Source organism: Macaca nemestrina, chromosome 5 (assembly GCF_043159975.1).
Source record: "Macaca nemestrina isolate mMacNem1 chromosome 5, mMacNem.hap1, whole genome shotgun sequence".
NCBI lineage: Eukaryota > Metazoa > Chordata > Mammalia > Primates > Cercopithecidae > Macaca > Macaca nemestrina.
In genome coordinates, this window is record NC_092129.1 from 167,290,001 (window position 1) to 167,866,716 (window position 576,716).

General features: G+C 42.6%; 3 protein-coding genes and 3 long non-coding RNA genes across 6 annotated transcripts; 2 read left to right on the forward strand and 4 right to left on the reverse strand.

Moving 5' to 3' along the window:
- Positions 1–24,048: 24,048 nt before the first annotated feature.
- LOC105482484 (uncharacterized) lies at positions 24,049–29,082 on the reverse strand. The gene is made up of 2 exons (XR_987652.2): positions 28,863–29,082; positions 24,049–27,732 (listed from the first exon to the last, which is right to left on the reverse strand). It is a non-coding gene; the product is annotated as an uncharacterized lncRNA (long non-coding RNA).
- Positions 29,083–84,692: 55,610 nt separating this feature from the next.
- Positions 84,693–87,611, reverse strand: LOC139363501 (uncharacterized). Its single transcript, XR_011624013.1, has 3 exons — positions 87,525–87,611; positions 85,191–85,301; positions 84,693–85,054 (listed from the first exon to the last, which is right to left on the reverse strand). It is a non-coding gene; the product is annotated as an uncharacterized lncRNA (long non-coding RNA).
- Positions 87,612–202,952: 115,341 nt separating this feature from the next.
- On the forward strand, positions 202,953–457,298 carry LOC139363500 (uncharacterized). Its single transcript, XM_071097586.1, has 3 exons — positions 202,953–203,080; positions 265,990–266,050; positions 457,170–457,298. Exons 1-3 carry the CDS (start codon positions 203,046–203,048, stop codon positions 457,296–457,298), a joined length of 225 nt encoding a protein of 74 aa, XP_070953687.1. The 5' UTR covers positions 202,953–203,045.
- On the reverse strand, positions 414,160–425,213 carry LOC112426788 (uncharacterized). The gene is made up of 4 exons (XR_011624012.1): positions 425,042–425,213; positions 422,546–422,770; positions 417,602–417,976; positions 414,160–415,568 (listed from the first exon to the last, which is right to left on the reverse strand). It is a non-coding gene; the product is annotated as an uncharacterized lncRNA (long non-coding RNA).
- Positions 457,299–457,329: 31 nt separating the features above from the next.
- Positions 457,330–479,594, forward strand: LOC105482485 (ataxin 1). The gene is made up of 2 exons (XM_011742618.2): positions 457,330–459,204; positions 479,064–479,594. Exons 1-2 carry the CDS (start codon positions 457,330–457,332, stop codon positions 479,592–479,594), a joined length of 2,406 nt encoding a protein of 801 aa, XP_011740920.2.
- An 11,088-nt stretch (positions 479,595–490,682) lies between these two features.
- Positions 490,683–538,843, reverse strand: LOC105482483 (guanosine monophosphate reductase). The gene is made up of 9 exons (XM_011742596.2): positions 538,663–538,843; positions 531,071–531,190; positions 527,639–527,722; positions 523,249–523,422; positions 510,861–510,942; positions 506,468–506,574; positions 499,236–499,278; positions 495,657–495,816; positions 490,683–491,215 (listed from the first exon to the last, which is right to left on the reverse strand). Exons 1-9 carry the CDS (start codon positions 538,747–538,749, stop codon positions 491,035–491,037), a joined length of 1,038 nt encoding a protein of 345 aa, XP_011740898.1. The 5' UTR covers positions 538,750–538,843; the 3' UTR covers positions 490,683–491,034.
- Positions 538,844–576,716: the final 37,873 nt, after the last annotated feature.

Genomic DNA, 576,716 nt, shown 5'->3' on the forward strand with positions numbered 1-576,716 from the left:
TGGGTGGCACCTCCCTCCCTGCCTTGCTCCTTCTCTGGCCATGTGAAGTACTGCTCCCCCTTTGTCTTCTGCCATGATTGTAAGTTTCCTGAGGCCTTCCCAGCAGCCAAGCTGATGCCAGCATCATGCTTTCTGTATATCCTGCACATCCATGAGCCAATTACACCTCTTTTCTTTATAAATTACCAAGTCTTGGGTATTTCTTTATAGCAATGCGAGAATGGGCTCATATAGAAAATTAATACTGAGGAGTGGGGCATTGCTATAAAGATACCTGAAAATGTGAAAGCAGCTTTGGAATTGGGTAACAGGCAGAGGTTGGAAGAGTGTGGAGGGCTCAGAAGATAGGAAGATGAGGGAAAATTTGGAACTTCCTAGAGACTGGTTGAATAGTTGTGACCAAAATGCTGATAGTGATATGGACAGTGAAAGCCAGGCTGATGAGGTCTCAAATGGAAATGAGGAATTTATGGGCAACTGGTCACTTTTATTATGACTTAGCAAAGAACTTGGCTACATTGTGTCCCTGCCCTAGGGATCTGTGGATCTTTGAACTTGAGAGTGATGAATTAGGGTATCTGGCAGAAAAAAATTCTAAGCAGCAAAGCATTCAATATGTGACCTGGCTGCTTCTAAAAACCTACTTATGTGTGTGAGCAAAGAAATGACGTAAAGTTGGAACTTATATTTAAAAGGGAAGCAGAAAGTGAAAGTTTGGAAAAATTTGCAACTTCCCATGTGGTAGAAAAGAAAAGCCCATTTTCAGGGGAGGGATTCTAGCAGGCTGCAGAAATTTGCTTAAGTAAAAAGGAGCCATGTGCTAATAACCAAAACAATGGGGAAAAGGCCTTGAAGGGATTTCAGAGACCTTTGTGGCAGCCCCTCCCATCACAGACCCTGAGACCTAGAAGGGAAGAATGGTTTCATGGGCCAAGCCCAGAGCCCTGCTTCCCTGCACAGCCTCAGGACACTGGTCCCTGCATCCCAGCCACTCCAGCTTCAGCCATGGCTCAGAGGGCCCCAGGTACAGTTTAGGTTGCTGCTTCAGAGACTGCAAGCTGTAAGCCTTGGCGGCTTCTACATGGTGTTAAGCCTTCCAGTGCACAGAATGCAAGAGTTGAGGCTTCAGAGCTTCCACCTAGGTTTCAGAGGATGTATGGAAAAGCCTAGATGTCCAGGCGGAAGTCTGCTGTGGGAGCAGAGCCTTCATGGGGAACCTCTACTAGGGCAGCATGGAGGGGATATGCGAGGTTTGAGCCCCCACACAGAGTTCTCACTGGGGCACTGAGTTAAGACTTTGGAGGACTATTGGGAAGTCATGATTGTATTTTGCAATATGAGAAGAACATGAGATTTGGGAGGGGTCAAGATGGAATGATATGGTTTGGATCTGTGTCCCCGCCCAAATCTCATGTTTAATTTTAATCCCCAATATGGGAGGTGGGGCCTGGTGGGAAGTGATTGGATCATTGGGGTTGTTTTTCATGAATGGTTTAGCACCATCCCTTCAGTGCTGTTCTCATGATAATGAGTGAACTCTCACAAGATCTCGTTGTTTAAAAATGTGTGGCACATCCTTACTGTCTCTCTTTTACTCCTTCTCTGATCATGTGAAGTGCTGCTCCCGCTTTGCCTTCTACCATGATTGTAAGTTTCCTGAGGCCTCCCCAGAAGCTGAGAAGCTGCCAGCATCATACTTCCTGTACAGCCTGTGGAACTGTGAGCCAAGTCAAACTCTTTTCTTTATAAATTACCCAGTCTCAGGGGTTTCTTTATAACAATGTGAGAACAGACAGCATCCTTACTTTCCTCTCATGATGAAGGATGAAGCCCCTCCTTCTAAAGCCAGTCAGTGCACCTGAGCTATGTAGCCCATCACAGCCTGCACACTTAGAAACCTGACTTTTCAATTGTTGTCTCTCTTCTAACTCTTCTTCAACACTATTCCTCCCAAAAATCTTGTCTCCCATCATAGCTCCCCACAAAAAAATCTCACTTGCCCCACTTCTCATCACCTCTCCACCTCTTCCTTACTTTACATCCGGTATTCTCAAAAGTGCCTTCTATACTTGCTGTCTGTACTTTATGATGCCTCGTTCCCATTTTAACAACTGCAGTTTCCTTTCTGCCCTCACAACATTTAAACTATTCTTGCCAGGATCTCCAGAGACATTTATCGCCAAAGCCAGCAGATACCTTTCAACTTGATCTCACTTGACATCCATATAGAATTTGCACAAATTGAACATTATCTTCTTTTTGAAAACATTCCCACCCACTAGCCTTTTCTGCTTTCCCTTAACCTCTCTGGCTGCTTTCTTTGGTCTCTATCAGGTCCCCTTTCTTTAACAGTGTTCCTTATTTTAGGTCTACTTTTCTTTTTGCACACTAAACCTCAACACTCCTCCAACCCTTGACTCCTCATCTATTTCCTGTATTGAATAAATTACCATATCTTTCATTCCACTTCTATTGTGTCTCAATCAGCTTGGGCTGCCACAACAAAATACCACAGACTGGGTGGCCTAAACAACAGACATTTATTTTCTCATCATTCTGGTGGCTGGGAGTCCAAGAGGAAGGTGCAAGCCAATTTACTTCCTGGTGAGGGCTCTCTTCCTGGCTTGTAGAGGGCTGTCTTCTTGCTGTGTTCTCAAGTGGCAGGAGGGGAAACAGAATGAGAAAGAGAACCGGAGCACTCTGGTGTCTCTTCTTAAGAGGGCAGTAATTCCATCATGAGTGTCTAATACTCACAACCTCATTAAAATCTAATTATCTCCAAAGGTCCCATTCCAAATACACTGGGGCTTAGGGTTTCAATATATGAATTTGGGGGGGGTGGGAAACAATTCAGTCTGTAACACATTGCTATAAAATTATTCTGCCTTTTCCATATCTACCTCCATTTTTTCTTACCTGGATTACTTTAATACTTTCCCTACTGGGCTTCTTGCCTATATTATACCTCTCAAAGTCATTTTCCATACTGCAACTAGACTGATACACCTAAGATACTAGGCCTTATCATTCCCTTGTAAAAGATGCTTCTGTAGTTTCTCATTGACTTTAAGTCAATTGAATAATATATATTCCGATTGACTGGATTAAGTCTACATGCCTTAATACAGCATGGAAATCCCTTCATGTTTGGGTTCCTACTTGTCTCTAGCTCAATCTCTCTTCCCTCTCCCTTGCACTCAGTGATGCTTCCATAGAACAGTACTTAGGGTTTGCTGAACACATACTTCCTAAATTTTCCTCACTTTCAGGACTCAACTTGGCTGTCACCTCCCTTAACAAGCCCTCCATGAGCTTTTACAGATGGATCAGGTGCCTTTTCTAAGTGTCTCCACAGTTCACTGTGTTTACCTTTTTCCTTCTTTTCTCTCTTTCTTTCTTTTCTTTCTTTTCTTTCTCTTTCTTCCTTCCCTTCCTCCCTTCCTTCCTTCCTTCCTTCCTTCCTTCCTTCCTTCCTTCCTTCCTTCCTTCCTTCCTTCCTTCCTTCCTTCCTTCCTTCCTTCTCTCTCTCTCTTTCTTTCTTTTTTTTTTTCTGACACAAGATCTTGATCTGTTGCCCAAGCTGGAGCACAGTGGTAAGATTTCAGCTCACTGCTACTTCCACTTCCCAGGTTCAGGTGATTTCTTCTGCCTCAGCCTCCCAAGTAGCTATGACTAAAGGCATGCACCGGTATGCCCAGCTAATTTTAATTTTTTTTTTTTTTTTAGAGACAAGGGCTTGCTATGCAGCCCAGGCAGGTCTCAAACTCCTGGCCTGAAGCCATCTTCCCACCTTGGCCTCCCAAAGTGCTGAGGTTACAGGCGTGAGCCACCACACCTGTCCCTATTCATCTTTCTAAACATGCTCTCACACTTCTCCAGAGTTGGAGTACCAGGAGGAAGATGAGGAAAAGGAAGTAGGACAGTTCTTACCTGCCTGGTACTATAGCATCAGCGTTCTCTTACTTTGACAGGTATTCAAGTTGTCTCTCTTGTTGGTGTTGTATGAGTTCTTTGGAGACACCTCAGGGTAGGATCTCTTTCATTTGCATTTTGTTTCACTAAAATTAGAATTTCAATGTAGAGTCATCTGTCATCTGCTTTTTCTGATGGAGGGATGAATACATGTGAATGTGGCTGATCATTTACTCTTTCCTCAGCCTCCAGGAATCTGGTACCACCTCTAGCTTCTGTCTGTTGAGTTCTTTCACCATATTCAGGTGGCTCATGTCTGATCCAAGGGAACCATTCACCCTCTTTGCCCCTCCTACACTAAGGAAGGTGAGTGGGGAAAATACCCAGCACATGGACTACTTCTGTGCAGAACAATCCTCTCTTCTAATCTCTAGTTACCATTTATTAACGTACTTTTTATTTACAAAGAAATCCACCATGTAACATAAAGCCATGTAATCAGTTTCTGACAGCCTCCTTGGCAAATTTTGCAGAGATTCTCATACCTCACTTAAAATGTGATCTCTGTGCCTTTGTGCTTTATCTGAAACTTTCATTCTTTTGTAGTTTTACCTGCCTTGTGATGCTAGAATGACCAATTTCTTTTTTTTTTTTAATGGGCCAAGCACTGTTTTATTTTATATTTTTTAGCTTTTATTTTAGGTTTGGGGGTACATGTGAAGGTTTGCTACATAGGTAAACACGTGCCTTGGGGATTTGCTGTATAGATTATTTCATTACCCAGGTATTGAGCCCAGTGCTCAATAGTTATCTTTTCTGCTCCTCTCCCTCCTCCCATCCTCCACCCTCAGGTAGGTCCCAGAGTCTGTTTCTTTCTTTGTGTTCATTAGTTTTAATCATTTAGCTCCCACTTATAAGTGAGGATATGCTGTATTTGGTTTTCTGTTCCTGCATTAGTTTGCTAAGGATAATAACCTCCAGTTCCATCTGTGTTCCCACAAAAGACATGATCTTGTTCTTTTTTATGGCTGTGTAGTATTCCATGGTGTATATGTACCACATTTTCTTTGTCCAATCTGTCACTGATGGGCATTTAGGTTGACTCCATGTCTTTGCTATTGTGAACAGTGCTGCAATAAACATTTGCGTGCATGTGTCTTTATGGTAGAATGATTTCTATTCCTCTGGGAATATACCCCAGTAATGGAATTGCTGGGTCAAATGGCAGTTCTGCTTTTAGCTCTTTGAGGAATTGCCATACTGCTTTCCACAATGGTGGAATTAATTTACACTCCCATCAACAGTGTATAACTGTTCTCTTTTCTGTGCAATCTTGTCAGTATCTGTTATTTTCTAACTTTTTAACAATAGCCATTCTGACTGGTGTGAGATGGTATCTCATTGCAGTTTTGATTTGCATTTCTCTAATGATTAATGATGTTGACCAATTTCTAATCATACCTTTGGTACACACTTGCCTCCTCATTGTGACAAGTAACCTTTGCCTTCCCTACTTTGATCATTTACAGAAAAGCTAGTATTAAGTCTTTGTATAATTGACTTACTTATTTCACAATATGGAGATTGAGAGTTGTATTGGTTTCCTAGGGTTGCCATAGCACACCACCACAGACAGTGTGGCTTAGGACACAGAAATTTATTCTCTCAAGCTTTGGAGGCTGGAAGTCAAAAATCAAGGTTTTGGCAGGGCCACACTCCCTTTGAAGGCTGTGCGGTAGAATCTATTCCAAGCTGTCTTTGCCAGGCAGGGATGCTATAACAGAATCCATAGACTGGGTGACTTGAACAATGAATATTTACTTCTCACAGTTTCTGGAGGCTGGGAAGTCCAAGATCAAAGCGCTGGCAGATCTGGTGTCTGGTGAGGGCCCTTTTCCTAGTGCAGAGATGGCTGTCTTCTCCTTGCTCTTCACGTGGCCAAGAAAAAGAAAAAATTCTGTCTTGCATCTGTTCTTAGAAGGGCACTGATCATATTTTTAAGGGTTCCACTCTCATGGCCTAAATACCTCCCAAAGGCCCTGCCTCCTAATACCATCGTATTGGAAGTTAGGGGTTAGTATTTCAACATAGGCATTTTGGGGAGACAAATGTTTAGTCCATAGCACAAGCCTTTCTCCCAGCTTTGGATGTCTACTGGCCATCCTTAGCATTCCTTGGCTGGTAGCCACCTTGCTCCAGTTTCTGCCTCTGTCTTTATATGCCCATCTTCTCCCTATGTGTATCTGTGTCTCCACATGGCCTTCTTGTAAGGGCATCAGCTATTGGATTTAGGACTCACCTTAATTCGGTATGATCTCATCTTAACTTGATTACATCTGCAAAGAGCTTATTTCCAAATAGGGTCATATTCACAAATTCTGGGTGGGCAAGAATTTTTGGCAAAGGAATGTGGGTGCACACTCTTTAATCTAGTACAGATATGGTAATATTTTCTTTAGAAATGTTCACTATCATTGCAAATGTGATGTTGCATGTCTTTTTAAAAATAATGTTTTAAAAGATAGGATTACATTAATTTTAGAAAGGCCTGTGGAAATGGGTACCTTTGGGTTTCACCAGAGTGCACTGCATAGCAATAGCATATCCATGGAAAAATATGACAAAGGAAGCATACAAACAGCTTAATAAGCATGAGTATATATCGTATGAAAAAATCAAAGCAAGCTAATAATAGCTACCCTAAAGATGAGCAAGTGGATGCTTTTTCCACAGCTGAATCCTCAGAGGGATGATGTAGTATTTGTTGATTTCACCACGTGACTTGTGAAAACAAAAGAGACACAAAGAAGACAAATAACATCGTAATGTGAGTGGTTTGACTGTAACTGCACACACTAATGTTGTAATAGCACTAGTAGTGATGTGATGTGATGTTCTATACAATTATTAGGTTTTAAGCTTCTGTAACATTTTTGCAATTTTTCCTGAGAGCGTTTTCCCTGTGTTGGGCTTCCCTTTTTCCCAAAGTTTGAATGGTTGGTTAAATGGAAGGAAGCTTGTTCAAATTATACCATAAAAGCAGACATAAAACTGAAAGCAACTAAAGGAGTACTTTCATGATATCCCTCAAAATTGGTGTTTTTACTCTAACTTCTAGTACAGTTTCTTCATGATTTATCAGTTGAAGTCCACTCTGAGTAAATTTGGTCCTTAAGAAAAGCGCAATGAAACTGAGCCATGAATAGCTAATGAAAATTTATATTTCCTATCTTCCTAGGACCTTTGATTTTGCTCAACCAAGAGTGTCTTTTGGAAAATGTGTATGTGTGTACACACATATCTATATATATACACACGTATGTCTCTGTGTGTGTGTGTATATATTTCATATATATATACACACACACACATATCCATATCTGCTAATGATATGGTCAGCCAAGAGTGTGTTTTGGAAAATGTGTGTGTGTGTATACACACATATCTATATATATATATACACACGTATATGTATATGTCTATATACATACACACACACACATCCATATCTGCTAATTCAATGAGATTGTCATGCAACTTTAGAAGTTGAAGTGACTTCCTTAAATAATGTGTATTTCTCATTCAAATGATATTATACATGCTTTTATTACTATCTTTTACCTCTATTTCACATATTACTTGGCAAACACCACCCTGTGCATACCTTTGTATGAAGAAATTCAGTTAATGGATACTTATCCATTCTTTTTAGGCAAATGATTTATGCTAGATTGAAATTTCCCTTTGAGTAATTGTTTTCTTTATACCTTACTGTGTTGCTGAGTCTTATTGCAATGTGTGTTGTATTTTCTTTTGCAAGACATTTGGATTCTTGTGAAAAGCGTTATGTATGTAAATAATGGAAACAACTCCCACACCATTACTTAGCTACTGTGGGTGCTGCCACACTTCCTTTCTTTCTGTTTTCTTTCTTCTTCTCCCCTCATCCCTTTATTTGTAATCACCATGAGAATCGTTTTTAAGAATAAAAATGATGCAACCGTTTTAAAGAAATCATGCTCTTATTATTCATTAATGGACAGTAATGTTTGCTTAAAACTTGGCCTCCATCACTGACAGCCAACCTGATTGTTTTGAACTTCATGCCATTTTATTCTGGCTTAAAAAACAGTAGCAGATGTGATACACTTTGTATAATGTACCACCATAAATCGAGCATGGCAGGAGGTACAACACCAACAGTCAAAGTAAAGTGGTTGTGTGATAACCAGAGAAATTATTGAGCTTCTATATGGATTGGCCTTGTGTTTATAAAGTAAGTCAGGTAACAAAGAAGTTTTTCTCCACCTTGGAAAAAGAGAGAAAAAAACAAGCTATGCAAAACCATTGAGCCTGTTTGTACCAAGCCATCTAGGACTTCTAGAATATCTTTTACCTAAGGAGCTACAAGAGTAGTCTTTGGAATTTCAACACCCACAGAGAAACAGGCCCATGGAGTCATGGATGTTAATAGAGAGAAGGGACTGTGGCCTCCTCCTCTTTTGTAGGAGACATTTGGGTACAGAGCAGACTAGGACCACATCAAGATGCACCAGTGGGAAGGGGGAAGCAGTCAAGATCCAGCGGGACAGAAGCTAGCCAATCCCCAAGGGGCAGCCAGGGAGGCCATGTGCGGCTGTCAAAGGGTGTAACTAGCTCAGAGGCCCAGGCTGTGTGGACATCAGAGTCAGTCTTATCTGCCAGGAGAGCACAGTTCTGGAAGAAATCCAGGTGACGATACTCAAAATCCGGCATGGTTCCAGGTGGTCAGTCTAGTCACAGCAGGCCCCAAGCCAGAAGATGCCACCAGAGTAGGAATCACATCCTGCTTCCCAAGGGAAGTGGGGGAAGTCAGAGTTTGGCAGAGAATCAGGACCCAGGCTTAGGCGACTGGGATTCAGTACAAGGATCTAGCCTCCGCAGAGAACTGAAATACTCAGCAGAGAAACCAAGGCAGATTGGGAGTCACAAGGCTTTGGTCAAAGTGGTAAGAGAACATTGAGACTTGGAGTCTAAACGGAGCAACCAGATTTCCAGGTCTCTAGGCAACCAAACCAGTTTCATCTATTAATAGGTCTAAGGCTGATGACACTGATCAGGACTGGCTCAGACTGGTTGGGGGCAACTAAGGGCTTCTCAAGCTGTAATGTGCATAGGAAGTACCTGGGGATCTTGTTAAAATGCAGAATCTGATCGAGTAGGTCTGAGATGGGGACTGAGATTCTGAATTTCTCACCAGGTCCCAGGTGATGCTGCTGCAGCTGGTTTTCTTGAGTGGCACAACCCAGAGAATCAAAGCTTGCTGTGGGTCCTTCCCTTGGCCCCACCCCGTTGCTCTCCATCCCTTTCTCCTGTCCACATTGTCAATGTCTGACCATCTTCTTCTACTTCCCTTTTCTTTCTCCTCTTCCAACCCCTTTGTCCTACTGCGTTTCTTCTGCCAAGATCAACACAAGAAAACGAGCTTATGTTCAGAGAAGAGAGGGGGCAAGACAACAAAAGCCAAAACCATTTTCCCCATTGTCAACACATAATGGAATCTTTTTATGTTTGATAAGATGCAATTAGTCCAGATTCATATCTTTTAACTACTGTTGCATAAAGAATGTGATGAACATGTGACTTCTTACCTTTCTCTCTTGATATACTCCAACAGAGAAGAAACATCTACTGAAGATCAAAATATCAGAAAGGCGTCACATTATTTATTTAACGTCCCTTGTCCCTGAAAATATATCCGTATGCAGTACACACTCTATTTGTTTCCCTTCCAGCACCTAAGGGGTCACTAGTCCCTGGCTTGCACTAAACAACTGATCATGTGATGTGGGCCTGGGTACTTACCCTTTTTCAGACAATTTTCTAATCTGCAAAATGGTGATATTAACATCGGCCCAGTTTACCTCAGAGGCTTTGTTGTTGAAATTGTATAATTCATGAAACTGCTTAACATCAAACACTATACAAATGCAAAGTGCTATTACCAGTAGGTATTTGAAACTGAACAGTTGTAGATTTTATAATGTTGTGCCATCCTGTGTTAGCATATTTCTTCAGATTGGACAACCTGAAGTCATTTGTGCTCTACAGGTGAAGGGACTGGGGAAGCATAATTTAAATTCCTGCTTGGCCAGGTGCAGTGGCTCATGCCTATAATCCCAGCACTTTGGGATGCCAAGGCAGGAGGACTGCTTGAGGCCAGGAGTTTGAGACCAGCCTGGGCAACAGAGCAAGGCCCACTTTAGAAAATTAGCCAGGTGGCTGGGCACAGTGGCTCATGCTTGCAATCCCGGCATTTTGGGAGGCTGAGGCAGGTGGATCACTTGAGGTCAGGAGTTCGAAACCAGCCTGGCCAACATGGTGAGACCCCGTCTCTACTAAAAATACAAAACAATTAGCCAGGTGTGGTGGAGCATGCCTGTCATCCCAGCTACTTGAGAGGTTGAGGCAAGAGAACTGCTTGAACACGGGAGGTGGAGGTTGCAGTGAGCCGAAATCGCGCCACTGCACTCCAGCCTGGGTGACAGAGCAAGACTCTGTCAAAAAAAAAAAAATAGAAAGAAAGAAAGAAAATTAGCCAGGTATGGTGGTGTGCACCTGTAGTCTTAGCTACAGCTAAGGCAGCAGGATCACTAGGTCCCAGCAGTTGCAGGCTGTAGTGAGTTTTGATCATACCACTGCACTCCAGCCTGAGCAAGAGAGCTAGATCCTATCTCTAAAACAAACAAACAAATAAATAAATACAAAATAAATCCTTCCCCCACCCCAGGTCCCATCTCACTTCACACATCACACTGATTTTCATGCATCCAATGAATACATTATCGAGGGCCAATATATCCTGGTACTTGGAATTACTACAGTGAAACAGACTGACCTTGTGTGCATGGAGTTTACAGATTATTGGAGTATTCGTAGACAAGAAAATAGTAACTTCAGCATAGGCTGATGAATGTTGTGGCAGGGTAAGTACAGGGTGCCATGGGGCTCTCGCGTGGTCCCCATCAGGTTTGGATGCTCATTGATGGCTTGACTGTGAATGGCTATGATGATGACAACAGTGAAGAACAGGGAGCATGCTTGGAGATTGGACAAAGGGAAAGGGGAGGGTGTTCTAGGCAGAAGGAGGCACACTGGATCCATCCCAGGGGCAAGAAAAGGCAATGAAACTACTTTTTTTTTTGAATCCCCAGATCACTTTGAAAATCTACTTCCCGTTGTTGCCTAGGTCAGGCAAGGCACAAGCTCAGCATGGCAGACATTGCAACTAATTCTATTCCCTGCTCAAGCTCCCTGTCCACTCCCCTATGCTGGCCTTTCCCCCTCATTTCCTGGCCTTTCCTTTTGCAGAGCTAGCACTCTGAAGAGATGGAAAGAGGCTTTCCTCTTTTGAAGCAGCAACATTATTAACAGAGAAGGAAAAGTCTCCCATGAGCTATGGCAAAATCCTGTAGATTGGTTTATGAATCAATGTAGCTTAGGCTAAAGCAACCTAATTTCCTGAAAGCCACTCTATGGCTTTAGGCTTCCAGAGGGGCATAAAGCTTGTATGATATTTACTTTTAGTTAAAATTAAGTGGAAATGGAAAAAACCTAAAGAGGAATTCTTTTGAGAGGGCATATCATTAATTAAAAAAAAAATTAAAGGCTACAAAGCAATGTGGACAGAGTATATTGCATTAAAGAAGTTTTGGGAGTATATAAACATCAAGGTGTTCAATTTATAACTATCTCCGAATAATTGGGTTTCATGTGATTTTTAACACCCTTTTTACTGTGAAATATAACGAACATTCGGGAAAGTGCATGATATAGAAAAATACAACTTAATACAATTTTATAAAGTAAACATTCATATAACCATGACTCAAGTCAAGAAACAGAACAGAGCTGGCATGATGGTGCATGCCTGTAATCCCAACACTTTGGGAGGTCAGAGCAGGAGAACTGCTTGAGCCCAGGAGTTGGAGACCAGCCTGAGCAAGAGAGCAAGACCTCTGTCTCTACAAAAAATTTAAAAATTAGCTGGACATGGTGGCATGTGCCTGTATAGTTCCAGCTACTTGGGAGGTAGAGGCAGGAGGATCACTTGAGCATAGGAACTTGAGGCTGCAGTGAGCCGTGATCACACCACTGCACTCCAGACTGGGCGACAGAGCAAGACCTTGCTTTGTTTCATTGTTTCAACACCTAAGTATATAGTGCTAAATACTATGTTTTTTTTCAACTTTTTGAACTTCAAGTACTGTATATGGAAGCATATGATTTTTTGCCTCTCACCATTTAATGTTTTTTGTTTTTTGTTCTTTTTTTGAGATAGACTTTCACTCTTGCCACCCAGGCTGGAGTGCAATGGAGCGATCTCAACTCACTGCAACTTCTGCCTCCCAGGTTCAAGTGATTCTCCTGCCTCAGCCTCCGGAGTAGCTGGGATTACAGGCACCTACCACCACGCTCAGCTAATTTTTGTATTTTTGGCAAAGATGGGGTTTCGACATGTTGGCCAGGCTGACCTCAAACTCCTGACCTCAGGTGATCTTCCTGCCTCAGTTTCCCAAAATACAGGGATTACAAGTGTGAGCCACCATGTCCAGCCCAGTATAAGTTTCATCCATGTTGTAAGAGTACTGTTTTTCATTTGTTTTCAGTGCTGTATGGTATTCCAAGTTTGGATATATGACATTTTATTTATCTACTCTACTGTTGATATTTTGACTCATTTTCAGTTTAGCATTGTTATGAATAGAGTTGCTGTTCTTCTGGTGCTCATGTGTACATATTTCTCTTGGATATTATCCAGGGGTGGAAATCCAGATCACTGAATATGCATGTCTTCAACTTCAGTAGATAATGCCAAACAGTTAACCAAGAAGAGCAGTTGCAATTTCTATCTCATGGAGCCACTCATGAGAGTTTCCACTGCCCTACCATGGGGCGTGGTGTCTTTTTTTTCTCCTGAACTTGTCTTAATTTTCTGTTTTTCTCAATATCTATTAGTTTAATTAGGCAAAAATGCTATATTTTTTTGAGAAAATCTTGCTCTGTCACCCAGGCTGGAGTACAGTGGTGCAATCTCTGCTCACAACAACCTCCGCCTCCTAGATTCAAGCGATTCTCCTGCCTCAGGCTCCCGAGAAGCTGGACTACAGGCACCCGCCACCACACCTGGCTAATTTTTGTATTTTTGATAGAGACAGGGTTTCACCATGCTGGCCAGCTGGTCTCAAACTCCTGACCTCAAATGATCTGTCCGTCTTGGCCTCCTAAAGTACTGGGACTATAGGCGTGAGTCACGGCGCCCAGCCCTATTGTAATGTTTTAGAATAGCGTTATTCTGAACGCATTGTCACAAAGTGAACACACCTCTGTGACCACCGCCCAGGTTAAAACAGAACTTTCTAGCACCCTAGAGGCCATGATGATGTCCCATTCTAATCCTAATCCTCTCTCTTTATCAAAGCTAAACAAGTATAATTAGTGTAACATGATTGATTCATTTTTCATATTTTTTTAACTTTATACAAACGGAACAGTGTAGCAAGCCTTCTTTTATGTCTTGCCTCTTTTGTATTTTCCAACATTGTGAGATTCTTCTGCGTAGGGAGAGGAATTTGTTCATTTGTTTCTTTTCTCTGTTTCTTTTCTCACCACAAGGAGGAAATTTTGGCCTCAAGGAGCCGACCTGCTCAACACTTCTTCAATTCGTGGATGTTACTAACCAGTGCTACACAAGGACGAGAATATCGTAGAGCCTTTCGTACTTCAGGGGTTTCTGCTGTGTGAGTACTACATGCTGGGGTTGGACAGGCTTCAGGCTGCAGGAAGAGTGGGTGCAATACCTCCAAGCCACCCCTGACTTTCCTAACGGCAACTCCACTTGAAATTATCTCTCAGGGATATGGGATGCTTTCTTTCCTTGTCCACCTAAAATTCCAAACTGTATTACATCCTCAGGCCGCACGCTTTTATGTAAAACAGAGCTGTCAGTGGATTTTACTGAAAAGTTGATTTATTTCTGAGGCTCATGGGAGTCTAAGGATAAGCCTGGCATCTGGCCACAGGGAGGGAGCCTTTGACCTAGAAGCTGAGACAGCTTCAAAGCTGTGCTGGCACGTCAGGGAACAGGGCACTTGTAGTAAAAATCACGGCCTCAAAACTTTCTAGGGGAAAAATCCTAAAGCTGTCCTCCAAAAGGAAAGGTAAAATCAATAGCTTATGTTTTTTACTCTTTCAAATAAGCAATGTTTAACTGTTCTACACAAAACAATTGTTTAAATCTAGCATTTGTTTTTATGTCAACAGAGTTTGAACTCTCAAAATGGAATCTTGATATCAATCTATTTTTTAAATCAGCCAAGCAGGCCCTCATTTGGTAACTCTCTGAAAGGCTGTATGAATGTGTAGTAAATGTAATTTTTTTTCTTTTTTTTTTTTTCCTGAGGCCTTGAGCTGTAATTATTAAAGCTTCGAATGTCCCTAGTGATCTTAGCTAGATAATCAAATTTGGATCATAGGAATGAAATAACCTAAAGTGTGCCTTCATTACTACTCTACTGAAAATAATTCACTTAAGATAATTCTTACCGTCCTCCACCTCCAAATCCATTACTAGATCATGGAGATAGACAGTGAATTTCTAAGAATATTCAAAATGATCAAGTTAATTCTCTAAACAAAGAATTCCATGTGTATATCTAACAAGTGTAATTTTTTGCCACCACAAAAATAGGATAGCGCAAGGTGTAATGGCTCAGGCCTGTAATCCCAACACTTAAGGAAGCCAAGGCAGGAGGATTGCTTGAGCCCAGGAGTTTGAGACCTGCCTAGGCAACAATAGTAAGACCCCCATCTCTACAAAAAAAAAAAAAAAAAAAAAAATAGCAGGGTGTGATGGTGCACGCCTGTAGTCCCAGCTACTTGAGAAGCTGAGGCAGGAAGGTTGCTTGAGTCCAGGAGGTTGAGGCTGTAGTGAGCCATGATCATGCCCCTGCACTCCAGCCTGCGTGACAAAGTGAGACACTGTCTCAAAAACAACAACAACAACAACAACAAAAATAGCATAAAATGTTGCTGAAATAATGTGCAAAACAACAAAGCATAATGCTGACTAAAATTGCAAAATTTAAAGAGAACCTTACTGCCAAACTAGCTATTGAGAAGCTTACTGATTAACTTTCTAGAAAACAGGAAAGAACACTTTTAAAAATAGCTGATTGAGAAGAGTTTTTATTAATGAACGACATATGTATCCACTGGAAAAGTGATCCACGAATATGTATGTTATTTTGAACAAGCATATATTTAGTCTGGTAGAAACTTAAACTATCAAATTGAGCAGTGCTAAAGTGTGTTTGTTATCCTTTCTTTTACTAAAAAGATAAAAATCCCCTTTCCTCCCACTAACCTCTCTCTCTCCAAAAGAGGCTGGAAGAAGTTCTTAGACCAGGAAGGCACTGGGTAGGAAGTAATTGTGTAAGTCTGCCCGTCTCCTCTGCCAATGCTTTTTAATCCTTATCTACCAATCTTCCCTGCTATTTCATGAAAAGAGGAGCCCAGCTGTGCCAAATAGTGTGGTAGCGATATAATCTAGAAACAATCCACAGGGGTTTAGGACAGAAATTAACAAATCTATTTTAGCTTGAAACCTTACTTGTAAAGAATATCAACCAGTTTCCCAAACATCCACAGACCAGACAGAAACGCCATCATCTTGCTTTATAAGGACCCAAGTGTGCAGGCTGCCATGATCAAAAGTCTTCTAGAATTGGATTTTGCTCATCACAGCAGTGCCCACCTTCTATGAGGACTAGAGGAGAACAAACACAAGACTGGGAGGGAGATGTCTTAGGTTCCAGTACTGAATTTGCCACAAACTAGTTGTATGATCTTTTGCTTTGCCCATACAACTAGTTCTGCAACTCTTTGGCCCAGATTCCTGTCTATAAAATGAAAAAAAAAAAAAAAAAAAAAAAAAAATTGAACTAGATTCTGTAAGGATCTTTCCAGTTCTAATAAAATGGTATTGTATAGCTGTATTTTTCACACTATAATTAAGTAACAGGCCACCCTCTCCTCATTATCCTGCATCCAGCTGGATTCATCAACACTTGGTTCTTTTTTTGCAGATGCACTGAGAGATGGTGTTGGGGTTGGGAACCTAACTCATTCCTGGTACAAATCACTGGTCACTTCTCAGATGCGGAGTCAATTGAGTATGCTTTCATCTCTTACCGCTTTAGGTTCTTGTAGAGCAACTAATTTTCTGGCACTGGAATTCCCATGATGTTCTATGGGAACATTATGCCACAACTAAAAGTACGAGGAAGACTAGGTGAAGAGCTCTGGGCTGCCATGTGTGTTTGTGATGCTCCCTGGAGGACTCAGGATTCATAAATCAACGGACCTCACTCTCTTTAACCTTTGGGAGTTGTATGCATAGTGTCAACATTTAATAATTACAACTAGGGCTCAGAGGGCAATTTGAGATAGTATGTTGCAAAACATCACCAATGAGACCTGACATGTGAGAGAATTTTCCTGCACTAAGAACGACAGCAGATGCCACATTGAGGAGCTGCAAACTGGGAGCAAATCCACTCCATCCTACTATGAGCCCTTCCTGTTTTGTCAGCTAGCATGGTTTCCTAAATCTCAAATTGCAGCAGAACTGTTCTGCAATTCCATGGCTAGCTATTTCGGGAGCCTAACACAGCAGGACAAATGTGCACAAGTCCACACAGTATGACAGAAGAATTAAAAATGTATTTACCATCTGTTGGTAGTTTCCTTGCGGGTCTCTTTTCTTTTCCTCTCCTGCAGCCACAAATAGGGTCTTCTCACTTCCTTCCAACTTCAGAGAGCTGGGTTCTCTTCACATCTCTGCAAATGCAGGGCTTGTTTTTTTTTGTTTTTTTTTTTTTCCTTCCTTTTCTCTTCTTCAAATTTCCCAGACTGTTGAACTCTGGTCTATTTCAGCTTCTAAAATCATTTCGCTCAAATACAAAGTGGAGTGAGGCTGTGAAGAGGTTATAGTGTTTTGCACATTTTGTGTGGCCAGGCTACTTTCAGACACTGTGCTTCGATTCTGGTCACAGAGGACTCTGGGAAGCTTGCGGGTAGAACAGGAGAAGTTCAGCCCAGAGTAACCGAAGGAAATGAAGTCATTAAATTAGGCTTGAGAATTCATGTTGGCCCTTTACAATCTCCTTCGTCCTTACCGTAATGGGATACTTTAGACAGGATTTTAATAGGAAAGGGTTCTAGGGATTCAAGCATGAACTTCAAGTGAGAATCATTTCCAGCCCATGTAGTAGCATGAGTAAAAATTATAAGCTGGAATATAGTTCTGTTAGTTGGGAAACCACTTAGGTTGATCTGAAGCCAACTCGCTTATGGAGAAATACTCAGTTCTCAATGAGCATCACCAGCTTTAATTTCAGGGATACAGGTGTTATTCACAATTCATGTATAATCCAAAGACTAGAGATTGGTATTAAAAATGGTCCCTTAGCCAAAAGATGACAGTGCAGTGTTATGACTCTAACTGTCCTATTTCATTCAGGTAATGACTTGTTAACAATTCTCAGGCTGCATAGGTGGATAACTTCACTTTGAAACCAGTGCTGGGTGACCTTGAACTTTGGGCAGGTCCTTTAAACTCCAAGCCTCAGGTTAATCACCCACTAAGTGAGAAGCATCATCTCTATCTCACAGTATCGTCATGGGGATGAAATGAAATGACATCTGCAAAGTTTGAATGTGAGACTCAGTTCATTCCAATTCAACTTTAACAGTCATGTCAGACACTAAGGCAAGGGTCAAGTAAAGAGAACATGTATTATTCCATAGTGTGGACCAGATGGATTAGTTTTGGATCAGCTCCTAATGAGATAATCATTGTGTTGGGGCTGATAGAACTTTGCACATAGTAGGTTCTGGAAAATATTATGAATTCATTTAATAGTCAGTGCCTATTTAGTGGGTGTCTATCATGTGCCAAGAACTATTCTAGATTAATAAGCCAGATTAAAAAAACCTCTGCTCTCCTGACAATAAACAAGTAAGCAAAGTAGATGACATAGAATGTTACAAGGCAACACATTTATGGGATAAAAGAGCAGGGCAAAGTGGATCAGGAAAGTGAGGGAGTAGAGTTTTCAGTAGGATGTTCACAGCAGGCCTCACTAGGAGGTTGATTCTTAGAAAAAGGAACCTGAAGAAGATGAAGGAGTGAGTCATGTGAACACAAGAAGGAAAAGCATTCCAAGCCGAGAAAACAGCTAATACAAATGCCCTGAGCAAGAGAGCAGCTGGCTTGTTTGAGGACCAGGAAAGAGGACAGTGAGGCTGGCAGTGTGGGAGCAAGGACAGTGATAGATGAAATCAGAAAAGTTGAGGATCTGATCAAGGGCAGCCTTGTAGGCCATGAAAGGCTTTTACTTGACTATGGGGGAGCCCTTGGTCTCTGAGCAGAGCTGTGGCATCGACCTATGCAGGCAGTAGACAGGTGTGGGCTAGTAACTGGAGAAGCAAGGGCAATTTAGGAGACTATTGTAGTAACCCTGACAAAGGAAGGTGGTGGTTTAACTCCAGTGGTAGCAGTCCCAGGGCTGAAAAATGATCAGATTCTGGATATGTTTTGAAAGTAGATTTAGTTGGATTTTTGGCACATTGGATGTGGGGTCTGAACGAGAGAGTCAAGATACTGCCGATGGTTCTGTGCTTGAACAGGTGGCAAGATGGAGTTGCCATTTTCTGAGATTCGCATATAAGAACTGTGTTGTCCATCTGGAGAGACTTCCTTGGTATTCTGGCTTGAGTGTGAGGCCTCCCCTTCCACTTGCTGAGGGAAACTTCCTGAAACAAATGAGCTGCTCGTTTTTTTTTTTTTTTGAAAAAGGAGAATCAGAAAGACCAAGGTCTTCATAAGCACTTTGGTAACACTCAAATAGACAGTAAAAGAAAGCCAAATAATTAGCATTGTATTTCCTCAATATCAAATTAATTTAGTTTTTTCCGTCTCTTATTCACCCCAACCCCACCCACATGCTGGAAGACCACTTCTGAAGAAGGAAGTTGCTGGTGCATCGGGCGCCCAGCAGAGGGAGCTGAGGAGGGCTGAGGAGGACGCCGACACCACCTGAGGCCCTGTGCAGGAGTGTAATGTACTTGTGCTCTCTGAGGCCTGGGGCCAGACGTTTTTCTGGGATGACGGGGAGGTGGTTCCAGAACTCTAAGTTTTCTATTCCATTAGACCTTTTTTTTTGTTTATTGGTATTGTCACAGGTGCAAGACCAAAAGTAGGAGTATCTGCAGCAGAAAGAGGTAGGGCCATATATGTAAATAAAGAGAAGAAAGTGGAGTGCAATGGACCTGGAATCATGGATCTCATCAGGAGGGTGCATTCGTCTTCTAGGGTGGCTGTAACAAAGTACCACAAACTGGCTTAAAACAACCGGTATCTATTCCCTCCCAGTTCTGGAGGTTAGAATTCTGAAATAAATGCTCTAGGAGATGAGGCTTCCTTGCCTCTTCTAGCTTCTGGTGGTTGCTAGCAATCCCTGGCATTCCCTGGCTTGTGGCAGCATATCTCCAGTCTCTGCCTTGTTTTCACATGGTCATCTACCCTGTGTCTCCTCTGTTTCTGTGTCTTCTCTTCTTATGAGGACAATAGTTGTATTGGATTTAGGGTCCACCCTAAAACAGCAAAACCTCATCCTAACTAATTACATCTGCAAAAATCCTACTCCCAAATAAAGCCACACTCATAGTTACTGGGGTTAGGACTTTGATGCATTTTTGGGGGTCACAATTCAACTCGTAACAGAGGGCAGTGGAAAGTTACATGAAGAACTGATCAGTGGAGGGGAGTCACATAATTGGAGCATAAACAAAGGAAGCGCAGTTGCATGCTGAAACTGTAAGGGAGGTCAAATGGGTTTGGGAGTAGCAGGAAGTATTCAAATAAGAGAGCTCCCACTTAGGATACTCTCTCCATCTGTGCTTATGGCCCTGTTTTTTTCGGTTAGAGGTTTAAAAAAATATTGTATAAATAAAAAGAATAAGAAAATAGCACTTCTGTGACTCACACATTGGGCAGAGCCGCAGACTCCTGTGATAATCAAGAAAGACTTCACAGAAGTGTTGATGCTTGAGCCGGATCTCAAAAAGCATGAGGATAAAATCTCCAAGCAAAAAAAAAAAAAAAAAAAAAAAAAAAAGAAAGAGGGAGGAGAAGAAAGGGCTTTCCATATAGAAAGTGTATGCACATGCACAATGTTATTTAAACGACACCTCTTTTACCTCCTTAGGTAGGGAGTAAAGTCTTTAAAAGGCAAGGCTCTTGTTGTCTATTTAACCTGTATTACTCAGACACAGTATTTAAACAATGAAGGGACAAAAATGTCTCTGGTTTTAATAAATGCACAAATAAGCACATGATAACCTGGAAGAACACTAGGGGCTTATATCAGGAGGAGTTAATTACTGGACACATTTGCCAAAGCACAAATATGGAAACCCCACCCTCAGCCAGATATGGAGAAATCAAAGGGTTGAATGTGGTATAAATTCCTTTGCCCTGATTGCATAAGGAGATCTGCCAACATTTTCCCCTCTGATATATTCCTTTCTGCACAAAGGGTCGAACTGGGTTCTTAAAAACCCGATCATGAACTAAGATATGCAATTCTGAATCACCATTGTGATCTAGGAAAATTAACTCCTCGCTGATCTTCCCAGATAAGCACCCAAGCTTGTTGCCTCCAAGATCTCCATTAGGGTCTGCCTAGTTTCTGTCTTAGAGCAACTCCCCTTTTTTGGCATAAGAATGTACAGGATGCCAGCAAAGTTCACACTGGGTCATCTAAGTCTCATTAAAGGCATGATGATTCATTGCTGGGGGTTGGGGTGAGAAGGTAGTGAGGGGAAAGGAAGTGCTAAGCCAAGGGGCGGAGCAATATAATTATGAAATTGACAGCAGGAAAAGCCAGCCCTGGGAGTGAAGGGGTCACGTGTTCTTACTCCTGGTACTCAAGCTACAACTTTTAAACTGGAATAGGTGTGGGGAATTAGGAAACATATCCTGTAATTTGATTGGCTTTCAGAGGAAACGCATCCAGTGCCTCACATATTTGTAATAACTATGATGTATCAATTTTCTCAACCTGTTTAGGGTTGCAATTTTTTGAATTTTTGCAATCAGACCTTGGCGATGACCTTGAGCAGCAGGATATAAATAACTCCCACATGCTTAGCGTTCCGATAATGGAACACTAGGCATAAATGTTAACATCTGACAAAGAAGAAAAGCTCTCTCATGAGAGTGCAGTTAGCAGAATAAAAATTTGGCTGTAGTGGTATGAGTGAATAATTTGTCTTCTTCTACTTGATTTACTTGTATTCTAGCTGACAGGGTCTTCCATTCTGTGCATTCGTTTTGTACTCAAAAAGGGATTGTTTGTAATGTACAGTTTAAGTCTGAGTGCTATTATTCTGCTCTGTCAGAAAGCATCTGTGGCAATAGCCATCGTTTTATGCCTGTGTCTCAGACACAAAGCCAATCAGTATCTTCAGTCACCAGTCTCGAGAGCTTCCCAGGTCTCCCAGCAGTTAAACTTTGGAAAGGCCTGATAGAGAGAGGTTCTGCAAATATCAAACTGCCTGACAACCCTCTCTGAAATCCTGACACAGGCCGTTTCCTTGGTGAACTCTAGTTATTTATGTCAAAAAGCAAAGTTTGCCAATGCATCTTTCTCTCACTCTCCCTCTTTGGGGGTAAACTTGGTAAATTCCTCATAAAATAATTTTCTTAAACTCTGACCCTCATTCAGATCAGCTTCTCCTGGCCAATATTGACTCAAGAAAAATAAAGTAACTAAGAGAGCTTATAGCCACATATTTTAATGTCACGAAGTTAGAACAACAAAGAACATTGCTTCACTCCTTCCATAAAAATTTGATGTTTATTTTTGCAGCCTGTTGTTGCCCATGATCTTATTTCGAAGGCACCCTCAGCTTAACATGTTCAACCCATCAGCTGCCACTACCTTCAGTTCAAACAATGGTGGCTTCTGGCTTTGATTTTAATTTGGAAAATATATTTCTTTTGAGGAAACAACATGCCAAGTTGTTAATGAAATGCTTTTAATAGATTTCCAAATGCTCCTGGCCAATACCAAAGTTCAACTCATTCATTCCAAGCCTTAAAATGTTGTCTGCTTTCTTTCCATGGAAGAAGAGCTGTGTTCTTTAGATGACTAAGACCATAAATTATGATACTTGCCTTACATTCAATCTTGGTCAGAGCTGCATTGATGAAAATGTATCTAGGCCTTGCTTGCAGAATAAATAATGATAGTTAAAAATAATCATTTCTTTTCAGAGCATCCTATGGTACTAAATATATTAGAAAAGTTTATTTTTAAAATTTTTTTTATTTTTAAACAGATTTCCTTTTGGTGGCCTTGATGTTTTTTATTTAAGCAACAAATTATATAATTTTCATTATCAGTGTCCAAAGCCATCTGTCACTAGAAAGTATCGGCCCCAAACCATTTAGCCGCAAGCAGCAAAACCAGCTGTAACTCTAGGATGCTTGTGCTCGCGCTTTCGAAAACAGAGCATAGGTTTTCCATCAGCCTCCCAAGGTGACAAGGTACCAGACCTCCCCTGAGAAGACTGAGTCACAGATAAGCCTAACAAATTTTGGTTTCATAGGCCTGTAATAGATCTACCAGTGAGATCACGCATTCACTGACAGTCTACTCTCAGTGATCATTATAACAGAGTACGATAAGGTCTATGTTACACAGTGCAAGGGGGGAACATGAAGAAGGAAGAAAAATAAGCTATTTACCACACCACTGCAGGGAGCCATGCTGGGAGTCTAAGGTCTCAAACTGGGTTCTTAGAACCAATTCCTGTGCCTTCTCAGCCCCAATATCTGTATCAGTGTTGTTCATTAGAAATGAAATAGATAACCCTTTCACACATGTGATATTAAACTTTATAGTAGCCACATTAAGAAAAGTAAAAAGAGGCTAGGTGGGGTGGTTCACACCTATAATCAGGGAGGCCAAGGCCCAGGAGTTCAATAGCAGCCTGGGTAACATGGTGAAACTCCGCCTCTGCAAAAGATACAAAAATTAGCTGGGCGTAGTGGCGCATGCCTGTGGTCCTAGCTACTCAGGGGGCTGAGGTGGGAGGATCACTTGAGCCCAGGAGGTGGAGGTTGCAGTGAGCAGAGACTGCACTACTGCACTGCAAGGCAGCCTGGGTGACAGACCTAGACCCTGTCTCAAAAAAAAAAAAAAAAAGTAAAAAGAAACAGGTAAAATGAAGTTTAATAATATATTTTATTTAACCCAATATACACTATTAAAAAAAACCCCAATATTTTCGACATTTAACCAATATAAATATGGAGATATTGCGTGTGCGTGTATATAATACATAAAATTAATAATGTAAGAATAATGAATAATATATATTATATGTAAAATATGTTTTTTAAACCAAGTTTTTAAAATCTGAGGAATATTTCACACTTACAGCACATGTTAATTTGTACTAATCACACATTTCCAGTGCTCAATAGACATAGTGGATAGTGAAGACCTAAAGTACCTTTTTTTCTTTGTTTTTAATTGTAGACAGAGTCTTATTTCAGAGGTGAGTACTATGAAATCATAGACTGTTGGCAGATGTTTGAGTAAAATGACTTTAATTTCACTCTTGACTAATGGTAACGTCATTTTCATTCCTAGGAAGCCTGTCTTGCTACAGTTTGGTGTAGGGTCAAGAAAGATGATTCAGAAGTATGTCTTTTAAGAGTCTTGGTGCCACGCACAGAGCCCAGTGACTTTAGTCTGGGTGTGGTGAGGTGACCTCAGAGTTTATTGTGTGAGTGTTTTTCACTTTTGTTTTGAGTTTGTTTTACTTTTCTGGTCTCCCCAGCCTTATTTGTCAGTGCAATCTAAGGAAAGTATATTTGTTTTGCAAGCACACTATGGTTTGCTCAGATTTTTAAATGACATATGTAGGATTACACCCTCTTTATTCTGTCAGTGTTTCCATTAAAAATTCAAACTTTCTGGGATTTATTACACAGCCATAACAAATTGCTCCAGGCAGAAACTTGGCAAACCCTCTTTAGTGTGGGAGAAAAATTCTTTTTAGCATTTTAGAAAAGATAAAAATAAATAAATGTTTACCAACTCAACAGACTCATGTGATTTTGTGATAGGGAAGACATTCAAATAAAATACACATTATATCTTCACATTTGTTTGTCGTACAAATTTGAAATATTAATATTAGCTTATAAGCCAACTTTTGCTCAAGAGTTGTACAATTGTCACCCCCTGCCTCTCAAATTTTTAATGATTCTAGTGTTTGCTTCTCATATTTGGAAGTCTGATTGCTATGATTCTGGCAGGTGCTGGATCGATCAACTATGAATCTTTGTGTTTCATCAGGGTAAAAATTAACAGTTTTCCAAAGGTAAGATCCGTTCTGCTCTGATCTCCTTGCACACTAAGATGTCTTACTCAATTTTATATTCTCGAGTCTTAGTTATTGTAGATGCAGAATAAATGACTGCTTGTAAATAAATAATAAATATATAAACATATTAACTAAGAATAACTTTGAAAAACCTTTAAAACTATAAAAAATGCTCTGGATCTTTAGTTTGTATAATTTCCCTCATTAATGAGCACCTCAAAGCATTACTGCAACAATTAAATGACTCAGTGTTATGAAAGCACGACCTGGTTCCATAACTTTTTTGATACTTGACTTTTACCAAGTATCTTATCTGCTTCAATGGAGTTTTTGAGGATGCAATATGGAAGAGTAGTGAAAAGTATGAAATACTACATAGGTATAACTGAAACCTAAATCCTTACCACTGCAAGTATTAAGGACAAACCCCTAAAATTATTCTGAATGTAAACACAGTGAAAGACGCATGGACCTTAACCAACATGTATGACACCAAATGAAATTAACTTACCTGATGCAGGGTCCAGTGAACTGACTCTGTTTTTAGATAAACAGGAGCTACTCTTAGGGTTGCCTGATTCTGTGTTGTGTTATCTTTGTTTTTGAGCAAAGCTAAAGCATCTTTTTCACTTCTGAGGTCCACTTTCTTTTAAGAATTCAAGCCTAAAACTCTAAAGAACTTTATCTTTGTTTTATTCAACTTTTAATCTGTTCAATTACATAGTTACTATGACCTGGTAAGCCTATTTGTGTTTGCTTGGTTGATTTGCTTCATTTTGAACTACGTAATGGGCTACTTCCAATAAAAGCATATACTACAATGTAAAATCTGTCATGATTTGGAGAGACCTGTGCATTGGTTTTATTAAGCACTCTTGTGCTCCCTCTGCTGCCATGAAGAAAATGTTCATGTTCAAGACCCCAGTACATTCCTCAGCAGAGCATTCTCTTTTGGCAATAATGATGCAGATGTGTGCACTTAAAATGCAGTAGTATTTATCCAAAGCATATAACGTAATAATTTTCCATTGAAAAGCACAAATTAATAAAGGGCTGTATTTACTAAAAAGGAGCAAAAAAGAAATAAATAGAGGAATTAACTTCTGCACCTGTGCCTGCATTTATTTAGGTTGATCCCTGTGGTAGAGACCAGTGTTCTTCACATGGTAATGTGTTTAGGAATCCCCTGGGGCCTGGTTCAAAGGCAGATTCTGATTTGGTATGTCTGGGGTAGAACCCTTGACTCTGAATGTCTAAAAAACTCCCAAGTGCTGCTGCAGCTACTTTGAAGACTATACTTTAAGAAGTAAGGGTGTAATATGTCATTATATAATATATACTTGCTGGCCCATTTAAAACCTTCAAGAGTGGATACCACCAAAACAGTAAAATAGATATGTGATTGCAATTAGTTTTCATGGTATTTAAGCAATCTATGACACAGGATATGAGTCAAGCTCATCAGGCCTTATTTATTGATTTCCTGTAATTTCAAAGGTTGACTTATGCTTTTACAAATATAACATCAGCCTTATGAGTAGGACTGTAGTACTATATATTTGCCTACTAGCTTCTTGGAAGCTCTGCCCTTTTTCATTGAGTTTTTATTTGCACGAGAAAGTCTTGTTTCTAAAGAATCAGTGCCTGTTATTTGCGATTGTACATTTAATATTTTGCCATCTGAAAACAAAATATTTCAGTACTAAAGGTAATGAGACTGTTTCATGAGTATGGTGTTTATGTTGGATCTTGCAGGAAGAAATAGTTACAGATTTTGGTGGCAGTTTATGGCTTTAATCTTAATGGCTAAGAAAGTAAATGACACATTTCTTATTAGTTGTTTTTACCATTTGGGTAATATACATATTTAGCTTCCTTGAGAGAACATTTAAATTAATTGACTAACTCTAATCTGAATTATGTGTTTTAATTCAAGGTTGCTAAAATCACATAAATTAACTGCTTGTGCCAACGTAATAATTACAATATTAGCTTTTTTTAACTGAAAATTATCTAAATGTAAGATGTCTAAAAATAGCGTGGAGGTGGATTGGACAGTTTGCAGATTATGAGTTGGAATAAAAACATCGCAGTTAAGCCAAAAACATGGCAACCAATATTTTCTGTTATAAAAATATTTGAGATGAATTTAGTTTTTATGAAAGCTGTCTGAAACTGAAATGAATAGCAGAAGCTTTCTGTTTATTCACAGTCCAGTAATAATAATACCTGCAGCACAAAGCATACGTCTTTTCTATACAAAGCCAACAAGCCACTGCTCCTTTTCGAAGTCGTCTTTGCCAAGTAGGGTGTTGGGGGCGGGGGTGAGGTTAGGGGTAGCGGGACATTTTACCCGATTATGCTCTTACGTACTAACCTTCACCTTGGCCAAGCTTGTCAATGAAAACAAAATCAGTCCGAGCCTTTTCAGGAAACCGATGTTAACTGTCCACTAGAGGCTGTAATGAGACCAACAATGTCACTTTAGAACAACCCGAGGTTTAAACCGTAACAATAATCGATTTTTAAATGGAAAAAAGAAAGTTGTAGAAATGAGTCACAGTGAACAGTAGTAGTTACATTTAAATAGTCACGTATATGTGCACGGTACTTCAAAAACGTGAGAAAAAATATTTCCGGGGCTCTGCACCTTCCTTGCTCGGATGTTTATTTTTATTTATGAAGCACGTAAACTCTTGCAGGCCAGAGTTGTGTAAAAACTGACACATTTTTTTTTGGTCATCCTGTGCCCTGCCTCAGTTGGTGACTAACCGTTAGGTCTTAAGTAAACTGAGCCAAAAGGTCTCTCAAATACAGCTTACAGTCAAGAGCGGTGTCTTTCAGAAAAAACTTACGCGAAGGGATCATGTTTCCAGACACTTAGTTCTAAGCACCTGAAGAAGGTCAAATGTCTCCCGACACCTACTGGCCTTCCAGAATCATCTGCAACAAGAACACCACATTGAGCGCCCTTAGTCTGGAGGCGCCTCTTAATCCTCCAGGTGCCACACCTGTTGGCAAGGTGCACCCATCCGCAGAAGATTCCTTCGCGTGGAGGTCACACCTGGCGGCGGGACAGGCGGAGGGGCCGGGTGGTGGGAGTCGGGGACCGCACTGAAACCCTGAGTCCAGATTTAAGTTCCTCGTCGATTGTAGAGAACTGCCATTTGATGCTCCGGTTGCTTTCTCTGTCTCCTACACTGGTTACCTCATTTCCGATTAAATTAATGATCCCAAATTAGCTGCGAGAGGAGTGCGCGGGTCTCCTTTCCAGGCTAGAGCGGAGTAGTTCCATATCAAAGCCGATTTCCGGATCTGCGGAGAGAGGGAGGGGAGGGTCCGGCGGTCGCCAGCGTTCGCAGGCAGGAAAGGTGAGGGTGCCTGTGCAGTCAAGGGGCCCCTTGAAACTTTCCGGAGTTGCATGCAGAGGCAATCCCCGCGGCCCCCAGGCCTGGGTTCCGGAACGCCGAAGCGACGCCGGTTTGCGGGTTAACGTGCAGCTGATGATCAGAGTGAGCCCTTTTAGACGCTGTTCCGAGCGCCGGGGACCAAGGGCACGTAGGGATTAGAATTGACTGACCTCCCCTCCCCCCTGGGGTGTTTCATCGGCTCCCAGCTGAAGCCTGACACCCCTTGAGGGAGTCCCCCAGGTTGCCTGAGTAGCGCCCCGTTGTCGCTCAGTCCCCTCCAACTAGGTGCAGGGACCCAGGGAGGCGCGCGAGGACCGACCCGTCACCGCTCAAATTACCTCATCGCCCAGCTCCCCGCCCCCATCCCAAACCTGGAAGGAACCTTGCCCTCCGGTCCGCGTCTCCCCTCCCCCGCACCCCATCCCGAGCCACTCTTTGGGAAAGGTGTCCGCCTCCCCAGGCGGCGCGCAGCGAAGGGTTAAGGGCGCGGGCCGGCCGCCGCGCGGTGCGCTCGCCGTGCTCTGTGCGGCTTGCCGGGCCGCCCGCCAGAGGGTGCCCCCCACCCCCATGAAGTCGGATCCTTGAGCTGCGGCGGCGGCAGCCAACTGCTCCATATTTGGCTTCTATTACACATTTACATACTGGAGCGAGCGAGCGAGCGAGCGCGAGAGAGCGCGAGGGAGGGAGGGCGGGCGGGCGGAGGGAGGAGGGAGGGGAGGGGAGCGGGAGGAGGGGGAGGAGGAGGAGGAGGAGGAGGAGGAGAGAGCAGAGTATACCGCAGACATCATTTCTACTACAGTGGCGGAGCCGTACAGGACCTGTTTCACTGCAGGGGGATCCAAAACAAGCCCCGTGGAGCAGCAGCCAGAGCAACAGCAGCCGCAAGACATTGTTTCTCTCCCTCTGCCCCCCCTTCCCCACGCAACCCCAGATCCATTTACACTTTACAGTAAGTGGCTATTTTTTTTCCTCCTCTGATTCTTCCCCCCTCCCCCATCCCCTTCTCCCCTTATTTAGATTAAAATCCCTCCTCACCCGATCTCCCGAGAGGGGCAAAAGCAACAACCAGCAAACAAACCCAAAACCCCAATCGGCTGCACGGAAAACAGCTGGAAGAGGAGCGAAGGAAATCGACGCGTCGTGTTCTGTGTGTGCGTGTGTGTGTGTGTGTGTGTGTGTGTGTACATACAACCGTCCCTGGCTCCAGGCTCCCGGGCCGACACCCCCACTGTGGGCGCAGGGGCGGCCGGCGAGGGGGCTGTCAGGGGCTGGGTGGGCGCCCGCCAGGCTAGGGGGCGCGCCCGGGCGGGGGGCGCGGGCGGGGAGAGCGGCGGCGGGGCCCCGTTCCCCCCGGCTGCTGGTCCGGTCGCGAGTGCGGAGAGCTATGTCCTCCTCCCTCCGGGTGGCGCAGGGGGGAGGTGGCGGCGGCCGGGGTGGGGGGGTGGTCCCTTTCCCGGCCGCCCTCTTCCCATTCCTCCTCCCCGGAGAGGGCGGTGAGAGAGAGGGGGTCTCGGGGAGGGCTGGACTTCCACGCGGGTGGTCGCCTGGCCTCGGCGCCCCGGGGTAGGGGTCTCCTCTCGGAGGTCCGGCGTCGCCGGGTGTGCGGCTGCGGGCGGGGAAGGGACTGCTCCTGCAGCCTGGCCGGGACTTTGCGCGCGGCCGGGTGCCAGGCGGGGGGCGCGGAGGGGTGGCCTCGGGGACCGCGCAGGGGTAGCGGGTGTGCGGGTGCCTGGAGAGCGGCTGGAGTGGCGGTGGCGGCCCTGGCCGCCGCCGCCACCGCCGCCCTGTTGGTGCGGCCGCTTCCTGATCATGTGCAGCGGCAGCCGCCGCCCGGAGCCGGGAGCCCGCGAGCGCCCCAGTCCGGGCCGGCGCCCCCGCCAGCACCCGCGGCAGGAGCCGAGGAGCCGCGGCAGGCGCTGCCCTGAGCCGGGAGTGAACGGCTGCGCGGCTGCTGGGAGGGTGAATGAAGCCAGGAGGAGGGGAAGGAGGAGGAGGCGGCGGCGGCGGAGGAGGCGCTGCGGGGATTGGGATGCGCCCTGGAGCCCCACTGCTCGTTCACTCTGGGCCGGGCCGGAGACTCTGCCACTCCCGGGGCCGCCGCCGCCGCCTCCTACGTGGTTCCAGAGCTGCGCGCAGGCCGGTCCCGCAGGGGGCAGGGAAGGGGGCCGGACGGGCGGAGCGAGAGGTGAGGCGGTGTCGAAGCGCGGCGTGAGTGTGTGAGTGAGTGTGTGTGTGAGTGAGTGTGTGTGTATTTGTGTGTGTGTGTGTGCGCGCGCGCCGGGCGGGGGGCGAGGGCAGTCGCGACGCGGAGGTGGCCCTTCCTTGGCTACTTGGCTGACTCTGCAGCGCCCCGACCCCTCTTCAGCCCCCCGCCTTCAGGCTGCCTTCTTAAACTCCGTGGCTTGTGCTTTCATTTTATTTCAGACCACGTAGGGGGCTGACTGGAAGGGATGAAACAATTCAGGTTTTCTAGGGAGATTGAGCAAGAACCTTAGTGGGGGGTGGAAGTAGGGTGGTGATCGAGACTCTGCCAGAAAACAAAACAAAACAAAAAAAATCAGTTTCTAAGGACGTCGGGGGTTAGGTTCGAGCCCGTGGCTGCTCTGTTTTGTTTTGCTTTCTTGGTATATAATTCTACAGATAAAAGGGTAATACAAATATTTGAGAAGATTGAGAAATTGCTGAAGAGTAGTAAGGGCAGGAAAAAAAAAAAAGCCAGTCGGAAGAAGCTGGTTATATAATGCGCGATGTGGCTAACAAGAAAGGCAAGCTATTTTTATTTTGTTTACCGTATGCTGTGCAGTAGGGACTCCTCCAAACTGGTTCTGTCCCCGAAGAGATTCTTAGCTTCCCTGTGAGATCCACAGGATACAATTAGCAAAATTAGAAGACCCTATTACACCCACAGAATAAAAACTAATGCCTTACAGTGGCTTTCTCCCTGCACATCCTGTCGTGCATGCACGGGAATGTGTGTATGCAAATAAGTTCTCCTTTGGCAATCTAGTAGTCACATCTCAATGACATTTGTGTTTTATAATGCAGGCTGTTTTTAATATTTAAACATCATCGTTATATATTGCACACAGCAGTGGGTAGTTACTTGGTTATTTTTAGGCATAGCTAGTTACTTTTTCAACAGTGTTAGCTAAGACATTTCTGTTTGGGTTTTTTAGGAGGCTGCAGTTCCTAGAAGCCCCCGTTAAGCCCACCCTTCGGTTTATTTGGTGGGTAAAGGTAGTTTGATACTCGAGCTTTTTTTGGAATGAAGCTTATGCCTGAGGAAACCACCAGAGAGAAGAGAAAATCCTGCACAGGAACTCTTGGAAAGGGATTGCACCATAACGGCTAGCGCTGTGCCATTTAATCTCCTCTGATTGCCCTCTCACTGTGCATGCATCAGTCAATATTTTAGCAGCTCCGCAAATAAATGGACTTGAATGCCATCTTCTACATAAAGCAGAGGTTGAAGGGCTCCCCTGAACCTCCTGGCTGCCTGTCAGTGGTGTAGGTTTTCGGTGCACTTACTCCAGCCCTGATCGCTCATGTAATTAGATCAGGCTGCCATGGCAACAGACAGTGTTCCTCGTCCATTCAGGTGGGTTTGTCTTGTGCCTGAACTACTCCAAGTGTTTTGTGCACAGCATTTATGCTGCCCAAGCCAGACGAGAGACTCCACGATTTGAATTGCATCTTCTTTCAGTCATTTGGATGGGAGACACTGAATGAGGCTTCTAGTTACTCAACTTTTGTAAAGGAGACCAACAAGCTGTTCTTCCTAGGTGCAGTATGTAAATGCATCTCCCCAGACAGTGAAAGGAGCCTGACAATCCTGCTGGTGTTTATTGTGAACAGATCAACAAGTATTTGGTACTTGTTAGAAACCTTTCAGAGCTTACTAAAGCAACATTTCTTTTGCAGTCTGGTGCCTTTGGCCTTGCAGGCACTTAACCCTTTCAAGTGTGAAGAGCGTTCATCCTTTGGAACCTACATTGCCCATAGCGATGGCTGGATTTCTAAAGGGTTTACTCAGGGGAATAACTTATTCGGAAAATATATTCCCATTGTCACATTTTAAAACTTGACAGCCATCATAACAAAAACTGGTACTGACAGTAGGCAGACATTCTGAATGTATTCATTCTTAATTTGGATCTATTGGCTGTGATTTGAATGATCTTTGGTAGTAAGTTAAAAGGATTTTTTTTTTCCTTAGCTAAGCAAGAAACGATAGAGGCCTATAGCTAGAGGACTGATAATGCATGGTGCTTTTGCACAATAAACATATACTTTATTTTAGGATGTAATTTAGTGAGCAGTTAGCAGTATTCTAGTCTTTGCATTAGGGCACCACTGATGAAGCTGCCTAAGCAAAGAGAAATAATATTATGGTAAAAAGGAAAAGTTGCTTTAGTTGCTGAAGCTCTGTGCTGCTCAGGGAATCCAGCTAAGTGGGGCGGGGGAGTATTTTAATAATCCTGGTATTTGAAAGAAAAGATAGTTGAGAATATATCTTGATTTAGTTGTGACTGCCAGTCAGTTTACAATTTTATGGCCAATATAGCTAAACTGGTAAATTTTTTTCCCCCAGGGCTAGGATTGAGAGAGCTACTCAACTCTCTTCACAGGGGGTTTATGAGTTTTTACCGTTTCGTGAGTTTGTGTGGTTGGTAAATTCATTGTGGCCTGGTCAGATGAAGCATTGCTGTAGTTAAAATGAGCTATTATTTCTTCCAGCTGCTTTTATAAGGTGGTAAATAGATGAGAAGCAAGGATGTCAATATTACACAATGCCTTGGAGGTCCTGAATTCTATTTTGCAACAGATCGAAAAATGCTTTACTTGCAGTAAAATGTGAACATTTATTTTTCAGTGCACAAATAAATTCATGTGAAAATAAGTATAAAAAATATACTTGGTGGGAATGGCCAAAGGCAATATTTTTCCTTGTGGATTTCATTTTAAGAGGGTTTGATAAACAGAAGTGATACTTTGTCAAAAATGTTGCAACTAGACTTCAGGACTTCTGCATTGTCTTTTACACTTAGAGGAAGATTAAACAAAAACTCTTTAGCCATAAGATTTCATGTCAAATGCCCGTAAATTTCAACATACCTAAGTCAGTTGCCTAGGAGTCCTGGGAAGGCCAGTGCTGAGATTATTGAAATATTAGTAAACATTACTATGACTCCTATTTTTGTTGTCATTATAGAGTCCAAGGACTCCCATTTCTTTTGAATAATGTTGTGCCTTTATTGTTTTTCATTCTGAAATGTCAAGTGGATTTTACTTTTTTGCACATACCTTGAGTGACAGTTTCTGATGACTAACACTGTAACACTCATTTTGTTTCCTATTAAAAGTTAAGCAATAAACATATTTTACTAAAATTCTGAAACTCACATAAGTAGGTAAATGTGGGAGTGAATGTTAATTCTTTAAACTGTGGTTATCTAAAATAACACATAGATTAGCATCTGAAGAGCTTAAATACTTGCATCGGTAAAGTGACATAGTGCAGTAAGACAGGCTATTATTTTTAACGGAGAGATAGATTATTTGACTTTCCTTGCTCTGTATTTTCAGAGTAACTCAATAGTTTGAATGATTAGTTTCTGTGAGAGATTTAGATCTGTGCAGCTTAATTGATTCAACTAACAGATTTAGTTCCGGTCATACTTCCAAGGTTATCAGAAGCAGGCCCTCCTCCTTATTTTGTTAAAAGCACCGAAAGCAAAAAATTGTAGAAATGGTAATAGAAATAATAATTTCTGTTTTAGGACCTTACATGTAGAACTTCTAAGATAGGAATTTTTAGTCATCAATTATGTTCACATTTTATTTTCATGTAATTTAGTTTAATAAAATATATTTACTCATTCAAAAAAATTTTAAGGAGTGATATACAGTGTCAGTTTTACAGAAATTTTTAAATGTTGGCTGAAAGAGCTATAATTAGACTGAGATTTTAAAAAATATATAAATGCTTAAAATTACAGAAGTAATAAAAAGAATGGTTTTAGACAAATCTTTACTTGTGGAAACAGTTTTTTATTTTTCTCTTTTATAGTTATATTTATGGATATTTGTCTTTATCAGTGTAGTAATATATTTTATAACATTCATAATTTGAACTTTCAGGCTAATGTACTATAAATATTTGTATTATGCATTACTATCATCCCAAATGTACCAAAACACGTTTAGAAGGAACAATTATGGACAAAAAAGCAACAAGCATTATACTTTGTTTGACATATTTCACCTAAGCAGAAATGTTTCATTGATTTTTCTGTAACTTTTAATGCATCGCATTTGTGGAGTAATGAAAATGTAATGATAATTGCCACAATGTAAGCAAAAATTGTATCCTACCTGAAAATTACTTTTCAGAAAATTCATGGTAGTGTACTCAGAATTTGAGACTTCATAGGGCAGAGGTTTCCCCGATTGTGGTGTTTTGATTTGGGCTAAGAGGAACTCTTTTTTTTTTTTTTTTTTCCATTTAGATGCCCTTTAACATGACAACTTTTGAATAAGTTAGGTAACAGAAGTTTTTCGTGACAGTTATTGTAGCTGCTAACCTATAGCATCTGTCCTTCTAACGTTCAAAGAAAATATATTTTTCTGTCAATGTGTATGGCAAACTTTATTTTCTTGTGCCCTTAATTTTGGCCCCCTCTCCCACATTATCTCCTGGTATTTACTGACCATTACATCAGTTTTGGTTAGGCCGTCTTTCTTGTTAATCTTCCACTATTAATAGTATTGTATTATGTTGCTCTGCTGGATTTTAAGAATATTGAGTATTGCATTTTTGGCGTATATCATTGTATAAAATGCCCCATAGGTTATTTTCTTGTATATTAATTTTGTAAGTTTTTGTAGTAAATACATGCTGCCTTGCTCGTATTCTTGCCTTCTTCCCTCTGATGGAATACAAGTTATGTAAACTCTATTATCCTAACTGGTGCAGCAACACAAATACTTTTGAAATAAGAAAGCATACTCCTGCAAGAGTAAATTAATCTTTTACGGCATTTACATCATGTTTGACCCTCCTCTGCACTTCAGCAAACTAGGAGGAGGTTGTAATTTGGACTCTATAAAAACTTATCTGCCAGGTGATATGTAAACAGGATTGTGTGCATACAAATTGTCATACAGGCGAACACTCTCCCAACTGGTGAGCTCATAAAAAGCACTGGCTGCAGATTTATGGTACCTGCACCTTGTTTGAGAATCAAGTATTTTGATGTTTAATTTGAGATGAAATCAGGATCCTCCCTCCCTGCCCCCTCACCCTTAAAAAAGTACTGAGTAAATAGAATTTTGTAAACTTCTACTTAACTTGGCCATTATTTATATTTGTAACTCAACAGGCTTCTTGGTGGAGGGACTGTGCCTTCTAAAGATTTGAAAGACATTATAGTGTATAACAGCTTACCTTCCTTCTCTGTACACACAGATCACACGTGGGGAAACCAAGGACTACAAGAATTACTTCTTTTGCATATCAGTCCCAGGCAGGCAATCGATGCTTAAATAAATGCTTGGTGAATGGATTAGTTAGAAGTAAGCATATTTTGGCTACTGTTCATTACTTTGAAAAGTGCTGGAAAGAAGTGGAAGTTATTTTCCTTTCCAGCTGGGCTGTGCTCTTAAAAATAGTGAGTGTGTATGGATGAAAATAATCATGACTACCGAGATGTGTTGCCATGTACCCAAGGATAATTGGCTCACTTACCTGTTTACGGATTATTCACATTGGAGATCATATTCATAGCTCCAGAATAGTTTCTTTCTGACATCCAATATAAACCTGGGCCGCCTCCTTCCTACTGTTACCTGGCGTGAGCTTAGGAAACGCAAACTAAATTTAAAATCAGCCTAAGCAAATGTGCAGATCAGCTCCAGTAATCAACGACTGAAAATCAGTCCAGCATTCACTAGTTTGGGGATTATTTTATAGTGACCCTGCTACAGATTTTTTAAAAAAATTTTTTCTGTTTAATGTGGATAATTGGGAATCACCAGTATTTAAGAATATAATTTTAATGGATAGGGTGAAAAAATACGTTAGCAGATCAAGTCTTCAACTTCTTCCATTTCTATGCATAGGTTTTACCTCACAAAAACTACTACAAGCACCAAGCTCCCTGATGGAAAGGTATATGGAAGATTCATTCATTCATTCTTTCATTCATCCATTCACACATTCACTCATTCATCATACAATGGATAATTTTTACTTAACCATGTGCAAGGAATTGTGGCAAAATGAAAATGAGATATACATTCAGTATTTAAATAACTTAAAGTTTAGTGGAAAGTTTAGTGAATATATATGCACACTTTGCACTTTTTTCTGCATTTTATCCTTTCTTCTATTCCATTGGACTGGTGTGCTGATAGCTGTGCACTTTCATGATTGTCTTTCAAGTTGCATGTTGATAGATAATATATGCCACATTAAAATTAGGCTTTGGCTCAATTACTGTTCAATCCATGCCCATTTTCACCTGATACTCCTTGTAGTTACCAGCATGTGTTTATCAGATGATTGGCTAGAATCACTCGACCAAAGAATGACAGTGGCTGGCTCAAATGGGGAGACCATCCTCTTAATTTGATGGAAGAGATGACCATTTTGTATGTTTGCCTCCCTCTGAGCCCTATTGAACAAAACCAGACCTGCCTTTTGAGCTGGCTGTGTTCTGTGTAATTCTCATACAACAGAATGCCAAATGTGATGTTCTTAACATTTGTATTTCGGTGCATAGACACTTAAGGTGGACTTATTTTTTAAAGCAGTTTATTCTGTTTTTCATTTTGGATTTCCTCTCCTGCACTCCCTGGACCATTGCAGGAGCATCGTGCATCAAGTCACCAGGGTGGTCCATTCAAGCTGCAGATTTATTTGTCATCCTTGTACAACAGTCTCCTCCTCCACTGCCACTACAGGGAAGTGCATCACATGTCAGGTGAGAGTTTTGCGATGCTCTCTGTTTTCCATCTGAGGATAAATTCCTGACTTGGAAAATTGCCTCCTAGCCTTACTTTGTTGGCTGTTGAATATCATTTTCTTTGCAAGCTCTATTTGGGCATAGTGTGGGAAGTTGAGAAATTGCCAAGATTGTTTTTTAAAACTTGGATTAAGGTATCTATCTGTTTGGTTTAATCTATATGGTTCATGAAGAAGTTCATTTGACTTTGTGATGATTGATAATTGCCAATTGCGGCTTGAACCTGATCATTTTAATTGTCACTTTTCCTTAATACAATTAAGAATGCTATGCTACCAGCTATCTTAAGTCACAGTTTTTACATTTTAGATTACTGTTGTAGTATAATATATGCGTAGCAAAACAGAGACCTGTTTGTTTAGGGGGAACCAGTATTTGTTGAATCTTGAATTTCTTTGTGCCGTTTGGATTTTACAACTTCCTGATTTTCCCACGTACAGTAAATTTTTCTGGCCTGGAGAGTCATGCAGACACAGGGTGTATGCAAGGGTGATGACTCATGGTTTTCTATTGAAGAAAGGGCCAGAGGATATTGCCTCGAATTAAATCAGGAGAGAAAAAGAGGTTTGCTAGAACTTGGGGCAGTAAGGGCTTCGGAACACAAGGGTTTGGGTGTAAGTAACCAAGGGAGATTGTGAAATAAAAAACGGGATCAATTTCTATTTGCCTTGGAAACGGACCTGCTTGAAACTGTGAAGACAGACTAGATTAGAGGTTCCCAAGCCTGGCTAGGCAACAGAATCACCTGGAGAGCCTAAACAAAATAGAATCAGGGGCTCCACCCTAGACTTGCTGAATCAGAATGTTCCCTGTTGGAATCACTGATCTGTCTAGGCAGTGATTCTCCACAGGTTTGGGAACCCCTGGGTCAGCCAGTCTTCCAGCAGCTCTTCCTAAGTAAAGGGATAGACTTAGCTGGTGAGAAGCTCGTTCTACTTTTAGCAAATCTCCCAGTTGAAAATTCGAATTTTCAAAACTCATTTTTCAAGAGGTGGATGGATATTTGCTTTATCAAATGTTCATTTAAACAATGATTGACCACATTTCTTTGAAGAAAGAGCTGCCTCTTTACCTTAAGAGTCAATTTTTAAGTTACATATAAATTCTCTGGCATCTTAGATAAGAGCATGGAGCTCCGTAATCAACCCATCTGGACTTAAGATCTGGAGCTGCCACTGTGACCTTGAGTAGTCCTATGTCCTTTCAATGCCTCGGTTTATTCATGTATAAGATGGAGGTAATATTAGAACTTTCTTATAGGGCTGCTGTGAGGATGGAGTAAAATAGTAGATATACTGTGGGTAGAATAGTACCTGGTGTGTGGTTTGTATCTTTTAACAGATGCTATCAAGTAACTTATCCCTCAACAGGTTGATTGTTATGGTCATGTTTTATGATGGTTGCTCCTGAATCATACATGACTAGAAATATGTAAATATACCTGGACCTTGGTCTTTGGACCCACCCTGTAGACATCTACGGCTCTGCAAAGCCAAGGAGCCTTTTATTTGTTTTTGGTTAATTTTAAATTCTGAATTTATCACAACTGTCTGACTGATGGGATACATGTGTGGTTTTTTTTTTTTTTTAGATTGTTGTAAGATGAACTGATGAATTGCATGCATAAATGGGGCTGTTTCTGGTCTGAGTAAAAATAAACAAAAACCTGAGTGACTGAAGTATTATGCCTCAGGAAAAATTGCCAAAAAAGTCCCAGTGGGGGACAAGGTGGAGGAGGGAGGAGTCACCACAAACACGATATTCTTGTAAAATGTGGAACTGGTTTCCTTATATTTTATTGGCTGTGGAATAGAGAGGTGTTCTTTAAGTGGGACTGTAACCTAAAGTTCCATGCAAATTATCTCTTAAGATCTACAAATGTCAGCTGAATGAAAAAGGTAGAGTGGGCCAGGCACAGTGGCTCACGCCACTTTGGGAGGCTGAGGTGGGTGAATCACTTGAGGTCAGGAGTTCTAGACCAGCCTGGCCAACATGGTGAAACCCTGTCTCTACTAAAAATATAAAAATTAGCCGGACATTGTGGCAGGTGCCTGTCATCCCAGCTACTTGGGACTCTGAGGCAGAAGAATCACTTGAGTTCAGGAGGCAGAGGTTGCAGTGAGCCCAGGTCGCGCCCCTGCCACTCCAGCCTGGGCAACAGAGTGAGACTCCATCTCAAAAAGAAAAGAAAAGAAAAGAAAAGAAAAGAAAAAGGTAGAGTGTCTTACTGCTACTTTATCTCTTAGGGATGATACTCATTTTAACAGTTATGTGCTAGGCTGAAAATCCTCACATTTAGATCTTTGGAGAAGTAGTTTAATTGCAGGTGGGTTGAGTACATGTGCATTTTTTTAACCTGTGGTGTTGAAAGGGAGTCATTTGTGATAACAGAAATATCCCAAGAATTTTATTGTGGAAAAACAGGCAGCAAAAAGTCGTATCTCTTGGTCAATATGGGCAGCTTATTGAGAAGAGACCTAGGTTTTTATAGTATATTAGGAAGTTTAAGTGTCTTAAGAATACTAAAATACTGACAAAGTAGCACAGTCACCTTGAATTTTAAGCAGCTGACATTTTCTATGGTTGCATTTAAAGAAAGCTTATAAGCATTATCTAAACATTTTGCATCAATAATGGCCTCATTACAGTCCTCACGATTGACGGCTCAACGTAGGCAGAAAAATAGTATCATTCACGTTGTACTCTGGTATATTCATTCAGTTTTTTTCTTAAACCTACATTATAGTTCTTTCTGGTTCTAGTTATTTTATAAATATGATACAGCTATAGCAAGTTATGACCTAACTTGTTCACAGTCACTATTTATGTAAAGAAATGATTCATTCATTTATTCATTGTGAATTTTTTTAAAACTACTGCATGGTGCTGTGGGAATAGAAGTGAATAAGAGCTACCGGAAGGCAGTTATTTTCTTCATGGTCAGGCAGGGGAAAGAAGAAACTCTCTGAAATAATGAATACAAATAGAATGGGGTTCTAACGGTGTTCTAACAGTGAAGGAATTCAGAAGAGTGACGCTGTGTAGGAGTGATCAGGAAAGACTTTGAGGAGGAGGGATCGCTTGAGTTGAGCTCTGCTGTCTAGATTGCATTTCTGTGGGAAGAGATGGATGGAGCATGAGGAAGGCCATGTGTGTGTCTGGGACATAACAAGCCAGTGCACGGTATGTAACTGACCAGGATGTTCTGGCTGAAGCCTAGGTGCTGGTGGACATCTGAGTTTCTGGATTCAAGCAGACAGTAGAGACTGTGGGAATAAAACCACTGAGACATCGAGTCTGAAGATAAATTTGGAGGAGTCCTTGACATAAAAGTGATCTTTGAAATTAGGCCTTGGATTCTTGGGCCTGGCAAAAAGTTTGACACACAGGAGGGGGATGACTGAATTCAGGGATGACGTCAGCTGGTGTAGAATGTGTAGAGAGAAGGTAAGAGGCAGCGGAGAGTAGCTTGAACATTGATGTGGCATGGCCTTCGTCTGCCTTCTTTTCATGATCTGGGGTGAAGGAGGCTGGGTGGCTGGAGGAGTTGGGTGATGTATGCGTGGGCCATAAGGACTCTTCTGCAGAAGCTCAGGCACCTCGGAAACTCAGTGCTGAACTACAGCTCAATGAAATCTTGTCAAAACCTTTCTTCCTTTAAGACCTTTACAAAAATAGGAACTTGAGCTAATTTTAGCTAAATCTAATGTGTGTGTGTATAAAAATGAATGCCACGTTTGAAATTCAGCGTATGCGGTATTTCTTTAAACAAGTGATCCTTCTGTTTTCCTCTAAACAGTTTTATTAAGATTTTCAGTGAAGCCCTGTACATATTAACAAGAATTCCAGCATTTCTTTGATCTTTTCTACTGTTGATTTATTCATCTCATGTGATATGCGTAAATCACAATGTGCCATCTACTTGACTCTGTAGCAATTGTTCATTTGTGGCAATTCATTTACTGTACTCTGATAAACCACATTAATGTGGGTGTGTTTGGTAACTTCAGAGGATTCCCTGGAGGCTTTCTGTGGACTCTTTAAAATGTGAGATGTGTGTGTTTGTGTGCGCGTGTGTATACCGTATATACCTAGTTACTAGACACAGCCCTTTGAACAATTTGGCTTCCCATTTATACTTTATAGAAAATAAAGAGATATAGAAGTGGTGAATCTTGGCTCTGGGGAGAAAGTTAGTCTAAGACTTCATGATGTAAAGTGAAAGAGAAGGCTGGAAATGATGTTACGATGTTCTCAGTGAGCAGTCTGTTTTAATATAATGAGAGAAAATTTGAGGATTAAGTGTTTTTTTTTTTTTTTGGTCCTGAGTTAGTTAGGATGGGCTCTCTGTATAGCCCAAAGGACTCAGAATAAAAGCAGTGACTTATTTAACTTTCACCAAAGACAAGAAGGTTAAGACAGGAACAAGAGGGATGGAGCAAACAACTCCAGGGGCAGATCGTTCTGTCTGCAATTGTTTAATGAGCATCTAATGTATGAGAGGCATTATGCCAACAAGGCATTCTAGGGAATATGGAGATGATCAATAGTTCACATTTACTATTCTGCATATTAACTTATTGAATCCTCATTACAATCCTTCGAGGTAGGCATCATTATTTTCTCCATTGCACAGGCGAAGAAACTGTGGCACAGAGAGGGTGAATAATTTCCCCAAGGTTGCCCAGCTGTTAAGTGATAGAATCATGCTTGGATTCCAGTCTGCACTCTCAGCCCTGTTCCTTAAGCCCTGTCCTTAAGAAGCTTACAGTCGAGTGCATAAGGCAAGGCATGGCTTGGAGTAATATTTGAAGAGTCATGACACAGGTACAACACAGTTTAGGAAGTCAGGATCAAGGAAGGGTCCTTCCTTGGAGCCTTCTCTTTTGATGCCTGCCTGTCTGTTCAGTCACATATGAGCTTTCTGATACAGGCTGTCCTATGCAGGCTTTGTGGTGTTTTCTTCCTTTCTTTCACTCTTACTCATATCTCCTTGAGATTCCTATGCACTTTCAATAATTATTCATTGAAGAAAATGATGACAGTGGCAATTTGCTTATCCATTTCAGGGGATTGGCTTAAGTTGGCTCCAAATGCTATTCAGCATCAAGAGTCTCAACGAGATGATGAACTTTTGACTCTTAAAAGAACTTCACTGGGTCATTGCTCAGCTTGCAAGACTTGGCAGATATGAACTGTTTATCTCTCCAGTGTGATAGGTGCTGGTGTGGCACCGAACGCAAGCTCTAAGAATAAAACGTGCAGCGAAAGGAGGTCACGCTTCAGTCAGGGTGGCCATAAGGAAGCTTAGAACTCCCATCCCCTCTGCCCCTGCCTCGCCCCGTCTCATTTTCTCTCCTTCACTGGAACAGTGAATGAATCTGAGCTCATTCATGTCAAGATGATAGAGAAGAAAGATCACTTTTCTCTTAGCTGGCTCAGGGAAGGCCAGATTGTCTTTCTTACACTGAGTGAAAAATTACTGACGACTTTTGTGTTTCTTTTTTTTTGGTCTTCAAAGGCAACATCTCTTGCTTTTACAGACCCACGGAAATTGAGAAGAGGATGCAAGATTTACTATTCGTGCCCTAGCCTGGCAGCTTCAGCCTACATCACAGCTGTAATCATATGTGATGCATTTTTATTTACAGATTAGTAGGCTCTGAATCTGACATATGACTAACCGGGAAGCTCCTCCCTGTCACAGTTGTATGTCATCTGCTTCAGAGAACTAATTGCTTGGCAATTCCCCTTTGGTAATTCCCTCTTTATTTTCCGATGAGTTACTTAACAGCGATGGGCTTGTTGAGCAGAGCGTGGAGTTTAATGTGTGCTCCAGAACCTCCACTGTAGGCCTGGGGGATATGTTTTTCGAGTTCTGTTTAGCTTTACTGAAGGAACACTGAAACCATTATATGGCCTGTTAATATTTCACTCAATACCAGATGAAACACCGAGCAGCATGCAGTTTTCCAAAAGAAATCAAAACCAGGCTTCTTTTTAAAATGTGCCCCTGTGCATTAGAAAATTATCAAAAAGGAATTTAATATTTATAGAACGTTTAATGCTCTCTTGAAAATCTGATTTAAAATGGAGTAGTCTTCCAGGACCCTACAGAGTGAGTATAGTGTGCCGTTGGACTGGTAGTTTGGAGGCTCAGTTTCTGTTGCCTGCCCTGCAACAGGGTGACTTGTGCTACTCACTCTACCTTGCTGGGTCTCAGTTTTCCCGTCTCCAAAACACAAGGAGGTTGAAAGAAATGATCTCTCGGGCCTATTCTATCTGTGACATCGTACAGTTCCACGAATAGATTTTATTGTAATTCTTGCTCCCGGCTCCCCCAAGACCTTTGCATCTGTCAAACATCATTTGCTGTTGTTTGACTTTGTTAGATTTTGTATTTAATTAGAATTTATATTTTAGCTATTATTATGTCATTATTTATAGAGTAAGTCATAAGTGGTGCCTAAAATCATTTATCACCCCATCTATATTAGTTTCATACCTGAATACTTCCTCTGCTCCTTTTTACTGTTCTCGCTACCATGTCCCAAACAACATCCATTTCTGGAGGTGGAATGCAGTATAACTGGAAAGAATCTTTCAGCTGATTGTGGGATTATTTTTTTGTAAGAGGAGTGCAGAAGCTCTGCTTTTCTAAGCAGTAGTCATAAGGGCCATATTCTGCTTTTAATTTGCAAGCAGAAATCCTTTTGATGTCATTTGGTTTTACCTGCAGGTGCAGGTTTTAGTCTCTAGGTAATTCCTTTTCTCTTCTGCATCAACTTTGCCAATTAGTGTGTGCGGCATTGCCCTGTCTTTTTGGTTAATTCATAAGCAGTTCATACAAATGCCTCTTGATTCATGGCAATTATTAATAGTTTCTTTAGGCAGCTAGTGCAAATAGAAAAGGTGACATTTGAGAGGGTTTGTTGTTTTAATTTATTTGTTTCGTAGACAGAGAGGAAGGGTGAAAATGAGGACTTTGAAGTCAGGGAGATTGAGGCTTGAATCCTTCTGGCTCTGGCTCCTGGCTCTGTGGTCCAGGTCACATTCTTAAATCTGTGATCCTCAATTTCCTCATCTGTTAAATGGGGATGATAATACCACCTAACTCACAGAATCACCGGAAAGATGTAATGTGCACTCACTCTCTAGATATTGCTTATGGTAGTATCTCAATAACTGATAAAAAGCAAAGACACACACACACACACACACACACACACACACACACACACACACACACGGAAGGCATAGCATTTAAGACCTCAATAAAAAAAGCAAGAACAAAGGAAAGTGCTGCATTTGAGGTCTAGTCAGGGTAGGAGGAGCTTCTCAGAGCAGCCAGTCTTAGTAGGCAGAGTTGGAATCTCAGAAGGACCTTTGAAATTTCGGAAGGACTAGGCAGGCACCCTCCGCTAACCTGGCAGTGGTGTTTTCTGCAGGTAGCTCTGCTCTACAGAAAAGGGTGTTCACTACACATGACTGATGAAAATACTATGTTTTAAAACATGTAATGCGCAAACCTTACAATAATAAAGGAAAAGCCAATAAAAGCAAAAGTTCCCTTTGATTCCACCATTCCAGTCCCTAATCAAGTTCATTTTTATGTGTTGTTTTTCAGTTCTTGACAACGTAACATATATCTTTTTTTCAGTTTTGCATTTCCCATTTAGGGTAAATGTTCTTAGTAACTTCAGCTCTACAGTTCTCATTTGCAAGGATCACGTAACATTCTATCAGGTTGTTTTATCTTGATTTTTAAGTTTCCTATCACTTTTGTACATTCGAGTTGTTTCTAATTGTTTACTGTTGTAACGCCGCAGTGAATATCTTTGCACACAAGTATTTACCGAGGACACACTCGCATCAGAAGGCTCATTACTAAGTTAGAGGGAGCTTGCTCTGAATTGCTTTCTAAAAGGCTGTGCCAATTTACATTGTTACTAATGATATAAGAATGTCTCTACCTTCAATCTTAATAATTGTGGGACTTTTTTTTTTTTTTTTTTTTTGGCTAATTTAATAGGCTCTTTGGTTTTAAAGTTTTCATTCCTTTGATCCCTCTCAGAGACGGAACAGTTCCATCTGTGTTTGTTTACTAACTGTTCTTTTTACAATTAGCGAATGACAGTCTTGATGTTTTCTAATCTATGTACACGAGCTCTTTATGTGTTCTAGATATTAATCCATTTAAAAAGTCATATTTGCTGGAGCTACTTCCCTAGTCCGGTTTCCTTTCATTTCAATGATAATACTTTTTGTTGTACAACGGTTCAAGTTTTTATATGATCAGCCTCTCTTTTCTTCTACTTGTACCCAGGGCCAACCTGGAAGGAAGAAATGAGATTACAGCAGCTCAAATTCTGCACCAGGCTGGCGAGTGGTCCACTGGATGGCTTTGTTGGGAATAGCTCTTTCTTTCTTCTGCTCACTTTTCCCCTTGGGAACTGTTTCCTGTCGAAGTCCCAGTCTTTCTATCTCCAAGGGCCCCTTTCCCCTTCTCCCACCTGCCCCTCACTCCTTGATGCTCTCCCACCCTGTGCCGATTTCCTGGCTGTGGCATCCTCTCTGCCCAGTTCTCTACCCTCCGTTGCTGACCTGTGTGTTTCTTAGGGACCCTGCCCTGGAAGCAGTGGGTAGAAACATGTCTGGCAACCTCCCTCACTAGGGCCTAGAGAGATCAGTCAGGAATTTCAGGCCTGGCCAAAGTCTAACCATTATCCAAGTCTCCGGGGTCAGGGTCTTTACATCCTCTGTCATACATCCCTGTTACCTAGCAGGCTGCCCTGCTAAGGGATGAGCTCCTTGGTGTTGGTTTTTATCCACGTAGGAACCAGAGAGGCACGATGCTACCCTGGTTCCTTTCCTGTTGTAGCTCTTCTCTGGAGATAGCTCTTCCAGTGGAAGGTTGGAAACAACTTCCTAGGCATTGAATTTTGAGGAATGCTGGTCTCAAAGTCTGAGTTTAGACGAGTGGCTCTGCTGAGCTGGGTGGTTTGGCATATGATGTACCTCCTGAATGGCCTGTCTAAATGGATTATTGTTCTGGTCCAACACGTTTTTCCTCTTTGAAGCCAAAATGAACATTTGTTAGTATTTGAAATCTGCTGACATCTCTGTTTTTCTTAACCTCTTCCCTGGGTTCTCATGGTCCTCAGGATAAAGTCTAGAATCCTTCATGTGGATCAGTAGGTTTTGAGGACCTTCTTTGTATCTCCAGCCTTATCACTCACATGTTGCCCTGTATTCGCCCCACATCAGTCCTATCACACTTCCTCTTTCAAGCGCTATACTCTGTTTTGTGTTCCAGCCTTTAGACATGTTGTTCCCCCTCCTTAGAACCCAGCTCCTCTCCCCCTGCTGTCTGGCTACCTTTCCCTCATTCTTGAAATCTCAACTTAGAGTCTCTTCCTCACGAAGTCCTTGGACTAGGGACTAGGTTATTTGCTATCTTTTCTGGGCTCCCATAGCATCCCATTCTTCCCCTTGTATAACACTTCACAATCCTTCTCCAAGCCCAGCAATAGGAGGGCTGCCTTTCCTCAGTATGTGGCATCTAGTGAATGGGCAGTACATATAGGCATTCCCCCTGTGATGTTTATGTTGCAAATTGGATGTGATTCCATCTATTAATATGGACTGTGATGTATATAATTGTGGTCAGGAACCAGCATGGGGTCCTGTGAACCACAGTGGTGGAAAAAGCTATGGCACCTGTTTGTTCCAGTGGCTTTGTGCTTTGTCTATCACACAGTGGGTGATAAAGGTGACGAAAATGTGTAAGAAGCCTGTGCTAAGGAGAAAGAAAGGCCCAAGGATGAATCTTCCGGAATGAAAGCTATACATAATAGAGTGCTGAATTCGTTCAGTCATATTTAAGTTTTATAGTACTGCACTTATAACCACACAAAACACTATTCTTATTGAAATTCAATACAGGAAAAATGCCTTTGTTTTTGAATGTCTAAGACTGTTTTCCTTCCTCCTCATTGAAAAAATTCCTATTGAATTTCGATTATATGAAGATTTTTAGAAACGCAGCTATTGTGTTGAACGAATGAATGAATTTGAGGTTCACGTTCTTAACGTCTGTTTTCTGACTTTGATCAGTTTCCTTTAAGTGCTTTCATGGTCATACTCTGCAACTCAGGTGAAAGTTTCTAGGGAGACAGTTATCCCAAGAAGATACTTTGATCTGGAAGAGAGTAGTTCTGAAGTTCTAAGTGAGGTTTGTTGGTTGGATTTAGGTAAGGTACCACATGGAAAGGAGAACTGCTTAAAGGGGTAGGGTGACCATGAAACCCTCTTCTGCAAACCCTTCTCATCAAGTATGAAACCAGTGGGGTAAGAGGTCCACCTAATCTTATCTGTGCCCTTTTGAGTTGGCCTCTGGGTTGTAAATGACTTCATCTCGAAGTTGCGCTGTTGGTGGTAGGGGAGGACACCTTCTCCAGGTGGAGGGAGTGCGTTTGTGGTCGATGGTGTGAGCGACCATATGTTGGACCATATGTCAGAACCTGTTAAGAGGTATGGAAATGCCTCCCATTAGAAACTGAAGCCCTGGGTCCTTTGACAGCTGCAGCACCCCCAGAGGAGAGTACCCTACGGCCCTTTCAACCTTGCTTTGCCCTGGCAGTTTCCAAGTGGAGGCGGAAAGGACTCTGGATGAATTTTGTTTTGATTATTCTTCCCCTTTTCTAGGCTCTGTGTCCGGTTCACCTCTGGAGCTGCCTGGGTCACTGCAACCCAGACTAGAGAGAAGTATGACCCCAAGTTGTGGCTTTTATTGGGAGACAGCCTTCGTCTAAGGAACTGGGAAAGAATGTGTTCCCCAGTTGCTGCCTTTCCTGGTGTCTGATCTGATACTTTTCAAAGGATAGCAGTTTTGTTTGGTTTGATTTGGATTTTTTTTTCTTTTGTAAAAGATCATAGACCCATAAGACAAGTTTATTATTGTATTGACAGAATACAAAAAAATGACATGGTTATTTATTTAAAAAATCTCTTTCCATACGACTTTGCTTTCTATTGAGTTTGAAGGAAATATGGTGATAGCATCTAAGCCCAAATTTTGGTGTTTTATTTTGACTTTCCTGTTCTGTTTAAGCTTCTGTAACCCCTTGTACCTTTCTCTACTCTTCAGAAGGAACAGGTTGTATTTTTTTCCATCTCAACATCATCCAGATGAACCGTGCTATTTTAACAATCTGTGTAAACAGATATAAAAGGAGGAAGACTACTTTCTTTAATTTTTCTCCCAGCGAGTTGCAAAGCTGTTTTAATCATCCTAGTGATTAGGAGAGTAATAAACAACATTAAAATGAAGAAACGCCTTTCTGAGAAGGACCTTGAAATGTGGGTCTTACCAGTAGTATGTGAGCCTTCCTCAGACTAAACTGCATAACACAGTTCATATCATCTTTAAGTCCTGGAGGGAGGGCTTTTTAATATATGGACATGACCCAACACTGTTGTTGGCTGTCCTGCTGTACAGAGAACATTCGGTGACCTGGAATCACAAAGTTTCTGTCTCTGAATGGTGCACTTAATTTCACTTTTTGCCCTGAAGTCTCAAGAAATGAGACTTCCTTTAGAAAAATGTTTTTAAAACTTTCTCATTTTAAATGTCCAGGGTCTTTGAAGAGTGTACTGGGAGGAAAGTCCTATGTTTCCTGTTTCTCTTGTAGGACTAGTCGAAACTACCCTTTCTCTTGATGGTATTCTGCAGTCTGAGCCTCTGATTTAGTAACTACAGCCTTTAAAACCACAGTTATCCAGACCATGTGCAGTGGTTAATGTGTCATGAGTCTGCCTCAGCTGATAATAGCACATCACAGAATTCAGAGTGCCTCAGATAAATTGTTTCAGTGGATAGTCATAATGACTCCTTGAGTAGAAAAGTATCCTCATTTTCTAGGGGAGAAAACAGAACCTATGAGGTTGACTGATTAATTGGATTCCAGTGGTTAGAAATACATGTAGCCTGTGCTGTAACCCTGATTTTCTGACTTGTAGTTCAGCTTTCTTCTCCATCTCCTTGTACAGCCAAGATACTCCAGAAATTATTTGCGTTTCCACAGTTGTAGGATGAAAAGACATGTCTTTGCTTAATTAAGTTAGCCCACTAGAACAATGTTGAGATGGAGCTGGAATGGTGAAGAAATGCAGGAGTCCAGTCCTTTGGATATGTGCAATTCCTAGTTATCCCTTGAGACAGTGCTTTGTTATAAATTTAGATGTTAGAGGCTGGGCCCGGTGGCTCATGCCTCTAATCCCAGTGCTTTGGGAGGCCAAGGCGGTGGAATTGCCTGAGGCCAGCAGTTCAAGACCAGCCTGGGCCACAGTGTGAGACCCTGTCTCTAAAAAAAAAAAAAAAAAAAAAAAATTAAATGTTAGATGTTTTTATAGTGCCTGAGTCTAAACTTGATGGATAAACAGAGAATGGTTTTCATTTTGCAGCCACTGCCCCTTTACAGTTGAGCTTTTTGAGCTATATTTCCTTTAATGCACCCGTGTCAGCAAGGTTAAGAACATCAGGAAATCAAATTGATCTCGTATATGGAATCTTGAAATTTGATGTCATCTGCTCTGAGAAGTCCTTGTGGATGGGAAGATTGGACAATCAGATCATTTCTCTGTATAGCTATCTGCTGTCTTTCTACTAGATGTTACAGAAGACATTAGAAGAAGCTCTTCCAGCTACCTGTGAATCAGCTTTATCCTGCTAGGCAAGAAGCAGCTGGTGCTGGACATTTGTAACTGCAAAAACCATGAGTTACTTCCCCAATACTCTAGTGGCTAATCTTTTAGTAAAATACACTGTCCATCTCTTAGTGCCAGAAGCAATAACTATTATGAAGCCTTTTCTTTCTTTGCAGAAGTGGTTTGGTGGTGACCATATTGTTAGTTGCAGAAACACTTAGAATCTGATTCACATTTAGACTCGATGGAAGCCAGATTTTATATCTGGACACCTCATTAGTGATACTGCAAATAAGACAAAGGCCATCTCTCTCTCTCTTAGGTGCCCTCCTCAATCTCTTTACAGCATTTCCCCCAGGAGTCAAGGAGATAGCCTGGCGGGGACTTTTGCTTGGTGATGGAGTAGCTAAGAATGTTTCTCTCTAACAGGTCACAGAACAGAAAGTGCTGGTGGACATCTCTTCTTGCCCTAAGATCTTCGTTGGAAGTCCTCGGGACTTGGTGTCTTTGCCGTTCAAAGTGTTTATGAACTCGCCAGGAGGCATAATGTGTCACCATTTTATTCTGGGCCACCCTAAAGGATGACACCCAGCTTCAGAGACCTCCTCTTGGACGACATCCCTGAGAGCCAATGTTTTAGCCGTCCCATAGTCTGACGTCTGTTTCCGACTGCTTTTGAGCTGGCGCAGGCTTAGTCATTAATGGCCAGGACGATGTTAAATGTTCTGCCTGATTGGCTTGCAGCTACACACCTTTTGTCATTTGTAGAGCAGCAACTCCCTCTTGAGCTCTTGGGGAGTCTTTACACAAATACACTAGAAAAAAGGCACCCATCCATTTTTTTCCATCTTGGCATTAGCTCACAGGCATAGTCCTGGGATGACCTGGAGTAGAGGCAGTGGAGGATAAATTCATCTTGCACAGACTTGTTTGTGCTAGTTCTAGCCTGTCTCTCACCACAGATCTAGCTTTTAAATACTCAAGTGATTGGTTTTGTGTAGGAATGTGTGGATTGTTGGATTGGAAGAATTTTCTCCCTGGATTTCGAGTGTTTACATAAGCAGATATAAAAAAAATTTGATCACTGATTTAAATAGCAGAGCTTATTTTAAAAAGTTATGGGTGTTTCAAGGTGGTACAGAATAAAAATGTCAGGTTTTTTTTTTTTTTTTTTTTTAATACAAGTCATAACACAACCAAAAGGTATATATTAATGTTTTGTCAGGAAAGGGTCAAAATGGAAAATTTGCAACAAAGACAAACTAGAATAGAACAAGTGCAAACAGAAGCTGACAAATATATGCCCCTCGTTGGGAGTTCAGCCCATGGAATGTTATGTAGGACAAAAGGAATGGAAGAGATATTTCAGTAACATTTTGTTCTCTGTCAAAAACCTTCTGAAATATAAATCTGCTGTGTATTGGAGAATGGATACAGCAATTGATTCAAGTTGAATAGCTTTCATTTAACTAGAATATCCCACAGAAAGCAGTTCTTGTTCTGACAACCATATTTTTGCTTTCTTTCACTTAAAGAAAATAGAATTCGTGTTTACATATCTTATAGGGTTGTTTTATGGACAAAGACAGGTCAAACCCCATCACAGTGGCTAGTGTTACAACAAATAGAAACATTTCTAAATGAAATAACATTTCTAAGCCAGGGCCAGTGCCTGCAGTAATAATACTAGGTTGGTATTATGAAGCCATTTGCAACTATAAATAATTCAGTCATAGATGTGCTTTTTTTAAAATCCTGGTTTTTAAAAATTCTAGTCTTTTGCCAGTACACACACCCATACACATACTTCACCTATTTGCATAATAGAGGAGGCATATGAATATGTATATAATAAAGTCACTTTATTTTGGACTTTCTGAAACAGATTACCTTTTTTCTTCTCATGATGGCTCCCTGAGTTGCTTCCAATTGTTGAAATTCCATAATTACCCACAGATATGGATGTGCTCTTCTAAGGGTCTTGCCATGTCAACCAACCCAGCTGAAAGCTAATAGCCAGTGCTAGCGGTTGAAGGAACTGAGCTTTAGAATTGAGAGACCCCAGCAAAGGAAGTTCTGTTTTTATTCTCCATTTCTACACTCCTCAAGGAGAAATTAGGTGTTTATTATTTTGTTTTGTTTTTTAAATTCCCAGATCACTCTGGCATTGGTCCTGGATCCGCTGCAAATGTAATTTTTAGCAACATCTATTACTCCTGAAATATTTTGGCTCTTCATGGCCCGTATGATTCAGTAGACTTTGAGGTTTTCCAAGTACATTAAGGACTTAAATACAGAATGTCTTAAAATTTGTAGGGTTATTGATCAAGAGAAAGCTTCTCTAGGAATAAAGTTCTGTTGGGTTTTAGCCCTATTCTGCTTTCAAAATTCTTAACTGGATGCCTTCTATTTTGCTTTCTTTCTGTGTTTATACTAATTTACTACTTGGGTTTATTGTTTTCTTACTTAGAAACTACTTTTTTTTTTTGTTTTGTAAATGCATAGCCCTTAAAAATATAAAACAGTTCCAAACAGTTCCAACCTGTTCATTCTTTATACCTTGACCATCTTTTCTATCTTATTGCTGAACCATCGCTTCTCTTTCTGCTTCTCTTCTGGGATTTCATCTTGCTCAGCTAAAATTCTAGTGTGTGATTCTGAATATTATGGCTTGAGTTTCCTGACCAGCGTCTTGCATCTGAGTCCATTTCCTGTGCTTAAGGCTGATGGCATTCCATTCACTGCTCCTGGTCAAAACTGAAACTTCTGCTAATGAGATTAGGCCTTACAACACTATCAATTTCTTCATCTCTATTTCTTGCTCCATTGTTATTTCTCAGAGATGAAAATCTAGTTGTCATTAAGAGATTCATTTTGGCGTCACTTCCTCAAGTTCCCTTGGATTTTTCTGTTCTTCATACACCCTACAGCTTCAAACTGCAACAGTCATCAACTGGTCTTTGACAAATGAGTTGTCTCTACACATGGTTTACAATATTACACTAGCTGTTTCAAAATAATTAAGCTTCTCTCTGTGTTCCTTGCTTTGGGTCAGGAACTTTACTTCCTTTGCCGCGCAACACAGAAGTTAATCACAAATGGGTCCTGTGAACCAAATAATTAAAAATAGAGCAAAGTTTCTGAACCAGGCGGTTGGCAGAAACGTCTGTACTTCCATCTGTGCATGGTTAGGAAAATATTTCATGCTATTTAAATAGCATCAGCTTTGCTCTCTTTTGTGTGAGAGTGTGTCTGTGTGTCTATGCGTAATTCATTGCTTTGAAGGTTTGTTTGACTGTTAGATAATCGTATAAAAAAAGTTACTGGCAAGGAAACAGGAAAGCAAATCCAGGTGTTTTGTACATACATTCTTTACTTACCAGTCTCTGTGAAGGAGCAATGATCTTGCTTTTGCTTTTCTCTCTAACTGAAAGTTTTTGCTTTGTTAGGTGCTGCAGAAAACTAAATAACATTGCATTTTCACTTAGACATCTTTATGTCTCTTGATTTTCCACTTATAAATAACCTTTGCTAATGGTGTGGGGAGCTGTTCTTATGTATCCAAAATGCTGGTGAATCTATTTCGGTTTGGAGTGTGGCAGATTAGGAATTTCTGCTCTCTGGAAAGGGGATTTGTGCCTAGAATATGCATCAAATTCGCAAACACTTTGTGATATACGTGCAGACACGTGAGTGACTGGTTTTGACAGGAATTTAATCCTTCAATTGGATTTCCCTTTGTTCTTGTGAGTAATCAGTATCTCATAAAATATATCCAGTTTTGGCTAATTGTACAGCTGTGATATAACTTTAAGTTTCTAAGATATAAATTACTATGTGATATAAAGATAATTCCCCTCTAGTATTTTTCTTTTGTAACAGTCTCTTTTTACTCCTGAAAAGCTCTCTATTTTAAGGTTGATTTCATTGTGCTAGGAGAACTGTTGTGTTAGATAACAACTAATGCCCAATAAATACACTGAAGGGAGATTAGGAACTATTAAAGAAAAAACACAAAAGAAATGTCTTAATTTCATTCTTCCAGAGCATATATATTTCCCAAAATTGTCAGTTTCTTTATGTTTCTAAAATCTTACCAGGGGAGGCATATTCTTAATACTTTGATAATAGAATTAAACACTGAAATCAAAGCTGTAGATTGAACATGCTCACATTAACTGAAATTAAGGAAAGAGGAATACATTTCATTATTAATGTATCAGTGAATTCTGGAGTTTAGCTATGAATGTCAGCTGTAATCAATAACAGTTTGATTATTTAGGCAGTTTGTCATTCATGAAATTTAAATCAGAAGGGTCTTTAAACATCTTTTTGTCTAATCTCATTTTGCATTCAATTTAATTCTATTTTTTCTCAACCTACTATGTGCAGAGTCCTATGTTGAAGGGAAAAATAATGCTGAATAAGTTGTGGCCCATGGTTTCGAACAAATTAATTTTTGATTACTCTTTGATGTTTTTTTCTGTATTATTTGAGGGACAGCTTTTTGTTTGTTTGTTTTTTTGAGATGGAGTCTTGCACTGTTGCCTGGGCTGGAGTGCAGTGGCACGATCTCAGCTCACTGCAGCCTTTTAAAAAGAGCTAAGTGGATCTTCCTAATGATTGTTCTTCGTCAATGTAAAATATTAAGACTTAATGCATTTTGTGAACTCTGAGTACACCTACAGGTGAGTGGCAGGTATCTTCATACTTTCAATTACTGCTGGATTTTGTCTGTACCCCAAGACAGAATTTTGGTCTTCTCTTATATATAGCAGTTAAATCACTAATATTAATGAGACTTCCCTGAAAGAGTGCCTGGATATTCAGATTCTTCACACTTTTCTTATAAACCATTAGATTTGTTTCCCCTATTCATTTGAGCATCTTCTGGTGACATATGGAGTGTCTCTTAAAAAAGCGGAACTTGATTGCTGATACTTTTATTCAATAAATCATTGTTAATACATATTTATTTGTGATCAAAAACATAAGGGGGGAGTGTACACACTCAAAAAAGGTCACAATGCAGGGAGTCTGTTCTTTTAACAATAATAATGGCTGGCTGGCATACTGAGGATTTAGGATGTGTCAGTCACGGTACTAATCACTTAATCCTCACAGTCAACCTACATAGGTCATTATTATCTCCACCTTACAGATAAGGTAACTGGGTTAGTAGCTTGCCCAAGGTCACAGAGCTAGTAAGTGCTGGGACTGGGATCCAGTGCATTCCATTTTAACCTTGGACCCTGTGCTTTTAACTAATGACACTCTATTGCCTACCACCTGTGTCATCGTAGAACTTGCACAGTTGTGTTCAAAAATCGTTTTTACTAAATATAAAATAAAATACGGTAAAATAAAAATACAAACGTATATTCACAAAATAAATGTAAATTATAAAAAATGAGGGTTCATGAACGCTCCTTTAACTGTCCCCCCATATTTTAAAATTACCATCAATTTGATATCCCCTATGTGGACCTCCCCAGTCTTGTCACATTCTTCCCACCTCAGAAGGAACCACTGTAGAAACATGATGTTTTAAAATAGTTTTAAGACTGGGCACGGTGGCTCATGCCTGTCATCCCAGCACTTTGGGAGGCTGAGGCGGGTGGATCACTTGAAGTCTGTAGTTCGAGACCAGCCTGACCAACATGGTAAAATCCTATCTTTACTAAAATACAAAAATTAGCCTGGCATGGTGGAACACGCCTGTGGTCCCAGCTACTCAGGAGGCTGAGGCAGGAGAATTGCTTGAACCTGGGAGGTCGAGGCTGCGGTGAGCTGAGACTGTACCACTACACTCCAGCCTGAGCAACCGAGCGAGACTCCATCTCAAAAAAGTATACATATATTTTTCACAAAAGTACACAAAAATGCACGCTAGCCAGATCACTGTTTTATTTGCTCTCCTTTCTCTCTTCTTTTTTCCCTACTTTTTCATCTCTTATCCTTCTTCCTTCTTTTCTCGCACCATCATGGAGCACAAAGAAGAACTGGGTCACAACAAACCTCCTTTAAAAGGTTAAGGAGAGTGTTCCTTGCTGGGATGCCCAGGCCTGTGTCATGACTAGTGTTGGGAATTCTTGGTGAGATGACAATATTTTTGCCTCATTCAAATGAGGAATGCCCTTCCAAGTAAAGCGTGCTATGTTTTGTAGCAACAGAACACCTGAGAAGGATGGTTTCATATGACTGTGCCAACAGATCTTTCACAAGCTTGTCAGGTTATAATTCACAAATCTTAACTCTATAGACATTTTTGTTTGTTTGGTTGGTTTGTTTGTTTGTTTGTTTGTTTTTAGTAGGGTTTCACTCTGTTGGTTGCCTAGGCTGGAGTGTACTGGTGCGATCTCCGCCTCTTGGGTTCAAGAGATTCTACTGTCTCAGCCTCTGGAGTAGCTGGGGTTTTACCATGTTGGCCAGGCTGGTTTTGAACTCCTGACCACAAGCAATCCACCCACTTTGGCCTCCCAAAGTGCTGAGATTATAGGCATGAGCCACTGCACCCAGCCAGTGGTTCTTTTTCATTTGAGACAGAGTTTTGCTCTTATTGCCCAGGCTGGAGTGCAATGGCGTGATCTTGGCTCACTGCAACCTCTGCCTCCCGGGTTCAAGGGATTCTCCTGCCTCAGCCTCCCAAGTAGCTGGGATTACAGGCATATGCCACCACACCCAGCTAATTTTGTATTTTTAGTAGAGATGAGGTTTCTCCATGTTGGTCAGGCTGGTCTTGAACTCCCGACCTCGGCCTCCCAAAGTGCTGGGATTACAGGTGTGAGTCACCGTGTCTGGCCTGGTTCTTTTTTTTTCCAAGAGGTCAGTTCTCACTCTGTTGTCCAAACTGGAGTGCAGTGGCATGATCACGGCTTACTGCATCCTTGAACCCTTGGGCTCAAGTGATCCTCCCACCTCAGCCTCTTGATTAGCTGGGACTACTGCTGTGCACCACCACGCCTAACTAATTTTTAAAATTTTTTTGTAGAGACAGGGTCTTGCTATGTTGCCAAAGCTCGTCTCGAACTCTTGGCCTCAAGCCATCCTCCCGCCTTGGCCTCCCAAAGTGTTGGGATTACAGACATGAGCCGCTGTGCCTGGCTGACATGTGGTCCTTAATAGTGTGGCTCTTAAAATAGCAAACATTTTTGGGAACCAATGTGAGGGCACTTCATAACACAATCAAAAACCATTAAGTGGAACATGTTAAGATAATGTAACCTTGTTGCCCCTTAATGCTTTAATGCAGGCTTTCAGCAAGTAGTAATACCTGGTACAGTGGGCGTGAAACTCAGAATGGGTGCTGGTGTGGCAGGAATAAGAGAATTCTTTCATCAGTTGGAAAATATATTTGAATAACTCACTACATTTAAAAAATAGGTAAACAGGCTTTTGGTTTTGGTTGCAAATTGCACTCAGCCATAGAAGTTTTTCAAGGGCCATACAATTCTGTAGGAGGAGATGGCAATTTAATGCAGTCTTAGCTGCTTAGGATTTAGAACTATGTTACTTTTAATTTACTCCATGAAATTACAAAGACATGTAATGAAGTTAAAAAGATTTCAAAAGAACCACGTCTAGCCACACATAAAAGTGCTTAATAAGGGCATATGTGTATAAGTATATTAGTCATTTGCACATATTTACATGTGTATGTTTTGGTTGCTTAATATTTTTCTAGTGCTGCATGCATTTGTATGTGTAAATACAGTGCAAACCCTTTATAGAACTAGTGTTGGGGGACCCTTTTATCAGCTATTATGATTTGGAGCTTTATCAAATGGAGTGATTTTTTTGTGTGTGCGAGATGGAGTCTCGCTCTGTCGCCCAGACTCAAGTGCAGTGGCGCCGTCTTGACTCCCTGCAACCTCTGCCTCCCGGGTTCAAACAATTCTCCTGCCTCAGCTTCCAAAGTAGCTGGGATTACAGGCGCCCATCACCACGCCCGGTTAATTTTTGTATTTTTTAGTGGAGACGGGGTTTCATCATGTTGGCTAGGCTGGTCTCAAACTTCTGACCTCAAGTGATCCACCCGCCTTGGCCTCCTAAAGTGCTGGGATTACAGGCGTGAGCCACCGCACCCAGCCGGAGTGATATTTTCCAGTGGTCATGATTCTGGCCTGTACCACCAAGCAGTGTAACAATGAGATTGAAGTGTGACTATGTGAGTCTGCCTATTTTTATGTTCTATCTCTTGTCTTTTTGCTTGGAGAAAAATTATGTTGAAAGACTACAGTGTGCCTATTAAGCTTCAAATAAAAAAAAGAGCTACATATGACACTTTGTTGCAGTTAGTCCATTGTCTCAAAAACATGCCGTAAAAATATGATTACTAGAAAAGTCTTGGCAAATGTAGCATGAGTATTGCCCGTTTAAAAGCCGCATTTGAGTACTCTGAAGTACTTTTCTGTGACAGCTATTACTATAAGAATTGGCACCAGCTAAGAAAATTGACAGTTTAATACTTTAGAGCAAATAATTGCTTAGGGTGCTTTAAATAGCACAGGAAATGTGTAGAGTGTTTACTTGACATTTGCTATATTGAACACTAATACTGAAACAGATTCTTTGACCACAGAGAATGCCAGTGTAGGAGGGGTGGGGGTAGGTGGGAGAAAGAGGCGGAGAAGAAAACAGCAATACAATTAGATAAAAATTAAATGACAAATGTGCTTTTTCATGATACAGAGATATCACCGGGAAAGATGCCCATTTGTTTGATCAAGTAGTCTTCTAGTGTGGTAGCAGAAAGCAATGTACAGACAGCTCCCTGGGATTAGGTTCCTCATGCTAAAGGCTGTGTTCACCAGATGGTCAAAGCCTTGTAGCCCTTGGCCGCTCTGTTTTATTTTTCAAGCTCCTGAAAGCAAGAGGAATGTCCTCCCTTTTTATTAAAAAAAAAAAAAAAAAAAAAAAAAGAAAAAGAAAAGAAAAAGAAAAAGAAGAGAAAAAAGAAAAAAAAAGCCTCTCTCGTTATCTGTTTAATCTGCACATGCTTGTAATTTTTTTTTTTTTATGACTGCTCTGATGCCCTCATTTCTCATTGCAGCTCAGTGCTTGTGATGTTTTTTCCCCCTGTATGCATCTTGCGCTCCCAGAATCTTCTTTTCATTTTCCCCTGGCTCTGTTAATACGGGTCTTGTCTTAGAATGGGGTCTAGTGCAGTTTAGTGTAGCTCTTAAATGCAGAGCATTTCTTTTTGCACAAACTGCTTATCGTGGATTGTGTTTCAGTTGCACTTAAAGGGAAAAACAGAGTATATTTTAGGCTACTAAACCTCCTTCCATTTGTAGGCATTTGAGCCAGTTATACAGTGTCTTTCAGGGAGTTTTAAATGAATGTGTTAATAACCAATGGCACATGTGATAGGTCCAGGAATGTGAAATTGTGCAACGTTAATGACATTTGTTCAAGCTTCTTCCTTCTATCTTGTCAACATGAGCTACTTTTAAATACACAAAGGAATTTGAAAACACCAATCAAAAGTCAAAATTTCACCCTGCAGCGTGGCCCGGCACCCAGAACACTCAACAAGAGGAAGGGCTGTATTTATGGCTTTTCCACTGACTTGAAATTTGACCTTGAATAAATCATGTTTAACTTCTTTATGCTTCAATTAGCTTTTGAAAGATATGTGTGGTTGTGTTTAGCCAGTGGAAAGGCAATAACTGAAGTTCACAACAAAAGGAGAACTTGAAGGGAAATTTTGTTAGGAAAGAACAGTGGACAAGAATACAATCTTCAGGCAGGATGCTATTCCTAAAAACTCTTAGTACGCGTGGTTCCTAAGGAAGGTAGGACATTTTCTTGTAATATTCTTTTCTATATTTCGTAGAATTAAAAAATATGTTATTATACATAAATATTTTATATTATATGTGTATAAATATATATTTTATATATGTATACTGTTTTACCCTTTAACTCCAGAGAGCTTTGCGTTCATACATCTTTTTCTATAACTTCTACCTATAAAGGGATTTTTAGTGATAATCTTGAATTTAAATTGTAATCAAGCAGTAACAAACTTCATTTAATATGCAGACATTTAATTTTATAAAGGAAATTCCAAGTTATGGTTCATTTTAATTTATTAATTTATTTATTTTGAGATGGAGCCTCACTCACTCTGTCATCCAGGCTGGAGTGCAGTGGCACGATGTCAGCTCACTGTAACATCCACCTCCTGGGTTCAGGCAATTCTCCTGCCCTGGCCTCCTGAGTAGCTGGGACCACAGGCACGCACCACCATGCCCGGCTAATTTTTGTATTTTTAGTAGAGATTGGTTTCGCCATGTTGGTCAGGCTGGTCTCGAACTCCTGACCTCAAGTGATCTGCCTGCCTCGGCCTCCCAAATTGCTGGGATTATAGGCGTGTGCCATCGTGCTTGGCTAATTTTTAAAGTTTCTTCTTTTTAATCTATTGCCACCTCTGAGAGGAGAGATTTTTCATTCATTTGGGGAAAAAGGAAGAAAGGTAATCAACATTTATTGAGCACCTACTGTGTGCCAAACAGACTGCTAAGCACTTGGTCCTTGAGTGCCCTATGTGATTGATGTTCAGAGGACCATTTTCTGCATGTCAGGAATCAGGTGGGAGGGCCAGAATCCACAGAACAAAATTAAATAGAACTGCTGCAACAGGTAATTTAAAAGAGGGACCTTTTAGTTCGCGGCACCCAAAGCATCACAGTGTGGGCTGTGAGATCTCAGTAAACCAGTTGCTGATAGGTTCTCCCAATTCGGAGATCTCCATGAGGGTTAGATGGCTGGATTGCAACATGGTGCTCAACCACATCTCCCTGGTTAAGCCATTTCAGTTATTGCCTCATTTAAGTTGCATTGCTGTAAAAAGGACATGGGTATGACAAGTTGCAATGCCTAAAATTCGAACGAAAGAATACAGGCTTTGAATGTTTTTCAGAGCTTGACTCCAGAGTCCCAGATGCAGTTTCAGGGTGAGTAAATACAAAGCCAACAGCTCCAAGTTTAGATGAGAAAACATTTCAAAGAAAGCCAGCGAACGCTTATATATTTAACACAATATCCATGACTCATTTTCTCTTTGCTCTCTCAGTCCAGCCGTTATTCATTTACCGCTAACCCCACAGGAAAGCTCCTTTTGAAGTCTGCCTTTGGCTACTTTGCAAAACATATAAATATACACCTTGGGAGAATAAGGGTGAGAGAGAAAAAAGGCAGAGGTCACAATTTTTAATCCTGGTTCTGCCAGTAACAAACCTTGTGACCAGATACTTTGTACAGTAAAGGGGGATGTTTTTAAAATCCATTCTCAGTTGCCAGAGAGGCAGGCAGTCATCATTCTGTAGGAAGGCTTGTTTCAGGATTTCCCAGATGTCTGCTGTGTTTGGATTGCTGAGGTCCCTAAAGAACCTTCCATTTGAGTCAGCTCGAATAGGCTTTTGGAAGTAGCCCTGGAGGTGTGATAGCACCTTAAAAGTTCTTAGTAACTAGGACTAAATAGTCAGAAGGAGAACTGGAAGGAATAGAAGCTGGGTGACGAGGAAGGGAATGCCAAGCTCTCCTGCAGCTGGAATCCACACTTGGTGAAGGTTGTGCCTGTGTGCTCATCTGTGGTTGGCTGTACCAGAATTTTGGTATCTCTCTGGTTCGAATACCAGCCCTGGCATTTACCACCTTGGCCAAGTCCCTGAACCTCTCTGTGCCTCAGTTTCTTCATCCGAAGAGTGGGGATTATAGTCAATGGAAGGACTAAGAAAATCAATACATGTAATACCCCTAGTATTCACACTTCACCTGCTATGATGATATTAACATTCTCCTTTGGAGTTTTCTAATTTATTTGTTTAGCATTTAGGGCAAAATACCAGGCATATGGGTGATGGTGGTAGTGGAGTTGGTGAGAGGGAGACCTTGAGTTGTAGAAAGGGTGGGCAGAACCTGGTTTCTGCCCTGCATCCCAGATGTTGCCCATACATATCCTGTTTGTTTCTGACCGCCCTGCTTTGCTCTGCGGATTCCCAGCCTCTCTTCCTTTACCTGTCCTCAGTCTGCCCCACTGTCCATGCCCAGCATGAATCTCCACTTCTCCAGGACGGAAAGCTTTTCCCCAACTGCTTCAGCCCAAACCAACTTCCCTCCCCACTGCCCTATGTGCACAGCTTATTTGATCGTGTCATTTATTGCTTCATTTTGTGGCTTAGATGTCTTGCGTCGTGGTCAGACTCCATGTGACTGGAGGCCTTTGCCTCTTCTCAGCATCCAGGGTAGTGTGGCAGAAAGAGCAAGGAGCAGGGAGGGAAGGGACCTGCTCTCCTCTCCAGCCCTTTCTCTGTGATAAACTCAGCATGCTCCAGGCATTTGATCTCTGTAATCCTCAGAGCCTCTTCATGCAAAATGAGGGTCTAGACCACGTAACCTCTACATTTGCCCTTGCAGCTTCCCCATTTTAGAGTAGTAGATGGTGAATAAATATGGCCCGAATGAATGAACAAATGTGCAGTCTCAAGTTGCTCAGTTGTGGCCTACGTTATTTTTGTGCCCACTGGCATCTCTGCTTGGTGAATGGAGGAAATGGTCTCTGATGAATTTTCTCTTTCAGTGGACAGAAATTTTGTTAATTTTGATCATTTTATAGTCCAAATTTGTGGGCACATTGAATTAATATTTATACTAGTAATTTGTCTAAGAAGAAAAGATTTTTGTGCTAAAAATAATATAAATAATGTCACGGACTAATAAGAGTAAAGAATAAAGGAAATTTGTTTTTAAGCACTTTGGAAGTTCCTGTTTGCATGCATTATATGATTATATATACATAATTATGTATTACATTATTATATAAGCTCTCTTAGTCTATTCATTAAGTAATTTGATGATCATTTTGAAGTTTTTTTATAAGTACTTAAGAGAGTTAAAACTATATTTCTACTTAAAACTTTGTAATTTGCTTTGGGAGGCCAAGGTGGGCGGATCACGAGGTCAGGAGATTGAGACCATCCTGGCTAACATGGCGAAACCCCGTCGCTACTAAAAATACAAAATAATTAGCCGGGCGTAGTGGTGGACGCCTGTAGTCCCAGCTACTCGGGAGGCTGAGGCAGAAGAATGGCGTGAATCCGGGAGGTGGAGCTTGCAGCTTGGATTGCGCCACTGCACTCCAGCCTGGGCGACAGAGCGAGACTCTGTCTCAAAAACACAAACAAACAAACAAAAAAAACTTTGTAATTTGGACTTGTTTTCTTATTAATATTAGATGTCTTCTCTGAGCCCAATTACTGAGTATGTAGTAACTTTTTTTGTGTGTTAGGATAATTGATAGAGATGGTGGTTCAAATTTTCGCATCAAACCTCACTTTGGAATTATTTATTTCCATTTGTTCTCTTACCTACTAGTACATCTAGATCCAAAATGATTGCTTTTTTATTATATTTGATACATCTATTTGCTTTGTGGTTTTACTGATACTTGAACGTCGTATACAATTATGAAAGATTTTGAACTTTAGTCAGCTTAATTTGCTTAATTAGCATAATTTACTGGAGGAGAGAAAGAGAAAACAGACTTGGTTACTTATTTATGTTTGTAACCACCTTTGTATATGTAATAACACCAGAGCAGGCACTTCATAATTGAAAAGGCTTTAGGGTAATAAGTCACTGTCTGTTTCAAACTGTGATGACCTTCTGGAAAAAAATAGCTTTTGTAATATTTGTCATACTGGCCCAGACCCAGAAAGTAGTATGTTCCATGTCTAATTTTACTTCATATGGCTTGAACTCTTGAGCAATCCATCTGAAGTAGGACCCTGTTAAGAAATTATTCTTTTTTTTTTTTTTTTTTTTAATGAGATGGAGTTTTGCTCTTGTCACCCAGGCTGGAGTGCAATGGCATGATCTCGGCTCACTCCAACCGCCACCTCCCAGGTTCAAGCGATTCTCCTGCCTCAGCCTCCTGAGTAGAGTAGCTAGGATTACAGGCACGCACTACCACACCCAGCTGTTTTTTGTATTTTTAGTAGAGACAGGGTTTCACCACGTTGGCCAGGCTAGTCTTGAACTCCTGACCTCAAGCGATCCACCCGCCTCGGCCTCCCAAAGTGCTGGGACTACAGGTGTGAGCCACCAGGCCCGGCCAAGAAATTATTCTATGTTATACATAATTGGGTGCAAGAGGTCTTAGTAATTTGCATTTAAAAATGATAATTGGTATCATCTACAAAGAAGAGTTCTACCTCAGTGTTTTAGTTTAGCAATGACACTAAGATATTATACATATTAAAATCTCTTAATATTAGTGGGCAGAACTGGGAACCCTTCACTTTTTCTTTTTTGAGATGGAGTCTTGCTCTGCCACCCAGGCTGGAGTGCAGTGGTATAATCTCGGCTCACTGCAGCCTCTGCCCCACTGGGTTCCAGCGATTCTCTTGCCTCGGCCACCTATATAACTGGAATTACAGGCACATGCCACCACAACCAGCTAATTTTTGTATTTTAGTAGTGATGGGGTTTCGCCATGTTGGCCAGGCTGGTCTTGAACTCCTGACCTCAGGTGATCCGCCTGCCTTGGCCTCCCAAAGTGTTGGGATTATAGGCGTAAGCCACTGCACCTGGCTGGAACCCCTCCCTCTTACAGTTCACAGAGTATAAGAAGCTACTTTCTAGGGCTTCATCTTAATATGGTGATTGAATTCTGTATTATGGCCAAAAGGAAAATTATGTGGGTATTGTGGGGAGGAGGACTCAGAGGGCTAGGGGCAAAGAGGGCAGAGAAATATCAGCTACCTTTAGTTAGCGAATATTTACCAGTCGTTCCTGCCCATATGCACTTGTTCCTTGCGTACTTGGATCTGAATTGATTAAAAATGTCTGTATGTATTGAGTGTTTTCCCTTAGGAATGCTTAGGCTTTCTTTTGATGCTTTTTTTTCTCTTCTTTTAAAATGGTGCAGGAAAATGTTGGAATAAACATAGTCAGCTTGTGAAAGGATGATTCTCTCCCTTATCTGGGCATAAATATTGTTGAATGTGAGAATGTGGGAGTAGCTACTGGGCCAAATATGCACAATGAGTGCAAGTGATTATTGACCTTACTGATGAGAGCAAGGAAGAGAAATACTTTAAAACTATTTTCACAGGGCATTTCAACCAAGACGTTTTTCTGAATTCGGTTTCTGATTCAAAAACTGGATTTAGCTCTTTTTCTTGTTTGTTTCATCTGAACAAATTTACCCTGAATTGAATGGGAGAGTGTTTCTTAATCCCCCATGTCTTTAGCAGTGAGTCATTTCCATGTTGTTGAGACATTTTCTAGCCTTTATTGCTGTGTGTAGTTCATGCTTTTCTCTGGATGTTTTGACTCCTTAAGGAGCTCGCAATAACAAATTAACAATCACACTCCTCTGGAATGAAAACACGCGGTATCGGAGTAATAAATAGCAGTTCTCGAAACCTAAATAAACACAGAAAACTCAGCTCTCATACTTAAGAAGGCTCTGGAGGAGTCCAGTGTCCAACGTTATAAGCAAGACGCACCATTTAGAGCCAAAGGAAGTTAACATACTTTCATTTTAATTTTCCAAGGGATCATGTTGTAAAACCATATAGCCACTTTCATTCTTCAAAACTTAATAAACAGTTGGTTTTAATCATCTGACCTGCCTTCTCTCAAATGGATCATAATTTAGTTTAACAGGTTTGACATTAATATAAGTTGTGTTTCTCTGGGAAACTCATGTTAGCCTGGACTTCTCCACTTTCTGTCTTTCTCTGGTGAAACTGGTAATAGTGACTGAGCTCAGGCCGTGGCGGGATCCTCACAGTCCTAAGACTAGGTGCCACCTGGGTACTGCAACCCAGTACCAAAATAATAGGAAAAATCTAAAGTTATCCAGAGAAAATATGTCAAATTATAAAGCCTCTGAGTCATGACAGCAATCAAACCTGACTTTATATCAGCTTTACCAAACACTATTAATATATCCTATAATAAAAATTAAGGCGTCGTTCCTCAGGTTCTTTAGCAGGTAAGTCAGTGCATCTGTCTAATTTGCTAAGGCTGAAACATATTGTACATAGAACTGGGGTCTGAACGGTTGTCCCATAGAAAGTGTTAGAGCAGAGCAAGGTTGTAAATAGCCAGCTCCAGTGGCTGTTTTTCACCCTGTTCATGGGGTTGCTTGCCCTGGTTGTATATTTAGTTGCCTGTGATGGATGGAGTGAAGTGCACAGGTCATCTCTCAGGGAGGAACGCTGGGTTTGATGAGAAACCATTGTCATGAAAGATACTTCAGCTCTTCCATTACCATACATGCTTAGAAGAAAACTTTGATGCACAAAGAACTGAAAGCCCCAGGCACTGGAATTCCTGCTCATTAAAAAGACACCTAAAGAATTCTTTTGGAGACTTCATGAATTTTCTCTCGATTCATACTGAAGGACCGGTGCCAGTAATATTTTTCCTCTTTGCCTGTTTCAGTTTCTCATGAAGTTTTTCCATATTTAGACACACTGCCCAGTTAAAGGGAATGCCAGTCACTCTGGGTTTAAGACAATGAAGTATGCACTTCCCTCACCAATCAAGTTGGGAGAGCGGATTGGGCTGAACCTCCAGTCTGAGGCATGTGAGTCACACACAGGCAGAGATTTAAACGTTATTAACATGAGAAAGATCTTTTGAATATGAAGTCATCATGCTTGAGGTTACTTTGAACTTTCCTCATAGTCTCTTTTATGATTTGTGTTAGAATCAACATGCTTTAGTCTTATGTTAAAAAAACACAGTGGAGTGAAAATGGACATGAATTTAAAATTGCACGATAGCCAGAAACTTGAATATTGTGGAAATGTTACACTGTGAGAAACTTTTAGTGAAGCTGCTTGGCTCATGGGCTATTTTTTAATGGCTTTTGGGTTCAGAAATTTCAAAACGTCAGATTCTTTGCAATTTAAATTTCCTTCTAAGTAAGGAAGTACACTATGTTATTAATTTTAAAAATATATATACTTAGAAGTTGAAATTGTGTAATTATCTTAATGCTCCAGAGTCTCTTTTCTGACTAAACATTGGAACTTATTCTGTTGAATGCAGGGAATTTGTCCAGAAAAGCTTAAGGAAATTTAGCCTATGAGGGGAAATTTGCTAGATTCATAAATAAAAGGTTTAACCAAAGGGGCGATATAGAACATGATTTTATCTATACAAGATTGTATTTGAGTTTTGCCTCTTCCTCCTCCTTTTAGGATTAAGTAATGATTGTAGCTTAGTTTTTCTAGTTGATTTATAGTAATAAGTTATGTGTAAGCTCACTGTGGGTAGTTGAACTCATTTCAACTGCAGGATAGATTGTTGTTTAAAGGATCACACAAAATTTTTTTTTTTTTTAATAAAATGAAAATGTCTCCAGAGATGTTACACCTGGAAACTTAACGTAGGAAAAATGATAATACAGTATGTTACTCTTATCCCTGGAAGGAATGATCTCTCCCATTGAAAACTAAATAATTCAAAGTTTAGAATTTGTAGTTGAAATAGCTTATAAATCACGGCAATGACTTTTAATCCTTAGTAGAATTCTCTTTTATTTCTTAGAAGTCTGTATAAATGTTTATAGAAACACAGTCTTAAATATTTTAAACGTAGCATACCAATCGTACTTAAAGAGAACTTTATGCATTATCACACACATTTGGAGTTTTTGGGTGAAAACACCTTGTACCTTCTTTGGTAGAAAATACTTATGCATTTGTGTGTGTATAAGAGAGAGAGAGTGTGTGTGTGTGTGTATTTTAAATTCTTAAACATAACAGATCTTTTGAAGCAGAGCAGAAAACTAGCATGTTACTGACACTGCATTCTCAGCCATGGGGAAAGCAACAGTATGTTTCAGCTTTAGCAAATTAGATGTGTTGACTCACTAAAGAACCTGAGTAACTACACCTCAGTTTTTATTACGGGAAATCTTAATAGTGTTTTGTAAAGCCAATATAGACTCAGGTTTGATTACTATCATGATTCAGAGACTTTATAATTTGACATATTTTCTCTGGATAATTGTATATGTTTCCTGTTATTTTGGAGTTTTTATTATTGTTATTTACTGTGGGTTGTGCACTCATATACATGCAGCCAAGAAAAGCAATAGTGAAATGGTTCAGTGTATGGAATCAGTTTTATTGAACAAACAGTGGGGCGGGTGAGGGGAGATACCTTTTTTGGTAATTAGACTATTATTAGTGAGCACTTCCTTTGGCTTTTATGTATTTAAATATATCTTTTCTTTATAACTTCATAGGACATGGAACACGTAAATGCATTTTGAATTTAAAGCAGAAAATCACATTTCAGTAAAATTAAAAGCTCAAGATTCCATTTTCTTGTAAAATTTCTAATCATCCCCATTTGCTGAACTTTGGACCCTTTCTTGGCATTGGGAGGTCTTGGCTCATGAATGCATCTCCTGTTGACTGGCTTACAGCCACCTGCTGCTGCAGTGCCGTTTAGGAGAAGTGTGTAATGTGCGTGCTTGGACTCGTTATTTCCTTTCATTTCCTCAACATCAGTTAATGCTGCGTAGTTTGCAACGTGATATTGCTGTGCTTTGGTGCCTAATTGTGTAGGCTGGCTAGAAGAACGAACCTTTGCGGTGGTCAGGTGAAGCCACTGAGTGTGCCCCTTTGTGGCCACTGCAATAAGGTGGTTAGGAATTCTTCATTTCTGATCACTGAACTTTTCCAGAATGTCCTGAGGCTCCCCCAGAAACTGTATTACAGCATGATATTCCGTGTATCATGGTTTTTCAATGATACACATGATTCTGTGTATCATTTGGTTTTTCTGGGAGAGGATTGTAGCTTTCAATCAGGTCCTCCAAGAATTCTGTTTCTCAAAAGGTTCATAGGAACCACTTATTTAGAATTGAGACATAGGCACCTCTTCCAAGGAAAACAAATGAAGGAGGGTGTTAAGGGTGAGTTACAGAAAACAAGCCATAAGCTACCTATTTTATCCAATTAAAAATAACCATGACATGGCCATTTTGTAAATTATTACATTAAATCTACATTGCAGATATACCTCGTATGTATTTATTTAATTTTTTTTTTAAGAGGCAGGGTCTCCATCTGTCACCCTGGCTGGAGTGCAGTGGCATGATCATAGCTCACTGCAGCCTCAAATGCTCGGGCTCAAGCAGTCCTCTTGCTCCAGCCTCCCGAATATCTAGGACTACAAGGACGTGCCACCATATCTGGCTAATTTTCAAATTTTTTATAGAGACGAGGTCTCACTGTGTTGCCCACCTCCCTGGCCCCAAGCAATCCTCCCGCCTCAGCCTCCCAAAGTGCTGGGGTTACAGGCATGAACAACCACGCCCAGCCACCTGGTACATATTTAAAACATGGTTTGTTTCTTTTGAAATAATGAAAAGGAATAATGTTTCAGGGTTTGTGGCATCCACATTTTGGGATGACTACATGCCGTAACCTTGTTTGTAGTAGCTCCTGATTTTTATCTGTATTAGAAATTGCTCAGCATGAGACAGATGAGGAGCATTTGGGGAAATGTGTGAGTGATTTAGTAAAGACTAATAGCTGTCTTAAGGGAACCGTCTTCTGGTTTGCATTTGTATTAAGAGGTATGCAGAGCAGGAATAATTTGGAATGGGGGAGCTGGTTATCCTCTGGGTGTGTCAAGCACAAATCTCAGATTTCATTACCTCTGCACAAGTCTTGACAGTTTGCAAAATGTGCCTAGAGGTATGCTTGATAAGGACAGACATTTCTTGCCTGGGTTCTAGCTGTGTCACTGCTAGCACAGTATCTGGCCTGAACAGTATCTAAAGAAATATTTTGTTGGATGAGAACCACAACAAAATATGAGAACCTCAGTGGGTTCTCATAGCAGCCCTGTGGATATAGACACAGCACGTTTTATCATTCTTTTCTATGGGCTCAAAGAGGGTAATTACTTACCCGGGCTCATGTAGCTGGTAGGTAAAGGATTTAGGCCTCTCCTGTATATCATGCTTTAGCTCAACTCAAATAATAAAAGCGGAAAAGCCATGTTTGGATCAACTGAGTTTTAATAGAAAAGCATTGGAGAGAGGTTGTAAACCCTCAGATAGTTTAAAAATTAATAGTAGCATTCTTGACTTGTAATGGAGAGAATGTCTTAAGCTCAGATGTCTTGATGGTGCTAATCAAGTCAGGCTTTTATAATTGAGTGAAAGCACAGAAAAATAATTTATTCATTCTTGTACAACCAAGTATTTATTGAATGTCTTTTCTGCACCAGACATGATTCTATGCACTAAGGATGTAACGGAGAACAAACAAGGTTGTCTAAGTCCCTGCCCTCAGAGAGTTTATGTTCTCATAGTGGAGATAAGTAAATTGCATAAGTAGACTCTATTTGCAGACCCCCCAAAATAGGGTAGGATATGTTAGGAGAAAGAGTGATGGCAGGGGTGAAGGGGATTCTTTTGTTCGGTGGAATCAGGGAAAGCCTTTTGGGATGCGCTTTTGTACGGAGACTGCAGTAAGGTAAAGGAGCCAGCCCTGGAGGATGGGAGTGGTGAAGGGTGAGATGAGAATCTGAGGATGAGCACTGCAAAGGAAGAGAATGGCCAGGTGAAGGCTCCGAGGCCAGAAGGAGCCTTTGAGTTCATCTAGAGGCTGCAAGAGCTTGGATTTTACTCTAAATGTGATGGGAAACTCTGTTAGTTTTCCAGGGCTGCTCTAATAAATTACCAGAAACTTGGTGGGTTAAAACAACAGGAATTTGTTCTCTCGAAGTTCTGGAGGGCAGACGTCTGAAATCAGGTGTCAGCCGGGCCATACTCCCTCCTGAAGCTCTGTTGGGAAAACTTTCCTTGCCACTGTCATCCTCTGCTGGTTCCAGGTGTTCCTTGGCTTGTGACAGCATCACTCCAGTCTCTGCCTCTGTTTGCACATGGCCTTCTCCTGTCTGTCTCAACAGGTCCTCTCCTGTCTCTTAGAAGAACAGTGGTCATTGGATTTAGGACCCATTTGGGAAATCCATGACATTTATGTCAGGGGCTGGAAAAGGAAGGACAGGTGGGATGTGACCATCTGAAGAGCCTATCTCAGCTGCCATGGGTTGTCACAAAGGCCATTGTGTGGTTAATTTTTATCTCATTATTCTTGTTTCCTCTTTAATCTTTCATTCTAAGCCCTACAGCCCTGACTGGCAGATTCACTGTCAGATTTTTCTAGTTGTAGATTACATGCTTTTTCTTAAAGCCATCTTCATTTATTAACCTACATTCGCTTTTAATTTTAATGCACCAATCAATAATTATTTCACTTGACAGTTTTTGACAGCATGCTGCTTGCGACATTTAGCTGTTTAGCATGAATTCAAAAGGTGATCTATCAGTTTGCACAAATGAAATAAAGTTGCTCTTTCTTCCTTTGTTTTGGGGGAATATATAAAAAAAAGTATGTTTATCCTTCCCTGGAGAATTTTTGATGTAGAAATACTGAATCGTTTTCTATATAAGAAGATAGAGGACTGCAGAGCTTTAAAATTTGTTATGCTTATTTTGCTTATATCATAAATTCACTTGAAAGGCCAGATTTCTCTTAATTGCATTGCTGTTGTGGAGACGAATCATTCAACAAAGGTCTACTAAGCGCTTGTCGTGTGCATGACACTGTGCAAATGTTATGGAAAATAAAGACCAGAGTCCCTGAGAAGTCTAGTAGTCAGAGAAACAAAGCCACCTCCCAAATTATGGTGGGTAGAAAAACTTAGAAAATGACAATTTTATTCTGCGACATACCTTCACTTAGTGAATCCCATGTGAAAATTCCCAGTAAAAACCTATGAACAAAAGTGTGTGGTTGTCTTCATGTATACACTGTATGCACACATCTGTGAACATATTACAGTCCAGGATGAACCTAGCTGAAAACGAAACAGCAGGGGGAAATGTTCTTTCTCACTAAAATCACAGTGTTAAAACTCTTGGCAGTTCAGATGGTCTCCACTGTAGCTGTTGGTTTACATTTTGATAATTTACCAAAGAGCATAATATATTTAATTCCTAGTTGGATGGTGTAACTCAACACAGCATTTCCAGCGAAACGCTTTGCAAATGGAAAGTAAGCATTTTCTTTGGAAACTGGCAACTTCCTTACTCCTTAGGTTCTTCTGTGGGTATAAGCATGACCTATAGGTTAGAAGTTCTGGAACAGAAGGAGAAAAATGAATTATGTCACAGTTAACAGGAAAGGAGGTGCTTTGCATTCCTGCTCCTTGGCAGTTAGTTTTGTTTCACTTCCTTGGTTTGGGGGCATTTGGTCTTGCATATCCTGGCAAGATTTAGGCAAACAGGCACTGACCTTCTGGTATGCTCTTTCATTCTGCCCCATGCATATTATTAAGAGGCATAATTCACTGTCGTATTTTTGTGGCTAAAAGTTTTCTAACTTCTATATACTAAGCCTTTGTTTTCCAGCTTACTGGGGCAAAAGAGCTAGCATTTTCTGGGCATCATTGACCCTTCACTATGATTTAGATTTTTTAAAGAAACACATAAACTGTTCATTGCACCTTGTTGTGTGGCAACTCTGTCAGTCACTAATTGGTACTGTGGGTATTTGGCTCTTGCTCTTATTTACTTTGCTCTGGTTTTTACATCACTTAATTGAATCTTGTGCCAGTTTCCATTCTATACATGCATAGGGAGGCAAACAGAAACTTTGTCCTGAAGCACCAAGTTCTTTGGCTTCATCCTCCTAAACAGCTCTGCGAAAATCAGTTCAAAGTGAGTAGAGCCAGAAGTGGCATGTAAGCCATGCTGTCAGCGATGGCTGGCTGGATCTGCATATGATCGCCACCTTCTGCCCCTGCTTTTGGAGACTAGAAATGGCTTCTGGTCTGTGTCCAGGGCTTGCCATGCTGATTCAGAGAGCTATGCCACAGATGAGCCCGAGTTGAGACCCTGATGCCAGCATATCCTCAGGCCCACGAGATCGTTATGCCAGAATGTTAATCCGCAGTGGAAACCATCACTAATGTATTCTCAGGCCCACATGATGAGCACATTCTCTCTCTGTGTCAAGCTGCATAGGAATGTAAATCCTAACTGGAAGCTACTTTATTGATGTGCCTTGAGAAATTGCTGCTCTCTGGCTGCAGGTATCAGCAGCAGTCACAGTGTACACGTTCTCTAGGAAGATCCATATGGAGTCAGGTGGTTGCTTAGTGAGCAGGAAATCGGAACAAGGGAGTGGGATGAATTGACTGTTAAGTGGCACCAAGCAAACATAGCCTGCCACTCTGTTCGTCTCAGGAGAAGGATGGCTTTTCTAGTGGGACCAGGAACACGTCAGTCATTGCCTGCCACTCCCTACAGTCATCTCACTAGGGTGGCCTTGCCTCTGAAGACACTGTCTTCTTCCCAACAACCTTGGCATTGGCTACATAGACTTTAGTGACGCTGTACTTTCCTGGCTAAGCGAGCCCTGGCACCCTTTTGAGGACACAGTCTTTTCTTAAATTCGTGACTGTATTTCATCAGGTGCTGGCTGGAGCAGGGGAAGTGGTGATGGTAGTAATTATCTTTCTTCAGTTGGCTTTGTATTTCCATGTTCTCATCCACTAAATTTTGTTCTTACTATAAACCTCTAACTAGGCAATCTCTTCCCCGTTGTCAAGTTCCTGGTTGGGGAATGGTAATCTTTATTATCCTTCTTATAAATCCCTTTGGAATGGGTAGAGGCTTTGGGATGGACGTCCCATGAATTATACCTTCATATCAAGCTCTGTGAACTGAATGGCAACATGGAGGCATTCATCCAGACCAGGAGTAGGCAAACTAAGGCCCGTGGGCCAAATCCAGCCCGTTCTTGTAAATAAAGTTTTATTAGCACACAGCTACATCCAATAATTTGTCGCATGTCTATAGCAGTTTTCGTGCTACAGTGGCAGAATTTGATTTGAGTCATGGTGAAAGAGAGCATAGTCCGAGAAAACCTGAAAGGTCTACTATCTGATCCTCATCAGAAAATGTTTGCCAACTGTAGTCTGTACCTTTGCAAGTCAGAGAATTGCATCAGGGAAGAACTAGAAGCCCTCCTTTTGTACCCCCACAACCCTGCCACAATTCAGTGAACAAATAGATCAGAGAGGGAATGTGACTTGCCCAAAGTCACAGAGCTGGTTTATAAGAAAACCAGGACCTGAGCTCAGATCATCCAATTCCTAATGTATTTGTCTAATACTTTTGGAGGACACTGTAGGGTCATTGTGAGTTTTATGGTTTACAGATGATTAACTATTATAATATACTGAAAGAAAGCTTCTTAGTGATCAGAGCTGTTTTCCAAACTGACTTCCCGAGGCAAAATCACTAGCCAGCTTGGCATTGATATTCATTTATTAATCTTATAAACAGCACCTACCATATTTCAGGAATGGGGCTAGGGACTAAGACACTGATGAACAAGCACCATCCCGGCCTTGGGAAGTTTGGTTGAGAAGAGTGGTCAGATAGTTAGATACCGAGATGCATATCCTTTGATCTGTAGTGTGTTGCTTATCCTCACAGGGCTGTGATCATGTGGACAAAGGATGTGTTAATTTAGCCTTGAGTGGGTGGGAGTGTTGTCAGGAATGACTCCACAGGGTTGGAGATGTTTGAGCTCTGTCTCAAAGGAGACTGAGTTCTTCAGGTAGAGAATTTCAGCAGAAATGGCTATGATCCTCTAGGCATGAGTGTGCGTGGTATCCAGTAATTTGGGAATGCTTGTCTAACACAACAAGAGGTAGGGCTTAGGGTATGTAGTATGGGGTAACAGGAAATATAGTTGAAAAAGTAAGTTGGAGCCAAACTGGGAAACTTAACGGCATTTCAAATGCTAAGGAGTACGGACTTTGGCTTACATTCTAGGAGTTTTCTAATCTGTAGATTCCAAAACATATGGGAGACCACATTTCTTATAAAAGAGGACCTACACATTCATACCCACACAAAGCATGGTCTGTAGATTTGGTCATCAGAATCACTAACAGAAATAGGAGCTTTCTTCCAAATATGTGGAGCTGGCCGATATTGTAAGTCATTATTAGCCAGAGTTCATTCACAGCATTACTAAGTTCATAGTATCTTTTTGACCATTGTACATCTTCTTGATCAACAGATATTAAGAGTTAAACATCTAGTGCCTGAAGTCTGCAACATTTTTAATTGAAGAAAATGTTGGGAACTACTGCTGTTGATGGCAGTAATCATGAAATTTTTTGAGTTAACAAATGTTATAGGTTCCAGAGTTAAGCTGCCCTAAATTTTACTAGCTTTGTGACTTTGAGCAAGTTATTTAACATACCTCAGCTGTAAGAGTCTTTATCTCTAACTGTAAAATAATAGCCTCTGTCTCTTAAGATTGTCATGAAGATATGATAATGTCTGAATAGCATGTAGCGTGGGGCCAGGCTGACAGGATATATTCATGTTCAAATAGAAGCTATTGTAATGATTTTTAGTGGATGTGGCATATGCAGATGTATTTTAGATTTGACCCAGAGTGGAAGATGAGTTGAAAAAGGGAGAGTTGTATGACCTTTGTGTTACCGAAGCGAGAAATAATGGGGCCGAGGTGGGCAGGGGATAGGTTAGGGAAGGAGAGGGGAGGCAGAGTATGGGAAGGTATATGTCCACTTTAGGTTATGATGTGAGAAATGAAAGAAGCCACATTCTGTTTCACGCCCAAAGCAACAGACAAGGCACAATTTAGGGTTTAGGGAAACCAGGTTCTGTGACTTGATGACATAGAATGGTACGGCTTATCTAGCAGATTCCACACCCCATAACTCCTGGAACTGATCTAGATAAGAATTCACCTTGAGTAAATTTAAAAAATTAATTTAATAAATTAATACCCCCCTTTGAAACATATAAAAATTAGAATTACAGCATGAGTATCTTTTTTTGCTCTAAAACAGTACAGCCCTGCAGTTTAGCCTACACCCATCATAGAGCTTTCAAAGGAATGTATACAAGAAAATATGTATATAATGACAAATTTAAAAAATTAGGTAATATGTATATACCGTTAAACATTTCTGTATTGATGCTTAGAAAAAGATGGGACAAATGTTAAGTGTTGGCTGGGAGGTTTTTACTTCCTTCTTTGCCGTTTCTGTAGTTTTCAAAATGAATATGTATATAATTTTAAAATGTGTTAACACTATTTCAAAAGGAAAACAATCACAAAAAGGAATAGGTTGGAAAAGCTTCAGGGGACTTGCTATCCTTGTCTTTTTGGGTAGCTGTTCTACAAAGGCGGGTGGTGGTGGGTGCCTCCCAGCTGTGTCTCATTTCAGTCAGTGGATACTCTTCTAAATCAAGTGATGGGCAGCCTACCTCCGAAAGGCAGGTGGGAGTGAGGCATGAGTGTAGCAGTAGTACATGTGAATGGGGCCAGATTTTGTTGTGTGTGTGTGTGTGTGTGTGTTTTTTTTTTCTAACAGAGTCTTACTCTGTCGCCCAGGCTGGCATGGAGTGGTGTGATCTTGGCTCACTGCAACCTCTGCCTCCTGGGTTCCATGATTCTCTGCCTCAGCCTCCCAAGTAGCTGGGACTAGAGGTGCACGCCACCACACCTGGCTAATTTTTGTATTTGTATAAAGATGAGATTTCACATGTTGGCCAGGCTGGTCTCAAACTTCTGGCCTCAAGTGATCCACCCGCTTTGGCCTCCCAAAGTGCTGGGATTATAGGCATGAGTTACTGTGAACAGCCAGGGGCCAGTTAAGATTTGACGATTACATCTTATTGAATTTTTGCCTCAGAGGCACCTGGAAGGCTTGTTTAGACTACAGATTCCTGGGCCCCAGGCCCAGGGTTTCTGATTCAGTCGTTCTAGGGTGGAGCCTGAGACTATGTATTTCCTATAAATCCCTCCGTGAAACTGATGCTGCTGGCCCCAGGACCACACTTCAAGTGAGGGGTAGTAAGCAGGTGGAGAACTCCATGGAGGATGAAAAGCATCCAGTTGAATTTTATATTTGGTTCCCCTTCTTCATATACACACACTGAAATCACTCCACTCTGTGTTTTCTGAGATTCTTTCCCTCACTGGAATATTTGGTTCTCTCTTCGTGTTCAGTCAGTAGAAACAAGAAGTGACTCTTGGATTGAGCAGTTTTCACACAAGTAGCCCAAATGATATTGACACATCATTTTTACACAGCAGCAGCTTGTTCACACACATATGCCACCAGAGGCCAATGGCGTCCTTTGGCTTTGTTCTCCTTTTTAAAAATTCAGTGAGTAAGCTAATTTTATAGGAATGTCTCAGAAAGCTATTCCTGTAAACCCAGCGTTTGTAAATTGAAATAGAGGAAGCGGTGCTGATTACTGCAATTGTATTGAAACTTATTCGTGGAGCGGTCCCTCTAGATTCAGAGAGTTTGGACAGAAACCTTCCAACTCTTCCCTTGCCACTCCATTGTTTGGTAAAGTTTAATTTGCTCACATGGCATCTACTTTTTCAGCCAGGGTTAATACTTCTAGTGATTCTTTCACTGGAAGGGATGATTCAGAGAGGAAGAGTTGGCATTAATTGCTTCATCAACTGTGCTTATTTATGAGTCATCTCTCGCTTGTCTTAGTAATTCAACTGGAAGAAGGAGAAATGTTATCTCTGGTTCCTGAGGCCAGCTTGGGCTTCAGTGAACTAGGATACTCCCTCGTAGCCATTTGTGATGAGAGTTTCATTCAGTTACTGAGGGAATGAATAGATTGTGAATCTCATTATCCTAGCAGGTAAATATAAATCTATAAATGGCAAATTGCAGTTACTTCCTGATGTTTATCAGTGATCAGATGGCACAGGCAGGATGTTAGCCCTAGAAGGGCACTGTTTTGAAGGTGGCTGATTAAGGGGCAAAAGACAAAAAAAAAAAAAAAAGAGCAAAACAGAGGGCTATGTTCAGGTTCCTGTCTTTACTCAGTCCCCTCCCCTAGCTTCCAATTGGATTAACAGAGGTGTCGAGGGAGGAAGAGGACAATTTCCAAATAAAACTGCGTTTGATTCTTTTTTTGAGTGTAATGTGGTAACTGGATTATTTGGAAACACGAATTTAGGTCTCTTACTTTCTACTTCTTGCGTTCAGTTCAGTCGTGTCTTCCTGTTTGGCGTATACCTTCCCCTTCTGACTCAGTCTTCTCTATTTCTCTTCTCACTGTACCAGACCACCGTTCTTCCCCTGCCTTAGGCGTTTCTCACTTGCTGTCTGCCTTGCGTGGCCGTTTTCACTCAAGCATGTTCACTGTTCTTTTTTATGGAGTAGGGGTTATCCCCACAGACCCTCCAGGTGGAAAGTACATCTTTCTTTTCACTAATAAATTAGTTTCTATTTAGGGAGAACTTACATACAGTGAAATCAACACATCTTAAGCGAGCAGCTCAATGAGTTTTGACGAATGCATACATCCACATAATCAGCATCCTAATCAAGATATGGGACATTTCCATCACCCCAGAGCCCCCTGCCCCCTTCCTGTCACTTTCCACCTCCCCGTCGTCAACCACTGCTTTGATTTCTGTCACTGTAATTGAATTTTGTTTGTTCTTGAGCTTCACACAAGTGGAATCATTCAGTCAGTACTTTTTCGTATCTGCTTTCTTTTGTTCAGCATATCATTTTGGAGATCATCTGTATTGTTGCAGGTAGCAACAGTTAATTTAAAAAATGCTAGCCAGAGGCCAAGGCAGGTATATTGCTTATGTCCAGAAGTTCGAGACCAGCCTGGGCAACATGGTAAAATCCTGTCTCTACTAAAAATACAAAAGCTAGGCGGCAGCAGTGGCAAACGCCTATAGTCCCAGATACTCAGGAGGCTGAGGTGGGAGGATCACTTGAGCCTGGGAGGGGTCAAGCCTGCAGTGAGTCATGATGGTGCCACCTCACTTCCAGCCTGGGCAACAGAATGACCTGTCTCAGAACAAACAAACAATCTATATCTATATAGGTATAGATGTTTTTAAATTTTTTTGAACTCATATATATATATACGTTCTTTATATAGTCTGGATTTAAGTCATTTATCAGAAATAGAATTTTTTTCTCAGTGTTTGGCTTACCTTTTTCATTTTTTACGCTGTGTTTTTGATGAGCTTCCTTAAATTTTAATGAAGTCTAATTTATCGTTTTTTAAAGATAAATGCTTTTTGTGTCTTTGTAACATTTTTGCTTACCCTGTGGTTACTAAGATGTTATCCTCCTGTTTTCACCTAGAAGCTTTCTAGTTTAGCCTTAACATTTAAGTCTATGAGCCATTTCAAATTAATTTTAAGATATGAGGTGTAGGGGTCAAGATTCAGTTTTTATTACAATGTATGAAACAACAGTTATTGAAATGATTTTCTTTCCTTATGAAATTGCCATAGCACCTTTGTCAAAAATTAGTTGGTTGTATATGTGTTTTAAGACTCTCTGTTCCACCGATCTGCAGTCCGTACTTAGGTCAATACTATATTGTCTTGATTAAAATACTGTTATGGGCTGGGCTCTGTGGCTCTTGCCTGTAATCCCAGCACCTTGGGAGGCTGAGGTGGGAGGATCGCTTGGGCCCAGGAATTTGAGGCTACACTGATTGCAGCACCACATTCCAACCTGGGCAGCAGAGTGAGACCCTGTCTCTATTAAAAATTATAATAATGGGCTGGGTGTGGTGGCTCACGCCTGTAATCCCAGCACTTTGGGAGGCCAAGGCGGAAGGATTGCTTGAGCTCAGGAGTTTGAGAACAGCCTGGGCAATGTAGCGAAACCGCATCTCTACTAAAAAAATACAAAAATTATCTGGGTGAGGTGGCATGTGCCTGTAGTCCCAGCTAGTGGCGAGGCTGAGGTGGGAGGATCGCTTGAGACCAGGAGGTTGAGGCTGCAGTGGGCTGTGATCGTGCCACTGCACTCCAGCCTGGGTGACGGAGCTAGACCCTGTCTTAAAAATAATAATAATAAAATTAAAAAATAATGAATAAATGTTAAAATAAAAAACTAAATAGCTTTATGGTAAATGTTGAAAACAGATAGTGTGAGTCCTCTCTTTTTTTTTTGTCCCTCAAGATTATTTTGGTGGTGGTCTAGCTCTTTCAGAGTTCCATATAAATCCCCGCTACCCCCCAAAAAAGCCTGTTAGAAATTAGTTGGGATTGCATTGAATCATAAGAGATAAATTTAAGGAAAATTCACCTTAAGAATATTGAAACTTCAATTCAAAAACACAGTATATCTTTCTCCGCCTTTTTAATTAATTTCTTCCAGGAATGTTTCCCTGTTTTTCCTGCAGAGACATTGCATATCTTTGGTAAAACTTAATTGTACTTTATGCTTTTTGATATAATACATGGAATTTTTAGATCATCCTTTTCAAATTATTTAATGCTTGCATAAGGAAATATGATTGATTGTTGTATATTGACCTTGCATTTTGTGAGCTACTAAATTCTCTTCTTTGTGAAGTTGGATAACCAGGCCTTTTTTCCTGATCGTACAGGGAAAGCATCAACTATTTCACCACTGTTTCATCATGATGTTAGCTGTAGGTTTTTCATTTGCCTTTTATTGGATTGAGGAAGTTTCCTTCTATTCTCTTTTTTCTACGAATTTTTGTTGGTTGGTTCTTATCGGAATGTGTGTTGAATTTTGTGCAGTTCATTTTTGCCTCTGTTGAGATGTTATACGGTTTTCTGCTTTATGTGGGGAATTATATCGATTGGTTTTAAGTGTTAAATCAACCTTGAGTTCCTAGGATAAGAACCAGTTAGAATTATGTATCATTTTGACCTATTGCTGGATATTTTGGCTAATATTTTGTTAAGTATTTTTGCAGCTATGTTTATTAAGAACATTGGTCTGTAGTTTTGTTTCTTTATATAATATTTACTAGGGTTTAGTGTGTTAGTAATACTGATTATATAAAATGTATTTGTGGAGTCCTCCTGGGTTTTACTATTTTCTGAAAGAATTTATGTAAGATTTTCTTTCCTTTGAAAATTGATGAAATTCCACAGTGAAATCTTTGGGCTTGGAGTTCTCTTTGTGTGAAAGTTCTAGCAGTTTTTAAAATTTAATTTAAAAACATTATAAAGTAAAATATTCCCTTTTTTTGATGTACAATTCTATGAGTTTTAACACATGTGTAGAGTTGCATAACTACCACCACAATCAGGATACAGAACAGTTGTATCATCACTGTGCCAAGGATTTTGATACTGAATTCAATTTCTTAACATGTAGTCGACTCTTCAAATTTTCTGTTTATTCTTGCTATTGGTAAGTTATGTTTTCTATTTTTCAAGAAGTTTTTCATTTCATCCAAGTTGTGAAATTTATTAACATAAAGTTGTTTGTAATATTTTCTTCTTATCTATTTAGTGTCTGTAGGATTTATGGTGATATTCCCTTTTCCATTTCTAATGATGTTTTCATTTACTTATTTTTGTGATTAGTTTTGCTAGATATTAATAATTTTATTAAGCTCTTCAAAGAATGAACTACTGTTTGTTTTCTGTTCTTCCCATTATTTCCTTCTTTTTCCCTACTTTGGGTTTAATTTTCCATCCTTTTTCTTCTTATTTTCTTTTTATTTTTGAGACAGAGTTTCACTCTTTCGCCCAGGCTGGAGTACAGTGGCACAATCTTGGCTCACTGCAAACTCTGTTCCCCAGGTTCAAGTGATTCTCCTGCCTCAGCCTCTCAAGTAGCTGGGATTACAGGCACCTGCCACCATGCCCAGCTAATTTTTATATTTTTAGTAGAGACAGGGTTTCACCATGTTGGCCAGGCTGGTCTTGAACTCCTGACCTCAGGTGCTCCACCTGTCTTGGCCTCCCAAAGTACTAGGATTACAGGCGCCAGACAACGCTCATGGCTTGCTTGCTTTTCTCTATATCACTGATTTGAATGTTGTCTTTTTTTTCTGTTCCTAGGTACACACACTTTTAAGATTGATTTATCTTCCTAATTAATACGCCCTGTAATTATTATGAAATGACCTTTCAACTCTGGTAATTCTCCTTGTCTAGAAATCTACCGATTTGGATATGGCTATAAGAGCTGTAGGCTGTTCAGACTTCAGCCAAGGTCTTGCAGTGAACCTTCATGTTTTAATTGCGTTGCACAAATTTTGATATATATTTTTATTGTCACTTAACTCAGTATTTTGTATTTCCATTTTATTTCCTCCGGGAATTGTCTAGTAGTAAACATTTTAATTCACAGACATGTGGGGAATTTTTAAGCTTCCCTTTTTTTCTTAATTGCTAATTACATATATATTTATTTATTTCTCTTCATAGTTGTTGCTTTAAATATCTCTATGCCATTTTGTTAGATGCATATATGTTGATGATTATAAAATAATCTTTATTGATTGTTCCTTTTGCCAGCCTAGGATGTCCCTCACCATCATTTATAATGCTTTTAACCTTACATTCCATTTTGCCTGATGATATTCAGAGTGCTGTCCTGGCTTTTGTTTTCAGTTTTGCTTATATTTCTTTCTTTTAGTTTTAATGTCATTGTATATGTTCATTTTAAATGCATCATTCTTCCCCCCCACCGCATATTGTGTATAGTTCTGTACTTGTCTCTGTTATTTGATTAGTGACTTTATACCCAGTTATCTTTACTATAATCATTTTTATTAAGACATTTTAGCCTCATTTAATGTTTTCTACTTGGTTTTACTTTTTGTTTTGTTTTGCTTTTTTCCTTTGGATAGATTGGATTTTTTTTTTTTTCTGAACACATTTTATTTTATTCATATAGCATTTACCTTTATCTAAATGTAAACTTAGATATAAACATAGTTTCCTTTATGTCTAAAAATTATCAATATTTTTTAAGTTCCCCAAATGACTTTCCCACTCATAACCACTGGACCTCTTCTCTCTCAGTCTGCTATTTTCCCCAGTGTTCCTCTACTGAGACTTAACCACCTTCTTTCCTGCAAGAATTCCCCACCACATGGAAAATAACTCTCAGATGCATCAACCTCCAGCCTGTGCAACTTCCCCACCTGGTTTGGAACCAGAAGTGACTTCTACTTTTAGAAAGTTCATTCTCTGGGCAGAGTGGAAGAAAGAATTCATTGGGGTGTTATTTAGACAGAGAGACCATCTAGGGACTCGTGAAAAAGTCCAGGAGACTTTAGGAGGGTCCAGGTTAGAATAGTGGCAGTAGAGCGGGAGGACTGGTGGAACAACCAGGAGGATTTGGTATTTGTATTTGAGGAGTTTGAGTGAAAGAGAAGTTGACGGTGCCAAGTATGAGTGGCAAATACCAGATTTCTTTTATTTTTTCCTACCCTATTCTCTTTCCTCCCAAATTCCAGTTGCATGACTTCTTACCAAGGTTTGGTTCTGCCATTTTAAATGAAGTAAGAAATGTAAAACACATGGTATATATCCCAGTATAGAAATAGTAATTAAAAAAACATAGATGCTAGCTTCCACATTTCTGTCTCAAGTTCCTGACTGTATGAATGGGGAGGAGGAGCCTACAGATTCCTGAGGAGGAACAACTTCTTTTTCTTGGTGGCAGGGTGGTTAGAAATGTAATTATTTCATTTCCTCATCTTTTGAATTTGAGCTGCCAATGAGACATTTAGGTGACAGAAAATTGTATATGTAAGTCTAGGATTGAAAAGAGATGATAGAGATTGGATAGTTGTTAGGAAAACTGTAGAAGCTCTTCTAGCTGCAGGTGATAAAGTGAAGAGAAGAGAAACTTGAAAAGCACTTATGGGATGGATTGGAAGAAGGAGGATCCATCAGAAAAAATTAGGAGCCCTGAATTATTGTCCCAGTCTGACACTGACTGGTTTATTTAGCCTTGAATAAAGCACTTTCTCAGGGTCCTCTCTTCCTTCCCTTCCCTTCCTTCCCTCCCTCCCTCCCTCCCTCCCTCCCTCCCTTCCTTCCTTCCTTCCTTCCTTCCTTCCTTCCTTCCTTCCTTCCTTCCTTCCTTCCTCCCTCCCTCCCTCCCTCCCTCCCTCCCTCTCTCCCTCTTTCTTTTTTTGAGATGGAATCTTACTCTGTTGTCCAGGCTGGAGTGCAATGGCACGGTCTCGGCTCCCTGCAACCTCCGCCTCCTGGGTTCAAGCAATTCTCCTGCCTCAGCCTCCTGAGTAGCTGGGATTACAGGCACGGACCACCACACCCAGCCAATTTTTTTGTGTTTTTAGTAGAGATGGGGTTTCACCTTGTTGGTCAGGCTGGTCTTGAACTCCTGACCTCGTGATCCACTTGCCTCAGCCTCCCAAAGTGCTGGGATTGCAGGCGTAAACCACCACACCCGGCCCTCTCCTTCTTTAAGATCTCTTTCTTTCTCTCTGCCTCTCATTCACTTTCTCCATTCTTCATTAATTCAACAAAGATTTCTCGCATACGTATTAGATGCCAAATTCTGCTCTAGGTATTGGGGCTAAAGCATCAGAGAGGATGTGGTCTTTGACCTCCAGTACTGGGAGCAGGCAACAGATTAACCATTGCTCTCTGTTAAGCATTATGATAGGATATATTTTATACCTGAGTCAGGTTGACTGGAGGAAAGGGTGCGGAGAAGGCCTTCAGAGCACGTCCTTCAGTCCAAGCTTTTCAGAATGAGGAGTTGTTTAGACAAGCTTGGGCAAAGAAAGACAAAAGAAGTGCAAAATAATGTATGGATGGGCTGAAGGAGCAATGAGCAGTTTGGTACATCCACAGTGAGGCAGGTCTGACAGTGCTGGAGGGGCTCAAGGTCTCAATTAGGAAGGGCCCTTGTGGGTCAAGCAGAGATCTTGGATTCTATCTCAGATGCAATGTAGACCCATTTAAGGACTATAGGGATGTGAAAAGTCAGGTGTGTGTCTCAGTAATTTCATTCTGTTAGTGCTATGCATTTGGCATGATAAGGGACCAGGTGGTGGGCAAGGAGACCAGAAAGGAAGCAGTTGTAGAAATCCAGGTGACAGAGGAATGTTGAAAATTCCACAACCACAGAGCACCTGCTCCATGCTAATCACAGGTCTGTGTATTGCGGCTCCTGCAGGGACCAGGACAGACAGGCCCCTTGTTCTCATGGAGTTTGGAGTGGCAATAGAAGTGACAGAATGGAAAGAATGGGCAGATTGGAGAGATGTTAATAAGGAAGGATTTAGAGGACTTGATGAGCAATTAGATATTGGAAGTGAATGAGGGGGGCAGTGTCTGGTTTGAGGAAGTGAGTGGGCAAATGACACCACTCACTGTGATTGGGAAACCCAGAGAATAACTGAGTGGGACCTTCAGGGAAAGGCGCCCAGCCTGCACTTGTATAAATAGGTCTCAATCTCAGGAAAGGCCTCTGTGACTTACTCGATCAGGGAAAGAATTGGACTATGTGGATGTTTAAGTTACTTGATTTTATTCTGCTCCATCATTCAGTTTTGGTCTGTGAGTGTTGAGTCACCTCACAGAGGACGAGGTATCCTTATATCTCCCTCCCTAGAACCTAGTGTGGGGTGAACAAAACAGGAGGGCTATTGTTTGAAGCAGGTCTGGAATCCCGCATCGTCAATTTCATTGCTCACCCTCTGGTCCCTGCCTTCCCTTTAGCCCTCCCCCAAGTCCCAGCATAGGCTCACTACCTGGATTTTGGCTTCTGTGTGAACTGCTGTGCGCAATCGTGTCATATTCCTGTCACAGAGACTCCAGGATGCTCCAGCTGGTAGGGATTTTAGGATCACTGGGTCCAGTCTCTGCAATTACGGATGAGAGAGGTGAGGCCTGAGGAGTTAAGGAGGCCTTCAGAGCACTGGTGTAGGGCTATGAGGTCGCTTGATTCACTGGTATGTTTTGCCCTGTGGCCCCTCCCCCTCACTTGCTTAGAGAGCTGGGCAGGAAAGTTCCTGGGTATACATTGGTGCAGACGTTTGGAAATGACTAAGCTGTGTGTGTGTAACTTTGAGACTTCTCGTGAAGGTTGTCAAGAAGCATTTGATCACTTCAGCTCTGAGGTAGGCAGACAGTATCCTTGGGCATCACACTTGAATTCCAGCAGCCCCCTTGTTTGGGGTGCTCTCCAAAGGCTCGCCGTAAGGAATTGTTTCACCCCAGGTGTAGAATCACATTGCACTGCGGCTTCAAAGTACAAGTAAAAAAGTGCAGAAATTACCGACCGGAGTGTGGGAAGTACTTCTTGTCGGTAAGATTTTCAAGTGTTGGGGAAGAGATGTGTTGAAAGGACATTTACTTTCATCAGCTTAGAGCATCTGTTTTTTATACTTTAAAAAGAAGCAACACCTTAAATTATGGCAGTCCCTAGGCAAGTAAGCACTTGAGATTTTGATCTGTACAGATTCTTAGAGGGAGCGCCTTGCAGGAGCTGTTAGTAGTGGTTTGTAGAACTTGACTGATTCTGTAGACTGATAGTCAATGTTTGGGGGAAAGGGGGAGAAAGAGGCAATGATAGTTAAGGAACTGCTCTGTAAAACAACAAATAAGCCATTTCTCTCATACCCGAGTAGAAATGGAACCTGTACTTAGCAGGCCCTGGAGACTAAATTAGATAGGAAATGAAAACAAATTCCATGTTTTTTATTTTTAACTCAGTGCGCACCTCCAAAACATTCGTACAGTGTGAGCTCCGTGATGTTTTTTGCCCGCTCTTTTATACAGATTTAATTTTTTAAACGATGGTTAGAGATTCTTAACATAAAAGTTGCCACTTTAAGCATTGTTGTTGTTGTTGTTGTTTTGTTTTTTTGAGATGGAATCTCGCTCTTCTTGCCTGCACTGGAGTGTAGTGGTGTGATCTCAGCTCACTGCAGCCTCTGCCCTCCAGGTTCAAGTGATTCTCCTGGCTCAGGCTCCCGAGTAGCTGGGCTTACAGGCGTGCGCCATCACATCCAGCTAGTTTTTGTATTTTTAGTAGAGACGGGGTTTGACTGTGTTGGCCAGATTGGTCTCGAACTCCTGACCTCAGGTGATCCACCTGCCTCGGCCTTCCAAAGTGCCGGGATTACAGTCGTGAGCCACTGTGCCCAACCCACTTTAACCATTTCTAAATATGCATTTCAGTGGCATTCAGTACATTCACCACGTTGTGCAACCACCACTACCACCCCATAGAGGTACTATTTATTATAGGCACAGTTTCCTAAACTGAGTGAAGAAGGGAAACATCACCCCCCACAGCCCAGTATAGTCATTGTGAAAATTAAGATGTTAGTCTCCATGTCTTTTATTTATATGATTTTGTTCGAACCTAGTTGCAATACTTTTCATAGAGGTTATAAAGAGAAATTTAGAGTTGTAAAGCAATTTAAAGACAGCCTACTCCTTCTCCCCTTCTCCGCCCCCTTTATAGATGAAGAAGTGAATGGCCAAAAGGGACAGTGGCTTGTTTAGCTGGGCAGTGGCCACGCTGGTCCCAGAGCGCAAGTGCTCCATCGCCTGAGCGCCATTCCCTGGGCTAGTCTGTTATTAGTTTCAACATGTGTCATAAACAATTCATTGGTGGTTTATTTTTAGGGTAATCTTCTTTTTTTCCTCTTTCTTTGTGTAGTTTCTGCATCTAAATTTTTTTAATGGCATCTTCAAATAGGAATTTGTTTTAAACCAGAACGTCGCAACGCGTATGCCATTCCTAGGGTGTGCCAATAGCCCCTCCCGAACCTTGCCTCTGTTCAGATATTACTATACCCAGGATGTCGCTGCTTTTTTTTTTTTTTCCATTTGTTTTGCTGGTTCACAGTTCATTCCAAAGTTTAAAAGTGCTAAAACCAAAGTTTACAGGTGATAGTAATTTTCCCAAGTTGGGGTTTTAGCTGGTTTCTTTTTCTTCTTAACGTCTGTTTTCCACTTAGAAATGAGGTGAAAACTCACAGAAGCAAAGCCTAGCAGCTAAAAGCAGCACGTCTGCTTATCACGTTACACCCTTCGGACTAAGCTGCGGCCCAGATCCCCTTTTCATCCTCTACCTAGCTCCTCAATTCCCTTCAGTGAGCAGTTTTCACCTCCTCCTGCCCACGTTTGGAGGTCTGTGGGTGGCGGTTGGGAAGCCGAAGGAGGCTGAAGCTGGGGTATATTGTTTGGGTCGGCCATGGCAACCGCGGCAGGAAAAGGAACAGGACTAGTTTTGTGCTGCTCTGTAAATGGCCAGGATTCAGCCGCTATCTCAGGACTTCTGCTTGGCCCCCGACAATCTGATCTCCTGGTAAGGTTATTAAACTTGGCTCTCCTCTTCCGCCCTCCTTTGATCATGTTGTCAGGCAGCAAGTAGGAATGGCCGTGGCGGGGGTGGGAGGGTGGGGGTTGCAGAGCACAGCAAGATGTGCACCAGCAGAAACATAAGAACAGGGGCAGAGGCAAAACAGGGACTGTGTTCTTATCTTTTCTGCACCCCAGATGCAGAGAAGTACATCCCCAAGTCCTTGCCAGTACTATTCTTCAAGAGTTGAGCACCTTGCTCCAAAGAGCCTGTCCAGATCGCCAGTTTGACCAGCATGGAGGAGAACAAGGAAGGGCCGGTCCTGGAAGACCCCAGGATTTTTTTAATTGGGAAAGCATTATTTGAATTTTCTCTGCTGCAAAGCACAAACTGCCTACCACATGTATTTCATAAAAATGTCATTGAAAAGGAGAGTGAGAATACAGAGTAAGCTTCCATGGCTTAATAATAGTTTATTTTGTGACTTGGAATAGCTTTTCTTTTCATTCAGCGGATCATTTTAGGTGTCATTCAGTTTATTTTAAGTAGTGTGTTTCATCCTGAGCGGATTAAGAATTTTATTTTTTAAAACTCTGTACTGTGTTGCTTCCTACTGGGAAATTTACATTTAAAAAAATGTTGGTGAGTAAAATCTACTTGGTCAAAAAGAACGGCCCGCGACTATTACTGAATTTGGGATGTTTTTCTTATAAGGGACAGAGTTGATTCTTACTCAGAATCATGCGAGTCTGACATTTCATTTGGGGAAGTCTGAGGAAGTTGGTGAGGTCTTACGTTAATAAAAACAAGTGCTTCTTTTTCTTCTTATCACCTTTCAGTATCTGCTCTGCTGGCTCATGCAGTGTAGGTTGGCTTACCTCTCCCTGGAAGTCACATTGTCCTTCAGAACTCTTTTTACTATGACCCAAAAACAGTCTTCAGACCTCACTCTGATGAGTCAAAGGGAAAGCCATGAATCAACAAACGGTGAAGCAACATTTGCGGTTCTCTGACTTCAGTCCTCCCTGAAACCCACTTGGAATCTAGCTCTGAATTCAGCTGGACATGTTTGTTCTTCCCTTTTCCCATCCTCACCTACTCCTAACCTTCAGTGTTCTCTTCCCCTTTTATTTTTATTTTTGCCATTTTAGTAGTAAATGACAGGGACATAGTTACTCAATTGGTAAAGCATTGAATGGTGAGGTCAAAGATTCTATGACGAGCTTGAGATTTCTAACAGTTTCAGATGGATGACAGCAACATTTTGCTTGCTTAATTTCGGAGCCGTTTTGGTAGGTTTTGAAATGCAGTTTAATGGTGAGTAATAGAGAAGTTTCTTTCTGCCGTGGAGCTACTGAACCCTTGAAAGTAACATGTTGGCACATACAGATGGACTGTAGCCACCACATTTATTCCTTGCTTAGTGGCGAGCTGTACACTGAACAATAGAAAACAAAAGACTTTTTTTCCTTGGAAGAGCAGATACTGATTTCTGGACCGAGTTTATGTTGTACAAGTCAAACATTTTTTATCCTTTTCTGGTTAGATTTTCTTGACATTTGAGACTTTCTGCCTTTAAAAAAATTAGCTTAGTTGAAAAAGCAGGTATTATTAAATACCGCTTATTTTATTGAATTGGAAGGACAATAGTAGAATTTTAAAGATTAAATGGCTTTAATTGAACCTAACGTTCTAATTTTACAGAGGAGACATTTGAGGCTTAGTGCAGTTAAATGACCACTCCTACAACACACCAGCCTGTTTGTTTGATGGCTGAGGCCGAAAACCAGACTCCAGACTCCTAATTTAAAGCTTTTCCTTCATTGGTCATGTCTTTTTAGCTTCAGGGAAGATTTTTTTTTTATTTTTTAATTTTTGAGGTTATTTTAAAAATACTTTTCCTTGAAAATTTAACATTTCCACTTAATCGTTCTCACACTTCAAGAATAGTTTTTCTGTTAACTTTCTGTTTAACTTATTAAACCATATACTGTAGAAATTATCTGTCTATATGCCGAACGGTCTTTAATGACTGCATGTGCGCCGTAGCTGTTGAGATGTTTTAATCCACTTTAGAAAAAGGTTTATTTGTTTAAGAAAAGTGCAGTGTTGTATTAAGTCTAAGCTTAGAACAGTGAAGCATCATCTCCCAGGTACTGGGAGTGAGAATGGGAGGGGCAGGGAGGGGTTAGTACTATGAGCCGCTCTAAGGAAAATTCATTTCAGCCTCCTCACATGTTAATACCATCATATTTCAGTGAAGTCCTTCTTCAGCAACAGTCACTAATGATAGAGTGATGTGTTTAGACTTGAAGGTTCTTTAGGTGCTGTTCAAATGAATAACGAGTGTAGTTAATTTACAATACAGGTGAGAAGTTAACCACAGAGTAGTGGCACTGCTCTTTCTTTCCCCGTCACCTCTGTGGCATGATCTCTTGCTGTGCCTTTAGAAGCGATGATTAGAATGGGCAAATATTCCCTCCCGGTGCTCCTGGCAATAGGAAAGCACTGTGGGTGAGATGTGTCTGCAGAGCAGTGGTATAGTTTCAGAAGGAACCTCATTCTGCTCTTTGGGCAAAGCTTGCCGGTGCCTGGGTGGGTCTCTTCCTGGTGGATAGGGCAGCTTGATGGGGTGGTTATTTATTGGTGAGAACAGTATCCATGTCCCATTGGTTATTGGGACTTGATTCCTTATTTGTACTTAGGTGCTGTGAAGAGACTTATGTAATGCTGTTTAATCCATGTTTGGCTTTGTAAGAAGATTTAAAATATTCAGAAGGAAGAAATGTTTGGTTTCTTTGAAAAGGCAGACTGTTCATTTAGCTAGAGAGAGCCTCACCAAATGAGTCAATTAAAAACATTTGGGGATTAAGCCCAGTGAGACTGTTGTTTTTATATGAGAGATGAAGAGGGTGGGGGAAGGGCGGGTCAAACTATGGGGAAAAAGCATAGGGAAAAAAAGATCTTTAGAAAAGGAAAAAGTTAGCCTTAGCTCTTCAGGGAACACTGGGTGGGAAAAAAGATTTAAGTGGAAAGAAGAAAAGCCCTAGAGATTTTTGTACCAAAAAAAAAAAAAAAAAGAGTGCTGTTAAAAAGATGAATCAACAGCTATATTCTAAATAGCATCTTCTTAACTGGGATTTGAAGGGAAGAGAAGGCCTGAGTAGAGTCTTAGACAAGTCCAAGGGTAAAAAAGCAAACAGGTATTTGAAGAAGTGGAAATTATAAGTTTGGTGACAAAAACTTACACTTGTAATTAGAATTTTTTGTCCTTAATACTTTTTGATATGCTGATATGATAATATCCTAATAATATGCTAAGGAATCTTCCCAATTCATAATCTAAAGCAAAATTAACTAATGTATGTGCTGCTATGGAAATTCACCTAAATTGCACCAGCAGGTGTGTTCGTCCCGCTATTACTAACACTCTATTACTAGCTCCGCTGTGGCTTTTCCACTGTACTGTGGTGGTGTTGGTGCCACTCATTGTGTCACTGTTGTGTCCCAAAGTGTGAGCAAGCCTCGCCAGCGCTTCCTTAAAACTCTTACTGATGGAACTACTGTGTTTATATAGCAAGAATATTAGAGAAAGAAGAGTCGAGAAAGGATTCCACAACACACATCTAGTCCTTTCCTCTCTTAGCTTGTAGGGTTAACACTACCTTTCTCTTGGAAATGAGAAGGGAAGAAAACCTTTTTCCACTATTCCAAAAAGAGGGTTTAAAAATTCTCTCAGGTCACCTAAGCTGGAGGGGCTTTATGACAGTACTCACCAGTAGGTCAAAAAGGAAATTTATTTTTTCCCGTTATAGGTTCCTCTCCACACAGAGAATGCAAAACCGTAATTCTTAAGAGTTCCTCAATGATTATTCACTTTTGTTCTTACTTCCATATTTCTCTAGTAAAGATTTAAATATTTAATTTTGTGGACTCCTGGAATGACTTCTTCCAGATAGTATATTTACTCAGAATATTATTTAAATGCATTAAGTGCTGACATTGTTAGAAAGGGGAGAAAACTCAACATTTTCAGGCAGAAATCATTGTAAAAGGTATTATAAAATTTCTTCCCTTCCTAAGTAGAGTGCTACTATATAGTGAATATAATTTAACCTTTTTTCTTGACTTATTGTCATTTCTATGAAGTTATTACCTTGACATAGTAACGTCCTGATGCCTCAGAAGCTCATACTTCTTCTTGGTGCCGCGGCCTCTGTCCTGTCTACTTTTCTTGGTTGTCGTGTCTTCAGTCTCCTTTCATATTTGCCTACATCTGTAAACTTAAGAGAAACCAGATAATCAAGCTTATAAAATCACTAAACTGAATCATATGCATTAATTCTCATTCCTAGCTCTCTCCACCTAGCCAGTGTGGCCTGAGGCATTGATAGCCATGTTCTGAATGGTGAAGGCTAGGAGAGCCCAGGAGAGCTGTCCAAGGTTAAATAAGACATTAATATATAAAGTAAGGACTGTTGGTCTGCATGATATTTATATGTTATCATATTACAGTTCATTGATTTATTCATTTATTTGTTTGTATATATATAGAGCGAAACAGTCTCACTCTGTTGCCCAGGCCAGAGGGTAGTGGTGCTGTCATAGCTTACTGCAGCCTCGAACTCCTGGGCTCCAGTGATCCTCCCGCCTCAGCCTCCTGAGTAGCTAGGACTACAGACTTGTGTGACCACCCTTATTTTTTGTTTTTAATTTATTTTTTGTAATAAATTAAATTACAAAATTTTGTAAATACAGGGTCTCATTCTGTTGCCCAGGCTGCATTTTTAAGTTTAGTAACTGCCCAAATGGACATTGGGTAAAATAAAAATAAATACGGTCACTTCTCTGCTTAAATCATTCACATTTCAAGATGAAGGTACTAATAAGACACTTTCTAGAACTTCAGTGTTTACCACAGCAAGGAGGAAAGAGAGGCCTGTTGGATGTGGACTCAAAGCTTCAGAAGCTGTCTTCAGGGCTCTGGAATTGTCCCATGCATCCGGTGGGCTTGCTTGGGTCCTTGGGTGGTACCTGGGAGACGATGACCTCTTCATCTTCAGCTTCTGTTATTCCAGGAAGCAGAGGTGGTCATTTGGATACTACAGGTTTGCCAGCTCTGCTACTTCTGCTTCTACTGCAGGAGGAGGAGCTGTGGAATTTTTTATGCATGCATCAAAACACTGACTTGGCTCATAAGACTGGTAAAAAGACAGAGTGATAAATTATGTCTTCTTTCTCATGAAGCAGATTTTTCCCAAAAGTAGAAATACTAATTTATAAATGGATCCTTTTCAGAAAGATTCTAAGTTTGACCTTTGAACGTTTGTATTTATTTCTCAGAGAAACAGTGTATGTGATGGCAGGATCCCAGTAAAGTCCAAAATATCCCATAATGGCCTTAGGACCATTCCCATCATAATCTCCATAGAGCCGTGGTCGCCAAGAGCCATGGTGCCCAAGAGCCACCACTTCAGTGGGTGGTAGGTGGTTATGAGGAATGGTCATTGTGGTTCACAGAATAACAGTGACAATTGTGAATAGAAGCCAGTCATTGTCCAACTAATAAAATGAGTGAGGCTAGCAAAGGGCCTTATGGGAAGTGAAATCACTTACTGAAGTGGTCGTAGAGTACGCAACCAAGAACTAAGAACAGGAGGGAAGTCAGCGCTAAGGAGAGTTCGACTCCACTTGAGGAGGAACATTCTGGCAATCAGGACTGTCTAAAAATGGAACAAGCTGATTGATTTGGCAGTGAAACTTCTGACACTGGAGATGTTCAAGCAGAGGTAGAAGGACCCTCTTATCAGGTATTCCCCAGAGAGGAGCTGCGAGTTGGATAGAAGGTTATTGTAGATGACCACTCGTTTCTCTCTCAGCTCTGAAATGTAGTCCTTAAGGCTGGCATGTGTTTCCCAGTTTTTAATTGGAAAAGATAACATAATTCTACAGTGTTGAAATAATTTAAACAAAGTAAATAGGTGTGCTTTTACAACCATAATACAATATAGCCTTTCATTATTTTGTTATGTTCCTCATTAACATAGACATAATTTCTTTTAAAGAAGGGACAATTGTGACAAGCCTGGGCAACATGGTGAAACCCCGTCTCTACTAAAATACAAAAAATCAGCTGGGCGTGGTGGCACGCGCCTGTAATCCCAGCTACTCAGGAGGCTGCCGCAGGAGAATTGCTAGAACCCAGGAGGCGGAGCTTGCAGTGAGCCAAGATCACACCACTGCTCTCCAGTCTGGCGACAGAGCGAGACTCTATCTCTTAAAAAAAAAAAAAAAAGAAGGGACAAAACTTACCTAGTAAACTAAATGTTAATTTCCTCTTCGCAGGAGCATAATACTAACTTACTCATCTGTTTTTGTACTTTTGAGTACTGATAATCAGATAGTAATATATTCATGTTTTTTTATTCAAGCAATTCATTCTTAGCAAGAACAAAAGTCTATTTGAAACATGTAAACAGGTAGATTAAATTTTTCATTGTTTCAAGTTTTGACTTTTGTATTTCTGCACATTAGTGATCTTGAAGATTGTGCAAGGCCAAGTTCTTTTGACTTTTATAATTAGTGTGTTGGAATCCCAGTTTTTCCTACCCTAGGGTGGACTGTATCTTCTACAGTTAACTCTGTGAAGGGTGACCAGGGGTGGACTGGTGAGGAGAGGCTTCCAGTTACCAGAGAGCCTGTCACTTACTCTCTGTGCTTTTCCTAGGTCACCAATTTTCAAAGAATTTGAGTATAATTAAATACACTTCATAATAAACTAGGCTGAACATAATTTAATCTTTCCCTGAAGGTACTTCAGAGTCTTGGAGTGCTTTGGGGTCATGATGAACATCAATTATGTTCTCACGGTGGGTGTGCAGAAGGAGGTAGTTAATAGAGTTCTGTTTGATCGAGTCCTAGGTGACTGGACGGGTGTTCGGTTACGATTAGCAGTTCAGTGTCCAGGCTTTGGAGCTGATGCTTAGTGTTAAATTCTCAGGCAGGAGAGAATGGAATAAACATTGACCTCTTTGGCTTTGAGAGGCTGAAATAATTCACATGTACGTGGTATATATATGACGATAATTCACATGTACGTGGTATATATAGCACTTTTTAGCCTCCAAAGCCCTTTCACATACCTTGTCTTCCATTACTTGTTTCTTATGATGTTCTGGAGAGGAAGCAAGGCCGTCGGTGTTCCATTTTTACAGATGAGGACAGTGGAGCCCAGGAAGCTTGAGGGACTTGCCTAAGTTCATGCAGCAGATGAATGACTGAGACCACTGGAATTCAAATTCAGTGCTCTTTTTAGTATTTCAAAGGATACTAAACATTTGCTCATATCTATGATGTTCTTTGTGCTGTATGTGTAGTAACTCATTTAATTCTCACAGCGGCCCTGTTAGTAGGTAGGTATCAGTTCTTCTGGTACTATTATGATTCCCATCTTCAGAGCTGAGGCCACTGAGAGGCACAGAGAAGTTAGGGCATGCACCAGTAAGTGGCGGAGCTGAAATCTGAACTCAGAGCTTTGGCTCCAGAGCCCATACACTCCACCAATATGCTACGTGGCTACTCAGTGTACAGATACACTGAGTTTAAGTAGAGGAGAAAGCTTATCTATCCGTATCTTCCCATCTGCAAAGACCTGTGCCTGTATGGGAGGTCTGGGCTCATTCTGACTAAGGTTTTGAACCCAGATCTGACAGTTCAAGATCTTGGGCTCATTACTTAGCCTGAGCTTCAGTTTCCACATCTCTAAAGTAAAGATATAGAACATGGAGTGTCCCTGTAAGAACACAATGGAATATAGGTAAAGTGCCCAGCACACTGCTTATTCCTTAGCCTTCATTTTTTAGAAAGTGGTTGCTATTGGTGGTGGTGGTGGTGGTGGTGGTGGTGGTGGTCGTGGTCTTCTTCTTCTTATTTATATATTTACAATGGCCAAAATTATATGAAATGTTTTCCAAAAATTAGGTATTTGTACCCATTGTATGAATGTATGTGTTAACTGGGTGTAACTGACTTTCTTGAGTCTTTAAAAATAGACACATCTTTTGATTACGTTTGTTAATATTACTGTTCCTACCTATATCTGACTTGACTTATAATTTTACTTCATTAAATACATAGCAAGTCATCTGAGAACCCAAAGTAATCATATCGATTACTTGCCATATAGTTAATTTGTGACTGTGATATGGCTCCTAAGGTAGAGGTTTGAATTTAAAAGCACAAAGAAAAATGTTTACTTCAGTGGTTACAAATAGATTAATCATATAAAGTACATATTTGCAGAGTCTTGCTCTGTCACCCAGGCTGGAGTGTAGTTGCATGATCTTGGCTCACTTCAACCTCTGCCTCCCAGGTTCAAATGATTCTTCTGTCTCAGCCTCCTGAGTAGCTGGGACTACAGGCGCGTGCCACCACACCCGGCTAATTTGTGTATATTTAGTAGAGACGAGGTTTTACCATATTGGCCAGGCTGGTCTCGAACTCCTGACCTGAGGTGATCTGCCCGCCTCAGCCTCCCAAAGTGCTGGGATTACAGGCATGAGCCACCATGCCCTGCCTGTTCTAAGGCTTGTTCTAGGGCTCTACTCCCTAATACTATCACCTTGGGAGTTAGGATTCGACATGTAAATTTTAGAGGCACACAGACATTCAGGCCAAGGCGTACACAGTCACCACTTTTATTCGGTCTGTCCACACACTGCCTAGAGCTTCCATTTATTTCAACTACATTTGCTTGTTTCTTATTTATTTGTTCAGGGTATCTTCTCAGTGGCTATTTATTTACCGCCCTTTAACATGTTTTCTTGATATTGTGCTTCAGCCTGTATATGCTTTGTAACTCAGGAACTATGTTGGCTTAACTAATGGTACCTACTTAACAGGTGAAACTGACAGTAACAGCTTAATAGGTGCTTTACATTTTTAACATACTTCTGCTTTTTATAAATACAAACAAGCTCTCAATCTTTTAATGTGGTTTTAAATTTTAAATAGGTCTTTTTTTTTCATTTTCCTTTACAGAAAACTGTAATACTGCATATGCATATTCAAACTATGCATATTTCTTCTTCATTCCGTGTAGAAGTTTTTATACAGCCTTTCAGTAAATTTTACTTAGCTTGTCCATGGATTCCGTAGGTGTAAGGAATATAACAATGAACAAGACAGACAGAGCTCCTCCCCTCAGGGAGCTTTGCCATGATACGCAATGATGGCAGTGATAAAAGGAGCAAATAATGATTTGGGACCTGATGCCAAAGGGATATTTCTGCAACACTTACAATGAAATTCCAACCCAGCACCATCTTTTTCACTGCAGAATGCATGAAGGTGGTTGCATCATATCATTTCAACATGCATTTAAATGTAATGAAAGGCACAAGTAGTGATTGCAAACACTACAATAAGTTGCTTGTTGTCTCTTATTGTCTTCCTTCTTACCTCCCTTTCTTCCTTTGTCTCATTCTCAGTTTTCAGAGCTTAGTCATTATTTCCTAATCCTCTCCTAAAATGTAATCTGGCAACCTAAGGACAGGAGGCACAGATTGCGTTTGAACAGCACCATCGTGCTTTATGAAGAGGACTGGAGGGGAGATTCTGCCCCACAGTATGGTCAGACCTTGCTCCAGGCAGCACTGACTACATTGGTGCTGGTTGGGTAACTGTGGCTCGGCAGGTCACGCTCCCTCTTTCCACCTCCATTTTCTCATTATTAGTAGAAGTCGAAATAGCATGATTTTCTAAGGCCTCTGCCAATCTGTAATTCTGTGATTCATATGTTCCTGAACACTTGAGTGTACTTTTTCTCAATAAATGGAAATATATTTTCCAATGAGGCTGGAAATACATTTTCCAATTATCCTCTCCCCTGGTTTATAACATATCATCAATGTATTGGGACTTCTAACACTGCTTCTGCTGTAAGCCCATCAAGAGGTTAATTACCTTTGAAGAATGAGGAACTGCTGGAAAAGAACTGTAAAACCTTCAAGAGAACTTTGGAGTTAATCCCTTTGGTAATAGGAATCGATGGCACTCACACATCTAGTTGCCAGTGGAGGAGCAATAACAGCACTGGGCCAAGTAGACTTGAAGAAAGACAGGTTGCTGATAGAGTGGAGGGCTGAAGATTCTGAATCAAGCTCATCGTGACTCTTCCTCCTCTTTGAGGCTACCCAATCAGAGCGAAAACAGTACTTAAAAAACCCCCAACTGGATGAGCCTAATGCAGTGGTGTGCTCCTGTAGTCCCAGCCAAAGGGTCCCTTGAACAGAGGAGTTCAAAGCCGATTGTGCAACACAGTGAGATCCCGTCTCTAAGGCAAATAATACACATAAAAATTAAAATTAAAAAAACCCAACCCAGTGTCCCCCTCAGAATCCCGAGTGGTTTGTTTCATCTTCCTCTATTCTGGCTTGTTTCATTTTCCTCTCCTGTAGTGGATAAAAACTCCAAATGAAGACAAAAATGAGGAATTTGTCAAAAAAATTGAATTGCCAACAAAAGCCATCTTTGGTTGATCAAAGGGTACAAACGTTTCAGTTAGACAAAAGGGCTAAGTTTCTGAGACCCATTGCGCAGGATTATTAATATTATTCATTTGTAACCCCAGTAATAATAAGGTATTATAAAGTCAAGGTTGCTAAAAGAATAGATTCTTAAATGTCCTCATTATAAAAAATAAGTATGTGAGGTGATGGACATGTTAATCAGCTTAATATCATTTTATCGTATATATAGATATATCAAAATACCATATTATAACCCACAAATACATGCAATTATTATTTGTCTATTAAAAATAAAAATCTAGGCCAAGGTGGGAGGATTCCTTGAGCCCAGGAGGTTGAGAGCAGCTTGAGCAACATAGGGAGACTCCATCTCTACACACACACACACAAAAAAAAAAAAAGAAAAGAAAAAATTGGCTGGATGTGGTGGCTCTTGCCTATAGTCCCAGCTGCTCGGGAGCTGAGGCGGGAGGATCCCATGGACCCAGGAGTTTGTGGCTGTAGTGAGCTATGATCATGCCACTGCCCTCTAGCCTGAGCAAGAGAGCAATACCCTGTCTCAAAAGTAAAAAATCAAAATAATATAAAAAATAAAAATTTAAATTAGAAAAAGCCATCTTCTTTCCCACTCCTTCCCATTTTGATAGAACAGTCCCAGACCCCAGACTTGCTTTCCTTATGAGTCACGCACACGCCAGCATTGCAGTTCCAAAACACTGCCTGACTCACCAGCTCCGTCCAAAAGAGTATGTATTGTCTTGTTATGCCAAATAGGAAATTCCTGCTGCATATAGGAAAAGCAGTGTGTTTAAATACATGGGCGCGCACGCACACACACACATACACAGAGTACATATACACACATCTGCATATACACGTACACATATACCTACTATATACATACACATGCAATACACATGTATACACACCACATAAACACACATACACACACGCATCTCCAAGTCTATTTCCATGCTTTTTTTCAGTAAAGCACCTAGACAAAGGAGAGAGATGTCTAATCAGGTTTTGGTGGTTGTCAGGGATATCATAAATGAGAATCTCGTTACTAAACTTGATTTTACAAAATAGTTTATTGGTAGTTTTAGAATGGCATTGCATTTTAGCTAGCCCCACTTGTAAATAAGTGAGCTGGGTAAAAGCAGATTGGATGTCACCCAGAATATTTTCTGGAAAGAGGACGTACACAAAATTCTCTCTTTTCACAATTACCCTGTTTTGGATTTGCAATATTATGTTGAGCAAGGCTGGCTGTATTCCATCAACAGGATGTTACAGCTTGTGAAGTTATTCAACCTATAGTGTTAAGCAGATTCTTCATCATTACTGAATTTAGTTGATGCTCTATGGAGAAAGCCAAAGTTAGGAGTTTTGTCTGTCATTGAGATAGAGACCCTCAACTAGGGAAGCTTTGAGCTGTCTGTACCAACTTGCCTCTGGAGTTGAGCTTAGAACCCTACCTCCATTTTTTCTGTCACTTCAGGACTGTTTCAACTATTGTTTCTTTATTTACTTATATCAAGTGTGTTTTCTCAAGTCATAATCATGGGAGACCCCGAGAAGCAGACATTGCATTAGTCCTTTTTTTTTGTTTAGCAGGAAGGTTTTTAAGTAAAGCTGTGAATGATATGTTCTCATTCTCATGGAAATTCATCAATATTGTTTTACTGTCTCCTATCTGATGACTTTTTATTTTATGTAACCACTTTGATACAATGTACACAAGTCCCTGGATGAGAAAAATAAATTGAAGAGCTAATGTTAATAGTAAGTTCTCAACCAGCGGGTTATGCTGGAACCCAGGATACATAACCCACAGGAGGGCCCTCCGTGAACTCAGTTTTCATGGGATTGTCCCATACCTTTGCAGATAGAAGCATGGCTGTGTTAAAAGTGGCCAATGAAAGTATAGTTTCTTTATGCCTTATACTTCGTTTGGTGAGGATTTCTGCCAGAAGTGTTTTGTTTTCTTTAGTTTTCTGGTTGCTATGATTTTACACAGCGTCGGTGACCTCTATGAGTACCAGATAAAGTTAGGTATGATAAAGGCACAAAAAGACGATAGAAGCCATCTTTATTCTAAATACAAATCTACAGACTAAATTTGTATGCATTTGTGTCTTCATTCCTCATGGTGCTGTATCCTCTGTGTGTGTGTGTGTTTCTTCTTTTATTCCAGGCTGCTTATATAAAAATGCTGATTCATAGTGTCACTGTCTTTTCTTTTCCCTGCGAAATTCTAAATCCGTTTCTAAACTTACTTTTTCTACAACTCTGGGTTTAATCTCTCTGAAGTTTTTTTCCCCTCTTACAGACACAAGGCACTTTGTTTTGTTTATGCTAATAAATGTCAGACTAGCCCCAAAGAATTAGAAGAAATGCCAGTAATTTCAAAGGGCTCTTGAGCATGATTTTTTTTCCTGTTTCTTAATACATTGTAGTTTTCAGAGTTTAAGTTTAGGTGCATGTAGGTGATATTAGAAGATTCTTAGATTTTATTGGTAGCATCCAGAGCATATGTCATCACCTGATACATATCACCTCTATGTGGTAGACCCTTGTGGAAATTTTCTCATCATGAAAGTCGAAAGTTTAATTTTGGAGAGGAAGAGGTTTTTCAGATACATTAAATAGGTTTTGCTACAAAAAGGCGAGATGGTACTTTCAATTGAACATTTCTCATATACTAGCCAGCAGACAGCTTGGCCTCCTGGTTGTAATTACATGCCAATGGCTTGGTGCTTATTATTTTAGAAGTTGAGTTCATCCTGAATTCTCCGAGCATATGGAGTAGTGCACTCTGGTTGTTCCCATTAAGACTGTAATTCCATCCAAGGCTTGTAGTGTCATCGTAGAAACTAGATGGAATTACAGCCCCATGCACATTTTGGAAGACTGTATTATTCATTGAAATACTTTCTAAAGTTAAATAATTTTGTAAATATGCTCCAAGTTCATGGGACTTAGATAGAAACATAATCCTGGCCACAGAGGAGGTTTTCAGTAAATATTTCTTGTTTATTTGATGGACTTTCCTTATATCTTTAAATAAACTGTATTTTTAAAAAGTGTAGAGAGGTTATACTTAAATATTTGTAGGACTTTAAAAGATCTTGCCTTGAAATGCTCTTACAGTCTCTTGCTTTTCATTGATGGAAACATTGGCTTCCCATATGAATATGTTATTTAATCTTTTCTGTTTCTAGCCTAGAGAGAAATATTGAGTAGCTTGAGTGGTCAAGAATCTTTATTTCACGGACATCCACATGTCCTAAGTAATTCCTTCTGTATAAATATCTCTTTTTGGCATAATCCACGTAAAACTGTGTTGCGTGCCTTCAAGGTGGACCCCTATGAGGTGAATAATTACACAACCCGGAAGCCTGGCTGTCTCGCGGAATATTGGATGGATGGCTCTCTTATTGGTATTAAGTAGGACAAGTGTTAAGATAATTCACTAATTCGCAGTGTGTTGTCAGATTTGAAATGATCCTCGTTTTTTATACTACTTCAGACGGGTATGTATACTTTTTAGGAAAGACCTGGAAGGATAGGTTGTATATTTTAGTATCTGATATGGTTTTAAAATTTAAGACTCTGTGTTATATATGTTTTGGGATAAGTATAAATAATCTGTGTAACAAAGTATTACCTAAAACGTTATTGCCTTTACCACCATGCACTGCAAAATATAGTATCAGGAAGCAAAAAAACAATATATTTTGAGTAATTTTTGGAATTTGCATTTTTGTGAATTGGCATGTATGTATGGAGGACTTTTCAAAATAAAATGGGACTTTTAATTAAGAATGTTCGGTATTAATATATTCTTTTAAGTGTCAGATATTTTTAAAATATATGAAATCACATTAATCATATATTACTAACAATTTTTGTCCCTGGAAATATTCCATTTTTAAGAACAAAGATAACAAATAAATATGCCAGTAAAGCTAAAGTCAGTGCTTTCTGCTCTTAAAATAATTTATTGAAAGATAAAATGTATGTCTTTGCTTTGTGAAATTATATTTTTATTTGGGACTTGATAATGCTTAGAGAACATTTTAGTTTTTACAGTTTAAAGAATGAATAATGACTGGTTCCTCTGTTCCCTGATTTGTTTCCGTGTGGATTGTACTTCATTTTTATTACCTGTAAACATGTGTTAGCTCTATCAGTTAGGCTCAATTGAATGAAGCATAACCCCCTGAAAGGCCTTGCCAGTAAAATAACAATAGTAATAATAGTATTCTCTTCTTCAGATTCTAGCAGGGAGTACTGCTGGATTTTATGTAAGAAGTCAACTTTAAAAGTGTTTTTCTGTGCGTGTGGTGTGGGTGCAGCAGCAATATTGTGTATTCCTTTCAAATCAAGATGCCTCATAGTCTGTGGGCGGGGGAACTCCCTAAGATGCCCTCACTAGTTACTCATTCATTTGTTCCTCCTCAGAAAGGGAAAACCCAATGCTCTACACTCCACTTACTCTGAATAACGGGGGTGGGGAGGTGGTGGCGTGAGGATGTCAGTGTCATTGGGCAAAAGCCTTCATTTTAAAAGTTTAGCAAAACGCAGTTTTATTGCTTTATGATCAGTGTATATTCCAAGCTAATATACAAATGGCACTAGTGATCAAAGTAGGATACCAATGTGAAAAAATTTAAATACACTTAACAGATTGACCTGACATAATAGTGAAACCACTTAAATTCCTTCCCACAAAGTAAGTAACAAGTAATTTCTGGAGCCAGAAGTGGGAGGGTGTGTGTGTATGTGTCTGTGTGTGTGTGCATGTATGTATGTGTGTGTGTGTTGTCTGTAGAAGTTAACAAATATGTTAATTCATTGAACATTTCTTTCGCTGTCCTAAAGAAAATTTCACTCACTTGTGCTTCTGATTTGTTTCCCATGAAGTCCCTTATCACTCTTAGAACATGAAGGTGAATTAATGAAGAATCCTTAATTCTTTAAAAAAAACCAGCCCTAATTTAAGAAAGGAGACATTTAACTTGCTAATAAGATTCTAAAATTTTATAGGTTATATAATACATTCAAGGAAATTGAATTATATATTCATTAAGAATACATTATCTCTATTAGGAGAGAGTAAATGATTGAGGTTTTACTGAATGCTAAATTCTCAGAAAGTATACGCAAAGACCATCACTGGTTGAGAAACGCTGGGAACTGGGTGGAAGTCTCAGGCCTGTCATTAACTGTTGTGCGGCCTTTGGCAAATAACCGAAGTTCTCTGAGCCTTAGGAAAATGAGGAAGTTGGGTTATATAAGTGGTTTTCAAATGTGGCTTCAGAAAACCCTGTAGAGCCACTGCACTCCAGCCTGGGCGACACAGTGAGACAGGCCTCTATGGAATTAGCCAAGGGTTTGGGTAAGGGGTGGGACTGAGACCTGAGAATCTTTATGTTACAACAGCTATTAGGCAATTTCAGTTCACAGGACCACTAAATCAAACAATCCTTCAGACCACTTCCGACTCTCAAGTTTCAATAAGTCCCTAGAAAACATCATCCTTGGTCCACAGTAAGCAATCCAATGGAACTTGGTCTCCCATAAGGAATCCAATGAAGAAAACTTTAAAATGAGAGGAGGGTTCTGGATCTGATCATCTCCAAAGACCCCTATCAAGCAAGTCTAAGATCTTTCCAAAGGAGATCTGAGAAATATGTCTGTATCCCAAGAAGATTTGACAGTAGTCCCTGAAGTTTGGGGGATGACTTCTAGATATCCTTGTGCCTTCAAGCTATGATCATGGGCTGGATTTGTTGGCCCTGTGGTCTGCCTCTGAGTAACAGACAGATGATGAAAAAAAGAGCCGTTTTCCGTCAGCATGCCAGACCAAAGGAGGGGCCAGGAGAAGAACCGTGAACCATGAACTGTGCCACTGCCAAAGGCACTGACAGCTCCTTGGCACCAGATGTGTGACCTCAACCCCTGCAGCTTGGGCACAGAAAATATCTCAGGGAACAGGGGATGAGGAACAGAGGAATAAGGGGAAGTTGTAGGGATCCTGGAATGGTAATACCCGTGGTGGCGGCAGAGCAATTTGCCAGGAAGAAAACTCTTTGGTTAACCCTCCAGCACTAGTTGCCAGGCATGTTTGTACTAGAATGGGGTTCAAAGATACAAACAGAGCACTGTCTGTTTTTAAGGACTCATATGAAAGGTTTGCTTGTCCTAAGCCTAAATCCAAGAGTCTGTCTGTCATAAACACTTTCAGGTAGCCCAAAAATCCCTTCAATGTGATCTCCAGAATAGGGAGACGAAGGACTCAGGTCTTCAGCTGTCTGATGAGGAGTGAGAAATTTTTCATCTGAACATCTCTGGCTTATGGATATTAAGGAGAGTTCAGTGTCAAAAGTTCCTGCAGTGTAGTTAACAGAGGTGGAAAGTTGAAATAACCTTAAAGGCACCGAAGCTGAGAAACTGCCCTCTTTATCCTAACAGCCACAGTTAGTTTTGGAAGGCTGTCCGTGGAGAAGCTCAGGACTGTCAATTGAGAAAGCTGCTGTGTGCTGGCCCATTGGGCACCATCTCTCTTCCATAGGCGGTTCTAGTCCAAGGTGAAGAAAGCTACATTTTGCTCTAAGCTAGACTGACATATGGACATCTAGATTTGAACCCTAAACACATGAGGAAGCGATTGATTGTATTACAAAAAGAGTCTTCTTTGGTAAATAACTTTTTTTTTTTTTTTTAATGGCCAGATGGGAGAAAGCAAAGATACCTTTTTCTAGTGTTTTGGAAACCTAGAGCTCATCAACTCTCTGGCTGGTTTTGGCTGTCAAGGCTCCTGATGCCAGAGCAACTGTGAGCCAGGTTTCTGAGGTTCTTCCTGACCCATGTTGGCAGCCTCTTAAAAATAACTGTCATTCCAAGTTCAGCTGAAATGTATAACTCAACAAATAAATACATATAAAGCATATGAATAGTAGCAGGAAAGTGAGGATTAACAGACCGGAGAGTAAGAGTCTTGCCATGTAAAATACTATAAAACACTCTTAGGAAGGCTCTTGCTTATGTTATTACTTGTACAGTAAATGTGGAGACCTGGATCTCTTCCTCATGGTCCCTTATTTCTCGTATTCCTGTTGGGAGGTTTTGAGTAGCTGATCCCTTGCACATTTACTTTAAAACTTCAATCATATTTGTCACTGGCTTATCATGGGCAGTGTATGTGAATGTGACTAAGGGTCCTTTCTTTTTCTTCTATTAGTGTTCTTTAGGACTTTAAATGGGAAATCCTCAAACATATAAGTCTATGTGGCTTCAGAAAACCCTGGAGAGGCCAGGCGCAGTGGCTCACACCTGAAATCCCAGCACTTTGGGAGGCCGAGGTGGACAGATCACCTGAGGTCAGGAGTTCGAGACCAGCCTAGCCAACATGGTGAAACCACGTCTTTATTAAAAATATAAAAATTAGCTGGGTGTGGTGGCGCACACCTGTAATCCCAGCTACTCGGGAGGCTGAGGCACAAGAGTCACTTGAACCTGGGAGGTGGAGGTTGCAGTGAGGTGAGATTGCATCACTACACTCCAGCCTGGGTGACAGAGTGAGACTCCATCTCAAAAAAAAAAGGTCTCCCCAGTGACCTCTACTGAATTATCCAAGTGCTTGGGTAGGGGGTGATACTGAGTCCTGGGAATCTTTAATGAGAAATAAGAAGGGAAATTCCTTATGTTGGACCCAACATTGAGTGTGTTCAGATACAGATGTTTGCAGGTATGGGAGCATTTGGAAGGAGAACAGCTGCTAACCAAGCTAACCAAGACTGAGTTCAAGATTCTGGTCTGGTTCAGGGGGACTTTCATTTTCAGGCTCTAATATATTCAGAAAAGCAGATATTGGTACTTTAATCATGCATCTTTTCCCCCTCAACTTCTGTATCTGCCACGTGTATATTTTATTTGGCATTTAAAGGCACAGTTCTTACAATTGCTGATAAATAGTCTCGTTGCACATTTTGCTGGCACCGTGGCCTCACTGTAAATGCTCTCTGTATGTTCTTGGGAAGTTGCATAATGGCAGTTACTCTAATTTACTGTGCAATATGCTCAGTGACTAATGGCCTAATCATGACTTGAAAAATATATAAACAGTTCAACAGAAGCAATTGATTCACTGAGCTCTTTCACCCAGACAAGGGTGAGCTAATGGGAATAAAAACGACGGAGGTGTGCAGCAGCGTCTTTGATGTATTGAGGTTAGAGCATTCCCACAAATCCCATGCATTATTGCTCATTGATGGCGGATCCTTTTTCATATGCATGAGGCAGGAGTGCCAAATTGTCGTCCTAATTGGCTCTGACTTGGTATTCCTTAATGTTCGTGTTACACTTGTTACAACTTTTTTCCTTTCCTCTAAATACTACTGATGGTGACAGCTTTGGAGAGGCAGGCTGTCACGTGACCCCATGGCATCACCCTACACTGCAGGCTTAAGTGTGGCTCTGGTCCTGTGCTCTGGTTTCTCGGGATAGAATTACAGCGGAGACTGTGCAGCGCAGACTTGCCTGGTTTACTTCAGGGGCATTGTTGATTGACACAGATTCTTGTTCCCTTGTCCTCAGTGGCACCTTTTCTTCCAAGAGGAACAGAGATAGAGTCTTAACAACAGCGATTAAATAGAAGATCCTGGGGTCTACTAGAACACTGTCCCATCGGTAGGGAGAAATAAGAATCATCATCGTCATGTCTCCCTTCGTTTGGAATTGATTAGGTAGCTCCTAAATTCTACATTCCTCTCACCTGTTGACCATACGCAATTTTTGGTCTTGTAGCTTGACCACTTATTTTGGCTCAATCACTGGTTTAATTTTTTTGATGAAATCACTCAATCGATACAGGCTAACCTCTCATTGATATAACAATTCCAACCATTCTCAAAGAAATAATGAAGGGTGGAATATTATACTTTCTAAAATAAGGAAATGAATATTTTTCTTTACGCCCACAGCTGTTTAGTCCTAAAGAGGGGGAAGAAAGAATCTTTCGATCTTTTGTTATGTTCCATGTCCCATATTCATGGTAATACTTCAGCTTTTTTTCTGGCTGTTTAAGAATTATGTGGCCAACAGGCTGCCTTGTATATAACAGTGAAAAACACCCATTACTTGTATTTGTTTCATTTTAAGGTATAGGCAGTTAGAGCATTGGACAGTAACTGGTTTCCCTTGTTTTCTGGAACCTGCCCCTCACTCTCTCGGTGATGCCTTGCCCCTGCCCCAGTGTCAGAGCTGCCCTGGGTCCTTCTTTCCCTTGAAGGATCTGATGAATGGACCACAGAGCTTGTTAATATCTCAGTTTGTTAGTCCTCTCAGAGGAATGTATGTTTCAAAAAAGAAGCTGAAAAGTATAATGGATGAGAATTTGCTTTGGAGCTCAGCACACTGTAGATTAGAGAAGGAAAAGAAAGAAAAGGAAGGAAAAGAAGGACATGTTTGGGGGTTGGGGACCTTTCTGGGGCTTCTGAAAGCAGATGTTTTGGTAATTAGTTACAGTGTCCCAAAGATGCCTGGGTCTACCCCTGACCCTCCACACAGGCCAATTCTGCTCCTACCAGAAAAAACAAGAGTACAGAGCAAAGGGGCAGGGCAGCAGCCTCCGATACCTATTTGAACTTTACACGTTCTGATAGAGTTTTATTGTCTGTATCGGATATGGGAGACTAAGGGTAAAATATTTTAAGACAGTGAAAAACTAGGAAAGAAAAATAAAGGTGTATTGGGCCTTGGCAAATTTTTGACACTTACTTGACTATGTGCTTTAACTTTTTTAAAAGGCAGATAATATAGCAACCACATTAAACATTTATCTTTAAAATAAATTATTTTAAAAATTACTCTTAATATTACCACACTATGAACTCAATATGATATCCTACAATTCCTTTAACTTTAACAACAGTACATTTGTTAATATTCATTAAAGTTAAAGAAGCTTAATATTACAACAGAATGAAGTAATACTTGCTGGAAAACACCAATACTTTACTGATATTTATCTAATCCCCCCATTTAACTGTAGTGATACACTACTTAATTTTAAAAGAGGAATGATTTGAATGGACAGACATTTACATGTGTTCTTCTATTGAGTTCTTTCCCGTAGTCTAACCCAACAGTTCTTAGACTTCAGCGCACATGAAAAGTGCTGTAAAGGATTGTGCAGTATACATAAAATTGTGTATGAAATATCTTATGGGAAAGCCAAAGGATTTTCCAAGTTAATTTTGACTATATATGACTTTTGCTTAACTTTTGAACTTAACTGCCCACATAAAAACTCACTCCACTATATTTCCCTTCTCTTTGCCTCCCTGCTTCTGTTCCCCCTTTCTCCCTTTTTTCCTTCCTCCCTTGTATTCTTCCATCCATCCATCAATCCATCCACCCACTCACCCACCCATCCATCCATCTATCCTCCCATCCATCTACCTACCCATCCATCCATCTATCCATCCATCCATCCATCCATCCACCCACCCACCCACCCACTCATCCATCCATCTATTCATCCATCCATCCACCCATCCACCCACCCACCCAGTCATCCATTCATCTATCCTTCCATCTATCTATTCATCCATCCATCCATCCATCCATCCATGCATCCATCCATCCATCCATCCTTTCTTCCATCACTTCTTCCTTCCTTCCTTCTTTCCTTCCTTCCTTCCTTCCTCTCTTTGAGATGGAGTTTCACTCTTGTTGCCCAGGCTGGAGTGCAATGGCACGATCTTGGCTCATCGCAACCTCTGTCTCCCGGGTTCAAGCCATTCTACTGCCTCGGCCTCCCAAGTAGCTGGGAGTACAGGCATGCGCCACCACAGCTGGCTAATTTTGTATGTTTTAGTAGAGATGGGGTTTCTTCATGTTGGTCAGGCTGGTCTCGAACTCCTGACCTCATGTGATCCGCCTGCCTTGGCCTCCCAAAGTGCTGGGATTACAGGCATGAGCCACCGCACCCAGCCCCTTCACTCCTTTCTTTTTCTCTTTCCCTGCCTTCCTTTTGGTAAATTAACATAATTTTTTTTTTTTTGGTGAAATTAAAATAGTGATGTCTACTTATATTTAAATCAGAAAATATTAGTATGCTGAATATTCAGATCTCTTAGGAATAATAAAAATATTCTATAAAGGTCAATCTTAATTCCACATCCTATGTTCCTACTCAGCTTCCTGTCTCTGATTTCTCATTTTTAGCTGGGAACATCCCAGCCAAAAGACAGCCGGGCCTGTGAGCATAGCATATCAAACTAACTGTAAGTTAGAAAATAACGTTTTGGCTTAAAAGCCATCTTCTAATATAAGATAGAATGAAAATGATAATGACTGGTATACTATGTGGCATTGTTAGTAAGAATTTGAAATAAGATTTACCTAAATCGCTGAAAATATTGAATAGTTGGCTAAGACTTTAGTATTGGTACAAACATGTACATTTTCTCAAAATCAAAAGAAATTAAAATAGATATCCAAGAAGTCAGATTATGAAAAAATAAGATAGTCAATGGAATTCCTAAAAGTAATTTAGACATTGGCATTGGACATATTTCATTTGTATTTCTGCCATAGAAGAGTTAAGTTAATGTGCATTTTTGCCATGCAAGGGCAAAATGAAGAAACTATTTTTCCCTTCTTTTTGCTGTTGGTAAAATTAAGTGGCAAAGAAAGAAAAGATAGCTCTGAGGTTATTGCTAGAATTTTGTGCTAAAAACATTTTGGCTACAGCAGCAAGTTTTTAGGCAAACAGCCCCTGATAAAAGTTGCAAGAAAAAAAAATCTCATTCGAGTGCACGAAACACTTTTCAGATGACCATTTAATTTGTTTAAGTCCATAAACAATTTCAAGAGCACTGTAAATATAGAAAATAGGGTATGATAATTGACAAAAACAGAATGAATTAAGAGCAGTAACAGAAAATTGTAAACAATTATATCTGAATTTCATCAATTGTCTTGCTTACACTCACAATTAGTCATCTAGTGAAAGACAAATATAGGCGAACATTTAGCTACTTAAAAAGGAATTAGCTGCTTGAAAGGACAAATGTTCATATTAAATTTCATGAAGACTAACCTTCAGCAGAAATGTATCCGCTTTTCTGGTGTGAACGAGGCAAGATACAGGCAAAACAGATGAGATAAATAGGATTTGGAAAAAAAATTCTGCTATACAAGTTTTGTATCCCCATCTTTTTTCTCTTTGTGAATCACCTACTGGAAACCACTCCTGACCTAATGATGAGGACACAGAGAGAAAATTCAGTAAGCAAAGGGCTGAAAAATAATTTTGATCTAAGTATTAAAAATCAAACGCAGTAGCATATTTGACTTGTACAAATAACATGGCTAAGCTTTGTATGCCTCCCTGTCCTCTTACCTACGTGGGATTTTCAAATAACACTGATTCTGGGGAGGGGAATCAAAAAATAGAAGATGCCCCTCCCCCAGGGCACACGTAATTAATGCCTGTGTTGCAGCTGGGAGCTCTCTGCCAGCAGAGTTCTTTGCTTGTCATCTCTCAGCACTCACCCACATTCCCCTTGATTCACACCGTATTGTTTGTTTACATGTTTGTCTCCCTGACTCAGGTTGGAAATCTTTAAGGACAAGGACAACCTCTTGTTCCTTTTTACATTTCCCATGGTGCTTTGCTCACAGTGGCCACTACAGACATGATTCATTCATTGTTTTAAAAAAATTGTTAACTAGTTAAATGAAAATAAAATGAAGTAGCAAAATGAGATAAATGCCTAGATCTGAAAGGTTACAAAATACAGCAGAGGGTGCAGTAGACATAAGAGGAAAGGAACACGATGACATCCCCAATCTTGTGTTGGAATAGAAAAAAAAAGTTATTGGTGTTGGTGTAACACTTTTCTTGGCCAGTTGAACATTCCAGAGTAGAGGTCAGTTTTGTAGTTAAATCTGGTAGGAAGATGTTTCCAACAGAAGGAATCATACTGAAATTATTTTATCACAACAAGCAATCCATAACCGAAACTTTAATTTGTGAGTTGGGAATCAGAACAGGAAACCCAATTTTATATTCTTTTTATAGGAAGAAGAATCCATTCCACTACTTGGACTGCTTTTGTCTTTCATAGTCGTGGCATACTCTGCCACTGTTTGTTTATTTTCTCCGCAACTGGATGGAGAGTGCAAGGACCATATTTTATTCATGTGTGTCCTCAGGTCCTAGCACTAAGTAGGCACTCAGTAAATGTTGAATGAAGAAATAAGATATTACAATGTCCCTAACACTTAAAAGGATGTATGAAACTAGTGCGAATACTAGCAAGAGTTGGTTTTCATAGGCTGTTAATGGTGGATTTTGAAATAATGCGTGACTTTGTACCTTGATTTTATACAACTGTGTGGTATGCTTCAGCAACTTTCAAAGTAAAAAGTTAGAGGATATTAAATCTGGCAGGGTCTTAAAACCTGTGTCTCAATCCATGTAAGAACATTCTTTTGCTCTTCTTGACTAGCCGTGTAAAAGGGTGAATGTAAGTTAGTGAATACTCTTTTAGAAATCTTCAGTTGTATATATATATTTTTCATCGAATTGCAAACTCACTCACACTTACCAATGTAATACTACCCTGTTGATGAGCATTAGTAGCCTTATTTGGGTAGCCAGATTGGAGACACAGGCTTCGTGGTATTACCTGCCTTGATGTTTTAATTCATAATGCAACATTTGGGAATTCAGCATTTTTCTATATTGGAGACATGTATGATGATGTGTATGTTCCTTCCCCATAACCCTGTCAGTTTCTCCTTTGGCAGTGCCCTGCATCGCAATTTTATTTTATTTTCTTTTATGTTATTTTCTTTTATTTATTTATTTATTTATTTATTTATTTATTTATTTATTTATTTTTTGAGACAGTCTCACTCCATCACCCAGGCTGGAGTGCAGTGGTGTAGTCTTGGCTCACTGCAACCTCCACTTCCCAGGTTCAAGCGATTCTTCTGCCTCAGCCTCCTGAGTAACTGGGACTACAGGTATGCAGGCTGGTCTCGAACTCCTGACCTCAAATGATCCGCCCGCCTCAGCCTCCCAAAGTACTGGGATTACAGGCGTGAGCCACCATGCCTGGCCTCCAATTTTAAATATATGTAGGCTCCATCCCTACCTCTCCCTGAAAAAACTTTCCCTGCTCCTTTCCCCCTCATGTGTGCCGTAAGTTGACTGCCATCAGGCCAATATCATTACGTATAAATTCCCTCCACTCTTCATTTTAATTTTAAAATATATGAAAGGGGGAAAGGGAGAAGATTCCCTAATGAGTATGTTGTTTGATTCAGGACCTTGGCTCTTAGATCCTCAGTATTGTGATATTTTCAGATTTTATGGGACTATGGTGCAATTGAAGAAAGGCTTCTGAGAGAAAATGTGAAATGATGAAGTATTAGCACTAACTCATATGGCAGTAGTTGATTGAGGGTTAATCTCTAAAAGTTGAAACAAAGTGGATCTGTTAAAAAGCCATTGGTTACTTTCAGTTGCCAGAGGTGTGTATGCTAACATTCCTGGAAGCACATTCTGTAAGTCACCAATCTACAACACAGACACCCACCTCCCCCTAGACTTCAGAGAGCCCTGCTGGGCTGCAGCTTCCTACCCGATGAGTTGCGTGCCTCTGAATTCACATCCAGCCTTGGAAGCTGCAGTTAGTTTAAGCTTTCAGAAAGAATGGGAGCTATGTCTCCAGTTTACTGCTTTGTTATTTTGAAATTGAAAGTCTGAGCAGAATTCAGAACTACACAAAACAGGATCTTTTCACGTGTTTGTTTAAATCATGTTCTTGGCAAAAACTTGCTGAGGAAATGATCTGTTTCTCTAGGAGCATTGATTTCTTACTCCAGTACAGTGGCCGTTTCCCCGGATCTCATTCCAAACCATCTGTTTTGCCATCAGAGCCAACCTTTCAGTGAATGATCTCTTTGGTCTACACTCTGCTAAACCTTCTGATTGAAAGAATTTTTATTAATGAAGTCTAGGTAATAAAGTTGCAGCGAGTTTTAGAAAATTCTCTGTAGGCAGGGCGTGGTGGCTCACGCCTGTAATCGCAGCACTTTGGGAGGCCAAGGTGGGCGGATCATGAGGTCAGGAGTTTGAGACCAGCCAATACAGTGAAACTGCATCTCTACTAAAAATCAAAAAAAAAAAAAAAATTAGCTGGGCGTGGTGGTGGACACCTGTAATCCCAGCTACTTGGGAGGCTGAGGCAGGAGAATTGCTTGAACCCGGGAGGCAGAGCTTGCAGTGAGCCGAGATCATGTCACTGCACTCCAGCCTGGCAACAGAGTGAGACTCCGTCTCAAAAAAAAAAAAAAAAAAAAAGAAAGTTCTCTGTAACAGTCAAATGGCAAGCGCTGACCTCTGTCACCTCTATAGCAGCAGTATGCATGGATTGTGAGCTTGTTGGCTAGGTTGGGCTGCGGGTCATTGTGGAAAAGCCATGTTTCCCTTGCCTGTGGCTGGGAATAAGTGTAGTGGGGTCATTTGAAAAAAAAAAAAAAAAAAAAAAAAGGCTGTGGTTGAATTCTGAGTTTGAGCTGTTTTAAAATGTCAAACAGACTGAATCCTTGGGAAACTCATTTGAATGAGACCAGCAGCAATGTAAGAGTATATATATATACACACACACACACACACACACACACACACACACACATGTTGGAGCATTTCCATGTATGGGAGGGAACTGATGGAGAGAACACAGACCCCCACATTAACTGCCACGTTCTGTAAACCAGTGGATCTCAACTGGGGGCCATTTTGCCCTCGCAGGACATTCCGCAATGTTTAGAGACGCTTTTTGATTGTCTCTAATGGGAAAGCAGGGTAGCAATACTGGCATCTAGTGAGTAGAGGCCAGAAATGCTGCTGAACATCGTGCAATGGGGCTGGGTGCATTGGCTCACACCTGTGATCCCAGCACTTTAGGAGGTCGAGGCAGGAGGATTGCCTGAGCTCAGGAGTTTGAGGCTTCAGTGAGCTGTGATGGCATCACTACACTCCAGCCTGGGCAACAGAGTCAGGGGTCTCTTGAATGAGTGAATGAATGAACGATTTTAAAAAATCAATCAACCAACCAATCAATATCCTACAATGCACCACACAATCCTCTGCCTCAACCAAGGATCATCCGGCCCAAAATGTCAATAGTGCTGGAGTTGAGGAACCCTGCCTTAGACCCTTTTCTTCTCATAGTTTCCCAGCAGATAAATTAGCCTGCTTTGACAAAGGTGAGGAGGTAAGCTGCAGGCATGAGTGGGAAGAGCAGGATAAGGAAGGAGATGGAGAAAAGAGGGAGCAGCGTTGCTTGAAAATAAACTACCCGGGCCATATCCCATTTGTGCCAAATGAATATTTGGGATTCTGTCTTTATGTGTTTGGTAAAGCCGGAAAGTATGTGGGTGGCTGGGCCATGGTCTTTGTGTTAGAGGTGACCTGAGTGTTTATTTTCATTTCTTCAGAACACCTGTGTTAGTTTTCCATTGCTGCTGTAACAACTTATCACAAACTTCGTGGCTTAAAGCAACATTGTTTTTATCTGACAGTTCTGCAGGTCAGAAATCCAACACAGGTCCCACCAGGCTGAAATCAAAGTGTCAGCCAGGCTGCATTCTCTATAGGGACTCTAGAGGAGAATTCATATCCTTGCCTTTTCCATTTCTTTCCTTCCTTCCTTCCTTCCTTCCCTCCCTCCCTCCCTCCCTTCCTTCCTTCCTTCCTTCCTTCCTTCCTTCCTTCCTTCCTTCCTTCCTTCCTTCCTTCCTTCCTCCCTCCCTCCCTCCCTCCCTCCCTTTCTTGTTTTTCTTCTTTTTTTTTGTTTTAGACAGAGTCTCATTCTGTCGCCCAGGCTGGAGTGCAATGGCACTATATTGGCTCACCGCCACCTCCGTCTCCAGGGTTCAAGCAATTCTCTTGCCTCAGCCTCCCGAGTAGCTGGGATTACAGGCACCCGCCACCCGAGTAGCTGGGATTATAGGCACCCACCACCATACCCGGCTAATTTTTTAATATTTTTAGTAGAGACGGGGTTTCACCATGTTGGCCAGGTTGGTCTCAAACTCCCGACCTCAGGTGATCTACCTGCCTCGGCCTTCCAAAGTGCTGGGATTACAGGCGTGAGCCACTGCGCCCGGCCCACCTTTTCCATTTTCTAGAGGCCATTGTATTCCTTGGTTCCTGGCCCCTTCCCTTATCTTCAAAGCCACCAATGTTGTATCTCCCTGTGTTTTGTTTCCATAGTTGAATCTTCCGCTGACACTTCTTCCTCCTCCTCTAACTTTTAAACATCCTTGTGATTACGTTGGGCCCACCTGTATCATCTCCCCATCTCCAGATCCTTAATGTCATCACATCTGTGAAACCCCTTTTACCACGTATTCACAGACTGATTCTGGGGATTAGGATGTGGGTGTCTTTGAAGGTCCTTTGAAGGTCCATTGTTCTACCTACCACAGACTCCAAGGCATTTACTAGAGCCACATTTTGCTGACTTGAGCTAGATAGAGCAAAAGAAGTGCTATGAAAATGGGTTTTTAAAAAAGCCTTTTTTTTTCAGTGGTATAATCTTAGTGTTTTAGAAGTTATTTTTCTTTTAATGCCGTATGACACAGAAAACATTTGGAGGATGTTGAAAAGTAATTGTTTACATTGGCAAAGACACATTTCAGTAAGGGAGAAAACAAGAGGGAAACATGTGGGGGGAAACTCTAGACCAGAGGCCCTAAGACTTGAATGTGCAACTTTGTCCTGTTGAAAATTCAGATTGCTGTGCCTTAAAGTCTGTTAAGTAGGTCAGGGGTGGGGCCCAGGAATTGTACTTTTAATGGGAGCACCCTCCTGCGATGCATTTAACGTAAAAGGTCCTTGGATCACACTTGCAGAAAAACTGCTGTAGAAACTCAAATACCTATTTTAAAACAAAGGTACGGGAGGCCGAGACGGGTGGATCACGAGGTCAGGAGATCGAGACCATCCTGGCTAACACGGTGAAACCCCGTCTCTACTAAAAAAATACAAAAAAATAGCCGGGCAAGGTGGTGGGCGCCTGTAGTCCCAGCTACTCGGGAGGCTGAGGCAGGAGAATGGCGTGAACCCGGGAGGCGGAGCTTGCAGTGAGCTGAGATCCGGCCACTGCACTCCAGCCTGGGCGACAGAGCGAGACTCCGTCTCAAAAAAACAAAACAAAACAAAACAAAACAAAACAAAACAAAACAAAGGTACATTTTAATCATTTAGTTTAAAATGAAATCATCGCACAATACTGATGTTAGAGGTTAAAATAAACATGTACTTAAGTTCTTGACGTTCTTGTCATTTCAGTTACATGTCAGGGAATGTGATTTGTGTTTTGGCATATTCAAATCCTTGTCATGTTCAACCATATTCATATTCAAAATATATAATGATTTTGACCCTTGATTTTTCTTATTAAGACTGTCATCTTTTCTGGGTGATTAACTGTTGTGTTGATATAAATATGCCTTTGGCTTACTAATGTTCAGTAAGAACTAATGACTCTTGGGAATGTTAATAGACTCTGTAGTCCCTTTTTAATCATTTGTAACCAGGCTGTCATTACATGTTTGTTTGGAAGCTTAGAGATAACATTTATGAACTTTGTAACACATAGTAGTTGCTCAATAAATGTTAACTGTAGAAACACATTGACTAGTTTCACTTCAGAAATAGACACTCAGAGCTCAAAATTCCCATCTGCCTAGTTCCTAAGGCCTACTGTCTTACCAGAGTCTTCCCTGACACCTTCTCCTGCATAAAATGATACCTCTTTTGGAACTTTATAGCTCTTTTGTACTTCTCTTATTCTGTTACATTACTGCAAAAAAAAAAAGAACGAAAGAAAAGTGCAAATTGTATACATGCTTTCCTCCCTGCTGGAATGTAAACTTCCTAAGGGCATGATCCATAGCAGATACTTCTTACTACAAACTACCTGGCAGAATTCCTTTCTAAAGAATCTACTCAGTAAGCCTGTTGGTGAACTGACCAACATTTGGACAATTATGACATCATCTTACAATTTTTCAGATACTGTTTTTCACTTGTTTAGAAATGTAAAACTTTGTAATGACTTTTATAAAAGCAAATTTGAGAATAGTTATTCACTAAGCTTTTTTATGCTAATGATGTCATGCTATCAAAAATTAGCTAGAGTAAATGGACTGTAATAAGGATGGTTTGTAATTTAGATTATATGTTCCACATGTAACATCGAAATGAAATATAAAATTGAGTTGTTGGCATGTGGTTGTGGTGAGCAGAAGCAGTTATTATACATTACTTGGTAAAATTCATATTCATATCTTGTCAGTTTACAGTGAGCCAGAGATTAAAAATAACATTTGTTTCTGTTTTAGTAACTGCTTTAAAAATATCCAAAATCATTTTATTTTCTTTAGTCTGACTTCTAGTAGTGTTTTGAATATGTGGCCTTTCAAGCAGTAATGAAATGCATCAATGCGACTTGGCAGTGCCTCACAGGACATGCTTCTAGGATCATATTTAATGATTAAAAGTCAAATTGAGTTTCTAAAAAACTGACCCAAAATACAGATGAGCCAAGTAAACCCAGAAGGAAATCTGAGTAAAATCTTGGTTTTTGGTCCTCTGCATGTATCTTCCACATCTGTTTTCTCCAGATCTCTTTTTCCTTGCTTGTTGACGGCACAGAGGAAGATCGCAGAGAGTCATTTACTGGTGTATGTTTCATATCCCCCTTCCTCTTTAGTGACAGTTTGGAAAGTGTACTGCAGTCACCATGGTTTTCAGTTTGGAGAGCACAGGGATCAGACCTGTGCTTTCTAGAGCCAGCTTTTGTGGCGTTCTGGAGAGGTGATTGGAGAACCATGAGAGCAGGCAGACATCTGGGTGAGAGGGCATGAGGGGTGAGCGATGGCAGAGCCAGACTTGCTGGAGAGGCAGAAAGGGAAGGGTTCAAGTAGCATAACCAGGAAGTGGAATTGATAGAATTTGGTACCTGCTGACCTGTGGAATAAGGGGGAAGGCAGAGGAGTTGATTTCCAGTATTTCTAGGTTGCGCCACTTAGTGATATTGGGGTACCAGGAACAGGCTTAGTGGACCCACAGAAGTGACTGGACCCAGGAGTCTCTCTCAGCACGCATGCTGGTTTCTCTGCTTTGGCTTACCGTTTCTTGGTTGGGGGTTGTGGGGTGGTCAGCTTCAGTGGTCTGGGGTGACAGGTGCTCAGGAGTGAGCACAGGGAGTACAGACACCAATGTGAATGTGGAGGTCGGCAACAAGAGTTATTCTAGAACTGACCAATTTAATATATTTTGCTGACTATTTGGACAAATACCTAATGCATGTGGGGCTGTGGGGCTTAAAACCTAGATGACTGGTTGATGGGTACAACAAACCACCGTGATACATGTATACCTATGTAACGAACCTGCATGTTGTGCACGTGTATCCCAGAACTTAAAGCAAAAAAAAAAAAAAAAAAAAGAAAAGAAAAAAGATTGCTGAGTTTAGACTTCTGAGAGCAATGGGAGCAGTTTGCTATTCACCAAATAGGGGCATAAATTCTTTACTGATTAATAGCAGTGATTTAGAAAACTACCTTTTGTAGTAGAGCACACCAAGGGGGTCTGCCAGATGGAAAAAGAGAACAGTGCTTTGTAAACTATAATTAAGTGTTGCCATAAGTAAATACTTAAAATACACTAAAATGGCAACATCAGGAAATATGACTAAGGAGTCAGTGTACGCCACGCCCTTTCCCCCACCTTTGTGGTTGTTGAAAATTTCCACCAAGAGTGATGTATGCAAAAAAGGGTAAGATCAGGGTGTTAGGTTTCAGAGGAAGGCAAAAACTTGTGTGATTCTGTAAATGGAGCTTACAAATGAAAATGCACCATTCAAGGTAGAAAGTCTACCACAGTCATTAGGAATAAGCATTAGAATGATTCTCCTTTCTTAACTTCTGCACAGAAGTTTGATGTGGTGAAGAAACAGTTTGCTCTTAGCCATGTTTCTTGAAAATACATGTCTTCAACTACTTGGTTTGTCTGAGAGAAAGGAGGGTTTGGAGGAGAAGGAAATGCCTCATGAGTTTGACATACTATGGAAGGATTGTTGTTATTATTGCTTGATTTACATGGTCTCATTTTATACAAAGTGTACAGCACAATTTCTCAAAGAGTAATTATGACACCAAGAAAATGGGGTGGATTCTGGGCTTCCTGTAGTCTGTCATCCAAATAATAATATTCATTGCAAAGATCCTTACCCAGGAGGCCAAGGTTGGGAGGATTGCTTGAGACCAGGAGTTCGAGACCAGACTGGGCAACATAGTGAGACCCCCCATCTCAAAATAAAATAAAATAAAATAAAATAAAATAAAATAAAATAGCTCCGTACCAGTTTGTAGCATTCATATTGAAAACAGAGATATATGAAAAACTTGAACAGGGTGTGGAACTTAATGGATGTCATTAAGAATGGCTGAGAATTTTTTGCCAAGAGTTAGTATACTATTCTACTTTATTCTATTTCAGTTTGCAGTAGGACCACCCTTGGTTGTACTCTATAGACTCCTGTTCTCTTTAATAACATCTAAAGCTTCTAGTTAAATTACATGGCTAATATCTTGACTCGCAAGACCAAAAGGCAAGATGTTTAAAAATAAAATCAACATTAAAAACATGCCTGTGTTCTTTAGTCCTCACTCAATTAGAGAAAAATGAGAGCAAGCATGACATTTTGTATCTGGCACCATGTGCACTGTCTTGAGAGATTTCTCTAGAAGGTTTTTAAGAACACCTGTCATCTATTAATAGTTGCAAAAGCCGAGACTCACACAAATGAGGCAACATTACAGGGGGTCAGAGAGCACACAGGTAAGCCCACCTTGATGGGGGTCCTGGCCCAAGGCACTTTGGGGAAAGAGTGAGCTGCAGTGGTTATAGAAAGACAGATGTCTTGAGCTGGGCATTGAAAAATGACTAAGAATAATCTAGAAAGTATTCAGTATATTTTTAACGATTGTGGGTTGGCAGAAGGAAAGCCATCTGAGGTGAGAGAAATAATAAGCAAAGGGGACAGAGGTGGATGGTGAATCAACTGACCCAAGGGAGCTAAGCGTTTAGAAAGCACTTAAAAAGAATAACACTACGTAGCTCCTTGCCTTACCGTGGTGCCTTAGAGATGACTGGCATTTTTGCTGAGCTTGTTTCATAAATGTGTTTTCAGAGGAATAAACAGGGGATTTGGGCTGGGCTGAGGATACCTTGAATTTTGTTTACAGAACATCATTTTGTTTACAGAACGTCAGTGCTCTATCCTCATGTCCTTCTAAGAATCAAAAGATTTAACCTCACAGAATCCAGCGTGTGGCTTTTGGGTGAGACTCCTTTTTCCATGTGATAACCAGTCTTCTTTATAGAGGCAAAAGAATCTTACCAATACGTACATGTTTCAGGATGGGCTCTGAGCCAATTCATCAAGCCAACTCCTCACTTTGAAACAAGAAAATGAAGAGGATGTTTCATGATTGTGGAATGCCTGCCAGAGGAAGAATCTACTGAAGTTCAGTCAACTATTAATTGGAAAGGAGGCAGCAGACTGAGGAGGTGGAGAATCTTTGCTCTCAGATGGATGGAGGCTGGAGTCCTCAATCTATCACTTGTGGATACATTATGTATCCACATAATGTATCTTCACCTCCATTTCTTTATTAGAAGGAGGGTAATAAAAGTGTCCACTGCCTAGGATGGTTCTAAGGCTTACAGGAGATAATGAAACTCGAGGGCTTGACATGCGAATGTTAGCTGTTATCATTGCATGTGTCCATTAACACCCAAAGATAACCAGTGTTGTTTAGTAGTTCTTTGTGTACTTTCTCACTAAATAGATAATGATTTATAATTTACCTAGTTACTTCATGAGTTGATTTCATGAAAAAGGTCTTTCTGAATCTCTTTCCGTGTACTTTAAAAGTTTATTCCTTTAGTTAAAGAAATTTTAACTAGATTCTTAAAGTCTAGATTGGAGGAAAGTGTTTGCTAAAGAAAAGTCATGGACATTCACCATTCAAGGTAGAAAGTCTATCACAGTCATTAGGAATAAGCATTAGAGTGATTCTCCTTTCTTAAGTTCTGCACAGAAGTTTGATGTAAAGAAACAGTCTGCTCTTAGTCATGTTTCTTGAAACATGGATGGGTGCGGTGGCTCATGCCTGTAATCCCAGCACTTTGAGAGGTCGAGGCGAATGGATCACAAGATCAGGAGAATGAGACCATCCTGGCCAACATAGTGAAACTTCCTCTCTACTAAAAATGCAAAAATTAGCTGGGCGTGGTGGCGCGTGCCTGTAATCCCAGCTGCTCGGGAGGCTGAGGCAGGAAAATCACTGGAACCAGGAAGTTGCAGGTTGCAGTGAGCCGAGATCATACTACTACACTCCAGCCTGGCAATAGAGCGAGATTCCGTCAAAAAGAAAGAGAGAGAGAGAGAGAGAGAGAGAGAGAGAGAGAGAGAGAGAGAGAGGAAGGAAGAAAGAAAGATAATGTTATATCCAGAAGAAAGGAAATCAGTATATTGAAGAGACACCTACACTCCCATGTTTGTTGCAGCTATTCATTATAGCCAAGATATGGAATCAACCTAATTCTCCATCAATGGAGGAATGGATAAAGAAAATATGGTACATATATACAATGGAATATTATTCAACAATACAAAATAATGAAATTCTGTCATTTGCAACAACATGGCTGGAACTGGAAGACGTTATGTTAAGTAAAATATGCCAGGCACAGAAAGACAAATATCACATATTCTCACTCATATGAGGGAGCTAAGAAACATGATATCACGGAGACAGAGAGTAGAATGATGGTTAGCAGGGGACGGAAAGGGTAGTGAGTAGGAAGGAATAAAGAGAGGTTGGTTAGTGGCTGTAAAAATATAGTTAGATAGTAGGAATTAGAGCTAGTGTTCAGTAGCACAATAGGGCAACAATAGTTAACAATAATTTATTGTATATTTCAAAATAGCTAGAGGAATGAATTTAGAATGTTCCCAACAAAAAGAAATGAAGTGATGGATATCCCAAATACACCGATTTGACCATTACACATTTTATGCTTGTATTAAAATATCACGTGTACCCAATAAATATGCACAACTATCATGTACCCATAAAAATAAAATGAAATAAAAAATGCACACTTCTCACAGATTCTTGCCTGGTAGAATCTAAGTAAGTACATTTTTCCACCCACAGATAACTCTTCATGGTTTATCTCATGTTATTGACCACATGGGTTAATGTTCTTTTTCAGGTTGTACTCAGTGATCCCCAAGAGGACAAATGGTGGGAATTAATGGAAATTGAGGCTGGAAGGAAACCCAGAGTTCTGTGCTTTTACTTCCAGTAGGGATCTGTGGAGTTTAGAATGTCTGCCTAGTCAGCAGTTCTCACTTTGGGAACCCCCAAGACCTTTTCTGGAGGGACATCTGTAAGATCAAAATTATTTTTATGATAATACTAAGACATTATTTACCTATTCCATTCCCATTCTCTTACATGTGTATAGCGGAGTTTTTCAGAGGCTATATGATGTGTGATGATACTGTGTAATGAAATGTGTCAACTTTTGGAAGATTTGCATAATTAACTGAACTAATATAATTTTCCACATGACCATTGTATGATGTTACAAAATCATGCATAGCTAAAGATCCATTCAAAGTTCAAAATAGACTAATGAATTTTAATATAAAAGAATACTTAGAGGGTATTTATATGTTTCAGATTCCATGGTGCTGCTCCCCTTTAAGAAACTACCACTTGTTGAGTTTTGGTATAATATAAAAAAGAATATCCACAATTACCGAAACTATTGGCCAGATCTTCTCCACATACTTCAACCAAACAACATGCCACAGAAAATTGAATTCAGAGGCACAGAAGAGAATTTAACCATTATCCATTAAGCCAGGCATTAAAGAGAGCTGGAAAAATCTAAATCAATGTCACTCTTTTCACTAACTTTCTTGTTCTGAAAAATGTAATTATTTTTTCATAAAGATGTTATTTCATGTACTGTGTAATGGGTATATTAGTATTTCTATTAAATGAACTAATGGATATTTTACATTTTTTTCTTAATTTTGCTTCTAATATGGTACAGTAATTGTTAAATATGATCTACCTAATTAAAAGTTCCTTGGATTCCTCAATAAGTATTAGGAGTATAGAGCAAACTTTATACTCCTAAAATTTATTGAGGACCCCAAAGAGCTTTTAAGTGTGAGAACCAAAAGTGTGAGGACCACTGGCCTAGTGTATTGTTTACAAGGGTGTAGTCTGGTCAGTGTCTACACCCTGTGTCCACTGGTTTTCTTTCTTCTGGAAAAAGTGTTCTGTGGTCAAATATATTTTGGGCCAAGATGTGTGCTTTCTCCCCTCTCATAGATTTACAATGCACATGAACATATCAAAGTCCCTCCAAAGTCTTATCCCAACCTTTTAAAAATAAATTATCCTAACCTTTTTTTATCCTGCTTTTAATTTTGGCAGAACATAATGTTCCACAATGAATATAACATCCTATAGAACATACTGGCTGGTATATGATATGGGCTACCCTCTTTCCGTTACAAAAAAAATCAAAAGCAAGACATTTTCCTTCAAATCCATACTTTATTTAGAGAGAGGCCTATAAAATTTACTTGCTAATCTGATTGACTTTCTTAAAAAAACATACTCTTCATTCATTGTATTATGCCGTTTTGCTTATACTCTTTGAAGCTGTTTCTACTTGTGTTTCTAAATGCATATGTTTTTTTAAAGTTCTGTTTTAGACATTTTTGTGTGTTAATGAGTAGCATCTGCTCCATGTGTCATAAGACAAAGTAATTTCATCCCCACAAAATTGTCCAAATTGCAGGTTAAGTGGTAGCATCCTAGCTGTTGAGCTGTTACTACTCTTTGGTATTTTTAAATGGCAAAAAATACCTTCGGTGATGCATCACATGCCTTTAATAAAACACAGTCACTTTGGGTAACAGAAAGATTTAGAAATGGCAGTGGGTTTTGTTGTATTTCTTTTTATGATTCTTTCTTTTCAGTTCTTTAGTTTCCATTGGTTGTGGGTACAATCCTAAGAGTCAGACCAAAATAAAGAATATTCCATCAATATGGATCCAAAACATGTTCCTGGCCAGACTTGATGGGTCACACCTGTAGTCCCAGCTACTTGGGAGGCTGAGCTGGGAGGACTGCTTGAGTCGAGGAGTTCGAGGCTGCGGTGAGCTATGATCACACCACTACACTCCAGCCTAAGCGACAGAGCAAGACTCTGTCTCTAAATAAATAAATAAATAAAAACAAATTTAAAAAATATGTTCCTGACTGCTGCATGATGAGCATCATCTTCCTAAGGCGTGAGATTGATAGTTGCACCATCCAGCACCAGTTTCTTCCTGCCACAGTGCCATTCTAAATGTGTATTGAGGCAGGAGTGCAGAATTTCTTTCTCCTCCTGTATTTCACATGTCTATGTCACAGAAAGAAACATCTTCATTTGTTATAATAATTATAGGGACAATAGTCATTGTATTTTCTATAAATCAAAAGCTCTTTTTAAAAAATTTGTTGGTCCTGCTGGTTCCTACTGAAACACTTCGTACAGTTTGAATCCTTAGTGGCTTTCTATTGCCAACTGAAAATTGATTTTTTCCTATATTAAAAAAAATCTGGCCGGGTGCGGTGGCTCATGCCTGTAGTCCTAGTACTTCGGGAGGCCGAGGTGGGTGGATTACCTGAGGTCAGGAGTTCGAGACCAGCCTGGCCAACATGGTGGAACCCCGTCTCTACTAAAGATACAAAAATTAGCCAGGCGTGGTGGTGGCTGCCTGTAATCCCAGCTTCTCGGGAGGCTGAGGCAGGAGAATTGCTTGAACCCGGGAGGCAGAACTTGCAGTGAGCCAACGTTGCACCACTGCACTCCAGCCTTGGCAACAAGAGCAAAACTCCATCTCAAAAAAAAAAAAAAAAAAAAAAATCCAAACAGAAAATACTGTGGCTATCTTATTCAGTATCTCGTTCTTTTCCTCACCAATGAGTAGTTTCAGGGAGAACCCTTTACAATTGCAAAAAGACACTCAGTTTATAGGACTATCACAGCATTGGCAACTGGTGCTGGAAATTCTCTAATAGTTAAATGACCCAGATTAACCAGACTGAAATGGAAGAACCATACTGAGGTTGCTCTTCAAACAGCAAGAGGCTACCTTTCTGTCTTCTTTGATGACTGAATATAGTTTATGATATACTTAAGGTATCAAAGATGTGAGAATTGTAGAGCTATGTGGCAGGTTAAGAAGCCTGATGAATGGCCGGGTGTGGTGGCCCATGCCTGTAATCCCAGCACTTTGGGAGGCCGAGACCAGCAGATCACCTGAGGTCAGGAGTTCAAGACCAGCCTGGCCAACATGGTGAAATCCTGTCTCTACTAAAAATACAAAAAATTAGCTGGGCATGGTGGCATGTGCCTGCAATCCCAGCTACTTGGGAGGCTGAGGCAGGAGAATTGCTTGAACCTGAGAGGCAGAGGTTGCAGTGAGCCAAGACTGCACCGTTGCATTCCAGCCTGGGCAACAAGAGCAAAACTCTATCTTGAAAAAAAAAAAAGTTTGATGAAGATGCAGATGGTTTGTTGCTTGTGCAAATTATGTGATTTTAGCACTTTCTACAGTGGAAAGTCAAATTTGAGGCATGGACACCTAAAGTAGGAAAAATGGTTCTAATAGGGGTAGTGTGATGCAGGGATTAAGAACCTGGTTTCTGGAGTCAGATGGCCTGAGTTTGAGTCCCGCCTCTACCATGGATGTGTGCTGTTGAACAGGTGATTTAACTTCTTTGGGGCTCAGTTTCTCCAACTGTAAAAAGTCATGTAAAGTTCCCAGAAGAGTGTTTCTACATTGTAACTGTATTAGTTATCTACTGCTATGTAAGTCATTACTCCAAATCTTAGTGGCTTGAAACAACAAGTGTTTATCATCTCTCAGTTTTTCTGAGTGTGAATCCCTGCACATAATAGCTGGGTGTCTCTAGCTCTAAGTCTTTCATGAGGTTGTAGTCAAGCTGTTAACCTGGGCTGAAGTCTCATCTGAAGGATGGGGTGGGGACAGTAGGGATCTGCTTCCAAATCCACTCACATAGATGCTAGCAGGCCTCAGTTATATGCCATGTGGGCCCTTCCACAGGACTGCATCACAGCCTGGCAGTCAGCCTCCTCCAGGTGAGTAATCCAGAAGACGATGCAAGATCCCAAGATGGAAGCCACCATCTTCGTGTAACCCAGTCTTGGAAATGATCTCCCATTACCTTTGCCACAGTCTGCTTGCTAGAAGTGAGTCACTAAATCCAGTCCACACTCAAGTTAAGAAGGCTTTGCAAAGGCATGAATTCCAAGAGGTGGGATCACTGGAAGCCATCCTGTAGACTGCTTGTAACAGTAACTTGTGCTTTAATTTATATCCCTTTATGGTCTATTCCTGACAATCAGACCGAATGAGCCCTTAAAACATAAGGCAGATCATGATACTACTGCATTAAAAATTATCTCTGGTCTTCCCATTTTACTTAAAAGTCAACATCTTTACAATAACCTACAAGGCTTTCATGCTTATAAAATTATTTTTCTATATTTTGTAAAAGAGCATATATGTATAATAAATGCTATATATGTATATCTGTATAAACACATGTTTATATGTTTAGTTATATATCTAGAATTTGTTTTCTGTATGGTGTAAGATAGCGATCTCTTTCCAAATGAAGAGCCGGGTTTCCCAGCACTATTTATTGATTACAATACCCTTTTCCCGGACCGGGCGCGATGGCTCACATCTGTAATCCCAGCATTTTGGGAGGCCGAAGTGGGTGAATCACGAGGTCAGGAGTTCAAGACCAGCCTGGCCAACATGGTGAAATCCCGTCTCTACTAAAAATGCAAAAATTAGCCGGGTGTGGTGGTGGGTGCCTATAATCCTAGCTACTGGGGAGGCTGAGACAGGAGAATTGCTTGAAACCAGAAGGCAGAGGTTGCAGTGAGCTGAGATTGTGCCACTGCACTCCAGCCTGGGTGAAAGAGTGAAACTCTGTCTCAAAAAAAAAAAAAAAAAACTTTTTTCCCTGAGTTGATATTCTACTGAGAACCTGTTTGTCTCTTCCTATGTAAAAACAAATTATAATTGAGAATTAATTATGGTGAACATTTAATAAGTTCCTTTATTTGATAGATTAAGAACTAATTTTATTTCAAAGGCTGTGACTTACATTTAAAAGTCCAGTTAGCTACAACACTAAGACTAAAAAGTAAATTTCATGACTCCTAGGTCACTGTTTCTAGCTTGTTGATATCCCATACTTTGCTGCTGCTGCTGTCGCTTATAACTGTTCGGAAAATTTTCACCAAAATGCCTGTCAAATTGGAACACCCTCTGGAGTGAGATCCTTTTTTAAATATAGCCAGCTTTCACATATGCAGGCATAACTTCAAATGGTAAACGAGAAGGGATAGGTGGCAGAGATTAAACCCGAGTCAGTTTGTTTTATTGATTATTATTAATGGTATTGATAAAGAGTTTGTTGAAAGAGGGAAGCATATTGAAATTATTGCTTAAAAAGAGGTATGTAGAATTTTCAGTGGTTTTCTTTTGATAAGAATTGCCTTATAGCTGTTGTAGCATGTGCAAATGAGGGTCAGCTATAAATGACAAAATGAATCACTCCAACTCCTTCACATCTACAGATATAAGTAAGAATGGAAAATATTGTCACTTAGATGAGTCCTTATTTTTTTTTTTTTCTTCTCTATGAATAGTATAAACCTTACTTTTCTGGACACCTGGCTTTGGCAGCTGGTGAAGGTTGTTAAAGTAACAAATAGGGCCATTCTGCCTCTCCCAGATCGATTTTGCTGCAAGACAGTTGAAAATAATATAATCCAGAAGTGAATTTATGTCTTACGGCAATGTATTTTCTTACAGCAAAAACAAAACAGAGAGTACTATGAGGAAGTATTATGCTACTGGTAAAATTTTTCAAACTAAAACCACGTTACATTTCATTAAATGAGTTTATGTCCATTAACCATCAATGAGCATGAGTGACAACCCAGAATGCAGTCAAAGTACATATTAACTTTCTGTATGACTTTAAAAAGAGGTATGTCACCCTCCCTGGGTCAGCAGGTTCCTTTGCAGAAGACATTGGAATGAAATGTCAAGGACCTCTTCCAATTCTAGAATACCTCGAGATATGAAGTTGGTAACAAATAAGAGAAATGCAGCAAGATATTTTTAGTTAAAAAAGAAAAGATTGATACAAGCCAGTAACTTGCAGTGGGCTTGTTTAAATCCTCCTCCTCCCTCCAAATTCTGTTTTTACCAAGCGGGTAAACTAAAGACAGTTTGTCATGCTTTGAACTTCCTGGCTTATGTTGATTTCTATCAATATGTTACTGTTACACATTTGAGTGGGAGCTGAGTTACATAAAACTAATAAAATCCTTACAACCCCATTTTCTGTGGGTATTGATAGCATCAAAAAAATTTTAATAAAAAGACTTTTGCCATTTTCAGGCAGTTGTTCTTCCAACTAGATGGAAAATTGAATGGCATTAACTCAACTCACTTGTTTAAACATTAACTGAGAGACACTTTCTCCTCCTCCTCAAAAGTTTTTAGTGTTCAGGAATTTAACCACAGATAGACACAGATAGACACAACTCTCCAAATGTTCCGGAAAAAAGGTTGACTATTCCATAAAGTAATAGTTACAGAAGGCTTTCAAGGAATCAGTTATTCACACAGTAAGCTTCTGAGGCATACGAGCATATCCTCTTTCTTACAACTTGGTCACTTGATGCAATCTTTGATGATCACCCCGGGACCTTCGGAGATTTATAGAGTTTAGAGTTACAAGTATGATGTGGCCACCATACTTAGGGAACTGGATGACAGTCGGCTAATGGGTTTTCAACACAGATGAGTATGAGCTCATAAAAGGCTAAAAAAGGAGGCAGACATCTTTGGAAGACTCTTTCTAGGCTCTCAAATGGCCATTGTCAAAAAACAAACAGTGGGGTGAATTTGACTAAGCATCAGAAGATGCTTAAACAACAGCCTGTGACGAGCGAGCGTTAAAAGCTCACAAGGCAGAAAGGAACTTTTCAGAGTGACTTTGTCAGATGAGGTTCTAATGTGTAGGCTTTATCAGCTGCTCCGAGTGGGGGTAAAGAGGCATGCATATTTTAAACATTCATTTCATATTCAGTGTGTAAAGTAACGACTGCTTTTCAACTTGGGTGGAGAAAGTTTTTATCAATTTATCAAGAATCACACAAGGGAAACCCATCCATTACCTACTTATAAGGCAAAATGGAAAATGCTCTCTCTTACGCTTTACCATTTTTGTTCCATCTTAATAGCTCTTTATTTAAAAAGTATTCACATCAGTTGGTCAGTCTGAGTCTTTCATTTGAAACAAACTTTCCTCATTTTCTACCCTTGATACTGCACATCAGTCTTTTAATCACTTAAATGTAATGAATTTTTCTTTATTCACATCTTTCAATCGGTAAACTTGAAATTTTGCAAGTGCATTCCCACTGGGTGTATATCCTGATTTTCAAGACCTGCTACCTTCCCCAGTGTCGTGCTTGTTTTTTTTTTTTTTTTTTTTCTTTCGGCCTTCCCACACTCCACCTCCAGTATTTTAGGGCGCCTTATGTAGATAAGAAGTGAGATGGCTTCATCCTGATAATTAACATGCTTGTTTGAGGTTATGAAATCTACATTTGAGAAAGGCCAGGGATTTTCCCCTGAATATCCACTAACTGCTTGAAGTGGCATTTTCATTCTGACTTGGTGTTTTGTTTTGTTTGACTGCAGCATACTGGAGCATAGTGAAAGAGTCTATTTTGAAGCTTCAAACGTAGTGCTGCTGCAGACCAGGAACAAGAGAGAAAGAGTGGATTTCAGCCTGCACGGATGGTCTTGAAACACAAATGGTTTTTGGTAAGTCATCCAAAGGACTTGACATTTTTTAGCTTTAAATGTCATCAGGCATCACTTCATTGGTGTGCCAGAACTTCTTCTTCAAGTGCATTGCTATATCTCTACATCCCAAACAACAGGACATTTGAGAAAATGTTGTCCTTGTCAGAGCGCTGAGAGAGCAACCGCATTTACTTAGTGTGTTTCTTTCTGAAACTTGCAGAATAGTGTGATCTGAATAGAATGCATTTGTGGTTAGAAAAAAGAACAGAAGCAAAAACAAAGCAAACCCAAACAACTAAACACACAAACAGCAAACAAACTACATCCACCAGATACTCCATTTTAGCTGAAAGCATAAGGGATTAATCGCACGAGAGCAAGTAGATTCAATTTAATAGCAAGCTTTTTGCCTCTGTGATCAAATACGGTCATGTGTCACATAATGAAGTTTCAGTCAATGACAGATCACACATACTACAGTGGTCCCATAAGATTATAATACTTTCTTTTTGTTGTACCTTTTCTATGTTTAGATGTGTTTAGAGGCACAAATACCTACCATTGTATTACAGTTGCCTACAGTATTCACTACAGTAGCATGCTGTCCAGGTTTATAGCCTAGGAGTAATAAGCTATACCATACAGCCCAGGCATGTAGTAGGCTGTACCATCCAGGCCTGTGTAAGTACTCTGTGATGCTGCACAGTGACAAAGTCACCTAACAGTGCATTTCTCAGAGCATATCCCTGTCATTAAACGATGCATGACTATTGTGATGGGCAAGGTAAAAGATAATGGGGGTTTCCAAGTCCTGTTCAGCAAACATTTACTGAGTAACTTTTAGCTATACATGGGCCTTTGAATGACAGTCTCAGTCTGGAGGTTGGAATTCAAACACCCTAAACTATAAATAAATGATAAAAACATTCCAGACCATACACCAAAATAATGTGGACTTCCAAGGATTTTTTTTATCAACCCCATTCATGATATTACCTGAAAGCAGAGTCCTCAGATTGAAGCCTAGGTCTGCCCCACCTGTCTTGGTCACCTTGGAGAACTTACTCATCGTCTTCGAATGACTCACCTTTAAAAATGTATGTGCCTAGGCCAGGCACGGTGGCTGACGCCTGTAATCCCAGCACTTTGGGAGGCCGAGGTGGGCGGATCACGAGGTCAGGAGATCGAGACCATCCAGACGAACACGGTGAAACCCTGTCTCTACTAAAAATACAAAAAAATTAGCCGGGCGTGGTGGTGGGCGCCTGTAGTCCCAGCTGCTCGGGAGGCTGAGGCAGGAGAATGGCGTGAACCTGGGAGGCAGAGGTTGCAGTGAGCTGAGATTGTGCCACTGCACTCCAGCCTGGGCAACAGAATCTATATGCCTAAATGATCTCCAAGGTCTCTTGCAAATTTATAATTTAGTTCCCTCTAGTGCAATTAATTAAATAATTATCCACTTCAGTTCTTGCCCAACAGAATTTCTGTGTGGGCGTGGCAGGTCGCTTGCAAGGGGCTCATTGTATCAACCAGTGAGGAAAGGAGCCAGGTCCTCAGGTGGTTCTCCTGGCCCCATTTGCCCATTTGACAGCCAACCTTTTGGTCAAACAGGACTGTCAGCATCTGCAGTAAATATATATATATATATATATTTTGAGATGTATATATATATATATATATATATTTTGAGATGGAGTCTCGCTCTGTCACCAGGCTGGAGTGCAGTGGCGTGATCTCAGCTCACTGCAACCTCCACCTCCCGGGTTCAAGTGATTCTCCTGCCTCAGTCTCCCGAGTAGCTGGGACTACAGGTGTGCAACACCATGCCCGGCTAATTTTTGTGTTTTTGGTAGACATGGGGTTTCACCATATTGGTCAGGATAGTCTCGTCTCCCGACCTCAGGTGATCTGCCTGCCTCAGCCTCCCAAAGTGCTGGGATTACAGATGTGAACCACTGCACCTGGCCTGCAGTAAATAATTTATTCCCTTGTAACATTTTTAAAAATGTGGCACAGTGCTTTATGAACATGATATTCATTTTTATTTATTTATTTTAATTTTTATTGTTATTTATTTATTTGAGACAGGGTTGGACTGCAGTGGTGCAATCATAGCTTGTTCTGGGACTATATGAGACTGGGACTATCCCGGCTCTCATTCATAAAGTCTTCACTGAATTTTTAGGACTTCGCTGACTGGTCTCTCTTTATGAACTTCTATCACATTTGGGGCCTGCATCATATAAAATCCACTGCTATGCGTTGCTCTGTGAGTGTTTGTCATCACCTCATCAGGGGTACATACAGCTTCAGGGCAGGAATCAGATCATCACAGACCAGTAGCTGAGACTACAGGAGTGCGCCACCATGCCTGGCTAATTTTTCAATTTTTTGTAGATACAAGGTCTTGCTATGTTGTCCAGACTGGTCTGGACTCCTGGGCTCCAGCAATCATCCTTCCTTGGCCTCTCAAAGTGCTGGGATTACAGGCATGAGCCACTGTGCCTGGCCTGAGTATTATATCCAAATAAGCGAGATAGGCCTCTTTTGAATGACTGTCCTTTGTTTTTCTTTAGGGGATCTGACTTTTTCCTTCTCTGTGCTTGCTGTCATTGCATTACTGGTTATCTGCCAGCCCGTTAACCCTGTGGATCCCCACACTTTGTTTGACATTGAATAGCATTTATTCTTGTTCTTTCTTATAAACCTCCCCTTTCTGAAGCAGAGCTTCAGAAATGATGCTCAGATGTCACTCTTGTTAGCAGCTGGCTTTCTGCCTTCAAGTGGTGCATTATTGGGGTTTCATAACAGCATTTTTTTCTCTTACAAATATTAAATTATGAAGTGCAGGAAACCACATGAATGTGGTAGAAAGCAAATGCAAACACAGTGTTATCTGGAAGTGCCAGTTTTGTGATTCTCCTGGTGACAGTATCCTTCCTGTAATCAACATAGGAAGCCTCTTTACCTGTTTGCTGGTGGTTTTCTATCCTGTATCTTCATCTCCATTTATGCTGTATGCCATGGCCACCTTGTCATGCTGAATCAGAAGGTTTGATTAAGACAGTTGCTTGGGGACTGTCTCTATCAAAGTTCTGCCTGACCACAAATCCTGGCTGTCACTCACAAAGTCTTCCCTGAACCCTCAGGACTTCACTGACTGGTCTCTCTCTCTCTCTCTTTTTTTTTTTTTCTTTTTTTGAGACAGAGTCTTACCTGTTGCCAGGCTGGAGTGCAGTGGCAATCTCAACTCACTGCAACCTCCGCCTCCCAGGTTCAAACGATTCTCCTGCCTCAGCCTCCCAAGTAGCCAGGATTACAGGCATGCGCCCCCATGCCCAGATAATTTTTGTATTTTTAGTAGAGATGGGGTTTCACCATGTTGGCCAGGATGATCTTGATCTCTTGATCTTGTGATCCACCTGCCTCGGCCTCCCAAATTGCTGAGATTACAGGCGTGAGCCACCGTGCCCAGCCCTGAGTGGTCTCTCTTTATGAACTTCTATCACGTTTAGGGCCTGCATCTTATAAAATGTACTGCTGTGCATTACTCTGTGAGTGTTTGCCATCAGCACAATTGCACATGGGTTGCACATGGCTTCAGGGCAGGAGTCAAATCACAGACCAGTGCTTCCCAAGGGTGGTCTAATCCCAGTACCTCCTGCTTCTGAATCACTTGGATGTGTTTATTAAAGTTGCAGATTCAGCAACACCAGGCTTATGAAGCAGAAGTTCTGGGGATGTAGGACCCAGAAAACTCACCTTAGTTAACTTTTGCACACAAAGGTTTGAGAATAACTGTCTGAAAATAATTGTGCATCCTCCTCTTTGCCTCCTCTCCCACAGCAAAGGGTGCAGGTCTGAGCCTATGGTAGGTGTCCAGGAAATATTTGCTTGTTGATCTAAGCAACATCAAGCCATAAGAGTTTGCATTCCCTCTTCAGTTGCCCAGCCTTTTCAGGATGTGAGGTCAGCATATTCTTTGAACCTTTAGAAACCCACTTTCTTCTAAATACATAAAGTGTTCCCCTAGGGCAGAGGCTCTTTTGGAAATCTTTTTTTGTCTCTTTATCTTTTTTAATCACTGACTCTGTTGGTGGTAATGACAGGAGCCCCTGTCTAAGATTGGGATAGTGGGGATGTCAGCTTTGAGGAGCTGGGCTGGAGCAGTAGGCTGGGAGAAAGATCTGAGGGTGGGAATGGGACTGTGCTAAACTAGAAGCTTTATCCTTGGCTCCCAAAGCCACACCTGCTGCCCTTGGCAGTTTATTCTGAGCGGTATTTCTTTCAGCTGTTAGGCCTCGCAGGTTGTCAGTTTTGGTTGCAGAAGAGTGGTCCCGCTGCTGAAAAGGATCAAGTTTAGCTCTAGTGGACGCACATCAAAGCACCCACAGTGCACAGTGGTGGATTCAGGATTTGAATCCAATGTTAGCAGACTGCGGTGGTGACACTTGGCCCTCTCCTTCCTCCGCCTCTTGTTCCAGCAAGGGCATGCCTGGCCTTGGATGATCCAGGAGAGATTTGCGGGGCGTTGCTGCTTCTGATGCACCTCCTGAATGCCCTTGCTGGTGGCTCCAGCCCTGGTAGACGGAATCCAAACAGAAGAACTCATAGAAGCTTAGCTAACCTAGAAAGGAACCAGCGTGGCCATCAGGACATTTATTAGCTGTTAACCTAACCACTGCCAAATGCATTCACAAATTTTTTTGACAACTTTTTTTCTTTTTTTTTTTTGGTGGGGGGGGCTGTTGCTTAGTTCACAGTTTTGCCTGGAGAAGTTGTGGCAATCCTGAATTCAGTTTGTGTGAAAAAGCAAGCATCTTCAAGCACAGTGTTGGAGAAGTATCTTCTCTCAGGTCTCTATTCAGTTTTGACTAGAGGAGGTTTGGCTAGCAGAAAGGTATTACCTAGTGGGTTCTTCTCAAATTCTCATCTAAGTGAAGGGAAAAAGCCCAAGTTGCTGAAGCAATGGGCTGTTTTTGGGTTGCGGAAGGCAAGAGCCAGGTTGTCAGCTACGGAAGAGAAAGGTGCACTTGTCTGCATAATTGACTTGGAGCCTTTGTTTAAAAGGATGTCAGGTGGAGGAGTAATGAGGGACAAGATTTTTTAAAAATTACAGAGTATAGGATTTTAGCAAAATGCCGGAGGCTGGCATTTCTGTTTTGGAGGTCTTTAGTGGCACATGTACTATTTCCTTGCAAGTAACCATCCATGGTAGGAAAACAGAAAAAATGGATTCTAAAAGAGCATTTGTCTAGTTAGAAACTGTGTCACTTGTATCGTTGACCGTGAGACATCCTTGAGAGGTGCATGATTTCCAAACAACCACCTAAACCACGGGCACTGCTTTTGGAACAGATGTAAATAGGAAAAGCACCAGTCCAGGACCCCCTCTAAAGACCACCGTTAGAAAGCTCTCCCAGTGCTTTCCAGCCTAGGGAAGTGTAGTTCCCTTCAGGTACTTAAGCCAGTGTTCCGTAAAGCAGCACCCAAAATGCCTTCTGTTAAATGTGTTCTAACACGTTCCTCTTGCTGATGCTATCACAGGCTAATAATTGCCTAAGTCCTTCAGAGAAGCTGTGTGGTTTTGTATAGCTGTGAGTAAAACCACACCCATTCAGGAAATGCAGTCTTCTAACAGGCATCATCAAAACAGATGCGGATTTTCATGGTAGGTCAGTCCCCTTCTTTAGTGACAGTTTGAGAGCTTTGAAGGGAGGCATGTGCCGTGCATCAAAAGAAATCAGAATTGAACTGGCACACGTGCACATTGTTGGAGTAAAAAGGAAAAGCAGTGACCTAGAGTTTGTTACCGCACATGCTTTCCCTGAAGGCACCTCCATCATCATGATGTCCTCATCAACTCTGCATACACAATTAGTATTTCTGTCTCTTTCTCTTCAGAGTTTAAGCTCGATGATTTCCAACTTCCTCCCACATGACTCCAGTTGTATATCACATAGGTGTCTTCAACTTGAATCTAAACCTGACTTTGTCATTATCCTACATTTATGGACTCCAGAGTCACTAGCCCACCATTCGTTGATGCTGGACACCTCCTCTTCCTCTGCTTCATCTCTAGCTCATATGCTGGAGTTTTGCCTCTTCTTTTTTTTTTTTTTTTTTTTGAGACTGAGTCTCTCTCTGTCACCCAGGCTGAAGTGCAGTGGCACCATCTCAGCTCACTACAACCTCCGCTTCCCAGGTTCAAGGGATTCTCCTGCCTCAGCCTCCTGAGTAGCTGGGATTACAGGCATGCGCCACCACACCCGGCTAATTTTCTGTACTTTTAGTAGAGATGGAGTTTCACCATGTTGGTCAGGCTGGTCTCAAACTCCTGACCTCGTGATCCGCCTGCCTAAGCCTCCTAAAGTGTTGGGATTACAGGCGTGAGCCACCGCCCCCGGCATGAGTTTCACCTCTTTAATATGATAGTTTACCCATTCTTCTCCACTCTCGGGCCCCTGTTCTGTTGCAGGCCTTCAGCATCACTTGCCCGGACTGCCGCAGCGGCTTCCAAGAGGTCCCTTGCCTAAAGTCTTTTCTTTCTATGTTCCATTTATTTTACTCTTTTGAGAATTATCTTATGAAAAAATGGTCTGATTGAATTACTCCTACACTTGAAAATCTTTGGTAGTATGTGGAAATATGGAAAAGTACTCATAATCTAATGTGTTAAAAGAAAACCTTTAGACACATTAAATTTAACAGAGTTTAATTCAGCAAAGAACTCTTTGCAAATCAGGCAGCTCCTCCCTACTCCTCTCCTCCTGAACCAGAATAGATTCAGGGCAACTCTGACATGCTGTTGTGTAGTTGGAGAGGATTTATAGACAGAAAAAGGAAAACAGTGGACAGAAAACAGAAGTGAGGTACAGAAACAGCCAGATTGGTTTCAGCTCGGTGTTTGCCTTATTTGAGCAGGGTTTGAACGATTGGCTGCCTGGGATTGGCCAAAACTCAGAGATTGGTACAAGGATAGGTTACAGCCTGTTTGCATATCCAGGTAGGTTACAGTTCACTGTGTGCAGAGAAACCTTTAGACCAAACTTAAAATATGGAAGAAGGCAGCTTTCAGCTAAAGCCAACAAATGTTAAGTAGAAAATTCATATTTCAAAACCGTGCAAACACATTGATTACAAAGCAATGACAAAAATCTATGCCTATCCACAAAGGCTAGAAGTAAATAAAACAAGAATGAAAGTATTTTTAATATTAGGGCAATCCGTGTGTGTGTGTGTGTGTGTTTAAGTACTCCTTTGGTAGCAAATGAATATGGTGAAGTAAAATGAATAATGGAAAGGATTTTGTTCGCTTTCTGCTCCTGATAAGGGAAAATGTGAATTTCAATGCATGGCATCTAAGGCCCCTAGGAATTCCTTATCAACTTACCATTTAAATTTCATCTCCCATGACTCCCATCCCTTCCATCCCTCCATATAACATTTCTTTTCTTCCTAAACATACTGTGTATGTAATAACCATGCACCTGTTCCTGTTGTTTCTTCTTGTGTGAGACTCTTGTTCTCTGCCTGGTGAACTCCCACTCATTCGTTGAGGCCTAATTGAAATTCCTGGCCAGGCATGGTGGCTCACATCTGTAATGTCAGCACTTTGAGAGGCTGAGGCAAGAGGATTTCTTGAGCCCAGGAAGTTTAGACTGCACCATTCCACTCCAGCTTGGGCGACAGATAGAAACCCAATCTCAAGGAAAAAATAAAAAAAAGGAAAATATCCTCTTGCTGTGTTACCACTATTATACTGCAATTCTTTGTTCATATAGCTATCTTGGTAAATGATTCATGAGGACAGAAATTGACTTATTTTAAACCTTGTATCCCAAGTGTTAAGCCCATTCCTGCATATAATACAGTTTAATAAATATTTACAAAGGTAAGAAGAAAGGAAAGAGCCCACTTAGAAATACACAAATAATCCTTCAGGTAAGGTTCTTAAAAATGTTTTTGGATAAGCTTAGTACTAATTACTATTTCATAAAAATTATAAAAATAGATGTTTTTGGTTAAACGATTTTTATGGTAATAGTTGAATTCAGCCTCACATCATTTAAACTAAACTACTGGAGTATATCTTTGGCATTAGAAAATTCTAACATCAGATAAAATTGCTTCAGCTTCACTGTAAGCCATATTTATGAGGTTACTAAAAACTGCTTTTTTAACTGTTCTATGTCATGCATAACCATGTTGGCCAAATCAGAAATCCAAATAAATTACACATCCAGTTCTGGCCACATTTTGTGAATATCTGGTATTTTTTTCTTAAGGGAATTTAAAAAACCAAGACTGGGTAACATTAAAGGGTTGATGTAACATTTTCGATTCTGAAAGGCTACTCCACTCTAGGAATATACTTGTTACTATTTTTTTTTTCATTTCTAAGAAGTCTGTTTGGCTAAAATACCAAAAGAGAAAAAAATAACTTGGCTTAAATAAAATGAAAAGTCATCTCCAAAATTCATTTGGCTCCTCAAAAGTTCTTTCCAAAGGAAGGAATAAGATGCTTTTTAATATTACATGTAAAAAACGCCACTAAAAAGAAAATCATCATTTGTACTTGTGACAAGGAATTCAGAATGGAATTTTATGAAGATCAGTGTGTGAGGCATGCTACTCACATCTTTTAAAATAATATTTTGGTATCAGGGGAAGATTACTTAATAGTATATATTATTCTATATTATATATGTATGCAAATGTGTATATACATATATAAAATCGAGTTTTTTCCTATTAATGCTTTCGAGTCAGTAAGTTGTAATAGAGAATTTCAGTTTGAGATTTGTCACTTTTTTTTGCATGATATCCTTGCCCAGCCTTCAGTTTTCTTGTTTATAAAATCATGACAAAAGGTGAACTGTCATTGGATTAGCTAATTAAGAAATTAGTCACCAACATTTATTAATTGACGACTGACTTGGAAACATTAAATACCCACGTCATTTTTTAGCATTTCATGTAAGTTGATCCCTGTCTGTTTTGCAGAGTAAAGAACCTTAGCTGAATTTCTTTTTTGTCTGTCCTGATCTTGGCATTCATTTAAAAACCTGACCCTTCAGCTGTTTACAAGATCCATCATGAAATATACCATGGCTAAGGTGAATGTGCAGACTCCCAGTTTCCCTTTAGCCATTCTGCTGCACTAGCCATGGGGTTGCAAACTTTTTTGGTGACTGTCACAGTTCATTCATCAGGAAGTACTGACTATATTTTGTTGCACTTTTGTGAGAGCCAGGGCTCGGAAGCATCCTAAATACCTAGTGACAAAAACTCAGGAAGGCAATTAGACTATGACACTTTTCATTACAACATAAGGTGCCCCTCAGTATAGTAGGTGCTTATGTTGAACTGCCCTCTGCAGACTGTATATATGGGTCCATGTGGTGATATTGTGGCTGTACCCTCTCCAAGGTTGCCTAGTGTTGGCTATAGTAGGAAAGGAAGTGTCTATAAGCAATAGTAACTTCAATGAGGAAGGATGTAAAAGACAAGTTAACTATTCCTGAAATCTTAAGGATCTATGTCCAGACCAGAGTGCCTTGATGGATCCCAAAGTTTTATTTTATTTTATTTTGTTTTTGAGATGGAGTTTCGTTCTTGTTGCCCAGGCTGGAGTGTCATGGCACAATCTTGGCTCACTGCAACTTCCGCTTCCTGGGTTCAAGCGATCTTCTGCCTCAGCCTCCTGAGTAGCTGGGATTGCAGGCATCCGCCACTACACCCAGCTAATTTTTGTAGTTTTAGTAGAGAGGGGGTTTCACCATATTGGCCAGGATGGTCTTGAACTCCTGACCTCAGGTGAGCCGCCTGCCTCGGCCCGCCTCGGCCTCCCAGAGTGCTGGGATTACAGGCATAAGCCACTGTGCCTGGCTTTATTTATTTTTCCAGCATTATTGAGGTATGATTGACAAATAAAATTTGTGTACAACATGATGCTTTGATATACATATATATTGTGAAATGTTTATTATCATCAAGTTAGTTAACACTTTCATCACCTCACATAGTTATTTTTTCTTGCATGGTGAAAACATTTAAGATTCACTCTCTTGGCAAATTTCAAGTGTACAATATATCATTGTTAACCGTAGTCATTATGCTGTATATTCAATCCCCAAATCTCAAATATTTAAAATACAGCCCTGAGACAACTGATTACAGCTACCATATGTTTTCTGAGGTAGTTCACAATAAATAGTTATTATTCTGCTTAGAAACAGTATGATGTGTTGAAAAGTGCAGGTTCTTGAGGCAAACTTCCTGGGTTTGAATACAGAACTTCCACTTAATAGCTGTCTAATGTTGAGCAAGTGACTTAATCTCTTTGGGTCTCAGTTTATCAATCCATGAAACAAGAAAAATAAAACAGGCCAGGCACAGTGGCTCACGCCTATATAAATCCCAGCACTTTTGGAGGCTGCGGCAGGCGGATCACAAGGTCAGGGGTTCAAGACCACCTCAGCCAATATGGTGAAACCTCATCTCTACTAAAAATACAAAAATTAGTGGGGCATGGTGGTGGGCACCTGTAGTCCCAGCTACTCGGGCGCCTGAGACAGGAGAATCGCTTGAACCCAGGAGGCGGAGGTTGCAGTGAGCTGAGATGGCGCCACCGCACTCCAGCCTGGGCAACAGAGTGAGACTCCTTCTCGAAAACAAAAAACAAATAAACAAACACAAAAAACTAAATGAGTCTCGATGCACATAAAGCTTTCAAAAAATGGTGGCTGTTATTATCATATCACTTTCATGGAATTTCGTTAGTTACTCAGTTTGTAGTAAAATTTTTCCAGTGTTTATTCTTCATGCCTTCCTACGAACTTGGTTTAGGAATTTATACTGTTAGGGGAAACACACTGGTGAGCCCAGCTAGGGAAGGTGAAGCAACACTGTGGGAACACAAAGGAGGGGGATATTTAGTCTGATTGGGGAGTGGTGAGGACTTGGAGTAAGCATCGGAGCTGACCCGGAAGAATGGCTGGGATTCCACCTGACAGAGCTGGGAGCAAGGCATTCCACACAGGAGGGCGTGTGCCCAAAGGCATGGAGAAGGGAGAGTGCAGAGCAGAGTGTATTTGAGGAAAGTTGTGAACCAGTTTGAGCCCAGGGTTAAGGTATGTGAGGTGGAACAATGGGAGACTGTGAGAAAGATAGTCTGATTTAATAATGATAGATAACAGTGAGTGTGAACTATTCACTGAGTGGTGCCGTATATCAGATTCTGTGGTTGGGACTTTACATAAATTAGCTCTGATTACAACTCCCTTCAACACAGCTATCCCCATTTTACAGATGAGAAAATGGGATTAATCCCATTTTTTCTTAAGTGGCGGAGAACCACTGAAGGTTGTTGAATAGGAGAGGGTCATGATCACACTTAGCAGGGATTTACTTATCTGCTTTTTCAGTTCCCTGGAGTTGTAGACACATCTTTTTGTTTTGTTTTGTTTAAGAGACAGAGTCTTGCTGTGTCACCCAGGCTGAGTGCAGTGGTATCATCATAGCTCACTGCATCCTTGACCTCCTGAGCCCAGGTGATCCTCCCGCCCCAGCTTCCCAAAGCTCTGGAATTAGAGGCATGTGGCACCACACCTGGCTCACTTTTAATTTTTTTTGTAGAGATGCGTTCTTGCTATGTTGCCCAGGCTGGGCTGGAGCCCTGCGTTCCAGCAATTCTGCTTTGGCCTCTCAAAGTGCTGGGATTATGGGCATGTGCCACCACACATAGCCTTGGAGATACATCTTGCACCATCCTGGGCTCCCCAGTGGAGTGGTATTAGACCGTCAGTATGGCGAATACTCCATAAATACTGGTAGAGTCTGTTTTCAAAGCTCCCTCAACAAAACTCTGGAAACACGTTTTGTACCTTTTCCTTTTTAAAGAAGAAATAAACTGGTTAAGTTATTGAGCGACTGCTTTTTGCCTGTGCATGTTTCAACTTATTTGATCCCCATAGGAAATCTTAAAGGTAGAGAGTGTAATTTTTGCATTTAAATTATATGTTATTAATATTATAATGGATGAGGTCAGTGGGGCTGAAGAATGTAATGCTGCTTGGAGATGGTAAAGCTGGGATTCAAACCACGGCTCCCTGGCCCTTGGTCTGTAGTCTACCACCACCCTCTCCCTCTATTGAACCTCTCTTTTATTGCTGTTTTCCAGTCTCCACTAAGTATTTTCCACTGGTTTAAGTCCACTTTGCTAAGTAAGTATACGTTGCTTTTAAGGAAAAGAAAGCCCCACAAGGACCCAATCTACTTTGTAGAGGTTGAATGGAAATAGATTATTTTCAACAATCTGTCCTCAGGACCAGAATTCTAAATGATGCTGCTGGCAGTTGGCCATCTCTGGGAGCCCATCAAACAAGCCACTTATAGGATCCCAGCATCCTGCACTGGGTTGGAATGCAAAGTCAACTAACTCTTCACAGTAGATGCAGTTTGAGTGTGAGTACCTAGCAGGAACCCTAAATATTTGGGGCAAGCACTTTGCTTCTTCCATCTGGTGGAACCCATGTTTATTATCTAAAAGACACATGGCAACAGGCAGCGCAGTGTTTGCCTCCAAAGACGGCCTGGAATTTGGAATGACATTTAGTGAAAGGGGAAGGTTCAATTTCAGCTGTCAAAGGTCATGGCCAGTGAACCTACAAGCACATATTATGTAAATTTGGCCCAAATCCGTGTTTGTTAGCTTGAACAGTTTTGGAGTGGTTATCTGCTCTGCAAAATTGATCTACTGTTAAGAGTCTCGAAAATATCAAATCTGCTCGATGCATTTAAATCAGGAAGCGTAAATATTGGGTATCCTTGCTGGTGCTGATTTTCAGAGGCTTCGCTCACCTGCAGCTGTGCTCACTTTGCGAAAATGGACATGGTGACCTCTACTTTCCTGGTGAGCGGCCACATCAGTGTCATCCCTTCCCATGCCTGGAACCACTCTCACCCACTTGGGAGAGCCAGCACACAGCAGCACGCTGTGTCTCAGGGACCAGGCTATCCATCAGATACTCTACTCTGAAAGTGTCCTTAATTTGATTTTTAAAATATATATAAATATATAGTGTGTGTATACACACACACACACACCATAAAATTTACCACAAATTTACCATTTTAACCTTTTTTTTTTTTTTTTTTTGAGACGGAGTCTCGCTCTGTCGCCAGGCTGGAGTGCAGTGGCGCAATCTCAGCTCACTGCAGCCTCCGCCTCCCAGGTTCAAATAATTCTCCTGCTTCAGCCTCCTGAGTAGCTGGGACTACAGGCGCCCACCACCACACCCAGCTAATTTTTGTATTTTTAGTAGATACGGGGTTTCACCATGTTGGCCAGGATGGTCTTGATCTCTTGCCCTCATGATCTGCCCGCCTCGGCCTCCCAAAGTGCTGGGGCGTGAGCCACCAAGCCTGGCCCAGTTTAACCATTTTTAAGTGTGCAATTCAGTGGCGTTATGTACATTTCCAGTGTAGTGCAATCATCTCCACTATCCATTTCCAGAACTTTTTCGTCATCCAGAACAGAAGCTCTGCATCCATTAGACAGTAACACTCCATTCTCTCCTCCCAGCCCCTGGTAACCTCTATTGTACACTCTGTCTCTATGAAGTTTCTTATTTTAGGGACCACGTGGAATCATACAATATTTGTCCTTTTATGTCTGGCCCATAATTTAATTTTTAATAACACTGTTTCAAATATACTATTCTTTTCTGAAGTACTTGTTATCAATACTTTATTATGTCAGTAATTATCAATAAGTTCTCATTCTAATTTCAGAAACTGGGTTGTATTGGAATATGGGCACAGAGAAGATACAGACTTTTTTTCTCCTTGATAACTGAAGAGAATAACATTTATTAAACAAACGATCAAACTCTTTGTTTCATGTGCCTCTTTGGAGTTGATTTCCCCTCACTTTATTTGAACTCCTATTTGGCCCAGATTCTTCTCAGAATTTCTGCAAGCAGGCTTATAGTCCTGTGTTCTTCTCTTCTCTTCTCTTTTGTTTTTTTCTTTTGAGGCAGGGTCTCACTCTGTCTCCCAGACTGGAGCGCAGTGGTACAATCTCGGCTCACTGCAGCCTCGACCTCCCAGCCTCAAGTGATCTTCCTGCCTCAGCCTCCTGAGTAGCTGTGACTGCAGGTGTGCACCACAGCACCTGGTTAATTTTTGTATTTTTTGTAGAGATGGGGTTTCATCATGTTGCCCAAGCTTGTCTTGAACTCCTGGGCTCAAGCAATCAATCTGTCTTGGCCTCTCAAACTGCTGGAATTACAGGTGTGAGCCACCCCACCTGGCCAGGCTTATATTTCTGTAGTGCCTGTTAGGAAGAGTTCAGAATTTTTTAGACACAGGCATAGCTCAGAGATATTTTTTCTCTTTTCTTTTCTTTTCCTTTTTGTTGAGACGGAGTCTTGCTCTGTTGCCCAGGCTGGAGTGCAGTTGCGCGATCTCTGCTCACTGCAAGTTCCACCTCCTGGGTTCAAGCAATTCTCCTATCTCAGCCTCCTGAGCAGCTGGGACTACAGGCGCCTGCCACCACGCCCAGCTAATTTTTGTGTTTTTAGTAGAGACAAGGGTTCACCATATTGGTCAGGCTCGTCTCGAACTCCTGACCTCAGGTGATCCACCCACCTCGTCCTCCCAAAGTGCAGGGATTACAGGTGTGAGCCACTGTGCCAGCTGCTTAGAGATATTTTGGGTTCACTTATAAACCATAGCAGTAAAGCAAATATTGCGATACAGCAAGTCACACAATATTTTTGGTTTTCCAGTGCATATAAGTTATGTTTACACCATATTGTAGTCTATTAATTATGCAGTAACACTTTGTGTAAAAAAAGCCAATGTACATACCTTAATTTTAAAATGCATTATTGCTAACAACTGCTAATGATCATCTTCACTGAGCCATAATCGTTTGGTCAGTGAAGAGTCTTGGCTCTATGCTGATGACTGCTGACTAATTTAGGGAGGTGGTTGCTGAAAGCTGGGGTGGCGGTGGCAGTTTCTTAAAATTAAACAACAATGACGTTTGCCACACTTATTGACTCTTCCTTTCACGAAAGATTTCCCTGTAGTATGCACCGTTGTTTGACAGCATTTTACCCACAGTAGAACTTTCAAAGTTAGAGGCAGTCCTCTCAAACCTGTCACTGCATCAATTAAGTTTATGTCATATTTCAAATCCTTTGTTGTCATTTTAACAATGTTCACAGCATCTTCATCAGGAGTAGATTACATCTCGTGAAACCATTTTTTTTTTTTTTTTTTTTTAAGATGGAGTCTCGCTCTGTCACTCAGGCTGGAGTGCAGTGGTATGATCTCGGCTCACTGCGACCTCCGCCTCCCACGTTCAAGCAATTCTCCTGCCTCAGCCTCCCTAGTGGCTGGGACTACAGGTGTGCACCACCACGCCAGGCTTTTTTGTATTTTTAATAGAGACGGGTTTCTCCATGTTAGCTATGTTAACCAGGATGAGCTCTATCTCCTGACCTCGTGATTCCCCTGCCTCGGCCTCCCAAAGTGCTGTGATTACAAGCGTGAGCCACTGTGCCCAGTCATGAAACCACTTTCTTTGCTCCTCCATAAGAGGCAACTCCTCATCTGTTGAAGTTTAATCATGAGATTGCAGCAATTCAGTCACATCTTCAGGCTCCATTTCTAATTCTGGTTCTCTTGCTGTTTCTACCTCATCTGCAGTTCCTTCCTCCACTGATGTCTTGAACCCCTCAAGTCATCCATGGGGGTTGGAATCAACTTCTTCCAAACTCATGTTCATGTTGATATTTTGACCTCCTCCCATGAGTCAAATGTTCTTAATGACATCCACAATGGTGAATCCTTTCCAGGAGGTTTCAATTTAATTTTCTCAGATCCATCAGAGGAATCACTTTCTGTGGCAACCATAGCCTTGCAGAATGTATTACTTAAATAATAAGACTTGAAAATAAAAATTACTCCTTGATCCATGGGTTACAGAATGGGTATTGTGTTAGCAGGCATGAAAACAGCATGAATCTCCTTGTATATTTCCGTCAGAGCTCTTAGGTGAGTGACCAGGTGCATTGTCAATAAGCAGTAATATTTTGAAAGGAATCTTTTTCTGAGCATTAAGTCTCAACAGTGGGCTTAAAGTGTTCAGTAACCTATGGTGTAAATAAATGTGCTTTCATCCAGGCTTTGTTTTTCCATTTCTACAGCACAGGCAGAGTAGATTCAGCATAATTCTTCGGGCTCTAGGATTTTTGGAATGGTAAATGAGCATTGGCTTCAACTAAAGTCACCAGCTGCATTTGCCCCTAACAAGAGAGTGAGCCTGTCCTTTGAAGCTTTGTAGTCAAGCACTGACTTCTCCTCTCTAGCTATGAAAGTCTTAAATGGCATTTTCTTCCAATAGAAGGCTGCTTTGTCTATGCTGAAAAATCTGTAGCCACCTTCATCAATGATCTTAGTTAAATTTTCTGGATAACTTGCTGCAGCTTCTACATCAGCATTTGGAGAAAATTTCTTTCCTTAAATCTCATGAACCAACCTCTGCTAGCTTCAAACTTTCCTTCTCCAAGTTCCTCACCTCTCTCAGCCTTCATAGAATTGAAGAGAGTTAGGGCTTTGATCTGGATTAGGCTTTGGCTTAAGGGAATGTTATGGCTGGTTCGCTTTTCTATCCAGACCACTCTAACTTTGTCCATATCAGCAATAAGGCTGTTTCACTTTCTTATCATTGGTGAGTTCACTGGAGTAGCACTTTTAATTTTCTTCAAGAACTTTTCCTTCGCATTCACAGCTTGGCTAACCGTTTGGTCACAAGAAGCCTGGCTTTCGACACATGTCAGCTTTCAACATGCCTTCCTCGCTAAGCTTAATCATTTCTAGTTTTCCTATGTAAAGTGAGAGGTATGTGACTCACTCTTGCTTTCACTTGAATACTTACTGGCTATTTTAGGGTTATTAGTTGGCCTAATTTCAATATATATATATATATATATATATATTTTTTTTTTTTTTTTTTTTTTTGAGACGGAGTCTCGCTCTGTAGCCCAGGCTGGAGTGCAGTGGCCGGATCTCAGCTCACTGCAAGCTCCGCCTCCCGGGTTCACGCCATTCTCCGGCCTCAGCCTCCCAAGTAGCTGGGACTACAGGCGCCCGCCACCTCGCCCGGCTATTTTTTGTATTTCTTAGTAGAGACGGGGTTTCACCATGTTAGCCAGGATGGTCTCGATCTCCTGACCTCGTGATCCGCCCATCTCGGCCTCCCAAAGTGCTGGGATTACAGGCTTGAGCCACCGCGCCCGGCCTCAATATTTTTTTTTTCTTTTTTGAGATGGAGTCTCACTCTGTCACCCAGACTGGAGTGCAGTGGCGCGATCTCGGGTCACAGCAAGCTCCGCCTCCCAGGCTCACCCCATTCTCCTGCCTCAGCCTCCCAAGTAGCTGGGACTACAGGTGCCCGCCACCACTCCCGGCTAGTTTTTTGCATTTTTAGTAGAGATTGAGTTTCACCATATTAGCCAGGATGGTCTTGATCTCCTGACCTCCCAAAGTTCTGGGATTACAGGTGTGAACCACCACGCCTGGCCAATTTCAGTATTCTCGTGTCTGAGGAAACAAGGAGGCCTAAGGGGAGGGAGAGAGAACAGCCAGTCTTTGTAGCAGTCAGAACACACACGACATTTATGGATTAAATTCATTATCTTATATTGGGTGTGTGGTTCATGGTGCCCCAAAACAATGCTGATAGTAACGTCAAAGAGCACTGATCTCAGATCACCACAACAGCGCAAACGTTTGAAATATTGTATTACCAAAATGTGGCAGAGACACAACGTGAGCACAGGCTGTAGGAGAGATGATGCTGGTGGAGTTGCTTGACACAGGGTTGCCACAGAACTTCAATTTGAAAAAAAAAAAGGCAATATCTGCAAAGGACAATAAAGTGAAATGCAATAAAATGAGTTGCACCTGTTGCATCTTTCAACTGATGTGTCCTTTCTTTTCATTAAAGAAAAATAACATTCTGTCCATCTGCCTCTGTCCAACACCAGGCAGTCACATGTGATGCCTACTGTTGGAGAATTGGTGAATCATAGGCCTCAACTTGTGGTGCTATTACTCAGAGAAGAAGTATTCCTTTCTGCATAGAAGTGAAACATTGTAATTTTACTGCAGCAATGAAATTATAGTAGAGGTGAACATAATTATTCTATTTACATCTTTAATGAGCCACAATTAAAAGTAGTGAGTTGGCATGTCAGAGTGAATGTGTTATTTTCAGATTTCTGTTAGAACAACGGCTGCTGCTGGTTAAAGCTGCACTTCCCTGGCCCCCTGGAGCTCCAAAAGTCTTAAGAAAGAAACACAGGGGCCGGGCATGGTGGCTTAGGCCTGTAATCCCAGCACTTTGGGAAGCTGAGACAGGCAGATCACCTGAGGTTGGGAGTTCAAGAACCAGCCTGACCAACATGGAGAAATCCCATCTCTACTAAAAATACAAAATTAGCCAGGCATGGTGGTGCATGCCTGTAATCCCAGCTACTTAGGAGGCTGAGGCAGGAGAATCGCTTGAACCCAGGAGGCGGAGGTTGCCGTGAGCCTGTGTCTGGAGTTGGTTCCTTCCGGTGGGTTTGTGGTCTCACTGACTTCAAGAATGGAGCCACAGACCTTCGCAGTGAGTGTTACATCTTTTAAAGATGGCAGGGACCCAAAGAATGAGCAGTAGCAAGATTTATTGTGAAGAGAGAAAGTACAAACCTTCCACAGCGTGGAAGGGGACCTGAGCAGGTTGCCGCCGCTGGCTGGGGTGGCCAGCTTTTATTCCTTTGTTTGTCCCTGCCTATGTCCTGCTGATTGGTCCATTTTACAGAGCGCTGATTGGTCCATTCTACATAGTGCTGATTGGTCCATTTTACAAACCTCTAGCTAGCTACAGAGCGCTGAATGGTGCGTTCTTACAGAGCACTGATTGGTGCATTTTATAATCCCCTTGTAAGACAGAAAAGTTCCCCAAGTCCCCATTAGACCCAGGAAGTCCAGCTGGCTTCCACTTGCAATACCACTTCTGCATTTAATTATAGCCACCGACCAGCTGCACTATGATATTAATCCGGGCTACTTGCTTAGGAACCTGCAGATGGGTTTCCGTAAGCTAGACATTGCTGCCTGATAAATGACTGTGGGATACAGGTTTTCCTGATGAGGTAGTAAAGCCACATATTGGAATTCATTTAACAGCTCGACGACATAATGTGTAAACATTTCTATGTAGCCACTTGTACTCAGCAAAAATGTGTACTAAAGTGTTTACCATATACTTGGCATTGAAGGGAATTATAATGAAATATGTTGATCTTCGTCATTTATATGTGTTCCCACTGCTGTGATGTGTGCATGCATTGTGGGCCAGGAAGATTTATGTGGAAGCTAGTGACACTTCAACGTCAAGGCGTCTTACTCATGCAGGCCCTTTTTAAGACCCTGTACCTAATTTTATGTTGATAATTTTGCGCAGCTTTTTTTTTTTTTTTTTTTTTTTTGAGAAAGCGTCTAGCTTTGTCATCCAGGCTGGAGTGCAGTGGCGTGATCTTGGCTCACTGCAACCTCAACCTCCCAGGTTCAAGTGATCCTCCCACCTCAGCCTCCTGAGTAGCTGTGACCAGATGCATATGCCACCATGCCCAGCTAATTCTTGTATTTTTTGTAGAGATGGGATCTCACTATGTTGCCCAGTTTTGTCTTGAACTCCTGGGCTCAAGCGATCCTCCACTTCAGCCTCCCAAAGTTCTGGGATTACAGGTGTGAGTGACCATGCCTGGCCCTTGAGATCTTTTCTTGAAGACCCTAACACCCCATGCACGCTCCTTCACCCCTTAACTAGTTTTATAAACTGCAGACCTCACAGACTGGATCCACCCCTGATTATGAATATGTATAAACTGTGCATATGTATGCATTAATTAAAACATATTTATTTCTCTTTCATACTAGTATGTGAAATTCCAAAAAATCTGCCAGCCCACAAATTAGGAAAATTAAAGGGCTCTGCCTACCTCTGCCAGCTGTTTCCAAGGAAATTTATATCTTGGACATTTGGCAGATGATAATATCATGTTTGACTGATAGTGATCATGTCCTAAATTTCCCAAACTGATGAGTCACAATTGTGATTCACGTATTTCTGGGAATCCCCCCCACCAACTTGCGATTTGCCTGGCGTAGCGTGCAGTATATCAGAGTTTTTTAGGTGTTTAGCAGAACTGAACTATATAGCTTCTTGTCCCATGCCAATTCAAGAAAAATTAATTTAATGGCTATTTTACGAAACGTTTTTTCCTAATTCAACATGGATATTTTAAGGTGATTTTCCCTGCTGTGAATTCACTTGTTATAGGTGACTCTGATTGGAGAAACAGCTGTTGACTTCTAGTGTGCTGAATTAGTTTCTTTCTTCCTTTTTCAAAGAGTTCCTTTATTATTCCTAAGCTGTTGTTAGATGTAAAAGCTAATTTAGTTTAGATTATTTTTAAAAATGCACCTGGCATTCAAGCTATGACATTTCCTGTTGAAGCAGCGCTGCTATGACCTGGAAGAAAAGACCACAAGAAAATATAACCCCTTTTTTTAATGGAATCAAGTATCTGTCTGTATAAAAGGTTTCATATTAATTCATGATACCACTTATTAGTCACTTACCTTTTATGTTAGTCAGTAGTCATAATGGGGTGTGATGGCATAGACTATTCAGGGTGAATGACAGTTGGCATGGGCAGAAGGTGCCCATGTATCAGGCAGAGCAGGGTGACCACAAAGTGGGGAGTGACCAAATATACTTTGTCCTACTGAAGACATGAGGGCCTGTCCCAGTGGCTTGCTTGACAACAAAACTCCTCTTGATGACTCAGCAGCCACAGTGAAGGGCTGCCTGGGGGCTGGGGGAGAAACAAGTAGGCAGATGAGGTCCAGTTGGAAACTAAATTGCTTTGGGAGGAGGGGAGTGGTCACACAATGTAGGTTTCAGTTCCTGCTGCACAGCTAATTTTGTGACCTTGGGAAAGTTACCAGCCTCTCTGGAATCTCAGTTTCCTCCCCTATGAAGAGGAGAGCGGTAGCCTAGATCATCCTTGGAGGTTCCCTTCAGCTGTGACATTTTGCATCTGAAAGAGTAAGAGACGTCACAGGACCATGTGAAAGGAAAACAGAAAGGATGTAAGGGAGGCAGGTCGTGGGGAGGGTGGTCAGAAACACAGGTTGGAAATGCCTGTGGTGTCAATTCAGGTGTTTGGTGATCTCCATGGGCGAGTGACTTTTTGGGAGAACTGTGCACTGCCTGAGGTTGGGGTTGCGCTCTGGGAAAACTGGAACCTTGGAAACACCTTGTAGGGAGCCGCATTTCCCTTGCACGGACTGTGCTGCCTGTGCTTCCACGGCACAGTGGGCGTCACTTTGTGTTTGTGCTGGCTGCTGTGTGGGGTTGTCTCCCTCCCCAGCCCACACCTGCTCAGCCTTCCTCCACTCATGTTTTCAGGATGCATTTGGATGCTTGTGGGCCACAGTGGATTTTCTTTGTCTTTCTGAAGCCTTTTTGAAATTATTTCTCTGCAGATTCAGACATATTTATTTATCTGGTCAGTGTCCTGCCTAAAGAATCAGATACGACTGTATTTGTTTTTGCCTGAACTCACACATATGAATGAGCTTTTGTAAGTGGTGGCAGCAGCGTAGGTTTCGTTGGAGCTGCCTGAGCCCTTGTCAGGTTGCTACTTAGTTGTTTAGTTAGCTCTCATTGAACTTCTGTCACATCCTCAGTTTCTGCGCAGTGTGTAAGAAGAGCTCCTTCTCTCTAGACCAGTGGTCCCCAACCTTTTTGGCACCAGGGACTGGTTTCATGGAAGACAATTTTTCCATGGACTAGGGTGGTGTGGGGGATGGTTTTGGGATGATTCAAATGCATTTACATTCATTGTGCACTTTATTTCTATTATTATTATGTTGTAATATATAATGAAATAATTATACAACTCACCATAACGTAGAAATCAGTGAGATCCTTGAGTTTGTTTTCCTGCAACAAGACGGTCCCATCTGAGGGTGATGGGAGACAGTGACAGATCATCAGGCATTAGATTTTCATAAGGAGGGTGCAGCCTACATCCCTCACATGTGCAGTTCACAGGAGGACTCACACTCCTATGAGAATATCATGCTGCTTTGACCTGACAGGAGGCAGAGCTCAGGCAGTAATTTGAGCAATGGGGAGTGGCTGTAAATACAGATGAAGCTTCGTTCATTCGCCTACTGCTCACCTCCCGTTGTGCAGGAGGTCTGTAGCCCAGGGGTTGGGAACTGCTGCTCTAGAGCTTAATAATCAACTGGTGGAGACCAGTGCAATTATAAACAAAATTGACAAAACGATAGTAATAATGCCAATGGTAATGAAAGCTATAGACATTTTCAGAGTGCTGTGTCCCCAAGTAATGAGCTGAGCACTCTGCACTCATGAAATATGTGTCCCCCTCACACACACACACACACACACACACACATGCAAAATAAATGTTTAATGGAATATTGATCAGGAAAAAAAACCCAATAAACAAAATACTAATACATGCTACAGCATAGATGAACCTCAAAATATCATGCGAATTGAGAGACCACATACTGCAATTTCATTCATATGAAATGTCCAGAATAGACAAATCCATAGAGACAGAAGTTAGTTTGGGGGTTGCAGAGGCCCGAGGTGGGAGAGGAATGCAGAGTGACTGCTAGTGTACACAGGGTTTCTTTTTTGGAGATGAAAATCTAAAATTAGATTGTGATGTTGGTTTTACAAAACTGTGACTATACTAAAAATCATTGAGTTGTACACTTGAGTTATATGTAAATTAAATCTTAATAAAGCTGTTTTTAAAAAAATAAATGTTTAATTCTCAGAAACAACCCTATGAGGTAAGGAGTATTATCCTCCTTCTACAGATGAGAAAACTGAGGCCCAGGAAAGAGGAGGACCTGCCCAAGATTACATATAAGGCATGTGTAGGATTAACTTTTTCATTACAGAGAAATCCATGGTGGTGCTTGCTAAGTAAGTGCTAAATCTATTGATTGCATGGATGCCAGAACCAGATGGGGTTAGTTTAGATGGATTAAGGGAGGAAGTGGTTTAAACTGTTTTCTAAGAAGAAATAGTAGTGATTTGTATAAAGAAGACAAAAGGGCATTTCAGGCTGGAGATAATTGCTTATGAGAGTTCAACATCAAGAAACCAGACAACTAATAGGTTTGTTCAACTGGAGTGAAGAACAGCCTTCTGTGTGACAGGTAGGTAATCAGAAGCAAGTGAATTTAGAGTTATATTGTTAGCTGTAGCGCAAGCTTGCTGTAATTACTAGCAGGCCAACACCTTGTAACGTCTCTCCGGCGTGTAAAGACATATTTCTAACAGAAATGTGTTAGTCTACAAAGCAAATAAGGTGCCAGCATAAATGTCCTGCCCTTAGGAGATTTTTCCTTGGGCTGTCTTTACCGAATGACATGAGCTTCACACCCTTGCCTTGAGCTGTCACTATCATTGCTTCACTTTCTATTAATTAGCTCGAAGCCCTGGGTCTATAGTCACTTGAAACTGCTCTGGACATATTTGCTCTAACCCTCCTGGACAGCCTGCGAGATGTGCCTTTTCCTACACTTCTGCCTTGCCCTGGCAGCCACATGACACGCTCTCGCAAGGGAGGAACCTCGGGGAGGGGAGGTGGCGGTGTCTGTTGGCAAGTACTCAGCTCCCTTTGAGGCTGCAGATGGTAGGCATTGGTTAAGAGGTTTAAACTTGGGCAAGAACTGGAAGCAAATTGGAAGGACCTGGGATTGTGGGTGCTTGGGGAAAAACATTACAATGAGAACTCACAGGGGTAGTGTGATCATATTTGTTTCAAGGACTTTCCCTTCCAAAACAGGAAAAGAAAACTGAAAAAACAAACATTGGGAGGCATTTTTTCTAGGCTTGTCAATGGGTGATTTGTTTGCCTAATTAATTAATTAATTAATTACCTTGTTTATAATCTTCCTTCTTTGGAAAAGATTTATGGCAGTGCCTTAAATCTCTAAATCTACCAAACAAGAGAATCTTACGAAGTAAACAAGTTAACAGGTGAAACATGCCTCCTTTTAAATGTTTCTTTATAACAAAATGACCATATATCAATAACAGACCCTAACAATGCATAGCAAATGTATTTATGTTTCTCATCTATTTTCCACTTTCAAAAATGTGCTTTTCTCTTAAACTCCAAATTGTCTTAATAATTTCACATTTTCATTTCTTTCTTTTTTTTTTTCTTTTTTTTTTTGAGGCGGAGTTTTGCTCCTGTTGCTCAGGCTGGAGTGCAATAGCGCGATCTCGGCTCACTGCAACCTCCATCTCCCAGGTTCAAGCGATTCTCCTGCCTCAACCTCCCGAGTAGGTGGGATTGCAGGCGCACACCACCACACCCGGCTAATTTTTGTGTGTGTTATTAGTAGAGATGAGGTCTTGAACTCCAGATCTCAAGTGATCTGTCCACCTCTGCCTCCCAAAGTGCTGGGACTACAGGTGTGAGCCACTGCACCCAGCCCAATTTCACATTTTCTAGGTTCTGTAGAGGTTCATGTTTGTGGCATGGTAACTCTTGTTTTTTGCATTTTTTTTTTCTTAACCCCCCTCCTGGCTTTTGGAGCACTATGAACTTAGCACTGGTGGGGCCACATCTTGACAGTGAGACCCTTACAGCCCCCCGCAACCCTGCATCCCAGTGGGGCTTCATGACCTGGCCTTGCTGTGCTGATGTCATGGCCCCTTCGCAGCTTAAGTAGTTCCGGGTCATTGACAAGAATCTTGCCTGTATGAATTCAAATCAAAACTTTGGAGAGCAAAGATTCATTTTTTTCCTTCTGCCTACCAATCTCATGGAAAGCACAGTAGTACCTAGCATTTAGCTCATGTGTTCATTTAGCAGGCTCTAGGTCATCTTGTCACATGTCATCCTCATGTCAGCTCTGTGTGGTGTTATTGACCTATGAGCAAACGTTGCAAGATGCCCTTTAGGGTGACAAGCCTGATTCAGGATGCCTCTCACTGTCCCGGGAAGGATGCCTCTAGCGTGTGGAACATGGTGCCAGTGGCTGAGGGGATTAGTTGGGGAAGAACGGTGAATAGAGAAAGGAGGTTGTTACATGATCCACCTCACTGGCCAGAGAGGAAAAGGAAGGCATCTCATTAAGAGCATCAGCTGTAGCCTCTCATTTATACCTCCACTACCCGATGAGGTGAGCATTATTGCTTTTGTTTTACAGGTAGTGTGAGACAAAAGTGAAGGAATAAGACTAATTAATAATAAGAATCCATGCCCCACCATAGCTATGATGCAGTGGAGCGTGGATTTTAAACCAGCTCTAACATCAAACTCACGCCCTATTTTCAAGCACTAGTGGCTTATTTCTGAGCTCTTCTCTTCCTCTTTCCTGTTGATGCTTGAGTTTTAGTTATATCATAGCAAATTGAAAAATTCTTCAAAGGACATGTAGAGGACATAAAGTGGAGGGATCTGAAACAAAATTCTTACTGGTTAGCCATTCAGATGAAGATTTGTGGCTGAGATGGGAGTTTTGCAATCACCTTGGGATTTCAGAACCCTACTTTTAGTAATTAGAACTAAAGAAGGGAGAGTCCTATAGAAATGTGGGTCATGAAACCAAGGATCTGAATGAGGAGTGGCAAGACAGGTATCCTGGAGACTTTGTTTCAGAGAGACTTCTGGGGCAGAGTTGGGACTGATGGGAGATGAGTTAGCTTTGGAGTGATACAGGATTTTTGGCCGTGACACCCATGTGATTTTAGTGCTTTGCACCATATCAAGAGCTGAGCAGAGTGTGGCACCAATATTCAGGGGACTCAAGGGGCAAATATAGGTGTCAGTGAGCAAAAGCAGATAGTGAGATTTGCAGTGCGGTGTCCAGGAGTGTCCGTCTTTCTAGACCCATGTCTACTTACAAGATCACGGCATACCCTGTGAAACATTATATTCATGAAAGCAGAGTTTGAGCCACTGTGTTTATACTGCAAGGGGAAGGAGAGTGGGCATGGAGTCAGAAAGACTCAAGTTCAAATCCAGCCTCCATGATTTATCATCTTTGAGACCCTGGGCAAGATGACCTAAGCCTCTGGTTTCTCAGCGATAAAACATGAATAATAACCCAGCCTCACAGGGTTGCACACACAGGAGTTGGCACAGTGCCAGGCACACACGAGTGTCTTATTATTATTATTATCAACAAAGAGCATAGGTGATCTTTTTTATGATGATTATAAAAGCTGTGGCTTACCAATGAAAGGGTCCTTCATAAGCCAACAAGAGACATCCTTGAAATTTTCACTATAGCAGAAATGCAAATTATTACTGGGTACATTTCTGGCAGACACACGAGCCATTTACATAATGAAACCTCTCTAATATTATTTCTATTAATAGCCATACTGCTGACTATCAATCTGACCATTTTGTATTTAGAATCATTTTCTCTATGAACAGATTCCTTTTATTGCCATGTCTTCTTAATATCTTCTGACAAGTATCATTATCTCTTTACTGCATATTCTTATGTTTATGATTGCATGAGTTCTTAAAGTGTTCATTTACTACTTGAGAACCTCTATTTTAATAATGCATCGCTTTAATGTTGGCGTTTGGGAGGTAAGGTCGTTGCTTATTTCCTCAGATGCCGATTCACAGTTGAGCAGATGAGGCCTTGCAGGAGGCTGTCTCGACCCGTCCTGCTCTGATATCATCAATGCACTGGAGTGGTTACTTCTGTTAGCTTTTCCTCCATGAATCCCCTGTTGATCAGCCCACTAAGTGCCTCAGCATATGTCTGTGCATACCTTTGGACCACATTATCATCCACTCACTTAGGCCCTTGAATTTTTTTATGGGTATGTGAGATATATTGCTAAGTGATAAGGCTGGTTCCGTAAATGGACATCGCAACTTCAGCATAACAACGGTATGACTAGTGTTCTCCTCTAGGAGAGACTCCCCTTGAGGGCAGATACATTTTTTTCTTACTTGCCTCAAAAGAGTCATACAATGCAGAAGTGCTCAAATGCATGTTGGGTGAATCAGTGAGTGTAAGAGGGCACCCAAGGCAATGCCCACAGTTGGAAGGATGTTGCCTGAGAGGAGAGGTCCTCAGACCCATTCTAGCTTTGTGATTCTGCCCATATAGACATGATTTATATGACAGGAAAAACATGGCAGGCACTTGGGAAGCATTTTCATCTTAACCTTTATAATCTCTAATAAATAGAATATTTTTTTAAAAAATGCCCTTTTGAGAAGAAGGTTATACAGACACTAAGCAGGCAACATTAAGAAATTTTTGAATTTTTTTTTTTTTTTTTGAGATGGAGTTTTGCTCTTGTTGCCCAGGCTGGAGTGCAGTGGTGCAATCTCGGCTCACTGCAACCTCTGCCTCCTGGGTTCAAGCGATTCTCCTGCCTCAGCCTCCCGAGTGACCAGGATTACAGGCGCACACCACCATGCCCAGCTAATTTTTTGTATTTTTAGTAGAGACAGGGTTTCATCATGCTGGCCAGGATGGTCTTGAACTCCTAACATCAGGTGATCCACCCACCTCGGCCTCCCAAAGTGCAGGGATTACAGGTATAAGCCACCTTGTCTGGCCGAAACTTTTTTTTAAAAAAAGGTTATTTTCATCCCCGTACTTTGGGAGGTGTGCAGGTCACAAGGTCAGGAGTTAGAGACCAGCCTTGCAAACATGGTGAAACCCGATCTCTACTAAAAAATACAAAAAAAAAAAAAAAAAAAAAATTACCTGGGTGTGGTGGTGCACACCTATAATCCCAGCTACTTCGGGAGGCTGAGGCAGGAGAATTGCTTGAACCTGGGAGGCGAAGGTAGCAGTGAGCCGAGATTGCACCACTACGCTCCAGCCTGGGCAACAGAGCATGACTCTGCCTCGGGGGGACGGAGGGGGAAGGTTACTTTCAACCTCATGAGAAAGTGAGCAAAGGACATGAACAGACACTTTTTAAAAGAAGACATATGGCCAAGGAGAATCTGAAAAGCAGCTCAATATTGCTGGTCATTAGAGCAATGCAAATCAAAAGCACAATGAGATGCTATCTCACACCAGTCAGAATAGCTGTTGTTAAAAAGTCAAAAAATAACCAGTTGCATGCTGATGAGGTTGCGGAGAAAAGGGAACACTTACACACTGTTGGTGAGTGTATAAATTAGTGCAGCCATTGTGGAAGACAGTGTGGCAGTTCCTCAAAGAGCTAAAAGCAGAACTACCCTTCGACCCAGCATTCCCATTACTGGGTGTCTACCCAGGGGAATATAAATCATTCTACCATAAATTTAGACACATGCACGCAAATGTTCATTGCAGCACTATTCACAGTAGCAAAGGCACAGAATCAACTGAAATGCCCATCAATGACAGATTGGACAAAGAAAATGTGGTGCATATTACCATGGAATACTATGCAGCCATAAAAAAAGAATGAGATCATGTCTTTTGCAGGTGTATGGAAGGAGCTGGAGGCCATTATCCTTAGCAAACTAACACGGGAACAAAATAAATACTGCATGTTCTCACTTACAATGGGAGCTGAATGATGAGAACTCATGGACACAAAGAAGGGAACAGTAGACACTGGGTCCTACTTGAGGGTAGAGGGTGGAGGAGGGAGGGGAGCAGAAAAAACAACTATTGGGTACTAGGCTTAGTACCGGGGTGACGAAATCATCTGTGCAACAAACTCCCATGGCATGAGTTTACCTCTCTAATAAACCTGCACATGTACCCCTGAACCTAAAATAAAAACTTAAAAAATAGGTTATTTTAAAGACTATCCTGACGCATTTGTTTGTGTTTGAAATATGGTTTTGCTAATTAGTATTTTTTATTGCCAGTAAAAGTAACTCACTAGAGGGAGCTTCTAAGAAAAGGGGATTTTGATGAGGGCATGTGGATATCCCATGGATTTTAGGGAGGGGCCCAGCTGGGCCTTGGAGAAACAAAACAAAACAAACAAATAAACCAAAAATCAAAACCAAAAATTCACATTGAATTTGGAGTTTGGGTCATATTGTATGAACAGGACTGCTTCCACCTGTGTTAACAGGAAACTTCCAGAATACTGGGTGCTGAGTCAACAGTCCAGTATGTATCTGTACAGAGGCCGTACCAAAGATAGGTGTCTGTTTATCTTTATTTGTGCTGCTATTGAAGATTTTCTAATCATTAGTGCTAATATTGCCGGAGAAAATAATTAATGAAAGTGTCTACTGTTCTACTGTGGGAATTTCTGTTTGCAGGGCTCATTAACATCTTTGATCAGAATGAGCGGCTCTTTTCTGGTTGGAATACATGAACATTACACAGTGTGTGGAGCTGTTCTTCACCTTGTCCTTGTTTCTTCTTCATGTTGCTTCATCTTGTTGCTCACAAGCTGACCTCCCCTTAGAGCTAGGGTGGTCCAGCAGGGCTGCGTTGTGATGTATATTCCTTTTGTGGTAGGAGACTTGCTGAGAGAGGATCCTGTTTGTTTGTTTGTTTGTTTGTTTGTTTGTTTTGAGATGGAGTCTCGCTCTGCCACCCAGGCTGGAGTGCAGTGGCATGATCTCGGCTCACTGCAGCCTCTGCCTCCCAGGTTCAAGCAATTCTCCTGCCTCAGCCTCCCAAGTAGCTGGTATTACAGGCGTGAGCCACTACATCCGGCTAATGTTTGTATTTTTAGTAGAGACGGGGTTTCGCCATGTTGGTCAGGCAGGTCTCAAACTCCTGACCTTGTGATCCGCCCACCTCGGCCTCCCAAAGTGCTGGGATTACAGGTGTGAGCCACCGCACCTGGCTGAGGATGCTGTCTTTAATGTGATGTTGGGTGATGTGGATGAAATGGTTCAAGAAGCAGATGGGAAGTGTTTGGGGAGCCTCCTGCCAGTGGCTCAGTGTAGCCAGGGAAAAGCAGACACACCTCTATGCCACCTCTCATATCCTAGAAGGTAACATTGAGTTTGCTGCATAGAGTCATACAGTTCTAGGTCACCTGAAACTCAGAGCTCATGTGATCTAAACTTCTATATTTAAAGGAGGAAAGAGACTCAGAGAAGTAAAAAAGTCAGACTGCAACCAGAAGTGGACATATGGACTCCTCATTCCTGTTCCAGTACCGTTGCTGCCAGTTCACATTGTCTTTCTAAAATAGCCATTTACAGGGCCACAGCTCTGTCTCAAACAAGGGCTTAGTATCTGTGTCAGTTTGCTAGGTCTACCATAACAAAGTACCACAGGCTGAGTGGCTTAAACAGCACACACTTACTTTCTTATGATTCTAGAGGCAACAAGTTTGAAATGAAAGTGTCAGCAAGGTTGGTTCCTTCTGATGTCTTTCTCCTTGACTTGCAGATGGCCATCTGCTCCCTGTGTCCTCTTGTGGGCTTCGCTCCAAGTCTGTGTCCCAGTCTCCTGTTATAAGGCCACCAGTCATAGTGGATTAGGGCCGTTTCGTATGACCTTATTTTGTTTTAATTACCTCTTGAAAGGCCCAATTTCCAAATACAGTTATATTCTGAGAAACTGGAAGTTAGGGCTTCAACATATGAATTTTGAGTGGTTGTGGGGGGACACAATTCAGCCAGTAACAGAATCTATAAGTTAACTTGATTCATTAGTTGATTAAATATGATTAAACCGGCCGGGCACGGTGGCTCACACCTGTAATCTCAGTACTTTGGGAGGCTGAGGTGGATGGGCAGATCATCTGAGGTCAGGAGTTTGAGACCAGCCTGGCCAACATGGTGAAACCCCGTCTCTACTAAAAATACAAAACTTAACTGGGCATGGTGGTGCACACCTGTAATTCCAGCTGCTTGGGAGGCTGAGGCAGGAGAATCACTTGAACCTGGGAGGCGGAGGTTGCAGTGAGCTAAGATCGCACGCACCACTGCACTCCAGCCTGGGCAACAGAGCAAGACTCTGACTCAAAAAAAGAAAATAATAAAGTAAATAAGTAAATAAATATTATTAAACTGGATTATATTGGTACCCAATCTTTACATGACCATTCTAGTAGTGTTCTCAGATGTTAACTTTGCAATAATATGCAGCCAGCTCATTGAAAATTCTAGTGCCATAAATGTTTTTAATTGCTTACTGTGTGTCAGGCGTTGTACTAGGCACTGGGGAAACCTGTAAATAAGAGAGACCCAGTTTCTTCCTTTTTTTCAGATTGCAGTCTGTTAGGAATGGCAGACATTTAAAAAGCAACTTGTGAGGACTGTTATGGAACAGGAAGTACGAGTGCCATTTCTATACCTTAGTATAATCACTCGTTTTAATTCACATCTTCCATGGTGGCAAGTTTGCCTCAGTGTCAGCCGGTCAGTTGTCTCTCAAGGGGATCAGAACGTTTATGTATCTGGAATGCTTGCTACCTAGAGTTCTGAAGATCACTATTCTCATTCCAAATATGTTTTTTTCATTGCCAGAATGCTCACTCAGTGACTAGATTACTTATGTGTACTCTGCATTTTTCGAAGAGGGGAAAGCTGCTATTTTTATCATCTAGTAGCATTCTGATGACTCCTTGATAACATGGTTACTATAAGGAACCCCATCTGTTTCTCTGCTGGGACCACATCTTAGTCATATTTTTGTCCCTAATGTCTGGCATCGTGCCTGGCATTTAGTAGGTCTTCAGTAAATATTTGCTGAATAAATGCATGCTGATTGAAAAATTGCCTGCTATTATCAGCTCTCTGTACATGCTAAATGCCTTGCCTCTCCAAAACGATTGTAAGCTTCTGAGCAGGAACACCGTGGTCACACATGGTCTGTCTAACTCAGTGCCTTGTAAATAATAGAAATGCCGGCAGGGCGCGGTGGCTCACGCCTGTATCCCAGCACTTTGGGAGGCCGAGGCAGGTGGATCACGAGGTCAGGAGATCGAGACCATCCTCGCAAACACAGTGAAACCCCATCTCTACTAAAAACACACAAAAAAATTAGCTGGGCGTGGTGGCGGGCCCCTGTAGTCCCAGCTACTCGGGAGACTGAGGCAGGAGAATGGTGTGAACCCAGGAGGCGGAGCTTTCAGTGAGCCGAGATTGCGCCACTGCACTCCAGCCTGGGGGACAGAGCGATACTCCGTCTCAAAAAAAAAAAAACGGGAATGCCATCCCTAAATCCCTAGCCCTCTCCGGGATGGCCTGTCTTCCCTGCATCCGGGACTGTTGAAGATTCTTAAAGATGGAAAAATCATATACAGGCTATTGCATAGACATACATTAAAAAATGTAGTTCTTTCAGGGTATCCCTAGTGGGCCTATGGCCATAAATTAACTTGCTCCCAGGGTAGGTAGTACTCTCTTCTTCACTTCTGCTGTAATCACAGCTGCCTTCATTATAGAATCATAGAGAAGTGAATTAAGGTGAACTGTGAAAGAAGGAAGAGAGGCAGCTCACTTGATCGATGTGGGAGTGGGAGTGGGAAGATTTTTCTAGGCATAAAGATGGCATCAAAGAGGCTTGGCTGTTTTTCCATTCCCAGTAATCGTTGACAGTTTTTTATTTAACATTTAAAAAAGTGTCCTCCGAACCTTAGGCTGTTCAAAAACAAGTATTTCACGGTAGAGATTATGTCAAATGATAAGAGATGCATTCTGTGATCAGTGGCAGAAACAAAGGTTGAAGCTGCAGTTTGATGAGAATTTAAACATACAGAAGTCAAAAAATTCAGGAGTTGAAGTTAAACTGCAAGTGTGACTCAGTCCCCTCGGGCATATGGTAGTAGCATTTTCTGAATTGTGGCATATTCAGTTAAATTTAAGCCCTTGTTTTTGCAAAGTCGTTGTGTCAAGGTTGCAATGTGAGCAGTAACTTTAGACTTTCACAATTTTTTATATTCTCACCCACAGTATATGCTGTTATAGCATTTGTGCACTGAAATTTGGTATAGCTTATAAAAAAAATGGTGCAGTGCTAAATCTATGGTTCAGAATCTATATGATTATGAAGAAATAACCCTTCTTTTTTGCTTGAACCTGACCTAATACTGAAACAAAACACGGCCATGTTACTTTTAAGTAAATAAATAAGTAATACATTGTGGCATAATGCATACACTATAAAATTTACCGTCTTCACCATCAAGCATACAGTTCAGTGGTATTAATTGCATTCACATTGTTGTACAACTGTCACCACCATCCATCTCCAGAACTCTTTTTTTTTTTTTTTTTTTTCTTGAGACAAAGTCTCGCTCTTACCCCCAGGCTGGAGTGTGATAGCGTGATCTTGGCTCACTGCAACCTCTGCTTCCTGGGTTCAAGCGATCCTCCTGCCCCAGCCTCCCAAGTAGCTGGGATTACAGGCACCTGCCACCATGCCCGGCTAATTGTTGTATTTTTAGTGGAGATGGGATTTCACCATGTTGGCTAGGCTGGTCTCAAACTCCTGACCTCAGGTAATCTGCCCGCCTCAGTGCTGGGATTACAGGCGTGAGCCACTGCGCCCAGCCCAGAAGTCTTTTTATTTTGCAAAATTGAAATTCTGCCCATTAAATAGCAACTCTTCTTTGCCCTCCTCCCCCAAGCCCTTGGCAGCTGCTTTTCCATTTCTATGACAATGTCTACTCTAGATACCTCATCGAGGGTGAATCATACAGTATTCGTCCTTTTATGACTGGCTTATTTCACTTAGCTGCTGTATTATTAATACCAGCCTTATGGGTATATAATTCACAAACTGCAGAATTGAATGGTTTTAGTCTATTCACATTGGATATGTTTTTGAAGACAGAGTAAAACCAATCCTTTTTTTCCTTAGTTCTGAAACACACACACGCTTCTTATCTGGCAAGTCCCATTATAAAAATGCCATGAACTAAATGGGAACAGAAGATTGGGGGAAATATCTAGATTATTCTTAGTTTGGTTCAGATTAATTGAGATAGCCAGAATATTTTTGTAAGCATGCTTGCTTTAATTGAAATGTCTTCATTTTGCTTCCTGGAGCCAGCAATATGTGATTACTTATTGTTGTTCTTATGGGGTACTGTTTGCTTGCATGGTTGTGATGAGTTGGATAGAAATTTAACAGAACAGAAATTTCTTAAAGTCTGGATTTGTTCAAAGACCAGTTTGAAATTGACCAAAGAGATAGATGGAACTGACACTTGAGTTATTTGAGATCTGGAGTTCCCAGTAATGAAAAGAATATTTTGGTCCAAGTTTGAAAAATGGCACTTCATGTTTATGTACTGCTGATAGGAATATTCATTGGTACAACCATTTAGAAAGACAGTTAGGTATTATCCAGTAAAGAAAAACAAATGTGTATACCCTGTGACTCAGCAATTTTCCTTCTAGGTGTTTCCTAGAGAGACTTCTATACTGTATACCATGAGACATGGAGGCTCTCCAGCACAGCTTTACTTGTGTTAATAATGGTTTAAAAGAATAAGCCCAAACTACTTGAATGTTATTAAAGTGAAATAGATAAACAAATTATGAGATAATCAAATGATAGAATACAATGCAACAATGAAAGTGAATGATCTAAAACTATATAGGAGCAATATAGATACATTTCAGTAACCTGATATGAAGCCAAAAAAGTTACGTTGCAGAAAAATTCAAAGTATAAATTATTCTTTTTGTAAAATTTCAAAAGTGTGCATCATTAAACAAGTAAAGTAGAATTTCACCCTGAGACAGTTAAAAAAAAAAAAAAAGGCTAGAAGCTTAGAAAGACATGGACTAAAACTCGTTTTTCTCTGTTCTGAGAGTACATGTGGAAATGAAAGCTACCAGCTATTTCTGCCATTTTAAATGCTCATATGAAATTTCTAAGTACCCTGCATAGTAAGTCTTTAAAATATCACATACACACTACTGGCAGGCTAAAAACCAACAGAAAGATGGCTGGGTAAAAAGAACTCATGCATGCAGAACACGCTTACTTTAAAAAATTTACATTCCTGAAATAGAATTTTTGGAGAGAAGCTTTTCTTGAATGATGTTAGATTGAAGGATATAACTAAAAATAGAACTGCAGTCTTTAATAAATGAAAATTAGTCAAGGTTCTAATCAGTACTTCCTCTGTTCGATACTAATTTTGTCAGCTCATTTTTTTACTTAACGTGGGCTGTACCTATTCGCACATCCGTTGTACTCTTTGCTTGTTTGGTTATCGTTATGAGACCACCACCAACCACCGCCACCATGGTCATCATCACCATCATCACCATCTCCTAGAGTGCATGGTTTTATGAGCCCTGAGCTAAGCTCCTTACGGTTTATGCAAACATGTTCCTCCCTCAGGGTCTTGGCATTGCTCTAAAATAACACCCCCATCAGTTTTTGTCCCCTTCACTGGTTTAATTTTTCCTTATTGCACTTACACGTACTTGTTTGTCTTTCTCATTTCACTAAAATTTGAGAGTGACGTTAAGTCCGTGGAAGCAGAGCCCATGCTTACATCTCTCATTTGTGTGTTTCCAGTGTTTAAAACTGGGCCTGGCTCACCTAGAAGCTCACTGATCATAATCAGTGATCATCAAGTGAATGAATGCCTGAATTAGCCCAACAATTCTTTGAGGTAGATATTGCTGTTACTATTCTACAGATTTTTTAAAATGGTGGCACTCAGATAGATTAAATGACTCGCCCACATTTACCCAGCCTGTGAGTGGTGGAGGCTAGAATTCAAAGCCAGTGTGCCTGACACCAAAACCTGTTGTCTTAACTACTCCACTTTTCTGCCTATCATCTGCTGCTAGTTCTCAGTGACTTTTTATTTATTTATTTTTTGCATAGAGTATCTTTTCTTCTTTTCAGACTGTCAACTCATCATTTCTTTAATTCTTTGTTTTTTGTTTTTGAGATGGAGTCTTGCTCTGTCTCCCAGGCTGGGGGGCAGTGGCACCATCTTGGCTCACTGCAACCTTCACCACCTCCTGGGTTCAAGCCTCAGCCTCCCGAGTAGCGGGGATTAAAGCTGCACACGACCACACCCAGCTAATTTTTGTATTTTTAGTAGAGATGGTGTTCTCCGTGTTGGCCAGGGTGGTCTTGAACTTCTGACCTCAGGTAATCCACCTGCCTCGGCCTCCCAAAGTGTTGGGATTACAGGCATGAGCCGCCGTGCCTGGCCTTGTTTAATTCTTTGTATGTACCTTTTTAACAAATAGTTGTATCTCCTTTTAGGACTATTTCTGTTTTGCATATACAAAGACTTTACTCATATTTCAGTTTCAGCTAATTTCAACCTCCTCCAGCTAACGCCCTTGCCATGTTTAGTGCTATTGTCTAAATGGCTCTGAGACTGAAGCAGGTCTGTGAGAGCAGCTGACAAGGTGTCAAGAGGGAAGGATGCACAGATAACCCACTGAGCTGCGTTATCTCCTAAATGCATGTGTCTTTATGCCATTGCTAATGGCATCTAATGACCCTGGGCTCCGAACAGGTGCTGCCTTGTAATCTGCGCTCATTTGTCACTTTCTACACTGCGAGATTTACTGAAATAACATGAACGGGGAAAGCAAAATGACTCTCATGGATGCCAGGAATGCCTTATTTATCTTTTAATTTTCTTTCGTTTTGGGATGCAGGAGCCCACTCTGGAGTTGAAATAAAACAACTAATGTTCAGAGCTGAGGTTGTCACCCTTTTTAGTAGGACCTCAGATCTAGAAAGGGCCCCACAGAGTTCTCATTTGCTTACAGAGGAGAGTGTAGTCCTGTGGTACCACATGTGGTGCTGGCCAGTGGAGTAGGTGGGGGTCCTAGAACCTGTGCAGCCTGACTTCCTTTCTGAGGCTCCTTCCAAAACCCAGTGGCATCCTCCTTGGCACTTTACACACCCAGCTGTAAATACACCTGTGCCATGGAGGGCAAAAGCCTTTTTGGGGGGCATATATGGGCCAATTGATGACCAGCGACCTCTGTTTTCTTAGATCATCTAGCTTCTTTATGTCCTGTACCTCTTTGACTTGGGTTGACCAAACTCAGATGATCTCCTTAAAGGTGCATATTAACGATTGCCCCATTTCTTAGGATCCTAGGATATGAGAATCTTCATCTCCCTCTCTCTCTGTCTCCGTGTGTGTGTGTGTGTGTGTGTGTGTGTGTGTGTGTGTGTGTGTGAGAGAGAGAGAGAGAGAGAGAGAGAGAGAGAGAGAGAGACAGAGAAATTTATCCTAAGGAAACAACCAGAGATGTTGAAAAAAGATATATATATTCAAGAAGTCACAGCACAGCATCACTAAACCATAGCACAATATCTGGAAAATTAAATGCTAGATAAATAGATTATGGATGGAAATTACAGTATGTTAAATACTCACATACATATTCTCTCTCTCCCTCTCACTTTCTCTCTCTCTGTGTGTGTGTGTGTGTGTTTGAGAGACAGACAGCGAGAGAGAGAATATGTATGTGAATATTTAACATTTTGTGTTTACAGCCTTTGAAGACTTCTGCTTTTCCTCTAGCATAGAAATAAAATCAAGGTTTCTCCTACTTTTGTAAAAGTTTGGTTGAGGGGGGTTATTGTTTTAAAATGAAAATAATACTAATGTATAATGAGCTCTTATTATGGTCCACATGCTGTACTAAGTACTTTACATACACGTAAAATTCAATTGCCATAGCAGCCCAACAACATAGTGTTATTAGCCCCATTTGACAGAACAGGAAGTTGAGGCTCTAAGAGAATAAGCAACTTGCCCAAGGTGGCAGATCTTAAAATGATAGAGCTATGGTTTTTGTTTTGTTTTGTTTTTTCTTAGAGACAGAGTCTCATTATATTGCTCAGGCTGGCCTCCAACTCCTGGGCTCAAGCGATCCTTGCCCCTCAGCCTCCTGCATAGCTGGGACTATAGTGTATGTTGCTATGCCTGGCTGTCTAGCTATGATTTGAATCCAAGCAGTCTGACTCCAGAGCATGCCCCAGAAAATTGTTTATTGTTTCCCTGATCACAGAAGGGGTGTATATATTCATTTAGAAAACCTGGAAATACAGAAAAGAATGAAGAGCAGATCACCCACAAGATAAACATGAACATTTTTAGTGTCTCTAGTCATATAGACTTTTTAACTGGGATCATGCTGATTTACTGTTTGTGAACTACCTGATATTTTTCAGGGGTCTGTATATTGTAAACATGCTGCTGTGTGATTTTCAAGCCCACACAGTGTCATCTTAGGGCCTATGATAGGTTTTACATCTCTCATAGATACTGTAATTTCCATCCATAATCTATCTAGCATTTAATTTTCCAGATACTGTGCTATGGTTTAGTGACGCTGTACTGGGTTTCTTGAACATATATATCTTTTTGCAACATCTCTGGTTGGTTCCTTAGGATAAATTTCCAGAACTAGAGCTGGTGGCTCAAATAGTAAGACCCTTTATAAGGCTTTTGATGTGTCGTTAAATTACTCTTCTTGAACACTTGCCAGTCATGACAAAGAATGTTCATGTGTCTGCACTCTGGACAACACGAAGTACTGTAATTAAAAAAAAAAAAGAAACAAACAAAAACTCTGCCAATTTGATAAGTTAAAAATTATATCTTGTTTTAATTTGCTTTTTTTAGTGTAGTTTCAAGTGAGGGTGGATATTTTCCTTATGTTTCTCTGTTTTTTACATTTCTTTTTTAAACTGGCCATTCGTCTTCACTGCTTATTTTTGTGTTAGAAAGTTTTTCCTTTTACTCACAATTACATGTATTTATTTTGTATTAAGGATATTAACTCTTTGTTTAATGATATTAGAAATATTTTTCCCACTTTGATATTTTCCTTTGAATTTTACTTATGGTGATTTTTATTTACAAAATCGAAATATCTGTGTAGTCAAGCATATTAATAATTTTTAAAAAGTGTTTTGCTTTTTTTCCCCCATAGTTGAATGCTTTTTTAAAAAAAAATTTTATTTTTTTATTTTTTGAGATGGAGTCTCGCTCTGCCACCCAGGCTGGAGTGCAGTGGCGCGATCTTGGCTCCCTGCAACCTCCGCCTCCTGGGTTCAAGCGATTCTCCTGCTTCAGCCTCCAGACTACAGGCGTGTGCCACCACGTCCAGCTAATTTCTTATATTTTTAGTAGAGATGGGGTTTCCCCATGTTGGCCAGGCTGGTCATGAACTCGTGACCTCAGGTGATCCGTCTGCCTTGGCCTCCCAAAGTGCTGGGATTACAGGCATGAGACACCACACCCCACCTGAATTCTTTTGTTTTGTTTGCTTTGCTTTAAGTTCTGGGATACATGTGCAGAACTTGCAGGTTTGTTACTGAGGTATACATATGCCATGGTGGTTTGCTGCACCCATCAACTCGTCATCTAGGTTTTAAGCCCTGCATGCATTAGGTATTTGTCGTAATGCTCTCCCTCCCCTTGTCCCCACCCCCTGATAGGCCCCCCGTGTGTGATGTTCTCCTCCCTGTGTCCGTGTGTTCTCAGTGTTCAACTTCCACTTATGAGTGAGAACATGTGGTGTTTGGTTTTCTGTTCTTGGGTTAATTTGCTGAGAATGATGGTTTCCAGCTTCATCCATGTCCCTGTAAAGGACATGATCTCATTCTTTTTTATGGCTGCAATTTTTTTTTTTTTTTTTTTTTGCTTTTATACCTAGAAAAGCCTTCCATTCACTAGGGTCAGATAACTATTTACCCATAATTTATTGTAGTTCTTTATTATCTCATAGTTTATATTTAGCGTTTATTTTGATGTGTGATCTTAGACATGAGGATTCAATGAACTTTTGTCAAATATTAAATCAGTTGTTCTCACATTATGTATTTAATAGTCTTTTGCCCCACTGAGAGGAGACATCATCTTTATTAAGTACTAATAAAAACTAAATGTTTTTAGAAACTTGAGTATATTTCTAAGCCTTATATTCTGTTATCTTGATACTTGTTTTTTTTCTACTTTGGTTTTGATTCTAGTAGTTTAGTAGTTTTTAACATAATTAGATTCCTTCATATAATTTTTTCAGCATTTATTAGCTATTTTTAGTCTATTCTTTCATGTGTACATAGACTAATTTAGTCAGATTTTCAAACATCTTTTCAAAATAAATTTTAATTTAATAGATTAGATATCAATTCAGAGAGAATGAAAGTCTTTAATGAACTCTTATAACTTTTGATACCTGCACAGTATTTTTCCTTTATTGTTTTTTAGTAATGCATTTTCTGTTTTTATAGAATCTGAGCAGTTCTCGTTTTGTTTAGAGATTTTACAGTGTTGGTTATAATTGTGCACTTAATCTTTATTTTCTTTATACAGTAGTCCCCCCAATCAAGTGGGGGCATGTTCCATAACCCTGGTGGATTCCTGAAACTGCCAGTTAGTACCAAACCCTATATAGACTGTGTTTTTTCCTGTATGTACACACCATGATAAAATTTAATGTATAGAGATTAACAACAGTAATCAAATAGAACACTTATATAAAATGTACTGTAATAAAAGTTATATGGATGTGATCTCTCTCTCACTATCAAAATATCTTCTTGTACTGTACTCACCTATTTTCAGACAGCAAATTGACCTCCAATAAATAAAACCATGGAAAGCAAAACCGTGGATATGGGGAGACTACTGTATAAGGGAAATTTTCACCTGATTATCGTTGGGTTTTAGGAAAACTATTAGTATTTCTATGTAAGTGTGTGTGGAGGGGTATATGTATATGTTCTAGTATATATATGTATAAATATATAATATATAATATGTAAATATATAATACATATTATATATTCATATATAAAAATATAATATATGATATATGATATATAATATATAATATTTATCAATATAAATATAATATATAATATATATGTATATATAATCTGTTAATATAATATATAATATAATATATATTTATGTATATATGATATATTAATATAATATATTTATGTATATATAATATATATTTATGTGTATATATTATATTATATAACTATATTATATATTATATTGTGTATAATATAGTATATATAATATATATTATATGATAATATAAATCATATAGTGTAATAATATATATTATATGATATAATTACATATTAATATATATAAATATATTATAATATAATATAATATAATATATATAAAAATATATTTTGAGACAGAGTCTCCTTCTGTCACCCAGGCTGGAGTGCAGTGGCATGATCTCAGCTGCCTGCAACTTCTGCCTCCCAGGTTCAAGTGATTCTTCTGTCTCAGCTTCCCAAGTAGCTGGGATTACAGGTTTATGCCACCACACCTGGCTTATTTTTGTATTTTTAGTAGAGGCAGGGTTTCACCATGTTGGCCAGGCTGGTCTCAAATTCCTGACCTCAGGTGAGCCGCCCACCTTGGCCTCCCAAATGCTGGGATTACAGGCATGAGCCACCATGCCCAGCCAACTGACCATAGTATTGATCTCAATTCTAGAGTCTTCCAGCTAATTCCCTTAAATATTCTAAGTAGATAATAATAGCATTTCCAATAATGATAATTTTGTCTCCTATATTTTAATGTTTTTAACTTTTATTTCTTCTACAACGTCCTGATGGTATGACAAATAATAATGGAAGAGCAGATACAAATACACTTGACTTTATTCCTGAATTTAATTTAATTTAATTTTTTTTTTTTTTTTTTGAGACAGAGTCTTGCTCTGTCACCCAGGCTGGAGTGCAGTAGCGCACCATCTTGGCTCGCTGCAACCTCCGCCTCCTGGGCTCAAGTGATTCTCCAGCCTCAGCCTCCCAAGTATCTGGGATTACAGGCACACAACACCATTCCTGGCTAATTTTTGTATTTTTAGTAGAGATGGGGTTTCACCATGTTGGCCCGTCTGGTCTCAAACTCCTGACCTCAAGTGATCCACCCACCTCAGCCTCCCAAAGTGCTGGGATTACAGGCATGAGCCACTGCGTCCAGCCTGAATTTAGTTATTGACTCTTGTTTTTAACTTTTAATATAATATTGGCTACTGGTTTGTGGTAGGTATCTTTTATTGTGGCAAATACATAGTATTCTAATTTTCAACCCTCTTTCCCACAGAATATTTAAGAGAAAATCTTTTTGGCCACTTTGATAATGATAATTTTTGTCTATTGAATGGTGATGCTGTGATTTTCAGGATGTAATGTATGTATCATGGAAACTGGTAGAGAAAGAAAGAGATGGGGTCATGCTGAAGTACACTTGAGCCCACCCAGAGGTAGAGCTGGATGCACCAATTGTCGCCAAAATGGCGACCAGTAAAGAGAACCATTCTTAAGAAAGACTCGTGCACCATAAAGCGGAGATTTCCATAAGCCTTTGATAGTAACAATTCTCCCTTCCATTCCCTTCCTCTCTAGTTTCAAGATGCGATGAGCACAAAAAGACTGACTTGTCACAAAAACCATGAAATTCCATACACAAATGGGCAAGCTGACATTCAGCAGCTTTGGAAATTTCCACAATCGCTGCTGTGAGTTGCCTCAAAGAGAAGAAAAGTGAGAGAAAGGAAGGGTACCTTTGCCCCCATTAAGATACATGTAGCATCCCACAGGCTTTGAAATTACCTGTCCCCAGAGTTATTGGAATTAAGTCATTTTTTGCTTGTTATATTATGAAAGCCCCCCACCTCTCTAAAAGTATTGTCTACAATAATTTTTTTGATCTGGATTTTTACTTCTTGAATTAATACTAAAACAAGAAAATTTGTCATTTCTATTTCTATTATATTATTTTATTTTATCAAGACAAGGTCTCGCTCTGTTGCCCAGGCTGGAGTGCAGTGGTGCAGTCATAGCTCACTGCAACCTTGAACCCCTGGGCTCAAGCGATCCTCCCACCTTAGCCTCTCAAGTAGCTGGGACTGCAGGTGCATGCCACCATGCCTGGCTCTTTTTCAACTTTTTTGTAGAGATGGAGTCTTGCTATGTTGCCCAGGCTGGTCTCAAACTCCTGCCTTGAGCAGTCCTCCTGCCTCAGCCTCCCAAAGCATGGGGATTACAGGCATGAACCACCGGACCTGACCATTTCTATATTCAAAATTTTATTAACACAGTCAAGTATTACATATTTTAAACATTTAAAATATCCTCAATATTTGTGAATTTATGCCACTTCTTATTTTTAATTTGGTTTGTTCTCTGAAATATCAGATTAGCTAGCAGTAAGTCTGTCTTATTTTTGCATATATTTTAAAATATTTTCTGTATGTTTTGTATGTATTTTAAAATATTTTGCATATATTTTTAAATATATGCAAAAATAAGATAGACTTGCTACTAGCTAATTAATAGTCTTTTAAAATAATTTTAATCTAACTTTTGGATTTGTTTTGTTAGTTTTGTGTGCTTTACCTTTACATTGCTTTTCTTAGGTTTAATTCCCTTTCTTCTTTTTTTTTTCTAAGACGGAGTCTTGCTCTGTCACCAGGCTGGAGTGCAGTGGTGCAATGTCGGCTCACTGCAACCTCGGCCTCCTGGGTTCAAGTGATTCTCCTGCCTCAGCCTCCCAAGTAGCTGGGACTACAAGTGCGTGCCAACATGCCCAGCTAATTTTTGTATTTTTAGTACAGACAGGGTTTCACCATGTTGGCCAGGATGGTCTCGATCTCTTGACCTCGTGATCCACCTGCTTCACCCTCCCAGAGTGCTGGGATTATAGGCGTGAGCCACCGCGTCCTGCCCTCTTTTCTAATTTCTTGAGTTGATCTTTTATTTTAAATTTTTCTTAATGATAAAAATACTTAAGATATTTGCTTCTGACTGTAAGCTGCCTACACTCTGATACATAATTTTCTCATTATCTTTATTGTCTCAGTCTGCGATTGCATAATTTATTATCTCTTATACTCCACACCTATTTAGAAGTATATTTTTTGAATGCACAAGTTAATTTGAATTGTTTACACTTCTGTTTATTAATGAGTTTTGTTGCATTGTGGTCACAGAATATTGAAAGATGGTAAAATTTCTTATTTGTTCCAGTACAGGATTCATTTTTGTTAATGTTCCATGAGCCCCTGTATAGAAGATGCATGCTCTAATTAAATCTAATCAGGCTTATCTTGTCATCAGATCTGCCATATTTATTATTTTATCCTACTTCTCTATATCCTTATTAAATTTTCATCTGCTTATTTTTCCAAGGACTAAATGTCATGGGGTAGACTTTGACACTATTGCATGTCTCTCAATCTCTGTATTTCCATGCTCTACTATCTTGGCACATAACATTTTGACTTAATTCTTTGGAATGTATCTCTTGTCAGTAAAAATTTCACCCTTGTTGAATGCTTTAGATATGTAATACTGATTTTGTACTAACAGTTGTAACTGTCACTTTTAAATGTGCAGTTTCCTGGTATTCCTTTGCCCCAATCTTCTTGTAACTTTTATGGGTTTCTTGCAGATAGTCTAAGGGCATTTTTAATGTATGACATTGTCTGAGGTTCTTTTGCTCTTCAAAATGAATTAATACCTATCTTCAATGTTGATACGCCTATTCTAATTTTTGTCATCTTTTTATTCTTTTGGTTTTATGATTCCTTTATATTTGCATCATTTTCCATTTTGTGTGATATGATTTACTGTCTAGTAATACTCATATTTACTCTAGTTATCTTTTTAAATTTGACAAAATATGACCTATATTTCTGTATGAGCAATGTCAGGAAGCTGAATGACCATACCTCCTCCCTGTATAAGATAAGATTAACACATTTTATTCTCCTTTGGAATTCTCCTTTTCTTTTTTAAAGATAGATATAGACATAGAGATGTTTTGATCCAGTTTATGATTACTTTTAAGTTTTATATAACTTTTCTTATAAGGATTTCATCTATATGACCTGTGTTCCTTTTTATAACCATATTCAATTGTTTGTTATATGCTTTGATTATACGTGTATATATTTTTCATTAGAGACAGGGTCTTGCTCTGTGGCCCAGCCTGGAGTGCACTGCTGGGATCATAACTCACTGCAGCCTTGACCTCCTGGCTCTAAAGGATCCCCCACCTCAGCCTCCTAAGTAGCTGGGACTACAGGCACACAGCCCCACGCCTGGCTAACTTGAATTATTATTATTTTTTTTATAGACGAGGTCTCACTGTGTTGGCCAGGGTGGATTTAAACTCTTGGCCTCAAGCAGTCCTCCCACCTCAGCCTCCCAAAGTGCTGGGATTGCAGGCATGAGCTCCTGTGCTGGGCCTGATTACAGATTGTAAACTATTTTAAAGCACAACCACGCCTTTTCTTTATTGTTTAAAATTAAATTTTTGATTGATTACGGAGCTTCTTCAAATGTATTCTATGAAGTACATTGTGTTTTTATTGCTCCTTTGGATCCAAGAATGCCTTTTTTATTTTTGAACTCTCAAACCTCAGTAGGAAAGTTGGTTAGTTTGGAATTTTTGTATCAGAACTCTTTGCCATTAGAGCTTTGTAGTTGTTTTATTTCTTCTATTGTCAGAAATCTGATTTTTTTCCATCTTGGTGACCTGGTTACCTGTATTTCTTTTCCTCCTCACTGAATGCTTATGAGTTGTTTTGACTTCAAAAGTTTCACCCGAAGGTAAATAAATAGATGACAGTTTTAATTTATTAATTTATATTAATGTTTACATCAGTTTTCATTTTTTTCTTGTTGTATAGAGTGAGTTTTTGGTTTGTTGGTTGATTGGTTGGTTTGCTCTGAGAATCAGGTATTTCTTCAGTTTAGAAATTTTCTTTCATTATTTCTTTAATAATTGATTCTATGGTATTTACTTTGACTATGCATAAGTCATGCTATCTGTATGTTGGCTTCCTACTTTGTCTCCCATGTCCATTAGCATCTATCTGATTTGTTTATACTTTTCATCTTTTCTCCAATGCCTTTTGGGAGAATTTTTCAGGTTTGTTCTTTACTCGCTGGTTTGATGCTCCAAAGGCTGTTTTTCCTTTTCATTGCATCGAATGTAGTTTTAAATAATACGTTGGAAAAATCAATCATTGAAAAAAAATCCTATTTTTTTTTTTTAATTTAGTGTTTCTTTTTGTTTTCATTTACTCGTCATTCACACCTAAGTCTGGGTCTCCTCCCCTTCTTTTTCCTCCTCCTCCTTCAAAGGTGCAAATCACATCTTGTCTGAAACTTGTTTCTATTTCCAGTAGTAAATCTTTTTTGAAATCATCTTCTTCCTTTATTTCTTGGATGTTTCTTGTTTTGTAACCAAGTCCTTATAAGCCCAGTATTGCCGGTTTTGGGTCTACTCATCACTGAATGATGGGAGGGCTAGCCTGGCCTGGAAATTATTCTCAAATAATCTCCGTACCATTAGGGAAAGATTGGACTCCTTTCCTTGGTCTTAAGCTAAAGGCTTGGTTCTTAAAAATGTACTAGACCAGGTGTGCGTTTCAGCAGCTGCACAAATTTGAAGGGAGCTGGAGCAATGGGGCAATCTCTGTTGGGGTTTCTTCCTTGCATGGTTGCTGCTTGGCAGTGGGTGAAGCCATCGTGCAAGAGACAGTGTTCTCACTCTGAACTTCTCCCTGACCCTAGCTTCACCCCAAGCCCCCTTTGTAGCAGAGGATGCATTTTTCTGGCATCAGAGTCCTGCTATGTAGAGAGACATCTCACATCCCACCAAATAGCCATGGGCGTGGAGGTACTTATGCTTGGTTCTCTTACTTAGTGCCTTCCGAATGCGAATGCCCTGGACACCAGACACTATCTGGTTTGCTAGCCTGCTCTCGCCTCCGGTGTTCAGTTCATTTTAGGAAGACTTCTAACAAGTGCTCTGTCAGAATCTCTTCTTGTTGCTTCTCACAGTGCTGCGCCACCTTTTCAAGAAAGAGAATCCGAAGACACGTTTCTGATTCAGCCTTTTATGTGATGCTTTCTCTGGTCTATCTAACAAAATGTCTTAATGTTAAAAATGCTGGGTGCCCTCCTTTTATTTTCCAGCACTGGTATAGACTTCCCCCCATCTTTATATTTGTGGGAAATGGATGTTCAGATTGATGACATGCTCTAAAGACAGAGAGAGGAAATTTACGGAACTCAAATGGAGAGGACTGTGAATTTTACAAAAGCATTTATGGAGTTCTCTAAATAATGAACTCCCTCAGGACACTTGGCACACCACATAATGTATAAAGTTGGGCTTACACGTAGATTGTCAGACACACAGATTTTGTATATTGTAAGCTACACCTGTATCCCTGTAATGGTCCCCAGGAGTATCATGCCGCATGGTCCAATTAGGTACAGAAGAACACTCAAGTAGCAGCCAGTCACTTCGCCTGTAATAATGTTTATGATTCAGAGCAGTGCCCGATTCACCCTTTGCACTTTTCCCAGTGGCATTTGGCAGCTGGGGCCTGGTTATTCAGCAGACTACTGCTTCCCACAAAAGCAGAAGCTTTTGTGATCCTTGCAGGCGCTCTCCTACTAGGGAGAGAAGAATGCCAACATATTTTAAGGAAACAAAGAATGATAATGTCACATGTCTTTGAATAAGAGTGAAAAAACAATTCTCCCCACATCCAAACACAGTGTAGTCAAAACCAAGAAGATAGAAATCAAGTGTACATGGGCAGAAGGTGGGTTATAGGCTTGTTGAACCCAGAAGAGCTTTATTTATTGACTTCTATTTTTTTCCCTTCTCACTGGTCCAGCTGCAATGATTGTCAACAAAAGTGACTTAGAAAAAGAGAGACCTTGGGGAGAGACAGAAAGAGAGAGAGTTGGATAGGTAGTCAGATGTAGAGCAGCTTTGTTTGCTTGGCGGAACATCCAAGTCGCAGATGGTTCTAGAACAGAGGTAATATTGCTAGGGCTGTGTGGAACAGATCTGGACTAAAGCTGAGGCTTGCAGGTAAAGCCAGTGGCTCCCACTCAAATGTCATTCAGTACATAGCAATTTCAGCTGGAGATCTGTTTATAGCATAATGCAGACACTGCTGACTTTTTTCTCCATGAGACTTTAATGTCTCATTTACTAACAAGATTATATATGGGAAGTGGATGTCATAAGAAGACTGCAGAATCCTATTGCCTCACCACTGATTGAGGGGCCTTTGTCTACAGACCAGGCACTTCTTTTTCCTTGGATGCCTTGGGCATTTCAGACGATGTCCAAAAAGATGTTGTGAGCTGCAGACCTGTGGTTGACCATATTAGGATCTGTAATCAATTTCTTAGAGATTTTGGGGGTAAAACATGAGCAAAGAGCCATCTTTAGGAATTTGGGGATATGCTTGACCCAAGGTATTTTTGTTTTCTACTAACACATTTTGATGTAAAGCAAGAAGTGGTTCCCAACAATTGACCATGGTTGCCTAGGGAGATGAGTACATATTCATATATTTTGACGTGTCAGATGGAAACAAGCTTCCCTCCTAGAACTTCCCTTTGGATTTCCCACCCACCGTGGACACGGACATGAAGTTACACCTGAATATAACACTGACACATTGGGACATGCTTTCCAAGCTCAATTACTATACTGCACAATATCAATTAAGTGGATTATGAACTATGTGTCTGATTGACTCACTTGTGTAAGTTACATTTTATGACAACACTTCATTCTCCTTTGTATGTTCAGGCTTTCTATTTTGTGATGCCCATAATTGCAGAACTTGGGAGCTAGAATGGACCTTGGAGAGATCCCTTACGCCAACCCTTTCACTTCCCAGATGTAGAAACTGAGGCTTAGAGAGGATGTAACTTTCCTAAGGCTACAGAAGACTAGTTTACAGCAGAGCTGGGCTTATATAGCAGGGCTACCTGGCTGGACACTGTGGCTCACACCTGTAATCCCAGCACTTTGGGAGGCCTAGGTGGGCGGATCACCTGAGGTCAGGAGTTTTAAACCAGCCTGACCATCATGGTGAAACCCCGTCTCTACTAAGAATACAAAACATTGGCCAGGCATGGTGGTGCTTGCCTGTAATCCCAGCTACTCGGGAGGCTGAGGCAGGAGAATCGCTTGAACCCAGGAGGCAGAGGTTGCAGTGAGCCAGGATCTCACCATTGTACTCCAGCCTGGGCAATAAGAGCAAAACTCCATCTCAAAAACAAACAAACAAACAAAACACACACACACACACACACACACAGAAAACTCATGGAACTGTATACTTTCCCTCCAAATTCAATTTAGGGCTGGGCGCGGTGGCTCACGCTTATAATCCCAGCACTTTGGGAGGCCAAGGCGGGGTGGATCACGAGGTCAGGAGATCGAGACCATCCTGGCTAACATGGCAAAACCCCATCTCTACTAAAAATACAAAAAATTAGCCGTGTTTGGTGGCAGGCGCCTGTAGTCCCAGCTACTCGGGAGGCTGAGGCAGGACAATCACTTGAACCCAGGAGGTGGGAGTCACAGTAAACTGAGATCGCGCCACTGCACTCCAGCCTGGGTGACAGAGCAAGACTCCATCTCAAAAACAAACAAACAAACAAACAAACAAACAAAAACAGGGCTGCCCACCCTGTACGGCTCCAGAGCTATTATTCTTAAGATCCTCTGTACTTTGGATCTTAAGATAACATTAGATTTCATAGTATCCATGAAATAACTTAGACCTGGTCTTGGAAATACCTTTCACCATCCAGGTACCCATCACATGTGTTCACAGGTAAGGCTTTCTTAGCAGCACTATGTAAGGAGACATAGTAAAGAAATATTGATTGAATACTGAATATTGATTGAGCCTCGGTGCTGTGCTAGGTGTTCTAAATATAGACCCTTATCCATAACTCTTTTGAGTTAATTATCATTCTTTTCATTTGTTTGTTTTCAAGACAGGGTCTCACTCTGTTGCCCAGGCAGTGGTGTGATCATACCTCACAGCAGCCTTGAACTCCTGGGTTCAAGCGATCCCCCTACCTCATCCTCCTGAGTATCTGGACTATTGCACGTGCCACCACACCTGGCTAATTTTTTAAATATTATTTGTAAAGTTAGGGTCTCACATGTTTCCCAGACTGGTCTTGAACTCCTGGGCTCAAGTGATCCTCCCATCTCAGCCTCCCAAAGTGCTGGGATTATAGGCATGAGACACTACACCTGGTCAGTATCATTATCTTGGCCATTTTATGGTTAAGGGAATATAGACCTGGCAAGTTTCTATATCTTGTTCCAGATCACATAGCTAGTAAGCTTTGAGGCTCATCCTAGGGTCACTGCTGGAATAACCTGCATTTTTCTACTGTACCGCATGTATTCTTCTGCTAATTTTCTTACTGAGAGAGAAGGTAGTTCTTCTAAGTATCGTATCATCCAAAAGTTGCTTAACTAAGAGCTCCAGCATCTGAATCCCTGAGCATACTTCTTTTCCCATGCATCATACCTGTTTCCCATTCTCTGAATAATTCTGAATTGTGAGCAAATGTTCTTACAAAATAAAGAAGAGAGTATGTACCTGCAGCATTGTCTTAATGCAGAGGATCTTAAGAATAGCTCTGGAGCCATGCAGGGATCATGGGCAGCCCTGTTATATACGCCCAGCTCTTCTGTAAACTAGTCCTCCTGTGGCCTTGGGAAAGTCATGCCCTCTCAAAGCCTCGGTGTCTATATCTGTGAAGTGAAAGGGTTGGTGAAAGGGATCTCCCCAAGGTCCATTCTAGCTTCCAAGTTCTGCAATTACACGCATCACAAAATAGGGAGCCTGAACATATAAAGGAGAATTTAGTGTTGTCATAAAATGTAACTTGTACAAGTGAGTCAATTGGATACATAGTTCATGATCCACTAAAATGATACTGTGCTGCATAGTAATTGGGCATTAGTGGAAGCAGTTCACGTAAAAGACTATAATTTGTATTACGTTTACACCATTACAGCACTGTTTATTGTTCCTCAGTCGCTGATTTGTTTTCTAATGTCTCTAGTTAGTGTGTTTAACACTTTCTTTTGGTATGATAGAGACTGCATACATGTGCATGGAATGTAGTTCACATATATAACATGAAAACGTCTGACTCTCACATCTAGCAGTCAGACTTCCCTGTTTTCCTCTTTTCCAAAATCCAGGTGTGGTCAGCTGAGTGCAGTGGCTTAAGTGTGTATTTCCAGCACTTTGGGAGGCCAAAGTGGGAGGATTGCTCGGGGCAGGAGTTTGAGACTAGCCTGGGCAACATAGTGAGGCCTCATTTCTACATTTTTTTTTTTTTAAATCAGCCAGGCATGGTGATGTGTGCCTGTGGTCCTGGCTACTCAGAAGGCTGAAGTGAGAGGATCACCTGGTCCCAGGAGGCTGAGGCTTCAGTAAGCTGTGATTGTACCACCGCACTCTAGCCTGGGCAACAAAGCCAGACCCTGTCTAAAAAAAAAAAAAGAGAGAGAGAAGAAGAAGAAGAAGAGAAACAAAATTCAGTTGTCTGAAGCACTGAGACATTTTCTTTATTTCTTTTAATTTTGTTTTCTTTTTTTTTTAGATCTAGGGTCTCTCTCCGTCACCTAGGCCGGAGAGCAGTGATACAATTGTGGTTCACTGTAGCCTCAAACTCCTGGGCTCAAGCAATGGTCCTCTCACCTCAGTCGATCAAGTAGCTGGACCTAAGGTGTGCACCACATGCCAGGATAATTTTTGTATTTTTTTTAGAGACAGTTTCGCTATGTTGCCCAGGCTTTTCTTGACTTCCTGGGCTCAAGTGATCTTCCCCCCTTGGCCTCCCAGAGTGCTGAGGTTGCAGGTATGTGCCATGTGCCTGGCCTGTTCCTCTTTATCTCTTTGTATTGAGAGGTTCTTGAGAAGCATTTCCATCTGCTTCCCATCATTTTCTCCCATGTGCAGACTGGGTTAAAAGACCTTGAGGAATCCCCGCTTTACGAAGCCTTATCCATGAGAGGACAAGATAAGGAGACCCTTGGTTTGTGGATTCAGCTTTCACGGTCATTGCCATTAGTTACCACCACTTCTAGGAGAGATTGTTTCACTCGATGCTGACCTGGAAAATCCTGGTAGAGATACAGGAACTCATAGGACTTGGTCCCCACAACCTCATGCCAGTAAGTGTGACGGACAGGCGCCCGTCTGCATGAGGTGCTGCACAGTGCCTTTGTGAATCTTCTGTCACTGTCTTCATCCCCACCCCAGCCTGCTCACCTCTTCCCCTGTACTCCACAGCCAGCAGGCCAGTTTCGCCTGGTGGACCGTTTCCCCCACTTCACCTGCTGTGCCTCATCTACTTCCTCCTGTCTGTTCTGGTGAAGCCTCCCGCGTCTTTTCTTGTGGTAATGCCTGTTTCTGCCTCTCTAGACTTCTGCCAGTGTTTTTGTATTTGACTTTTGAAATTCGACTCAGACCTCCAAATGAGGCCTGAGTCAACCCTAGCTTTTGGCGAGCTCACACCATTTATGGTGGGGGCCTGGCTGGTCACCTGCTCATCTTAAAACCTGCCTTTCCTTATGGAACTGTGTTTTCAATGAGGTTCTGACTGCTAAGCACTCAAGGCTGTGTACACTCAACGGTTGGGCTGTTGGAGGTCTCCCCATGAGAACTTTATTACAGAGTGGATTATGGAGCCTGGAAACGGAAGGTGGCCCAGTGAGGAATGGTACTGCATTCTCAGTCTCTGGGAGACCTGAGGCAGGGGAGCAGCAGGAGAGGAGGGAGGAGTGAGAAAGGCTTGTTAAAGGCTCTTGGAAGGAGAAGAGCCAGGGGAAAGGAGAATGGTAACTGGGAAATGGGCTAACCTCAGACCTACCTTTAGGGGACGCCTGATTCGAGGGCCCAAGACCTCAAGCTCTCAGAAACTGGTAAGAATTATGCTCTCCCAGGTCCCAGTGAGGTGACTGTAGGTAACAGGCCCTTAGCAGAGGTGGCTGGGTTAATCCCAGTCGGCTGCTTTTATCTTTTATTTTATCGGCTCTTAGAAAGTATGGTGCTCCTTCTGAGAGGACTCTTTAACATTGCAGTGGGCCAATCACTTTATATCATTATCTCATAATTATTATATTACATTACATTACATTATGACAATTCCTGTTTTGTAAGTGAGTAACTGAAGCTCAGTTACGTAGCCTGTCCATGGTCACAGTGGAACATGAACCCAGTTTGTGATGTCAAAGCATTTCCATCTTTATGGCAAGCCTTCGTAGGAATCAAAAGAAGCTTATAAAAGTAGGAGAAGTTACCTTATCCTCTTTCCCCATTCAGAATTTGGGCTGCGGCCAGGTGCAGTGGCTCACGCCTGTAATCCCAGCATTTTGGGAGGCCGAAGTGGGCAGATCATGAGGTCGAGAGATCGAGACCATCCGGGCCAACATGGTGAAACCCTGTCTGAACCAAAAATACAAAAATTAGCTGGGTGTGGTGGCGCGCGCCTGTAGTCCCAGGTACTTGGGAGGCTGAGACAAGAGACTCGCTTGAACCCAGGAGGCGAAGGTTACAGAGAGCCAAGATCATGCCACTGCACTCCAGCCTGGGCCACAGAGCGAGACTCCATCTAAAAAAGAAAAAATGTGGCTGCTCACTGATGTTAGAAATTAAAAGAAAGTAAAGTGTTTGATGCTTCAATTAAAAAAATTAAAAGCTTAAAAAATTAAAAGCTTTAAAGTACGGATTTTTTTTGGGGGGGGGAGCAAAAACACTGACTGAAGCGTATTCATATTGAAACACTGTGGTGTTTCAGTAGTGTTCCAGTTGACAGGGCAGGGGTGGGAAGGAATTACAGAGCAGAAACCCCTGGGGCCCAATGGGGAGGCACCTAGAGGGCCTAAGGGGAAGGATCCCACAGATAAACTTCACCTTCTTTATGATTTTGCCAAGGACAACTCTGCTTATCTTTCCTCTGGGACCAGTAAAATAGCTGTTGGGGGCAGATGCTTTGCTTATGCTTAGTACACAAAGGACAGCTTATATGGGGGCAATATTAATTTTCTTGAGTCCTTTGGCATGCATTCTGAAAACTTTAAGATTTATGATTTGAGAACCCTGACCCTAAAATACATGAGAATTTTCTTCTTACAAAATAGATTGCATTTGCACAAAATCTTCTACTTGTATTTCTCCTCTGGATTGTTGAAACAAATAGATTTTTTTTTTTTTTTTTTTTTAGTGGAGTCTCATTCTGTCACTGACGCTAGAGTGCAGTGGTACGATCTTGGCTCACTGCAAGCTCTGCCTCCTGGGTTCATGCCATTGTCCTGCCTCAGCCTCCCGAGTAGCTGGGACTACAGGCACCCACCACCACACCCAACTAATATTTTTTGTATTTTTTTGTAGAGACGGGGTTTCACCGTGTTAGCCAGGATAGTATCGATCTCTTGACCTCATGATCTGCCTGCTTTGGCCTCCCAAAGTGCTGGGATTATAGGCGTGAACCACCGCACCCAGCCGAAATAAATAGATTTTAAGTGTCTGGCTGGCTCTCAGATTGCATCCTGTTAGAAAGTCAGAATAGAAAATAGATGTATTTTAGCAGTGTTGGAAGAATAAACTCAAAGTCCCCCGGAAATCCTGGACCCCACCTCTTATCAAGTATCCAGCAGGAACTTTCTTCGTTACTATTGTTATAATACATTCTAGCACCAGTAATTTGTTCCATGTATCTCATTAGAGTGAAGATAGCAACACACTTAAATAAGAATTTCATTTTTCAGTTTTAGCTTTTGATGCAGGCTAAATGCTCTGTGTCACATAACTTAGACTTCCTACCTGCCTCATACACTGATACCCTAGTTTGGAATTACACATGAATTTAACACTGACACGTTGGGACATGCTTTCTATGAAATAACTTAGATCTGGTCTTGGACATACCTTTTACCAGCTAGGTACCCATCACATAGCTTAGTGGGTGATGGTGGGGTCCTTTTTTTTTTTTTTGACTAACTGTATAATTTCAGGAGCAAGCCTGACTTTGTTATGCCTCCTTCATCTTACCTCCCCTAGCCTGGATAACATACCTTCCAAGTTGTATTGAGAGTACTCAGGGCCGGGCGCGGTGGCTCAAGCCTGTAATCCCAGCACTTTGGGAGGCCGAGACTGGCGGATCATGAAGTCAGGAGATCGAGACCATCCTGGCTAACACGGTGAAACCCCGTCTCTACTAAAAAATACAAAAAACTAGCCAGGCGAAGTGGCGGGTGCCTGTAGTCCCAGCTACTCAGGAGGCTGAGGCAGGAGAATGGCGTAAACCCGGGAGGTGGAGCTTGCAGTGAGCTGAGATCCGGCCACTGCACTCCAGCCTGGGCGACAGAGTGAGACTCAGTCTCAAAAAAAAAAAAAAAAAAAGAGAGAGAGAGAGTACTCAGGAAGACAACTGCAGCAGGCAACCAGCTCGAACAACTGGGTCATTTTCTAACAATCAAAGGAATGACTTGAGTTTCTAGTTCTGGCTTTGGCTTGCCAGACATTTACCTTGCCCCAGCCTGTGCATTTGGGGATGATTGAAGTTGCTGCCTAATTCATAACTTATAGGTGATTAAACTTGTAAAGTATTTTGAGGCTATTTCATTCATTTATTCCAAATAAACATTTGTTGTTGAATGGGTAGTGACTTTGATTTTAAAACACTATACAGACATAAAATATTGGCAGCTTGTAGATAGCAATTTTTTAATTTGCTCTCCTTAAGGAATTTCATTACCAAACCCTCATGAATCTTGAACCTTAGAAGAATAATCCTTTCCTTTGTTGGAGTTTTAAATTTAGAATAATCAGACAATAGTGAAGCATTCTGTTCAAAGCATTCCTTTTAGGCTACCCATTTATTATACGCTGCTCTTAAGAAGAGATGAATTTGATTAGCGTTGAACATTCAGTGTTTTTGCATACCTAATATCGAGGAGAAATTTTCAAAAAAAGTTATGCCTGCTATTTAACGTTATTATACAGTCAACTTTTAATTATCTGTATTAATGGAATGTAATCAGTGATGTGTATGCTCCAAAATCATTTCCTTTTACTTTGAGAAGCACTGGATGATGCTTTTATTGGTTTGTGGTTTTGCTTAGATAGTATTGAAATTGTGCCACATGTGTGCACACAGCTCATCTTAGGCAGGAAGTAGCCCAGAAGTATACTGGGGGCTGGGGAGAAGTCAACTGGAATTTTTAAACTTACTACACATACATAGATAATGGGTGACCCCAAGATTATTCATGTTAATTATTAAATAAAAAATAATGGCCAAGAATTATATAATGGCAGCTGTGTAAGAAAAAAGACTCAATGAACCACATGCGAGATTTCCATGTAGGACACACAGTGTTTCCCACCTTTCCATTTTGAAATTTCCTAAAAGTGAAACACTCTCATAACACTACAGCAGTGAACACTGTTAGATTAGTGATCCTCCAAATGCATTTTGCTGGCACTCCAAATAGTCCTCTTGGAGGAACAGAAGGGCTGATGTCTTGACATGTTAATGTTTCTAGATAATGTCACCTTTAGGTGTGATAGCTGTTACTGTTTATAATTTTTTAAAATAACCCTCTTGTTCCCATTCATTCAAGTTAAACTTTTTTAATCTTTTTTTTTTTTTTTTTTTTTTGAGACGGGGTCTCACTCTGTCGCCAGGCTGGAGTGCAGTGGCACGATCTTGGCTCACTGCAACTTCTGACTCCCTGGTTCAAGCTGTTCTCCCGCCTCACCCTCCTGAGTAGCTGGGATTACAGGCACACACCACCATACCCAGCTAATTTTTGTATTTTTAGTAGAGATGGGGTTTCACCATGTTGGCCAGGATGGTCTCGATCTCCTGACCTCGTGATCCGCTCGCCTTGGCCTCCCAAAGTGCTGGGATTACAGGCATGAGCCATCACGCCCGACCTGCTTGTTTTTTTAATGAATAACAATGATAGAAGGAAATCTTTGGAGGGTTTATCTTCTGGGTAGGGACCTTTCGAATTTCAAAAGTCTTTTCAGTGCACAAATCTATTTTTGCATCAGGCTGCTGCTATAGGGCCTGTCCCTTCCTACCATTTTTAGTCCTCTGTGACCTGTTCACCTGAGTGAGTGGTGAGATTTCTTGGTTCATACCTTGGAAGGCAATGATGACTGACTCTTTAGAGTGAGGTGAAGAAAGAATGATCCCTGGGTGTGGAGGTACTAACGCGTAGGAAAAGAAAACATCTTTGGTGACACCATTGGGTGTCAGACCAGTTTTTGGCAAGTTGGCAGGAAAGTCTCCAAATCAGTGGGGTCTGGCAGGGCACCGGGAAGTTGGAAGCTGCATTAGTTCCTTCTGCTGGCATGTCCCCCTGTCACCTGGCCATAGCCTCATCTGCTCCTACTACCTTGCAGGTGCCCCTGGGGTACAGCTGTCCAGATGCACCTGAACCCTTCATCTTTTCAGCTGGACACCAAGCCAGGAAAAGGAGAGGTGTGGCTTTTTGATGGAGGCCAGTTTCTATGTCAGCAGCCTTGCCAGTGAACACTGCAAAAATGTGTCAGCCTGCAGCCTTTTTGTGCACTGGAGCAGAGCTCCCCTCACCACATTTGTGAAACAGATTCTGTCGTGGGGCCCAGGTGTCCTTTTCTCCTGCCACCCCTGCTCCAGCTTGCTGGCCTTCTTATCATTCCACACCAGGAAGCCAGCGTCCTTGAGTTGTCCTCACTTCTTATGACGTGCTGTGTAGAAAGAGAGGGGAAAACCAGTGTCCGAGTGGCTGCTGTGGGTGTGGTCTGGGCCGTGTAGTTTTATATACGTAAAAACCTTCTGAGACAAGTATTAGTGACTCCTTTTATAGCGGATGAACTTGAGGGTCAAGCCAGTAAATAATTTCCCCAAAGTGACAGAGCTGGAAAGTGGTAAAGTTAGGATCAATACTCTGCTTTGATTTTAAAATACGCATATGCATATATTTTGGAGATCTGAATATACCACTTCCAAAGTAGCATATTATACTGAAATTTCAAAAGAGAAAGCATCTTTAAACAAAAGGAAATACTCTTAATTATGGAGTTTCAGGTATCAGTGCATTGCCAGAGGCTGTGATCTTAAAAGCGTGTCTCATTGGCAACCTATTCCGGCGGGTGTGACGAGCTATCTAGCATGCATGAAGGCATCATTCATTTTTTGAAAAACGTCTTCACCATTTATTCTTTTAATTTTTTGTTTTAACTTTTTTATATTTATAGGCAATAGTTATGTATATTTATGGGGTACAGTGTGATGTTTTTATAATGCATACATTATAGAAAGATTCAGTCAAGCTAGTTAATATATTCATCACTTCACCAGTTTATCATTTTTTGTGTGTGTAAGAACGTTAAAAATCTGTGTTAGCAATTTACTTCATTCTTAATGGCAAACTCAGCTTCTTTTTTTTTTTTTTCTTTTTAAATCCCAGACTGCTGGCTTCTCCTTCCAGCACACTTTAGAACTCATCTGCCTTTCTTTGCTGTCCCTGGCCAGAGATGTGTGCACTCCTGGTCTCCTAATAAAACTTTAGCCTATGCTAGGAGCCATGGATTTGGCAGCACTGCATTTAACATTTAGGAATATGCTTCTCCTTACATCAAGAATAGTTTTAGGCCAGGCACGGTGGCTCATGCCTGTAATCCCAGCACTTTGGGAGGCCGAGGCGGGTGGATCACCTGAGGTCAGGAGTTCGAGACCAGCCTGACTAATATGGTGAAACCCCGTCTCGACTGAAAATACAAAAAAATAGCCAAGCATGGTGTTGTGTGCCTGTAAGCCCAGCTACCCTGGAGGCAGAGGCAGGAGAATTGCTAGAATCTGGGAGGCGGAGGCTGCAGTGAGCCAAGATCACGCCACTGCACTCCAGCCTGGGGGACAGAGCAAGACTGTCTCAAAAAAAAAGGAAATAGATTTATGCTGCTTGTTGAGGACCAGCAGCATTCTCAACCATGTGAAGAATTCTTTTATTATTATTATTATTATTATACTTTGAGTTCTAGGGTACATGTGCACAACGTACAGGTTTGTTACATATGTATACATGTGCCATGTTGGTGTGCTGCACCCATTAACTCATTATTTACATTAGGTATATCTCCTAATGCTATCCCTCCCGCCTCCCCCCACTCCACAAGAGGCCCTGGTGTGTGATGTTCCCCTTCCTGTGTCCAAGTGTTTTCATTATTCAACTCCCACCTATGAGTGGGAACATGTAGTGTTCGGTTTTTTTGTCCTTGTGATAGTTTGCTGAGAATGATGGTTTCCAGCTTCATCCACGTCCCTACAAAGGACATGAACTCATCCTTTCTTATGGCTGCATAGTATTCCATGGTGTATATGTGCCACATTTTCTTAATCCAGTCTATCCTTGTTGGACATTTGGGTTGGTTCCAAGTCTTTGCTATTGTGAATAGTGTCGCAATAAACATATGTGTGCATGTGTCTTTATAGCAGCATGATTTATAATCCTTTGGGTATATACCCAGTAATGGGATGGCTGGGTCAAATGGTATTTCTAGTTCTAGATCCTTGAGGAATCACCACACTGTCTTCCACAATGGTTGAACTAGTTTACAGTCCCATCAACAGTGTAAAAGTGTTCCTGTTTCTCCACATCCTCTCCAGGACCTGTTGTTTCCTGACTTTTTAATGATTGCCATTCTAACTGGTGTGAGATGGTATCTCATTGTGGTTATGATTTGCATTTCTCTGATGGCCAGTGATGATGCGCATTTTTTCATGTGTCTGTTGGCTGCATAAATGTCTTCTTTTGAGAAGTGTCTGTTCATATCCTTCACCCTTTTTGATAGGGTTGTTTTTTTCTTGTAAATTTGTTTGAGTTCTTTGCAGATTCTGGATATTAGCCCTTGGTCATATGAACAGATTGCAAAAATTGTCTCCCATTCTGTAGGTTGCCTGTTCACTCTGATGGTAGTTTCTGTTGCTGTGCAGAAGCTCTTTAGTTTAATTAGATCCCATTTGTCAATTTTGGCTTTTGTTGCCATTGCTTTTGGTATTTTAGACATGAAGTCCTTGCCCATGCCTATGTCCTGAATGGTATTGCTTAGGTTTTCTTCTAGGGTTTTTATTATTCTAGGTCTAACATTTAAGTCTTTAATCCATCTTGAATTAATTTTTGTGTAAGGTGTAAGGAAGGGATGCAGTTTCAGCTTTCTACATATGGCTAGCCAGTTTTCCCAGCACCATTTATTAAATAGGGAACCCTTTCCCCATTTCTTGTTTTTGTCAGGTTTGTCAAAGATCAGATGGCTGTAGATGTGTGGTATTATTTCTGAGGGCTCTGTTCTGTTCCATTCGTCTATATCTCTGTTTTGGTACCAGTACCATGCTGTTTTGGTTACTGTAGACTTGTAGTGTAGTTTGAAGTCAGGTAGTGTGATGGTTCCAGCTTTTGGCTTAGGATTGACTTGGCAATGCGGGCTCTTTTTTGGTTCCACATGAACTTTAGTTTTTTCTAATTCTGTGAAAGAAGTCATTGGTAGCTTGACTGTGAAAGAAGTCATTGGTAGCTTGATGGCATTGAATCTATAAATTACCTTGGGCAGTATGGCCATTTTCACGATATTGATTCTTCCTATCCATGAGCATGGAATGTTCTTCCATTTGTGTGTGTCCTCTTTTATTTCGTTGAGCAGTGGTTTGTAGTTCTTCTTGAAGAAGTCCTTCACATCCCTTGTAAGTTGGATTCCTAGGTATTTTATTCTCTTTGAAGCAATTGTGAATGGGAGTTCACTCATGATTTGGCTCTCTGTTTGTCTGTTATTGGTGTATAAGAATGCTTGTGATTTTTGCACATTGATTTTATATCCTGAGACTTTGCTGAAGTTGCTTATCAGCTTAAGGAGGTTTTGGGCTGAGACGATGGGGTTTTCTAAATATACAATCATGTCATCTGCAAACAGGGACAATTTGACTTCCTCTTTTCATAACTGAATATCATTTATTTCTTTCTCCTGCCTGATTGCCCTGGCCAGAACTTCCAACACTATGTTGAATAGGAGTGGTGAGAGAGGGCATCCCCGTCATGTGAGGCATTCTTCGAACATGTCAAGCAGCATTTTCCTGGATGGGCATTTCTGCCATAATTGTGGCCAGAAAAAGGTGTGGTCCACACATGCCCGACAGGGCCAAGGGACAAGGGTGAGCATGTACCTACGTCTTATACCCTGGAGATTCTTGCGACTGACGAAGTTCCCTTACAAAGCCCAAAGGAATTCTCCTCCTTCCACCGGAGGTGTTTATAACCTCTAATTTGCTCGCCATCCTTCCAGTAGAAGGAGTAGGAGCTTAAGCCCCTGGGAGACCGCGGCAGAGCCAGAGCGGGCTGGTGACCCAGAGCAGTGGCACTCCCCTCTGAGTGCATGAGGCAGATGGAGCAGGAGGGGGATGCAGGTGGGGCACCCTGCGCCCTGCAGGTGAGTGCACAGCCAGCGAGACAGCCAGTCAGGGAGCAGGAAGGCTGTCCCTGTGGCAGTAGGTAAAGGAGAGAGTTGCTGAGATGAGTATGTGGGTGGGTGCTTCAGCTTGTTTCAACAGCTCCTGTGCACGATCTTAGAATAAATGTTGAGCTTCTTTGTGTTCTGTGCCTGTTGGTGGAAGCCATGGCCCTTGATGAAGATTTCTTCTTATACCGATCTTGCCTTTGGAAAGGGCCCCCCTTTGATAAATGCTGCTGTAGTATTTGATGCAGCCTCCATGAGGTGCTTTGGGTGGGAAGTGGATTCTGACCTCATTTCCCAGAGGAATTTAAAGTGGAGGGGAAGGACTAATTAGTCCCTCATTAAGGACTTACAATGAAGTACAGTATTTCTCCTGAAAGGATAATCTAAGTCACTGGATAAAATGCCCAACACACTTTTAACATAACATAGGAATCCAAAGTCATTTTTAAATAAAAGATTTTTGTAGTTGTGGAGAATGACTATGTTTTAATGGGATCTTTACATATCAGCATTACAAAGGGCTCCTTTAAAATGTGATGATTTTAATGTTTTTGCTGGGGTTTCACCTGAGGTTCCAAATACATATTTCCCTATCATATTGGCAGGCATCCAGCACCCGATTTTAGATGTGCAAATCAGCTCACTTTGTTTACCAGGCTTTGGATAGGAGAGAAAAGGAGGTCTGAGTCTGGGCATGGTGGCCACACCTGTTATCCAGCACTTTGGGAGGCCAAGATGAGAGGATTGCTTGAGGCCAGGAGTTCAGGATCAGCCTTGGCAAGAGAGAGACCTCGTCTTTACAAAAAATAAGTAAAAATTAGCCATACTTGGAGGTGTGCACCTGTAGTCCCGGCTCCTCTGGAGGCTGAGGCAGGAGGATTGCTTGAGCCCAGGAGTTAGAGGCTGCAGTGAGCTATGATTGTGCCATTGCACAGCCTGGGTGACAGAGTGAGATTCAGTCTCTAAAAAAATGAAAAACAACAAAAAAGAGGGCTCCAAAAGGTTCGCTGATGAAGAAGAAAAGTCTCTCACTCCTTTTTAACACTGCCTGGCTGGGTTCCAGCTCACTAGCTTAAAACGAGAAGGCACCACCAGTGTGATTAAAATAAGGCCCTACTTAATTAAAACAGTGTGAGAATTTAATAAGAGGCATAAGACTTCACGGATAGTCACCAAAAAATCTCAAAAAGGTGACTTAACAGGCACTAATAGCATATTTTGCTTGTTTTACTTTGTGTCAACATTCCGTTTTCCAGAGACATCCTTTGTACAGGTGAACGCCTCGCATTCCTCCCTTTCTCCTCACTGCCTGCCTTTCAGCCATGCCCTTGCTTTTTGGAGTTAACCAGTAAGAAAGAGACCATAATGGAGAAAGAACACACTGACCGTGTTTCACAGACTGTTGCCCTGGTCTCCACTACTGGTGTTAAAGAAGGTAGATTAGTTCCCCTCCAGATTAACTTCAGCGTCAGCGATGGTGTTTTCCTGCCACTTCTTAACCTCTGAACAATACCACATTCTGTCCATTTTATTGTTGCCTCTTCGCATACCCTGTATTCGCCAATTCTATACTCATGCCCAAACAGATCTATAGGTATATGTAGGAGGATGATGAAGAACTGGCCAATTCGTAGCTCACCTTTTGAGCCAGTACTGAAGATTTAGGAGTCTTAAGCTCTGACCTTAGTCTTTTGGAGAGGAAAGAATCATTTTCCTTTAAGCCTAAGTCTGGCAAAATCTAATTACAAAGTTTTTCGATTTTGCTATTTTAAAATAAAAGCTAAGCCTTCCCCCCATCTATTTCAGCCCTCTCTTCCTCTGCTTCTAATAGTGAAGGAAATAAAGAAGTCTGTCAATTTCACAAGCTTGAGGTACTTACATTTGTACGTGATTTCCTGTTCTAAGTGGGTGGTTTTGGCCCCTGGCACTTCATGTACACTAGGGCATTTTTGTACACTTTTGGTACCCACCTTGCTTAAGAATTGAATGACTAGGTCATGGGGAGTCTTCAAATTATTAACCCTCAGTCCAATCTAAGTCATTAGTTAATGCCATGTTTGAAGATGGTAAAGTAACCATCATCTTAGGAAATAACTCCTGTTTGTTATGCTTAGTGCTGAACAAAGTACAAACTCACCAATGTGAGAGAGAGGGACAGGATGCTTATTTCTTTATGGATATTTAGAATTCGAGCCTATAGGCCGGGCCTGGTGGCTCACACCTGTAATCCCAGCACTTTGGGAGGCCAAGGCAGGCGGATCATGAGGTCAAGACATCCAGACCATCCATCCTGGCCAATGTGGTGAAACCTCGTCTCTACTAAAAATACAACAATTAGGTGGGGGTGGTGTTGCGCACCTGTAGTCCCAGATACTTGGGAGGCTGAGGCAGGAGAATCACTTGAACCCAGGAGGTGGAGGCTGCAGTGAGCCAAGATCGCGCCACAGAACTCCAGCCTGGGGACAGAGTGAGACTCCGTCTCAAAAAAAAAATTTTTTTAAAGGAATTTCAGCCTGTAAAGTAGAAACACCAACTTTAGCACAAATAGATCTCTTTCTTGATAATAAAATGATTTATCAGTTTTAAAAAATGGTGGGGTGCACTGCTGGTGAGAGTGTAGGTTGATGTAGTCATTTTGGAAAAGAATTTGGCACTATTGTGTAACAGCGAATATTCATAGACCCATTCCTAGGCAATAACCCCGGGAAACTTATGCGGATGGAAGCTGAAAACACTTTAAAGCTCATCAATAAACATATATGTATATTAGTCAAATATATAACAATTAGACTAATATCTATATTAATTAGACTAATATATATTAGTTTCTATCCCTGTAGACTAATATATATTAGCCTAATATATAATAATTAAACTAATATGTATAATAATTTGACTAATGTATATTAGCTTCTATCTCTATAGACATATATTAGTCTAATATGTAATAATTAGACTAATATGTATAAGAATTGGACTAATATATATATTAGCTTCTATCTCTCCAGACTAATATATATATTAGTCTATTGAGAACCTTTTTATATATATATCCACACACACATACACATGTACATACACACATACATATAATTTTTTTCTTCACAGAATGGAATATTACGCAGCAGTGAATATGAAGGAAGTATGGTAACTACCTGCAACAACATGGCTAAATCTTAGAAACAATATTGTGTGAAAAAAACTAGTCACAGAAGACTATATATAGTATGATAGTATTATAAAGTTTAAAATCAAGCACAATTAAACCATGTATTTTAGAGAGTGATAGATAGAAAATTTAAGATAGTATTACCCCTGGAGAGAAGGCAGGAGGATGGCTTAGGGAAATAGCAAAATACCCCTAAATGTCTAGTTCTCACATAGGGTGGTTGGTGTATGGGTGTTCGTTTTATTATTATGCTTCACAGGTTATGTACATGTTAATGCATTCTTTTGTAGGTTACAAACATTGCATGATAGAAATATTTTTAAAGTGATAGCATAAGTCAGAATTATTGCTTGTTTTTTCCATCTCTGTTTCCTAACAGTCTCTTTTCGTAGTCCCCAGGGAGGGGGCTTGAGATCACATAGGAGTAATTAGAAGATCTGCTTCTGACAGTGTCACTCCTTGAGTGGCGGAGGTTTTAGGGGGAGGCTGACAGTAACTACTGAGTGGAACTGAGAGGTGAAGCCAGCTGGACTTCCTGGGTCCAGTGGGGACTTGGGGAACTTTTCTGTCTTACAAGAGGATTGTAAAATGCACCAATCAGTGCTCTATAGCTAGCAAGAGGTTTTTAAAATGCACCAATCAGCACTCTGTAAAAATGCACCAGTCAGTGCTCTGTAGCTAGCAAGAGGTTTGTAAAATGCACCAATTGGTGCTCTGTAAAAATGCACCAATCAGTGCTCTGTAGCTAGCAAGAGATTTGTAAATGTACCAGTCAGCACTCTGTAAAATGGACCAATCCAGTGCTCTGTAAAGTGGACCAATCAGTGCTCTGCAAAATGGACCATTCAGTAGGATTGTGAAAGTAACCAATTGTGGGGAGGATTGAGAAAAGGGCATTCTGATAGGACAGAAACTGGGAAGGGACAAATAAGGGAATAAAAGCTGGCCACCCCCCACAGCAGCCACCAGCGGCAATCTGCTCAGGTTCTCTTCCAGCTGTGGAAGCTTTGTTCTTTAGCTTTTCACAACAAATTTTGCTGCTGCTCACTCTTTGAGTCCATGCCATCTTTCAGAGTTGTAACACTCACGGAGAAGGTCCACAGCTCCATTCTTGAAGTCAGCGAGACTGGGAACCCACTGGATGGAACCAACTCCAGACACAGAATCAGCTAGGAGATGTGGGAGCTTTCTGTATAGCGCTTCCTACCAAAAGCCTAGAAAATCTTGGGGCGTGGAGGAAAGAAAATCCATCAAATAAAGGTTTGGTGACCTCTTGGAAAACCCATATTCATTGTCCCAACAGTGACTAATACTTCTGACTGTGGGTCTGGGTGGGATATTACGAGAAACCTGTTAGTTTGCTGCCCACCCTTCTCTTCTGAGCAGCACGTGGCCTTCTGAGGCAGGAGTCCCACATGTGCGTGATGATGTAATATGTTAAGCAGCCAGGCACACTGTCACCGGCTCAAAGGTTCAGTCTTGAAAAATTAAAGGCGGATATGTGAGAAATAAGCCCATGTGGGAATAAGAATGACAGTGGAAGTGGAAAATGTAAGTTGGGACTGATGTTCTGCTGTTTTGAGTACTGAAATTCTCTGCTGCTGGGATTCATCACTGAAGTGCTGGCCAGTACTGGGTGGGGTGGGTAGAGTTCTCTCGGGAATCGTGGCTTATTCTGCAACAGCTGAGCAGAATAATGAGTGACAGGCTAGTGGTGGGGAGGTTGAGTCTTACTCCGGATTTCCATTAAATGAGTGCATGGAATCAATACCTAACTGAACATTTGTCTGTAGAACACCCAGGGGCCCCTGGGGGATTTGGTATTTTCAGACTAATTCTCAGACAGGAAAATGTGCAGCATGACTATTTTTTAAAATAGTTTCAACATCTTTTATGTAATGCTGATGCATCTGGAAGTGAAAACGCTAAGAGTTTCATTTCACTAAAAAATGGATTTTTTTTTGGCTTTAACCTTTAACTTGAAATCACAATTAGTGGCCTTTTTACCATAGTCAAAGTGTGTGTAATCACCCACACATCAAACCAGTATTTACTGAGAGTGTACTCTGTGCAAAGAACTGTGCAGGTTGTTATGAAAAATAAAAAGACCTCGTTGGATCCCCTAAGGAGCTCATAGTCTGGAAAGGGAGACAGATCATTACACAGCAGGAAAAATACAATATGTGTGGGAGCATGTCACAAAGGAAGTGACATCGAGCTGAATCTTAAAGGAAGAGCAATGCTTGAATGAGTGAGGACATCCCTGATTGAAGGACCAGCATAACGAACGAAAATTTTGCCTTATATTACTAAGATTCCATCAGATGTTATGACATAAATGTAAGCATCGTGATAATGAAATTAATAGTTAATTTGAATAAAAATGATCAAATTAAGACTTTTTTGGCTTTGTCTATTCTACCATCTCATTTTAATTATGTTGCAAAGAACCATATACTTAAGGTAAACTGGTCAACAGCTGTGGTCAGGGAATAGAATCATAATTCAATTTAAAAGAAGTTTAATATGCTCATGGTAAATGAATAGGTTACAGCTGCGCACAGTGGCTCACACCTGTAGTCCCAGCACTTTGGGAGGCTTAGGTGGGAAGATGGCTAGAGACCAGTAGTTTGAGTCCAGCCTGGGCAACACAGCAAGACGCTGTCTCTACTAAAAAATTTAAAAAAATAGGCGCAGTGGCTCACGCCTGTAATCCCAGCACTTTGGGAGGCCAAGGTGGGCGGATCACCTGAGGTCGGGAGTTCGAGACCAGCATGACCAACATGGAGAAACCCCATCTCTACTAAAAATACAAAATTAGCCGGGCGTGGTGGTGCATGCCTGTAATCCCAGCTAGTTGGGAGGCTGAGTCAGGAGAATCGCTTGAACCCGGGAGGTGGCGGTTACGGTGAGTGGAGATTGCGCCATTGCACCCCAGCCTGAGCAACAAGAGTGAAACGACACCTCAAAAAATAAATAAATAAAAATTAGACAGGCATGGTGGCATGTGCCTGTAGTCTCAGCTACTCAGGAGGCTGAGGTGGGAGGATCACTGAGTTGGAGAGGCTGAGGCTGAAGTGGGCTGTCATCACACCACTGCACTCCAACCTGGGAAACGGAATGAGAACTTGTCTCAAAAAAAGAAAAAAAAAGAATGTTATGAATTTAGTATTTTTATACTTCCCCTATAACTCTAGTATCTCTGAGGAAAAGCCTCAATCAGAAATATGGTTTGCTCTGGGGTTTTATCTTTTATCAGTGATAAATGGAATTGAGAATAGAAATCTCAAAATGTAATAATGATAGTACTTTATATTTCAGTATAACTTAATATAGAAAAGACTAATATACATTATTTAAATTTGGCCAATATGCAAGAGAAAAGCAACGTAGGGCAGAATTATAAGTTGCTTCGTAAAATAACTATTACCAGTTCATTCTGTTCGACTATGTACTGGTAGCATTTGTAAACAAGTCATTCTTATTTTTTTTTTCCAAAATGCGTTGCAAAATACTGTTGCCTCTGTTTTCCTGTTTGCAGTCTATTTCATTAAATTTCTGCAATTCTAAATTAGAATGGCATCTAATAGACCACATATGAAACATACTTGCTATTAATTCAGACATTTTATGGCATATTCATTAGTCAAATCCTTAGTATTTATTTATGAAGTCACATTACTCTGTCCAGTAATTAACAGAAGTGGATGAATATGTATCTCTAACTTGTTTTTTTAGCAAAAGAAATAGTGTATAGTAAGTATAATTATGTCAGCTGAATGTTTACAGCACTTGAATGGCAATGTGTGTTGTTTCTGTCATTTAGATTTCATAGATAATTTTTGTACAGAAATGCTTTGCTGTTGATGCTTTGGTACCTCCACACATATGTCACAGATTAGCGAAACAATCATTTGTCCTTCAGCTGCAACGAATAAGACTCTTCTTTATCCTTAATTTTCTGAGCTCCTTTCTAGCCAGTTTATGTCCTTACACAGGTGCTAATGCTAATTAATTCTTTAATATGAAAAATGCTGGCAAATAAAACTGCTACATTTTACCCATGAGTTGTAAATTCAGCTTAGTTGCCCTAACAATAATGATAGTGATAATGGCTGTACAATTAATATTTATGGAGTGCTTCCAGTATACTGAGTTCTGTGCTAAACATTTTACTTATGTAGCTTAGTTAACTCTCATAACAACCCTGTGAGGTAGGTGGTGTTAGCCCGTTTCACAGATGAATTTGTAATCATTATGCCTTACCACACTTCATGATAATATTCTCTATTAATCGTATATTTCAAATGCCCAGCTCTGGAACTTTGCAGTATGAAACGTGTGTATGTGTATGATGTATATATAATATATAAGTGTATATATATAATATATAAATGCAGATATATGATATGTGTGTCTGTATACACACATTTATTTATTTATTTTGTTAGTTCAACCAATATTTATTAACAATTTATGTGCCAGGCTGCTGTACGAAACTCTGTACTGTGATGAGGGGATACCTCTTTCTTGCCTTTAAGGGATTTAGGTTGTAGTGGAGAGATGGACTTGGTTAAGGAACAAGTACAGGAAAATATAATTGCTTTAATAGGGACAGGTACAGGGGTTGTAGAAAAATGAAAGAAAAGGGCCCCGCTTCCCAGAAGGTGTCAGGGAGTTCTTCACAGAACAGCGGCCCCAGCCCTGAGACTTGAAGACTGAGTTTGAAAAGATGTGTGGGGGGAACAGAAGAGAGAAGGGTGTGGAGATGAGGGAAACAAGTTGGGGTCAGGGAGCTACAGGGAGGGACTTGGAGGTGCTGAGGGTCAAGTGCAGTGAGAGGAGAGACCCGCCTGGCTGGGGCCAGAGCTCAAGGAGCCTTGCATGTTATCCAAAGGAATGTAGATATCATACTCTGTGTGCTGGAAAATGATCTGCAAATGAATCCAATCAACACTAGGTAAATCAGTATGATTAAGGGATGACCATCCTTTCTTCCCACCTTCCTCCCTCCCTTCCTCCTTCCCTCCTTCTTTGGCTCATTTATTCACTCAGCAGATTTTGTTGAGTGCCCGTAATGTGCAGAGCTCTCCATTGAATCCCGAAGATGAAAGGAGGGGTGAGAGTGGACACAGTTCCCCCTTTCTGGAGTTTATTGATTCGTGGGGGGAAAACAAGCATTAATCAATGAGTCAACCAAAAAATGTAAAAATTACAAAATGACTACTATAACCAGGGAAGGTCATTCCATACAAGTGTGTCACAGGAGGTGGTGACCAGGCTGGGGAACTCAGGAAGGCTCCCTTGAGAAGAGGACTGAGCTGAGAGCTGAAGGAGAAAAGAATACAAGGTCGTTTGATAGAAGGGGTGGGTGATTTGAGGAGAAGTCTTAGCAAGGAGGAAGTCATGTGCAAAGGCTTGAAGGCCTGGGAAAGCAAGGTCCTTTTAAGGAATTGAAAGGAAGCCAACCTTTCAACCAACTACAGCTTTCAACCAACAAGCTGTAGTGCAAGTTGGAAGAGAATGCAGGGGCTGGACCACACCAGGTTTTTGGGGCCATGTTTAGAAATGGAAAGCCACTGCAGTGCCTTATGCAGGAGCCAAGGAAGGCAGTGGGGTGGCAGGGTGGACATGGGGAGACATGTTAGGGGGCCAGGGAAAGAGTCCAGATGAGCCAGCGTGGTGCAGAGGAGGAGCGGAGGGAGTTGAGGAGTATGGCTGCATGGTTGAATATAGGGCATAATTTGGGAGAGGAAGACGTCAGAGTGATGTTGGTGCCATTGCTGAGCTAGGGAACATAGGGGAGGGCAGAATCTATTCTGCTTAGATTTCCAGAAAACGTTAGGGGATAGATGGGGATGACATCACAGTAGAATTTAATCTCAAGGTTGGCCTTGAAAAATCAGTAGGAATTTTCTTTTCTTTTCTTTTCTTTTTTTTTTAAGACAGAGTTCCGTTGTTGATGCCCAGGCTGTAGTGCAATGGCACAATCTCGGCTCACTGCAACCTCTGCCTCCCGGGTTCAAGCGATTCCCCTGCCTCAGTCTCATGAGTAGCTGGGACTACAGGCACCCACTGCCATGCCTGGCTAGTTTTTGTATTTTTTTTTTTTTTTTAAGTAGAGACAGGATTTCACCATGTTGGCCAGGCTGGTCTTGAACTCCTGACCTCAGGTGATCCTCCCACCTTGGCCTCCCAAAGTGCTGGATTTATGGGTGTGAGACACCGCGTCCAGCTGAAAAATGAGTAGGAATTTTCTAAATGGCAAGGAGGGGCAAGGCCTGTTAATCAAAGGGAGTGTCATATGCAAAGGCAGAGGCATAACCAAGATAGTGCAAAAAAATGCCTACACATATACAAAAGGAGAGTTATTGAGGGACCCATACATAATTTTGTTGATTCTTGATATGCTCATATCCATTTTGTGTTGCAGTGATTCTAAGATCTGTATTACTATGTAGACTTTGTAAACAGGTAAACATGTTTAAGTGTTTTTTTAAGATATGGCTGTATTAGCTATAGAAATTCCTCTCTTCATTTTTGTATCTTTACTTTGGAATTCACACATGCCTTTGGATGTTATCATCTGACTTGTTTCTAATGAAATGTAGCCACTTCGGCAGGACATGGATTTTAGGTTTCTGCTTAGTGTTTTGGCATCTGGATTTGGGATTACTTAGCATTTTTAATTTACGAAAATAACCATCAACTTACACTCAATTGAAATATGAACATGTTGGTTTTAGTTGAGCTTGGGAATTAAAATCAAAGTACAGTCAAATCCAAAACAAATAATAGTAATTTTAAGACTTAGGTGACATAACCCTCTGGGGAAAATGAGGTGATATTGATGTGATGCTTTTTTTTTTTTTTTAAGACAGAGTTTTGTTCTGTCACCAGGCTGGAGTGCAGTGGTGTGATCTCAGCTCACTGCAAACTCTGCCTCCCGGTTCTAGTGATTCTCCTGCCTCAGCCTCCCCAGTAGCTGGGATTACAGGTGTGCACCTCCATGCCTGGCTAAGTTTTGTATTTTTAGTAGAGATGGGATTTCACCATGTTGGCCAGGATGGTCTCGATCTCCTGACCTTGTGATCCACCCACCTCAGCCTCCCAAAGTGCTGGGATTACAGGCGTCAGCCACCACGCCCCGCCCCGACATGTTTTAATACTAACTACAGAAGTGTTGATAGCAATATCAGCTTTGAAGCGATGGTATAGTACTAGAATCCTAAGCATGACCTCTGTAAATGGTTGGCTTAAGTGCTGGCTTTAACATCTGTTGGCTGTATTTACTCTCAGTTTTCTTGTCAATAATGCAGAGGTAATCATGATTCCTGGCCACCTCACAGACTGCAGTGGAGTGGGGCAATGTGTGTAAAACCCTCAGCCCAGGGCCCAGAACATAGTAAATGTTTAATCAATGTTCGTGATGACCTTGGCCATCGCTGATACCATGTCTTAACTGAGTTATTAACAAAGAGGCATGTGTAGTTTCAAAAGTGAAAGTCAGGCCAGAATGGTAAATACATGCACTGAATTTGCATAATTGTGTGGCTAGAAGGAGTCTTAGAGAAAGAGAGCATCAAATTCAGCATTGTTTCTGACATTTTCTGTGAAGAACTGACTGCTTTTTATTTCTTAGAAATCTTAGAATCATTAAGCAGAGAGGGAGGGGCAGGAACAGGATTATTTTGATAGTGGTGTCCCTAAGGTGAGGAGATGGGGTGGGAAGCAACCCCTGGCCAGAACCCACTTATCTCTGGGGATAGGAACCTGCTGTGTCTCTGCCTGCTGAGTTTTTGACATTGTGATTTAAAAATCTTGTGTGTGTGTACGCTTGTGTGTGTGCATGTGTGTATGAGAGAGATTATGCAATATGATGTTTCCCGTTTCTGTGACATCAGCAAATGTGAATGAAGACCACAGAAGCTGCCTAACTCAGTGGGAATATTGTTTTTATAATTACAGGTCTAGGCATTTTACATTGAGATTCTCCACTGCCACCCTTTCTACTCAAGCAAAATCTTCGTGAAGAGATCCGCCGCAAGGAACTGATAGCTTATGCTTCTCCATTGTGATGAAAGCACATGGTACAGGTAAACGTCTCCAAAATCTTTAAAGGAAAATAATTATCACTGAGTTGTAAAGTCCCCAAGATAGTGGTGGGGGTATATACATATCTGGTTACACAAACATACACACAGAACATAAATATGTATCTATTCACGTAGACTCCATTTCTCCCTACTGTCTCTTTTATAAAAATGAAACCCTTGCTTTTTTGTGGGAAAGGAAGTAACTTCTACTTATTTTGAGGTCACTGGTTAGGATAGATGACAAGGCGTTGCTGATAATTCTGAAGGCAGTGTTTATAAATTCACCTGGAGAGACGAACATCAAATGGTAGTAGAGATTGTAGAAGTAGTAGAGATTATTAAGAGTCTTGTTCCTCCTAACAATGTAATTCTGAACATCTTTCATAGCAACAGATATTTTTCTACAGTATAATTATTAATGATTGTATAGTATACCATTGAGTAAATATTCTAAAATTTATTTAATTTATATCCCTTCTAACTGGACAGTTAGTCGTTTCTAATTTTTTGCCTTTTTATTTTCTTGAGATAGGGTCTCACTCTGTCACCCAGGCTGGAGTGCAGTGGCATGATTTTGGCTCTCTGCAACCTCTGCCTCCAGGGCTCAAGTCACCCTCCCACCTCAGCCTCCCAAGTATTAATAGTTGGGATTACAGGTGCATGCCACCACACCTGGCTAACTTTTGTATTTTTTTTTTTATAGTGAAGGGGCTTTGCCATGTTGCCCAGGCTGGTCTCAAATTCGTGACCTCAAGCAGTCCTCCCACTTCAGCCTCCCAAAGTGCTGGGATTACAGGCGTGAGCCACCATGCCCAGCCATTTTATTGCTTTAATGGTGCCAAAAATATTCTTATAGCTCTGTGTTAGTTCCCATTGCAAATTATTTCCTTAGGCTAATTTCTTAGCAGCACACTGGTAAATGTAAGAGTTTTCAAGTTTTATGGCTTTTGGTAACTTGTTCCCAAATTACTTTCCAGTAAAGTCATACCAGTTTGTATTTCCAGAGGCAGTTTATGAGAGTGTCTACTTAATACAATTTTCCAATGCTGGGAATTTGGAAAACAAAAGGAGTTTTTGCTGACTGATTATGCAAAATGGTGTTTCCATGTATTTTGGGTTTTGGGGTGGGGGGGTCATTTGTAAGTAAATTGTACTGTTTTGTAGAACCTTCCTCCATTAGACAGTAGCATCTTTGAAACTTACCAGATTTCGACATTTCAGAAATAATATTAAATCCAGAAGTAGTGGAAGGGTCCTAGGGAATTTTAAGTTCTTCCTTTCTGGCCAAGTATTTTTAGACAACTATGAAATCACTAGATAGCAATCATTTTTCAGTGGAAAGCATAATGTTTCATTTCTTAAAAAGAGTGAAAAGGTATTTAATAAAAAATCTTTATTAGACGTGTATCTGAAGTTATACTGCTCATTAGTTTAAAAATATGTATGTGCCTATATATGTATGTGTGTATGTATGTGTGTGTGTGTGTGTATATATATATATGTCTGATATCGGGAGCATGATTAAATATAACTATGTTAGTGCCATATGATAGAAAAGCTGTAGCTCACAGTAGATAAGACTGCAAGCTTCAGGCTGCCTGGGCTCAAATTCCAACTCTGCTGTTTTTTTGAAGTGTGACATTGGGCAAGTCACTTTGCATGTAAAATTCAGATAATAATAGTACCCTTCTCCCTTGGGTGTTGCTGCAAATAATATATATGAAATGTTTAAAATCGTTAAAGCTCCTATTTCAGGAGTATTTAATCATTTGAGAAAATGATCAATATAGAAGTAAACAAATGTAAGGTATTGGCATAAACCACAGTATAATCCTAATCTTGCAAAATTACTTTGCTTCTTTTTCCTCCCTCTTTTCATCCTCCTCTAGTATCTAAAAAAGGGTTTAGCATACTTCTGAATGGCTTTAATTTGTATTAGTGGAGTAATCCCAGTCCTGGAGAGGCTGCCTGATTGAAGTCTTCAAGTCAGAGACTCATTTTTCACAGAGCTTTGAAACCATAGCTGTCTGGATCACCTGGCTGGGGGAACCCTTGGAGCAGCCGTTGGTTAAGAGCAGAGCTTCCTTCCCACCCGGGGCTGCCTAGCTCCTGTGGTACAGCAAGTGCCTTGGGCACAGAGAGAGTCCCTCACCGTCTGGCACCATATGTGAGCTGCCCTAGTTGGCTCATCTCTTTCCGTCATTACTAAATAAGCTTCATTTCACTAAATAAATGAAAGAGAAGGTAGATGAAGAGACCCCCACACCCAGCTCTTAGGAAATGCATGCTTTATGCTACAGATGAACGAAGGGGAGGGCTGTAGGGTTGTGAATCTCTTGACCCTTTGGCTCCATCATAACGCTGCAAAGTGAAAGGAAAAGCAGTCAAAGAATCATTTAGCATGAAGGAGACAAACGCAGAATGACTTGTGTGTCTTCAGCCTCTGCCTTTCACTGGTTACCCTGCAATGAGCTTATGTATGTAGAGGCTGCATTCGTTTTGGCCCTAATTTCTGGTCTAATTTGAACAGCTCTGTATTTCTCAGCAGAAGAGGAATATCTGAATTCCTAATTAAGACATGTTAGCTTAAGAATACCTCCTTAATGTGTCATAAATCATTCCCCTGTAAGTGACTATGAGGATGAATAAGAAAACAAAACTTGGATTTATACACACATGTATATTATTTCAACAAAATTAATAAGTTCATAGAGGGAGAGAGGACAACAAATGTGTTTGCAAATACAGGTCAGGAAAAGAGTTCATAATGTTCTGCCAGATTCTGATGAGGCACCTCGTGAGTGTAGGTAGAGGGCCTCACGTAATGGTAGTGGGAATGGTAATAACACTACCATATGGAACATTTGGTATTTGAATAGCACTTAGCTTCCTCCCAACTACAAAATCAAGAGAGACTCAGAGAGGAAGAAAGATCCTCTTGCTGTGGATCGCTGACTGGTGTGTAGAAATGCAGACGTGTTGGTTGTCAAGGGCTTACCAGAATAAATTTCTCTAGGGAGGCAGGAGAGTGGGAAATACTTAACCATATTAATTGTGCTGCAACCTCAGATCTGTGGTTAGCAGGTTTTGGTTGTTTCCATATACTACACATGGTTGCCCAAACCATTTGTGCATTCACTTATAAGACCTGTCTGCAAGACCAGGCAGAATCATTGTTGAAATCTCAGTTCGCAAAGTCCCACGGAGATTTTGGGGTGCCTTAGGATTTTGCCAGCACAAAGTTAAAGCACAGCTTTTGAGTTGTGAGAAACTGAGACAAGGTCTTTAATTTTAATCCCATTCAGTCATTCATCACTCATTTATTAATTTAGCAAAGGCCTTTTTAGGGGCCGCTATGTTCCAGTATAGGGCGGTTCACTGAAGATAATGGAGGAAAACAAGGTAGACATGAGACTGGCCCTAATGGAGTTTACAGTTCTCAGGGAGATACAGTCAACACCATCATAACTGGTTTGGGTGAATAGGGGCGATGAACTGGACCATTCTAAAAAGAGGCATGGAGTGCATCTGAAATTGGAAACTGGAGAAACCAGTGGAGAAAGACCTGTTGATCTGGAAGGTATAGAACAGAAAGAACCAGAGAATAGTCGGGGACTGACAATGAGGCTGTGATTGTTGACAGCTGGACCAGGTTGGGAAATTAAGAAGGTAAAGAGAGAAGCATACTGTCAAATGCCCCTCGAATGCACAGTTGCTGGGGTCAGTAAAGATCGTAGGACTACTGATCTCTCAATTTAGGTAATGTAAATGATGCATCTTATTGACAGTCCATATCCTTAAGAAATCGTGAAATGAGTCTTTTACTTTTTATAACTATACAAACATGTTAGAAAGATGGATGTCACCCTGTCTTTATCACAGTATGGTGATTTTTTTAACCACCCAAAGGAAGAATTGAGGTTCATCAGAACACACGTACCTTATTCTCTTACTAACCGTATCCTTTTTCTTACTTTACCCATTATAATTTGTCTCAGAGAGTGAGATTAATTGAATAATTAATCCTACCTTTTGTGCACATGCGTAATTAACTTTCTTTAGTTCACTTTAAACAGATTTTAGTTTCCAGATCTAAGTAACAGCCCCTCCATTTGTCACATCTTGACCTCTTTACTCTTTGGTACCCTTCCACTCAGCATTGTTTGTGGGATTGTGGTTCTTCTTACCTTCCTCCCTACATTCCTGGGTGCTTTTAGTGGTCTCTTAAATAACAGGATCTGCTCAGAGATTTCTTTTATCTCCTTAGGCCTTGACCTGCGTTTGGTAAAGGCTGCATTTTTAGCTTTGGATTTACTGTCTTTGACGAACCTTTTTCTCTATCTTTTTTTTTTTTTTTTTTTGAGACGGAGTCTCGCTCTGTCGCCCAGGCTGGAGTGCAGTGGCCAGATCTCAGCTCACTGCAAGCTCCGCCTCCCGGGTTCACACCATTCTCCTGCCTCAGCCTCCCGGTAGCTGGGACCACAGGCGCCGCCACCTCGCCCGGCTAATTTTTTGTGTTTTTAGTAGAGACTGGGTTTCGCCGTGTTAGCCAGGATGGTCTCGATCTCCTGACCTTGTGATCCGCCCGTCTCGGCCTCCCAAAGTGCTGGGATTACAGGCCTTTTTCTCTATCTTATGCCTCCCTGGTCAACTGCTCTCTTCGGGACCTCAACCATCCACCACGTACTCTATCCAGATGTTTTCTTCTTTCTTTAACATGTCCAGTTTAGTTGCCTGTTTCATCCCCTACTCTCCACCCACTCACACCTATCCAACACACACACACACACACACACACACACACACACACACACAGAGTGCATTCTGGAACCTGGGGTCTCTTCCCCTTCAGGCACCGTATGTAACTCACCCTGCCCCTCAGCTCTTGGGAAATGTTTCCTTTATCCCATAGAAACACAAAAAGAAAAACTGTAGGGATGTGAGTCCCCTCAACCCTTCGACTGCATCTATATCATAAGGTTGAAAAGGAAAAGGCAAAATGTTGAAATGTACATCTCTAAGGTTAAGAAACTCCTACTGATATTAAGTATTTAAAATACAGACTTCCCCAAAATTTATCTTTCAGCATAAAAATGCCCTTCCCTTTTCTCCCAGCCTTTCTTCAATCTGTAGATAGCCTCCATAATTCATAGCCAGTTTGGGTAAAGGCATTATTTTGAGACATTTAATGAATTTTTTAGGAAAAATGAAAAATGTAGGGTCAAAGATTCAAGAGTATATTGTGTTTTATGTGTAGGCATAGCTTTTAAACTATTTTGGAGTACTTTAAAGTTTTAAAATAACTTACCAGGCTTCCGTATGAAGCATTTTATCCTTTGAAAGTTTTATAAATAATATGATTTCTGGTGTCAGTATGGAAATAGTCACATAATTGTAATAACTCTCATGAAATAAGGTAGACTATTCCGTAATCTGTGTTTACTCTTAAAACACATTAGAAAATGGTTGATATCAAAGCTTACAATTTTGTCTTTCTTATTGCCACCCTAAAGCAGACTGCTCCTCAGACCTTCCCCTGGTACACTAATGCTGCTTTCAATGTTGGCAAACCATACTACTCAAAGTATGGGCAAAACTGGAGGTAGAAATCCAACTTTCATACAGCTTTATCAAAATGACAGTATTCTATGGTACTTTTCAAATTACTGTATTTTTCTCATAGAGGTTATCAAATGAAATGAAGCATTTAAATATGTTTTCTAAGTTCAGGAATGTGAGGTATGAGAGCTTTTAACGTTATAGTCTTTAGAGGTGGAAGAGAAAATGAACATTCAGTTCCTTTTCTCCCTAACTCAAGACCTGTGCTCCCTGAATATCATTAGTGCTTCTCATTTCTTCAGTGTTCAATAGTGAATCATTCATTCACTGATTGTTGAAACAACTGTTTTAAGATTTGGAAATAATATACAGAACATCTTGGAAGTACTTTTTTTTTTTATTAGCAAGAAACAGCTATATGCCAAGTAGTATTAAGAAGGATCATCTCTTCAGAATAAGTGAGAAGTATATCACTGGTATTTTTTTAGATTTTTGCTGAATGTTTTAGTAAAATTTGGGAAGGTAGTTTTTTTTTTTTGAGTTGGCAATTATATTCTGTCCCTCTTGTTTTGTCTTCCTAAATAATCATTCTTCTCTTTCTCTCTCTCTCTCTCTCTCTCTCTCTCTCTCTCTCTCTCTCTCTCTCTTTAAAATGGGAGCCACAGAGCACTGTGAGAATTGTATACATATAAACCTGAGAACAATGCCTGGCCTGGCACATGGTCAATGCCCAATAAACATTTGTTGCTGCTGTATCTACTGTGTTCTGTTCCCCTTCTATTCAACACCCTGTTTTTTTCCTGGTGGTTTTCCTGAGTACCTAAACAAATAAACATAGCCAAACAAAACAAGAAATTCAGTGCTGATGCCGTGTGCTTTAGAAGCTGGGTCTGTGCTTGACTTGACTGACAGAGATGTGAGACTCTGAGTGTGTCTGCAGATAAAGCCAAATTCAAAATTCAAGCGAAACGCCCTTGGACTTGGGAATGAATCAGGGGGACTTTGAACAAGATACTCAGTGACCCTGTACTTCCAAGTTCCCCATCTGTAACATGAGTGGTTTGTTCTCAGAGGTTCCTTCCACCTCTAAAAATTACCATCATTTTGCAACCTTGATGCTTGAAGACTTTGAAGTCCCTGTGGAAAAGAACCTATGAAAAGCGGTCACTGTTTATGTTTCCCCCGTGCATTTTAGTAGCTGCCTAGAGTGTTTTTTGGTGTGTGTCTTCCATCACGCTCAGGTGGAGCTAATGACCTCCTTCTCCAGGGTAGACAATAAAACAAACCAAAACAAAAGCACTCCGTTCATGCACAAAGGCAACCCTCTGCCAGATGCTTAACCCCTTAAATGAGTATTTCGATGACACAGAGGGATCATCACTTCACTTGCCACTGAAATACAGCCATCTCTGGAGTGAAATTTGGCAGCTGTGAAGTAGTCGAGCTGCAGTACTTATATGACAGTTTTGGGAAAAGGAGTGAGACAGAAATAGCAGATTCCAAAATAATCCCATTAAAACGGCAGGGAAAGTGGAATTGGGCAATAAGACAGGAGGATGGTTTGCCCCAAAGTCTGACTCTCCTGTTTAGACAATGTGGACTTCAGCCCCAGAAGCTCTAACTTGTGTCACTGCTGGAATATAGTGACCATAGTCAAGAATCCCCTACACATACCCCAAAAAGGGGGGCTTGTCTGATGTCCCATTGAGCTATCATCTTGTGATTTTTTTTTCCTCTTTTTCCTACTAGTCTATAGTTATCAGGCTGTGTTGGCACATAAATGGATCTTTTTAAAGCTACCTCTTCCTTTTGCCCCCTGCATAAGATAGTATTGTAGGTAAGCATTTTATGACATCAGAAAGTACTCAGCTGAAAAGGAGTGATGTTAAAGCACCCGTTGGGCTGGCTCTGGAAGGATGAACTGACTGACCGGAAAGGAGAACTCTTCTGTTTAATTCCAGGATCTTGGTAATAACAGTGACAGAGAAGGAAGATTCAAGAAGTAAATGTAGTTGAATACAAATGTAGAACTCTTCAGATTTTCTGGAATGGGGTAGCCATTGTGATAAATATTAGGATACGAGCATGGAAGTCATGGTGGATAAAATTGAAAGCTACTGAACAATATGCGCAGCAACAGTTTTTAAAAAGCAAAAGGAAGATTTGTCAGCATAGTTAGAAATCATCAGATCCTCAGATAATGGAACATCAGATCTCTCAAATGGAAGATTCCAGGGAATGAAGAAAGCAGATGATAAAGGAACCTGGGCATTTTAGTTTAACCAGAAAAGAGAATGTTACCAAAAACATTTAGGGATTAAAGAGTTAGTTTCATTTAGAAGCACATAAAATATTTATGTAATGAGCAGAATTTATAGTCTACTATTACAAAATAGAACCAAAAATGAATTCAAGAAAAATTTAATAAAATTAATGTAGTGGGAGAAAATGAGATACAATATCAGAAATTCTAGTTTTGAATCTCAGTTCTGCAACTTATCAGCTTTGTGACCTTAGGGAAATCACTCAAAATCTGAGGGTTTCCCCCCATCTTTATAAAATAGAGATAATTATAATATCTGTCTCAGGGGTATTGTGGTGATCAAATGAGATAATGCATTGAAAATGTTTTGTAAATTGTAGAGCCCTCTACATGTGCTATTTCTGTAACTCTGCAGTTTCTTGTGGCATGGAGTGAACTCTTAGAGACAGTAATCATGTGGAAATAGCTTAGAGAACCAATCATATCAGAGGCAAAATCTATTGTATAAAAATTTAAAAATTCAATATGAATTATTTTTTCTGCTCCTCATTTTTCTGGCCCAGAAATTCTTCTATGTTTACAGAATTTTTCCAAAAATATTCTGATGAGCCCTGTAACAGAATTGTCCACTCTCTGTTAAGCTGTAAACCACATGTTTTTTTTTCCTTTTTTTTTCTTTTTTGAAACAGAGTCTTGCTCTGTTGCCCAAGCTGGAGTGCAATGGCATGATCTCGGCTCACTGCAACCTCCGCCTCCTGGGTTCAAGCAATCCTTTTGCCTCAGCCTCCCAAGTAGCTGGGAATACAGGTGTGCACCACCGCACCTGGCTAATTTTTGTATTTTTAGTAGAGATGAGGTTTCACTATATTGGCCAGGCTGGTCTCGAACTCCTGACCTCAGGTGATCCACCCCCTTCAGCCTCCCAAAGTGCTGGGGTTGCAGACATGAGCCACCGTGCTTGGCCAAACCACATGATTTTATAGTAAATATTGCCTGTGAGTAAACCTTGAATAACAGCATTAAAGCAGAAGACTGCTATCTTGTGTCATTTAATAATCCTAATTTAGGGAGGTCTGGGCAGAGAAAAGTGAGGAGTGTCTGTGGTCTGGAGACAAGAGTAACGTAAGTAGCATATGTGATGAAGACTTGAAATGGAGACGGTGGAGCGCGGTAAATCTTTACCGAGTGTGGGCTGGTGTGCTGAAGTTCCCTTTATGCATCAGCCCATCTGTCTCATTAGCTTCTCTCTTAATCACAGGCTCCATGAAGTGTCTACTTGTCTTTTTTTAGCTTTTTATCTTAATCTCCTATAAAAGTTAACAAAAGGAAGTCAACTGGCCTGTTTGCTGTTTGTGTATACTCCATGCATGCTCAGGGGCGGGGCCAGCTGTGTTTATAAATGCATGCGAACGTGGGGGTGAATCTGTGTGCATAAGAGCTTATTTGTATGTGCATTCATGACTATGTGTGCGTTTGGGCAGACATGCAAAGACAACACATATGTGCCTCTGCTCTATGCTCTCTTACATGGAAAAGACACATTGACATTAATTAGAAAGGGTGATATGAAACAGTGAAAGCAAAATTCCTTCGGCAGTATTTACTATTATAATTAAAGTACATGATGTAACATTGTGTGTGCAGGAGAGTTTGCTTATTCATCCTTTAGAACAATAGTAGGAGTTACATATTAACAGGTTTCAGTGTCAGTAAGTGTCTGAATACAGATTCTCTATTGTGTGCAGTTCTTGTAATAAGGCAATGTATTTTCCTTGTGTCTTTGCTTGCTTGGAATTGAAAATGCTTCGGATGAAGAATGTTGCAGAGGGTAATTTGTGGCAGAAGATGTGCCCCCACTGTTTGTTTATTATTCCTGAGGACATTAGCAGGGCTGAACTATGGTATGTAGAAAAGAACAGCTTTGTTTGGAAAATACTGTAAGAGCAGTACAAGAAAATTGAATTAAGTAAAGAGACTTGGGGAGTCCATCTTTGACTGATGATATTCCTTATTTGCTCTTCATTATTCCCTGTGAAGGAATAAAAACAATGAAATTGGATTTGAAGACTGGATTAAGACAAATGGCTTTTCAGATTTTTTTTTTTTTCTTTTACCGTAGCTGTTACCAATTTTCCTAGAAAAGCACATAGTCACTATATAAAGAGTCTGAGTTTATTACTTTAAATCTTCCTAAATAGTGTGCCCTTGAGGTTTGATTTGGGGAATTAGTTTAGAAGATTCAGGGGCTTGGAGTACCTGCTAACTGCGTGATGGCGTGCGTCTCTAGATATTTTATGCGCCCATTGATTTTTATAGAGCAAGCAGAAGAGAAGGGAAGCGGGATGCTGCTTGGTCTTAAGGAGGTCTTTCCTGCCTACAATTGCCACACCCCTTTTTCTCCAGGTAGAGTTGACTATATTTTCTTCTGGGCCATTGCTATACTTGCCTAATATTTTTAACAAGGACTTGCAGTTGTGCCTGCAGGTCTCTGCTAACTAAGCTGTAAACCACTCAAAAAGAGGGATTGTTTTATTTATTGTAACTCTAACACCTAACACAAGGCCATCAACATAATTTGTCAAATGAATGAACAAATGAGCCGAATACCCACTGTGTGCCTGTCCTTGTCTTAGACATGAGGGGCAACCTGTAACACAGGACACAACGTGGCCGTGTCTGCTCTGAAGTGGTGGAATATCTAGCTACAGCTTAGAATAACTGAATAAGGAAATAAATGCTGGATTATAACCCAAAGAATAAAATATCCATTGAGTCCAATGAATAAATAAATAAGGGAAAAGGGATGACTCTTCCCTACAGCAGAATTTCAGTTAATAAACAAACGAGGAAGGAAGGAGTATGAAAACATCATTAGAACTCACAGTAAGAATTGCCATGAGAAAGTTCCACTGATGGATGCATTAGATGGGCAGATGTGGATTAGATGGATTAGAATGAGAGGGCAAAAGTATATGCAGAAACAGGAAATTTATAGAATTTCAAAATATCCCTCCCCCAAACATTTAGTAATTACAAAGAGAAAAATAAAAGTTTACAGTGAAGAATCCTGGCAGACATCACCTTAACTGAGTGATCAAGGTTAATGTCACCAGTGATACATATTGACGTCGTGTGTCCCACTGAGAAGGGCATGTCATCTCTGATATCCTCCCTGAACAGGCATAATCTCACTCTCATCAAGAGAAAATAGCAGACAAACCCAAATGGAAGGACATTCTAGAAACCAACTGACCCCTCCCCTTAAAATTGTCAAGGTCTTTGAGGAAGGATTCAGGAACTGTCACAGATTAGATGAAACTAAAGAAATATGACCACATAAAATTCTAAATAGGATCCTGAAACAGGAAAAAAAAAAAAAAAAAAAAAAAAAGCCTGTTTGGTGCAAAAACTGGTAAAATCCTAATATATCCTATGGTTTGTTGAGTAGTCGTGACCCAGGTTAACTTTCTAGTTTTGATCATGGTTCTATGGTTTTGTAAGCTGTTAACATAGGGGGAAACGGGGTGGAAGGTACAAGGGAGCTCTGTACTATTTTTGCCACTTTCTGTAAATCTAAAATTATCTTCAAAAAAATCTAGTTGATACTTTGGTTGGCTGAGGAGGGCAGATCACTTGAGGTCAGGAGATCGAAACCAGACTGGCCAGCATGGTGAAACCCCATCTCTACTAAAATTACAAAAATTAGGCCGGGCACGGTGGCTCTTGCCTGTAATCCCAACACTTTGGGAGGCCGAGGCGGGCAGATCACCTGAGGTCGGGAGTTTGAGACCAGCCTGACCAACATGAAGAAACCCCGTCTCTACTAAAAATACAAATAAAATTAGCTGCGTATTGTGGCGCATGCCTATAATCCCAGCTACTCAGGAGACTGAGGCAAGAGAAGCACTTGAACCCAGGAGACAGAGGTTGCAGTGAGCTGAGATCATGCCACTGCATGCCAACCTGGGCAGAGCGAGACTCCGTCTCAAAAAAAAAAAAATTAGCCAGGCATGGTGGTGTGTACCTGTAATCTCAGCTACTTGGGAGGCTGAGGCAAGAGAATTGCTTGAACTCAGAAGGTGGAGGTTGCAGTGAGCCGAGATCTGGCCACTGCACCCCAGCCTGGGTGACAGAATAAGACTCCATCAAAAAAACAAAACAAAAAATCTAGCAGAGGGCAAAATACTAATCCCCAGGAAGCAATTATAGAGCAATCCACGACAATAGACAACTAAGAATTTGTAATGGGGTGCCAGTGTTAGGTTCAGTAGAGGAATGAGAAATGGCTGGGGATTGGGGTCTCCAGGAAGAGCTTCCTATGAGAAGCAAAACCTGATAGGGACCTTAACAGGATGTGTAGCGATGATAGGTGGAGGAAACTAAGGGGTCCTTCTAGGCACAGTGGCAGCAGGGACGAAAGCATGAGGAAGGGACACAGATGGTCTGCGTGGGATATGTTGGAGGGGCCAGTGGAGTTCTGTGTGCATTGCTGGAGACTGGTATGAAAGAGAATTTGACAGCTGTGGGGATGACAGAGCTAAAGGTCACTAAGACCTGGCAGAGGAGTGTGAAATTAATGCAGCAGGTGACACAGAGTTCCCAGTTCTTGTTTAGGGAAGGGGCTCGGTGAGTTGGTGTGTATCTATCTGAAATGAGTGACAATGTATGTAGGGTGGCCAGAGTTGGGAGAGACAGGGGGCAGGTGAGTCAGGAATTAATAATAGGTAATGAGAGCTTATTCATTTGAGGGTGTTGGGAGGATGGCAGGAAAGGCAAAGGGGGCAACATATTCAAAGGCATTTGAAGGGGTAAAATAATATAACTTAGTAATTGATGAATTTGGAGAATGGAGAGGAAGCAGTCAAAGATGATTTCTGGGTCGTACTTACTGGACAGGTAGTATTGGTGTCCATAACTGATATAATCCATTCAGCAGATATTTGCATGCCTACATAGAAGAAGAATGTATTCTAGGTGAGGAAGGAGGATTAAAAAGAGCGTCAACACAGCATCTGCCTACACTGGAATGTGGACCAGAAAGCCTGTGGCTGGACTGAATGAATGGCCAGGTCAGCCTACTTAAGGAGTCCCTGCTGTCCACATAAAGAGAAGGGAAGGATTGCTGTACTCTGGTCCTAGCAGTAGCCATGAACAGTGTTAGAACATCTTTCAAAATGACACTTCTGTCCTCTTGATAAAAATGTTGGGTCTACTGTTGAACCATACTTACACATAAAAACTCTATTAAATCACCATTCTACTTCGGAAAAGGCCATTCATACCCCGCTTAACTCTGCCAAGGTAGAGGATGTTGTGTTCCCAAGGTACCAAAACTGAAAGTTAAAATGCCACAAAAGTACACTGAACTTTATAGTAGAAAAAAAAAACCAGAAAAAAGTGTATGCATGCTTAAACCTCAAACTCTTGATCTTCAGGTACCATGTGTTTTCAACGAAGATAATGTGACCTAGTGGACACATCCTCACATCATGCTGTGGCTGGCATTGGCTGTGTTCTTTTTGTTTTCTCTCAGGCTTGTATCTCACTCTGTGTTTGGTAGGAAAGGGTTTCTGTAGCCTTTATACCCTTGTTTTCGTCACTTATTTCACGAATTTCCACCTATCGCTCAAGGATAACCATATTTTTATCTCCGTGACGAGCTGATAGCCTCCCTGCCAGCAATTATAGCCTGTTAGCCCTCACCGAGGTATGGCCTTGCATCGGTTCAGGGTCAGAACCACAGGTGTATCCATCTGGGGAAGACTTAGACATACACATTTGATTATGGGTGGCAGTAATCAGATTTATGTTTTGAAGGTCTTCGAAGATCTCCGTCCCTTTCTCAGTCAACATTGTACATCATTGTTTCTTAATGGTTGAGTCCTTATACCTTCTTTGGTATCAGTCATTAGGCTAAGTAAACATTTTATTGACAATAGGCAACTGAAGAGAAAATTAACCCTTTTTATAGTTAATTATAAGTGGAAGTTGCTTGATATTCTTAAAAATGTGAAATTGTGGAAGTTCTGGTTCTAGTCTGGGAATTGAGCATTGAGCATCACCTTTACATGTGGACTTAAACTTCAAATACCTTTATGATGCTGAGAACTCCCCATGGAATAGGAACCAGCCATGGCATATCTAAAACATGACTTACATAGCTTTGCATGTTATACTATGAATGCATATTTTATTAGAATTTAGAATTGAGAAAGAGGCTGGATGTGGTGGCTCACCCCTGCAATCCCAACACTTTGGGAGGCTGAGGTGGAAGGATCACTTGAAGCCAGGAGTTTGAGACCAGCCTGGACAACATAGTGAGACCCTATCTCTGCAAAAAAATTTTAAAACCTAGCTGAGCATGGTGGCATGAGCTTGTAGTCCTAGCTACTTGGGAGGCTTATGTAGCAGGATCACTTGAGTCTAGGAGTTTGAGGGGGCAGTGAGCTGTGATCATATCACTGCACTCCAGCCTGGGCAGAACAAGATTTTGTCTCTTTAAAATTTTTTTTTTAAAATTAGCTGAGTGTAATAGTGTGAGTCTGTAGTCCTAACTGCTCTGGAAACTGAGGTGGGAGGATTGCTTGAGCCCAGGAGTTCAAGGCTACAATAAGCCATGATTGCACCACTGCACACCTCTGGGTGGCAGAGTAAGACCCTGTCTCTAGAAAAAATAAAAGAAAAGAAAAAAATGTATAAAAGAATGACATCTTTTGTAGAGCGGACATTGGCAATGGCAGAATACTCCATGAAGTAGCCTCTAGATTCCCTTTATGGGCTTGCTGTGGAAGCACCTATGTTCACATTGGCAGAATAAAGACTCTTTTTATGTCCTTTTAAACTAATGTATTGACTTCAGTGTTTTTTTATAGGGAACATATTTCAAAATTGTAATGGTAGTCAATGGTTCTATATAAAAATACTTCGTCTTTCCACAGACCCATATATACCAGCCAGGTCACCTTCATTCTCAGAGTGCCTGATGAGTAGAGTGCATTCAACACAATAGCTGTCTTGTTTTTTTGGCAGCAGAAGTGGGAGTCACATGCTGAACTCGGGAACCATTTTGAATTTATTCTCATAGCAATTGCAAGGTAAAGGCAGGCAGAATCCTTGCTGTGTAACCCTCAACAGAGCTCCATAAGGATTGGGAAACCTATCAGCCATGCTTTGTCAAAGAGAGGGTGCACACAGACATCAAACAGGTCACTTCTCTTAATTCTTAGGATGCCACACAGGAAGCACATAATTATTTAATCCCTGGATCTTTCTAGAGATGCAACAAAGTGATGAGGGTGGACAATTTCAGAAAATCGCTGTGTGAGGAGCAAGGGTAGAAAGCTAGGGTTTTGGATTAGACAGACTCCATTTCAAATTATATCTTAACTTAGTTTTTATTGTATCCTCTAACAACTTATGAATAGAATAAGGGGAATATTTACAGAGTTAGGCGTGGGGAATGGTTACAACTTATTTCCATTCTTCACTTTCATCTGTCTTCAGTCTCTTCTCCCCTCTTCCATTAAAAGTAAGCTGAATAAATGAATAGTGAATGAAGTGAGCAAGCTGTTTTCAACAAAGTTCACTTGATGTCACTTCCATGGATTTAGTTATGAAAGTGATATGATCCTAGTTTTCTTAGGCAGAATACTTATTTCTGTGACCCTCATCTATTTGTGAAATCTGGAAATAATGGGAAAAACCTTCCTGGGAAGGAGAAAAATGGCCCACAAAAAAATTCTGAATTGTACTCATAGATGAAGCCCTGGTGAACCCAGAGCCCTGTTGACTCACAAGGATACTCAAAGTAAGGTTAATGATTCAACACATTTACTTCTTCAGTTTCCCAAATGGATTAGAAGGAATAAGAGGGCTTTCTCGGGTTAAACTTACCAACCACAGTGAAGGAAGGAGAAACCCTATAAAAACTTGAGGTATTATAAAATCTCAGCAGTGTGAGGCCATTTCATTTGAGGACAAACAAACCTAGTGGATTGTCCAGCGCAGGTGAATGTAAAGGACATTTCCTGAGATGCAACAAAGAGGTGATGGTACAGTGGGCAAGGATGTTGCAATAACAAGCAACCCCAACTCTTTGGGGTGGAACACAGGACGAGTTCCTTTTTTGATGGTGTTATGGATAATTTGGGGTGTCCTACAGTTGGAGAGGGCGTCCGTATAGTGGTGATTCCCAGACCGAGGGTCCTTCTACCTCAAGGCTCAGAAATTCCCTCGGTGTTGGGAGACCCTACGGATCTTCTGCACCTGGCAGAAGAGAGAGGTGGGGAAGAGAGAGTGAGTGGTCCCCTGGGAGGTTTGTTGGTGTATTGGCATACACTGCTTCCTTCCATGTTCCCTTGACCAGAATTTAGTCACATGGACATAGTCAACTGCAGGTAAAGCGGAGAATTGTCAGCCTGTATGCCAAGGAGTACAGGGAAACTGTTTTTTCAACAACTAACCAGTTTCTGCCACAACTGGATACCTTGCTGACATCATCTTTACTCCCATCCCAGCCCCGACCGAGGTTTGGCCATGAGTACCCTGTTATTTGCAGGGCATTACATCTCTGTCCCAGGAACAGCAGGAGACCACTGAGTCAATGTATCAGAACTCTTCATTTTTTTTTTTTTTTTTTTCTGAGACGGAGTCTCACTCTGTCACCCAGGCTAGAGTGCAGCGGTGTGAGCTCGGCTCACTACAACCTTCACCTCCTGGGTTCAAGGGATTCTCCTGTCTCAGCCTCCCCAGTAGCTAGGATTACAGGCACACGCCACCATGCCTGGCTAATTTTTTTATTTTTTATTTTTAGTAGTGATGGGATTTCGCCATGTTGATCAGGCTGGTCTCGAACTCCTGACCTCAGGTGATCTGCCCAACTCGGCCTCCCAAAGTGCTGGGATTAAAGGCATGAGTCACCGCCACGCCAGGCTGGGACTCTTCATCTTTTAAACCATCCGGGTCTGAACTGACAGTCCCTTATGTTATCTTCATGGGAAGAAGAGCAGGCAGTCATGTGTGGCTCCCTACGAAAAGGCAAGGAACCTTCTAGATACTGACACTAGAAACCAGGTGTGGGATAGAAGCCCTGCCTTTGATCTATACCTATTGGTCAGGAACCTGCTTCTACTTCACTTCATTCATCTGCATTTCTTAGGAGCTGGGTCCTGTTCTTGTTTACCATTACTAAATTATGAGGAAATTCCTGAAATTAGCCAGTCCTCCCAGATGACTCATTCTTTGTGTGTATACTCATAGCTTGGTCATGTCCCCATTCCTCTGTCTCAAGATTAGATCTGCTGTCGAAACCTAGAAACAAGTCTTTACTGAACTGAGCTCTTTATTAGCCTGTGATTGCCGGATGACTGGACTCGGGAAGGGGAGTTTGGGCAAAGGGGTTAACTATTTTAAATTATTTTGGTGCTCTGTTATATGGGCTGGGATGAAGCATTTAGACAGTGGGAGAAGTATAGGAGAGGCAGGCAGATGCCAGGAAAAACAAAACAAAACAAAACAAAACACACAACTTTGGGTGTTTCCAGGTACTGAAAAAGAAAGTTCATTTGTAAGTCACCTACCTCCTCCTGATTTCATCACCTCCTGTCCCCTGCTCATGGTACTATAGTTTGTCTGTATTATAAGCTTTATAGCTCTTTTTGCCTTCCTGCAAAACTAAGCACTATTTATAATACTGTTTCTCTGAGAAAATGTGTTTGGAGTTTCAAATAAATGACTTACAAATGAACTTTCTATATACAACTCATTCACAAATTGAGAACTGCCTGTACTGGGCATGTAACCTGGAGATAACTTTTATCTCTGCTTTATCAATATGGGCTTGTCAGGTTGACTTATGTGTACTTCTCTCTGCCTTCGTTTTGATGATAGCCTGTCTCTTAAAATTTAATACTCTCTTTATGTTTGGAGAAACATTCCCTTTGGCAGAGTTTCAAATATTCTTGTGAATCGGAATAGTGATTTTATTTTATCTCCCAATGTATCTTTAGTAGGATTCATGGCTATGAAAATCTTTTGCACAGGCTGCCTATAAATTGTAGAAAAATTGAGAACTATTTGAAAGAAGGGGGCGCAGAAAGAATCCTTTTCTAGTATTACCCTGGGTTGTCAGATATCTTTGCAATATAATTACTGTGTTGGTTTGTAAAGGTTAAAAGAACTCTGACGTTTATAATTCTCTTTTGTGTGTGTGTTCTACACATATAAGGGAAAAATCTAACACATGGAAGCAAAATACTTTTGTTAACATAAAGGTCCTGAGCATTTTATGGTTTTTCAATACAGATACACAATTCATGGATTTTATATTTGCCTTTACAGCTATCTGGTGAGTCAGTTATTTGCTCCATAGAATCAATTTGCAGATTACAAACCTTGTTTATTTGTAAGCTGTGTGCATGGGTAATGTGTGCACAAAAATGCTCTTGCTGACATTAGACTGTAAAGTAAAAAGGTGGAACACTGGTCCTGGAGATGCACCTTCTCAGGGAACTTACTATCCATATACAAGTAAAAATGTCTCATTGTTAGCAGAGCAGCTGACAGAATATGATCACAAATGTTGCTGATGCTGTTCTGTTAGGAGGTAGAAATAGAATGCCTAGGACTATGCAAGCTTGTCAGAGTTAGATTGTCAGGGTGATGTGCTTCCATATTAAAAAGAATACTTTGTTCCCCCCTCGCACATGCACCCTTGCAGTGGAAAGAAACATTTATTTCGGAATAAGTGCAAGTTATTCTGACTTGCACTCGTGGGCTCAGACTTTGATGCCAGTGTAGTTAAAATTTAGTGAATACCAGTCATGTTTAATGGTCCTTCCCTTCTGTTTAAAACAGTACTGCAGCCCATGCAAGAAACATTTCCCTTTAATTTTATGCATTTTGTGGTATCTTTTGATGACTTTTTTCTACTGTCAAAACTGTGAGAATAATTTCAATGGCATGTTTTTTTCTACCATCTTCAGTTGGCAGTCATTTTCCCCCAGATTGTCCTCATAGATTCCAGATCACCTTTATGTTTAATCTTCGTTAATTGACAAGTACCTTTGAAAGGGTTTTGCAAGAATTGAACTGCAAAGCTGTGATTTAATACAAGGAAGGCTACATCAGTGTGAAAGAAAGCGCTTTATGAACCGTAGAGTACTATTTAAAAGTGAGGCATTATAATTAAATATGCTCAGGTTGTTACTGAGCATTGAATGCCAAAGCATAAAAGACGATGCCAGGAGTTCGAGACTAGCCTAGGCAACATAGTGAGAACCCACGTCTACAAAATGTTTTTGTTGTTGTTGTTGTTGTTGTTGTTGTTTTTGAGACGGAGTCTTGCTCTGTTGCCCAGGCTGGAGTGCAGTGGTGTGATCTTGGCTCACTGCAACCTTTGCCTCCTGGATTCAAATGGTTCTCCTGCCTCAGCCTCCCAAGTAGCTGGGATTACAGGCGCCCACCACCATGCCCGGGTAATTTTTTTTTGTATTTTTAGGAGAGGCGGGGTTTCACGGTGTTAGCCAGGATGGTCTCAATCTCCTGACCTCGTGATCCACCTGCCGCGGCCTCCCAAAGTGCTGGGATTACAGGAGTGAGCCACCACGCCTGGCCTGTTTGTTTTTTAATTGGCCAGGCATGGTGATATGTGCTTATAGTCCAGCTACTCTGGAGGCTGAGGCGGGAGGATTACTTGAGCCCAGGAGTTTGAGATTACAGCAATGTTATGAGAGTAGCTGGAAGTTACTCTGATGCTACAAGAGTTTGGGGAAATCCAGAGTTGTAAAATGCCAAGAAAAATTATTAATTAAGGGGGATCTCTTAGCCATCTCTTTGACCCTACAAAAAACATGGTGGTACTGAGTTTTTTAGCCTCACCCAAGCAAAAACAGAATAGGGCATTGTATTTCTTATATCCGGATGCAAAAACATGAAATGTTAAGAGTAGATTATAAATCATGAAGTATCATGGATTTATGTTTTATAACAAGTTGGCATTTACAGATTTCTAGGCTATTTTTTTCACATAGAGATACATGAAAGCTTTATACTTGTTATTCAACTTAAATCTTTTATAATCTGCTCTCAATTTCCAGTATCCTGAAAAATCCTTTTTCTCTCTTTTTCGAGGCCCTTGCCTCCCCCTGCCATCCAGAGTCATGCAGTTAACAGTTCTGATAGTGCTTGGATTCATTTGTAGACTGTACATACCAAATGGGGCTGGCACCTATTCATGGAAATTGGGCCCAGTGGGCTGTTTTACACTCGCCGAATGTGCTTGCCTCAGTGGAAGTTTATGTTTTATAGCTGATACTCCATTGACCACAGTAACCTGTTATAAAACATGATGTTTTGTCATTTGTTTTGTGTCTTCAGGGCTGAACATTTTATGGAGAGACTTCATTAACATTTAAAGAGACTTTATGAACCCTAGATATTAACATGGTTTACCTGGAAAGTTTTTGAGCAGTGTTTTCATTTGATTCCTGGAATGTTCGAATAGCAAAGGCAGTTTCTGTTTGTGTGCATGTATGTGTTTGTGGTTAAAAGTCAGCATTACCCAGAGACTTTCTGGTTCATGTGGAAATGATTATTATTACTATGATTATTGTTATTTTTAAAAATGAATAAATTGGCATTCTGATTTTTTTTTAACCTCAACGTTCCTTTAAAAACACTGTTGATTTTTATGGAGAAGGTTGATTTCCTGGAAGTAATAATACGATGTGAGAACTTCTTAGGCAATTTTTTGGCTTGTTTATCAGATAAACATCAAATAAATAGATTATGGGGAATGATTTTCCAGTAATCTCTTTTTGAAGTTTCTTTCCTAAACAAAATGAAGTGGCCTATTAGGTGGGGTGGTTTGGAGGACGATTGCTCACAGGGACCCTGTCCTTACAGTGTGGAGAAGCAGAAAAAACTCACAGTACTCCAGAGTAGCCCCCTTATTCTTTTTATAAACTTTAGGTATGAAAGACCTGTCCACTTTAAAGCTTTTGCCTGTGAAGATAAAGCAGAGATTGATTTTTAACCACTGTGCTCATATGGGGAAACAGAATGCAGGAGCTAAGATTTAAAGAAGCAGATGGGAAGAAGAGAAATAACCTCTTCTGGCGTCCACCTGGAAGTGTCTCCTGAGAAAGAGGATGGACATCTTCTGATATTCACGAGTCAAGGAACTGCTGGAATTCTGCATTCCGTATACAGTATTCTACCTGTCAAGAGCCTCACCCAGGGAAGGGAAGTCTTCATTATTCAGGAGCTGGGGAGCAGGAGGCATTGAGGACTGCATAGCTTACTTTAAAAAACAAAAGTGCAATGCATTGCTTTTTAGTGTATTTACAGAGTCGTGCAGCTATCACCACAATAAATTTTAGAACATTTTCATCACCCCAAAAGGAAATCCCATACCCATTAGCAATCACTTCCCATTTTCCCCCAATCCTCTACCCTCAACTCCTGGCAACCACGAAGCTGTTTCTCTATATATAGATTTGCTTGTTCTAGACATTCCATATAAATAGAATCATGCAATATGCGGACTTCTGTGACTGACTTCTTTCACTTAGCATAATGCTTTCAAGGATCATCCACATTTCAGCATATATCAGTCATTCATTTCTTGTTATGATGGAATAATGTAACATTGTATGGCTATACCTCATTTTGTTTATTCATTTATCAGTTGATGGACATTTGGGTTGTCTCCACTCTTTCACTATTATGAACAGTGCTGCTATGAACATTCCTTTCCAAGTTTCTGTGTAGACATAGTTTCATTTCTCTGTGCAGCCTACTTTTAGGTAGTTACAAATTAAGATTGTAAATGATTTTTTTTTTCATTTTACACATTTGTTTGCTTCACAATGGCTTCCTGTCTCTTCTTACCTATCTCACTCTCCCAAAAATGATTTTTCTTGAGGACATAGAAAAATGCCCTTCTACCATTGTAGAAGGGTAATAATATCAACCAACTTTTGCTAAGTATGAATGCCCAGACACTCTGCTAGGCATCGTATACGTGTTACAATGTTCCTCACTTTATAGATGGGGGCTGAGGTTTAGAGAGGCTGCTGAGCCTGGAGGTCATTCAGCTGAGAAGGTGGAAGGGCTGGGATTTGGACCCACATCCTGTTTACTCAGCAAGGCCCACGGTCTCTGTTGATTCCCTCATAATATGACCCCAGATCATGCACCTGTTCAAATCTTAGAGAATTATCCTTCTAATCATGGGCTTCTCCCAATTTGATCCTGAAAAGTAAAGAATATAAATCAGACTCTCCATCCTAAGTCCTTGGACCTGGACCAGGCATTTGTGTCCCTCTGTGACAAAAAGATGATGGAATACTTCCCCCGGGTCTAAGTGCAGTGGTGTCATGGAAGCCCAGGGCTGACCGGTGTTAAGTTTAACCTGACCGTTCTCTCTGCCCTGCAGTTGCTTCATCTCCTCACCTTCGGACTTCACCTCTCCTTCACTTCAGCCTCCCAGAGATATTGCCATACCCTGGACCTGTGTATCAACTTGAACCCCCACATCCCCCACTTGGAACTTTCTAAATCTTAAAATCTCAGACTCTGTAGTTCTCTCTGGGCATAACCTCGTGACCCTCTTGCTTTCCCTCTCTTCCTCAGAACTCAGTTGTCCCCTCACTGTGAGCCTTGACTCATCCGCCACTCTTGGTCACTATAGCCACTTTCTTCAGGCTCAGTGTTCCTGCCCTCTAACCAGCCTAGACCTCACGGCTTGAAAGTTTCACTGTGCATGCCCAATAGCTTAGTGCCATGCAATCCTTTCCAGGCACGAATCCTGCATGATCTCCATCACCTGTACAGCTGCTCAGAGGCCCCCAAACCCAACTGATGGATCCTGATGTAAATTCTTACTGTTAATTTGAGGGGAGTCATCATTGCTTCTCTAGTGGGCTCATGATCACATTTCCTATGGGATCTATTCCAAACTTTTCCAGCATCTTCAAAACTTACCCTCACCCTCGCTTTGGTTAGAGGGGCATTTATTCTTCTTGCTTTTTTAAAATCTTGAAGAATCCAGGCACGAAGCCTTCCACTCTCTTTTTCCCTTGAATTCTGTCCATTGCTCCTGTCTCAGAGTTGTAGACAAGCGTGTTGCATGCTGTGCTCACGGATCCCAGAGGAGCAAGACGACCTCCCGCTCCGCAAGGCTCCGAGACTCCTGTTTTCTGGATCCCTCTCTACCCTGACTTCTCTGAGGCTTTGTCACCTAGGTTATCTCCCTCTCCTCTTTGATCTTTCATTATCTTCATCTTAACCAAAGCCTTATCTTCAGTCTATGAATGTGCCTAGTGATGTGGCCTGTCTTTTAAAAAATAAAGGAGCCCTTATTTTGACCTTGTTATCCTCAGGCAATTTCCATTTCTCTATTCTTTCTTTAACATCAACATGTTTTGAAAACATAGTCTATGTTCTCTTCATCCACATTATTACTACCCACTGAAGTCTGAGTCACCAAATCTTCTCTGTCATCCAAGCACTGGAAACTTTTCGGCCCAATGTCTTCACTGGCCTAAGACGGACTCTAAACTAGTAAGCTTTTATTCACTGGTTACTCCTAGACCTCTTTGCTGTGTTTCCTCTGGTGGCTGCTGCCAGCCTTTTCTTTTCTTCTCATTTTTCTTTTCTTTTCTTCCTCTTCCCCTTTCCCTTCTTTCTTCTTTCTTCTTCTTCTTCTTCTTTTTTTTTTTTTTTGAGACAAGATCTAGCTCTGTTGCCCAGGCTGGAGTACAGTGGTGTGATCTTGGCTCACTGCAAGCTCTGCCTCCCAGGCTCAAGTGATCTTCCCACCTCAGTCTCCCGAATAACTGGGATTACAGGTGCACGCCACCACGCCCAGCTAATTTTTGTATTTTTTGTAGAGAGAGGGTTTTGCTGTGTTGCCCAGTCTGGTCTTCAACTCTGAGCTCAAGCAGTCCTCCTGCCTCGATGTCCCAAAGGGCTGGGATTACAGGTGTGAGCCACTGCATCGGCCTATTTATTTCTGAAAACACTCTTTGCCTGCCTTTATTTTCTCTTACCCTCTACTGCTCTGATCATTTCTACTTTATTTCTTCCTTCTTTTGTCCCTTTTCCTACTTATTCTTAAAAATTGATTCTGCCTAAGTGTGTATACTCACTTTTCTTCCTTGTTTCCATCTTCCAGGTCCTGAAGGAGTGTTGTGACTTGGTTACAGCCTACCTTCCTAACCTTACTCATTGCAGCCCAGGCTTCCCCATAATTATATACACGTTCCTCTCATACCTCAAGCTCTCTTGGTTTTCTACTTCTGTTGCATCTCTGGTTTCTTTCACCTGGGATCCTCCTCTTGCCTCCCCTCTCTGCATTTCTATGTATTCTTTTCCAGAACCACATCAAATTCTGTGTTCTCCTTAGGACACAATCTTGAATGACCCCAGGAAGTTATCTTTTTTTCGATTCATGTTTTTAATGGGACCTTTCTTACTTTTACTTGGTTTTCAAATTATTTGTTGAAACACATTTCTTTTAAACTATGGACTCGTCAGACAGTATGTTGATAATTCAATCCCTGTCCTTCAACACAGTAAAGGTGTTGGTCAATGTTTGCTAAATGAAAGGGGCGAAAAGTATGGCTCTATAGGAACTTGTTGGTGAATGTCCCATTTTTATTTACCAATGAAGAAAAGCAAAACTTAGCAAAATGTGTGTGTGGAGAGGTGGATGGGGGAGGGTTGTTGTATGGTCTGAATGAAAATAATTAACTATTGTAATTGCAAATCATTGCTCAGTGCACCATTTTGCAATTAACCAGATAGTTTTAGGGAAATATTAAATTATTCTCAAGCTTGGAAAATAGCAGTGAGTGTTATGGCATCACTACACAGCCCAGAATGAACTCCTGGATCCTCCAATCTCTTGTGTCAGATATACTGCATACTGGATACCCAAGGCGTCAGGGATTCAGAGAAATTTTTCTGAAGGCCCTCTGGGTAGGAAGCCTGACTTTTATAGAATATTTCATAAAATTCTTTTTATTTAATTTTTCAATAGTTTCTCTACATTGTGTACAAACCACACTAATTACTCACTCCCATTGTCTCCACTAATTACATCACTCCCATTTTGTTCTCCTATGAACAAAGAAGAAAGGAACATGAGGTTGTTTTTTCATCTAGAAGAGGCAAGTTTGATATGTTTGACTAAAATAAAGTTGGAATTACCTGTGAATTTCAGCTAGTTCTGCCCTCCAGTCCATCAGGTGGACAGTGGAAAATCGGCTGTGATGCTAAAAATGGTCCTAATCGAGGGAAAGTAAGCTTTACCACCTCTTTTGTGATGATGAATGTGTCTTCAAGGGAATCAAAAAAGTTGTGCTTGACAGGCAAGGTGAAAAACCCAGGGATTTGCTGCAAGAATCTCTGCAGGAGAGGTAAAATGAAAAGATTCACTGGAGTCTGGGACATTTCAGTTTTGCTGGCCCATCACTCTGAGCACTCTTCTGCTAACCTCCTCCAACACGGGTGTCTGAGAGGAGCTGGGCCCTGCAGACAGATTCCACTCTTCTCTCTCCACCCCTGTCCCCTTTAGAACAAGCATATTAAAGGAGTGTCTGATGAGCTCACTATAGTCTTTGTCAGGAGATTTTATTTTTTATTTTTTTAATTTTTATTTTTGAGATGGAGTTTTGCTCTTGCTATCCAGACTGGAGTTCAATGGCGTGATCTCGGCTCACTGCAACCTCCGCCTCCCCGTTTAAATGATTCTCCTGCTTCAGTCTCCCAAGTAGCTGGGATTACAAGCGTCTGCCACCACGCCCAGCTAATTTTTGTATTTTTAGTAGAGACGGGGTTTCACCATGTTGGCAAGGCTGGCCTCCAACTCCTGTCAGGACATTTTTACAGCCATTTTTGTTTTAACCCTAACTGATGACCATTGGAAGACCTAAAAATTCAGCTATGCAGAACAAATAAAATTGGTCTTTTTCTTTGTATCCTGAGGATAAATCTAAACAAACCCCTCTCATTGGCATATCTCCAGCTGCAATAGAGGGCAAATTTGAATGAATTATGAAGATTGAATTATCCACTTGGTCTTGGAGGTGGTCCCGTCTCCTGTGATGAGGGGGTGCAGACATGTGTACAGGAAGCTTAGCTGAAGGCCTCTGTTTGGGAAAAGTGGAAATCAGTTTCCTGGGCAGTCAATTTTGAGGGTTTAAAAAACTTTATTTTTTTTCTTAAATATATTATAAATAACAAAGCTGTCCAAAATTAGACCACATGCTTTGCTCCGTTTATATTTCAGTGTCCTTGGCATGCCTGGTTTCTTTTCTTTCTTTTTGAAGCGTTAATGTTGTTTTGAATTGCTGAATGTACAAAAGGTACGATAGATGTACAAGGAAAAATAACCGTCTCTCTTATTTCTGTGTCTACGTCACTTGAATTCTCACCTAGAAGCAGGTACCATTATCATTTTCTTGTGAGTCCTTTTGAAGATATTTTATGGTTATATAAGCAAAAATATGGGTTTTTAAAAACAATGTTTATACCCTACACACTATTCTGCCCTTTACGTCTTTTCACCTAACAGTGTGTCCTGGAAAACGTTTCTTGTCAGAACATAGAATAGACTTATTCTTTCTTAGTATCTAAATAGTATTTGATTGTATGATTTTGCCATAACATATTCAGACCCACATTGATGGACAACCTTTTTTTTTTTTTTTTTTTTTTGGTTGTTTCCAATCACTTGCTACTATGAACAATGCTTCAGTGAACAACCCTCTATAAATAGCATGCTGTATGTCAGCAAGGATCTCTGGAGAAGAAATTACTAAAGGGGAATTGTTGGATCAAAAGGAATATGCAGTTTTAATTTTGGTAAACCTTGCCAAATTGCCCTCCAATTTGGCATGCATCCTATTGCATGCTCCTGCTAGCACTGTTTGAGTGTGCTTTTTTCCACAGACGATGTTTTTAAACTTCACGATCTTTGCCAATCTGAGAGGTGAAAACTACTATCTTCTAGTAGCTTTAATATGGGTTTCTGTTATTATGGTGATGGCTGAATATACTTTCGTATGTTTAAAAGCCGTTCCTATTTTTTTTTCTGGGAAATGTATATTCATGCTCATTGCCCATTTTTCTGCAACGTTTTTGGTTTATCCTGTGAATTGATTTTTTTTAAGGAGCACGTAACAGCTCAAAAGAAATTTAGTCCTTTTGTCTTAGGCTATTTTATCTAAATTTTTTCTGTTTGTCTTTTGACTTTATGTTTTTTCCATGCAGGGTTTTAAAAAATGTAGGTCATCTTATTTATCAGATTTTCATTTTTTGGCTTTTAATTTTTTGACATACTTAGGTCTCTTCTACCCAGTGATTATAATTTTTAAATTGTCCCATATTTTTTATTAGTGTTTTAAAAATAATTGTTTTGGCCAGGCACAATGGTTCATGCCTGTAATCCCAGCACTTTGGGAGGCCAAAGTGAGAGGATCACTTGAGGCCAGGAGTTAGAGACCAGTCTGGACAACACAGGGAGACCCTGTTTCTACAAAATAATAATAATAATAATAAATGGCCAAACGTGGTGGCACATGCCTGTGGGCCCAGCTACTTGGGAGGCTGAGGTGGAAGGATCACTTGAGCCCAGGAGTTTGAGACTGTGGTTAGTTATGATCGTGCCACTGCACTCCAGCCTGAGTGACAGAGCAAGACCCTGTCTCTAAAAGAAAATAAAAATTAAAAAAGTTTTATTGAGATATAATTCATGTATCATAAAATTTACTTTTTTTTTTTTTTGACACAGGATCTCACTCTGTCACCCAGGCTGGAGTACAGTGGTGCAGTCACAGCTTGCTGCAACCTAGAACTCCTGGGCTCAAGTAGTCTCCTGCCTCAGCCTCTTAAAGTGCTAGGATTACAGGTGCGAGCCACTGTGCCCAGCCACAATTCACTCTTTTAATAAATGGGTTTTTAGTCTATTCATAGAATTATACAATCGTCATCACAACCTGATTTTACATTTTCATTACCCCAAAAGGAAAACTTTTACCCATTAAGCACTCACTCCCCCATTTCCTCCACCTTCTGGCCCCTGGTGTCCACTTAATCTATGTTTTATCTCTATGGATTTGCCTGTTGTAGACATCTCATATAAATGGAACCATATAATGTGCGGCCTTACACAACTGACTTTTTCCACTTAGCATAATGTTTTCAAGGTTCTTTTTCATATTTTTATGCTTTCATTGTTTACGTTTAAATCTTTGGTCACCCTGGGATTTATTTTAGTGCAGGATGTGAATTAGGGATCTGTCATGTTTTTAGGTGGCCATCCAATTATTGGAAGTTCTTTCTCCCACTAAAATGCAGTGACACCCTTATCATTCACTGAAGTCCAGTATTTATTTGGATCGATCTCTTTTCTGTTGACCTTGCTAAGTATTCCTGTGCCCATGCACACTGTTTTACTTTCTAAGGCTTTATAATTTTAATATCTGGTATGCTATTCTTTTCTTATTTCTTTTTCTATCATTGTTATGGCCATTCTTTCCTGTTTATTTTTCCGTAGGAACTTTAGAATTAGCTTTCTAATTGGTATTTTTTGACATCATATACGTTTATAGATAAATATAGAAAGAATTATTTTCTTGATATTGACTTTCTATTCAAGAAGAAGACAGACCTTTGCAGTTGTTCATATCTCCTTCTGTGTCCCTCAGTAGTGTTTAACAATCTTCTTTATGTAGATTTTTTTGTTTGTTTTTTTGAAATGGAGTCTCACTCTGTTGCCCAGGCTAAAGTGTAATGGAACGATCTTCACTCACTGCAACCTCTGGCTCCCAGGTTCAAGCGATTCTTGCACCTTAGCCTCCCGAGTAACTGGGACTACAGGTGCCTGCCACCACACCTGGCTAATTTTTTTTTTGTATTTTTAGTAAAGACGGGGTTTTACCATGTTTGGCCAGGCTGGTCTTGAACTTCTGACCTGGAACTCCTGACCTCAAGTGAGCTGCCTGCCTTGCCCTCCCAAAGTGCTGGGATAAAAGGCCTGAGCCACTGCGCCTGGCCCTCTTTATGTAGATCTTGCATATAGTCCTCCTTCAGTTTATCCCTAGGCGTTTTATATTTTTGTTGCTATTTAAATATGGGATACCTTTTTACTGGTTGTCCTTTAGAAAGGTTATTGATTTTTGTATATTCTTTTGTTTCAGTTACCCTACAGAATTCTCTAATTAATAAGTTGTTCAACTGACTTGCTCAGGTCATAGCATTTATAATTAATAACAATTTTACTGCCTCTTATAATTTTTATATCTCTTATTTATTTCTCTTATGCAGTTAAATGGGCTAAGATTAACAGATCAGTGTTAAATAACAGAGATGATGGTAGACATCCTCGTGTTGTTCCTATTTTTAATGGGATGCTTCTCATGTTCCCCCATTAACAGTGAGGCTGCCTTTGGGGTGGGGCCTGTTTATTGTCCATTTGGCATTTGTAGGGCTTTTATAATGAGTAGAAAACATTTTAGAAATGCTGGATCTGACTGAATTATTTGCAGAAAGGTAAAGTATGCTGTGTTAGTTCTCCCGCAGTGATAAAATAGTAGTCTGATTTTTCTTACCAGCATTGACAGGAGTTTATGAGTGGGAAGTCTGCGCTATAAAGGAAGAAGGCAGCAATTGTATTTTAATCTCATGCTATTTTTCTTTTGCCAACCAAGTGAAAAGACTAAGAAGCTATAGGAATATGTAGTAAAGGCTTTTGCTGAGAGAGAAAAGGAAGAAAGGTGGAAGAATGGGATGGAAGAAACGACATAAAAGTGTACCTCATTTTCCTCAGTGTCCCCCCACCTGATAAACCAAATATTACTAGGGTAGTTTTTTTCCCCAAAATATTATTACCAAAAAATGACACAAAGCACTAATTGTGAACAAAAATGATAAAGAGTCTCAGAAGAGGCTTGCAAGAAAATAGTGAAATATTTCATTATTTGTAAGCAAAAGATAATAATAAAGAGTTCCAAATATTGGGAAACCACTAAGAGGAAAAATAATGCCTATTGAAACATGTTTATATGTTGATTCTTTTTGATGGTGCCATTAAAAAAAAAAAAAAAGGATGTTTTGATCTCTTGCAAAGAAAGCCAAACTGGAGAGGTATTTTATGAGCTAACCCCAAACCTGACATTACTCTAGTAATAAATACCAGGACAGGCTGTCCCTTGCATTAGCAGAACTGGAAAACAAAACAAAAGGCAGTAACAATTGGGGCTTTGATGCTTGTTGGAAACATCTAACATACAGAGTTAGTGTGTCGTGGTCATAAACAAAAGGAGTTTAGGCTGACTCCATAAATTAGAGAAACTGATGCGTCCTGTTGTTTGGAACACACTACACAATCATCTGCATGACAGGCAGGAAAGAAAGCACTGGAGGGCAAACAGACTGCAGAACAGTGTGGCCACCCAGTTGGTTTTAGACACACACACTCCTGGCCTGCAGAGGTGTCTGTTTGACAGCCAGTCTCATGTCAGAACTTTCTTGTATGTGATTTTCCCATTGTAAGAACCACTGGGCTCTGGGTGGGCATCTCAGGCGAGTCTGCCTTAGTGTCAAGTTTGACATATGATAGCATCGTTAGGTGGTGTGTTTAGAAGCCAACCAGGGCCTTGGAGCCAAAAGCATCGAGCTCACTGGCTGTGTGAACCTGACCAAGCTACTGAACTTTTCTGAGCCTAGTTTGTCATCTGTAAGTACTGCCTACAGTTCAGGACTTTTGTATGTATTTATGAGATGTTGTACATCTAGGACCTCACATAGGGGCTTGTAGAGAGCAGTTACTCAGGCAGTGTTCATAAATGGAGCACAGGAAGCAAGGGATGGAAAGAGTATCACATCAGGACCAAGGATGAAGGAGTGTGTGTAGGAAAGACCCCCGAGATGATGGTTGAGATGGATTATGTATAATAAACAGGAAGCATGGTCTTGGGAAGTGCTTCTAAGCATAGAAGGGCAGCATTTTCAAAGGCATGGGTGTGGAGGAACCTTTGAAACCCTGGGAACTGTAGTAGGGTATGGCTGAGTCCCAGGGTATGAGATGGGGAGTTTCACTCATTGAGACAGGACAGATGAGCCAGCGTGGGATTGAGTGCGGTCCCCTGTATCCTGTTCAGACTATAGTCACGATGATGGAGAGTCATTAAAGGCTGCAGACATAGCCGGACACAGTGGCTCATGCTTGTAATCCCAGCACTTTGGGAGGCTGAGGTGGGTGCATCACCTGAGGTCAGGAGTTTGAGACCAGCCTGGCCAACATGGTGAAACCCTGTCTCTACTAAAAATACAAAAAAAAAGTTAGCTGGGCCTGGTGGCATGTACCTGTAATCCCAGCTATTTGGGAGGCTGAGGTAGGAGAATTGCTTGAACCTGGGAGGTGGAGGTTGCAGTGAACCGAGACTGCACCATTACACTTCAGCCTGGGCAACAAGAACCAAACTCCATCTAAAAACAACAACAATAACAACAAAAAGCTGTAGACGTGTGAGGGACAGCATTTCGTTTGCATTTTGGAAATGTGACAATAGTGTCTCTTTGGTGGGTTTAGAGATTGGTGGAGGAGATGAGCTCTGGCCCAAGGTAGTGATTTCTTCTGTATTTCCCACAAATCTTAGCACAGGGCTAAATGCATAGTAGATTTTCAGGAAAAACCTCTTGATGGACTTGAACAAATGTTATTGTTTTGCCAGGATCATCTTTTCCAGGAATCACTTGTTACACCATTAGTAGATTATTCTTGTGTGGAGGTGATCACTTTAGCCTCCAGATTATTTTTGTCCCTCGGTTACATCATCTTAAGTGATTGTGTGTTGTGGCATAAACATATCCTAATCTGCTTACAATGTATGGTGCAAGCATCTGGGTCATAAAAGATATCCCCTTCTTTAAAATATGCTAGCCTAGCACTCCATGAAAATGGAGACTCCCAATGCTGCCTTGTCCTTCAAAGATGTTTATGCACAAAGGGATAACTGCTCCCACCCCTAAATGCTTTAGGCTTTACCTATACTGCCTTTCAAAGCTTTCCCTATTTTAAGATTTTTTGAGGCCTCTTGGGTCTCTGGAAGGAGAAAGCTATAATAGCTTTTGGTTTCTGATTGTCTTTAAGCAGAGAAAGCTCACAGTCTCATTTAGGGGTGTGACATATTCCTAGTAGGGATGGTCAGTCCCAGGCAGTACCTATGGCTATGGGCTGCTGAGGGCCATGGTGAGGGCTCACAGGGTAACAGACAATGGTACCCACGCTGGACTGGGGTGAGTAAATAGCCATTATTCAGAACCATGGATTCTATTTTCAATCAATCTGTCAACTAATATTTTTGAGAGTCCACCAGGTACCAAGCAGAGTGCTAAGTTCTGAAGATACTAGGGTAGACAAGGTAAAAATGGCCCCTACCCACATAGCGCTACGTTATAGTTATTATTGGAGAGTGGATAGAACATATCTAGTCAATTACCGTGCACCAAGAAAGGTGCTGTGAGACAGAAATACAAAATATGGTGGAAGCATCCTGGAGGGACACCTGACCCTCACTCGGAAGGCCATGCAGGACTTCCATGTGAATTGAGAGTTTCCTGAACCCGGACAGGAGCAAGATCTACTTTAGAGAGGTTTTGGGTAAAATAATGCCATGAAAGGGATAGTCTTTAATCTAGAAGGGAAAAATGGAGTATTACACATTTGTAATAAGTGTTCAAGATAGCCACCTTGAAGTCTGTTTACTTGCTGGTCCACGTCAATGATGTGTCCACATCCTAGAGGTGAATAGCCTGAAAGAAAGTGGAATTTGAAGAATACCTCTGAAAAGACTGGAAAGTCATGGTATCTGCGCGATTGCCCACAAGGAGGTCTCCTGAAGTCGAAGCCCTTTAGTTCTCTGGGGTGTTAATGGTTTGCTATTCTGTCATCGGAAATACATGGAGCAGCCACATCCTTAGACAGAAGAGGCCCGGCCAAGTGGCTCTGGAGTAGAATTTAGTATGAGTGTGAGTGGAAGTTAAACAGATGTGGAAGCGCGGAGTGCAGCTGCACATCATTGACGTGGACCAGCAGGTAAACAGACTTCAAGGTGATACACCCCCGTAAGGCAACATTCTGGCCAGCTCCACCAGTCAAGGCTGTACAGCGGATAGTAATTATTTCTGTCACAGCGAAGATAGATGCTGGATGTGGGCAGATGGGGGTAGACTTGTGAAAAGTGTGAGTATCTTTTATAAATTTAGTGAGTGGAGTGGCAACCCACCTACACTTCTAATTTTTGCTGTTGGAAGCTATGTCCAGAAAAGAGAAGAGAAATTTCTCTACCTGATAAATTACACCTTATTCAAAACACTCTGTGTGAGTGAAGGTGCTGCTTCCTCTCCTCTCTGCTAATGTAACGATGAGCACAATATTGTTTCTTTTGAAGCAGCAGAAGGAAATTTTAATAGAAAAATACCTTTATTCCTGTTAAAGGAGTATCTTGGAGTTCTTCACCTGTCTTTATGGGGGACACTCCCTACTACATGGCCTCATAAGGATTTAGGGGTGACTTGCTCATTAGACATAGAGTGAGATGGTTAGAAAAATGAGTGTGAGTTGGGTACAGTGGCATGGAATGTTTAAAATATTGAGCAATTTAGGATCCTTATTCTGGACTTTAATTGTTTCTAGAGCCAGCCTCTCCACGTGTGAGTTGCATCTTTGAGTGGCAAGAAAACCATTCTGGGTTGTCATTGAGAGCACGTGTCCTTGGAGAGTACCTTAGCAGTACCTCCTGTGTCCTCTCATCACACATATCCACCTGTGCACACATCCACCTTCCTGTACGCGCGCAGGTGCATCATGCAGTTTCACAGCCTGAGCACCACCAGAGAGAAATGACTAACATAGACTCGATTTTTCGATGTAAACATGCTCCTCTTTTTGCTCTTCCTCTCGAATATGACTTTTCTGTTCCTTGTTTATTTTCAGTCTTTTCAAGGAAAATGTCAAATTTTCAGACTCGTAACTTCTGCTAGAATCGCAGGCCATTAGGGACTATAGAGATCTGACATGCCTAACTGGAAGCGCCACAGCAGGGCAGCTGTGTAGAAACGCACAGCAGGCATTTGGAAAAACAGATCTGCATCTTGGAAAGAGAGGTCAGGGCTCAACTTGTGGATTTGAGAGTCACTCACTTAGAAACAGTAGACATAGTACATATCTGATGAAAGCATTCCCCTGTTCAGAAATCTTCAGAAGTCCCTCAGATTTTACAGAATCAACTCAAATTACTCAGCAAGACCTTTGACACCCTCTATCATGTAACCTCTGCTTTCCTCCTCTCCCACTTCTATCTCCCCCCACACACACTTCCAACCACAGGGGTCTCTTGAACATATTAGCACACATTTCTTCCCACTTTTTCTCAAGCTGTTTATTCCTTTAGCATTAACTCAGATTCCACTTCCTTCTGGAATCCTTCTTTCATGAATTCAGGTTGTGAAAGACCAAAGGGAACGTTGGGGCCTATCATGAATTAGAAAATATATTCTCTGTTTTCACCAATCACGAGTCTTGTATGACTTGCTTGGAATAGCTTCCTTTATGTGTTCTAAGGGATATGGGAGCCCGTCTAGACTGGCCTCCTTCACAGCGCTGGGATCCATTCTGCAAACCCATCACAGAAATATATGTGGCTTCTTCCTGCAGTAAAATATGTAGGAACTTATCCAAGATTCTTCTTTTTATTCTTCATTTATGTTATTTTATCTCCAGTTTTATGTCTCCAAGGATGTTAGGTTGAATTATCCCCTCTGAAAAACCATACTAGTTTTTGAATTAGGATACAGTGATTCTAACTTCAGGGCCACTGTCAACTCATTGTTTATTTAGGCAAGTTGCAGAACCTCGGCTTTAATTTATAATCTGTAAAATGGGGCTAGGAATAACTCACTTGAGTTTTATAAGGAAAAATAAGACCTAAAGTTAAAACATTTTGGAAAATGTTTTCAAAGATGGAATACAAACATGAGGTGATATTACTGCTACCATATTGCTCATATTGCTTGTAGTCAAGAAAAAACTTAATCCTTTTTGATAATCTGATATAGACTGTGTCATATTATGTGTTGCAAAAAAAAAAAAAGAAACAACATAGAACTTGACATTCGAAGAGATGAGTATTTTGGCCCTGTGATTTATTAGCTGTGTGTCCATGGCTGACTTACCTAACCTTTTTGGGCTTCAGTTTCTTCTTCTATAAATTGGGAATAATGATGTTGCTATTTATTAGGGTGGCTAAGTAATTCTATTCTGCAACTATTATGCATGAAAGGCACTTTTAAAACTGCAAAAGAGCATAGTCAACAGTAACCATCATGGTCTCACTTATGGCCTAATAATTATGCCTACCATAGGAATAGATCAAAATGTATTTGGATTCCTTTTCTGGGATACCCTCTCAGATTGCCCCAAATGTACAAGGGATGAAAGAAGGAGAAACAAATGTGGGCTGAATATGCAGAAGAGGATGGAAAGTTGACAGGAGCGTGTGGTTGGAAGAGGCCATGTTGACATGCAGATTATGTGATAGCCACAAGACCAGAGCTGAGAGGGTGCAGGAGGGAAGGCAAGAGGGAAGCCTTGATATCCATATAAAGCCAATGACCACTTGCTAGGGTGTGTCCATAAGCGTGGCATGCCTATTCTTTTTTTTTTTTTTTTTTCTATTTTATTTATTTATTTTACTTTAAGTTCTGGGATACATGTGTAGAACGTGCAGGTCTGTTATATAGGTATACATGTGTCCTGGTGGTTTGCTGTACCTATTAACCTGTCATCTAGGTTCCCTCTCCTCCCCACCCCACTCCCTAACAGACCCCAGTGTGTGTTGTTCCCCTCCCTGTGTCCATGTCTTCTCATCGTTCAACTCCCACTTATGAGTGAGAATGGCATGCCTATTCCTTTTTTTTTTTTTTTTTTTTTTTTTGAGACGGAGTTTTGCTCTTGTTGCCCAGGTTGGAGTGCAATGGCATGATCTCGGCTCACCGCAACCTCTGCCTCTTGAGTTCAAGTTATTCTACTGCCTCAGCCTCCTGAGTAGCTGATATTACAGGCATGCACCACCATGCCCAGCTAATTTTGTATTTTTAGTAGAGACGGGGTTTCACCATGTTGGTCAGGCTGGTCTCAAACTCCTGACCTCAGGTGATCTACCCACCTCTGCCTCCCAAAGTGCTGGGATTACAGGGGTGAGCCACCGCACCTGGCCAGCATGCCTATTTTTGAATGTGCCCTTTAAGCAGTAGTGGACAACCTGGGGCATCGGTGGCATCCTCTGTGGGACAACACACACCTATATGGGAGCTGGTTCGGCTTCCCTCACTTACTGCTTTTTATAGCTATGTGCCCCATAACAACATTTGGGTCAACAGTGGGTCACATATGTCGTGATAGTCCCATAAGATTATAATGAAGCTGAAGAATTTTTATCGCCTAGTAATGTTGTAGCCATTGTAACATCCTAGCGCAACTCATTACTCATATGTTTGCTGTGATGCTACTACCCTACTGTGCTGCCAGTCATGTAAGAGTAGAGCACATGCAATTAGGTACAGCACATAATACTTGATAATGGTAGTAAACAACTGTTACTGGTTTATGCACTTACTATACTATACTTTTGATCATTGTTTTAGACTGTTTTCCTTCTACTTATTAAAAAAAAAAAAGTTAACCACAAACCAACTTCAGGCAGGTCCTTCCATAGGTGTTTAAGAAGAAGGCACTGTTGTCATAGGAGATGACAGCTCCGTGCGTGTTATTGCCCTGAAGACCTCCCAGTGGGACAAGATGTGGAGGTAGAGGTGATATGAATGATCCTGGCCCTGTATAGACCTAGGCTAATGCGTGTTTGTTTCTTACTATTTTATTTTATTTGCTATTTATTTATTTATTTTTTGAGACAGCCTCACTTTGTCGCCCAGGCTGGAGTGCAGTGGTGCAATCTCTGCTCACTGCAACTTCTGCCTCCTGGGTTCCAGCCATTCTCCTGCCTCAGCCTCCTGAGTAGCTGGGATTACAGGCATGTACCACCACGCCCGGCTAATTTTTGTATTTTTAGTAGAGACGGGGTTTTACTCTGTTGGTCAGGCTGGTCTCAAACTCCTGGCGTCAAGCAATCTACCTGCCTCGGCCTCCCAAAGTGCTGGGATTACAGGTGTGCACCACTGCTCCTGCCTTAGTATTAAAAAAAAAAATGCTTAAAATTTTTAAAAAATGAAAATAGAAAAATGTTATTGAATAAAGATATAAAAAATATTTTTGTACAACTTTAAAGTGGATGATGTTTTAAGCTAAGTGTTATTACAAGAGTCAAAAAGTTTTAAATAATGTGTTTATAAAGTAAAAAAGTTACAGTGAGCTGAGTTTAATTTACTATGGAAGAAAGAAATTTTAAAAATAAATTTGGTGTAGCCTAAGTGTACAGTGTTTCTAAAGTCTGCAGTATTGTACAGTGATGTCCTAGACCTTCACAGTCACTCACCACCCACTCACTGACTCACCCAGAGCAGCTTCCAATCCTGCAAGCTCCATTCATGGGAAGTGCCCTATACAGGTGGACCATATTTTATCTTTTATGCTTTATTTTGACTGTACCTTTTCTTATATTGAGATATGTTTGAATGCACAAATACTTACCATTGTATCACATTTCCCTGCAGTATTCAGTACGTATCATGCAGTGCAGGTTTGTAGCCAGGAAGCCATACATTGTACCCTCTAGCCTAGGTGTGTAGCAGGCTGTCCCATCTAGGTTTGTGTGAGTAGACTCTACAAAATCCACACAACAGAATCACCTGAAGATGCATTTCTCAGAGCATATCCCATCACTACCCAACACATGCCTGTAGGTGAGGCTGAGGAGGTATCTGTGTTAAACTGTGTCCCCCCTCAAAATGTTGACATTCTAAACCCCCCAGTATCCGTGAGCAATGGCTTTATTTGGAAAGAGATTTTGCATATGATCAAGTTAAGATGAGGTTATTAGAGTGGGCTCTAATCTGATATGACTGGTGTCCTTGTAAAAAGAGGAAATTTGGGCTCAGGGATAGCCTCAGAGGGAGAACGCTGTGTAAAGACTGGAGTTACGCTGTCCAAAGCCAAGAAACTCCAGAGATATCCAGAAACCCACCAGAAGCTGGACGAGGGGCATGGAACAGATTCTCCTTCACACGCCTTAGAAGGAACCAGCCCTGTAGACACCTTGATCTCGGATTTCTAGCCTCCAGGACTATAAGACAATGCATTTCTATTGTTGAAGCCCCCCAGTCTGTCGTACTGTGTTATTGCAACCCCAGGAAACTAACACAGGCAGGTAGACCATCGCCACACACAACCACTTCTCTCTGGTGCACAGCTTGGGTCTTGTGGTGAGGCTCCGCGTGGTAGGCATTTGCTGGCAGTGGATGTTAAAAATGACAAGATTTCCTCTGCTTTGGCTTTTGAAAGCAGGTGCATTGAAAGCCGAATCTCAAGGTTTTGGGCAGATTTAGAATGGAATTTCTGAAACATTCTAATTGTCTTATTGCCATCACCTCCCCGAATACTGTATTTTTATGTGCGTTTGGAAGGAACAGGAGTGTAATTGAACAGTATATTTCAGTCTGTTAAACAAAACCTTTTATTTGCTTCTGATTTTTCCAGGCTTGGACACTTTGGTGAGAATATTTGCTGTTCTATTGTAAGTCCGCTTCGGTCAGGGATTTGGCAAGTCCACGACAAAGAGAGGGAATGTTTCTTTTCCCTTTCCTTGGGCTTGCCTGTTCTTTCTCTGGAAGATGCTAGAACCTCCCCAAGGGGAGGGCCTGCCTTTTTCCTCCTTGGGAAATGTTGATTTATATTATATGAAACATTTGTTTTTTATAGAAACTTCCATTTCAGCATGTTGAAATAGATGGTTCTAATTTTTATGTGAAAAATAAATAAACTTGTCGTGGCAGTGCTCTCAGGGTACAGTTACGTAATAATTATGTATGCCTCCCCACCACTCATTAACATAGGAGATCTCACCTCACAGAAGTCATCTCACAGTCTAAGCTTTATGGCTTCTAACAACTTTTAAGAAACTCCGTGAAAATACCTTAAAAACAACTGTTACAAGTTGAAAGTCAACCCTTTTTATAAGTATGTCAGAAGTAATTATATCTTGTAGTAGCAATTTCATATCCCTACTTATAGTTGGGACAATTAAGGCTCAGAAAAATGGCAAAACTGATATTAAAATCCAAGATTTCCTGATTTCTAGCCAATGTCATGCTCATTTTCTGTGTTAATGTTATGGCTCAGGATCCAGTTAAAAACATGTGAGGGGAGTGGTAAGTACAAGAGAGATGGGAGTTGGGGGTGGGGCTTGAAGGAGAGCACACCTGGCCCCAGGTGAGAAGACCCGGGCTCCACCCCTGCCTCATCACGGTTGGACACGATGGCCCTGGGTCATTCGACTTCTCAGGACCTCAGGAAAATGAGAGAGCTAAAAAATTCTATGGTTCCTAATGAAATCTTTAGGGATGAAATTACAGTTTTGGGATTTGCTTGAAGACACAATCAACCATGATTTGTGATTGTTGATGCTGGGTAATGGGTATTTGGTGTTCTATTGTGAGTCTTTGGTACATGTTTGGAATTTTCCATGAAAAAGCCTTATGCTTCTAAAATGCACACCTTTGATTCTTCCCATTTCCCCTCCTACTGGCTGGTCCTGTGTAGCTCACTCATTTCTCAGGAACAGCAGCAGACTCACTGCTCTGAAAGAAAGCCCTTTGCTTTGGTCTGATCGTAACGTACATATTATTAGAGACTTTTCCGACACCCTCCCCATTTTTTATTTCTTAACAGCTAATACGATAGCTGTGCTTTCATAATAAATTCAAAAGCTGCTCTTTATTTCTCACCAGTTTGAATTGTAGAAAAGAGTACAAAAGATTAGAGTACTTTAAAATAAATCTCAGCTAATTATACATACAACTGCATTCACTAAATGTGAATATTTTCAGGCTTTCTTTGCTACCAAGTGCCACCTGCTCATGATTTAAATGGGCACAAATTTAGTTCCATTAAACAAAATGCAGCAACTCTTCTCCTATAGTGCAAACTCCTTTAGGTCCTATTTTGAAATTGAGAAGCTAATTCCAGTGTTCTCTTGTTAGCTGTCGGTCCATGTCAACCACACCACAAGGCTGTTTACTTGAATAGTTTGCATCCTTGCTTTAAAAGTTCTAGTAGGCAAATAGGTTTGTTGATGATGAAGTGGTTTGTGTTTCATAAGGGTCCTTATGGTCTAGATGGCATTTGAACTTGTGGTTCCAGCGATTACCAGGTCCCTGAATTGAAGAATATATGCTGTGGCCTTTTCAGCTCATTAAGGAGACTTTTTACTATCTATTGCCAAAAAGAAAAGACAAGAAATCCTTTCTCAAAATGTTATGTGTTCTTAGCCCATACAGCTGTCTCCCCAGAAGCCACTGGACTCAAACCTCCACTTTGCTACTTGAACATAGTAAGGTCATTTAAGGAGAATTCATTCATCTCCTATTAATCTGGAACGTTCATGATCTCTGTAAGGCCAAAGAGGACATTTTGAGGGGTACTATGAAAGTTAAAGCGGCCTTCAGGCCTTCAAATCAAACGTGAATTATGAAACTCTTTTCCAAGAAGCTTCTATGAGTGACCTCATCAGCTATGTTTCAAGAGAGGAAGTTGAAGAAAATCCCACAACGTGGAATGCATATTTGCCATGCTCATAGAAAAACGGTTTCCTTGTGAAGACTCCTTTGCCTCTACATACCTGGACCTGAACACCTTCCAGGCGTTTCATAAGCCTGGAAGCCTGGCTGTGCTCATCTATTAAGGAAGGAGAAGGAAGCTGCTTATCTGTCCTGAAAGCCTTATTTCTCCTCATCTTCTCGCCTCCTTCCACACCACCTCCCCACCTACACACACCCTTGCCCTAAATTCCTTTCCATTTTGTCCTTTCGAAAACTCCTCCCTCCCTTAGAAAAGCTAAAAATAATGGTAATACTTTCCAGTGATCCTCCCTTATTAGGATCTCAGATGCAAGCTGCAGGCAAGGAGCAAAGCCTGCATTGTCGCTGCTGCTCAGATCTGCATGGTTATAAATCGTGGCTCACTCCAGCTCTCATCTTGGATGTTCATCCTCACTTGAATCCTAGTGCCATCATACGCCAACGCGCCTGGAAAACACCTGCTGTCTATAGGTTGCAGGCACCCCACAGCATCCGAGATGTAGGGTCACAGACTCAGAGCATTGAACACGTATCCAAATCCTCTAACTGTCATGAGGGGGAGTTTCACATGATTGTAGCTACACCCAGGATTTTAAGCCCCCGAAAGTTATTTAGGAAGGATTGCAGGCCCATTCTTGTGTTCTCAGGAGGGTGCCGACCTGCAGATAAAGACCTAGGGGAAGGGGGAGGCCCGGAGGCAGAGTCCCCCAAGCAAAGCCCCCACTTGTGTGTGATCCTGCACCACAACTTGGCCAGCCGGCCTGGACAGCTGGCTCTGGTTACTGTGGGAACAATGCAAGGAAGGCCGTTGTCACATTCCTCTGGGGTCAAAGGCACAACCTTCCTCACACACTCAGTCCCTGCTGGCAAAGAGAAAGACGAGGAGCGTGGAATAGGAGACCTGGAGCATGCGAGGGACTTGAGAAATTCACCAACTCCCTTGTTTTACTGATTTGGAAACTGAGGTGCAGAGGAGAGCAGTGACTTGCTCAGGATGGCACACCCGGAACTGGAATTTTCTCTCTGATGGTCCAATACCCCGATATTCCTCTCATCATCTCCAGTGCTTCAGACTTGATAGTAAAAAAGGATTCTTGATAACATTATTCTATTTTATTATGTTATCCCATGTTGCAGTCGAGTCTTTAGGTTTGAAGTGACACCCTGTTACTTTTGTTGTGAGACCCGTAAGTACTCCCAGGACAAATCTAGCCAACAAATAGCATCTTTAGTGACCCTGGGGGAAGTCATTGGCTTCTAGCCCTAAACCCAGAGGTTAGAGTTAATTTTTAAGTGTTCATCTTTAACTCAAGCATGAAGCTCTAAAAGCATCAAGTAGTAAAGCTTGAAAACATCTAAATTCCTCTGAGCCCTAGGCGTGCTTAAACTCCCTCTCTCTCTCTCTCTCTCTCTTTTTTTTTTTTTCCCAGGAAAATAGCTGAAATGGTAGTGGTTAGAACACATGCAAACAGAATTACTGAATAAAATTTGTCACGTATGCCCTGGTTCAAGGCACATTTAGGAGTTCAATTCACATGTAATTGATCGTTCTTTTTCTCTTGGCATACTTTCCCATAAGAGTCTTATGTGCCCTGCCTTTAGCATATGTGCAAGCCGATAAAGGATGTTCATTTAAAATTTTTACTATTTTAGAAATACACACAGAGGGGGAAGAGACTTGTCTTATCCCTAAATGAAAAGAGTTCGAAATAATACTTTTGCCTGTAAACTTCGATCAATTTACCTGTCATGGGAAAACATACCATAAATTACTTTTTATAAGGAAAGTGGTGGTGCTCGGCCCAATGTCCCCTCCCCGACAGAATGAGAGGTGGTGGTGGCCGCGGGACGGTGGGGAGGAATGAGTAGGACCCAGGCCAGAGCTCAGCTCCCTGGGCTTTGCTTGTCTCTCATTTTGTAAACGCAAGTGTCCCGTCATTCCCAAAGGCCATTTGTGGACATGCTGTGATTTTATGCATCACCTTCTGGAAAGAATGTGTTCAGTTCCCTGTGTACTTATCCAGGTTGATACAGTAGTTCTCCCTCACACCCCATCTTCGGTGTCACTTTCTGCTGTTTCAGTTACCCACAGTCAAGCATGGTACAAAAACAGGTGAGTGCCATGCAATAAGATATTCAGAGAGAGAGAGAGAGAGAGAGAGAGGGAGGGAGATACCATATTCACATAACTTTTAGTACAGTATAATGTTATGATTGTTCTATTTTATTATTAGTTTTTGTTGTTAATCTCTCACTGTGACTTATTTATAAATTAAACTCTATCATGGGTGTATATGTAGAGGAAAAAACATAGTAGATGTAGGTATAGGTACTATTCATGGTTTTAGGCATCCGCTGGGGTCTTGGAACAGATCCTCCATGGGTAGGGGGGACAACTGTCTTTTGAATGTGTCAGACACAACAATTGTGGCATTTCTTAGTGTCTTTTTCCTACTTGTGAGTTGTATTCAGCTGCTGCAAACACCTTGGACTCCCACAGTAGTTGAGAATGTGGAAGGCTACGTACTTTTCCTCTAGAGAGAGCCCCAACGTGAAAAACTAAGACAGCCGTGTGTTTGCTGATCCTTGGGACGAGCCGGGGAAGGGCTCCGTGAGGCCTGTGTGAATTAAGGCTGTCAAGACCAAAGTGACAGGGGAGGGAGAAGATGAAAATGCAGCAGCACGTCTCTTAATGTGATCGTTTCTCTTTCCCCTTACTGAAGCCTAGTGCTCTCTGCTATTTGAAGAGCATAATTTAGATTTATATTAAGGAATGAATAAATAGGATGCGGTGATGAAATCTCATCTGGAGTGAATGCAGATTGTGGATGCTAATGACCATGTGGCTGCTCAGAGAGCCCATTGGAAGCCTGGGCGCTTCTCCCTCCTCTGTTCACCCACTAGGTGCTCAAAGAGCAACTCAGGCAGTGGGGAAAAGGTTATCTGTTTTTAATGTCTCTCAGTGTTACGTCTTGCCTTTATAGCGCCTTAAAGCACTTGACAAGCCTTCAAGTAATTCTTGGTGGTGACGTTTTCCCCCAGAAGGACTTAAGAGATGATTTTAATAGATGCACCTATCAATTTATTCCTAACTTGAGCATTTTGCTGTCTTGCATCATTTGACATCACCAGAAAGTCCTTTGGTTACTTCTGTAGTTCACATCCTACTTCCTGTCTTTAGAGTTTTGGTGCTCAGGGGCAAGATGTCAGAAATCCTGAGTTTTAGCTGTGCCACTATGTAGCTTTGACCAAGTCACTTTGCGTTAGCAGGATACAATTTCCCTGTTCATTAAGTGAGGAGACTGGACTGAAGGCTCTTAGAGGCCCCCTCTAGCTGAGATGTTCTGTAACACTCAGGGCTTTCTGCCTCCTCTGATTTGGCGGTGTCAGGATACAGGTCCAACTGCAGTACTGTGCCTTGCAAAATTGCTCTCTCCCTGGCCAGCTTTTCTACCACTGTGGAATGAAGTCTGCCCCTTGGAAGAATCCCAGATTTGCTCAAAGGTGTCCAGTCCTAGGGAGCAGCATGCAAAGCCCTTGAGCACACTTTGACTTCTTCTGCCCTGGCTGGTGATGAAAAACCAGGTCAACAGAGGTTGCCCTGTTTCCAGTGATCAGCCCTCGGGGCTGAAAAAGGAACAAATACAGAAGAGCTCCAAAGAAAGAAACAGAAAGAGATGCGCAAGCAGGGAGGCTAAGAACAGGTCCCTCTGCTGGGGTGGAAGGAGAAAGAATGTTAATCCTCTACCTTCCCCCATGGGTCAGAGTCGTAAATGGGTGAGACATGAAGGTGTGGTTAGTCACCCTCTCTGAGAGTTGCAGGGCTGGGTCAGGTGTCCTGGTAGTGTGGTGCAGTAGTGAGTCCCCAACCTACACAAGCCCCAGAGGCTCCCCATAAACCTTGGGGCTGTGGGCTGCCCTCAGCCTCTCTTGACTGGGGCAGCTTCTCCTTCAGCTCTGTGATATTCTGAGGCTATGTAAAATATATTTTTTAGAAAGGTCCTGTGGTTTAAAAAACATGTTTTAAACCACTGGTTTAGTTACGATGAGCTCATATTCAAAGCAGTATGACCTTAGACAAGTCATTTGATTTTCCCGAACCTCATTTTCCTTATTTGAAAACAAGTTTAATCATATATTCTCAGCCTATCTCCCACAGCAATTTAAGGATTAGTTAGAGTCAGTTATTCATACCTTCACTCTACGAACACGGTATTGAACACCTTTCAGTAGAAGGCTCTGTTGGCAGAGAAACTCCTAAGTAAATACGTGAGACAGCCATTCCAAGCAGAGGGGAAAAGCATGTGCAAATATTTTGTAAACTGTGAAACACAAAACAAACCTGACATTCTGTATTATTGCTGTTCTTAACCAGGCAGTTTAATATAGTGACTCTAGAGCCTAACTACTTGGGTTCGAATCCCTACTGCAGTCAATTTATCAGTATTACTTCAGGCACTTTACCTACCCTCTTGTGCCTCAGTACTCCAATCTGTACAATGGGAATAATAATAGAACTCATCTCACTGGGCTGTTGGGAGAGCTGAATCAGTTCCGGGCGTGGTGGCTCATGCCTGTAATCCCAGCACTTTGGGAGGCCGAGGAGGGCAGATCACCTGAGGTCAGGAGTTCGAGACCATCCTGGCCAACATTGTGAAACTGGTCTCTACTAAAAATATAAAAAATTAGCCAGGCATGGTGGCGCGCGCCTGTAGTCCCAGCTCCTCGGGAGACTGAGGCAGGGGAATCGCTTGAACCCGGGAGGCGGAGGTTGCATTGAGCCGAGATCACGCCTCTGTACTCCAGCCTGGTGACAGAACAGGACTCCATCTCCAAAAATAATTATGATAATAATTAAGGTACTGACAAAGACTAAGCACTCTGTAATGTTTATTATTGGTGATTTCACCAATGCACTGTGAAATTCTGTTTCTTGATTCTCAGCATTGCAGTCCCTTGTCATTGCACTTCCATTTTTCTCTTCCCCAGAAGATGCATCCCGTGTTCAAGTGGAAAGGCAGGGGAAATATCATGTCAAGAGAAGAGTTCTGAACAGTACTCTGTTTCTGTGACATGGATCCTCTTTCCTCTCCTTTTCTCCTTTTTTCGAGGTTGGATTGGCATTCCTCTCAGACTTAAACAAAGGCTTTGCTTTGCAGAAAGGATCTTTCTGCCTTCATGTGTCTTCTGCCTTTAAGGGTGTAATTTGTTTCTGATGCATGCAGGGTGCCCCCTTGAGAAGGTTTTGTTGATGTTGTGCAGAGGCGTCCTGTATTGATCGGTGATAGAACTGTTCTATAGTGGGTGAATGAGGTAATTCTCATCAGGTTACTCTAGCCGGTGACCTTGAGGCTGATCTGATGACTAAGCCACAGAGGTGGATCCCTGGTTACAGAATGTCCTTGTTTAAAGGTAAATCGGTGTGAGAGTGACTAATAGTTTTAAAGAAATGATGGCAAGCAAATTGCATGCCCTTTGGTGAGAGACACAGTCTGTATCAATAAGCTCTGAGGCCTCCCAGATCTGGGTGAGACATTGGGGCTGATTTTCAAGGGTTCCTTTATCTCTCTGCTCCTCTCTTACCTCTTTTCATTAGATTCCAATTCTCCATCACTTCCATGACCGTGTATAATACAGTCACTGCCATGACTGTATATATTGTCAGTGTGAAGTTCAGAGCAAAATACATAGGCCTCTGAGCTAGTTGGCTGGGTTTCTTTTTTCTTTTTTAAAAAAATTCAACAGTGGGGTGGGACAGAGCTGAAGATGAAAAGATGCTTGATACAAGAGAAGAGAGAAAGTAAGCGTCATGATAAAATCTGCATTCAAAAAAACCCTTGTTATAAAAGGAAAAGGGGAATGAATCATTAGCTATACATTTAAGCTGGATCAACACGTTAGCCTTGCGGATAACAGTTTCTAAACATACATGCCAACATCCCTGCTGTTGCTGAACTGGCCCTTTCTGCATGGGAATAGGTAGAAGTCTAAATGAACAGACTTAGAGTGGGTGGGCAGGTGAAGGATAGTGGGGGTAAGTAGTGAGGAGAAGATAGGTTAGAATAGTTATTTTGGGCTGGGCGCGGTGGCTCATGCCGGTAATCCCAGCACTTTGGGAGGCCGAGGCTGGTGGATCACCTGAGGTCAGAAGTTTGAGACCATCCTGGATAACATGGTAAAACCCCATCTCTCCTAAAAATAAACACAAATTAGCCAGGCACGGTGGCTGATGCCTGTAGTCCTAGCTACTTGAGAGGCTGAGGCAAGAGGATTGCTTGAACCTAGGAAGCGTAGGTTGCAGTGAACCGAGATAGTGCCATTGTACCTGGGCGACAGAGCGAGACTCTGTCTCAGTTTTAGAAAAATAGTAATAATTATTATTATTATTATTATTATTTTGGAATCATTGAATAGCAGTCAGCTGTTTGTATGTTGGTCAATAAAAGCAAACACATATAATACTCTTCTAAGTGCTTTGTAATATATTAATCCTTTAATCCTCGCAACCTTTATTATGCAAATTTTATATCTGAGAACAGTGAGGTTAAGTGATTTGCCCAAGGTCATTTAAACCCAGGCATTGGCTCTGCCCCTGGTGCCCTTAACACTTACAGCCTCTCACTGTCCTGGGTGGTGAATGTCTTGAGAGCAAAGAGAGAAAGGAAATTCCTATTCTCAGTGGACATATTTCTTGTGCTGGTGGAAGGAATTTAATTATTATTACAAAGGGTTTCACCAAATGTACTAATCTGGGAAGTTGCCAGCAAGCTGACCATGATCAAGTTGGGAGATGGTGGTCTGCAGTCCACGCATATCACCATATCATTCCTGAGATGTAAGACTTTTTTTTTTTTTTTTTTTTTTTTTGAGTGTTGCCCAGGCTGGAGTGCAGTGGCACGATCTTGGCTCACTGCAGCCTCTGCCTCCCGGGTTCAAGCAATTCTGCTTCAGCCCCTCAAGTAGCTGGGATTACAGACACCTGCCACCACACCTGGCTAATATTTGTATTTTTAGTAGAGACAGGGTATCACCATGTTGGCCAGGCCGATCTTGAACTCCTGACCTCAGGTGATCTGCCCACCTTGGCCTCCCAAACTGCTGGGATTATAGGTGTGAGCCACCTCACCAGGCCAAGACACATTTTTACCTCCCAAATCAAAGTCTGCTTTTTGCCTGTATCATGGTTGTATTTCAATTAGAACATTATTTCTTTTTTTTTTTGAGACAGAGTTTCACTCTTGTGGCCCAGACTGGAGTACAATGATGCAATCTCAGCTCACTGCAACCTCCGCCTCCTGGGTTCAAGCAATTCTCCTGCCCTAGCCTCCCGACTAGCAGGGATTACAGGCACCCACCACCACATCCTGCTAATTTTTTGTATTTTTAGTAGAGACAGGGTTTCACCATGTTGACCAGACTGGTCTTGAACTCTTGACCTCAAGTGATCCATCTGCCTCAGCCTCCCAAAGTGCTGGGATTACATGCGTGAGCCACCATACCCGGCCAGAAGATCCTAATACATAGGCAGCCACTCAAGCACTAGAGACCTTCTCAGAGGGTGAGCAGAGTTGGCTCTCCCTGTCGGTGGCATCACATTGGCAGAATACACACACTTTTATCCTGTGGTGGTTGGCGAAGCCATTGATTTGCTGAGTAGAATAGCAAGGAAATACTCTAGACAGGTTTAACATTTGCTAGCGCTAATGAATTTGTCAAGCATCGGAATTCAGGGACAGTTGATGCACACTTAAAATGCTCTGAAATAGATTTTACTTTTTATAAAAGATAATCTCATATTTGAATCAGAAGAGGCACGTTTTCCTTAAATCATTTAATTAACTCCTATTTCAAGAAAAACCTCCTATTCAAAAAAAAAAAAAAAAAGAGAGAGATTTTACGTTACCTAAGGCCAAGTAAGAGTTGAAGGTAGAATGAGTAAATAACCAAGTTTATGGAAATTGTAAAACAAATAGATGTGTTATAAATGTGCTATTTAACGAAAGCGTTTATTGACTGGAGCAATAATGATGTATCTTTGACCATGACAAGTACCAGTGCTGAAATCCATCCAAGCCACAAAAATGATTGGAGGGTCCATGTGGAATATAAAGCTCTGCAGAGTCTAGAGCTCATATCCTATATGGCTTTTTGCTAATTAATAAAGATTGGCCTTTTGTCTGTTAATAGCCTAATTGCAAGGCATTGGCAAAAGTGCTGCCTTTCACTGCTAAGGGGGACAGCTTTCTGTAAAAGAGGTTAAAAGGAGAAATCAGGAACCTAATTTTTTGTTAAATGAGATGTCCCCCAAAAATCAGATACATGCATATTTGGGCTGAATAAATCTTTCCTGGGAAACTCTTCTATGACTGGGCACCGTTGTTCATGAGAGACTTTTCCCTCAACATTTTATTATGAAAAATTGCAAACATACAAATAAATTGTAAGAATTGCACAGTGAGCACCCATAGACTTGCCATCTAGATTTTGCAAGTAGTATTTTGCTCTATTTGCTTTGTCAGGTATCAAGCCATCTGTCCATCCTGTAGTCCATCATGTTTTAGTCAATGCCCTTCAAGGCTAGTTAATGTGTATCATTACTCAATCAAAATAAAATATTGGCTTTAGTTCTTGCTTTTAGGTAAATTTTATTTTATTTATAAAATAATAATAAATAATAAATAATTTTATATATAAAATATATAAATATTATTTATATAAAATCTATTATTTATATAAAAATATATTTATATATAAAATATATTTATTTATATATAAATGAATAAATAATATAAATAAATAATAAATAATAAAATAAACTATTATTATTATTATTATTATTATTATTATTGAGACAGGGTCTCACTCTGTTGCCCAGGTTGGAGTGCAGTGGTACGATCTCAGCTCACCGCAACCTTGACCTTCAGGGCTTAAGCAATCCTCCCATCTTAGCCCCCTGAGTAGCTGGGACTACAGGCATGGGCTACCACATCTAGCTAATTTTGTTTTTGTTTCTGTTTTGTTGGTTTGTTTGTTTGTTTTTTGGTAGAGGCAGGGTTCTGCCAGGCTGGTGTCAGACTCCTGGGCTCAAGTGATCCACCCTCTTTGGCCCCACAAAGTGCCCCACGCCTGGCCAGAAAAACCCAAATTGAGGGGACAGTCCACAAAATCATTAGTCTGTACTCCTTAAAATTAGCAGATTGCTACTTTCATCACATCATATGTGACCTATCACGGGCTGTTGATCTTGATTACCTGAGCTGAGGTTGTGTGTGTCAGGGTTTGTCAGCTTTAAAGTTACTCTTTGTACACAGACACTCACACACACCGTTTTTCATACTGTGCTACTCATTGGAAGGAAGTCACTGTGCGCAGCCCACACTTAAGGAGTGGGCATTTACACTCTACCTCTACAAGGGCAGAACATCTGCATGAATTATTTAGAATTCCTCTGCGCAGGAGATGTGTGTTTTCTTCCCCTTTTAAAATTTATTTATATCAGTATGAACTCATGGGTGTTTATTTTATACTTTAGGTTCTAATCCAGTACCATGTTGTTTATTTTGTTGCTCTGGTTGTTTTAGTTCTGGCGATTGGCAGCCTTTTGAGAAATATTAGGAATATTGTCCCCTTTGATGTGCCCCCATCACTGAGGGGTATTGATTTATCTATTTAGCATTTTCCCACTTTCTGACACTACAAGACACTCCATGCTCATCTTGGATATTTCTTGTCGCAGTACTAGAATCAGCCATTTCTCCAAAGAGCACTGGTTCGTTTTATTGGAGAACGGTGTTAAGAACTAAGTTCTGGGTACTGGGGCTTGCAGAAATTTTATGTCCAACACATATTAGCTCTCCCACTTCCTTTTGTGGAAGTTTGGTGTGTGCAGTAGTGAGTGCCCTGTGAAATCTTCACGCTACAGATTCACTTTAGTCCCTCACCAATCCTAGTTCACTACAGGAGGAGCCTAGCTCACTGTGGCAGACTGGACAGAAATCAGCCCGGTCAGTCAACTCAACAGATTTCATTTATTCAGCTCATTCCAGGTCAGACTTGGTGCTGTGCTTATTCCTGTGGGCAGATGCCCTGCCCTCACAGAACCCTACCCTCTAGAATCAAATGACAGGACAGTAACAGAGAAGTGCTGTGGAAAATCAGAATACAGAAGGGCTGGTGGGACCTAGCCTAAGAGCATTCAAAGAAAGCTGTTTATACAAGAGCAGACTTAGCAAGGTTTATTCCAGATGAGGCGGCTGGAAGCAAAGACATGGAAGTGGGAACAGATAGTCTCTTAAATATCTATGGATAAGAAGGATGCTAAAAATAATGAAGGACTTTGCTTCTTGGATTTGTTTTAGGTAGGAAGTAGGGTTGACTGCTCTTGGTGGGATGAGGAAATGGACCAGTGGTGTGGTGGAGCCAGCTTGCACGCACTTTTATGAGCCAAGTATTAAATGTTCGGGAATTTGGGGAGCAGGTTGACATCATGTTACTACCTTGAAATTGGCCATGGTGGGAGTGTTTACACTACAGAAGTCTGCAAATGCTACAAATCAGGGGTCCTCTCTCCCCTCCCACTTTTATTAAACATTTCTCCACACATCACTGGCTTCAGCTATCTAAATATCTAGTATATACTCTTACCCTGAATTTATTTATTTTTTTCTTCTAGCAGTCTTTCGTATGTCCACATTTTTATTCGGTGCTTTCAATCCTCTAAAAAAACTGTCAAAAAATGGTTGCAGTAGAGATGTGTGCCCCTGATTGAAAACTGCATTTTACTGCATATTGGTTAAAACTCTTTAACAGTCAGAAAATATTTTGCTTAACCAGGTTATTTCGGACCCTCTAATGGCCATTCTCAATAACTGAGTTGGAAGTGCATGATTCAAATGTACTAGACCATTACGCAGCCTTCTACTTTATTTTGGCAGCATGGGAAAACCTGTTGTCACCTGAAGGTCGTCGTCAGTGTCATATATATGTGGTCGTAGGATTTATGGTTGGGCTGGCTTGGAGGTATCTTCTGATTCTTACCAAGAATATAGGAAGAAATGATATCATTTTCCTTCAGTTGAGAAACCATGACTCAACATTATTCTGCTTGTAGTAGATAATGCAACCCTGTATCACTTTGACTTTTGCAAGGATGATACCTGAGTAATCCAGGGAAGAGTGCTATGCAAATAGGGACAGTTTCCATGAGGTCATCTCTTGTGCATGGTATATGGTGTTAAGTGTTATGCCGAATTAGACTCAAAGGAGCTTACATTTCAAACAAGTCACCTAAAAGCAGTCATGTGCGTGATGAAGGAGAATAGGGTTAGGGAAAGAAGAAGACTCCTCTTCCTCATAACTGGAGATTGTGAGTTTTCACTGTGATCCTGAAAGATAGGTTGGCTTTGCCTTAATTATGGGGATTTCTTTTACCTCTTTGCCCTTTCTTATGTCCCTCCATCAGTTATGGTAAATTTTCGTAGCTTTTGTTCCTATCAGTGACTTTACTCCTGGTCCACTGTCAAATGGAATCTCTGAGGTTGTAAAACTCAGAAAAGGATATTGCAAGCATTCTGGCCGTATTACAAATCTCATGTGAGAGCTCACTCTGAATCAAAGGAACTCTCATATTTTTTTTCAGTCCAATGATTGCCAGATGTGGAAGCTGATTTCCTGGAACACTCAAAGGAGGCCACAGTTCATCAGCTGCCTCCCATAAACCAACACTCTCAAGCTTCAACTCTCATTTGAAATGTCTTCGGGTATCTTGATCCAAAAAGATCACCTGAAAAGCTCCCTTATAAGGTCAAGTGATCACAGGGGTCTTCTTCCTCTTCTTTGTATTGTGATAAAAGTCATCATTTTCACCATTTTTAAGTGTACAGTTCAGTGGCATTAAGTCCATTCACATTATATTGCAGTCATCACCACCATCCATCTTCAGAACTTTTCATATTCCAAAAGCAAAACTGCATATCCATGTTGCAGCATGTGTCAGAATCTCCTTCCCTTTTAGGGCTGAATAATATTCCATTGCACATATATGTCACATTTTTTAATCTATTCATCCATTGATGGACACTTAGGTTGCTTCCACTTTAGGTTATTGTGAATTACGCTGCCATAAACACTGGAATACAATTATCTGTTCCAGTGCCTGCTTTCAGTTTTTTGGGGTATATACCTAGAAGTGGAATTGATGAATCATGTAGTAATTTTTTAATTTTTTGAGGAAGCATCATGGTATTTTTCACAGCAGCTGCACCATTTTGCATTTCTATCAGCACTGTACACAGAGTTCCAGTTTGTCCACATCCTTGCCAACATTTGTTATTTTCTTGTTTTGGGGGTTGTTTTTTGTTGTTGTTAATCAAAGCCATCTTAATGTGCGCGAAATGGTATGTCATTGTGGTTTTGATTTGCATTTTCCTAATGATTAGTGATGTTGAGTGTCTTTTCATGTGCTTAATGGTCATTTGCATATTTTCTTTGAAGAAATTTCAATTTAAGTCCTTTGCCCATTTTTTAATCAAGGTGTTTGTTTTTTATTGTTGCTCAAGAGTCTTCTTGCATTCCTAGATAGTACACTGCTTCAAGAGGCTATTTAGCATTTATCTGGGGTTCCATGGCGCAGCCTGTTCCCTTTGCACATATGTAATGCAGAGATGAATATGTAGAGACTTACCACTCTGGAAAACTCCACCTGGCATTCTAAGATTTGCCCATATCTGCTTATTGTGGATGAGGTTCAGTGGTGGATGCTGCAGAATACACCACTGACTGCTTTTGGATACTGTATGATATTGTCATCTAACTTTTCACTAAGAAAAATAATCTCTTTAGAGGAAAGGAAGGAAGTTGAGAGTCCATCTTATAATTGTTCAGTGTGATAATATTCTAGACCAGGTATTGACAAACTATGGACCGTGGGCCAAATATCACCCCAGCCTGTTTCTGTAAATTAAGTTTTATTGGAACACTGACATGCCCATTTGTATGAGTATCTTCTATTGCTGCTTTTGCACTACAATGACAGATTGAGTAGTTGCAGCAGAGCTGTCTGGCCCACACAGCCTAAAACATTTGCTCTCTGGTCTTTTGTAGAAAAAGTTTGCTGCCCTTTGGCTGTTCTAGGTGTTTAAGAAATACTATTTTACAAACCATATATATAATGTAGTGATGTTGACTGCAAGCTATTCACTTTGAAAACAATAAAGCTTATGTAGTAGATATTACTGTTTTAAGTATTAATTGAATAAGATAGACCCTGATTGGGGCAATGGCTTTCATGTTCTTAGCATCACTGGGGCTGTTACCAGATGTAACCAAAAGGTTTCTAACATGGGTAGCGCTGTTTTTTGTTTTTTGTTTTTTGTTTTTTGTTTTTGAGACGGAGTTTCACTCTTGTTTCCCAGGCTAGAGTGCAATGGCATGATCTCGGCTCACTGAAATCTCCCATCTCTCAGGTTCAAGTGATTCTTCCGCCTCAGCCTCCCGCATGGCTGAGATTACAGGCTCCTGCCACCACACCTGGCTAATTTTTGTATTTTTAGTAGAGATAGGGTTTTGCCATGTTGGCCAGGCTGGTCTCGAACTTCTGACCTCAGGTGATCCACCGGCCTCAGCCTCCCAAAGTGTTAGGATTACAGGTGTGAGCCACCATGCCTGGCCTGGGTTGAACTTTTTAAAGTCACAGAATCTGACTCCTGCCTTTCCCCTGTGATATTTCCTATTTGTAGTAACCTTTGGTGAAGTAGCTCTGATCTTTAGCTGTGGTGAGAGGAGTTATGGAAGAGGACCTGCCCCGAAACGTAGACCGCAGGCAACTTGCTGCCTGGCACCCTAAAGGTAGTTTCCTGCTTCTCTTCCCCTCTGTCTCCAGGTCAGAGGTGCAGCTTTGCTGAGGCAGTGATTGCCAATTTTGGAATTTTGAGATACTGTTGATGTGCTGATTTTTTTTTTTTTTTTTTTTTTTTACAAATTCTGTTCAATGCCTTGACCATGTATACAGTAAACTTATGCTAGCTGTTAGAGGACTTGTTAAGGTGTATGGACACTGTCTTTGAAGAGTTTATATGGTATGTTTTGGCAGTTGAAGAGTATTAAGCATTGACTTAAACAATTATGTATAATACCCATTGAGATAATGGGAAAGAAATCCTGCACATACACACACACTCATACCCACCCATGAACACAGACACCCAGGAAATCATAAAACCTGATTGACATCTACATGTAGGTGTTGTTTTTTTTTTTTTTAACTTATATTTTAAGTTCAGATGTACGTGTGCAGTTTGTTATATAGGTAAACTTGTGTCATGGGGCTTTGTCGTACAGATTATTTTGTCACCAGGTACTAAGCCTAGTAACCATTAGTTATTTTTCCCGATCTTCTTTGTCCTCCCACCTCCACCCTCTCATAGGTCCCAGTGTAGATGTTTTCTTAAGTAAAATGGTGGAGTAGTCATTTTGTACAGTGCAAATAAGATTCTGACAATGGATGAATCTGACAAGAGATTACCTTTTGCTCCACATACAATGTTTATCTAAAAGCAAAATGAACCCTTAACCCTTTCATGGAATCTTACTGCTTCACTTTGTGAGTGAAGTGATGGGCATTGAGACAGTATTGAAAACTTTCATGCCCTTTTCTTTGCTTTTTGACAATTTGACCTTTTTTCCCCCCTGAAATATAGCAATCAGTATTTCTCTTCTGGATCTGGTTCTACAACCTATGTTGATTTTAATTACATTCCTTGAAAACCATTCTCAAAATACTGTCTGCCCCTTACATTTTAAGCTTGAATGTTGAAAATAGAGCTTTGATAAGAGTCCCTTTGAAAATGATTTTCTTCAGTCAATATCAGAGGAGTAGTTCCTTATTTTTATATTTATATGTTTTAATTCCTTAAGAACAGATATGTACCAAATTTCATGGTATATATTTATAATCGTCTTTTCAATTTTAGACAAATTTTGGAATTCAGATGTTGCTCTTTGAAATGCTAGTGACTTCTCCAACTTGGGGACATTCACGGACTCAATAAGCATGCCTTTTATTTATGATTCTCTGAGGATTCATTCATTTCTGCGTATTTTGAATGTCTGCTACACAGAGATAAATGATGTAAAATCCAGGCTATCAGAGCTGGGTCACAATTTAGTGGAGAAGATGAGTACGACAAAAATTTACCGTGGAGTGTGAAAAGTGCTCCTCGTGGAGACATGCACATCATGCCATAGTAAGTTTAGGGAATTTGTAAACTCACTGAAGTCCTAACTCAATTTAAATTGAGTTAGACTGTGGATAAATTTATCCGACGAGAAACACGTAATAATATGTATCTATTCTGAGGTAATAAATGAAAAAAGTTGGATAAAATAAAATACGTCTGTTATAACCAATGGCCCCCAGCAAGGCCGGTGCTCTTGAGCCATTATTATTCCTGCACATTCTTTGTGTTTGGGTTATTAACATTGCGCTTAGGTCAGATGAGCGTGTGTTCAATCTGCCACGCTTTGATAACTAAAGTAAAATGCTGATGGAGATCATTTAAGACTGTCTCTATGCTGTTGATTGCATGCTTGTGGCTCATAATCAGAATGATGCAAAGTAATTGTTAGACTGACTTGCCAAGGCTACATTTTGTGCCGTTGCCACTGTCAGCACTTTGGTCCTGCTGTGCTGCCTGAAGAACGCTTGCCTGGCACCTGTTGGGCACTAATACACAACTCTCCACTGAATGTCATGGGTAACTTTTGTTCTCACATCCTCGCTTGCTACCCTCAAAAAAAAAAAAAAAAAAGTCTTGCTCTGTTGTCCAGGCTGGAGTTCAATGGCACAGTCTCAGCTTCCTGCAACCTCCACCTCCCAGGTTTAAGCAATCCTTCTGCCTCAGCCTCCCAAGTAGCTGGGATTACAGGCACACACCACCATGCCCAGCTAATTTTTCTATTTTCAGTAAAGATGGGGTTTCATCATATTGCCCAGGCTGGTCTCGAACTCCTGACCTCAGGTGATCCACCCGCCTCAGCTTCCCAAAGTGCTGAGATTACAGGCATGAGCCACCGTGCCCGGCCGCAAGTGCTTATCTTTTGTTTGTCAGAATGCTTACGTATCGAGACTTTAATCTCTCGTGCATGTTGCCAGGGAGCTCATCTTTTCTCTTTGGCCGTGAAACCCAGACAAACCTAGCTTTGTCACTTACTGGTGACCTTGGTTAGGTTACTTTTCTTGAGCCTTATTTTCCTCATCTGTACAATGAGGCTAATAAAACCTATTTTACAGAGATTTTTTGTCAGGATTAGAGATAATAGATAAAAATGTGTTCATACAAATTAGCCACTTAGCAAATGGTTGTTGCAAATATTAAGGAATTTAATGCTTACTCAGGATGATACAATACAATGACAAGACAACATTTCCAAAAGTCAGTTAGTCTGAAAATATGATGATAACGTAACTGTGGAACATATAGTATCAGCACAGCTTTACTGGACAAGTCATTTTTACCAGAGACACACAATTAGATTTGGATGTTAGAATCTAAACCACATGGTTTTATGGCTAGATCTGGAATACAGGATATGTTATGGACTCTTCCATGTATACCTTCAAAGGATATGGAGCTACCTTTGGAAGCAATGTATGATTTAGTCTTTTTTTTTTTTTTTTGAGATGGAGTCTCACTCTGTTACCCAGGTTGTAGTGCAGTAGTGCGATCTCAGCTCACTGCAACCTCCACCTCCCGGGTTCAAGAGATTCTCCTGCCTTAGCCTCCTGAGTAGCTGGGATTACAGGCATGCACCAGGACACCTGGCTAATTTTTGTATTTTTAGTAGAGACGGGGTTTTGCCATGTTGCCCAGGCTTGTCTTGAACTCCTGACATCAAGTGATCTTCCCGCCTCGGCCACTGAAAGTGCTGGGATTACAGGCATGAGCCACCACACCCATCAAGATTTAGTCTTGATGGTGTAAAAAACCCATTATATAGCATACAACACAGCCTGACCATCTACTGCTCACTCATGGAAAAGCGGTGACTACAAGAGAGTTGGGCAAAGCAAAAACTCTGTCCCTATAAGAAGTTCATTGTTAGATCTAGAAACATCTCACCAGCTTCTGAATTGTACCAGGAAAAGAGATTTGTTAAAAGTAGCTCAGTTCATATTCCATGATCTTGTAAGTGCCTAGAGTGAATTGTCTAAGAAATGCTCTCTCTGACTCCATCCAGTGCTGACATTTAAGGTCTGTATTCTTTTTTCCTGACATTGATTCTATTTCACATGGTCAAAATGTAATAGACATGTTTTTTCTAAGAGCATGACCCCCACCACAAATTACCACTCCCCTTAAAAATTGCGTCAGCTGGACCAGGGTTGAAGCATTTAGGGAGCATTTGTTGTAAGGGACTGTCACCTACCATTGGTTATGCACCCTGGTTTCACAGATCAGACTCTGTGTTGCTCTACTTTGCATCTCCACCTTTGATCTCGCCAGGATTTTGCAGCCAGTATCTGTCTCCTGTGGCATTTCTTTGCTGCTGCTGTGTGTTCTTTCTCCCTCTGCTGCTCTCTGCCAGCCCTATCTGCTGCCTGATTCATGGAGCAGTGTTGGATACTCAGAAAAGGTTAACTGCATTCGTGTCTTCATGACTGGAGACATGATTTCCACACACTCTGCCCATTGCAGGGATACACTCACTTCCGCAGGCTCCCCTAAAGAATGGGATTTTCCTGGAGTGTCACTAGTCGCTGGGGAGGTATGGCACCCTTAATTGAGGGCAAGGGTGTGTCATGTGATTTCAGCAAATCCTATCACATATATTTTTAGCAAACCAACCATTCTCTTTGAGAAGGAACTTGGGTTAGAAATATTAACACCAAATGAACATTTTAATTTTTGATACCTTCTAAAGAAATATGGTAAGTCCTGATTTTTTTTTTTTTTTTACGTTTTCACCTTCAAATAGTGATTTAATTTCTAGGATCCCTCAAGATCATACAGTTTTCAGTTAACTTTTTCTCTGTATCATTAAGTAACTCTACCATAATTGGGCCGAAAACAAGGACATTTGCTTGACTTCAGACTTAATGATTTAATACTTGATCTAGCCATCCCTATTCACCCTTTATCCCGAGTCTTTAAGGTTGAGTCCTTTTTCAATATGTTGGACACCCACTGAATATTCTTTTTTTTTTTTTTTTTTTTTTTTTTGAGACGAAGTTTCACTCTTGTTGCCCAGGCTGGAGTGCAGTGGTGCACTCTCGACTCACTGCAGCTTCCACCTCCCGGGTTCAAGCGATTCTCCTGCCTCAGCCTCCCGAGTAGCTGGGATTACAGGCATCTGCCACCATGCCCAGCTAATTTTTGTATTTTTGGTAGGGACGGAGTTTCACCACGTTGGCCAGGATGGTCTTGAACTCCTGACCTCAGGTGATCCGCCTGCCTTGACCTCCCAAAGTGTTGGGATTACAGGCGTGAGCCACCGCACCCGGCCACCTACTGAATATTCTAATGTGTGATTCTATTCCCTGTGGTATATGTGTTAGTTTGTGTTCTTCTACGCTACACCCACTCAAACCAAAACACTTTTTTGCTGTTAAGGCTTTTTATATTTATTCAGCCTGCCTTTCTCAATCTTGAAAAATGTAGAAGAAAAAAAACCACATGCTACCACAATATGTAGTCATTTCTTATAAACTTGGGACACTTTGGTAGACTCTGTAAATTCAACAAATAAATGTTTATTGGTTCAGTCCTTCAATGCAATACTCTTGCAGTCCTCAAAAATTATGATGTTGATGCATCTATTGATGTTAAAAGAGATTTTCAATATAATTAATAAGTAAAAAAAATCAGACAGCAAAGTACTATGAATACTATCATAGTATGTTATAAATAGATTGTATGTTTATATGTAGATTTATTTCTAGATGTATATGTACAATATACTCTGTATACTTGGGCATAGGAAAGAGTCTGGAGTCATATAACCAGAATGTTAATAGCGATTATTGGTGGGACTTCTGTGGATTTGTATTACTTGAGTTTTTCTGTTTATCTAATTATTATACAGTAAATAGTTTTATTTTGTTCTCATTTGTCTCATCCACTTTTTTTGACTGCATAGTCCTGTAATTTTTTTTTAATTTAAAAAATTTTTGCGAGTACATAGTAGGTGTGTATATGTATGGGGTACATGAGGTGTTTTGATACAGACATGTAAAATAAACACATCATGAAGAATAGAGTATCTGTCCCCCCAAGCATCTATCCATTACATTGCAAACATTCCAGTTATACTCTTTATTTTAAAATGTACAGTTATTATTGACTACAGTCACCCTGTTGTGTTATCAAATAGTAGATCTTATTTATTCTAACTACTTTTTTTGTACCCATTAACCATCCCTACCTCCCCTCCAACACCCTGCTACCCTTCCCAGCCTTTGGTAGCCGTCCTTCTACTCTCTGTGTCCATGAGTTCAGTAGGTTTGATTTTTAGATCCCACAAATAAGTGAGAACATGCTAAGTTTGTCTTTCTGTACCTGGCTTTTTTCACTTAACATAATGATCTCGTTCCATCCATGTTGTTGCAAATGACTAGATCTCATTCTTTTTATGGCTGACTAATACTCCATTGTGTGTATATACCACACTTTCTTTATCCATTCATCTGTTGGTAGACACTTATATTGCTTCCAAATCTAAGATGCTGTAAACAGTGCTGCAACAAACAGAGGAAGTGCAGACTTGTCCTCAATATACTGATTTCCTTTCTTTTGAGTATATACCCAGCAGTAGGATTTCTGGATCATATGGCTACTTGTCTCATCTACTTGTGAGGGGTGAGGAAAAGGGGAATACGGTGCAGGTACTCACATTCTGGTAATTCTTCTGTTGTTTTTTGTTTGTTTGTTTGTTTGTTTTGCTCTTGTTGCCCAGGCTGGAGTGCAATGGCATGATCTTGGCTCACTGCAACTTCCACCTCCCGAGTTCAAGCAATTTTCCTGCCTCAGCCTCCCAAGTAGCTGGGATTACAGGTGCATGCCACCATGCCCAGCTAATTTTGTATTTTTAGTAGAGACAGAGTTTTACCATAGTGGCCAGGTTGGTCTCAAACTTCTGACCTCAGGTAATCCACCCTACTCAGCCTCCCAAAGTGCTGGGATTACAGGAGTGAGCCACCACGCCCAGTCACATTCTGGCGAATTATTAAGTCACCAAAGCCTCTCCTGTGTCTTTCCTCCACTGTTACAGATATATGAACATGTTGTGCCAAATGGTGATAATGCCTTTTTGTTTTATTCAGTCTCTTCTGCGTACCAAATGCCACACTAAAAACTAGAAACATTCTATGAAGTCGGTATCGTTATTGCCATTATACAAATGAGGAAAGGGTTCAGAGAGTTTAAGTGACTGGAACGACACAGCTCCTCTGTGACTGAGCTGAGGCTCAGACTGAGGTCTGACTTTGAAATCTATCTTTGTGGTCTCAAGAATTCGTACTGTAGACATCTCGTCTGTTGTTAGGATGAAAAGGTCAATGCGTGTGAGTGGATTGTAAAGTGTTGCTTTAAAACAAAGAAGAGACTCAGAGATTTTGTCAGTATCTACCGTTTTTCAATGTTTGCATGGTTTTCTGGCAGTTTTTTCAATTGGAGCATAACCTTTGTCTTTGCAGCCCCACCTAGCCTAGGATAGTCCGACTGCATAGTCAGTGTCACGTTAAATACTTGTGGACTGCTCTGTGGGACTTGGAGGAGTGCCCTTTAGATTCTGAGAAACTGAGTCTGGGAATCTTCCTACAGGCTGGTGGGCCATCCTGAAGAAGCTCTATCCTGCCTTGGTGGCCACATGCAGTCCACGTCCTCTGAGGAAAAGGGCGGGAAGGCTGTGGCCTTCCACAGCTCGTAGAATGAATCCCAAAGATTCTGGAATCCTGTTCAACTTGCCCACAGAACGTCAGGAGCTGGAATAGCTTTGCCTCACAGCCTCTCTTAAGCCTGCAAAGGCGTCTTTAAAATAGTCTCTGGAAATTATTGTTGAGTTGGATCTTGAACGTAGTTCCTTGTGTGGTGTAGATTAAACAGTCTGTTGCCGTCGCTCCCTTATCTCCCTTTGTCTTTCAGGCTTCCTCTGTCCAACATTCACATCATCTCTGTTCTTTCCCACACTTTGTTTGACCCGTCAGTATCTCAGACACCGTGGCTTCCTCACGGGATTACTTAGTCAGCCTGATATGTGGCCTCCAGCGCCCCTCTGCCAAGTCCACATTCCCATATGAGCCTAATTACATACAAATCACTGCGGGGAGTGAAGCTGTGGGTATACCATTTTGGGAAAGAGCAAAGTGCAGGAATGGGGTACTTTGGTTATTTACTAAGACTTCTTCACAGCCTGAGCAATGTAGCAAGACTCTATCTCTGCAAATAAAGAAAAAACACAACATTTTAATCCAGGTGTGGTGGCACATGCCTGTAGTCCCAGCTACTTGGGGGCTAAGGCAGGATTTTGAGTCTAGGAGTTTGAGGCTGCAGTGAGCTATGATGGCACCCCCATCCACGGTCACTGAATTCCCCCATGAGAGGCACTTTGGAGGGAGGATCCCAGGGTCTGAGCTCAACTCTGCCACTCACAAGCGTACGCATGTGGGCAAGTGGCTCAGTCCCCTGGGCCTCAGGGTTTCCAACTATAAAATGGGCATGGATCTATGACAAACCTGGGTGACAAAGCAAGACCCTATCCCAGAAAACGAAACAAGGCTGGGTACAGTGGCTCAAACCTGTAATCCCAACACTTTGGGAGGCCGAGGTGGAAGGAGCGCTTGAGGCCAGGAGATCAAGACCAGCCTGGGCAACATCTCTACAGAAACATTACTTTAAAAAAAATACAAAAAAGGCTTCTTCCATAAGCATCATGGTGGGCATGGAGGACATGACATTTTAAAAAACGCACCTAAAAAATTGATTTCTTGGGCACCACAATATGGACTCTTTGTCACAAGGACCATACATCTCATGATAAATGAATCATGCCTGTGATTGTTTTCTACGTATTGATTGTTCAAAGCTCTGCTTTTAAACTTCATATAGTCAGCCAAATAATCATGCATCTATTGTTCTTCAGACATTTATTGTGCACCTAATAAAGGCCAAAGTGCTAGGGGCTGAAATTTCTTATCACCTCTAGGCCTGCTCATTTGGACTGATTTAGAAAATGGAGTTATTAATTTTTTAAAAAATCTCTTTTTCTCTTCCAGTTTTCCAAAGAAATTAGACCATTTTCTTCGTGAAAAGAAATCGACCTGCTGTTTTCATAGGGTGAGTGATCCTTTGAATCTTTCCTGTATTTTTACCCACATCAAAATGTTATCCAATTACTATGATGTGCCAAGAAAAAGTGTGTGACAGCATGCATTCTCTAGTTTTCTCATGCTTGGAACCAAGGTATTTTTCCTGGTCATCGACTCTCCTCATCACTGGGTGCTTTGGAGAGGATGGTTTCCCTTGTAGATTTTTTCTGCCATTTCTTTTTGGTGTTCACATGCTTTGCCTCTTGTGAGGTCATCTTCATTGCTATTGCCTTGTCCAGCTCGCAGAGAGGAAGTTTCTTTCTCTCAGCAACTGGTGCACAGAAGTACAGCTGTGGGCAAGGGGGAACCATCCAATTTCTTCAAGTGACTGTGATGTCTCTTGAATTCCATGACCAAGAATAATAGGATGTGAGCCCCAGATGAGACCTGAGAGCTTGTCTGGCAAAGGCCCTATGTACAGATGAGGCAGCTGAGGCCCAAAGGCTTCACATCACCTTTATGGGGCTTCATGGAGTGTAGCAGAGCTGGGATTATGACACAGGTGTGTTTGGCTCCTAGCTGCGTGATGTTTGCCCTGCACAAGACTGGTTTTGGAATCTGCAGATTCTTTTTGAGGCTGTAGAATTATAGGTAGTTCAACTTAAAGTGGTCTTGGTCATCTAACAATGATCACCCCTAAGGCAAGGGTCAAGACTGATGCTGATAGACTATTTGACTTTCTCATAATCATAGTTGGCTACTAAGTAAAGGGGTTGGCAGAGCGAGTGTACCCAGAACACTTCTGTTACGGACGTCATCTGAGAAAGCTTATTTTCCTTTGCGCCCTTTCCAAACCACTGCATCTGCAGTGCCACGTTGTCACATGCTGAGACTTGGTGGTACATCTGCTTTGCAGCTAGAAGTCACGGTACACCTGCAGGTGTGTGCAGTACAGCTGCCGACCCACACACTCGACTCGCGGTTGTCTGCACCTGCAGAAGAATGCCCATCAGGGTTCCTATATTGAAGTACAAATTTGACCTACAGTCATAGAGACTTTTGAGAAACATTTATTATTTTATTTTATTTTATTTGTTTATTTATTTGAGACGGAGTCTCTCTCTGTCGCCCAGGCTGGAGTGCAGTGGTGTGATCTTGGTTTACTGCAAGCTCTGCCTCCTGGGTTCATGCCATTCTCCTGCCTCAGCCTCCTGAGTAGCTGGGACTACAGGCACCTGCCACCATGCCCGGCTAATTTTTTGTATTTTTAGTAGAGATGGGGTTTCACAGTGTTACCTAGGATGGTCTCAATCTCCTGACTTCGTGATCTGCCCACCTCGGCCTCCCAAAGTGCTGGGATTACAGGCGTGAGCCACCACGCCCGGCCCCATTTATTCATTTTTTTAAAGTTATGTTGGTTTTTACATAAGAGTGCAGTTGTGCGATAAGATGGAGAGAAGTTAAGAACAGGATTCTCAGTTAGAATCCCAGAAGGTAGACTTGATTGTGTATTTTTTTTTTTTTAAGACATCCTAGGTTAAATCTGGCTTCAAATTGTGTTCATTTAGGTTGGTGAACTAAGTGCGCTTATTTCCAAAACATTTCATCTCACCTAGGGAGTGGTCAAAGCGTGGCATTAAGAGCTTGTGTTTATTATTTTATCCAACTTGTCAACTTAATCACTTTGTCTTCTTTCCTAATTAAGAGTCATTATTGTGGAACTTGATCATCTCCTTATGTAGATACAGACATAATTGGTTTCTACCAACATATTAAATGGAATATAGAACATAGATTGCTGATTTGTGAGGGATCATCTGCTGAATTACCCTAATATTGATCTCTCCTGTCCGCAGAGCTGGGTCTACACGAGTTGGCATTCCTGTTTCCATTTTCCTGTCTTATCTGAGAAAAGCCCAAAAGGTTTATTCTCAGAGCTCACCACGATACAGTGTGGGTCACTGACACCTGTTGCTGTCTGGGGAATGTAAAGGTCTCTTTAGAGTCAAGAGATTAATTAGACTAAAAGAAGGGGGCAATTAAGGGCCTCGAGAAAGTGAAGAAATGTCCATTTCCATGCCTACATCATAGGATTCCTTGGGTAAAGAATAAACTGGTAGAGAAGGGTCTGAGGCACGAAATGGTGAAGGAATGAAAGAAGGACCATCTGAACCCATGTAGCTTGTGGCTACTTTGCTTTCCTTCTGGGGTCATGTTTGATGTCGACATTCAAGAGGGCATCAAATTATTATCCAATATTTTGGATAATATTTATCCAATATTTTGGATAATATTTATCCAATATTTTGGATAATAATTTGATTATCCAAAATTATCCAATGTTTGATTATCCAAGCCGTTTGCTTTTACCAAATAAGAAAAAACTAAACACAGATAGAAGCCATGAGTATTTTTTTTTTCCTAAAAAGAAGCTCAGAAGCTGGCCCCCACATGCACATACACCTTGTAAAACATGAGTCCCTGGGTTCAGTTTCATAGTATGCAATGGGGCTGGGTCTTGGGAACAATGCTGCTGTTGTTTCTAAGCTCAAACAGCAGTCACCATCAATGGTATCTCTTTAAGGGAAATCCAGGGAAATGCTCTTGCCAGCACTGTGATTTTATTTGCTAGAGGCCAGGTGGCAATGACATGCATTGGTTCCATAGCAACATGACTGTGCTGCCAGAAAACATATAATGACTGTGACAGCCAGTGTATCCTGGGCAGGATGAGGGCAGCCCTGATACCCTCTTTTATTTCCCACCTTATCCACTCTTGCCTTTCCCCTCCTGGGGCCTGTGATATGCGGAGAATGTGGTTTTCGTAATTGTTACTATCTACTTCTGCTATTAACACTTGCCTCCTGTCCCGGTCCATCTTGGGACTTGATGAGAGAGAAGGCAATGCCTGTAGGACCGTTCTGCAGGCCTCTGAATGGGTCAGCAGGGTTGGCAGCACCTGCCTGCCTTAGCAATTGAAAGGAGGTGGAGAGTCTGTGCTTTTCATCCTCCCTGTGGCACAGCGGCTCTGTCAGAACGGCCTGGTGGGGAGGATACTTCCCGTGCATCATGGTCAGCTGCTCCTGGCTGAAATGTGTGGGTAGCGACATGGAGCAATGTAAAATCCAGGGAAACAGAGTGCTCATTTAATACACTGCAGATTGAGGAGACACCTACCAGTGGAGCCTGCCATGCCAGGCCCAGTAGGACTGCACAAAGAAAGGCAATACCCATTTCTCATCTTCTGGGAGCTTGGACCAGAGAGGCAGTTTCTAATTGCAGTTTCTCTACTGATGTGCGGTTGGGGCTTTCACATTTCTGTAATGTTTTCTCATCTATACAATCCTTAATGAAAGCATTGTAAGGACTCTTAGTTTCAACAGATGCTTTTTTCCCTCTGAACTCCTGAAGCATTTTAAAAAATCTTTACCATCCATTTGACATTGCTCTTGTATTTCCTTTTTTGGTGTCTATTGCTTTGGGGGCCTGAGTGGCTTTCTAGGTAGAGGCTAAGCCCTTCAAGGATAGGAACCATGTATCTTCTTCTTCATCTTCTTAAAAAAAATTCTCTAATGCTCACAACTGAGCTCTGCGGATAGTAACCATGACATTAATATTTGTTCATGACAACGTTGTATTCTCACTCTATCTCCCAAGGAAATTCTGAGGCAAGTGTGTAAATATATTGGAAATGTTGTTCAGTTCTTCAAAGAAAAGATAAACTCAAGAAATTATTTTCCTAATGTGGTTTTCTTTTTAATGTAGATATAAAGTCACAAGGTAAGAATATCTAAAATCTTCACATTTCCTCATCTTCCTCTTTGTGGCTACTGACCATAGCATATACCCCTGGGTTTTATACTGGCACCAAAATAATCCTTTTTCTCACCTCACTCCCAATATTCACTGTATTGAATTTGTCTTTGGGACGAGACTTCTCAGTCTAGCAATTTTTTTGAACTATTAAGTAAGAGATAGGAGGGATTTTTTCCATTAAGATGACAGATAGATTAGGTTTGATAGATAAGGATAGTGATTCCTAATTTGGTTTTGAGGTCCGTTTAGGGGAGGGAAGGCTTTCATCTTATGAAAACTTTTATCTTATAAGAGTTCTCTTCCCGTCCCAAGTTCCAAGCCCACTGAGAAATAGGACAAGAGTATTGAGGCAGACGGGGGCCAGAATGCTGCTATGTGACTGAGGGCAATGTGCTAACTTGCCACCTGCCTGTTCCCCAGTCTAGCTTGGTCGCAGGCCACCTGCAGGAAAGTTTTGAGTCTACAGGCACCTGTCTGTGTGAAGAGGCCCAAATCCCTGCTAACCCTGCTCAAAATTTTATAGATTAACCCTATCCAAGGAGAGGGGCGTAGACCGTGTTGGCTTTAGCGCCAGCCGGGTTACTCATTCCACACCCTTGAGGAAGAAAAGGTTGGCGCAAGAGGTCAGAGGGTGTAAGGGAAATCCTCCCCCATAGAAAGCTGGGGCAGGGCGTGGTGTTTCCTTCCTGCTCTGACCGTATTTCTGTTCCCTGCACTCCATCAGGCCTACCCGCCCCCAGCTCACTCGAGCCTTCTTACCTGTTGTGTTTTCTTCACGGCGCTTGGGCTTCTGCATCCAACTGTGGGTTTATTGTTAGTCTCCTCTATTAGAATGTTAGCTCAGTGAAAGCAAAAGCCTTGTCAGTCTCATGGACTGCATGTATCTCAGTATTTAAAACTGTGTCAAGCACATAGGCGGCATTTGATCAACATTTGTTGAATGAATAAACGCATAGATGTTGTTTGATGCCTCTGCTCACACTCTTTAATTACCTGGAAATCCCTGGTGCCCTGTCTTGTCTGGCAAGCCTGTAGGAGCTAGTTCAGTGATCGTAGTCTCTTCTTGCTCTGTATGTGGCTCATCAGTTGGCAGTAGTTGGCATGTGTGCATGTGTGTGCTCTCATGTAGGTGAGCGTGCACATGTGCATCTTTGTGTGCATGTGTGTGCACCTACATACCTGTGTCCTTTTGTGCATATGTATTTGTATGTACTTGTGTTCTCTCTCTCTCAGGCTCTGTAATACTTCACTTATTTGTTTACATATATATTACCCATACTAGATTGCAAATGCCTGAAGAACTGGGGAACCTGTTAATCCTTCTTGTTCCTCTAATATCTGCCATGTAGTAAGTGCTCAGTAGATGACAATATTAGCATTCTAAGCACTTACAACATGCCCAGTACTGCTTTATCTTAAAATTTAAAATAACTTTTATGTATCTTGCATACATTAACTTGTATAATTCTCACAACAACCTGACAAGATACATTTTAAACTCTCATTTTGTGGGTAAGGAAACTGGGAACATAAAGAGGTCACGTGGCTGGCCCACAGTCTCACAGCTAGCCTGACTCCATAGCTTTTATTCTGTGCTACTGTATTTGTGTGAATAAACAAATGACTGAATGAGAATTTTAGAAGCCCAGACCAAAATCATTAAGTAGACCTAAAGACATTAGGGTCAACACAAATAAGTAAAAATGATGAGCCATAGTTGACATAGAATCAGGGTCATGGCTAAAATAAAGTCACAGATGAATAGCTAATGCCCTCTTGTAGCCATTGCACTGAATTCCTGATTATCCATGCCTCCATAGTGGTATTGGTTAATGCAAATGGATAATTGTCATTACATATTGGGAATTATTTTCTAGTGGGAAAATATCAAGTCATCAGTTATGAGTTAAACAGCTACTGCTTGCAAGGCTCACAACTAAATTTTTGGGAAAATGGTGAGGGAGGAAGGAAAATGTGAGCTGGAGGGTGAAAAGGTAAGCCCTGAAAGTACAAGCCAGGGTCACTGTCTTCAAGAGGCTCCTGTCTCATTAAGTGGCAAGGAGTGAGTAAAGGTGACATTAAGGCAATTAAAAGATATTGAGGGCAGTAAATATAAAGCCTATCATGAGGCATTGTTAGACATGATTCATTACCAAACAGTAATAATACAGAAAATAAAAGCTATTATATTAGTCAGGATAGGATAAGCTTTTGTTGCAGAAACGATCAACCCTAAACTTTCAGTAGCTTAGCAAAATAAAAGTTTATTTCTCATTCATGCAGTGACCGCTGTGGATGCGGTATCTCTCCAGGACAACTGTCCTCCATGCATAACTCCATGATGCAGTCCGCTTTGATCTTTTTATCCAGCCATCTCGGGGCCTCTTTCATGATCACTGGAAGAGAGAAAAATTGGAAAATTGCACCAGCAATTAAATGCTTCAAAGCTTTGGCCTAGAAGGGACACTTGTCACCTGCTATGTCCTAAGCATGACTTTTAGCCTTTTATATAACTCACATCATCCCAGTCCTCTCACACAGCACACAGTAAATGCCTGATGAATGTGTAGGGTAAAAGAATGGATGAACATAAGAAAGCATTGTGACTCGCTCCTGGTAGTGCTGAAGCAGTAATATACCTGGCAGCCGCCAAAGCCCAGGCTTGGAACAGTCAGATCTGGCTCAAAAATATTTACTAAAATGGAAAGAGCATTAATAAAAATAACAACATAGTTAACATTAATTAGCTATGGTGATTGGACAATCATAAGGACACGGGCAAATTAAACTCAATGCAGCAGGTGGCTAAACTTATATTAAAGCCCTGGCCTGCCAGACATTGGCCTTGTCTTAGACACATCACTGTCTAACAGTCCACAGCTCAACTCACAGTTCACGAGTTATCTGGTCCCATCTTGTCTTTCTAACCTGGTTCCTCCTGAATGAAATGGAGATCATTATGCTTGCTAAAAATTAAGAAGCTTTATTAAGGCAAAGTTAACCTGTCCGGGATGCTCCCATGATTGCATCCCAGGTGTACGGACCACCTTATACCATCCTCCTCCTGTATCCACTTCTCTCATGCTTTCATCTTTCATCTGGGGTCCTGGTGAACAGACCACAGTTCAGCTCCAGATCAATGAAGAGGGACTTCCAGACAGGGGCCACACATATGCTGAGCAAAACACAGCGACCAAACATGTAAAGTAAGTGGGAAGCTCCATGTGGGACTCAATGTGGAGAATGGAAAACTCAGAGAGAGAAAGAGGGAGACTGCCTTGGACAGGGAGATAGGGGTCACACCACATGTGTCAGACCAAAGAATGAGGACCCCTCAACCACATTCGCTGCGTGTGTATTATATGGTGAAGAGAAACCTGCCTGCCAGGAGGATCGAGTCCCAGCCACTGACAGATTCCCAGGACATGGTGCTTGTTGGTGTGTGGTTTGTGGGTGGTGGTGGTGGGGAGGGAGGAGTGGTCACTGTGTAAATGGGCAGTGCTGTGGGGAGGGGTCCTGAACTGGGGGTTGGCAGTCACTGGAGACTTTTTAACAAGTTGGGGATGTGACCAACCATGTTTTAGTGAGATGAGCTTTACAGCTGTATCCATAGCCTGTGAGATGGTGGAGAAAACAGAGACTGGGGTCCCAGAGGGAAGGCAGTTGCAGTTGTAAGGAGATAAGGTTTTGAGAACTACCATGGGCATGTTATAAAGGGACAGATGTGGGGAACACTACAAAGAAAGAGTTGAGCAAACTGAGCAACTGTTTGGATATAAGAAACAAGGAGGCCGGGTGTGGTGGCTCACGCCTGTAATCCCAGCACTTTGGGAGGCCAAGGCGGGCGGATCACAAGGTCAGGAGATCGAGACCACAGTGAAACCCCGTCTCTACTAAAAATACAAAAAATTAGCCGGGCACGGTGGCAGGCGCCTGTAGTCCCAGCTACTCAGGAAGCTGAGGCAGGAGAATGGTATGAACCTGGGAGGCGGAGCTTGCAGTGAGCCGAGATCGCGCCACTGCACTCCAGCCTGGGCGACAGAGCAAGACTCCATCTCAAAAAAAAAAAAAAAGAAACAAGGAAAGGAATGGAGTCAGAGATAACCCAATTTTTGAGCCCAGGTGGCTACTGAAAGTGTCATGTGTTATACTTTGTGGATATTGTTGTTGTTACTATTATTATTATTATTTTGAGACAGTGCCTCACTCTGTCGCCAGGTTGGAGTGCAGTGCCGCGATCTTGGCTCACTGCAACCTCTGCCTCCCGAGTTCAAGCGATTCTCCTGCCGCAGCCTCCCAAGCAGCTGGGATTACAGGCTCCCACCACCACACCTGGGTAATATTTTGTATTTTTAGTAGAGATGGAGTTTCACCATGTTGGCCAGGCTGGTCTCAATCTCTTGACCTCATGATCTTCCCGCCTTGGCCTCCCAAAGTGCTGTGGATATTATTTTAATCACAGTGTCATCCCGTGAGATAGACAGCCTTTGGCAGAACCCAGGGATCTCCTGGGACCCAAATCTGCCCACTGTGAGTATCTGAGTTGCCGGAACCCCACGTCCCTTCCTTCCAGTCCTCCCTCCCCAAGGTTTAGGATCAAATCTTAAATCAGCAGCAGAACTGCCAGGCTGAAATTTCATCTCCATCCTGGCCCTCTAGTGGAGATAAAATGGTTTAAATGTGGGCAAGAAAGTAAAACGGAGTATGTGGTTGCCGAGTCTAGCTGTTGATAAGAGAGGGCTCACCATCCACCCATGAGAACCGTCTCTCTCCTGCTGGTGGGCCTCGCTGTCAGACGCAGCCTTCCCATGGCTCTGGGACATGAGGGGTAATGTCTTGCCGGTTGGTAAAATTCTTACAAGCTGACAGTCTTTTTTTTTTTTTTTTTTTTAAGCTCCACAAGGCCACTGCAGGTTGCGTTCTTGGTCTTTGTGATCCAACAAGAGGGAGTCAGTTTTGATTTGCGAGAAAGGAGGAAGAAGGCTGTTTGATGGGCGAGAGGAGGAATGTATTGCATTCCCATTTTGCTTTCTGGGGCTGGCTTGTCGTGTCACTTTTTATAGCTGCCAGGCTCTACTGGTAGAAGAGAGTCTAATGAGAGAAGCCACGGCCGTGTGCAGCTTGCGCACAGCGACTCTTCAGCTCCAAGGAATCAGTGAGCTCCTGAGCTCCCTGGGATTCAGGGGTGCCCCAGCCCCAAATCTTTTTTCCCTGCATTTAGGCTAGAACTGGAAAGATGCTGCTGGGAGAGAAGAGAATTCCTGACATCCTGCCTTTCTTGTCTGCTTTCTGCTTGGGTCTGTGGAGCAGCCACCTCTGGGTAGAGGTGCAGGAAGTGTGACAGAACAGGAAAGCTTTGAAGTCACTGTCTCCCTCCCTCCCACACCCTAGGCTACCCTTGCTGGTCAGAACCTCCTGCTTACTCTAGTGGACAGACACCTGAGTTGCTGCTCTTGATGAAGGTTCTCCCACTTCTTCAAACCAGCACGGCATAGGACCCCACTTGACTTGGAAGACACGTGGTGCTCTTGATCATTTTAATCCCTTTTACATCCCCGTAATATCACCGTGGCCTGTTAGATTGATTTGTGAGTAAGATTCCTTGCAAATAGCAAGATGATCGGAAGCCGCTATCTTTTCCGGGGGAGGTGCATATTTAAACAGACAGGCTAAGCTATTTATAGATTATAATGTATTGTGTTGCAGAGAAAAGGTGGAAGTCAACAGTACTGTTCTGTTCCCTGTTTCCTATAGTTTCAAGCATATTTTCTTGCTAGTCCTGGAGACTTTAAACATTTAGAATCTCCAGTGATATCTATATTCTTTTGATGTACTTTGTGTAGAAACTCAAGCAGGAACAGGCTTTAGAGTCAGCTAACCAAAGAATCTTGGGGCTTTTGATCACTTTCCATTAGCACAAACAGTAATCTCTGCCCTGTTGGATTTTGTTTGAAAGGACATTTGCTGTTTAATGAATATAACCATGTTACTGGGTTTTTAATATGTCTTCTCAACTCAGGAGCTGAAAAATGCAGACACGTAGAAGGCGTAGAAGGGATTCTGCGTGCCCCAAACATTTTCCTAGCCGTTGGCTGAACTTTTGAAATGTGCTTGCCCAAGAACAGATACCGAACAGATATTTTACTCAGAAAGCCTTCCGTTTCAATGGTGATTCCCAGGGGCCACTCAGCCACATCTTACTAAATAATATTTGGTCAAAAGAGAAATGTGAGTGCAAGAAGGACACGTGATCACAGGCACTAACAAATTCCTAGAAAGTGCTGCTTGTTGTCATTTCTGGTTAGGAGGTGATGGTGATGGCAGGCAGAGGGTCTAAGCCACTCTCCTGTCTCTCTTCTAATGTACATTCTTCTGTTGCTGTAGCTCCTGGCATTGGCTCTCACCCTCACTTGCGGGAGGGAGGGAATGACTGTTTGTTGCTGTTGGTGTCTGAAAATCTGTGGGCAGAACTTTTAGAAAAAGCAGACCACAGAGCCTGCTATATATTTTGTTCAGCCCATTCTATTTCTCTTCACTTTTTAACCGATTGGGAGAAAATAAAAGGGCCTGCATTCTAAAGTTTTCTTTATCTTTAGAAGAGAATACCTTTTATAAATGCTGAGAACTTGGAGATGCTGTTGTTTTTATTCAGTATTTGAAATGCTAAGTATGCTGACACTGTCCTGGGAGTGCGGCCCCTCATTGAGAGAGAGCAGTAAACACAGCAATGACTTGGCTTTTAACTGGAAATGCCCTCCTCTTATGAGAGCTGAGGGGTGATTTGAGATGTTCCTGTTTTCACATTCAGCTATTTCCGGGTTCTGTGATCATCATAAATTCCATAGCTCCAAAACATTAGAGCAAATTGTGTCTTCTGTAGGAGTTATTTACGGATACTCAAACAAATGGTGCTTTCTGAGGAAGAAGAACTGTGTATGAAAACTATGTGGTAAAGCCTTTCATATCTGCCGTGGTGGCAGAACTTCTGAGGAGCTGGCTTTGAGGGTAATGATATCTTTATTGCCCTGATGCTGAATGGAGGGGAGGCCTTTGTGTGTTCTCTTGCCAGCTAACACCTGGCTGCCTCAGGGCATCCTGCCTGGTAATTAAACCCATGAGTATGTACAAAGATTAGGGAGACCATTTGAGGAGAAAGATGGGGGCTGGAGAGGTGAGGTTAGAGTCTTGCCATTATAAGCTTAGGTGCAGAAGCAAGCCAAGCTACCTGGAAGGCCACCTCATGGCAAAGACACCCACTAAGGCAGGGCGGTGGCCTGGGACTGACCATCAGTCACTTCCCGCTCATTCTCCTCAGGACTGAGGACTGTTGTCTTCAGTCTTCCCCAGCCTCGCTTATCTTCCTCCTACTTCCTCAAGGAAATATCCTTTTGCAATGGGTAGATTATCAATTTGAATTTTTTGGAAGCAGGCTGGAGAAGATTTTGGAAGTTTTGGAGACATGGCTGGTCTTGAATTCCTGGGCTCAGGCAATCCTCTCACCTTGGCCTCCTAAAGTGCTAGGAGTACAGGTGTGAGAAGTTTTTGGAGGTTTCGGACTTGCTGCTAGGCTGATTCTGAGGGAGAAAAGACCAATGCTATTCAGAACGTTGTGGACTTTTGAAGAATGGAAATTGGGCACCCTGAAGGAAATGTATGTCAATCCTTGTCCTGCAGCTAGCGTGGCTCAAGTTTATTCCCTTAAATGTCTACTGTGTTAAAACATAAAAAGGGTTTAGATATACTTCCACATCTTTACAGTTCTCAGCTCTCTGGCCATTTATAAGGGGAAAGGAAGAGTGAAGCAGTAGCCCCATTAATTCCCATGCATGGTGTCTACTGTTTGAATCCTGGAAATCAGGATGATTTTATTCACATGTTAATGCCCTCTAGTGGCCAGTGAGGTGCCCTCTAAGCAGGACTTTCCCCAGTTTCCACCCTTCCTATCCCTAACTAAATTAAGCACCCACTTTACAGTAGTTGAGTATGTGTCATATCAAGTCTGTATTTTCTTACTAAGATTTGTCTACCACGTGGGGAAAAAAAAATCAAAAGCTTTGTTACAGTTCAAAGAACGTAGTGCTGTTGCTACATCAAATGAGGATAAATCTTCCATCTGTAGCAATCTGTATAATAAGTCTACTGGATGTGACAGAAAACTCTTTAAAACTTTGATGCACATATTTTCACAGCCAACCGATTTCATTAAAGTGGGAGAAGTGTACTATTGGCAAGCAGTTTTTCTGCTGACTTCCCACCCATAAATAGACAAGCTTTATAAAAAGACAAAATCTTCCCAGATCTGTTTGGTTGGCCAAGGTGACATTTGTTTTCCTCCCTCAGAAGCTTGGTAAAATTAAACTTCTGCTTTCTCTATACCTTTACTGTATTTTTATTTCTATTTATTTATTTATTTATTTATTTATTTATTTATTTATTGAGACAGGGTCTCACTCTGTCACCCAGGCTGGAGTGCAGTGGTACACTCACAGCTCACTGCAGCCTCGACCTCCTGGGCCTCAAGCAGTCCTCCCACCTCAGCCTCCCAAGTAGCTTGGGACTACAGGTGTGCGCCACCATGACCAGCTAATTTTTGTATTTTTGGTAGAGATGGGGTTTCACTATGTTCCTCTGGCTGGTCTCGAACTCCTGGACTCAAGTGATTCTCCCACCTCAGCTTCCCCCAGTGCTAGGTGTGAGCCACTGTGGCTGGCCCTAGTTTTATATAGTTAAAGCATTATTCACTCACAGTGGTCTTTGAATGAGTTATGTAAGTTATGTTTGTTTTCTCATACTTTGTTTTCCTAGTCAGTTCAACCAGTCAAGTATGAGATGAGTGGCTGCTGTGAGCCTGATCAAGTGGCTCGGAATTCCCTGGGAATACTGTTAAAATGCAGGTTCTGATCCTGTCGGTCTGAGATGGGGCCTGAGATGCTGCTGGTCCCAGGACCACACTTCGAGGAACAAGTTGCTAGGTGATGCAGAAGACAGGAGCCATATTTGATTTTCAAAAATCCTGTGATCTGAAAAGGAACTAGGAAAAGTATACAAATAAATACGGCATAAGACAGAAGGCAATAAACTATATATAAAAGTAAAAACATGCTTCAGAGGGTTAAAGATAGAAGTGATCGCTTCTGATTGGGAAAATCAGGCCAGTTTCCACAGAGAAGGTGATTTGGGAATTGGATTTTAGTTTGCAACAGGGATCGGGGGGAGGTGTGTGAGGGCCATTGAGACCAGAGACACAGATTCTGGAAAGTGAAGAGTACATTCTGGGAACTAGGGGCTGCCCGTATGCCTGTGATGGGGAAAAGTGGGAGATAACAGTTGGGAAGGTAAGTGGAAGCCATATTGTAGACTGTCAGACAGTCTGGGATGGAAACTCTGGACTTAATTCAGGAAGCAAAGAGGAACCAGCAACAAGAGATTTTGAAACGAGAAAGAAGATTGAAACTGCAGTTTAGAAAGATTCATCTGACATGTGTATGTAGGATAGACGGGAGTGGGGAGTGACAGCCCATTCCAAGAGAAGGAGTAATAGATAGGACAGATAGCATGATTACTCTTAGCAATGGGGAAAATAGAGAATAGATGCGATACAGAGAGAGAAGGATCAGAAGGTGTCCAGGGGCTGTCAGGGTTTCAGTCCTGAATGGTTACAGAATTATCATAAATAGGACAGTCAGAATGAGCTATCGAATACTTTTGAATGGAAAAATGACCTGAATGAATGCACAAATGTCACCTCCAAAAGGCCTTCCTTGTCCATCCTATCTAATACAGTATGCCAGTCTTCTTACCCTGCCTTGCTATTTTCATGACACTTTTTACTGTCTGACATTAAAAGGATGGCAAGAAAAACAGGGAGGCCAGGTAAGAAACCTATAGTTGACATGATAGAAAATGATAGTGGTTTGGTCTTGAATGGTGGCAGTGACATCAGAGAGAGGTAGCTGGGTTCAAGATACAGCTCGATGGTATCCGGTATATTCTCATTATTGCACATCCAGTCTCAGCTGTTTGCATCTTGCAAAATTCTATACCCAGTAAACCATAAATTCCCCATTCCCCATCCCCCTCCCCCCTGGTAATCACCATTCTACTTTCTGTCTCTATGAATTTGACTACTCTAGGGACCTCCTATAAGTAGAATCACACAGGGTTTGTCCTTTTGTGACTTTTTGTTTAGCACAATGTTCTCAAGGTCATCCATGGTGTAACATGTATCAGAATTTCCTTTTTTAAGGCTGAATATTCCACTCTTGTATATATCACATTTTGTCTATTCATTCGTCTGTCCATAAATATCTGGGTTGTTTCCACCTTTTGGTTACTGTGAATAATGCTGCTATGAATGTGGGTGTACAAATTGGAGGTTCTCCTTTCAGTTCCTTTGGGTATATACCCGGAAATGGAATTGCTGGATCACATGGCAATTCTATTTTTAATTTTTGTAGGAACTGCTGTATCGTTTTCCACAGTGGCTGCACCACTTTGCATTTCTACCAACAGTGCACAAGAGTTCCAGTTTCTCCGTATCCTCACCAACAGTTGTTATTTTTTGGTTAAAAAAATTTTTTTTGATAGTAGCCATCCTAATAGGCCGGAGGTTTGAGACATTTTTTTAGGGGATATTTCAGATAGACAGTTGAGTCTTCAGGCCTGCAGCTCAAGAAGTCTGGGCCTGCATTATACCATAGAAATTCACATTTATGCCATCCTTTATCCTTTCAATGAATTTTTTGACCAGTTTGACTGTAAGCATTTAAGGATTTAGAGATTTCTATTAAACCATCAGATTTGTACTTAAATTATTTAATCTCAAAGACATTTGAAATAATATATACATTAATTTAGACATATTGCTTTCTTACCCTTTCATATTATATGAAATAATTTTACTTACAACTTTTATCTACTATATCAGTATCTTCCTCATCTTTTGAACTACTTTGCAGGTCATGTAATACCGTTCTTCAAAGCACATCATCTTGACGTTCATCTAGTCTGTGTTTGATGCTGTTACCAGAAATTTCATCCTAAGCCACGAGTGCCCATTCCTGTATTCATTGGTTACATTTGTTAAGACCCATTGGCCAAAACAAGACGTATAGCCAAGCCCACAGTTAATGTGAGCATGGCTACTGGGAGGCATCGTACTTTGGGGACCATTGTTGTAACAATATCCTAAACTATATTATTAAGAGATGTTTTTCTTCATTCTTCCTGTGAGTGTATTTTCATGAACTCTGCAACTTAACCACTTACTGCATTGCTTTAAAAAGTAATCTTTAAAATGCTTTTTTATTTATAGTGACATCCAGTGCTTGCAACTAGGAAAGTCATACTTCCAAGAATAATTACTAGTCAAATTTGTTTTCTTCCATTAAAAAACAAAAGGAAAAAAAGTTCTGTTAGGTGGCTGTTATAAACATATAAACATGCCAAACTGGCATTTATCAAGGTAGTTTTAAGGTAATATGTCTTCCATAAAGACTACTTTATTTAAGAGACCAATAAATAAAGTGATAAACTTCATAAGAACTCAAAAATTAAGGGTACTTAGGCTTTACTCAAGGCTGTCTGGAGAATAATTACCTCATATTATCTTACCTTTTATTCAGGCATACATAGCAATTATAAATTTGACTTTGGAGACTTTAGTGAAAGAAAAAGCTTCTATATAGTAAAAGCCCTTAAACACTAATATAGTGATTGAGCCCATTGCTCATAAATGTTTGCTAAGAAAAATGCTTGTCTGGCGTATTCAAAGGTCAGTCTTTCCTAGAGGCATGAGGAACCTTTCAGGGTTCCTTTGGACATTGCAGTGCTGTGGTTGGGTGATGCCTTTTACCCATCTATTTATCCATTTATTTATTCATTAACTTCAAACACCTTCTATAGTGTAGAGAATTTCTAAATACCATATATTAGAAAATCTTTATTTTATGAGTTTGGCCAGCAAGGGTAGGAATAGCAACGGATTAAATTAAACCAAAAAGTTTTGCATTACTGAAAAAATTGGACAAATTCATATTTAAAGTTCCTAACCAAAAATCTCACAGATATGATGCGATAATTGAAATCCATCATATTCTAAGGCTTAAAGCATGATGATCTGCTTCTACAGTATAATTTGGGTAAGAAGGACAGTGTTCTAAAAAAGCAACCTTAATATATAACACGGAGGAGTATATCTATTTTGGTCACCGGCCATTTGTCTGTCCATCCATCCATCTGTCCATTCATCCATCCATCTATACATACATCCCTACATCCTTTGGTTTATTTCACTGGTGTCAACTTATTACATGGAGTTGAATGATGTTATCAATAATCATTGGCATGCCCTTTACTCCCTTAGCATAGAAGAGAAAATAGGTAAAAGGAAGTACTGAAAAAATGTTTTCCCCTCTTGCTGCAAAGTTATAAGCTTTTGTTTCCTAATTAGGCCCACTAGACCACATTTTGCCAGTGAGCCTCCACTGAAACAAATAATGATAATGTTCATTTCACATCTTTGACCTGAGAATTGCAAAGTGATTTACCAACATTAACTCATCAATTCTCCTAACACTTCTGAATAAGACGTTATAATATATTATTGAATTCATCATGTAAATGGGTTCTGTGTTTTCCAGAGAATTTCAATATCCTGGCCACCATTAAATAGGGAGTGAGGAGAAAAATTAAAACAAAAATTACCCTTTTCTGAACTACTGTCTTGTGGCCTGATCTCCATCAGAATGTCTTATTTTCTGGAAATTTTAAAAGGGGGAGGTCAGAGGAGACATCGGCTTTGCTTATGTAAAACTATTAAATAAAATCATACTAGAGAAAAATCATTAGAAAATGACCATTTCCCTTAAACCACTTTCTTCGTTTGACTCATTGCTTAATAAAATGATGAGCTTGAAATGATGCTGCCTGCTCCATGTCACCCAAATGATGAGTCACAGCATGTGAACAAGTGGAAACAAATCACCAGCGAAAAGGCCAAACTTCTGTGCTACCCTAGAAATATTTTCTATTTTTCCAGGGATTCCAATGATCTTCCATTCCTGTTTAACTCAGCTTATAGTAAGCCCTGATGCCAAGATTTTCTGAGTTCCCTGCCAAAACCATGATGCTCTCAGCCTGGGCCTCTCTTCTAGGAGGGAAGACACTGCCCTCCAGATGAAGTGAAAAGGAGAATCACAAAAAGAGGATTATTCCTTATGGGAGGAAATGGGACACGTGCTGCTTATTGTAACGCCATTCACCATTCCTTGGGTATGTGGAGGCTTTTATGAGAAAGCAGAGGTTTTTATAACTCATTTACTCTGGCAAGTAAAGCAACACTAAAATTACTTAAGTGTTTAAAAGATAGATGCATAATAGTTTATGTTCTCAGTCATCTTATTACTGAGACCCTAATTTGCTTTCTTTAAACTGTCAATTCTCCCTGAGAGTGCTATTGGTATGGGAGCCTCATAGCCATGTACACGGGTCAGTGATGGTACAATATTTCCGGAAATTTGAGTCCTCCAGAAGTAGGTCTATTGCAGGTTGTTTTAAGGAACAAAGACTGCTTTTCCAGCAAGCCTGGCTTGTGTTCCTATTAAGGCCCCTTCTTTTTTATTGCAAGGGGAAATTTCAAAATCTCATTGCTGTATTTAACTTTCTATTTTAGTAGGCTGCCAGTGCACTTAACCTTCCATATAAAGCTTATATGCGTTTATGCGTTCTTTCCCTTATTAACTTTTTAAGGTTTGGGATGTCAGCCTGACCTAATGATAGAGTACGCAAAAATAGTCCTGATACCAGCACCCTGAGCCCACCTAATAAGGGACCTTTTTCATACTGTTTACTTATTTCTGAGTAACAGAAAGTCTGACGGTTTGGTGCTGGCTGGTTAAATTCAACACATGGTAAGCTTGCCTATTAGTCAAGAAGGTTGAGATTTGGGCTGCCGAAATGTTGTCTTCTTTCAGGCAAGGACTGAGTGGCTTCCCCATGTGTGCCTAGGTGTCCAGCTGACCACAGCTGAGAGGGATAAGCGGGGATTGTGTCCGGCTGAGTTTGGGCCCCTCACTCAGTGGCCTAGGTTCCTCGGAGGGCGTGTGTAATTAGCTGCTGAGAAGTAGAAAGCAGTAGCCACGATCCCAGTTGGAAAACAGAAGTAGAGCTACTGCTGACTGCAGGAGGAGGTGGGCTCTTGCTGTTTCCTAGAGCCTGAACCAACCATGCAAAGTAGAATAGCAGGTGTTGCAGCTCTTTCCCCCAGGAGGACTCCTGAGCCTCATAAGAAGGTCAGAGAGCTGGATGGATGTTGGTGCAGGAGGCACATCAGGAACAGCTTAACCCTGGTTTGATTCTCATTTCCCTTGTGTCATTTTACACATGGGGGGAGTCTGAGGCTGAGCGCCGAGGAGAGGCCTTTGTGGGGAGCAGTTCACATCTGATCCAGGCCTGGTCACCTCCCGGCCTCATCCCATTCATCTGAGTGACTTGTCACCCTTTTCAGCCCTTTTCCTTCTTTTCTTTATGCTCCTCCAAGTGTGAGATCGGCAATGTGATCATTATATGAAAAACATTTAAAATTAAAAACGATTCTGTGCAAATATGAAATAGACACCAGTTTTCTTTGATTTTTCTGGTGTCGCTGATGATAATATGCACTGTAGATTTAATGATTAGTTTCTGGGGGTGGGGGTGCTACCACTCTTTTATGTACTAATCATATATAAAGTAAGTCCTGAGTTCAGAAATGTTGAAATGATAAATCACAGGGTTGTCATATATAAGCTATGTGTATTGTATATAGGCTGTTTGACACACAGGCTCTGTTCTTTACAAGGCACGCTTTCTGGAAGCCCAAACCAGTCCCAGGAGTGAAAGCTGACTCCTGACAATACATGCGAGTAGGAGTCAGTGAGGGCTTAGGAAAATTATCCAGGAAATTCATTTTGAGCAGCCCAAACTGCTAGCTAGTAGCTAAGCTGGTAGGCAGGAGTTTCATTGACCACATGTCTCAACCACATTGACCACATTTCTTGCTAAAGATGCCCTAAGTGTGGCTGAAAGGCACAAGATATACAGCAGGTGGGGGCAAGGGGGAAGTGAAGAACCTGGGTACCCCACACCCTAGATCATTAAATTACATTTTAAAGACTTTTAAAAATGTATGTATGTTAAAAGGTTTCAGTTTTGCAAAATGAAGAGTTTGGGAGGTAGATGGTGGTGATGGTTGTGCACCATTGTGAAGGTACTTAATGCCACTGACTGTATACTTAAAAAATGGTTAAGATGAGAGGCCAGGCGCGGTGGCTCACGCCTGTAATCCCAGCACTTTGGGAGGCTGAGGCGGGCAGATCACGAGGTCAGGAGATCCAGACCATGGTGAAACCCCGTCTCTACTAAAAAAAAAAAAAATGCAAAAAATTAGCCGGGCGCGGTGGCGGGCGCCTGTAGTCCCAGCTGCTCAGGAAGCTAAGGCAGGAGAATGGCGTGATCCCGGGAGGCGGAGCTTGCAGTGAGCCGAGATCGCGCCACGCACTCCAGCCAGGGAGACAGAGCGAAACTCCGTCTCAACAACAACAACAACAAAAAATGGTTAAGATGGTAAATTTTATATTTGTGTAGTTTACCACAATTTTTAGAAGTATATATGTAATATATATGTATATTTGCATAAAGGTTTTTCCCTAGTTTGATGAAAGTGTATTGTCATGTCATCCACTCATCCATCCATCTTTATTCATTCATTCAACAAACATTTATGAAGCCACTGTTAGGTCAACATCTGTGCTCCAAGCTGGAGTATAACTATGAATACATTTTCTGTGCTGTGCTTGTGTTACTCTCAGGTTAGTTTAAGTGAAAGCCATATGAACAATAATTACCAGCCAGCCTGGTGCGCCAAATATGATTGTGTATGTGGAGTTAAGACTGTGTCCAGCTGTGCAGAGTTGTGGGGTGTCTTGGCATCTGTCAAAGAGAAGACGGACATAAAGGGATCACCTGCCGAGGGACAGCATGGACAAAGCACAGGGAACAAACAGCATGGTGCAGAGTGTGTGCAGGGAACAGTCAGTGCTCCATTGGTGGTAACGTGTCATGAGGCCAGGAGCAAACCACAGAGGGTCTCAAAGGCCATGTTGAGGAGTACAGACTCCTCAGCTCGGAGGAGGTCAGACCACATTCTCCAGTAGCCTAAGGATTTCTCAGTCTCCCAACCCCTGCCCTGTGAACCTCCGTGGAGCTGCCTTCAGAAGTACTTGGCGGTGATGGACGAGAAGTAGGAGGAACCAATGAAATTAGATAGTGTAAGTAGCCTCAATTTTATTTATTTTGTGTATTAGATTTCTATATAAGATTTCGTTTGAAGGCAGAGCTCTGGCTTTTAAAAAACACATTTGAAAATCAATGCTGTTGGCAATGAGGAATCATCAAAAATTATTAGAGTTGGTGACGATTAGCTTAGTGTTTTAAAAATCAATATTCTGCATTCAGAGCAATAAACATGCTTTCTCCATTTCTGAACCTGACCTCACAGTACTTTGCACATACTGAGCATTCAATGAAATGTTCAGTGGGAATTATTTTAGGGATATGACTTAGGGATATTTTCATTATACTACCATCATAAGGGTCCACTTAAGTAGAATGTTGCCCAGTAACTCAAAAGGAATTTGTAGAAATATAAACTATATAACTTGCCTTTTATTCTCACTTTTCTTTGTGTGCAATTGGACTGTAATAATTATTTTTTCTGAATTTTCTTGTCTATTTCTGAGACATTAGGTTTTATAATTTGATGCTTTAGACCTGGTTGACAATTCCGATTCTGTATGTAGGATTGAACTTTGTGGGAAATAGCAGTTAATTGTATTTTTTAATGCTTAAAATGATATTCTGGGCAAGTTTTGTTTCTTTATGGACTATAGCCAGAATCCTACTGTTTTTCAATTTGTTTAAATGCAACAGCTTATACAACATATGTACATGTTCAGTTGAAGATAAAGGATATCATTATTTTTAGCCTATTACAAAGAAAACCACATTTTCTCTTAAATGTCTTGATATAAAGTAATTTGAACACAATTTCTGCACAAATCATTTTCAAGAGATTGGCTGTCAAGTGTATTTTTTTAAGTAGCACTTTTATAAGAACCAATGAGACTTTGCAAATTTAGATAGATTCTAAGCCTGAAATGTGGTTGAAGATGTCAGTTTTTAAACAGCACTTTGAGAAGTAGTTAACTTAAAAGTATAGCAATTCAGAGCACACTGAGAATGATTTTGAAGAGTAAAGTCTTGATACACTGAAAAGAAAGTTGACAGATTCACTACAATTAGGAGACAAGGAGGTACAACTCCCACTTGTGAAAACTTTTCTCGTCTAACCAACTTCTAATACTTGCCTACGAAAATCTTCAGCAAATCCTTACTCCTTTGCAGCTCCTAAATCTACTGTATAGAATTCTTCCAGTTTCCCAATAGATGCTGGCAAGGCTGTAGAGAAATGGGAATGCTTTTACGCTGTTGGTGGGACTGTAAATTAGTTCAACCATTGTGGAAGACAGTGTGACGACTCCTCAAGGATCTAGAACCACAAATACCATTTGACTCAGCAATCCCATTACTGGGTATTTACCCAAAGCATTATAAATCATTCTACTATAAAGACACATGCACACATATGTTTATTGCAGCAGTATTTACAATAGCAAAGACTGGGAACCAACCCAAATGCCCATCAATGATAGACTGGATAAAGAAAATGTGGTACATATACACCATGGAATACTATGCAGCCATGAAAAAGAATGAGTTCATATCCTTTACAGGGACATAGATGAAGCTGGAAGCCATCATTCTCAGCAAACTAACACAGGAGCAGAAAACCAAACACCGCATGTTCTCACTCATAGTAGGAGTTGAATAATGAGAACACATGGACACAGGGAGGGGAACATCACACACCAGGGCCTATTGGTGAGTTGGGGGGAAGGGGAGGGAGAACATCAGGACAAATACCTAATGCATGAGGGCTTAAAACCTAGATGATGGGTTGATAGATGCAGCAAACCACCATGGCACATACACACCTATGTAACAAACCTGCATATTCTGCACATGTATCCCAGAACTTAAAGTAAAATTTAAAAACATTTAAAAAATAAAGAATTCTTCCAGTTTCCTTATGGCATAATAATGGAAACAGAATAATAACATGACAGCCCTCCTTTCCTTGTTTTAAGGAAAAGTAAGTTGTTAGACCTGTGAAGAATGACAGAACTAAAATAGAGTCTTCTCTCAAGCCTTGTGTGTGAGTGTGTGTATGCACGTGTGCATGCATGCATATGTGCATGCTCACACGCATGCACAAACCTACACATTTGTTTGAGTGCACCAGTTTGAAATAAGAGAAAAAAGTGACATGAAACTCACTTCCCAATTTCCGCCATCATTAGCAATATGTTTTACTAATTCTGATTTGTTCTACTATTGTGTCAAGGCTTGTTAATGTGCCCCATGCATTGGCAGACAAGATGATATTATGTGGAAATTGTGTCTTGTCTATTATAAGAACCTGAATATTTAAGTATTGGAGATTTTTGCCTGACATTCTTCAGTCTTGTCACTCCCTACTGATTGAGCTTTGTAATCTATATATAGGCATTAGATGAATCCATAAATGAATGAATTGGTAGTTTCCTCAATGTTTGTTACTTTTTATCATAATGAAGGTATTTCATGACCTTTTACCAGTCTTATCACATCTTGGAAAGAATTACTATATCTGTGCCATCTCTGAAAACCCTACCCAGGTATATTCTTGTAGTTGGGCCATATTTTTCTCAATTCAGATGTACCCTTGAGGTCCACTTTCCTTAGGTGGATGTACACTTACATACACTCACACACCCACATGCCTACAATATAGAGAAAAAAAGGTAAATAGTAACCGATCGAGGTAGTGCCCACTATTCTCTTCAGTGAGTTGATATCCCCTCGTCCCATTCCACAAGATGAGTGCCACAATGACGATGCAACCAGATTATATGCCCACACTCACAGTGGCTGGCCCTTTTGAAATTACTGGGAGATTATAATGATACAGACTGTAGGGTTGAAATAATTGTATTAAAATCATTTTTCTGCCACTTCCAAGTTCTGTGATCTAGGACTGTCCTTAATTAATCTCTCAGAGTTTGTTTCCTCGTCTGTCATATGGGAACAATAAACCTACTTTTACAGGGTTGTTGAGAAGAGTGAATGATAACTGATAAAAGAAATTCAAGTTTTGTTGGTTTTAATCAGAAATTATAAGACTTTTAAAAACATGTAAATGTGCATCCCTAATTGCTTGCAAGTGGTGCAAGGTGATGAGAGGAGCCACCTTTGTGGGAGGAGTAGGTAGCAACCTCTGCTGACTTCAGGGCAGTGACTCTCCACCTTGGCTGCATAGTAGAATCACTTGCAGAGCTTTCCAAAATTCTGTTGCCTGAGTTGTACCCCAGACCAGTTAAGTAAGGATCTCTGTGGGTGGAACCCAGACATTTGTACTTTCTAAATCTCCCTGGGTGATCACAATGTGTAGCCAAGTTGGAGAACGGATGCTTTAGGGGAATTTAAAAGTTTTCACTCCTTGCATTGGCTGAACTGATGATAGCCAGAATTCTACAACCTACACTGTATTCTTTTTGCTTAAAATAAACAGAGTCTTAGCTATCATGCTAAAAGTGTATTATTTCTCTTGGTTATACACAATTTGATATGAATTCGTTTATTAAGTTTTCTCCAAACAGCCAATCTTAATGGGTGGATGTTGGGCTTGGAAAGAGAACAGAAGTCTATGGATATCTGAAGACAGGGGCTCTTCACTAGAGGGGCACAAACACAGAAGCAAATGCAACCCAAAGAATAGGAAAGTCAGCAATTTTAAGCTACTGTTGCTTTTGGAAATTAGTTCTTGCAAAAGCACCACCTCAAAAAGTGGCTGGCTTCCCTGAAAGCTCAGTATCCTGGCTCTGGTTGGTCATCATTCTGGAAAACTTGCTGCATCTTTAAAATGTAGGATGAGGTAAAACATTTAAATACTGGCTGAATACAGTCATAGTGTAACCAAAAGCCAGAAAATTAATTTTTAAAATAATATATTTTTTCAAGTTTTCTTTTTTCAGGAGAAAAGACTAAAATCACTTCATACTCAAAATCTCTCTTACCCGTTTTCAACAAATGGTGCTGAGACAATGGAAAAAGTCACAGGGGACACATGCCAAAGAAAAATGTTGAATGCTTACCTCACACCATATACAAAAATGAACTAAAATGGATCAATACCCTAAATGTAGGAACTGAAACTATAAAACTTTTACATGAAAACAGGAGTAAATCTTCATGACCATGGATTTGGCAATGGATTCTTAGATATGACACCAAAAGCACAAACAACAAAAGAAAAAAATAGATACATTGGACTTCATCAGCATCAAAGCTTTTGTGAGCCAAAGGACACTATCAAGAAAGTCAAAAGACAGCCCACAGAATGGGAGAAAATATTTGCAAATCAGTATCTCATAAGGGTCTATTTTCTGGAGTATATGAAGAACTCTTACAACTCAAAAAGAAAAAGACAAACAACCCAGTTTAAAGATGGACAAAGGCATTGAATAGAGATTTCTCCAAAGAAGATATATAAATAGCCAATAAGCTTATGAAAAGATGTCCAACATCATTAGTGTTTAGGGGAATGCAAACCAAAACCACAATGAGATACCACTTTATTATGGTCACCCATTATGATGGCTATAATTTTTTTAAAAAACGAAAATAACAAGTGTTGACAAGGATGTGGAAAAAATGGGAATATACCTGGCTGGTAGGAATGTAGTATGGTGCAGTCACTATAGAAGACAATTTGGCAGGTCCTCAAATAGCTAAATACAGAATTACCACATGACTCAGCAGTTCTGCTCTTAGGTATGCACTTAAGAAATTTGCAAACAAGTATTCAAACAAAAACATGTACATGAATGTTCATAGCAGCATGATTCATAGTAGCCCAAACATGGAATCATCCCAAATGTCCATCAACTGATGAATAAATAACAAAATGTGGTATAGCCTACATTCTTGAACTAAAACAAGAATGAAGTACTGGTACATGTTACAATATGAATGAGCCTTGAAAACTTTATGCCAAGAGAAAGAAGCCAGACACAAAAGGCCACATCTTGTATGATTCAGTTTATACACAACATCCAGAATAGGCAACTCCTTGGAGACAGAAAGTAGGTTAGTCCTTGCCAGGAGCTCAGAGGAGTAGGGGACAGGGAGTGACTGTTTCATGGGTAAGGGGTGTGATGACAATCTTCTGGATTTAGATAGTGATGATGGTTGTTCAACATGTGCATGGAGTAAAAGCCACTGACTTACACACTTTAAAAATAGTTAAAATGCTGAATTTTGTATTATGTGAATTTCATCTTCATTAAAAAACACCCCTTGGACCCCATCTCTTCTCTAATCCTGCACGTGTAGCTTTAAACCAGTCATTTTACCCTTTGTGATTCTATTTTCATCTTATTCTGTTTTTTCCTCCAATGTCCAACTTCTGCAAAGAGACATCTACACTGGTCTTCATTTCCTTTCCAGCACTTCCATTCATCACTCTAGATTCTACACCTGACCTAGAAAGGTCTGTGCTAACTCAAATGGAAGCTTGGGCACCTCTTCCTTACTAGAAGGGCATTCCAGTGATTGACATTAGAAGTCAAGTTCCCAGCATGGCCCTGCCACCAGGCTAGACTCGTCCATTGCACTGTCACCAAGGAATGTTAAGTCTTGGAAACAGATGGAGGAACTCGCACGGCGTTTCCCAGCAGGCACAGGCAATTCCTGCAAACTTAGGAGAGGGAAAGCCACACGAACAAAAATGTAAATTTGTGTGAGAAGACGTGATGCCGTTACTAGCAGAGTTTAAGTGCTTTTAACTCTGGATAATGGATAGTCTGCTCTGATTGCCTCGAAGGTGGATCTCCAAGCCTACAGAATGGTCTAAAAGTGGAAGGAAGCTGTATTAATCATTTTCTTAATTTTCTTTCCTTCTTTTTTTCTCTCTTTTTCTGCTAGGGTCAGCAGGAATGGGAATCTTTTTTTTTTTTCTTTTTAGATCAGTCTTATTATGATTATGATTATACTGAAAGACCTGGATGGGAGGAATGCTGCAATCTGAATTAAAAATAGCATTTTCTGTCCTCCCACACACAACACTTGAGTGCTCTGAATGCCTTTTATAAATGCAGACTTTCTGCCTGGCTAGATAAAAGAAGCTGTCACTTCATTTCCATAACGAAGTCATTCTCGGGAGAATTCCATTGTTTTAGCAATAGAATTTTTGTAAAAGGCCTCTTATTTTGCCTGAAAAAGGTAACAAAAATGAACTTTTGAGAGCTTATTCGACAAAACAATTAAGGAGTGAAGAGAGATTTTCTCCTTTTTTGATATGTTAGGAGTTGTAAGTGTGAGAATCCCCTGAGCCATGATACTAGGATAAACCCCTAAATCTGCGAGATGAAGGAGGAGGGGAGAAATCCTGTTATTCTTTCTACTAATAGAAATGGGGATATGCTCTTCCCCGAGAATGTGTGTCCTAGAGCCAGGTGACACACAGATGTTGCTAATTCTAAAGAGTTTTAAATATTTAGTTTTAAAGAGAGGTAGGAAACTTGTAGAATGCTCATAGTGTAAAGAAATTCCTTGGGGTTTTTAATGAAACGCGGTCATCAGGTATTTTAACTGAGTTTCAGGACTCTTAAGACACACCACGCATGGCTGCATCTTGCCAGCGTCCTTTACTCATAAAATAGTAGTTGATATTTTCCTTTATTTGCATTGGAAATGTTGCAGCAAGTGGAATACAGGGTCCTTCATAATGCAGTGTGACTTGTAGCGGGCTCAGACAGGCATGTGGGAATGTGGTCACACTCAGCACCCCTCTCTTGTGTTTCCCCATCCCTCCACATGATGGATCTGTGCTCCAAATATGGTATCAAATCTTCAGCGCCACATTCATAGAAAGAAAGAATAATTGTATTTCTTGTTACTTACCCGGCCCTACGTAACCCACATCAAGGTATACCTGTCTTTGGTGTTTCAACAGGTAATCCCTAGATATAATGCCAAGTGGCATTTCTGCTACATGGTATTCACAGTTGAGACCATTGAAATCCCAGTTTTAAGCTAGAATGCTTTTATGAAGCCTCCTCCAGAAAAAGAGAAGTTTTCAATAGCACCTTTGTCTTGCAATACTTTTGTTCTGATTGCGTCAGAAAATTGTAATATTTAAACAAGGAGGCAGTTACTCGGAATAGTATTAAAAGAGAAGTTTAAAGTATAGAGTTGTTGTATCTGTTGGCTTTTAATTTAGTAAAACAAGTAGACCAAAAAGAAAATGAGTGCAGTTGACGTAATATTATTATGGAAAGTTCTGTGGGGGCAAACGTTATGCAAAAGTTAAGTAGTTAAATCTGGCACTGATTTTGAAGTTTGGAAGATAATTCTGTTGTTTTTGAGCTTTGAGTGACTTTTACTAATATACCAATACTAACTTTTTTTTGAGAGAGAGAGAGAGTCTCACTCTGTCACCCAGGCTGGAGTGCAGTGGTGCAATCTCGGCTCACTGCAACCTCCGCTTCCTGGGTTCAAGCGATTCTCCTGCCTCAGCCTCACGAGTAGCTGGGACTACAGGTGCCTGCCACCATACCTGGCTCATTTTTGTATTTTTGGTAGAGACAGGGTTTCACCATGTTGGCCAGGCTAGTCTTGAACTCTTGACCTCTAATGATCCGCCTGCTTTGGCCTCCCAAAGTACTGGGATTACAGGCATGAGCCACCACGCCCAGCCTCAGTACTCATTTTTTAAAGCATGATTTGATGTCCCAGCTGTAGCCATGTAATTTTGCATAGTAATATTTCATAAAAAGAAAAGGAAGTTGTGGCTTTGATAGGATGCTTCCAAGATCGTGTTTTTAATACTTTTGGTGACTTCTGTTACTTGTGTCCGTTCAAAAGGACAGAAGTTGGGAGATGCATACATGGATTCTGTCTCTTCATTTTGTCTTCACTCCCTGTTTGGTACTTCGTGAAGTCAGGCCAAATAAAATAGTTGAAGATACTATCATATAACTCCCAATATTATGGCAAAAAGAGAATGAGAGGAAAATATTTAGCTATTTCTTTTTTAGAATTTTTACTAATTGTGTTATTAAAAAGAGGCAAATAGAGCAGGAACTGAAAGAGACTTAAAGTCAGAGGACTGGACTGCACACATCAGCATCTTGCAGACCTTAGCTGCTCATGATTTACAAATGCTTCAGAAATTATCAAAGCATGAGGCACAGCCTGTGTCTCCACCTTCCCCATTTTCACCAAGCACTTCTGCAACACCTAAACACTGACCTTTTCAAGCAGGCATGAAGAAAACTCTCCTCTGGGCAGAAGGTGTGTGATGACTCATGGCAACCAGAAAGGGGATGTGTAACTCAGGGGTTGTGGAGTCTCTGGGCTTCTAAACCCAGACCTCCCTGTCTTCTGGCCCACTGTTCTTTCTGTTATGCTACAACAATGCCTGAAGGACCTGTGTGTTGAACAAATAAGGCCAGGAATAAGTTGTCAATAGGAGCACATGACATCTTGTCTTTAAAATACTAATTTCCTGAGACGTCATTCTACAGCTGCTCGGCACAGATTGGGTATTTATCATCTCTGTGTTCAACTTACATTTTATTTTCATTTTATTCTTGACATGCAGACATACTTTTCTCCAATGTATAATTATATTTCGTAGCAAACTTTGCACTACATCCATAAGATGTAACCTGCATACAAATACACGCACCAGGAGAATCTTTGTGTGAATAAATCCTTACTTTTATGTGATAAGCCATGCTAATGATAAGAAACAGTGGCATGGATCAACATGAACTATAATTTTTTAAAAAGCTTTTGAGGATAGACATTTTTCCAGCGTATCTATCTCTGTGATAATGTGTTCTTTAGGCAGACACTAATTTTGGATTTCATTCCTTGAACACAAACCAGTGAATATACACAGAGAATATTCTGAGTGCGTGCTAGGTATCCAAGGACAGCCAGTTTGTAAGAAATTGTACAATGGATAACTCACGTAAATGATCAAATGTTGACTGAACGGGGAACACATATGTTGTGAATAAATCATGTTCTTCAGAATACCTTGAGTTGTGGCCTGCCTCCCACGCTGACCTCCCTCCAACTCTTCTTGAGGTCTGACTGGACCCTCAGTCCAGCCCTGCACTGGAGATGCCTCTCCCTGGGAAAGGGGTGTTTTTGGCCCAGCTTGCCTGCCACGTAAGCTCCTAGGTGGGCAGGGTGGAGACAGGGCTCTGCACCCTGCTGGGCTGAGTGTGCTCATTCAGAGGAAGCATTTCTGAACTCTGCAATTGCTAGCAGCCCTGGCAGCTTCTCTTTATTCCTCAGAAAGAAAATACAAAGAGTTCGCTTTAGTCCTGAGTTGGGAAAAGAGGCTCTTGTGGAACATTTCACTGATGGACTGGGGAGTTTCCTTAGAGGCTTATGTGATGATTTTTCTCCAAGTCACCCAAAAGGGTGTTCTTCCATTTGATAACCATGGAGGACAGAGACTCAAAGACATGTAACATCTTCGAGAATAATGCAATATAATGCCATGTTACCAATCGTTAATCAACGAATATTGAGCAAAGAGTTACCATTTGCAAAAGCACCATGAAGCTTACAAAAAGAAGACAGACAGAAACCCTACCTTTACGGAAGTTACCACATTCCACTTGGGGAAATGACACCTATTTTAGGATAAGGAATAAAATGATTAGTAACACAAGGAAAAGGAATTTTTAAACCATAGGCGTTCACCTGCAAAAACAAAACAACAACAACAACAAAAACCTTCTGACTGAGAAAGTTGTAGAATAAGAGGATAAAAGAGTCATAGAAAAAGTGGGATTTGAGCTGGTCTTGGGAGGTCTGGCTTACATTTTGACACGTGGAGTAGAAATGCAGGCTCTCATAGAGGAAGTGAGAAGCTCACTGTGGCTGCTGCAGTGTGCATGAGGGAGAAGTAGAAATGAAGTTGGAAAAGCATGCTGAGGCCAGATTGTGAAGATCTTCAGCATCAAATAAAGAATTTCAAAGATGTTCAGTAAGCTGTAGGAACCAACGAAGGTATGGATGGCATGGGGAAGTTGTGTTATATAATGTTTACTTTAGGAAGTTTGATCCAACAGGGATGACTCAAATAGTTTAGAGAGAGAGCATTGATAAGAAGACCAATGAGCAGGCTGCTGTGAGAGGAACTCAGTCTGAACTAGCATGGGGTGGTGAAGATAGAAAGGGTGCAGAATTGGTAGGACTTGAAAACTGATGGAATGTGGGAGAAAGAGGAGAAGATGATGATACTGTCAGCTTCCATCAGAAATGAAAGAGGAGGAGCTGGATTTGGAGCAAGGGACTGGGAAATTTTGAAATAAACATAATTTATTTCCACTGCATATATCCAGGAGTTTGTAGGGGGTGATACCAGGGACCAGGATACAGATTTAAGAATGATAAACAGTAGAAGGAAATCATTATAGAAAGTAAAGAGAACTGAGCAGATAGCCTTAGGAAATCTGTCCCGTAGGGTTAGAAAGAACAGGGAGAGCAAAAAACTGAAGAGGGGCTATAAGGAGTAATATAAGGAACCCAAGAAAGTACCATCTCAGAGAAATTAAGATTATTTGTTTACTTTAGTTGCAATAGACAAATTAAAATCAAAGTGATTCAAACAAAAAAAGGAATTTATTGTATTATATGTGGATTGGTTTTCTATTGCTGTATGGTAAATTACAAATATAATGACTTAAACAACACCTATTTATTATCTCAGTTTCTGGACATCCGAAGTCCAGGCATAGCTTACTTGAATTATCTGTTCAGAGTTTCATAAGACTGAAATTGAGGTGTCGACAGGGCTGCCTTATCATCTGGAGCTCATGGTCCTTTTTCAAGCTCACGTGGTTTTTTGTATGTAGTTTCTTGTGGTCTCGTAGGACCGAGGTCCCTGTTCCATTGCTGGCTGTGAGCTGGGGGCCACTGTCAGGTCCTAGCATCCACCTTCCGTTCCTTGCCACATGACTTGCCTCCTCCATCAGCATGTCCTCTCTCATTCCTGGTACAGCCCCATCCCTTTTAGGGTTCTCTTAATTAGATAAGGCTCACCAAGATAATCTCTCTATTTTAAGGTCGGTTGATTTTGGACCTCACTTATATTTGCAAAATCCCTTCACAACAGCAGAACCTTGATTACTGTACCATTGACTAACTGGGAAGAGGTATGTGTCTGCTGGGGGGCATGGCAATCTTGTGGGCTACATTAGAATTTGGTCTATCATAATATAACTAAAAATTCCAGGGATCAGGCCAGGCACCATGGCTCATGCCTGTAATCCCAGCACTTTGGGAGGCTGAGGCGGGTGGATCACTTGAGGCCAGGAGTTCAAGACCAGCCTGGCCAACATGGTGAAACCCCATCTCTACTAAAAATATCAAAAATTAGCTGGGTGTAGTGGCGGGTTCCTGCAGTCCCAGCTACTCAGGAGGCTGAGACAGGAGAATCGCTTGAACCCGGGAAGTGGAGGTTCTCAGTGAACTGAGAGTGCGCCATTGCACTCCAGCCTGGGCAACAAGAGCGAAACTCCATCTCAAACAACAACAACAACAACAAAAAAACAACAACAACAACAATAAAAATTAGCCAGGTGTGGTGGCACATGCCTATAATCCTAGGTACTCGGGAGGCTGAGGCAGAATTGCTTGAACCCGGGAGTCGGAGGTTGCAGTGAGCGAGATCGTGCCACTGCTCTGTCTGGGTGGCAGAGCAAGACTTCATCTCACCAAAAAAAAAAAAAAAAAAAGTTCAGGGGTCAGTCTAACTTTTGGCATGGCTGAATCCAAGGGACTTTACCGTCATCAGGATTCAGATTTTCTGTCTTTCAGCTTTGCTCTCTACTGGGAAGCTGCCTTCTCCAGTGGATTTTCCTTAAGAGGTGAATAAAGAAATCAGCTGTTAGTAGCATCCTGCTCCCATGGTCTCACTAGGAAAGAGTGTGTTGCTCCTCTTAGTTCCAGGTAGTCTGAGAGAGGCCTCTGATTGGCTTGCCTTGGGTACATGCCTACCCCTAGACCAGTGACTGTGGCTAGAGGGCTGCTGTATTACGATTGTCCAGACCTGGGTCATATGTCCATCTTCCGGGCCAACGTGTGAAGTCGTCCCAGCCCAGATAACAGCCAAGGGGAGAGATCATTCCAGAAAAGATGCTGTTGAGGCAAAAATGCTAGTCTACTAAACAAAAGGAAAAGAAAATGGAAGGAACTATTACTGGTGAACTGTATCAGACATTGTTAGAGAAGTTAAGAGGAGGACTCAGCAAAGGTCACTGCATTTAGAAGGCAGGAAACCATTCGTGACCTTTGGAGGAGAAGGAAGGTTACTAACACAGAGAAAAGTGGTAGAAATCAAGCTCCAGAGTTTTAAGATATAGGTGGTGAAATACTGGCATTGAATGTGTAGTACAACTGTTTGTTGGTAAACAGGAGAGAGGGGACAGCCATTTGGGACGGTATTAGGGTATTGATAAGGTCTTTTAGGAATAGCAGTGACTGAGTATGCTTGGAGTATGTGAAATTTCCAGTAGAAAGGAAAAAGACTGAAGGGAAGTTGGGGGCAGGGTTGACCCCAGCAGGATCTGGAGCCAGTTGGAGGAGAATGGATTAAGAGCCCAAGTAGAGAGGCCACACACAGTGTAATAACCTGGGTTATATAGTATGTGAAGGTTTTTGTTGTTTGGTTTTTGGGTTGTTTTTTTTTTTTTTCAGTCATTTATCGCTCCTTTAAAATAGACAGGTATCATTGCTTTCAATGTAGCTATCATATGGTGATTAAATATACTCAGAAGATCCTTAGCATCTCTCTGGCCCTGTAATTGACAGAAACATTTAACCTTAGAGAAGTGGTTCTCAAAGTGTGGTCCCTGGACGAGCATCACCTGGGAACTTGTCAGAAATACAAGTTATCTGACCCCACCCCAAGCCTACTGAATCAGAAATCCCACAGATGGGTCCTAGCGTTCTCTGATTTAACAAGACCCTCTAGCCATTTCTATTCCTTTCTTCTCTTTTTTTGAGTCGGAGTCTTGTTCTTCCACCCAGGCTGGGGTGCAGTGGCGTGATCATAGCACATTGCAGACTTGAACTCCTGAGCTCAAGCCGTTTTCCTACCTCAGCCTCCCAAAGTGCTGGGATTACAGGCATAAGTCACTGCACCTGGCCTTCTCCAGCCATTTCTGATGCTGTTCAAGTTTGAGTATCACTGCCTCAGAGGTCTGCATCTCCCCTCTCATGCCATGAAGGTTTCCTTAATAGTGGCTTTGAGAAGCTATGAGAACTAAGGATGTAAGCTGCTGGTGACGAGGAAATGGGGGAGTTTGTAAATCTTGAAAGGAGATGACAACTGTTCAAAATCCACTAGTGACTAAAAATGTAATGGATTGGAAGAACAGAATATAAAGGCTTAGTTGTAATTTAATTTTTTTCGAGTTTGTGGAGGGCTGACACATGATGATGACAGGCATCATCAGAGTTTCAAGTCCCTGGAGGACAGAGAAAGGTGAAATGGGCTTAACGTATAGCCGTAGACTGGTGATTCTTTTGGCGTAAGGGTTAAGTCCTAGAACAGGTTTTGGATATGGATCATTTAATTTAAATCCAGGCTCTTCCACTAGACGCTATTAGGAGGTTGCAAAAGAAGGGCATGGCAAGGTTTCTTTCATCAGGGAGCTTAGAAACTTTTTGAGCCTTCAAGACTTAAATAAATCCAGTGGAGTATAAAAAGACAGTATAACAAAGTGCTGAACTGAAAAGGACCTTGGGTCAGAATGTGTGGTAGAGACTGTAAGTGCTGTGGGCAGTCTGGGGAAGGAGAAATTGGCATTGTGTCATTTTCTCCTCTAGGCAGAGGATGAAACTGACAGCCCGGCATCATTTCCCAGGTCCGATGGCCAGATATTGGACAGCTTGGCTTCAGGAAGTGCTTTTTCTTGTCCTCTCTCTCCTTTCTGAGTGAGTCAAAGTTGCCAGGTCAAAGTGAAGGTTCGTACTCTGAGACTTTGAATGTGGAATATTGTTAATATTTTTGTTTGTATGAGAAGCCTGTAGAGTAAATTACATTTTATCTTGGGTATTTTAAATGGAAAGAGACTCAAATAGAAGTTTGGCATATTTGTTTCAGACAGGCTTTCAGACTTACTCCATTCATGGGGAGAACATGAATGAGCCTGTTGGATGATGCTTTAATGTTGTAGGATGAAGAAAGCAAACTACTGATTTTCCTTAGTGGAAGAATTAAGTTGAGCCAGATCTGGGATGATAGGGAAGAAGAAAACACTTCAGATGAACATGACATTTCCACTGCTTTTAATTTCTTTGCACCTTGCTTGCGGCTCATGTGGGTAAGTAAACAGATCACTGAACCAAGAACCAAGAGAGAGGGCTGACAGAACACTGTTAATGGTGGGCATAAAAGCTGTTTAAGTTCAAGAGAGAAATGATAAAAATACTGTAATCATCAAGGGGCAGCCAGAAATTTGGTACCTGATCCAAGGTACTTAAGATGTTTTTCAGAAGTCTACAAGTAATGTGATCTGTTTTCAGTCCTTTTTGGGGGAGGGTTTCTTAACTTCAGCTGTGGCATGCAGGTGTCAACAAGAGAGCTTCCTTTTACTTCACTGTGATGATGGAGTGACTTGGGGTGCATTAGAGAGCAGGGTCATTATTTACCATCACATCAGGAATAACACCTGCATCAGGGTTGTTCCTCTCACAGAAATTAATCACAGAGAAGGTGTGTGTTGCTCTGATGGCCTAGCAGTCAGAAAGATGAATCATCTCTTATTTCAAGGTACGGAGAACAGTTGTGTCACTCATTTCTTTTTCAAGGGGACTCAGTTGAAATGGCAAAATAAAAAGGAGTGAAATAACAGAAAACAGTTGTACCTCGCTAGATCAGTTCGTGTAATGCACAGACTGTTTCCTCTACCTGGAAACCTGATGCCTGGCTAACTTCTACTCATTTTCTACTTTCCTGCTTGAATGTTAGTTTTGTAAGAGAAGCCTTCCTGAGACCCTTCTTCTAAGTGAGGTACCCCCATCATGACTACAAATCACAATGTTCATTTTTCCTTCATACTGTCTATCCAGCTTTCAAATTTTATGCATCCACTAAAACTCGTATAATTATTTAATGTCTGTTCCTCTTGAGGCAGTGAGCTTCTTGGGTGCAGGATCCTGAGCTATTTTGTTTAACATGTATTCCCCCGTCAAACACAGAGCCTGGTGGATATAGCAAGTACCAAGTAAAATTGTATCAAGTGAATGATTTAATTAATGGGAAAGCACTTGGTAAACTGTATTCATTATGAAAGTGATGGTTAATTATATGTAGCAGACACCTCCTTTCTCTCTTCTGCCCTAATTTGGTCTCTCCATTTTTTAGTAGTTCTTTATTTTGAGGTATACTTGTCAGTGTGTTACCAATTCCAAATCTACGATTTGTTATTATTCATTCTTGTCTGTCTTTTAGAGATGAGGGACCACTCTTTTTTTTCCCTGAGAAATGGTATTAATGACACCCACAATGCTAATACTACAACTCTGTTTTTTCTGTGCATGCTCATGATTTGAAAGAAAAAACATGACTGGCCTTTGTCGATGATGTATTTGGGAAGCAGACAAGATTCTAGTGTAGCACTTAAATTCTGTTTCTCGTCATCCCCAAAGCCGCTAATATAAGTTCCTGTGCCTCAAGTGTGCTTCTCAAAAGTACACAAGGCAAAATAAGTTGATAGTATCGTTCCAGGAGAAGCTGTTCCTCGGTCAACCTTAAAAGGGGGGAAAAAATCAAGAAATCCAGGTGTGGAAAATATTAATGATCAGGATATGAATAAGTCTTTTCATTAAAAGCAACAGCAAATAAAAAGTTATCCAATCCTTTTCCATCAGGGCCTCGCTGTGCTACTTTGGTGGGTGTAACTGTTGTCTTCGGTGGGCGGAAATGGCAGACAGCCAAGTGGAAAATTTCACAGCGTCGCAAACATTCAGTGCACAAAACGCCGCAAACCAGCAATCTGAGGGAGCCGTGTACCAAATAACCACGCTCCCGCATGTGCCCTACGGCCCACCTTACACTCTTTCTCTTAGCTTCCTGCTTGATGCCTTCACTTTCTTTTCCCCAGAGATTCCAGATTCTTCGTTTCTGTTCCTTTTCTTTCCTGAAACTCAGCACAGTCGGGCATGCAGACGTTTGGATGCTCCAGGGATAGCTGATGATTGGTGCCTGGCCAGTGCTGACTTTTGTATTCTGGCTCCAGGGCTCAGGAACAGGCTTATGACCACCAGTAACGCTTTGCATTTACATTGTGGATTTCTTCTCGGGAACTGTGTGTGCTTTGCAAGAATGATCCTCTTGATCTTCTCCATGACCCAGTAAGGTATGACAGTGGTAGAAGGTGCTAGTCCTTGGCTCCTTTTGCAGAAGAGTAAAGCCACGTGGCCTGTTTTGAAGCTTTTTTGCAAGTCTGCCTCTCAGCTAAGATTGTGTCTGAAATCTCCCAGAAATGGCTTCAACTTTAGGGTGAGGAGAGTCTGGCTGTACCATGCTGTGTCCTTTTTGGGAAAAGAGCAAGAACATTGAACTTCTTTTTTAAGAAAATGATCTTCGGTGAAGTATCAATTCGTCTAATTGGTCGTGAGACTTTATTTGTTGAGATAACAAGTGATTTGATGATGCGTTTACCTTTTTCTTTTTCTTCTGCTCTATTTCCATGCTAGGTATTTCTCACTTCTCTGTGAAAGGAAAGAAGACCACGCCTGAGCCCAAGAGCCCTCAGGAGCCCTCCAGCGCCTGTGGGAAGTCTCCATGGTGAAGTATAGGCTGAGGCTACCTGTGAACAGTACGCAGTGAATGTTGTAAGTTAATAACCAAGAACAATATCTGTAGTGGCTTGCCTTGTCAGGATTCATGAATCACTTGATGTAACTGAGCCAGGTGTTGAAGGGGTATTAGCATGAGCTCTAGGTGATCGTCCAATTAGTTTCTTTTTTTAAGGGAAGAAGTCCTGTTTGTATTTGCTGGAACTTGCCTTTCTCTCAGCTTCTATGGCATGCTGCAAACTATCTACTTCAGGAATAAAAGGATAGAACGCAGTGATTCTTTCATTGTAGGAACCTCTTTTCTACCGGTTCAGCCAAATAGTATCAGATTTAGAGCGGCCCCTTTAAACTGGGCTATTGCAATTCCTTTAGGTTGGTGAGTAGCAGGTAAAATTCTCCAGGCTAAGGATTAGCAATCAGCATTTCCATCCAGCAATTATTCTTCTGTATGTGCAGTTGATGAAAATCACATTTTTCTCTCTGGCTTTTAAAATCTTGAAGTATGCAAGTTTTAAGCAGTTATGTGTGGTACTTCACTTATTCAAAATGAGCTGATTTACTGGTTTTGATCAGGTTACTGGCTTGGGATTTTGAGACTAGAAAAGTTTGTTCCCACTTGTCACCTGATGGCCGCCTTGCATGACAAGTTTTAGTATCAGGAAATGGAAGAGATGACATAGTGTGACTTCAGGGAGCCCTTCCACTAGGAAATAATGCAAGGGTGCTCAGCCCTGCTACTTTCTGGAGAGTTTACCTTGTTGCTGGACTGTGTCACAAAACAAAGTTAGGAGCTTTTGACTAGGAAAGAATATAGCTGCATGAAACTCAGGATGGCCTATGAACACCTCTGAGGATGAAAAGATACTCTCTTCAAATTTTGGGAAATGACAAGCCAATTTCTTCTAAATTTTTGTTGTTTTTGTGTATATATAAATACATATGAATATTTCTGCAATATATATGTATATTCTTGTTTATGTATGTGTATATATCTATATATATTTTTTTAGGTTTCCAGCTTCTTGTGAACTCGGCCAGAAAACTTTTTTGAGCATGTATTACCTATTTTTTTTGCAGTTGCCTACAAGATTTGTAAAGCGCAAAGTGCAGCATATATCAGGGAGAAAAGTATTGACATGGAAAAAAATAATTCCTAATATTTTTTGTTTCATAGATTTCTAAACATTTGTATTAAAATATGCATATGTATCCATGTCATATCCTCAGGGTTAAATAATTTAGTAACATTAATATGAGCTTATTAAATTCAAATTTTCCCAGTGCTTCATTGAAAGCAGACAGCGGGAGACACTGAAACCTCATTGTATTTCCATTCTGTACACGTTGGGTCTAGTGGAAATCAGTCAACCTGGAATCAACTGACCTGAATCCTATTCCTGCTGTTGAGATCAAGTACCTTGGCAACCTTGGGCAAGTCGCGAACCCCCTATAAAGAAATATTTTGCAAGTCTGTGTATTGTTCCATACTACCTTATTTTCAATTTTTTTTTTTTTTTTTTTTTTTAAATTGAGATGGTGTCTTACTCTGTCACCCAGGCTGGAGTGCAATGGTGTGATCTCGATTCACTGCAACCTCTGCATCCCAAGCTCAAGCGACTCGCCCACCTCAGCCTTCAGAATAGCTGGGACCACAGGTGCACACCACCATGCTTGGCTAATTTTTTGTATTTTTGGTAGAGACAGAGTTTCACCATGTTGTTCAGGCTGGTCTTGAACTCCTGAGCTCAAGTGATCCTCCTGCCTCTGCCTCCTAAAATATTTTGATTACAGATGTGAGCCACCATCCCCAGAGCATACTACCTTTTTATTAAGCAATCAGCATCTTGGTTTAGGGTCCCTATAAGGGGAAGAGCATTGTGAAAGCACTATTTTACTTATTTATTTATTTTTTTTTTTAAAAAAAACCTTATTATAAAAGTTTCTATCACTATCAAGGAATAATTGTGGGCCATGTTAGATTTGGGTACTCCAGTTACAGTGTGTTTTACTAGAAATCATTTTCCCAATCAGGTAACTGTTAGAATGCACTTCTGGTGGTATTGTTTAAAGCATTTTTATCCTAGGAAACGAGTGTCTTATGTAAAACTGCTTTAGGTTTCAGGCTCTATTTAAATAACTCGTGCAGTTACCATAATCAAGATAGCTTTTGTTTCAAATCTAGTGGGGTTTTTTTGTTGTTGTTTTAACCGTTGCTTTGAACTGTTCATGTGACACCCTGTCAGACCTCAAAGATTAAGTGAGGTTTTCAAAGAACTTCTGAAGTGTACATTTGAAGATGCCACATGGCAGACTTGAAGTAATTTTAAAATCCTTCTGTAAATGGAGTGTGTTGAAGAGCAAGAAAATACCAAATTCTAGTGAACTCTTTCTGCATGCTAAGTACTTTCTTTTCAAAACCACATTTGCTTGTTATGGGCAGTGGGAGTTCCTTGTTTTCTTAGTAAACTGTGATGTTGGTAACCTTTCATTGTCTGGGCACATGTTCACAGCACTGGTTTTCTATCTTCCCTGGGTTTAGTGTCCTGCGTGCCCCAAAGTCTGTTCCATGGAGAGCTGTTGCAGTGGAGAAGGCAGGCGATTTTCAAAGAATGCGTGTTTGCACATGGACAGGGTCTGGGGGTGGGTGTATAAATGTGTGAGTGATAATCACAGCAGCCATTGGAAGTCCTGGTTCCCATGCTCAGCAGTCCCTGCAGATGTTACTCCTTGCATTCATTCCTCTGCATGTCCCATTAACTGCCTCTCAAATCTGCCACCACTTGTCAGCAGATGGCCTTTGCCCCTGAAGATGTTTCAGACTGGCTCTAAGATGGGGGATCTTGTACAAGAAGAGAATGGTGCTGACACTGAACTCCGAGTTAGCAGACCTGGATTTTATGCACAGTGCTATTGTTAGCTATATAACCTTGGGCCCTCTCCACCACGGGGATTCATTTTATGATGGACAACTTGAGAAAATTCAGTTAAATCACTTGCAGTGGTGGTTCTCACCCTAAGAGTCTCATGTTGCATAAAGTATCAGCCTTAGATGAGGCCGATTGAACCTTTATTTTACCTTCTTGGGTTCCTAAAAATCAATGATTTGGCACTACCTCGTTTACAGCTGTTTTTAAAACATTGAGCACAGTCTTAAGGTTACAAGAAAACAAGAGTTATTACATCTTTCACTACCATGAAACCCTTTCCCCAAGACCCTCCTAGGCACCATATGACAATTCAAAGGTATTTCTTTGAGACCATCCTTAGACTATAGCTTTAGCTGTTTAAATTTAGGGTCCATACTCATTGGTCCTTTTGAAAATAAACAGGAGCCATTTTTAAACTTGAATTTTCTAAAACTAACCACCTCTGTGCTCAAATATTGGTTAGAGTCTAAGCAAGGAGAGAGAGATCTGTATTTCATTCCTAAGCTTCTCTGCTTCCTTAAGTAAGAATTCTTGAGTTACCTTATCAAAGCAGCCTTCCCTGATCTACATAAAATAGCATCCACCCCATCCCTCTCAGTCCTCTAGCCTTCTGTGTTTTTTCTTTTAAGCATCTTACATATTATATATTTATTTGTTAATCATCAGTCTCCTCAACTAGTCTACAAGCTCTGCAAAAGGAGGGATGGTATTCTTATTCTTATTCTTATTTTTACTCCTTATTCTTATTCTTAGTCTTATTCTTCCCTGGTGAATGGATAGTACCTAAAATACTGCTTGTTCCCATGATAGGCAATCAGTAAATATTCATTGAATGAATGTCTAAGGATAGAGTAAGTGCGTCCCTAGGCCTCTCATGTGTGGGCCTGAGCCATTAGGAAAAGGAACATACATGCTGTTCTGATGAGATTGCTTGAATCTGACAGCAGTTTAAGGGTGTGGGGAAGGGATGGAGAGTCTAGACTATTTTCTTTTCCTTAGAAGTGGATAGTTGATGTGTATAAAGAAATGTGAGGAGGGAACAATTTGTGTAAAAAAAAAAAAAAAAAAGTTTTCTAGACCTATCAGTAGAGTTTGGGGATTTTCTAATACTTTTTTTAAAAGTCTGCACTGTGTGTATTTCCTCTCCTTTTCCATTTGAGTGGTTTGCTTTGTCACTTGTTTGTGAGCATCCTGCCCTGGCTTTCTGTGAACGGCGGTGGTTTTGTCTCTTATCATCACATCATTTCATCACTACTTACGTTCATGTTTCTTTTCAAAGTAGGACCGGGCCCGAAGTGCTGTATCTCCCTAGAAAGGGGCTGACTGAATAGCACTTCATTCCAGTGCACACCTTAGAATGAAAAAATGGTGTGCTGGTACAAATGAAACCCATTTAATGTCTCTGTGGTGTGTGATGGGAAGTTCACAAAAGCTTTCTTAGGGAGGCATTGTGCTATTTAGCTTTTGAGGACAACAATAATAAACGTTTCTGGAATTCTGTGTATCTGCGTAGTCCCTTTTCAGAATAACTGCTCTGAGTGCAGGCATTACATTATTCCTAGGAAGAAATGGAGAGACTAAAATAAATACGTCTGTACCTGTGTAAACAGCATTATGCTGTCTGTATAAGTCATAAAAAATGGGAGCTGAATTTCTCTTACTCTGAATCTCCGGAGTAAGAGAATTGCATACACACACTCTCTAATAAGAGCAATCTGGGAATTTCCCTCTGTGTCTGTCAATTTGTACCTTTTAGATTTGCCATCTGTGATACCAAATTCTCCAGCACTATCATAAAAAAAATCTGAAGTAGGTAAGAGGGTCAGGAGAGAAGGGGAGATTCCACCACTGTTGGACAAGTGAGGGAGAACAATCTCCTTTTTCTTAAACCCTTGCTTGTAATGGTCCTGCAAATTGACCTGCAGATTGTAAAGGCAGAGAGGGTCTGACTGAGCTTACTCCATCCAAGTGCGCTGGGAATCGCTTCAAGTCTTCTAGAGTTTTCTCTTTCACCCATTTCTCTCTCTTCCTCAGACTTCCTCGAATGGCTTCTGATTGACAGCTTCACTAGTTCCTGGCCATTGCCCCTGGTGTGTTATTTGGGATTGGCACCTTTGGCAGGGTCTTTGCAGGAGTCACTGCTTCTAAGAAGTGGTGTCAGAGCTACCTCCTGAGGCAGCTGACAAAGTGCGCCCATCCCAGGCACACCCTTTCCCCTTGGCGCCTTCTTCCTCAAGTACTCAGCTCCTTCTCTCAGCATCTCGGACAGGACGAGGAAAATGCAAAGAACACTCAGACGTTGTGGAAGGAAAAAAGTTCATGGATCTTTTACAACCTTCGCGTTCTATGGGGGGAGGAAAACATCAACAGCCTGGTCAGGCTGCTTTGTAACTGAATAGTGCTGAGGTAAAATGCTTTTGTCTTCTCTTTAAGTTTAGAGTTCACTCAATACATGATATTTATTACCAGACTGTTGTGTGCCAAGATGTTCTTGAGTCCATCAGGGATCCAGTGCTGAGTAATCTGTACTTACCGCTGTTTGAGACTCTAGGAAGGTGCTATGGGAGGATGTACTTGGTGGCGGAGTCAGGTGTACGAAAGGGACTATGGGTAAGAGTCATCAGCGCTGGAATTTCAGGGAAGACATCTAAATTGAGCCTTCAAACAGAGGTAGAATTTCAACCCAATCTATGTGTGTATTTAGGGAAGACAAAGGAGGCTTTGAGAAGAGACTAGGAATAGTCTTTTGTGTACTATTTCTGTGTCTGGGCATGTGAGAGCTCGGAGCCAGAGCTTGCTTTCCATCAGAAATTGTTTGAACACTGACAAAAACATAGCATGAGGATTTGTAGCACATGGTCACCAGGCCACCATTTTCTTCAGGATCATTTTAGATCTTTTTTTTTTTTTTTTTCCAGACAAACTCTCTCGCTGTGTCGCCCAGGTTGGCATGCAGTGGCACGATCTCAGCTCACTACAACCTCTGCCTTCTGGGTTCAAGTGATTCTCCTGCCTCAGCCTCCCAAGTAGCTGGGATTACAGGCGTGCATCACAATGCCTGGCTAGTTTTTGTGTTTTTCATAGAGACGAGGTTTCACCATGTTGGCTAGGCTGGTCTCAAACTCTTGAGCTCAAGTGATCTGCCCACCTCGGCTTCCCAAAGTGCTGGTATTATAGGCATGAGCCACTACACCTGGCCCATTTTAGATTTTTATATGTAAAAATTGAAGCAGGAACTTGAGATGCCTAAAGAATGATGCCTCCCGGAGTTAATAAGGGCAGTGTTTCCAACTGAACTTTGGACAGAAAAACACATCCAAAACTAAAGATATATTTTTTAGGTGGTATAAGTTCAAAGTGCTCAATGTTCAAGAATCCACAAGAAAGAAGGGCAGGGATGAATGAATAGTAATAAGAACTAGTTGACATTGTTTTGTCGTAGAACCCAAACAAAATCTATTGGTTCTTAGCAACACATAAATTACTCCTTAGGACCAATGTAAAGAGAAAAATAGGTAACTTCATTTTTTAATTATCTAAATTTTTCACTTTCGTAAAAGAATCATATTATACCATAAAAATATTAACCACATCTCCAACTTAAATTCATGTTAAATTTCCAGTGGTAGCTATGTAGTAAATTATTGCTAAGTAGAATCGTAGACTGAAAGAATTAATCCATCTTCTATAAATCCTGAGGATTATGTTAACCTTTTCCAGACACCTAAACAAGTATGTTACATGATTCAGAAAAAGTCATTTTTGACAAGTATAAAATGATTTTTAGGTGTGATAGCAAATTAGCTGTTTGAAACCTATGTTAGAGAAATTAAGTTTTCAGAGTAATTTTTTTTCTATCTGTGCTTATATTCCTGAAACGACTTACTTAAGAAGAGTCTCCTTAAATGGAAACATAAATGGTATACAAATGGCGATCCTCTGTTGTCATCTTTTATTTCCAAAACTCAGGCAGGTTTTTATCATCATGCTCTTTGGACTCTTAACCATCTTCTTCTACTTTTAAATTCTACTTCTTTCTCACTACCTTTATAAAGAGCATCTTGTGATCTTTTCCCAGTCTTGAGTGCCTGGCACTGGGAGGTGACCTGCCCACATTGTTGGCAGAATTCGCTGCTGGACCCCTGCACAGGTCCCGGGCTGTTGGTTACGTGTTTCAATCTGCACATCAGCCATCCTCACCAGCCTTCCTTTGTGCATCTAGAAATGAAAATGCTCTTGACAAAATGGTATTCTAAAGTTTCCATTAGGTTGCTCTTCATTTCATTTTTCCTTTCTTCTTCCCAAGCCTTTGTGGCTTGCCTAGAATTGAAAAAAAAAAAATGTAATTTCTCCAGGGCTAAAATCCAAGACTTTAATAGGCAGTCTTAATCCAATGCTCCTACGAGTTGCTACCCGTTATAAGCATTGTAAAACTCACCCTGGAGAACAAAGAGAACTGGGCACAAAGATTATTCTCTTCTTCTACCATGGCAAGCCATAGTTTTCCGGTTTCCTTTGACTTTGTCTTCTTTGATCTCTAAAAGGAGGTAGAGGAGTAGAATGCTATTGTTCAGAAAGGAGAAAGCTATTACTTGTCCAAACAGATTGTTTTTTCCTTCTCTTTGGCAACCTCGATGGCTCTACCTGTTTCTGGCTCTCATACTTCTGCTTGTGAACAGCCTTCCTCCCTAATTTTCAGGAAACTAACAAATTAAACGTGCAGATGTCAGGTGGTTACTCCATATCTTCTGGCTCACATAGTTCAAAACAGAGTCATTCAGCGTCTATCTAAAGCTAGTTCCTTGCCCCTTCTCAGTCACCACCACATCAAGCACAAATGTAGATGAAAGGGTAGTGTGTCAAGGTGAGAGCTGCCCACTGGGTAGTGTTACTCTGTCACTCACCATAGGGAACAGATTAGCTGCCAATCAGTATCTCATCGCTGTCATCGGAGTTTATAATCCAGGTTCCCAGCCCCACTGGTGATCTATTTCTGTGCCTCTGCAGTGACGCCAGTTGTCCTAGCAATGTGCTGGCTGGCACTTCGTTAAAGGCAAGTGAGGGAGTGGCGGTGGAAGAGGGTGGCCTCGAGAGGGTCAGAAGGGAGTTGGCAGTCACCTTGCTCAAAGAGGATTTTCCATTTCCCTCATCTGGGCAGGCCTCCAGGAGGAAGATGTCACTTACTAAGTGTATCATGGGAGTGTCACTTACTAAGGATCATGGACCACATGGTCTTTCTGGTACAGATAGAATCCCATGGAGAATAACAAATGAATTAATGGGTAGTCCAGGCAGAATGTGGGGACTGCCGGGCCAAGATGTTAGGTGATCTCAGGGCATCTCATGGTGTCAGTGTTTCTTGTGAATCAGGTTAATGTTCTGGTTGTTGATCAGCACCGGCATGCAGATTTGGAGACATGAGTAGATGTTTCAGAGGAATCAGAGGTCAAGGGAGGCAGAAGGAAGGGAAACACCATGACAGTCCCTCTTGGCCACTTTTCCTGTTGACAGGTCTGGCCTGAAAGCTGTCCAGTGTAACGAGAGCCTTCTTACAGAGCTCTGGTAACTTATCCATGCTCCCAGCCTTGAAGAGGAATACGGCTCACCTTGTACTCTTCTTTTTAATTGCTCTCCTCTCTTTATGCCACATTGAATTGGCACTAAATGACTTTTTCTGCCATTTTCTGATTTGGATCCGAAGAACATGGAAATACTGTGGATTGTATCTTAAAGTCCCTGTCCAAGGTGGCCTTGCCTAGATGAAATCTAAAATGGCCAGTCGAGTGACATTGGCAGACCTGGGGGCTTCCCTCCATGGCCACTTCTCTGTGGAAACCCCCAGGCAATGGATTTGGTGACATTTTCTCCTTAGAGTGCTTCTGGTCTGTGTGGTCCTGGAGATGCCAAGACATTTTTCACGGAGAAAGATACTCAAGGTGGGTCTTTGCAAGGAAATGGGGAACCAGGAAGACTGATGAAAGGGTGTCCCCCGAGCACTGAAGATCCACAGATAAAAGGAATTTTGAGGTATGCATTGTTGCCTTTCCCTTCACGACTAAAAGAGTTTTTGTAGTCTCACTGACCTTCATCATTTGTTCCACTGAATGACCACACTCAAGCCGAGATAATTGCATGAAACTGTGTGCTTATGATGGGAAAGGCATTTAGCGTGTAACTGACCATTTCTAGCACCTTTTGTGTACTCAAAAAGTATTCACTTCTTCTACCATAGCTGAAATAAGGGCTGGTAGTGAAGATCTGGGACTGAAATTGAAATAAAAGAAAAACTCCAAGGGTAGCTGTTGGCACTTTCAGAGCATCCCGTATTTTCAGGATGTTTCGTATGAGATAAAGTAAATCAGTTTTGTTTGACAGGGTGTGGTGTGCCCAGCCAGGTCCTTATTTTAAATTGCCAAAATGATTTAAATGATAGAAGACATTGTGTGTTCCTGAAACAATAAATACCTATTAAGTGCATTTTGATACTGTGGAGAAGTACGGTTTTGTTTTTTTTGATTATTGTATAACTGTTAATTCAACACTTAGTGTTTAAATACTCATCATTCTTTATGTTGCACAGGTAATAAAGATAGTTCTCTCATGTGAATAAGAAATACAACTAATGTGAATGGCATTAAAGTTAGAAGATTCAAATTCTTCTCTGGGTTTGATGGTTGCTTTTTTAGAAGAAATTTGGTAAAGCAGATGATAGCCCAGTTAGGTTTCATGAACTTCATGCTTCATGTTCTTTTCTTTTTACCACCTAGCTAGATACACAATGATTATTTGGAAACATACTAGAAAGGAAAGAACCCGTTGTCTCTTCTTCCTGAATAAGTTGTTGTTGATCACAAGGGTAGGCATGAATCAAAATATTAATGACTAGGCCGGACGCAGTAACTCCAGCACTTTGGGAAGCCGCAGCAGGTGGATTACCTGAGGTCAGGAGTTCAAGACCAGCCTGGCCAACATGCTGAAACATCATCTCTACTAAAAATATATATAAAATTAGCTGGGCGTGGTGGCGCATGCCTGTAGTCCCAGCTACTTGGGAGGCTGAGGCAGGAGAATCACTTGAACCTGGGAGGTGGAGGTTGCAGTGAGCCAAGATCATGCCACTGCACTCCAGCCTGGGCAACAGAGTGAGACTCCATCTCAAAAAAAAAATTTAATGACTAAGGAGAAGATAGGAACACCTTGGGCGCTGTCCAATAGCAGGAACTTCAGGCTAAGAATGGACACCTGGGTTCTCTTCCCATCCCTGCCCTTTTGGACCAGGGCAAGCTACTTTCTTTCTGGGTGCCTCTATTTCCTTATCTTCTGAAGGAATATCATTATCACTGTCATTTAACAGCATCAGATTTAAAGTATTAGTTCATATAAGAGGCTCTTTGAATCACATTTGGGTTCAGATTTCAGACCTGCCACTCATTAGCTGTGTGTCCTGTGGGAAATTGCCCAACCTCTCTGAGCCTTATTTACTTCATCTATAAAGAAGGTCTGACCATACCTACCCTGATGACTTATTAAGAGAGTGAAATGTGGCCGGGCGCGGTGGCTCAAGCCTGTAATCCCAGCACTTTGGGAGGCCGAGACGGGCGGATCACGAGGTCAGGAGATCGAGACCATCCTGGCTAACACGGTGAAACCCCGTCTCTACTAAAAAATACAAAAATCTAGCCGGGCGAGGTGGCGGGCGCCTGTAGTCCCAGCTGCTCGGGAGGCTGAGGCAGGAGAATGGCGTAAACCCGGGAGGCGGAGCTTGCAGTGAGCTGAGATCCGGCCACTGCAGTCCAGCCTGGGCAACAGAGCAAGACTCCGTCTCAAAAAAAAAAAAAAAAAGAGAGTGAAATGCGATAAAGTCTGTTCAGTTTTTAGCCCAGTGATTGCTCCCTAATAACTGTGGCAGCCATGATGCTGTTATGATGATACATTTCACAAAACAAAATCTATCATGATGTGTTGCTGAAGTGAACAGGTGAGCAGTTGCAACTTGCTAGTCTCTTTGTTGTAGAGACAGTTCCTCTGTAATAGGAGTTGTCATTAACTGTCATTGTCATTACACTGACAGTGAATTCAGTTATGTATTGTTAAGACCTTCTGCTTCCTTGACATGTATATAGTAGAATAATTATGACAGTGAAGGTGACACATTTGTCAGAATTATCCATGTGCATATGCTGAGGGCCCTTGGAATTTTAGGTGAATTTTATAGTATTAGTCAAACTGAAAGGCAGAGTGAGTTTGGAAGCTATAATAGTCTCATCTATAAAAGGAGTAGGGAGATTCCCAAAGGCTATTGATATGAGTAGAACTCTAAAAAAGTAAAACGTTAAAATACATTTTGATGTGGTTACCGTGTCTAGGTGGTGATAGGTAAAAAACGGTCTAGTCTAATTCTTTGAAATTTAGGATAGAAGAAAGTCTGAAGATGGATATCTACATTATTTTATCTTCTTTCAGCAAATATTTACAGAAAGAGAGAGAGAGAGATTGTGTGTGTGTGTGTGTGTGTGTGTGTGTGTGTGTGTGTGTGTGTGTGTGTGTGTGTGTATGTGAGAGATCTTCTGGGATCAGGGAAGCTTTCATCCTCAGACTTGAATGATGAGTAGGTGTTAACCAGAAAACGAAGTGGATGTATCAGTTAGCATATACTGTGTAACAAGCCATCCCAACAGTTAAGGTCCAAGACCACAATCTTATGATTGTAGGTCACCTGGGCTATTTTAGTCTGGGCCAGCTTGGCTGGAACTGGTTAATCCATCATGGTCTCACTCATGTGGCTACTAGAAGGCTGGTTTGCCTGAGAGATGGGTGATCTTCAGCTGGGACAGCTTGTCTCTGCTTCAGGTGGCCTCTCATCCTCCTGTAGAGTAGTCTGAGCTTCTTCGCTTTGCAGGCTCAGGGTTCCCAAAAGCAGCAAGAGAGGGCAAACCCCAGTGCATGAGTGCTTTTCAAGCTCTGCTTCAAGATGCTTGTTAATTTCCCTTTAACCAAAGCAAATTACTTAATTTGTTCAGTTCAAAGGATGGGGAAAATCTAGTTCTAGTCACACGGGGGACAACATGAGCAAAGCTCAAAGGTGAGAGAGAACATGGTGTGTTGGAAGACTGCAAGTAGTTTGGAGTGGCTGGAGTCAGGCATATGTGAAGTCCCATGAAGAACAAGCCAGATCATAAAGTGTCTTTTCAGTAAGCTCTGCTGAGGAATTTAGAGTTTATCTTGAAGACAGGGGAGTGGTCACTGAAAGAGTTTAAGCAGGATGTTGACATGATCAATAAGATGTGTAGAGACATGGTTAGGTGGCAAACGCCTAAAAGCACTCATTAGCCTAGACAATTCAGGAAATTTCCAAAGAGATGACCCAGGGATAGCATAGGAGAAGATGGAAGGACTTGACTGAGAGGTGGCTCAAAGCTGACGTGTACTTTCAGAACAATGTGACCAGAAAAGGGGTTGGAGGCCCTTCAAGGTAGAGCAGAAAAGACAGAGGCTCAGGTCATCGGCAATATCTGTTTGAATCTGGTGGGAGAACTCCACCAGTGTTCCTTACCTCGCTTCTTTGTGGGATCCTGCCAGACTCCAATGTCCTTGGATTCTAAATAAACACCTACCAAGGGGCTGAGTCAAAGAGATTCCAGTCTCTGAAAGTCTCTTGTCATTGTCATCACCCAGCCAAAGACTTTTCCTTCCAACATGTTTTTCCCTTTGACCTCAAAATAAACAATGTGTTCTTAAGGCTCTGGGGTGCTCTCAAAATGCTTCTCTGACCTCGGATAGGACCATGCTTAGCCTTTAATTTCCAGATCTGACCTTTCAACTACACTGTTAAGCGTAACTCTTTCAAAAGGCAAAAATAGAAATGACTGTTTCATTTCACCAAATTCAAGTCGCCAAGAGTGAGAACGTGCGGTTTTCACCGGTACGTTTGGGGACCAGTTTGTTGTCACTGAAACTGCCTGATATCAGGTCAGAGCGGCTGGGTTTTCAGTCCTTGGGGTTATAACTCAAATGTTGAAGGTGCTATCTTTTATAGATAAAAATGAGGGAGGGGAGCATCAAAATGTGTGCAATGCAGATAATAATTTGCCAGGTTTTGTTTCTAATTTTTTCATTAAAAAAGAAAATACAGAAGAGTCTAAAAGTAGGGCAGTCTGCCTTCATTCCTGTGCTCTTTTCCTTGAGGGACACCGTCCCTAACCAAATAATTGAAAATAAATGGGAATTGTGGGAACAGAGGAAGACAAGAAGGAAAACTAAAAACCCAGAACCTAATCTTCCAGGGGCAGGCGGGCCACTTTTGTAGCTCAGATTCTGACATTTTCTCCCATGAAAGAGTTCGAACACACTTCCTGATTGGAGTGCTGTGTCAGCATTAAACTTAATGCAGGGCTCTGCTCTGGCACCTTTGGGGCTGGTGGTTTAGCCCCTCTGTGTGCCATGTCTTATCACCAGCACTGCTAACTGAATGGGATGCATTTTCAAAGACAGGAGAGGGTCTGAAAAACCCCAGGGCATGGTCGGAGCCTGCAGGCATTTGTTTGCTGCTGAGAACCATGGCAAGCATTTTTGACATTTTTATCAGAGTCTTAGTTAAACAGTTATGTGGAGGACTGATAAAGAAGTGTGTGATAGGAGACTTCCTAATTTAAAGTACCCAAATTTGGCGAGCTTTATACTCATGTGAAATGGAAATGAAAACATGGCATGTTTTGGAATTCCTGATTCTGCTTATTTGCTTTAATAGCAGATCATTGCATAAACACTGACTCACTGCGTTCTATACTGAAAGGAAGATATGGTTTGCTGTGTTCAATCTGGTCTGGCTTCCAGAACACAGTATAGAACAAGTGCCAGAAGAAGGGATGAGCTCAACTTTATAGGTGACTGGAGAGATGCCCAATTCCATGTTTTGTTCTGTACAACACATGACCTTACATGAAGTTTTGCATAAAATATTGAAACAGTACGTGACTCTTTAAAAATATGTATATAATCCGTTCTAGAGTATATGGAGTAGAGAGTAAAAAAATAGAGTCTTCTTATTTTTGGAAGTGGGGTGAAGACGCAGGTGTGCATATGCTGCCACCTGCGTGTTATTTCACTGAGTTTTGTCGGGTTCTTTTCTTACTCACCTGCACTTTGTGTGTTACCTTAAGCGCTGTAACCATTCTAAGCTGCCGGGGACATGGGTATGCAATTAAAGTCAACGCTGTGATCAAAACCACCTCCTGTTGTTTACCTTTTTAGAAATTTTAATAATACAGTCAAGTCTGAAAGAGTGGAACTTTTCTCAAAGCTACACACTTGGTTGCCTCTTCTTGATTAATGCATGGGGGCGGTCATTGTAACCTAAGGTCTGACAGATGGTGCAGAGATTGATGAAGTAAGGCCTGTTAAGTATTCTGAGTGTCTTATAAAGAAAAATAGGCTACCCTAATTCAAATTGTTGTTGCTCTCCCAAACTTCTTTTATGTAAACTCCCTGTATATTACAATGACAGACTCTCTCTCACGCACACACACACACACATGCACACATATGCACACTCCTGACATGCTCTACTGAAAGCTGCCCAGCTAGAGAGGTGAGAATCTAATCCAGAGCACATGGCTGCTTTGCATTTCACTGGCTGTGTAGTGTCACTCTATGGTATAGGCATAAGGTCATAACTGTGAGCTATCATTGTCACTTATCTTCATATTAAAGCCCCTCTGATCCAATCTGTCTGCCTTATCTATTACATCATTCACATATCTAGATTCTTCAAATGTAACTACTCATTACAGCAAACCAGGAACAGAGTCATCTCCATTCACTTCGTACATCTCAATCTTAAATTACTAACCATAGTTCAGTTCCAGGATGTCACTAAAAATTCAAAATTACTTTCTGTGATTAACTTACATTGTGATGGTTGGGAATTATTTAGTAGAAGACCTGTTCATCTTTTGATAAAGCCCTTTCCAAGTTTTGAACTGTGTGTGTGTGTGTGTGTGTGTGTGTGTGTGTGTGTGTGTGTGTGTTTTAATTGCCAGGAGTCTTTCAGATAGCAGGGAGATTGTTGGAATGAGAAAGCAAAGCTTGTGTGAAAACTTGTGGCAAAAGGTCATCTGTGCTGTGGGGGAAATTTCAAACTAGGCACAGTTTGTTTCCAGTGGTTCCTGCCTGTCCTTTCAGTGGCTGGTCACTCTCTGTTGCCTTTCCAGTCAGATATTTCCCCTCTTCCAATGCCTGACATCAGTCTAGTTACCTTGGTTGGCCTGTGGAGAAAAACAGTCTTGTTAAGACACTCACATTAAGCTGATAGAGACCTTGGCTAGGATAATTGCATTTTTCAAGGGCTAAGGGATGGAAGGATTTAATTTTTCTCTGAATTATTTTTTATAGAGATGCAGTCTCGCTATGTTGCCCAGGCTGGACTCACACTCCTGGCCTCAAGTGATCCTCCTGTCTTGGCCTCCCAAAGTGCTGGAGTTACAAGCGTGGCCTGAAATTTTTAATGATGATTTCAGCTGATCCCAGGGGAGATCTTTTGGATGTCATTTTTCAAACAGATTAGGAAACAAGCAGCTGCCTACCTAATCAATCTATACTACCCATTCTGATGTTTGTGCTGTAACTTTCCGTATAAAATAACTAACTTAATAATAATCAAATAATTTTGCATGTAAGTTTGAAAGCTATGATATAGTTCACCAACATAATTTTCCAGTTCTTTTTATTATGGTAAAATATACATGACATAAAATTTACTGTCTTAGCCATTTTTAAGTGTATAGTCATACATTCATATTGATGTGAGACCATCTCCATCGTCTTGTCTTCAGACCTCTTTTTTTTTCTGGCAAAACTGAATCTAGACCCATAAAACACTAATGCTTCACCCTCCACCCTAGCTCCTGGCAACCACCATTCTACTTTCTGTCTATTATTTTGACTACTGTAAGTGCCTCATATAAGTGGAATCATGCAGTATTTGTCCTTTTGCGCCTGGCTCATTTCTCTGAGCATAATGTCCTCCAGGTCTATCCATGCTATAGCATGTGTCAGAATTTCCTTCCTTTTTAAGGCTGAATAATATTCTGTTGTATGTTTATACACCACATTTAGCTTATCCTTCATCTATCAATGAGCACTTGGCTTGCTTCCACCTTTAGTTCATTGTTAATGATGTTATGGATATGAGTGTGCAAATATCTCTTTGAAACCATTCACCAACTCTCTTTTTTTGTTTTTGACACAGAGTTTCGCTCTTGTTGCATGATCTCGGCTCACTGCAACCTCCGCCTCCCGGGTTCAAGCAATTCTCCTGCCTCAGCCTCCCAAGTAACTGGGATTACAGGCACCCGCCACCACACCGGGCTAATTTTGTATTTTTAGTAGAGACAGGGTTTTGCCATGTTGGTCAGGCTGGTCTCAAATTCCTGACCTCAGGTGATCTGCCTCCTCGGCCTCCCAAAGCACTGGGATTACAGGCATGAGCCACTGCACCCAGGCTTCACCAACTCTCTTTTACATCTTTGTTAGATACAAGTGTTTGAAGACCTGCTACCCACTTTGAACCTTTTTTCATGATAGAACTGTAGGTAGACTTTCTGCCTAGTAATGTTATTTGAAGCATCCTCTCTGCTGACCTCTTTCCTGAGGCCTGAAATGCTACTAATAGTTCAGTCCTCAAGTATCAAGCAAAGCCTTCAGCTAGTTTTCTATTAAAATGCATATGATCCTGGGGCAGAGGCCACAGATAAGATATTAGCACCTTGGTGTGAATTTTTTTAATTAGATTCTATCTTAGAAGCTTTCTTTACCCCCTTGCCTAGTTCTTCACTAATTGCTCCATGATAAGGTCTTGCATTATTACTGCAAGTATCATACTGTATTAAACTTATTTATATTTTTGCTTCTCCTGATAGAATAGAAGCTTCTTAAGGGCAAGATTCTTGTATAATTGCTGTTGGTTTTTCAGACCCTAAGAGAATGTCACAGACAACTTTCAATAAGCTGCTCACTCATTCTTTCATGCATTCATTCATTCACTCATTTATTCATCAAGCATTTATTGGGTGCCCACACTGTAAGTGCATTTTAAAACTCTGCCTTTCTAGAAGGTTTGAATGGCCAAGGGCCAACTCTGTTGCACAGTTTTGGCAGATTTTAGAAAACGTAAAATCTAACTTCCTTTATTTTTAGGTGCAGGAACTTGGTCCAGATGAGTGGATCAACCTCTGAAATAGTTTTCTATCACCGTCCTACCCGTTTTTGTTTTGTTTTGTTTTGTTTTGTTTCTGCTTCCATTCAGAAGAAGCGTCGATCTAAGTAAGTTTGTGTTCTTCTATTCAAAAGTAAGGTGATGTTTCAATGTATATTCTCAAGCATCTGAAAACTTCTGTGGTTGCTCTAAATCTCAATATTTCCAATATCAGCCATGTACAGTTTTAAAATGCTTGCATTCTCTTAGGACATTGTGAACAATCTGCTTAGAAAGGGGAGTGACTTTTGCCTCTTTTGGTTTATTTGCTTTGCATTGATTTGTAACTGTGTACTTCAGTATATACCAGCAACTCCTAGCCCAGGGATAGCATAGACTTGCTTACTGGTTCCAGGGACTGTTCATTCATCCCACAGTGGCTTCCTTGGAAACAAGTTACTCTGATAACAATTTGATGGTACTTCCCTGTATAAGGTAATAACCAGTCCTGGCTGGGCGCGGTGGCTCACGCCTGTAATCCCAGGACTTTGGGAGGCCAAGGCAGGCGGATCATGAGGTCAGGAGATCTAGACCGTCCTGGCTAACACAGTGAAACCCCGTCTCTACTAAAAATGCAAAAACAAAATTAGCCGGGCGTGGTGGCATGCGCCTATAGTCCCAGCTACTCAGGAGGCTGAGGCAGGAGAATGGCATGAACCCAGGAGGCAGAGCTTGCAGTGAGCTGAGATCGAGCCACTGCACTCCAGCCTGGGAGACAGAGTGAGACTCTGTCTCAAAAAAATAAATAAATAAAATAAAAATAATAATTAATAAAACAGTCCTAAATCAAATTCTTACTTAAGGCTCTAGCCTCAGAGTTTATTAGTTCTTAGTAATGTTACTGTGAAGGCTAATAGGAGACAAATTATTATTCTGGTTTTTATTGTTATTGGCACTGCAATTCCTATGATTATTGCTATAATTCCCTATTTAATAGGTAAACAGGTTACCTGGTCACTAGATAGAAATAGAAATGGAATGTCTTTACCAAGAGAATATCCATGTTTTATAGAGAACAGGAAACAAGTAATAAATGGAATCTTCAGCCCATCCTTTGGTCTTCTTTTAGGCAATGGTTCAGCTTCTTTACCTACTATAATTTTGGACAGGGTTGTTAACAGGCAATACAGTTTAAAATTAATTGTTTTAAGTTTTTCTTTCTGGCTTTTTCATGATCCTACATTAATGCAATAGGATTGAAGGCTACAAGAATGATAATTGCAATATGCTGAAATAATGAGCTCCAGTAAATAGCTATAGTGAATGTATGCCCATAGAAAAGAATTGAAAACAGATGGCTTTTGGTTAAAGGTACTTATTGTAACAGATTTCAAGGTGAAATTGTTAGTTCAGAAAAGATGGTAGATAGAGCCTTTAAAAATACAGTCACTGGGGTGGGTGCCTGTTCTTCTATAATTCTTCCTCCAACCCCCACCTCAAGGACCACACCCCTCCTCCCTCCTTTGCATGTAAAGCAGTAGTTTTGACAAATAAAACCAAACATTAAAACCTGACATTGGTGACTGGACCGTGCATCCCTCTGGTGTGTGGATGGGGAACATATCTCCGTGATAGTGTAACCACGCTTCATGCTAATTCCTGGTCACATCGCTGCGTCCTCTTCATACATAATTTGCATCATGGGGTGTTTCTGCATATGTTGTGCATTTTGATGTTATTTTTAGCTACAATTTTTGAAACAATAACAATTTTTTTAATAGAGTAATCAAGAAAGCACCTCCAGAGTCAAGAAAACAAGTGCCAGGGATGTGTGGGTGGGGGTCTGTCTCCTCCCTGCCCAGGGCATTTCCCTTTGCTGCTGTTGTTACTACTCCTTCCATTACTCTTTGTGACTAGCTCTTTGAAATTTCCATTCCTTTTTTTTCCCTTGTGCTGATGCGGCTGTCGAAGTCATTTATGTTATGCGAGGCTGCACCACAGTCATTTAATGCAAACACTGGCTTTTGTGTAAGGCACCGACTTTTCTACCCTCAGCAAGGAAGATGTTATTGGAAACTTGAATTATGAGATGGAAAGGACATTAATCCTTTCATTGAAAAAATTAGTCTTTTACATGGATTCTCTGTAATAGCTTGAAGAGAAATTAAGGAATACAAACTAGGAATATAAAGAATCTGCCATGTCATTATTATCTACCTGCCCGTAGATGTTCACCACCATTAGCATTTGAGTGTGTTTTCTTCCAGAAGATTTTCTATGGAGATATATATATATACACACACACAAATAAATACATCTAACTTTACAGAAATGGAATCATGCATGATACACTTTTCCAAACTTTCTTCTCTCACATTGCAAAAGTTGTGAATGTCTTTCCATCTGAATAAATACAGATTTTCAAAATGTTTTTCTGACTACTGACTTTCCCAGTGTATGAATATAAGAGTGAAAATTCTTTGACTTCACCAATTGTATATGCCCCCTTTTCTCTTTGCTGCTGATATCAATTGAACTGCCCTCTTGCTCTGTCCTAAATATGATCAGATGAGAATTCTGAAAGAGAAGAAATCTAGGATCCCTGCCTGATAGAGAGTTATCCTCTTGGGTTCCCTCGTCACATGTAGGACTTTTAAGAAGTTATTCCTCTTCCATCTCAGCTTCCTGGACACAGTTTGCTATGGCTTTTCTTGGAAATTGTGCTTTCCCTTAGAGTCCTTGTATTGTCTGTTTACCTTCCCTCAAAGCAAGGACTCATGACCTCACCTGTAGTGGGCCTCCCTACCTCTCATGTCTTTACGTGGCCTGGACTTAGCAGAGATACCTCTTGGTACATCATTTTGATTGCATCATGACCTTTCCCAGGGTCTGGAGTGACTCTCTTTCAGATTTCATTTTAACCTCCTAATCACAGGCTATCTTTGATGCACCCATCTTTACCTCCAGTTCTTCTGCTAAGGAACTGGAGGCTTGTGGCTCTTGTCTTACGGTCAAACATGATGCTCTGATGACTACTCTTCCCGATGCATTCATCCCATCCCAAATCCTGCCCTTGACCTGATCCCCATCTGAATCACTGCATCCTCCTAGTTCTTGGCCAAAAAATGACTCTCCTCTAGCCCTTCAAACCTTGGCTGGGAGTCATCTTTATGGCCTTGCCTGATTTTTTTGTTTGTTTGTTTATTTGAAATGGAGTTTCACTCTTGTCACCCAGGCTGGAGTGCAGTGGCACGATCTTGGCTCAGTGCAACCTCCACCTCCCAGGTTCAAGCGATTCTCCTGCCTCAGCCTCCCAAGTAGCTGGGACTACAGACGCCTGCCACCACACCCAGCTAATTTTGTATTTTTAGTAGAGACAGGGTTTCGCAATGTTGGCCAGGCTGGTCTCGAACTCCTGACCTCTGGTGATCCACCTGCCTTGGCGTCCCAAAGTGCTAGGATTACAGGCATCAGCTACCGCACCCGGCTTTTGCACCTTGCCTGATTAATTCCACTTGGCTCTAGGTAGTATCTGGAAGGACACCTGGGGAAAACTTCAAACAGCTGTCAGTACAGTGTTATTGTTGTTGTTTTTTATTTAATAGGCTTTTTTATAGAACAGTTTTAGGTTTACAGAAAAACTGATTTGAAAGTACAAAGAGTTCCTATATTCCCGGCCTCCTCCACCACTGACAAACCATGTCCCTATTACTAACATCTTGCATGCTACATTTGCTGAAATTGAACTAATATTGATACATTATTATTAATTAAAGTCTACAGTTCATTCTTGATGTTGTACATTCTGTGTACAAATAGATGACATGTGTCCTAACAATCCTTTTTGCTCTGCTTATTTGTTTCTCCCAATCCCCAAAACCCCTGAATTTTTTTTTTTTTTTTTACTATCCCTGTAGCTTTGCCTTTTCCAAAATGTCATAAAGTTGGAATCATACAGTATGTACCCTTTAAACATTGGCTTCTTTCACGTAGCAATATGTAAGTTTTCTGTATGTCTTTTTGTGTCCGGAGTTGGTTCCTGCTGGTGGGTTTGTGTTCTCGCTGACTTCAAGAATGGAGCCGCAGAACTTTGTGGTGAGTGTTAGGGCTCTTAAAGATGGCACGGACCCAAAGAGTGAGCAGTAGCAAGGTTTATTGTGAAGAGCAAAAGGACAAAGCTTCCATAGCATGGAAGGGACCCGAGCGGGTTGCCGCTGCTGACTGGGGTGGCCAGCTTTTATTCTCTTATTTGTTCCTGCCCATGTTCCATTTCTGTCCTATCGGAGTGCCCTTTTTTTCAATCCTCCCTGTGATTGGCTACTTTTAGAATCCTGCTGATTGGTGCATTTTACAGAGCACTGATTGGTGCGTTTTACAGAGTGCTGATTGGTGCATTTTACAAACCTCTTGTAAGACAGGAAAGTTCTTGATTGGTGCATTTTACAATCCTCTTGTAAGACAGGAAAGTTCCTCAAGTCCCCACTCAACCCAGTAAGTCCAGCTGGCCTCACCTCTCAATCGCCCCTCTAAAGAGGACACCTTAACTGCTGCTGGGAACTGGGTGATGACCGCTCTAGCTACTTCCTGCTGGATAAGGGCAAAGAAGGGGCCCTGCAGTTGTAGTGTCCTCCAGAGGGGAACTCTCTAGGCCAGTGGGTCGGTCCAGGGGTCCTTGATAGAAGTTGTGAGTTGAGCTCATTTGGGGTTCCATTTGTAAGACCATCTGTAGCTTGATGGTACTGATCCTGAAGGAAACAAATTTGACAGGTTAAAAACACAGGGCCCAAAGGTGAGTAATAGCAAGATGGCTGTCACGGGAACTAGAAAGGGGAGAAGCCATGCTACCCAACTCCAGAGGTTGGTATAAGAGTTTGAAAGGCATTGTCTGATTTCAGAAGCCTTTTCCTGTAAATGCTGGGTGGTGTCTCGTACTGTCCCTGACTGGTTACTGTAAAAACAACACTCTTCCCCTAAGAAGGTGCAGAGTCCTCCTTTCTCAGCAGTGAGGAGGTCTAGGCCCTGGTGGTTTTGGAGAGTCACCACTGCCAAAGAGTCTATTTGGGATTGTAGAGTAAGGATAGATTTTGTTATTTCTTGCAAAATGTCTGAGAAATCCTTTGAGAGTGTGTAGTAGTAGGATAATGAAGTCGATAAACTGGCTATTCTGGTTCCTGTAGCAGTGGCCATTCTTAACCCTGTAAGTAGTGGTATTAGTTGTATGGCCCTGTGCTGATGGACTTGAGCTTTGAGGGGCACTGATAGGGTCTGATTTCCTGGGGCAATGTTAATGTTGGGACTTAGGAAGACCAAGGTGCAGGTGCCTGTCCAGTTAGTAGGGAGGCAGATATAGGTTGAAGTTCCACATAAGAATGTGCCTTGGCTGGGTAGACACTGGTTGTGTATGTTAAAAAGGTGTGTGAGTTTGTTGTTTTCATTTTCCCATACTCCTAGAGTACTTGCCAAGGTAGCTCTGGTGAGTGGCTGGAAAGGGGTGTTGGGAGCAAACTGAGTGACTCCTTGTGTTCTATTTTCCCATTGGAGAAAAAACCGTTTTGTATCTACTAGGAACGATTCAAGAGAGTGATTGAAAGAGGGCGTGAGAAGGCAGTCGTTAGTGGTGGGGGCGCTGCTGGAGGGGGTCCACGGGTGAATGGTCATACAGGGAGTATGTTTGCCATTACAAAACCCGAACTGTTTGTTAAGCAGGGAGGAGGTGATGTTTTTTTGTGGGGGGAGGCTCTGAGAAGTGGACAAGCTGTCTGAATGAAGCTGTTTGGGTGACCTGGAAGTTACTATGATCAGTTGGAGCTTGAAGTTGGAGGGCGTAATTACACTGATGAGATAGTAGGTGCCCCAGGGGCAGGCTTGATAACCTCTTACACTGGATGCATAAAGGGACTTAGAAAGTATTCATGGTTACAGGGCCGCGTATGGGCCTTTCATTGCTCGTGTAATAGGTGAGGTTGGAAATGTAAGGGCGTAAAAGCTGGATTGTGCGTAAAAAAGGTTGATGTGATTAGTATTTTTGTCCTGGCAGGAGCTACAGTGTATAGTCCTACTGCAAAGAGAATGGTTAGTATACTGCTTAAGAATGTGATGAAACAGTAAAAGGATTCCATTAATGGGGTAAGGTGAGGTGTTAAAGATTATGTAGGTTTTCACTTATTTTTTTAAGTAGGAAGGGGTTTTTCCTCAGTATCAGCTATAGGAGCCTTTTTAGTCTGGGATGTTTCCTTCCGAAATAGGAGACACAAGTCCTCCAGTGGTTCACAGGTGTATCGAGGCTGGTCTGGCTGATCTCAGGACTCCTGAGCTGACGGTCCCACTGAGGTTCTTCCCTAAACCCTGAGGTTCTTCAGGGGATCTTCAAAGTTTAACTCGCGTGTGGTGAATCCAGGATTCCACTCCTGCCATCTTAACTGCTGTGGGGCAGAGAGGATTACCGAGTATGGTCCTTCCCACGAGGAATCCATAGGTGGGGAGGTAGAGGGGAGGGACTTGACCAACTCTAGATCTCCTGGTTGGAACAACTCTGTTCCCTTGTCTCTGTGACATCCTTTGGGTAGGTTTTTAAGGTTTTGTTGATATTTCGACAAAGAAGTTGTATGTTTGACCAACTTGGCCATTTCCTGATCAAGTAGGAGGTCATTTATGAGAAAAGGTCGTCCATACAGCATTTCAAACGGACTGAGTCCCTTTTTGTGAGGAGAATTTCAGATTCTCAACAAGGCCATGGGCAAGAGAGTAGGCCATGGGAGATGAGTTTCTTGTGTTAGTTTCCTTAAGTGCCTCTTGAGTGTTTCATTTGCCTTCTTGACCTTCCCTGAGGATTGTGGCCTCCAGGTGCAGAGAAGGTAATATTGTATCCCTGGCACCCTGGAAATTCCCTGAGTTACCATGACTTTAAGAACCGAACCACTGTCGCTTTGTAAGCTTTGGGGAAGCCCAAATCTAGGAATTATTTCATGAATTAGGATTTTAACCACTTGCTGAGCCTTCTCTGTCTTGCAGGAGAAGGCTTCTATCCAATTTGTAAAGGTATCAACACAGACCAACAAGTATTGAAATCCCCTTGACTTAGGCATATGGGTGAAGTCTAATTGCCAGTCGTCTGCAGGATAGTGCCCTATTCTTTTTTTCCCCAAAGAGGCCTTACGATGGACCAAGGGATTATTCCTTTGGCACACCTCACAGGCTTTGACTACCTATTGGATGGTCTGGAGGAGATTTGGCCCTGTAAATAGGGATTTGACCATTTGATGAGTGTTCTCAATACCCATATGAAAAGTTTGGTGGAGGGTCTTAAGTATTTTCCATTGGCTGGCTTCGGGTATGAGTACCTTTCCCTCTTCTGTCGTTAACCACCCCAAGGGGAGAAAACTATGCCCCCATGAAAGTCCCCATTCTTTTTCGATCGGGGACTACTGGGGCTTAATCTCTTGGAGGGGGTTGTTCCATACCATGGGTCCCTCCATAGGTATTTCTAATGGGAGGTTCTGCCTGGCAGCCATTTTGGCCTCAGCATCCGCCCGACGGTTTCCTTCTGCCTTTTTTCCTTCACCTTTCTGATGGCTTTGGCAGTGTAGGATTGCCACCTCCTTGGGTTTTTGCACTGCATGCGATAACTCCATAATTTCCTTGTGGTATTTAATGGGGATTCCCCTAGAGGTTAGGAACTCCCTTTTTTTCCATATTGCAGCATGAGCATGTAGGATTAGATAAGCATACTTGCTATCTGTATACACATTTATTCTTTTTTCCTTTCCTGGTTCTAAGGCTCGGCTAAGCGCCACTAGTTCTGCTAACTGTGTGCTGGTCCCTGGGGGAAGAGGCTTACTTTCAAGTACTGTTACATCACTAACTATGGCATAACCTGCCCTTCATATCCCGTTCTCCACAAATGAACTTCCATCGTTATATAGGTTAAGGTCAGGATTAGCTAAGGAGATTTCTAAGAGATCCTCTTGGGCGGCATAAGTCTGGACTATAATTTGTTGGCAGTCATGCTCGATTGGTTCTCCATCCTCTGGGAGAAAAGTAGCAGGGTTGAGGGCTGCACACATGCGTATCTGAAGCACCAGTCCCTCAAGGAGTAGCGCCTGGTATCTAAGCAGGCAGTTGTCTGATAGCCATAAATTTCCTTTGGCACCTAGAATGCCATTTACATCATGAGTAGTCCAGATGGTGAGATCCTTTCCTTGTATTATTTTCATAGCCTCTGACACTAAGGTGGCCACCACTGCAACTACCTGTAAACAGTGAGGCCAGCCTTTTGCTACTACACCAGTTTCCTTACTTAGGTATGTCACTGGTTGTGGGACTGTCCTATGAGTCTGAGTAAGGACTCCAAGAGCTATTCCTGCTCTCTCTGTGATGTATAAAGAGAAGTTTTGTCCTGTGGGAAGGCTTAAGGTTGGAGCTTGTACTAGGGCCTGCTTTAATGTTTTTAAGGCTGTTTCTGCCTCTGGTTCCCATTCTACTAGATGAGTATTTGCCCTCTGGGTCTCTTTGATTAGATTATAGAGCGGTCTGGCCATCTCGCTGTATCCAGGGATCCATAGTCAGCAAAAGCCGGTGATTCCAAGGAACCCCCGCAACTGTTTTAATGTCTAAGCGCAAGGACAAGCCAGTATAGGCTGTATTCATTCTTTCTGAGGGCCCTGGTTCCTCTGGCTAAGATTAGGCCTAGATATTTGACTTGTTATAGTCAGAGCTGGGCCTTTGATTTAGACGCCTTGCACCCTTGATTACCTAGAAAGTTCAAGTGATCTAGAGTAGCCTGTTGGCATGAAGCTTCTGAACTGGTAGCCAAAACTAAATCATTCATGTACTGAAGGACCAGAGTGCCTGGACTAGAGAAGTGGCCTAGATCTTGGGCCAGTGCCTGACCAGACAGATGAAGGCTATACCTAAGCCCTTGAGGCAAGACCATCCACGTAAGTTGGGATATGTGGTCTGTGGGATCCTCAAAGGCAAAGAGAAACTGGGAGTCAGAGTGCAGGGGAATGCAGGAGGCAGCATCCTTGAGGTCCAGAACCGTGAACCATTCTGCTTCCTCTGGTATTTGAGAGAGCCGGGTGTAGGGGTTGGGTACAACTGGATATAGAGGAATTACTGCCTCACTGATGATCTTGCACTAGTCTCCAGTGACCATTTGGTTTTTGTACTCCTAGAATTGGGGTGTTGCAGGGACTGCTGCATTTTCTTCCTAAGTCTTGAACTTTTAAATGTATAACAATATCCTGTAATCCTTTATGAGCTTCAGGCCTTAAGGGATAATGCCTTTGATGAGGAAAAGTGATGGAGTCTTTCAGCCTGATTTGGACTGGGCGGGCAATTTTTGCCTTTCTAAATTGTCCTTCCAATGCCCAGACTTCAGGGTTGATTCCCTCAAGTACGGGACAACAAATGGGTAACGTATTCCCCATATTCATGTCGATAATAGCTCCAGCTTTGGCTAATATATCCCTCCCTAATAGGGGTGTGAGACTTTCAGGCATAACAAGAAAGGCACGTGAAAAGAGCAGAGTCACCCAATTACAACTGAGGAGGTGGGAGAAATACCTGGTTACAGGCTGTCCCAGGATTCCTCAGATGGTAACGGACCTTGAGGACAGTTGTCCAGGACGGGAGATTAACACTGAGAAGGCCGCACCAGTGTCCAGGAGGAAGTCAGTTTCCTGGCCCTCAATGGTTAAACTTACCTGGGGCTCAGCAAGGGTGATGACATGAGCTGGTGCTTGCCCAGGACACCCTCAGTCCTGTTGTTCTTCTGGTTGGGGGCTTCTGGCCCAGAGAACCTTTGTCCTCTGGGGCAGTGCACCTCCCAGTGATTGCCTTGGCATAGTGGACATGGGCGAGGGGGCGACTTACTTCTCGTTGGACAATCTTTTTTAAGGTGTCCTTGCAAATCACACTGATAACAAGCCCTACCAGGTGATGGCCTGCTCCATTTTCTGCCCTCTCTGAACCACCAAGGTTTGTTTGTCTGAGGGCCATGACTAAGGCTGCGGCCTTTCTCTTATCTCGCTTTTCCTTTTTGACCTGTTCCTCTTGGTCCCTATTATAGAACACCAAGGTTTCCAGCTTTAATAATGCCTCCAGATTTTGTTCAGCGCCCAGGGCTCACTTTTGGAGCTTTCTCCTGATATCTGTGGCTGATTGGGTAATAAACTTATCTTTTAGGATCAATTGACCCTCGAGTGAGTCAGGTGACAGAGGAGTATATTTTCTTAAGGCCTCCCGTAGCCACTTGAGGAAGGCAGTAGGATTTTCTTCCTTTCCCTGAGTTACGGTGGACATCATTGAATAATTCATGGGCTTTTTCCTAATTCTCCTTAGTCCTTCTAGAACACAGGTCAACAGATGTTTGTGACTCCTGTCCCCATGATCTGAGTCTGGGTCCCAGTGGGGATCCATACTGGGGATGCCTTACTGACTGTTAGGGAATTTATCCCTTTCTTCAGCTGTCATTCTATCATATACTTGACTAAGATACCAGGTATCTCCAAACTCTCAGGCTGCAGCTAACGTTGCATTCTTTTCATTAAAGGCCATTGTTTGACCTAACAATAGCATGACATCTCTCCAAGTGAGGTCGAAGGTTTACCCTAGACCCTGTAGGATGTCTATATACCTATCAGGATCATCTGAAAACTTCCCCAGGTCTACCTTGATCTGCTTTAATTCAGAGAGAGAGAAGGGGACATGTACCCAGGTTGAGCCAAATTCCCCTCTCCCTACAGCTTGAAGGAAATAACCTGGGGGGTTTTGTGGTCCCTTGGAGATTTCTTTGCTTGTTTCCTTCTGGGTGGAGGAGATTAGAGGAGGCTCATCATTAATAGAAAGGGGAGCTGTAGGGAGGCTAGGATATGGAGGTAAATCTGAGAGGTCCTCCTGTGGAATGTAAATTGCAAGCTTTGCATAGTTGTGGATTATCCTTCAATGAAAAGAAAGCATGGACATAGACATAAGCTATTTCACTCCATTTTCCTTCCCTTTTACATAAAAGGTCAAGCTGCAGAATAGTATTGTAACTTTTACTTCCCTTAGGTGGCCATTTTTCCCCTTCAGAGAGAGAATATTGAGGCCAGGCTGTAGTGTAGAAAAAAATAAGCTGCCACTTTTTCAGGGTTTGCGGGTCAAATTGGTCCCAATGGCTTAGGATGCATTTCAAGGGTGAGTTTGTTGATGCCTGGGTGTTTCCCATCTGAAAGAAAAAAACACCCGTTGTTTTGGTCTTTTTTTTTTTCCCCCTCTCTCTTTTCCCCACCCAAGAACCCATAAGGGTCCCTGGACCCTGCTTTCAGAATAGTTGTGCTCACCAAAGCAGTAGTGGAAACACTAGTTTTCCTCCTAGACCACAAAGAGAACCGAAGAAGGTCGGATTTAGTGGCCTTTACCGATGCATTCTTGAAAAGCTGCACCCTTGCCTTTCCTGTTAAGACCACAAAAAGGACCGAGAAAGGTCAGATTTAGTGGCCCTTACCGACGCATTCTCGAAAACCTGTAGAGTCCTAAGTGTTTTCTTCTGTTGGTATTGGGACCTTACCCTTGTCCTGTAAAGGTAATATGCCTCAAAATGGAGTGGAGGGCCCTACCCTGAGGGAGGGAAGGGATCTCCAGGGTTGGAAGAGTGATGCCTTTTGTCCTCACTTATCCTATGAATAGGAAGGATATAATTTCTGAGGCTCCCCATATCCTAGCTTCAGGAATAGCCTTTGTTAGGCCTGCTAGTCTGAGGAGGGATCCTAAAATTCCAGATAGTCCCCCACAATGGGGCTTTGGGCAAAAAATATGTCTTTCTGATTGGTGAGCCTGGGTGCCTAAAGAAGGGAGCAGAGTACTGAAATTTATATTAGAAATCATCCTTATAGGAGAACCTGGAAGAGCACCAGGGACAGGGAGTTTCTAGAAGCAGGACTAGCCTTGGAGAAGAGAGGCAGGAGGAAGTTTGTCTGATAGGTGTTAGGACCCAGGAGGCAAGGGTCAGGATAGATAGGATAGATGGGTGAGTCTCGCTTGGGCAATGTAACTGAGAGTTCCACTCATGGCTGCAGGGTCAACCAACTTTTTGTCGAGACCCCAGAGCTGAACGGCTTTCCTCCCTGTCAACCCTTGGCTCAACCTGGAAGTGCAGGAAAAGTGGAAGCTGGTTCCAGACAAATCAACACTCCCAACTTGAAGAGTCAGGGGTTGTTAGTGAGCCCTTTCCCAGAAAGCCTGACATCCGTGTCTTTAGTCTGGCAGCCATGGTAGTCACTTTTAACTGGCTGACAGGTGCCCAGTGTTTAGCCCCTGAATTCTAAGGAAAAATAGGACAGAATAGCAAGCAAAAGGGGTCTGATGGTACTCACCACGTAGCGATATCCGGGAGGAGCCCCCAAGATGTGTCCAGAGTTGGTTACTGCCAGTGGGTTCGTGGTCTTGCTAACTTCAAGAATGGAGCCAGAAACCTTCGCGGTAAGTGTTTTAGCTCTTAAAGATGGCATGGACCCAAAGAGTGAGCAGTAGCAAGGTTTATTGTGAAGAGTAAAAGGCTAAAGCTTCCCCAGCCTGGAAGGGGACCCAAGCAGGTTGTCACTGCTGGCTGGGGTGGCCAGCTTTTATTCCCTTATTTGTCCCCTCCCATATTCTGTTTCTGTCCTATCAGAGTGCCCTTTTTTTTCAATCCTCTCTGCAGTTAGCAACTTTTAGAATCCTGCTGATTGGTGCATTTTACGGAGTGCTGATTGGTGCATTTTACAGAGCACTGATTGGTGCATTTTACAAAGCACTGATTGATGCTACAAACCTCTTGTAAGACAGGAAAGTTCCTGATTGGTGTGTTTTACAATCCCTTTGTAAGACAGGAAAGTTCCCCAAGCCTCCACTCAACCCAGGAAGTCCAGCTGCCCTCACCTCTCATTGTTATGGCTTGATGGCTTATTTATTTTTGGTGCTGAATAATATTCCATTGTATGGATGTACCACAGTTCATTTACCCATTCACCATGTTTTGACAATTATGAATGAAGCTGCTATAAACGTTTGAGTGCAGGTTTTTGTGTGGACTTAAGTTTTTAGTTTATTTGTGTAGATACCAAGGAGCATGCTTGCCACATTGCCTGGTAAGAGTATGTTTAGCTTTGTAGGAAACTGCCAAACTGTTTTCCCAAGTAGCTTACTATTTGCATTCCCACCCGCAATGAATTGAGAGTTCCTATGGCTCTGCATCCTTGCCAGCATTTGCTGTTGGCAGCATGTTGGATTTTGGCCATTTTCATAGGTGGTATCTTGTGGTTGTTTTAATTCACAGTTCCCTAGTGATTCATAATGTGGAGCATCTTTTTATGTGCTTACTTGCCATCTCTATGTCTAATTTGGTGAGGTGTCTGGTCAGGTCTTTTGTCCATTTAAAAAACTGGGTTGTTTGTTTTCTCATAATGACGTTTTCTACAGCTCTGTTCTGTGGTTACTTCTTTTTTACATCAAGGTGAGTCTTACTGCCTGGTTAGATTGGGTGCTACTTGTAAAGATGCTCTCCTTCCTTCCTTCTGTCTCCCAGAGCATTTGCCACACTTCAGATCCTCAGTAAGTACAGTCTTTCCAACGCAATGCCTGCCACATGTTTTCCTGACCTCAAATTCATATATCCTCTCCCATTCCCTTTACTCCTTTCCATACATAACAGTGGTGGTCACTGCTGAGTCCTCCTGAAGGCGAGCTTATCTATCTCTTTTTATATCCAGGCTGCTTAATTCCTATAATATCCAAGCTCTCAGATCACAGCTTTTAGTTCCTTTGCTGAATCTGAACTGGTGGTAAGATTAAGAAATCTCTTGGTTCTTTTGCATTAATTTCTTGGTTTTGGTCTCTACTATAATAATTTAATAGCATATTTTTAAAATGTTTCTGATGGCTGTTTAGTTTTATCTGCTGACTACAAAGGTTGTTTTGACCTCATCTTGCTGACCTGCCAAAAGCACTAAGTCGCCAGTCTCTATATAATACTAGGAATTATACGTACTGTGTAGCAATAATAATTAACATGGAAGGAAATCAGTACAAATTAGGGATATTCCTGAATCATTGACTACACTGTAGATAATGCAACTTCTGAAGCCAGTTTGTTACAAATGGGCTACAAGTATATCAAAGTATTGATTGCCTCAGCCCTCAGGCAGCCCTAGCAGCGGGGGTTAACCATTTATGAATTTTGCTGCTGCCCAGGTGTTATTTTCTATACCAGTAGTTCCTTTAGAGAGTGCAAGTGCAAGCTCTAAGCACTGGCACAATATGGAGTGGGAAAAACAATGATTTTGAATTCAGGAGAATTCAGTTCCTGGTCAGCTCTCTGATGGCAGGGATTTTGTCTGCTCAGCTCACTGCTGTGTCCCTGTACCTAAATCAGTACTTGGCACACATTGTAAGCACTCAGTAAATATTTTATTTTTTCTTCTTCTTCTTCTTCTTCCTCTTCCTCTTCCTCTTCCTCTTCCTCTCCCTCTCCTCCTTCTCCATCTCCTCCTCCTCCTCCTCCTCCTTTTTCTTCTTTCAGAGTCTTGCTCTATTGCCCAGGCTGGAGTGAAGTTGTGCAATCTCAGCTCACTGCAGCCTCTGCCTCCTGGGTTCAAGCGATTGTCTGAGTAGCTGGAATTACAGGCACATGCCACCATGCCCGGCTAACCTTTTTTTGTAGTTTTAGTAGAGATGGGGTTTCGCCACGTTGGCCAGGCTGGTCTTGAACTCCTGAGCTCAAGTGATCTGCCTGCCTCAGCCTCCCAAAGTGTTGGGATTACAAGTGTGAGCCATCTAGCCCAGCTTTGATTTAATTCTTGAAGCATACCTGAATTCAAGCATGTTACTTAATCCTCTCTGCACCTCATTTTCCAGAATTGGAAATATAGTTTATTCCTATACAGCAGATACAAATTTATGTATAGACATTTGGGCTGTTGTTTTAACCTAAAAAGTGATATATGTGCACAACCTGTAGCAGGATGCCAGGTACAGAGTAGGGGATCCAGTGGGTTCTTTCTTACCCTCTCTCATTCGAAGTTTTGAGATCACCAGGTGATCATGATGGTGATGATGATGAGGAAAGTAATATATTTTGCATACAGTTCAGTAAAGTTCATTACCTTACACTGATGTAATCCTCGGAGCAATTCTTAGAGAATTATGGTTTTTTACCTTCTATTTTATTTTATTTTATCTTATTTTATTTTATTTTTGAGACGGAGCCTCACTCTGTCACCCAGGCTGAAGTGTGGTGGTGCGATCTCGGCTCACTACAACCTCTGCCTCCCGGGTTCAAGCGATTGTCTTGTCTCTGCCTCCCGAGTAGCTGGGACTACAGGTGCCCACCACCACGCCCTGCTAATTTTTTGTATTTTTAGTAGAGACAGGGTTTCACTGTGTTAGCTAGAGTGGTCTTGATCTCAGGACTTCGTGATCCACCCGTCTTGGCATCCCAAAGTGCTGGGAGCGCACCCCCTCTTTATCAATGATAAGACTGAGACTGATGCTGAGAAAAGCAACATGATTATGTAAGATTACACAAGCGATACACACTGCAAACAGACCTTGAACCCAGTTCTTTTATTTCCTCACTTCAAATCTCAAGAATTTTCGTCCACAACAAATCTAATAAAATTGTATAAAGATTTACTTTAAAGGCTAAATCACTTTCGATTAGCATGTTATCTGGATGCAAATGATGGTGATGAAGTAAGTTTAATAACGCTTAACGGAGGTAAACAATTCCTAAACCTTTTAAAAAATATAGTCAGCTAAAGTAGGTTTAAGCTAAACTTTCGTCAGAATCCTTAAATTCTAAATCTTGAACTTCTAAATCAGTAAGAGAGTTTTAATGTGAATTAATTGTCTGTAACATTTTCAAAAGATAAAGTGATAAATGCACAAACCTACCTGCTATTATAAAACTTGTTGTGGTGGAATGAGACGAGAATAGATGTACTATAAGAACAAGAGGGATATGAAGAGGCAGGTTTATGTTGATACTTAAAATACATTTGACGCCATCCTTTTGACAGGAAGGAATGTCTTTAAAATCTCACACCAGTGAGAGTGGGAAAAAAATCAGCCATATTTCTTCTTTTTTTACCCTTTCATTTGAATGCTCAGTCACTTGGTCTCCTCTGGTTTTGATTCACAAATGAGTTTTCAGAAACGACTGTCCCACTGGCTTTTTTAAAGAAAAATTCAGTTTTTCCTCTGAAGACTAACACACCATCCCTCAGAGATGGATACTCCTAAATGTTTTCCTTTTCTACCTGAATTTAATCTTATGCTGTCTACAAAATCTGGAAAGGTTTACTTTCCTATATCATTCATTACTAGTTATGAATTCTGAACCATATTTGTAACCTGTTCATCACATCTTCATCCCTGCATTGATTCATTCCCTAAATACTTCCTGAATGCCAGCAATACACCCTGAACTGGGAGAAAGCATAATCTTTGCCCTCAGAAAGCCCACAGTCTGGTGCTCAGTTGACCAAACATCGTGTTTCTTTTCTACGAAGTTCCAGTCTTCTCTCTGTGGATGTCATTGAATGTCGTTTGCAGAATTCTCCTTGCTGTAGTAGGCGTCTGTCTTGTTCATGAGCCACATTACAACCTCGTGTGTTGTAGGCAAAAAGAAAGGGAATCTAAGAACGGCTTGACATTCAGACCCCTAAGGGGACTTCCCTAGTGAAGCCACAAGACAGTCAAATCCCAGAATATTTTCTATATGCAGAGGAAACTTCTCTGGCATCTTAGAAAGACAAAGGCAGCAAGACTAAAGATAGAAACAGGAAGATAGCAACCTTTTAAACAACACGTTTTTGTGCAGTTTGTTTCTGTTTGCTTTGAGAAAGGGGGAAAAGAGAACTCTAATTTACAAACTCCGCATTTCTTTCAACTATAGTATTTTCTTTTTTTTTTTGAGACAGAGTTTCACTCTTGTTGCCCAGGCTGGAGGACAATGGCACAATCTTGGCTCACAGCAACCTCCACCTCCTGGGTTCAAGCGATTTTCCTGCCCCAGCCTTCTGGGTAGCTGGGATTACAGGCATGCGCCACCACGCCTGGCTAATTTTGTATTTTTAGTAGAGACGAGGTTTCTCCAGGTTGGTCAGGCTGGTCTCCAACTCCCAACCTCAGGTGATCTGCCTGCCTTGGCCTCCCAAAGTGCTGGGATTACAGGCGTGAGGCACTGCACCTGGCCTTTTTTTTTTTTTTTTTTTTTTTTAAGACGGAGTCTCGCTCTGTTGCCCAGGCTGGAGTGCAGTGGTATGATCTTGGCTCACTGCAAACTCTGGCCCCTGGGTTCAACTGATTCTTCTGCCTCAGCTTCCTGAGTAGCTAACTAATTTTTGTGTTTTTGATAGAGACTCATTTTTGTATTTTTAGTAGAGACAGGGTATCACTGTGTTGGCTAGGCTTATCTCGAACTCCTGACCTCAGGTGATCCACCCGCCTGGGCATCCCAAAGTTCTGGGATTACAGGCATGAGCCACTGTGCCCAGCCAATTATACTGTTTTCAATCCTATATAATTTGTACAGCTGAAGTGGCAAATGCTTCCTTTTAAATGGGAAGAGAAGATGTCCCCATTTAATGCTTAGAAAAGATTGACTTCGGTTTAAGCCAAAGGAGCGTCCTGGAGAACGGAATGATTCGTGATTAGTAATTATCAAGGAATGGCCATTTGGCTCTTCATAGAGTTGGCCCTTGGGGGTCTACTTTTAATCTTTGTTCTCTCCCCCCATCCCCATTGTCCTTTAGTCCTCGTGGATCAGGTGCGTTCACAGATGACCACTAAAGTGAGGCTGAAAGAGGTTAGGGTGGGGATGGGCAGCTGTGTTTCTGAGAGGACCTCTCCATGATGTTTAGGAACGGGGTTGGCATCCCTCACCTAAAAGGTCCTTTCCCAAGACTGGACGTTGATTTTGGTTGCTGGAGCAGCCTGATCAGCATTTCTACAAGTCCCCAGAAGGGAGGATGCTATTCATTGAGTACTTCATATGGAGGTGGTTTTATGTTATTTTTATGAGATATTAAGGAATCTTCAGAAACTCATAGCATCTCCATGTTGCAGATAAGAGAGGCTCGATGGAATGGGAGTGAGTCAGCTCAGAGTTACTCTGCTAATAATAAATGTGCTGGCTTTGAACCTACGTCTCTCTGAGTAATAAACCCCTGCCCTCTCTTCCAAAGCACATTCCTTCCCTTGCATCAGAGAGCACTAGATGGGAAGGGTGGTGGGAGCTACGTTATCACTGGCAAATGGAACTATTCAGCTGCTGTCCTTCCATTCTCTAAGAACCATGCATGTGTGTAAACACATGTTGCATCAGTGATTGTTCCAGGCTTTTCCTACTTGCTCCCAAACATGTGAAAAAGAAGAGGAAGATTAAGTAAGTCATTCATGCATTACTTATATCTAAGCGTTTGCAATCATATAGGGGAACATAGTTCCACAAGGACCGGTGTTTGTAAACTTCTGCTTCTCTTTCCTGTATTTAGGCATTATATAGCCATGGCAGTGATCACCCACAGGTACAAATTCTCTATCATTCATTGCCTTTACTTGGTGGTTTACAAATATTTTTAGTCTCTACTTCTTTTTCAAGCACAATCTTGAAACCTCAATATATGAAACGAATAAAGGAAAATTTTGATAGCATAATGTATGTTAGATTTCAGCTTGTAATGCTGACTTATAAAATCAAGAAGAAAGAACAATGAAGCTTTGTGATGAACACAGAAATTTGAAAGCAGTGTTAGAGATGACAGCTGTAGTCTTCTTTAGCTTCAGTTTCCAATGTATTGCCTTTTGTTGTTAGGTATATTTTTTATGTTGTCGTGCAGTATTGAGAAAACCCTGATTCCCTAAAATAAGGAGTTGCAAATAATAATGAGTTGTTTTATTTTTTTAAACAGTTACCTTGCAAGCTCAGGATATATTTTCCCTTAAACGTATCCACTTAAAGCGTATTCACTTAAAACAAAAGGAAGAGAAGAAACGGCTTGTTTCAAAGTTGAAATCACAAACAATGTGAAACCATTTACATTTTTTAATTGGTAAGCCTGCAATTTGGAGGACCAATGATAGCTTCCTCTAGCCTACATCTTCCATTAGAGGGAGAAAACACTTTTTAAATTATAGCATTAATGAGATGCTCATTGGTGTCCTTGAAAAACAAGAAGAAGAAGAAACTCATAAGCCTGAGGGAGGGCCCATCTCTTTCTTTTCAATTTTAAAAGAAAGAAATTGTCTTTGCATGGCGAGTCCAATCTTGACCTTTAGATTTAATCTCTGACATTTGGCTACCATAAGCATGGTGTCTCTGACAGTTTAATGCCAATAATTTAATTTTATTACACCATTTTATGCTATACGTTTATTATATACCAAAATTCACTGAGGACAGGAACTCAGGCTGTTTGGTCTGGCCTTGGCCGTTAATTGACCATGATGTACTCATGCTATACCAGGGTGCTCACTTGTGAAATTTCATGCAAGTGGAAGTAAGGAGAACTTAAGTTTATATGTTTAAAAAAAATGATGGTAGTGCAACAACCTTTCTACCTGAGAAACAGGATGTCACTGAGATGACGGGATACCTTTATTTTGAGACCTGCACAAGCCTGGCAGTATGGTATGGCCCATTACTAGTCGTGGTGATGCCAGGATGGAAGTTACATTTGATTAACTAAGAATCTAACTTCAGAATATCTCTGCTATCCCCTTTAACCCTCACAACAACAGCAACAAACAAATCAGTTGGCAAATCTTGAAGATACTGAGACTTACTTACAAAATGGAGTTAAGAAAACCCTTCACGTAAGCAAGAAAGCTTGATCTCCGCTAGGGATGTCAAAGGTGCAGTGGTGTGGACATCCAGACACAGATCTGATGTAGGCTTTCCTCTTCGGCCTTAGCCTAGCTCAGTGGTTTTCAAATTCCACTGTATGTGAGCATTGTTGCACAGGGTGGTATAAACAAAAACTCTATTATATAGAGTCCTTGATGGACAATGTAAGACACTTCTATTTATTGAGCCAATACTTATAGAGTGCCTTCTCTGTGCTAAGACTCATAGGTGCTGCAGTTGGAGCAAGGATGAAGAGAAGTCAGTTAATGGGTGATACAAAAATACAGTTAGATGGAAGGAGTAAGTTTTAGCATTCAATAGTACATATCACTTGTACCCCCAAAATATGTACACCTGTGATATATCAGTAATAAATACATAAGGAGCATCGTTCTAGCACAGGAAACAAACCAACGAGGACTTTGTGGTGTAACATCAGCTGTGATGAATGAAGAGAAGAATCAGAGGGGCGAGGGAAGAGGGGGCCTGCTCTTTTAGACAGGGCGACCAGGGAGGGACACATCAGAGCAGAGACCTGAATGAAGAGAACTCGTTTGCCGGAGGAGCATTCTAGGTAGGAACAGGATTGTGCCTGGATGTGGAAGGGAGTGTGGAGACCACTATGTTGGAGCAGAACATAGGGAGGAGATGGGCAGGAAAAAGGAGGAGGAGGGTTTCACATAGTTGGGGTCGGATCATTTAGGGCCTTCTAAGCCTTGACATGGACCAGGACTGTGATTTTTACCATAAATGTAATAGGAAGTGTTGAAAGGTTTCGGTGGAACAGTATTAGGATTTGATTTGCACCTTACAATTTCAAGGATGCTTTTGAACCCACACACTCTGCATTGGGTGGGAACTTTAGACCCTAGGCCCTGAATTAAGTGCTATTCTACTATATGACACATGGAGTGCTTTTTTGAAACTACAGTTACTTAATAGTGAGAAATTCAATTTAAAAATAAAATGCAGATGCTCTGAAGCCCGTTGGTAGAATCTTTGGGGCTTTTAAATAAGTTTAAAAGCTACATGCTTCAATAAAGATTAAATTAGAAATCCTATATAAAGCTTCTAAGACTGTAACTAGCATTTTAGTGATGCTTACTAAGTGCTGGTTCTGTCCCTTTCTGCTCTCCTTTTTTTTTTTTTTTTTTTAATCAGTACCTTTGCTATTAGGCTAGGCACAGTAGCTCACACCTGTAATCCCAGCACTTTGGGAGGCCGAGGTGGGAGGATCGCTTCACACCAGAAGTTCAAAACCAGTCTGGGCAATATAGTGAGACTCTGTCTTGATAAAAAATAAAAATAGGCAGGGTGCGGTGGCTCACACTTCTAATCCCAGCACTTTGGGAGGCCGAGGCAGGTGGATCACTTGAGGCCAGGAGTTTGAGACCAGCCTGGCCAACATGATGAAACCTGTCCCTACTAAAAATACAAAAATTAGCTAGGTGGGTGGTGGGCAACTGTAATCCCAGCTACTCACGAGGCTGAGGCAGGAGAATAGCTTGAACCTGAGAGGCTGAGGTTGCAGTGTGCTGAGATCACGCCACTGCACTCCAATCTGGGCAACAGAGCGAGACCCTGTCTCAAAAAAATTAATTAATTAAAAAAAATTTTTAATGCAATTAAAAAATACCTTTGCTATTGATGTCTGTTTCTGATTGTCTATCATCCTGGTACACTATATTTACTTGCCAGGGAAACTGAGTCATTCAACAAGCCTCTGGCTTCCAGTGATAAGCACTATCATTAGAAAGAATTATGTTCTTTCTGTTAAGGATAAGGGACACACTCCTTTTGGAAAACAGTGCTTGTGAGTCTAGGAATAGTTATATAATCTGGGACTATATGCTAATGCTATAGCTGGGTTCAAATCACTTTTTAAAAAATGCAAACTTATCTTCTCTGTCACCAAGCATGTCTTTCATACAAAAGGCACATAGCTGTAGCTTCATCCATGGTACACTAGTCTAGTTCCTCTAGTTTATTAATCACATGCTCAGCAAACTGTAGAGAGTATAGTCTGATCCCCTTCTCCCATAATAAAAATTTTAAGACTATGTACTTGTTGATAGATGACACCACCAGGATATATTTTACTGCAATGAAACAACATGTGAAGGATATTTTAGGTCACTGTGAAGTTCTTTTAATAGAAAAAAAACTTTAAACTGTTAAACGCTTTGAAAAATAAATAATTTATTTCATGCAAATAACTAAAGCAAAATGCAGTGTGCAGAAGAGCTACCTGCATAGTGTATGTAAAATACAGTTTTCTGGGCTTCACTCCCAAGAATTCTGATTCACAAATCTGGGGTTGGGCAGCTTTCAATTTGGAGAAGTACCCCGAGTAAGCTGACATCGGGAATGTGAATTTTAATAGGTATCCCAGAGGAAAGCTGTGGGAAACCACGTTTGGGAAACACCGCTGAATTACCAAAGGAACTTGAACTTTGTGTTATAGAAATACCAAACACATTTGAAAGTAGAGAGGTGGTAAATGAACGCCTTTGCCCCATCACCCCATTCAGCAGCAGAATCAACATCGTTTTCTCTGCTCCACCTCTGCACCTGGATTATTTTAAAGCAAATTCCAAATAACAGTATTCCCTGGACCTTGCGTCTTCATAACAGATTGCTGTTGACTCAAAATATCTATAAAATATTTTCGTATTTCTATAAACAATTGGGATTCTTCTTCTCATACACAACTACAACATCATCATCACACCGAAGAATGAATTAGCCGTCATTTCTCAATATCATCAAATATCCCATCGGTATTCATATTTTCCTAATTGACTTATTAATACATTTTATTTTATGTTGTAGGATTTTTTAGTAGTTTATTTGAACCAAGATCCAAATAAAGGTCATTTCTGTCTCCTGAGCCTCTTTTACACTACTTGGTTTCACCTCTGTCTTTTTTTATGTTGCAATTTTTTCTGTTGAGAAACCGGACCATTTGTCTGGTAGAATTTCCCACCCATCTGGGTTTGGATGATTGCCTCCATGTGGTGTTGCTAAGCATGTCCCTCTGTCTCCTGAATTTCTTGGGAATTGCTGGGAAGTTCTAGAGGCATTGTTTTGTTTGCTTTGCTTTGCCTGACTACTTCATAGTTGGTGATGCGTTGTGTATTTCCTTCAGGAGGGATTGGTTGGTGGCATCTCTTTCTGCAGCGAGACTGTCATCTGAGTTCAGAAATGTATCAAGGATTGCAAATAGTGGTAGTCTAATTCTATTATTCTTTGTTCATTTATTAGCAGGAATTATTGTTCATGAAGAGAAACTCCTTGCGTCTGTAATTTATCTACCCAGTGCTTCAGGTTCTGTAGGAAAAGCAGGATAATATACTAGATTCTGTCTATTTACCAATTTTCACGATACAGTTAGTTCACAGTGTCAAACCAAGTCACTATGTTTTGAAAGCATAACTGTAAATTGATAGATTGTAGCATATCTGTGGTTTCAATCCATGACAGTGATTACCCTTTTTCATGTTCAGATGGTCCCCTGTCTGAGCACTGGGATCCTATTCAGTTTGGCTGCTGAGTCCTTTTAATGCAATACTGGCTGTCTTTGATAGTTTCCTTGCTTTCTAGTATGACACTGTGTTCCAGGCTCATCTTGTACATTTCTTGCCTCAGCTCTGGGGTCAGCCTTTTTCCAAGGAGACTCGGTTTCTTTTAGTGAGAAATGATATTTGGAGACCAAAGGCTGGGCCCCAGGGGGACTGTTCTCACGGAGTTGAATATTGTTTCTCCTTTCCAGTGGACACAGCCAGAGATAGGAAATCTGTGTCTCTTTAGATATAGATATAGATCGATTGTGTGTATGTATTTTTTAAGGTAAAATACATCATGAGTTTATACTGATGTGCCACAAGGCTTTTACTTAACTTCATTCATTTTACATCAGTATTTTCTTTCTCTCAAACTGAAAATAGCAGTTCTTACTCACACCAACACAATTTACTCATTTACTTTATCCCACACTATACTTGCAATAATTTCTGAACAAAAATGCCAGTGACACTGCAACAATATGCTTACTGAAAACGTTTAAGGTTTTTTTTTTTATCTTATTTGTTTAGTTTTGTATTGGTTGTTAGTCCACTGGGCTAGAGATGGACAGTTGTATTACAATGTGTTAGGGTCACTTGGAATAGTTACAGTCTGTGTGTTTATGCCAATAACTGGATATACATTTGAGTTCATATATTTTAATTTGAGACTTTCTAAGGGCTTTTGAAAAGTGGTTCTTGTTCAATAATTATATAAAAATATTTCAATTTTCCTGAAATGAAACCCACAAAACAAGTTGAAGTCATTGAAGTCTGTCTTTTGTGCCTGTCTGCTTTATTTTCTCCTTTCTCTAAGCATAATCATTTTTAGGCATATCCTTCATTTTTATTATAAGCAATCATATTATTTAGGTAGATGTTTATTTTTTTGCTCCAACAGATTTATTTATTTATTTAGAGACAGGGTCTCACTTTGTCACCCAGGTTGGAGTACAGTGGTACAATTTTGGCTCACTGCAGCCTTGAACTTTTAGGCTCAAGCAATCTTCCTGCCTCAGCCCCCCAAGTAGCTGGGACTACAGGTGAGCACCATCATGCCCGCTGTTTTTTGTTTTTTGTTTTTTGTTTTTCCAGACCAAGCCTCGCTCTGTCACCCAGGCTGGAGAGCAGTGACACCATCTTGGCTCACTGCAGCCTCCGCCTCCTGGGTTTAAGCAATTCTCATGCCTCACTCAGCCTCCTGAGTAGATGGGATTACAGGTGTGCACCACCACGCCTGCTAATTTTTGGATTTTTGGTAGAGACAGGGTTTCACCATGTTGGCCAGGCTGGTCTCAAATTCCTGGCCTCAAGTGACCCACCTGCCTCGGCCTCCCAAAGTGCTGGGATTACAGGTGTGAACCACCACGCCCAGCCTTCCAATAAAAACATTTAGAATAATTCCTTATCATAATACCCTTCATGTCCCCCACACTTTTCTTAGCTGTTGTTTATTCGTTTCCAACTCTGAGTGATTTTGAAATTCTTAGTACCCCTTTTTCTTCTTTTCTTCTCTGGCCATCATTTGATTTAAAGTAATATCTTTTTACTCCCACTTAACATCTGTATTAGTGAGCTTATTCTCATTCCTTTCCTGTTCTTCCTGCATGTTTTTTTAAAATCATTATGCTGTCTATATTATCAGAGCACGTAGTCATTATATCGTTCTGGCTCTATGTAATATTGTTTCCTTGTAATTATCTTTCGGTAATAGACCTACAGCTGATGATGTGTTGAATGCTTACCCAGTCTTTGTATCAGTGCCTTTCCAGCCAGACTGGGTGCCTGACTCTTCTCCCTTGCAGATTACTGAGGGTTTCTGCGAACAATATTCCTTGGGTCCTCGCATGTTCGTAACAGACCGTTGTTGTCTTGAAGATCATTTTGGCTGGATATAAGATCCTTGGCTTAGTTGCCTTTCCTGAGTGTCACGCTATTGACTTCTAGCATGAAGCCTGGCTCTTGAAAAATTGGATGACACTCTAATTTTCTGTCCCTTATAAGTGACTCAGTCATTTTACCTGAGTGTCCAAAGAATTTTTTGTTTTGTTTTGTTTTCTTTCCTAGGTCAGTTTTTCTAGGGGCATGGAGTATTCTGTCAATATATAGTTTCAAATCTTTTTCTACTGCTAGAAATTGTGCTTGAGTCACGATTTTAAGCATTTGCTGTTTTTATTGCTTTGGTTTTCTTCTTCAGAGCCTCTTATTATTATGTTATGTTGGATTTTCTTTGCTCGTGTTCCTTTTCTGAGTCTTTCTCTTGAATTCTATTTCTTTTTGATGTTTAACACTTTCTCCTTTCTATTTTTTAGCACTCCTCAAGGATTATCTGTTGTGTGCATTCCCTCTTGTGTTCCTTCTTATTTGGTCTTCATCTCGAAAATGGATTTTTTTTTCTTTTACTTCAAATTCTTTCCCATGTTCTTTTGCCTCTCTCTATCCAACTATTTCTTTTCTCCAATCACTTCATTTCTGAATGTTTTTATTGGGATTAGTGTTCCTTTATCTCTTCTTACTTCCTCATTTTCTTTTAGCTCTTTGGAAATATTAACGTTCTCATCTGTTTGGGGGGCATGTCCTGGGTAAGAATGCTATTCTGATTTTTTTTGTTACAATAACTGTGCACTGCATTTGACCACAATCCTATTTTGTTACTCATTTTTAAGTGGAATGAGTTTTCCTGTATTTTTAGGGATAAGGGATGGGCCAGAAAATATTTTCTAGTGTCTAGACCGTAGAACTCCCTCTTCTGTGGTTTCCATGGAATGATAAAATAAGACCTATATTTTCTTAGCTTCATCTTCTCTGCTTCCCTTCACTTGAATCTGCCCCCTCCCTTCACTTTGACTAAATTATTACTGCCATGTTCAATTTAGATTCTGCTCTCAAAAGTATCTTCTCAGGGTGATTCAGTCATGGAAGGAAGCTTAGATTTGTTGGTCTCAAGAGTGCCCTGGCTCCATAACACCTAAGCACCTTCAGACCTTCCCGGGGTTCCTTGCCCTTGTCCTGTGAATTGGATTCTGCAGGACCCCTTGCCAGTGATGCTGCTGTGCTAAAAATAGCTCATCAACCTGCTGACTGTGCCATAAGGGCCTTTGGAAGCTTGGGAGCCCTTCATCCCAAAACCTTCAGATGTCCACTGCGCCTCCTCCAACTTTCTCTTGCACAGATACTGCTTCCGCCTGACTCTGTTGCTATAAATATTTCAGCCACACCCGTTCCTGTCTTCAGGTTTATGGACTACACAGTAACCTCATTTTGTCTTGATGTGGTCCATGGGTTTTGGCTCTGTAATTTCAGTTTGTCTGTTTTTGTTGTTGTTATCATTGCTATTGTTATTGGCAGGGAGGAGGAGGGCAGGGATTCTGAAAATTTTTTTTTAACTGCTCTACCTTTGACACTGGTACCATTATCTTTCCTGAATTCCCATTTTATTTTTTTTTTTATGGTTTTTTTTTTTTTTTGAGACAGGATCTCACTCTGTTTCCCAGGCTGGAGTGCAGTGGTGCTATTTTGGCTCACTGCAACTTCTGGCTCCTGGGTTCAAGCAATCATCCCACCTTAGCCTCCCAAGTAGGTGGGACTAAAGGTGTGTGCCACCACGCCTGGCTAATTTTTTGTATTTTTGGTAGAGATGGGGTTTCGCCATGTTGCCCAGGCTGGTCTTGAACTCCTGGGTTCAAGTGATCCACCCATTTAGACCTCCCAAAGTGCTGGGATTACAGACAGGCATGAGCCGCTGCACCTGGCCCCACTTTATTTTATTTATTTATTTTTTGAGACGAAGCCTTGCCCTTGTCCCCCAGGCTGGAGTGCGATGGCATGATCTCAGCTCACTGCAACCTCTGTCTCCTGGGTTCAAGTGATTCTCCTGCCTCAACCTCCCGAGTAGCTTGGATTACAGGTGCCTGCCACCACACCCAGCTAATTTTTGTATTTTTGGTAAAGATGGGATTTCACCATGTTGCCCAGGCTGGTCTCGAACTTCCGACCTCAGATGATCTGCCCGCTTCAGCCTCCCAAAGTGCTGGGATTACAGGCATGAGCCACCACACCCGACCCCACTTTAGTTTTTTAATAGTGCTTGAGAAGATGTTTCTGCTAAATACTGTGCCTCTGGATTAAACCTCAAATACTTCGAAATGTGAAAAGTTTGGTTTCAGTCACAGATGTTTAGTTAAATACTTTTTAGGGACAAGAAAACTACAAAGTGCCTTGAAAAACAAAACACGCTCAATTTGTTATTTGTTTAACATATGTAGAAAATAAAATTAATACATATATCTTTTCCAAATTAACACAGTATGAAACCAACCACTACTCATTCATCAAAAGACACAATGTAGATGAAGTTTAGGCTTGGTTAGGACCCGGACACTGAATAAATGGTAGCTCTGAGGTTGAAAAAGCTCCCTGAGTCACTCTGGTACACATTCTGATGGGCAAGTCAGCATCCCCACCCCACCCCAGCCCTTCTTCCCCCCTGAAAAGAAGTCTCTAGCTCAGAGAATTGATTTATTATAACCTTACAGATGTAGTTGCCAAATTGCCATTGACATCACATTTTTCTTTTTGGCTTTCACTAGCTAGATAGTAATATTATAAAGGAACTCTCTGCTTTTTCTAGTTTGTCCTTTTTAAATTCTTGGAGGCCCTTCGTACCATGGAACGCAGGATGGGCAAACGTGCTTCTTATAGTGTATGTTAGATTTAGCACCTTTTGGCAAAGGGTCTTGTTTCCTGTGCAGTTTAAACTTAGATCCACTGAGAATCTAAGAAATTCAGTAATGAAAGGGTAACTTTGGAGTTTCCCCTTTTGGAAGCTTTCCTTATTAAATTCTATTAGTGACTCTGTTAGACTTGATTCCCATCTTACACAAGAGATTCCAGAATAGCAACTTGAATTGCTTCTCAGTCCCTCTTACAAAGTCACTCCTTCATTCGGCATTGATTGAGTGCCTCCCGTGTACCGGCTGGCAGGGCTTATGTACAGAACCACTACCTTCTTTTCCATTCTATTATTTTAAGAGTTTCTTGATAGTCCATCTACCTAAGAAGTGTTGCTATTAAATTTCAGCCTATCTCATAAATATTATTCTAAGATCCTCCTTGCTGGATTTATAAGTATAAATCATTCTTGGATAAAATATACAATATAAACAGTAAGTGGACCAGTCATCTGATTATATGTGCTCTGAGTCTACAGAAAGAAAATATCTTGGCATGTTTCAGGAGACTTGTAAAGATGAATTGTAGGACTTCTCATTTCTAATTAAAACTAATTAAAATTTACTGTCTACAAGGGAGATGGATTGAACGTCACCTTTACCTTTCTCTTGACAACAATGAACTCTGACTCAAAGCTGGCACTAAATGTTTTATTTCAGTGTCTGTGTCCTATTCTGTGTTGTAATATTTTGGATAAAAAATGGAAAAAAAATAAACAAGAAATTTTTATTTCTGCTAAAAAGTCAACAGAGTCCATTGTTATCTTCCTTTGCTTTTCAGATGGCAGAAATTGGGTGTCAGGTCCTAGTAGACAGGGGTTCTCAGCCCCTGGGCCATGGACTATTGTGGGTCTGTGGCCTATTAGGAACTGGGTGGCACACCAGGAGGTGAGTGGCAGGTGAGCCAGCATTAGCCAGCTCAGCCAGCCTAAGCTCCACCTCCTGTCAGATCAGTGGCAGCATTAGATTCTTTCTCATAGGAACATGAACCATATTGTGAACTGCATATGTGAGGGATCTAGGTTATACCCTCCATATGAGAATATAATGCCTCATCCCCCTACCCATAGCCTCATGGAGCAGTGCCAAAAAGGTTGGGGACCACTGCTATAAGAAGTCCCGACCAGAAGTGTCACATCTTTCTATAGCATGATGCTGTAGAAAGCATCATTGAACACCTGTAGTAGCCAAGGCCAGAATTAGCGTGGCACCCTCTTCCCCAGACAAGGTCCATGGACAATGCATTTCAAAATATAGGAAGCTCTCCTTACACTCTCTGCTACTAGCTTCCATGGTTATCAAGTAATTACACTGTATGCTGAGCCAACTTATGCATTTAGGAAGAGATGAAGAGAAATTATATCCTCAAATGGGCTGGAACAAAAGGGAATACCAATAATTTGTAAGTTAATCAAATTATAATTAAAGCAGGAAGAGACACAGGGAGCTTTGATTATCTATGTTTTCCGTTAGAAAATAATACAACAAAAGTATCCAGGGAGTCTTATCAGTTCTGTAGGTATTTGGCAGAACAGTAAGGTTATAAGTTGTCCTTTTAATTCCCAGCTTCCTCTGGCCTCTGCTTCCCATGGCCCTGCCTTCTGACTTGCTGTTTGCTCAGCTCCTTAGTGCATGGGAAGAGCAGAAACATCAGGTGAAGGGCGCTGAGATCTGCTGTGCACCTGTGCCGCACAGCCCTTCCCATATATACATGTGTAGCTTTTGGGTTTGCCAGTTGATGGAACTTGTCTGCACCAAATAGCCTTCCACGGGGGTGGTGCCGATTCGCACTCCCACCCACAGCCGGTACAGCCTAATCACAAGTGGAACAATCAGAGCGGAAAGTAGCAGCCTCTGGTTTCCAAATGTGAGAGAGCCTCAGGGCTCAGTCCTCAAACTTGGTCTGTTCTTTGTTGATGTCTTCAAACCATCTCAAAGCTGACACCTTCTCCAGCCTGGGCCTTTTCTTTGAACCTCAGGTTTGCATATCCCACTGTCTCTTAACTGCCTCCAGTGGGATGAACTCTTGATATTCTACCGCAACCTGCTCCTCCCACTGTCTTCCCATCTCCTTCCAGTTGCTCAGGCCACAGTCGTTGGTGTTGTCCTTGATGGCTTTTTTTCCTCCTACGCAATCCCTCTGGTCCACAGTGCCACCATCTCTTGGCTGGAGTTCCTCAGTAACCTCCTGAGTAGTCTCTCTGCTTCTTCTCAGAATATCTCCTCCATGCAACAGCCAGCACGAACTGGTGAAAATGTAGTCCAGACCCTGTAGCTCCTCCGATCAAAACCCTCCAGCGCCTCACAGCCCACTCAGAGTAAGGACCTCAGACTTTATCATGGTTCAAAGAACTTGTCACCCCCACCCTCTGACTTCATTTCCTACTCCCCACCCCCTTTACTCAGTGCCAGGAACCCCGCCTGGATGCCCTTCCTCCAACATGCCACACAGGAGCCCACCCCAGGACCTTCTGTTCTTTCTGCCAGGAAGGCTCTTCCCCCAATCACCACATTGCTTTCTATTTCCCTTTCTTCAGGCTTTTTTCCAAAAGTTACTGTCTCTATGAGGCCTTTTTTGACTGACAAGCTTGAAAAACTTGTCACCAGACCACAACCCTAGCCCCATTTTTCTGCTTAATTTTTCTGCTTAGCATCTATCACCATTTAATGGAAAATACTTCATTGTAAATCTTTTATTCCCATGAGGATAAACAGTTATTTGTTGTTGGGAGTGGTTCTAAATATTGATTTAATTGGTTATGAGGGTGTTAATAATAATATAAGACTAGCATTTATTCATCAACTACTATGCGTCAGCCACTGGGCTAAGTGACTTACAGGTTAAGAACCTCACAGAAGGCCAGGCACTGTGGCTCACGCCTGTAATCCCAGCACTTTGGAAGGTTGAGGTGGGCAGATCACCTGAGGTCAGGAGTTTGAGTCCAGCCTGGCCAACATGATGAAACCCCATCTCTACTAAAAATACAAAAATTAGCCAGGCATGGTGGCAGGGCCCTATAGTCCTAGCTACTCGGAAGACTAAGGCAGGAGAATAACTGGAACGCGGGAGGTGGAGATTGCAGAGAGCCGAGATCGCAACACTGCACTCCAGCCTGGGTGACACAGTGAGACTCTGTCTCAAAAAAAAAAAAAAAAAAAACAAAAAAAAAACAAAAAAAACACCTCGCAGCAACCTAGTAGTTGAGCACTGTTACTCTTGTTTTATAGGTGAGAAAACTGTGCCCTAGAGAAATTAAGTAACTTGATTCAGGTTTCATGGTTAAGTGGAACCTGGGCCCTAACAGTCCACTTCCAGAGCCTGTGCCTTCAACTACAGCTCTACTGCCTCTGCTAGGAGATGGCCCAAGGACATTCCTTAGCTGACTTCAGCTTGCTCTTTGCCCCTGCAGTGCACCCGTGTCTCCTGCTTGGTCATCAGTGATTTCCATGCCATCCCATGTCATTGGACCAGTTGTGTGTTTTTAATAGGAGTTCTCATCTCGGTTTCTCCACAGCTTTGCCAATTCTGCTCTCCCCCTCCTGTCTAAATACCCTCCTCCCTTGGCTTCCTGAACGCCACTCTCTTCGGATGCCATCATCCCTTTCTGGCACCTCCTTCCTAAGTCTTCACGTGTTCCCTTTCTACCTGCTTTCTACGCCTCTAAGTGTTGGAGTTCCTCATGGCTTAGTCACTAGTTACCTTTCTACCTGCTTTCTACACCTCTAAGTGTTGGAGTTCCTCATGGCTTAGTCTCTAGACCACTTTGCTTCTCCACCTAAGTTTTTCTGCTAGATGATCTCATCCAAACTCACAGTGCTTAATGGACCCATGACTCCTGCATCTATGTCTCCAGGCCAGACCTCTCATCATCTTCGGGCCCGTGTCTCCAGCTACCTACTCTGCAGCTCCTTTGGGGCATCACAATATCACCTGAACTCAGTATGTTCAAAGCCAAAGTTATAACCATCACCATCCCACCAAACTTCATACCCAAGAATTCCCCATCTCAGCCATTGGCGTCATCTGGTTACCCAAGACAGATGCCTAAAAGTCATTTCTTGAAGCATTTCTCTCCCTCTTCCTCTGTATCTAATGTGTCACCAAGTCCTACTGATGCAATCTCCTCAGTATCTTTCGAATGCACTCCATCTCTCCAGGCCCACTGTCACCATTCTGGTCCTAAAACCCACCTTCTCTCTAGGAGCCACAGCTTCCCTGGCCTTCTTCGCCTCTTCCAACTATTCCCATCACCCCGTTCTTTTCTTTGACAGCATTTTTTACATATAAAAATAGATATTTATGTGATTATGTCATGAATGTCTTTTCTCCCTAAGAAGCACTATGAGAACAAGGAGCTTCCTATTTCTCCCCGCTCAGTCCTCAGCTCCTAGCAGCACAGTGCCTGGCGTATAGTAGATTCTCCATCAGTATTTGATTTGTTGAATGAAAAACTTAGATGTATTAAATGACAAACTGAGATCAAGGGAGAATGAAGAATCAATCAGAAGCAGATAGAAAATGATGCTGTGTGGTATGGCAACATCATGAATGGACTGTTACTGATAATACACACTGAGTCATCAAAGAAACATTAACATGTATTCTCTATTTTTAAAGGAAGGTACATAAATATAGAACTAAATAAACAGATCTCAGTAAGTAAAGTTTCAGTAAGCAAAGTTTTAGAAGGCAAAGAGAAATTAAGTTCACATCATTTCCCAATAACACAAATGAATGTTTTCCATCCAATTCTGAGAACAAAGACAGCACCTCCTCACCCATCCATGCCAACGGAGGCTGAGGTAGCACAGATCATTGAAATTACAGTGAAGAAGGAAAGGGGCTGATTGATTTGCCTGCCATCTCCTTTCTTTAATAGTGGAGGAATTGCCAAAAAAAAAAAAAAAAAAGGCTAAAAATGGGCAACAGGAAAAGGGAGAAACAGTAAGAATCTTGGATAATCTTCCACTAGATAATTAAGACTTAACTGGGTCTGTTTTGATGTGTGCACGTTTCTGTACATGGAAAAGGATGAACCCACAAATATTATAAATGCCAATTTCCAAAGGCTTTTGGAAAATATAACCCATAGCATATGGTATCAAATTAATTTGGGGTTTTCCTTGTCTCAGTCTGATTTGGGCACATTGAATTATGAGATAATAGTTTGGCATCCATGTTTGCTGAGTGCTTGTTGTAAGTTTCTCAATTTCACAAAAATTCTCTGAGGTTAGAGGATGCATGGTGGCCCTCGTTTGGCAGATGAGGAGGTAGCGGCACAGAGCCGATCAGTGGCTCACCTGGGCTCTGACAGGAACTCCTGGGCAGAGCTGCTGAGACCCAGGTCTACAGACTGTCACTCTGGCTTCACTATTTCTGCCCTTCCTTTGAGCACTTTTCTAACTTTTGTTCTGTTTCTTGCCACTTAATGCACCTGTTTCATCATGCTGCCTGTCACAATTAGAGGAAGGAATTTAACACAGGATGGATCATGTTTGACAGTAAGGAGCTGCACAGCTGAATTCCATCAAGACAATATGCTTATAACCCCAATGGTATTAAAACTTTCAAATGATGCTTTATCACAACTTCCCCTGGGCTGCATGTGACAAAGGGGTGCTTAACCAGGAGGGACATCTCTCTTTGCTTGTAGGGGCAGGTTGCTGTTTTTTGCCCACCTCTAAAATCTCCTAAGAGCACTCAATTCTGCTTTTCCTCCTTAAAGCCAACAACTATACAATTTAATTTAATGTTGAACAGCTGTTTCTCCTGCAGTCCAGGTGAAATTTGAGGTATCAGCTAATTGTGCTAAAGTTCCCAATAAAGAAGTATTCAGAAGGTGTGGATCACCAATTACTTCTTGGCCGAGCTGTGAACTAATAACTGGTAGCAGTAGATACTGTACTCAGATGCCACATGAAATGCAAAAGATTCTACACTTTATTCCATAAAACATGGTGATAGGACATTGTCTACTACTTAAGTAACTAATATTTAAATGTTTATAGATTTTTCAATGATTTCTTCAACCTTCCTTTCTCACCCTGTTTCTAGATCTGATGCACAAAGGAAAATAATGATACAAAACCCATAATCTATTCATTGTGTTGTTGCGGTAGATCGAGTTACATGATGCACAGCACAAGACCTTCTTTGCGCTTCTTTCAAGCAGAATTATTGCTGTATATTCACTCTGAACTGAGAGGTGAGGATTGAACTGTGTAGTGCCTCAGAAAATATCAAGAGTTTTAAAACATTAGTTTTGAGAGATTGAAATACATAGAAACTCGGAATGTTTGAATGTCAGCCCAGACATTGGCAGGCTTCCATTCAGATTTCGTTGTGAGTAAAATGTGTACTCAGTGACTGGGTTCAAGCCCTTCATAGTTTATAAGCAAATGTCTCTGCTTTTTCTAGATCATTGCAAAAAAAAAAAGAAAAGAAAAGAGAAAAAGAAAAGAAAAGAAAAAAAGAAATAGGTTAAGCAAATTTTGTGGTGGTGCTTATGTGTGCACAGACATGCATGAGGCCTCCGCATCTTCCAAACTTGGAAAGCATATTTTAACAGCACAAATATATCTACATGTTTGATCTACATCAGAGCCTCTTTTTTTCCCTCTTCCTTGCATGCTTTTTAATTATATAGTTTAAATGTTTTAACTATTAAATCTGTTTGGTCTTCAAGCTGTAAACATCACACGCAGCTAATAAGCTTTAGGAAAGAAAAGGAAATTGACATTTAGTATAGAGGTTCTACAAAACCAATGAAAAACTATGCAAATGAGCTATGGAACAGACAGATTTGCATATCCTCCTTGATTTCATGATGATATTCTCAGCATGAGCCTGGCAGCCTTGCCTTTTTACCTCTTGGGATGATGCATGTACTGGTGGTAGAGGCCTGCAGGGTCAATTTAACAAGTGTAACATTGTGATTTTCCATGCGGTGTCTCAGAACCACTGAGCAAAACGCAGCAATAAGCAGTGACAGAGGAAATCGATTTTTGAAGTAAATACTTTGGAGGAGGGGAAGAAGGTACATTCCCTTCATATTTAATGTTGCCAAAGTTAGGTTGAACAAGTTTTTATATTAGTGCCATTTGGCATTTCAAAATAAATAGATTATCCACCAGTTCCACCACTCTCTGGATCCCCTCACATGTTTACCACCAAAACTCCTGCGCAGAGACTGGTCCTCTTTTGCAAACTGCTTTTGGCTCCCCCGCGATCTCTCATCAGAAAAGCAGGCTAAGAAATCTGCTTTTGCCCCCATCCTGTTAGAATGACAAATAGTAGCCTAATGGCTAAGTTGTATACTTATTTAATCCATCGTCTGTATTGATAGTTTATGATGTCCTGGGTATGAATACGCGAAAGCGTAGTTGCATAGTGGCGAAGAAGGATTTTGATATGGTCGAGATCTGGATTTGAACTCAACCCTGACAGTTCTCCCTGCCTTAGTTTCTTGCCCATAAATGGGGGTGATGAGGTAGTGGTGAGAATTAAATGAGAGACTATGCAAATGGTTATCACATTCCCTGGAAAATAGTTAAATACCTAATAGATAGCATCACTATTTTGAAATGCTTTCAGAATTATACTCCGGTTTTACTTCTGCAAAATCAAGGTAGCTTTCTTCAGAAAAAAAAGAAATGAACTTCACCCCTAAAATGTACTTGGAGAATTTTAGAGGGTCTTTTCCAAGTTGTTATAAAGCACTTCTGAAGTAAATTTGCCCATTTCTGCCCACACCAATCTTATAACATTCCAGGAATAAAATCTGCACTCGAGTTTAAAAATAAAACGGGTGGAACAAACTGAATTAGAAGTCCTTGGCAGACATCCCCCCCAAGCAGAATGTTCTCTCAATTGGTGGTATCGCAATAAAAGAGATGTATATTTTTTAGTCTGCCCTTCCTCCCTGATAACTTCAGCCAGTTGTATTTCTCTATTCTAAAAACCTGGTATGCTTGGATTTAATCTCACCACTCCTTCTATCTACGCTCCTGCTCCTACCCCCACACCCACTTCCCCCAAAAAACCCCCACATCCGCACAGACCCTCCTTCCCAAGAAAACATGGAGGCGGGCTGCTCTCTGATACCGTATATGTGCATTCCGGACTGTGCTGAGGAAGGTCATAGAAACATGAGAAGGCTCTGCTGTTTTCGGTTGTAAAGACTGCCAAGAAAGAACAACAAAAAAATCTCAAATGCATTCACATTTCTCCCGCCTCTTTTTTCTTCTGTAAATATTCAACCCTTTTTAGAGAGGCTTTTGATAATGTGTTATCCCAGCAAACACCACGAACCTTGGATGTACGCAGTACTCCCTAATCCCATAGGAATGACTCAGTCAAGAGAGTTAGATAAAATATGGTTGGCAAGATTGGGTGGAGAATCTTGTTACTACACACACACACGCACACACACACACACACACACCCCAGCAGCACCAGCCACTGCACCCCTATCATCGCCATAGAAATTATGTAAAAACTAGACATTCTCCTCTCCCTTACATAGTCAGTTGCATCTTTCCCAAAAATGGAAGGGGAAAAAGCTTTCTTTGGCTGAGCCATATGCAAAAAATTATGGAACATCTGTGTAAGTAACAACATACAACAAGACAAATTATTGGTGGTAAAAGGCAAAGCCCTTGTTTCAAAAACATGTCTGGAAATAGTGTGTATACAGAACCTTCCTTTGTGCTAATTACTCATAATAGCTGTCAGCTTTGTGTACCACAGGCTGGGCTGTTAATAACTAGTGGTCGGAGTACGGTGTTCTTTTTCTTTCCCTTTCTTTTTTTTCCTAGCCTTTCTTCCCTCTTTCCTGCCTTCTTTTCATTGTTGTTACACAAATCATATAGCCTTATTCTAATAGTTGCTGGAAGACCAAATCAGAGATGTGGGGGATTCGGGGACTCGCAACATCTTGTCACCCCTGAAGTGGCCGTTTTCCTCCAACGCTTGTCTGAGGAGTGCAGGGACCTTTGAGGTCCAAGCCATGTATCAGTAAACTTCAGAATTTTGTTCCTAACATTTAATTCTATTCTCAGTCTCAACACCCGCCACAAAAATAATGTCACTCCAGGCAAATTTAGTCGCTTACGGATTCTGAGTCTCATTGTGATTTTGCCTGAGTGGCAAGGTTTTCAGGCACGTGTACTTAAAAATGTGATGTGGTAGAATCTGCCTCCAGCTAGGAATCCACAGACTTGGGTTTGAGCTCCACGTCCCACAGCCACCATGTGATCTTCAGAAAAGAATCACTGAACTGCCTGTGTCTCCATGTCCCCATTTGTCAAGAGAGAGGCGGTAATACCTGCCTGCGGTGTTTATGTGGATCGAAGGGGCTAAAACTCATAGAAACACAGAGTGCTTCTATGATAAGAGAAAACTCCAGCCAGGCTCAGTGGCTCACGCCTGTAATCTCAGCATTTTGGGAGGCCAAGACGCGTGGATCACCTGAGGCCAGGAGTTTGAGACCAGCCCGGCCAACGTGACAAAACCCTGTCTCTACTAAAAATACAAAAATTAGCCAGGCGTGGTGGTGGGCACCTGTAATCCCAGCTACTTGGGAGGCTGAGGCAGGAGAATCACTTGAACCTGGGAGGTGGAGGTTGCAGTCAGCCGAGATCACACCACTGCACTCCAGCCTGGGGGACAGAGCAAGACTCTTTCTCAAAAAAAAAAAAAAAAATACTCTGATGCTATTGCTACTGTTTTTTTTTTGTTTGTTTTGTTTTGTTTGTTTGTTTTTTAATGCTAAAAGGGCTCCAAACATCCTGTTATCACCCATTGTCAAATTTCTGCATATATTTTGCAGTGCCAGTGAGAAACTTGGGGTCTCTACAGTCAGTAAGGAAAAAGGAGTTTGAAAGAACTAAGAGATCTCTATGGGGAAGAAATAGTAGGGCAGAGAGTTTAAATTTAGGGTTTGTAGGAAATGATGCACCAGGGCCACCGCATAGCCCTCATGTCTCCTCTCTTCAGTGTCCTCTCTGCTTCCATCACCTATTGAGGAGGGAACAGGGGCAGGAGCAGGTCGCCACGGTGTCCAGCAGGTGACCTCTCCAGCCTCCTATCCCCACAGCCCCCACTGCTCCACTGGCAGCCTGTGTCCCAACCAAACCTTACTCCACATTGTAATTCTAACGTTCTCTGCACATTCATCGCCATGTTTCCCTCCATCTGACCCAGCCCGTCAAAATCCTTCCTCTACCTCAGGGCCCAGCTCCCATCCCCTCTTCTGCAAAGCCTTCTAACCGCAGACCCATTAACCTCACCCCACTTGCAGCTTCCAAGTCCCTTTATTATTTATGGTTATGAGAAAGTGTCACAGCCGGCCTGGTGTTGTGTAGTGAGTTGTGTGAATGTGTTAGCAGAGCGGGTTGGCCCAGCATGTGATAGTTGGCTGTTAGCTGGAGGGAGCCAGCCTGGGTTCAAATCTCCCTCTGGCATCAGCTTGTGCTATAATTGGGGTAAGCACTGAACCTCCCCCTGTCTCCTTTCCTCATTTGCAAACTTGGCTTAATAATGATAGCTACCTCAAAAAGTTGCTGTGATAATTAAATGAATGTCAAGCTCTTAGAACAGTGCAAGCACTGAAGAAATATTATGTTGGTGCAAAAGTAATTGTGATTTTGCCATTACTTTCAATGGCAAAAACCACAATTACTTTTGCACCAACCCAGTATTTGCTATTAAGAGTCCTCGTCGGCCAGGCATGGTGGCTCATGTCTGTAATCCCAACACTTTGGGAGGCTGAGGCAGGTGGATCACCTGAGGTCAGGAGTTTGAGACCAGTCTGGCCAACATAGTGAAACCCCATCTCAACTAAAAATACAAAAATGTGCTGGGCATGGTGGTGCTTGGCTGTAATCCCTGCTACTACAGAGGCTGAGGCAGGAGAATCACTTGAACCCGGCCGGGAGCCAGAGGTTGCAGTGAGCTGAGATCGCACCATTGCACTCCAGCCTGGGTGACAAGAGCGAAACTCCATCTCAAAAAAAAAAAAAAAGAAGAAAAAAAAAAAAGGGCCTGGTCTTCCAGAGACAAGAGGCCATGTCTTGTCCATGTTTTTATGCCTTGCAACCATATTTTACATATAGAAAAGACCCAGTCCGTGAACATTAAAGTCAGTATCAGGTACATTTATCAACATAAAATCTGTTCCTTTGAATCAGCTCAACAATAAAAGAGTGCAGCTGAGCACCCCCTCCCACGGTCCCATCCCTCCAGTCACTGAAAATCTGTGAGGAATTTTTATAGAGTGTTTCAGAACAGAGCATTTCAAGACAACCCTAGAGCCCTATGGAATACATTTTTCAATCATCTTTCTGCGTCTGCTTTCTTTTTTGGGTGCACACAGCAGACACTGGTGATGAGGCATGTGCCTGTATGCACTGTTGTTCTATAGAAGCTGAATGAAAGCCTGGGAGTTGTATCTGCCTGAAAACTTCCATCCTGGCTTCTAGAGCTCAACACCTGAAACACTAGAGGCAGTTGAGGTCACTTTGAAAATGGAACTCTTGATGTTCTGCTCAAACTTTAGGGGCATTAACAACAAATCAGGCAAATGGAAGTGTGGAAAAATCAGAAATGAGGACCACTCTGTATTAGGGGTTTTGTCGTCATATCGTGTGTGTGTTTATGAATGTGTGTGTGTGTCACGTGTGAGTGCATTTAACCTTCATGCAATAAGAGAGTAGTTTTCCACTTAGAACCAGCCAACTCTCTGTAAAAATTTACCTCCATGATTCTAATTTTGCTCCCCCCGCCGTGGGCAAGTTGGCAATGTCTGAATGTCTGAAGTCATTTTTGCTTGTCACGACTGGGGAGGAGCTACCAGCATCTAGTGAGTAGAAGCCAGGAATGCTGCTAAACATCCTACAACACACAGGACAGCCCCCACCACAAAGAATCATCCAGCACAAGATGTCAACAGTGCCAAGACAAACCCTGGTTTACCTTAACCTTAAAGGAACAATTTGAATGCCTGGGAAGGGATGTCTGCCACATCTGTAGTGCAGAGAAGCATGGCCCCCAGTCAAGGACATGGAGAGTTCCATGTCTGGATCTAGACCGTGCCCATCCACAAAAATGCCTCCTGCCCTTCTCCAGCATACAATCCAGTCCATGAGAATAGACTTTATTGGTGGGGGGCGGGGCTTTAGGTGAGCGACACTGAAGGGCTTGCTCTGAGCTTGGCCTCTGCTGGCAGATTAGTTTCTGGCCACTTTAATCTCGATCCTGCCCCTACTTGTTTTTTTTTTTTTTTTTCTTTCCCCCAGTTTTTGGATCTTATAGTTCCACAAGACAAGATACATCTAAGAGACGGGGAAAAAGGTTAAAGCAGCAAGGGGATGCTGGATAGAGGGAGAGGGAAACAAGAAAGAAAAAAATAAGACGGAGAGACAGAGACAGAGAGAGATATACAAATGGAGGCTGCTTGGTTAAAGTGTCCTGGAGTTTTCAGCAAGAGACTTTGCTGCCAGTGTCTCTCCATCCTTCTCTCTGCCTCTCTCTCTCTCTCTCTCTCTCTCTCTCTCTGTCACACACACACACACACACACACACACACACACACACACACTCGGCCCCACCACCACACACAGGCCAGGTGGCTCTGCTTACATACATGGCTTGGCGCTTTTACTCCTTGGCTAAGACCATTTCACACATGAACAACACAGCCTCCTCCTAGAGATTTGTCATCCATCTGCTTGCAGAAGAGCTGTCTGTTTCCCTCTGAAAACTGGTCCAATCAACATTTTCCTTTGGCCAGGGTAGCTTACCAGCAGCTCCTCCATAAGGTCCATAATTGCAATTTCTCATTCTCATTTGCCTGGCTGGCTTCACCCTTCTGTCCTCTCTGCACCTTCCCACAAGTGCCCCACCCTCTCCACCAGCCCTCTCCTCCTTTTGTGTTAAGAAGCCCTGTCAAAATGAATGACAGAATCAACTTCCTTCTCCCAAAATGGCTCATTACTCATAACTTTCAAGCAATATTGCCTTCTGTCCTCAAAAGGTTTGCAGATTTTTTTCCCCCAACTGATCCCCTTTCCAGAGTGAAATAGCGGATGAATGCCTTGCCTAGCACCCTCTCTAAGCTCTGCCTCTGTAGCAGTATTGTGGGCCAATATGCCACCGAGTCTTTCCTTGTGATCTGCTTCAGCCTGTCTTGTGCCATATGCTTGTGGCAGACAGTGGTTAATATCAGTCTGTGAGCATCTTGAGGCTAGCTTTGAGTCTAATTCTAGTGTCATCATGCTTATAGGGTGCACACTTTGTTCTAGAACAGAGGGTCATTCTGCTACGGGATGTGGAACACTAACCCTGATATTGCAGCCATGTTTGTGGTTGAGTGAGGGAGCAGGTGATGGGCATAGGAGGGAACCAAGCCCTGAGCCATGTTTCAGGGATGCTCTGTCCCATCCCCTTTTTCCCAGATGACTTCTTATTCTTAAATTTTGAATAGTGAATAACACAGGCAGGAGGTGGGATAGCATGAGAACTTCGGAAATCTACCCATATCTTTGTTATTTACAAGATAAACGTCTATACTGAAGCTTTAGGGACCCAGATTACAACTGAGTTGTTTCATAAATACATCTGAAATCTGCCGTTTTGAAGGAAAAAGTAAAACCTGAAGAATGATTAAGAAGGCATAGAGAATCCACAGGCTCTAAGATGCGTGAATAATGCCTTTCCATAGTTCACTACCAGGCGACCTGGACCTACAGCTAGTCTTCTGTGTTTCAGTATATTATGTTGGGAGCATTCCCAGACAGTTAACGGGTAAAATGCTTTCAAATTCTCCTTTACCAAAAGGCATTGTAAAGTAATGCACTTGGGTGAGGAATACAAGTACCTGGTGGGATACTTTTGGTAAACGACTTGGCATAGTGGGATGAAGCAGGGTCTACATTTTCCCAAATGTGAAGTTCGTAGCTACAGAGGGGTCCTGAGACAGAAAGCATTTGTAAATATTAATTTGTGCTCTGTTTCACAGAATCTGAAATCAGGCATCTGTGCATTTTAAAATATGAAAGAACTAGGAGATCCAGTACTTGGTAGCATTTTAGAGGGAAAAAAGGCCATAGCTCGAATATTGCTGTGATTTCAGTTGGCTGAATTCATGTGTAAAGGGCACGTTAGGGAATAGTCTGCAAAGATACCAGAAACTGCCATTCATGGAAGGCCTTGAGTGCAAAATGCAACAGTCACTAGTTCTGACCCAATGCCATCGGATGGTTTTGGAAGGTCCTCAGAGGAGACACAACACCAACAGTGACATTGCTTCCAGCCCAGGCAGGCTGGAGCTGTTCTGAGTCTTCCTGAAGGTTCTGAATGGTCCAACCCATGGACTCCTTCAGAGAGTCATGGAGCACCCACATTTCCTTTGCCCCTGAAACACTTCTCTGTTTCCGTCTTCACCCTGACTCCTAATCTGTTCAGAGATCCCAGCTGATCCTCTCTTTCAAAGCCAGGGCCAGTGAGATCTTCCAGAAGCTTACTTCAGCATTCCTTCCGCTGTGATTCTGAATAGCAGGGCAGACAGAGACAGCAATGGAGAATTCCAGTTGATTCCCCATAAAATGGCCACTTGGTTGAGGGGCATGAGCGGGTCTGTGCTTGTTTGTGCCTGGCAGTGCACACACTAGAACATTGGGCAACCCTGGACATAAATCAGCTAGATACTATTATTAAATAGCCGAAGGTTTGCCAGTGCAGCCTGGGGCAAAGAGAGAGGGGTAAAGTCAGGTTCCCAACAGACTTCTCCATAGGAAACCTCTCCTCTGCTGTGATTTTCCAGATGAACTGCGTAAATGGTTCCAAATCACCGAATGTTTGTGCACACAGGCTCCACTCACGTGCATGCACACACCCGGCCTGTGTGCTTCCTCCCTCTCGTCCCTTGAACCCATAGCTCTTGATTCTGCCTGTAGGAGCAATGATGTTATAGCAACCATGACAAAAGAAACAAAATCAGAAGGCAGTTCCAGACTGTGCCCTGCCACCTGCCCTCTATCTACCTTAGACAGATCACGTAGGCCCACTGGGTCTTGATAAGACATGGATTTTCATACCTGCTCTTCTAGTCTTATAGGATTACCTGGAGGATCATGTGATGCCAAGGATGTAAAAGTGCTCCAAAGAGGTGAAAAGGACTTTATATAGTAAATTCTTACAAAGCGCTATAGGCACAGCCATAGCTCCTGAAACTAGCATTCTCATAAGGCTAGTCCAATCCATAAGTTTCATTTGCTTCAAGCAGCTCAGATAGACACTCTCTGAAGAAAAATGATGCATAAAAACCCCATTGTTTGTGATCAGAATAATCAGGTACCACTAAATAGCCCTGCATGTGGATGCATGATACCAGCAGCCTCCAACTTGCTTCTCCAGGAGCCCTGTACTTAACTTGGAAACCCCTTTATTTAACTTCTCTCCACTCACAAAGCTTCACTTTGTCTTCTCTCCTGTCCTGTCCTCCCGAGGTTAACCCTTGAGAACCTGTAATCAAGGCTAGGCCCTGCCCACCCTAAGTCACCCTCCCCTCTCTCTAGGCCTCCACCTCACTGGGGAGCGACATTGCAGCCAGTGGCAAGAAGCTGCAAAATTCTCTCATCTGTAAAGAGAGCCCCTAAAACCCCGAATCCCAGAACAGTAGAGGAAACCATTGCTGCCCCTAATATCACTTGTTACAAGTCTTCGAGCCCGTGGTATCTGACGTGTTAGGAGCTAGCATTCCTTGTAATTAAATCGCTGGAACATCACAAGGACCCAGTTCAGGAGGGTTGGTTGTTTGACCGATTGGTGGCAGCATCTCAATTATTTAGGAGATTTCTGTATAGAGCAGTGACTGGAAGGAAAAGAAGATAACCTTCATTTATATCATGAGATCTTGCTTAGTAGAAGGCTGTGAGGATGGGAACAAAGTGAAATCATGAAAAATAGCCTGATGCAAAAAGACAAAGAAGAATTTCAGGGCCATTGAGATCACACTTGAACAATAACCGAACAGAGCCAGCACTACAATTTTCAGACCTGATGGCTAACAAGTGAAACATATTCAGAGATAGGCATGTGATTATAAAGACTCCCCCTACCCCTGGCGCTTTATTCCACTCATTATCCCTTTATGCAAAATGCATTCTAGAGTTCCCTTACTGGAATTTCTTACCTGAATCAGTCCGGATATGGCAATTCTATTTTTTAAAGCACCTTACTGAAAATAAAGTGCTTTTCAGTAGTAAACCTTTTAAGATTCCTGGTTTCCCTCTGACTTGTGAAAATATGAAAGAACTGAAATTGGACCACATTGGCCCGGGTTAGGAAAACATAGATGGCAGAGATAAGGTAGATCAAAGAAACATCTCTCTGTGGGTGAAGGAGTTCCTGGTTGTCATGTGTCCATTATTGGTAGTATTTTCCCCACTTGAGGAGGCTGTTGTGAAGGGCAGGTTGCTTCACTGAGTCTTTATTGTAAGAGGCATAGGTGTGTCTTGGGTGGATTCCAGTTCTCAGGTTGATTTGCTTGACAACTCTTAGGCAGGAACAATTAATATTGCTGCCTCTCAACTAGCTAGGGAGATTTCACTGTGGAGGCAGAAATTGGATTCACTGAGGCAGAATTGCCAGGGCTTGAGACCCTTCACGCCTCTCTTTTCCAAGTCCTTCTCCGAGAAAGGGTGAACTTTTCAAGTCAAAGAGCAGGGACGTAAATAGATGCAGTTATGGTTGTCTGCGGAGGATCCATTCACTTAAGGCAAAGGTCTTAGAAATTACAGAAGAGGAGAAAGAACGGGAACTATTGTGGTGCCAGGATGGCTGGAGAGAAGAAAGTGCGCGTACTGTGCACAGCTTCCTCTCCCTCACCTGCGCCACCCTGAACCCCCCGTATGTCTCTGCTGGCAGAAACATTTGCTCGGTGTATCGCCAGAGTACTTGAGTGTCTGATATTCCTCGAGGTAGAATCTACCTCACCATCTCCAAAACCTCAAAATGTGTGGCCCTCTCGAAGGATAACAGTTGGCAGCAACCTAAGGCTGTTCTGCTCCAACTTAGAATAAAGAGGAATATGATATGGCCATTCTTCTTAGCACAGAGACAAACAAACAAACAAACAAACAAACAAATGCTTATATACTTCAGAAGATGAAGGTCTTACTTCTTACTGGCTTTGCACCAAGTCCTGGGATTGGCATATAATAAAAAACGCATATGCAGTGACCATGAAATGGGCTTAAAGGTCAATCTTGGCTGCCAATCATGGCTAAACTGCATTGTATTCCATGTTTTTTCCATATTGCCCCTGCAGTGTACATATGCATGCACAATCACGGCCCCTGCACACTGTGTGCACACTCACGCCTGCACATGTGTATGGATATACACCCCCTACACATGTACTTGTATGCACACTCACCCACACGCGTGCATTTGTGTGCACTCACTTCTGCACACCTATTTGCATGCACACTCATCTCCCACAAATATGTATGTGTGCACACTCACGCCCCCTACCACCCACTCGTGTGAAACTCTGCACCTGCTTGTCTTTACCCTCACCCTTGAACCTGTGTATAACCTCATAAAGTAGGAGGAAGCCCAGTGTTGAACTCTACAGCCTTTTACATTCAAAATAGTTTTGAAAAATGCTCACTCAGAGGAACAGGAAAACACCAAACCTAAAAGGTCTGAACACCTTTCCATGCTGTCTATCTCCTAATCTCAGAGCCGTACCAAGCCGTTATTTAAAAATTAGTCATTATTTATCCAAGGCAGGAGGGGACAAATGTAACTGTTAGTTCAGTAAATGATTTCATTCTTTTTTTTTCCTGTGTCCTTTCTACTGTTAAAGTGACGAAAATGACACCACGGTTTGATATGTGGGGTTAGTTTCAGTTTGAATAATCTCACCCGTAGCTGTATGTGAACTCATGTCTTCTCACACTCTATTAGATAAAAGCCTAAAACAGGAAGGCCAGAAGCAACTGTTTTTAAAAAGCTCACGCTACCCTGGCAACTTAAGTTGGAAGAACCTAATAAATAAATACAAAGCTGCCCCTCTGTCCTAATGTACTTCTTCTGAATTCCAGCCGGGTGCCTCATGGTTTCATGCCTGAATCACAAAGGCGAGTGCCAGTACCCAGCCAGAGCAGTTTTCCTACCATAAACCAGTAAATGTGTGTATATCATATGGAAGTCAGGGTCAGATGGGGAAAATCAACTGCGAAACTGCAGAGGCATTATGCAAAATTGGATTACGTACATGTTTTCAGTTTTGTCTCTTAGCAGTTTAAATCTTTAATTAAAATCACACGAGAGAGAGAGAGAGAGAGAATCTGTAACTGTTAGATTTTGTAGGTTCCGGTTATAAGGTAATAGCCTTCCAAGTCATTGTTATGGGCCATTCTATCTAGTGGCAACTTAGAATATAAAGCCATCTCCCAGCTTCCCAAAAGTAATGTCTGTTTTCTCACTTTCTAATAATTACTTCAGATTTGAGAGTAAGGACTTGTCACAGTGAATACAAATTAGAGTCAGCTTCAGGGTACTACTAAATGTGGATTGTTTTATTCCGAGTTTTATCCATTTTAGGCAGAGTAACATGATCATTTATATACATCTGCCTCTATGCAGGCTGTGTAGACATACTCAGAACACCAGCTTCACTTCTTCAGTCTTCTAAGACAGTCTTTCTAATACTCTATATTGTCTAATAGCTAAGCTATTGTTAAATTAAAACCCGCAAATGTTTGCAGTTATGCTCCCCCCTCCATTCTCAACCTCTTAAGTGATACAGACAGTAAATGCATTTTAATGTTTATTTAGGAAGCTGGCACCCTGGGACTGTTCACAAGGTCACTAATTTGTTTGAAAGTCCCCAGAGACAGTGAAAGTCATCCCACCATCTCTCTAGCTGCCTTCATACCGGGGAAGTAAAATACAGCATAGAACACTGCAGCTCACATTATGGAGAACAGTGGTGCTATGGTGATCTCCATTCTATTCATGTCATTTAGCAAGGATTTACATAATTTGCATTAGTGTGTGACTTTCGATCACTTATGCTGCAGCACAGTATTCGTTGGCTCTATTCTCCAAGGCACCAATGTGGTGCTGTATGTGTCCTTGTATGAAAGATTACTGTCCTCCCCATCCCCAGTCTTTGTATCTGTGCACCAGAGCAAAATGCCCTCGGATCATGGCTACCCAGGCCAGAGAATGAGGATCCACTCTTTAAAAACCCTGTAGATAATAGGATGAGCAGTCCTCATCCATCCCCTCCCTGAGAGTGAGATTGGGTTGGAGTAGAAGGACGGACTCTGCCAAATGATGGCAGCAGCCCTGAGAGTCCTTCTCACACATTACCAGCTCTGTCCCCTCCAACCTCACCACACATTCCCCTAGTACCCAAAGGCAGACCCAGGCAGCCACTCAGCGTGCACATGTAGCAGTGTCCCCTGTACACCGGTACCCTCAAGGCCTCGCCGGCACCTTTGCTTGTTACGTTGGCTGATTTCTTCAAGGGGAAATATGAGATGCAGTGCAGCCTGGCCCTCACACACTCTGAAAATAGCACTGCCCAGGGCCAGGCCTTTTTCTTTGCACACGGCCATACCCACCGTGGAAAGCACTTCATGGGTGTATCACAAGAAAACAGCCATTTGGACATTTTAAATTATTTGAAATATTATAAAAAGATTTATAAAATATATTAGTGTATATATTTATAAAATACAAAGACTATATGATTACCAGGCAAATGAGTAGATAGTGATAGAACTATCATAAGAATAGGATTGGCTATTAATTACAATAATGATTGGAATAGATAACATTTATTGAACATGTATTATGTGCCAAGCACTGTGCTAAAATATTTACATGCAGCAGCTCATCAAAAGCTCATGGGAAGCCCTGCACAGTGTCACGCACCTGTACTCCCAGCTACTCAGGTGACTGAGGCAGGAGGATCCCTTGAGCCCCAGAGTTTGAGCCTAGCCTGGGCAACATAGCAAGAATCCATCTCAAAGAAGAAAACAATACAAAAAGCTCATGACAGTTGTAAGACATATGTACCATTATTACCCTTATTCAACAGAAAAGGAAATTGGGGCTTAGGGTGGGTGGTTACCTTACTTGTACAAAGTCACACAGCTAGTAAGTGGAGGAGTTGGTTCAATGAAGGATAACCAGGGAAGCATCTGTGGGCATATCAAGGCCTGAAAATAGGAACACCTTGGCCAAATTTCAGACCATGACATCAAGCGAATGCTTGAAAGCTAAGGAACAAAGAGAAATATGTTGTATCATTTATAACAAAGTGTTACCATTAACACCTACAGTTATTAGTGTTGGGAGTATTGCATGGTCACACTGTTCAGATCTCATGAATGCTCCCTGCTTCTCTATTTCTTCTTTGATTTGACATATGCCAGGCCACGTATTCCAGTGGATTTCTGTACTTTCTACTTTATTCCAAAGGCTAAGCATTCCTGAAAGCCACAGAGGGAGTTGTGCTTAAGGAAAGAAGTATCACTTAATATGGCCAAAAAACGATTCCATTTCTGTACAAATGCAAGGAGTTTTTGCCAGGAGCCAGGGATTAATAGTCTAGAGGAAGGGACTAATGGTACACAGGAACAATATTTACTTTTATAATGGGAATAGTTTGAGACAGTGCATCTTCTAGACACAAACATTGAGTAGGAAGGGTTATGCGTTAATTCTTTCATTTAATGAACATTTTAAGCACCTATTATGTGCCAAATATCTTTTGGTAGCTCTACAGCAGTGTTCACTTCTCAATCTTTGGCTACACCAGAGTGTTGGGACCATGCTCCCATTAATCACCCTGTCTCCAACAACACGCCTTCCCTTCATTCATTCATTTACTCATCCATTCCTTCACATAGTTTTTAACCTCAAGAGCTCTGAGGTTCAGGGTGGAATAATATGTAGGGGTTTTGAGAAGTTGACTTTTGAACTAAATCTTCAAGGATGAACTAGGGTAGTGGCAGGTAGAAAACTGCCTTTATAGCCTTCTTTGGTACCTGGTCATGGATTTCTTCTTCAAGCATGAATGTCATCAGTTGTCTGGGAGTGAGATACAGTGTTCATAAGCTGAGAAACAGAATAGACCGTTAAAAAAAAAAAGTTGTGGCCAGGCGTAGTGGCTCACGCCTGTAGTCCCAGCACTTTAGGAGGCCGAAGCAGGCCCATCACAAGGTCGGGAGATCGAGACCATCCTGGCTAACATGGCGAAACCCCATCTGTACTAAAAATACACAAAATTAGCCAGGTATGGTGGCATGCACCTGTAGTCCCAGCTACTCGGGAGGCTGAGGCAGGAGAATTACTTGAACCCGGGAGGCAGAGGTTGCAGTGAGCCGAGATCGTGCCACTGCACTCCATCCTGGGCAACAGAGTGAGAGACTCCGTCTAAAAAAAAAAAAAGAAAGAAAGTTGTAACTCCCTCTCTCTACTTGTTGAAGTAGACATCAAGAAAGACTTTCTTATTCTGCTTTCCATTAAAAGCCATGGGTTGGAAATTATTATTGATTGGGCTTAGTGTGGTGGCTTGGGCCTGTAATCCCAGTGACTTGGGAGGCTGAGGCAGGAGGATTGCCTAAGGTCAGAAGTTAAAGACCAGCCTGGGTGACATAGTGAGACCCTGTCTCAAAAAAAAAAATTGTTTTTAATAGTTAGCATGGTGGCACACACCTGTAGTCCCAGCTACTGGGAAAACTGAGGTGGGAGAATCACTTGAGCCCAGCAGTTCAAGGCTGCAGTGATCTATGATTGCACCACTGCACTCCAGCCTGGGCAACAGAGCAAGACCTCATCTCTAAACAATAAATAAATAAAATAATATCTTAGGGGAAGTAGACAAAAGATTAGAAATATTGTAGGGTTAGGTGTCTGTTGGACCCCAGGATTTATTCCATTATTCACTCATATCTTCATGTATCCATTCAATAAATACTTATTAAAAGCCTACACCCCAAGATATAAACCACATTCTACTGAGTATGCAATGGTACATGGTACAGGGTTTCTGCTTTATGGAAACTAAAGGCCTACTAGAGGAATTCCAGTGTGTACCAGCTCGGCTGTAACACAGTGAGAAAGAGATAGGAACCATGAACTAAGCAGTGAAAATGTGATGGGATTGAGAGGGGTCAGAGGTATTGGATACAGTGAAATTATTTTAAACGTTTAGGGTGTACAAGCAAGATGAGTAGGAGATTTCTTTAGGAACCATCTCCCTATGAAATAAAAATTTATATAAAAGGAATAATAATTATAGTTGACATTTATGAATACTTAATCTGGGCCAGGCACTGTACTGAGTACTTTTCATGCATTGTCTGATTAGGTCCTCACAACATCCCTGTAAGGCAGGTGTTATACTTTCTTATATTTTATAGTTTGTGCTATTGTGTGCTCCATGGTTATAGCAAAAGCTTTGTCTGTAAAAGGCCACAGGGACAGAAGGCACAGAGGAAAGTAGATGTGTGATGTAGTATTAATTATTGAGCCAATAAAATCTCTCCAATGGCCGGGCGCGGTGACTCACGCCTGTAATCCCAGCACTTTGGGAGGCCGAGGCAGGCGGATCACGAGGTCAGGAGATTGAGACCATCCTGGCTAACACAGTGAAACCCCGTCGCTACTAAAAATGCAAAAAAAATTAGCCGAGCGTGGCAGCGGGCGCCTGTAGTCCCAGCTACTTGGGAGGCTGAGGCAGGAGAATGGCGTGAACCCAGGAGGCGCAGCTTGCAGTGAGCCGAGATCGCGCCACTGCACTCCAGCCTGGGCGACTGAGCAAGACTCTGTCTCAAAAAAAAAAAAAAACACTCTCTAATTTACATTTTTTAGGAGAAAGTCATTTTACATTTTACATTAATTTAATCTATATTGAGAGATCCTTCTAAGAAATAAGTTGTATTACTTCAAGTACACACAGCCATATAAATTATTGACCAATTTTTCTTTTCCGATTCATAGACACTACTTTCCAGAAACTAGATAATGACCATTTGTTATCAGCACACTGACTGCAAAATGGATGATGAGGAAAGTCTGGGGTTTTTTTGTTTTTGTTTTTGTTTTGTTTTTGTTTTTTTTGAAAGCTTGGTACTTCTTGTGAATAAATTAAACACTTTCCTGATTATCTTGTTTGCATTATTGACTTCTATGTACTGGCTCATATGTAGCTGCCCATGTATAATTCTCCCCACTCATTTTGAAGGGAGGGAAAAAACCGATTAAAAATTTCCCCTCCTTCTTTTTCCTGTTTTGAGATTATTTTTGCTCCCAGCAGAGACGCGGAGGAGGGAGCTCTCAGAGCCTCATTCTGTTCCCTACCTACAGCATGAAGGATCCGGATAACCGTAGAACGAATGAGGTTGTGAGCATTTGGTTTTGCTATAAGTAAGATGATTTCCCATTAATAAAAGTGGCACTTAGTTTACTTTGTCTTTGCCGAACAGGCAGAGGGTAAATTAAGGTGCTTACCTGTGGTGTCCCAGCTCTTTCCCAAGGCTGGACTAGTGAGAACCAGGCAGGACTCACTCACAGATCCTTTTCTCTGTTACTTCTGCTCTGGTTTTATACGAAGCCCTATTTCCCACCTGCTTCGGGTAAACAAGGACTTCTGTGTTGAAATAATAACCACTTGGGCCGGGCGCGGTGGCTCATGCCTATAATCGCAGCACTTTGGGAGGCCGAGGCAGGTGAAGCACCTGAGGTCAGGAGTTCAAGACCATTCTGGCCAACATGGCCAAACCCCGTCTCTACTAAAAATACAAAAAATTAGCCAGGCGTGGTGGCAGGTGCCGTAGTTCCAGCTACTTGGGAGGTTGAGGCAGGAGAATCTCTTGAACCCAGGAGGCAGAGGTGGCAGTGAGCCAAGATCACACTATTGCACTCCAGTTTGGGTGACAGAGTGAGACACTGTCTCAAAAAAACCAAAAACCAAAAACAAACAAACAAAAAAACCACTTTTTGTTTCACTGCCTAATATTAATTAATTGGCCATATTTTAATTGTATTGTGTTCCATATATTTTAAAATTATTTCTTCTGTTGTACAAACCAAGATAGAAGATAATTTGCCTAAGGACATAGTTGGTAGGTATCCTAGCTAGGAAAGTGGGTGCTTCTGAAAATTATTATAAAAATGAAATGAGGTAATTTTCTGGGCCCCTGGTACAATGCCTGAGATGTCATATATACTCAGCTAATTATAAGTGACATTTTGTTCTAGAATCCAGTAGCTCTACTTTTAGTCCATTGTGCTGAACACAAATCTACAGATCCTTAAATTGTATACTTTTATTAATTTAATTTTAAAGAGGCAGAAAAATGGACTACACTGGAAACATTCCAGTCCACCAATAGATTGAAGGACAAAGGCCATATTCTCTTTCAGATGCTACAAATTGTGTATATTTTCAGTAAGCTGGTATCTGCTTAAGGAGGCATTACTGTGTTTGGATAGATAAACTCAAACAAAAAGGCCTGACTGAAGAGGCTCTACTGGGCTTAGCGTTTTTTTTTGTTGTTGTTCAGTTTTGCATGTGTGTTTTTAAATCAGTTTATGGTTCATAAGCTGATGAAGCAGTGAGTACAAGTTTGAACTATGAGAAGCGGTTTTGAATAAGTCTAGACATTTGGTTATCTTCTGTCTAGCATTCATTTGTGTCGTGGGCGTCACACTCTGGGGATTAGTGTTTCATTATGCAGAAGCTGTTTTATCTTTAGCTTTCTTATAATAGCTTAAAGTGAATTCTGAGTGGAGAGAGAATGAAGGCCAGGCCTTAGTAACTGCAAGAATCATACCAAAATGGGTTGGATGGGTTTTAACAGTGACCGATAAGCATTACGACCTCACTCTCTGTTAGTTCAGTTGGCTCGATGCTGTCTCATCATCTCATTTAGGGTACAATATGCTGAGGAACTGACCAGGGTCCCTGAACAGCGAGAGATAGGGAAGAGCAGAAATCCATTCCTGTACCAAGTGTCTAACACTTAACATAAGTGAGAGCTGGCGTGAGATTATCTGTGCTGTGGAAAACTAAGGGCCTATCGATACCTCTAAGTATATAATCACTGCCTTGTCACATTTTAATTAGCTCCTTGAGGCTATAGAAAGAAGTTCGCTTCTTATCCCCCAAATTAAGCATCACTTCTACAAACAATCAATGTTTCATTTCAAAACCCAAAGTAGAGCAATGTTTGATTTTCCTTACTTTCTGACTTTGAGAATGTGTTTCATTTTTAGAAATATGTTATAGGAATGTAAAGTAACTCTTGTTTCCCCAAATAACCACCTCCTTATTATCTGTTCCCCTAAGCTGAATCCTTCCAAAGGAAATTTTGTCTTCAGGCTAAGTTTAGTGGCTGATGGAAATCAGCATTATATCAGGTGGGCCATTGCGTCAGTGAAAAAGCCCAGACCACCACCACACAGACTTTTTCTCCAAACACCAAAACAACATGTCACAAAGCTCAAAAAAAATAGTGATTAACATGCACTGCTTTCATGAGGCCCACGTTGCCAATTCAGTCCCAGTATGGGCTCGTCAGTTTCACTTTCATTCATTCATTTATTTATGTATTCCCCCAGCCATTGATTCACATTCACTCATTCATTCATTAAACATTTGCTGCATACAGTATCACTGTTAGACAGACTTTCAGAAATGATTGGGTTCCTGTGTTACAGACACGAGCCCACGGCACAAAGGTCAAACTAAGAGTAAGATGGGTGTTTATAGCACAAGCCTATAACAAAAGGAATGGGTTCCGAGCTGCATCTTCTTCCAAATGGTCAAACTATATTTGTACCTTAAAAAGACAAAAAAAAAAAAAAAAAAAAAAAAAAACCACAGTGTTTCCTTTTGAGAGGCAGCATGCTATATGGGAAGAACATGGATTTAAGAACTAGACAGGCCTGGGTTTGAATTCTGCATCCATAATGTGCTAACTGTATCATTTCGAGGAAGTTCTTTGGAGTTTCAGTTTGTCTTTAAATAGAGTCATCATTTCTACTTTGTAGGGTTGTGTGAGGATTAAATATAAAATATGCAGCATAATGACTGGCACATTTAAACGAAGTGCTCAGCAAGTGCTTATTTCCCTTCCCCTTTCTTCATTTCTAACATAGTTTGGGAATGGTTGAGGATGACTCTTTCTTCTTGTGAATAGACAGAGACCTCATCACCCTAGTACTAGAAAACTAGAGGACTTTTCTTTGCAGTCAGTTCCCATAGGGCAGAATGCCTGGTTTGGTGCCTCTCAATACCTGGGTTACAGGTACCTGGTGTTCTACCCCCTCCACAGAGACCAGACTTGTTGCTGTGGCCAGCCCTCATCCACTTTGATGATGCTTGCAGCTCCCAAGAGAGACAGCAGCCCCCACGGCATGGCCAAGAGAGGAGTAAACTCTCTCCCCAAGGCAGTCACTCTGGGGATGCCATTGTTCCATTGCCAAACTCATGACCTTTGGGGAATTTGGAAATCTACTATTTTGTGGGGAGAAAAGGACAAAGAAAGTCAAGATTAAGCTTTATATGTAAAGGCCTTTTATTTTAATGGTGTCGAATTGAGTTTGGATTTTGCGTACCCTTCAAATTTCTTAGGGTGTGGGTGAGGGCGTCCTAGGAGATTTAATTAGTTCCTTGAGCGGCATTGAAGTTTGTGACATTGAGGCACATTTTCTTCTATTGTCCATTGAAGTAGGGGAGCCTGGCAATGAAATTTCTGAAAAACTGACGCTGTTGCCATGGATAGAATTGTACGGATATTTGAATTTAGTTCAGCCACTTGGTGGAGTTTTATTTTGTTGTTTGGTTTCTTTTGGAAGGGGAAAATTAGTATAGTACAAATCTGAGCAGTCTGGTTACATGCTTTAATGGGCCTCTGAGATAAGGCAGAAAAGGATGCAGTCTCGTGGTAACCCTTTAGAAGATAAGGGACATGCAGGAGGCTGCCCAAGACAGTCTATTAATCTTAATAACCTCTCACTGTTAAGACCTGACTTATTTCAAACTAAATTTCTTACTTTGAGTTTCTGGGTGAAAGTTCTGGACTGAATCCCTAAAAACATGCACAACAAAGAAGAAGGCTTTTAGAAAGTTTTCTCCTATTGACAGGGTTCATATTCTATAGTTCACAATTCAGTTAATCAACATTTATATTAATTTCATCCAATGTTACATCCTCAGAATTTGCCTACAAGATCCAACAGCATTTTTACTGCCCTTATTTAGCAAGCCTATACAGTACTTGATGGACTTGGTCATGTCTCCAACTAATATTTATTGGGTGTCTTCCCTAAGCAAGATAGTGCGAGAGAGAGAACTAAGTTAAAACATTCAAGATAACCTCGAGAAGCTGACAATCTACTAAGGGAGATAAGACATATATATTAATAAGAACAACTTAAACACAAAGGACAAAATGATAGGTGGCATATCTTATCAGTTAAATAATGTTGGACTTCAGAGGGTGAAGGAATTAGGCATGAAAGTATATCTCAACAGGGCTGTGATTGACTGGAAACAAGGTCTTCTGTCTTCACACTGTGAGCCAGCAACATCCATACTACGGTGACATTCATTTCTCCCCCAGGCCAGCTATGGGCAGGAGTTTAATTATCCTTGAACCTCATCGATGATCCACATCTTTGCTCTTGTTCCCTCTTTATCCTTTCTTTCTCCCCAATGTCTTAAATCCTGATGCAGCCAGGGAGAATTTTTTTTAACCTTCGAGAAGGTAAAAAACTATGCCAGGGCAAAATGCCAGATCAATAGTGCTATTAATATAATCAGATATAAACTTTTTCCAGTTGGCACCAACCAAACCTGGGCCTTCTCTGAGTATCGCCTATAAATAGGGCTTCAAATTTCCCATTTTTGCATATTTACTAATATACGACAGATGTTGCACTGACTTTAATTCAATATCAATATTAAAGTCATATATGGTAGTAGTAAATAGAGATAGCCATACCGTAGAGTCAATAAGACATAAGATTAGTTATGTTATTATTATTGATTATGCATAATATATCATTTTCCTGAAGAGAACAGACTAATAGCTGATTTCAGCAAGGATCTTTTAGGCTTTTGTTTTCTAATTATTTTACATCTTTTTTTTTTTTTTGGACACAGAGTCTCATTCTGTCACCCAGGCTAGAGTGCAGTGGTGCGATCTCAGCTCACTGCAACCTCCACCTCCCGGGTTCAAGCGATTCTCCTGCCTCAGCCTCCCAAGTAGCTGAAACTACAGGCGTGTGCTACCACGCCTGGCTAATTTTTGTATTTTTAGTAGAGACAGGGTTTCAGCATGTTGGCCGTGCTGGTCTCAAACTCCTGGCCTCAAGTGATCTGCCCGCGTTGGCCTCCCAAAGAGCTGGGATTACAGGCGTGAGCCACTGTGCCTGGCCACCCACCTATTTTCCATCTTTACCACTGGCCGTTCTCATTCAAAAGACGTACTGCTACACTAAGAGGAGACTTAACTTCAAATTCACCTTGTTCCACGGATGTTGTATATGACCTGAATAGATGTAATTCTGACATGCTTGTAGTTCATTGGAGGTTCACAATTTGAAAGAAATGCATAATTAAGACTTTAGAACATAAAGAAGACTCTAGTAATAAACAAATGATTGCACCCTTTTGGATTTTTTGCATATTACCTTTATGTAGGGAAGGAAATGATATGTTAGAAAGCATCCTCAAACAGGTTTAGACAAACCACTGGTTGAATCATGATCTCCAAAATATCGCTATATCAGAAAAAGTCCAACATAGCCTTTGAGGTATTCGTCAGAAATCCCAGTGCAAGCATTAGGAAAGAAATGTACTCCCTACTCCTCACCTTTGTAAATCCGATTTATTCTTCACTGGTTGTTTCAGGTCCTCTTCCTCCATAGAGGTCTCTTCAGCACTTGTTTGGTTCTCTGATTGGCTTATGATAGTGGATCTTATATCATCAACTGGATCGTAAATTCCTTCAGAAAGAGTTGTCAATTAAGTACACAGCAGAGTCACAGTATTTCAAAATTGGAAGTCATAGTAAGGGGGAAGGAGGGCCGCTAGATGCTGTGATTTGCACGGGGTCATAGTAACCAAGAGATCAAGGCAGTGCCAGCACCCAGGTAGGGCTCGTGTGCCACCCCTCTGCTTCATCCTCTTTCAAGCCTATCACGGCGGTCGTTCAGCTCACGCTCTCCATGCACGTCTGGTGATTTGATGCTCATCTTTGCCAGCCACAGAGCATCACTGGACACATGCCCAGTCTTGAAGGGTTAATTTTCAAGTACCAAGCATGCTTTGGACAAACTCAAATCTGTTCCTTGTTTTCACTCAACCCGCATCCGGCATCATCAGCCCTGACGCAGCTTCCCCAGAAGGCCAGCAGGTGGAGCCCAGTTTTGTGGAACTTCTCTAGAACTCGCTGGTTAAAAGCCATAAACCAAGACATGTGAGGCAGTGGGGTGGTGGGGCAAAGAATAGCCCCGATTCTGCACATTTCTGGAAGCTTTGAAAATTGTCTTACAACAATCTTAGACCTACAAAAGCCAGCTTTTAAAATTGCATAAACAGCAAGTTGAATTCTTTTTTTTTTTTTTTTTTTTTTTTTTTTTTTTGAGACTGAGTCTCACTCTGTTGCCCAGGCTGGTGCAGTGGCACGATCTCGGCTCACTGCAGCCTCTGCCTCCCAGGTTCAAGCTATTCCCCTGCCTCAGCCTCCCGAGTAGCTGAGACTACAGGCGTGAACCACCATGCCCAGCTAATTTTTGTGTTTTTAGTAGAGACAGGGTTTCACCATGTTGGCCAGGCTGGTCTTGAACTCCCGACTTCAAGTGATCCACCTGCCTCTGCCTCCCAAAGTGCTTTGATTAGAGGCATGAGCCACCGCGCCTGGCCAGCAAGTCAAATTCTTAATTAGACTTTAAAAGTCAGTGCTCATAACAACTACAGTTACCGTGGTTTGTTTGTTTGTTGGTTTGTTTTTAATTTCCTTTTGTTATTGTGCCTTTCATAAAGAGGACAGACACTAAGGCAATTGTGTGGAACGGAGCAGCTTCTCGGGGTAACCATCTCCTGCTGATGTATAAATGTCGGGGCAAAACTGAGTAAGTTTTAGAAAATAAATGTCAAAGCAAGTCCAAGTCGTTTATTCCTTAGCAGGAAATATCGATCCTGTGACATTATTTGATTATAATAACTGTTTCTATTAGGTTAAATGACTGAGGTATACTTAACCAATTTAGGCAAAGAATGAGGCTTATTGCGTCATTTGATTGACTAAACCTTAGAACATGTATTGTTTTGATTTGTTCAATCACCAATTTTTGTGAAGCACCTACTGTGTGCCAAACACCCTGTTGGTTGCTGAGGTAAGAATTAAATTTTGGAATTAAGTGAAGCATGATAACTCATCCATGTAGTCTCAGCTACTCAGCAGACTGAGACAGGAGGATCGCTTGAACCCAGGAGGTTGAGGCTTCAGAGAGCTAAGAACACGCCACTACACTCCAGCCTGGGTGACAGAAACCTCAACTCTAAAAACAGTGGTTTTGTTTTTTTTTTTTAATTGGAATTAAACATACGTGGGTTCAAGTTCTACTTCAGCTACTTATTAGTTGTGAGAAAATAAATGTCAAATGTTTTTCAGTTTGCATACGTTATTTAACCATATTATCCCTACTTTCCTTATCATTAAAACCATGAAAAGGTTATCATGAAAATTAAGTGACAAAATACATGATACACACTTAGTGCCTGTCAGATGATAGGCCCAAGTTATTGTTAACTTTTTTTTTTTTTTTTTTTTACCATCATCATCATGTTCCTCATTCTCATCTTCTTCCAGGGTTCCCAGTTGATGAAGGAAAGTATTTAAGACAATAATTCTTTAACATATTTAATAATGGAATGGATATAGAAATGGGAGAAATCAGTGTGAAAACAGGCTTTGGTGAGGCCAGTATTTAAAATATAGTTTATTTAAAGGAGACGCAAAGTAACTGAGATTTCACAAGGCCCCAGATTTCACAAGGCCCCTTCTCGAATGTTATTATCAACTCCCGTTTCTGCCCGGTGACGTCATGAGGGTTGACGATCGGTCCTTCTTTTATTTTGTTGCCAAGTGCAGTAGGCATATGTTTCCTCTCTATTCCTGAGTGGTGAAATTTCTCTTCTGAGACCACAAAACATGGTGGCCTCATGTTCTTTATGGCCCCACTGTCTCTTCCTGCACCCCTTCCCAAGGGGCTGGGTTGGTAGATATTCCCAATGTTTCATCCCCTGTTATTGCCACCCCCATACTCCCAATCCCACATGCCAAGCAGATGCGCCTTAACCCAACCACTGTGGGTCAGTTCCTTCCTCACACAGCCAAACTGCTAAGAAGGTTGAAGAATTACTGAACTTCAGATACCATGTGGCACCATTATCCCTGGCAGGTTTCCTGTCACTGCCTGTTTCTTTTTCTTCCAGGAGGCTCATCAAACAGGCCTCCATACAAACAGAACATCCATCCACTTCACAGGCCACCCAGGCGTATCTAGACATGCCCAGATGAGACCTGATGTGCCTGGGTTAACCGTGTGCCTGCAGCTCAGACCCTCCAGTGGGGCTTCTAGCTACGTGGTCTAATGATGAAAAGCTACTGGCCTGGGATTTCACAGCACAGCTTTCTAGCCTAACTCCACAACTGTGCCCTTGGGGATTTTAGTCCCCTCTCTGCATTTCAGCTTCACCAACTAAAGTATGGTTTTTAATAAGTACTTTTTAATATCTAATTGAATTGATACGCTATATAGGCAAACCAGATGTTATGAGTGAAACCAGCTTCGGCATCCAAAAGTTGATACAGATACTTTTGAGGAGCATGTGTCAACATATTCCTTAGGACAGCCTTACTATGAGAAGGTCATCTCTCAGTGATTTCAATGTGCCATTGGAAGAAGAGCTTCTGCCATTTAAATATCCGCTTAGGCGTTGGTAGACACAGCAGTATCCTTCCCATTCATTCTGACCATATTATTTTGAATGATAAAGGCATATCCTTAGAGGAGAACATTTTAAAAATGTAATAATGTATTTGTTTCATTAACATAAAGTTAAGGCTTTAAGATAAGGGTAGTGACCACAACACGATCTTTTAAAATGAAGCCAAGTTAACAGTCATCATTACTACTTCCTCTGTGATCTCAGGCCTGCGCCATTATCTCTGTGAGCCATAGCTTCCTCACAGATGATCGCTAGTCTCCTTCCGCTGTGAACTTTTACAAATCTGATTCCATAGTACACACATTAAGTGTTAGAAATGCTTGTTCCTCGGTGCCGTGAAGAAATAGCACTTGAACATAAATTTAATTTCCTCAGCAAGGCCATTTTTACTTTCTGCAGAAAGGGTACACTCGCCAGCAGTTTTGCCACGAGAGTACACCAAACAAAGGAGACAGGGTCATTTATAACCTGACGCGTCCACCCTACTGCTGTGTCCGGTTTCCGTTGGCTGGAACAGGGCCTCACATTCTGTATTTGTCCCGATTGGCTAGTAACTTAGAACTTTTTAAAAGCAGCAAAGGCAGAAGAAAACAAAGGAAGGAGGAACTAACTTGTGGAATGCTGAGAAAGGTAAAAAATCTTCAAATAAGGAAGAGAAACAGGCTATGACCTAATGCTTGCTTGGACCAGTATAAGCATGCCAGGACAAATATTTAGGCTAAATTGTGGGAGCTAAGAACATAAAGTACATTGATTTCTTTTTTACGGCTAGCAGGTATTTAAGAATGTTAGCACAGGTCTTTGAATAAATTTTGCTTCTAAGGGAAAGTACTATTAATTCCTAATTAGATGGTGAGGAAAATCTTTGAAGAGGAACCTCTACTTTACTTTTTGCATTAAGGAAATAAGGTATCTAGTATGCCCTCAAAAGTTATGAATGCCCATTATCCGTTAGGTTTGAGCTACCTGATCTTCACATTACTTTAAAAATAGAGGTGACTCAATTATTGGTTGGCTGTGAGTAAAACCAAATAAAGCTTTATTTAAAGTTTTATTTAGATTCTTGAAAAATTATTTAACGGGTTCTCCTTGGTATGATTAATTTAGAGAGAGAGGAATCTGAGAATGCTGTTGACCTCATCATTCCTTCAAATGTTCCACTTTTTTAGTCTCTCATTTTAATTTAATGAAAGAAAGTCATAGGGAGGAAAAAGAAAGGGAAAAGAAGACAAGGCTGTGAAGAGACAGGGCTGTTTTAAGACCTCACGTTGAACAATCAGCTGAATCTGCATTGAAAGCAAGAGAAATAGCTCAAACACAGATTTCTAGCATTGTCTTTCCGAGAGTGAACATTGTGCAGTGTAAGGTCCTTCACATGCTACAGTTCATACCCTGACACTTCATGAAACAGTAGGGGAACAGAGTTAACCCTACCAAGAGCACTGAAGTGCAGCATTCCTTCCCAGCCCCAGTTCCAGCACCTCTTCCCATTTCCCGACTTTTCTTTCACCTCCAGTAAATGTAATGTCTTCATCTGAGCACTGATTTCATGAGTGTAAAGGACATTAGCAGTACTTTGCACATGGTATGCATAAATTTTGCACATGGTATGCATAAATATTAGCCAAGTCCAAGGACAGGATGAGCTGCAAGTAGTCTACAATAAGAGTTGAAGGCAGGAGTTGGGGTTGTAGACTCCTCCAGTCAACCACAGCAACCAGGAATTTGGATGCTTCGGCCGCCAGAGTGCTTGCAAGAGTTCATCTCTGAGATCACTTCCATTCCAGCGCTAACCTTTTATGAAACCTATGCTTTTCAAACAGATTGCTTTATTGCTTCCGGCATCACCGGTGTATTTTCTCTGTGCTCCCAGCTCCCTGAGAGCATTTTGAATTATAGTGCAGATCATTGCCATCCACAAGGTGCATGACATCACAGTGGACTTGGGGGAAGCAATGTCAAATGAGACTGAGTGGAATGGGGAGGAGATAGGCTGGAAATTTTAAATAAAGGTCTTTAGGATAAAATACAGGATCCAGAATAGTTCCTAACTCTCACTGTGTAGTTGTTTGTAGCAAACTGCTAGGACTCGTGGCTTTTATTGGTGTGATATAGATGTGCTGCTCCTTAACGGTAGAGACTGTCTCTTTAATCAAAAGTTGGCTACAGAGTTGTTTGTGCCTGTGATATACTTATTAGTCCAGAACAGGTATATATTCTGTTGTGTGTGCTGAAGAACACTGATGCAAATGTTCGTATCAAACTATGTTCTCCAGAAGAATGTGAGGCACTGAAATGTACATACTCATTGGCTGGTGACATTTGATATTCAGAGACCCAAATGAGAAAGTCTTGCTTCTGAGAAATTACCCAAATACCAGGACATTTTCCAAGCCCCACACAGTGGCATTAATGTTTTAGGTGCGCAATAAATATTGCTGAAGGAAGGAAGAAAGTTTCCCAGGCTAGAAACAGGTGAGTGGAGATGTGATTATTATCAATACAAACTCTGGTGTGAGGTGGGGGTGGGACCCTCTCCCCAGCCTGTACCGACAGCCCCTTGCTCTCAGTCAGACTCCCAGGATGAGATCCGGCCATTAAAGAGGGAACACTGACATTTCACAGGAAATGACCCAGAAAACTAACAACGTGGAGTGTGTGTGTGTGTGTGTGTATGTGTGTGTGTTCACGCATGCATGCGCGCATGGTGCACATGTGGTGGGGGCTGGGGACAGCTTGAATACAACCCAGGGACCCTAATCAGAGGAAAGACTTTACCAGGCAGAGTCTGCCCTGCTCCTGCTCCAGTAAGCTTGTACTTTAAAAGTTGAGCAGGAAGCTGAGCGTGACAGGGGCCGCAAGGGGGTCAAAATGCCCCCTCACTCAGCATCTCTTGAGTCCCATCAGGACAGAACATGTTGTGCGTAGTCAGGTTCTGGACCTGACAGAGGTGAGCCAGACGCCCTCTCATTGCTGGGGGCTCTGGGAGGGAAAGGTGGGATGAAGAGGGCAGATTCCTCTCAAAAGACAAAGCACCTTTTAGTGGAAAATGGGAAAACAAAACAGGCTCAGTTCCAACAAGGCTCACTTTGGTCCGATCCTTCCTTTGTTATGTTCCTGCCTCTTAAATCTTTCTACTTAAAAGAACTCTCCAAGAAAATATTTTCAGAGTATACTTTTCAGAGGCCCTGTGGAAGCCAAGAATAAATGGCCTTCTTTTTTGGGTAAAGAGGCATATGTTTAAGATTAAGATAGTTTTATTTGCTCCCCCCACCTCCTGCCCCATGTGCACACATGTTGATGTTGTTAACTATCTTCCGCTCTGAATCAATATTAAGAATGGGCACAGAGATCACTAAAGCCAGAATTTACCGCATTATCCCACAAAGCAGTAGCTTCTCTATTCAGTTTTAGGATATATAATTTCAGCATTTTTCCTATCACTAGACGTTTAGAGCTCCCTCCAGTGTCTCTATATTGTCATATTTATTTTAAGTTTTTATTATTTTTTTCAAAAGATCCTGAAAATTCTTTTAACCGTAGCAGGGAGAGTATGTTATTGTCTTTATGCTTACTTCAAGAACAGAACATGAAACCCAGAAATACCATGTGCAGCCTCACAACCTATAGATTGTCCATTCCTGCTGTCTGGGCTTTTTTACAGGACGAGGAGAGTTTTGGAGGTGGAAGAAGATGAAGTGGTCAGAGGATGGGACTGAGGGAGGGGACAGGGTAATCGATGTAGTGTGAAAATTGCTGAGTTTAAAGAGCTTAGGGCTGGGCGCAATGGCTCACGCCTCTAATCCTAGCACTTTTGGAGGCTGAGGTGTGAGGATCACTTGAGCTCAAGAGTTGGAGACCAGCCTGGCCAATGTGGTGAAACCCTGTCTCTACTAAAAATACAGTAATTAGCCAGGTGTGTTGGCATGCGTCTGTGGTCCCAACTACTTGGGGGGCTGAGGCAGGAGAATCGCTTGAACCGGAAGGTCAAGGCTGGAGTGAGCTGAGATCACACCACTGCACTCCAGCCTGAGTGACAAAGTAAGACCCTGTCTTAAAAATATTTTTTTGAAAGAACTTGAACAACTTCCCCTTCTTAGAAAATGTGTAAACTCTGATGTGTCAGCTGAGAAGTCAAGGACCTGGGATTTCAACCTCTCACCCGTATGTTTGTGATTCTGGTGTGAAGGCGATGATGCATTTCCAAAGCTGAACTTGTTCTGCTAGGTTTGGGATGTGGCAGAATTCTGGTTCCTGCCAGAGTCCCAATCTTTCTGAGTGTATGTGTGTGTACGTGTGTGTGCATGTGTGATGTATGAATGGATGTATTTATATCCATACATATATACACATGCACATCTACATGTATATGTATATACAATCAAGATGTTCAAAATCCAAAGCATTGCTTTAAGAGAGTTAAAAAAATTCAGTATGTACAGATTTGAATTCAGACTGGGTTAAAACCACCTACCTCCTCTGGTTTTCAAAAGGAAGGTTTTGGAGTTTGTGAAATTTTTCTATTGAGCTAAGGTAACATTTGATGTACAAGAGCAAAGCTGCTTCTCATGCCTAATTCCATAAAAAGCCTAGAACCTCTGAAGCCCATCTTCAGCCAGGCAGCCTTGCCCTCTGGCCTTTTCTGCAACAGAGAGACAACAGCCCTGGGCACAGCGGGAGTTGGTCCTGACACCAGATGTTCTCTGCTCCTGGTTAATGTCAGTGAGGGCTGGAAGTTGAATAAATGAGAACAGGAGTGGTCTGGGCCCATGTAAATGATCCTCACTTGAAAGGAGGAGCAGGTTTCATCATTTGTTCCAGCTAAGCCTCGCATGCGTTATAGATCTGATGCTAAGCAGTGGGAAAGATCTCATAAGTAATGTTTTATGTTCTCTCTGTCTCTCCTCTTCTGTTGTTCTTGGCTTGTGGGTTGTGTGCGTGTTATTAACTGGAAAATTGCTGTAAGCCAGTTGTCTCTAATTTTTAAAAACAAATTAGAAAAACCATAAAATCCTCTGGCCTGTGCACATTGTCCCTGTTTTGTGAAAACATTAAAGGGTAAATAAAAAGGAAGGAGAACAGTCAATAATGTGCAGCAAATATATTCTGAGTTCTAGAGAAATAAATGACCAAGTGTTAGAACTAGAAGCAAAAACAAAAAACAAAAAACAAAAAACTGGCAACTGTGGGGGAGAAGTCTTGCTTTTTCCAGCCATATAGGTCAACTGGTGATATGGTTTGGCTGTGTCCCCACCCAGATTTCATCTTGACCTCCCATGTGTATGGGAGTGACCTGGTAGGAGGTACGGAATCATGGGGAACAGGTCTTTCCCATGCTGTTCTCATGATAGTGAATAAGTCTCACGAGATCTGATGGTTTTAAAAAGAGACATTCCCCTGCACAAGCGCGCTCTCATTTTTTGCCTGCCACCATCCATGTAAGATGTGACTTGCTCCTCCTTGCCTTCCTCCATGGTTGTGAGGCTTCCCCAGCCATGTGGAACTGTAAGTTCCAATTAAACCTCTTTCTTTTGTAAATTGCTCAGTCTCGGGTATGTCTTTATCAACAGCATGAAAACGGACTAATACAACTGGTAGTTGAGAAAATGTAGCAGCCTGAGATTTAAGAAACAAGTGATCCCTGAGACAGAGCCATTGACCCTAAAGGGGAAAAATATTCAGTTACACTCGTGAGATTTAAACATAGTACTTTTGTGGCAGCTGCTGAGAGCTGAAGAGCTAAAAGTCAACATTATTTTCCTTTTTGAGACTGAAAATGTGTCCACCAGGAGCACTCTTCCCAATGGAGGCAAAATCTGCCAAAGTTGTTTTTGTTGCTGTCCTAACCTTAGACCATTTCATCTGCCCCAACTACAAGTCCTAGCCACAGCTCTCTCAAGCGATTCTCCACCCTCAGCCTCTGAGTAGCTGGGACTGCAGGCACATGTACCACACCCAGCTATTTTTTTTTTTTTTAATTTTTAAATTATGCTTTGTAAAGTCAACGGTCTCACCTTGTTGCCCAGGCTGATCTTGACCTCCTGGTGTTGTGATCCTCCTGCCTCAGCTTCCCAAAACGCCGGGATTACAGATGTGAGCCTGGTCCCCCAAGAGTTTTTAACCACTTGACTTGGCACATTGAATCTTTCCTTAAGAACAGTTAGTGACTTCCCGTGTTGTGTAAAGAGACAGGCAAATGTGGCTTCAAAGCAAGTCTTGCCAACCCTTGCTACAACCAGACTGTCCCTGGCCTATGCAAGCCCCTCCCATGTAGACCTGGAAAGCCACTTCCAGGTTTCAAGGATGAGTTTTAGAAAATTAATGGGGTACTAGCATATGTGGGTCAACTCTTTATTTTAATGTAAGGACACTGGACACTTTAAAATAAATTTTCCAATCTTTTTAAAAAGGAAAGGATGTTTTAACAGCCCCAAAGTGAGAATAGTATAATATCAGAATAAGTCCTAGAAATTTAGTATTATGATACATTTACTATGTTGTCTTTATTTTTCTTCATTTCCATGGATTGGCCCTGGTTCTCAGACCAGCATGTGGGAACTACTGGGTTGGAGTGTTAGCCAATAAAAATGGCCAAAAAGTAGACCATGACCTTCTTTGAGCTTTTCTCTGACTTGTAATTCCTGAAGCTTCTTCTAGTGTCAAAATACTTCTCCCTCCCTCCCTCTTCTAGACTGTAAGCTCATTGAGAACAAGGGCACTATGGTAATCTTCTTAATATCTTTAGCACAGAGTCAGATAGGACATCATAATTATTGGATTAATACATGAATGTTCTGAAGGGGAGGGTGGTTGTTGCCACTGTAGAAAAGGTTCAAGAACCAGGAATTCTTGTGTAAGATGTCATTCACATAGTCACTGGAGAATTCCACAGTTGGGTTGAGGGCAAATAGGAATGCCATGATCCAGGCACCTAGAACTGGCTTGAAAACTGGTACCTTGCAACAATAATTGGAAGCCAATGGCCATGTGGTCTGAGCATGGCCATGTGGTCAGAAGAGAAGGAATTTTCTAATGAGGATAGAGGAAGTAGCCATGGAGTCCTGCACAGGGGCTTGGGGGTTGAGCTGTCTCCACCTCAGAAGGCTGTGGGAGAAACAGGGCTCTCCGCAGTGAGCCAAGGTTAAAGTCTGGGTTGGAGAGAATGTTCTGAGGAAAAACTGAAGCAAGAAGAGAGCTACTTTTTACTAGATTACTGTGTATTCAGAGGGCAGAGTGGAAATAATACTGAGTGAGCAGAAGGACAAACAGACCTAAGGATAGGTGAGAGCAGTCTGTCTGGTGCTTCTGAAAGTTTCAAGTATCAAGAAGCCCCCAGCGTTCCAGTGGAAATGCACATTCTGGTTCTGTGAGTCTGGGTGGGAACTGAGATTTGGTATTTCCCACATGCTCCCTGGTAATGCTGATGCTGCTGGGCTGTGGACCACGGTGAGGCTAGTGTTTAGGTCAAGGAAGCAAGCATGTTCAGAGGATGTCCTCCAGGAGCCCAGGCAACAGTTAGAAGGTCAATGGAAAATTCTCTGGCTGCAGCTGATCTTTTTCCCTGATCTTTTAGAGCAGGGAATCTCAACAGCACTATTGACATTTGGGGCCCAGATCATCCTATCTGGGGAAGCGAGAAGATGGAGTGGGGTGGAAGTGTCCTGTGCATTGTGGGAAGTTTAGCAGCATTCCTGGCCTCTGTGCGCTGGATGCTGGTAGCACCCAGCAGTTGCGACAATCAAATATGTCCTCAGACACTGTCAGGTATCCCTTGCAGAACAAAATTGCTTCTAGTTGAGAGCCAGAGGGTTAGAAGGAGAATTATGTGGCTCCCCTCCCCACTTGCTGCCACCTCTATCTCTTGTCTTCTAGAACCATGAGGCAGAAATGACTTAAGTCTGATATGCTTGGAATGCAACACACTTTTCGCTATTTCCGTCTTTAGAAATGCTGAGAAAGTGTTTGCCTTTATTTGACAGCCTGATTACTTTAAGGTGTCCTCGGCACAGACCAGTGAGCGCCTTGGCCCTATTTGCTGACAGTTTTAATAGAACAGCAGGGAAAGTCCTTTCCAAGAAAGTGTTGGCTATGTAGCCTGACATCATTTTAAGTCATCACCATACACCCACCAAACCTCTGAGATAAAATGGAAACTCCATCATCTCTTCCCAGGGTAACAGTGTTAGTAATTCACTAGTGACCTCTAAGAATTTCTCTGTGTGCGTTCACCGACACATTTAACTTTTGTTACACGGCCTCTAAAATGCTTTGCGGCCACAAGGTCAGTCCGTTGACAATCTGAAAAATCCTGACAAGGGGACAGATGGGTTTAGTTTTTGCCGTTGTGATGGTTATTTCTGCTTAATGTGTTGAGAAAACATCTGAAGGTTTTAACCCTGGCTGGAGTCGTGAGGCAGAGGCATGTTTAATGGAATAGCACATCATCGTCCTCTCGTGGTGAGTCCATGCTGGAGGGCCCGAAGACCCATGTTGTACAATTGGTTCAACTTTCTCTGAAAGCCAAAGAAAACCTACCTCCAAACAGGATTTAGTCTCAAGCTAGAACAAAAATGTACATCATGTTGAAAAGGCTTCTCCAAGTGCTACAATTCATAAGCAGTGTTGTGTTTTTACTGGAAAAGCTTGCCATCTAGCCAAGCATTCTTCACATTTTTCCCAGGATTTAGTCATAAAATCATTTTAGACATATTGCAAGGATAAAATGTGTACATATCTGATAAAGGGCAGGGATTTTTTTTCTTCTTTTTTGCTGTATAACTCCTGGAGGAGGTGAAAAACAAGCTAGACACACACATACACACAAAACACACGTATTTGTGCATATGTATATGTATATAGAGAGCACACACATGTCCATATATATATGTGTGTATATGTGTATGTATATAGTTCGGTTCCCCCTCATGAAATGTGTGTGTGTATAAAGTAAACTCTACACACATATACATATATATTTATTTTCACCATTAAGTGCAAGAACCTGGCATCTTTATTCACGATCATTTCTATTTGTATTTAAATTAGATGCCTTAGGCTTCTCTTTGGGTTTGAATAACTTAGACACAAAGTATAAAACACTTGCTAATGATGCCCACATGCCTAGGACATCTTTAGGAATTCAGGTGGAAGCGTGTTTGCGTTTGATTCATCTAAGACGTTGCAGCAATGGGGTTGTAATTTCTGCCTGTGGGCAGGAAGGGAGCTTGGCTGGGGGAGTTGATATTCATAAACGTAGATGTGGGTGCCTCAAAGTTGGCTGCATTGCTAACTAAAGGAAGGAGAGAAGCGAACCCAGATGTTGCCCTTTTGAAAAAAAAAAGTCCCATTTTCATGACAGATTGGTATAAAAGCAATAACCTGTGGTAAAGTCTAAAGAATACAAGATTTGGATTTCTGGATTTGAGTCCTGTCTATGCAACTTACTAGATATGTGGCCTTGGACAGATCACCTAATCTCACCTGTCAAACAGGGACAATGAAACTCAACATGGCAATGGTTGCAAGGAGTTAATGAGGTAATCCATCATATTCTGTGGCCATGGTGAAGGATGATACAAACATCCAGTGGTGTTTTTTTTCTTGAAGATAGTGTTCTTGTGTGAGTTCTTGCCAACACACATACAATTACGTTTCTGAGTCAGACTAATTTCAGTAGCAGATAAACAGAGGAAGTAAATCAGCAATAGATTAGTTGGAAACTCTGGACAGCAGTGATTTGGTGGCATATGGCTTGGTGGTATGTACCTGCACATGTAATCGTGGAAAGTTGACTATTCCTACTGTTCTCCCCTAGTTCTATTTCACTTAAGAAAAAGTGAGAATGGATACCAGCAGTGTGCTGATAAAAGTTTAGCTACTACTGGCAGCCGGGCACAGTGGCATTTTGAGAGGCCGATGAGGGCAGATCACTTGAGGTCAGGAGTTTGAGACCAGCCTGGCCAACATAGTGAAACCCCGTCTCTATGAAAAATACAAAAATTAGCTGGGTATGGTGGTGGGCGCCTGTAATCCCAGCTACTCGGGAGGGTGAAGCAAGAGAATCGCTTGGAGTCGGAGGTTGCAATGAGCCAAGATCGTGCCATTGCCCTCCGGTCTGGGTAACAGAACAAGACTCCATCTCAAAAAAAAAAAAAAAAAAAAGGTTTAGCTACTGGCTCGGGAGTAACAGGACATCTGATTTGTAGTGTTTACTGATTTCTATAATATAAATACTCTCACTGTGACTAATTTCAAACTACCAATGTGACATTACCAACCATGAGATTGTAAAGAGATGCACTGTAGCACACCATCATATAGGACAGTCATGCATCACTTAATAATGGGAATGCATTCTGGGAAATGCATCCTTACATTGTCCTTCTGCAAATATCATAAAGTGTGTTCACACAAGCCTAGATGGCAGAGCCTGCTACACATCTAAGCTATATGATGCAGCCTGTTGCTCCTAGGATACAAACTTGGACATAGATTTACAATTGCCTATAGCACTCAGCACCTAACTGTACTGAATACTGTAGACACTTGTAACACAATGTGCCTAAGTTTTTGTGCATCTAAACATAGAATAGGTACAGTAAAAGTGAAGTAGAAAGGATTTTAAAAGGGCACACCTATATAGGGCACTTCCCATGAATGGAGCTTGCAGGATTGGAAGCTGCTCTGGGTGAGTCAGTGAGTGGGTGGTGAGTGAATGTGAAGGTCTAGGACATCACTGTACAATACTGCAGACTTCATGAAGACTGTACACTTAGGCTACACTAAGTTTGTGTTTTAAATTATTCTTTGATAATACATTAACCACGTTCAGCTTACTTTTTACTTTATAAACTTTTTAATTTTTTAAACTTTTTGATAACTTCCATAATAACACGGAGCTTAAAATACAAACACATTGTACAGCTGTACAAAAATATTTTCTTTCTTTATATCTTTATTCTATAAGCTTCTTTTTGTAGAAACTAAGTCTCACTATGTTGCCCAGGCCCACACCCAGGCTCAAGCCATCCTCCTGCCTCAGCCTCCCAAAATGCTGGGATTACAGGTGTGCACCGCCACATCCAGTTTATAAGCTTTATCTTATTAAAAAAAAAAAAGGGTTTTTTTTTTTTTTAAGTTTACTGTTAAAAACTAAGACACAAACACATACATTAGCCTAGCCCTACGCAGGATCATGATGGTTAGTTTCACTGTCTTCCACCTCCACATCTTGTCCAGCTATAAGGTCTTCAGAGGCAACACCATGAATGGAGCCATCGTCTGCAATGAAAACAATGCCTCCTTCTTGAACACCTCCAGAAGGACCTGCCTGAGGCTGTTTACAGTCCATTGTTTTTGTTTTGTTTTTGTTTTTGTTTTTTGAGACGGAGTCTCGCTCTGTCACCAGGCTGGAGTGCAATGGCACAATCTCAGCTCACTGTAACCTCCAACTCCCTGATTCAAGTGATTCTTCTGCCTCAGCCTCCCTAATAGCTGAGATTACAGGTACATGCCACTACCCCCAGCTAATTTTTGTATTTTTAGTAGAGATGGGTTTCACCATGTTGGCCAGGATGGTCTCCATCTCCTGACCTCATGATCCGCCTGCCTTGGCCTCCAAAAGTGCTGGGATTACAGGCATTAGCCACTGCACCCAGCCTACAGTTAATTTCTTATAGATAGAAAGAGTCCACTTTCAAATAACAATAAAAAGTATAGTATCGTAAATACACAAACCAGTAACAGTCATTTATTTTCACTATCAAGTATTGTATACTGTGCATAATTGCATGTGCTGTATTTTTATAGGACTGGCACTGCAGGATGTTTATTTATACCAGCAGCACCACAAACATATAAGTAATGTATTATACTGTTACATTAGACAGCTACAGCATCAGTAGGCAATAGAAAGTTTTCGGCTCCATTATAATCTTATTTGACCACTGTCACATATGCAATCCGTGATTGACCCAAATGTTGTTATGCGGTGCACGACTTTATATCCATTATACAAATAGACGTAATTAACCTCAGTCATACAGATAATAGTAAAATAGGGTAAAATAATGAGAAATGATGATGAGTTTGTTTTTGTTTTGAGACGGAGTTTCACTCTTGTTGCCCAGGCTGGAATGCAATGGCGCGATCTCGGCTCACCGCAACCTCCGCCTCCCAGGTTCAAGCGATTCTCCTGCCTCAGCCTCCTGAGTAGCTGGGATTATAGGCATGTGCCACTGCGCCCAGCTAATTTTGTATTTGTAGTAGAGACGGGGTTTCTCCGTGTTGGTTAGTCTGGTCTCGAACTCCCCGATCTCAGGTGATCTGCCTCGCCTTGGGAGTTTTTAATATGATTTATTAAACCATAAGTTTATATAAGTTAATTTTTAACATTGGCTATGTTGAACGCTTGGCTCTCAAGCTTAACTGTCAGCTTTCACAGACCTGGCTCCAGCGTGCTACTATTTCTCCTTGGCTGTGTTACAGTACAAAGTTGTACCATGAATTAGCAAGTTCAGAACCATCCTGGAAAGCCAGCATGGAAAATGCAGTCATAAATGGATTTTTATTTCTGTGGACTTTGGATGGGCCGTCTACTCTTGGTCTCACATTCTCTAGTGCATATCTCTTTGGCTAACAAAATTAGTATTGAAAAATGGTTTATGGATCTAGTTATTGGGGCTAGTATTCAACTTTTAGTTACTTGAAAGATAGGATTTAAACAGAGCTGAATTTTATAGGGTCTTTTATTCTCTTCTTTGCTCCTTAAGAGAAGACTCCAGAAAGCTAGACGAGAGGAATTTGAATGTTCTCACAACAAAGAACTGATAAAGGTTTGAAGTGAAAAATACGCTAATTACCCTGAATTGATCATTACATAATATATACATGTATTGAAACATCACACTCTACCCCATAAATATAAAAAATTTTCAGATGTCAATTAACAATGGAATAAAATGAAAATAAATTTTAAAATGAAAACATTCTAGAAAATATTCCCAAGAAGAGATTTATTTATTTTTTTCTGGCTATCCTAAAGGGTTCGGGAAAAAATGGCCAGTGGAGAACAAAAGATTGAAATTTTAGCTCATTCATGATCCACGTGTCTGGGAAGGAGTCCTACGATGTCCTGTACTTCCTTCCATAATCACAGGGTGAGGTGAGGGATGCTTCAAGTCTGATCAGCCACATTTTGACAGTGGAGACTCAGAGGCCTAGTTAGGAACACAGAAGGAAAAATGTTAAAGGCAGACCTTTATAACCAAAACAATTAAGAGGTCTAAAAGCCAAAGAAACCAGTATTTCAGAATTGTTAATTTACTCCTAGATGTGTGTTAGGTATCGGGCTTATCTTAAAGAAGTGTCTTAGACCACAGAAACATAGACCTATGATATCTGGACCAAGCACAGGTTAAAACTAGGGGAGGGAGGCACGAATTACAAAACAAAGATGGTTCTGTGTTAGAATCCCATGTTGAAAATGTATTACGCTTTATTGTAGATTCATTATTAAAAAGAGTATTTTATTGTTTTGTTTTGTTTTTTTTTTGAGACAGAGTCTCACACTCACCTGGGCTGGAGTGCAATGGAGCGATCTTGGCTCACTGCAACCTCTACCTCCCGGGTTCAAGCGATTCTCCTGCCTCAGCCTCTTGAATAGCTGGGATTACAGGTGCACACCACCACACCAGGCTAATTTTTTGTATTTTTAGTAGAGACAAGGTTTCACTATGTTGGCCAGACTGGTCTTGAACTCCTAACCTCATGATCCGCCCACCTCGGCCTCCCAAAGTGCTGGGATTACAGGTGTGAGCCACCGCGTCTGGCCTAAAAAGCATATTTTAAAAGTAGTCACATATGGAAGCTGAATAGTGCATTTTGTTTTCCTGAGCAGGACGTAAAACGTCAGTGCCATAAGCACTGGTATGTATTCAGACACACTGGTCATATCTCATGAATTTGCTAGACATATTTGTAGGCAAATAATGTGGTGATAGAGTCACATATTTTAAACTAAACAACTCACTATGAGCCATCATGATGGCTCACACCTACAATTCCAGCACTTTGGAAGGCTGAGGTAAGAAGATCACTTGAGGTCAGGAATTCAAGACTGGCCTGGGCAAAAAAGCAAGAACGCCTCTCTACAAAAAAATTTAAAAATTAGCCAGGTGTGGTGGTGCATCTCTATAGTCTTAGCTACTCAGGAGGCTGATGTGGGAGGATTGCTTGAGCCCAGGAATTTGAGGCTCCAGTGAGTTATGGATGTAACCCAGACAGACTCTGTCTCAAAAAAAAAAAAAAAAAAATATATATATATATATACACACACACACACACACACACACACAAAATAACATAAAAATAAATTAAAAATTTAAAAAACCGTTGTGATTTTTCTCTGTTGATCATTCGTAAGTCATACACTATTTTGTGTGGGTGAAACGTGATCTGTTAGTGGGTCTAAGAAAATCGTATTTATTAAGCAAAAAAGTCAATATGTGCTTGTGTTTTGCTTATGAATTTACTTGGATAAAATGTCTGAAGGTTTTGAAACTTATTGAAAGAAAATGGTTCTTACTTCATTTTGGTGTGTTTACGTTAAGGGGAGCCATGTGAACTCTTATGAGAGTTGCTCTCAAATTTCAAGTGCACAGGCATTGCCTGGAGGACTTGTTCAAACACAGATTGCTTGAAAGCCCAAGAATTTGCATTTGTAACAAGTTTACAGGTGGTCGTGATGCCGCTGGCCCTGGGTGACTCACTTTGAGAACCACTGTCTTGTGAGTTTAGAGATAAAGAATGGGTTGAGGCCGGGTATGGTGGCTCACGCCTCTAATCCTAGCACTTTGGGAGGCCGAGGTGGTGGATCACCTGAGGTCAGGAGTTCGAGACCAGCCTGGCTAACATGGCGAAACCCTGTCTCCACTAAAAATACAAAAATTAGCCGGATATGGTGGCACATGCCTGTAATCCCAGCTACTCAGGAGGCTGAGGCAGGAGAATTGCTTGAACCCAGGGGGCAGAGGTTGCAGGGAGCCGAGATTGAGCCACTTCACTCCAACCTGGGCAATAGAGCAAAACTCCATCTCAAAAAAATAAAAATAAAAAAATAAAAAAGAATGGGTTGAAAAAATGTCTAGCAAATCAGTAAGCACAAAATGACCACTGATAAATAGCATTACAGGCATCCAGGATCCTAAGAGGAGGGGAGAAAATCAGGCCAATTTAGAAACACTTTTATGACTAGCAGTTATCCGGTTTGCTGCTAAGGTCAGGTCTAAAAGATTGTTAAGACTAGCCTGTTTCTGTATCCATGGGTATCAGCTGGGGAAGCCAAGTTCTGTCTTTGTGCTTGGCAGCCCTCCCCAATGCCATGTCTCTGCTGATGACATTGGAATTTCCTCCAAATTAAACAGCCTGACAGCAGCCATCTGTAAAGAAGGCAGCAAGGTTACGGGTGATCGCTGGCTAGTGCCATTTCTGCTGCCAACCAGGCAAGCAAAGCTTCTGGCATGTTCTTGACCACCTCTGAGTAGAGTTCCATGTTTCCTTTGGGGTATCAGAGAGTTTCTGCCACCCAGCTGTTTCTCTGCCTCCTGGTGCCTGCCCCTAATTATTGCATAGTTGTCACTGATCCTGGTAACCTGGCTGCTAGATTTTTGCTCCAGAAACCTACGGTAAAGGAGACCATAGGCCACCAGAAGCCAGGAGGAAGCATGAGGCTGCAGTCAAGGGCACCGCCTTCTCCCCTCTAGGCTGCGGGGCTTTGAGGGCAGAGAAGTAAAAAGACTGAAAGGGATTAGAGGCCTGGAGTCCACAGCAAAGCCCTGTAGTCATCCACCACCTTGCACAGCCTCTTCCTGCCATGCTTACAGGTGAAAAGTCTAGTTCATAGGACACCTTGCTTTTCCAGAACCTTCCAGTGCCTTCCAGAGCCAGCATTCTTCCTGAAAACTCTTTCTTGCCAGTTGTTTGCCTTCAGAGTTACAGTTTAAAAACCAACACTTAAACTGATATCCTCTGAAGGAAAAAACAGATAACAAATTCATGAATCATAGTTATACTTAAATTTCCTCTGTCACAGAGAAACATGTTATTTTTAAAAAGTGGATCCCAAACCTAACTGATCAGAATCCCTTGGGGGGGAATGTTTTTAAAAAATACCATTACCTGTGCACTGCCCAGAAAAACCAGGGCCATTAGAGACTGTGAATGTCTGAGAATCTGTGTTTCCTAAAAGGCACAATGGTGATTCTGATGGGCAGCCATGTTTAAGAACCTCGTGCACAATTTTGATGGTACTGCTGTTGCAATATAGGTAATTCAAAGAAGAGCTTCTATTTAAAAAAAAAAAAAAAAAAAAAAAACAGTAATCTATAAATATAATAGTTTTCATCTGAATAGTGTTTTCTTGTTTTCAGAAGAGCTTCATAACTTTTTTTTTTTTTTTTTAGATGGAGTCTTGCTCTGTCACCCAGGCTGGAGTGCAGTGGCGCAATCTCAGCTCACTGCAACCTCTGCCTCCTGGGTTCAGAGCTCCTGCCTCAGCCTCCTCATTAGCTAGGATTACAGACGTGTGCTCCTACACCCAGCTAATTTTTGTATTTTTAGTAGAGACGGAGTTTCTCCATGTTGGCCAGGCTGGTCTCGAACTCCCAAGCTCAGGTGATTCACCTGCCTTGGCCTCCCAAAGTGGTGGGATTACAGGCATGAGCCACCACCCGGGCTATAATTATTATCTTTGACAATTTTCCTGGGAGGTAGATGACAGGACCTGTTACTGATGCCAGTTTACATCTGAGATGCTGCAGTGGAGAGGAATTGGAACTAGAACCAACACTTCCGGCTTCTTGTCTGGTGTACTCTCCACTATTCCATCTTGGTTGCTTGTGTGCATGTGTGCATGTGTGTATATGTGTGTGTGTGTATTTCATTCCTTGAATCTATGTTGTCTCATTTTTCATAAATGGATTACTGCCACTACCACGGATCTTCAGGGAGGTATGATGCTAGAGATAGAGAAGCCAAATGGAGATAGAAAATCCAAACTGAAAACAGGGAGAGAAGTTAAGACAGACCCAAGGAGTCTAACAACCCAAGTTCTAAACTAGGGAGAAGCCTAGTGTTCATCTATTTCAGGGATGGGTGGTAATGGAAATAGTGTAAACTCAGGCATCCAAAAGGCAATGCAGTTTATGAGAGAAAGGTACTTGCATGCATACTCCCACCAAATCTCCCAGTGGAGCCCAAGATCCAGGGCATGGAGGGTAATAAAGATTAGCTAGGAAGGTGATAGGACAACAGATACTGCAATGAAAAAACATCGGCATTCAGAGGTGAGAATTACCATTGCCAGAAGTTCTTGGAAAGTAAAACAAGTACAGATCTACGGGTCAAGGATCTCACAGTTAGAGTACTAGTAGCAGTAGGGTGGACTTGAGTCTATAGTTTGGGACCAGCTGCTAACTTAAAGCCTGGGAAGCTCGTGTTAGCCAGACATTACAGATATACTTTTTATGTCACCTTGAACGAGCTTCACTATCCTTATATATAAAACAAAGAGTAGGCTTATTAAAAATCTGTATGTATTTCTTGCAGTAAGGAAATCTAATTTTGGCAAATGAATAGCAAGAACATAGCTTGGTGCAGTGAGTCAGTGAGAGGGTTTACAAAAGGTGAACATACACAGGACTGTTTAATACTGATCCTGGGCTAATCATGTCATTGCACGTGACACCTGCTGCTGGAAGGAACAGGTTAAGCATTTAGCTGCGTGCAATGAACCTGGGAGCCCTGTGGGCTGGTCCCACTTATTTGAAATAGAATGAATGCAGTGCCTGTGTGAGTCAGGGTACACCTGAATGTTTAGTTAGTGCTTCCCATTAACCCTTTTCTCTTCGCTTGTTTCCTTTTCCTCCAGAAGGAAAATGAGCAGAAGGTGTGTCACATGCTAGCTTCTTATCTGCTGCATAGTTCTTGTAGCAAAAGGATTGTTGATAAGCTCAGAAACCAAGACTACTGCTGCCTCCCCTTCATTCATTCAGTAGTCTTACAGCCTAAAAAAGACAAGAAAATTAAGGACTCTCAAGGCAAAAGGAAGTCAAATGAAATTGGGAAGTGGGTCTATAGTAAATGCAGTATCTGTTGCTTTCTTTTCGAACTGCATAAACCACATGGAATTTTTTCATATGTATTTGCTACCAAGGGATGCTATCATCTTTTTTTTTTTTTTTTTTTTTTTTTGGAGATGGAGCCTCGCTGTGTCACTCAGGCCGGAGTGCAGTGGTGTCATCTCCACTCACTACAACCTCCGCCTCCCGGCTTCAAGCGATTCTCCTGCCTCAGCCTCCCGAGTAGCTGGGATTACAGGCACATGAGACCATGCCTGACTAATTTTTGTACTTTTAATAGAGATGGGGTTTCACCATGTTGGTCAGGCTGGTCTCTTGAACTGCTGACCTCGTGATCTGCCTGCCTTGGCCTCCCAAAGTGCTGGGATTACAGGCGTGAGCAACTGCACCTGGCCACTATCATCTTTTTAATCTAGGCACATAGTGCTCAGGAAAAGACAAGGATGATAGATGGTAATTATGTGAATGAAGGCAGCGTTGGTCAGGAGGGCAGTATAAACAAAGTAGAATACAAAGTCTCTTGTTCTATTTTTTTAAAATAATGATGATTATATATTTCTTACAGTCATATCCAGAGCTTACTTGAATCTATAGGAGTATTTTATTTATCTTTGCAACAAGCCTATGAAGTAGCTTTAGAGGCTGTAGGATGCAGAGAATCTTGGATTAGAAAAGTTCAGTAACCCATGAGCAGAGGCATGAGAATGTTAAAACAAGTCACTAAAGGTCACATAGCATTCCACTAGCTGGGCTGTGGTTAGCACTCATGACCTCCTGGGGTCTCATCTTTTCTGAATCTTATTGAATCATGCCAGCTCTCTGATACGGTCCATAAAATGCTGATAGAAATCACTTGTGAAGTTCCCAACTGTGACGACAGCAGACTTCCTTTAGAAGATAAATACTAGACCCAATCTAATACACTTTATTTGACGTAGCAGAATTTCTCCTGCATCCTTGTTTCAAAAGCATATCTGCCTGTGTTCTTCCCGGGTCTTGGGAGAGTCCATGGGTCTGATGGAATTAGTCAATCTAGTGCCACTCAGAGAAACCACCACTTGATCCTCAGTTTTTTTCAGGAATTTCATGTGTTTTTATGTGAAGAATCACTCTCAGGAAAGTTCTGTATTTTGGTAGCAGGGATCCTGTCAAGAAGGCAGTGAGATAGATACACATAATAAGCGCTGCATCATTACTGCTGATGGAACTCTTCCCAGGCCGGCAGCTGACAGCATTGCATGGGACCTGCAGCCCCTTTCACCTTGACTGCAGGTGCTTTGGTTAAGAGGTCAAGGCTCTGCCCCTGCTTCTCGGGATCTTCACACTCCCCTGTGCATAGTAGGCTTTGGGTTATTGGCCATCATGAAAACCAAGATTGTTGTTTAATGATCACATCTATGGACTTGGGGTCGGAGGAACCTGGATTCACATATTGGCTCCTCCACTTACTGGTAAGTTGCTTAGATGAGTCGCTTTTTTCCTCTCTGGCTGAGTTTATGCAATTGGGAGTTTTAAAAAGTATCCACTAAATTCACTGTTGTTGTTGTTAAGATTTAGTTGTGTATTGTACACTACCTGGCATATAGTGGATGTTTGGTCAATGGTAACTATTAAAATTATTGCAGACATCCTCAGATATTATATTTTTGACAGGAGATAATCTGATAGCCTGATTTGATATTTTATGTGGAAGGAAGAATTAAATACAGAAGAACCCTGGGACAATGCTATCTGTTCTAGAGAGTGTTTTGTTAAACTTGCAGTGTTTCATAACGAAGCAGGCAGGACAGCCCTCTGCTATGCAGAGCTCTCCTGCTCGTGACAACACAACAAGCACTCCCGGTTCATCCCTACCTACTCATCCCAATAATGTCTCCAAGTTGTTTTAAGGATTCAGAACGGCCCCACTCCTTTTCAGATGTCCCTGGGAGGGTAACTCCTGCCTTGGTTGAGAATCACCAGCAAGAATAGTCTGAGCTTGACTTCTGTACCAAAGTAGCAGGGCACCACCTCCCTCTCAGTGGCTGATGGAGAGGTCTTCCACAGTAAATTTTCAGTGAAGAAGTTCGTGTCTCTCTACATTATCTGTTTTCTTCAGCATTCAGAGATATGTAGTGCTGCCACCGGGGCCATATCTAGGCTTTCCGATGACTCTATAGGGAGCAATGGCAAATTAATGAGGAGGGGAAAAGATCGGCTTAACCTAGCTTCTGCTTCATCCGGGTTCTCATGGTTAGTTGAGAGTGCTGATCTGTGACCACCATTGAGCCACTGATCTCCCGCTATTCCTAGTCAATCTGTCATTCAGAGATTCACTTGATCCCTTGCGCTAGACGCATGTATTTAACAAGCTAACATGCACTAAGCATCTGCTATGTGTCAGGTACGATTAGATGCATCATACTACGATGACTAAGACACAGTCCTTGTCCGCAAAGAAATAGTAGCCCTGGTGGTAAACAGATCTCTGTAAAAGTGATATAGGGGAGGCTGGGCATGGTAGCTTACGCCTGTAATCCTAGCCCTGTAGGAGGCTGAAGCAGGCAGATTGCTTGAGCGCAGGAGTTTGAGACCAGCCTCGGCAACATAGTGAGACTCGTCTCCTTTAAAAATAATCAAAATATTTTTTAAAAGTGATTTGAGGGAGTAACATTCCATTCCTGTTCAGAGGCATTCAGCCTATGAGCCCAAGGACTTATGCTCGTTTCTCTCTATGTACATCATTTAGTCCTAATATGCATTTCTTCATTTCTTTTATTTTTGTTGCCATTATACTCTTTACACAAGGTCCTTCACCAGAGAGCTGTTATCAGTGTCAGAGACCCAGCCCTGATGGCCTTGTGCAGCAGGTCAGAATAACTCAAGGAGCTCCCATATTTGCTCTCCTGACTTTCTAGAGGCACACGATATCCACACATGTTAATGTATTGGTTTCATCATAGGTTTCTCCTTGCATTTCTTTCATGTAAAAGTGTTGAGAGTTCAGTCTGATCTGAAAGTGAACGTTTAAGTTCTCAACATAACCGTTCTTACAATCTCATGCCTTTGCAAATATGTTAAAATGTTCTCAGCCCCCTCCAGTCCTGAACTCCCCATTTTTTTATGGTTAACGGGCTGTCACCACTACCCAGCAAACTACAAAGCAGCAGCAAGTGCAATGCAGAGAACGCGATGTAGATCTCGTTCAAAGCAGCTGACATGCTGTCATCTCAGGAAGGGCAGAATGGCAACGAGGAGTGATTGATGGAAACTTGGTGGAGCAACCTTCACTTCATTATTTTTGCATAGATTCCTGAATTGTGGCTTCTTTGCCGGAAAAAATAATAACGATCCTGTAATGCAGACTACTTTAGAGGTTGGAATGTGTCATTGTATGTGAGGATTACCACTTGTTCTTTTAGAACCCCAAGCATCTATCTCTACCTAGGAATTCTTTATCGTGAAGACTGATAGCCTTAAGGATGAAGGAGAGGACAGACCCTAACCCAGAGTGAGATAGGAATGATTGTTGGTGATAATCAGATGAACACACTGTAGCCCTGTATCAGGAGAGAAAATGTGTTTGAGATTAGCATGTTATCAGAAAAATGTTTGCACTTATCTTATTCTTTGAATAAGTTGCAAGCTATTTCTCTTCTTTCACAAGGGCAAAGGAGTAAGCCAAACCTGTAATCAGAAAAATATCGATATGTTAGATGGAGAAAGTTATTTCTGTTGTGTTTGTTTCAGTTGCTGAATCAACTGGTATGTATCGAGTACCTACTGTGTGTACGGGGATTGTGGAGAACTTTCAGTGTCAAGTTAGAGATTTTAAACTTTATCCTAGAGGTAAAATGAGAAATTAAAGCACTGAGTTAGAAAGGACTAGACCATGATTTCTCCCATATCCCTTGAGCAAATGTCACTAGCCAAGCCAGAAGGCCCTATCCTGTTCCTCCATGTGCCCCTGTCTAGCCATTCAGCAGCCACGGTGATGAGTCTGCCTGGGACATGTCCCGTGTCTGCCTCCTCTTCTCCATGCTTACTGCCCCTGAAGCAGGCCAAACCTGATGACAGCTCAGTGGCAGTGCAGCAAGTTCTTCCTGACTGCCTTGCCTGTAGAACCTAGTCCCTTCTCATCCATCTTCCACTCTATGACCAGAGTGACGTTTTTAATCAAAAAACGTTCCTGCCTAACCCTCTGAGATTCTCCATACCTTCAAGAGATATCTTGGGGAGAGAAGGGCGCTCGTTACCTCCTTCCTCCCCTCCTGGTATGCCATACTTGTGCTTCCCCGAATACGGCATGTCCACTCATGTGACTCTGCATGAGCTCCCTCCTCTGTCTAGACCACCTTCCCTCTCACATCACATGCATTCACATTCCTGTGTACTCTTCAAAACTCAACACTGCCATCAGCTCCAAGGAGCCCACCCTGACTTTTCTCTCCTGGTCTCACTGAGCCACACTGTGTTTCCCACCCATGAAACTCATATGTAGGATTTTTAGTGTCTGCTTTCTTGATCATCTCTGCACACTGGATACAGATGTATTAGTCTGTTCTCACATTGCTATAAGAACTACCTGACACTGGATAATGTGTACAGAAAAGAGGTTTAATCGGCTCATGTTTCCACAGGCTGTACAGGAAACATGGCTGGGGAGACCTCAGGAAACTTACAATCATGGCAGAAGGAGAAGGGGAAGCCAGCACGTCCTACATGGCTGGAGCAGGAGGAAGGGAGAGAAAAGAGAGGTGCTACACACTTTTAAACAACCAGATCTCATGAGAACTCACTATCACGAGAACAGAGAGGGGGAAATCTATCCCCATGATCCAGTCATCTCCCACCAGGCCCCTCCTCCAAACACTGGGGATTATAATTCGACATGAGATTTGGGTGGGGACACAAATGCCAACCGTATCAACGGAACTCTTTGAGAACAGGAACTGTGTCTTTTAGATCTTCTGTTTTATATGTCTGATGCATAGTAGGCAGTTGGTGATCACTCATTTGGTGAATGAAGTGTTAGGCTGAACTGAAGTGGGAATGAAGAAGAAGAGATACCACACACCTGCATTACTTGCCATCTGTGCCATTTCTTCAGTCTCATATCTCATGGTCACACCAGTCTGAGCAAGGTCAGATACTCTTTTTAGAGAACCTTCTGTGGCCTTATTTCATGTTCAGTTGTTTAATCACGATTATCTTTATTTTTGTATTGGTCCATGTCCTGAGTATTTTTTAAAGCATTGACTGTTGTGGATCCATGGAGAAGTCAGAGAAAATAGATGAAGCTCTCTGGTAGGGAAAGGGACTGAATAATCTTGCCATCCAAACTGTGGTATCAAAATATGACTATATATGTTGCAATCAGGTGCATGCATTTCTTGGCTTTCCTGTATGTGCAAAATAGAATTCAAGACAGGGTACAGAGAGAACACATTCTACATACCCCATATAATCTTGGCATGACTGTTTGGACCTTGCTGGTAGGAATTGGCATTGGCTAGTCTTTTGTTCACAGGCTGGCAAGGTTGCTTCTGATTTTCTCTTTACACAGATAATTCCTTTGCTGACCAAATCTCATGAGAGCAAACTGAAGTGTCCTGTAGCTGGCATTACATTCATAACCTTTTCTATGACAGGTTAATCATTTCTTTGTAGGTTCACTCACTGACCTTTACTTCATTGGCCAAAGGAGTGCCCCATGTCAGAGTAATGTCCTTGTGTCTCCATTCCATCATCCCTTTGGGGCAAAAAAGATGCTGTCTTACCCGTCTTTGTCCCCAGACTAACTGGGTGCCTGGTGTGTAGATGTTAAATGAATAAACTGTTTAGGCAAAGCCGTTAGCAGCATGATCTAATGACCACAAACAGAAAAGTGTACGTGGCAGGGAGGGGCAACTTATATTTTAAGAATTGTGTTTTAATAAGTGGTGAATTATTTCAGTATAAATCCAGTATTAATTATCATTAATAATAGATAAATATATTGAGGATTTACCATGAGCACCATACTCTATCACCTCTCCCATTACGTGAAAGACTAAGTTTTGTAGTTTGAAAAGAAGGAAAATAGGAAATATAATTATAACTGCAATTAATATTATAGCATAAAGGGCTCAAGTAGAGTGATGCTAGTATGACAGAGTATTCCTAACAGTCCTCCCAGTTCTTTTTACATTAATATAGAATGTGCCATGAATTGAAGAAAAATATAGCAAGTCATAAACATTTACAATTCTCTTTCCTTACTATCTAAGGAGGACAAATTCTGTGCTTATTTAGCTTGCTATTCCTTGTGAGCTCAGAAAGGTTAATGATTAAACTGAGATTAGGCCAAATTGCTCCTTAAGAGAAAAGATGGTGTGGGGTAGGGAGTGGGGAACATAAGAACAGCCATTATAGGGACCTGTAAGAGAGGAGGGCAAGGTGGGAGGAAGAGCAGTCACCCTGGGAAAAGGGAACTTGGGACAGAGAGGAGTAACAAGGCTTTCAGGGAGTCTTTCTGAGCATGGTGCCATGCTCCCCACCCCCACTTCCACCCTCCCCACTCCCCACTTCCACCCTCCCCACTCCCACCCTCCCATTCACCTCTGCCATCCAGGCCTCCCCAGAAACATTTGGCCAAGACTTGCAAGTTTTTTGTTTTTGTTTTTGTTTTTTTAGCTCATCAGCTCTCATTAGTGATAGTGTCTTTTATGTGTGGCCCAAGACAATTTTTATCCTTCCAATGTGTCCCAGGGAAGCCAAAAGATTGGACACCCTTGCTCTAGATGTAAGTCTTGGATGAGCACCCTTCACTCTACATAGGCTACAGTAACAGACGTTGAAAGTCAGCACCTTCATTGTCATGGAGGAATGGAAATGGGATAACTATTTTAAAACAATTTTGAATTTAAAAAAATAGTTTAAATATTCCTGTTCTCTCACCCCACCCACCCCTAACTTCTTTGCATTATTAATTTTCTTAGCTAATCTTACTTCTAAAAAAGCAAAACCTTCCAAGGGAATTCTTTTTTCTTTTCTTTTCTTTAGGGAGAGAGTCTCACTCTGTCACCCAGGCGGGAGAGCACTGGCACGATCATAGCTCACTGCATCCTCAAACTCCTGGGTCCAAGTGATGCTTCCACCTCAGCCTCCCAAGTTGCTGGGACTATAAGTGCACGCCACCATGCCTGGCTATTTTCTTAAGCTTTCTTGTATAGATGGGGTCTTGCTATGTTGTCCAGGCTCGTCTTAAACTCCTGGCCTCAAGGAATCCTCCTGCCTTGGCCTCCCAAAGTGCTGACATTAGAGCCATAAGCCACTAGGCCTGGCCCAAATGAATTATTAATTTATTTGGGAGTAAAATTACTAATAGCCAATTACTAGTTAGTGGAACTTGAATTGGGGATGTTTTTATCTGTTTTGAATAAACTTGCCTTCTGTATAACTCCATGTCTTACATCTATAAATGTGGACATACATCAGTATAGAAATGTCAGTGGCTCTTAGACTGGGTACTTTAGTAATAACTCTCCATGACTGTTTGACCACTGGGGACTTCTCAAGGAGCAGGAGAAGAATCTACCAAACGTAGATACCTGAGAAATAGTGGAGTGTGTTGTAATGTTCACTGTGGATAACCTGACTGACAGAGTTGTCCCTTCCGGAAGAGAGGCAGCTCAGGTCACTGTGTAAGGCACCTGTCTTAACTTGCAATGGGAATTTTGCAGTCCAGGTGTGGGGCACAATGTATGTGAAGAGGAAGTGAATGTTGTTGATGGCATCATATAATAACTAAATTCCAGCCACTGAATGATTAAGTCATTCCTTCACACACAAACGGCATTATATGCCTGTGATATTTTTCCAGGGCTGCCATTACAAAGTGCCAGAAACTGGGTGACTTAACAGACATTGAGCGTCTCACAGCTGGGGAGCCTGGAAGTCAGAGATCAAGATGTGGGCAGGGTTACGCTCCCTCTGAAGATGCTCAGGAAGGATCTGTTCTAGGTCACTCCCTAGCTTCTGGTGGCTCCTTAGCATGTGACCGTGTCACTCCAGTCCACACAGAGCACTCTGCCTGTGTGCCTGAGTCCACATTTCCCCCCGCCTTTTTTTTTCACGACGGAGTCTCGCTCTGTCACCCCAGCTGGAGTGCAGTGGCGCAATCTCACTTACTGCAACCTCTGCCTCCAGGTTCAAGAGATTCTCCTCCCTCAGCCTCCCGAGTAGCTGAAATTATAGGTGCCTGCCACCACGCCAGGCTAATTTTTGTAATAATAGAGACAGGGTTTCGCCATGTTGGCCAGGCTGGTCTCGAACTCCTGACGTCATGATCCACCTGCCTCGGCCTCCCCAAGTTCTGGGATTACAGGCATGAGCCACCGTGCCCGGCCGACCTTTCCCCTTTTCACAAGGACACCAGTTCTATCAGATTAGGAACCCCCTCTCCTCCAGGATGACCTCATCTTAACTAATTATATCTGCAACAACACTATTTCCAAGTAAGTTCACATTCAGAGGTATTACGGGGTCAGGATGTCAATATATAAATTTGGAGGGACAGAATTCAGCCCATAACAATGGCTGCAAGTGGTAGTTTTTTGGGGTCAGGGTGAGTCTAGTATCTGCATTTTCAACAGCGTGCCTTTTTGGGGAGATGAGTGTCAAGCATTCACTGGTTTGAGGTAACGGGGCCCTCTTGAGTCTGTGATGTAATCTCACACTCCCCTAAGAGCTATTTATGGCCTACAAGCCTGTGCACATTTGAATGTGCGTGTGCAGAAAAGACAATGAGCCAGACAGGCTTCTACACCCACTTAAGAGCACTCACATGGATCAGTCACCCACCCTGAATGCCACGTTAGTTTTGACATCTGAAATGTGTCTGGCATTTTCAGGCAGAGAAGGCTTTAAAAAAATAAAAAAAGTCACGTGGATGCCAGTTCCTTACTATCTCCCTAAAAGAGCCTAAACACAGAAATCCAGACACAGGAACTCACAAGAATATTAGATAATAAATCGCCAAGCTTCTGAAGAGGCCTGGAACCAGAGAATGATATTTAAGGGTTATTAAGCTTAATTTTTTGCACCGTGGTCTGCGTGGCATATAGTAGACCCTCATTGAAAGTGAACTGATGAAAAGTAGAGTCTCTGTTCCGTGGGCATGAATCTTAAAGATGCCTGTATTCAGCCCCTTCTCCTGGCTTCTGTTCTAAGCAGAGGGAATCTGATGGCTTGTTTCTGCGCATGATCTGGGCAGATCACAGATGTCACAAGCCAGTGATGTACACCTGGATTGCATCCTGACCAAAATCAGAGAAGTACCCGCTGGCATGTTGAGATCCTCCTTTGAAGAGAATCCCATGGCTAAACCAATGCATTGCCCTTGGGAGAGAAACATTCTACACCCTGCTGGATGGATGTGTACAGTCCATGTGGACCCACCTACGTTTCCTACTTTGTTCCTTCTTTCTTGTTTTCCTTTCCTTCCTCTTTTCTTACTTTTTAAGCCATTTATTGAGTTTATCCTTTCAAAACTCATCTCGAGGATATGTTCAAAAATGACCCATCTAGAGCTTCCTGTACACTTCTTTGCAGAGTGAGTTGCTGCTGACTTATTTCTCCTTCCAGCATCTTGCTGATGCCTCTGTAGAGTCATAGGAGTGCACAAGAGTGACCTTTACACATGCTTGGCTCCCAACAAGACATGGAGTCTCAACTGAATTTTACTCATCTCTGTTTCCCTAATACCTAGTGCAGTGCCTGGTTAGCACTTCCTGGATGTTCGATGTATGGTTATCAAGTGAATGAATGAATAAGCTGCGACTTTCTGCTTGCACAGCACCGTTCTGGAGTGTCATGGAGGACACAAAGGAATAGAATTGATGGTAGGTCGTTCTTCATTCACATTGCATCACAAGGATAAAACATGTACTTACTCAAAACAAGTGGCATCATAATAACTTTTTAAAATTTTTATTATTTTATTTTTCCATAAGTTATTGGGGTACAGGTGGTATTTGGTTACATAAGTTCTTTAGTGGTGATTTGTGAGATTCTGGTGCACCCATCACCCGAGCAGTACCATATTTGTAGTCTTTTATCCCTCTCCCCGCTCCCACTCTTCCCCTAAGTGCCCAAAGTCTGTTGTGTCATTCTTATGCCTTTGCATCCTCATAGCTTAGCTCTCACATATCAGTGAGAATATACAATGTTTGGTTTTCCATTCCTGAGTTACTTCACTTAGAATAATAGTACCCAGTCTCATCCAGGTCACTGCAAATGCCATTAATTCATTCCTTTTTATGGCTGAGTAGTAGTTCATCATATATATATACACACACACACACACACACATATATATATACACACACACACACATATATATATACACACACACACACATATATACACACACATACCACAGTTCCTTTTTCCACTCAATTGATGGGCACTTGTGCTGCTATAAACATGCATGTGCAAGTATCTTTTTTGAATAATGACTTATTTTCCTCTGGGTAGATACCCAGTAGTGCGATTGCTGGATCAGCATCATAATAACTTAATAAGTCAGGAGGAGGGCTGGGCGCTGTGCTCATGCCTGTAATCCCAGTACTTTGGGAAGCTGAGGTGGGAGGACTACTTGAGCCCAGGAGTTCAAGACCAGCCTGGGAAATATAGTAAGACCTTCTCTTTATAAACAAATTTAAAAATTAGCCAGGGGTGGTGGTGTGCACCTGTAGTCCCAGCTACTCCAAGGATCATTTCAGCCGGGGCAGTCAAGGCTTCAGTGAGCTGTGATTGCGCCATTGTACTCCAGCCTCGGTGACAGAGTGAGACCCTGCCTGCCTCAATCAATCAATCAATCAATAAGTCAAAAGAGGGACCCAGTGGTGTGATGGAAGAGCACTGTCCATAGAATCCGTAGATTAGTCCTGGCTCCACAAGTTACATATTCTGTGCTCCTGGGAATTTCCCTTAACCTACGTGAGCCTGAGTTTACTGATCTAAAAAGTGGGCCTAATGCCTATCTGAAAGAATTACTGGGGATATTAAGGGTATAATGTATATTAAAGTGCTTGGTGAGTGATAACATGGTATCTAAATCTAAGGTATGTTGCTTTTATGACACAAGGCAATATCTGAGTTAGGACAGACCAGGGGAGTGGTACAATCCGTTAATGTTCTGAGTTCCTGGGTAGGAGTGGGCAAGTAAGGCTTCTGCAAGAATTACAACTTGGCCAGAGCTTTGAAGAATAAGGCCACCTGGCATAGACAAAGGGAAGCAGTGTGGCCTGAGTACCTGCACACAGTGTGCGGTGGACCAGGGGCATAGGAACGAGCCCCATGGCTGCCACAGAGGGCTAGTGGTGCCCGAGATGGCCCTCCTTGCCATGAAGTAGGCAGAAGGTGCTTAGAGCTCTAGTTTCCCAAATGGAGCTCACTTGCTTGTCATATTACATACACATGCTGTTATGTGTGATGATGCTCTGTTCTAACCTTGAAAGACCTGATGGAGCCCTAGCAAATCACAGGCCGTTCTCCCAAACACTGCATGTGCTTATGCTATGCCACCATAGTTTTATAAGCATTCTTCAGCATTTATGCAAATGCTGCCCTTCTGTCTTTGGTAACTGCTTTGCTTATCTTTCAGGATTCAGCTTACATCTTGTCTTCTCTGTGCCACATTCCTGTCAGCAACCACCTCTCACCACCCGCTCCTGTGCACACAGGAGTACAGACATCGTCTTGTTCCTCTCTGCTCTTAGAGCACGGTTCAGCTACCCCCACTGGAGCACTAATCCCAGTGAGCTGTGCTGGTTTCTTGGTGTCTGTCTCCCCACGAGACCATGGGCTCTTAGGGAACAGGGGCTGTAACCTGTTCAGCTCTGACCCTCCAGACCCTCATAGAACCTGTATGATCCATGAAGGTGCGCAGCAATGGGAAGGACAGAGGGAAGAGGAAGGAAGTTCCTTTCAAACTCTGTACATTCTTCACACAGAAAAGCAGGCTCATATCAGCTGACTTATTCTCCAAGGCAGAGAATAAGAGTGTGCCACAATCACTCCAGCTGAATGGTTTCAAACTTTTCTTCCTTTGAGGTGGATGTATTTTTGGCTTTTGGCAGTGTCTTAGTCCATTTGGGCTGCTATAGCAAAATACCATAAAGTTATAAACAACAGAAATGTATTTCTCACAGTGCTGGTGGATGGGAAGTCCAAGATCAAGGTGCTAGCAGCTTCAGTATTTGGTGAGGGCTGATTTTTTTGGTTCATAGATGACAGCTTCTTGGTGTGTCCTCACGTGGTGGAAGGAGCGAGGTAGCTCTCTGGGGTCCCTTATAGATGGGCACTAATCCCGTATATGAGGGATACTGAAAGTAAATTGATGGAAGTGCTCATGTGAATGAATGAATGAATTAAACCATTTTGAAGCTAGATTGCTAGGTTCCTGCAGGTTATATTTTTGTATACTCCTCACCTTTCAAGACTGTCTGCAGCTTTCTGCATACAATAACTTCCCTGAGCATATGTAACTACAGTATGACAAGGCTTTTAAATTGAACAATTCTGAAGACTGCTTTTTTTTTTTTGAGTCCACAAAGTAGAATTTGGTATCAACATTAGGTTGAAAAGAAGTGATTTCAGAGTTTGTCAACTATTCAAGTGTCAGAAAAAAATAATGTAAATGGTGTGCTTAAGATATTTTGCATTCTCCGTTCTCCTGAAATAAAGGGAAATTGTCTTGAAAACCTGTAAATTTTAAATGAAAAGGAAAGCGGGAAGGTGACGTAATGTGCCTCTGCCTTTGCAGAAATTCAATGTGTATATGGCCTCTCTCCAATCCACCATTTTCCCACCTCCACAGGCCCCATGTCAGCTGTTTCCTTCATATCATTGCAATGCCTTGGGGGTGATTGTTGGTTTAAGCTACAGTCCATTCAAATTCGTGAAAGACTAAGGAGATTGATAACAACTCCACCTAGATTAAATGAAATTCTGTGGGTAGACAGACTAGTCAAAATACAATCCCCACACACCCCAAGTGAGCATTGCTTCTCCTTTCAGATATGCTGTGGGTACAAAGAAAGGATTTAGTCCAAAGTGCCTTGGGGTTTTGTTCAGTCCAGAGTGTATTTTTTTTTCTCTTTTGCCTATAGCCATTTCTGTAACATTACTGAAAGGGCTTTTTTCCTAATGAAGCGTGAAAATTGATCTCATCTTGCCAGGAGAGCTCTTCCTAAGTCTTAAGATATTAAAGATTTCATGAGAACCGCATGAAGAATATCTTCTTGAATCATTTACATTTTTCCCTTTTGTAGGCTTATGTAACCATGCAGAAAATCTAATAATAAGTGTGCTATTAGTGTACCATGTGCCATCCCGCAGGCAGCTGTGCCATGGGGCACCAGTGCCCAGGGCTTGTGGATAGCATTAACCTGTACAGCTTTCTAAAGTAAAGCCCAGTGGGAAAATCTGTAGGTAACTGAACAGAGAGTCCATTTTTATCAGACTTCCCCCTGCCCCTTCCCTGTTCTGTCTTTTCTTTTTTCTGGTGCCAGAAGGAAACACCTTGGCCATAGGCCTTTCATTCACAATGGAGTATATTTTCCAAAGCAAATAGCTTGGATTATTTCAATTCTCATAGCAATCTAGGTGGGCACAGAGAGCTAAATTTGGGTTTGAAAGAACCCTTAAATTAGTATCATAGAAAGGCAATGAGCAGGAAGAAAAAAAAAAAAAAGATACAAGCATTATGGTCTGATGGAAATTATCCAGCACTCACTTACAAATGACAAGTGGGCACCACCCAGCCTTTCTCATGCTCCAAAATTTAATAAAGGATTCCATCCAGGTCCCCCAGAAACTACCGTGATTATCAGGGTGAGAGAAGGGGGAATGATGAATTTTTGTAATGTCCCAATCTTTGTAACCAGGCATAGAAGGACATTCGCTGGGCTCGGGATGGGTGTTAGCATGTAGTGGATAGAGGAATTGCAGAGTTGTTGACAGCTGTTTCCTCAGAGACACTTGTCCTGATGATATTTGCTTTGGACTCTAAGTAACAGAGCTGTAGTTCTTAAAGTTTAACTTGAAAAAAAAAGGAGTTTTCTGTTAGGTAGCTTAGTCATGGAAATCAGTGAAGTTAAGCTTGGGCAATAACGTATCCTTTCCAAATCCAGGTGCCTTCCTGAGTATGCCAGAGCTTTTGTGATTCCTTTCTCCTTGGTGTTCTTCTTTTGATGCGGTGATAGGGTCTGAACACGTCCAGGCTGTCTTTGCTGGGAGAGGGCAGAATGCCTTGGCTTTCTCCAGCCTTGCCTTTCTTCATTGTCTTCACCCTGCAGCACTTCTGCAAAGCCGCTGGGGTAGGTGGGTGCGTGGGCGTCTTTTCTTTGCTAGCCCAAGCTGAGTTCTTCTGAAGGGAAGTTAGCAGGGCTTGGTTGCTGCTGCAAAGTCAGTCAGACCAATTCTCATTTGCATGCCTACAGAATTAGATATGTTCAGGGGCTCGGGTTAATGCCATGCCCTCCTCTTGTCCTTGGAAACGTGTAAGAATGCATGCAGGTAATCCTGCGGCAATTCTGTGTTGCTCAGATGTATTTCTCTTCTTTCAGACTTCCTCTTTCCATAGTATTTCCCTACTATTTATGTGCTGGGGCTTTCTTATTTCATCCCAGGCCCCAGCTTCGCTCTGTGTCAGACAGAGGTGGGAGCTGCTGATCAAGGGGGCATACTTGCCATCCAAACCTCACGATGTTCACAGGTGTCCTTTCAACACTGCTAACCCAGATGATACATCACCATTTATACCTTTGGAGACATTTTCTCTTTAATTGATGCTCACTTAGACCTAAGATTGTTCATTAAAGTCCAGAGGTGCTCATTAAAATGAACATTGGATAGTGTGGTAGATGCAGGTCATTATTATGAATCCAAGAAAGGGCTCTGTGGAACTTGTTATATACAGCATTTATAGGTTGTTAAATTAAAGGATTAGTGTTGTGCTAAACCATTTTCAGGTTAATCAGTTGTGGGAAACCAGATCTGATGTTAAAGCAGGCTTAAACTATGGTTTTATAGTAGGGAAGTTGTTAAGCTACTGTTATTTCTAATAAACCCTCTAGCTTGCTAATTGAGCATACTCTGCAATTTTGCACTTAACTGAATATGGCCTTGTTCCCTAATTTTTTTATGTGTGAGCTTTATTTTTTCCAGCTGGATTGTAAGTTCCTTTTTAGCAGGGTCCATGTCTTTTTTTCCCCCCCCCCCCGTATCCTAAAAGCTTCTGGTATAATTCGAGGTAGATAGCAGATGCTAAGGATTTTATTGAGTGATTATTACATTTTTAGAGTGTCATTACAATGTATTATCACATGGTTTATGCTGTGGTGCTTTATGTAACATGTGCCTATTTACAGAAAAACATTGATAAAACATGTTAGTCTGCAACCAGGTTGTTATCAGCAATAGGAAAAGCATTACAGAGTTCATATGGAAGTAGAGGAGAAACAGGTCTAATTTGGGTGTGATGCCCTGTATTAGTCTGTTTTCATGCTGCTAATAAAGACATACCCAAGCCTAGGTCATTTATAAAGAAAAAGAGGTTTAATGCGCTCACAGTTTCACGTGACTGGGGAGGCTTCACAGTCATGGTGGAAGGCAAAAGGCATGCTTTACATGGCAGCAGGCAAGAGAAAATGAGAGCCAATCAAAAGGGGAAACCTCTTATAAAACGATCAGATCTCGTGAGACTTATTCACTACCACGAGAACAGTATGGGAGAAACCACCCCCATGATTCAATTGTCTCCTGCCAGATCCCTCCTACAACACGTGGGAATTATGGGAGCTACAATTCAGGATGAGATTTGGGTGGGGACACAGCCAAACTATATCATGCCCTAACCTGATCAGATAAGGCTTCCAGACTGGCCCCTGGAGTGGCCTGAATACCTTCACCAAGAAACATGTGTGGCACAGATCAAAATATTCCATCTGTCATTTGTCTTTCACTTGGTAACTGCTAATGATTGCCTGTTAACCGTACACATTAACATGCCCATGAAGCAGATAAAAAATAAAATAAGTAAAAAATTATATAAGTGGAAAAACTAAGACCCAAACAAGAAATTATGGATCATTTCTAAGTGGTGGCCAGGACATTTATATGGAGAAACCATACCGTTGAACCATAATCAATGTAAGAATACAACTGATGGTTGCAGACTTTCAGGAATAGAATGAGTCTCAGGCAGACAGGTACTCAGGCAACATGGCCTGGGACATCCCCAGAAACCTCTTCCATGGAGTTAACAGGACACCTACATGGCCCTATGTGTCCCTCCACTTGGGCCTCTTGTTCAGCCTGGTATCACATGCCCCCTTCCTGCCACATAAACTTCTGTCTCTACATTCTCTACTCTACCACAGGTTCACTTATTTGTGTATGTATGTATGTATTTATTTATTTATTTTGATACAGTATCTCACTTTGCTGTCCAGCTGGAGTGCAGTGGTGCAATCACAGCTCCCTACAGCCTCTACCTCCCAGGCTCAAGTGATCCTCCTGCCTCAGCCTCCTTAGTAGCTAGGACTATAGACATGTGCCACTATGGCCAGCTAATTTTTACCTTTTTTTTGTAGAGATGAGTTCTCACTGGGTCACCCAGGCTGGTCTCGAACTCCTGGGCTCAAGTGATCCTCCTGCCTCAGACTCCCAAAGAGCTAGGATTACAGACATGAGCCACTGTGCCCAGCCCACAGTCATGTTTTAAAGTGTCTGAGCTATAAATACTACTATAAAGGTGTCAACTTGTTGTATACGTGGGCCCTCGGCATTTCAGAAATGACAGTTACTGCCAACCGTTACCAAATGGAATCCACTTTATCCAAATGGGCAAGGTTGGGGCTGAGCATGTGATGGAGTCATGCAGTCTTATTGCATTTCAGCGTTGGAGGGCTTTCTCTCGCTTTGCAGTTTCTCCACAGCTCAGCCACCAATTCTACCTGTGAATTTCTCTTCTCTTCCCTCTCAACTCCTTTTCCTTCTCTTCTTTCTCTCGTTCCTCTCCATATCTCCTGCTTCTTTTAATTTCCCTTTTCCCTTCTTTCTCATTGATCTGATCCTGGGTCTGGTGACACCAGGGGCACAGAAGGATACTGGCTCCATGCCAGCCTTTCCTCCAAGGCACAGTCTCTTTCTTGGCATTTATCAAGATGTTCAACTTCCTGTGTTTCTAATATTCCTTCCTGTTTTATAAAAGAAAAGTAGATTGGATTTGCAAAGTGCCTTAATTTTTTGATTTTCTAAAATGTGATTTTAAAAATGTGTATCAACAATATCACATACATGTAACTGATTTATTGACTCTGGCTTGCCCTGGGTTTAATCACACAGTCATTATATTAAAGAAATTATACAATAACACATGATCCAGTAGAGAAAGAAGTCAAAGAAATGTGTAAAGTCCTCTGACCTCTGTAGACATTTGGGATTAAACCAAATTAAAACACCTGTATGGGCTGGGCATGGTGGCTCATGCCTGTAATTCCAGCACTTTGGGAGGCTGAGGCAGGAGGATTACTTGAGCCCAGGATTTTGAGACCAGCCCAGGTACCATGGCAAGACCCCTTCTTTACTGAAAAAAAAAAAAAATATATTAACCAGGCCTAGTGGCATGCCTGTAGTCCCAACTACTCAGGAAGCTGAGATGGGAGGATTACGTGAGCAAGGAGTTTGAGACTGCGGTGAGCTATGATTGCACCACTGCACTCTAGATGCAACAGAGCAAGACCCTGTCTCATCTCAAAAAGAAAAAAAAAAGAAAAAGAAAACACTTGTATCAATTCAGGTCAAATATTGGTTTCATCTTTTTAAGAGCAGATTAACATCTTGCATATCTTTTGCTATCACATTTCTTCTTACCTGACCAGCTGAAATGGGACTAGTGTTAAATAGGAATATTAATACCTGTAAAGATCCTAAGTTTTTGCATAGTACAATAAATCCTCACTCATTCACATGCTTTGAGAAGGTCCAGTCTGATTCAATTAATGAAAAGCAAAAAAAAAAAAATTGTAACTACATAATTTTTGTCTCATGTATTAGCTCCTATTTAGTTCATATAAGTGTTCAAATAGGTACTCATTTTTAATTAACAAAATATTTGTGTGTAGTGAGTATTTTTAAACCAATTAAAGCAGTTCCTTCTTGTAAGAAAATTAAATGCTATTCTTAGACGATGGTATGCATCATTCATTTGCTTTGCAAACCATTATTTCACACCATTCTAGTTGGTGTGAAAGTAAATTGAGCCCATCTCCACTGGAACTTACTGCATTCTCTTAATTTCTGACACTGTATGCTCCCAATAGTAGGGACTCGAGCTTAGCTACCACGACATCCCAGGCCTGGCTCCTAGAATGATTTCAGGTGTTTAGGACTCAATTAATATTTGCTCAGTGATTAAAATTTAGCTCCATTAATTTATATGTCAAAATTCCTTACCATTTGCCAAGAGATCTTGGATTTTACAGTTAGTTACAAACTGTAGTTTAAGGTTTTTTCTGGTTTTATTTCATTCTTCCTTTAACTAGCTTTAAAAAACTAGTTGATTCTATTTTATAATTCTAGTTACAATACAATGTTAAGTGAAAGAAAGAATTCAAAATTATATATTCAGAATTATTCTAACTTTATAAATATACACAGATATATGTGAGCTTTTAAAAAAAATATATATATATGCCAAAATACAATCAAAATGTAAATAGTGGATATATCATGTTGGAGATATTAGAAGCAGTTTTTTATTTTTTAAGTTTTCTGTGTTTCCAAATATGAGCACACTTTATTTTTATATCAGAAAAAAGCTATCTTAGTTGTGCATTGTACATTAGAAATATTAGTTCTGAAGATAACTTAAACACCCGGGGGGATAAGCTTTTATTTCTTCTGTCACAGTTGTCTCAACTTTTCTTAAAATCGTGTTTGCCAGTTTCTTTCACCACATTGCCAACAATTTTAGTAGCTTCAGTTCTTTGATAAATCTGTAGCTTTTAGATCTTTGATTACTATCAGCAAAGAAAAGATAGACCCAAATGAAAAACAGTTGCATTGGTGAAATGTGTCCCAGGGGTGTTGATGTGGAAAGAACAGCTCCTCTCAACTCCAGGGTCAAAGCAGCAGCCCTGCCAGGCTCTTTCAGGGTTGCCTGGAGTACATCACTTAACTTTCTACATCAGTTCCCTCTTCTGAACATTATAACATTTATAATACCCACCTCATGCAGGATTCCTGGGAGGAGCAGGTCAGATCATAATGTGTGTGAAGGGGCTTTGAACGACAGTCACCACATTGTTATCACCATGAGCATTATTTCCAGTTCAAAAATGGCAGAGGAGGAGAGATGCAGATGTTCTCTTTATCCTGGCTCGGCACCAGGCACATCCAGGGTGTGCTGCTTTACCCTCCAGCATGAAGAGTTAGAAGGTAAATATCAGTATTGCTTTTCATAACTAATAGCGTCATAGTTCATGACAGGTGATTTCTTGGCTTCCGTTAGCATTTCAGAGACCATTATACACAACAGCCATCCTCTGCAGAGGTAGAGAAAACTCATTTTTCAAGGCAAATAGTTCCAAGTCAGGGTTCAGTCCTGGTGGAATGAAATAAAGAAGGAGAGTTTATCTTTAAGGTAAGCTAGCATTTAAGCAGATGTTGGATATTATCAGAGATGCTTGTGAGGGGCAGAGAGCACTGAAGACTTATACCTTTTGCACATCTTTAAATGCCTGTAAGTGCTTACCAGGAGCCAAGAGCGAACCGGTGGATGCGCGCAAATGTTAGAGGTTAACCCCTATCCATGAGCATTCACCGCCTGAGTAAAAATTCATCACAGAGTTCAGGACTGTGATTCTGCTGCTCATTTCTGTACCGTATTTCTTTATTTGAAAGGATGCCCATTGTCCTTCCTAGCTTTTTGGGCCATAACTGTGAGGGAAGGCCCAAACGAAGAACCTCTGTTGGATATCAGGTTTATTCATCCATGTGGGTGGAGGTATGAAGGAGGGAAGAACCTCTGTTGGATATCGGGTTTCTTTGTCTGTGTGGGTTGGAGTCTAGTAGAATAGGGGAAACCACATACTGCCCATTCCTCCAGGATCATTTTCCATTTGGGTATTTAGAAGGCAACAAGAGAGGAGTTTTAGAAGACAAGGTAGATGATTTCAAATTACTTTAACATAGAGGAAGAAAATGTCCTTCTATTTTTAATGGCTATTTTGTGATTTGTGGGAGTGAAGATTGGGAGGGGCACGGAGGAGCACCAGGAAGAGGCCGTTAATTTCTTGGACCCCATTAATTGAATTTAATAAGTGAGTTTTGTCAGTTTAGCAATATCCATTAGTTTCAGAGAGTGTTTCAGTATTATTCTGTAAAAGCATCCAGGGGTGTATTTTACGGCTACAGCATAGATTATCTTGCACACATATTGAAGTAAAGATACCTTTCAACATTCCAGATACTGACTTATCACCCAAATTTGAAAATCTCCATTTAGCACTTTCTAAAATACCAGTGCAAATTAATATAGTTTTGTAGATTTATGTACTAAGATGCAGATTAAGACATGTGGAATCTAATGAACGTAGCAGGAAAAGAAAATTTTCTCAAGTCTGTTCATTACTATTCCTCTTCACATTTTTTATTATTTAATAGCTTATTCCTTGAATATGTGTGACTTGGGATTAGATGTGCCAGTTGGAAGACCTCAGAGGTTCAGAAATTCACAGACATGTGAAATATAAAACCGTATTCATTTAGCAGATACTGATAGGCATATAAAATAGAACCTTCATCATCTATCTTTAGAAAAAGAAGATTAAACAGAAGTGTAATTAATTTGCCAACTCTGCTTCCCGATTGAGACATTTATCAAAGTTGATCTTTAATCATTAGTTTCCTTATCTGTAAAATGAAGTCTATTATGACCTCTAAGGTCTATTTGTAACAGGATTAGGTTCAGTTCCATATCACCAAAAAAAAAAAAAGAGGAGAAGAAGAAAAAGAAGAAGTAAAGCCTAAAGAAATAGACATTTATTTTTCTGTCACATAAAAGTGGTTGAGAGGTAGGCAGTCCAGGATGATTATGGTCACTGCATAGGCTCAGGAACATTGTCACCTTTCTATTCTGCCATCCTGTAGTATATTTATTTCTTTTCTTTTTTTTTTTTTTTTTGAGACAGAGTCTTGCTCTGTCTCCCAGGCTGGAGTGCAGTGGTATGATCTCAGCTCACTGCAACCTCTGCCTCTTGGGTTCAAGCAATTGTACTGGCTCAGCCTCCCGAGTAAGTGGGACTACAGGTGCGCACCAACATGCCCGGCTAATTTTTTTGTATTTTTTAGTAGAGACAGGGTTTCACATGTTGGCCAGGCTGGTCTCGAACTCCTGACCTCAGGTGATCTGCCTGCCTCAGCCTATTTCTCAGGTACCAGATGCTGCATAGCTCTAGCCTTTAACATTACCATTCCAGAAAGCAGAAAGGAGGAAGAGACGAAGGACCTACCCCCTTTCCAAAGACACTTGCCAGAGGAACCATACCACATTTTTGTTTACTTCAGGTCAACCAGAATTTAGTCTAGGCATACCTAGCTACAAGGCAGGAAGAAGATCAAGTCATTCAGTTGGGCAGCAATGTGTCTACCTCAAAATCAAGGTTTCTACTTCCAAGGAAAAGAAGGAAAGTGGGATATTGGGGTAAGCAACAATTATCCACAGATTTTGAGCTCAAAAAGCCATGATCGCATGTTTCTGAAAATCTGACCTATACAGTCAAGTCTGAATGTGTGCTGAGTGTGTACAAATCAGACAGCTTCGACTGTGAGCCTTCATTAGCTCTTCCCTTTATCTAGACTTCGGATTGTATTTCCAGGCATAGGTCGGAATCTTTACACTGATTGTGTGTGTGTCTGTATGTGTGTGTGTGAGAAAGAGAAACAGAATCTCTGCTGCAAGATGTGCTGAATATAAACACAGTAACTCAGCAATTTATAACTGCCCCTTTCCCATCTCTGCCCCCTCCCCAGTATCAGCATACACAATGTTACCCCCACACTATCAATATGTCAACGGTTAATAGCAACTGGCAAATGTGTGCTTTCCATGAGACTTGTATGCAAGGTTACTTGGGTTCACAGAGGCTGCTAATAACGGCAGCACTATTGAATTATGCTACGTGTCTGTGTCTGTTAAGACAGGTTGGAGGACAGGGGAGGAAGGTTCCCCCAGAGTAATTGAGAGAGAAAGTCACTGAAAGCTACAGATCTCCAGTTTGGGCTCTATGCATGGGATTGTTCTTAAAAGTTAAAGAAATAAAAAAAGAAATTACACATTTGTAATTTTTTAAGTCCTTCATTTCATAGCTCATTAAAACCAGGACTTTTCTATTCTACGTCAGAACCTCCATTGGATATTTTTGTAAATATGTGACATGTGGGTTGATGGGATGTTTTGGCCTGGTTTTTTGTTTGTTTGTTTGTTTTGTTTTGTTTTTGAGATACAGTCTCACTCTGTCGCCCAGGCTGGAGTGTGGTGACGCAATCTCAGCTCACTGCAACCTCCACCTCCTGGGTTCAAGCGATTCTCCTGCCTCAGCCTCCCGAGCAGCTGGGATTACAGGTGCCTGCCATCATGCCCAGCTAATTTTTGTATTTTTAGTAGAGAAGGGGTTTCAATATATTGGCTAGTTTGGTCTCCAACACCTGATCTCAAGTGATCCACCTGCCTCAGCCTCCCAAAGTGTTGGGATTACAGGCGTGAGCCACCGTGCCCAGCCTGGCCTATTTTATTTCATGCATATATAATTTAAGTGTCTCTGAGATTCTTGATCAACTAACAAAATCCAAAAGGCCCTTTTGTTATATTCTAAATTCACTCCTGCTCCTGATTGTCGCAAAGGGGTCAGCAGATAGGGTTCCAGAGCCAGAAGTTAGCTAGGTGGCAGGTTCTGAATTAATGTGGTATTCTGCGTAATATAATGTCATTTCCTAGGGAACTGCCAGCATCTAGCTGACCTCCAAGAGGACAAGTGGTCAGGAGGGTGGAGATGGTATTAGAACTGTTACTACTGTTGTTTTTAACAAGCAGACCTGTCATGAAACTTGCCATAGAGTCCCCCTTTTCCATATATCACCAAGACCTCATAGGTAATAAAAGGTAGACATCCGAGATTGTTTCTTTAAATATTGCTGTTGGACTGACCAAGATTTAGCCACAAAAATAAACATAATCTCTGATGCTGAGAAGAGATCAGAATGAGTTGAAACACAGGGGAAAAAAGAAGTAAGCAGAAAAAAATTGTACAATAGTAGATATGGGGATTAGATAGATAGACGGCTATGTAGATATAGAGGACTCTGAATAGACCCATTACAGGCAGGTATGTAAGTGGAAATTATTAATATATAGATGTAGACGCAGGAATTCTATATAAATGTGGAAGAGCAGCAGAAAGTTTCTACAGCTGGGAAGGAAAAGGTAATTTTTTTCATTGAGGTCATTGCAGGTTGTTTGGGCCCAGGCAGATTCCCATTGTCTTCCCTAAACACTGCTTGTAAACAGTTTTGGGACTGAATGCACCCTTTGACTGTAGTCTATGCTTTGAATTGACTAAAATTGAAAAACAGATGAAAAGTAAAATCATGTTTCTAGAGATTTTCTATTTGGTTATGTCATCATTTTTTTCCATGGACACATCTAGCTAAAGCCAAGGGGTGTGAAGCCCCCAAATGTCACTGGAATGTTCTTACAGCATGAAGAAGAGGAAGAAGAAACACGTTGAAAACCAATAATTTGGCTTGGTGCAGTGGCTCAACATCTGTAATTCCAGCACTTTGGGAGGCCGAGGTGGGTAGATCACCTGAGGTCAGGAGTTCGAGACTAGCCTGGCCAACATGGTGAAACCCCATCTCTACTAAAAATACAAAAAGTTAGCCGGGCATGGTGATGCGTGCCTATAGTCCCAGCTACTTAGGAGGCTGAGGCAGAAGAATCACTTGAACTTGGGAGGCAGAGGTTGCAGTGAGCCAAGATTACACCACTGCACTCCAGCCTGGGCAACAGAGTGAGACTTTGTCTCAAAAACAAAACAAAACAAAAAACAGCAATTCTGTTTTGGAACTCCTCGCTCTGCTATTGAAAACAACAGTGCTGATTGAGGTGACTCACTTCTGCTGGTCATCCGTCCTGGGTGTACCTCTAGCTTGTCACCGCCATGCTGGGAAGACAGGAGCAACCGCCCTTTAGCTGCAGTCACCGCTCGTTTCCCCCTTAGCCTCTTGTGGACTGGAAGCTCCTTGAAGTAGACACCAAGTCACATTTTACTTCATGTCCCACCACCGTGATGTGCCTGGCACGTAAAATGTTTGTTGAATAATCTGAACGAGTGGATCCCTGAAAAGTTTAATAAAGAACAGTTTAAGGAGATTGTGACTTTCATGAACAGCATCACATCCATGCTAATTTCTATGGTTTTCTATTGGGCTCAACACCTGGGTCCCTGGCATATGAGAAACAGAAGTATCCCTGAGCAGTAGGAGAAACCGTACCTTACTCTTACCACCTCAAAATATCTAGAACCTCAGCATGAAGCCATTTTTAAAATGGTGCCCCATATTTAGTCAAGTTCAGGCAATTCAGTTTGGGGAACTGTTTTCTGTAAATGAGATGATCTGAATCAGAAGTTCAAACTTCAGCTTTTGTAGCTGCCTAAGTGCCACTGTTTAGTGTCATGAGAATACAGTGGGGGTCCTTCAGACACCATTCAGGATCTACCTTTAATCGACTCCAGTGCTTGAACTTAATGAACTGGACACTTTCAAGTTCTGAACCTGGAAAATAAAAGCCAGCACCTGTTGCCAAAATACCTTGTCTCATAATCAAAATCATTTCTGGGGCCAGCTGAACATGGATTCCCTGAGAAATTCCCACTGACTCAGCAAATTTAGGCTGGGATTGTATTTCAGAGTCACTTAACGAAAAGATTTCACCCAGTGGCATGGCCCCAATATTTATCAGGTAACTCTGGCCCCGTCTCAGCAGACTGACTGATTCAATCATCTTACCCTTTACTGGGGGTGAAATGAAATGCTTACTAACTCACTCCTGACCCCACCCGCCACCCCCAGCCATTCCAGCAAACAAATCCGTAACAGATTGCTGAGAGGGGAAAGACAGGTGAAATTGGAGACTACACTAAAAATCAACTAGTTTTAAATGGTAGGGGTGGGAGCCATGCCCCCTCTGCATTGGTCCACTTTATAAATCCCAGAGGGAACTCATTCTATGCTTGAAGGAAAACTTTGCCTTGTTCTTTGGTTAGATGGTGCTGAACAGATCAATTCATGTCAAAGAGCACCAACTTTTCTTCTTTATACCATGGCTTCCATCCCACATCACACTTTGTTTACTCTTAGTGGAACCTTGAATCGATGATCAATTTTGTTTTGTCCTTCAGTGGAGCATCAGACACCAGGACTACCCGGTCAGCAAATATTACGAAGTCCTCAGCAGTTATTACTAGACAGGATATTAGCACATGGCACATCATGGAATTAATTTAGGTAACACATACTTAGCATGCACCTATCAAGTATGTATCAGGCACAGTGCCACAGCCTTAGGGTGGAGAAGAAAAAACATAGTTCTTGCTCTCAGAGAGCTTAGATCTAGAGGTTGATAGATGATGTTTTCCAAGTTTCTCCACTTGTATTTCTGAAACTGTGAACAGCCAATTGACATGTAGTAAGCCATCATTTTTCCAGAAAAAGTCTGTTGGGGTGAAATAGCAATGATAAGGTATCTGAGAAAAGTAGGCAGGGTAGGGATGGCAAAGGGGAAGATTCAGTTATAAAGGAACAGCATACATATAGATTATATCGTTGTATATTTGTTCCTGTGAAGCACCTCATTTAATCAGATGGTGGTATGGAAACTAGAAGAGTGCTTACTTAAATGAGCTGTTCTGTGCAAAGCCCTAGCAGACTGAAAGTGCTTTGTAGGTATTACCTATTATTATTTCTACTACTCATCACTAATATGTAGTAGGCACTCCATAAAGGTTTGTGACATGAGTGGGTGGGAGATTTAGTGCTGAAATGTAAACCCATACATAAACTGAATATCACATCTATATGAATAGAGAACCTTCAACAGTACAAGCAAGAGCAAGATGTTCACATTATGTTCTGCAAAGAATAATCTGAACACTTAGCTTAACCTTACAGGCTCCGAAAGGGTCTCTCTGCCCAACATCCCTGTCCATTTAAATAGAAATGGCAGTGGCAGCTTCCTGGTGCTGCTGGTGGGAAGAGCCGTGGTAAGGTGTCTCCTTTCTTTCACTCCGGAGTCGGGGTGACGACAGGAGAGGGACCGAGCGGGAGTGAAGTGATGATGGTGATAATGGGGGTAACTGGTGAGAGCGGGAGGGTGGGGGCCAGGAACAGGAGGAGTGTGAGCGTGAGAAGACAGTGCTCAGAAACTGACACCCAGGTGACTTCCCTGGAATCTCCCTGCTCTGAAATGGGTAACATGGCTCCTTTCTCTGAAGTGCCAACGCTTAAAGGAGGTTCTTGTTTTAGGGGTGTTAAGCTCCAATTTTTACAAGCAGCTCTTCAGAGCCTGGCCTCCAATGCCATCCGTCTAGTCAGGTCAAGAGCTACTTGCCCTGTTTCTCCGTAGTCACGAACTGGTTAATGTGTAGGGAAGGCAAGAATGGTCTCCATTGTCATGGGTTTCTGCCTTGGTTTTGAAGCAAGCTCCAGCAGTTACATGAACACCAGTTACGGAATGTCTACGGTTATGACAACACACAGCAGGGCTGATCCGGCTTATCCAGCAAGGGAACAAAGGCCATCCACACGTCAGACCCAGCAATTCAGGGGAAGGAACACACAGAACCTCCTAGTTCGCTGGATAAGGAGTCACCCAAATTCATCAAATAATCACACGACGTGTTTTCATATGACCTCATGCCCACAGCCTCAAGAAGGTGAAGCACTTTCAGAGAATGATTCCTGAAACTACAGAAACATTGACTATTTTGGGATCAGAAGACCCTCACTCAAGGCTGGCCTCACAGGAAAATCAAATATAATGATTCCCATCATGAGTTCAAGCCAGACAGCTGAATTATGGGTCTGACATTAAAAGTACTGGGGGATTGGAGGAGGAGGAGAAGTTTGGGAAGAGAGAGGACAGTATAATCTTTTGGGAGTAAAATTTATTACTGAACATTAAAAAAAGATCTGCAAGTTAAGTTGAGAGTCATTTTGTTTATACTCGAGATGCTACAATGTCCTTTGATTTGTTTATGCAAGTTTTAGGGATAAGTTACATTTTTTAGCATATAATCTACATTTATTCCCAAAGCACTGCTCCTAAGACAATCCATCAGATATTTCCTCAAGGCTGTGGAAAAGGGGATAAAAGGCATATTTTTAAAGGTGGGCGTGTATGTGCAAAACATGTTTGTTTTAAAGAGATCTGAATGCTGTAGAAATAATTAGCCATGTGCGTGAACGAAAATAATGACTACCAAATGGTACAATGTCCTTCTTGAATCCTGTTTCAGAAACAGAATGTGAAGGAAACATTTCGTTCTCTCATCCCTCTCTTTTATCTTTCCCCCTTGTTACCCCTGATTTTGTAATAATCACTATTATCCTTTTGGCTGTGAATTTAATGTCTCTATATATAGAGTCACACCCGTAACACAGATTCTTCTTGCCTCTCAGAGACACCTAAATGTCTTTGGGTATTGCACTACTTATTTTCCATAGGGGCTCAGACATATTCACTATTGAGCATTTTCATTAGCTAAAATAAATTAAATGTGTGTCGTAAATGTGCAGCCACATTGAAGAAGCTGCGAGCTACATCTTACCTTGTCCTTGGGAGTCATTGACTTAGAATCAGTAAAGACTTTCTCACTTGCTAGTTTCAGGCATCTTACCTTGTGGTATTCCTTACAAATGGACAGGGCTGTTCTAGAACCTCCTTCTTGAATACAGGGAAAGACCTCAGTGGTGTATTGGGATAATGGAGACAGACAGGTCTGAATGTGGGGTGTGGACGTGGGCTTGTGTGTGTGTTTTCTCCACTGGATTTCTTCAAACCTAAAGTTGCTGGATCACATTTCTAACAACAATTTGCCTGACCTTATAGGATCTCCTTTCTCACGGAATATGTTACGATTAGAGGAACTAAGATTGGGTAAAGGGCTTTTGGAATGAGCCCTGGACTTAAAAACCCGTTGAAGAGGGAGCAAACAAGAGGAACAGTGTTTTGCAAGAGGCTTACTTCTCTTAAATTGAAACATAGTCATGTTCCCTGGCTCTCAGGGCACTTGCTCAGAGCCCATATGTTTATTCAAGCATTTGCTTGGTGATGTGGGAGGCTCAGCCAGTGTAATCCCAGGCATGAGATGTTCAAATGCTGAATATGTTATTCAAGCACATTATTTCCCATTGACTTATGTAAACTTAAAAATAAAATAATCAATAACGCAAATTTACATATTGAATCTTGGGACTGGAAAACACATTTCTGATGTCGCTGGGTGTATCTGTTCCCCTACTTTAAAATAGGACTATAGAGCTGTTCCCTTTGAAGTCGTCTCTGGCCATACAGTTTAATCCAGTGGACGTTAATTCAGATTCTGGGTTAGTGTCTTGTAGAAGCTCCCTGGTGCTTCTAATGTTCAGCAGAGATTGAGAACCCATGGTCTAATCCAATGGCCTTTCTTAGTCTTTCTCAGTTTCTCTGCTGCATTTAATATAATTGATGGCTTAGTTTTCTTCTGTCTTTTTTATTTTTATTTTTATTTTTTATGTCCATAGGTTTTGGGGGAACAGGTGGTGTTTGGTTAGATGAATCAGTTCTTCAGTAGTGATTTCTGAGATTTTCGGTGCACCCATCACCCAAGCACTATACACTGTACCCATTTTGTAGTCTTTTATTCCTCACCACCCTCGCACCCTTTCCCCCAAGTCCCCAGAGTCCACTGTATCATTGTTAGGCCTTTGCATCTTCATAGCTTAGCTCCCACTTGTGCGTGAGAACATACTGTTATAGAATCTCTGGGGTGTCGATTTCTCCGGTTGGAAACCTCTATGGCTGTAACGACTTTAAGCCCAAGTTTTTCTCCTGCGTCCAGAAAGAATGAGGTATACAGACAAGTGAAGGGTGAAAAAGAAGAGTATTATTTAGTGTTAGAACAACTCAGAGGAGTGGGTAGCTCCTCTCTGTAAGCAGATCGTCCCATTGAGTGTTCAGCTCTCAGCAGAGAGGAGGCCCTGGAAAGGGTGGCTCCTCTCTGCAGGCAAGTCATTGTGCAGGTCTCTGAAGCACTCGTCTTAGCAGAGAGGGTAGCTCCTCTCTGGCAGCAGGTCATCTCTGCAGCTGGTCGTCCCTTCGTCTCCAACTATCAGCAGAGAGGGTACTCCTCTCTGCAGTTGGTCATCCAGTCCCATTCTCTCTCTGCCCTCTTTGTCCTCTGGCCATCCTCCTGCCTGCTGTGGCTAAGCCCAGGGCTTTTATGGACCTCAGACGGGAGGAAGTACGTGCCAATTGGTCCATGGGCGGCCATGGGTGGGCGGAAGAGGCACCACGAGTCCCCACTCTGGTCGGCAGGACTGGCAGCCCGGCCCCCAGCCTTCAGGCCCTCCCTCGCTTGAAGGTGGGACGTAACTAGGGACTCCCTCTTTTCCGCCTCGGAGTCTGTCTTCCTCCTGCTGCCATTCATGGCCCCGGGGCTTGGCCCCAACCCAGCTCCTAGATCTGAATGGGTGCCTGGAACGGAGAGAGGCCAGGCAGTGGGCTCAGACTCACCTGAGCATGCGGGGATGGGGTGTCCTTCGTGGGTCGCCCAAGGGTGCAGGCTGCAGAGACGCCCCGGTCCTGTGCCTGGGAGGGTTGGCCACAGCTGCGCCCGGGAGCTCCCGCCCTGACAACTCGGAAGGGGCAGGGCTCCCGCCTGTCCCCCGCTTCTGCCTGCTTCCTGGAGTGGGAGGCCCAGGTGTGCGGCCGTGGGTGCGGCAGCTGCAGCTGCACCTGGGAAGGCAGATTCTGCCTGTTCCCGGCTCCCCCAAGAGCACGGGGAGGCTGGGATCCACAGCTGCAGTTTGGGTGACTGTAGCCCCGCCCAAGAGGGCGGGGCTCCTGCGTACTCGGTGGAGCAGGACGACCTGGGTCTGCAGCTGCGGTTCAGATGGCTGCAGTGGCACACGGGGCTCCCATCCCAACTGAATGAACGGGGCTGCCACCAGCGCCATGTAGTGTGCAGCACCGGCCGCAGAGCCAGCTTGATGGCAGCAGCCACGGCCATCATTACGCTGTTCAGTTTTCCATTCCCGAGTTACTTCACTTAGAATAATGGTATCCAGCCCCAAACAGGTGAATGCTATTATTTTGCTCCTTTTTATGGCTAAGTAGTGTTCTGTGGTATATACATACAACAATTTATCCCAATTTATCCACTCATTGATTGATGGGCATTTGGGCTGGTTGCATATTTTTGCGATTGCGAATTGTACTGCTATAAACATGCATGTGCAAGTATCTTTTTCGTATGACGTCTCCTCTGGGTAGATACCCAGTAGTGGGATTGCTGGATCAAGTGGTAGTTCTACTTCTAGTTCTTTAAGGAATCTCCACACTGTTTTACATAGTGGTTATATTAGTTTACATTCCCACCGACAGTGTAAAAGTGTTCCCTTTTCAGCACATCCCTGCCAATATCTATTTTTATTATTTTTTTATTATGGCCATTCTTGCATCTTCGCCCTTCTTGACTACTTTTCCTCTGTCTAACCAAAATCATGGTAGGTGTTTGCTCTTCTCCCCTTTTGATTGTCTCTCTTGGGTATTTCTCCCAGTGTCAGCTTCCCTCCCGGGTACTGGTGCTGCTTCTGTCACCCCATTCCCTTACCTACTCTTGGTCCTTTCAGGAGAGTTGCTGTATGTTTATCTTAGAGCCTCATAAAGCTAAACGAGTCTTACTATCTTTATTAACGAGCCTCTCTTTATTACCTGCCTCTCCTCCAGCATAGCACTCTCTCCATTCTGGGTATCTTATTGCAGTTGGACCTTTCCTATTCCTACCTGAGAGCTCCCACTCCTTTGGTTCAACCCAGCTTCCATCAGTCATTCCTCGAGCCTTGCCGATTTTTTGTGCCTCTCTTCCATGTTTACTGTCACTGCCTGAGTCTGGACCCTTTGGGAACTGAGCTTATCGGATTGCAGTCTTCTGCACAGGGAGCCATGGCATAGAGTGGAAAGTGTAATGGACGTGGAGTTAGAAAGACCAAATTCTGGACGCGGTTAAGCATTTAATTAAAATATCTTGGCCAGGCATGGTGGCTAATGCCTGTAATCCCAGCACTTTGGGAGGCCGATGTGGGTGGATCATTTGAGGTCAGGAGTTTGAGACCAGCCTGACCAACATGGTGAAATCCCGCCTCTACCAAAAATGCAAAAATTAGCCGGGCATGCTGGCGGGCACTTGTAGTCCCAGCTACTCAGGAGGCTGAGACAGGAGAACCGCTTGAACCCAGGCGGCAGAGGTTGCAGTGATCTGGGATCGCGCCACTGCCCTCCAGCCTGGGTGACAGAGTGAGACTCCATCTCAAAAAGCAAATAAATAAATAAATAAAATGTCTCAAACCCACAGGACCTTAGTAGTGCACATTTCTCTCTAGGCCTGTTTCACCACCTATAAAATAAGCTGCATTTTATAAATGGAATAACTATAAATGCATATAAATCGATGAGGAATTTGCATAAATTCCATATAGATTTGTGTTTCTTGGCCTTATGCTGAAACCAGCATTTGAGACTGTTGGTGAAAAGAATATAAAGGGGTGGTGTACATATTACTGTCCGTATTACAGTCTGATTGTCACCACAGTCCTCCATATTAGCTTTTTATATGACCCCTGCTTTCTCAATCTAGACCTGCAGAATTTTTTTTGGTGTTTTTTAAATATAATCAAAAGTTTGTTTTGCTCAAGATTCATCTTCCTAAAAATGTTTGACAAATGACTAATTTGCAAATTAGTGTTCTGTGTTCGAGCTTCTCCTAGGAAAGAAACATGGTCCAAAAGAAGTTTGTCTAGTATGCAGGGATTTTTAAAAACTAGATAACCCAGGGTGGTCTGCATAAGTCATATGCTTTTTCCCCAAAGAATTTCAAACGGCTTTCCTGGTAGCGTTTGTCATTGTGTTTCTTTAGTTACAGGACAGTTCATACTGTTCTTGGCAGCTTACAAAATGAGAAACTGAGGCATTGTGATTCAATCTACTTCTCTTCCAAGGAAAATTGAAAAACACTGTGGGGAAAATACTAACAATTATGTGAGCCTCAACTTTAGATTCTGAAAAATTTATTCATGGAAAGCAAAAATTCATTACTATTCCCAGAACATTGCCAACAGCAAAGAGATTATATTCAGAATTAAATACAGCCCTGTTCCATTTCTCCTTTGCTTTGAAACTCAGTGTGAGACAGGAGTGGAACCTTTTCCCACTTAAGGCCAAATTAGGTCAAAAACCTTTGCTTTGAACCTTCTGAGTCATAGAATAAGCAAGGAAGAGGAAGAAAATCCATGACCCGTGCCATGGTTTAGTCACTGAGGTTTTTGTGCAGAGTGCTGGATATACTTTGCATACTGTGTGCAGGAAACATAGGAAGAAGAGAGGAAATCACTTCTTCAATGTTTGCCTGTATGTCCAGAGATTGGAAATTCAGGCGTTTGCTTTATTTGCTAAACTTTACAGATGTGAGCAAGAGGAGCATTCAAGGCAATGTGTCTAAATTACTTACTTCGATGAATGACTTGAGAGCTCTCAGGAGGAGAATGGTTCCAGGGAAGGAACGAGCCCAACCAATGGCAGGCCCAGAGTCAGCCCTTCATCTGCAGTTTTAAGAAGTGGTGGCTGGAGCAAGAGGTGTTTGTGATTACAAGAATAAGTAGGAGAGGGCAGCTCAAGTTGCCCATCCGAAGGGTGGGTGAGGGGCCGGGCGTGGTGGCTCACACCTGTAATCCCAGCACTTTGGGAGACCAAGGTGGGCAGATCACCTGAGGTCAGGAGTTCAAGACCAGCCTGGCCAATATGGTGAAACCCTGTCTCTACTAAAAATACAAAAAAATTAGCCGTGTGTGGTGGTGCATGCCTATAACCCCAGCTACTCGGGAGGCTGAGGCAGGAGAATTGCTTGAACCCCGGAGGCAGAGGTTTCAGTGAGCTGAGATCATGCCATTGCACTCCAGCCTGGGCGACAGTGAGACTCCGTCTCAAAAAAAAAAAAAAAAAAAAAAAATGGTGGGTGAGTATTCCTGCGGGAAGGGGAAAGATTGAGCAGAGAAAAATGTCATCCCTTTCTTATTCATGAGGCTTCTCCTCCCCTACCAAGCGCATCCATCAGGGTCGACACTGCTCTTGTTTGTGTCTTCACTTAGAAGAGTCCGCTATAAGAGTGGCAGATGAGTCACCTGTCACTAAGAATAGGTGTTCTTAGCGCTGAGGAAAATGGAAGGTGGCAGCAAATTCCTGCTGCAGTTTTCCATAAAATTGAATTACCACTACTGGTTTTAGGTGCCCCTGAGTTTAGGTGCTCCATGTGTAAGTTTGTGCAAAATTACAGAAGCATCTGTGGGCATCCAAGCGGGGTTCTTTTCTCAGCAAACTGAAGCAAGCCCAGGCCAAGCCAAGGGAAGATGGCTGTGGACCTTCCTTCTTCTGTGTCATGCAGCCGAGTTTGAGGCAGTTCAACTGCCCCAGAGTTAAACAGTTCACCATACATAATAGAGGACTTCATAATTAAAGTAAATACCTCTCCCCCAAGAGAGGAGAAAAAGAAAGATGTCCACAGTGTGATGCAGAAATGCAGGGTGCCCTAAAGTCAAATGTGTTACAGGACATAGTGTGCAGCTGTCAGGGCCTGTGACCAGTCTCCAGCTATGCTGGGGGTTGTTTGTGCTCTGACCATAAGCCACAAGATCACATGGCTGCTGCTCCACTCTGCAGAGTTTCCTGCATATCAGAAAATCTGGGACCTGACATTTATGATGAATATTTCTTGTACCCATCACAAATCAGGAGAACAACCCAGAGAGGTGGTCAGGCACCTGTTGGTCTTTCCTCTTGAGCTACTTGTTGCCTCCAAGCAACTGAGGTTCTTTTGAGAGCTTTCACCCCCCAAAGCATAGATGATTATATTATCCTCTAAATATCTAAAAATTTTGTTTAAAAGAACTCGATTTGTTTTCTGGGAAAAGTTGGGCTTAAAACAAACAAATTCCATGTGTAACCCAGCTTTATAAAATAGAAGGGTCCGAGTACAGTGGTTTATGCCTGTAATCCCTGCACTTTGGGAGGCCGAGGTGGGCAGATCACGAGGTCAGGAGATCGAGACCATCGTGGCTAACACGGTGAAACCCCGTCTCTACTGAAAATACAAAAAATTAGCCAGGCATGGTGGCGCACGCCTGTCGTCCCAGCTACTTGAGAGGCTGAGGCAGGAGAATCGCTTGAACCTGGGAGGCAGAGGTTGCAGTGAGCTGAGATTGTACCACTGCACTCCAGCCTGGGCGACAGAACGAGACTCCATCTCAAAAAAATAAATAAATGAAATAAAATAGAAGGAAGGGGTCTGACTTTATTGTGGAGGGCACTGTTTTAGGGAGGTACATACATGAACACGTTCCTCCCTCAGGGAACTTAGGGTCCACTGCAAGGATTCTCAACCATGGCTGCACATTGAAATCACTGATGCCCACTCCCACCTTATAGGTTCTGAGTTCAGTGGCCTGGGGGGTGGTGTGACCAGCAAGATTTTTGAAAATCTTTCCAGGTGATTCTCCTGTGCTGCCAAGGTTAAAAAGCACCAAGGTTAAGCAGCACAGGTCTAGTGTGGTAGTTCCCCAACCTAGCTGCCAATCAGAATCACCAAAAGAGATTTTTAAAATACAGATTCCTAGGTCCCAGCCCAGACCTACACAATCTTGGGAAACTACAGCAAATGTGTATTTTTACATCATCACATGTATTTCTGATTATCGACTCAGGGGACCCTCACTGTAATGTCCTCATGCATTTTGTGATCTTGAAGCATAATACCTGTAGCAGTTTTTATTTATTTATTCTCATAGACGAAGCTGTTTTTTACTGTTTCAAGTTTAATGGCCAAGTGTGTTTGTAATTGTGGTTTTTTGTTTTTTGGTTTTTTTGAGACAAGGTCTTGCTCTGTCGCCCAGGCTGGAGTGCAGTGGTGCAGTCTCGGCTCACTGCAACCTCCACCCCCCAGGTTCAAGCGATTGTCGTGCCTCAGCCACCTGAGTAGCAGGGACTACAGGCACAAGCCACCATGCCTGGCTAATTTTTGTATTTTTAGTAGAGATGGGGGTTTCGCCATGTTGGCCAGGCTGGTCTCGAACTCCTGACCTCAAGATCCGCCCACCTCAGCCTCCCAAAGTGCTGGGATTACAGGCGTGAGCCACCATGCCGGGCCTCCTGTAATTGTTAAGAGAAGCTGACACCTTCCTGAAGCCACTAACCAACTAGCAGCATTCCCCATTCTATGAGCGCTTTTCCTTTCTGCTTTCTTGGCACATTTCTGTCATAGACCTCATTCTCAGCCTTGTTGAGATACCTCGTTTAGTGTGGAGTATTTTCCTAGAACCCTGTAGCCAGACGTACCCCTTATCCACAGGTTGATTTCTGAGGCCAACTGCAGCCTGAAAATACGAAATGGAAAATTCCAGAAATAAACAATTCCTAAGTTTTAAATTGCGTGCTGTTCTAAGTAGCAGGATAAAATCTCACGCCTTACCCCGTCCTAACGGAGGACGTGAATCGGCCCTTTCCCCAGCTTGTGGGCTGCGCAGCGCTCCCCTCCAGTGAGTCACCTAGCGGCCGTCTTGGTGCTTAGATCCACCGTGGTGGGATGGAAGTGCTTGTGTTCAAGTCACCTTTGTTTACTTAATGATGGTTCCAAAGCACTTAGTGATGCTGGCATACTGTTATAATTGTTCTGTTTTATTATTAGCTATTATCGTTAATCTCATACTGTGCCTAATGTATAAATCAAACTTTATGGTAGGTATGTATAGGAAAGAAACATAGTTTATATATAGGGTTTGGTACTATCCATGGTTTCAGGCACCCACTGGGGGGTCTTGGAACCTATTCCCCATGGATAAGGGGGGACTACTGTACTGAAATCTGATAATAACTCTGCCATGGTGCTTCTTTTGAGCCACAAAGGGAGCCCTCGATGTGCCTTGCTGTGGTCATTTCCTTCCATGCAGCCCAGCCTGAGATGTGGAGACTCCCAGGCAGAGCCTCGTGTGATGCTGTGTCAGCATGAGTGTGAGGGAGCTTGTAAATCCGTGCATTTTGTTAAAACATTATCTTCCACACTGTCATTGAGGGAAGTTTCAAATCAGCTGTGAAAGAAAACAAAACCCACCCATCTGAGGCATTACTCATGCCTGGCTATTCCTGGCTTGCATGAGCCTCCCTGGCTGGTCCCTTCAGGCTCTCCGTTGAGAGCTTTCTGTGCAGTTCTTCGTATATTTTCCCAAATATGTTTATTATGGGTTCATTTTATCATCTACATTGGAAATGTTATAGATTGAGACTCAGTCACTGCCTTATTGCTGCTTTTCATCATCCCACCCACCATCCCGTGGGTTAACCAGAGCAAAATGGAAGCAAACTGGATTATTTGTGAAACTATAGCAGGGAAGAAGATCCAAGTTTCTGAAACGTGTCCTGCTGAAAAAATAAGAGTGCATCAGATGTGGAGATAAAATGTCTCAATGTCGAAGGGATGCATTTATCTACTTAACACTCAGATGTTTTTCGGATGGAAGCCTCTTTCTTATTTATATTTCAGGAAAGGCCAAACTAACCTGTTCTAAGAAATTATCTCATACTGAAAGAGAGACTTCACTTCCCATTTCCCAATCCAAAGTAAATGCTGTGAAAGACCAGGAATGTAGTGCCCGTCAGCACACATCTGGGACTGTTTGTAGCCTACGTTCTGAAATCAGGGGATGCTGAGAGGCTCAAGCTTTGATACTGAAAGGAGGCCTGGTTTCCCTTCTGTTGGAATTACATTATAAGGAGAAATATTGATCCTGCATACTCAAGAATGGGCTAGGCGTGGTACCTCATGCCTGTAATCCCAACACTTTGGGAGGCTGAGACAGGCAGATCTCTTGAACCCAAGAGTTCAAGACAAGCCTGGACAACATGGTGAAACCCCGTCTCTACAAAAACTATAAAAATTAGCTGGGCGTGGTGGCATGCGCCTGTATTCCTAGCAACTCTGGAGGCAGAGGTGGGAGGATGGCTTGGGCCTGGGAAGTTGAAGCTACAGTGAGCTGAGATTGGGCCACTGCACTCCAGCCTGGATGACAGAGTGAGACCCTGTTTCAAAAAAAAAAAAAAAAAAAAAAGCCCTGAAATTAAAAAACATTCATCGGGGAAAAAATTGGTTTCTTAGTAGAAGAATACTAGCAAAACGCAAAATGAAAATGGAAATACTCTACTGCCAATTATGAAAAGACTGAAAATCTTGGCAGAATTCTCCTGGAATCCTCTGCCCATTTCCTTCATGTTCTCATAATTATAAAAGAAAAAGAAATGAACATTGATAAAGTTCCTGCTGAATAAGAGAATTTTTTTCTACCTCACATTTGTTGAATGCATCTCATTTTGTCATCACCCTAACCCTGCAGGGTACGTGTTATTATCTCCATTGTCTTTATTTTTTGAGACAGGGTCTTGTTCTGTCTCCCAGGTTGGAATGCAGTACCACGATCTCAGCTCAATGCAGCCTCAATCTCCCAGGCTCAAGCAGTCCTCCCACCTCAGCCTCCCGAGTAGCTGGGACTACAAGCAGGCACCACTACACCTAAATTTTTTTATTATTTTGTAGAGACAGGCCTCACTTTGTTACCCAGGCTGGTCTCAAAGTCCTGGCCTCAAACAGTCCTCCTGCCTCAGCCTCCCAAAGTGCTGGGATTACAGGTGTGAGCCACCACACCCAGCCAATTCCCATTTTAAAATGAGGAAACCAAGGCTTGGGTTCAGTAATTTGCTGTGACTCAAAATCCTTCCCTCCCCACAAATAGGGACACTACTATCAGATATCATATAGGTCATTTCCTAGGAGCTAAGGGCAAAGGGCAGACCCCTCTTTGGCCAAAGCCAAATTCTTTCCTACACAGTAAATATGGGGGAAAAAAGAGAGGGACTTAAAGCTTCACCCCAAGAGTTGAGACATTTTGAAGAAAGACTGATACAATTAGGGGAGTAACTGGATATAGGAGTGAAGAGGGAGAGAAGTATCAAATATCAGGCTCTGGCCTATGCTTGGAGAAATGGTGCAAAACCATTAGCAGAAATGTGGAACCAGAGTGCATGCTGATTTGAGAGGGATAGTAAGTATCCAAGTGGAAATTCCTCACAGGGTCTTGAGCTGAGACTGAAGTTCAGGAAGAAGAACACACCTGGATTTTTTTCTTATGCTAGGCATTATAGTTGCTCTTATTTCATCTCAACAATCTTTTGAAAACGTATTATCATCATTCACGTATTTCAGATGAGGAAACTGAGACTTACAGAGGTTAACTGGATCTTCCATGTCCACAGTGCTAGTACAGAAAATGAGCTTTGTTGTAAACAGGAGACTAACTTACTTTTTTTGCATTTCCGTTTGTCCATTAAATATTTTATCGCCTATTTAGATTGCAGTCATTGGTGCCTACAGCAGCATTATTTATCTTTCATTGGGAATTAGGGCCTTAAATTAAATCGTTAGTCATATTTTATGTTTTTATAATGTTGTAGAGATTGTAGTTAGGGCACGGTATTCTAAAAAGGAAAAGGATTGATTTAATTTATAATGAGTAATTGTATCTAAACAGTGTACTATGTGTTCTGCGTTCAAATAAGCCAGAAAGCTTCTATTTATACCAAAGGAATAAACAGCAAACAACAGACATACTTAAATTGAAAACATGAGCACATTTGAATTTTATTTTTGTAGATGTAATGTACATGTAGATGTAATTGACCATTTGTTCTGCAAACAAGGCTTTGGTCCAGTTTAGGGGGAAAAAAAATCAGTGCACTAGTGTGGAGTATTTTCTAGAAGAAGACAATTTTAGAGACTTAGTAAACTTTCTGAACCGGTAAGACCTGAAATGCCTCATGAAGGGAAGTGAGGCAGGGAAACTTTTAATGAGAAATTATTCCATTCACCATCTTTGCTGGAGCTGACTTGCAGGAAGTAACCTGGGAAAGAATTCTAGGGAGGAAAATATGGTTTTTGGGTTTTTTTTCTTTTTTTGAGACACAGTCTTGCTGTGTCACCAGGCTAGAGTGCAGTGGCGTCATCTCAGCTCACTGCAGCCTCCGTCTCCCAGGTTCAAGCGATTCTCCTGCCTCAGCCTCCCGAATAGTTGGGACTACAGACACGTGCCACCATGCCCAGCTAATTTTTGTATTTTTAGTAGAAACAGGTTTTACCATGTTGGCCAGGATGGTCTCGATCTCTTGTTCTCGTGATCTGCCAGCCTCAGCCTCCCAAAGTGCTGGGATTACAGGTGTGAGCCACCGCGCCCGGACTGAAAATGTGATTTTTTTAATGCAGATGAAAATAGGACCAAAGTGAAGGAGGTAGAGAAGAGGGCCTTTCTTAGAAAATAATGGGAACAACCACAGCCAGTATTTGTAGGTCTTCAGTGTGCCAGGCCTCATCTAAGTTCTTCTTATGTGTGAACTCACAGCAAACCTGTGGGGTAGGAACTAGTATTATTCCCACTTTGGAGATGAGCAAACCGAGGCACAGAGAAATGAATTAGTTGGACCTGGTTAGTACTTAGATCAGATAAATTAATTAAGTTGCATCAGATATACACAGCTGGGGAGTAAGGGCACCAGGATTTCAACTCAGGTGGCCTAGATCCCGAGCCTATGCTGTTATCTGCAACAGCCATAGGAGGTAGTTTGAACTGGAAAGCAGTTCATCATGAGAGGTAGCATTTTTGAGGCACTACTGCCTGCCTGCATGCTAGGCACTGAATTATCTCATGCAATTCTCATAACAACTTCATGAGATAAGGTGTATTACTATCTTCATTTTCTTTTTGTTTTGTTTTGTGTTTTGCTTTTCTAAGGTGGAGTTTCACTCTTGTCGCCCATGCTAGAGTGCAATGGCGCGGTCTTGGTTCACTGCAACCTCCGCCTCCCTGGGATTACAGGCACCCACCACCATGCCTAGCTAATTTTTTTTTTGCATTTTTAGTAGAGACGGAGCTTTGCCATGTTGACCAGGCTGGTCTCAAACTCTGGACCTCAGGTAATCTGCCCACCTCGGCCTCTCAAAGTGCTGGGATTATATGTGTGAGCCACCGTGCCTGGCCATACTATCTTCCTTTTCTTAAAGAGGAAATCAAAGCTTAGAAAGTTGAATAGGCCAGGTGCTGTGGCTCATACCTGTAATTCCAACACTATGGAAAGCCAAGATGGGAGGATCGCTTAAGCCCAGGAGTTCGAGACCAGCCTGGACAGCATGATGAAACCCTATCTGTATAAAAAAATTTTAAATGTAGCTGGATGTGGTGGCACAAGCCTGTAGTCCCAGCTACTCAGGAGGCTGAGGCTGAAGGATCACTTGAGCCCAGGAGGTCGAGGCTGCAGTAAGCTATGGTCGAGCTACTGCACTCCAGCCTGGGTGACAGAGTGAGACCCTGTGTCAAAAAAGAGAGGCAGAGGAAGTTGAAAGACTTTCATAAAGTCACCAGTTACCAAATGCCAGTAGCCCGGTCTAACATGACACTGAAGTCAACCATGTGCTTCCTGCTCAGGAGTCAGAACTATGCTATCAAGTGTTTATGTCTCTAAATGTGAAGAGGGAGCAAGGTGTTTCTTCTCTTTAGTCTGTGACCAGCTGCTCACTCTAACCTCCCTTCCACTGCATGTCCGAGGCGCACTGCCTAGAGGAGGATTCCCATCTTCCCAGCCCCTAAATTTAAAAATAAATTAAATAGGCCGAGCGCGGTGGCTCACGCCTCTAATCCCAAGCGGTGGGTTACTCCCACTTTGGGAGGCCAAGATGGGCGGATCACCTGAGGTCAGGAGTTTGAGACCAGCCTGGCCAACATGATGTAACCCCATCTCTACAAAAAATACAAAAACTAGCCAGGCGTGGTGGCGCGCGCCTGTAATCCCAGCTACTCAGGAGCCTGAGGCGTGAGAATCGCTTGAACCCAGGAGGTGGAGGTTGCAGTGAGCTGGGATCACGTCACTGCACTCCAGCCCTGGCTACTCTGTCTCTAAATAAATAAATACGTACAAATAAATTAATTAAATAAAAGAATATAGGACCGCCCTCACACCTCCTGCCGGATGCAGTCGATCTGACAGTGTGCCTCATTCAGAGGGTGTTGCCTACATCCAGGGAGAGTATCAGGGTTTTTTTTATTGAATGAATACCTGATTAAGTTAATGACGCTGAGCCGGGGGAGGAGGAGCAGTCTGGCAGCCCAGAGCTGAAGGGTTTCTGGCAGCTCATTCAGTGTCCTTAATGTTCCACTGGCTTTGTGCTGGGCCGCATGTGAGCCCCAGGAGAGGCTGCTGTAATTACTCAGCTTTTTTATTGAAAACAGCTGCAGGTCGCGAGTCATCCCATTGTCCGTCTTGCTGGTGATTGGAAACAACTCAGGGCCATCTTGGGCTCCACTACACTGCAGCCTCATTCTGAAGTCAATAGAGGTAGAAAGTAGGCTTCCCACTTGCTGGGCTTTTCAAAATGAACCATTCATCTTTTGAGGGTCAGAACTCAGCCACCCATTCACCGAGTGTGAGTCATACCCCTAGTTTTAAAACAAACATTTATTGCAGAGAAAATTCTTATCTTGGCCGATGTGTACAGCTGATCTTGTCCTTCCTATGATTGGTTTAGGCTGGTTTCAACAAAATTGTTGTCTTTGTAAATACACACCTCTTCCGGTAAATCCAGAGACTACCGAAGCGTTTCCTTGAGATTGAGCCTAAGACAATCTGTAATTAGTTTTGGATAATTGGATGTGAATGTTTAGAGGCCTTCCCATATAGCACGTGTCTTTAACATCTCACACAGTATATTGTACTTGTCCTTCCTGATCCAGGAAGTAACAGGAGTTAATAATCTCACATGAGAAAGTATGTTAGAAATGAAATCTCTAGGGGCAGATTCTTTGCAGACACATTATTTTATGTCCCTCCATCACAAGCTCAGTTTTTTATCATCACATCCAAAATCTAGAAAACGATCCAGAAATCCTTTGCCTTTTAATAACCAGCTCGTAGGGAAGACAAACTGCAAGAGATCAACACAGGATAAGGACAGTAACCAACAAAGGGTGGACAACACCCTAGAAGCCCAAGGGGTTGTGAACTTCAGTCTATAAGCAGCATCGGAGTTTATGGTCTAATGAGGAAGACACATGAAAACAAGGATTGCAGCAGTCCGAAGTAGCTTTGCTGAGATTTTAGGAATGATTGCCTAAGGAAGTAGCAGTTAGTGGACCCACTGTATTAGTTAGGGTTCTCTAGACAGACAGGGCTAGTAGGATAGATGTATATGTAAAGGGGAGTTTATTAAGGAATATTGATTCAGATGATCACAAGGTCAAGTCCCACAATAGGCCACCTGCAAGCTGAGGAGCAAGGAAGCCAGTGGTTGACCAGTCTGAGTCCCAAAACCTTGAAAGTAGGGAAGCCGACAGCTCAGCCTTCAGCCTGTGGCCAAAGACCCAAGAGCCCTGGCCAACCACTAGCGTAGGTCCAAGGATCCAAAACCTGAAGAACTTCAAGTCGGATGTTCGAGGGCAGGAAGCATCCAGCACGGGAGAAGGATGAAGGCTGGAAGACTCAGCCAGTCTAGTCCTTCTACGTTCTTCTGCCTGCTTTCATTCTAGCCTCGCTGGCAGCTGATTAGATTGTGCCCACCCCGATTGAGGGTGGGTCTTCCCCTCCCAGTCCATGACCCAAACGTTAATCTCCTTTGGCAACACCCTCACAGACACAACTAAGAATAATACTTTGCATCCTTCAATCCAATCAAGTTGACACTCAGTATTAACCATCACGCCCACCATGGTGAAGGCATTTGGGGGTGGCTGGTGTTAGCCTATTTGGAGCCTTGGGGGATAGTCGAGGAAACGGTTACTGAATGGTGTGTGGATGAGAATGATGGAGCAGGGTGCTAAGGAGGCACAGAGGAGAGGTAGGGTATGGGGTTGGAGTGGGGAGAGCCTTAAGGAGGTGACATGGAAGGAGAGACCTGAAAGATGGGTGAGGCCAGTGCTTCTGGAAGTGTGGTTCCTGGATCAGCAGCATCAGCAGCATCTGGGAACTCCAGGTGAATGTGATACGCACGCTCAAGTATAAGAATCACTGCATTAGAAAACAGGTGACGGTGCATTGCGGAGGAGCAGTGGCTGGTGTGGAAAGTACTCTAACAGAGCAGAGGGAACATATACCCAGAGGCCTGCGGCAGGTGTATTTGAGACTTGATCAGGACACAGCCACCCACACCCACTGGTTACGAATTATCTGTGGTTGCTTTCAGCCTGCAGAGGCAGAGCTGAGTAATTGCCACAGAAGTGTATGGCCCACAAAGCCACACATTTTCACGAGGTGGCCCATCACCAAGGCTTTCCAGCCCCTAATTTAGAGGGTGGAGCTGACATAACCTGGTGACAGAATCAGGGGAGAAGAGGCATACAGGGATATCGGCCAGCTTTCAGTCTTCCGTGAGCAATGACATGACAGAGCAATGACACTAAGATGCTGCTGCTTCACTTTTTACAGCTCACAGTCCCCTTTGCGGATGTGAGAAAGGCCATACAGCTTTAGCGGCTGAAGGATGCCCTGACGTCCAGTCCTGGAATACAGGCTAATGCCAGCAGGTATCTCAGAGATCCTTGTAACTCCAAGCAGTTGAGGGAACAGGGCGCTGTGTCATTTCAAAACAGAAATGCAGTTTCTTCACAAACTTTTAAGATCATGACCTACTTATTTTTAAAATTTTTGACTGGTGACAAAATATGCATAATATGAAATTTACCATCTTAATCATTTTTATATGTACAGTTAAGTGGCACATTATTGTTCAGCCATCACCACCATCTCTCTCCAGAATGTTTCCATCATACCAAACTGAAATTCTGAACCTGTTAAACAACTCCCATTGCCCCCTCATCCCAGCTCCTGCTAACGCCTGTTCTACGCTCTCTCTGAATTTGACTATTCTAGATTCCTCTAGAAGGGGAATCATATGATATTGTTCTTTTGTGTCTGGCTTCTTTCACTTAGCATAATGTTTGAAGGTTTATTAATGTCATAGCATGTAACGCGGAATGTCATTCCTTTGTAAGGAGAGGGGGATGAATAATATCCCGTCATATGGATATACCACATTTTTAAAGTTTATTCATCTGTTGATGATCATTGGGTTGTTAACACCTTTTGGCTCATGTGCACAATGCTGCTATGAACATGGGTGTGGAATATCTGAGTCCCTGCTTTCAATGCTTTGCAGTAGATACCCAGACGTGGAATTGCTGAGTCATATGGTAATTCTATATTTAACATTTTGAGGAGCTGCCAAAATGTTTTCCATGCAGCTGCATCATTTTACATTCCCACCAACGATGCATATAGGTTCTAGTTTCCCCATCTCCACCAACACTTGCTATTTTCCATTTTTCTTTCTAAAAAAAAAAAAAAGAATATAATGTCCATCTTAATGAGTGTGAAGTGGTATCTCATTGTGGACATAGCATATAATTTTAAGTATGATTAAAGGAGGTTAGAACACAATTTTTGTGTTAGCAAAGTGCGGGAAAGGATTGGCTGCTGTAATTAAAATCACTGAGACAGACTGGGCTCAGTGGCTCATGCCTATAATCCCAGCACTTTGGGAGGCCGAGGTGGTTGGATCACCTCAGGTCAGGAGTTCGAGACCAGCCTGGCCAACATGGTGAAACCTCGTCTCTACTAAAAATAAAAATAAAAATAAATAGCTGGGTGTGGTGGCAGGCACCTGTAATCCCAACTACTTGGGAGGCTAAGGCAGGAGAATCGCTTGAACCTGGGAGGTGAAGGTTGTAGTCAGCCGAGACTGTGCCCATTGCACACCAGCCTGGGTGACAGAGCGAGACTCCATCTCAAAAAAAAAAAAAAAATCACTGAGACATACTGCCAAGGACAGATGGAGTTAGGGGGCTTAAAGATTCTCTATACCAGCCAGGCACAGTGGCTCATGCCTGTAATCCCAGCACTTTGGGAGGCTGAAGCAGGCAGATCAAGAGGACCATCCTGGCTAACATGGTAAAACCCCATCTCTACTAAAAATACAAAAAAAATTAGACGGGCCTGGTGGCAGGTGTCTGTAGTCCTAGCTACTTGGGAGGCTGAGGCAGGAGAATGGCCTGAACCTGGGAGGTGGAGCTTGCAGTGAGCCGAGATTGCACCACTGCACTCCAGCCTGGGTGACAGAGCGAGATTCTGTCTCAAAAAAAAAAAAAAAAAAAAATCCTCTATACCAGAGGTTCTCACCTCTGGCTGCACATTAGAATCCCCTGGTGCATTTCCTAAAATGCCAGTGGTGGTCCCAACATCCAGGGATTCTTATTCAGTTGGTCTGGGGTAGATCTGGACACAGGTGTTGGTTTTAAAAGCTGCCTGGGTGAGTCTGACGTGCCGTCAGCATTGATTTCTTATTCTGCAGGTGAGAGAGTATGGCCCTAGTACTAAGGCTATGAGGGTTCTGGTCTCTCAGCCAGAGCTGCTGCTACTGATACACCATTATTCAGCATGACCACAAACACAGTGAAACCAGTAGAGTCCCAGGTTCATGTGCATCCTCCTCTGTATTCTGGAGGAAGTATGTCTCCAAAATCTGGAGAGCCAAGTGCAGGAGCCAACTCCTCCATTTGGTCTGTTGGGATGTTCAGTATTCAATGACCATGGTAGATTTCTAGTAAGTCAGTTTCACTCAGTTGGCTGAGGATATTAAGACACCAGAAGTTAGCTGATGTGTTCCCCCCATTGTTCCAACACTTTGAACTCTGTACCCCAAAAATTGATCCACTCAGTGCTTCTTACACGTGTGTGTCATTGGGTAGATTTCCACAAGCAGGCTTTCTCTGTGGCCTTTGGCCCCGGTGACATTACACTGAGTAGTATATATCCCTGTTCCTTTCTGTACTACCCATCTGCCTGTTCCCCGGCCACAGTTTTGGGGTACACCAATTTAGATTAACCTAATTATTGTCTCACAAGGCATTCTTATCCCTGAACGCTGACGGATTTTATTTCAACGTTGTTATATTTTATTACTTGGCCTATTTAAGTGTGTGACCATCACTAGCTATAAGAAGGTGACCAACTACAAAGTTAGAGAGAGCAGTGCCTGCAACACGAATTGCAAGTTCAGGGGGTTTCCCAGACCACCCTCCGTTTTGATAATTCAGTAAAAGGACCCACAGAACTCACTGAAAGTTGTTCTACTCATGTTTATAGTTATTACAGGGAAAGGATACATGTTAAACTTAGCCAGGGTAAGAGGCATATAGGGGAGGTCTGGAGGGGTCCAGACATGGGGCTTCTGTTGCCCTCTCCCCATGAAGTCATGAACAGCATTACCTCCTCCCAGCCATGATGTGTGACAGTACCCCTGGAGAATCGGCAACCAAGGAAGCTCACCTGAGCCTCAGCGTCTAGAGTTTTTATTGGAGCTCAATTGCTACTGTCCTCATGACTGACCTCTAATCCCTAGGCCCTCCTGGAGGTCAGGCAAGTATCTTACATTATTCATTCCTCTGAGGTTGGAACGTATACCTCATGGCCCAAAGCCCCCATCATAAATCACATTGTTACTCTATCCAGTGGCCAATCTCCCCAGGCAGATAAACATACTCCTTTGAGGCAGGATATTCCAGAAGCCTAGAGAGCACCTCCCTACAGGTGGGGGCAAAGGCCAGACCTCAGTTTGGATGAGGTTAAATTCTTCACGGCTGGGCACAGTAGCTTATGCCTGTAATCCCAGCACTTTGGGAGGCTGAGGCGGGCAGATCATGAGGTCAAGAGATCGAGACCATCCTGGCCAACATGGTGAAACCCGGTCTCACTAAAAATACAAAAATCAGCTGGGCGTGGTGGTGTGTGCCTGTAATCCCAGCTACTCGGGAGGCTGAGGCAGGAGAATCGCTTCAACCCGGGAGGCAGAGGTTGCAGTGAGCCAAGATCGTGCCACTGCACTCCAGCCTGGTGACACAGTGAGACTCCATCTAAAAAAAAAAAAAAAGTATTCACTACACACTAGTGAACCCACTACACAACCCAAGAACTAGAACCCAAGTTTTCATGTTGGGACTTTTTGTGTGTTCTTTCTGCCCTTTTTCAGCCATGTAATCTTAGGCAAGTGACTTACACTCTGAGCTTCAGTGTCCTTGTCTTTGAAATGGAGTGATCATATGCTAGTTGTCACTTATATGTAAGGCATTGGTGTAGCCTGCACAAAGTAAGCAAGTAAGCATGGTAACTTTTCCTGCCTGCTGTGCCTTAGGGTGCCTGGGTCTCAGGAGGTCTTGGGGTCTTTGCAGTCGAGAGCATTGAATTGTGCAGTGTCTCAGTGACTGAAACCACCATAGAAGGGAAGCCAGTGTGTGACACCTGGAGGAACAGCTGGTTAGTTTGTGAATCATCTGGAGGCGTTGGCTTTCCGTTCATTCGGACACACCAAGGACGATGAATCGTTTAAGACCCTCCCAGAGTACCTCAGTTCCCATGAGACCTTTTTCCTGACTTGATGGAGAGTTTTATGTTCTCTGTTGTAGACTGGGGCTGTCTAATGTGCTGGAAACCCAGCCCCCTGATGACTGGCAGGATCCAGCCTAGGCCTCCTGGAGCAGTTGCTGGCACTTTGCATCGTGTTGTGTGGTGAAGCTCGTGAGTGTGTGTGCGGGTAGACAGCTGGCAGCCTTCCCTGCGGGATGTGGAAGGAGGATTCTGCATTTCCCCACCATGCGTCTTGGGAATTACTCATCCAAAAAGTATTGTGGAAAAGCAGGCAGAGTGAAACACGGAGGCATTGCTCTTAACCCTTCCCTGGAAATGCCACCCTTGAGGTTAGCGTCTGAGCTTTCTGTTGATTCTGCTTGTGTTGAGTTGCCTTCCTTCTTGTTGGTGTGCATAAGGGCCTGCACACTGGGCACTTATAAATATTATCCCGTCTATCAAATAAAGAAAAAAATGAACTCTCAAACACCCATCACTTCCTCTTTTTCTATCACAGGTGTGAGGAGAAAACAGATGTTTGAAAGAATTGATTGTTTGAAGGTGTTGTGTTGATTACATCATGGCCAGGAGAGATGAGCAACAGATAAGTGTGGGTGATCACTGAGAATTCATGAGGAAATGTTTATTGAATTATAACTACGATGGCAACCATGTACTGAGTATGTGTTATACTAGGCACTGTGCGCATTAATTTTTCCCCATTTTACAGGCAGAGATTACAACTTTACACATTGTTGAAATGAAATTTTTGCCTCGTTAAACTGGGGCACATGTATAATTGTGAGTAAAATTAAAATTTTATTATTATTATTTTGAGATGGAGTCTCGCTCTGTCGCCCAGGCTAGAGTGCAGTGGTGCGATCTCGGCTCACTGCAACTTCTGCCTCCTGGGTTCAAGCGATTCTCCTGCCTTAGCCTCCCTCATAGCTGGGACTACAGATGCCCGCCACCACGCCCGGCTCATTTTTTGTATTTTTAGTAGAGACAAGGTTTCACCGTGTTATCCAGGATGGTCTCAATCTCCTGACCTCACGATCCGCCCGCCTCAGCCTCCCGAAGTGCTGGGATTACAGGCGTGAGCCACCGCGCCCAGCCAAAATTGTATTTTTAAAAATGGATAACAGGTGGTTTGAGGTAAAGCCAAGGTTTGAATCTGTGCTCTACCTACAGCGTAGCCTTCTGTAACTACAATTCTGTGTGTCCTTAGTAGTAATAGCAGTAGTAGTAATATTATTGATCTATTATCATCATTGTTAGTAATAATAATATTAATATGTATCTTGATATTCTAAATAGGACAGTGTATGTGAATGCTTCATGCATTGTATAGTGAGATCTATCACCGTGGTTGTAAGAAACATTCAAGTGAGAGTCAAAGTGACAGGTTCTCATCCTCCTGACCCCAGTTCTAACTGTGTTACCTTGGCCAATACTTTTCAGCTTCTTGCATCAGTCTCCGAAATAAGAGAATGAAGAGGGCCCACTTCCTCTCGCTTTGAAACACGTTAGTCTGGACTGGGATGAGAACCGCTAACTCCAGGCAGTGTGGAAAGTGCCTGTGTAACTGTCCCCACCTTCAACCAGAGTGGTGGATAAACAGAAACGTGGGTGCCGCCGGGTAGCTAACCTGGCCTGCACTATGCTTTAAAGCAAAAACATATTTGCTTATGTATTGAATCAGGAAAGGTCTTGACAGAAAGGCATTTCCAGCTTTTCTTAAAAACTCCAACTCAACCTCTGTCAGACAATTCATTTGGGACCAGCTTGGATCCAGATGGTTATTTTTCCATCTTGAGCCTTTCCAGGAATTCCGGCTCGGGCAGGCCGCCAGAGACACTGGCTACACAGCCACTGCAGCGCGTTTTCCATGTGAGCCGGCTTCTAGGGATGGCCCAGCCCAGCTGTGGCCCCACCCCTCCTCCTTCCTCATCCAGGCCGATCCTCCAGCACTCACAGACCTGTGCCATGAGCCACCAGGGGGACCCCAGCCACATGGCTGATGTCCTGATGTTTTCAGGGGTGGCAGAGCTCATGAACTGCACCCCCAGAACTCTCACCTGCTCGCTAGGAATAGCAATGGCAGAAGCCAGGAATCTAAGAATTGATGAAGCCTGGCCCTCCATTATGTGGACAGGTAGTAGCAAATCACTCAGCCCCACTTAGGGATAAGGGAGACAGCAATTTAACCACGTGCCAAGAAGACAAGGTCAGCAGAATGGCAGCCAGTGCAGCTGTGTGTCTTGAGGAATTCTTTCCAGCCTCCCCTTCAGGGCACTTAATCGAAGAACAACTCCACACTGGACGCAGAGCTACCCAAGCCAGCAAGCACCCAAATAAGACTCTTATTTTTGGTGGATTTAGATTTTTTAATCATTGCTTCAAGTATCGTCGTATCCATTGCCAAAAAAATCTATAGATGCACGGAGCCCAAAAACACGACTATTTGTGGTGCTGATAATACAAGTAGTGGGGCTGCTTTTCTCCTGCCTTTCCTTGACCCACTGTAATCCCAGCTGGCAGTGGTAGTGGCAGATTTCCCCCCAACCCACCACCCCCAGGAAGGTCTTGCCTCAAAGAAAAGGAAAATGTGGTATGTGCTGCTGGCTGCCACGGACTCAGGGGAGCCTGCGCCAGGTTGCAGGCTTGAACTTGCTTCTTGTGACACTAGAGGGAGAGAGCTTGTTTCAAAAGCATGTTAGTGCTCTCAGTTCCTCACATCTGACCTGTGCCAGAGGCTCCTTCTGCAGTCTCACCGCTCCTATAGCCTGGATCACAATTGGGTGGGTGGTCTTGAACTTGGCTGCTGGGCCTGAGGTCCCCTGCTTGTTTGCTTGGCAAGTACAGACATCCTGACCGCTCTTCCTTGGTCACTGATCAGTCTCTTCCTTACTGAACGTCTCACCAGCTGCAGTCCTCGATTAGTGTCAACATGGTGCAGAAGCCCCCTAGACATCTTTTCCCCTACTTATTCCTGTGCATTCTGTCCCTTTTCTACATGAAAAACAAATAGGCGTATTTGCTATGAGGCTGCCATCGCCATAGCCAGGATGTGAGTGTCAGCCGCATCACGGTTGGGTAGACCGAGAAAGTGATTTCCGGTGCCGGTTCTACCTCTGACTATGTGGCCTTGGGAAGGCCTCAGTGTCCTCATCTGGAAAATGGAGATGATAATACAAACCTCACGAATTTGTTGTGAAGAGTAAATGGATGCTGAAGTAAGGTTCTTGGCATGTATAATAATAAATGATCAATAAATGGAAGATAGTTGGATTAGTTTCTCAGGACTGCCATAATAAATTACCAAAACACATGGTGGCTTAAAACAGCAGAAAAGTATTCTGTCATACTCCTGGAGGCTTGAAGTCTAAAATTAACATGCTGGTGGGGCCGTGCTCTCTTCAAAGGCTCTAGGGGAGAATCTTTCCTTGCTTCTTCCAGCTTCTAGTAGCTTCGGATGATCCTTGACTCGGGACTGCGTCATTCCAGGCTCTCTGCCTCTGCCTCCACATGGCCTTCACCTCTGTACATCTCACATCTTTCTCTGTCTTTCTCTTATAAGGACGTTTGACTAAATTGAGGGCCCACCTGGACCATCCAGCATGATCTCATTTCCAAATCCATAATTATATCTGCAAAGACCCTTTTTCCAAATAAAGCCATTCCCAGGTTCTCAGAGGGTATAACTTTTAGGGATCTACCATTCAACCCACTGTCCTTGCTTATTCATGATAAAAATTAACATATATACATTTATCTATGTTTTATGTCCTTAGGCCCTCGTGTGCACTTCTTCTAGCTTGGATTATGAGCTTTCATTTCTTGCTTTTTCTCTTCTCACTCATCACACTTCTGTGAAGAGCAAGATCCCATCTTCCAGGGGTGCAGAACCAAGAAGGGAAACTCGAGCGCGTTGGGGTGAGGCTCTCAGACAACATCTTCTGCAAAGTTGTGCCAGGTCCCAGCTCGCCTCTCTGGTGGTTTCTGGCCTGGATGTCCCTAGACAGGGCTTTCAGTCCCCTTCAGCAGCCTCCTCATTTTGGACCAAGAGCCTGCCCCGTGAAACTCCACGCTAGATAGACATGGAAGAGAAGGTCAATAGTCAGTTTCCACTGAGGACACAGCAAGAAGAAACTGTGATAGTAGGCCGGGATGACAAGCCAGCCACCTTGACACAGAGTGGAATCACAGTCTCAGAATGTGCCTAATGGCAAAAAATGTAGAGTAAGTAGCTCCAACACCCAACCAGGGCAGGGACCCCTACCCCATATCCCTGAGTTTCTATCCTGACCCTTGGGGTGACCCAGAGATCCCTGACTCATGAGGCAGCCCAGTCCAAGTTTAACAATTCTCATTGCTTCCTAATGCTGCAGCTTTTTCTGTCCTTCCTCGGGGCACTCATTCCCAGTTGTCTCAGCTGTTACTCACCTGCTTGCCTCCAGACCCTTGCTCAACTGATCCCTCCCCACAGACATGCCCCATCTTTCCCACATGCCTTTGCAGCAGGATTTCAACTGTGGCTTTACCCGTGCCATCTGTTATTGCAGTATTTATTCCTTTATTCTGAACATTGTTTTCTTTCTCTTTTCTTAGACAGGTTTTTGCTTTGTCACCCAGACTGGGGTGCAGTGGAGCAATCATGGCTCACTGCAGCCTCAACCTCCTGGGCTCAAGAGATCCTCCTGCCTTAGCCTCCTAAGTAGCTAGGACCACAGATGTGAACCACCACGCCTAGCTAATTTTTTTTTTATTTTTTTTAGAGACAGGGTCTCGATATGTTGTCCAGGCTGGCCTCAAGCTCCTGGGCTCCCAAAGTGTTGGGATTACAGGTGTGAGCCACTGCACCCAGCCTGAACATTTTTAAATGAAGCTTATAATTACTACAACTTTTTAAGAACCCTACCAAACAGTTGTTCGTATTGAGTGTATAGTCAGACAAAAACTTCCTGGGCTCTGTCATTGAAACCATTATTAAGCCAGATCTCTTCAACCCTGCTACTAGGCTAATTGAGCTGTTGAAACCAAGGGCAGGCATTTACATTTGTTCTCATTGATCTTAATTTTCCTGGTTCTGTACCATCACTTCCAGCTTCTTAAGATATATTTGAATCTTAATCACAACGTTTATCCCTTCCAGCCTTCTGTTACTTCCAAATATGATAACCAAAACACTTTATTAGTGTTGAATAGAACAGAACTAAAAAATAGTTCTGGCATACCATTTGCTTCACGCTGACATTGAACAATTGAGGTCCCCATCGTACATACTAGAAATGGAATGAGTGTTTGATGAATGAATGTGTGATCCACTTTGGGGGTATGCCTGTTCAGTCAACCATAAAGGCATCTAATTATAGCTATCATCCAACCCACCTTTCTCCATTCTGAATACTCCAGGCATGTCGGATTTGGACCTGTTTTTAATGCTTGGCCAAAATGAAGTGCCTTCTGCCAGTGCACCACACAGGCCTTCCAGTTTAGTGATGTAATAAAGCTGGAAGGAGATTGGTGAGTCAGCACTTTGAGAATCCTCGCTGTGCCCAGGTCACCTCTGCCTTCACACCCAGGTATTCTGCCCTCTTCAGTGTTTGCATACATAGTTTTTCCAGTCCTGGCCCAAGCTCATCAGCCTGCTCTTCCTCTTCTTTAAAGCTGAAACTGTGCCCTGTTTGTCCATAGACATGCAGGCCAGGCAGCCATGGGTTCATTCAAACTGAGAAACACAGGATTGGGGGTGTAGGCAAAGCAACCCATTTTCTTGCCCTAGGTTTGAGATGTATTTTTAGGACTTTATATATCAAATTCTAAGAGCATCTTCCATTCCGAGCAGTTAGCTGCTATTTACTGGACTTGCAGTCAGTGAGCATATATTCCCCGCATCCCTAGCACAGAAGCGTCTCGTTTTCCTATCACTTCTCAAGCAGTCTGAATCCATGGTAATAGCAAAAAATTTCTTGAAACTAAATTATAGCAAAGATATAAGTGTGGAGCTTCCTTTGTTAAATTTCATTTTTCTTCCTGGGAATGATTGAGTTGTGTATAAAATTTATGGTAATAGACTTTTTAAAGTATATTTCTCTGCAGTTGTTTAAAGAACCAGAAGAAAAGTGGCATTTGTCATTTACAGCTGTATTGGGTTTAGATGACCCCAGAGGAACCAGGGGAGCATCACCTAAATATTAGCTGTTTATCTCCGAAGCCTCATCAACTCTGTGTTTACGTACAACACCTAGTTTGGTTTCCTGGTGCCTGCTCCATTAGAAAGAGGCTAGAGATATTTAATTTACTTAAGAGTTTAGCAGTAGAAAATGTAATCTGATAGATACTAGGATTTCTCAAACCTTACTGTGCATATGAATCATCTGGATATCTTGTTAAAATGCAGGTCTGGATAGGGCCTGAGATTCTACATTTCCAGCGAACTTGCAGAGGATGCTGATGTCACGGATCAGAGGACCACACTTCGACTAGCAAGGCCTTATACCACTAGGCTAAAATTAGAAATTATGATAGAGAGATAGCGTAGCTCCAAAGTGGCTTAAGATTAATGTATTCAGAACGGTGATTATCAGGCAAACCATAGGTAGCAAACTCTAAATACATTTGTCTTGATTCATCTATTAACTCCCCCTCCAATTTCCCTTTTCCAATAGTAATGTTTAAACAGTGCGATCTGCGTATGTGGCTCTCTGGTAACTTGGCATTGATATAATTGTGCATGACCCCATGTTTGGAAGAAATCTTTTTGTTGTGGCAGGTGCTTCCAGAGATAAACTCCTCGGGGGCCCCGGGAGGGCGATTCAGGACACAGAGGCCAGTTGTCTGCAACTGGAGACTCTAAGAGCAGAAATCCCACTTTCCATTTTTCTTTTTTCTTCTTTTCTTTTTCCCTCTTCTTTATTTTCCAGATCTACTTTTCCACCTTCATAAGTTACTTCTCTGTTCTTTCGTCCCATAATCACCCAAGAGACCAGGAATGTGGTGCCATCCTGGGGCGCCCTCTGGTGGTTCATCGAAAATACAGCAAGACTCGATCTCTACCCTAGGATTTCCCCTTATCAGTACTGAAAGCTTACGGGGGCCCAGAGAAGGGACACGTACCTCAGCGTTAAGACAGCCCGGTCTGCTCCGTGCTGCACTGCTAAATAGTCCTAAATGTAGGAGGAGGATGGGCGGAAATTTTTAACAGATTGGCCCCCCGGTCGCTGCAGCTTCTGTCTTAATCATTGTGTCCTTGATTTCTCATTGACAGTCTCTGGAAAAGATGCTGTTTATCAATGGATAACTTTTCAGAAGAATAAATTTGGATTTGTGTGTTAAGGCCGATATATCTTAGCAATCATTTAGCAGAAGACCAGCCCAGTGAGTTTTCAGGGCCTACTAAACCGATGTCTCTCAAATAAACAGTATAATTAAACCTGAGCACTACTGAGAACCAAGTCAGCATTCTCTTTCAAATTTACGAAAGCTGGCTTCCCCAAGAAGCACCTTCAGAGGAGTTTTCTAGTTTTGTGTATTGTGCATTCAATTGTACAGGCAATGTTACATTTGCATTGCTAATAGACCCTTCCTGAATGTGTTTGACATTTTACTTGGCTTTGAAAGGACTTTTATGCCGCTGCTTTTTCTTCTCTAGTGCTGCCTTGGGCTAATTAACCTATTCCCTTACTGGCTGGGCCTACTATATGCAAATGTTCTCATTTTGCATTCTGACATATCACTCTTGCATGAATATCCCTCACGAAACCCTGTGGGGTTTTATTGGATCAGTGCTACAGGAGGGCCAGCAGGGGGCGCCTGGACCGGTTCTCTCTGAGTAGGTCTCACGCATGAGTTTTCTTTCTGGTTGGTATGGAAATGTGGGAGCGTTTTGGCATTCCCTTTCTTAAGAGTGATTCTTGAAATTTAAAAATAAAAGTTCATTATTAGTTCTTATCAGACAGTCAAAAGGGGCAACTTTTTTGATGCTTTTGTAGTTTAATTTTATTCTGTCATTGTAATTGATTTGCAAGTATTGAGTGTAAATCATGTGCTGTGCTTTTTACAAGGGAAGGCTGTACAGAACACAGTTATTTGAGCCTTACAAAAACCCTAGGTTGGCGGGGCGCAGTGGCTCACGCCTGTAATCCCAGCACTTTGGGAGGTTGAGGCTGGTGAATCATTTGAGTTCAGGAGTTCGAGACCAGCCTGGCCAACATGGTGAAACTCCATTTCTACTAAAAATACAAAAATCAGCCAGGCATGGTGGCAGGTGCCTATAATCCCAGCTATTCAGGAGGCTGAGGCAGGAGAATCACTTGAATCCAGGAGGCGGAGGTTTCAGTGAGCTGAGATCACGCCACTGCACTCAAGCCTGGGTGACAGAGTGAGACTCCACTCCATCTCAAAAAAAAAAAAAAAAAACACCTAAGTGACATTACTCCTTCAACACTTCATTTCTTCAGCATAAGTGTTTTAGGTTTTTTTAACCTTATTTTTCATTTCCATCCCAGTCTTTAAGCTCCTCTCTTGTCGTATGAGAAATTCTATTCTTACTGAAATGTCCTTTGATATTGAGACACCAAATTTCTAAACCTCTGCCTTCCTAGATATCTGCTCACAAAACATTAAGGATTGAGAACTTTCTGTTGTGTCATTTGTCATTTCACTGTGATGTTCATTGATGATGTTGGAGCAAAACCAACAAGGGCCATTAAATCATTGCCCCTTCCAAGCCAGGCACAGTGGCTCACACCTGTAATCCCAGCACTGGGAGGCTGAGGTGGGTGGATCACTTGAGACCTATTCAAGACCAGCCTGGCCAACATGGCAAAACCCCACCTCTACAAAAAGTACAAAAATTAGCCGGGTGTGGTGGCATGCACCTGTAGTCCCAGCTACTTGGGAGGCTGAGGTGGGAGGATCACTTGAGCCCAGGAGGCACAGGTTGCAGCGAGCCGAGATCACGCCATTGCATTCCAGCCTGAGCAACAGAGCAAGACCTTGTCAAAAAAAAGAAAGAAAGAAAGAAAAAAGAACAAAATCACTGCCCCCTCCAAAAAAAATTACAAATTAGGAGGGCAGAGGAGAGAAAGGGGGTTGTGTTTCAATAGGGATTTCACTGTTGCTTCAGCATGGACAAGGATTGAATGCTGAAGGCTGCTACTTTATTGTGTTTGTTTTAAAATCAGATTATTGGCTAGACACAGTGGCTCACGCCTGGAATCCTAGCACTTTGGGAGGCCAAGGAAGGAGGATTTCTTGAGGCCAGGAGTTCAAGACTAGCCTGGTTAATATAGCAAAACCCCATCTCTCCAAAGAAATAAAGAAATAAGGAAAATCAGATCATTGAAAAGACAGTCTGGATGTGAGATACCAAAACCCAAGGGTGTGGAGTTCCCAAAGCCCAATCCCACAGGCTCTCAGGATCACAGCACGTGGTGCTGTGCATACCTACAGCTGCTACCTGTAGAAGCAATTACATCTGCTGCTTGCTAGCCTGCTTCATGGCAGTTCCACTGATGTTCGGCCTCTTGTCTGTTGGGCGTTGGTTTGCCCACACAGCAGCGGTAACTCAGACTTCAGTGGTTAATAAGAGACTGAGATACTTGTCCATAAGAACTGGCTTCAGGGTCACCGTTTGTATGTCCAGGTTTGAACACACTGATCTGATCTATCTGAAAGAGCTGTTGTTTCTAGTGTTAATGGTGAGTTGTTCCTTTCCAAGGAGAAAGGGGACAGTGTGAAGGAGAACTTCAAAGTCAACTTGGAAAGGAAGAGAGAGACGGACAAACCAAGCATGTAACCCATTAAGAAAACTTTCAGTGCACTAGCCCTATTTTTGTATGGTATTTGTGTTTTTTAACCATAGTCAAATTCAGTTTTTAACAGTCTCACTCTGTTATCATATTAGTGACTGTACTGGGAATACTTTTGAAACTTGCAGAGAACAGGATTCTTTCTGGCGGCCCCTGCTGAGTTGGCGTGTGTGTGTGTGTGTGTGTGTGTGTGTGTGTGTGTGTATCGGGGAGAGGAAATCGTAGGTCCAGTATGGACCCAGAGCTAAGGGGAATCTTGGAGAGTAGTGGCTCTGGCAGATGAGGATTCAGAAATCAAGTGCAAGGACTGTTCTGGACTTTCAGTGCTAACCTGCTTTTTCTCAATGCCTGGCTCTGAGGGCAGGGTCCAGCTGGTGTCATGCTCTCCAAAGGCTTCATTTTATTTTCCAGCCAGGCGAAGGAGAGGTGAGAAATGGAACCAACATTTCTGAAAAGGAAATTTAAGAACTGCATCATCTACCCTCTGAAAAGAAAAGGAGAAAAAAAACAAAGGAGAGAGGATATTAAGAACATCTTAGGGGAGTTGTTAACTCCATTAAAAAATGTGTGTGTTAGAATGTTCACTTGCCCAGTGTCTTCATAATCTTCCTTTGCGATGTGCAGCTGCCATGGCTAGTGTTTTTTTGTTTTGTTTTGTTTTGTTTTGATTTGTTTTGGTTTGGGTTTGGTTTTAGAGACAGAGTCTCGCTCTTTTTGCCCAGGGTGGAGTACAATGGTGCAATCTCGGCTCACTGCAACCTCCGCCTCCTGGGTTCAAGCGATTCTCCTGCCTCAGCCTCTCAAGTAGCTGGGACTACAGGCTACTATTACACCTGGCTAAAATTTTTTTTTGTATTTTTAGTAGAGACGGGGTTTCACCATGTTTGCCAGGATGGTCTCAATCTCCTGACCTCGTGATCTGCCTGCCTCGGCCTCCCAAAGTGCTGGGTAGTGTTTTATCTGCTTCAGTGCTTGGGGTAGGATTGGGTTTGGGGAGTTCACACTGAGTCCAGGGCCTAGTCTTAATCTTGCCAAAGATGTTCTTTCCCCGGTGCTCATGTTCTGATGTCCTTTCCCTCCTTCCCTTTCTCCTCCCTTTCCTTTTCCCTTTGTCACTGCCCTCTTCCCTTTCCCAGCATCCAGAGCTGCTGTTGGCGGATTGTACCCACGGGGAGATGATTCCTCATGAAGAGCCTGGATCCCCTACAGAAATCAAATGTGACTTTCCGTTTATCAGACTAAAATCAGAGCCAGCCAGACAGTGAAACAGTCACCGTGGAGGGGGGACGGCGAAAAATGAAATCCAACCAAGAGCGGAGCAACGAATGCCTGCCTCCCAAGAAGCGCGAGATCCCCGCCACCAGCCGGTCCTCCGAGGAGAAGGCCCCTGCCCTGCCCAGCGACAACCACCGGGTGGAGGGCACAGCATGGCTCCCGGGCAACCCTGGTGGCCGGGGCCACGGGGGCGGGAGGCATGGGCCGGCAGGGACCTCGGTGGAGCTTGGTTTACAACAGGGAATAGGTTTACACAAAGCACTGTCCACAGGGCTGGACTACTCCCCGCCCAGCGCTCCCAGGTCTGTCCCCGTGGCCACCACGCTGCCCGCCGCGTACGCCACGCCGCAGCCGGGGACCCCGGTGTCCCCCGTGCAGTACGCTCACCTGCCGCACACCTTCCAGTTCATTGGGTCCTCCCAATACAGTGGGACCTACGCCAGCTTCATCCCGTCACAGCTGATCCCCCCAGCCGCCAACCCCGTCACTAGTGCGGTGGCCTCGGCCGCCGGGGCCACCACTCCATCCCAGCGCTCCCAGCTGGAGGCCTATTCCACTCTGCTGGCCAACATGGGCAGTCTGAGCCAGACGCCGGGACACAAGGCTGAGCAGCAGCAGCAGCAGCAGCAGCAGCAGCAGCAGCAGCAGCAGCACCACCTCAGCAGGGCTCCAGGGCTTATCACCCCGGGGTCCCCCCCACCCGCCCAGCAGAACCAGTACGTCCACATTTCCAGTTCTCCGCAGAGCACCGGCCGCACCGCCTCTCCTCCGGCCATCCCCGTCCACCTCCACCCCCATCAGACGATGATCCCACACACGCTCACCCTGGGGCCCCCCTCCCAGGTCGTCATGCAATACGCCGACTCTGGCAGCCACTTTGTCCCTCGGGAGGCCACCAAGAAAGCTGAGAGCAGCCGGCTGCAGCAGGCCATCCAGGCCAAGGAGGTCCTGAACGGTGAGATGGAGAAGAGCCGGCGGTACGGGGCCCCGTCCTCGGCCGACCTGGGCTTGGGCAAGGCAGGTGGCAAGTCGGTTCCTCACCCGTACGAGTCCAGGCACGTGGTGGTTCACCCGAGCCCCTCAGACTACAGCAGTCGTGATCCTTCAGGGGTCCGGGCCTCTGTGATGGTCCTGCCCAACAGCAACACGCCCGCGGCCGACCTGGAGGTGCAACAGGCCACTCATCGCGAGGCCTCCCCCTCCACCCTCAACGACAAAAGCGGCCTGCATTTAGGGAAGCCTGGCCACCGGTCCTATGCGCTCTCACCCCACACGGTCATTCAGACCACACACAGTGCTTCAGAGCCACTCCCGGTGGGACTGCCAGCCACGGCCTTCTACGCAGGGACTCAACCCCCTGTCATCGGCTACCTGAGCGGCCAGCAGCAAGCAATCACCTACGCCGGCAGCCTGCCCCAGCACCTGGTGATACCCGGCACACAGCCCCTGCTCATCCCGGTGGGCAGCACTGACATGGAAGCGTCGGGGGCAGCCCCGGCCATAGTCACGTCATCCCCCCAGTTTGCTGCAGTGCCTCACACGTTCGTCACCACCGCCCTTCCCAAGAGCGAGAACTTCAACCCCGAGGCCCTGGTCACCCAGTCCGCCTACCCAGCCATGGTGCAGGCCCAGATCCACCTGCCCGTGGTGCAGTCCGTGGCCTCCCCGGCGGCGGCTCCCCCTACTCTGCCTCCCTACTTCATGAAAGGCTCCATCATCCAGTTGGCCAACGGGGAGCTAAAGAAGGTGGAAGACTTAAAAACAGAAGATTTCATCCAGAGCGCAGAGATAAGCAACGACCTGAAGATCGACTCTAGCACCGTGGAGAGGATCGAAGACAGCCATAGCCCGGGCGTGGCCGTGATACAGTTCGCCGTCGGGGAGCACCGAGCCCAGGTAATGTTGGCCCGGGTGGCACAGGGATGGGACACCACACCGCAACGCCATCGTCATCTCCTGGCAAGACGAATTGCTTCTATGAGGCAGGATTAAGGGTTCTCAGGTACACCTAGACCTTAGACTCGGCCTTTCCCAACTGCGTTCTCTAGAAAAAATAAGCCCCACTTCCCCATGACCTCTGCTGTGTGTAATGAATTGATCTCCATGCATGGAAAGTGGGGCTAGTTATGGAGTCCTTGAGACAATTCAGAAACTCACCACCCTAGTTGTTTCTTGAATTCTGTGGTCAGGATGAGGAACCCCGATTAGGAAAGGCTGCTGGACTTCAGGTCCTTCCAGCGGTCATTCTGCACTTTTTCCTACCAGGAAAAGACAGAGGATGCCGCTGGAGTGAGTGGATTAGGTGCTGAAGCAATCACATCCCATTGCAACATCCATGTTTTAAAATGGATGCTGGGTGCAGTGGTATATGCCTTTGGTCCCGGCTACTCCAGAGGCTGAAGCAGGAGGATCACTTGAGCCCAGGAGTTCGAGGCTGTAGTGAGCTATGGCTGAACCTGTGACTATCACTGCACTCAAGCCTGGGCAACATAGCAAGACCCCGTCTCTAACATATATATAATGTCTTACTATTATTTAGGTATGATAAGGCCGACAGATAGATCAGGAGACAACTCTCTTTAATGAGATAATTTGTTATACTCTCTGATCCCGAGAGGAAGGGGCACTCTACACCAAGAAGTGTAGAGCACCATAAAGTGGGGGGCACCTGGGGAAGCACCAGGTGGGTCAGGAGGCAGAGAGAGTGAGGGGAAATATGGCAGACAACAGCCTTTATTGTGGTTTTCATGAGGCAGGATAAACAGGTTTAGGATTGGCTAGAGTGGATAATTCCAGTGTGCTCTGGGGCATAGGGGCTGTCCCTTGTTGTCTGGCGGCTGGTGCTGGGGTGATCGATACAGGTGGAAGGTCCAGGCACAGTGGGTCACACCTGTAATCCCAGCACTTTGGGAGCCTGAGGCGGGTGGATCACCAGAGGTCAGGAGTTCGAGACCAGCCTGGCCAACATGGTAAAACTCCGTCTCTACTAAAAATACAAAAATTAGCTGGGCGTGGTGGTGGGCGCCTGTAGTCCCAGCTACTCCAGAGGCTGAGGCAGGAGAATTGCTTGAACTCGGGAGGCGGAGATTGCAGTGAGCCGAGATCAGGCCACTGCACTCCAGCTTGGCCAAAGAGCAAGACTCTGTCTCAGACAAAATAAAAAAAAAACGTTAGCCCCAAGTGTGATGGACCAATATAGGAGTCTGTTGGGGAGTGGGCTCTGGACTGGTTGGTTTGCATATGAAAATCAGGCTTCTAGGAATTAGCTAATCCTGGGAGAGACTATACCTCTGGGATCCGCAAGACCCTAAAATATCAAAGCATCAGAAAGTAAAAGCATGGTTAATACAATCTGAGAAGTCAGGGCTGTCCCAGGTGACCTGCTGGGCTTGGGGTAAAGTCATCTGTAGCCAAGATGAGTCACTTGAAGTATGGTTAGCTGTCTTAGTTTCCACAGGCTCCTTCAATCCACCCTTTTCCAGGTTCTTAGATCGATTACATGCATTTATTCCACAGCCCGTTTCTTTCACTGCCCAAGTTGCTGGGAGTCCAGCAGGTTCAGCCTGCAGCTGAGAGCTTTCCTGGCTATCGAGCTCACTTTCTACAAGTGTTTCCATCGAGGATTTGAAAACACTCAAATGGGACAGAGCCTCCTTCCAGCTCGAGTTGAAAATAGTCATGCAGCCGGGCGCAGTGGCTCAAGCCTGTAATCCCAGCACTTTGGGAGGCCGAGACGGGCGGATCACGAGGTCAGGAGATCGAGACCATCCTGGCTAACACTGTGAAACCCCGTCTCTACTAAAAATACAAAAAACTAGCCGGGCGAGGTGGCGGGCGCCTGTAGTCCCAGCTACTCCGGAGGCTGAGGCAGGAGAATGGCCTAAACCCGGGAGGCGGAGCTTGCAGTGAGCTGAGATCCGGCCACTGCACTCCAGCCCGGGCTACAGAGCAAGACTCCATCTCAAAAAAAAAAAAAAAAAAAAAAAAGAAAATAGTCATGCAATAGCTGCTATTTGGGACATTCAGATAAAATAAAACAAGAAAAAAAGATAAAGTAATTAATGGTTTGAATTATTTTGGGCTTTTTTTTTTTTTTTTTCATTTTTGAGACAGTGTTTCTCTGTCTCCTAGGCTGGAATGCAGTGGTGCAATCATAGCTCCCTGTGACCTTGACCTCCTAGACTCCAACGATCCTCCCACCCCAACCTCCCTAGTAGCTGGGACCACAGGTGCATACCACCATGGCCAGCTAATTTAAAAAGTAAAAAACATTTTAGTAGAGATGGGGTCTTGCTGTGTTGTCCAGGCTGGTCTCAAACTCCTGGGCTCCAAGCAATCCTTCCACCTCGGCCTCCCAAAGCCCTGAGATTACAGACACGAGTCCCCATGTCTGGCTTTTTTGAGCATTTTTTAAAAGCCCAAGTGAGCAAAAGACCAAATCAGTTTTCCAGAACTGCTCCTGAATGACAGGATGTGGGGGCTTGCACAAAGTCAGGGCCCCGCATTGACGAGAGCTTTTAGCCCTGAATACTTTTCTTTGTATTATGAGATGTCACTGTGGGTTTACAGTCTTTGGAAGGGCCCAAGAAAGATTTCCCCAAAGATTTGATTTAAAAAAAAAAAAATCAGGATTTTTAAATAAATGACATAATAATAGAGCTCACCAGCCCTCTGTAGTGGCTGTTCACTTCCTGCATGAATGAGGGGTGGGTACTAGGAGAAAGAAAATGCACTGCCGTGAGCAAAGTTGACTCTTCACAGACCCCAGGTGAAACACGGAAAATAAACATGAGCGAAAAGTCATTGCTTTTCAGGGTACTTAGAATCCTTAAAACATTTTTGTGAACAGAGGCAAGTGTGAAAAGAGGTTTTGTTTAGAAACACGACTGGTTCCTTGCCGGCCAGCATCTCCTTCAGCTTGAGAACGAAGGCAGACACTTCAGCTGTGGGCTACACCTCGCAGGCCTGGCAGCCTCCACAGAGCCCAGGCTCTTCTATTTTTTCATTTTTTATTTATTTTTTTTAATTTTTATTTTATTTTTCTATTTTTATTTTTATTTATTTATTTTTTGTTTTTTGGAGACAGAGTCTTACTCTGTCACCCAGGCTGGAGTGCAATGGGGTGATCTTGGCTCACTGCAACCTCTGCCGCTTGAGTTCAAGTGATTCTTTTACCTCAGCCTCCCAAGTAACTGGGATTACAGGCGCAGACCACCACCCCTTGCTAATTTTTGTATTTTTAGTAGAGACAGGGTTTCACCATGTTGGTCAGGCTGGTCTCGAACTCCTGACCTCAGGTGATCCACCCGCCTCGGCATCCTACAGTGTTGGGATTACAGGCGCACACCACCATCCCCTGCTAATTTTTGTATTTTTAGTAGAGACAGGGTTTCACCATGTTGGTCAGGCTGGTCTCGAACTCCTGACCTCAGGTGATCCACCCGCCTCGGCATCCTACAGTGCTGGGATTACAGGCACGAGCCACCGCGCCCAGCCCCTTACAGCCCTCTTCTGTTCATGGGGGGGAAGAATCTAGGTGTGTTTTTCCCTACTCCAAACTTTGCAAAAGTATTGATTGAATGAAAGAGAAATTGGCTTCTCCATGAAGTCAGAGCCCTGTTCTCATGGTTTTTCCCATAGTGAGATCACTAAGTCCCTCTCCTGATAGCCAGGGTGCAGACGAGCAGGTAGAAGTGTTGTCAGGGCCTGTTCGCAGGTCTGTGGGGTCGGGCCCCCATGGCTGTGCTGCATGCCGGGAAGGGCGTCTGCAAAGAAAGGCAAGTGTGCTGAGACCTGCTGAAAAGGCAGCTAGGGCTTCACGGTGTAGAAACAAAAGTGCAAGGCCCTGACGCAACCAATGATTTGTCACTTTACCGAGGAGCCTATCAGAAATCGGCTGACATCATCGCAGCTAAAATACTCCACCAGCTGTGTTTGCCACAAGTGACAGGTTCAGAGTCAGCGGAGATTCAGACAGAGAGCATGAGAGGGGGAGATGGGAGGGAGAGAGATAATTCATATCTGAACTTAATTGAGGTTCCAAAGGCTACATCCTTCTCTCCCTCTGCAGTGCCCTCCTGAGGGCTCTTCTCCTCTAGCCTGAAGAATCTTCCTGGTCTTCTCAACGGGTTAGGCATCGCTGACACCGCACCCACAGAGAAATTCAGAAATGTGCAAATGGTTGAGCTTACTAAGCAAAATCACAAATTTGATTGGGGAAGTTGTGGAAGAAGAGATGGTTTTCTCCAAAACAGATGGCATTGTGACTCTAGGCAGAAATCCTGCATGAATAGACTCTTGAGGATGCCTGACCTCATAAGACCTCCCCCCGCCCAACATCACACCCCCAGGGAAAGCCGTGTGATACGGTATGGTGGTGACAGACCCAGAGGTGCGGCTTTGGGTCTCTGGCAGGACAAGTTACTTCACCTTTCTGAGCTGCAGGTCTCTCCTCTCTAAACCAGGCAAATGAGTTTTGTTTTTGTGTGTGGGGGGCGGTGGTGGTTATGTTCATTTGTTTGCTTGTTTTGAGACAGGGTCTTGCCCTGTCACCCAGGCTGAAGTGCAGTGGTGGGCCCATTGGCTCACTGCAGCCTCAACCTCACGGGTTCAATTGATCCTCCCACCTCAGCCTCCCCAGTAGCTGGGACTATGGGTGTGTGCCACTATACCCAGCTAATTTTCTGTATTTTTTGTAGAGACAGGGTTTCACTATCTTGCCCATGCTGGTCTGGAACTCTTGGGCTCAAGCAATCCACCCACCTCGGTCTCCCAAAGTGCTGGGATGACAGGCGTGAGCCACGGCACCCGGCCACATATGATTCTTCATAGGAGATAATCTCTCGAGACTGCTCGGTTCTTTAATGCTTCACTTTTATACTTTCCAGAACAGCACAGCCCTTGTAAAAATTGATTAGCATCAGTTAACCAAAAACCAAGAAGGGTATTAAGATGAACATGTTCATGTATGCCTCTTAGCATGAACCTCATGCTAAGCGGCATACAGACCTCGTGGAACTAAAGCCATCTCGTGTAAAACTGAGGGGTGTTTTAGTTTGGGGATTATTTTTAAGGGGCTGAATTCCTCATTAAGACTGTGGAAAAATGCCCCCAGCATTGTCCTAGCTGACGCTCCAGACAAGGCAATGTAGGAGAAAAATGCTTTTCCGTGTTTGTCACTATCCCTGTGGCATTGCCCTGCCCGGTGCAGCATTTCTCGCTTGGGCAAAGCGTCTATGCATCCCCCAGGCCCCCACCTAGATACTGTAGGAGGAAAGGGGAATGCCAGGTATTGTCCATTGTTACTGTGTGCACCAAAGGAAGCCTCCTTCCTCTTCAGTGAAAGGTGATAGCACGTTCCCCACCCTGGAAGAGAGTTGCTACTTTGGCATGCCTTGATTCTGGTTGAGAGTCCCAAAGGATGACAGAATCACTTCCCTTGAGCCTCACTGCCAAATATAATCCACTTAATATCCTCCACATTTGAGGCCATAAATCTGTGGCGCATCCCAGATGGGACCCCCCAAGCGATAGCATCAACGTGGGAGCCAATGCGACTCAAAAGAAGGATGGGGCTTCGCACCTCCTCCTTATGTAGGAAGTAGGTTAGATGCTTGGAAAATGCAGGAACTGGCCCTGAAGAGAGCTGAGTCTGAACGTATCCCTCACCCGTCAGTAGCACTGGGACCTTGTGCAATGTTAGTTTTCCCTTCCCTGCTTCAACTTCGATGGCTCTGGCCCTGAGAAAGTGATTCACAGCTGAAAAATAAATCAAAGGCCTCATGTTCTAAAAAGCATTTCTGGAAGGAGAGGCAGCTGATGAAAGTCTAGAAAGAGGCTGAACTTTTCCAACAAGCACAATAAGCCGTTTTTACCCTGCCTGTAATCCTCGGGGTGGAGTCCCGCGAGTGGCCGAGGAGAGCACCCTTCCCGCCGTTCCTGTTTGTAAGGCTGAATGATGTCATGCCAGCCTGCATAAGCGTATCAGTCTTATTTCTGAGCATGAACTGGACGTGAGGGATGCATTGGTGCTGCAGCCCTGCAGATAGGTAAGACAACCAATGCAGAAACAAGGGCTCCCGGGCTCTTCTTTTTCTGCAAGAGACTGTTAGCGATGTGTCCACTGGGACAGCCCTACCCAGGATGGCCCCAGTCAGGGAGCCTTTGGCTTCCATCTGGCGACGTTCTATATTATCCCATCCTTCTGTTTCACCCTTCCTAGGTTCAGCTTCTCTGAAGAGTACACAGCATTTGCTCAGTGGAGTTGTAAAATTTATTGGTAAAGTGCTCTGGGCTGACACGTTCCTTTGCTTCTTTCCTAAATGCCAGGCTCTGTGTGTTATTAGGGCCGTCTGTCGCTTCCCAGCACCTCCTGAGGTGACTGCTTCCCTGACTTGGTGGCTGCTTAATATTCAGTGCCATTTCCTCCTCCCGACTGTCCTGGCGTGGGTGTGAGTGTGCCTGTGTGTGCTTGTACAGCAGTTGTTATCATGATGTACTTACTGGGTGTCTACCGATGGCTTTCCTTTCATTCTACTATTTTGTAGCTTGACTGCTGTGAGCTGTGAGTCATCGATGGTAGCATTATGCATTGAATGGATTAGCTGGTACCTAAAAATAGCTAAGGCCCTCATGCAGGCGGCACATGAGCTTGTAGAGTCAGTCCCTTTGCAGCCAAGGCAGACCCACTTGCCAACATTGAACATGCCGAGCTTGGTGGCGATGAATCCTAACGTATCAAAAAATAGATAGTTGGTGACTGCCCTGTGTGCAGAGCGCAGCCCTGGATTTGTGCCGCAGTTGTTGGTAACACACACTTCCTATCTGTTCTGATGCTGGAAAGGCTCCAACAGAGAAACTATGTCAAACCGCATTTTTGTTTGTGGGTCTTTGTACCTCTCCAAAAAAAAAAAAGAGAGAGAAAAATGCTCTGCTTTAAACTTTATGTGCTACACATGCTCCCAACTGGGTCATCTTATATGTTTTGATTCTCTCCAACCATTGTTGTTTATAGCATTAAAAAAAAAAAAATTAAAGACTATTGTTTAAAGCAGTTGTAGGTGTACAGCAAGTAGAGAGAGGTCCCACACACATAAGTTTTCCGTTATTAAAATCTTGCATTGGTATGATAGATTGGTTACAATTGATGAGCCAATACTGATACCTTATTTTTAACTGAAGTCCATAGTCATACTACAGTTCATTCTGTGTTGTACATGCTGTTTTTGATGAATTTCTGATGTCATGTATCCAGCATTACAGTATTATACAGAACAGCTGTACCACCCTAAAAATCCCTTATGCATCAACCATTTGTCCCCCACATCCCACCTTAAACCCCTGGAACCCACTGATCATTTTACTCTCTCCAGAGTTTTGACTGTTCCAGAATGCCATGCAGTTGGAATCATCTAGTATGTCGCCTTTTCACACTGGCGTCTCTCACTTAGCGATATGCATTTCAGGTTCTTCATGTCTTCTTGTTGCTCTGATAGCTCATTTCTTTTTAGCACTGAATATTATGTTGTTCTTTAAGGCACATTTTTTTTTGAGATGGGGTCTTGCTCTATTGCCCAGGCTGGAGTGCAGTGACACCACAATAGCTCACTGCAGCCTTGACCTCCTAGGCTCAAGCAATCCTCCCACCTCAGCCTCCCTAGTGACTGGGACCACAGGCACACACCACTACACCCAGCTAATTTTTGTATTTTTCTGTAGACATGGGGTCTTGCCATGTTGTCCAGGCTGGTCTTGAACTCCTGAGCTCATGTGATCCTCCCACCTCAGGTCCCCAAAGTGCTGGGATTACAGGGATGAGCCACTCTGCCCTGCCTAAGGCACACATTTTAAGGCCCCAGAAAAGGAAGGCAAGTGAGCTAGAACCTGTGTGCCTAAGGGCTTCCGTGTCACAGCTGCTGTGGTCACTCGCTGGACTGTGTCCTTCCTGGCCAGCCCTGAGCCTCCCCACAGGGCCTTCCCACAAGGGAACTCTGTGAGCCACGCTACCACGTGTGAGAAAAACCCAGCTTTTAATTTGGGATTTGTGTTAGGAGGCATCCCGGTGCTAGGGTGTGGGTTTACTGAACAACCCTGAAACACTTCCACCAAGGACTGAGTCAGGCTTTGCGTGAACATGATTCAGTGTTTTAAATAGAACACTCACAGAGATTCTTACACTCAGCCAAAGAGTTTTGACTGTTTTTATTAATGATTTTTAAACATTGCAGTAAACGGGTCTCTCGCTTACCCCCTTCATCCTTGAGACAGGGTTTTCTGATTTTTTTCATGCTGAGAACGTAACCATGCAGACTAGCCTTCCAGGAGAGCAGAGCGGCCTTTACAGGTAAAACAAGACTGAGAATTTCACTTGCAGACAAAAGAATACCCAATTTAATAATTTCACCAAAAACAAGACATACTCACTGAAATCGAGCTTATGAGAGATTTCATTGCTCCCAGCAACAAGCGAAATTTGTGTGTCTGGGATAGTGTCACGACAAAATGTTTTGTGAAACAGATGCCCTTCGCAATTTGTGAAAACAGGGACTCTTGTGAAGGAAAAGGGAGACATATTTAAACAACAGACGCTTTGTTTTCTTTCTATCTTGTTTTTGGTGATATGTACATATGTGTGTATATAGACATAGCACCAATCTAAGATTGAAATATACAATCAAACAGCATAAATATGTGTGTATGTGCATAGTGTTTAGATACAGTAGTTATTGACTAAGTGGTAAAAGGAATTTTGTTGAATTTTCATACAGAGGAGCTAAAATTTTTCTTAAAAGCCAGTCACTTAGTCAGATTAGGAAGGTGACACTGAATAAATAATTATGAGCCCAGTAGTGAGTCTGTGTTGTCTCCCTGTCTTGGTTCCTCCATCCCAAATGGGAGTTGGAGGTGATGGTTTTAGAGGAGTCAGTTGAGGGGGCTGGAGGGAAGAAGTAGGCAGATCTCTTATAGCCGCACTGATGAGCAAATGGGCTTGCTGGCAGCAGCAGGAAAAGGAAGGGAAAGAGTGGAGGATGGTGGGAGGCAGTCCACCCTCAAAAGCAAGAGGTGCTGGCGACAGTGCATCCAGAGATGAAAGACAGAGGGGCCTCAAGCTGACAAAGGCCATCCCTGAGCACGGTGGCTCACATCTATAATCCCAGCACTTTGGGAGGCCGAGGTGTGTGGATCACCTGAGGTCAAGAGTTCAAGACCAGCCTGACCAACGTGATGAAACCCTGTCTCTACTAAATACAAAAAATCAGCCTGGTGTGGTGGCAGGCGCCTGTAATCCCAGCTACTTGGGAGGCTGAGGCAGGAGAATCACTTGAACCTGGGAGGTAGAGGTTGTCGTGAACCAAGATTGCACTATTGCACTCTAGCCTTGGCAACAGAGTGAGACTCCATCTAAAAAAAAGAGAAAGAAAGAAAAGTTATAAAGGCTACCCTACATACTGCTTAGTGTGTTTGAAACAGGATATATTTATTGGATGAAAAAAATGGGCTCTACTGAGCTGTCTGGCGTTATGTAACATGCTTTGGTTATCTGTGGTACTGCTCCCATGAGTTTATTTTCATTGAGATTTCATCAGAAACCATTCTGAAAAATGTGTGGAACCCCAGCAAGATCATAAAATGACTTAATGATTACTAACACAGCTGCAGGAACGAGAGTGGAGAGAAAATAACTGAAGTATATGATTCAATAAAATCATGATGACCTCAGCATCTGACAAGGTGAGGTGGCTATGGCTCCGCTGAGAAAGCTCCCTGTTAGCGGGTGAGCCACAACCTGGAGAAAGCTCTGCTCCTCTCCCTGGTGGAGGCCATAGCCCACTTTAGTTCTGGCTGGTAAAAAAAAAAAAAAAAAAAAAAAAAAAAGAAAAGAAAAAGAAAAAGGAAAAAAAAAGACAGGCAGTCTCTCTATTGCCCCCTGTTGTCTAGTTGTACCATTGCAATGTTTTTCCATACAGAAGGCAAACAGAACTATTCTTTCAGGTTTTTTTTGTTTTGTTTTGTTTTTTAGGATGGAGTCTTGCACTGTTGCCTGGGCTGGGGTGCAATCGCGCGATCTCGGCTCATTGCAACCTCCGCCTCCCGGGTTCAAGCAATTCTCCTGCCTCAGCCTCCTGAGTAGCTGAGATTTACAGGCGCCCGCCACCACACCTGGCTAATTTTTTTGTATTTTTAGTAGAGATAGGGTTTCACCATGTTGGCCAGGCTGATCTCGAACTCCTGACCTCATGATCAGCCCGTCTCACCCAAGTAAATTAAAAGGAATGCATAAGAAGATAACCAGTCCCCTTTGGCACCAGGGACTGGTTTCATGGAAGAAGATTTTTTCACAGGATGGGAAGAGGGACAGGGATGATTTTGGGATGAAACTGTTCCACCTCAGATCATCAGGCATTAGTTAGATTCTCATAAGGAGCACGCAACCTGGATTCCTTGCATGCTCAGTTTACAATAGGATTCATGTTCCTATGAGAATCTAATGCTTGCGACTGATCTGACAGGAGGTGGAACTCAGTTGGGAATGGTCGCTCACCTCCAGCTGTGCAGCCCAGTACCTAACAGGCCATCGACTACTACCGGTCCATTGCCTGGGGGTTGGGGATCCCTGGTATAAAGAGGAGAAGGGGCCAGGCTAGGTGGCTCATGCTTGTAATCTCAGCACTTTGGGAGGCCAAGGCAAGAGGGAACTTGAGGCCAGGAGTTTTGGAACCGGCCTGGCCAACATAGCAAGACTCCTTCTCTACATAATCATCATCATTATCATCATCAACAGAACATTAGCTGGACATGGTGGTGCATGCATGTGGTCCCAACTACTCAGGCAGCTGAGGCAGGAGGACCTCTTGAGCCCAGGAGGTCAAGGCTGCAGTGAGTCATGATCATGCTACTGCACTCCAGCCTGGGCAACAGAACAAGACCCTATCTCAAAATAAAAAAAGAAAAGAGAAACTATGGAAACTAGAGTGTTGTTATTTTAAATAGAGCTGTCAGGGGAGTTGTCTCTGAGAAGGAGAGTGGGTGGCAACAGTACGTGAGGCAAAAAAGATTCCAAATGAATGGAGAGAGTAGCAGGTGCCCAGATGGAAGGCGCAAGTGGGGTTAAAGGACCAGCAAGGAGACCACTGTTGCTATGGTGTAGGGAGTAAGGTGCACATGCAGAGCACATCAAGCTTGCATATGGTGACTGAGCGAGTGAGATGCAGCATGGCCAGGACAGAGGTGGTGGAGGTAGTGAAAAATAGTCTCATTCTAGGTGCATTTGGAAAAGGAACCCATACAGTTTGCTTATAATTGGGATGTATGTGATGTAAGAGAAAGAGCAGAAGGAAGTGTGATTCCCGGGTCCTTGACTGAACAGCCAGAAGAATGGGATACCATTTATGGAGATGGGGAAGAACATGGGATGGCCACCGGGCACGGGCACATGGGGAGGTCTGATGTGTTTTAGGTCACTTTAAGTTTGAGTTGCCTGTTTGACATCTGAGTGGACATCATCAGATAGCGTGGTCACTGGTGTCCAGATGTGCTCTTGTGTTTTGTTTTGTATGTATGTTCTGTCTCCTCGTGGGAGGCAAGAAACTAGGTCTTAACCCATAGCTGCTCTTCTAAGGTTCCTGACACTTCGCAGGTGCTTGGTGTGTACTTGTTGAACTTTTATTAAAGCTGCAAAGCCTGACGTGTGTCATTAGGAACACTCAATATTATTTTGAGGTCAGGCGCGGTGACTCACGCCTGTAATCCCAGCACTTTGGGAGGCCAAGGCGGGCAGATCACTTGAGGTCAGGAGTTCAAGACCAGCCAGGCCAACATAGTAAAACCCCATCCCTACTAAACATACAAAAATTAGCCAGGTGTGGTGGGTCATGCCTGTAGTCCCAGGAGGTGATTGAACCCAGGAGGTGGAGGTTGCAGTGAGCCGAGATGGCGCCACTGCACTCCAGCCTGGACAACAGAGCAAGACTCCATCTCAAAAAAATAATAATAATAATAACAATATTTTGAAGCTGTCAGCATCATAGGGAACACCCATATGAGTCTTAAATTCAAGGAATTCACAGGCTTATTGTTCCAGTTGAAGATGACATCATCCTACAAAATCACACCGTCTCTGTTTCACATCCAAACCAGTCCCCGCTGGCACTGACAGCATGTTTTGAGATGGAGAAGGCTCCTCTCCAAGGGAATTGCAAGCAACCGATTTGATTATATATATTCTTACTGAAAAATCCCTCAGTGAGATTTCTTCATTAACCGTTAATGATCAGTTAACCTTTAAGAATGTGTATATCCTTATGACACACCTAATTATAAAATAAAAATAGATTCGCTATGAATACATGAGTGTACCTATTTGAGATGTGTGCAACAAGATTTTAACTTTCACCAAAGAAAGGGAAAAAAAGTTATTTTCCTTCACATACATTCAGACCCCAAGCAGGGGAAAGTGCATTGTCTAGATAGTTCACACTAATTAGTGAGGAGAAAACTAGCATTGGGCTGGCAGGCTATCCAATATGTGCCTACAATGATCAGATTATCTGAATAATCTGCTCCCACCTCAGCTTTCATGGACCCAGCTAATAGCTGGTCGTGGCATCTTTTCACAGGGTGACACAGCTCCTTTGGTAGGAAGCAAAGGCAGAATTTAGGCAAAAAAGAAGCAAAGAGAAGGCTTTGAAGTGATTAAAGAAGAATCTCCCAAGCCTATCTAGGTTAACATAAATTCCATTAACAGGCCAGGTGGGCACAGTGGCTCATGTCTGTAATCCTAGCATTTTGGGAGGCTGAGGCGGGCAGATCGCCTGAGGTCAGGAGTTCGAGACCAGCCTGGCCAACATGGGGAAACCCGTGTCTACTAAAAATATAAAAAAATTAGCCAGGGGTGGTGGTGGGCACCTGTAATCCCTGCTACTTAGGAGGCTGAGGCAGGAGAATCGCTCGAATCCAGGAGACAGAGATTGCAGTGAGCTGAGATGGTGCCACTGCACTCCAAGCTAGGAGACAGAGCGAGACTCTGTCTCAGAAAACAAAACAAAACAAAAAATCCATTAACATCATCTTATTTTAGTGCACATCTCAAATATTCTCTCTCTCCATCACTTTTCTCTCGTGAATTTTTCGGTAGGCTATTCTAGCTATGGTTCACACCACAGCATTTAATTCTAAGGCCTGTCTTTGGAGGTTTGGAGTTTGGTTTGGTTCGGTTTGGTTTTTAGAGACAGAGTCCTGCTCTGGCACACAGGCTGGAGTGGTGCAGTAGCTCGAGTGACCCTCCCGCCTCTGTAACCGAACTTAGGTTTGGCTGCTCACCACTCAAAAGCCAAATATGAGAGATGAGGTTGGTGAGAGGAAACACAGGTTTATTGGGAAAGCCAGCATAGTTGAGAAGATGATGAGCTAGGCTTCTAAAGTACCATCTCCAGGCCGGGCACGGTAGCTCACACCTGTATTCCCAACACTTTGGGAGGCCAAGGCAGGCGGATCACCTGAGGTCAGGAGTTTGATACCAGCCTGACCAACATGGCGAAACACCATCTCTACTGAAAAATACAAAAATTAGCCAGGTGTGGTGGCACATGCCTGTAGTCTCAGCTACTCAGGAGGCTGAGGCAGGAGAATCGCTTGAACCCAGGAGGCAGAGGCTGCAGTGAGTCAAGATTGTACCACTGCATTCTAGCCTGGGCAACAGAGCGAGAATCCATCTCAAGAAATAATAATAATAATTTGTAAAAAATTAAGTACCATCTCCAATTTTTTAGGCTGGTTGGAGGGTTTTTATGGAAGGGGGCTATGGGGGAGACAAGGAGGTTGGTATCGAGGCAACTGAGGACCGTAGACATTTGGGCACCAGTGAGGGTTCGAGAAGGTTGGGAACTTCTTTGTCCTTGGTCAGGTCACAATGCTCCTATCAGTCTTTTGTATTTTTAGTAGAGGGTTTCACTATCTTGGCCAGACTGGTCTCAAACTCCTGACCTCAGGTGATCCACCTGCCTTGGCCTCCCAAAGTACTGGGATTACAGGCGTGAGCCACCGTGCCCAGCCACTCCTATCAGTCTTTAACAATATATAGTTAGTTGTTTTTATACTTCCCCTTTAATCCCAGAGTTAGTTTCTAAAAGTACATGATTGTTGTTTGTGTATATTATCTCGGTGCTATAAAATTATCCTAGCCTACATGCAGGAAAGGGTAAAACCCTTTAAACAAAAATGAAGTTAGTTATGTTCGTTCTTTTGCTATTTCACAGTTGTACCTCAGCCTCCCAAAGTGCTGGGATTACAAGAGTGGTGTCTTTGGAGTTCTGAGATGTGAAAATAATGAAAGAGTTTAAAACGTCCAACAACATTAGGAAGTCTTTAGTGGGGAACATGAGCATCTGTGTCCTGGCTTTTGCAGTAATCAATTATAGTACCTGTTATAAAGGGCTTGTAGACATTTCTTGATGAGCCTACAGATACTTGGTAACGTGGAAATCCTCAGATAGGTTTATCTGTGAACACGTAGTAGATGTTATTTTCAGAAAATTAAATATTGCCTGCCCTGTGAAGTGTGTATAATGTGGCTCACACACCAAGGGCCTCTCCATGGGTAGGTGTCCGGCCGTCTGCCAACAAAGAGGCAGGGAGTTATCCAGGAACACACAGAACCAAAAAAGAGGCTGACATGTTTGGAAATAAGGTTTCTGGTCTTCTGAATGTCACATTACCTCTGCCTGGTGATGGGCAAGAATAAGCAAACCGCAACTCTGGTAGAGAGTCTTACGAGATAGATATTAACACCTGAGAGTTTTATTTTTACAACTTGGATTTACAGCAAAACAATCTCCACTTGATGTGGGATTGGTTTCCTTCTGTTCAGTTTGTGTTGTTAATGGCTCTGAAAGGTTTGGGAGAGGATCTGTGGAGCCAGTTCCAGATCGGTCCTCCTACTTAGAATACAGTGGGTATCCCCATCTGATACAGTCACTTGTAAGTGTATTTGTCTATGTGTATATGCACATATATGTTTGTGTGTGTGATGTAAATGTAGTTTTGAAACTGAATAGTGTCGCACACTTGTACAGGGTAACTAGAATTGTATGAGTGGCTATAAGGCAGACACTACATCACAATTATCTGTACCATGGAACAAGCCCATGAGCTCATGCCTTTGGATCCTACTTATTTCAGGCAATATTCACCACTGTTGCGGGGTAGTGGTAATGCTGAGTTCATCTCTTTTGGTGGCATTGTAATATCTTTGCTCACAAGGGTAGAGGTCAGGAGGCATAGAAAAAAGAAAATGGGTTTGGGGGCCAAAGACTGGGATAAAATCCTAAACCCATCAGCTAATAGCTATGACATTAGGCAAGTGACTTAATCTCTCTGTGACTATTCATAAAATTTATAAAATTGGCATATCTATACTATTCCATACTAATACTGTTGTGAACATTAAACAAAATACTTTTTGTAAAGTTTGTACCTGAGAGCTTGACAGAGAGTAGGCACTCAAAAACTTTTAGCTTGCTTCACATTATAAAACTAGCCCAGAACAATGAAACTTTCCCCCCAGTAATACACGCAGGTGTATGGGTTCATGCTTACAGGCTGCCATATGAATGTACTCTAGTTGTCTCTTCTAAAAACATGCCTTGTGTGGATCCAGTAAACTCTGTCATTCTAGAAGTGTATCACAACTGTATCAATCAGAGTTAACAAAGGAGACAAAAAAGATGAAGTAGAAAAGCCACAATCCGTGGAAATTTACTACTTTTAAAGTTTTTTTGGTACTTCAATTATGCATGTGTGGTTTTGTGTGTCTGCATGTGTATAAAATCCAACAGAGGCCGGGCGCGGTGGCTCACGCCTGTAATCCCAGCACTTTGGGAGACTGAGGCGGGTGGATCATGAGGTCAGGAGATCGAGACCATCCTGGCCAACATGGTGAAGCCCCATCTCTACTAAAAATACAAAAGTTAACCAGGCATGATGGCACGTGCCTATAGTCCCAGCTACTCAGGAGGCTAAGGCAGGAGACTCTCTTGAACGCGGGAGGCGGAGATTGCAGTGAGCCGAGATCGTGCCACTGCGCTCCAGCCTGGGCGACAGAGCAAGACTCCCTCTCACAAAAAGAAAAAAAAAAACAGAATATTTTAAATATTGTTACATATAGCCAATATTATTTTAGATTTACCACATATCTACCATTTTCATTCCTCTTCATTCCTCCCTGTACAAACTTCAATCTAGATTTGTTTTTTCTCTACCTAAAGAATACCTTTTAGTATTTTCTGTAATGCAGATCTGTTGATGGTGAATTCTTTTAGTTACTGTTTGTCTGAACGTGTCTCTATTTTGCCTTCATTCTGGAAGGACCTTTTTGCTCCATACAGAATTCTCAATTGGCAATTATTTTTCTTTAGCACTGTAAAGATATTCCATTATTTCCATTGTCTACTGGCTTCCATTATTTTTGTTGAGATGTAAAGTGTGAGTTCAGTTGTTGCTTATTTGGAGGTAATATGTATTTTGTTTTAAAGGCTTTTTTTTTTTTTTTTAATGGAGTTTCTCTGTTGTCACCAAGGCTGGAGTGCGATGGCATGATCTTGGCTTACTGCAACCTCGGCCTCCCGGGTTCAAGCGATTCTCCTGCCTCAGCCTCCCAAGTAGCTGGGATTACAGGCTCCTGCCACCATGCCCGGCTAATTTTTATATTTTTAGTAGAGATGGGGTTTCACCATGTTGGCCGAGGTGGTCTCAAACTCCTGACCTCCGGTGATCCACCCGCCTCGGCCTCCCAAAGTGCTGGGATTACAGGCATGAATCACCATGCCCAGCCTGTTCTAGAGACTTAATGATATTTTTTTCCTGTGTAGTTTGCAAGATGTCTTTGATTTATAGCAATTTATTTCTCATCTGCCTCAGTGAGGATTTCTTTTTATTTTTCCTGTTTGAGCTAGGCCTTCTTGAAACTGTTTTACTATCCTTCTTCAGTGTGGGAAAATTCTTAGCCATTACCTCCTCAAATATTACTTCTGCCCTGTTACCTCCCCTCTCTTCTTCCTCCTAGGATTCAAATTGTGTGTCTTTTAGCCCCTCTCAATTTATCTTATCTGTCTCTTACCCTCTCCTCCATATTAACCATCTTTTTGTCTCTATGTTCACTCTGTGGAGTCTCTTCTAAAGCTCTAATTAGAGAATCCACTTCATGAATTCTTTCTTAATCCACGTCTATTCAACTGGAAAACTCATTGCATTCTTGATTTCAATGGGTGTATATTTTAATTCTATAATTCTCATAGATCTTTTTAAAAATTAATTAATTTTTTTAGAGACAGGGTCTCACTCTGTTGCCCAGGCTGGAGTGCATCTTGCGATCATAGCTCACTGCAGCCTCTAACTCCTGGGCTCAAGATCTTCCTGCCTCAGCCTCCTGAGTAGTTGGGACTACAGGCGTGCATCACCACACTAGGCTATTTTTTTTTTTTAATTCTGTAGAAACAGGGTCTCACTTTGTTGCCCAGACTGATCTGAAACTCCTGGCCTCAAGTGATCATCCCCGTCTCAGCCTCCCAAAGTGCTGGGATTACAGATATGAGCCACCATGCCTGGCTTCATGGATCTTTTAAAAACAGGTCCTAGTTTCCTATCAAAATTCTCAAGCTGTCTTTAATCTTCTTGAATATTGTAAGCATAGTCATTGTAAAGTCTGTATGTATGACTCTATATGAGAAGCCCTGGAGCATCTGTTTTTAAGATCTGATATTTTATTAGTGTTTATACATGTTATCTGGTCTCCTCATGACCACCACTTCCCCTTTTTAAATTGAATGCTTTTATTTGCAAAATTGTGAAAATAATTCAAGACCTTAATCCAGTTTTAGGAACTCAGATGAGTCAAATCTGAGCTTGAGACCTTGAAAGGCCTGTTGGCTTGTGGTTCACTGTCACCTCTAAGGGACAGTGCTTTGGGGTCACAACTGAAAAGAATGGGGTTCACCAGAGAGCACCCTCCCTTGATGTACCCTGAACTTCATTACCTTTTCCCTATGCTCTTAACATTATCAAAAGTCCAGTTGGTTTCCCAACTGCTCCACTTTGGAATGTTCAGGTGTCTTCAGGAGATAACAGGCCCCTAACACCAGCTTCAACTGCCTGGGCCATCATGCTTTCCTGATCCAACCCAGGGACTTTGTGTGTGTGTGTGTGTGTGTGTGTGTGTGTGTGTGTGTGTGTGTGTGTGAGAGAGAGAGAGAGACAGAGAGACAGAGAGAGAGGCAGAGAGAGAGAGAGACAGAGAGATGGAGTTTCGCTCTATCGCCCAGGCTGGAGTAGAGTGCTGCGATCTCGGCTCACTGCAGCCTCTGCCTCCTGGGTTCAAGCAAGTCTTCTTCCTCAGCCTCCCGAGTAGCTGGGATTATAGGCACCTGCCACCACACCTGGCTAATTTTTGTATTTTTAGTAGAGACAGGGTTTCACCATGCTGGCCAGGCTGGTCTCAGAATAAAGTGGTGCAATCTTGGCTCACTGCAACTTCCGTCCCCCGGGTTCAAGCGATTCTCCCTTCTGAGTAGCTGGGATTCTAGACGCCCGCCACTACACTTGGCTAAGTTTTGTATTTTTAGTAGAGACGGGATTTTGCCATGTTAGCCAGGCTGGTCTCAAACTCCTGACCTCAGATGATCCATGCGCCTTGGCCTCCCAAAGTGCTGGAATTACAGGCATGGGCCACCGCACCTGGCCTTTTTACTATCTTATTTGCTGTCCAGTACTATAAGAAAAAAAGTTTAAACATTTTGTCCAGAGTTTTTAAATTTATTTGTTTGCTTACATTTTTGTTCAGAGTTTTTAGTTGTCCTCAGAAGGAGGGTTGGTCCAAATTACCTAGTCTACTACATCTAGAAAGGACATTGAAAATTGACCTTTTTTTTTTTTTTTTTTTTTTTTGAGACAGAGTCTCACTCTGTGGCCCAAGCTAGATGGCCCAGTGGCATGATTTCAGCTCACTGCAACCTCTGCCTCCTGGGTTCAAGCAATTCTCGTGTCTCAGCCTCCCAAGTAGCTGGGATTACAGGTGCCCGCCACCACACCTGGCGAATTTTTTTTTATTTTTAGTGGAGACAGGGTTTCGCCATGTTGGCCAGGCTGGTCTTGAACTCCTGACCTCAAGTGATCCACCCACCTTGGCCTCCCAAAGTGCTGGGATTACAGGCATGAGCCACTGTGCCCTGCCACCAAGCATCCTTTCAAGGGCTGGGGACTCAATGATAAACACATCATGCCTGCCTCTTGGAACTCACCTACAGTCTCACTCTGATCCCTGTTTAGTCGTGTCCTGTATGATAATAACAGCTGTCCATTGAGCTCATAAAATCTAAGACCATGCTGGGCTTCTGAGCCACCCGCAGAGCCTAGCTCGGTGCTGAAAGCTAAGTGGGTGTTCTGTCATTGCTGGGGTTTGATTGACTGGTTCTAACAGAGACCAGCTATAGAGCTAACACTTGGTGGAATATTTTGAATATTGATGGTCTTTTCATTGGCTTCTGTCTATGGTAAGTACAGGTACAACCCAAACTGAAGAGCCTCATTTATAGGGTGTGACTGGGGGAGAGGGAGGTTTGCAAACTGAGTCATTTTTCCCCCATTCGGCCTGTGTGTGTTTATGTGTGTATGTGTGAGTTCATACGTGTGTGTGCGCATAAAATCAAACAAGAATAAAATGTTTTCATTTGTCCCCTTCCTCTCTCTGTCTCTCCCTGTTTCCACAGGTCAGCGTTGAAGTTTTGGTAGAGTATCCTTTTTTTGTGTTTGGACAGGGCTGGTCATCCTGCTGTCCGGAGAGAACCAGCCAGCTCTTTGATTTGCCGTGTTCCAAACTCTCAGTTGGGGATGTGTGCATCTCGCTTACCCTCAAGAACCTGAAGAACGGCTCTGTTAAAAAGGGCCAGCCCGTGGATCCCGCCAGCGTCCTGCTGAAGCACTCAAAGGCCGACGGCCTGGCGGGCAGCAGACACAGGTATGCCGAGCAGGAAAACGGAATCAACCAGGGGAGTGCCCAGATGCTCTCTGAGAATGGCGAACTGAAGTTTCCAGAGAAAATGGGATTGCCTGCAGCGCCCTTCCTCACCAAAATAGAACCCAGCAAGCCCGCGGCCACGAGGAAGAGGAGGTGGTCGGCGCCAGAGAGCCGCAAACTGGAGAAGTCAGAAGACGAACCACCTTTGACTCTTCCTAAGCCTTCTCTAATTCCTCAGGAGGTTAAGATTTGCATTGAAGGCCGGTCTAATGTAGGCAAGTAGAGGCAGCGTGGGGGAAAGGAAACGTGGCTCTCCCTTATCATTTGTATCCAGATTACTGTACTGTAGGCTAAATAACACAGTATTTACATGTTATCCTCTTATTTTAGGTTTCTGTTCTAACCTTGTCATTAGAGTTACAGCAGGTGTGTCGCAGGAGACTGGTGCATATGCTTTTTCCACGAGTGTCTGTCAGTGAGCGGGCGGGAGGAAGGGCACAGCAGGAGCGGTCAGGGCTCCACGCATCCCCGGGGAAGAAAGGAACCGGGCTCCACAGCGCCTGCTTTCTGTAGCGGCCCAGAAGCAGCCAGGGGCGCTGACTCCCGCTAGTGTCAAGAGAAAAGTCCCGTGGGAAGGGTCCTGCAGGGGTGCAGGGGTGCACGCATGTGGGGGTGCACAGGCGCTGTGGCGGCGAGTGAGGGTCTCTTTTTCTCTGCCTCCCTCTGCCTCACTCTCTTGCTATCGGCATGGGACGGGGTGTTCAGAGCAGTGTCCTCCTGGGGTTCCCATGTGCAAAATCAACATCAGGAACCCAGCTTCAGGGCATCGCGGAGGCGCGTCAGACGGCAGATTTGGAAAGTTAACCATTTAAAAGAACATTTTTCTCTCCAACCTGTTTTACAATAAAAGCAACTTTTAATTGTATAGATATATATTTCCCCCTATGGGGCCTGACTGCACTGATATATTTTTTTTTTTAAAGAGCAACTGCCACATGCGGGATTTCATTTCTGCTTTTTACTAGTGCAGCGATGTCACCGGGGTGTTGTGGTGGACAGGGAAGCCCCTGCTGTCATGGCCCCACATGGGGTAAGGGGGGTTGGGGGTGGGGGCGGGGGAGAGAGCGAACACCCACGCTGGTTTCTGTGCAGTGTTAGGTAAACCAATCAGGTTATTGCATTGACTTCACTCCCAAGAGGTAGATGCAAACTGCCCTTCAGTGAGAGCCACAGAAGCTCTTCACGTTGAGTTTGCAAAATCTTTTTGTCTTTGAACTCTAGTACTGTTTATAGTTCATGACTATGGACAACTCGGGTGCCACTTTTTTTTTTTTTTTCAGATTCCAGTGTGACATGAGGAATTAGATTTTGAAGATGAGCATATATTACTATCTTTAAGCATTTAAAAATACTGTTCACACTTTATTACCAAGCATCTTGGTCTCTCATTCAACAAGTACTGTATCTCACTTTAAACTCTTTGGGGAAAAACAAAAAACAAAAAAAAAAAAACTAAGTTGCTTTCTTTTTTTCAACACTGTAACTACATTTCAGCTCTGCAGAATTGCTGAAGAGCAAGATATTGAAAGTTTCAATGTGGTTTAAAGGGATGAATGTGAATTATGAACTAGTATGTGACAATAAATGACCACCAAGTACTACCTGACGGGAGGGACTTTTCACTTTGATGTCTGAGAATCAGTTCAAGGCATATGCAGAGTTGGCAGAGAAACTGAGAGAAAAGGGATGGAGAAGAGAATACTCATTTTTGTCCAGTGTTTTTCTTTTTAAGATGAACTTTTAAAGAACCTTGCGATTTGCACATATTGAGTTTATAATTTGTGTGATATTCCTGCAGTTTTTATCCAATAACATTGTGGGAAAGGTTTGGGGGACTGAACGAGCATAAATAAATGTAGCAAAATTTCTTTCTAACCTGCCTAAACTCTAGGCCATTTTATAAGGTTATGTTCCTTTGAAAATTCATTTTGGTCTTTTTACCACATCTGTCACAAAAAGCCAGGTCTTAGCAGGCTCTTAGAAACTCTGAGAATTTTCTTCAGATTCATTGAGAGAGTTTTCCATAAAGACATTTATATATGTGAGCAAGATTTTGTTTTAAACAATTATTTTATTATTGTTGTTATTAATGTTATTTTCAGAATGACTTTTTTTTTTCTATTCAAAATCAAATCAAGATTTAATGTTTGGTACAAACCCAGAAAGGGTATTTCATAGTTTTTAAACCTTTCATTCCCAGAGATCTGAAATATCATTTGTGGGTTTTGAATGCATCTTTAAAGTGCTTTAAAAAAAACAGTTTTATAAGTAGGGAGAAATTTTTAAATATTCTTACTTGGATGGCTGCAACTAACCTAAACAAATACCTGATTTTTCTTTTACCCCATTGAAAATAGTACTTCCTTCATTTCACAAATTAAAAAAAAAAAAAATCTGGTATCAACCCACATTTTGGCTGTCTAGTATTCATTTACATTTAAGGCTCACCAGGACTAATGATTTTTGTAAACCATTTTCTGGGGTGTACCAAAAACATTTGAATAGGTTTAGAATAGCTAGAATAGTTTCTTGACTTTCCTCGAATTTCATTACCCTCTCAGCATGCTTGCAGAGAGCTGGGTGGGTTCATTCTTGCAGTCATACTGCTTATTTAGTGCTGTATTTTTTAAACGTTTCTGTTCAGAGAACTTGCTTAATCTTCCATATATTCTGCTCAGGGCACTTGCAATTATTAGGTTTTGTTTTTTCTTTTTGTTTTTTAACCTTTGATGGTAAGAGGAATACGGGCTGCCACATAGACTTTGTTCTCATTAGTATCACTATTTACAACTCATGTGGACTCAGAAAAACACACACCACCTTTTGGCTTACTTCGAGTATTGAACTGACTGGATCCACTAAACCAACACTAAGATGGGAAAACACACGTGGTTTGGAGCAATAGGAACATCATCATAATTTTTGTGGTTCTATTTCAGGTATAGGAATTATAAAATAATTGGTTCTTTCTAAACACTTGTCCCATTTCATTCTCTTGCTTTTTTAGCATGTGCAATACTTTCTGTGCCAATAGAGTCTGACCAGTGTGCTATATAGTTAAAGCTCATTCCTTTTTGGCTTTTTCCTTATTTGGTTGGTCTTTCCCATTCTGGCCAGAGCAGGGCTGGAGGGAAGGAGCCAGGAGGGAGAGAGCTTCCCACCTTTCCCCGGCTGCGGATGCTGAGTGCTGGGGCGGGGAGCCTTCAGGAGCCCCGCGTCTGCCGCCACGTTGCAGAAAGAGCCAGCCAAGGAGACCTGGGGGAGGAGCCGCAGTGTCCCCTGTCACCACACGGAATAGTGAATGTGGAGTGTGGAGAGGAAGGAGGCAGATTCATTTCTAAGACGCACTCTGGAGCCATGTAGCCTGGAGTTAACCCATTTTCCACGGTCTTTTCTGCGAGTGGGCAGGCCCCTCCTTGGGGTCTGTGTCCTTGAGACTTGGAGCCCCCGCCTCTGAGCCTGGACGGGAAGTGTGGCCTGTTGTGTGTGTGCGTTCTGAGCGTGCTGGCCAGTGGCTGTGGAGGGGACCACCTGCCACCCACGGTCACCACTCCCTTGTGGCAGCTTTCTCTTCAAATAGGAAGAACGCACAGAGGGCAGGAGCCTCCTGTTGGCAGACGTTGGTGGGCCCCGAGGCTCCCAGAGCAGCCTCTGTCACCGCTTCTGTGTAGCAAACATTAACGATGACAGGGGTAGAAATTCTTCGGTGCCGTTCAGCTTACAAGGATCAGCCATGTGCCTCTGTACTATGTCCACTTTGCAATATTTACCGACAGCCGTCTTTTGTTCTTTCTTTCCTGTTTTCCATTTTTAAACTAATAACAGCAGGCCTTTTGCGTTTACAATGGAACACAATCACCAAGAAATTAGTCAGGGCGAAAAGAAAAAAAAAATAATATTATTAATAAGAAACCAACAAACAAGAACCTCTCTAGGGATTTCTAAATATATAAAATGACTGTTCCTTAGAATGTTTAACTTAAGAATTATTGCAGTTTGTCTGGGCCACACTGGGGCAGAGGGGGGAGGGAGGGATACAGAAATGGATGCCACTTACCTCAGATCTTTTAAAGTGGAAATCCAAATTGCATTTTCATTTGGACTTTCAGGATAATTTTCTATGTCGGTCAATTTTTCGTTTTCCCTAACTCACCCAGTTTAGTTTGGGATGATTTGATTTCTGTTGTTGTTCTTGATCCCATTTCTAACTCGGAATTGTGAGCCTCTATGTTTTCTGTTAGGTGAGTGTGTTGGGTTTTTCCCCCCACCAGGAAGTGGCAGCATCCCTCCTTCTCCCCTAAAGGGACTCTGCGGAACCTTTCACACCTCTTACTCAGGGACGGGGCTGGTGTGTGTGTGGTACACTGATGTGTCCAGAAGCAGCACTTTGACTGCTCTGGAGTAGGGTTGTACAATTTCAAGGAATGTTTGGATTTCCTGCATCTTGTGGATTACTCCTTAGATACCGCATAGATTGCAATATAATGCTGCATGTTCAAGATGAACAGTAGCTCCTAGTAATCATAAAATCCACTCTTTGCACATAGTTTCATCTGTACTGAAATATGTTGCCAAAATTTATTTTTGTTGTTGTAGCTCTGGATTTTGTTTTGTTTTGTTTTTTAAGGAAACGATTGACAATACCCTTTAACATCTGTGACTACTAAGGAAACCTGTTTCTTTCATAGAGAGAAAAATCTCCAATGCTTTTGAAGACACTAATGCCATGCTATTTCAGATATGGGTGAGGAAGCAGAGCTCTCGGGACGGAAGGCCAGGCTTCTTGAGCTGTATTGGTTGTCATGGCTACGGTTTCATGAACCACAAGCAGCTCAGCAGACTGGTCTGTTGCCTTCTGAAACCCTTTGCACTTCCATTTGCACCAGGTGAAAACAGGGCCAGCAGACTCCGTGGCCCAATTCGGTTTCTTCGGTGGTGATATGAAAGGAAAGAGAATTACACTTTTTTTTTTTTTTTAAAGTGGCGTGGAGGCCTTTGCTTCCACATTTGTTTTTAACCCAGAATTTCTGAAATAGAGAATTTAAGAACACATCAAGTAATAAATATACAGAGAATATACTTTTTTATAAAGCACATGCATCTGCTATTGTGTTGGGTTGGTTTCCTCTCTTTTCCACGGACCGTGTTGTGTTTCTGGCATAGGGAAACTCCAAACAACTTGCACACCTCTACTCCGGGGCTGAGATTTCTTTTACATAGATGACCTCGCTTCAAATATGTTACCTTACTGATAGGATCTTTTCTTGTAGCACTATACCTTGTGGGAATTTTTTTTTTTAATGTACACCTAATTTGAGAAGCTGAAGAAAACAAAATTTTGAAGCACTCACTTTGAGGAGTACAGGTAATGTTTTAAAAATTGCACAAAAGAAAAATGAATGTCGAAACGATTCATTCAGTGTTTGAAAGATATGGATCTGTTGAAACAATGAGTTTCATACTTTGTTTGTAAAAAAAAAATAATAAATAAAGCAGAGAAGGGTTGAAAGTTACATGTTTTTTTGTATATAGAAATTTGTCATGTCTAAATGATCAGATTTGTATGGTTATGGCCTGGAAGAATTACTACGTAAAAGGCTCTTAAACTATACCTATGCTTATTGTTCTTTTTGTTACACATAGCCCTCGTCTGAGGGAGGGGGACTCGGTATTCTGTGATTTGAGAATACTGTTCATTCCTATGCTGAAAGTACTTCTCTGAGCTCCCTTCTTAGTCTAAACTCTTAAGCCATTGCAACTTCTTTTTCTTCAGAGATCATGGTTGACATTTTCAGCACTTCCTGTTCCTATAAACCCAAAGAATAGAATCTTGAACACGAAGTGTTTGTAACAAGGGATCCAGGCTACCGACCAAACAGGACTCATTATGGGGACAAAAAAAAAAAATTATTTAACCTTCTTTCCCCCCACACCTCATTTAAATAGGGGGGGTAAAAACATGATTTCAATGTAAATGCCTCATTTTTACTTCAGTTTTATTTTGGTTTTTATTGAATATAAAGAGGCCAAAATAAATGCGGATCTACTTCTCAGAATAGTATTCCTGTCCAAAAATCAAGCCGGACAGTGGAAACTGGACAGCTGTGGGGATATTAAGCACCCCACTTACAATTCTTAAATTCAGAATCTCGTCCCCTCCCTTCTCGTTGAAGGCAATTGTTCTGGTAGCTAACTTTCTCCTGTGTAATGGCGGGAGGGAACACCGGCTTCAGTTTTTCATGTCCTCATGACTTGCATACAAATGGTTCAACTGTATTAAAATTAAGTGCATTTGGCCAACAGGTAGTATCTATACAATAACAATCTCTGAGAATTTCCATACCTTTTCTTATCTGAAAGGACTCAAGTCTTCCACTGCAGATACATTGGAGGCTTCACCCACGTTTTCTTTCCCTTTAGTTTGTTTGCTGTCTGGATGGCCAATGAGCCTGTCTCCTTTTCTGTGGCCCATCTGAAGGCCTTCATTGGAAGCGTTGTTTACAGTAATCCTTACCAAGATAACATACTGTCCTCCAGAATACCAAGTATTAGGTGACACTAGCTTAAGCTGTTGTCTTCAGAGCAGTTACCAAGCAGCTCAGTGCACAGGTTTTCTCTGGTTCTTACAGGAACCACCTACTCTTTTGGTAATCTGGTCCAGGAGTGGGGTAAATCCTTTTAGTCAGTGCATTGGAACTTGATACTTGTGCATTTGGTTCTGTGAATACTGCCCTTTTTGGCGGGGTTTCTTCCTCTCCCCAGCCTGAACTGCTCAACTCTTAACCCAAATTAGTGTCAGCCAAAAGGAGGTTTCAAGACAGTCCTGTCAGTACTTGTGGTGACCTTCAGATTAGACAGTCTTCATTTCCAGCCAGTGGAGTCCTGGCTCCAGAGCCATCTCTGAGACTCGTACCACTGGATATTTTAATATCAGATCATTACCCACCAAACTTCCAATCGTATGCCTCCCACAGGCCAAGGGAAACAGACACCAGAACTTGGGTTGAGGGCACTACCAGACTGACATGGCCAGTACAGAGGAGAACTAGGGAAGGAATGATGTTTTGCACCTTATTGAAAAGAAAATTTTAAGTGCATACATAATAGTTAAGAGCTTTTATTGTGACAGGAGAACTTTTTTCCATATGCGTGCATACTCTCTGTAATTCCAGTGTAAAATATTGTACTTGCACTAGCTTTTTTAAAACAAATATTAAAAAATGGAAGAATTCATATTCTATTTTCTAATCGTGGTGTGTCTATTTGTAGGATACACTCGAGTCTGTTTATTGAATTTTATGGTCCCTTTCTTTGATGGTGCTTGCAGGTTTTCTAGGTAGAAATTATTTCATTATTATAATAAAACAATGTTTGATTCAAAATTTGAACAAAATTGTTTTAAATAAATTGTCTGTATACCAGTACAAGTTTATTGTTTCAGTATACTCGTACTAATAAAATAACAGTGCCAATTGCAGATGTGTGTCTTTGCCTTCTGTTGGGTCCTCAAAGAAGAGGAAAAGAGTGCTAATTCCTCCTCCTCACTGACTCCCGCTCACAAGTTCTCCCTGGGTAGGTCGGAGGTGGGGAGGTGTGACGTGAGGCATTGCCTTCGCTGCTAATGTTTTGGGGTGAAGAGTATGTGTGAGATGAGGTTCTAAGATAAAAGGCACACAGCCATACCTGATGTCTTGCTTTCTTCAGTTCATGTTTATGCCTCCTAGCTGAACACTGCTGTTCACAAGAGGTATATTTGCCTTTAAACATGTGGTAGCTTCATGGGCTCATGTGGCATAATCTATACACTCTTTACAGATTTGCTCTAAACTGGTTAGTGGTCTGAAAGTGGAAAATTTATTTTTACTTCCTGTAATTCAAGCTCATTAGAAATTCAGCGAGCAGGCTGGGCACAGTGGCTCACGCCCATAATCCCAACACTTAGGCCGAGGCAGGAGGTCTGCTTGAGCCCAGGAGTTCAAGACCAGCCTGGGCAACATCGTAAGACCTCATCTCTACAAAAAAATTAACCGGGTGTGGTGGCACATGCCTGTTGTCCCAGCTACTTGGGGGACTGAGGTGAGAGGATCACGTGGGGCCAGGAGGTCGAGGCTGCAGTGAGCCATAATCATACCGCTGCGCTCCAACCTGGGCAACAGAGCAAAACTCTGCCTCAAAAGCAAAAAATACCCAACTCTTTGAGCAGGTCTCTCAGCATGTGGAGGAACCCCGTTTACCTCAGAAGTACCACAGTACAGCTTTGCACTGGGCCGTCTTGGAAAGATGTAGCTTAGCAGTTGTGCCAGAAAGTAATTCCTCAAGAACCCGTGGCTTCCAGGTGGAAGCCACCTCAAGTCCAGCACCCACCTCAAGTCCAGCCTGAAGGTGACACAGGGATGGCAGAACGCTTGGGGTTAAATTCATTTTCACTTAGCCAAGGAGGAACTATCTTCTTGGGATGGTGTTTTGGACTCTCCTCTGATTACTTAATAGTTGAGGTCCTGACACATTATATAATAAATATGTGAAAGGACGCACAGCAAACCAGAGCTGCGTAGGTGTAGCTCAGGCTAGCAGGCCTGCCCCAGGTCCTCTAGAGTAGCCCGGGCAAATGTGCCCGTGTGCTGTGGGCAAACCTGGCAAAGCAGACTGCATCTCTGCCTTCCCTTTTTGTGTGAGATGCTGTTTGTTCTGACAAGTTTGGGGTCCAGTGGCTGGGCTACTTACCTCAGCTGGTGAAATCAATTCGGGGAAACCATAGCTTCAGGTGCTGCAGTGGGGCAGGCCTTGAAACCATCAAAAGCATTGCCAGAGCCCTCAGATGGAGCAGCCAGAGCAGCCCAAGGTGAATGGCATCGAGTTCACTGGCTCTCCTCCTCCTCCCCCAGCGCCGGCACAGGAAGCCCAGTGGGTCGGCAGCAAGGCTGTTATGTTTCATGTCCAGGTCGTGTAGGACACCTGGTCCAAGGGACACTCCGGTGTGGGCTCCCCCAGTCCCATTCCTCTCAGAGGCAAAGATGAACCTGCTAAGGCAAGGGGTGATGGAGCCTTACGAGTTCTCTTTATGGGCCAGGTGCAGTGGCTCACACCTGTAATCCCAGCACTTTGGGAGGCCGAGGTGGGTGGATCACGTGAGCCCAGGAGTTTGAGACCACCTGGGTAACATGGCAAAATCCCGTCTCTACTAAAACTAAAAACACAAAAATTAGCTGGACGTGGTGGCAGGCACCTGTAATTCCAGCTACTCTGGAGGCTGAGGCACGAGAATCGCTTGAACCTGCAAGGCGGAGGTTGCAATGAGCCAAGATTGTGCCACTGCACCCCGCCTGGGTGACAGAGCAAGATTTGGTCTCAAAAAAAAAAAAAAAAAAAAAGGTTCTCTTTCTGAAGCCTCTGTTTCAAAATGGTCCTGAGGAGTTTTTGACTTCGTAACTACTCAGTCTCCACTTCCCTAAAACTTGGATTGCTAAGAATCTGCTTTTAGTTTGTGGAAACAAAGGGCCAGTCTGCAAAGTTTTTACAGAAGATGGGTAAAGCAGCATGTGTTCCTACAAGGGACACAGCCCTCAGGGTGCTGCAAGCCGTCAGCTGGGTGTCATCCTCCCTGACCACTCTATTCTGAAAGAAGCTCCCTTACTACTGCTGGTCCATTTTTAATAGATTTCTTTAAGATGTCCTCTCCTTCACCTCTCCCTTATTTTGCAATAGTCTGTTAGAAACTAACATTTGAAGATGCGTGTAAAACACACCTTCCACAGGACCAGCGTGAGAGCCTCATACCTCACACAGACAGGACCACAGAGAGCATGGTGGGGAGCCTGCAGCCAAGCCCCACGTCTTGCTCCATGTTAAACAGCCTCTTGGCCCTCCCGTCTCCAAAGTGCAGCCCTTGTGTTTCTATGGGTCCAAGAATTATTCTTAATGGGCCGGGCACAGTGGCTCACATCTGTAATCCTTGCACTTTGGGGAGGTCGAGGTAGGTGGATGGCTTGAGCCCTGGAGTTTGAGACCAGTCTGGGCAACATGGTGAAACCCTGTCTACAAAAAATACAAAAATTAGCTGGGCATGGTGGCAGGCAGGCTGAGGTCGGCGGATCACCTGAGCCCGGGAGGTAGAGGCTGTGGTGAGCTGTGATCCTGCCACTGCACTCCAGCCTGGGTGACACAAGTGAGACCCTGCCTCAAAAAAAAAAAAAAAAATTCTTAATGGATTTAGCAGGGGAAAGTATTGCATTGGAGTCAACACTGCTGGCTGGATTTATAAATGTATTCTTAAAGGACCAGCAGTGGACCTGTATTATCCCAGTGTGACAGTTCTGGTTGGACCCTTCTCATGCCGTCAGTCACCATGGACAATCAGGCCATTCATTCACCCTGGCACAGCAGCACCCTATGGATCTTCTCTACTCCAGGGTCACTGCTTGCCTTTCCAAAGAAAACTGACTTGTGTACCTGCTCTTCAGCCTTAAAAAGTAAAGTAAAACATCCTGCTCTACATACGCTTTCCAGGCCTGGAACTCAATACGCCAAAGGTAAGTGGCCGGTCATCACTTCTTCTGTGTTCACTATTTAAACAGGCATCCTGGTGGGCTGCTGCAGGTCAGCTGCAGAGGCCAGCTCTCCAAGACAATGTCATTGTTCCCAGCCCGTTAACTGACCCGTATACAGTAGTGCCCTGTGGTCCTTCCCCCGGGGAAAGGATTCACTGGCACACCGAGGGAATGGCTCTAACTCATGTCTCAAACCAATGCCTTTTAGGATGCCACTGATCGAAGAGCTTTGGCTCTTTTTCAGTGTGACTCCATCTGCTAATTTCTTGGGAGACAACCTTCCCATAAAACATCCTGTGGAATTTCAAAGACAGACAAGTTGGGACTGAGAAGGGGGGAAAAAAAGATGGAGGAGAACAAAACGAAATGAGAAGCCAGGACAGGGACAGCTTCCTAAAAGCGACAGCAAACTGATAGCAACAGATGACTTGACCCTGAAAAGCACGTGTAATGAAACTTGCGGGGAAAACACATTGGCCAACTTTGTGAGTATCAGCTGGGAAAACAATTCATGTTACATCTGTCCAGTTAATTGCTTTCGTTCTTTTGCAACAACCAAAAGCTAGAGATGGGGGATGCCAGTTACTCTGACTCCGGACTGTCCTCCCCCGGCTCCCGCACCGTCCTCCTCTCCTTGCCCCTCCTAAGGTGACTTGTCTGCTAATCACCAGGAGTGGCTTGCCACCGGCCCATCCAGGAAGACAGCAAAACAAATCCCAAACCATTCAACTTGACTCCTGCAAGTACAAACTCCAGCAACTCCATCAAGTCTTAATAGCATTATATTAAAGTGAAACCATCTTCTTTTAAAAAAGAAAGAAAAACAAAGGGAGAGAGAAAGAGAAAAAGAAAGGTGCGAGTGTTGGTTTGAACAATGAGGTTGTGAGTTCTGGGCAGCAGGGCTCTGATGTTGGCCCAATCGGTGCCTTGTGTCTGGGCCCCGAGAAGGCAGGCGGGAGAGCCCCGAAGCCTCCAGGCAGCAGGAGATTGGAGAGAGGACACAGCATTCCACCATTCGGGAGCAGCCAGAAGCTCTGACGGAACAGAGTAGGAGGGAGATGGGAAAAGCAGGTTTGGATGCTTCCACTCGAGCCAGACGCCGTTTCATTCCCGGGGTTAGCTGAACACGGTGTTGTGCTGCTGGGTCACCCGGATGAACGTTGCCCTCCTGCTGAGCTCCTTGAGTTTGGCGGCCCCCACGTAGGTGCACGTGGACCTCAGTCCCCCGAGAATATCCAGGATAGTGTTTTCCACATCTCCTTTGTAAGGCACTTCCACAGTCTTACCCTCAGAGGCTCTGGAAGACAAAATAAGTTTTCTTTTTATCTAGTTCCCCACCCCCATGCCCTTAAGAGCCCAGTTAGAATTATTCCCAGCTCCAGCACTTTCTGCAGCCCCCAAGGCACTCAGAAAACCAGACCCCACCCTCTGACCCCATCCCCACATTTCTACCAAGTGCCAGCGTGATCACCAGCATCTCAGACGAACACATTCCTCCCACCCAAAGGGCACGGGCTCATTGCTGGCTGCCCTGCACGCTGGGGAGAGGGAAGTCCTGGTGAGTAGCACTTGAAGGAGTTGGGGACCCATACCACCCCGCTTTGTGCCATTCTCTCCAGCAACGTGCTCCCCTCTGCCCCTAACAGAAACCACCTTTACCTTTCTATTCTACCTCAACACGCACACCAACTTCCCAACAACCAGGAGCCCAAAATGTCCCCAGAATGGCCCTGGCAGATTCCCCCTGGAAACAGCCTCCTGCCCTCCTGATCAACAACAGGAAAAGTCCAGAGCTTCACCTCCTGCCTGCTCTAAGATCAGAAACCAAGTGTCTTCAAGGGGGACGACCAGGACGAGGACATAAAATGGGTAACTCAGGTCCTACTAGCTTACGTGGAAATCACCAGCAAGGTGATTTCATTAAAGTGGCTCCATTCTGATAGCCTGCCTGTCTTTCTGCTTTGCTGGGTACACCAGCCACCCCCAGTTTGCCTCCCTGTTCTTACAGGTCACTACACCTATCGCCCTGCACATGTGTGGGTCCAAGCAAGGTGGAATCAGAGGAGAACCGAGACCTGTCTTAGCACCGGAGGCTTCCAGGCTTTGGATAGTATCTTTCACATTTTCAGAGGAGTATTTAGAAATTCAGAAGGTCTGGCCTATGGCGTGAACACTAAGCAACATTTCACTGTCCCCACTGAGCCCATGTCCCTCTCTTCACAAGGCCACCATGTAACACTGCTTGATTGTTACTTGGGTAACACAGGTCATGTCCCCTTACTGCAAAATGGGGATGTGGTCCAGACACATGTATATATTACCAGAATGTGTGTATATTACACATGTGTGTATTACCAGAAGGAAATCTGAAATCTAGGCAAAACTCTAGTTCTCATCTAAGGGCCATGCAAGTTCTAACAAGTACCCAAATTCTGGAACCTTCTGTAGCCATTCTCTTCAGCTGTTGAAAAAGAGCATCAGAGCATCTCTCTCTTTTTTTTTTTTTTTTGAGATGAAGTTTTGCATTTGTCGCCCAGACTGGAATGCAGTGGCACAATCTCGGCTCACTGCAACCTCTGCCTCCTGGGTTCAAGCAATTATCCTGCCTCAGCCTTCTGAGTAGCTGGGATTACAGGTGCCTGCCACCACTCCCAGCTAATTTTAGTATTTTTAGTAGAGATGGGGTTTCACCATGTTGGCCAGGCTGGTCTCGAACTCCTGACCTTAGGTGATCCACCTGCCTTGAAGAGCATCTCTTGACCAGACATTCGTTACCTAGAATTTCAAAAGGGGGTTAACTCTTGGTCGCTGAACAGGCAGGACTACCCTTGGGTAAAATCTAGCTACTTAAACCATCAGCCAGTGTAGAGCTCCAAGCTCAAGAAGCCAAAGTCACTGGCCATACCCAGGACAGTTCAGGGCTCAGCACTCCGTGACCCCAGACAGGTGTCTGTACACATGTGCCTGCAATGACTGACATTTCGTTTTCGTAAGATATTTCCATGGCCTTCCTGGAGCTTGTTGGAAATTTCTAGATTCTCACTGGTGTGAATCTAGAGCTCATTTTTTGCTGATGCTTAAGTCTGCTCATCTGTAAAATGAAGGTACTTCATTCCCGGGGACAGCATGAAAATGAAATGATAAGGAAAGAACCAGCAGTGTGTACATAACTGTGCCATAAGTAATTTGTGAAAGTCAGGAAGCATTCTCATGATGAGATCATGGTCATGAGGCTGAAAACTGCGCGAGAGAGAGACAGAGAGAGAGAGAGAGAGAGAGAGAGAGAGAGAGAAAGAGAGAGAGAGAGAGAGAGACTGAGACTCAGAAACAGAAAGGCAGGACAGGTACAGCCTGCAAGGCTCAGGCTGCAGCCTTTGGATTAAGGTTCTAATTTTCTCAGCAATTTTCTTCCTGGTTAAAGATTTGAATCCACTTCCAGAATACAGTCTTGCTACTGCTGAATCTTTTTTTTTTTTTTTTCTGTTATATCTAAACACTGCTGAAATTACAGGAGATGGTTTTTCTTTCAGCTCTCTGGCTTCTGTTTGTGCCATAGCCTGCTCTGGCCTTCCCGATTCTATAATTGCTTTTAGAACCCAGAAAAGATGCAGCCACGAGGGTGAAAAAGGTACTCCAGGCAAAGCACCTAGCTGCTGCTCACCCATGAAAGCTCCACTTACATTCTGGCACAGAGGAGACACATGCAGGCCCTTGGATGATGACAACAGTTGCTGGTAAAGCACGAAGCTTCTTGGCCATAGGTCCAGCTTAGTGCCTCCTCCTTACCCAACCGTGCAACCTCCTCATCTATCAGGGACCGCGTGGGGGAAAGAGGGCTTCGGGGGCTACCTGGAAGAAGTGCACCTCTCATTTCTGATTGGCGCAGTCCCCATCGATCTTTCCCATCCTGCTTTTCCCATATTATAATATCTTTATTGGGGTTCACCACCAAAAGAGAAAGAGACTGAGGTGAATGAGAACTGAAGTAAGTCTGCTAGATCCCCACGGAAGAACAGAACTCTGGTAGAATACACCCCACCCCCCAATCCCCCTACCTACAAATCTCAGTGGAGTTCTGAGATTTTGCTGCTAGCTTGATATGAACCTTATATAATACATCTGAATCCCAGGTCCTCAAAATGACCCTCTGGGTGTGGAATGAGTGGTAAGAAATAAAGGGTGTCAGCCAGGGAGGGCTTAGGTTTCCACTCCAGCACGGGATAGAGTCTGAAAACTGGAGGGAGAAGCCTGAGGTTTCCTGGAGAAAAGCAACCAGCCGATTCACAGCCAGCTTCCCTCTGTGGATGGAGGACCTTTGGTCCTGCCCCCGTTTTGTATAGCTTGTTGTCGGCACTAATCCTGATGAGAATAACAGTAGGCTCTATGGAGCACGGTGAGGCAGTGAGTATACCGTCATCAGGTTCTTTTTCTTTTTTTTTTTTTTTTTTTGGGAGGGTATCACTCTGTTGCCCAGGCTGGAGCACAGTGGCACGATCACAGCTCACTGCAGCCTCCAACTCCTGGGCTTAAGCCATCTTCCTGCCTCAGCCTCCTGAGTTGCTGGGAGTACAGTCACGTGACACCACACCCAGCTAATTTTTAATTTTTTTGTAGAGACAGGGTCTTGCTATGTTGCCTAGGCTTAACTGGAACTCCTGGGCTCAAGCAGTCCTCCAACCTTGGCTTCCGGAAGCACTGGGATTACAGGCATGAGCCACTGTGCCTAGCCCCATCATCAGGTTCTTAAAACACACATGCAGACAGTTAAAATGGAAGTGAATCAGGAAAAGACCCAGGTGTCTTTGGAGACCATGGATTAAAAACACACATCAGGAGCCAGGCGCGGTGGCTCATGCCTATAATCCCAGCACTTTGGGAGGCCGAGGTGGGTGGATCACTTGAAGTCAGGAGTTCGAGACCAGCCTGGCCAACATGACAAAACCCCATCTTTACTAAAAACACAAAAATTAGCTGGGCATGATGGCAGGCACCTATAATCCCAGCTACTCGGGAGGCTGAGGCAGGAGAATCACTTGAACCTGGGAGGCGGAAGTTACAGTGAGCTGAGATCATGCCATTGCACTCCAGCCTGGGCGACAGAGCATGACTCCTCCACAAAAAAAATAAAAAAATAAAAAAAAAAATAAACACACATCAGCAGAAGTAAGCCCCACTTCTACAGTGGATGACACAACTAAATGGCTGAAAATGCTGCTGTGTCAACTCTCAGAGCCTGGAGGCAGGTGAGACGCAGTATGAGCTGTATGCAGCATTCTTCAGGAAAGGCCGGGCCACCATGCAGCAGTCTAGATCACACCTATGGCTTTCTGTGCAAAAGGAGAGCCATTCTTCAACTCAATCCTTTCATTCTGAACTCTTTTCAAGCCAGAGATCTAAGCTTACAGGGATAGCTCAGCACAGGCTCTACTGGAAGGACAAGGCAATAATTCCACCCACCCCCAGAGGTCTGGAGTATTCCCTTCAGGACTGGTACCCACTCACATATACCCCTGGTCACACTTCCAACCAGTCCCCAAACACTGCTTCTCTGTACTTGCTTTTGGGAACCCCAAACACTGCAAATGCTAACTGGATACAAAGTCCTCTTTTAAAAGAACCCCTCCCCACAGTACGTTAATATACACAGAGCTGCTGTTCAGACCTGCTTCCATCCCATCTCCGTAAGAAACAAGAGCAAGGCCAGGCCTCGAGAGTGAGCTTCGGGGCCACTTCCTCACCTGTACTCAGCAACTCCTCCTGCGTGCTTCTTCATGGCCGTGTCAGAGCTCATCCCGTAGAAGAGCTTGAGCTTCCGTCCGTTCCTCTCAATCACTTCTCCAGCACACTCCGTATGACCTGAAAACATTCCTCCCAGCATGACAAAATCTGCTCCAGCTCCTAAATGCCGACGGTGGGGATAAAAGGGAGTAGCAGAGAAAAGAGCTCAGGGGAAACAGACTCTCAAAAAATCCAAGTGCTTGCCCAGTTCATCCCCCTCCCCCACAGCTATAGCCAAGAGAAAGGCTGGACCTCTCCTGTCTATCTCCTGGAAAAAGGCAGGCTTCCATGCAGGGAGACAGGGCCATGCGACACTGGGAGAAACAAACGCAGCCTACTGAAGGCTAGTGTCCTATATACTGGACCATGCTGAATGGTTTTAATGGCTAACTAGGAGCACCTTCCTCAGATCTAACTCTCTTAGAATCAGAGAAACATTAAGAATTGGGCAGTATTCCGCCAGGCGCGGTGGCTCACGCCTGTAATCCTAGCACTTTGGGAGGCCGAGGTGGGTGGATCACTTGAGATCAGGAGTTCAAGACCAGCCTGGCCAACATGATAAAACCCCATTTCTACTAAAAATACAAAACTTAGCCAGAAATTGCTTGAACCCGGGAGGTGGAGGTTGCAGTGATCTGAGAGCATGCCATTGCACTCCAGCCTGGGCAACAGGGCAACAAAGGGAGACTCTATCTCAAAAAACAAAAAGGGGGCAGTATCTTAGAAAGCATGTTATCTAATCTTGTGCTTAATGCTATGACTCCTCTATGATGCCCCCTCAGGTGTCTGGTCTGTATATGAAGCTCTCCGCACTCTGACATTCCCTGTGCTTATACATCAGGAAAGGGCCTCAGAACAGATTGAAGCGCCTACACTAGAGACAGCTTCAAGGAAAGAAGCCCCAGTGTCATGGAAGTCATGTGATACTCTACCCGCACCACCACAGTGCTACGCATTAGACTTCCAGAGTAAACACTCTGCCAGACTAATCACCGAATGACAGCACATTTCCAGGACAGGCACAGGAGACAGAGGTACTGAAGCTGCCTGTCTTTGTGGGCTATGCTGGAACAGGCCCAGGGCTGGCTCTATGTTTATCCCAAGTGCATGGCACATGGTAGATGCTGAATGATTAGCTGTCAAGAAAGTAAAAAGAACATGTGGGAGAAATAATAAAAATAGTTATCATTCCCCATCTTGTTCATGGATCACTGTGCAGAGGGATTCTTCACTGCCTATTAACTAAGAAACTGCTACAACCTCCCCTGAGTAATCCTACTGAGGGTTTACATTTAGAACAGAACAAGACAGTAGCCGGGTACAGATGTATTAAGTAATAGGATGAAGGAGGAGGGGAGCCTGGCAAATCCTAATTAGGAGGAGGAAACATAGGAACCCCTGAAAGTGGTCCTGATACCTTCGATTTGGTCATTTAAACATTGGCAGAGCACTCTGGGTTTTGCATTGGCGTTACAGCCCCTTCCGTTCAGCATGACGGAAAGGCATGCTTTTCTGGCACTCACGGAAGCAAAGCACAACGCAACCTTCCTACGTGGCAGCAACCTCTGAAGACCCTCCCTTTTGGGGTTCCTAACACGAATGTGACTCCCTGGCCCTCCTGCCATAATTTTAACGAGACAGAGGATAACTGGTGTCCAGCCAGGATTCTTGATGACAACAATTCAGGAGCACAGCACCTCCTCGGCAGCTGCAAAGGAGCAGATGTCAACAGCAGGAGCGCAGAGCACAGACCCACTGAAAGAACGCTTTGAGGGGGTTCCCAGCCATTTTCATTTCGGGACACTCTTGCATCCTTCCCTGACATGGTCCCTCTCACTCCATTGAGTCCTGGCACGGGTATGGCTACACTGACTGAGAGACAGTGGAAGAGGGAATGCCACCCAAAGGAGACTGAGCTGAGTGTGGTCCAAAGCCAGGAACTGGGATCTACAAGGCACCTTCTCAACAACCAGCCACTTTAAATTGTGTTCGGCTCTCTGTGTGTACAGAGAGCATGTGTGAGGCAATACAAAAGAGTCCAAGATGGACCACCACCTGTATTAAGTAGATTCAACTCAAAAACCAATCGTAAAAATGCCCTTGGCCGAAGATCCTTACACTACAGGGTAAGTGACAACACTAGTTAGCAGAGGCACTGTGTTCTCCCTGTTCTGCCCCCTGATTGTAGGACTGTGACCTTGTCATTCCCTCCTAGAGCCTCAGTCCCCTCAACCTTAAAAGAAGAAGCTGGAATCACTGGAGGGTCTGTAGATTCCCTTCCACAGATAGGATTTATGATTTGGATGAGGTTAAATCCCATTTTTCATGACATTCTTTGGGTTGCTATGAAACCTTGTTGCTAAGAACACTGTCCTAACGTTTTCCCTTGTCACTATCAGGGTTATTGTCTGAACATTTTTTAATTTTTATATTTTACATTTTTTTGAGACAGGTCACTCTGTCGCTCAGGCTGGAGTGCAGTGGCGTGATCTCAGCTCACTGCAACTTCTGGCTCCTAGGTTCAACTGATTCTCCCACCTCAGCCTCCTGAGTAGCTGGGATTACAGGTGTGCACCACCACACTCAGGTAATTTTTTTTGCATTTTTAGTAGAGATGGGGGTATTGGCCAGGCTGGTCTCAAACTCCTGGTTTCAAGTGATCCGCCCACCTCAGCCTCCCAAAGTGCTGGGATTACAGGTGTGCACCACCACACTCAGGTAATTTTTTTTGCATTTTTAGTAGAGATGGGGGTATTGGCCAGGCTGGTCTCAAACTCCTGGTTTCAAGTGATCCGCCCACCTCAGCCTCCCAAAGTGCTGGGATTACAAGTGTGAGCCACCGCACCCAGCCTGAAAACAAACAAACAAACAAAACAATTCAATTCTGGAGCCCGCAGCCACACGGCCAGCTCTGACTTCTGAATGCAGTTTGCAGTTCAGTGGCCAACACGGGGCTCGGCAGCTGTACTTTACTGCTTGTGGTGTTGAGAGACTGGACCATCTAGTGCTTTCCCGAGAAAAGCTCAGGACCTGCTGCCCACCCACCACCGCTCCCTGATCCCCAATCCCACGGGCTCACAGCAGGCACTGCTGCCCCCTAGTGGGAGGCAGGCTCCAGCCTCCAGTGAGAAATCGCTGCGGGATTCCTCCAGTCCCTTCCACGGGACTTCTCCAGGCTGGGTCCAAAAAACCCCGTCTGTAGTTCCTACACATCACACCTGTCACGGTCCCCTCGGACAGGTCCCCTGAGCATTCTCTTCCCTGGGATGAAAAGGCCTTGACTTCACCCCCTCCTGGCTTGCAGGACGTTACGCCTAGATCCATCTCCTAGGGCATTTGTGGCCTGCTCTACCACGGACCAGAACCAAATCAATGCTGGGATTTGGGCCAATTGGGGCTGAAACCCAGGGAGAGGAAACTCCAGGAGGCCCAGAACTTCCCCAGCAGGTCCCCCTCCTCATTCAGGTTGCCACCTGGAGAGGTGCAAGGAGCTCTCTTCCTCCTTCCTTCCCTCCCTCTGCACCAGGGCCCGGCCTTACCAAATGCTTTGGCGACATCCCCTGGACACGTGCAGCCTCCATCCTTCACAGAGGAAAAAGCAAGGACAAGACACCATCAGCGGGAGCTCAGCCAGGCTGTCCCCGGATGACCCAGTGACTGGGGGTTCAGACCCACCACAGCCCCCAGCAAGCCCATGAGCCCAAGTCCCCCCACCATGGCTGTTGTTGTCTGATCGAGTATACTCCCCTCATTATTGCACCTTTCACTCCCCAGGCCCATCCAGGCTTCCTCTGTGGCTCAGAGGCTGGCACCACCCACTGCCCACCTGCCCACCTGGGCTTGGGCACTTCTGTTGCAGAGCAGGAGGCAGCAGGGGCTGTGAGTGGTGGAGGGGCTTGGCCCTCATTCCATGCCAGCCCCTTTTATAACACACCCAGCCATTCCACTGTCCACGCTCATTCTCACTTAGAAGCCACCTTTCCCTCTCTGGCTGGTGTGAGGTGAGATTTATTTAGTACAAGGGTTGAATTCTTTTAAGAGCCAAGAAAAGGACATTGAGTTAATCCTTTTATCTTTCCAGGTACTTCCATGTTTCCTATTCCTCATGTATGGTACACAGTTACCTTAAAATCAAACATCTGTTCTTCCACCCACACTGCCCACGCAGACCACACCTGGGCTGGTTTAATGTGTAGCTGGGCCAGTCTGTTATCTTGGGCTGCCCAGCAAGGTTCAGCTGTGGGAGGTAATGTTTAAACACCAACCACACAGTACAAGTCTTCTAGGATGCAGAGCTAGCTGCATTTTCTTTTCTTTTCTTTTCTTTTTTTTTTTTCTTTTTTTTGAGACAGAGTCTCACTCTTGTCCTCCAGGCTGGAGTGTAGTGGCGTGATCTCGGCTCACTGCAATCTCTGCTTCCCAGGTTCAAACAGTTCTCCTGCCTCAGCCTCTTGAGTAGCTGGATTACAGGCGCCCACCACCAAGCCCGGCTAATTTTTGTACTTTTAGTAAAGACAGGGTTTTGCCACGTTGGCCAGGCTGGTCTCAAACTCCTGACCTCAGGTGATCTGCCCACCTCGGCCTCCCAAAGTGCTGGGATTATAGGCGTGAGTCACCGCACCCAGCCGCTAGCTGCATTTTCTTACAAACCCAAGACACCAAATGCCCAGAATGCTACCTACTATTCCTAATGTAGCCTGGGTGCAATTCAAGGGGCAAATGGACAGCAACAGTACGCTGGAGCAGCAGCCAGACACCATGGCCCAAGGGGAGACAGCAACAGTGTCAGGGTTCACGTGACGGTGACGCAGCCCAAAGCTAAGTGTGGGTCTAGGAGAAACAACAGGGCCTCAGAGGGAAGCACCTGTCCCCAGAAGATGGGACCCACTTTGGGAAGGAACAGAGAAAAGACAGGGTACCCAGACTACCCCGTGTTACAATCTGCAGGAAGGTGCACGCACCTCTGCAGTTGGAGGGCAGGGAAATGGGATGAACCACCTTGTAAAGAACATCTCCAACTGAGAACATAGGGTCTCTGTGACTCAGTCCCCTTTCTCTATCTACCAGTGAGGCCTGTCACTCCAGGAGCTAGAACTCCAATACTGTTTCACTACTTCTTTGCAGCTCTGATCAAAAGGTTAAGTGTGAAGGCTGTACCTTTTCTTTACAAATATTTACTGACCATAGTTATTTCCTCAATCAAATGTGTTATTCATACATGGCTTCTCTGACCCCCAGAGGGCCACAGAGCACTGAGGAATAACTATTTCAGAGGTGGTCTCGTATGTTATCTGGCCCAAACCCTCTGTGTGAAGACAGGAACAGGACTTGTGGCTCTATACCCCTTGTTAATGCTTCAAAATCCTGGCATATTTATTTACTTTACCTTTCAAAGGTACAACCTCAAAATGCCCTTCACTTGCCCTGCCAATTAATGTTAAAATGCTTTATCTCTCTATCAAAACCAGCTCTACACAGCGTTTCACACTTCTGGCCTCAAACGCATTAAATAAACTCATGCTCCCATTAAAATAAGTCCTTTTAAAACATGACTTTAAAAAAACATCACTCTTGGCCGGGCATGGTGGCTCACACCTGTAATCCCAGCACTTTGGGAGGCTGAGGCGGGCGGATCACAAGGTCAGGAGATCGAGACCATCCTGGCTAACACGGTGAAATACCGTCTCTACTAAAAATACAAAAAAATTAGCCAGGCGTGGTGGCGGGCGCCTGTAGTCCCAGCTACTCGGGAGGCTGAGGCAGGAGAATGGCGAAGTTTGCAGTGAACCGAGATTGCGGCACTGCACTCCAGCCTGGACGACAGAGCAAGACTCCGTCTAAAAAAAAAAAAAATCACTCTTTTCTTCACTCATTTGTGTCTCCTGTGGTGTCCTGAAAATTTTATATTACTGTGGTCAGTGATGAGGCCTGAACCAGGAACCCTGTGCCACTGGGACCCCGAGAAAATCAGCCTTTCTCTTCCCAGGATGGGCCAAGAGATCCACAGTTAATACAACTGTATGGCGTGTTGCAAAAAGGAAATCATATTTACGGCGTCATCTGCTCACAGGGTGCTTTTGTATTTGCACTTGTGAAATGGGCAGCGTAGACCAAACAACCATATGTGGTTAATGGTTGCACATTTAACCAAGAGCAATCCAACTTCACATGATGCCTCAGGACAGACAGGGCAGTCTACTTCCTGCTACTGTGTATATTTCCAAAAGTGTTCAGAGTGTCTTTTCATGTTCTCGGGAAGCAGAGTAGCTCCAGCAATCTAAGACATACATGTATATTCACACGTAAAATTCATAGCTGCTGAAAGGTTGTTAAAAACAACAACAACATTTGGGCTAGTATTTTGTTCTGTGCAAGTATTAAAGGCAGTAATTTACAAGGAGTCCTTTTCTTGTTTTTCTAAAAGAGTTAACATTATATTTAAGTACAAACGGCATCATGGGACATGAATGATAACTTGTGAATTGTCAGCCTGTTTCTTTTGCTTAAAAATACTTGTTCAGGCCAGGCGTGGTGGCTCACACCTATAATCCCAGCACTTTGGGAGGCTGAGGCGGGCAGATCGCCTAGGGTCAGGAGTTTGAGACCAGCCTGGCCAACATGGTGAAACCCAGTCTCTACTAAAACTACAAAAATTAGCTGGCTGTGGTGGTACATGCCTGTAATCCCAGCTACTTGGGAGGCTGAGGCAGGAGTATCGCTTAAACCCAGGAGACTGAGGTTGCAGTGAGCCGAGATCATGCCACTGCATTCCAGCCTGGTTGACAGAGCAAGACTCTGTCAAAAACAACAACAACAACAAAACAAAACAAAACAAAAGGAAAAAAAAAATACTTGCTCACATTATGTTGAATACTGACAATGAAAAAAGAAAAAAGAAAAATACTTGCTCATTCCTAAAACAAAGGAAGGATGGTGATGGCAAACATGGAGTAGGCAGAGAAAAAAGTTCAAGTCAGTCACCTACTAAAACCCAGCAACTATTATGAACTTAAAAGTCATTTTGCCATTCAAAGTCATGAACCTGAAGGAGATACTGTGTAGATGGCAGCGGGCGGGGGCGGGGGGGGAATGAGGCTCAGAAAGGTTGAGCAATTCTTCTAAGGTCACACAGCTGTAAAAATGGAAAAACAAGTTTAGAACCAGTGGTTATCTTAAGATGAGAGCATTACCGCTAATACTTATTTTCCTTTTTATGTTTATTTGCATTTCTAACTTTTCCTAGGTTAAACATATTTTGTTGGGAAAATTTTCCAGCCTCAAAAAGATTATTTGAATGAATTTGTTTAGGTGTTTCTAAATAATGGTGTGACAACAAAAAATTAACTGATCCCACCTTAATCTTCACCTATGCAGGAAGTATGCTGAATTTTTCCTCTCTGCCTCTCTGAAGCCCATGTGGGCCACAATAAGTAGAAACACGACTGAAGCCCAGCCTCTTGGGTATCAGCATATGCTGAACAGACACCACACTGTGGCTTCCTTTGAACTTCAACAGCACCAATGTGCTAATTCAGCAAATAAAGTGTAAAATAGGACAGCTGGAAGGAAATTGGACCAAGTGGCAGGATCCAAAACATCGGGTGGGTTTCCAGCAGGTTCAGGGCTACTGGCAAGTAAGAGAAACACGCCCGTGCCCTGTTAGACAAAAGGAGTGTAGGGGCAATGGCTGCTTTAAACCCCAAGACGCTCAGCTGCTTACAAGGACTGAGCTGAGGGCAAGGGTCCAAATTCTACTAAGTCCATTCATTTGCTTTTCTGGCTAAATGGAACTCCTAACCCCATCTAGGAGACCTCTCAGCACTGATGTAAAAGGAACCTCGGAGGCCGGGCATGGTGGCTCACGCCTGTAATCCCAGCACTTTGGGAGGCTGAGACGGGTGGATCACAAGGTCAGGAGTTCGAGACCAGCCTGGCCAGCATGGTGAAACCCCACCTCTACTAAAAATACAAAAAAAATTAGCTGAGCATGGTGGCACGGGCCAGTAATCCCAGCTACTCAGGAGGCTGAGGCAGGAGAATTGCTTGAACCTGGGAGGCATTCTAGCAGTGAGCCGAGATCATGTCACTGCACTCTAGCCTGGGCAACAGAGCAAGACTCCATCTCAAAAAAATAAATAGAAAAGTAAAATAAAAATAAAAATAAAAAAAAAGAACCTCAGAGAACACAAGCAAGATCAGAAGTGCTACCTTCCTATTGCACCAGTACCCCAGGCTTGGGATGTCATTGTCCCTAACTGTTAAATTCAGAGAAGTTGCTGCCTTGGGCACCAGCAGATGAGACCTGGTTCAGGAACACTCACCCAGCCAGCGTATGCTGAGCCTCTACTCTATAAGCCAGTGGCTCTCACACTTAAGAGGACATCAGAACTACCTGGAGGGCTTCTGTAAAACAGATTCCAGGGCCTCACCTGCAGAGTTCTGATTCAGTAGGTCACGTCACGAGTGGCGCCCAAGAATTTCTAACAAGTTTTCAGTTGATACTGATGCTGCTGGTCTGGGCACCAGGCTTAAGAGAACTGCTGAGATACACTATAAGTTAGGTGGTACTGTGTAAAGAGATGCTAAGTTGATTTCCAAACAGATTCACCTCTGGGACACACAGAGCCTCCACCCCACCCTACCACCAATCTTTGGCCAAACAGCCCTGTAAACTAAGCAAGTCTGAAGTTTCTACAAAGACATGAGGATCTCAGAATATGTTCAGAGTAAAACCTTATTAATCTCAACTCCACTACTTAGGAAATAGTGGTCATTCAAGTAACACTTATGATATAGGGTCCAAGTTTTGACTTGATGGAGATGCTCAATGGTTAACATTATTAGGTAATGGAGACAGGACTAATTACATATGGGGATTTGGGGGACCAACCTCTGAGTCAGTTCACTAGGATGGGGTCTGGGAATGTTGATTTGTAAAAGCCTCTCTGGTGATCCTCATGCAGCCAGCCTGAGACAAGGCTGCACTCAGGATTTGAGAACCACTGACATACTGCGGAATGGTACTACCACTTGGCCGCTCCCGTGAGTTGAATAACCTCTTAGCAAATGTAGACCGACAGTTCTATGTCAGCCTTTACACACAAGTTGCTCAATAAATGGATATTAATTTGTTCACTGGGGCAAAGGGTATTGAGTGGAGGGTCTTAGAACTCTGTCATTAACTAATAAACGTTTAACCATTTATTTTAGATTCTATCACAGTAGATGCTTAATACATACTTGCTGGATGAATGGATGGGTGGGTGAAAAACTTGGATGAGGCATTAGAAGGAGCCCAGGCAATCTGTACTGGACAGCGAGTGAAAGACCTTGGTCCTAGCTTCAGTTGTTACCTGAGCACCATTCCCAAGACTCTCATCATCTATGGGCTAAAAGCTGCCAGGTCTCCAACCATGAACACAATGCCTCATGTGCGATTTCCCTTCTGATGCCTCTCGAGCACCTCAAAATCAACAGACACGTGCCATAGTGAACACCACACCAGCCCCGAACCTCTTCCTTTGCAGCCATCTTCCAGGTGAGCCAGCACGTGAGCCAGTCATAGCCTTGCTCCTCCTTCTCCTTCTCCAGCGCCCTCCAAGCACCTACTCCATTGCCGACACTTGTTTAATTCTGCCTCCCAAATGTCAGTCAATTCTGGAGATGGCTCTCAAGCCTGCTACAGGGCACAGTCACCTCCCCACTGAATTACTAATGCTGTCCCAGCTGGGCTCTTTTTTATCTTACCCCTTTCAATCCGCCCCAAGGCAGTGAGTTGGGCACTCGCCTGCTCAGACCTCTGCAATAGCTCCCTGGTGCTCTTGGAGAAGTCCCATCCTTAAAGCTGGATCCCACCGCTTTTGTCCATTCTTGCCTTCAAGCTTATCTCCTGCTGCCCCTCACGCCTGCCCCTCTCAGCTCACTCGCCCCAGATGCAGTGACTGAGATTTGGTTCCCCAGTGCTTTTCTGTTCCTTTCTTTCTTCTCATCTGAAAAATTCCTTTTCAACCATCAGGTCTCTCTATTATACTCCAGGAAACCTTCCCTGACCCTGAATACGGGATACATGGCCTGTTATGGGTTGAACTGGGTCCCCCCAAAAACTTGCATGTTGCCATCCTAACCCCTAGCATCTCAGAATATGGCCTTATTTGGAAACAGGGACAATGGACATGTCATCAGTTCAGATGAGGACATCCTGGAGGAGGGTGGCCCCTGATCCAAAAGGACTAGTATCCTCAGGAAAAGAGGAGGTTTGCACACAGACACACACACACAGGGAGGACGCCACAAGCTAAGGAACCAGCAGAAGGTCACAGAGAGGCCTGGAACAGATCCTTCCCTGGGGCCCTGAGAGACAGCATGGCCCCCCAACACCCTGATGTTGGGCTTCTCGTCTCCAGAATGGTGAGATGCTGAAATTTAAGCCCCCAGTCTGTGGGGCTTTGCTACAACTGTTCTAGCAAGCTGTGGCCTGGCCTACGCTGTGCCCTAAAAGCTGCCTGCACATCCCTCGTCGGATGCACCACCCAACCTGCTCGTATGGCTTCTGCCTACCAGGTCTGCCACCCTCACTGTGGAATTTGTGGGCAGCAGAGCCTCTGTTTCTGCTGAATGTCAGCACTGTGACCGCAGTGCCCAGCTCCTTCCCGTGCCCACAGGATGCTCAGTCAGTGGAAGAAGAGCAGCAAGGGTGCAGGAGGGCATCCCAAGACACCCCGGCCCCGGCCCCCGGCCCCGCCCCCCGACCCCGCCCCAGGCAGAGACTCACAGAGATGATGTGGCCCTGCAGGCCGTGGGCGGAGTCAGCACACTCAATGACGGCGCTCAGCTGGGGGTACCCCACTCCTGTCTTGGTGCGGGTGGTGCACACAGAACCTGCACAGAGAAAGAAATTGACCCCCGAAGAGATGGTTATACATGAGAACACTGTGACATGAAATGTGCCCCCATCACCTTCGCAGCCCCGCTCTAGTGACCAGGGTGAGCCTTTGTGGCAGAGGAGATGTGGGGAACGGGCTGCCCACCTGCACGCCGGAGGTCGCTGTAAACCACACCGCCTGGTCATGTACCCCTTCAGTCCTCATCACTGTCACTGGCTGATGTCCCAGACATTGTCTTCCCCTCTACCATGCACCTGTCACTGCCACTCCTCCCTGTGGCATCGGCTCCCGTGCAGTGGCCAAGCACTGATCTCTCCACACTTAAACGCCTACTCCTTTCCACCTTTCCACAAATCTACACTCTGCTTTAAACAGCCTCTCACAATCCTCCCACAGCCTCGCAGCTTCTTTACCTTCAAACTTTGTCAAATGACTCACCTCTTTTAAGTCTCACTGCCTGGACTGTAAAATGCAAAGAGAAACACAATCTCCTGGGGTTGTGACAGAGGGCAGATGGCACAGGGAGGGGTACCTCTTGGCCCAGGGCCTGGCCTGCAGCAACTACACCCTTCACACCCTCACCTGCTCTCACTCAGCTCTGTGCTCCACAGGGCCCAGCTGCTTGTCCATCTCCCTCCTGGCCGCCCCGCCTCAAGTCCCTTGCAGCCCAGCCGGAGGTTCACTTCCAGGGCAGGGCTCACACCAGCACCCTCCTGCCTGCCTGTGCCACAGTCAGCCCCAGTCTTGGTGGTTCTCCCAGTTAGGTCCAGGCCAAGTCACACTCTGACCTTTTTATCATACCTCCCCTTATTCAAGCTTCCCAGTGCCCCCGCAGCACCCCACTTTACCCAGATCAGCAGAATCCAGCTCCACCTGCTCCCCTCCCTCCCTACTGCTTCTCCAGTGGGGCAAGTTTCTTCCCACCATAGGGACTCTGGACACAATGTTCTCTCTCTCGGACACTCCCCTCTGTACCAGCCAGCCAGCCAACCCCTTCTCATCTTTCCAGCTTCTTCTTAAATGTCACTGCCCCAGGGGAGTTGTTCATCGCAGTTTCAAAAAGAGGCATTTCAATCAGGATCTGTGTGAGAATGTTAAGGGTCTCTCTTCTCTACTGGGTGGTCGGCTCCATGGACATTCATTGTTGTTATCAGGTGCTGAGAACACAGCCTCGTATATAATAAGGCACTATAAATAGTCACTGAAAGAATGTGTGGACTCAAGAATGAATGAGTCACCCACATCCCTCTCTGCACTGCCACTCACTCAGACCCTCCCGGATGTCTTGTGTGCATGAGAGGGCGCTCTGAGGACAGGTAAAGGTAGACGTGAACTCCTCCCTCCCACCAGACCCGGGGGTGGGATGCTTTGAGGCCCAGCCTCTTCTCTGGCTCCCGGCCACCACTACCTTGTAGGATGCTAATTTCTGTCAGGGGTCTTTAGGGACAAGATCAGACAGAGACGTATGTCTGTGTTCCCCAGGCCTGGATTTAGCAGAGAAACCAGGAGACACAGGGCAAGCCCCTCTCCTGCATCAGCTGTGGGGCCGAGTCCACGGAAGTCCTGTAGCTCCCTGTGTCCTGCTATATGTCACTCACAGTCCCGGAGCCAACAAGTCTCATTCCCACGAAGGCGCCTTCCCTCCGCCCTGCAACCGGAGGTTGTGCAGAATAAGAGGTTTAACCCCTGGTTCAGCCTCGGCTTTTCTCCTCCTCTCCCATTCAATTGCTAGATCCAGGGGTGAGGGCCTCAGCTGCAGTAGGCCTGGGGCTCTGATCATAGTGAGGGCCCTATAAAGGGTAGACCAGTTGCCTTTCTTGGGAACAGCCAAGGAAGCAACTTTAAATAAGGCACAGGCGGTTTTGATTAACACCCAGGTGAAAAAAGTTGGCACATATTTTCTCCTGACTAGAGGGGCAGGGAATCCATTTCTGATGCTTTTTTCCCAGTTCCCAGGGGTTGCTCAATAATGAATGAAATCTATCAATCAATAGACATCCAGTACTGCTATCATTTAGATATGTAATATGCAAGGTTTTTACCATAAAGAATGTGTAAGACTTAAATATGAATGTGTGAGACTTTAAATTCAAACAATTTAAAGAAGTAGCTCCCATACATCAGGCTCAGAGAAGGCCCCTTGTTCTCTTTAGTCACATCTGTTCTACACAGCCAGCCAGAGGGGTGGGAAGAGATAGTGAGAGCAGAAGGACAATACAGCTTCTGGGGAAATAGAATGCAGACACAAAGATGTGGAAGAAAACAAGTGTAGTAAATGCTCGAGATCACATCTAGAAAAGCTTTGAGAAGGCCAGGCACAGTGGCTCACACCTGGAATCCCAGCACGTTGGGAGGCCAAGGCGGGCGGATCATCTGAGGCCAGGAGTTCAAGACCAGCCTGGCCAACATGGTGAAACCCCGTCTCTACTAAAAGTACAAAAGATTAGCCAGGTGTGGTGGCGCATGCCTGTAACCCCAGTTACTCGGGAGGCTGAGGCAGAAGAATCACTTGAACCTGGGAGGCGGAGGTTGCAGTGAGCTGAGATCGCACCACTGTACCCCAGCCTGGGCAACAGAGCAGGACTGTCTCAAAAAAAAAAAAAAGCTTTGAGAGCCAAGAAGCTTCTCACACACCTTCACATCCTGTACAGCACCCACCCAACACAATGGGAGCTAGCGAACGCTCAATACATATTTCCCTTTTTTTTTTTTCCCTTGAGACAGGGTCTTGCTCTATCACCAACACTGGAGTGCAGTGGCACAATCTTGGCTGACTGCAGCCTTCACCTCCCAGGATCAGGTGATCCTCCCACCTCAGCCTCCCAAGTAGCTGAGACTACAGGTGCACGCCACTGTGCCTGACTACTTTTTAATTTTTATCTTGTATTTTTAGTAGAGACAGGGTTTCACCATGTTGCCCAGGCTGATCTCGAACTCCTGGGCTCAAGCAATCCACCCACCTTGGCCTCCCAAAGTGCTGGGATTACAGGCGTGAGCCACCGCATCAGGTCCATATTTCTGATTAAACAGGCGACTAGTGAGCGTCCCTGCCTTTGGGGAAAAAAAGAGTCTTCCTAGTTTATTAGCCTATTTTGTTCTATTATCAGTCTATCTATTACAGCCTGCCCTACGAGGAGGCAGCCTGGTAAGGAAGAACAGGGCCTTATCCTTTGTCTTTTCAATAATGATAGATACTCAGTAAAGACCTCTTCCCACTTGCTCAGAATACATTATTAACTGGCTTAAACAAGTGGCAATATGAAAAACGTAACCTTGAAAATCTCTCTGTATGTTAAAAGCTTGGGCATTTTTAGGAATCTACAGGGCTCTTCTTCCTAATACTCTCTTCATACACATCCAATTCCCTCAGGCTGATCACGGAGCCAAGTCACAGCTCAACAGCGTCTTCAGTGCCTCCCAGCTGTGCATTTTCCCACAGATTCCTCTCATGTTGGGTTAGGTTTGCTTCCTTTTTTGGTAGTGTCATTTGGGTGTGAGATTCTTTTGAAAAATCTTTGCTGTTTTTTAGTCCCAAGTGAAAATGTGTATCTTCTTTCTTGCTCCTCAATGTTAGTGTCTGGTTAATAACGGATGTGCATGGATGAATTTAAAACATGGCAGTTCATCTTCATGCATGGAAAAGAGGGCAAGCAAACAGTAACTCTGCCCTATGAGAAAATGGCACCACCCATGACAAGGACAGAAGGTTCCACCTTGTTCTGCTTAAGATGCCAATGGGTGGTCCTAAGAAACCCCGCCTGGGAGAAGAACACGGTCAAAAATCTACATCTAATATGTATCAGGTGAGGAGCCAAAGGTGATCATTACCTAGGCCATGGGTCAAGTTCAAATGTGGCCTCCTCACTGCAAGCTTATTTGCAATGTGTGGGGTCCCTCAAACCTTCACATAAACTGGAGTCATTCATGTTTATTAACTGTCTCTACAGATTCTTCACCTATCACTTTCCTCTTCAAGGTGCATGAGGTCATTAGTGAAATCTACGTTCTTTCCTTCCACGTTGGTTCTGAAACCAAGCCCTCATATTCTAACCACATCCAAGTTCATTCAGAAGGTCCCTGGGGGCATCAAAAAGCAGTTCAATAATACTTTGCATCAGGGGCTTCCCTGAGAAGCTCAGTGATGCTTCCAGAAAAAGCGTGCTTTAAATATCTGTGAGTGAGTCATTCGTGCATCCCCTTCTAGAGATCTCCAGTCCCCGCAAGCCCCAGATCCCATTCTTCCCCACACACGCCCTCTGCCGTGCTCCTAACAAGTCTTACCTGGTCCAACTCCCACTTTGATGATATCTGCTCCGGAAAGAATAAGCTCTTCTACCATTTCTCCTGTCACCACGTTCCCTGCCTGAGACAGAAAGAATACAGCTCATGATCGTGAACTACTATTGCTGGTATAAAGGTGAGGAACTCCACACTCGAACATGAGGATGTGCACGTCCTAAAGCCACCAGGCAGCTGGGGGACAAAAAAGGAACACAGAATTTCATACCTGGAGACCACTTTTGTGAAAGGCCCCTTGGGTGAGCTGGTGGCATGAGAAGATACAGCATTATATGATTTAAGAACTAGAAGAGACCTTAGAATGGCCAGGTCAGGGCTTTTCAGACATCTCAGCAATCAACAACAACAACAAAAATCTTAGAGGGGGCCGGGCGCAGTGGCTCACTCCTGTAATCCCAGCACTTTGGTAGGCTGAGGCAGGTGGATCATGAGGTCAAGAGATAGAGACCATCCTGGCCAACATGGTGAAACCCCATCTCCACTAAAAATACAAAAATTAGCTGGGCCTGGTGGTGCGTGCCTGTAGTCTCAGCTACTCCGGAGGCTGAGGCAGGACAATCGCTTGAACCCGGGAGGCAGAGGTTGCAGTGAGCCAAGATCGCGCCACTGCACTCCAGCCTGAACGACAGAGCGAGACTTTGTCTCCAAAACAAACAAAAAAAAAATCTTAGAGGGACCCCAAATATGAAAAGTCAGCAATGAAACACTCTCTTGGTAATTAAAATCTTTAGTGTTGGGCAAAAAAATGTTTCACAGTTTGCAAAACCCCTGAAGAATCTCTGTGGAACCCCCAAGAGTCAGAATTAGAAAAACACAGTTAAGAAAATAGAAGTGTGCCCCATTCTCTAGGGCTGGGATTCCCATCTAGACAGGAAAGGGCAGATGAGCCCTCATGGACCACGTAGCATCTGCACGTGCTCAGTTTGCAGAACATGAAACTTTGGCCTAAGAATAAACACACAAGCCTCCAGGAAGTGGCAGAATCTATCAAACAGAAGGCTGGGTCTGGTTTGGAAATAGTACAAGTTCTTTCACTGCAGGAGTCTAGGAGTGCAAAAATAGCCCTTTTTATTACAACTCACTGCCCTGTGGATTCTTCAGCCAGTATATAGGATACTTGGCAAGATGCCCTGGCTGAGTTTTCACAACTGTGCAAAGTCATACTTTGCAAAATGAATCCTTACTCATTCCACTCATGTTTTTTGCACTGAAGTCCAAGTGTCTTCCCTCTGAATTGTTTCCCAAGGGAATTGCTGAATTGCTTCCCAGAGGGAATTTTTCTTTTTTAACGTAGACAAAGTGACTTTTAACTTCATATAAAAGGATGTGGGGAAAAGGTGATGAGGAAGGCTCAAAGCTTTAATCCAAACAGCAGCTGACAAGGGAAAAATCACAGATGGCCCAGAAAGAGGACTACAGGTAGATTAAAGAATTAAAATTAAAGTTATACTCCCCAAAAGTGAAAAAACGTAACAACAGAGCCGTCTACATAAAAACTAAAAACTTGGCCAAGTGCAGTGGCTCACACCTATAATCACAGCACTTGGGAGGCTGAGGTAAGTGGACTGCTTGAGCCCAGGAGTTCAAGACCAGCCTGGGCAACATAGTGAAACCCTGTTTCCATGTAAAAAAAAAAAGAAAAAAAACTTACATATACATAAACACAGATATTCATACAATCAGCAAATACCCAGGTAGAGAAAAATATCTACGATTTTGACAAAGGGTAACATATGTAAGAGCTCTTAACATAATAAGAGCTCTTACAAACCTGTAAGAAAAAAGCTAACACCTCACAGAGTAAGTGCCAAAAAGACATGAACACACTACTGAAAGAAATAAGTGGCTAAGAAAAACGGAAAAAGTGTTCAACCTCCCGAATAACCAAATGTAAACTAAGGTACCAACGAGGTACTACTTTTCACTTAACAAATTATCAATCGTTGTAAACAGTAAATACTAAAGAGAAAACATCAGACAGAATCTCTCTTTCTTCTGGGAAAATTTATCGTAGTATGTTTTCCCAGAAAGCAATTTGTCCATATAAAAGAAATAATGCACTTCTTTGTATTCAATAATTCTTCTAAGATTCTCTCCCAAGGAAATAATCATAAGGGTGGACAATCATTTAACTACAAAGATGTATTCTCTGTAACAGTGCAGAACTGTAAATACATTCCCCAAAATGGAATGATCCAACAGTGTATGACCCATCCATGTGATGTTTTTAAGAGTGTTTTTTGTTTTGTTTTGCTTTTGAGACGGAGTCTTGCTCTGTCACCTAGATTGGAGTGCAGTGGCATGATCTCACTGCAATCTCCGCCTTCTGGGTTCAAGTGATTCTCCTGCCTCAGCCTCCCTAGTAGCTGGTATTACAGGAACACTCCCCACTGTCCAGCTCATTTTTGTATTTTTAGTAGAGACAGGGTTTTGCCAAGTTGGCCAGGCTGGTCTTGAACTCCCGACCTCAGGTGATCTGCCCACCTTGGCCTCCCAAAGTGCTGCAATTACAGGTGTGAGCCACCACACCCAGCCTAAGAGTGGTTTAACAACGTGGGAAAAATGCTTAAATGCTTTCAGTATAATGTTGGGAGAAATAGAAAGATCTCGATTTTGTTATTAAAAAAAGTATGTGTGAGTATGAAAAAATACACCAAAATGCTAACAGATGATGTCTAGGTGAAGAGATGATCTAACTTTTATTATTTTCTTCTTTAATCTTTTCTGGATTTTATACTAGGAAGTGTGTTACTTTTATAATTAAATGGGGGCAGAAGTGTTTAGTTTTGTTTTTTAAAGTGCGAGGAACAGCATGAGCTCTGTCCCTGAGAGAGACCCTAACAGGAGCCTAAGAAGCAGGGCACGAGCTCCAGTTCTTCCCCAGTGGCTGACTCGCTAAACAACCAAACCAAACCACAAAAACTTTAGAGAAGCTACTCGAAGCCCACCACACATTCTCTTTTCTTTTCTTATTCTTTTTGAGACAGGGTCTCATCCTTGTCTCCCAGGCTGGAGTGTAGAGGCACAAACATGGCTTGCTGTAGCCTGAACCTCCCTGGCTCAAGCGATTCTCCTGTCTCAGCCTCCCAAGTAGCTGGGATTACAGGCATGTGCCACCACGCCTGGCTAATTTTTGTATTTTCTGTAGAGACAAGAGTTTCGCCTTGTTGCCTAGGCTGGTCTCAAGCTCCTGAGCTCAAGCAGATCTGCCTGCCTCAGCCTCCCAAAGTGCTGGGATTACAGGCATGAGCCACCGCACCCAGCCACAATTTCATTTTCAATGTGGATTTCTTTTCCCCAATCTGGCGCCACCTACGAACCATTTTATTTTTAAGGGGCTACTTTAGACAAATTAATTCAAGTCAGCTCACCATAGACGTACCAGGTACAACCAGGTAGAGTCAAAGTAAGTTCTACTTACTTATTTAATTATTTATTTTTAAAACAGAGATAGGGTCTTGCTATGTTGCCCAGGCTGGTCTCTAACTCCTGGCCTCAAGTAATCCCCCTGCCTCTGCCTCTGCCTCCCAAAGTGCTGGAATTACAGGCATGAGCCACCTCAACTGGCCAAAGTCAGTTTAAAAACATCAAGAAGACTGACACCACTTTAGTAACCAGAAGCTTGTGCAAATGTCTCTCCATCCCATCAGCTACCTATGTGTGGCTGCTGAATCTGTCCATGGTCCAGATGTGGTCACTGCTACTGTGTGGAAAAACCCAAAGTGATTATGAAATGCCTCGACCATGAGGCACAGCACAGCACAGCAAGAATGCTGCCAGGAGGACGGGGAGGTTTCCATCGGGAGGAATAAAAAGCTGTCAAGTTTGAAATCGAGAAGGGCAAAATAAGGGAAAAGAGGAAAAGACCAAATCAGAAATGAGAATACGACAGGAGTGCGGTCAGGCTTTAGTGAAGTCCCTGGTGTGCCATCAAGCAGCCTCTGGGAATGGGGTGTGATAACCGGGGCCAGGAAGCAGCTGGTCAGGGTGATTAAGTGAGGAGTCTTCTTTATCTTGTCACGAGGCACCTTGGGTGTGGAGTGGAGGACTGTCAGAATGGCACTGTGCGTAGCAGCACAGCAGGCTCAGTCACCCAGGCAGTTCATGCACGTTCATTTCTTGGGCAGCCATGACAACATGGAACCAATGAACCCTTGTCCAGAGCACTGAAGCAGGCAGACGGAGGTTTCTGCCAGTCAACCCCTCTTCCTAGGGAAGCCAAGAATGTTTCGGGCTCCCTCATGCTCTAGAAGGCAACAATTGCTCCTCTGTGTCAAGGAGAGGTTGAAGGTTATGGAAAAGACAAAAGAGTAGCCAAGTCAAGACTTCAACTACTTTTGTACCATTTTTTTAAAAGTTGGTATGGCCTGAATGTTTACGTCCCTCCAAAATTAATGTGTTGACATCTTTACCCTCAAGGTGGTGATATTAGCAGCTGGGGATTTGGGGAGGTGATTAGATAGGTCATGGGGGCGGAGCCCTCAACAATGGGATTAGTGCCCTTCTAAAAGAGGCCTGAGAGAGATCCACACGAGGCGACAATGAAAAGACGGCCATCTATGTATGAGCCAGGAAGCGGGCCCTCACCAGATACCCAATCTGCCTTGATATTGGACTCCCTAGCCTCCAGAACTGTGAAAATAAACTTCTGATTTGTATTTTTATTTATTTTTGAGACAGGGTCTCACTTTGTCGCCTGGGCTGGAGTGCAATGGCGCAATCACAGCTCACTATAACCTCAACTTCCCAGGCTCGGGTGATCCTCCCACCTCAGACTCCCGAATAGCTGGGACTACAAGCATGTGACACCACGCCCAGCTAATGTTTTGTATTTTTAGTAGAGATGGGGATTCTCCACGTTGGCGAGCCTTGTCTCAAACTCCTGGGCTCAAGCAATCTGCCTGCCTCAGCCTCCTAAAGTGGTAGGATTACAGGTATGGGCCACCACACCAGGCCAACTTCTCATTTTTTTAATATAAGCTATTCAGTTTATGGTATCTTGTTACTGCAGCCTGAACAGAATGACAAAAGTTCTCTGGGCAAAAATAAAAACTGCTTTGCCTCAATTTTTCCAGCTTTCCTTTAGGCCTCAACATCTATGGCAAAATAAGTTCAGAAAGATCTGGGGTCGAATGATGGACCTCCCTCATTACTTGGTACTTCTGAGCAAATCACTTCAGCTCACAGTCTCCATTTATCCTGCTATAAAATGGGGGTGGATGTACCCACTTTAGTCCTTAAAAGGTTTACAAAGAAAGTTCTCTCAAATTCTGAGCACAGGGCCCAGCTCTTGGTGGTGCTTTAAAAATGTTAGTCCCTCCACTTGAGTGCTTTCGGTATACTGCTCCTTTACCCATTCTTTTTAGTTTTTTTGTAATTGTGGTCAAATACACATAAAATTTAGTAGGTGTAAATTTTACATGTAGAAAATAAAAATAAAATTTTTGTTTCTTAAATATTTCTTTTATTTTTACGTGAAGGTACTTAGTGCCACTGAGCTGTACACCTAAATATAAATAAAAAAAAATTTTTAATTTAAAAATTTTTATTTAAAATAAAATTCATTTTATTTTAAATTATTTAATACAAAACTTATTTAATAAATAAGTTTTTAGCTGTACAGTTCAGTGGCATTAAGTACATTCACACTGTTGTACAACCAACACTATTATCCATCTCTGGAACTTTTTAAACATCCCAAACTGAAATTCTGTACCCATTGAACAGTAACTTCTTCACCCACTTTTTACTGGTTTTTCTGGGGTCCTCTGGCAAGAAAAATCCTTTCCATTGGATGGTAACAGGCAAGGGTTGGCAAACAGGTAGCAGGTGGCTAGATTTCGCCCACAGGCTGTGATGTGCCAACCCCTAACATAAAAAGAGAAATATCGCCAGGCACGGTGGCTCACTCCTATAACCCCAACACTTTGAGAGGCCGAGGCAGGTGGATCACCTGAGGTCAGGAGTTCGAGACCAGCCTGGCCAACATGGTGAAACCTCGTCTCTACTAAAAATACAAAAATTAACCAGGTGCGCTACTCAGGAGAATCACTTGAACCTGGGAGGCAGAGGTTGCAATGAGCCGAGGTCACGCCACCACACTCCAGCCTGGGCAACAGAGTGAGACTCCATATCAACAATAACAACGACGACAACAACAACAACAAGGAGTATCAACCCCAGTGACTGCTCCCAAGCACCTGGAAAATGTCCCACTACCTGCCGGTGGAAACATAGTTGATATCAAGGCAATAGCCATTGTTAAACTGAGTTTATTATGTGACTCTTCAGAGATTACATCACCTTCCTAGCTTTCACCTATGATTCCAGAAAGTGGGTGAATACAGAAAATCCAGGGAACACAGCCTGAGAGGTGCTCTCAGCCACACACACCCCTTGTGCCTCAGGGAAGGCACACTCGACTGGTGATGCCCCAGACCTGCCCCAAGCCTTTAAGAACATTCAAAGGATGTGTCCGTCTCTCTGTGAAGAGGTGTAGAGTGGAAATGTCTCCGTGTGGCTCAGAACCTTGAGAAAGAACGTGGGCAAGCCAATATGCCACCAGTCACGCATGGAAACATCAGGGTCCAGCCCTGGAAATCTAGCCCATGGCTCCCGGAGATCTGGCCCCAGGTGGCTGACTCGGCATTGCCCCAGGGGAGTAGAGCTTGGCCTCTATCTAATCTTAACAGATCAGATCTCAAGGACCTATTTCCTCCAGCCAGGTCAGAAAGAGCCACCAGCACAAAAACGTTTCCCAGAGCCAACACAGGGACCTCTAAGTCCCAGTGTGTCCAGAATTGGTTCCTTCCGGTGGGTTCTTGGTCTTGCCAATTTCAAGAATGAAGCCACAGACCCTGGCAGTGAGTGTTACAGTTCTTGAAGATGGTGTGTCCGGAGTTTGTTCCTTCAGATGTTCAGATGTGTCTGGAGTTTCTTCCTTCTGGTGGGTTTGTGGTCTCGCTGACTTCAGGAGTGAAGCCGCAGACCTTCTCAGTGAGTGTTACAGCTTTTAAAGGTGGCGCATTCGGAGTTGTTCATTCTTCACAGTGAGCGTTGCAGCTCTTAAAGGTGGCGCGTCTGGAGTTGTTCATTCCTCCAGGTGGGTTCATGGTCTCGCTGACTTCAGGAGTGAAGCTGCAGACCTTAGCAGTGAGCGTTACAGGTCATAAAGATAGTGCAGATCCAAGAGTGAGTGACAACAAGATTTACTGCAAAGAGCAAAAAAACAAAGCCTCCACGGTGAGGAAGACCACGCGAGTGGGTTGCCGCTGCTGGCTCAGGTGGCCAGCTTTTATTCCCTTATTTGGCCCCACCCATATCCTGCTGATTGGTCCATTTTACAGAGTGCTGATTGGTGCATTTACAAACCTTTAGCTAGACACAGAGCACTGATTGGTGCAATTACAATCCTCTAGCTAGACAGAAAAGTTCTCCAAGTCCCCACTGGACCCAGAAAGTCCAGCTAGCTTCACCTCTCACCAGCAAGACTGAGTTGGTGGCATGTGGGGGATCGCAGTCCCAGGCAAGCCACCTGGCCCTGAATGCCAGATCCAGCTCTCACTGGTGGTGTAACCCTCAGAAGGCTCCCTGAGCTCTCTAGGACTAAGTTTCACGTCAACAAAAGTAGGCGCTATTATCTCTACTCAAAGATTTGTTATTATAAAAGAAGTTCTGGCCAGGTATGGTGATTCACGCCTGTAATTTCAGCACTTTAGGAGGCAGAGGTAGGAGGATTGCTTGAAGCTGGGAGTTTGAGATCAGCCTGGGCAACACTGCAAGATTCTGTTTTGACAAACATTTTTTTTTAAAAAAGAAGTGCCTAGTCTGTGCTAGTGCCTTTTCCCACAGTACTGAGAATGTACCCCAAAACACATTATTCTCTTTCCTCGCTGAAAGCCACCAGGCAAATTGGCCACAGGACCTGGTATACTCTTCAATCAGCCAGCCCCTCAATATGACCTTTTCTGCCAAAGTTGTTCTCTAGAAATCCCTGCTTCTCCTACCTCTATGTGGCAAGGCTCATCTTAGGTGAAAGGCAAGAAAAAAAACCAGGAGAAACTGAGCACAGGGAGTGACAAGCCCTCACTCCTGGTGCAGAGGCCGGGAACTGCCAGCTTCTGCCTGGAACGTTTGCAAGCATCCTTTCTGTTCACTGTAGTGTAACGATCGTAATAACACTCCATTCCCTAACACTCAGTCCTCATATTACATCATTCAGTTCCAAAACACTGGATAAATGTGAATGCATCTTCACTATGCCTCCAAAAGCCATAAGAGAAATTATATTTCAAAAACACCAAAAACCAAGGACATAAAAGTACTGGAGGTTTCCAAATGAATCACAGATTGCAAGGGTCACTGCAGGCACAGAGCAGCTTAAGAATAAACACCTACCTTGCCAAAGTCTCCTGTTCATTGCTGGGGAAACCAGTAAGAGCAATGAAAACATACCCCTGGGCCAGCCAGCCAGCAGGTGCTGGAGAGGGTCTCGCTGTTGGTGGCTTCCCAGACAGCTGTGGGAACTCTGAACCACTCTCTTCCCTCCCAGTTAACTCCCCCATAGCAACTCCTAAGTTCTACACTGGTAACAACACCCTTTCCCTCGTCTTACCCAGCCCCCTCCTTCCTGCACTTCCCTCCTTCCTGGTCTTTGTCCTTCCAGAGGCGACAGGCAGGCTCTCTAGACTGTCCAACAGGCAGCTTGCAGCTCTCAGCAGGCCCAGCTGTGAACTACACCCCACAGCAGCTCCAGTCTGGAGAACGCAATGGACAGCTTGGGAACACTAATACATTTCCACTATCACTCGTCATTTTAAACAGTGACACACATTTTCTCTCTCTTCTTAAAACAAACCCCACATTACCCTCCATCTTTCTTCTCCATCTCTGACTCAGTTCTCAGAGCAGGTGCCCTTGACGACACTCACCAGAGATGAGCAACTGCTAGTGAAGGCAGCGCAGTTATAAAACTGCATCCCATCTGAGCCCCAGAGTCATTCTCCAGCCACGAGGATCCTCAACCTCCTTTTCACAGGTGAGGAAAGTGAGATTCACAAAGAATGCAACTTCCCCAGTGTGACTCAGCTCATGTGCCCACACTGATTTCTGGGGTGCTATGGGCTGAATGTTTGTGTCCCCCACAAATTCCTATGCTGAAACTGAATCTTCAATCCAATGGCATTAGGAGGCGGGGCTTTTGGGAGGTGATTAGGTCATAAGGGTGCAGCCTTCATGAATGGGATTAGTGCCCTCACAAGAGAGGTTCCAAGGAGCCTGAATGCCTCTTCCACCGTATGAAGACGCAGCAAGAAGGCACCACCTATGAGTAACGGTGAAACCAGACACTACATCAGCCAACATCTTGATTTTGATTTCTGTCCAAAATCACAGAACTGTGAGCAATTACATTCTGTTGTTTATACACCAGTCGGTTTATGGTATTTTATGATGGCAGGCCAAACAGACAAAGAGCATTAAGGAGTGAGTTTAACAGTGATACAACCAGCTGGAAAGTAAAGAGAAGGAAAAACAGCAAGTGAGGTATCTGGGAAATGATATTAAAGATTAGCTCCAGGAAATGATATTAAAGATTAGCTCCAGGAACCAAGAAATATACATACACAGCTGACATAAAGCAACGTGGTGAATCTCAAATATACTATCAAGAAAAAGAAGATCAAAAGATATAAAGGATTACCACTTATGGAACGTTTACCAGTTTATCATATTAATAAAGGCTATGATGAAGGATACAGATGAACAGCCTGATGAAGCGAGACACAGGGTGAGGTCTGAAGAGTCCGGAGTACAGGAGCTTCTGTCCCCACAGAGCTGGGGTCTGCCACCCTCCAGGCTTGCAGACGTGTTACTAGCCAGGAAGCTTTCAAAACCCCATACTTTGGGGGTTTCTATGAAGGCCTCATCAAGGAGGCATAATGGATTATTAACTCTACTTCCAGCCCTCTCCTCTCTCTGGAAAATGGAGGATGGGGCTGGAAGCTCCAAGCTTCTCATCATAGCTTGGTCTATCTGGTACCAACCCCCACGCAGGAGCCCATTAAGAGTTGTCTTGTTAGGACAAGAGCAGCTCCACTGCTATCACCCAGGAAATCCCAAAGGATTTAGGAGCCATGTGTCAGGAACCAGGGTCAAAGATCAAATATTAGAACAAAAACTACTCCTACCACCCAGAAAATCCCAAGGGATTCAGAAGCTCTGTGCCAGGTGCTCTCATCACTCCGGAAATTACAAAGGTTCTAGAAACTGTGTCAGCAACCAGGATCAAAGAGCAAATATTAGAACAAAAGATTCTCTGGGCACCGTTATCTACAAGGGTTTTAAGAGTTCTGTCTCAAGAACCAAGGGCTGAGGCCAATAAACACATATACATTTCCTACTATTTAATAGTGTTCAACAAACATCATCAAAAACAATGAGGTTGGCTGTTCTATTACAGAGAACACAGTGAATTTTTCTATTTCCCAACCCACTTCTAACACTGGTACAGGTGGTTGACCTTGGAACAATTCTTTTTTTTTCTTTTTTTTTTTTTGAGACAGTCTCACTCTGTCACCCAGGCTGGAGTGCAGTGGCGAGATCTCGGCTCACTGCCACCTCTGCCTCCCGGGTTCAAGCAATTCTCTGCCTCAGCCTCCTAAGTAGCTGGGATTACAGTTGCCTGCCACCATGCCTGGCTAATTTTTGTCCCTTTTTTTTTTTTTTTTTTTTTTTTTTAGTAGAGACAGGATTTCACCATCTTGCCCAGGCTGGTCTTAAACTCTTGACCTTGTGATCCACCCACCTCAGCCTCCCAAAGTGCTGGGATTACAAGTGTTAGCCACTGCGCCTGGCCAATTTTTTTTTTTTTTTCTTTTTTTTGGGGACGGAGTCTCCCTCTGTTGCCCAGACTGGAGTGCAGTGGCGTGATCTTGGCTCACTGCAACCTCCAGCTCCTGGGTTCAAGAGATTCTCCTGCCTCAGCCTCCCGAGGAGCTGGGATTACAGGCGCCCGCCACCATGCCAGGCTAATTTTTGTATTTTTAGTACAGACAGGGTTTCGCCATGTTGGCTACGCTGGTCTCAAATTCCTGACCTCAGGTGATCCACCCACCTCAGCCTCCCAAAGTGCTGGGATTACGTAAGCCATTGCACCCGGCTGGAACAATTCTTGATCCTTTCTTCCTATGTGTTTGAAAAGCATAAAAATACTTAACAATCCTTGGAAGTCCTTTAACAGAAGACTTTACTCCGTAACAATTCCTTCCTCCCAACTTTCTTACAATGATGACATATATGAGAAGAAATGAAGTTCAAAATTCAAAAAACGAAGGGTTAAATTATCCAGTGGTCAATCAGTATGTGCCATCATAATTAGAATTAGCAAAACCTTGCCTAATTACAATACAGGTTTTTGCAAAAGCCCAAGTTGTACTCTAGAGCTTCTAAATCCCTTTTTCTGCCAATCCATCTTTCCCAAAAGTCACTAATCTACGTTCTAACTAGTTAAGGTGCAAGTAATTAGGAAAATACAGGAAAAGTCAAGAAACAAAGCTCCTAGATAAAATATACCACCGACCGATTCGCCATTGATAGTAGACTGTCATGAAATGTTCGTATCATGGACTCCCAACTCCTACAGCAGAGTTTCCCGTTGGCAGTAGGGGTGGGACATGGAGGACCTACATATGTGACACTCAAACCCAGTCACATGTTTTCAATATTAAAAGACACTCTCTGTTAAGAAGTACTATAGACCCTTTTAAAGGTATCATATGGGGCCAGGTGCAGTGGCTCACACCTGTAATCTCAGCACTTTGGGAGATCAAGGTGGGCGGATCACCTGAGGTCAGGAGTTCAAGACCAGCCTGGCCAACATGGTGCAACCCAGTCTCTACTAAAAATACAAAAAATCAGCCAGGCATGGTGGCAGGCGCCTATAATCCCAGCTACTCGGGAGGCTGAGGCACAAGAATCGCTTAAACCGGGGAGGCATAGGTTGCAGTGAGCTGACATCGCACCACTGCATTCCAGCCTGGGTGACAGAGTGAGACTCCTTCTCAAAAAAAAAAAAAAAAAAAAAAAAAAAAAAAAAAAAAGGATCAGATAGTAAGAAACGTGATAATACTTAGGAAAAACTGGAGCCAACATCCTACGAAGTTGATGGGGCTTTTATTATTTATAGAGGAAAGCTAGTTTTCAGATCTTCCACAGCGGCTACCTATCCTTTCCCAAATGATCCTCAATTAATCTTTGACCAAAGAAGCACCAAAATGTCTGAAGAGAATACAGCTCCCCCGACACATTGAACAACTCCCTCGTGGCTTCCCCATTTTGAGAATGTTCTACCGTAATATTCTACCGTACTTACCATAATGGTGTGTTCAGGAAATTTGGCACGGACGAGTTTCACGAATTCCACAAAATGTTCTGAATACCCATTGGCCACATCCAGGCAAATAAACTTAACCTGTGGCACAGCTTTCAAGACACTGGTCATCTTTTCCAGATCGTTCTGCCCACTGCCGGAACTCACGGCTACGTGCTACACCAAAATAAACCAAGAAGACAGGCATGAACAGTAGCATTCAGACATCAGACCCTGCTCCATCTATGCACCTATTCTGGGACAGTACAACAACCCTTTTAGGTCTACCCTAATCAAATGCACAATGCACCTGCTCAAGACACATACAACAGCAGAGGTAAAAGGGATTCATTCATTAAATTATCTAAACTTTGGCCAGGCACAGTGGCTCATGCTGTAATCCTAGCACTTTGAGAGGCTAAGGCCGGCAGATCACCAGAGGTCAGGAGGTTGAGACCAGCCTGGCCAAGATGGTGAAACTCCGTCTCTACTAAGAATACAAAAATTAGCCAAGTGCGGTGGCTCATGCCTGTAATCCCAGCACTTTGAGAGGCTGAGGCAGGTGGATCACCTGAGGTCAGGAGTTCGAGACCAGCCTGGCCAACATGTTGAAACTGTCTCTACTAAAAATACAAAAGTTAGCCAGGCATGGTGGCAGGTGCCTGTATCCCAGCTACTCAGGAGGCTGAGGCAGGAGAATAGCTTGAACCCGGGGGGCAGAGGTTGCCGTGGGCCGAGATCGTGCCACTGCACTCCAGTCTGGGCAACACTCCAGTCTGGGCAACAGAGTGAGATTCCATCCCCCTCTGCCAAAAAAAGAAAACTACTGGCATGACTGTGTCATATCAGGGAAACTCAAGGGAGGACAATGTGCAAGAACTAGGAAGTTTCCAGGAAGGAGAAATGGCAATCAACTCGGGCTTCCCCACATGAAAGCTGTGGCCTTCACCCTAAGTGCCTTGCTTGGGGAGCAAGAGAGGGGAAGATGTCTGAAATGCCTCTGATAAACTCCTTTCTATTTTGAGTTTCACTCCCAATAAAATAATAGTGCAGCATGTGACGTAGTTTGGATATTGTCCTCACCCAAATTTCATGTTGAAATATGATCCCCAGTGCTGGAAGTGGGGCCTGGTGGGAGGTGTCTGGGTCATGGGGGTGGATCCCTTATGAATGGCTTGGGCCATCCCCTTGGTGATCTCTAGGTCTGAGTTCACAGGAGATCTGGTCATTTAAAGCGTGTGACCTCCCATCCTCTCTTTCTCTCTCTCTCCCACTTCGCCTTCCACCATGATTGGAAGCTTCCCCAGGCCTCCTCAATAGCAGATGGGTGGCGGTATGCTTCCTGTACAGCCTGCAGAACCATTAGCCAATTAGACCTCTTTTCTTTATAAATTACCCAGTTTCAGGTATTTCTCTAAAGCAATGCAAGAACAGCCTAATACAGCACGCAAATCTCAACCTCTACACAGAACTGCAAATCTGTTTTCCTATTAAAGGGATAAAATTTCCCAAGGTGTGAAAACAAACAAGCCTGACGTAATCTTTCACAACTGCACTTGTACATTTTTAAATCTGAAGCCACCACATCCTCCCCTATAACACCCTTGTCCCTTAACTTCCACCAGTGCCCTGGCACCTCACACCTCTCCCTTCTCTGAACATCTGCCCCTTGGGAAAGGACTTGTTTTCACTAATTTATGCCTCAGTGAAACTAAGACATGGATTGTTTATATTTTAACTCTTATCTCCAAAATCCTGGGCCACATATGAGTGATCTATCTTAATATCCTTTATGTTATTCCCCCAAATCATAACAATGTAGTGCAGCGCAGAGACTGAGTGTGAGCTGATGGTTAACATCACACATATTTACTCCAGCCTTCTCTGTGCATTCACGCCTGGGCCTCGTGGTTCACAGCTCTGCCCTGTGCCAGCCCAATCCACACAAGCCCACTCTCCCTCCCACTAGAGCTCTGCTTTTTTTAAATCTTACTTCGTTTCTGTTAAAGTACACTACGTGGAACTCGAGATTGGTCGCCTTCTCTCACTGCTACTAAGTTTTTAACATTATCCCTTTTGAATTTGCCTTTTATTTGGCGGCGGGCTGTGTAGTAAGTCGATGTATCACACTTGGTAATGAAGGCCACAGTTCCAGTTAACAATACATTGCCAAAAGCTCCCTTAAAGAAGGTGGAGGGAGGCCAGGCGTGTTGGCTCGCGCCTATAATCCCAGCACTTTGGGAGGCCAAGGTGGGTGGATCACTTGAGGCCAACATGGTGAAACCTCATCTCTACTAAAAATACAAAAAATTAGCCGAGCTAAGTGGCGCATGCCTGTAATCTCAACTACTCAGGAGGCTGAGGCAAGAAAATCACTTGAACCCAGGAGGTGGAGGTTGCAGTGAGCCGAGATCACACCATTGTACTCCAGTCTGGGTGACAAGAGCAAAACTCTGCCTCAAACAAAGAAACAATAAAAGAAGTTGGAGGAAGATCTGAGAAAAAGAAAAAAAGAAAATCATTATTCCCAAACTTACAGAGAAAAGCAGAAGAAAGTGAAAACAAGCATAATTCACTTGAACACAATATGGCAAAAATGAAGGACTTACTATTGAGTCAGAATTATTTTATCTCCAAAACCACGTTTTCACTAATCAAAATCCACACATAATTAAAGCACAGTAACAACAACAACAAAAAGCCAGTGAGTCCTTGAAAACGGTACAATCTGAAGTCATTTTCCAATCATAAATGATCTGACCAGCAGGGAGCACCTCTAACCCAGGGAGACCTGCCTGTGGCTTCGGCTCAGAATCCCCTGAATGTCGCAGGAGAAGGTGCAGGCATGTTGCAGCAGGGCTTTTTGTTGTTTTTAAAATGCTTGGGTTTTTAACAGCTTTTTGAAATACAATGACATGCCATACCCATTCAACATGCACAATTTGATGATTTTTAGTACATTCAGAGTTCTGTAACCATCATGATCGATTTTAGAACATTTTCATATTCCTCCCAAAGAAAGTCCCATACCCTTTAACCACATTCCCTCCCCACACTTCCTCAGCCCCTCAGGCCACTAATCTATTTTATGGCTTAGATTTGCCTATTCTAGACATTTCCTAGAAATAGGATCATAGATGCTATGGCCTTTGCGTGCGGCCTTTTCTTTTTTTTTTTTCTTTTTTGAGACAGAGTTTCTCTCTCGTTGCCCAGGCTGGAGTGCAATGGCACGATCTTGGCTTACTGCAACCTCCACTTGAACCTCCCGGGTTCAAGCAATGCTCCTGCTTCAGCCTCCCAAGTAGCTGGGATTATAGGCATGCGCTACCACACCTGGCTAATTTTGTATTTTTAGTAAAGACAGGGTTTCTCCATGTTGGGCCGGCTGATCTCAAACTTCCGACCTCAAGTCATCCACCCAACTCGGCCTCTCAAAGTTCTGGGATTACAAGCGTGAGCCATCGCACCCGGCTGCTTCTGGCCTTTTCACTTGGTGAAATGTCCTCAAGGTTCGTCCATGCTGTAGCCTGTATCAGACCTTGACTCCTTCTTACGGCTGAACAATATTCCATTGTATGGCTATACCTTATTTTGTATGTCCTTTCACCCACTGATAGACATTTGGGTTGAGTCTACTTTGGGCTATTATGAATAACGCTGCTATGAACATTCATGTACAAGTTTTTCTGCGGAAATGTGTGCATTTCTGTTGAGTCTACACTTAGAAATGGAATTGCTGGGTCACATGGTAACTCTTATGGTTAATGTTCCAGGAACTGACAACTGTTTTCCAAAGCAGCTGCATGCACCATTTTCCATTCCCAGCAGTGAACAAGGGTTCCAGTTTCTCCACATCCTCAACAACAATTATTGTCTTTCTTTAAATAGAGATGGAGGTCTCACTATGTTAACCAGGCTGGCCTTGAACTCCTGGGTTCAAGCAATCCTCCCACCTCAACCTCCCAAAGCGCTGAGATTACAGGCATGACCCATGGTGCCTGGCTATTATCTGTCTTTTTGATGACAGCCATCTTGGTGGGAATAATGTTTACTCAACTCTAAAACACCTTGTTTTACTCAGAAGTTTTTTCTACAGCCAAAAGACAGGCTCTACCTTGAATTAGCTGGCAGGAAACACAGGTCTTCCCCAAGCTCTTGGGATATAACACTTCATCTTTCAAGGGAAAACAGACATTTCTTACAGATAAATCCTAGTATTTTAATAACACGATATGGAAACAAGTTTTCTCAGCAAATCCTTGGCAATGGCACAGGGCTAGAGAAACACCGAACTCTCAATGTCTCTCTGCTACTGACTGAAATCCTCTTGACAGCTCTGAAGATTTTGCTCCCCCTGCTACACTGCTAATTGATAACCAGGCTGTAGTCGTACCTGCAGGCATTCTGGGTGATTTGTGGCAAAGAGCTTCCAGTCATCCAGGGAGTAATGCTTGTGAATTGCTGTAAACATGGAGTGCTAGGAAACAAAACAGCACCATTAGGATGGGAAGCCAAGTGAGAGCCCCCCTCCCTCCTCCATCTGGAGGTGGTGATCCAACAAGACAAAGGCATCAGTGTTCCTGCCATCCATGCTTAATTTGCTTTGAATATGCTCCTAGCAGCCAAAACCAGACAAAGGTACAACCACTGAAATCATAAAACCCTGTTTCCCATTCTAATCTGGTTAGACAATACTGCATTCAGGACTACGGAGGCTCTGCCAGGAGGCAGGAGAGGGATAAAAGACAATTCTCAGAGCCCTGCCCAGCCCACCCAGGCTCCCACCCACACCTGTATTAGGCCAAAAGCAGCACAGATGGTCCAAAGAGAAAACCAGGCAGCAGGTCCCCCGCCCAGGAGAAGGACCATCCTAACGCAAACTTCTGCTTAGCCGCCAACCCTGAAGAACCCCACCGTACCCCTGAAAGTTTCTCTTGTGTTCACAACCTGAACACTTCTTGCTGCAAGGTAAATCCATCGGGCAGTTGGTATTCTTGACGGTGGGAATTACATAAAGTATAACCCTAAATCTATGACTATTGCCCCAGCATTTATGACCTGCTGACCTGCTTTGTGTCAGTCTTTTCCACATATCATTTAATTTTTGGAACAACTTTGAACAGCATTATTAGCTTCACAAGCATAAATGGAGCTTAAGAGATTTAAATTGCCCAGGCATGGTGGCCTACGCCTGTAATCCCAACACTTTAGGAGGCCGAGGCAGGAGGATCACTTAAGCCCAGGAGTTCGAGACCAGCCTGGTAACATGGCAAGACCCCCATGTCTATTTAAAAAACAAAAAACAAATAAAACCTACAAAATTTGCTGAGCGCGATGGTGTATACTTGTAATCCCAGCATTTTTGAAGGGTGAGGTGGGTGAATCACCTGAGGTCAGGAGTTCAAAACCAGCCTGACTAACATGGTGAAACCCCATCTCTACTAAATACAAAAAATTAGCCGGGCATGGTGGAGTGCCTGTAATCCCAGCTACTCGGGAGGCTGAGGCAGCAGAATCACTTGAACCTGGGAGGCGGAGGTTGCAGTGAGCCAAGATGGCACCACTGCCTTGTTGCCTAGGCAACAGGAGCAAAACTCGGTCTCAAAAAAAAAAAAATTACAAAATTTAACAACTGCATGCATGGCTAGGAAGAGACAGACGAAGGCCAGAATCAAACTCGGATCTGACTATGGAGATTGTACACCTTGCCCTTTAACAGAAGCCTCCCACCTAACTTCTCTGGGGCTACCTATGTCCCCATCTACAACTTCTCATCCTAAACTTCTATGACTTTAGTAACTTGCACTAGTTCTATGGATCCTAGAAACAGGAAATTCACAGTAGCCATCCATGGTTAGCTACACCAGACTACGCTATTCCGTTAGCAGGGAGACTTCCTAGGAAAATGGGAAGAGCACAGCAAGTTCTAGGTTTTTCCTGGACTATAACCTATTATGTTAATTAATCAGAATTGATTGCTCCCTGGTTCCCCTCACTTTTATACTAACACATAATCCATCAGTAGCAATGGCTGATGACAGAGCAAAGCAGGGAAAGGGTGAGGAGAAAAAAAAATACCAGTTCCTTAGCAATTAATGTATTAGCCTCTGGCCCAATGCTCAGTAGGGGCTGAGGTCTGACAGACAATGCAAGTGATCATGGAATCTGACAGACCACCCCTACTCCATTTTGGGAGCTCATAATTTATTTGAGAATCCTTTCCTTCGAATCGCTGGCTAATAATGAATCTCAGCACCTCCTGTGGTTAGACTTGCTGCCCACAGTGAGAAGCTCTCTCAACTAATTGGATTTACCTTTTCACTTGGCAGGCATTATCCACAGGAAAGACAGAACCCCTGAGTAGAGCAGACATTCCACATCTAGGATGCAGAAGATGCTCTGGCCCTCACCCATAAAGGTCCTGCCCAAACGGGTTTTCCTTTATTTTTCCCAAAGCCAGGACACTATTTTTAATCTGTTTTTAAATTGTATTTTAACAAACAGTACTTCTCAGATTGATCTACACAATGAGTTTTGTTTTTTCGGTTTTTTTTTTTTTTTTTTTTTTTGAGACAGGGTCTTGCTCTGTCACCCCGACTGGAGTGCAGTGGCGCCATCTTGGCTCACTGCAACCTCTGCCTCCCAGCTCAAGTGATCTTCCCACCTCAGCCTCCCAAGTAGCTGGGACGATAGGCTCATGCCACCACACCGAGCCAATTTTCATTTTTTTTTTTTTTTTTTATAGAAATGAGGCTTTGCCATGTTGCCCAGTCTGGTCTTGAATTCCTGAGCTCAAGCAATCCGCCTGCCTCCACCTCCCCAAATCCTGGGATTACAGGTGTGAGCCACTACACCCAGCCAAAGCCAGGATATTAACCCCTCTTTATGGAAAATTAGGCTGTTGTAGTTGACTAAAAGAGACCTTGAGCTTGTACTGTGATCTGTCCATTTAAGTTGAGGGGTAAATTCCTTAGATTCAAGAGTCAGTTTGGGTTGGAATCCTGATTCTCTCTCTGCATCTATCTGGCTGAGGGCCTAGGGCAAGTGACCTACCCCTCTCCTCTCTGCCTCAGTTTCCTCATCTGTAAAAGGAACCTATCTTGTTGAGCTGTGTCCAGAATTAAGAGATACAGGCCAGGCACAGTAACTCACACCTGTAATCCCAGCACTTGGGGCAGGCGGATCACCTGAGGTCAGGAGTTCAAGGCCAGCTTGGCCAACATGGTGAAACCCCATCTCTACTAAAAATACAAAAATTAGCCGGGTTTGGTGGCATGTGCCCGTAATCCTAGCTACTTGGGAGGCTGAGGCAGGAGAATCGTTTGAACCAGGGAGGCGGATGTTGCAGTGAGCCAAGATTGTGTCACCACCCTCCAGCCTGGGCGACAGAGCAAGACTCCATCTAAAAAAAAAGAAATACATTATCTGCAGTGTTTTGCACATAAGCACTCGATACATGTATTCAACATAATTATACAGTAAATGCTGCAGCACAGACTGCATACAAAACAGCTCTGCCTTAATTTTAAAGGGGTTGTCACTTTTCTGCAATATGGCACTCTTCATGTTGTCTAGCTTCTTTTTGTATCTCTAATTTCCAAAACCATCACAGTCATATTCATGGAAGCAATGGATGCAGATCTAGACCATCTCACTGAACACAAAATCCAGACACTGTCTACTTTCTGATTGAAAGGAAAGACAGAGAATGACCCAAAGCATCTCACATTTCTACTCTTCCCTGTCTATAAAGCCAGGGGGGGCTCCTGATAACATGTCCATGTTGTGAGCAGCGAAGGAAAAAAACAAAAGCCTACCGCCTCACCTGTGACATCACAGCTGCCATCTCAAATGTGCCCACAGTGTCCATATTGGCCACGATAATGGGAATCCCTGAGTAGGTCTGCTTTGAATTTCGAAACGTGAAGGTGCGTTCAAGATCCACCTGTTGGCAAAAACAAAAAAAAGGGGGGGTGGGAAGATATGAATGCTTTGCTCTTATGTGAAATGTGCAGAATTTCTGGAGTTTGGAGTAAGAACAACACAAAGGTCCCTGGATTCTCTTAGGGGTCAAAGACAGGTATTCCAAAGACACCAGAGTCGCAAAGGAAACCAGGTAAGGCACTGGATTCAGGTGCAAAAGCTGAAATGGGCTCCTCACTTTCCTTGCTCAAGCACCAGCAGAAGGCACTGGAAATTCCACCATCGAGACAAGCCTCAGAATCAGAAGCTCTCTCCTCCTTTCCCAGCCTCTCCAACCCCACTGCCGCCTTCTAGCCGCATCCCTAAAGACCCTCGTACATGTTATCTTCACCCCACCTCCAAGCTCTATGGAAACCATTCCCCTCCTGGGAGCACCTGCTCCACTCTTCCTTGCCAACCATGGCCCTCGTCCTGGAACAATCCCTTCACTTCTTACCTTTCACCTAGAGCCCCACTCCAAATTCGCCCTGCAGTGAGCACCACGCCATTAATCCCTTTGCCTTTTACCCTCCACGGCTGCTTTAATTATGAGGATCTTTCAAAAAGCTGGTGGAAAGTACATTGCAACCACATGTTCCCGCATATCAACACTTGTTCCTTTGACTTGCAAGCAGCTGGGGGGCAGAGGGATGGGCGCGGGGGCTCTAATTCTTCTGTAACTTCAAGATCAGGGCATGTAGGACTAACCCTGCTATCGGCAATCCAGAACAACACAGCCACAAGGGTGGGCTTGACAGAAGCCACGTGCCAGATAGAGCCAGGCACTCACCAAGAGCTGGAAGAGTCCAAATTACTTCTCTGACCCAGGGCAGATGCCAGCCTGTCTACCCACCCACCATCCTCAGCCTGCTCTTATCCCAGGAAGGCTACCTGTTACAGGTTCCACTTCTCAAGTTCATTTCTGGCTGGGATTGGTCAATGGAGGACACTGGATGGGAAACTGGAGGACAGTGGCAGGCAGCGGTGGGGGGAAGTCAGGGTAGTTCTCCCAGAACCCCGCTGCCTTAGGCAGCTTCTCCAGAGCAGCTGTGTCGCCTCCAGGCCTGGATCCTCTGACCAGAGAGGCCTGCGTATTCCTCGTTCCAGCTTTCCCGAAGCGAGCCCAGTCCCTTCCTGGGCTCCAGAGCACTGTCTTCTCCCTCCGACCCTCGCCCTAAGGTAGGGATGGCTTCTTGCTGTTGCTGATCTCTGGGGTGCCTCAATATCCTCAGTTGTGTGAGGATGCCCCGCATTCAATTCCATGTTTTAAACAGTCAGCATTGTTTGTTTCTCTGGCTGGACTCTGATAGACACAAACCACATTAGAAGTGAGTGCCTCCCCAAAGGAAACTGGCCAGAGAAGCACAGGTGTGAATCTTACGCTTCTGAAGTAACTTAGCCTACATTAACCCTGGCTTCATGAATTACGCCAGCAAGAGTCATTTTCTGCCATGTTTACCTGGATACTCCTCTCATTTTTTTCACTTGAGTCAACTTTCACTTTGCAATCAGCATTAAGTCAGAAAACACCACGGGACGGCTCCGCCCCTTAAGCCTTTTCATTTCTCTTGCTTCTCAACACAGGATTCTGTGTCCAGAAGGCATCCTGGGTGAATGATGTCATAAACATGACTGCACAGGCCTCACACAGCAATCAGCGAGGAGAAATGAGATGCTGGAAGTGCACGAACCTACGCGCAGCGGCGCATCCCTTTCTCCACTTCCTTCCTGATGACTCTGGGTTATACTTCAGTGGAGCACGTTATAGTGACATTCTGAAAGAGAACTGAAGGGATCTACCCATGGCAACCCTGTATGCGGCTAATGGCTCTCTAACATTTGGCTTGGCAGGCTTGAAACAATCAGAATTCCTTGGTCTCAAATTACTCTTCTATCCTCCAACAGGCATGGGGCTAGCTGCTACACTGTGCACCCGGCTGAGATCACAATGGGCTTTTCTTGGCACGCCAAAACCTATCAGCAGGACACAAAATGCAGAGCTCTTCATGGAAAAGGGCAGCCTTAACAGTAAACGCTTCCCCTCATTTCCAGTCCTTTTTATGAGCTAGCTCTTTGCCACCATTAATTCTAAGAATGAGAAATAAAGTGATCTTCCCCAACTTTATCCGCCCAGACACACACACATAACCCAGGCCAGTTGTTCACTAGCAGAGATAAATATTTTAAATATTTCAGCCTCACAGGAACAGCACTTGGCACTTAGTCTGGCACAGCCGGCCAGTACGCCAAATATAGATTTGATTCCCTGTCTAAGCCTGACCTGAAAGGGAACAAAAAGTAACAAAGTCTCCTCCCCCATCTGCTAACACACATCTCTGCTGCTCTCTAACAGGCCTTCATTAAAGCCAGTCCTGCCACCCAACATGTCAGGGGCTCAAAAGTGTAAATGGACCGGCATGGTAGCTCACACCCGTAATCCTAGTAGTTTGGGAGGCCGAGGCAGGCAGATCACTTGAGCTCAGGAATTCGAGACCAGCCTGGGCAACATGGTGAAACCCCATCTCTACACACAATACAAAAAACTAGCCAGGCTTGGGTGGCACGAGCCTGTAGTCCCAGCTCCTCAGGAGGCTGAGGTGGGAGGATTGATTGAACATGGGAGACTGAGGCTGCAGTGAGCCATGATCATGCCACTGCATGCCAGCCTGAGTGACAGTGAGACTTTGTCTCAAAAAAAAAAAAAAGTACAAATAGAGGCCCACCTACCACATTCCTAAATAATTCAATGTAATAAGTCCAACGAACAAACTGCTACACAAAATAGGTTCTAACCTCCTACCCTAAAAAAAAAAACAATTTCATTCACAACCAGAAAGGCATCAGAAAATGGTGGTGGGGAGCTGGCCCTGGGCCCCAGTCTGCCCCTCTTCCCTTCTCACCTAAATCCTTATGTATGCACAGAGGAACAGCCCCCCACCTTCAGTCTGCACATAAAGCTCTCTGCATACCCACGTACTTTTCCATAAACAACTGCCACTTGCCCGCTCTGGGTTGGAGATGAGCACAACAGCATCATGGGTGGCCCTTGGAAACATACCAGGGCAAGAAGCCCATGCAGGCCTTAGAGTCAGCTCAAAGTCACTTGGGGAAGGATATCCAGGATCCCGAGTACTTAGAGCACGGCCTAAGGAACAGCATAGCCCACAGGCCCTGCCTGGTGAGAAGGGATGCAATTAGGGGGGCAGACAGGGGACCCAGGTCAGAGGCTCCTTTTCCTAGATCTACAGATGGCACCGAGTAAAGCAATTCTTTTATGTATTGTATTTTATTACATAATTATATAGATTGCTCATTATCTGTAACACCTGTCTGAGTATAGGGACAACGTCTTCCAACTTTGTAGTTCTAGTAGCTCAAATTGCGTGGGATAAACTAATGCCTGGCTAAAAGGTAAGAATACTGTGTTCTGGCCTCCAGCCTTTTGCAGTGTTTGGTGGCCCCAGCCCAGACTTCTGAATGTGCATCCAAGCCCTGAAAGCCTCACCCTCAGTTATCAGGCTCGTGAGAAGCTCATGCCCAGCTGCAGTGCTACCAGCAAGCCGCAGGGTTCCACAAATGGAAAGGGCTTCAGAGGCTGGTCCAGCACACCCGGGTACCCATCAGAATCCTCTTAGAAGTGGTTCCAAAATACTCGTGCTCCAGCTGCCTCAAACTTCATGAATCACCACCTTTGTGCTGGACACATGTGTATTTTGGAGTGTTTCCCTAGGCGATTCTAATGCATTCATGACTCAGAACAGCGCCAAACTCTTTAATTTTCCAAAGCAAAATTTACAAAGACTGTTATGGGTTGATTTATGTCTCCCCCCACAAAAAATGTTGAAGTCCTAACCTCCAGTACCTGTAAATGGGACCTTATTTAGTTAATAGGGTCACTGCAGATGATCAAGCTAAGGTGAGGTCAAGAGGGTGAGCCCTAGTCCAATATGACTGTTGTTCTTATAAAAAGGAGAAATTTCCAGGTGCGTAATCCCAGCACTTTAGGAGGCTGAGGTGGGCGAATCACCTGAGGTCGGGAGTTCGAGACTAGCCTGACCAACATGGAGAAACTCTGTCTCTACTAAAAATACAAAATTAGTCGGGTGTGGTGGCACATGCCTATAATCCCAGCTACTTGGGAGGCTGAGGCAGGAGAATCGCTTGAACCTGGGAGGCAGAGGTTGTGCTGAGCCAAAATGACACCATTGCACATTCTTACTAGCTTAAAGACTAGGGTAGAATATTTAAGCCAGAAATGGGTTCTAAGGAAGAAAACACTCAGGGAGAATGCAGGCTCCCCAGCATATCAGATGAAAACAAAGGTCTTGTCTCAATCCACAAACTCATTACTTCTCAGAAAAAGATTATCCAAATGTCCCCACATGACCCTGTGGAGCTTTATTCTTCCATGCCAGGGGCTGGACATTTGAGAGATGAATGCCTCCCTAGAGAATCACAGGCTAAGGCCACCTGGGCCACTGCTACCTGTATTCTTTGCCTCTCAGAGGTGACCTCAGATTCATTTCATTCATGTTCATTCATGGGAGGCTGGTGGAAATGTCCTTGCAGGAGTCCTGAAGCTTCTGAGGGGGAGATCACTCTTACTGTCCGTTTCCTGCTTATAGCCTGACGATCCATTGCTGGGCCTGGCTCTTAGCAAAACTGTCACGAGGATAAGCCCATCATCAGCTGTCAAAACCCTCCTCCCCCAGCCAGACTCTACTCCCAGGGTGTACGTTCTCTTTCCTGGCTCCACACAAATCCACTGTCAGGCTCAATGTCGGTCATCTACCGTTCAGTTTCCAATTTGCCTCCAGATATTACTTCTGCCAGGATGCACACATTTTAAGCTTCTGATTGTGCAAGGAAAAGTTTTTATCTGCCTATGAAAAATTTCAGGCATCAACAAGCAAACTGAGAAAACATTAAGAGGGGATTAGGGAGGCCTAACTAGATCCTCAACGCCACTGAGGCAAGTAAAGTCAGATCATGGGGGTGGTCGGCCAGGCAACAGCCTCACGCACCAGGGAGCTAAACCATCACGGCAACCGATTAGAAACGCAATGCTGGTTAACTTCAGTCTCCAGGCCCATGGCTGACAAACTCCCACGAACGTGAAAATATAAAAAAGACATCTCAAGGGCACTGAGTTCTCACTGCAATGTGTACAAGATTGCAAAGGTGCCATCCCAAACTGGAACATTAGTAGTTACAATCTGCCCAAATTGTGAAGCCAAGTGTTGCATGACATTGTCGCATGATGTGATAGTATTCTCTGAGGAGTAATTCATTCTATTACATAAATTTCATTTTAGCTCGAGACAGGGTTGTCCAGGCTGAAGTGCAGTGGCACCATCATAGCCCACTGTAACCTCCAACTCCTGGGCTCCAGCCATCCTCCCGCCTCAGCCTTCCAAGTAGCTGGGACTACAGGTGTGCACCATAGCTCTAATTTTTAAAATTTTTGTTGTAATCTCTAACTCCTGGGCTCCAGCCATCCTCCCGCCTCAGCCTTCCAAGTAGCTGGGATTACAGGTGTATACCACCGCTCTAATTTTTTAAATTTCTGTTGTAATCTCCAACTCCTGAGCTCAAGCCATCCTCCCACCTCAGCCTTCCAAGTAGCTGGGACTACAGGTGTATACCACCACTCTAATTTTTTAAATTTCTGTTGTAATCTCCAACTCCTGAGCTCAAGCCATCCTCCCACCTCAGCCTTCCAAGTAGCTGGGACTACAGGTGTATACCACCGCTCTAATTTTTTAAATTTCTGTTGTAATCTCCAACTCCTGAGCTCAAGCCATCCTCCCACCTCAGCCTTCCAAGTAGCTGGGACTACAGGTGTGCACAACTGCCCTGGCTGATTTTTTAAATTTTTGTAGAGCAGAGGTCTTGCTATGTTGCCTAGGCTGGTCTCAAACTCCTGGCCTCAAGCAATCCTTCCGATTCAGCCTCCTAAAGTGCTGGGATTACAGGTGTGAGCCACTGTGCCTGGCCCTATTACATTTATGTTCAATATTTTACCTTCTCAACATGTTTTCTGGTTCAGAAAATAGGTATATCTTTGTTTTGAACATCCAATTTTCTGAAAAATAAGTTTCTGTCTTCTAAATACATTTTGAATATTTAAAGAATATTGAGGCCACCAAATTATTAGCATATCCAGAATCCCAGTATTTCATCTTGGTCTTGCCTTAGGTACTGGCTACAGCTCATGCTTCCAGAGACCCAGGCCTGCCCTCCCAACTGTTTTTGTTCCATGAGAGGCCCCCTCTTCAGCACCTGAAAGGTCATGAGGGACAGGCACAGGGTCACCCAATCTGGGGTGATAAGCTTTAATCATTGCTCCCTCACCTCCTCCAGTCCTGCCGGGCTCCAGCCAGCCAATGCTGCCGCTTACAGAAGGCCCCTTGGTTTAGTCATTGGCTAACGCGGAGGCTTCCCCAATCCAAGCAAGCCCTCGGCTGGCAGCCCCAGGCACTGCAGTTAGGCCTGTCACCGGAGTGGGCAGCGGACTTCTTTGCTGAGGGGATTTATTTATGGTCTTGTTTGTGGAGCCGGACGGACGGAGCTGTGCAGGTTGGCCCAGCCTCCTAGTGTTTACTCCTTCAGCCGTGTCCAGTTTCCTCACCTTCCGCTGCAGCTCTCAGCAAAGCCACAGTCACCAGCGCACACCACCCCGGGGCACTCTGCCTTTCAGTGCAACTAGTTTATCCTTCAGGGGCTGACCTCCCTTCCCCCAGCCCCAGGCTATTTCCAGTCTGGTCTTCACCTGTTCCTTAGGATTTGAGTACATCCAGGCAGAACCAGGGAAATGCCCGAGGCTTCCAATTCGCCCCCACCTCTCCCACCCCAAAGCTTTCCGCTTCTCCAGGGCTAGGCTGGGACTGCGGACTGTCCAGGACCGCAGAGTCTCCAAGCCCCACTGCCAGCAAGGCCGCCAAACTCCGAAAGGAAACACTGAACTTGTGCCCTGGGTTCTCCTGTTTTTTCAGACGCATTCACTAAGTTTCACCGCTGGACCTGAAGCGAAAGCAGCAGCAATTCTCAGCACTAGGAGACGCTGCCAAAAATCACCGGGATCTGCAGTTGTTTTTGTCGTCCTCTCTTCTCTAGCTCCAGTTTCCTTTTCTTGCAATATGCGCCCTCATACCCCCATTCCTTCTAAACCAACTGGCCACTGGATCTCTGCTCATCTGTGGTCAAGTTTCATTGTAAACTTCCCCCAGGCCACCTAACGGGACCGACGTGTAGAGAATTTCAAGGGCCCCCGTATCACCGCCCTTAAAGACACCTCACGTCCCGGCTGGGGCGGGGGAACAGGGATGCAGCGCCCCAGCCTCAAACACCAAAGCAGGCAGGGTAACCCCGTGCCACCCCCCTTCCACCCACTTGCCCGGCGCCACCCGGTAAAAAAAAATCCCAGCCCCACTGCGACTTCCGAACGGCCCCCACCTCGGCTCGGCTCTTGAGGCTGCTCCGCTTAGGTCGGAGCAGGACATCCTTGAAGTCGAGCTTGAGGTCCGCATCTATGCGGGGCATGGTGCGGCGGCTCCTGGCTGCGGCGGCGACGGCGGGGCGGGGGCAGCGGCGCGGGGGGCGCCAAGGCTGCTGTGCCGCGGCCGGGAGCGGGCGCGGGCCGGGCGCGCACGCAGCGCTCTTAAACCCGCCCCGCCGACCCGCGGTCACGCTTGGCCCGCCCCGGGCACCGCCTCCGTCTCGGGCAGGGGCTGAGAAGCAGGCTGGTTAGCCCTTCCTCCTCGCGCCCCCGCCCCCGTCCTTCCCCCGCCGGTGTACAGCCCGTGGCAGTGACCGAACGGGGACGGGGGAGGGAAATGCTCACCGTCCTGTTTGTCCCCAAGGTCCCCGATGGGGAGGGGACTTAGCGTGTGCCTGCCTTATCCAAGGGAAAGTCGCTCCGAGAGCTTTTACTTGTTCTTCTTTTTTTTTTTTTTTTTTTTTTTTGGAGACAGAGTCTCTCACTGTCGCTCAGGCTGGAGTGCAGTGGAGCGATCACCGCTCATCGCAGCCTCGACCCCTGGGCCCAAACGATTCTCATGCCTCAGCCTCTCCGAGTACAGGCGCACGCCTCCACACCCGGCTTATTTTAGAAATTATTTCCTAGAGATGAGGGTTTCACCATATTGCCCAGGCTGGTCTCGAACTCTGACCTCAAGTGATCCGCCTGCCTCGGCCTCCCAAAGTTCTGGGATTACAGGCGTGAGCCACCGTGCCCCGAGGCTTCCCCCTTTTTAAAATTCAAGTCCGGTGTGCTCAGCCGGTGCTGAGGGGCACGCCTCTCACTTGCCAAAGAAGGAGAAACCCCAGGGAGGTTGTACAGCATTAAGGAAAAGAGCATGGGCAGTTAACTGTTGAGCTGTACTGGGATTGTTGAGGCCATGATTCCCTTTGGACTTGTTAAGAGACAAGGTCTCACTGTGTTGCCCAGGCTGGTCTTGAACTACTGGGCTCAAGTAATCCTCCTGCCTCAGCTTTCCAGTGTTGGGACTACTGGTGTAAGCCACTGCGCCCAGCCTGGATTTCAGTATTTTTGTTTAAGAAAAACAGGGGAGCCTGAGTCCCCTCTGGGGGTTACCAGTGATGTGAGTTCATTAATTCACTTATTGACCTTACTGAGCCTTTATTATACACTCGGAATGTGCTGCCGGGCTTCATGCATCATCTCATTCACTCTCAGAACAACCTAATGAAGAAAGAGCCACTTCACAGATAAGGAAAAATGAGGCTCCTACAAATTAAATAACTTGCCCAAGGTCGCAGAAAACTTCAATATAAATTTCTCAGTCCTTAGAACTTACTACAACTCTTCACTGAAGCTTATTTTGTCCTGGAATATCTCTTTGCCTGAGTTCAAAACCTGGTTCCACCACTTTCTAGCTAGGTGACCTTTGAGGAGTCAATTTCTCTAAGTCAGTTTTCTCATAAAAGGGGCGGGGCAGGAGGGGGTTAACCCTATCTCCTCCCTGGTTTTTGTGAGAATTAAAGTGTGTGTGTTTATGTAAGCACAATGTCTGTCCCATAGTAGTTGCTCAATGCATGGTAGTTACAGATTTGTAGTCACATGTTACATTATGTGCATTATGTTTTGTATTTTCAAACTAGAATACTAACTGCACAAAGGCAAGAATCATCTTTCATTCTCTTCCATTTTTCTGCAGCCTCAAACTGAGCTAGCAACTGTCCTCCGTGAGCTAGCATGTAAGGCTGACCATAAAAGATACATCATAATATTCAATTTAACACAAATGGCTGAAGATGATAAAGGTCTCAGCCCATCCCACATGCTCTCATTAGCTGTACCCCAAAGGAAGTTCATGAAGTTTCAGGGGAGGAAATGAAATTTATCAGAGAGAGAATGAAAGTAGCCACAATTAGTCCAGCTCTGCAATGTTTACCACCCTTGACAAATTCTTGGGAACTGGCCAGATGTGTTGCTTATTTGCAAAGTACTGAAAGGAAACCTAATTCTGATCTTTTAAAGATAAAATAGAAGTAAAATATAATTACTAGATGGTATGATTATTTTTAAATTATTCTCCTTAAAGGGAAGAGAAACTGACCTTGTTAAGTATCTGCCAGCATGGGTGAGGGCTTTATTCATTGTTTCATACAGGGTCTTAAAGGAGAAGCTTCTGTAGGTTGTCCTTGCTCTTTCCCTCTGGTCCTCCTTCTTTCTGGCGAGTCCTCCTTCTATTAGAATAGACAGAAGTTCATTTTACACATTCCATTCCTTCTCCCTCTGGAACGAACATTCCACTATAACTGCCCTCTTCTCTGACACAAAATCATACTTCTGTTAGAGTCAGCCTGAGTCCCTGATTCTTCTAAAACCAGCTTTGCAAAAATTATGACAGTGAGAAAAATCTGACATAGGAAAATGACGACAATGAAAGAAATCTGACCTAACCGACTCCATCTTGCTTTTAACCTCCATGGTGTCCTTGTTCATTCCTGGGTGTTGGCTGAGCTAACTATGGGAGGAATTGAGTTTACGGTTTAACTTTGAAACAAAGATGAGAACAGCACGTTCCCAAAACAAACCCCCTCCTGGCTTGGGGACCAGCCCACCTTTGTAAAACTAACAAAGTAGCTACAAGATTACAAATCATGGCTCAGGCATCATGTAGCCAGAGGCCGCAAGATTCCTAACCTCCCCAGTTGCTCCTGTGATTAACATCACTATTGAAAACCTAAGATTGGTGTTAGAGATATGTTTCAGTCAGTCCCCCCATTCTGATGGACCAGCTGGCACCACCCTGACCGGCAAACTGGCTCAGCTAGTTCTGTGATCCCACTCAGAAATGGAAGACAGCAAGAAAAACCTACTTCGACAGCCTATTATTTCATCCCTCACCCGACCAATCAGCACTCCCCACTCCCTAGTTCCTGCCCACCAAATTATCCTTTAAAAAGCCTAGTCTCTGAATTTTGGGGGAGACTGATTTGAGTAATAAAACTCCAGTCTCCTGTTAGCTGTCTCTGCACTTATTAAACTCTTTCTGTATGGCAGTAATACTGTCTCAGTAAATTGGCTCTATCTATGCAGCAGGCAAGAAGAACGCATAGGACAGTTTCACTCCCACACCAACTGAGACTCCTTTGAACATCCTGTGCATCTTGTACGTATTTTTGCTTCTCATTACGCTAATACTAACAATAATAGTTTCCCATCAGTACAATGACTTTATGTTAAAGTTCTCACTGCCTAGACAAAGCTATAAGTGATATCCAGAATTCAATTTGTTAACATTATATTATGGGAGGGGAAGGTTATCCCCAAAATTACATGGGAAGATAACCTCCAAAATTATGTGGGATAAATTCCACTTGGTCACAGTGCATAATCCTTTTTTGTATTGATGGATCCTATTTGCTAATATTTTGTTAAGGATTTGTGCATCTGACTCATAAGGGACATTAGTCTGTAGTTTTCTTTTGATGCTTTTATCAGGGTAATAGTGGCCTCATAGAATTAGTTGGGAAATGTTCCATGCTCTGTTTTCTGAGAGCTTGTGTAGGCGTGGGATTAGTTTTTTAAATATTTAATAGAATTAACCAGTGAACTAAAATTATGTGAAGTGATAAAATGGTTTATTTTTAGTAAATAAGTATCTCTCAAAACCCAGAAATAAAGTTAAGTATTAAAGGCTTTTTGAAATTCAAAATTACAGTATTTAATACTAAGGGGATAAGAACAAATCTGGAGGCATCACACTACCTGATTTCAAACTATACTATAAGGCCATAGTGACCAAAACAGCATGGTAGTGGTATAAAAATGGGCACATAGACCAGCAGAACAGAATAAAGAACCCAGAAATAAACCTAAATACCTATTGATCTTCAACAAAGCAAACTAAAACATGAAGTGGAAAAAGGACACCCTTTCCACAAATGGTGCTGGGATAATTGGCCAACCACATGTAAGAGAATGAAACTCTCACTTTATACAAAAATCAACTCAACATGGATTAAGGGGCCAGGTGAGTGGCTCACACCTGTAATGCCAACACTTAGGGAGGCTGAGGCAGGCAGGTCACCTGAGGTCAGGAGTTTGAGACCAGCCTGGCCAACATGGTGAAACCCCGTCTCCACTAAAAATACAAAAATTAGCTGGGCATGGTGACACGGGTCTGTAATCCCAGCTACTCAGGAAGCTGAGGTGGGATAATTGCTTGAACCCGGGAGGTGGAGGTTGCAGTGAGCCAAGATTGGGCCACTGCACTCCAGCCTGGGCGACAGAGTGAGACTCCATCTCAAAAAAAAAAAAAAAAAAAAGAAGGATTAAGGACTTAAACCTAAGACCTGCAGCTATAAAAATTATAGAGGATAACATTGGAAAAACCCGTCAAAGCAAATGCAATAAAAAACAAAGATCAATAGCTGAGACCTAATTAAACTAAAGAGCATGCCAAAAGGAACAGTCAACAGAGTAAACAGACAACCCACAAAGAGGGAGAAAATCTTCACAGTCTATACATCTGACAACAGACTAATATCCAGAATCTACAACAAACTCAAACAAATCAGTAAGAACAAAACAATCCCGGCCAGGTGCGGTGGCTCAAGCCTGTAATCCCAGCACTTTGGGAGGCCAAGACGGGCAGATCACGAGGTCAGGAGATCAAGACCATCCTGGCTAACACGGTGAAACCCCGTCTCTACTAAAAAATACAAAAAACTAGCTGGGTGAGGTGGCGGGCGCCTGTAGTCCCAGCTACTCGGGAGGCTGAGGCAGGAGAATGGCGTAAACCCAGGAGGCGGAGCTTGCAGTGAGCTGAGATCCGGCCACTGCACTCCAGTCTGGGTGACAGAGTGAGATTCCGTCTCAAAAAAAAAAAAAAAAAAAAAAAATCCCATCAAAAAGTGAGCTAAAAGGGCATGAATAGACAATTCTCAAAACAAGATATACAAGTGGACAATGGACATATGAAAAACTGCTCAACATCACTAATGATTGGGGAAATGCAAATCAAAACCACAATGCGATACCACCTTATTCCTGCAAGAATGGTCATAATCAAAAAAATCAAAAAACATTAGATGTTGGCGGCCAGGCATGGTGGCTCACACCTGTAATCCCAGCACTTTGGAAGGCCAAGGCAGGCGGATCACGAAGTCAGGAGATCGAGACCATCCTGGCTAACATGGTGAAACCCCATCTCTACTAAAATTACAAAAAGTAGCTGGGCGTGGTGGCACACACCTGTAGTCTCAGCTACTCGTGAGGCTGAGGCCAGAGAATTGCTTGAACCCTGGAGGCAGAGTTACAGTGAGCAGAGACCGCATCACTGCACTCCAACCTGTGTGACAGAGTGAGACTCCATCTTAAACAAAAAAAAAAATAGATGTTGGTGTGGACGCGGTGAACATGAAACACTTCTACACTGCTGGTGGGAATGTAAACTAGTATAACCACTGTGGAAAACAGTGTAGAGATTCCTTAAATAATTACAAGCAGAACTATTTGATCCAGCAGTCCCACTACTGGGTATCTACCCAGAGGAAAATAAGTCATTATTCAAAAAAGATATTTGCACACACATGTTTACAGCAGCACAATTCACAATTGCAAAATCGTGGAACCAACCCAAATGCCCATCAATCAACAAGTGGATAAAGAAACTGTGGTATATATGTGTGTGTATACATACATACATATATATATATGATGGAATACTACTCGGCCATAAAAAGGAATTGATTGACAGCATTTGCAGTGACCTGCATGAGATTGGAGACTATTATTCTAAGTGAAATAACTCAGGAATGGAAAATCAAACATCGTATGTTCTCACTGATATGTGGGAACTAAGCTATGAGGATGCAAAGGCATAAGAATGATACAATGGACTTTGGGAACTTGGGGGGAAGAGTGAGTGGGGGAGGGATAAAAGATTACAAATATGGTGCAGTGTATACTGCTCAGGTGATGGGTGCATCGAAATCTCACAAAACACCACTAAAGAACTTATTCATGTAACCAAATACCACCTGTACCCCAATAACTTATGGAAAAAGAAAAAGAAAAAACAATTTGAAAATACTTGATATTTTGTGCACTTGTAATATTTGACAAAATGTGTCCCATTGGGTTAATAGAGCAGCCTTCTAATACTAATTCGAAATGTATATTTACCTAATTGACTTAAACATATGAAGGCAAGGTGAAGTGTATTAAGTTTGTGTATATTATTGGAACGTTTAGAGTATTTATAATAAAGTTGTTAAATTACTTTGGAAAGCTCTGCCTGTTGGCTAGTCTACTGCTTTACTTTACATAATAATCCCTGGGGATTTTGTGAAAATGCAGATTCTGCTTCAGTACATCTAGGCTGGGGCCCAAGGTTTTACACTTCTGACAAATGCCTAGATGAAGCAGAGGTTCTGGGGACCACAGATTGAGTAGCAAGGAGCGAGACTACTGGAAGTTTTAGACCAGTCAGTGTGGCTCACGCCTGTAATCCCAGCACTTCGGGAGGCCAAGGCAGGTGGATCACTTGAGCTCAGGAGTCTGAGACTAGCCTGGGCAACAAGGCAAAACCCTGTCTCTACATAAAATACAAAAATTAACCAGGCATGGTGGCATGTGCCTGTGACAAGTCCCAGCTACTCAGGAGGCTGAGGCTGGAGGATCACTTGAGCCCAGGAGGTTGAGGCTGCAGTGAGCCAAGATTGCACCACTGCACTCCAACCTGGGTGACAGAACAAGACCCTGTCTCAAAAAAAAAAAAAAAAAAAGGAAATCTATTTGATAGTATTTATAAATGCAGCTTAACATATGTGAAAGTATTTAAGTTTGTAAGTGGGACCAAGTGTTATTGAAAAGCCCCTTAAAGTTGATTATGATAATTTACTAGAATCAGAATAAAATTTTTAAGTAGACTGTATAAACTTAACAAAGAAACAAGTTTTTAAATTTGTACTTTTGCTAAAATGGAATAGTAATTTTTATTTATTTGTGTATTTTTTTAGAAACAGGGTCTCGCTCTGTTGCCCAGGCTGGAATACAGTACCACAATCATAGCACACTGCAACCTTGGACCCCTGGGCTGAACTGATCCTCCTGCCCCAGCCTGCAGAGTAGCTAGTGAGAGGTGAAGCCAGCTTGGTTTCTGGGTCGTGTGGGGACTTGGGGAACTTTTCTGTCTAGCTAAAGGATTGTAAACACACCAATCAGCACTCTGTGTCTAGCTAAAGGTTTGTAAATGCACCAATCATCACTCTGTAAAAAACGCACCAATCAGCTCTCTGTGAAATGGACCAATCAGCAGGATGTGGGTGGGGCCAAATAACGGAATAAAAGGTGGCCATCCGAGCTGGCGGAGGCAAGCTGCTCAGATTTTCTCTGGTGTGTGGTGGCTTTGTTTTTTTGCTGTTTGCAATAAATTTTGCTGCTCAATAATGCTTTTGGTCTGCACTGCATTTATGAGTTGTAACACTCACCATGAAGGTCTGTAGCTTCCCTACTGAAGTCAGGGAGACCACAAACCCACAGGGAGGAACAAACAACTCTGGAAACGTCATGTTTGTGAACTGTAACACTCAGTGTGAGGGTCTGCAGCTTCACTCCTGAAGTCGGCGAACCCACGGGGGGGGGGACGGAACAACTCCGGATGCGCCACCTTTATGAACTGTAACACTCACCGTGAAAGTCTGCAGCTTCATTCCTGAAGTCAGTGAGACTATGAACCCACCAGAATGAAGAAACTCTGGCCACATGTGACTGTCTGAAGGAATAAATTATGGGCATGCCATCTTTAAGAAGTGTAACACTCACCGTGAGGGTCCATGGTTTCATTCTTGAAGTCAGTGAGCCCAAGAGCCAATTGGAAGGAACCAATTCTGGACCTGCTAGGACTACAGGGCATAACCCCACACGCGTCTAACTTTTTTTTTTTTTTAAGAGATGGAGTCTCACGCTGTTGCCCAGGCTGGTGCCAAACTCCTGACCTCAAGTCATCCTCCTGCTTCACCTTCCTGAAGTGCTAGCATTATAGGCATGAATAATAATTAAAAACAAACAAAAAAACCTTAAAATGGCTGGATGGCTATTTCTGTGAACAAAAACTGCTTCCGGGGATACCAAAAGCTCCTAATTAACACTACCGTATCTGTGTGTCAGGCATTGTGCTAAGCATTTCGTGTGTTTTCTTTACAACAGTCCTGTGAGATATCACAGTCACTATCATCATCTCTTCCTTACAGTTAAGACTAGATGCAATAGTTAACACCAGTAATCCTAGCACTTTGGAAGGCCGACTCCAGGAGTTTGAGCCCAGTCTGGACAACAAAGTGAGACCTCATCTCTATTTTAAAAATTTTTTATTTATTTGGTTTTTGGAGATGGAGTCTTGCTGTGTCACCCACGCTGGAGTGCAGCGGCATAATCTATAAAAAATTTTAAAAACTTAGCTGGACATGGTGGTACACACCTCTAGTCCGAACTACTCAGGAGGCTGGGGCAGGAGAATCACGAGTTCAGGAGTTTGAGGATGCAGTGAGCTATGATCATGCCACCGCACCCCAGCCTGGGCAACAGAGTAAGACCCTGTGTCTGAAAAAATAAATAAAAATTTTAAAAATAAAATATGAAGCCATATAAAAAGAACAAGATCATGTCTTTTGTGGGAATGTGGATGGGGCTGGGGGCTACTATCCTTAGCAAACTAACAGGCACAGAAAACCAAACGCTGCATGATCTCATAAGCGGGAGCTAAATAAGCACTTACGAACCCTGAGAAGGAAGCAACAGGTGCTGGGATCTTCTGGAGGATGGAGGGTGGGAGGAGGGAGAGGAGCAGAAAAGATAACTATTGAGTACTGGGATTAATACATGGGCGATGAAAGAAACTACAAGAGACCCACCCCACCATGACACGAGTTTACTTATGTAACAAACCTTCACATGTACCCCTAAGCTAAATAAACGTTAAAAAAAAAATTAAAAATACATAGTTGAGGAAACCAAGACTCCAAAATTGTGCTAGTCATACGGTTAATTAAGCAGGCTAGATGAGCTCTGTAACCCCGGCTGCTGAACTGCCCCTACACTGTATTGGCACTGCCTGCCATGTGGTTTCTCTACTACCAGAAGTTTCCTTTCTTTTTTTTTTTTTTTTTTTAATTGAGATGGCGTCTCGCTCTGTCACCCAGGCCGGAGTGCTGTGGTGTGATCTCAGCTCACTGCAACCTCTGCCGTCCAAGTTCAAGTGATTCTCCTGCCTCAGCCTCCTGAGTAGCTGGGACTACAGGCATGTGCCACCACATGCGGCTAATTTTTTTGTATTTTTAGTAGAGACGGGGTTTCGCCATGTTGCCAGGCTGGTCTCAAACTCCTGACCTCAGGTGATCTGCCGGGCTCAGCCTCGCAAAGTGCTGGGATTACAGGCATGAGCCACTGCTCCCGGCCTACCAGAAGTTTCTTTTTTTACTTTTTTTTTTCTTTTTTTGTGACAGAGTCTCGCTCTGTTGCCAGGCTGGAGCACAGTGGCACAGTCTCGGCTCACTGAAACCTCTGCCTCCTGGGTTCAAGCGATTCTCCTGCTTCAGCCTCCCGAGTAGCTGGGACTACAGGCATGCACCACCATGCCCAGCTAATTTTTGTGTTTTTAGTACAGACAGAGTTTCACCATGTTGGCCAGGATGGTCTTGATCTCTCGACCTTGTGACCCACACACCTTGGCCTCCCAAAGCGTTGGGATTACAGGCATGAGCCACTGTGCCCAGCCCCAGACAGACCTCAAGAGGTCTCTGGGTTCTTGAATGGTTTTTCACTAACTTCTCCTTGAAATTAACATTGAATGTGGACCACAGACCATGACCGTATTAATGCTGCCTATGTGTTTGTCATCATGGAAATCACATATATTTTCATATCTGATTACAAGTGTTGAACTCCCTCATCTCAAATTCAGACGTATAGTAGTTATTAAACGTGCTGGTAGATCTTGTTATCTAAGACATTAATAAACAAGCGTTGAAGTTATTACATCACAATTTGTTCATGTTGGAATACCTGTATTTCAGTATAGTTTCCTGTACAGTCTTCTGTGTTTTATGTATTTCAAAGCATTATTCTAGGCCGGGCATGGTGGCGCACACCTGTAATCCCAGCACTTTGGGAGGCCAAGGTGGGCATATCACTTGAGGCCAGGAGTTCGAGACCAGCCTGGCCAACATGGTGAAACCCCCGTCTCTACTAAAAATACAAAAAGTATCGGGGCGTGGTGGTGCATGCCTGTAATGCCAGCTACTTGGGTGGCTGAGACACAAGAATTGCTTGAACCCAGGAGGCCGAGGTTGCAATGAGCCGAGATTTCGCCACTGCACTCCAGCCTGGGTGACACAGCGAGACTCTGTCTCAGGAAAAAAAAAAAAAAAAAAAAAAGCATTTTTCTCAGATTTGTAGTTTCAATCAAATTGTTAGGAAATTTTCAGTTTTTTAAAAGTTTGATAGTAAATTACCATATTCGATTATACGTATGATTTAAAACAGAATCTGAGAAGTGATCCAAAGATGTTCATGACCCAAAAAACGCTAAGATCCCCGCCCCCAAATCCCCACCCTCTACCAGACTCTAAGTTAGGTCAGGAGTCAGGGGTCTTATTTTTATCTGAGTAGCTGAGATCTGGCATGAAGTAGGTGCTGTTTTGTGGAGTGAATCAGTGAATGTAGATGTGTAGGAAAGAGAAAAACTAAATAGAACCCAATGGTGAGCCAGTGGTAGATGCTTGGTTAACATTGGTTCATGTGAATCTGAACTAAGGATTAAAGTAACTCTTCATGACTGGCCACCGACTACAGTGAAGCAAACCAAGCACTAAGGAGGCATGAATTTTAGGATTGCACAGTGCAGATTTCAGTCCTGAGAATGATGCCTCCTTAATTTTTTTGGGGGGGGTCCCAGAACAGCTACTTCCAGTTGTTGTCTCGTTTCCATTATTTGTTTATTTTTATAACAGCTTCATTAAGACATAATCCACATACCATACAATTCATCAATCTAAAGTGTACAATTCAGTGATTTTTACTCTATTCGGAGTTGTACAACTATCATCGCAATCAATTTTAGAACTCTTTCATCACTCCCAAAATAAATCCTTTTAGCAGCCATTCCTCATTGGTGCCCCTTGCCTCTGCCCCCCAAAGTCTTAAGCCACCACGAATCTATTTTCTATCTCTTTTTCTTTTCTTAATAGAGACAGTGTCTCACTATGTTGCCCAGAATGTTCTCACACTCCTGGCCTCAAACAATCCTCTCGCCTTGGCTTCCCAAACTCCTGGGGTTAACCATGCCCGGCCTCTTTTCTCTCTCTGGATTTACCTATTCAGAACATTTCATATAAGTAGGATCATATCATATGTGGTCTTGTTTAACTGTCTTCTTCATAGATGTTTTTGCGGCTCATCTATGTTGCAGCATGAACCAGTACTTCATTCCTGTTTTGTTTTGTTTTTTTTTGAGACGAAGTTTTGCTCTTGTTGCCCAGGCTTGAGTGCAGTGATATAATTTTGGCTCACTGCAGCCTCTGCCTCCCAGGTTCGAGCGATGCTCCTGCCTCATCCTCCTGAGTAGCTAGGATTACAGGTGCCTGCCACCACACCCAGATGATTTTTTGTATTTTTATTAGAAATGGGGTTTCATTATGTTGGCCAGGCTGGTCTCGAACTCCTGACCTCAGGTGATCCACATGCCTCGGCCTCCCAAAATGCTGGGATTACAGGCATGAGCCACTGCACCCACGAACTTCATTCCATTTTATGACAAAATAATATTCTAGCCTCCTTAAAACTTTCACCCTCGATGTCTCACTTGCCTTCCAGCTCTGTAACTTAAGTAATCAAGTACTGATAAAAGAATTTTATGATTGCCCATGGAAAGAGAATTCTGCCTAAACGAGGAACAAACCTGTGGCAATCTCCATGTGGAGCTCCTTGAGCTAAGATTCTGGGAGGATGTGGTTCTTGCAAGTAGCTTTGGAGATTGATGTCACAACTGAGAGGTCACTCAAGGGGAAAACCACCAGTAAAATTAGGCAGTTACTAATCCACGCTCCACAGGGGCCAGACATCAGGTCACATCCAGCACCGCATTCCAAATAAAATGTATGTGCTGGGCTTCTCGGGGAGTTTTGCTTTATGGCCAAAAAGAAATAGAGCAGGAATGAATATAAATTCTGAAAGGCTTAGGGTATAAGAGCAAAATCTGTTATTTCTGATTGTCCTCCTCCCTCTATTTTCTTTATCCTTATTCAAACTACAACCTCCTCCCTTATGCAATCACACACACGCACACACATGTGCTTGAAACATATTGCATCTAAACATTCCTAATTGTCAATAATGTTAATATAATACATAGCAGGGACTACAGCCTGACGATTCATGGAAGAGATGCTTGGTTTGGCCAGTAGAGTGCTTTGAACATTTTTGAGCTAGTTGAAAACATTTACAAATTGAGAATTTTCACACTGAAAATCCGAAGAGCCAGCTTACCTTTTATTTTTATTTTTTTAATTTTTTGAGAGAGAGTCTCACTCTGTCACCAGGCTAGAGTGCAGTGGTGAGATCTCAGCTCACTACAACCTCCGCCTCTCGGGCTCAAACGATTCTCCTGCCTCAGCCTTCAGAGTAGCTGGGACTACAGGCGTGCTCCACCACACCCAGCTAATTTTTGTATTTTTAGTAGAGACAGGGTTTCACCATGTTGGCCAGGATGGTCTTGATCTCCTGACCTCGTGATCCACCCACCTCGGCCTCCCAAAGTGCTGGGATTACAGGTGTGAGCCACTCCACCTGGCCAGCCAGCTTACTTTTAAAGACTGGGAGGCTAGCCGGGCCTTCATCCCGTCAGAGGTCTACCATCTGCTAGAGTGAATCAAAGTCTCTTAGATGGAGTGGGTGGGTGATCTCTAATGCATAAAACTGACTCGACCCTCCTGGCACATACATAGTTGTTTAAATTTGCCATCGCTGATGGACAATACACACTAAGAATAATGCCTCACTTTTCCAGCTCAATTTGTGCAGAGAGAGTAGATATAAATTCAATTTGCTTGTCTCTTGCGGCAGGGAAATTTGTGTGTGTGTGTGTGTGTGTGTGTGTGTGTTTGTTTAACTTATTGAAATAGACAAGTCAGTATCATCATAATGGAATTTAGACTACAAAATCCAACACCAAAATGAGGGGGTTTGCCTTCAGGATATGATTCTATTTTTAAAATAACGTTAGAGATTAAAACCTGTAATGATATTATTAAGGTTGTTGTTATTAAGATGAGTCAAAATTAGTCTGGCATAATCATCTCATTACCAACCTGGTGATCTCCTTTCTTTTAATTAAAATCTTCTGTGTCAGCAATAAGGCAGAAGGGAAGAAAATAATCTCCACATTAAAATTCCCATAGAGTCTTCCTTTAATCTGGTTAATCTGGTGTTGGGTAGTTTATTAAAAATGCTGTTTTCCACATTTTTCACTGAGATGGAGCCTCCACTTCTTAAGTCAATTTTGTTTCCAGCCCAGACATTGAGTTTTAACTGACAGAAGAACGTAACATGGCTTTTTCTTGCAGTGGTGTTTACAACTAACTGATCGCAGCCAGTTACAGATTTCTTTGTTCCTTCTCCACTACTCTGCTTCACTTGACCAGCCTTAAAACAAAAAATTTTTAAATTGCTTTTTCTTGATTTTCTCATAATCCCTACCTGTGCAGAACACTTTTTTTTGTTTGTTTTCATTTTTGTTCTGTTTCGTTTTGAGGCAGAGTCTTGCTCTGTCACCCAGGCTGGAACGCAGTGGCATGATACTGGCTCACTGCAACCTCTGCCTCCAGGTTCAAGTGATTCCTCTGCCTCAGCCTTCCGAGTAGCTGAAACTACAGGCATGTGCCACCACACCTGGCTAATTTTTGTATTTTTAATAGAGATGGGGTTTCACCATGTTGACCAGACTGGTCTTGAACTCCAGACCTCAGGTGATCCACCCGCCTTGGCCTCCCAAAGTGCTGTGGTTACAGGCAAGTGCCACCACACCGGGCCTTGTTTTTGTTTTTGTTTTTGTTTGAGACAGTGTTGCAGGAAACTGAGGACCAGAGAGACTGATATGGAGAACAGGAGGATTGTTGATTTTAGATACGCACTGGCTCAGTGGACTTACATCCAAAAAGCTGAGCCGATGTGTACCTAAAATAAACAATCCTCCTGTTCTCCACATCAGTCTCTCTGGTCCTCAGTTTCCCACATTCTTGGCGACCACAAAGGGACTGGAGACAGTAGGTTTACTGTCTCCTTTGCATCTGGGGGTTGGAGCCCCGGGCCTCGGAAAACCTGTGACCCCAGGTGCTACCAGGAGAACTTTAGCCCAGAGGGAAGATCAGCTCTCCCATTACCCTGTGCCCCTACCCAGCAGCACAACAAAACCTAAAGAAGGGCTACAGGATGATTTCAGAAATAGTGTGCTTCAGATACTGCAGTAAGGTTTTAGGGCCCATCCAATGGGGATGGAAAGGGGAGTCTGATCACCTCCCGGGGTGTGCTGAATAGTCCGACCCAGAGGGGCTGGGGCAACTGGAGTGGCTCGTCAATCTGGGTGAAACTCACACCACAGCCAACACAGGACACAAGAGTGGCTCGCTAAGTCGGCTAGGAAACTGGAGGTGGTGAGAGTGGCTCACCACCCCAACTAGGAAACTCGAGGTGGCAAGAGTGGCTTGCTAAGTCAACTAGGAAACTGGAGGTGGCAAGAGTGGCTCGCTAAGTCAACTAGGAAACTGGAGGTGGCGAGACTGGCTCGCTAAGTCAGTTAGGAAACTAGAGGTGGCAAGAGTGGCTCGCTAAGACAGTTAGGAAATTAGAGGTGGCGAGAGTGGCTCGCTAAGTCAGCTAGGAAACTGGAAGTGGCAAGAGTGGCTCGCTAAGTCAACTAGGAAACTGGAGGTGGCGAGAGTGGCTCGCTAAGTCAACTAGGAAACTGGAGGTGGCGAGAGTGGCTCGCTAAGTCAACTAGGAAACTGGAGGTGGCGAGAGTGGCTCACCACCCTGACTGGGAAACTAGAGGGGGCAAGAGTGGCTTGCCACCCCAATTATGAACACAGGAACTGGCAGTGTGAAAGTGTGTGAATGGAGGGACCTAATTAGATTCATCAGCCACGAAGTCGGGAGTCACAGATCTCTTAGCATGGACTGTATGCTCTGAGAAAGTGTAGGGCCAACTAAGACTAGTGGCGATCTGCATATGGCTAATAGGAGCTGCCCTACAGCTCAGAGTTGTAGTGGAAATAAAGAACTCTCCAAAGCCAAGCAGCATCTGAAAACTCTCATAATAGCAGATGGTATAGTCGGACTAAACGAGAGGAAGAGTGAGTGTGCAAGAGTGATTGTGCTGCGAAGTAAAGGGAGGAATGGGAGGAAAGTCATCAAAACTTACTCCATTGGAGTGCATGTTACACAAATTTAAGAAAGGTTTTGCAAGGGATTATGGAGTTAAGCCCATAGAGGTTGGGAACTTTCTGTGAATTAAAATGACCTTCTTTTAGTGTGGGATGGCCGACTGAAAGAACTATAGGTAGGAGTAATTGACTGTGCATTTGAGGTGGTGACAGGGGTTGGAGGACAGCCAGGGTACCCAGACAAATTTCCTTAAATTGATTCATGTTTAAATATAGCACAGACAAGACCAGCCTGGATCCAGCCCTATTTAGCAGCTTCACCTGCAGGCACAGAGTTAAAGGGAAGTCCCAGAGAAAGCAAGAGAAGCCAGTTTTGCAGGAGCTGCCAGAGGGAACAGAGATTCTTCCTCCATATGTCCCATCCTAGCCCCCTTTACCAAGGCTAACAGCCCTCCAGGAACCAGATTCAGGTGCTAGCACGCCCCAAGTTTCACCCCAAAGGGGAGAATCGGAGCCTCAAGAGACCAGGGAAGGAAGTCAAGATTGTCAAGCAGGCCGTCTCAGATCTGGCCATGCTCGAGCTATGCAAATGCGTCTCAGGGTGATATGAGAACTCATTTACAATGATGACCAAGGCCAGGTCCAGGGGGGCAAGTGGACTTTCATCTACTAGCCTTTTCAACCACTGATCTCTTAAACTGAAAACACCATACTCTCTCCTACATGGAGAAGCCCCAACCTCTTATAGATCTGAAGCAATCCATCTTTCTGACACACAATCCAACCTGGCCAGACTGCAGGCAGCTCCTCCTCATATTATTTAACACTGAGGAGTGCAGGAGAGCAACATAGGCAGCTCTCCACTGGCTAGAAGCCCAGGCACCAGAAGACACAGTGAATGCCCAAGCCTACACTCAGGGTTGGTTCCCAGACTAAGGCCCCAACTGAGACCCAGAAGGTCACTTTTGCAAGGGATAAGAGCGAATAAAAAGAAAGCAATTAATATAAGGACGGTTTCAGAAGTGCTTCAAAGAGCTGACAAGAGCCTAAGTCAGTTTTATCAGAGACTTTGTGAAGCATCCTGGTTTTACACCCCATTTGACCCTGAGGCTGCTGAAAATCAGCACATGGTAAACACAGCATTTGTAAGGCAAGCCCAGGGTGACATCAAGTGGAAGCTGCAGGCATGAATGCCACCCAACTTATAAAAGTGGCCACCACGGTGTATGTTAACCGTGACCAGGGAACAAATGGAAAAGAGCAAAGGCAACAAGCACAGCACAAAGCAGCTAGGCACGCTAAGGGTTAAGTCCCTTTCCCCAGCCTGGCTCTACCTTGAAAAAGAGTGGGGCAGGGACCTGCACTGGGAGAATAGCAAAGGAGAAGGAAGGGAGAAAGTAAGAGTAAGTGTGAAAAAGGAAAGAAGAAAGTAAAAAGGAAAATTGGAAAGAAACAGAAAAGACCGATGGCAGTGCGTGCGTGGGGACGGGGCCGGTGTCACTGCCTGACCCTGCAGGCTGTAGGAGCAAGAGAACTCAGGAAGGAAAAAGAAAGCAGAGGGAAGGCTTAAGAAAAATGCCAATCTGTTGGCAGCAGTCTTTACAGAAAAAGAGATTAGCAATGTGAGAGGACGTGGACTCGGACATGGACGTGGAAGGGGTCAAGTTAGGCAGGGATTTGAGAGCCTGACAAGGCTAGAAAGAGATCAATATGCGAGATGCAAAAAGAAAGGACCCTGGAAGGATAAATGTCCAGAAGGTAATAAAGAGAGTGGTAAAAACTGTGGTATAAAGAAGTCATCGGCCAAGGGCTGCTGCACCTTAAGAAACCCAGATACTGATCTGATCGGGCTGGCAGGAGCCGAAGGATGTGAGAACTAGGACAGACTGGGCTCCTTTTCATTAGGTCTCCAGGAGCCCATGGTCACATTAGAAGTTGAAGGCAGCAGGATTCTGCCATATCTGGATTCCAAATTTCTCACTGATGGCTAAGCCACTATATAAAGTTACAAAGGTGGGGAGGAAAAGAATCCCTCCTCTGGGAGACTGAACAGGAGAAGGAGCCACGCCTTCACGCCCTGTGAGACTGGCTTATAGACTTTACCAAAATGCTCCATGCCGGAGGCTACTGGTATATGCTAGTGTTTATTTGCACCTTTTCCAGGACGGATTCAGGCTTCTTTCCCCACCACCAAAGAAAAAGCACGAGAAGTGACTAAAGTACTATTAAGAGACATTATCCTCAGGTTTGGACTGCCTATAACTTTAAAGTCAGACAATGGGTTGGCATTTGTAGCTGAAATAGTGCAAGATTTAACAAAACTGTTAAAAATAAAACGGAAGTTACACACAGCCTATTGGCCGCAAAGTTCAGGAAAAGTGGAACGCGTGAACTGGATACTCAAGCAGCTACTGAAGAAATATTGCTAGGAAACTCATCTGAGATAGCATCAGGTTTTGCCTATGGTCCTCCTCTGAGTCAGGTGCACCCCAACCAAACAAACTGGGTATTTGCCCTATAAGATTTTGTTCAGTTGGCCACCCCCAAATCATAGGTCCAATTAAAGGTGACCTCCAGGAACTAGGGGATTAACTTTAAGAAAGCAAATGCAGGCTTTAGAAATAGCCATGCAAAGTGTTCATAATTAGGTACATGAAAAAATGCCTGTAAACCTGACACCCCTTTAAACCTAGAGACTCTGTTGTTTAAGTTAAAAAGTAGAACCCAACTTCCCTAAGACCCATGGTGGGATGGGCCCCATATGGTAAGGGGCCCATCTTGTCCACTCCCACTGCTGTTAAAATTGCAGGTGTTATACCTTGGATCCACCACAGTTGGCTGAAACCGGCAGCTCAGGTATAAGTAAACCAGCCAGCAGGACGCAGACCATTTGACTCGGCTGATTCTGCGACAAGACAGAGTTGCTGCTGAGGACAACAGCCCTGCTTTGGTCACTCCAGAGGCTGACTAGTTTATGCACGGCTGAAGCTTCAGAAAACAACAAGCCTTGCTCTAGTCACACACCGGAAGCTGACTAGTTTATGCAGGGCTAAAGCTTGAGGACTCGTCAAGCAAGTAAATATAGTTAGAAATCTTAGGACTAGTAGTTTTCCTGTAATACTGTTTTACTATTGTTTTGTCGCTGTGCTCAACCTCCTTCCCCAGGTAAGGACCTCTTTTGTCCTTGCTGGATATGAATTGTTTTGCTGTATGTACATTGTTTTGCTGTTGTTACCCCCCTTAACCATGCTAGAAGAAGCACCCATAGAAGGGTGTCCCCACTGTACACATACTACTTGGTCAGGGAACAGTATAACTAGAACTCTATTGTACCATACTTATTATGAATGTGCAGGGACTCACTTAGGAACTTGTACTTATAATCAGACCACCTACTCAATTTGTGACCCAGGAAATAACCAACCTTATGTATGTTATGACCTCAAGTTTTCTTTCTTTTTTAATTATACTTTAAATTCTAGGGTACATGTGCACAACGTGCAGGTTTGTCACATATGTATACATCTGCCATGTTGGTTTGCTGCACCCATTAACTCGTCATTTACATTACGTATTTCCCTTAATGCTATCCCTCCCCCCCGCCCCCCACCCCACGACAGGCCCTGGTGTGTGATGTTCCTTGCCCTGTGCCCGAGTGTTCTCATTGTTCAGTTCTCACCTATGAGTGAGAACATGCGGTGTTTGGTTTTCTGTCCTTGCGATAGTTTGCTCAGAATGATGGTTTCCAGCTTCATCCATGTTGCTACAGAGGACATGAACTCATCCTTTTTTATGGCTACATAGTATTCCATGGTGTATATGTGTCACATTTTCTTAATCTGGTGTATCATTGATGGACATTTGGATTGGCTCCAAGTCTTTGCTACTGTGAATAGTGCCACAATAAACATACGTGTACATGTGTCTTTATAGTAGCATGATTTATAATCCTTTGGGTATATACCCAGTAATGGGATTGCTGGGTCAAATGGTATTTCTAGTTCTAGATCCTTGAGGAATCGCCACACTGTCTTCCACAATGGTTGAACTAGTTTACAGTCCCACCAACAGTGTAAAAGTGTTCCTATTTCTCCACATCCTCTCCAGCACCTGTTGTTTCCTGACTTTTTAATGATCACCATTCTAACTGGTGTGAGATGGTATCTCATTGTGGTTTTGATTTGCATTTTTCTGATGACCAGTGATGAGGAGCATTTTTTCATGTGTCTGTTGGCTGCATAAATGAATGACCCCAAGTTTTCAACTGGTGAATGGTTTGAAATTCGTGGAGGGTCAAAAGAAGGTCCCCTCTTAAACCAAACCAGGATCCCTCCCTTTTACTGAGGGCCCATTTCTCTGTATTTTGATGCTTGTCAGGTAGCATGTCAAGACTTACCCGTCTGTGGAAACTTACCTTTGGAAAGATACTATAGAAATAACTACAAATATATACGCATGCCAAGAGTAACTCCACCTTGTTCCCCTGGGACCCCAGAGAAAGATTGTTGGTATTGCGTATCGTGACACCCTAGCACACAGCAAAGGTCAATTATACTTTCCAAAATGCCAGTGAAACCAGATTGTGAAGCAAAAACCTGTAATCCTGTAAATTTCACTATTCTAAAGCCAGACTTACCCATGTGGACTGCAGGTTACCCCTTACATGTCTACGTACATACATACCCAGCAACCTTCCTATATGTTATCAAAAAGAGAACCTGGACCCATCTGGCCCAGCAAGCCACTAAAATGAGGAATGCTATCTATCAGAACAGATTAGCTTCAGACTACCTCCTAGCCCGGGAAGGAGGAGTATGTGGAAAGTTCAGTCTGACAAATTGCTGCCTAGAAATCGATGACAATGGAAAGGCAATTATGGAAATAACTGCAAGAATGAGAAAATTAGCCCAGGTTCCAGTTGAAACTTGGAAAGGGTGGTCTCCAGAGTCTCTCTTTGGAGGCTGGTTTTCATTTCTCGGAGGGTTCAGGACTTCAGTAGGAGTCGTTCTGGCCATACTAGGAAGTTGCTTTATACTCCTTTGTCTCTTACGTCTCCTTATTAGAAGCTTTCAATCAACTATAGAGGCAATAATAACTAGGCAAACTACCAGTCAGCTAATGGCTCTGTGTAAATCAACCTTTGTCTAAAGAGGAAAACTTGTCTCTACAGGCAGAACTAAGCAATAGTAATGCCTTCTATTAAACTTCTTTTATAAAAGGCATCAAAGGGGGGAAACTGAGGCAGAAATTTAAAAATAAATATGCATTCATTCACTCTAAGAAAAGTAACAGGCAAGGCAAGGGTTAAAAAGAAAAGATCAAGTGTGCCTCTGCTAGTGCAGCAAGCTGGCTTCAAGGACAGTTATAAAATAACACTGTTTAAGAAGCCAAGGTCAAAGGAATGGGCTCCAGACACCCGCCCTCCAGAGCAAGGCTGAAGGAACAAAAAAAAAAGGAGAAAGACAAATTATTTTACTGTTACTCCTTTCCCAGGCTTCTTAAGCATGATTATGTTTTACAAATGTCTGTATTTAGCCAGTGCTTGTTTTTCTTTCAATGCAGCTACAAGGCCACTGGCTATGCAAGGCCACAAGTTATGCTATGCTATAGATTATGTGACCTATCATTTGATTAACTGCTTTTGTTTTATTTATTGTAAGTCCACTTATAAAAATCCCGCTCTGTCTTTGTTTAATGCCCAGTTTTTTGGATATGAATCTACTGAGCCGATGCGTACCTAAAATAAACAATCCTCCTGTTTCTCTCATATTGGTCTCTCCGTTCCTCAGTTTACCGCAGCAACAGGGTCTTGCTCTACCACCCAGGCTGGGGTGCAGCGGTGCTCACTGCAGCCTCAAACTCCTGGGCTCAAGCAATCTTCCTGTCTCAGTCTTCCAAAGCATTGGGATTTCAGGTGTGAGCCACCGTGCCTGGCCTTGAAGGCCACTTTTAAGAAAAGTTAAGCACCTTGAAATATTTGATAATGCTTAGGCCAAAATAATTCAATTTCCCAGTAACTATACCCACCTGCTATGGGTAATAATTTCTCTTTCCTTCTCATCCGCATTTAGCAAGTCTCTGTCCTTTCCTTTTGCTGTGTGGTCCTTACAACTCTCAGCTCACAAACTCCATATGCAGGAAAGCTGTCCTTCTTTACTTTCTTTCAGAGATCTTGGACTTGGTTTCTGGCCCCTCACCTCGCTGAGATGGGGGCCCAGGATTTATTTTCAGTCATTGCTGGGACTTTCCCCACACCAAATGTACCCAGGTCTCACAGTGACAAAGGCCGAGTTGCTGACTTGGTTTTAATCATCTGCCACACCAGAAGTCCCCATTGTCCTGGCCCACAAGGTCCCTTCGAGTCTTGTGGCTCTGATGCTTCTTTGTCACTTGTGGGTAAGGGAATCTTGGCTGGGACTGGGAGCCCTGTGCCTGGAGTCCTTTCCGTTGTCTCTGGGGCACATCCTCCTGGTGCTGATTTGAAGAGGGGTGGGGGACAGGTTTGCAGAAAACACTCTCTCCCCTTCAGGATCCAGAAGAATATTTCTCCTTCCTCATCCCATTGTGTTCTCTCTAAGGTGCTGCTCCTCTCTCCTGTGATTGACACCCAATATCTTCTCCTCATGGGTTTAGACTTTTACAAAAGGCAGTGAGAGCTGTGGACTTTCGCTGTTTGCTTAAAATGGGAGAATTTAAATACACAGAGAATAGCTTTGTAGCTCAAGAAAGGTACCTCTGGCCGGGCGAGGTGGCTCACAGCTGTAATCCCAGCATTTTGGTAGACTAAGGCAGGTGGATCACCTGAGGTCAGGAGTTCAAGATCAGCCTGACCAACATGGAGAAACCCCATCTCTACTAAAAATACAAAATTAGTCGGGCGTGGTGGCACATGCCTGTAATCCCAGCTACTCAGGAGGCTGAGGCAGGAGAATCACTTGAACATTTGAGGCGGAGGTTGCAGTGAGCCGAGATCGCGCCATTGCACTCCAGTCTGCGCAACAAACTCCCTCTCAAAAAAAAAAAAAACAAAAAAGAGAAAAGTACCTTGCTGTAAGGTATCTGATTAACAAATAAAGCAAATAGAGGTCACATTGAAGTATGTATTCCCTGAAAGAAAAAAGTAAATAAGAAAAGACACAAAGCCGGGCATGGTGGCTCACACCTGTAATCCTGTAATCCCAGCACTTTGGGAGGCTGAGGCAGGTGGACCACCTGAGGTCAGGAGTTCGAGACCAGCCTGGCCAATATAGTGAAACACCATCTCTACTAAATATACAAAAAATTATCTGGGCATGGTGGTGGGCAGCTGTAATCCCAGCTACTGGGGAGGCTGAGGCAGGAGAATAGCTTGAACCTGGGAGGCAGAGGTTGCAGTGAGCCGAGATTGCACCACTGCATTCCAGCCTGGGCAACATGGGTGAAATTCCATCTCAAAAAAAAAAAAAAAAAAAAAAAAAAGAAAGAAAAAAAACAAAGGACACAAAGAAGGAGAGATAGAAAGTCGTGGGACTTCAGCAACTGAGTTTGGGGCCATTTTAAACAGTGAAATTTCCAATAAAAAACACAACTATGTGAAAACCAAGACACTAGATCAACTGTAAAAAAGAAACTCAGCCATGGTTCGCACCTGTAATCCCAGCACATTGGAAAGCTGAGGCAAGCGGGTCCCTTGAACCCAGCAGTTTGTGACCAGCTGGGGCAACATAGTGAGACCTCATCTCTACAAATTAAAAAAATTAGCCAGGCGTGGTGGTACACGCCTGTAGTCCTAGCTACTTGGGAGGCTGAGGTGGGAGGATTTCGTGAGCCCTGATCTCACCACTGCACTCCAGCCTGGGGAACACAGCAAGACCTGTCAAAAAAAAAAAAAAAAAAGATGCTTATTTACAGTATGAGAGCTGAAACAAGAAGGTAAAGCATTGCTTTGTTCCACTTGAATGTGAAAATGTGCATCTCAGGTGACTTAAGGAAGACTTCAGGAAGCTCTTTGACCAATATTGGGCCTCTTGCCTGTTTTATTTACCCTATTTGAACAAATCAAAGCAAATGAGCACATAGGGTATTCTTTAGAAGAATTATTTATAAAGTTCTTCAAACATGAACAGCTGCTGTACACATGCACATCATCATATTATTAAATGCAAAAGTCAGTGACAGCTATAAAGATATATAATAGTATTAGTTAGCATTGGTTGAACAATTACTGTATTATATTCTAAGCAATTACTGTATTATATTCTATAATATATGATTATATTCTAATCATATATTCTAAGCCCAGCCTTATTTTAAGTTTTAAAGAGGGTGTCTTTTTGAAAAGCAGGGCACAGTAGAAATCAAATACTGAAGTATTCTGAACTGCCCAAGCAGCAGATTCTTCTCCCCAGTACCAGAAGGCACAAACCCAAATCAAATCTGGTCTCCTGGCTCTTTGCATAACTCTGTGGGTACCTGAATTATTAGTTTCTCCAGACTTTCAAAACCAAGAGCTTAGTTTCTTTTCTATGTTCTCCTTCTTGCGCCTGCTGGGCTGTGGTTGTTAAATAAGGCTGCAAGAAAAACAGCCCCTAACTCAGACAGCTAAATAGCCACATAGCATCTGGCTTCTGCAGACATTTAATGAGCCTATGATGTTCCCCCCTCCTGTGTAACTGAATGAAGACCTCACTGCTCAGTTCATGCTGGTTTACCTGCAGAATGTGCAAAGCAGGAGGCTGCTACTCTTTCTTTTTTCTCCTTGGCCCACTGATCCTTTGCCCATTTCCTTAATAAGCTGCCTTTATCTTTGCCTCTATTGATTCATGAACTCTTTTTATCCCTACCTATTACTCCTTTACGACTAAAAATATCCCATTGTTCCGATCAGTAAGATCTAATCTTTATGAAATCCACATCTCTTTTCTTCTAGATAGGTTGGATTATTGTGTATGTGTATGTCCATGTAGCTAATATAAAACTGGACATCAAGTAGTTAGCATAGAAGTAAAAACTAGAATAAAGGATACTAGAGTCTGGGAAGGGTAGGGGTTTTCCTTGCCTGCTGCCCGGATGGAGCAGATTTATCAAGACAGGGGAACTACAATAGAAAAAGAGTTTAATTCACACAGAGCTGGCTGACTGGGAGACTGGAGTTTTATTACTCAAATCAGTCTCCCGGAAAATTCAGAGTCTAGGGTTTTCCAAGAAAGGTTTGGCAGGCAGGGGAATGGGCGCTAGTGATTGGTTGTGGATGCAGTCACAGAGGTGTGGGAAACGATCCTTGTGCACTGAGCCAGCTTCTAGTTGGAGGCCACAGGACTGCTGAGTCAAGAGTCGGAGGGCCCCCTGGGAGGAGTCATTAGGTCGTCAGAAGTGTGAAAGTCTGAAAAGACATCTGAAAAGTGCGGCTGCCGTGGAAAACGGGATGGAGGTTCCTCGAAAAATTAAAAGCCGAATTACCATATGATCCAGCAATTCCACTTCTGGCTATATACTCAAAAGAATTAAAAACAAGGTATCTGGAGGTCGGGCGGGGTGTCTCACGCTTGTAATCCCAACACTTTGGGAGGCTGAGGCAGGCAGCTCACCTGAGGTCAGGAGTTTGAGACCAGCCTGGCCAATAGGGTGGCCGTCTCTACTAAAAATACAAAAATTAGCCAGACGCGGTGTTGTGCGCCTGTAATCCCAGCTACTTGGGAGGCTGAGGCAGGAGAATCACTTGAACCCGGGAGGTGGAGGTTGCAGTGGGCCAAGGTTGCACCACTGTACTCCAGCTTGGGCAGCAGAGTGAACCTCCATCACACACAAAAAAAGGTAGGTAGACAAGAAACAGTCCTGAGTAGTGTGAAACTCAAGTTTCTCATTCTTCAGCAGAACCGAATTCCATTTCACACACTTCCATGCTTATCAGGAGCGGGCAGGAAAAATACATGAGTCAGCTGACTTACACCAGTTGGTTTTGGCATAAGTCATCCTTTCCTGCCCACTTCTGTTACGCTTGGAGGAAAATAGACAATAGGGTTGAGGGGATTTCAGAGCCACTGTCAGTGTTTTCTGAACAATTTATGACTTTGAAGACACTCGTGGCCAGCAGACAAGAAAAGCATTTTTGGCATAGATATTTACTCACGGGTCAGTGTTTTTCAACTCTTTATTGCTCCTCCAGGGACCATTTAGTAGTCTAGAGACATTTGCCGTTGTCACGACTGGAGAGGGGATGGGGGCGATATTGGCTTCTGGTAGATAGAAGCCACAGATGCTGCTGAACAGTCCACAGTGCACAGCACAGCCCCACAACCAAGAATTACATAACCCAGACGTCAGTACTGCCAAGGTTGAGAAATCCTACCTTAGATAGATGAGACTGTCATCTTCAAATTTTTGGTTCACGTATTCCTTCAAAATTTTATAAAACTATTTATTCTTCTACATACTTTCAATCGACATCAACATTTTTAATCATAAGTTTATTAATTTTAAAAGACATAATTTCGGCTGGGCATAGTGGCTCACGCCTGTAATCCCAGCACTTTGGGAGACCAAGTCGGGTGGATCATGAGGTCACGAGATCGAGACCATCCTGGCCAACATGGTGAAACCCCATCTCTACTTAAAAAAAAAAAAAATTAGCTGGGCGTGGTGGCAGGCATCTATAGTCCCAGCTACTCGGGAGGCTGAGGCAGGATAATTGCTTAAATGCGGGAGGTGGAGGTTGCAGTGACCCGAGATCACGTCACTGCACTCCAGCCTAGTGACAGAGCAAGACTCTGTCAAAACAACAACAACAACAACAACAACAACAACAACAGTGTAATCTCTAGCTGATTTCAAGCCAAATTGTTTTGAAAACTAATATCATGACTCCTTGGGGTCCATCCCCATTTGCTTAAAAAATGCGTGAAAAAATTCTACTTTTAGAGTTGAAATATTGTATTGTTCATTTTTGTCCTTGTACTTCTATTTTCATATCCTGAAACCAGCTTTGCAAAAATTATAACAGACAATTATGACAGTGAAAGAGGTCTGACCTGACTGACTCCGTGTTGCTTCTAACCTCCAAGCTGTCCTTGTTCATTCCTGGGCAGAGGATGAACTAACTTTGGGAGGAGCTTAGTTTATAGTTTAACTTTGAAACAAAGATGATAACAGGCTGGGCATGGTGGCTCAGGCTTGTAATCTCAGCACTGTGTGAGGCCGAAGTGGATGGAGCACTTGAGGTCATGAGTTCAAGACTAGCCTGGCCAATATGGTGAACCACTGTCTTTACTAAAAATACAAAAATTAGCCAGGCGTGGTGGCAGGTGACTGTAATCCCAGCTACTCAGGAGTCTAAGGGAGGAGAATCACTGGAACCTGGGAGGTGGAGGTCGCAGTGAGCTGCACTCCAGACTGGGTGACAGAGTGACTCTGTCTCAAAAAAACAAAAACAAACAACAAAGATAATGGCAGCCATATCCAGAAATAAACCGCCTTCCCACCCAGATCGATAAAGTGCCTTATAATAATAAAACTCCAGTAATATGAAAACTCCCATCTCCCATTCAGCTGCTCTGCGTGAATTGGACTCTTTACTGCAATTCCTCTGCCTTAATGGATCGGCTCTATCTGGACAGCAGGCAAAATGAACCCAGCAGGTGGTTACAATCCCCCTTAGGAATTTATCCTGGGGTGGTTCACTTCCAGCTTTGTGAAATAAATTGCACTGGAATAAGAGGCTTTTCCTGATCATCCTATCACACTTCTCTGCCATAAAAATCCTATAAAATTGGCCGGGTGCCATGGCTCATGCCTGCAATCCCAGCACTTTGGGAGACTGAGGCAGGTGGATCACCCGAGGTCCGGAGTTTGAGACCAGCCTGACCAATATGGTAAAACTCTGTCTCTACTAAAAATACAAAGTAATTAGCCGGGCATGGTGGTAGGTGCCTATGATCCCAGCTACTTGGGAGGCTGAGGCAGGAGAATTGCCTGAACCCAGGAGGTGGAGGTTGCAGGGAGCCAAGATTGTGCCATTGTACTTCAGCCTGGGCAACAGAAAGACTCCATCGCAAAAAAAAAAAAAAAAAGAATCCTATAAATTGAAATTAATGTTTCATTATTTCCTGTGACTATAATGATCTAATTGTTAAAACTTTTTTTGGGGGAGGGTCGATTATAGTTGCAACTTTTATTAGACACAACTGATCAAAACGACTTAAGTAAATTATATATATACATAATTATTAAACATCAGAACTAAAATTTCTTTAAGAGACGCCTTTTGTTGTGTGCATCTTGGGCTGGATTACACTCAGGTGCTTGATGCGGAACAAGTGCATTTCTTGCTCACACTACTGTTCCACCTAGCAAGATGATTTGCTCATCAGGGTTACTCTGGGACCCAGGCTTCTGCAGGCTTCCTCTCCATGTCTGCACCCGTGATCACTGAGGCAGGAGAAAGGGAATGTGGCTGCCTGGAAATGATACATGTCACCTCCATTTATATCTCATTAGCCCATGCCAGCCCCAGGGCCACATCTAACTTTCAAGAGAGTTGGGGAAGTGCAAACCTTCCAAATGGTCAAAAGGGAAGAACTGGAATTCAGGTGAAGCCCTGCATAGATACCTGGGGCTTCCCTCCCACTTCCCTTCTAATTCACGTGTTCATGAATGAATATTTATACTTTTTGAGGCAGGGTCTCACTCTGTTGTTCTGACTGGAGTGCAGTGGCGCAATCACAGTGCACTGCAGCCTCAACCGAGCCCCCGGCTCAAGTCATCCTCCCTTCTCAGTCCCTTGAGTAGCTGGGACTACAGACGCTTGCCACCACGCCTGGCTAATTTTTGTATATTTTTTTGTGGAGATGGTGTTTTGCCACGTTGCCCAGGCTGGTTTTGAACTCCTGGGCTCAAGTGATCTGCCTGCCTCAGCCTCCCCAAAGTGCTGGGATTATAGGTGTGAGCCACTGCACCCTGCCTGAATGAGTATTATTTATTGCTAGGATGAGACAGAGTTCAGAAGTGATTTTATTCCTATTATTGTGTTTGTCTTTATAGATAGAAGTTATGAGAAATTTTGGTCACAAAGAGAAATGTCACTAAAGGGCCAGGCATGGTGGCTCATGAGTAATCCCAGAACTTTGGAAGACCAAGTGCTGGAAGATTGCTGGAGTTCAGGAGTTTGAGACTAGCTTGGGCAACATAACAAGAACCCATATCTACGAACAATTTTAAAAATTAGCCAGGTGTGGTTGCGTGCAACTGTAGACCCAGCTACCCAGGAGGCTAAGGCTGAAGGATCTATCCCTTGAATCCAGAAGTCTAAGGCTGCCGGGAACTATGATTGTGCCACTACACTCTAGCCTGGACAACAAAGTGAGACCCTGTCTCCAAACAAACACACCCCAGAGAAATGTTCCTCAATTCTTTGAATTCTTTCTGAATTATATGTTAAAAGTCTAATGGTGATCTGTCTATAACAAGCATTAGTTTACAATGATCTACCAGCTAACACCTTGATCATGTCCTTCTTTTTCATCGAAAGTAACAATTTAGAAATCCAAGTTGCTAAATGATTTGTACCCAGTGGTAAGAAGCACCCCCCTTCCCGATACCCACATGAATATTTCAAAGAGCATCCAGAGATTCTATATGCCAGGGCAATGCAACACCATGAAGATAGGTTGGGCATGAGGGATACCTTTCTTTTGGGAAGTTGGGAATCTTATTTGTGCACTGATAAAAGGGCACGGATGAAAAAGAAATGGACTTTCCATCGCTGGTATTCTCAGGTCAGTTTCAGAAAAGAGAGTGGATGCAAGTTGAATATATTGATGGAAATGGATTCCATTTATTTATTTATTTATTTATTTATTTATTTATTTATTTATTTATTGAGATGGAATCTTGCTCTGTCACCCAAGCTAGAGTGCAGTGGCATGATCTCGGCTCACTGCCGCTGGGTTCAAGCGATTCTCGTGCCTCAGCCTCCGGAGTATCTGGGATTACAGGCGCAAGACACCACACCTGGCTAATTTTTTTGTATTTTTAGTAGAGACAGGTTTTCACCATGTTGCCAAGGCTGGCCTCAAACTCCTGACATCAGGTGATCCACCTGCCTTAGCCTCCCAAAGTGCTGGGATTACAGTCGTGAGCCACCACGCCCAGCCATGGATTCCCTTTTAAAACAATCTGTGCCTGTGTATCCCTTGGAATGCCTTTATATAGTCCAGGGGTGCCTACACCCCAGTGTGAAGACTGCAGTATTAAGATTTACTACCTGAGCCCATGAGAGGACAGATTTCAGAAATTTGTTTCTCATGGTTCTGGAGAGTAGGAAGTCTGAGATAAAGGATCCAGCTGATTTGATTTCTGGAGAGGGCTCTCTTCTTGGATTCCAGACAGATGCCTTCTTGCTGTGTCCTCACAGAGTAGGGAGAGAGAGAGGAAGAGAGAGTGAGAGAGAGAAACAGAGATATACAAAGAGATAGATAGAGGGAGCTAGAGAGAGAGAGAGAACGAGACAGAGAGAGGGAGAGAGCATGCTAGCTCTCTGGTGTCTCTTCTTAAAAGGGCTAGGAGGGCACGGTGGCTCACACTTGTAATCCCAGCACTTTGAGAGGCCAAGGAGGGCAGACCACTTCAGGTTAGGAGTTCAAGACCAGCCTGGCCAACATGGTGAAACCCCATCTCTACTAAAAATACAAAAATTAGCTGGGCGTGGTGGCACATGTCTGTAATGCCAGCTATTCGCAAGGCTGAGGCAGGAGGATCACTTGAACTTGTGAGGTGGAGGTTGCAGTGAGCCGAGATCACGCCACTGCACTCCAGCCTGGGCGACAGAGCAAGACTCCATCTCAAAAAAAAAAAAAAAGAGAAAAAAAGAAAAACAAACACCACCACCAACAACCAAAAAAAAAAAGAAAAAAAACCCCAAGAAGATAATGGATGTATATCAGGGTCCCCAGTCCCCGGGCTGTGGACTGGTACCTGTCCATGGCTTGTTAGGAGCTGGGCCACATAGCAGGAAGTAAGCAGACGAAGGAGCATTACCACCTGAGCCCTGCCTTTTGTCAGGTCAGTGGCAGCATTAGATTCTCATAGGAGCACAAGCCCTATTGTGAACTGTGCATGTGAGGGATCTAGGTTTTGTGCTCCTTATGATAATCTAATGCCTTATGATCTGTCACTCTCTCCCATCACCCCCAGATGGGACCATCTAGTTGCAGGGAAACAAGCTCAGGGCTCCCACAGATTCTACATTATGATGAGTTGTATAATTATCTCATTATATATTACAATGCAGTAATAATAGAAATAAAGCGCACAATAAATACAATGCTCTTGAATCATCCCCAAACCATCCCATCCCTGTCCATGGAAAAGTTGTCTTTCATGAAACTGGTCCCTGGTGCCAAAAAGGTTTGGGGCCACTAATGTCATAGTCTTGATGACTATGCCCAACACAATAGCATTTAATAAATGGAAGCTGTAATATAATAATATATCATCATTAACATTATTTTATATGAAAATAAACTCAGATGTATGAACAAGTATTGTGAAAATGTGCATATGTGTTAAAGATAAAACACGGACTTCATTCAGATTCCACTGTCCCCGTCTTGGGTTTCTTCCACTGAGACCCCTGGGAGAAGCAGCGTTTGCCATCCTTGGGGAAGCTCTAGTATAAGCCTTTTTCTTATGTTAAAATGCCAAAGCCTCTGTGAAAAGTAAGGATTTTTATTTAGTGTGTCTCTGATCTTTACCTGAGCTGAAATTTTGTTGAACACAGAAGAGAGAATGCAAGCATGAAGGTGCTGTGAGCTGGAGCAGGGATTGGGGGGCCCGCGGGTGGAGAAGGCAATTTGCAGCATGAAATAGAGAAACTCCAACACTTACACCCCACTTTCCCCATTTCTCAGTTTGACCAAGGGTCTTGTCTCTACCTCTGTGTTCTCTCACCTCTTTTGTTGTGTTAGTCAAATGCTGTGTCCTTTACATCCATGGCATTTCTTCCTCCCTTGTTGCCCTGGAAACGGCTTCTGTTATCCAGACAGAGAGTTTTATTGATTTCTCTGCCTTCTTTCAACCCCTGCTTAAAAACAAGCACAATGTCATCAAATGAAATTCTTGTGTTTTAAGAAGTCTTCCTTGAAAAACTTGAACACTTACAAATAAGCATATTTACTTGTTTTCCCTTTAGTAACGAAACAACCTTATTTTTTTGTTGCACATTGCTTCCTCTATCTATAACCAAATTTAAGACTGCCTTTACTTTTTTCGTAGCATCTAATACTATATTTGATTGAATGTATTTGTTTAATACATTTATGTTAATGTTAAAACACATTCTGGCATCTGTCCTGCCTCTGGTGGATAGCTTCACATAGAGATTTTTTTTTTTTGGAGACAGGATCTTGCTCTGTTGTCCAGGCTGAAGTGCAGTAGTGAAATCACAGCTCACTGCAGCCTTGAACTCCTGGGCTCAAGGGATCCTCCCAAGTTAGCCTCTTGAGTACCTGGAACTAACTACAGATGCATGCCATCATGCCCAGCTAATTTTTTTTTTTTTTTTTTTTGAGATGGAGTCTTGCTCTGTTGCGCAGGCTGGAGTACAGTGATGCGATCTCAGCTCACTGCATGTTCCGTCTCCTGGGTTCACGCCATTCTCCTGCCTTAGCCTCCCGAGTAGCTGGGACTACAGGCGCCTGCCACCACGCCCGGCTAATTTTTTTATTTTTAGTAGAGATGGGGTTTCACTGTGTTAGCCAGGATGGTCTTGAACTCCTGACCTTGTGATCTACCTGCCTTGGTCTCCCAAAGTGCTGGGATTATAGGCATGAGCTACTGCACCCGGCCCCCAGCTAATTTTTTAATTTTGAGGGGGGGTTGGAGGGAAAGGACCTCACTCCATTGCCCAGGCTGGAGTGCAGTGCACAATTACAGCTCACTGCAACCTCAAACTTCCAGACTTAAACGATCCTCCTGCCTCAGCCTCCCTAATAGCTGGGACTGCAGGCCTATGCCCCCTGCCTGGCAATTTTTTGTACTTTTTGTAGAGACAAGGTTTTGCCATGTAGCAGCCCAGGTTGGTCTTGAACTCCTGGGCTCAACCAATCCTCCCACTTCAGCACCTCCCAAAGTGCTGGGATTACAGGCATGAGCCACCCCGGGTGGCCTGAGAGATTTAATGCAAAACCCTGACTACACACAACGCTGCCGTATCGAAGAAGGAATTCTATGTTTTAGGTGGTGCGTTACTCGTTTAAAGTAATGTTTCACATAATGGAATTCTGGTATAGTGAAGCTTAACATTAGACCCAACATACAATAGCCTGAGCTTTGAAATGTCTTAGAATAACTATATTTCACATTTGGAAGAATTCTCACAGATCACCAACGCCTTCAGTTCTTAGGGATAATTAATTTAATCAAGAGAGGAAACAATTTCAACAACCAAAAACTACTTCCTGTCTTAAAAAGGAAATAGCAAATTATGCTAACACCTGATTGATGGATAAAAACTGATGTGCATGTGTCTCTATTCCTAATATTAGTATTACTAAGTCTATCTGTACACTAAAGTTCTGGGATCTGTGAGTACCAGTGACAGTGCCCTGCCCTCCCTCTCTTGGAGATGCTCCCAACTTGTTCTCTTTAGTGCTTCTGTAATCGGGGGGGGGAGGGTAAAATAAATTATTCTTCATGTCCCTACCTCCCAGAGGGCGTGCACTTCCTCCCCTCTATTCAGGAAAGACACTTGTCCCCGAGGCTGGGCTGGAGTGGTGAGCTGGTGTGTGGACACACATGGAAGCTTGTCCTTTTGAGGCTCTTCCTTCCCATTTCTCTCTGAGACCTCTTACCTCTACCTATCCGGGCCCTTTCTCTCATTTGAGTAATTCACCTCTCTGTCTCCTGTTTCTCCTTTCCCCAGCCCCGGTATTTCCTAGATTCATGGACAGCAAAAGCATGTTCCATGGGCTGATTCTCATCTTTCTCACCCTTAGTTCGACTAGTTCTTTGACTCTTTTTTTTTTAGAGTCTCGCTCTGTCGCCCAGGCTGGAGTGCATCCAGTGGCACTATCTCAGCTCACTGCAACCTCCGCCTCCTGGGTTCAAGCGATTCTCATGCCCCAGCCTCCCAACAGGGGTGCGCCACCACGTCCAGCTAATTTTTTTGTATTTTTAGTAGAGATGGGGTTTGACGTATTGGCCAGGCGAATCTTGGACTCCTGGCCCAAGCAACCCACCAGCCTCGGCCTCCTAAAGTGCTGGGATTGAGCCACCGCACCCGTCCCGAATCTTGGTTTTCATTTAAGAGTGGGCTAAGGGAGGGTACCCTGGGATTAATTAAGGAAATACACACAAAATCCCCAAAAGATATTATTTCAAAATATAACTGTCCTAAAAGAATTTTTATAAGTTAGATCATTTTATTGTTTGTTTATGTATTTATTTATTTATTTGAGACGAAGTCTTGCTCTGTTGCCAGGCTGGAGTGCAGTGGCACAATCTTGGCTCACTGTAACCTCCGCCTCCCAGGTTTAAGCGATTCTCCTGCCTCAGCCTCCCGAGTAGCTGGGACTACAGGTGCCAGTCACCACACCTGGCTAATTTTTGTATTTTTAGTAGAGATGGGGTTTCATCATGCTGGCCAGGCTGGTCTCAAAGTCCTGACCTCAGGTGATCTGCCCATGTCGGCCTCCCAAAGTGCTGGGATTATAGACATGAGCCACAGTGCCTGGCCAAATTAGATCATTTTTGAGCTGCAAAAGCTTAGAAATTAGTCCAGTTCTTTCATTTGTTAATGGGGAAACTGAGGTCAGAGATTTTAAAGGACTTGCTTGAAGTCACCTAGTTAGTGGCAGAGGCCATGTCACAGAGTCCATATCTCCAAGCTTTCAGGCCAGTATTATTTCCTGAGCATTGCACTGTCTCTTATGTCAGGACTCAATTATTACATTAAAAGTTCCCCATCATCTGTAATTTATACAGGCTGTTAGAACACTTGTAAAAACTGTATCGTCTTGATACATATGTCAAAAGAACTTGAATAGTCTAAATCCAGCCCCACATTTCTCAAGGAGTTTGGAAGGGAATATTTCTTGCTCATTCCGGATAGTTGGTTACTTGTCACCAAATTGAAGAAGTGCCTTAGAAGAGATGGTTGCTCTAGGTTACCGTATAATGAAGCAATAAATCATTAACCAATCAAGTTAGTCGCTTCTGGCTGAAAAATTGCTACCAGAATTCAATTTTGGGGGGCAGACTGGCAGGAAATGTGAAGGATTCTTACCCATAGCACTCAATGAAAGTGGTTATAGCCTCTCCCTACCCATTATTTCTTCCCGGTTTTAGAGGTCAGCAGCCTATTTTAATTAACTCAAACCTTCATGTGTCACATCCTGTCTGGACCTCAGCGTTTCTGGAAGAAACAGAAAATAGGATTCAAATAGCCAGGCTTCCAGTAGGCCAGTCATTATCTTTGGAAATTGGTCCTCTGCGCTGGACAAAGGACGCTGTGGTGTAGTGTGCTGTATGTGCCACTAGAGGGCACTTTTCCCCTTGCTTTGGAATCAAGTTTTTCAGAAACTGGAGTTTGCGATCGTCTGTGTCTGTCCCTGTGTCCACACGTTAGTAAATTTTTGGTGACTCCAGTGAAATGCTCTCTCTGTACAACAATGGCACTCTGCAATCCTTAACAGATGTGATTGCTGATGGGGATAGTTACAATGCATTCTAGTCAATTAAGAGGAAATTGATGAGGGTGTTACTGCCCAGGGGTGAGCAGAAAGCAGTCTAAATGTTTGGACTGGAAAAAGACTAGGAAGAGCTAGTACCGTATGCTTTGGTTGTCTGCCTTAGAAGGAAGACATTCAGAATAATAATATGATTTAACAAGACAAATAGGGCAGACATATAGGATAAGCCCCATACTACACAGGTGTGTAGCTAGCAGCCACTTGGTACACTCAGATTCTACGGAGGAAGAAAGGTAGACAAATACTGGGTTTAAAATATCTATCTGGCCAGATGCAGTAACTCAGACCTGTAATCCCAACACTTTGGGAGGCCAAGGTGGGCAGATCACTTGAGCCCAGGAGTTCAAGACCAGTCTAGACAACATGGCAAGACTTCATCTCTACAAAAAGTTCAAAAATTAGCCAGGTGTGGTGGTGCATGCCTGTAGTCTCTACTCTTTGGGAGGCCGAGGCCGGAGGATTGCTGGAGTGTGGGAGGCGGAGGCTGCAGTGAGATGTGTTACACCACTGCACTCCAGCCTGAGTGACAAAGAGAGACCCTGTCTCACAAAAGAAAAGATAATTAAAAAGAAAAAGCTATCTATCTATCCATCTATCTATCTATCCATCTATTTGTCTATCTATATCTATCTCTTCTTAGGACTAGAAAGATCAAAAGAGTTTGAATGAAATAGGTCATCGAATACTGTAAAGAAAAGAAGGGAGATACATTTTAAACTGTTTAATGCCCCTGCCCCAAGTAGTATAGAGATCATTGCATTGGAAACATCTGAGGACAGGACTAAGCAACGATCAAATGTACACATGGGTCATGATCCTTCCTTTGGGCAGAAATGACTAGTATTTGAAAGGGCAGTGGGTGGGGACTTGTAACCATACACATACTTAATAAGAAGCTTGAACAAACTCTCAATGCATAAAAGAAAGAACCTGGATTGGAAATGTTGGAGAATGACCGTAAGCCTCATTGAGCTCTGCAAAAGAGATACGTCTTCCCCCAGTGGCCCAGTGACCTCGAAGCACCCAGGTTCACCACTCTGCTTGACTGCCTCTGTCCATTCCTTCTCACTTTCAGAACAAAACCACTTCCTTGACCCCCCTGACAAGAGGAACAATCTATTGACTTAGAGTTTCACCTTAGATTCCCTTTGACAAATTCCATGTCTCACCTGTGACTCTGGGCATCATGGCTAATTTTCAGGTCACCTCCTCTCAGTGCATTCTGAACTGTATGGTCCTTCCCATAAACCCCTCAGTGGGCGTGGTCTCCAGGGTCCAGGCTTATCTATCCTGGTGTCTCACATGAAGCTTTTGAAAGCCAGGGGCTCTTTGTGTTTTCTGAGCAGCCTAGAACATGATTCTTTAACCCGAGTGTGGTGGCTCGTGGCTGTAATACCAGCATTTTGGGAGGCTGGGGCAGGCGGATCACCTGAGGTCAGGAGTTCGAGATCAGCCTGGCCAACATGGTGAAATCCTGTCTCTATTAAAAATACAAAAATTAGCCGGGTGTGGCAGCATGTACCTGTAGTCCCAGCCACTTGGGAGACTGAGGTGAGAGGATCACCCAATCCTAGGATGTTGAGGCTGCAGTGAGCTGAGATTATACCACTGTACTCCAGCCTGGAAACCAGAGAGAGACCCTGCCTCAAAAACAAAACAAAACAAAACAAGAAAAGGATTCTTTGCATAAAATTGTAGTACTTTAGATTTGAAATAATAAGGGTCATGAAGTCTAGCCTTCTATTAAAGAGTTAACATTGAATAAATGCTCAATGACTACTGGTATCCGACCAAACTTCTAAATTTCCTTTGTGAAGTGTTTAAAATAAAACTACTATAAACATTTGTGTACAGGTTTTTCATGAACATTAAGGTTTCATTTCTCTGGGATAAATGCCCAGGAGTACAATGTCTGGGTCATAAGATTTGCATAAGTTGTATGTTTAGTTTTTGGGTATTTTTTTTTTTTTTTTTTTTTTTGAGACAAGGTCTAGCTCTAGCTCTGTTACCCAGGCTGAAGTGCAGTGGTGGGATCACAGCTCATTGCAGCCTTGACTTTCTGGGCTTATGTGATCCTGCCATCTCAGCCTCTGCAGTAGTTAGGACTGTAGGTGCACACTGCCACACCTGACTAATTTAAAAAGAAATTTGTAGTGACAGGGTCTCTCTATGTTGCTCAGGCTTGTGTTTAGTTTTTTTGTTTGTTTGTTTTAGAAAAGGTCTGACTGTATTGCCTACGCTGAAGTGCAATGGTGTGATCTTGGCTCACTGCAACCTCTTCCTCCCGAGTTCAAGTGATTATCCTGCCTCAGCCTCCCAATAGGTGGGATCACAGGCATGTGCCACCATGCCTGGCTAAGTTTTTGTATTTTTAGTGGAGATGGGGTTTCTCCATGTTGGTCAGGCTGATCTCAAACTCCTGACCTCAGGTGATCCACCCACCTCGGCCTCCCAAAGTGCTAGGATTACAGACACGAGGCACCGGGCCGGGCCAAGAGTGGGCTTTTGTTTGGGTCTTTTTTTGGCTGTAACTGCTGAAGTTTTAGGGTCACTGGCTTCTTTAGCTCTGGGTTTGGAATATACGAGGCAAAAAGAAAACTGAGGGAACTCATCACCACATTGTCCTTGGATCCTAAGGCCCCCTCACTGGTCTGCTTTCTTCTCTCCATCTTTCAGAGCCTTCTTATGTTTGTCTTCTATCAGGGACCCCACCCCTGATGTTCAATGTGGGTTCCCTTCTATTTCCCTAAGGGTAGCTGGTCTGAGAAATAAAGGGAAAGAGTACAAAAGAGAGAAATTTAAAGCTGGGTGTCCGGGGAGACATCACATGTTGGCAGGTTCCATGATGCTCCTTGAACCATAAAACCAGCAAGTTTT

Coding starts and splice junctions, on each gene's coding strand:
- LOC139363500 (XM_071097586.1), top strand. CDS start 203,046: ATGCTTCTCCATTGTGATGAAAGCACATGGTACAG. Junction 203,081..265,989: donor GATGAAAGCACATGGTACAG/GTAAACGTCTCC, acceptor TTTCTCTTCCAG/TTTTCCAAAGAAATTAGACC. Junction 266,051..457,169: donor CGACCTGCTGTTTTCATAGG/GTGAGTGATCCT, acceptor TCCCTTTCCCAG/CATCCAGAGCTGCTGTTGGC.
- LOC105482485 (XM_011742618.2), top strand. CDS start 457,330: ATGAAATCCAACCAAGAGCGGAGCAACGAATGCCTGCCTCCCAAGAAG. Junction 459,205..479,063: donor TCGGGGAGCACCGAGCCCAG/GTAATGTTGGCC, acceptor CTGTTTCCACAG/GTCAGCGTTGAAGTTTTGGT.
- LOC105482483 (XM_011742596.2), bottom strand. CDS start 538,749: ATGCCCCGCATAGATGCGGACCTCAAGCTCGACTTCAAGGATGTCCTG. Junction 523,423..527,638: donor ATCACCCAGAATGCCTGCAG/GTACGACTACAG, acceptor ATTTTGGTGTAG/CACGTAGCCGTGAGTTCCGG. Junction 506,575..510,860: donor CAAAGTGGGAGTTGGACCAG/GTAAGACTTGTT, acceptor TTCTCTGTGCAG/GTTCTGTGTGCACCACCCGC.